The 576,716-nt window shown below is 47.6% G+C and overlaps 2 protein-coding genes and 1 non-coding gene across 8 annotated transcripts; 2 read left to right on the top strand and 1 right to left on the bottom strand.

The window, feature by feature from the left end:
* The first annotated feature begins 186,206 nt into the window (after positions 1-186,206).
* On the top strand, positions 186,207-293,537 carry nrsn1 (neurensin 1). Of its 4 annotated transcripts, none has more exons than XM_038796960.1 (3): positions 186,207-186,336; positions 290,464-290,673; positions 292,749-293,537. In XM_038796960.1, exons 2-3 carry the CDS (start codon positions 290,485-290,487, stop codon positions 293,151-293,153), a joined length of 594 nt encoding a protein of 197 aa, XP_038652888.1. In that variant the 5' UTR covers positions 186,207-186,336; positions 290,464-290,484; the 3' UTR covers positions 293,154-293,537. The 4 variants fall into 4 exon arrangements, with proteins under 4 accessions (XP_038652888.1, XP_038652887.1, XP_038652885.1 ...); XM_038796959.1 differs by lacking the exon at positions 186,207-186,336 and adding an exon at positions 283,709-283,907; XM_038796957.1 differs by lacking the exon at positions 186,207-186,336 and adding an exon at positions 283,711-283,895.
* Positions 293,538-294,868: 1,331 nt separating this feature from the next.
* Positions 294,869-535,416, bottom strand: LOC119965930 (doublecortin domain-containing protein 2-like). Of its 3 annotated transcripts, XM_038796955.1 has the most exons (11): positions 534,882-535,414; positions 527,372-527,423; positions 486,455-486,531; positions 480,525-480,656; positions 478,620-478,766; positions 473,146-473,200; positions 448,094-448,283; positions 366,476-366,576; positions 305,474-306,325; positions 299,088-299,225; positions 294,869-295,379 (listed from the first exon to the last, which is right to left on the bottom strand). In XM_038796955.1, the coding sequence occupies exons 1-10, from the start codon at positions 535,166-535,168 to the stop codon at positions 299,106-299,108; spliced, it is 2,013 nt and encodes a 670-aa protein (XP_038652883.1). In that variant the 5' UTR covers positions 535,169-535,414; the 3' UTR covers positions 294,869-295,379; positions 299,088-299,105. The 3 variants fall into 3 exon arrangements, with proteins under 3 accessions (XP_038652883.1, XP_038652884.1, XP_038652882.1); XM_038796956.1 differs by lacking the exon at positions 294,869-295,379 and having other exon boundaries at positions 296,396-299,225; positions 366,476-366,573; positions 534,882-535,416; XM_038796954.1 differs by lacking the exon at positions 294,869-295,379 and having other exon boundaries at positions 296,396-299,225.
* Positions 367,096-367,168, top strand: trnak-uuu. Its single transcript has one exon. It is a non-coding gene; the product is annotated as a tRNA-Lys (tRNA).
* Positions 535,417-576,716: the final 41,300 nt, after the last annotated feature.

Below are 576,716 nucleotides of genomic sequence, written 5' to 3'. Positions count from 1 at the left end.
GGGTGGTAGAGGTTTGGACTCACTTCCACAAACAGCAGTTAAAGCTATAACAGTTGTTAATTTAAATCTGTGTTTGATAGATTTTTGTTCAGCAAAGGTTTAAGGGGTTTGGGCCAAAGGCAGGTATATGGAGTTAGGCCACAAATCAGCTCTGATCTCATTAAATGGTAGGACTGGCTCGAGAGTGTGAATGACCTCCTCCTGTTCCTGTGCTCCATCAGGAAGTTGCCTGGGCTGGAGCATTTCAGCTGTGAAGAGAGGTAGGGTAGGCTGGGGTTGTTCTCCTTAGAGTACTGGAGGCTGAGGGAGTCCTGATTGAGGTGTATGAAATTCTGAAGGACCTAGATAGGGCCGATAGGAAGAATATTTCCCCCTTAGAAGAGGGGCCAATAACCAGGGGGCATAAATTTAAGATAAGGAGCAGGAGATTTAGAGGGGATTTGAAGGAAAGCATTTTCACCGAAAGGGGGGTGGAAATCTGGGACTCGCTGATTGAAAGGATGGTAGTGGTGGGAACCCTCACAACATTTAAATGAGACATGGGGCGCGATTCCGCGGACTCGAGTTTACGTCCGCTGAACAGAGCGTTTAGCGGGGTCCTTCTCACTGGCAGCAGTGTTGAGAAATATCCCACTAGCGAAAGGCACTATGCCATTTTTTTCTAACCTCGGGGAGTTTTCCTTGCCGAGGCCACACTTAGAGGGACTTCCTGCTGGTGAGTAGCTCCTCGCAGATCAGGGTGCCATATTGTCTCCCCCTCCATCCCCTTTTCAGGCCCCCCCCCCACTGCTTTTGTGACCCCCTTATCCCCCAACCTTGAGTGGTCCCCAGGAATTTCCCCTCACCCCTCTCTACCTGGCAAGGCCCCACAGAGCCTGATCCATGGCAGTGCCGACCTGTCACATGGGCACTCTGGCACTGACAGCTTGGCACCCTGGCATTGCCACCCAAGCAGTGCCACCTGGGTCAGGTATCAGGTTGGCAATACCAAGGTGCCAGGGTGCCAGAGAGCGTGGCAGGATGGCACCATGCCATGTCCCCAATGACCGGAGAGATCCCGCCTGGTCACGTTTGCATTGACCAGTACTAAATAGCACCCTGGCAAAATCTCCCAGGAACAGCCGGTGAGTCCTGGGCGCCGGGTGAATCCGGCACCGGGTGTTTAAATGAGCTGTCAGGCTCATTTAAATATTCAGATCTGGATCTCACCCAATGAGGACAGGTTGTGGCGGGCAGAGTGAGTCAGGTGACTCGCGAATGGCCCAGGTGCTCGGTGCGGAGCCCAATTCGGGGCTCGCGGGTGATTCACCCATCACACCCGGATCCGCACCGGGCCAATGGGGTCGCTAAATCGTGCCCTTGAAATGCCATAGCAAACAAGGCTGTGGACCAAATGCTGGAAAATGGGATTACAATAGATAGGTGCTTGATAACCGGCACAGACGCAATGGGCCGAAGGGCCTCATTTGTGCAGTTGAATTCTATAACTCTATGACCAGGACCATGGAATTTAAAGTATTACTTTCACAGTAATACCCAAAGGGAAAATGGTTCCACGTATGCTCCGAATTAATGTTCCGTCTTACCACAATGCTTTTGTTTCATTCGGGTGATTGTGATCTCATCCTTTGATGCAGCTTGCCAGATGGAGGTGTTTATTTTGATGTGTCGATGTGTGATACCATTGCTGAATGATAATGTGAATCTGAGCAGTAGTATTTGTACATGTGGGAAAATCATTAAAACTGTCATTGGCAGCTTGAAGTTGCTAAAGTTGCTAAAAGGAATTGTCTTAAAGATGCCAATTCCACTCCCACTGGCCATTACCACATTGCTGTTTCTGCCACCTGGCTCTGTAGCTGCTGTATTTCCTGCATTCCTACATTACAGTAGCGACTACACTGCAAACCCATTTCATTGACTGCAAAGCACTTTGGAACAGCGCACGGCTGTGAAAGGCACTAGATAAATGCAAGTTTTCCTTTTCTTTTTTTTTCTTCTAATTGCCACTGTTCAACATCCCGTAGAACCATATTTGCAGTCATTGCTCTGAACATTAACTGCACTCGGTGTTGCCGTCAGTATAAATTTCCAAGCTAATTCAACAAATACCTAACACATTACAGTATTACATTTACAGCCTAGCCTGAGGCTGAATCTAGAGAGTAGGTTCAAAGATCTTCAATGTCACTGAGCACATTATCTTAAGCAGTGCTAAGAATCTACACTAGCAATTGCCAGGGAAAGTGGGACTCATTGGATAACTCTTTAAAAGATGGGCTGAATGATTTCTCTCAGCTGTATGGTTCTATGGCAATACAGAATCCCCACATGCATTCCCATATGTCACTCAACAAAGGGCAGTTGCAATTTACAGCTCATAGCTGTAGGCAACACAGCTTTTAGGGCAGCAAGGTAGCATAGTGGTTGGCACAGTTGCTTCACAGCTCCAGCGTCCCAAGTTCGATTCCCATCTGGGTCACTGTCTGTGCGGAATCTGCACGTTCTCCCCGTGTCTGCGTGGGGTTCCTCCGGGTGCTCCGGTTTCCTCCCACAGTCCAAAGATGTGCGGGTTAGGTGGATTGGCCTTGATAAATTGCGCTTAGTGTCCAAAAAGGTTAAGTGGGGGTTACAGGGATAGGGTAGATACGTGAGCTTGAGTAGGGTGCTCTTTGTAAGGGCCGGTGCAGACTCGATGGGCCGAATGGCCTCCTGCTGCACTGTAAATTCTATGATAGCAACTGTCTTACCTGCTGCACAATCCAATAACTGTTTCCTTATTGATTTCATTATTGAAGAGAGGGATAACATTTGGAGAGTCCATCACTGTGATTCAATTAGTAATTGAAGGAGTTCATGCAATATTTCCTCATATGCCATAATGATTTTACATCCATAATTTACATCCATGGGCATAATTTACAGGACGTTAAGACATGGGCCTTGAATTTCCGTATGTAAATGTGACTCCGATCACATTGGCATTCATATTGCCGTGATGGTGCAGATACAACTCGGAGGACATTCATGGTTGACATTCAGTTCCAGCAGCATGCAAGGTTCAGTGCATTGTGCGTTGCACCAATTTCCAATCTTTTAAGCAAGGTTCACTCCTACCTTAGTGAATTTACATCATGATGTGTGGGCGTATACCCCATTGCTTACTGTGGTGCTTGAAGCTCAGATTCTCTTTGCTTGAATCAACTTCCAAAGAGGCTGCTTAAGCCACCACATGTATAAACTGTAGACCATGTGGCCATTTATCAGTTTTCTATTCATTATGACTCTCACAGGGTAGGAATGGTTGGGCCCCACAAGCTGGATAATTTATATATGTCTCAGAAACTCTCTCGGGAGAAGGTGAAAGCAGTAAGTATTGATTCATTCAAATGCAAATTGGATTGATTTCTTTCAGAAAGTATCACTTTAAGGTAGGGCATGTGAGTAATTTGAGACATAACATATGGCGAGTGTAGAGAGAGTGGCTTTGTATCCATGCTTCCCAAAGATCACCAGTGGGGTTTCCCTTGCATCATGCCTGAGTCTGTTATAGAGATCGATTGCAATAATTAGTTAACAACTCCATTACCAATGTATTATGTGACTGATCGGATGGTAGAAGGCCAACTAGTTGGACTTTGACTTTTTCTTGTCTGGCAATTTAGCTCCGAGGAGGAGAGACCCCGAACAATGATAAGGGTGTGTTGTCAGTGTTGGCTGTTTAGACAGGGGTGTGAGCAGGTGCCTGGAGAGGGAACAATGACAAAACTGGAAGGTCTGATGTACTGGAGAGTGCTGTGCAGGAGAAGGTCAGAGTGCAGGGCCTGGCACCTACAAGATGTTAGCCACTAACCTACCTCTGGAGAATCTCTCATATCGAAGTTTGAGGCACCATACAGCTGCTGCTCACTACCTCGGCCACTTTCACCCACGCCAACTTCCTTCTGAGTCCTTGAGAAACTTCATCTCAGCTCAGTCCCTCAAATCTACAGCAAGACCTTCAAGAAGAGTCTGAGACTTAGGAGCCAGCCTATCAACATCACTCTCCTATTGCCGAGGTTGCTGAAGGCTCAGGAATCAATGTTCACTTCGACCATTCTGACCCCTACCGGCATCCTTTAAATTAGGAATCCTTCCTTTGACAAATCTGGCCGGTCACCCTGCCCACAATCTCAGATTGTTTGAGAAACCCAGAAACAAAGGGTGTTAATGTTAATGTAAAGAGCCACAGCAAAGCCCACTGCAGGTCCCTGACCCTCTGCTGACCTCTCCTCTGCATGCGGGCTTGTTGGGATAAAATTCCCACTTTTGGTTCTGTTCTGTGTGGGGCATTGAATATGGTTTTTGTTTGCTTCCAAGTATCAGCTGAGTTGGAAATGAATGCAGAGTAGTACCTGTAGTGATCCTCACTTGAGTGTGTACAGAAGGGGCTGATGGGAAATGGAAATACCACCAGGGGGCAGCACGGGGACGTATAAGAGTGACGCCAAAGGCCCTCCCTCTCACTTTGGCTGAACAGACGGTGAGGAGAACAGGGACGGAAGTGAGCTCAGGGCTGCTAGTGTGGTCAGGCCTAGTTGCAGAGCATAGAGAAGTGTAACCTTTACAAGTGCAGTTCTTTAAGTAAGAGCTCACGCAATCATTTAAGTTGTGTAGCACAATAAATCTTCCTTCAACTACTGGACGACTTCTAGCATTCTTTCCAGTAACAGGTTCGATTCCCGGCTGGGTCACTGTCTGTGTGGAGTCTGCACGTCCTCCCCGTGTGTGCGTGGGTTTCCTCCGGGTGCTCCGGTTTCCTCCCACAGTCCAAAGATGTGCGGGTTAGGTGGATTGGCCATGCTAAATTGCCCGTAGTGTAAGGTTAATGGGGGGATTGTTGGGTTACGGGTATACGGGTTACGTGGGTTTAAGTAGGGTGATCATTGCTCGGCACAACATCGAGGGCCGAAGGGCCTGTTCTGTGCTGTACTGTTCTATGTTCTATGTTCTAACATAACATGGTACAGGAGTGGCTTATTTGAACAGCACTAGATAGATCAGGTTAGAGACCACAAAGAACCAACGCAACCAGCAAAAGCAACAGGCCGGCCGCCCGACTGTGGAAGACTTTGCAGCATTTTGATTCCAGACAACCGACTGAAGCGATGGATCGCACGCTACTTCCAGGGATGCTGAAAACTACCGGTAATTTAAATAGTAACTGGAAAATGTTTAAACAGCAGCTTCAGATATACATGGCAGCTATAGACTTAAATGCAGCCACCGATGATAGAAATATTGGACTATTACTCTCGTCGGCAGGCCAGCAGGCGATAGACATTTATAACTCTTTTACGTATGGTGATACTGAAGATAAAACTAAATATCAAGTGATAGTGGCAAAATTTGATGACCACTGTAAATCTCAATCAAATGAAATCATGAAACGATTCAACCTGCGTAACCAATTCCAAAAAAACGGGGAGACTATCTCCAATTTTGTCACAGATCTCCGCTTGCTAGCACAAGGCTGCAACTATGCTGATGTAACAGACTCAATCATCAGGGATCAATTAATCTATGGTCTTTCCGACGAAAAACTAAGGGAATCATTAATGCTGCAAAATGACTTAACACTAAAAACCACGATAACAAAATGCTTACAACAGGAGCAGAAAAATCAGCAGTACCTGGAGCTTCTTGAAAAACAAAACATGGAGAAAACCCACCACGAGGCAGACGTAAGAATGGTGGCCTCTCCTCACAGGCCTTCTCTTCCGGTGGCTGGTGCCCATAACGGCATGTCTGCGCATGCGCGCAATCTGGACAGACGTGACCCTGGAAGGGCCCGGTATTACCCACAATACCGGCCCAAGTATGAAAATAGCACTGCGCATGCGCGAACGCTATAAACGCATGATGTCACGAACGTCATGACATGTCACCGCTGTGGCACCGCCCATTTAAGAGGGCAATGTCCTGCACAAGGGAAAAGGTGTCTAAAATGCTCCAAAATTAACCATTTTGCCTCCCAGTGTCAGTCCACAGCCAAATACTACTCTGCAATGCAAAGGCATGGAAACTTTAAAGTACGCACAGTAGATGCAATGGACACTCCGACACCCGAAGAAAATTTCTACGACCACGAAGTGTTCCACTCCTGGGAGAACACGTATGGCGTTGGAATCATAAACGCCACAGCGGAACCACATGAGCTGACCACACAGCCTCGATACGTGCATGCCATCGAATCCACAAGGGAATGGAGTGCCACGGTGCAAGTCAACAACTCCCCCATCACGTTCAAGCTGGACACGGGAGCGTCCGCAAACTTGATGACAAGCAAAGATCTCGCATCCATCCCAGGGACACACGAGATGCTACCTGCTGCATGCAAGTTAATAGACTACAACGGGAACCAGATCACCTCAAGGGGACGCTGCCACCTACAAGTAGTCAACAAGACAGTCACAACAGGACTACGATTTGAGATTGTGGACGATAAAAGAACATCACTGCTAGGTGCTCAAGCCTGCAAGGATTTATGGCTAATTCAAAGGATCTTCATGCACGCGGCTGACTCATCACGACTGGCTGATGACATACAGCTGCTTCTCAGTGAGTATCCCAACATCTTCTCTGGCATGGGTACGTTACCCTACAAATACAAAATCCTGCTCAAAGAGGATGCAATACGGGTCATTCATGCGCCAAGGAGGGTACCAGCTCCGTTGCGGGACAAGCTAAAAGCTGAACTCCAACGCCTCCAATCTCAAGGCATCATATCACAAGTCACACAGCCGACTGACTGAGTCAGCTCGTTGGTGTGTGTCAAGAAGCCATCTGGTGAACTCAGAATCTGTTTAGATCCCAAGGATTTGAATAAGAACATTCGCAGGGAACACTACCCTATCCCCAAGCGAGAGGAGATAACGAGCGAAATGGCACAAGCTCGCATATTTACCAAACTTGATGCCTCACAGGGCTTCTGGCAAATGCAGCTTGATGATTCCAGCCGACTGCTGTGTACCTTCAACACGCCGTTTGGACGGTACTGCTATAATTGGATGCCCTTCAGGATTATATCTGCATCCGAAATATTTCACCGAATAATGGAGCAAATGACAGAAGGCATTGAAGGCGTCCGTGTCTATGTTGATGACATCATAATATGGTCAACGACAGAGGAAGACCACATTGCGAGGCAAAAACAAGTCTTCCAAAGAATCCACCACTTTGGGCTGAAGCTCAACCGGGCCAAGTGCACCTTCGCATGGTCCTCTCTGACCTTCCTGGGTGACACAATATCAGAGCACGGGGTGAAGCCGGACGCTGAGAAGATCGCAGCAATTCAGAGCATGCAGCGACCACGTGACAAGAAAGCGGTGCTCAGATTCCTGGGATTCATCAACTTCCTCGGCAAGTTCATACCGAACCTAGCAGCACGGACGACGGCGTTAAGGAACGTGATAAGGAAGAACATGGAGTTTGCCTGGACCCAACATCACCAAGATGAATGGGATGATCTGAGACACCAATTGATGGCAGCTCCAACGCTGGCATTTTTTGACCCGGCAAAACCTACAAAGATCTCCACCGATGCCAGTCAACATGGAATTGGTGCTGTGCTACTGCAACAGAATGACCAGTCGGACTGGGTCCCAGTGGCTTACGCGTCACGAGCGATGAGCGCCACAGAGTGCAGGTATGCACAGATAGAGAAGGAGTGCCTAGGGCTGATCACAGGCGTGACCAAATTCCACCACTATGTGTATGGTCTCCCCACGTTTCTCGTGGAAACTGATCATAGGCCACTGGTAAACATCATCAACAAAGATCTAAATGATATGACACCGCGCCTACAATGCATCATGATGAAGTTGCGGAGGTACGACTTCACGCTGGTCTACACCCCTGGTAAGGACCTAATAATAGCTGACACCTTATCCCGAGCCATTGATGCTGCCAATCCGCCTCCGGCTTCCATTAATGATGTGGAAGCTCATGCACAGTGGTGCAAGGAGACACTCCCAGCAACGGACGAGAGGCAGCAGCAAATTCGTCAGGCGACACGGGAAGATGCCACCCTCCTTCAAGTCATGCACAACCTTCAGCATGGCTGGCCAAGAGGGCGGTGCCCACAGTTCCAAAACATCCAAACTGAACTGTCCATGGTGGATGGCATCATACTGCGGAATGACAGAATCGTCATCCGCAGGATTCACGAGGGGCACCTTGGTGCCGAAAAGTGCAAAAGGAGAGCACGACAATCCGTTTACTGGCCAGGGATAAACGAGGACATAACAAACATGGTGCTCACATGTGACACGTGTCAAAGACATCGACCGGCACAATGCAAGGAGCCACTGCAGCAGCATGAGATGGCGACGTCACCGTGGGACAAAGTTGGCATAGATTTGTTTCACCCCATGGGCCGAAACTATGTTCTGCTCATCGATTACTACTCCAACGTTCCGGAAGTACTGAAACTCCCAGATCTCACAGCGGCGTCAGTCATCAAGACCTGCAAAGAAACCTTCTCCAGGCATGGCATCCCACAGACGGTCATGTCCGACAATGGTCCTTGCTTTGCCAGCTGGGAGTGGTTGGAATTCGCAAAACAGTACAATTTCAAGCATGTGGCAGGGTGGAGAAGCATTCAATCGAATGACAGGGTGGAGAAAGGTGTCCACATTATTAAACAACTAATCAGCAAAGCTGCGGACTCAAAGTCCGACATACACTTGGCCCTCTTGTCATACCGTTCGTCGCCTTTGAGCTCTGGGCAATCACCGGCTCAAATGCTCTTCAATAGAGATGTGCGAACAACGCTACCGGCATTGCACTTCGCCAATCCGATCACTCGCCTGTCCTGGACAAGATGCGTCACCAACGTCAGGTACAAAAGCAGCACTATGACCAGCAGGCAAAAGTACTGCATCTATTAGCAATCAACGACACAGTGAGGTTGCGACACCCAGCTGGGGGTTGGTCTAATATGGCGACGGTTCTCCGCCAAATATCGCCACGATCTTACGTTGTGAAGTCTGACGATGGAACACTGTTTCAACGCAATCGCCGAGACCTGCTAAAGGTTTTTCCTCGTCAACCTGCATTTCCAACATTAGATCTGCAGGACTCTGTCATGCAATATCCTGGAACTCCAGCAGTGGGTGTCCACATGGACGTAAAAGACTCTGGATCTCCATGGCCACTCAGGAGGTCTACCCGGATCAGACGTGCACCCAGCCGTCTGAACTTGTGAACATGGACTGACACTATCATTGCTCTGCTCTGTCTTTGTATATAAAACGAACTGTGTTTGAATTTGTGTTTAGTTACGGCTCTGCAACAATGAAAACAAAAGTGAAAAAGGGGGATGTAGTGATCCTCACTTGAGTGTGTACAGAAGGGGCTGATGGGAAATGGAAATACCATAAGGGGGCAGCACGGGGGCGAATAAGAGTGACGCCGAAGGCCCTCCCCCTCACTTTGGCTGAACAGACGGTGAGGAGAACAGGGACGGAAGTGAGCTCAGGGCTGCTAGTGTGGTCAGGCCTAGTTGCAGAGCATAGAGAAGTGTAACCTTTACAAGTGCAGTTCTGTAAGTAAGAGCTCACGCAATCATTTAAGTTGTGTAGCACAATAAACCTTCCTTCAACTACTGGACGACTTCTAGCATTCTTTCCAGTAACATATCAGTACCTATATCTGTATTAACTCGCCAAGAGTTATGGTATTTTCGATGCTTAATCTAAGGGAAGTTGATATATTTCCCTCCCTATTCTGCAGTGCACAGTTCACTTTGGATTAGTTATCAGAACTGGGTGATGGTACCCCAATTATGTGAAAAGTGAACCTTTGATGTTTTTGTGAGAGAAAATAGTGAAGCAGAATCCCAAATTATAACTGCAGCAACATCTAGTGCAATCATTATTGTAAAAATGGAATTTATCATGCCTCTAAAGTGCTGCGAGCATTTAAAAATTGGCGGTACGGTGGCACAGTGGTTGGCACTGCTGCTTCCCAGCGCCAGGGACCCGGGTTCAATTCCAGCCTCGGGTGACTGTGTGGAGTCTGCACATTCTCCCCGTGTCTGTGTGGGTTTCCTCTGGGTGCTCCGGTTTCCTCCTACAGTCCAAAGATGTACGGGTTAGGTGAATCGATCATGCTAAATTGCCCCTTAGTGTCCAGGGATGTGTAGGTTAGGTTGAGAGGTTATTGGGGCAGGGCAGGTAAGTGGACTTCGGTGGAGTGCTCTTTCAGAGGGTCGATGCAGAACCGATGGGCCGAATGGCCTCCTTCTGCACTGTAGAGATTCTATGATTCTATGAATGACACCACTCTAAATGTGCCGCTTTACCTTCTGGCAATTGCGTCTATCTGATCTATGGGGGTTTGAGATACGCCTCATTCTAATCATCTGCTCACACCCTGCCCCATATTCCTCTGTATTCCTCTCTCTCCTATATGCATTAAGCATCCCCTTAAATCCGTGTTATCTGCTTCGACCACTCCATGTGGCAGTGAGTTCCACATTTTCACTTAAACCGAGCACAGAGCAAGAAAGCAAAATTAACAACCTAAATCTCCGGCTTGTGTGTTTACAAACACACACCAAGACTGCGCCTGATTGCACCCAGTTATCTATCCTGCCGCTTTGGCAACAATGGCACATCGCACTCCTGGCCCTCCATATAGTCCCTGAGCTGAAAGCACCATGTCAAGCACTTATTTTCATGGGAAGATTAAACTCTAGATTTAATTAATTTCTGGTCCATGCACAACGAACTCTCAGTCCTTCGGCTCGCTCTTTCCTTTTCTTTTAATTGTACTTCATCATTCAATAATCTTATAGTTGCAGAATTAATCCAGATGGAAGGATTTCAAGGGTGCTTTCACTGTTAATGAGAAAGTAAGTCGCCAATTATGTGTACTCTGGAGCCTTTGTGAGACCTTAATCAAATAAAAAAATTTTAAAAACCACACGCAGCATTTTTGCGGGATGTTTGGGAAGGCTGTGTGCAGTTTACTAATTCAGCTATTCACACTTTGATTGCACAGCTTCTGGTCAGCTGTTCAAGTGCAGCTGCTCCATAGAAACACAAATAAGAACTTTATCATTCACCAGCTGTCCCGTCTCGCACTTGTTTTGTGTTGGGCAGAATTCAGGTCAGGCACAGCTTTATAGAGAGTGAAACAAAACGAGACGGGGGAGGTTTTTGTTTTGCTGTTGAACCGTGGCATCGTTGGAGCTTGCTGTCATTTAATCTACAACGCAAGTTTCCAAAAAAAAAACAAAATCGCATCAGCTCTTCTGTTTTAGGAACATGGTGGAACCAGGGCTGATTGAAATCGCAGTAGGAAGAAAGACAAGCGGGAATATTTTTTGAGCAGACGCTTTGCCAAAAAGCATGCAGGACTGAGATAGCAAAGACTGAATAGGTTACGTTAGCAGCGGAAAGCAGAATGTAAATGGTGCCACAATGCTGGAGACTGCCCTCCCCTTTGAGAGCTGACTGGCAGTGATTTAACCTGAGGGTCACCACACCACAGGTGAGGGGTGAGGTTGAGAACACGGGGCCTTCATGAGTAACCGGGACAGGGATTGAACTTGTGCTGTTAGCATCGCGGACCAGCCGTCCAGCCAACTAAGCTAAACTCGGTCAGTGGGGGCAGAGAAGTATAACTGAAATAATACTAAATGAACACCTCTTGAGCCTTATTGAATCAAAAGAAAAATGTTAGGCCAAGCTGTCACTCTTAGGGAAGCGCATCATTTTTATTTATTCTTTCATGGGATGTGGGTTGTCTCTGGCAAAGCTAACATTTGTTGCCCAGCCCTAATTGCCCTTGAACTGCTGGACCATTTCAGAGGGTAGTTAAGAGTCAACCACATTGCTCTGGCCACACAGGTCTGGAGTCACTTGTAGGCGGCACGTGGCGCAGTGGTTAGCACTGCTGCCTCACAGCTCCAGGGTCCCAGGTTCAATTCTGGTCTTGGGTGACTGTGTGGGGTTTACACTTTCTCCCCTAAATCCAACCGTTCCTCATAAAACAAATCACCCATTCCAGGTATTGGTCTGGTAAACCTTCTCTGAACTGCTTCCAATGCATTTACATCTTTCCTTAAATAAGGTGACCAATACTGTGCTCTCGCTGTTTCATATTCATTTTAGGCACGATTCTCCGGAAAGATTTCTCAGTGTGGTCACGAGCGGGAATTGCCGCGAGCTACCCGGCGCTTGGCCCAGCGAGGCCGGCAATGCTATTCAACGTTAATTTGTCCACTTCACAAGGCTTCTTGGGCGTCTCGCCACAAATAAAGGCTTGCCAGCTAATTCCCCGGGACCGTGCTTGCCAGCCCCCTGCTAACAAGGTCGAGCAGCATTTAAACAGCACTAGCACCTCCGGGTGCTCCGGTTTCCTCCCACAGTCAAAGATGTGCGGGTTAGGTGGATTGGCCATGCTAAATTGCCCTTAGTGTCCTGAAAAGTAAGGTTAAGGGGGGGGGGTTGTTGGGTTACGGGTATAGGGTGGATACGTGGGTTTGAGTTGGGTGATCATTGCTCGGCACAACATTGAGGGCCGAAGGGCCTGTTCTGTGCTGTACTGTTCTATGTTCTATGTTTAGAGGGGCCTCACGGTAGCATGGTGGTTAGCATCAATGCTTCACAGCTCCAGGGTCCCAGGTTCGATTCCCGGCTGGGTCACTGTCTGTGTGGAGTCTGCACGTCCTCCCTGTGTGTGCGTGGGTTTTCTCCGGGTGCTCCGGTTTCCTCCCACAGTCCAAAGATGTGCGGGTTAGGTGGATTGGCCATGCTAAATTGCCCGTAGTGTAAGGTTAATGGGGGGATTGTTGGGTTACGGGTGTGCGGGTTACGTGGGTTTAAGTAGGGTGATCATTGCTCGGCACAACATCGAGGGCCGAAGGGCCTGTTCTGTGCTGTACTGTTCTATGTTCTATGTTCTATAGCAAACCCCACTCAGCTCACAGCCTTAGAGTTGAGAAGACCGGCCCCAAGATTCGGGATGCAGACCTGGGGAGGCTCCTTGATGCGGTGGAGGCCAGGAGGGATGTCCTGTTCCCTGAGGGACCCAGCGGGTGAGCCTCGAGGCAACCAGTGTCGCCTGGGTTAAGGTGGCGCCGGCCGTGAGCTCGGGGAGTGTGACCAGGAGGACTGTCCTCCAATGTCGTAGAAGGTCAACAACCTATATCAGGTTGAGTTGACACAATGCCCCCTACACCCTCCGCACCGAGACATTTCTGCCCTCATGTGAGCATCCACCCCCCAACCCTTCCTTCTCACACACCCCTCCCATCACTGTGAACCAGTCATGTGGCGAATGATGCCCTCTCTGTGTCTCCGCAGGAGAAACTCTCCCACAATCGTAAGGAGAGGGCCCAGACTGGCGGAGGTGGGCCGAACATACAGACCCTCACCAAATTCGACAAACGAGTCCTGGAGGAAGCGGGGGTAGCTAAGGACAGAGCGGTGAACAACACGGAGGTTGAAGAAATCCACAGAGGTGAGGATCAACCAGGCCCCACCCAGAGGAGTTGTCAAACCTGAGTTGTTATTGCCTTACTGACTTACCCACCCCTCCCATTGACCACACGTCCATTCTACTGCAGGTCCTCCAGTGAATGGCACCGGCCCATCCCAGTGGCACCTCCCCTCCCTCCCATGAGACCACCTCAGAGGAGAGCTCCAAGGAAGACACGATCAATGTATCACAGCTGTCATCTCCACCCTCCACCAGCGCAGATACATGCACCTCGGTGGGAGATGTTAGTGGTCAGCTTCTGGGGAAAATCTGGTGAGCAACATACTGCTGCTGATGCACATTAGCTGGAGGCAGGAACCCCCAGGTGAGACAGAAATCGGAGGTCTGCTGTATCCCAGGACCTAGCTGGGTCCCAGCCTGATTCTGAACCTCTGGTACAGGGTTACCTGGAGCTGCTGGAAAAGATACGGGCTGGGATTTTCTAAAAACACGGTTAAGTGTTGACACCGGCTTAACCACAGAGTGTTTCACGCTGACGTCAACAGGCCTCTTGGTCCAGCGATTCTGTAGCCCACAGGGGGCCAGTACGGCATTGGAGTGCTCTGCGGTGCTTCAGTTGCCTTATGCGGCCCTGCACAGCTCGCCGTGGGTCCCCACATTCACGCGGCAGCCGGCCACGTGTCCGTACATGCACGCGGCGGCCGCTTCCACGCTGGCGCCACACAACATGGCGGAACCACACAGCGGGCCGGTGCGGAAGAAGGTAGGCCCCCCCCCCCAATCGCGTGGGTCCGCCGATCGGTGGCCCCCAATCTCGGGCCTGACTGTCATGGAGGCCCGCCCCGGTGACTGATCTCCCCCGGCCCCCACCGGGACAGCCACCGCAGCCGTGACGCCGAGCTCCTGCCGGGTGGAACCATACATGAACCATGCCGACGGGAACTCGACCGGTGGACCATGGAGAATCACCACAGGGGCCTCTTTCAACGACCCCCGACCGGTGCCGCATCGACCACGATTTGATTCTTCAATCACCAGTCGGACCCAATCGCGGGTCTGAGGCCCCATTCTCCGCCACCACGCCGAGCGCCATTTCATTGCAGAGGCTCGGACAATCACGGCCAAGGTGCGGCCGGGACATTCAGAGGGGATGTCAACAAACACCAGCAGGTCCACAGCCAATTGGAGGAGTCCCAGAGGCTACGGGCACAGGAGATGTCACCGGCAATGCGTGGCATTGAGGCCAACACTGCTAGGGTGGCGAACGCAGTGGAGATCCTGGTGCATGACATCAGCAGAATGAATAAAGGTGTCCAAAGCATCGCGCAGTGATTATGACTGAGGGCCTCCGCAGAATGTCCGACTGCTGGGAGATGCGACACAGCACCAGGCTGACGTTGATGAGGTTCTGCGAGACATGTCCCATCACAGGTTAGCTTTGCTGAGACGTTGCAGAGCATGGCCCAATCACTGAGGGGCATCACCCAGGGTGTCGACACTGATGTGTTAGGCAGGTTGGTTCGACGTTGGCTGCAACTGGATGTAGGGAAGCTAGAAACAATCGTCTGACACAGGAGATGATCCAACACTGTTTTATTTATCTATGAACTGCTGTACCTGTTCAGCTGTGGGTTGACACTCTACTAATCTAACTGATGACCTCTTACTGGCTTGACCAGACTTACTAGCTACCGCATGGTGATAGTGCTCACTAGCTTGTGCACTCTGACTGTCTCAGTATCTGGGTCCTGAGAGAGGGAGTCTTAATGCCCTGTGGGCTTTATAGTGGTGGTGTCCTGTCTGGTGATTGGTTGTTCTGTGTCGTGTGTGTTCATTGGTCATCCTGTGTGTCAATCACTGCCTGTCTGCATCTCATTATATACATGAGTGGATATTATGACAGACACTTTGGTGCAGACATTGGGGAGCTGCGAAGGCTGATAACTCAGGGGCAGCCGGGATTCGAAGCAGCTGCCCGCCCTTCCCTAGGTGAACCTCAGGGCCCTATGGGCACAAACTGGGATTAGGAGATGATGAATGCCAACCTGGACTCGTCACATTGAGTGGAGATGATGGCCACCAGCTCCTCCGAGTTCTACCCCTTTGGTAAGGCCCCATCTCGAGGTCAGCACACGGGACAGGGCGGTACGGCTCTGCATGTGCCGTCTTCAAGTGTGCCTGAGCCCTCTGGCCCCAGAGGACGCCCGCCAGGGGTTTCGAAGGCCATGGGACATGATAAGCAACTGGTTGCTCCTTCTCAGATGTGCACCCTGGGGAGACACCTATATGTAGCACATTGAGGATCACTGAGGGCACCGGAGGAGAGGGCAAAGGCTGTAGGAGTAGGTAGGGGGTGGAGGGGCGGGTGGGGGGGGGGGGGGTGGAGGGTGCTGGGGAGAGTGGGATTACACCATTGGAGGTGAGGAATGGTTGGACACCTGAACATCTGTGACACGTTAAAAACCCTTCAGTACAACCAGTAGGATGCCTCTGTCACTCTCTCCCACCATGTGAGCCGACCTCCAAACCCTTGGCCCATCTCTCCAGGCATCCCCCCACTCCCATAGCACTCACCCACCCTTCGGCCATGGACAAGTCACCAGAGCTGTGTCCCATTCCCTGGGTGTTCGAATGTTGGCTGCTGTGTGTGTGGTGTTGCCTACCTCAGTGTTCAAGGACAGTGTCCAGGCATTAAGGTGTGATTGGGATGCCAGACAATGACTCCCACATGGTACGTGGCCCACAGGAATCCAGTTGGGTTGTGTGAAATGCTCACTTAACCACGATTACCAATTCCCTATTTGCAATGGCCTTCAGCCGCATGGCAGAGGCCTCGGCAGTCGCTGGGGGTTATGGATGGTCGGTGAGGCAGATGTTCAGGGCTAAGGTTGCCCCCGGAACGGGTACACACGATCCAGGGTTTGGCATGTTGTTGCCACATGCAGTTACCCCCCCCCCCCAAGTGACTCCCACCCCTTCCCATGGCAGCCCAACCCTCCAGAGGGTGCACCCCTCAGCCAACCACCCCCCCAGCCGAGGGTCTCCCCCCCCCCCCCCCTGCCAAGCACTGGTGCCTTTTTAGCTTTCAGCCCTTCTGCCAGGTTCATGTTTTTCAAAAGGAGTACTAATCGGCACCAGCGTGACCGCTTGCTGGGAGGCTGATGAATCACAGGAGGAAATTTGATATGGGGTTGCCCCATAATTGTATTGAAATAGGGCTTGAGTTGTGATAATTGGTTTCTCACCATCCCGATTTTGCCTACGGGAACGGGCCAGTTCCATTGTAAGCTGTTTGGCACCTGGTGCGTTTCTTCTTTTCGTCCTGTCCCGCTATTCACCAGCCTCGTGAGAGTGAGAGCGTAACAATGCCGGAGAATCACGCCCTCTGTTTCTAGTAACTAAAGGCTCAGTATGGCAAGGATAGCGGTCGGAATTCTCTTGCCGTTCACTGGCGACGGAATTCTCTTGCCCCGCTGGCAGTGCATCCCCGCCCACGGGATTCCCGTTGGGGTAGGTTGGTTTCAATGGGAAGTCCCATTGACAAACGGTAGGAATAGACAATCCCGCCACCAGTGGATTACGCGCCTCCTCCCGTTGCCCGGAATAACGCAGCTAGGGGACGGGAGAATCCAGCCCAGTGTTTAACGGAGGAGCACTGTGACTTTTAATCATTCTCAGCCTCCTCTATCTCCGCTGACCAGTTGCTTTGTTGGAGTTGAGTGGATTAAATTATTCATAGCCTTTTAAATACAGTGGTAATGCAACATTACACCCCAAGCCATCCGAATACCAAGCGGTAAAAAGAGAGGCCAGGATTTCCTGCCCCCACCCACAGTGGGAATCGTCATGATTAGGGCGGAAACTTTGACAGACCAGCCAAAGGTCCGTTGACTTTGGGTGGGAATAAATCCCGGCCTTCTGCATATAGCAGCCCCAGCCTTCCAATTTTACCAGAAAGCACAGGACATTCAGTCAACATATTGCAAGAGCATTTAATTAGTTCATCGCTTTTGTAGTTATTTACAGTTTGATGAGAGCTGATGAAACTGTGTAGCTGCTGGCTCTCTTATCAAAGAAGCACAGAATCTTGTAACATTGGAGGATGCTATTCCAGCCAATTCGCCTGTGCCAGCTCTTTGAAAGAACAATCGGATTAGTTCCGGTCTCCCTGTTCCTTCCCCATAACAGGACGTCTGAAGAATTAAAAGCGAAACAGAAGAAGACCATCAATCCCCAGCGCAGGGGGGATCCGAGGGCAGGGAGCAGGGGCAGTGAAGTACTTGCTGCACAAAGCTCACTTACACCACGATGGGCTGTAAAGAACCAAACATTAGCCCTTTCATCAGTTTGGACTACCTTTGTCAGCCTGCCGGGAGAGGTCCTGGGGTTCAGGACCAGGGCCGGAGGAGTGGGTTGGTGGAGCTCTGTAATTAAAAGACGGACCAAATCTGTTCAGTGCTGCCAAGACAGCAATGGCACCTTAGCTACCAGCCTCACCCACTCCTTTGTTTCCTGTCAGAAACCTGAACCAGAGTTGGCACTCCCTTAACAATACGTCACCACATATATAATCCTCTCAAAGCTGATTGCCATGAATTATCAATTCTTTGGAAAAAATGTTATGGGGGGGGGGGGGGGGGGGGGGGGGCATCTGCTCAGACTTAGCTGTTATGCAAAGACAAAGGAATACTCTGCGGAAAATAGTCACGCTTTTATTCAACTCAGACATGGCATATCCGATGGTTTGTCCAACAGTGCAGGAGCACCTGATTTAGCTGCTTCCCAATTATTTTACTGTATGAGATGAGTGTCATTGAGTAATCTCAATTTATTTAGTTGCCTTGCTGTGGGTGTGGCGATAAGGTTTTATTAGCCAATCAGTCACCAGCGGATTAGGTGGATTGGCCATGCTAAATTGCCCCTTGGTGTGCAAATGTTAGGTGGGGTTATGGGGATGGGGCTGGGGATTGGTCCTAGGTAGGGAGCTCTTTCGGAGGGTCTGTGTAGGCATGATGGGCTGAATGGCCTCCTTCGGTACTGCAGGGATTCTAGAATCTAAGTCCACACCCTGACCCTATCCCTGTAACCCAGTAACCCCACCTAACCTTTTGAGCACTCGGGGACAATTTAGCATGCCCAATCCTCCTAACCTACACATCTTTGGACGGTGGGAGGAAACCGGAGCACACGGAGGAAACCCTCACAGACACGGGGAGAACGTGCAGACTCCACACAGTTACCCGAGGCCAGAATCGAACCCGGAACCCTGGTGCTGTGAGATAGCAGTGCTAACCGGTGTGCCACCGTGCTGCCCTAGGGTTGTAATAGGTTTGACACCAGCAAGGTGGGAGAGTGGAGGAAAGAACAAAAGGAGAGGGCTGTGATAGGGTGGGAGAGAGGATAGATTAAATGGCTAAAGGACTCATGATGCAAGGTCAAAGGGCATAGTAATGGACAAGTTAGGATATCAGGATGTGTCTCGAGGAATAAAACAGAAATGCTGGGAATACGCAGCACGTCGGGCTTTGGGGAGAGAATGAGAATTAATGGCTGGAATTCTCCTGCCATTGGGATTCTCTGTTGCCCCCGGCAATTCACCCCGCCCATGGGTTTCCCGGCAGTGTGGAGTGGCTTCAATGGGAAGTCCCATTGACAAGCGGCGGGAGTAGGGAATCCCGCTGCTAGCAAACAACGTACCGCAGAGAAATATGCAGCTGGGGGCCCGGAGATTCCAACTCAATACTTCACGTCATCATTTTCCAAACTTTGTAATTCCTTCATGTATACTTGCCTCAAATCCGAAAATGAATCATTTTCCCATCATGCTCTGTTTCCTGTCACTCAGCCAACCTCATATCCGTGCTGCTTTTTTAATTCCACGGATTTTTGCTTTGACGGGAAGTTTTGTAATAATTTAAAGGAACAGTTCACCACATCAGTAATGAATTTGACCTGAATAGATCTCACCTGACTTATTATTGCGATAAAGTGAAATGAAAGGAGGTTGATTGCTAGACCCACTGTTACCACTAGATGTTGATGGTTCATTTTCTAACTCGCTGCTACTGTATGTAGAACATTTCAAAGTGCAGTTGTGGTCATTAGCAGGTACTGCACTGATGTTCCTTCAGCAAATGAAAATGCAAAGAGCTGCCAAAACGCTCTTTAAGTTGGGTTAAGTTTCTCCTCTTCTTTTGAGAATGTTCACCTTCCATGTGGAGTTTCCAAGTGGACTCTTGATCCCTTAAGTTTTCCTCGAGTTCTCTTTGCTCTGGCGTTTTAAGATCCTGCCTGCACGGGAGATTTGAAATTCACATTCTATGTGACACCAGTCCAGAAGCCTGAGGCTGAATTAATGCGAAGTCGGTGGGAACATTTTGAAGCAGAGACCTAGGGACTCAGGAATTTTATGGGGGGGGGGGGGGGGGGGTGAATTGCACAAGCGGCTTCACACTGCAAATGAAGGCTCGCGTGCTGGCTAGCCGGGGCAGTGTTAACCAGCCCCCCCCCCCCCACCACCACCCCCACCAACAAGGTCGAGAAGCACATAAACAAACAGCACTTGCAGAACCAACCCTACTCAGCTCGCAGCCATAGTGCCGAGACGACCGGCCCCAAGGTTTGGAGATGCGGACCTAGGGAGGCTCCAAGATACAGTCAAGGCCAGGAGGGATCTCCTGTTCCCTCAAGGTTCCCCCAGTGCCACCTGGGATGCAATGTCAGCGGCCGTCAGCTCAGCAAGTGTGACTAGGAGAACTGGCCTCCTGTGCTGCAAAAAGGTCAACGACCTACACCGGGCCGCATGCGTGATTTGACAACTTCCCCCCAGTCCCCCATCGAAACCTTCCCACCCCCACACGACCAGCCCTCCCCACACCCTCCTTTCACCCCCTCCCTTCAATCCCCCCCAATCCTCCTTTCACCGCAACCCTCCCTTCACCCCCCCTTCCCTTTATCCCCCCCAAACCTTCCTTCACACCAACAATCCAGCCCCTCCCCCCTCCACCACCACCACCACTGTGAAGCACACGTGCGGCTAATGATGCCCTCTCTTCTCCGCAGGAGATGCTGTCCCACAATTGCCGGGAGAGGGCCCAGACTGGCGGAGGAGTGCTGGACATAAGAATCCTGACAGTCTTCATGGAACGGGCCCTGGAAATTACGGGGGTGGCCGAGGACAGAGAGGTCATTAATGCAGAGGTCAGGGCACGGTGCACAGGTGAGGATCCACTGGGGCTCACCCAGAGGACCTGTCAAATGTGAGTTGTTAATGCCATACAGACTGACCCATCCCTCCCACTGACCACGTGTTCATTCTCGCGCAGGTCCTCCAGCCGACAGAGCCGGCCCATCCAGGGTCACACCCTGCCTGGACTCCCAGGAGAACACCTCGGAGAACAGCTCCAAGGATGCCACAATTGTTCTGTCACAGCTGTCATCCCCACCCTCCACCAGCACAGGGACACACACCTCGGTGCCGACATTCATGCACAGGCTCCGGGGGCACAATCTGGTGAGCACCACACAGTCGCTGATGCACATCGGGTGGAGGCAGGAATCCCCAGGCGAGACAGCAGTCGGAGTTGTTCTGTTATGCTCTTGACGTAGCATAAGCTGCTTCCTTGATGTGCACTTTGACAAAGGAAGGCTCAGACTTGGAGATAGCTTTAACACGTTTATTTAAACTGTTAACAATTCTCCTACTTGGATTCAAGTCTCCTGTTAATCCTGCTACAGCTACTCAGACTGACGAACCAGTCTGCTACAATCCACATTGTGGGTGTGATGTGTTTCAAATCAACCCTGTGTACTCACTGAGTGTCTCCACTGGAAAGAGACTGAGCATGTGTGCTATGTCATTTTATATGGGTTGGTGCAATGCCCTCCTGTGGTAGTATCACCTAGAACATAGAACATAGAACAGTACAGCACAGAACAGGCCCTTCGGCCCTCGATGTTGTGCCGAGCCATGATCACCCTACTCAAACCCACGTATCCACCCTATACCCGTAACCCAACAACCCCTCCCTTAACCTTACTTTTTAGGACACTACGGGCAATTTAGCATGGCCAATCCACCTAACCCGCACATCTTTGGACTGTGGGAGGAAACCGGAGCACCCGGAGGAAACCCACGCACACACGGGGAGGACGTGCAGACTCCGCACAGACAGTGACCCAGCCGGGAATCGAACCTGGGACCCTGGAGCTGTGAAGCATTTATGCTAACCACCATGCTACCGTGCTGCCCTCTGTGTGTATCGTAAATTGGTTGTGTCCTATCTTACTGACCTATTGGTTGAATGTGTGTGATGTCTCTGGTGCTCCCTCTAGTGTCTATCTAGTCTACGTGTATTTACATTAACCCCTTATGTATTTACAGTGATGCACATCACCACAGGAGTGCTGCTGGATCCCAGTCAGATGCTGAGTCTATGGAACAGGTGCACGCGGATGATGCGACCATCAATTCATGCAAAACAGAGAGTAGATGTAAATTGTGGGTTTAACGACTCAAACAGCGCCTGCCTGCGACTGCTCTGCTACTGAGAGCCGCCTACAGGGCTACTGCTCTTTATACCTCCCCCCAAGGGGAGGAGCCAGGGACAAAGCCCACAAAGGCACCAATATGATACATCACAGGTAATACCTTACAATGGTCCATAGGTGGAGCCCTCATGGGCAACAGCGTGGTACAGTTACATGTTTGGTGAATGGTTACTGCAATACGTTCACCACACCGGAGCTGATGGAGATGTTGGGGAGTGGCTGGGGCATTCAGAGGGTGATGTCAGCGACACTCCAGGAGGTCCAGAGCCAATTGAAGGAGTCCCAGAGGCTACGGGGTGGGAAATGCCGCCGGCGATGCGTGACACCGAGGCCAACACTGCAGTGACGACCGCAGTGGGGAGCCTGGTGCACGACATCGGCACCATTAGTGAAGGTGTCCAAGGTGTGCCGCAGTCGGTGACGGCCAAGCCTGAGGGCCTTGGCAGACTGTCCGACTCGATGGGGGGGGCGTGACGCAGTACAATCTGACCTTGATTAGGTTCTGCGGGACATGTCCCGCTCTCAGATGGGAGTGGCTGATGCACTGCGGAGCTTGTCCCAGTCGCAGGTGGGCATGGCTGAGGCACCAAGTGCATCGCTGGGGGCGTCGATGACAGATAAAAGATTTTGCAGCTGTATGTCTTCGGCCATTGAGGACTATGTCAGGTTTAATAAGAATCATTCTGTCTGACCCGCCACATTATGGGAAGCCCTTAAGGTGGTTATTCGAGAGGAGATAATCTCCTATCAGGCACATAAGGAAAAGACAGTGCGGGTGGAGCGGTAGGGGTTGGTGGATTCTATCCTTGAGCTGGATCATTGGAACTCGCTTGACCCTAACACGGAGTTGCTGGTGAGCAGGAACAAGTTGCAGATGCAGTTTGAACCTTTGTCAACAGGTATGGCGGTAGGCCAGCTGCGGCGCTCAAAGCGGGTATACTATGAATATGGGGAGAAGGCCAGTTGTCTTTCAGCTGATCAGCTGAGGTGACAGGCGGCTTCCTGGGAGGTCTTACAGATTAAGGATTTGAGTGGACTGTTAGTCAAGGTGTTGGGATGCGATTTAGAGTCCTGTCTCCCAGAGGTGATTGCAGAAGACCAGACAGGCTTTGTCAAGGATCAGCAATTGTCGGCCAATATACGACGGTTGTTGAATATTGTTCCTTCCTCCTCTCCTGTGCCTGAGCCAGAGAGGATTATATCCATGGATGCGGAGAAAACCTTTGCTAGGGAGGGATATCTTTTCCAGATCCTTGAGAGGCTCGTTTTGGGGCAAAAGTTTATTTTGTGGATTTGACTATTGTATAAAGCCTCCACAGCTGGAGTCCGCTCAAATGCCTGAAGCTCGGGGTATTTTTTGTTGAACAGGGATACAAGATGGGGTCCACCATCTCCACTTTTGTTTGCCTTAGCGATTGGGCAATTGGCCATAACGTTGAGATCTTCTGACAAGTGGAAGGGGATAAGGCAGGGAGGGAGAGAACATAGAGTTTCTTTGTATGCAGACAACCTTCTCCTTTATATCTCAGACCCATTCTCCACTATGGATGAGATAATGAAGCAACTGAGGAGTTTTCCTCCTTTTCTGGGTCTAAGTTGAAGCTGGATAAGAGCGAATACTTTCCGGTCAATCCCCCGGGAAGGGGAGCCTTTTCACCTTGCCAGATCCAGCTTTCATTATCTGGGTATCTGGGCAGCCCATGATTGGGCCTCTCTTCATAAATTGAATTATGCTAGTCTAGTGGATGGGGTTAATTCTGACTTGCAAAAATGGGATAACCTCCCTCCTGTCCTTGGCAGATAGGGTCCAGACATTTAAAATGAATGCCCTCCAAGGTTTATATTTATTTTTCAATGTCTCCCCACTTTTCGCCCTAAGTCCTTCTTTGTTAAGGTTAACAAGTTGGTGTCTTCCTTTATTTGGGCAGGCAAGACCCCAAGGGTCCAGAGGGATAGACAGTTGGGGGATTTAGCGTTACCCAATTTGCTATTTTATTATTGGACGGCAAACATTGAGAAGGTGTTGGGGTTGGTTAGAAATCCATGTTCCAAATGGGGACAGGTGGACACTGTGTTTTTCTCTGCTTTGCTTGATCTGGATGGCTTGGATGTGTAGTGTTGAAGAAAGAACAAGAAGCTTTGTTAACGAACTAAACTAATTTATTAACACTACTAAATAAGATTTGTATGTATTCCTAAAGTACTAGGTTACTATATCAAACTATGCTAGCTCTAACTACAGAACTCTCAAATACACAACAGATCTCCTTCATGGTGAAGCATCTTCTCCCAGAATCCCAGAAATCACATGATATATATATATATGCCTGTTCTGTGGTTCCCTCTGGTGGTAAGAAGCATTATCATTAACTTGTTAACTCTTCACATTCAAGTCAATGTACATATCATGGCATCCCCTTTTTTTATAAAGATGTTTGGCGATTTCTACAAACATATGTATAGTGAGAGCATTGTTTGTTCTTTATATGTAATTGATAATTGATATTGTACAGTAGTTAACAATTTTTTAACTTTTTACAGTCCAAAAATTGAGGTTTGGGGATTTGTTCGTAGAGGGGTGATTTGCCAGTTTTGAGGAGCTGTCGGTAAAGTTTCAACTCTCTGGGGCGAACTTGTTCTGATATTTCCAGATACCTCATTTTTGTGAAAGACGTTTCCCCCATTTCCCTTGACCCTTGGGACCTATTTTGGATGAAGGGTGTGGAGTGATGTCCTTCTCAGGGTAAACTCCACGTCCTCCTGTGCACGGCTCAACCTGATCCAGTTTAAGGTGGTGCATAGGGCTCATCTGACCAAGTTGGGATGAATGGGTTTTTTTCGGGAGTGTGAGCAGTGTACGGAGGCACCGGCCAGCTACAATTCATATGTACCGGTCAGGTCCCAAGTTGCTAAGCTTTTGGTTCTCCTTCTTTAGCACCATGTCAACAATTCTTAACGTCGGACTGGAGACTTACCCGTTGGTGGTTATTTTCAGGGCATCGCACTCGCCAGAGCTGCAGACAGGGGTGAAGGCAGATGTTCACGCTTTTGCCTTGCTAATCGCCTGGAGGTGAGTTCTACTTGGCGGAGATCTCCTCTCCGCCCAGTGCCTCGGCCTGTTTGGGTGACCTCATGGAATTTCTGCATTTATGGAAGGTCAAATTTAAAATAATTTTTAATTTTAAATTTAGAGTACCCAATTCATTTTTTCCAATCAAGGGGCAATTTAGCGTGGCCAATCCACTTACCTTGCATATCTTTGGGGTTGTGAGGGTGAAACCCACGCAAACACGGGAAGAATGGGCAAACTCCACACGGACAGTGACCCAGAGCCTGGATTGAACCTGGGACCTCGGCGCCGTGAGGTAGCAGTGCTAACCAGTGCACCACTGTGCCGCCCTTTAAAATAATTTGTTTAATTAATTTATGGAATGTGGGCTTCGCTGGTCAGGCCACAATTTATTGCCTATTCTAGTTGCCTTTCAGAAGGCGGTGGTGAGTTGCCTTCTTGAACCGCTGCAGTCTCTGTGGTGTAGGTACATCCACAGTGTTGGTGGGGGATGGGGGAGGGGGGGGGGGGGGGGAGGGGGGGGGGGGTTAGTTCCAGGATTTTGACCCAGTGACGGTGAAGGAACTGCAGTATATTTCCAAGTCAGGGTGGTGAGTGATTTGGAGTGGAACCTCCAAGTGGTGGGGTTCCCAGGTATCTGCTGCTCTTGTCCTTCTAGATGGCAGTTGTTGTATGTTTGGAAGGTGCTGTCAAAGGAACCTTGGTGAGTTACTGCAGGGCATCTTGTAGATGGTGCACACGGCTGCCACTGTTCATCAGTGGTGGAGGATTTGAATGTTTGTGGAAGGAGGAGCAATCAAGAGGGCTGCTTTGTCCTGGATGGTGTCGAGCTTCTTGAGTGTTGTTGGAACTTCACTCATCCAGGCAAATGGAGAGTGCACTCTCATTACACTCCTGACTTGTGCCTTGTAGATGGCGGATAGGTTTTGGGGGTTTTGGGGGGTTGGAAGGTGAGATACTTGCCTTCGGATTCCTAGCCTTTGACCTGCCCTGGTCGCCACAGTGTTACTGTGGCTAGTTCTGTTCAATTTCTGATCAATGGTAACCCCAGAATGTTGATTGTGGGGCATTCAGCGATGGTAATGCCATTGAATATCAAAGGGCAATGGTTGCATCCTCCCTTGTAGGAGATGGTCATTGCCTGGCACTTGGTCGCATCCATCAGCATCAGGCGGTCGGTTGAGGGGTTCGACCAGAAATGGCAGCCATTCATTTCCTTTTGAAAAGGGTTAGTTACCGCCAGTTGTTAAAGGGCGTTTAGTTCACGGTTGGGAGGGTGAATTTTTGGATGTGATCTATACTGTTGTTTGTGGTTCTTTTATAGTGTAACTGTAACATCGGTTTTTTATGGTTATATTGTTAAAAATGAAAAATCTTCAATAAATATATATGTTTTTAAGAATTCCCCTGTTTCTGACTGTAAGGGGCCTAAATTTGGCTTCATAAATCTTTTTCTCTTCTCATACCTATAGAAACGTTTACAATCAGTTTTTGTTCCCCACAAGCTTACTCTCAAACTCTATTTTCCCCTTCCTAATCATCCCTTGATTCCTTCACAATTCCTTCCACAATCACACTTAACATCAAGGTCGATACATCTCTGATGTTAAGAATGATGTGAAAAAGGGCGACACACTGTGGTGATATGAAATCACACTAAACAGTTGAGATCACCATGATAGTGACATCTGCCAGAAGTGTGCCAGGCACTATGGTATGACACCTGCAATGCAGCTCATCATAAAAAAGGAGGCGTACACAAGGGGAGATGTGAAAGGGCGCAATTCTATTTACATATGTGAACATTATATACGTGGTGTGAAGATCCATTGCCTTCTTGAAACGCTGCAGTCCCTGAGGTGTAGGTACACCCACGGGCTGTTAGGGAGGGAGTTCCAGGAGATTTCCTCAGTGACCTTGGAGCCTTGGAGGAATGACGATATATTTCCAAGTTAGGGTGGTGAGTGATTTGGGGGAGAACCTCCAGGTGGTGTGGTTACCAGGTATCTGATGCTCTCATCCTTCTAGGTGGTCGTGGTCGCAGGTTTGGAAAGTGCTGACTAAGGAACCTTGGTGAGTTACTGTGCCTAATCTTTAACTTTCCTAGCTCTATCGCGATTTGTTGTCTGGGTGCATGGCTGACATCCACAGCGGAGGTGGAGGCAGCCTGCTGACTGCTACGTCCTCTTGTCTATGATTACTTCAGAAGGTGTACTCTGGAGGACCGAGGCTTGAAGGACCCCGACCAGATTTGGGTGTCCTGTATTCTGCCCGAGTGCCTCTGGCTGAATCCTTGAAGAGAAAGAGCAACTGGAGTGATATTGGGATGCCCTGCCTCCCTCTCACATAGCCACTGATGGATGCCACCAATAGCAGGAGCGATGGAGTGCTGCTCTTGCAGCAGTACAGGATTGATGACCGAGACCAGGATCTCCATGGCGCCCACCATCCAATCGTGTTGACCTCAATGCATCAGCATGCCGGTGCTATCACCTCAGAGTGCAGGCGGACGGTCTTCTTCGTCGAGCATTGCAATCTGAGGAGTACAGCTGTACATCCCTTCCTGATGGTCCCGTGATTGTCACTGCAGCTCCAGCAACTGATTCAGGACTGAGTCTGGAGACTCATCATGTGACTTAGACGCCCAGCCTCCAACAGTCCTCCGAGTGCTGGCCACCTCAGATGACCCCGCCTCCACCTTTTGTAGACCAAATGGTGTAATTTGCTCAACAGATTGTAACTCCAACGCTACTCTGGAACTAAATCTCACCGAGGCGTGCGCCTCTACACTGTGGAGGGTGCGGGTGAGTGACGTGTCTTCAATGGTGCTGTCGTCAGGCTCCCCATCTGAGGTGTTGTCAGAGCTGTGACTGAGGGCCTGACTGGCTGAGGGCTTCGGGTATTTGGCAGAAGTCACCATGAAAGGAGGCAGAGGTAATTAGTACAGGGCAAGCAACTCTAAAACAGGATAATGTATTCACAGTGTGACTGTCTGAGGGATGAGCTGGTGCAAGATTCACACTGGGGATGTGCGTTGCCGACCTCACTGTCACCCCAGGCATGGTCAATGTCCTCTCTGACCAGTTTGAGGACTCTGTTCTCAAAGACATTGAGGGCCTTGAGTTCCAGAATTCCACGCCCCCCAGTCTGGGACCTCTCCCTGCGATCGTGTGTGATTGTGCCCTGCGTAAAGACAGTTGGAGAATGTGAGCAGGATTGGTACTAGGGCTGATAATAAGGATGCCTGGTCTGTGTGGGTGGTGAGTGCAGCTACGCTCAGGATAAAGACGTGATGGGCAGAGTAGATGAGCTCAGATGGATATGTGGGGGTGTGCGAGAGTTAGTGGTGATGTCCCTTGAGTTGGCAGCATGTGAGATAAATGTGAATGTGTGATGGGTTTGCGGGTGTGAGTTTAGAGGGATGAGATGGCTGATTCACCCTGACACCATGGATGAAATAATTCATCCTCTTTCTGTACTGGGCGGCTGACCTCTTCAGTGCTGCACTGGCACGGACCACCAGGCTGCCACTGCCCACCAAGCCAGAGTGGTGAGGTTGGGTAGACCTCCTCCGGCCGTCACAGGGGTATAGGACATCATGAAGGGCCTCAACCGCGTCCAGTAGACATTCCAGTGAGGCGTCACTGAATTTCGGAGCAGCTCCATCTTCCATGGAGCAGCCCTGGGCTACAGACATAGGAAAAGCTGTGCAGGGGTGCCATTTAGATATGCTGGGGTGAGAAAGCAATCAGCTCAGGGTGGGAAAATCAGGGCTGCAATCGGCATGTTTCCCATGTGTGCACAATTGATGTGCCAGGGTACGGTGTGAAAACCTACCACTGCAGCTGGTGGGTAAAAGGTTTTTCACACCCGCCGCCGCACTTAGTGCACCGAGAGAAAAATACAGCCCCATGTTTTTGCAGTGACTTTCACTTTTTATTGAGGCATTTGTCAGGACTTTACGTGTCACACTCCCAAGTGCCAGGTTTCATAGATTTCATAGAATTTATAGCGCAGAAGGAGGCCATTCGGCCCATCGGGTCTGCACCGGCCCTTGGAAAGAGCACCCTACTTAAGTCCACACCTCCACCCTATCCCCATAACCCAGTAACCCCACCTAATCATTTTGGACATTAAGGGCAATTTAGCATGGCCAATCCACCGAACCTGCACATCTTTGGACCACGGGAGGAAATCGGAGCACCCGGAGGAAACCCACGCTGGGAGGGGTTGGGAGGGGTGGGAGGGGGTGCAGTGGCTATAAAATCAGGTGGGATGGCTGTTGCTCGTTCTGGGTGAGTGTGCTTTGCACTCAATTTAGCTCTGTTTCGTTCCTTAGCTCTAGAGTCGCCAGGTATCGTTAAGATACCACCACAAGTTTCAAGTTCAAGTTCAGACCAATAACTCCATACACCAGTTAGTAAGTTCAAACAAGACACGTTTATTTTTACACAGTTATCTACTAATTATGCATATAAACTACAAGACTAGGCTAATCCTACCACTAACAGGCCAATACTTATCTGGAATAAGGGAACTGCCGGATCAGGGAACAACGGCCTCTAGCTTTGTCCTGGATCCGCAAGCTTCCAGTTGGTGTGGACTAAAGGGGTCAGGAGTGTCTACTCTCGTAGCGTGCGTTGTATGACACTTACTTGATGGCGGCTGCTGGCCAGGCCTCTCCTCTCCATGGTCAAGTTCGAGAGTTGCTACAAAGGTGTTCTTGTTGGGAGGGCCGGCTGAGAGAGCTGGTCAAGGAGAAGCTGGCTGAGAGAGAGAGCTGGGTCGGGTTCTCTGTCTTATACCTCTCCCAGGGTCTCGTGCCCACCTGGGCGGACCCTCTATACACTCGCAATCGATTGGGTCTCTTCCCAATCGATTGATTTGAATTTCCCCAATAACGGGCAGTCCCTCGATCACTGGGCGGTTCTTGGGGCTTATTGTTTTGGACTTCTCTTGGTGCCGAGAAGTCTGGCCTTCTATTCAATGTAGCGATTTGAGTTAACTTGTTACCATTGTACCTGGGAATCACCGGGTATCGCCTCATTAGTATGTTAACTTGTTCTTTTCACAGTGCTGTCTGGTTTCTGCAGCAGTCAGAATACACAAGTGCTTTTGCAAGCTGCTTGCTTTTGCAACATGTCCATTTTCCCTGCATTCTTTGTAACCTTCCATTTTGTGTTGGGCAGTGGCCACCCCAGGTGGCTACATGGCATAACTGTTACCTAACTATGTCTGCTGCAATTTTAATAGCGGCTGGGGAATTGCCAGGTGTCCTGCCCATCCTAGGACCAATTGAGGCCCTTAAGTGGCCAATTAATGGTCACTTAAGGGCCTCTTCCCACTGCCGCTGGTATTTTATGAGCAGCTGGGGGGAAGATATGATTGGGGTACTAGATTATGACAGCTTTGATAAGGTAGAGAAAGTTAAACTGTTCCCATTAGCTGACCCAATGAAGGGCATTTAACCCAAAACAGAACTCTGTTTCCTTCCACAGATGCTGCATGGCCTGCTGAGCATTTCCAACATCTTTCTGTTTTTCTTTCTGTTCTTAAGCCGACCTTTTATCCAAGCTGACACTGACCATTCGATTCCATGAGCTTCAATTTTTTTAACCAGCCAGATCTATGCACATGAGCCTGATGTGGAAAGTATCAATTGATTTAACCTATTACAAAGCAGGAAGATCCTTTTACTGAAATCCACGAACGGAAGGGAAGCAGCGAACGGGAAAAGCTGTGCGGATCCCATACATCTTCACACACCCCCCCCCCCCCCCCCCCCCCCCCCCCCGCCCCCCGCCGCCACATCAACCAAATATCAATTGACCCTGGGATCTACGAAGTCCGGGATTCTGCCACACTCCATTATTCTGTAAGATATTGTAAAGTCCTAGACAATGAGGCACTGATACCATGTATACCGGAGTCACGCTGGCTTCAGGCCCTGGTGCTGTAGGCAGCCTCATGTATACTCAATGCTGACTTACACTGGTTCTCGATCTGTCAATGTTTCAGCTTGAAAAACCTCACAACTGTGTCCAGACCCCATCATGGCCCAATGTCACCGAATCTCTGCAACCTCTTCCAGACCTGCAGCCCCTGAGAACTCTGTGCTCCTCCAATCCGCCCACTTGTGCATCTCCAGTTTCCTTCACCCCACCATTAGCAATCATTCCTTCAATGATCCAAACACTAAGCTTTGGAAGTCCTCCCTAAATCTCATCACCTCGCTACCTTTCGCTCCTCCAAATGTCTACGTATCTTTCACTAAGCTTTCGGTGACCTGTTGAAATATCTTCCAAATCTCCTGTCACGTAACATGGGATATTTTACAGCATTAAAGGCGCTTGCTGATAGAACATAGAACATAGAACATTACAGCGCAGTACAGGCCCTTCGGCCCTCGATGTTGCGCCCACCTGTGAAACCCCTCTAAAGTCCCTCTACACTATTCCCTTATCATCCATATGTCTATCCAATGACCATTTGAATGCGTTTAGTGTTGGCGAGTCCACTACTGTTGCAGGCAGGGCATTCCACGCCCTTACTACTCTCTGAGTAAAGAACCTACTTCTGACATCTGTCCTATATCTATCTCCCCTCAATTTAAAGCTATGTCCCCTCATGCTAGACATCACCATCAGAGGAAAAAGGCTCTCAATGTCCACCTATCTAATCCTCTGATCATCTTGTTTGCCTCAATTAAGTCACCTCTTAACCTTCTTCTCTCTAACGAAAACAGCCCCAAGTCTCTCAGCCTTCCCTCATAAGATCTTCCCTCCATCCCAGGCAACATCCTGGTAAATCTCCTCTGCAGCCTTTCCAATGCTTCCACATCCTTCCTATAATGCGATGAACAGAACTGCACGCAGTGCTCCAAATGCGGCCGCGCCAGAGTTTTGTACAGCTGCAACATGACCTCATGGCTCCGAAACTCAATCCCTCTACCAATAAAAGCTAACACACCGTATGCCTTCTTAACAACCCTCTCAACCTGGGTGGCAACTTTCAGCGATCTATGTACATGGACACCAAGATCTCTCTGCTCATCCACACTACCAAGAATCTTACCATTAGCCCAGTACTCTGTCTTCCTGTTACTCATTCCAAAATGAATCACCTCACACTTTTCTGCATTAAACTCCATTTGCCACCTCTCAGCCCAGCTCTGCAGCTTATCTATGTCCCTCTGTAACCTGCAACATCCTTCCGCATTGTCCACAACTCCACCGACTTTAGTGTCATCTGCAAATTTACTCACCCATCCTTCTACGCCCTCCTCAAGGTCATTTATAAAAATGACAAACAGCAGTGGCCCAAAAACAGATCCTTGTGGTACACCACTAGTAACTGTACTCCAGTCTGAACATTTCCCATCAACCACCTCCCTCTGTCTTCTTACAGCGAGCCAATTTCTGATCGAAACTGCTCAATCACCCTGAATCCCATGCCTCCGTACTTTCTGCAATAGCCTACCGTGGGGAATCTTATCAAACGCTTTACTGAAATCCATGTACACCACATCAACTGCTTTACCCTCATCCACCTGTTTGGTCACCTTCTCAAAGAACTCAATAAGTTTTGTGAAGCACGACGTACCCTTCACAAAACCGTGTTGACTATCTCTAATCAAATTATTCCTTTCCAGATGATTATACATCCTATCTCTTATAAACGTTTCCAAGACTTTGCCCAAACAGAAGTAAGGCTCACTGGTCTATAGTTACCGGGGTTGTCTCTACTCCCCTTCTTGAACAACGGGACAACATTTGCTATCCTCCAGTCTTCTGGCACTATTCCTGTAGACAAAGATGACTTAAAGATCAAAGCCAAAGGCTCAAGAATCTCCTCCCTAGCTTCCCAGAGAATCCTAGGATAAATCCCATCTGGCCCAGGGGAATTATCTATTTTCACTCTTTCCAGAATCGCTAACACCTCCTCCTTATGGACCTCAAGCCCTACTAGTCTAGTAGCCTGTATCTCAGTATTCTCCTCAACAACATTGCCTTTTTCCTGCATGAATACTGATGAAAAATATTCATTTAGCACCTCTCTTATCTCCTCGGACTCCACGCAAAACTTCCCACTACTGTCCTTGACTGGCCCTACTCTTACCCTAGTCATTCTTTTATTCCTGACATATCTATAGAAAGCTTTAGGGTTATCCTTGATCCTACCTGCCAAAGACTTCTCATGTCCCCTCCTGGCTCTTCTCAGCTCTCTCTTTAGGTCCTTCATTGCTAACGTGTAACTCTCGAGCACCCTAACTGAACCTTCACGTCTCATCTTTACATAAGCCTCCTTCTTCCTCTTGACAAGCGTTTCAACTACTTTAGTAAACCACGCTTCCCTCGCTCGACCACTTCCTCCCTGCCTGACAGGTACATACTTATCAAGGACCCGCAGTAGCTGTTCCTTGAACGAGCTCCACATTTCCATTGTGCCCATCCCCTGCAATTTTCCTCCCCATCCGATGTATCCTACGTCTTGCCTCATCGCATCATAATTGCCTTTCCCCCAGATATAACTCTTGCCCTGCGTTATATTCCTATCCCTTTCCATCACTAAAGTAAACGTAATCGAATTGTGGTCACTATCACCAAAGTGCTCACCTACCTCCAAATCTAACACTTGTCCTGGTTCATTATCCAGTACCAAATCCAATATGGCCTTGCCTCTCATTGGCCTATCTACATACTGTGTCAGGAAACCCTCCTGCACACATTGGACAAAAACAGATCCATCTAAAGTATTCGAACTATAGCGTTTCCAGTCAATATTTGGAAAGTTAAAGTCCCCCATAACAACTACCCTGTTACTTTCGCTCCTATCCAGAATCATCTTTGCAATCCTTTCCTCTACATCTCTGGAACTTTTCGGAGGCCTATAGAAAATCCCTAACAGGGTGACCTCTCCTTTCCTGTTTCTAACCTCAGCCCATACTACCTCAGTAGACGAGTCCTCATCAAACGTCCTTTCTGCCACCGTAATACTGTCCTTGACTAACAATTCCACCCCTCCCCCTCTTTTATCACCTTCCCTGAGCTTACTGAAATATCTAAACCCCGGCATCTGTAACAACCATTCCTGGTTTCTCAGCAAGATCAGATTGATAGGGCAGCACGGTAGCATTGTAGGGCAGCACGGTAGCATTGTAGGGCAGCACGGTAGCATTATAGGGCAGCAGTTTGCATTGTGGACTGCACAATTGCTTCACAGCTCCAGGGTCCCAGGTTCGATTCCCGGCTTGGGTCACTGTCTGTGCAGAGTCTGCACATTCTCCCCATGTGCGAGTGGGTTTCCTCCGGGTGCTCCGGTTTGCTCCCACAGTCCAAAGATGTGCGGGTTAGGTGGATGGACCATGCTAAATTGCCCATAGTGTCCAAAATTGCCCTTAGTGTTGGGTGGGGTTACTGGGTTACGGGGATAGGGAGGAGGTGTGGACTTGGGCAGGGTGGTCTTTCCAAGAGCCGGTGCAGACTTGATGGGCCGAATGGTGTCCTTTTGCACTGTAAATGCTATGAAATCATTTTGAAAATGTTTGTATGTAATCACCTAACGAATAGACAACTAACTAAAATATTTGTTGCCTGAAGATTAATTCGCATTTTTGAATGCTAATTATTCACAAAAACACAGAATTAGGCCTTTCAGCCTCTCATGTTGTCTGCACTGCATATCCGAATGAACAATTACCCGGCACCATTCCTCAGCCTTCTCCCCGTAACATTGCACATTCTCCTTTTTCACATAACAGTCTAATTCCCTCTTCAATACCTGAGTGAAGCTGCCTCCATCCCGCTCTCGGGCAGTTGCATTCCAGGCCGCAACCACTCTGCGTGAAGAAAGTTTTTCCTCATGTCCTTGTTGTTTCTTTTGCCAATTACTTTAAATCTGCACCGTCTCGCTCTTGATCCTTGAAGGAGTGGGTACGCTTTCTCCCTATCTACTCTGTCCAGACTGCTCAGGGTTATGAATCAAATCTCCTCTCAGCCTTCTCTTCTCCAAGGAAAACAGTCCCAGCTTCTCCAATCTATCTTCATAACTGAAGTAATTAATCACACTTACCATGTACATTGAGAAAAATAATTCAGCACGGTGATGAACATTTCAGTTAAAGGTATTCAGAATTGTGAATTAAAAATCCCATTTTCCCCATCCACAATGATGGACCACTTCAATTTAAAATAACAAATGTTTCCAAAAACTTTAAACTCATTGTCAAGAGCGGGGTGGGTATTGAATAGAAATTACAAAAATGGGAAGGGACCATTTAGTCCATCAGTATGTGTTGGCGCTTATCTTTCACACCAGCAGTAGTACTGATCCCATGTGCCCTTCCTCTTCCAATCGTAAATTTCCCTGTGACATTCCTTTGTCTGTTACTTTAACAGAGGCTTTACCCATTTAAGATAAACAGGCTAATGCCTGAATGGATTAAGCAAATATGTCAAACACATTTTGCTAACGGTTATTTCACGTCCAATGCTTCGGAGCACAGTTGGAACTGGGACTTTGCCAAGTTAAAGTGGCTGAGTCACTCTCAGAGATTGACTATTGATAATATTGGCCTTGGGGTGATCCACGTAATGCTTTTTCCCCCTCCCAAATTTACAGCTCACAGGACAATACGTAAGAGTACGCCTCTAACTAACATCAAGCCTCACTAGGCCCGGTTTCCCAATAATTTGAAGAACGAGGTTAGGTTGGTCCGATTTCAGCTTTAAAAAAAAATAAATTTAGAGTACCCAATTATTTTTTCCCAATTAAGGGCCAATCCACCTACCCTGCACATCCTTTTGGGTTGTGGGGGTGATACCCACACAGACGCAGGGAGAATGTGCAAACTCCACACGGACAGTGACCCGGGATCGAACCCGGAAAGGGACCATTTAGACAACAGTATGGGTTGGTGCTTCTCGTTCACACCAGCAGTAGTATTGGCCCTGTGTGCCCCCCCTGTTCCCATTGTAAATTTCCCTGCGGCATTCCTTTGTTACTTTAATAATAATCGCTTATTGCCACAAGTAGGCTTCAATGAAGTTACTGTGAAAAGCCCCTAGTCGCCACATTCCAGTGCCTGTTCAGGGAGGCCAGCACGGCAATTGAACCCACGCTGCTGGCCTCGTTCTGCATTACAAGCCAGCTATTTAGCCCACTGTGCTAAAGCAGCAGAGGCTTTACCCATTTAAAATAAAGAGTGGCCAATGACCAAAATCTTGTTCAAAGATTAAAGTTTTAAGTTGCACCTCAAAGGAGAGAAAGAGAGAGAGAGAGAGAGAGTGGAGAGATGTTTCTGGTCCAGAAGCCAATGTGCATCAGCAAGTACAGAGGTACTGGTGAAAGTAATTTGGTGCAAGTTAGGATCCAGGCGGCAGTGTTTTTGATCAGCTGAAGTTTACGGAGGGTGGAAGATGGAATGCCCACCAAGTAAAAATGAGAGTAATCAAGTCTGGAGGTAACAGAAGTATGCATGGACCTGCCTGCATATCAGCACTGAAGGCCAACCTGGTTCAAGCTTCTCGTGGGAGTCCGTCCTCCTGATTTAAAAATGCTGCAGGCAAAGGAAAAGCTTATCCGAGGAGTTTGGCCTATAGCCAGCACTTGACTGAGACTTGGGAAAACCTGGCCAGCGAACAGCTCCTCAAAAAAAAAACCTGAGATGTATTCAATATGCCTGAAAAAGTGATTTGTGCAGCTCTCCATTGCCATAAATATATTTACCTTCTGTATGTAGTGCAAATCTCCTCTGCCGATCACAGAGCATGAATCATTACTTGTTTCGCATGGGAACGGCAGCAATTCATAGATGCCTTTGGCATCCAATAAATTAAAAATGGGAATTTGTATCAGTTCCTCGGCTATTTTGAGTTCAGGTGTAAAGTTGGAGAGAGCATTCCATTTGAATTCTTACAGGTGGGTTATAATACTTTGCATCACAGTATGATTCAAAACACTTCACTAATATTGAAAATCATTCTTCTATTCTTTTCGGGGATGTGGGCATCGCTGACGAGGCCAACATTTATTACCCATCCCTAATTGCCCTTGAGAAGATGGTGGTGAGGGCAGCACGGTGGCACAGTGGTTAGCATTGCTGTGTATGGCGCTGAGGACCCAGGTTCGAACCCTAGCCCTGGGTCACTGTACGTGTGGAATTTGGACGTTCTCCCCGTGTCTGTGTGGGTTTCACCCCCACAAGCCAAAGATGTGCAGGTTCGGTGGATCGGCCATGCTAAATTGCCCCTTAATTCGAAAAAATTATTGGGTACTCTAAATGTTATTAAAATTTAAAGAAGATGGTGGTGAGCTGTCTTCGTTAACCACTGCAGTCCCTGAGGTGCAGGTATACCCACATTGCTGTTAGGAAGAATGTTTCAAGATTTTGACCCAATGACAGGGAAGGACCAGCGATATATTTCCATAGAGTGGTAAGTTACTTCCAGATGATGGTGTTCCCATGTATTTGCTGCTCTTCATCTTCTAAATGGTAGCGGTTGTGAGTTTGGAAGATGTTGCCGAAAGAGCGTGATGAGTTCCACCAAGGCATCTTGTAGATGGTACACACTTCTGCAACTATTCGTCAGTTGTACAGGGAGTGAATGTTTGTAGAAGGGGTAGGAACATAGGAATGTAGGTATTAGGAGCAGAAGTAGGCAATGCAGCCCTTCAAGCCTGCTCCACCTGGTCTCAAATCCACCTCTCCATATCCCTTTAACCTATTTTTTAAATCAGAAATATATCTATCTCTTTCTTGAAACCATTTAATGATTCAGACTCCACCACACTATGGAGCAGCAAGTTCCACAAATTTACCGCCCTCTGCGAGAAGTAGTTCCTCCTCATCTCAGTTTTAAATCTACCTCCTCTCAACCTATATCTGTGATCTCTCATTATATCAATCAAGCAGGCTGCTTTGTCCTGGATGATGTTAATCTTCTTGAGTGCTGTTGGAACTGTACTTATTCAGGCAAGTGGAGAATATTCCATCACACTCCTGATATGTGCCTTGTAGATGATGATCAGGATTTGCATGGTCAAGAGGTAGGTTACTTTCCATGAGATTCCGAGCCTTTGACCTGCTCTTGTAGCTACTCTTGTCATATAGAGTCATAGAGTCCTACAGCACAGAAAAGGCCCTTCAGCCCATTGCGTCTACCCAGGACAAAAACAACCACCTAATAATTCTAATCCCATTTTCCAGCACTTGTTCCATAGCCTTGTACCCTGGGATCGCAAGTGTACATCTAAATACTTCTTAAATGTCGTGAGGGTCCCTGCCTCCACCACCCTTTCAAGCAGCAAATTCCAAACTCTGAGCAAAAAAGGTTTCCCCTCACATCCCCTCTAAACCTCCTGCCCCTTACCTTACCTTCTCTAACTACTGCAATCCCGCTGCAATCCCTTAGGTGTAGGTCAAGTTGAGTTTCTGGTCAATAGTAACCCCCAGGATGCTGATAGCATGGGAATTCATTGAATGTCAAGGGGCAATGGTTAGATTCTCTCTTGTTGGAGATGGTCATTGCCTGGCACTTGTGTTCTGCGCATGTCACTTTCCACTTGTCAGTCCAAGCTTGGACATTTTCCAGGTCTTGCTGCATTTGGACATGGGCTGCTTTAGTATCTGAGGTATTGTGATTGGTGCTGAACATTATGCAGTCTAACATTCCCACTTCTGACCTTATGATGGAAGGGTGGTCATTGATAAAGCTGAAGCTGGTTGAGCCTAGGACATCACCCTGAAGAACTCCTGTAGTGATGTTCTAGAACTGAGCTAATTGACCTCCAACAACCACAACCATCTTTCTTTGTACCAGGTTGGACTATAGCTAGCAGAGAGTTTTGCCATGATTCCCATTGACTTGACTTTTGCTCGGATTCTTTGATGCCACATTCAATTAAATGCTACCTTGATGTCAAGGATAGAACATAGAACATAGAACATAGAACACTACAGCGCAGTACGGGCCCTTCGGCCCTCGATGTTGCGCCGACCTGTGAAACCATCTGAAGCCTATCTGACCTATACTATTCCATTTTCATCCATATGTCTATCCAGTGACCACTTAAATGCCCTTAAAGTTGGCGAGTCTACTACTGTTGCAGGCAGAGCGTTCCACACCCCTACTACTCTCTGAGTAAAGAAACTGCCTCTGACATCTGTCCTATATCTATCACCCCTCAATTTAAAGCTATGTCCCCTCGTGTTGGTCATCACCATCCGAGGAAAAAGACTCTCACTGTCCACCCTATCTAACCCGCTGACTATCTTATATGTCTCTATTAAGTCACCTCTCAGCCTTCTCCTCTCTAATGAAAACAACCTCAATTCCCTGAGCCTTTCCTCGTAAGACCTTCCCTCCATACCAGGCAACATCCTAGTAAATCTCCTCTGAACCCTTTCCAAAGCTTCCACATCCTTCCTATAATGTGGTGACCAGAACTGCGCGCAGTACTCCAGGTGCGGCCGCACCAGAGTTATGTACAGCTGCAGCATGACCTTGTGGTTCCGAAACTCAATCCCCCTGCTTATAAAGGCTAGCACACCATATGCCTTCTTAACAGCCCTATTAACCTGGGTGGCAACTTTCAGGGATTTATGTACCTGGATGCCGAGATCTTTCTGTTCATCTACACTACCAAGAATCTTGCCATTAGCCCAGTACTCTGCATTCCTGTTACTCCTTCCAAAGTGAACCACCTCACACTTTTCCGCATTAAACTCCATCTGCCACCTCTCAGCCCAGTTCTGCAGCTTATCTATGTCCCTCTGTATCCTATAACATCCTTCAGCACTATCCACAGCTCCACCGACCTTCATGTCATCTGCAAATTTACTAACCCATCCTTCTACACCCTCTTCCAGGTCATTTATAAAAATGACAAACAGCAGTGGCCCCAAAACAGATCCTTGCGGTACACCACTAGTAACTGAACTCCAGGATGAACATTTGCCATCAACCACCACCCTCTGTCTTCTTTCAGCTAGCCAATTACTGATCCAAACCGCTAAATCACCTTCAATTCCATACTTCCTTATTTTCTGCAATAGCCTACCGTGGGGAACCTTATCAAACGCCTTACTGAAATCCATATACATCACATCAACAGCTTTACCCTGATCCACCTGTTTGGTCACCTTCTCAAAAAACTCAATAAGGTTTGTGAGGCATGACCTACCCTTCACAAAACCGTGTTGACTATCGCTAATCAACTTGTTCTTTTCAAGATGATTATAAACCCTATCTCTTATAACCTTTTCCAACATTTTACCCACAACCGAAGTAAGGCTCACAGGTCTATAATTACCAGCATGATCACTCATCTCTGGAATTTAGCTCTTTTGTCCATGTTTGAACCAAGGCTGTAATGAGAACAGGAGCTGAGTAACTCTGGCAGAACCCAAACTGAGCATCAGTGATGTAATGAATGTAGAAATTGTTATATATTATATTTTTTATTTGTGGCAGTAATGTTTTTAAAAACCCAGGTTTCAGATACATATAGGCAGTGTGTCTACTAAAGCTGTAATTAAAGAGTTGTAAAAGGAGAGGTAACCAATCTTTCAGATCACTTGGGAAGCGCGGTGGTGCAATGGTTAGCACTGTTGTCTCACGGCACTAAGGACCCGAGTTCGATCCCGGGTCACTGTCCATGTAGAGTTTGTACATTCTCCCTGTGTCTGCATGGATCTCACCCCCGCCACCCAAAGATGTGTAGGGTAGGTGGATCGGCCATGTTAAATTGCCCCTTAATTGGAAAAAAAAGAATTGGGTACTTTAAATAAAGAAACAAGTTTGAAAAATAATTTCAACCACTTACTTGGTAACAGAGAAAGGGCTAATGAAATTGTTTTCTGATTGCTGGAGATTCCCTGGAGTGTAGATAATTTGGGGGATTGTATTTAGTCCTAGCTAAGCAGGTCATGGAACGTAATGTGATACAGATGATGTAATTAATGAGCGGAGCCAGGTCTGGCTGGAGTTTTGTGATCTGTTAAAAGATTTTAGGTTGAACTTTATTTATAAGTGACATTTGAACTGTATTGGGTTGCTAATTGGAATTTGTGGCAGATATCGATGGTAAGTTCAAGTTTTTCCTTGTATTTAAGAACTGTTAAACTGATAATTGTAAAGCTATTTCTTTGATCTTAATGTGGTTAATTCTGTATTTAAATTAAAATTTGTTTTAACATAAAAGATACTTATTGGTCAGAGCGATCACTCCTGGGGTGAGGTATCCTTTCCTCACAGTTTTACAAATGTAAAAAGGTTGTGAGGTTCTCGTCGGTACCCTAACAAATGTTGGGGTCTGGTCCAGCAGTGAGCAGGTTATTGATAAGCAGGTGCTGCTTGATAGTGCAGTTGATGACCTCTTCCATAACTTTATTCATTTTGAATTTGTCCTGCGTTTTGTGTACAGGATAAACATGGGCAATTTTTCACTTTGCTGGGTTGTAGCTGTACTAGAGCAGCTTAGCTAAAGGTGCGGCAAGTTCTAGAGCACAAGTCTTCAGTACTATTGCTGGAATATTGTCAGGTCCCATAACCTTTGCAGTATCCAGTGCCTTCAGCTGTTTATTAATATCAAGTGGAGTGAATCTAATTGGCTGAAGACTGATATCTGTGATGCATGGGACCTCCGGAGGAGACCGGATTGGATCATCCACTCAACATTTATGGTTGAGAATGGTTATAAATGCTTCAGTTTTATCTTTTGCACTGAGGTGCTGGGCACCTCCATCATTGAGGATGGGATATTTGTGGAGCCTCCTCCTCCAGTGAGTTGCTTAATTGTCCAACACCATTCAGAACTGAGTATGACCCAATTGCAGAGCTGTGCTACAAGTCAAGACGTGTAAACTCACTTTGCCACTGCAAGAAATAACTTTGTCTAAGCAATACTAGAGGTTTTATTTTTTTCTATCCAGAGAAGTTCTTGGAAGTAAATTCGCCAATTTACAGTCACTTCTTGTTGTAATTACCCAATTCTGCTTGTGCATTTTCACTTCCCGCATCTTTTGATCCAGCATCGAACATCATGCCTTGTTGTTGAGACCTATGTCTGAAAATCCCACTTTCCCCACCTCTCTACATCCATCTTTTTCTTGAAGTTGTTTATTAATTTCTACCTGTTTGACCAGAGCTTTTGGTCTAGGATAGACGATATCTGTCTTGATATTTCTTTATGTGACGTGTGTCAAATTATGCCTGATAATGGTCCTGTGAAGTGCCTTGGGGGCATTTTACTATGTTAAAGTCCCCGGGAATGATTCAGCAGACACAAGTTAAGGTCTGCTGAACGGCGCATTTAGTGGGGTGTGTTTTGGTGCCGCAATGCCGAGAAAGACCCAGCTCTTCAATGGCACTTTGCTGGGTTTTTTTACCTCAGCAAGGAATTCGCCGTCGAGGCCACTCGTTAAGTCATTTCCTCCACTGGCGACCTCAGCTCACCAGCAGGAAGTCTACCTGCGGATCGGGGCAACACTTTTAAACCCAGCCCAGATCATTCAACCCCACCTCTCCACACCCACCGGTGTGTGTCACCCCCCCCCCCCCCCCCCCCCCCCCCCCCCCCCACCACCTCCACCCCTCACCCCCTCACCCAACTTACTTCTTCTGGGATCCTCTAGCAACCCCACACCCCACCTCTTCTGGTCACGGCTGCCTGTGGTCCGACCTCGGGCACGAACAAAATTGCACCAGGGCACCCTGGCACTACCCCTGTCAGCCTGACAGTGCCACCCAGGCACCTGACACTGTTAGGGTGGCACTACCCTGGTTCCCTGGTGGCAGTGCTGGGCTGCCTGGCTGGCACTGTCAAGGTGCTCCTGTGCCAGGGGGTGTGCCAAGGTGCCATCCTGCCCACTGCCCGACCACCTGAGGGCCTCAACTCCCCAGCGAGACCCACTGAGGTACCATCAAGACAGTTTCAAGGCTTTGCAAACCAGTACCAAACGGCGCCCAGTTGAGGCATCACTGGTGAGGCCAGTGAATCCCAGACCCCGGATGAATTGGGCAATCGCATATTTAAATGAGCCTAATGGTTCAAGTGACCTCGTAAATATTTATCCATCAATCAAAATCACCAAAAGAAATTATCTGATCATTGATGTTTGTGGGACCTTGCTCTGCCTGAATTGGCTTACATTATATCATAGGTTAGAATTCAAAAACGGGTTCGCCAAATGCAAAATGCAGTGGGATTCCCTGAGGTTGTGAAGGGTGCCATGTCAATGCAAGAGTTTCTGTGCTTGTGTTGTAGTCATTCAGAAAGTGCTTTGTTCACCACTACAGGAATTTATATAAACAGGAAGGCTTAATGTTATTAGCTCCGATCACATGAGATGCAGTCAGGGTCATTTGGAAGTATTTATAAAATCATAGAATCTCTACAGTATGGAAGGAGGCCATTTGGCCCATCAAGTCCCCTGACCCTTGGAAAGACTACCCTACCTAAGTCCACACCCTGACCTCATCCCCATAACCCAATAACCCCACCTAACCTTTTGGGGCAATTTAGCATGGCCAATCCACCTAACCTGCACATCTTTGGACTGTGGGAGGAACCAAGAGCACCCGGAGGAAACCCACGCAGACGCGGGGAGAAAGTGCAAACTCCACACAGACAGCCACCCAAGACCAGAATTGAACCTGGGTCCCTGGAGCTAGATGCAGCAGTGCTAACCACTGTGCCACCATCCCGCTCTATTCTAACTCCAATGCTCATCCTTTAACCGTAGAACACAGGGGTGGATTTATGATAGCGCTTCTGGTTGTTGCTTGAGTCATAGAATCATAGAATCCCTACAGTGCAGGAGGCCATTTGACCCATCAAGTCTGCACCGACCCTCTGAAAGAGCATCCCACCTCGGCCCACTCCCCCGCTCTATCCCCGCAACCCCATAACCCCACCAAACCTGCATTTCTTTGGACACTAAAGGTCAATTGATCATGTCCAATCCACCTAACCTGCACATCTTTGGACACTAAGGGGTAATTTAGCATGGCCAATCCACCTAATCTGCACATCTTTGGACTGTGGGAGGAAACCGGAACACCCAGAGTAAACCACGCAGACCCGGAAAGTGGCAACTCCACACAGACAACCACCCAAGGCTGAGCCCAGGTCCATGGTACTGTGAGGCAGCAGTGCTAACCAATGTTCCACTGTGCCTGTAGCGAGTCCAATGCCTGGAGTCATGGGTAAGCATTTGGCTGGCTATGAATTGGTGAATAGCAACAATTTAGATGGCTGCGGATGACAGAACAGAGGGATGTGGATGTGGAAAGAACTAAGGATGGCAACTGGGAATAGACTGTAAATTACCATTCACAGCACCAGTCAGAATTGTGATTTGGAGACACTTGCTCACCACCAACTCTCAATATCCATCAGGAAGAAGACCCATTATGGTGGATTCACCATATACAATTGTTTATAACTGGTCATGGTTACCTGTACATCTTCTCCGTTTTGTAACCCGAGATGCAGGTTGTAGTATTTATGCTTAGTTTTCCATGGGGGGTTTTCTGCCACATCAACCTGTTTGTGCAGGATTTTCACTAAAGTTACAGAGGTGTCCATCAATCACGGAAGATATGCCAGGTTATGTTGGTCAAGAGAAAGAGGTTGAACATTTTAATGGCCTTGAAGGGAGCAACTAAATCCAATGGTATTTGATTGTGTGTTGCATGGCTCAACGCCTTTGTTGCTAAACATTGTTTTGTGCAAATCACCAGGCAAATCAAAATGAAAGATCCAACAATCTTATTGTAAAACCTCCAATGTATTATGGATTTTGAATGACCATTAAAATTGATAGAGCTATTAAAGATGAATGCCTATCACACAATAACTTGAAGTTGATATACTGTAAAGCAGTCTTTGTTTTGCCTTTGAAATGTTGAGGTTAAACTAGAGAAAAACTGGGAGACAGTAAAATGAATTTCGATAGTAACACTTTTTTTTAAATTCCTGTTTTTATAACAAATTATTAACATACAACATTAGCATGTACTTATGAACTGATTACATTTTCTCCATTTACAGTTTTCTTAAAATATTTACTAATTCATTACTGTGGTAGTCTAACAGCTTTTCCAAGAAGCACATTTCCATTTGTTACATCAGTGTCGGATGGTTATGTGCATTTGTATCTGATGGCAGTTTTGCTAATCATTAATTGTACTAATTTATAACAGGCACTTTATATTAGGTGTTTCACCATTTTAATTAGGGCCATATTAATGCCAAAAATAAATCAAACTTGGAAGAACATCTAGTCATGGATAGCACCAAGTTATTTTGGAGGGTTGGGCTGGTGCAGTTAGCTCAGTTGGTTGGGTGGGTGGTATGTAGATCGGATTAACGCCAGCAGCATGGGATTTAATCCAGGTCTGCCTCCTTGCCCTAACTGTGCTTGGAAAATGATAGCATTTAGTCATTATTCAGGAAATAATTGCCAACGACCTGCCTTCAGGCAAAGAACTCAGAAGGGAGAAGAACATCAAGGCTAGACTTCCATGTGTCAGTCTGCAACTCGAGACCAAGATTTGCCCAGTCACTGTGAACTGTCCCATCAAAGGCAAGTAATGTCAGTAGCACAGGTCTATGTATCTGCTTCGATAATCAAGTCAAAGCTACCTTACTTGACGTTCACTCAATTAAACATTGAGGTTAATATGATAGCAGAGGCAACAAGCCAATGGCAGACATGAGACATTGTGGGCCATATGAGAATGTCCGATTTTAACATGGATGCCTCATTATCATTTTACTTCAACACATCATGAAATGAAATGAAATGAAATTAGATTCTCCGTTCCTGAGGCTAAATGTTGACGCCGGTACAGGATTCGTGGATTTCCACGACATCAACATTGGCACCTAAACAGGACCGATTCAGCGACTGTGAAAGGTTGAGCACCAGTGTCACGTGGAATACAATCAATTCCAATGAAAAATGGTGCCGGATTTGCCGAATTCACGATTGACACTCGAGAGGCTGACAAGCTGCAGCCGCACATATACATTACAATCCCCACACACACTCATCCCAGCCAACAAGATTGCACAAGTTGCACTAGAGTTTTCCTATCCCATTGCTGGGTCGGCTGGGGCCAAGAGGGCACCAAGGAGTGTACCCTGGGGCAGACACCCATGCAACCTGTGGCCCTAAGTTCACAGTGGCCAGTCAGTGGCATGCACAGCTGCACGGCTGCCTTGCAGGCCGCGGCAATAGTGCTCTGTCTCCATCCACCCAGACCCCACAGTCCACCTCCTGGCCACCCTCCGCTGCTTCCCCTGTCCCTGGCAGAAGCCCCCTGGCTAACGTCACAACTGTCAGCAAACTATGGCGCTGTTGGACACTTTCCGTACCTCCTCTCTCTCCCTCAGCAGCCACGGCACCTGTTTCATGATTTTTTTTTAATAAATATTTTTATTCTCCATTTTCACATTTTCTTCACAATTTATACCCCACCAACAAACAGTAAACGGTAACGAATACAATGTCAATCCCCTTATCAACAACAACGCTCACATCCTCCCACCCCCCCCCCCCACCCCCCCCCCCCCCCCCCACCCCCAAACAACGACCCACCTGACAATAGAAACATCAAATAAACAAACCCTCCCAAGGTGGAAGAAAAAGGAAAAAAGAAAAAGGAATCAGGAATCGCCCCTGGTCACCACTGACATATACAGTCCACCCCCCAACCTCCCCCCACCCCCCTAATGTTCAACGCCATCCAATCCCCGAAAGAGTACCGTGAATGATACCCATGAATTGTAGACACCACCACCCCCACCCAGACTCCTCCCTTCCACTTCCTCTTGTAATCTCCTCCCCCCCAACCTCGGTTCCTTCCCCCAACTTTTCACCCCGGCTAGACTCACCGAAATCTGTTCTACCAGGCTCTGATGGCCGCAGCCCCTCCCCCCACCTCACTCCTGTTCACTGGCCGGCTTAAACCGGCCAGCATGGAGGCACCGCCCAGGTCTCCTTCCCCCTTGCCCGATCCCAGGAAAGCCAAGAAATCTCCTTTAGCACACAACCCCCACATACACACCCAAAGAGGCCCCAAAGAATCATCATTGCAGATGAATGCCCCATCTCTTCCCTTATCCAAATATATACAGCGTCGACTCATTTAGTACATACACCAACACGCAGTGAAAAAATAAAGTGACATGAGGCTACATCGGTACACGACCAATTCTCAATTCTGCCACAGTCCTGCCTTCGCAAACTCCTCCGTTGCTTCCGCCATCCCAAAATATAAGTCCTTGGATTCGTAGGTCACCCTCAACTTAGCTGGATATACTATGCCGTATTGCACCTTGCTGATGTACAGTGCCTCTTCACCTGGCTGAAAGCAGTGTGGTAAACCACTGTAGTATATAATATGTGTATTGTGGTAAACTGCCACTGTATTATATGTAATGTGGTAAACCACTGCCTGATGGCTCCGCCTCCCCTCAGGCTCGGTATAAAGGTGGCTGATCTCCGCCTCTGCCCCAGTTCGGGATCAGAGGCCAGGAGGCTTTCTGTTTAGTTTATTGAAGCTTCAGTTACGTTCACTACTCGTCTTGTGTTCACTGATGGCACTTCAGGCAGCTCGCTTCCTCGCCAGCTCCACCGTAAAGTCCTGGTATATACGTATACCAGCTCCAGCCCACTGCACCACCCACTTCTGCTTTGCCCAGAACAGGACTTTCTCCTTCACGCTATACCTACGGAAACACAGAGTTACTACTCTTGGCGGCTCACATCGCCTTTGGTACAGGCCTCCACGACCGATGAGCCCGATCCAGTTCATATCGGGAGGGATCGTCCCCCTCACCCAATAGCTTCGCCAACATCGTGGCAAAATACTCCGTCGGCCTCGGGCCTTCCACCTCTTCAGGCAGACCCGCAATCCTCAGATTCTTTCGCCTGGATCTGTTTTCCAGGTCTTCCATTTTGGCTCGCAGACCCTTGTTGGTCTCTATCACCCTCTGCAACTCCTTCCCCATCGAGGTGAGTTGATCACTGTGCTGCGATAATGCCTCTTCCACTTCCTTCTGTGTCTCACCTTGCTCCCACACCTCCGCCGCTGCGCTTGATACCGCCGCCCTCACCGGGGCAATCGCCTCCTCCACCGGCACTTTCAATACCGCCCCCATCTCCATTCTTCATCAGTTTCATGTGTTTTGTGAACTGTTTTTCAAGTTCCACAGCCATCACCCTGGTCATAGCTTCTGCTGCGAGTGATGCTGCCTCCCCTGGTGCTCCAGCCTCCGCTTTCCTTACAGTTCCTGCGTTGACTTTTTCACTCCCCGGTAGATTCTATTAACCCCCTTTGTCACGGCCGTTTGTCTCCCAAACTTGGACATTTCTCCTCCCTGTGCCTTCTTACAGCCTTTTCAGCCTCCGTTGCCCCCGGGACCGGGCGTCAAAACTCCAAAATTCCTATTCCAGAGCGGGAGCCTTCCAGTGTGCGGCTGCCTCCCGCCTGCCATCTCCGGAAGTCAGCCTGTTTCATGGTTTTTAAAAGCACAAGTGAACCTCGCCAACGGGAGTTCGACAAGGCACCGGAGAATACTGGGTCTGGCTCACTAATGAGACACAAACAGTGTCTTCTATCGTCCATTCCGGAATGCAATGACGCCGCTGTCGAGATGATGGAGAATTGCAATTTGGCATCAAATCGGTGCCCACCACGATTTTGGCATCGGAACCTATTCTCCGCCCAATCGCATTTCCTGGTTTCAGCATCAGCCAACGGAGAATCCTGCCCATGTCTCTGATCAGTAAGTAACATTTGCAGCACACAAGGGCCAGACAATGATCATCTCCAACAAGAGAGAATCTGACCATCACCCCTTGACACTCAATAGCACAACCATCACTGAATTCCCCCACTATCTACATCCTAGGGATTGCCATTGTCCAGGAACTTATCTGGACTAGCCATATAGGAATATGGCTGGGTCTGAACCCCGGCCCTGGCTCACTGTCCGTGTGGAGTTTGCACATTCTCCCCGTGTCTGCATAGGTTTCACCCCCACAATCCAAAGATGTGCAGATTAAGTGGCTTGGCCATGCTAAATTGCCCCTTAATTGGAAAAAAATAATTGGGTACTCTAAATTTATTTATAAAAAAAGGAATAATAGATCCATTGGTGGTCATTTTCCAAAATTCTTTGGACTCTGGAATGATTCCTACAGATTGGAGGATAGCTAATGTTAGCCCGCTTTCCAAAAAGGGAGGCAGAGAGAAAACAGTGAACTATCGACCAGTGAACCTAACGTTTGTGGTAGAAAAGCTGCTAGAGTCCATTATCAAGGGTTTCATAGCACAGCATTTGGAAAGCAGTGGTATAATCAGACCAAGTCAGCATGGATTTATGGAAGGGAAATCATGCTTGACAAATCTACTGGAATTCTTGGAAGATATAACTAGTAGAGTTGATGAGGGAGAACCAGTGGATGTGGTTTATTTAGACTTTAGGAAGGCTTTCGACAAGGTCTCACATAGCAGATTACTATGTAAAGTTAAAGCGTATGGTATTGCGGGTAGTGTCTTGAGATGGATAGAAAGCTGGTTAGCAGACAGGAAGTAAAGAGCTGGAATAAATGCGGCTTTTTCCTATTGGCAGGCAGTGACTAGTGGGGTATCACAGGGATCTGTGCTAGGAACCCAACTGTTAAATTATATATTAATGATTTGGACAAGGGAACTATTATCTCCAAATCTGCAGATGATACAAAGTCGGGTGAGAGGATGAGCTGTGAGGAGGATGTAGAGATGCTTCAGCGTGATCTTGTCAGGCTGAGTGATTGGTCATAGGCATGGCAGATGCAGCATCATGTGGATAAATGTGAGGTTCTCCGCTTCAGTACCAAAAAACGGGAAGGCAGATTATTATTTGAATGGGTGTGAATTGAGAGAGGTGGATAATCAGTGGGATCATGGTGTCCTCATGCATCAGTCACTGAAAGTAAACGCACAGGTAAATAAAGTAGGCAGTAGAAAGGGTAAATGGTATTTTGGCCTTCATAGCGAGAGTATTTGAGGGTAGGAATAGGGATGTTTTACAGCAATTGTATAGGACATTGGTGAGGCCACACCTGGAGTATTGTGTTCAGTTTTGGTGTCCGTATCTGAGGAAGGATTTTCTTGCTATGGAGGGAGCGCAGTGAAGGTTTACCAGGGTGATTCCTGGGATGGCAGGACTGTCATATGGGGGGAGACTAAATCGGTTAGGATTATATTAATTGGAGTTTAGAAGAGTGAGAGGGGATCTCATAGAAACTTACAAAATTCTAACATTAGACAGGGAAGATTCAGAAACAATGTTCCCGATGGTGGGGGAATCCAGAACTAGGGGTCAGAGTTTGAAGATAAGGGGTAAACCTTTTAGATTGAGGTGAAGAGAAATATCCTACCCAGGGGGTGATGAATCAATAAAATCCACTATGATAGAAAGTTGTTGAGGCCAAAACATTGGAGATTTCAAGAAGACATTAGCTCTTGGGACTAAAAGGATCAAGGGACATGGGGGAGAAGGTGGAATTTGTGTATTGAATTTGATCATAGTGAATGGCAGAGCAGACTCGAAGAGTCGAACGGTCTCCTCCTGCTTCTATTTTTCTGTTTGTTGCTTTTTCTAAATACTGTGGCTACAAGACTATCACAGATGTTAGGAACCGTGCGGCGAGTTACTCACCTCCTGACTCCAAAAAGCATCTCCGCCATCAACAAGGCACAAGTCAGGAGTGTGATGGAATACTCTCTTTTTGCCTGGATGCAGCTCCAACAACACTCAAGAGGCTCAACACCATCCAGGACAAAACAGCCCTGCTTGATTGTCACTCCTTTCAAAAACATTCACTCTCTCCAACACCGAAGCACAATAGCAGCAATGTGTACCATCTACAAGATGCACTGCAGAAACTCACCAAGGCTTCATAGGAAGCACCTTCCAAACCCATGACCACTACAATCTAGAAGGTCAAGAGCAGCAGATACCTGGGAACCCCACCACCTGAAAATTTGTATCCAAGTCACTCACCATCCTGGCTTGGAAATATATCGCCGTTCCTGCACTGTCGCTGGGTCAAAATCCTGGAATTCCATCCCTAACAGCACTGTGGATGTACCGACACCACAGGGACTGTAATGGTTCAAGAAGGTGGCTCATTAATATCTTCTAAAGGGCAATTAGGGATGGAATTAGGAATAAATGCTGCCATTGCAAATAGTCCCACATCCCAGATATGAATTAAAAGTATGGTGCACACCTGCATGACATGATTTCCTGACAATTTAAAGGGCCAGTGTAAAGATGAGGGGTGGGATTCTTCCTGGGACTATGCCGGTATCGTGAAAAGTGATTGGACAAAGAATCATTCCTGAATTGTGGCAGGCACTGGTTTACGCCAAATCGCAATTCTCCATCGCCTCAACAGTGTCATCAATGCATTCCACTCCACATGTACAGTAAAAGCCATTGGCATATCATTAGCGGGCCTGACCACTATTCTCCGGGGCCTCCACAATCCTCCGCCTCCACCAGGTGGAATTCCCGATGGCAAGGTTCACTCGTGCTTTTAAAATTCGGGAAACAGGCGTTGTGGCTGATAAGGGAGGGAGAGGAGGCAGGACATGCAGAGGCGCAACATGGGCTGCTGATCCTGACACTGGCTGGGCATGTTGGGGGGAGGGGGGGGGGGGGGGGCGCGGGGAAGGGGGGTGGTGGTGACGGGGTGAGCCCCCCTACGGGGGCAAGGCAGCTATCTTGCTGCACACCACACTGACCATCCACCGTGGCCTCTGGTCATGCAGAGTGCCACCGGCGTATGGGTGCCCCCACCCCACCACCACCCCACCACCACCCCCACTCTCCACTCCAGCACCCCAGTCCCCACCCTCCACACTACCGCCGCCAACCTCAACCCCACCACCTGCCACACCCCAGCCCCCGCCATACCACCCCCTCAACTGCCTGCCACCCGTTGGCATCAATCATGCGGCCCATCCAAGGGCAGTGCCCACAGTGGCCCATAGAGGGGGGCGCGGATGGAGGCCATGATGTACACAGCTGGCACAGGTAGCAGCACTCGAAGGTACCCTTGGCAGCAGGGACGGGCGCCAGGGCCAGAGGCATCCACGGTGCCGGGCACCAACCGGGTGAGGAGTGCGAAGGTGGGAAGGGGGGGAGGCGGGGGACATGCAGGGGCAGGGACCACAGTGCCAATCAGGGCCACCATGTAGCCCGTTAGACCTGCTTGGGCCCGGGGGTACGCACCATGCTAACATGTGTCCTTTTATCCACTGCAGACAATTAATATTGGGATTCAACCAGCAATGGTCGCCTTCCTCCTCGCCACCTGGGGGATGCACTGTGGCTGTACGAGCTAGAGCTGTTCGAGGAGGAGGACCATGCAGTGGTGGAGCCTATCCTAGAGGAACAGGAAGCAGCCAGTGAGGATGGAGTGCGAGCCGCCCAACAGGCCGAGGAGGAGGAGGTGCAAAGGGAGCACCGCATGAGGCCACTTGTGTTCCGCCGCGCCTGTCATTTGAGGAACAGCTGGACCGAGCACGCCGTCAAATACTCCGCTGAGCTGGGGGACAGTGCCACATATCTGCCAGATCTTGGCGCACTTGGGCACTGCGGGCAAATGGAGGAGGACACCCACTCCCGTTGGCCATCAAGGTGCCGGCGCCCTGTCCGCTATAACGGGGTCCTTCTAGTCGGCGAGTGGGGACCTGTTCGGGATATCACAGAATTCGGCGCACAGGAGCATCCGTGCCATCACGGAGGCCCTGTATGCCCAGCGGCACAGTACATCTATTTCAATGTGGACCGAGCCCACCAGGATACCCGGTGTGTAGAGTTCGCTGCCATTGACGGGATGCCCCGGGTCCAGGGGGTGATCGATGGGATGCGTGCCCCCTCATGAGCACCTGCAGATCACAGGCCAGTCTTCACAAACCAAAAGGGGTTTCACTCAATGAACGTGTAGCTGGGTGTGACCATGAGATGCGCATCATACACGTCTGCACCTGATACCCGGGCAGTGTGCGTGATGCCTTCATCCTGGCATACTTGACGGTTCCTGGCCTCTTCGGGGTGCCCCGCTGGCTTGGGGGTTGGTTCCTAGGTGGCAGAGGTTATCCACTGCAGCCGTGGCTGATGACGCCAATCCAGAGGCCACAGACCGACGTGGAGACCCGCCACACTGACTCTCATGCTGTAACCAGGGGTGTGATAGAGCAGTGCTTTGGCCTCCTGAAGATGCAGTTTATGTGCCTGGGCCGCTCTGGAGAGGCTGTCCCGTGTAGTGCTGGGAGGTACTCCCACATCATGGTGGCCTGCTGCATCCTCCACAGCGTCGTGCAGCAGAGGGGGCGACATGCTGGAGGGGGAGGACGAACGTCAGTCCTCGCCTGACGAGAAGGATGTGGGGGAGGGCTAGGATGCACAGGACACGGGGCCTGGGCAGGCACAGGAGGCCGCACAACGTGTGGGCCAGGGCCAACGTGAACGGGACACTCTGATTGCCTCCAGGTTCACCGACTAGGCGGACTGGCCAGGGGCAGGACCTCGCAACGCACCCCACACATTCCCCCCCCCCCCCCCCCCCCCCCCGGCTGGCCATCCCCTCCCATGTACTTTCCTCCAACCACCTGAGTGATGCCTGCATGCATGCTGGCCATTCCATCACATGGTCCCATCGAATTCCTGGGATGGCGGCAATGGGAATGGTGGGGGTAGGGAGGGCGGTGGGGTGGGGAGGAGTTGGGGTTGTGACACCGGAGCGGTGAGCACTGGCTAAACTGTGGTCCCTGGGCCAAGCCCATTCACAACATCCGACCATGCCCCCATACCCCCCCCCACATCCCCCCCCCCCCCCCCCCCCCCACCACCACACACCCCACCACCACCACCTGTGCAGCCAGCCCAGACCAGCCCTCATACCCTCTGACAGAGCTCCGAGACAGGCTGTAACGTTGTGCACATGTGTTAAATGTGAACAAATATACACAGGTTTGTGCCCGAACCCCTAATGCTATTCTGTGCCCTGCACCCATGCCAACCTAACTAGTGTCTACCTTTCTGGCCTTATGGGCCCTAATGTTACGCCTGGGTGGATCCCCAGGTGGTACATCAGGAGTGGAGACGGCCTGCTGCGATTCTCACCCTGTGATCTGGGTCCCCTTTGGCGGCCGTCTTCTGGGACGACCGGGCCTCGATGGGCCCGGCTCCTGTTCAGGTATCCCAGGTGGCATTGTGCTGCCCTGTTCTGCCCTCTGCCCATGGGGAAGGAGGGGGAGTCTGCGGCGCTGTGGTGTCGCCTATGGGGTCACCAAAAACGGGCCCCATCACCTCCTCCTCCCTCTGGGTGCCCGATGGCACCCCCAGGCTACTCCATGGGATAGGGGTGCAAGCGGAACTAACCCCTGAGCTCCCCAACCACCTGGCGATGCCGATCCCGGAGGCCCACTCTCGTCTCGACCATGCTTGCGGCCATGGAGCATGGAGTGGGCCACTTCCGTCTGGGACTGCGCCACATCACCCAGTGGCTGTGTCACCACCTTCTGCGTCTGTGCCACATCAGCCAGTGACTGCGCTATCTCCCTCTGGGACTGGGCCACCTCACTCTGCATCTGTGCCACATCACCCAGTGGCTGTGTCACCACCTTCTGCATCTGTGCCACATCAGTCAGTGACTGCGCCATCTCCCTCTGGGACTGGGCCACCTCCCTCTGCGTCTGTGCCACGCCGCCTGGTGCCCGGGCAATGCCACCAATGGTCTCAGCCATGGCCCACTGTGATTGGGTCACACTCAGGAGCGCCACTGAGATGTCCAGTGGTTCTGGCACATGGCCCTCTGTGATAGGGCAGCCCTGTCCTGTGCTTCGGCCAATGTCTCCACAGATTGCCCCAGGCATTGGAAATGTTGACCTTTGGCCGAAACCGTCGCCCTAGGGCCTCCACTGCGGATGCCATTCGTGCGGTGTTGGTCTGGGTGGCACACATGGTCAGCACCACCTCCTGCTCATGCACGTGGTTGGACTCTTCCAACTGCATCTGCAGGTGCTGGATGCTGGATGCTCGCCGACAACCCTCCCTGGCTCTGCGACTGCATCCCCACTATCGATGGGACTGTCCGTTCCAGAAGTCCGAAAGCCTTCTGGACGGCAACTGGTCCGTGGAGTCAGCCTGCTCTCCGATCATCTGCCTCCTCGGCAGTTACTACCTCCACCTGTTGTAATGCAGCACATGTGTGGTGCACAACAGATAGTATCCCAGGAGCCTCATCATTAAAGTGCCCATCCGAGGTGAGTGTCTTTGGGATAGTGAAGGGTGTTGGAGTCAGCTGTGACAGGAAGTTGGCGTCTTGCCCGGACTCGAGCTGCGGGTTTCCCCGGGATGCGGATCGATTGTTCCCGTCCGTATCGGTTTCATTGTCGTTGCTGGTCGACACATGGGGTTGCGGTTGGGGTCAGGGGCGGGGGACACCAGAAAGGGTCCGCCTAATCACCTGCAGTTCCTGCAAGGCACAAGACAAGACGCATGATTGCATCACGGACGGGGGGTCAAGTTGTGGTGGGGGTGTGTGCGGGGAGAGAGGGTGAGGGGAGGGGGGAAGGAGAGGGTGGTGGTGGAGAGGGGGTGGAGCGGGGAGGTAGCGTGGTGGTGGTGGGGGTCTGAGGGGGGGGAGAGGTGTGAGGGGAGGGGGGAAGGAGTGGTTGGTGGTGGAGAGGGGGTGTGGACGTGGTGATGGAGCGGGGTTGTGGGGCCGGTGGTGGTGGGGTGGGTGTGGGGTGGTGGTGACGGGGTGGTAGGGTGTGGCAGCGGAGTGGTGGGTTGGTGGTAGTATGGGGGTGGGGGTGGGCAGGGCGGGGTGTGACACACATGCCATGGGAAACTTCAACTCAGCTGAGTCTCACTTCCTTGCCCAATGCCGACCTCTGGCCTGGTGACTTCCCTTTCTTCAGGCTCTCCAACCATGTCCAGTACCCTCTGTTCCATTACGGTGGGGGGGCCACATGTCCACCAGCCCCCCTCCAGTCTTCCCCCCCTCCCAATGGTTGTGGGCAGCCTTCTCCTGGCGGGAGGGAATCCAGAAAACCTACAGTGATAGGTGGTACAACGCAAAACACCCAGGGGGTGGGTAGCTGGTGGTCTCAGTGGCCAGAGCACAAAGCCATGGCGGTCTGTATGGGTGCCGGCATCTGGTGCAATGTGGGGGGTCAGCCCCCCATCCGGGTGGGGGGGGTTGGTGTTACGTTGGTGTGGGACGGGTGTTGGTGCAAGGACGCAGTGCTGCCTACTCACTCAGGTCTCTCTGAGGAAGTCGTGCAGTTTCTTTCGGCACTGCTGACCGGTCCTCATGGCGTTGCCCATGGCGCTCGCGACCTCTGCCACCTAAGCCCAGGCTCGGCGAACAGCAATGGCTGGCAGCCTCCTTCCCTCTTTGGGGCACAGGGTGGCAACTTCTCCTCTAGGTTGTGATTGAATGGCAAGAGGTTCTCAAGATCAGAAGAGGAGACTTCCCCGCCAGAACAGGCAGGCCTGGCCGGCAGCGACAGAGGAGGTCAGGAGTGGTCTGGAGGACCTGGCTGGAGAGCTGACAGGTATCCAGTTCTCCCTGGAAAGGATCTGGAGTGAAAGTTCACATTACTGTCAATTGGGGAGCCAAGGGCATTGGGCAGCTGCCAGCACAATTGGAACATCTCCTTTTCCAGCATCCCACAGAGAGAGGTGTTGCTCGTTATGCTTTCCTTAATTTGCTCTGTTTTAATTACCTTTTGCTCAAGAGTCGGCAGGTATCTTTTTGATACCACCACAAGGTTCAAAGCCGAATACTGATCAAAGACTCGATACACCAGTTAGTAAGTTTGAAATAAATGCACATTTATTTACACACACAGTCAATAATTACTCATGCACAAACTCTACTCACTAAACTACAACCACTACTAAAAGCCTGTACTTAGCTTTGGGTGCCCACTCAGTAAGAGGAACAATGGCCGTTGTCCGATTCTGAGGCTGTTGGCTTCGAACTAGTATAGAATAGTAACTAGGAGCGCCTATCTCGTAGCGTGCGTTGACCTTAGACTTACTTGGCTGGTGCTTGGCGGGTCTCTCGTCGCTGAGAGCCAAGGCCAAGATGAAGGTGAAGAAGAAGAGAGCGATCTGTCTTTGGGGACTCCTCTTTATACCCCAGAGGGGTTTGCGCCCTTCTGGGCGGGCCCTGAACTTGGCCCCAATTAATTGGACCATGTCCCAATCATTTGTATTGATTCTCTCCAATAAAGGGGTCGTTGCTTGATCACTGGGCGGGTCCTAGGTGACCGTTGGCCTGCCTTTGTTTTAGTCTCCACTGGCGCCGGGGAGTCTGCCCTGGTACCGATTGCTTAAATGTTTCTCTTCTGCCCCCGGAGATAGCTCATTACTATGCTAATACCTTGTGGTATCAGTTCTGTCTGAGACCTGCAAGTTCCAATCCACAGGCAAACCTTGCACCTCCTTGTTTCCTTAGCACTGTCCAATTTTCCCTGTACTCTTTGCAAGTGTCCATTTTGAAATCGGGACGTGCCCACCCCAGGTGGCTACAGAGGTCACTGTCTCCTGGGAGAGACACAGCAGATGAAGGCTTTGGCATTCTTCAGAGTAAGCTTTCTTCAGTGACACAGTAGTTAGCACTGCAGCAATACTGTACCAGGGACGCGGGCTCAATTCCGGCCTTGGGTGTCTGTAAGGGCTGGATTCCTCCACCCCGCCTGCCGTAAGATCGCCACAGGCGAGACGCGCACAATGGAAATGTCCATTGACCTTGGGCGGATTTTCCAGTCGCCAGGCGGTGGCGGCCAGAGAATCCCGCCCTATGTGTGGAGTTATCATGTGTTCCTCATGTCTGCATGGGTGTCCTCCAGGTGCTACAATTTCCTCGCACAGTCCAAAGATGTGCAGGTTAGGTGGATTGACCATGTTAAAAATTGCCCCTCAGTTTCTAAATTGCCCCTTAGTGTTTAACGATGTGCAGGTTAGTAGTAGTTATGGGGATAGGGTGGAGGAGTGGGCCGTGGTTTGAGTGTTCTTTCAGAGGGTCGGTGCAGACTATATGGGACGTAATAGAACATAGAACATAGAACATTACAGCACAGTACAGGCCCTTTGGCCCGCGATGTTGCGCCCACCTGTGAAACCACTCTAAAGCCCACCTACACTATTCCCTTATCATCCATATGTTTATCCAATGACCATTTAAATGCCCTTAATGTTGGCGACTCCACAACTGTTGCAGGCAGGTTATTCCACTCCCTTACTACTCTCTGAGTAAAGAACCTACCTTTGACATCTGTCCTATATCTATCTCCCCTCAATCTAAAGCTATGCCCCCTCGTGCTAGCCTTCACCATCCGAGGAAAAAGACTGTCACTGTCCACCCTATCTAATCCTCTGATCATCTTGTATGCCTCAATTAAGTCACCTCTTAAACTTCTTCTCTCTAAGTCCCTCAGCCTTTCCTCATAAAATCTTCCCTCCATACCAGGCAACATCCTGGTAAAACTCCTCTGCACCCTTTCCAATGCTTCCACATCCTTCCTATAATGCGGCGACCAGAACTGCACGCAATACTCCAAATGCGGCCGCACCAGAGTTCTGTACAGCTGCAACATGACCTCATGGCTCCGAAACTCAATCCCTCTGCCAATAAAAGCTAACATACCGTACACCTTCTTAACAACCTTCTCAACCTGTGTGGCAACTTTCAGGGATCTATGTACATGGACACCGAGATCTCTCTGCTCGTCCACACTACCAAGAATCTTACCATTAGCCCAGTACTCTGTCTTCCTGTTACTCATTCCAACATGAATCACCTCACACTTTTCTGCATTAAACTCCATTTGCCACCTCTCAGCCCAGCTCTGCAGCTTATCTATGTCCCTCTGTAACCTGCAACATCCTTCCGCACTGTCCATAACTCCACTGACTTAGTGTCATCTTCAAATTTACTCACCCATCCTTCTATGTCCTCCTCCAGGTCATTTATAAAAATGACAAACAGCAGTGGCCCCAAAACAGATCCTTGTGGTACGCCACTCGTAACTGAACTCCAGGCTGAACATTTCCCATCAACCACCACCCTCTGTCTTCTTACAGCGAGCCAATTTCTGATCCAAACTGCTAAATCACCCTGAATCCCATGCCTCCGTATTTTCTGCCATAGCCTACCATAGGGAACCTTATCAAATGCTTTACTGAAATCCATCTACATCACATCAACTGCTTTACCCTCATCCACCTGTTTGGTCACCTTCTCAAAAAACTCAATAAGGTTTGTGAGGCACGACCTACCCTTCACAAAACCGTGTTGACTATCCCTAATCAAATTATTCCTTTCTGGATGATTCTAAATCCTATCTCTTATAAACCTTTCCAAGACTTTGCCCACAACAGAAGTAAGGCTCACTGGCTATAGTTACCGGAGTTGTCTCTACTCCACTTCTTGAACAACGGGACAACATTTGCTATCCTCCAGTTTTCTGGCACTATTCCTGTAGACAATGATGACATAAAGATCAAAGCCAAAGGCTCAGCAATCTCCACCCTAGCTTCCCAGAGAATCCTAGGATAAATCCCATCCGGCCCAGGGGACTTATCTATTTTCACACTTTCCAGAATTGCTAACACCTCCTCCTTATGAACCTCAAGCCCTACTAGTCTAGTAGCCTGTGTCACAGTATTCTCCTCGACAACATTGTCTTTTTCCTGCGTGAATCCTGACGAAAAATATTAATTTAGCACCTCCTATTTCCTCGGACTGCACGCACAACTTCCCACTACTGTCCTTGACTGGCTCTACTCTTACCCTAGTCATTCTTTTATCCCTGACATACCTATAGAAAGCTATAGGGTTATCCTTAATCCTATCTGCCAAAGACTTCTCATGTCCCCTCCTGGCTCTTTTTAGCTCTTTCTTTAGGTCCTTCCTAGCGAGCTTGTAACTCTCAAGCGCCCTAACTGAACCTTCACGTCTCATCTTTACAGAAGCCTCCTTCTTCCTCTTGACTAGTGATTCAACTACTTTAGTAAACCACGGTTCCCCCGCTCGACCACTTCCTCCCTGCCTGACAGGTACATACTTATCAAGGACACACAGTAGCTGTTCCTTGAACGAGCTCCACATTTCAATTGTGCCCATCCCCTGCAATTTCCTTCCCCATCCTATGCATCCTAAGTCTTGCCTTATCTCATCATAATTGCCTTTCCCCCAGCTATAACTCTTGCCCTGCAATATATACCTATCCCTTTCCATCGCTAAAGTAAACGCAACTGAATTGTGGTCACTATCACCAAAGTGCTCACCTACCTCCAAATCTAGCACCTGTCCTGGTTCATTACCCAGTACCAAATCCAATGTTGCCTCGCCTCTTGTTGGCCTATCTGCATACTGTGTCAGGAAACCCTCCTGCACACATTGGACAAAAACGGACCCATCTAAAGTACTCGATCCATAGCGTTTCCAGTCAATATTTGGAAAGTTAAAGTCCCCCATAACAACTACCCTGTTACTTTCGCTCCTATCCAGAATCATCTTTGCAATCCTTTCCTCTACATCTCTGGAACTTTTTGGAGGCCTGTAGAAAACTCCCAACAGGGTGACCTCTCCTCTCCTGTTTCTAACCTCAGCCCACACCACCTCAGTAGACGAGTCCTCATCAAACGTCCTTTCTGCCATCGTAATACTGTCCTTGACTAACAATTCCACCCCTCCCCCTCTTTTACCACCTTCCCTCAGCTTACTGAAATATCTAAACCCCGGAACCTGCAACAACCATTCCTGTCCCTGCTCTAGCCATGTCTCCGAAATGGCCACAACATCGAAGTCCCAACCCATGCTGCAAATTCACCCACCTTATTCCGGATGCTCCTGGCATTGACGTAGACACACTTTAAACCACCTTCCTGCCTGCCGGTACACTCCTGCAACCTTGAAACCTTACTCATGACCTCACTACTATCAACATCCTAAAAACTGGAGCTACAATTCAGGTTCCCAACCCCTTGCTGAATTAGTTTAATGGCTTCCCTCTGCACTGTAGGGATTATACAGATTCTGTAGATTCTTGGATGGCCTGGGTGAAGGTGATCTCTGCGGTCTTCTGCGCCTTCAACGTCACCAGGTGCATCGTGCAGTTGGTCAGTAGGCTGCTATTATCTGTGGTCAGCTGCCCTCATCTCCCTGCTCCAGTTCTTTTCCTCAGAGGAAGAGCCTCCACCTGAGTGCACAATACCTATGCTTGACAGTGACCTTTTACTTATAGAAGCTACTCAGTTGTGTATTTCCTTGGAAAGTTGGCCAAAGATCAATAAATCAATAGCCTCTTAACTCTAGCAGCAGGTAGAGCTGGTACCCTTCACCTGCTCGCACTGAGTTCCTCTGCAGCCCTTATATAGTGCCTGCTTTAAGACACCCAAGCAAACCTGCCAAGATTCACTCCTCCTGTTTGGACAGTCCGCTTCCCGATAAATTTCACACGCCACGTAAAATTTCACTCATTTTAATGACCTTAATGAGCTCCTAACTGCTTACATTTTGAACGACGACAGGCCTCCGACTGCAATGCTCCGTTCGCTTACGTATTATTGCAGATAGGAAGCGTAATGTCGGCTTCCAGGTGACCTGTGCCGCCCGATTCCACAGGCGGGTGGTCACCTGTATAATTCAGCCCAAGAGAGAGAATGCAACTAAAATGCACAAAAATGGTTCCGGGGGGGGGGGGGGGGGGGAGATAGATTGTAGAAAATGGGCTTGTTCTCCTTAGAGGAGTTAGCGAAGGTTGAAAGGAGGTGTTGTCGAGGTGTTTAAAATCACAAGGGGCCTAGACAGAGTTGAGAGGCAGAAACTGTTCCCATTGGTGGAAAGGTTGAGAATCAGAGGGCACAGATTTTAAGTGAATGACAAAAGAGCCAATGGAGGCATGAGGATATAATTTCACACGGGGAGTGGATCGAACCTGGACTGTTTACCCAAAGTTCTGGTGGAGGCAGGTTCAATCAGGAATTTGATAATTATGCAGATCTACAGGGAAAGGATGGGGGAGTGGGTCCAATTGTGTTGCTGATGTGACCATCAATTTACTTGAGACACGATAGGAAGTAAACTGTGGTTTTAATAGACTTACAACTGAGCCTGCCTGCAACTAAAAGAACTGAGGGCAGACTCACAAGGCTGCAGCACTTTATACTTCCGGTAGTGGGAGGGGCCATGGGCGGAGGCATGGGCGGAGCTGAGGGTGGAGCCCTGTACAAGCTCCTCATCTCCCTCTGTGGGCAGAGCCCACAGGGACACAATGCTATACAGTGTGAATTACATGATGTACATTCACCACATTCACTCCCTGTAAAAAAAAATCAAGTCCGGCGGGGGTGACGGGTCTGCAGGTTGAGCCGGTCCGGTGGCCGAGTTGTCCTTTGGGATCGGTGGAGCACCGGGGTTGCAGCCTCTTTGGGTAGCTGGGTGGTGACGGGCGGTGTGGATCTGAGGGTGGACTCCGGGGGTGGTTCGTTCAGAGCTTCATTCCTGACCGGTGCGACGGGCCAAGGGTGGCGCAGGAAACCTATAGGCGCAGGGACGCCGAGCGCGGTGGGTCGGGTGGGGTGTAGTGTGAGGGGTACCTCGGCGGTGGTGGTGGTAGTGGTGGATCCTGCAGGCCCCAGGTCCCGGAGGGAAACGGTGTCCTGACGGCCGTCGGGGTGTTCTATAAAGGCGTAGTGTGGGTTTGAGTGTAGCAGTAGTACCCTTTCTACTAGTGGGTCCGTTTTATGTGTCCGGACGTGCTTCCGGAGGAGAACCGGGCCCGGTGTCCTCAACCAAGATGGGAGCGAAGCCCCCGTGGTAGTGCACCTAGGGAAAACAAATAATCGCTCGTGAGGGGTCTGGTTGGTGGCAGTGCACAGGAGGGACCTAATTGCACGGAGCGCGTCGGGGAGGACCTCCTACCAGTGGGAGATCAGGAGATTCCTGGACCGTAGGATCAGTAGGACGGTCTTCCAGACCGTCGCGTTCTCCCTCTCCACCTGCCAGTTCCTCCTGGGGTTATAGCTGGTAGTCCTGCTCGAGGCAATGCCCTTGTCAAGCAGGTACTGACGCAGCTCGTAGCTCATGAAGGACGAACCCCTGTCGCTGTGTACGTAGCTGGGGAAGCCGAACAGGGTGAAGACACTGTGCAGGGCTCTGATGACTGTGTGGGAGGTCATATCGGGGCATGGGATAGCAAAGGGGAAGCGGGAGAATTCGTCTATGACGTTGAGGAAGTACACATTTCGATTGGTCGAGGGGAGTGGCCCTTTGAAATCGATGCCCAGGCGTTCAAAGGTCCGGGAAGCTTTTACCAGATGGGCCTTGTCTGGTCTATAGAAGTGCGGTTTGCACTCCGCGCAGATCGGGCAATCCCTGGTGATGGCTTTTACCTCCTCAGTGGAGAAAGGCAGATTTCGGGCTTTGACGTAGTGGACGAGCCGGGTCCCCCCGGGTGGCAGAGGTCGTTGTGGATAGCCTTTAAGCGGTCGTCTTGCGTGCTGGCGCATGTGCCGTGGGACAGGGCATCTGGGGGCTCGTTGAGCTTCCCCGGCCGATATATGATGTCATAATTATAGGTGGAGAGTTCGATCCTCCACCTCAAGATTTTATCGTTTTTTTATTTTCCCCCTTTGCGAGTTATCGAACATGAAGGCAACCGATCTCGGGTCGGTGATGAGGGTGAACCTTCCACCTGCAACGTAGTACCTCCAGTGCCGTACGGCTTACACAATGGCTTGAGCTTCTTACTGGTCCACCATTCGGTCCATTGCTCGTTGGAACACCGAGACCCCATTCGTGACGCCAAAGGGGACCCGGAGGAAATGGAAGAGGTGGCCATCTGCCTCGAACGGCGTGCAGTGGCGGTCCTCCGGGCGGATTGGGGGCTGGTGGTATGCAGACTTCAGATCCACCGTGGAGAAGATGCGGTACTGGGCGATCTGGTTGACCATGTCTACAATTCTGGGGAGGGGGTACGCATCGAGGTGTGTGAACCGGTTAATGGTTTGGCTGTAATCAACCACCATCCAGAACTTTTCCACGGTCTTGACGACCACCGCCTGAGCTTTCCAGGGGCTGTTACTGGCCTCTATGACTCCCTCACGTAGGAGCCGCTGGACTTCGGCTCTGATGAATACTCTGTCCTGCCAGCTGTACCGCCTGCTGCGAGTGGCTACTGGTTTACAGTTAGCCGTTAGGTTAGCGAAGAGTGGAAGGGGGTCGATTTTTAGAGTCGCTAAGCTGCATATAGTGAGTGGAGGTAGGGGTCCGCAGAAGCTAAGTGTGAGGCTCTTGAGGTTGCATTGGAAATCGAGCCCGAGTAAGAGTGGGGCGCAGAGATCTGGGAGTACGTACAGCTGGAAACTAGAGTAGCTGGCGCCCTGTATCTTTAGGGTCGCAATGGTGCGCCCTTGTATTTGGACCGAGTGCGAACCCGAGGCGAGGGAGATAGTTTGCCGTGCAGGGAAGGTAGGGAGCGAACAGCGTCTTACCAGGTCAGGATGTACGAGACTCTCGGTGCTCCCGGAGTCGAAGAGGCACGGTGTCTTGTATCCGTTGACTTGAACGGACATCATCGAGCTCCTGAGGTGCTTCGGATGTGACTGGTCCAAAGTGACTGTGTTGAGTTGCGGGTAGTCGGTGGCTCAATCAGCAGTGCTGGAATGGCCCCGTGATGACTGTCTGACAAGGTCGTAGTCGTCGAGGTGAACTTCGGGTGATGGCCACGATGGCGGCCCCCGTTGATCGCACGTGGCGGGTGATGAAGAAGGTGGCGTCCAAGATGGCCACCCCCGTGGATTGCAGGTGGCGGGCGGCAAGGAAGATGGCGGCCCCCATGACTCGCACATGGCCGGCCGCGTGGGGGAGGATTGCCAAGATGGCGGCCCCCATGAGTCCCACATGTCGGGCAGAGGCGGAGTCGGCAGACACGCTGCAACATTACGGGGTCTGCGGGCCTGCGAGTTATGGGAGCGTTTCCTCTGGACTGCGGGGGAGTTAGAGGGTTTTGATTTCGACAGGCATACTTTGGCATAATGTCCCTTTTCGACCGCAGCTGCTGCAGGTCGCATTGCGGGCCGGGCAGAGCTGCCGTGGGTGTTGGGGCTGGCCACAAAAATGGCACATCGGCACTCAATAGTGGGTGAGTGGCCACGCGGCGCAGGCCTGGGGCAGTCGCTGGTCGGGGGTCCACGATGGGGTCGCTGGGTCTGCGGGGAATGAGTTGAGACTTTGAAACGCGGCCTCCATTGAGGTTGCTAGCGCTACCGTGTCCTCCAAGTTCTGGGTCCCTTTTTCGAGTAATCGCTGGCGCACATAATTAGACCGAACCCCCGCAACGTACACATCACGGACAGCGAGTTCCATATGCTGAGAGGCAGTTACAGCCTGAAAGTTACATTCCCGTGAAAGGGCTTTTAAATCGCGCAGGTAGTCCTCTCGCGACTCTGCGGGGCGCTGGCGGCGGGTAGCGAAAATGTGCCGCGCGTAGACCTCGTTTACAGGCCGCACGTATAATCGGTCGAGCATAGCGAGGGCCTCGGTGTACGAGTCGGTACTGTTGAGTTGCGTAGAGATGCGATGGCTCACCCGTGCGTGCAGTAGGCTGAGTTTCTGCTCATCTGTAGTCTCGGAGGTAGTCGATGCAGCCAAGTAGGCCTTGAAACATCAAAGCTAGTGTAGGAAGATTTCCTTCACCTCTGCAGCCTGCGGGTCGAGTTCTAGTCGATCAGGTTTGAGGGCTGATTCCATAGTAGTTTTCTTAAGTCTATTAAATTGATGTGACCATCAATTTACTCTAGACACGATAGGAAGCAAACTGTGGTTTTAATAGACTTACAACTGAGCCTGCCTGCGACCAGAAGAATTGAGGGCAGACTCACAAGGCTGCAGCACTTTATACTTCCGGTAGTGGGAGGAGCCATGGGCGGAGCCATGGGCTGAGCCGAGGGTGGAGGCCCCTCATACAAGCTCCTCATCTCCCCCTGTGGGCAGAGCCGCGCAACGGCTCACAGACAGAGCCCACAAGGACACAATACTATACAGTGTGAATTACATGAAGTACATTCACCACAGTTGCTTTTGCAATGGGCCAGCATGGACATGATAGAGCAAATAGCCTCCTTCTGTGCTTTAACCACTCCAGATTTGAGCACAATCTAGTCCATCTCAATATTCAGCCTGTGGCTGTGGAAGCTGCAGTTACACTGAACTTTCATTTTACTGCGTGGGGTGGTCCTTTTTGCTATCAGTTCCTTTCACGTTCTTGGCAAAGCTCCCCTGGAGCTGGCATTTCTCAGAGCGCAATGTTTAGTTGCATTCAGCACTTGATTAGGGCTTTCATTGGACATTCTTCCTATTTCAATTATTGTCCAAAAAAAATGAAGAGAATGACAATCGCCAAGGCAGCTGCACCGTCAGGAGCCTGAAGGAAGAATGAGGATGCCAATTTTTTTTAATTACAAATATTTTATGAAGCACATATGCCCAAGATTGTTTTTATTTGTAACCTGACAATATCTTACCCAGTGCTCACAAATAGAAGATTCTGCCTCTGGTATTGAGCACTGCCAACCCTCGAGAACGGCCCTGAAGTCTTCAGGAATTAAAGATTCATTTTCTGGGCACAGCTGTGAGCAAACCCCGGATAAAATTCATCGGGGTATTTAAAAAATAGCTGTGCACATTTTCTTTCACTTCTTTCGAATGCCTTGGTCAAAAATTTAAAATGATTGGGAGTTGTGGGGAAGACAAGCTGATTGACTGAGCGGGATGGTGAGAGGTGGCAATTCATGTGCAGAAACCTCCGGGAATACATCCAAATTTGGCAACTTTACTGGTGTGACCAACTGCACAGTGGGACAGGTTGAACAATGGGCAATGGCCTCAATACACTTGTGTTCAATGTGGACAATGATCTCAGCAACAACACTGGCAGGTGCCCATTATTCGTCAAAGTTTTAATCTCGCACAAAAGTTTTCATACATTACTTCTTTTTGGGTGTAATGTACAAGCCAGATATCGCCAAGGGTGAATAACAGACATCAATCGTTGCCTTCTCCCCACCCCCTTCCCCACCCCAGGTGCCCCTAGACTTTTTTTCTTGGCCTGGTATCCACATGCTGAAGCCATGCCTGGCATGCCAGAGCAAGAAAGGAAACCAGAGCTGGCTTCCAGCATCTGCCCACTCTCTGCCACCAGTCACTTGTGCTCTGGCACTCTCTCTCTCCTGTTCTCTCTCTCACATTTAGGTGGAAAGGGTGAGCTTGCAGACACCAATCTCATCCGCCGAGACTCAGAAGCTGGGCCCCGTTACAGGAGGAACCAGAATATTCACACAGGACAGTCCATGTCGAGTCTCCCATTTGAGTGAAGCAGACAATCTCAGGCAATCACTCCAGCTGTCATCTCGAGATGCGGCAGGTCAATGGCTGTAGGGTTCTGGTGCCACAGGCACGGCTTTGTAACAAAAAGCTAGATGGAGGCTTGTTCCTTCTCTGATTCAAGCCTCCCCCTGCAGACGGATGTACAGACGCCATTCAAACAACAATGTGAATTTATGTAATCCATTCAACACAACAAAATACCCCAAGACTCGTCACAGGAGCATTATCAAACAAAATGTGACATTGAGCCATGAAAGGAGATGTTAGGATGCGGGTGGTCATGGGACGGCACTGTGGCGCAGAGGTTAGCACTGCTGCCTCACGGCGCTGAGGACCTGGGATTGATCCCGGCCCTAGGTCACTGTCCATGTGGAGTTTGCAAATTCTCCCCGTGTCTGCGGGGGTCCCACCCCCACAACGCAAAGATATGCAGGATAGGTGGATTGGCCACGCTAAATTGTCCTTTAATTGGGGAAAAAAAATTTTAAAACATTTTTTTTTAAAGGATAAAGGTGGCCATAAGCTTGGTCGGAGATAGGTTTTAAACATTTTCAGCAGAGGGGAGAGGGAAAGAGACAGGGTGGTTAAAGGAGGGAATTTCTGAGTTAGACAGTGGCTACCAATGGTGGGTCAAAGAAAATTGGGAGGGCAGTGTTAAGGAAACATCTTATTGTGGTGGATAAATATCTTATGCATGATTTTAGTGATGGCAAAAACAGTTCAGTCTCCATCAGCTTCTAGCGGTCGCAAAGGATGTCATACACGACGAAGAAATTGTAACAGGAATTGGCCATTTTCCCCTCCAGGCCTGCTCTACAACTCAATACCACCAAACCTGATCCTTTTCCTCAACTCCACCCTACTGCACTATCTCCATACCCCTTAATTCCCTTAGAATTCCAAAAATCTATTGATCTCTATCTTCAATATGTTCAATGGTTAAGCATTCACATCCCAAGAGAATTCCAAAGACCCGCAGCCCTTTGGGCACAGAACTTTCTTCTCATCTCAGCCCTAAATGTTTTTTGTATGATTCTATTCTGATACTGTGACCCTTAGTTCTAGACTTCGCAGCTAAGGGACATGTCCTTCCAGACTCTACCCTATCAAGTCCTTTAAGAGTTTTCTATCTTTCAGTGAGATCATCTCATTCGACTAAATTCCAGGACATATAGCCGTGAAGCCCTTCTCCTTTTGTATTTGCAGGTTTAATGGAATCCCAAACACTTGTCCATGCAGCAAAGAATTGTCTGGTAACTCAGTTGGGTTTGTTCTTTTGAATTCCTCTCGCTGAAGGGTTCTTGTGGCGCCCTGCCCCTACCTCTGAGCCAGAAGCTCCAGGTTCAATAACCACCCCAGCATTTGATGGCACATTCACAACGTGATCAAACATGTTGAGGGTCAACCTGAAAATGCTACCAATTCACAACACTGGCAGGCGATAAGAGCTGGAGAGATTCCTGGTTCAGCCACGTGATGGAACAAAAGTTGGAACCTCCACTGTCACTATCCACAGCTCCAGGCCATGGCGGACGTGTAAAACTCTTTTTTTGCCACAGCGACTCAGACTCCCTGGGTGAGAAAGGTGGACAGCAACTTCTAGGTTTCCAAATGTAACTGTGAACATGAAAATTGTGGAAACTACTGTCACCATAAGTCTCAACGCAAATCTGGCTGAAATGATATGTATAATCTAAGGAGAGTAAAGGGTTAACAAGATGATGTTCATGTATATCAACACTAGATGGCATCACTGAGTATTCTTATAAAAGGCTGCGACTCTAGGCATTCTGGGAGAAGCTGTTGGAGAAGTTGAAGTAGAAGGATAGTGTGAGGTTGAGTTAGAGTGTAGGTTATATATTAGAGAGATAATTAATTACTGTATCATAGATTCAATACTGTTATTATACAATTACAGCAAGCCATCTTTACTCCTGTCCTCACATCCATTTGCGATGAAGGCCAACATGTCATTTACCTTCCGAATTGCTTGCTGAACCTGCAAACTAATTTTTGGTGACTTATGAACATGGGCATTCAGGACTCTTTCGACCTTAACACTTCCCCAATCTCTCCCCATTTAAGAAATACTCTGCCTCTTTATTTTTCCTACCAAAGTGGATAACTTCATACTTGTTCACATTACATTGCCATGTTCTCTATGGTATAAGGTGGTCAGAATCCACGGAATTCCTACAGTGCGGAAAAAGGCCATTCAGCCCACTGAGTCTGCACCAACCTTCTGAAGCAGCACCCTACCTCGGCCCACTCCCCCGCCCTACAACCCCACCTACCCCACGCATTTTTGGACACAAAGGGGCAATTTATCATGGCCCATCCACCTAACCTGCACATCTTTGGACTGTGGGAGGAAACCGAAGCGCCCAGAGGAAACCCACGCAGACACGAGGAGAAAGTGCAAACTGCACATTGACAGTTACCCGAGGCCGGAATTAAACCCGGGTCCCTGGTGCTGTGAGGCAGCAGTGCTACCCACTGTGCCCCCGTGCCAGCCCCTGTTGTTAGCACTGGTATATGGTATTGAAGGAAGATGGGGACATGGTTCAGTACTTTAGCAGCTAAATCTGAGTGAGACACAGAAGGCAGATTAAAGATTAGACACAAAATGAATCACGGCTAGAAGATAGACCAGAGACAAAGAGCAGAAGGATGCACAGCTGCAAAAGAGATTAAACACCGGGGAAACGGCCAAGATAGATGAAAGAGGTCTTTATTAACACTGTGTTCTTTCCTCTGTTATTAAATGGATCACAAGCAGCACGTACAATAAGCTCCAATGTTGTCTCATCGATAGGCACAGCATTAATTTTGCCTTGCCTCTCATTGTTTCAGTTCATGTTAAAGTTGAGGACATTTCTAACATTTAAGGACACCTTATCCTGCTCATGTTAATTTGGTTGTAACACTAAATGGAATGAGGGAAATCAGAAGCAGTATTGGGTGTTTTATGTTTTGCTGTGTTACAATCCTGGACCAGATGCCAACATTTGGTAGGATAATGGACACGATCCCCAATACTTTTTTTTTTAATTTGTAAAGCTGCGAGGAAAGGAACTTCACTCCAGGAGTGATTCCATGCCAAAATAAGGATACAGCATATTACAACAAACTTTATGATTAATACAGTAGTAAACTACCTTACCTTACTTACTTTAAAGCTACCTTAACATGACAGACCTATAGCTTACAATTACAAGTGAAACAATGCTTAACAATAAAAGAAAACGATTTAACTTCTAACTGATACCTTCTTTATCTCCAATCAAGCAAAACCCACCATTGGTTAAAATCCACTTTTAAATAGAGTTGGCAACACAGGATTACTTGTCAATCTTTGGGTAGGGAGATATTTTGAGAAACTGCTTGAGGAGAGACCCTGTCAGATTAACGCTGAATCTCTGACAACCTTCTGCAGATCCTGATTTTCAGCTCGCAACTTCTAGCCAAAACCTAAATACTGCCTGCGACAGTCCTGGCTTCTCCCTCCAACCACACAAACCCCACGACCTACCTACTTAAGTTTCAACGCAATCTGCAGGATTCTCCATCGGCGGGATCCTTCGCTTCGCTGGCAGTGCACCCACACCAGTAGGTTTCCCGATGGTGGAGGATATCCACAATGGGAAACCCCATTGGCCAGCTGCCGGAATGGAGGATCCTGTTGCCGGCGGGGCAGCCGCGCCGGGAAACGGGGCTAGCGGGACTGAGAATCCCGCCCAATGTCTTCAATTATCTACGCTCCTCGGAATGCCCAGAAATTATAACAAAAGCACATTATATCTCTCTTTGTAAACATTTACAGGCTTTGAAAGAAAGATGATCTGGCTTTTATGACATCTTAAATGCACCTTTTGGAGCCACAAAGTCTGGCTGTCTTTCAAACCAGGATACATCCACACCCTAAGCCAGGGTTGCAAAAACATTACTTTAACAGATATATAATACAACATATGTACCAATTTCTTACATTCAGCACAGCTGCCACAACTCAGAGCATTGAGCATGAGCTGTCAGAACTACAAATTTGAGAAAATAAAACAAAAATTTGCTTTTTAAGAAATGCTGAGAGCCTGGTAAAGGCTTATCAAAGGTGATATCTAGCACAAAAGAAGATGGCTGTGTCTGTCAGAGACATATTGGGCGGGATTCTCCGCTATCCGGCGGGGTGGGCCGTACCGGCGCTGCGGAGTAGCGTGAACCACTCCGGCATCAGGCCGCCCGGAAGGTGTGGAATCCTCCGCACCTTCAGCGGCTAGGCCAGCACCGGCGGGGTTGGCACGGCGCCGAAGGACTTGGCACCTTGCCAACCGGCACCGAAGGGCCTCTGCCAGCCGTCGCGAGTTGGCGCAAGCGCAGGAGGCTGTTTAGGCAAGGAGGCAAGGGGCTGTTTAGCTCACTGGGCTAAATCGCTGGCTTTGAAAGCAGACCAAGGCAAGCCAGCAGCACGGTTCAATTCCCGTAACAGCCTCCCCGAACAGGCGCCGGAATGTGGCGACTAGGGGCTTTTCACAGTAACTTCATTTGAAGCCTACTCATGACAATAAGCAATTTTCATTTTCATTTCAGGAGCGCCAGCGTGTACTGGCGTAATCTCAGCACATGTGCAGGGGTGCTCTTCTCCGCGCCGGCCATGGCACCGTTATACCGGCCGGTGTGGAGGGAAAGAGTGCCACCACGGCACAGGCCCGCCCGGAGATCGGTGGGCCCCGATTGCGGGCCAGGCCACCTGGGGGCCACCCCCCCAGGGCCAGATCCCCCCCTGCGCCCCCTCCCCCCCCACCCCCCCAGGACTCCGCAGGCCGCCCACAGTGCCAGGTCCCGCCGGTACGGACCTGGTGTAATATACGCCGGCGGGACTGGCCGGAAACGTGCGGCCACTCGGCCCATCGCGGGGCGGAGAATCGCCGGGGGGAGCGGCCGCTATCGGCCCCTGACCAGCACAATGCGATTTCGGCCCCAGCCGAAGAATCCAGCAGCCGGCGGCGGAGCGGAATTCACGCCGTCCCCCTGCAATTCTCCGGCCCGGCGGGGGGTCGGAGAATCCCACCATCATCTCAGTCCCAAGATATTGCTGCAGGTGTTACCCAGGGTAGTGTCTTAAGCCCAACAAAGCCCAATTGTTTCATCAATGACCTTCCTTCCCTCATGAGGGGATATTCGCTGATGATTGCACAATGTTCAGTGATACTTGCAGCTCATAGAATCATAGAAGTATCATAGAATCCCTACAGTGCGGAACAAGACTATTTGGCCCATCGAGTCTGCACCGACCCTCCGAAAGGACATCCCACCTAGTCCCACGACCCAACATTATCCCCGCAACACTACCTAACCTTTTGGACACTAAAGGTCAATTTAGCATGGCCAATCCACCTAACCTGCACATCTTTTTACTGTGGGAGGAAACCAGATGACCAGGAGGAAACCCATGCAGAGATGGGAAAAAGTGAAAGCTCTACACAGACAGTAACCCAAGACCGGAATTGAACCCGGATCCCTGGCACTGTGAAGCAGCAGTGCTAACCACCATGTGGCATGGTAGTACAGTTGGTGCAGCACGGTAGCACAGTGGTTAGCATTGTTACTTCACAGCGTCAGGGACCCGGGTTCGATTCCCGGCTTGGATCAGTCTGTGCGGAGTCTGCACGTTCTCCCCGTGTCTGTGAGGGTTTTCCCCAGATGCTCAGGTTTCCTCCCTCAAGTCCTGAAAGACATGCAAGTTAGGTCAATTGGACATTCGGAATTCTCCCTGTGTACCCAAAGAGGTGCTGGACTGTGGTGACTAGGGGATTTTTACAGTAACTTTATTGCGGTGTTGATGTCAGCCTACTTGTGACAATAATAATGATGATTATTATTATTAACTCCTCAGGTACTAAAACGGTTTGCTTCCATGCGTAAGAAGACCTGGACAAGATGCAAGCCTGGACACATCTCCCCATTCAACTGCATTACCATTGATGGATCTCCCTTCATCAACATCTTGGGAATTATAAACCAGAAACTTAACTAGACCAGCTATGTCTTCATAGAATTTACAGTGCAGGAGGAGGCCATTCGGCCCATCGAGTCTGCACCGGCTCTTGGAAAGAGCACCCCACCCAAGGTCCACATCTCCACCCTATCCCCATAACCCAGTAACCCCACCCAACACTAAGGGCAATTTTGGACACTAAGGGCAATTTAGCATGACCAATCCACCTAACCTGCACCTCTTTGGACTGTGGGAGGAAACCGGAGCACCTGGAGGAAACCCACGCACACACGGGGAGAATGTGCAGACTCCACATAGACAGTGACCCAAGCCGAGAATTGAACCTGGAACTCTGGAGCTGTGAAGCAATCGTGCTATCCACAATGCTACCATGCTGCCCATAAAGATTACTATTATAAATTGCCCTTGAGGGGCATTTAAGAGTCAACACATTGCTGTGTGGGTCTGGAGTCATATGTAGACCAGACCAGGTAAAGAGGGCAGATTTCCTTCCCCAAAGGACATTAGTGATGGTTTTTTACAACAATCGATTCATGGTCATCATTAGACTTCTAATTTCGATTTGTATTGAATTTAAATATCACCACCTGCAGTGGTGGGATTTGAACTTGTGACCCCAGAATATCCTGGGTCTCTGGATTACTAGTCCATTGACAATACCACGACGCCACCGCCTCCCTGTTTTATTTGTTTTATTTGCTCTTGGGATGTGAGCATCACTGACAAGGCCAGCATTTGCTGCCCAACCCTATTGGCCCTTGAAGTGAGTGGCTTGCTAGACCATTTCAGTCACATTGCTGTGGGTCAGCATAGAAGGTCTCCTTCCTCGAAGTGAACCAAATGGGTATTTACAACAAATCAAAGATAGTTTCATGGTCACTATTACTGAGGCTAACTTTCAATTCCAGATTTATTCACTGAATTCAAATTCTACTAGCTGCCGTGTTGGGATTTGAAACCATGTCCGCAGAGCATTGGCCTGGGATAGTCCAGTGACATTACCACTAGGTCACTGCCCCCCCCCCCCCCCCCCATGTGACTGCTGTTGCTACAAAAGCAGGTCAGAAGCTGGGAATTCTGGGGCAAGTAACAGGCCTCCTGACTCCCCAAAGTCTGTCCACCACCTGTCCGGCACAAGTCAGGAGCGTGATGAGACACTCTCCACATGCCTGGATGAGTTGGGCTGCAACAACAATCAAGATGCTCAATACCATCAACCACCTTTAACATTCATCCTCTCCACCAGGCAGGCACAGTGGCAGCAGTGTGTGCCGTGTACGAGATGCATTGCAGCAACTCACTAGGGGTCCTTCGACAGCACTTTCCAAGCCCACGACCTGCACATCACCGAGGGGGACAAGAACAGCAGGTCCAGGGGAACACCACCACCTGAAAGTTCCCCTCCAAGCCACGCACCATTCTGACTTGGAACTATATTGCCATTCCTGTGCTTTGCTGGGTCAGAATGACCACCACCTTCTCAAGGGCAATTAGGGATATGCACAAACGTTGGCTTAGCCAGCAATGCTCACATCCCATGAAAGGTTAAAAAAATGATGATGATATGAAAAAAAGTAGATAGGAAAAGAGCAGCTGGTAAACCAGACTGCCCCACACTAATGTTGGTCAGGCGCCATGAGCAGACATTTCCAACACAAACCATTACTCAATCCTGCTTAATTGTGTGATCGCCTGGGAAAGGCAAAACTAAAGTGAGAATACATTCCCAGGACTAATAAGAGAAAAGACACCTTAGAAAAATTCGCACTGCTGGCACTGGAAGGACAGAGGGTGAGGTACACCTTGAATGAGGTGTGTAAACTGGTTGAAACATGCTCAGAGAACCATCCACGCTGCCAACAGCAGGTAAGATCGCTGCTTCTCTCAGCTTCTCTGTCACAAGAAAATTCCAACCACCCACATCCTAGGAATCAACGGCTGTGGCAACAGTTGCTATGTTCAGCAGGTAACCAGAATCACATTTCCAAGTCCTTGGGTGGCTATATAATTTCTGGTCAATCAGAGGCAGATTTTGGGGTTGGGTGTAGCTAAGCTAAACCACTGTTGCCGCCTCACAGTGCCAGGGATCAGGGTTCGATTCCGGCCTTGGGCGACTGTGTGGAGTTCCACATTCTTCCCGTATCTGTATCGGTTTCCTCCGGATGCTCTATGTTTCCTCCCACAGTCCAACGACGTGCAAGTTCGGCGGATTGGTCATGACCAATGTGCGGTGTTAAGGAGCTAGGGCAGGGGAGTGGACCTAGGTAGGGTGCTCTTTCAGAATATCGGTGCAGACTCTTTGGACTGAATGGCCCCTTCTGCGCTGTAGGGATTCTATGGTTGTAATTTCTTTGGAAAAGTTGTAATTTCTTTGAAATGTCTGCAGCATTTGTAATTGGTTTTGTGAACGTTTGAAAAGCACTTTTAATATTTTGCATCAATTATAAAGGGATCAATTGCAATTTCCTTGGATGAGAAGAAATGCTGGATCTTGTGAACTGGTTTCACTTGATCTGCCAGCAGTACCAACAAAAAGGCAGTTAAGCCCAGAATCTATGTGGCTGGCAGACATAAAGTGGTTTGCACTGCTGCCTCACAGCGCCAGAGACCTGGGTTCAATTCTGGCCGTGGGTGCCTGTCTGTGCAGAGTCAGCACGTTTTCCCTGTGTGTGCGTGGGTTTCCTCCGCGGGCTCCGGTTTCCTCCCACAATCCAAAAGTGTGCAGTTAGGTGGATTGGCCATGTTAAATTGCCCCTTAATATCTAGGGATGTGCAGGTTAGGTTATGGGACTATGGGGATAGGGCGAGATGGACAGGGGAGTGTAAATGGGTAGAGTGCTCACCCGAAGGGTTGGTGCAGACTCGATGGGGCGAATGGCCTCCTTCTGCACTGTAGGGATTCTCTGATTCTATTTTATGAATATGCAGTGGACAGGATGTGTTCAAGGGGACTAAAATACATTTGTCACAAGAAACGACATGTGGCAGCATGGTAGCACAGTGTTTACCACAGTTGCTTCACAGTTCCAGGGTCCCAGGTTTGATTCCCGGGCTTGGGTCGCTGTCTGTGTGGAGTCTGCACGTTCCTCCCCGTGTGTGCGTGGGTTTCCTCCGGGTGCTCCGCTTTCCTCCCACAGTCCAAAGGTGTGCGGGTTAGGTGGGTTGGCTATGCTAAATGCCCAAAAAGGTTAATCGGGGAGACTGGGTTAAGGGGATGGAGTGGACAAGGCGTGGGCTTGAGTGGGGTGCTTTTTCCAAGGGCCGGTGCAGACTCGATGGGCCGAATGGCCTCCTTCTGCACTGTAATTTCTACGATTTCCATGAAGGCTGACTGCTTGAAGTTAAAAGCCAAGCCCACCATATTTGTGTAGTCAAGGGGTGTTCCCCAGATGATAATGCCCTGGTCAGTTCACGGCAAGCACAGAGTCTTCCCCACATTCACTGAGAGGGTGGATCAGCAGATGGAAACCTATAGAGATTCTTTACTCAAAGGGTAAAGAGTTCCCATGTTCATCTGGTGAGGCAGGAAAATTGATTATTATCCTTAGAGACAGGATCAGCAGTCACTGGTGTTGGCAGGTGACAGAAAGCTCGCCAAAGAGTTCGCTGAATGGAAAGGTATTGATATGGGGGTATTGATGGAAATTCTTTAGCCATTCCTTTGCAAAAGGTTCTTGTGAAATGTGGTTTAGATACTGGTCCTGTTACTGTGGGTGTTGGTTCTACATTACACATTGAATATGCTGATTTCTTGTTAGGAAACGACTTGACGAGGGATAAGATTTCACTGTCTCCAGTGATTTCAGGAAGGCCTGATGAGATTTTTGAAACTGAAATTTAACATGGAAGTCTAAGTGACTTAAACTAATCCATGACTTTATATAAACCCATAGCGAGAACTAATGTTTAAACTAAAGATGTGCCGGATGTGCCAGAGACTCAGCCTTCTAATTTTAAACGGGCATTGGCGCATCGGGCTGTAAAGGAAAAGTTAACGCCAATTGAAGACAATGGGCGGGATTCTCAGATCCCCCAGTGATGTGTTTCTCAGCCGTGCGCCATTTGCTGGTGGTGGGATTCTATTTTCCTGGCGCTTGTCAATGGGATTTCCCATTGAAACCACCCCACGCCACCGCAAAACCTATTGGTAGGGGTGTGCTGCCAGCGGGTAAAGTGAGTGGTGACAATCGGAGAATTTCAGCCAATGAAAAACCATCAAATACAGGAAGTGTACAAGCCAGATGAGGCAAAGCAGTTGGCAACGCTATTCAATGGTAAAGATGAAACAGCGGAAAAACATACTTTTGAAGGAGAGTGGAAAAGCTGAGTCCAGTGCTAACACTTTGGAACTCAAGGAAGAATATGCATTCTTGAAAGTAATTTGAAATTCCAAAAAGAAGAGGCAATTGCTCTTTTTGGAAAGAAACTAAACACAACTCAAATGTGGTGGGTGGGGTGGAAGAAAAGCAAAAACAAAGAACGTTTGTCAACTAAATAAAAAGGAGTGATAAAGCCTTCTTAGATAAACATCAACATAACCCAAACAAAGGTCTTAAAGCAGTTAAAGAGAATTTTACCTGACAGAAAAAGCAACTGCTTGCACTTAACGAGGCAGTCTTAAAATCATGTCTCCTGGAAAAGAAAGCCAAAGGTTAAAGCAGGAAGAAGAACTCAGAGTTAAGAATGATCCTGAATTTAAAAATGATAAGGTGAATTAAATTTTTTTGAAGGACTACTCAGATGTTCGTGTGATTTAAAACTCCGTCATTTAAAAGAAACACACTGACAAGGAAGGAAATGGTGATCTGGAGTTTAAAAAGCAACATTATGCTTCAGAGTCTGTTTGAAACGAGAAAACCAAAAAGACAATTTCGCGTCTGGATTCAAGATGTAACAAATAAAATTTCTCCTTTAGTTCTAGTTCACAACTGCCAGTAGCCAGAAAGGCAGGACACCACAGAGTAAAAGAAATGTAGGAAAAATTGTGGTGTGACCCAATTAAGATTGAGGTCATGGGTATGGGGGGGGGGGGGGGGGGGGGGGGGGTTTGGTGAGGTGAAAGGAACTCACAAGATGAAGATAAGGGTGAATTGGAGAACTGTAGAGTGCCAGGTCAAAACAACCAAAGAAGAATGAAGGGAGTTCAAATGAGGTGAGGATCAGAACCCAGTGTACAAACAGGGAGACAGGGCTGGATGAGTTTGAGGGGAAGAGTAGGAAGGATTGTTTGATAATGACAAGATACTTAGGGAGAGTAAAGTTGTAAATTTCAGAGATAATGATGGAATGGGATCAAAGGCAGAGTTTCCGAGCCCCATCAGCAACAGTAGGAATCATTCTGTCTTTCCCGCCTATTCAGTCCAGAGTGTTGAACTGGATACAGACAGAGGGGTTTTAGTTGAGCTGCAATTTTGAACTTGGAGGTAGTCAACCTTGCAGGTGACAAGAACTTGGATGTTTCCTCCAGCAGTAAACAGATGCAAGACAGATGAGATAATCAACATCCTCGCTGAACAGATATTTGGGAGTAGAAATTGTACTTGTTTCACCACCGTAAAAAGGATGTAACAGGGCCCAATTTTGAGGCCCAAGATGAAATTTAAATAAATGTCGAACCCAAATTGTCTCATGCCAGTTTTCACATGTCCCTGGTAGTCACCTGAAACAAGGATCAGAGCCCTTTCACATGTAAATGAGGGGTCTCAGGCCTGTTTTAGGGCCCCTTGTCAAAATTGCTTTGCGATGAGTCAAGGCAGGCCCTTAACAAGTGGCCCGAAACTGAGGTCCGCCCTCAGACAAGCCCCCCCCCCCTTCAGCAGCTCATTTCAAAAGAGCAAGGATCAGTTTTGAGCACTCCTTGGGCCTACATCCATGCATCTGCACACAGAATAAGCCCAGATGGAACCCCACCACCACCCACTCCACAACTCCCAGAAAGCCTTTCCAAGTTTTAAATACACTGATTGTAATTCATTAGATAAAACTTCTGTCAAAGACCATTTCCACAAATTTTCCCTCACATTGTGCTTTCACACTCCCGGAGGCACTTACTCATAGTGCGATAGTTCAATGGTTAACTGTGGCTATCCTTCACATGTGAATCTAGACAATTGACAGGTTCATTGACTGTGTGGATCATAGCCGAGGCCAATCCAAACTTTAGCTCAGAGGTACTCAGTATATATCCCACCTAAGGATGGGGGGAAGAAGTCACTGGCGTATATGTCATTCTCTTGAATGACCTCATTCATTCATGCTAGCAACCTCGCCTCTGAGTCAGAAGGTTATGGGTCCAATTCACAATCTGTGCAATCTAGCTTCTGCTTCTGTGCAGTACTGAGGTAGTCCAGCATTGTCAGAAGTGCCATCATTTGGATGAGACATATAGTGAAGGCCCACATGGTCCCTGAGATCCTGCTGCACGCTTTTGAATACAGAATTTCTTTGATGACCAGCAGCACTTATCCCTAAATTAGCACCAAAAATAAATATTCCGAGCAATATTAGATTTTTGGGGTCTTGCTGTGCGCAAAATTAGCTGACACATGTTCAAGGGAAACTAGGGGATGGGCAATAAATGCTGCCCTGGCAAGCGACGCCCACGTCCCAGAAATTAATTTTAAAGAAACATAACAATGCCGACTAAGTTCAAAAAAAAATTTCCATTGGCAGTAAAGTGCTTTGGGACATTTTGAGACTGAGAAAGGTTCTCGGTAAATGCAATTCTTTCTTTCTATGAACCTCTATTGTTGTATGAATTTTATGAAGCAAGAAACCTGGATGGCTTTTGCTTCCTCTCTAACATGTGGAATCTGGGGGTGAATTGAATTCTTTTACACCAGCTAGGCTGAGACCAGTTCACGAGAATACAAGCCGAACATTAGACAGGGGAGCCTGGACCCTGCAGCTCCACTCAAGGGACCTGGCAGTTTCGCAAACTTTTAACTTGTTCATTCTCCCCCGTCCCCCGAAGCAAGGCTTTCCATATTGCGGCAAAAAATGTTCTTCAGCCGTTGCCAAGTGTAAGCAACAGGTGGCAAATCAACTTAGCTGGTGAAAGCACTGCTTCATAATGTAATACTTTATTTTGCAAAATTAATTAAGAAATTGTCTGTGCAGATGGAGTCTTCGTCCATGGAGGAACAAGACTCCAGAGATTAATTGAGCTGCAGAGAGATTTTTTTTAGCAGTCGATAGAGAGAGAGAGAGAGAGAGAGGCTCTTTCAGGCTCTCTGCCGCTCTCTCTGTGTCTCCAGTGGTAAACAACCAAGTCATGCTTCTGATCCGTGCTCCTGTCCATCAAAGCACCGTCTGGCAAGAGCTGCCCGCCACTTGTGGTTAGGGACAGGATACATTGGAGACTCACTCCTGTTAGGGACAGCTTAGAAACAAGTCCTGGCCATTCACCCCTTCAACCTAGTTCTGCCATTCAATTATATCATCGCCATCTCTAAACTCTACTTACTTGTCTTAGTTCCATTAACTTGCCTATCAATCTCAGTTTTGAAATTTTCAATTGATATAGACTCAACAGATTTTTGGGAAAAGAAGGTTTCAGATTTCCACTGTCCTTTGTGATACTTCCAGATATCACCCCTGAACTGCACAGCTCTAATTTTAATGTTAAATCCACCTGTGAGGAAATAGGGTAGGTAGGGAGAAAGTATCGAATTCTGTAAACAGCACAGTGGTTAGCATTACTGCCTTACAGTGCCAGGGACTTGGGGGCAATTCCGACCTCGGGTGTCTGTGTGGAGTTTGCACATTCCGTCCGGGTCTGCGTGGGTTTCCTCCGGGTGCTCCGGTTTCCTCTCACAGTCCAAAGATGATGTGGAGATGCCGGCGTTGGACTGGGGTGAGCACAGTAAGAAGTCTTACAACACCAGGTTAAAGTCCAACAGGTTTGTTTCAAACACGAGCTTTCGGAGCACGGCTCCTTCTTCAGGTGAATGGAAAGGCTTGTTCCAGAAATGTTTATATAGACACAGTCAGAGATGCCCCGGAATGCGAGCACCTGCAGGCAATCAAATCATCAAAGATGCAGAGAGAGAGGTAACTCCAGGTTAAAGAGGTGTGAATTGTCCCAAGCCAGTTCAGTCGGTAGGCCTCTGCAAGTCCAGGCTTGTTGGTGGGGGCCGAATGTAATGCGACATGAATCCCAGATCCCGGTTGAGTCCGCATTCATGCGTGCGGAACTTAGCTATAATTATAATTATTTATAGCTAAGTTCCGCACGCATGAATGCGGACTCAACCGGGATCTGGGATTCATGTCGCATTACATTCGGCCCCCACCAACAAGCCTGGACTTGCAGAGGCCTACCGACTGAACTGGCTTGGGACAATTCACACCTCTTTAACCTGGAGTTACCTCTCTCTCTGCATCTTTGATGATTTGATTGCCTGCAGGTGCTCGCATTCCGGGGCATCTCTGACTGTGTCTATATAAACATTTCTGGAACAAGCCTTTCCATTCACCTGAAGAAGGAGCCGTGCTCCGAAAGCTCGTGTTTGAAACAAACCTGTTGGACTTTAACCTGGTGTTGTAAGACTTCTTACTGAGTCCAAAGATGTGCAGGTTAAGTGGATTGGCTGCGCTAAATTGCCCCGAGGTGGGGATAGGGTGGCCGATTGGGCCGAGGTAGCATGCTCTTTCAGGGGGTCAGTGCAGACCCGATGGACCGAATGGCCTCTTTTGTCACTGTCAGGATAAAAAAAAATAAGCATCACAATTATATCACTTCTCACGTGCCTATCCTCTGCAGCATGTCCCAACCATTTAGCTATTTTAGCATACCACGAGTGGAGAATCAATGCTGCAGCCTTTACAATGTGTCCTTCTAGAGGTGCAGTGCTCACAGCAACTGTTAAATTAATGCAGCATTTCTACTGCTCCCCTGCTGTTCCTAATGGAAAATTCAAGCCCAGGTTAACACTGGACCCTGACTGTAAATTAATGAACAAAGCTGAGCTCATTTAGCTCAACACCTGAAGTCAATCCAAACTCAGTTATTATAGACCACTATTTTTTTTTACATTTTCCAATTAAGGGGCAAATTAGCGTGGCCAATAAACCTACCCTGCACATCTTTGGGTTGTGGGGGTGAAACCCACGCAGACAGGCGGAGAATGTGCAAACTCCACACGAACAGTGACCCAGGGCCGAGATCGACCTCGGGTTCTCGGCACCGTAAGGCAGCAGTGCTAACCACTGCTCCACCGTGCCACCGTATAGACCACTATTGCAATGTTTTTATAAAAGCAGGTGTATTGCAACCAGTCACAGGATCCCATCCACAAATGCAAGCAACGTACACTTTGGAAGTGCCTCAGACGGAACTAATACACAATGGTTACTAATTCCAGTGAAATCTCCTCGATGGTACAATATTAATAACAGCATACGTAAACATGGGAATTTTTGGAGGGCAGTTAACTATGACACATATCACCACCCTGGAAAACAATCGGACCCAATTTCACTGGGAAAGCGATAATGCTGCCCTATGGTTGTGGAGATTATAGACCAGTGGTGGACAACTTGTGGCCCAGGAACCATATGCAACCCATCTGGATTCTGAGTGTGACCCATGAGACACTTTGTTGGCCATTGCCCATGCACAGAGTTACCACATCCCATTGATTTCCGTCTGTGTAGGTTTTTTCCTCCCTCATGACTGAAGTGATAAGCACGTAAAGCAAGGGCAAGTGAAGTGAGGTGCGTGCTGATTGCTCACAACATTGACTGTGAGAGCCGTGCACTCTGCCTGCGTCCAAAGTATAATTATTTCTTTTGTTTTTACCATTTGAAGTTGATGATAGTTTTATTAGCAGATAAATGATTACGCATTTTCCACAACTCGTTATGAAATGTTAAATGTATTGACTCTTATTCATGGGGTCCTGTTTAGCGAACAGGCCCAATTTCAATCTTGCGACTCACAGAGATGAAGGGGGGCCAACAGTGTGGCCTACTTAGTAGCCTAGTTTACCCATCACTGTTATAGAAATGAATCTTGTAGTTTGATCCCTACGTGACAAACTATTGTTGTTAGAGATATTTTTCTTCAGTTTAATATCAAGAAATTAAATGACCCCCACATCTGTGACCCATGGGCAATGCCATGCACACATGGGCATTACTCCCACCAAGTGAGGATACCCTGCTTTGGGGTGGCTGAGGGCCCCTCTTCTCAAGCCCCCCCAGCTCCCTTTCAGGCTGCCCCACCTTTCAGGACCCCACCCCTTAACCCCCCCCCCAATCTTTATGAGGCCCTTACAAATCCCCATTAACCCCCACCCTTCATACCCTGGCTCACCCCCCCCCTTCCATGGACATGGGCCCCCTCAGGCCCTGTCCCTTGGTGCCAATATGGCACACTGGAACTGCCAACCTGGCACCGAGGAAGTGCCCCAGCACCCAGGTTGTGCCAACTGGGCACCCTGGCAGAGGAGTGTATGTTTGTATATTATGACATCTCCCATTTTTTATGTTTTGTTGGCGTATGTGAATGTATTTACAATTGAATGAGTCTGTCTAATGTGACTGACAGAGGACAACAGAACAGAGCAAACAAAACAAACGTTGACAAGTCCAGTCTCTGAGCCTTGTGTCTGATCCTGGTTGACCGCCGGAGAGGTGGCGGAGGGGGCGACGGCGCCTTGACAGGCGGGATGGAAGCCTGACTGGTGGCCTCCTGGTGCGAGGTATCAGGATGTGGCAATTCAACATGTGGAAATGGAGGAGAAAGTGGTTGTGGGCAGGCAACTTTGCGCAGTACCCGTCGATTCCTTCGCACGATGGAGCCATCAGCCATACATACAACATAAGAGCGGGGCGGCCTGTCGAACAACGAAAGCCGGAGCAGACCACCCACTATCCGGTATCTGGATCCTGACAGTGTCTGCCGGGGATAGCACAGCCAGATCGGTGGCATGGGCATCATTGCCCAGGTTTTGATGGTCTCTGAGCTGCTGCATCTTCTGCAGCACCAAGAGGTTATCCAGGTGGGTAGGTGTATGGCTGGAAGCGTCGTCCGCAGGTCCCTGTTCATCAGGAGTTGATCCGGCGACATGCCAGTGGACAATTGAGTCGCCGATTCCGTGGGCAGTGCAACGTGTATGTCGGAAGCAGAGTCTGCGGCCTTGCAGATGAGCTGTTTCACAATGTGCTCCCCTTTCTCGTCTTTTCCATTGGACTGCGGATAGTGCAGGCTGGAGGTGACATGCTGGAAATAGTATGACCTGGCAAACGTGGACCATTCTCAACTGCTAAAGCACGGGCCATTGTCGCTCATGACGGTGATTGGGATGCCATGCCATGCATGAAAGAGGTTGATGCCAACCTTGGACCACAGAGAGGTCACTATGTCATGCTGTTGGAGCGTCTCCTTGCTCTGCGCTGGCTGGAACTGCTGACAGGTAGCACAGTTCAGGACCATGTTCTTGTCAAGCTCTGCGTCTAAACTTCTCGACGCCCAGGTGTCCCTCATGAATCTGGCCGTAGACATAATCATGAAATTTGAGGATGCTGGTGAGAAGACCCAAGCACTCCTTCTCAATCTGTGCATATCTGGCTGATGTGTCATCTCATTGAAGCAACACCGCACCGATGCCATCCTGACTCGCATCTGTGGATATCTTTGTCTCCCGGTCCAGGTCGAAGAATGCCAGGACTCAGCAGGTTGCATTGGGCCGTGGTGTGTGTGGCCATGTTTGGAATGAACTTGCTCAGAAAATTGACCATACCCAAGAAGCGCAGCACCGCCTTTTTGGCCTCAGGGACCTTTATCGCCTCGATGGCCTTGATTTTGTCTGTGTCCGGGTGCACACCATGCTCTCAGATCTGGTCGCCTAGGAACTTGAGCATCGATGTGCCCAAACAACATTTGGACCTGATTAACTTTAGGCTGTTGGCATGTACACGGAGGAATACCTTCTGGAGACGGGACACCTGTTCTTCAGGGGTCGTGGACCATATGATGATGTCGTCCACGTGCACACGAACCCCTTCAATGCCTTCCATCATCTGCTCCATGATGCGATGGAATATCTCCGATGCCGAGATGATGCCAAATGGCATGCGATTGTAGCAGTACCTGCCAAAAGGCGTGTTGAAGGTGCAGAGCCTTCTGCTGGACTTGCCAAAATCCCTGTGATGCATCCAATTTGGTGAAGAAGCGCGTGTGTGCCATCTCACTCGTGAGTTCCTCCCACTTCGGGATGAGGTGGTGTTCTCGCATGATATTCTTATTGACATCCTTGGGATCAATGCAGATGCGCAGATCCCCCGAAGGCTTCTTTACGCACACCATCGAGCTGACCCAGTCAGTCGGTTCGGTGACCTTGGATATGATGCCTTTTCGCTGAAGATCCTTGAGCTGTGCCTTCAGGCGCTCTCAGTGGAGCAGGGACTTGTCGTGGTGAGTGGACCACTGGCTTGGCATCAGGTCGTAGCAGAATCTTGTATCGATACGGCAGCGTGCCCATCCCATCGAACACATCTGGATACTGGGCGAGGATGTCGTCAACGCTGGCCTGAATATCCACATGGGAGCATGTCGTGGTGTAAACCCTTTGAATGAGGTTCAGCTGCTAGCAGGCGTGCGCACGAGGGGCTGGTTTAGCACACAAGGCTAAATCGCTGGCTTTGAAAGCAGACCAAGGCAGGCCAGCAGCGTGGTTCAATTCCCGTACCAGACACCCCCAACAGGCGCCGGAATGTGGCGACTAGGGGCTTTTCACAGTTACTTCATTTGAAGCCTACTTGTGACAATAAGCAATTTTCATTTCATTTTCACCTAGTAGGAATGCCCTGTCCGGCTTAACAATTTCAAAGCGTAACCATGCTTGTGTGTGTCCGTTGGATACGTGAAGATGGCAGGATCCCAGTCCTGTGATGGCATTCCCGTTGTAATCCAGGAGCTTGCAGGCAGCTGGAAGGGGGGCTTCTTAATGCGTCTGAAGTCTGCCTGTGAGAGGAGGTTTGCAGAGGCACCTGTGTCCAGCTTGAACTGGATGGGGCAGTGCTTGACCTTCATCACTGCTCGCCATTCGTCCTCGGAATCCACAGCTAGGATTGATTGGACTTGCGCTGTGTCTGGTGTGGCACATTCACACGCTGTAATAATGCCCACATGATAGGCATTGTCCAGACATTCATCATCTGGATCCGTTGCATTGCCGGGATCAGAATCCTGTCGGCGTTGTTGCACACTCTGGATGCGCTGTCGGCAGAATTGGGAGTGCTGGCTCCTGACTGGTGGTGCAGAACTGCACAGGGCTGCATAATGGCCTGGCTTCCTGCAGTTTAAACAGCATCTGCCTCTTGCAGGGCAGTGTTTCTTTAAATGGGCGGTGCCACAGTTCAAACGCGTCATGACGTTGGCTTCCTGACACTCCATATATCGTTGCACATGCGCAGTGCGGTTCTCAGACGTCTGCAGCTGCGCAGTGCGTGTTTCGGCCGCTTCCTTATCCCGTTCGCATCGCGCATGCATCGGGCCTCCGGAAGAGCGCACAAAATGGCCGCTTTCGTCAATGTTGAGGCGCTGCATCCGGGAGGTGGCCTGCACACTCGGCGCCTCATGGGAGGCTAGTCTATCATTTTCTGCCGTTTTGTACTGGGAAAAGCGATTTTTAGCGTGCTTATGCACTTTGTATGTTTCAATCGCGACTGGCAGGGCCATATGCTTGATTTTCAGTAACTGCTCTCTCAGAGGATCAGAGTGAACTCCAAAAACGATCATGGTCTCTGATCATGGAAAGTGATATAATCGAAGTTGCAGGATTGCGCTCGCAGTCTAAGGTTAGTTAAATATGAGGTGAAGGATTGGTCTTTATCTTGCAATCGCTGCTTGAATATGTAGCGCTCGAAGATTTTGTTGGTGTCCACCTCACAGTGGCTGTCAAACTTGTCCAAGATGGTCTGAAACTTTGTCTTGTCCTGGTCTTCGGTGAAGTGAAAGGAGTTGAATGTTTCCAAGACATGATCACCCGCTGTAGTGAGGAAAAGAGCTATCTTCTGTGCATCAGACGCACCATTGAGATCTGATGCTTCAACGTAAAGCTGAAATTTCTGCTTGAATGTCCGCCAGTTGGCATTGAGATTGCCAGAGGCCCTGAGCTGGTGAGGAGCCTGAATCTTCTCCATTGTGCCGGTATACATTCGCTGGTCATCACGATTTCACGCTGAGTTGAACTAACTAGATTGAACAGACTCCTGGTATCATGTTGTGTATGTAATTTGGAATAACACAAGCTGCCACTTGATACAGTTTTGCGTAAAAGATGCTCCAGACTTTGAAGTGAGTTCAATGTGTTTTATCGAACTATTAGCATAGTTCTCAATGAGTTCGACTCTCTGCTAATCTAAATGTAGTAACTCAGTCTAACTGAACAAGCCTTGCTCTAAGCCACGTGCTGGGGTATGATGCTGAGGTTACACCCTGTCTCACTCTGTAGATGTTGGTCTGTGGAAAGAGGTGGGGTGTGAGTGCCTCATCCCTTTTATAGTGAGATACCACCCCTGAGTGTCCTGGCTGCCCATTGGTCGTGTCCTATTCTATCTGTTCATTAGCTGCATGTTTGCATATCATGACAAACATCCCCTGATTTTGGCAACATGAGGCCTCTGCAATTTTAAGAGCCAGGCCTCAAGCTGCATGCCAACTAGTGAGTTGGCCAGTCAAAACTGCATAGGGTTGCAAACTCTGTTTGAGATATTCTAGGAGGTTTAATCATCCAACATTCTGACCACATGGGACCTGACCATATCAACACCTGATCACATGCCTTCGACAAACCTTTTGCTTTCTAAATGTTGGATTCCCTGTACTGGAGTAAGTTTGCTCTCAGACATGAGTGCGCTGGTAATCATTCCCCTTGAAATAGGGCCTGATTTCGAGAATAAACAGAGGCCACGTAGAACAGCACAAGCTGCTGGAAGTAGGAGGAGGGGAGGGGAGAGGTTCTCAGCACGACCTGGGTGTTCAGAGAGCAATTCTCCTACCTCAAGCTAAAGAAAGAACAATGTGTGAAAACATCTTCACTTCAGTAAGATGTCTTCATTGAAATCTGCTACCTGTTCCAGCCGCAGAGTACTACAGGGATTGCATTGCTGTGACGGTAATGAACTTTATGCCTCCTTCCAGGCTGGAGCTGGAGATATATGTAACATTGCTTGGAGGCAGGTCACTATCTCTCCATTCAAAGGGAACTATTTTTTTCTAATATTCTTTCATGGGGTGTAGCTGTCACTAGCATGGCCAGCATTTGTTGCCCATCTGTAATCGTTATTGAACTGTGTAGCTTGCTAGGGCATGTTAGAGGGCAGTTCAGAGTCAACCACATTGATGTGGGTCTGGAGTCACATGTAGCCCAGATCGGGTAAGGATGGCAGATTTCCTTCCCTGAAGGGACATTAGTGAACCAGATGGGTTTTTACAACAATTGCTGAGACTAGTTTTCGATTCAAGATTTATGAATTGTATTTAAATTCGATTGGCTGGTGGGATTTGTACCTGTGTACCCGAACATTAGTCTGCTCCTCTGGATTACTAGTTTAATGACATTACCACAAGCCAGCACCTCCCAGATGCTTAATTCTCTCCTGCCAGAACAAGCATACGATTTTCTGAAGACTTCAGGTTTCTACGTGTTTCAGGGTGCCATTGAATGCATAAAAGGGTTATGATCAGGAAGACAATATTTCAATAGAATCCCTACAGTGCAGAAGGAGGCCTTGTGGCCTATTAAATCAGCACTGACCCTCTGAAAGAGCACTCTACCTAGACCCACTCCCCTGTCGTATCCCTGTAACCCCACCTCACCTGCACATCTTTGGACATGAAGGGGCAATTTAGCATGGCCAATCCATCTAATCTGCACATCTTTGGACTTTGGGAAACCCACACAGACATGGGGAGAAATGCAAACTCCATGCAGACAGTCACCCAAGGCCGGAATCGAACCCGGGTTCCTGGCACTGTGAGGCAACATAGCACATCTCTTTATGGCCACCAGATGCCAACTCTGTCCTATATCACAACCGAACACAATTCCAATCCTATAACCTCTAGCTAGTGTGTGACCAAATGCAGAGTATTATGAAGGTCAATACTTAGTATCCTGGCAGCAGTCCGAAAGGTGGATACTGAGTGAAAAGATAATTCACTAACCACATGGCTGGTGACTGTAGCACCCGATAAACATATATATGCACAGCATAAATACAATGAAAGCCACAATGCTACTCAATATGTGATACAGCAGGCCATTGGGATACTGAAACAACCTGTCCATTGCTTGGAGGAGTCCTGCAGTCCTCGGCAGAGTGGGTGTTCAGTTTTATTATGGTCAGCGCCGGCCCTAGGGTTGCTGGCGCCAAGGGCAAGCTGCCCTTCGGGGGGGGGTCGGGTCGGGTCAGGTCGGGTCGGGTCGGGGGGGGGGGGGTGGGGTCGGGGGGGGGGGTCGGAGGGGGGGTCGGGGCGGGTCGGGGGGGGTCGGGTCGGGTCGGGGGGGTCGGGGGAGGTCGGATCGGGGGGGGGTCGGGTCGGGTCGGGGGGGGTCGGGTCGGGTCGGGGGGGGTCGGGTCGGGGGGGGGTCGGGTCGGGTCGGGGGGGGGTGGAGTGACCTGGTATATGATCGGGACTCACCGATCGGCGGGCCGGTCTCTCTGTCGGCAGGTCTCTGACGCCGGTCACGCACTCGTTGATGGCGCCCCCCTAGCACATGGCGCCCCGGGCGACTGCCCGAGTTGCCGGTACCTTGAGCCGGCCCTGATTATGGTCTGCTGCTTGCTACAGAATCCCACCATGAAGAGGGGACAGTCCTAGCCACCAGCTATCTAGCAAGCAACTCAGGATGAAGTGAAACAGCAGAAGGAAGAACAGGAGGAGAACCATGAAGAGTAAGGTAAGGGACAACAGTAGCAACTCCATTCTGACTAGGCTGTCCATGAGAAACTCATTTGAGTACGAGTAATAGCAATCGCAATTCCCAATACAGGAATAGTCCTGCTTCTCAACTCCCCCTCCGCCACTAAACATTACAGCATCTGCTTGATCACAATGCAGAAATAAAAACCACCATAAAATAAAAATTGCACACCAAGCTTGCAAATCAAATCATTCTTTATTGGATTAAAAAATCAACTGCTCACTCTTGGGCATTTCATTAAATGCCTGAATTCCGTGTGTTTTTTCAGTGTTGCTACTCCTGTACACAGCAGCAAGAATATTGGAGCAGGGCATTCACGGGAGGATGAATGCTGTATTCCTGAGAGAGGACAGCAGGTTCATGCTGACGCTCTTCCGGGATGGTGCCTCAGCAATCCTAGGAATCTGTCAGAGGACTGACTGCTAGATTGCTGTGACAGCCTCCAAGCCCCTTTACTCACTGTAATCCAGCAGTCTGATCTTGCAGGGCCGCAAGCTTATCTTCCATGGCTTCAGCCAGCTTCCACTGCAGCACTCAGACTTCTGGTGAAAACTGCTTACGCTACAATGGAAGCTAAGACACTACATCAGACATTATGGCTTGGTCCACAGTTATGATAATGGAGTTGACCACACCCTTTATGCTGGATACAAAGGGTTGCAAACGCTGCACAAAACCCTGTGCCAGGTTGGTGCTGGACATTGGCCACAAGATATCTGGCAGGATTCCAAATGCACCAAACATTTTCTTCAACGTACAACTCAGTCTTCTTCTGAATGCTGCCCCATTGAAGGATCTCACCTGAGTCCTCTGCAGCAGAACTCACGTGCAGAGCCCTCGCCCTCCGATGATCCGGCGTTGGTGCCATCCTTGCCACCTGTCCCCAGCTGCAGGCTCATGCCAAGCGTCTCACCATATTCAGACCCACCTTATGCCGTTCTCTGAATTACTGAACTGGTGGTGCGGCTATGAAACCAAATGATGTAATCATTCTGTGATTCTGTAGTGCTGACATTATCACTTTCCTCATGCTTTTCCTCCACTTCCTGGCACCTCGCCGGTATCTGAAAGGAGAAAGGCACAAGGTGTGGTAAGGAGCAGTGATAAAACTAAGAGGTGCTTGCCTAATCCATCTGCTGCTTATAAATGAAGTTTAAAAACTCCTAATATTGAAAGACTGGCAGTGCATATGAGGCAACTTATCGCTGACATGGTAAAGGGGATAGCCACTCTTGGGATTCCTGAATGATGGAGGTCATCTAAAATGTGGCTGACTGTTACCCCAATTCTAGGCACTTTGACTAATGACTTGCAGTTTATACATGTACCTGTAATGTTTCATTCATGCAGCTATGCATACTGTCGTAATGTTAGCAGGGATGCCCTCCCAGACCAAGAGAAATGGTGGACAGGGGAGTTGTCGAGATCAGACCAACTGAAGGCACATGGGAAAGTAAGAGTTGTGTTGGGATTATTTGGCGCAGAACTGTCAGTCTGGGACCAACAGATGCGGGAATCATAAAGAGATATCGGTAAACTATTTTGAAAGCAGTCTTGCCGGCAGTGTAAGCAGGCTGCTGTTACAAGCATCGGTGGGTGAACACAGAATGAATGATTTAATGGGTAACATGCGTGAGAATGTGAGACACGAGATAAAGTCAACTGATATTGAGAGTTGAAAAAAACCTCATCAATGTGGTGTTCTTTGCGTTGCTTATTTAGGATGGTTGGCGTATCCACAAAGACCACAGTATAGCTTTTACTTAGACAAAGCTATGATTTTATTTACGCTTCTAAACTGTATTTCGACTCTTAGTCCTTTTAGAATACAGAATTGACCAATAACATCTAACTACATTCATCTACTGCTCATATGACTAACTGGTATAAACTATAATCTAACCTTCTCACACTAACTGCTCTACGACCTTCACTAGCTGTCTCCTGCATACACTCCTCCCCTAGGGTCTAGCATCACTGCTATATATAGTAGTATCTGCAGCTCCCTCTATGGCTATTCATGGTACTACATTAACTCTTGTAATGCAGACAGTTATGATAATACCACAATTAATTACCAGCTATTGCCAATTAAACTGCATATTGGTCACACATGCTGCTGACTTTGAGTAAACTCCCAGAGGAAATAGCCCAGATCAACTGAAGGATGAAGCTCTTAAGGGATAGTTTTGTTGGGATGAGGTAGGTGTCATAATATACATCCAGGTATATGATGGTGTGCAGACAGGCAGTGATGGACACACAGGATTACCAGTGAACACATAGAACACAGCAGCCAATCACCAGACAGGACACGACCACTATAAAGCCAGAGGGCACTAGTTTTCCCGCTCTCTCGGGATCCAGCCTCTGAGACAGTCAGAGCTCGTGAGCAGCAACTAGAACATACACCATGTGGCAGTAAGATAGTCTGCTCAGGTTAGCCTCAGGTCTCCAGTCAAGTCAGCATAGTGTCGACCCACAGTTAAAACATGTATGATAGTTAAGTGTTCAATAAAATCGAGTTGCATTTCTTCAAGTGTTGGAAGCCTGTCTCTCTCACTACTGCAGTAAACGCAGTCCTCGTAGACCCAGCTTACCCAACACATCAGTAGGAGGGTGCGAAATGTGCACTATAAGGAACCTACGGATTGTCATGCGCATTCTGGATATGCTGATAGTGCTGAAGGAGGCAGTTCAGTGAAGGATTTAATGTACATTTCCATCATGCTATCCTTGGCTCTGTAACGCATTGTCTGAGGGAAGATAATTATGGTTCATGCTATGGTAACACAATGGGACAAGGCAAGGAAGGAGGCCCCGAGAGCCACCTCAACAGATAAGGGGTATTGAACCTGTCCTGTTGCCATTATTCTGCACCACATTTTAGCCATCTAAGCTAACCTACTGCCTGTGTCATCCATGCCAGCTCTGATCAGGAATATGTTTACGTTCACAAATCTGGCCAAGGTGCATTCAATGAGGAGTCCTGGGAAAAGATCAAACCTATCATGGTTACTGGTTTATAATATTCATCAAGGACATACATCAGGTACATCAGGACTGCACTAATTCCTTCGCTATACATCAATATGTTTGTCCACCTGAAGTGTTTGCTGATACCCAGGTACCAGAAACAGCCGTCCAGCAACTGCTCCATGTAATAATAATAATATAATAATCTTTATTGACACAAGTAGGCTTACATTGCAATGAAGTTACTGTCAAAAGCCCTTAGTCGCCAATTTCCAGGCGCTGTTCGGGTACACAGAGGGAAAATTTTGAATGTCCAAATTACCTAACAGCACGGCCGGGATTCTCCCCTACCCAGCGGGGCGGGGGGTCCCAGTGTGTTGGAGTGGCGTGAACCACTCCGGTGTCGGGCCGCCCCAAAGGTTCGGAAGTCTCTGCACCTTTAGGGGCTAAGCCCTCACATTGAGGGATAGACCCACGCCGGAGTGGTTCCCGCTCCGCCGGCTGGCGTGAACGGCCTTTGGCGCCACGCCAGCCGGTGCTGAATGGACTTCGCCGGCCGGCGTAAGTCTGCGCATGCGCCGGAGCATCAGCGGCTGCTCACGTCATCCCAACGCATGCACAGAGGAGGGGGTCTCTTCCGCCTCCGCCATGGTGAAGACCATGGCGAAAGCGGAAGAAAAAGAGTGCCCCCACGGCACAGGCCCGCCCGCCGATCGGTGGGCCCTGATCGCGGGCCAGGCCACCGTGGCGCCACCCACCGGGGTCAGATCACCCCGCGCCCCCCCCGGACCCCGGCGCCCACCCACGCCGCCAATCCCGCCGGTAAGGTAGGTGGTTTAACCCACGCCAGCGGGAGAGGCTTGTCAGCGGATGGCGGAGAATTTGGGACACGGCGGGATTGACGCCGGCCCCGGGCGATTCTCCGACCCGGCGTGGGGTCAGAGAATCTCGCCCCACGTCTTTCGGGACTTGTGGAAGGAAATCGGAGCACCCGGAGGAAACCCACGCTGACACGGGGAGAACATGCAGACTCCGCACAGACAGTGACCCAAGCAGGAATTGAAACTTGGACCCTTGGTGCTGTGAAGCCATAGTGCTAACCACTGTGCTACCATGCTGCCCTGTCAACTATGTCCAGTGAGAATGGCAATAAAAACTGGTCCACTTACCATGCAGAAGGGCACCATTACATTAGTTACTATATAACCAATATTAAGGCCTACGTTTTTAGCCCTACGAATTGCCCGGTGCTCAACCAAATAAATGGCAACAAAACCATCCTTTGTAATGAGGTCCCTGATATGTTAGCTGAGTTGGTCTAACATCGACTGCAACTGGATGCAGTAAAATAAGAAACAGGCTTCCGACACAGGAGATGGTTCAACGCTGTTTTATTGAACCTGCTGATTGCTGTACATAATCTGCTGTGGGTTGACACTCTATTAACCTAACTGATAACCTCCTGCTGGCTTGACCAGACTAGCTTTCTGTCACATGGTGTTGATGTTCATTGGCCTGTGCACTGTGACTATCTCCCTGGCCGTGTCCTGTGAGAAAAGGAGAGCCTTAATGCCCTGTGGGCTTTATAGTGGTGGTGTCCTGTCTGGTGATTGGTTGTTCTGTGTCGTGTGTGTTCATTGGTTATCCTGTGTGTCAATCACTGCCTGTTTGCATCTCACGATATACATGAGTGGATATTATGACATCTCCCCCTTTTAAAATAAATTTTGGAACGTGGCTGTATATGCATGCATAACTATGTGCAAGTGGGGAATGAATGAACATATGTGCATGGGAAGGTGTCTATCGTGCAGATGCAGAACAAATTGAACAAAATTTACAAGATTTAAGTCTATAGATTCAGTATTTGTGGTGGGCGACGAATTCTCGTCGATCGCCGCAGAGGTGGAGGGGGGGACGCCGGCACCTGGACAGGCGGGATGGCTGCCATCTCGGTGGCCTTGTGGACAGGTGGGATCGCTGTCAGATCGGTGGCCTCGTGGTGCAAGATGTCCGGAGGAGGCATGATGACATGCAGAGAATTGCTGTCGGGTGATGGGCAGGGAACTTTACGCAGCGCCCTCCTGTTTGCGCCATAAAATGGAGCCATCAGCCATTTGGACAACGAAAGACCTGGGAACAGCCTGTCTGACGACAACAGCTGGGGCTGACCAACCTCCCTCAGGCAGCTGAACGCGAACAACATCGTCTGGAGCCAGCGCAGGCAGATCTGTGGCATGAGCATCATACGTGATCTTTTGCTGGTCCCTGGATCGCTGCACCTTCTGCAGCACCGTGAAGTGGTCAAGGTCTGGAACATGGATGGCTGGAACAGTCATCCTCAGGTTGCGGTTCATGAGTAACTGTGCCGGAGACAAACCAGTCGACAGAGGGGTTGCCCTGTATGCCAATAGCGCCAGGTTGAAATCCGAGGCTGAGTCTGCAGCCTTGCACAGCAACCGCTTGACAATATGGACCCCTTTCTCGGCCTTCCCGTTTGATTGTGGGTTATGGGGATTGGATGTGATGTGACTAAAGTCGGGCCACTCTTGGCTGTAGAAACATGGATCGTTGTCACTCATTACCGTGAGTGGTATCCCATGCCTGGCAAACGCCTCTTTGCAGGCTTTGATGACGGACTTGGACGTGAGGTCTGATAGTTTCACCACTTCCGGGTAGCTGGAGAAGTAGTCGACCAGGAGCACGTAATCACGCCCATTGAAAATCGCTTATTGTCACGAGTAAGCTTCAATGAAGTTACTGTGAAAAGCCCCTAGTCGCCACATTCCGGCGCCTGTTTGGGGAGGCTGTTACGGGAATCGAACCGTGCTGCTGGCCTGCCTTGGTCTGCTTTCAAAGCCAGCGATTTAGCCCAGTGTGCTAAACGGCCACCTTGGACCATGGAGAGGTCACAATCTCTTGCTGTTACAGCGTTTCCTTGGGCTGAGCTGGTTGAAACTTCTGGTATGTTGTGCAGTTGAGGACTGTGTTGGCAATGTCCTGGCTGATGCCAGGCCAGTAAACTGCCTGCCGAGCTCTGCGTCGACATATCTCGACCCCCAGGTGACCATCATGGATCTGTCTCAGCACCATGTTTTGCATGCTTTGGGGAATGACAATTCTATCTAGTTTAAGAAGGATCCCTCAACAACCATCAGCTCGTCCTTAACGTTGAAGAACTGGGGGCAGTGCCCCTTTTGCCAGCCATGGGCGAGCTGCTTCGTCACGCGCTGCAGTAGGGGATCTTTGGCAGTTTCTTCGCGTATTTGTATAACTTGTTCATCTGTGGCTGGGAGGTTGCTGGCACACAGCTACACCTGTGCTTCAATGTGGCGAATGAAGTCGTCCTGTTCACACGGCGTGGTGACGGATCGGGATAGGGCATCCGCAATGATCAGCTCCTTACCCGGTGTGTAGACGAGTTCGAAGTCATATCAGCGGAGACGACGAAGAATTTGCTGCAGCCAAGGTGTCATCTCATTTAAATCCTTCTGGATTATGTGGACGAAAGGCCTGTGGTCTGTTTCCACCGTGAACTTTGGCAGGCCGTATACGTAGTCATGAAACTTGACTATTCCTGTCAGGAGACCCAAGCACTCCTTTTCGATCTTGGCATACCGTTGTTCGGTCGGAGTCACGGCCCTGGAGGCGTATGCCACTGGAGCCCAGGATGAGGAGTCGTCTCGCTGAAGAAGCACCACCCCAATGCCGTCCTGGCTTGCGTCTGTGGATATCTTGGTATCCTTGGTTGGGTCAAAGAATGCCAGTACTGGGGCTGTGGTGAGCTTCGCCTTCAGCTCACGCAACTCCGCTTGATGTGCGGGAAGCCACTGGAACACTGTCGACTTTTTAACGCGATGCTGGAGGGCTGTGGAGTGAATTTCCCGAGAAAATTCACCATCCCAAGGAAACGGAGGACAGCCTTTTTGTCCTCTGGGGTCTTCATGGCATTGATTGCCAGCACCTTGTCAGCGTCAGGTTGCACACCCTGCTGTGAAATATGGTCACCCAGAAACTTGATAGCGGATGACCAAATGAGCATTTGGCCCTGTTGAGCTGGAGGCCGTTTTCATGTTTCATCCTCTGGAAAACTTGTTTGAGGCGAGCGATGTGATCCTTGGGCGTCGTGGACCAGATGATTACGTCGTCCACATAGACTCGTACCCCCTCGATGCCCTCCATCATTTGCTCCATTATGCGATTAAATACTTCGGAAGCTGAGATGATACCAAAAGGCATGCGGTTGTAGCAATACCTGCCGAACGGAGTGATAAACGTGCACAGCTTCCGACTGGACTCATCCAGCTGTATCTGCCAGAACTCACGGGAGGCATCCAGCTTGGTAAAGAATTTGCCATGAGCCATCTCATAGGTTAACTCTTCACACTTTGGGATCGGGTAGTGCTCTCGCATGATGTTGCGTTTCAGGTCTTTGGGATCAATGCAAATGCGGAGTTCACCAGAGGGCTTCTTGACGCAGACCATGGAGTGACCCAGTCTGTTGGTTCCGTGACCTTTGAGATGATACCCTGGTCTTGGAGCTCTCGTAGCTGCGATTTCAGACGATCCTTGAGAGGGGCCGGTACCCGGCGCGGTGCATGGATGACTGGGATGGCATTCGGTTTGAGCAATATCTTGTAACAATATGGGAGCGTGCCCATTCCCTCAAACACGTTGTGGTATTGCGTGAGAATGTCGTCTATCTCAGCCTGGAGATTTACATTGGGCGAGGCAGTCGCCGGTGTCGAGGGCATGGCATGGACAAGCTGGACCAGATTTAGGAGATTGCATGCGCGAGCACCGAGCAGGGATGCCTTGTCAGGCCGAACGATCTCGAATTGTAATATCACTTTGATTGCCTTGTGAGATACACCTAGCTGACACTATCCACTGGCAGCTATGGCATTGCCATTGTAGTCAAGGAGCTGGCAGGCTGGTGGAAGAATGCTAGGTTGGTCTCGGATGCTGTCGAGGTCCGACTGTGATATGAGGTTTACAGATGCGCCAGTGTCCAATTTAAATCGGATACGAGACTGGTTAACCATGACGACAGTACACCATTCGTCGTCAGGATCCACAGTGAGGATTGAAAGGCGGTTTGCAGGCATGGTGGAGGCCAGCTCGCGCCTGGTGATTATGCCCACCCGATATGGAGACTCGAGGCAGTCAGCATCGGGGTCCACTGGGCTGTCGGGATCCAAATCCTGCATTCCTTGTTGTACGCAGCGGACACATCTACGCTGCAGCTGGGGTCGCTGGCTGTTGGTCGGTGGAGCGAACCTGCATAAGGCCGCATAATGCCCAGGCTTCCCACACTGTAGACATCACCTTCCTTTGGCTGGACATTGCCACTTTAAATGGGCAGAGCCATAATTTGGACACTTCATGACGCTGACGTCAGCACGTTCCGTGCATCATCGCGCATGTGCAGTGCGGTCGGCCGACGTTCGCACATGCGCATCGGGGTCTTCAGCCTCGTTGTCCACCCGGTCGTGGCGCGCATGCGTAGGGACCCGAGAAAAGCGCGCAAAACGGCCACTCTCCTTGATGCTCAGCTCTTGCATTTTGTGATGGCCTGCACCCTTTCTGCCTCATGGGAGACTAGTTTTGCATTTTCTGCCACCCTGATATGGGAGTAACTATTCCCGGCATGCTCATGGACAACGCACGTTTCGATGGCGACAGAGAGGGTCAACTGTTTGATTTTGAGGAGCTGCTCCCGCAGGGAGTCGGACTGGACCCCGAAAACGATCTGATCCCGGATCATGGAATCAGCCGTCGAGTCATAATTACATGACTGCGCTAGGATGCGGAGATGGATCAAGAAGGACTGAAAAGGTTCATCCTTACCCTGAAGCCTCTGTTGGAAGATGTACCGTTCAAAGCTCTCATTCACCTCAATGTCGCAGTGCTTGTCGAATTTCAGCAGAACCGTCTTGAACTTCATCTTGTCTTTGCCATTGGCAAATGTGAGCGAGTTATAGATGTGGATGGCGTGGTCCCCCACAGTCGACAGGGACAGCGCGATCTTTCGGGCATCCGATGATGCCTCGAGGTCGGAGGCCTCGATATACAGGAGGAACTTCTGTTTGAAGACTTTCCAGTTGGCACCGAGGTTGCCGGAGATCCGGAGTTGCGGAGGAGGTCGGATCTTTTCCATGCCGCTGGATGGCTGCGTGCTGGTTGTTGCATATTCACTGGAGGTAGGTTCATTAGAGTTAATATCTCCCTGGTACCATGATGTTGGTCTACCATCGACTGCAACTGGATGCAGTAAAATGAGAAACAGGCTTCCGACATAGGAGATGGTCCAACACTGTTTTATTGAACCTGTTGATTGCTGTACATAATCTGCTGTGGGTTGACACTCTATTAACCTAACTGATAACTTCCTACTGGCTTGACCAGACTAGCTCTCTATCACATGGTGATGATGTTCATTGGCCTGTGCACTGCGACTATCTCCCTAGCCGTGTCCTGTGAGAGAGGGAGAGCCTTAATGCCCTGTGGGCTTTATAATGGTGGTGTCCTGTCTGGTGATTGGTTGTTCTGTGCCGTGTGTGTTCATTGGTTATCCTGTGTGTCAGTCACTGCCCGTCTGCATCTCATGATATACATGAGTGGATATTATGACAGACCCCCAAAGATTTGATCCCCAATTTTGACAGCCCCCTCACTGGATTCACAAAAGTTATCAGCAGGGAGAAACATCCTGCTGGTTTTGATTAGCAATGACATCTGTGCAGCTGGCCAATGATTGAATATGGTGCTCCATGAGGTAGACTACACTTATTTAATAAGGACACATGGCTAGAGTTTGGATTTGGAGCTTTTGTTATTCTTCTTACTGTTTATGTTCTGTGCTGAAACAGGTGAAGGTGGAATTACAACAGTGAAGTACAGACTGTGGGGAAAATTGTTTGCTAGACGACAAGGTGAAGGAGCCTAAATGGGAATAATGTGGCCAAGTCAGATTCGATTTAGGGAAATGGATTTAAAGGAACTCTGGTTTAATTATCTGCTGAAGAATTTGTGATTGTTAAAATGTTCGAGGCTGCCTGCTGAAAAGGTTGGCCACATTGGAAAAATTCTTTATTGGGCGTAGAACACAGAGCAGGTGGAAGATGTGGCAGCTGTGACACCTTGTGCATCTTTGAGAAGCAGTCATAAACATCCAATGCTGTGGTTAAAACATGGGAAAGGATAAGACGCTTGTTTTACAGAAGGATTTAAAATTGGCCGTTTCAGTAAGCTCACGCAAGTAGTCCATAAGACCGACCAGAGACACCCCAGATGGACAGAACACCAGCAGAATACCGATAGATTATTAACCTTTCAGACTTCCAAAGCAGTAGAACAGGTCATTATGAATTTTATGTTGTGCGACTGACTTAAAAGTTATATGAATCGCTATGTTCAACGTTGTTGCGTTTTAACGGTAACAAAACCAATAGTTGCAAAAATAATAAACCTTGATTGATTCTTATCGCTGGTGACCCAAAGGAGCTAAGAGAGTAAATTCAAATAGTCTGCACTGCTGACTGACTTCCATAACAAATGTGATGACTACCTGTGATTACAGAGCGGTTTCCAATTGAAACTGATAGTTTCAGATATACTAAATTTAATAACATATAGATTGAGACACGGTGCTGAAATAATGAACATTGTATTAGTTCTTATGGCTCTTAACATTTATTGGGCAGCAGGGTAGAAAAGTGGGTAAGCACTGTTGCTTCACAGCTCCAGGGTCCCAGGTTCAATTCCTGGCTTGGGTCACTGTCTGTGCACGTTCTCCCCATGCCTGCGTGGATTTCCTCCGGGTGCTCCGGTTTCCTCCCACAAGTCCCGAAAGACGTGCTGTTAGGTAATTTGGACATTCTGAATTCTCCCTCCGTGTACCCGAATAGGTGCCAGAATGTGGTGACTAGGGGATTTTCACAGTAACTTCATTGCGATGTTAATGTGAGCCTACTTGTGACAATAAAGATTATTATTTATTCTAAAAAAAAATCTAATTTCCCCAGGGCTCTGAGAAGAATTGTCTGAGCTTTTTATGCACCTGAAACAATGAATTCAGTTCAATTTTAATTACTTTCTGCCTGGATCGGGTAAGAAAATAGTCAATGCGCTGCTGTGAAATAATTCATTTCGCCAGCTGACCATTGGCTTTAATAAAACAAAACAAAATTAACCCTGGCTGGTTGGTAAAGTCTCAAATGCATCATATTTTGGGCCAGTGTTATGTTTACAATCTCTGGACCTGGAGAATCAAATTGATCTTGTGCACAGCAACAACTAGAAAAGAGGCTTCACAGAATGCACTTGGTGAAATGACATTGATTTGCTGAATAGGATTTGCACTCGTGCCTTGGTCATTTTTCCAACAGCAGACTTTGTACAATGAACCTACAAATGACATAGTGGTTAGCACTGCTGCATCACAGCGCCAGGGACCCAGTTCAATTCCAGCCTTGGGTCACTGACTGTGTGGAGTTTGCACTTTCTAACCGTGTCTGTGTGGGTTTCCTCCGGGTGCTCTGGTTTCCTCCCACAATCCAAAGATGTGCAGGTGAGGTGGATTGGCCATGCTAAATTGTCCCTTAGTGTCCAGGGATGTGTGGGTGAAGTGGGGTTACGAGGTTGCAGAGATGGGGGGTGAGCCTGAGTAGGGTGCTCTTTCAGAGGTCCGGTACAGACTCGATGGGCCAAATGGCCTCCTTCTGCACTGTTGGGATTCTATGATTCTAAACCTGACTAATTTAAAGATAAACAGGCAGAATTTTAAATGTTTATATATTTATATTTCTGATTTCAAATGGCCATAGTCAAATTTTAGGATTCTGCTCTACACCCCCCTGCCAATCACATCTCCCTTCATCCTCTCTCTACCCCACCCCACCCCTTTTCCGGAATTCACATTCAGCTCCCTCTGGCTCCACGTACCTCCAGATATTTAGCTGTGTCAGGCGCATCACGTAAACATGGTGCTACACATTCACTGACGTTCTGCTCTCCCTCCTACTGGACAAAGTGCTCTAAAATTCACGCACAGCTTTCCTGAATAGAAGATCGATTGGAGTGGGAGGCATTACTACTGAACATAATTGGCTGATTCAAGTGATTCCCTAATAATGAGTAAAATGGATGAGGACCATGGGTGAACATGCTGTCACCTGTATGTCTGCCCTCTTCACACAGTGCAATTACTGCCATAACCATGAATCTCACTCGTCTGATTTACCTGCAAGCTCGGGAACAGCAGGGAAGAATGTGAAGGCGGACAGCTCGAGGCCTCAAGGCCAACAGCAGGCAGTACCAGAGGGGGAGGTTGGTCTTGGCTCAGACAGTCAGGCAAAGGCATCAACAAAGATGGGCACTGGTGTGTCAAAGAGTCTGAGGGATAAGAACAACAACCTCTAGATTACAGAGAGAAAATTCAGAATGTCCACATCACCTAACTCCCTATCGCCAGTGAGGTGATGCCAGAGATATCGAAGGACTGCCCCTGGCAAATGATAAACGTGACATGTAGGCTTGTTCAAGCCTTGTAGCCTAGTGGATTTGGTAGTAATCCAATGCCACTGGCCATCAAGTTACAGCAGCACCCAATTTCTACGCCAACTGTGGCCTCCAGGGGGCAGCATGATGCTGCAGTGGTTAGCACTGCTACCTCACGGTACCGAAGTCCCAGGTTCGATCCCGGCCCTGGATAACTGTCTGTGTGGAGTTTGCACATTCTCCCCATGTTTGCGTAGGTTTCGCCCCCACAACCCAAAGATGTGCAGGGTAGGTGGATTGGCCACGCTAAATTGCCATTTAATTGGAAAAACTGAATTGGGCACTCAAAATTTATTTTTAAAAACCTGTGGCCTCCAGGGTGTGACAGGTGGCATGTGGCATCTCGCAGGCTGCCACACATAGTGAATAACAGAGGTGACCAATGCCCTATTTAGTTGTGCCAATGGTTCTACCAACTTCACCACTGTGAAGATAGCAAGGCCAGCCATGTTTGGTGTCATCGCTGGGTTGACAGCACCATTGTAGCCATGAGAGCTCCCTGGGAACAAGCAGTTTCATATATTGTAAGGGGTTTTACAGCCAGTGTGCAACCATGGGAGAAGAATCAGACAGGTCTGTACTCATTTCTCAAGGGAGCTGTCACGTCACTTACATCTTAGTCAACCCAGATTAATGAATGGCTTCTCGATGATAAGGGCTATTGCCTGATGATGCCAGCAAATGCTACAATCAAGCTCATGCAGCTACGAGAGCCATCATCGAGCAAACCATTGAGCTTCTGCTGCCTTGAATGGTCTGGAGGTCCTCTTCAATATGCAGCCCAAAGAATGGCACGATTATCAGTGGTTTGCTGTGCACTGCATAACCAGCTGCTGAAGCACAGGCAGACGTTGCAAGGGGAAGAGCGCAAGGAAGCACAGAGCCGTCTTCAGATTACGAGGATTTGTCAGAGCATGAGGAGACCATGAATCCAAATGAGCCTTTTATGGATGCCAAAGCCATGAGGCACATGCAAGGAATGCCAAGGACAATCTGATCTGCACAAGGATCGCATCACAATAACACATCTGCATAACTATCACTCCATCACCAGGCCTCGATCACCTTCCTGGAGTGTGGTCCTAGCCCTTCCATCCTCTCAGAGTGATGCTCTGAGAAGCTGGATTCAAATCCCACCATGGCAGTTGGTGAAATCTGAATTCAATAAAAATCTGGAATTAAAAGTTAAATAATAGTCTTTATTATTATCACAAGTAGGCTTACATTAACACATGCAATAAAGTTACTGTGAAAATCACAACACTCCGGCTCCTGTTTGGGTACACTGAGGGAGAATTCAGAATGTCCAATTTACCTAATAAGCGCGTCTTTCGGGACTTGGGGGAAGAAACCGGAGCACCCAGAGGAAACCCACGCAGAGGAAGCATTTGCTCCACGTCTACTTGATCCATAGCTTTTATTACCTTATATACCTCAATTTGATCGCCCCTCGTTCTTCCAAACTCCACAGCGTATCGACCTAAACTGCTCAATCCCTCTTACAAAGGCAAATGCCTCATCTCTGAAATCAGCTTAGTGAACCTCCTCTGAACTGCCTCCAATGCCACTCCATCTTTCCTCAAATAAGGGACCCAAACTGTGCACAATACTCCAGGTGTAGTCTTATCAATGCCTTATACAGTTACAACGACACTGGACGAGAAGAGATACTGTCAACCCTATAGCTGTCCTGAGATGAGAGCCTGGCATGTGCACCTCCTCCACCTGAGTGCACAAATGCCCCCTGTGTCTCCTTGAGGGGAAGGGGGTCCTGGTGGAAAGTCCAGGTGTCTCTTCATCCTTTTGCCTATCCACTGCCAGCAATGAACCTAGAGCTAGAGCGATGCGGTGCAGGTCAGAGTCCATGTGGATTGAGAGCTCAACCTGGCTCTCCATGGCGGACACCATTGTCTCAAGTGTGAGGTCATCTATTCTGGTCGGAAAAAAGAGAAAGGGAAGGGGAGAGACTTCGGGATGCTCCGGTGCAGAGGGATCTGGATGTCCTTGTGCAGGAATCACAGAAAACTAGCATGCAGGTAAACCCCCCCCCCCCCCCCCCCCCATTCTACCTATTTATTGTTGATGAGTTTACTTGGGATGTTACTGTCTATAACCAAGAGAAACCTCTCCAGATGATGTACTTGCAAGGAGATCCATAATGCTTCAGTTTTGTGACTAATCTGAAATTTAGAAAGTGCAGAGCTGCAATTAGCCTGCAGTTACCAGGCAGTCTCATTCATTTCACAGGATGATTGGGGAAGAATGATGCAGGTCTGCTATCTAAATTATCCCGACAATGGCACTATTAATGATGTTTTCTTACACACTGAGAATTTGGCTTGCTGCCTCTGGCCAGAGATAAGATCACTGTTGTGCTGGTTCGAACACATATAACTTATGATAAACAGGTTTCAAAAAAAAAATACACAGGTAATTACAACGCCAGTTGAAAAAAAAGTTAATGAGACCCATACTTTATCTACCTCTACAGGAAGTTTTATTATCCCCTATATTGTTTCTCACAAAGAGTTTCCTGAAGGTGACCTTTTTACAGCAGTTACCATGGTTACAAGCCTCTTAACCACTTGCACAGAAAACGTTACTGGTTGAGGCAAGAAAGAAAAAGTATTACAGCCAAGGTCTCGGATGATAGAATGATTGTCAATTCAAAAGCTTGCTTACTCTAAAATTTCAAAATGTGCTTTGCTTCCTTATTTGCCAATCAGTTTTGCTTCCTTATTTGCCAATCAGTTTGTGTTGCTCACAATCAAAGTTAAGTTAGAAAAACATCTCGCAAGGTTTTGGATGATCAGGTCAATACACAGTAGAATCACATTGGCAGGGGAGAGATGATGTTTACACTGCTGGATGCGTTTCCTGAATGTAAATGCGACTTCAATGGTATTTTGATATAAATAAAACAAATTGAGTGTTGTTGCCTCGTATTGAGAAGGTGCATGTATACATACATAACCAAGACCTCTTGCTCTGCTTATATACTGCGGACTATATACAATGCTACCCAGAGCTGATGGGCGCGATTTCATGTAAGCGTTTCGAAGTGTGGTAGGTAGCGAGCGGGACTGCCGCGACCTTGCCAACGCTCAACCCGGCAAGGCCATTACCGGTATCAAACGTTAATTAGTGCACTTCACGAGGCCCCAAGGGCTTCACGCTACAAATGACGGACCCGCTGGCTGAGTCACTGGCACCGCACCCGCCAGCGCCCCGCCAATAAGGAGGAGCAGCACTTAAACTGATCCCGCGGAGCAAACCCCACGCAGCACGGTAGCATTGTGGATAGCACAATCGCTTCACAGCTCCAGGGTCCCAGGTTCGATTCCGGCTTGGGTCACTGTCTCTGCGGAGTCTGCGTGTGTGCGTGGGTTTCCTCCGGGTGCTCCGGTTTCCTCCCACAGTCCAAAGATGTGCAGGTTAGGTGGATTGGCCATGGTAAATTGCCCTTAGTGTTGGGTGGTGTTACTGGGTTATTGGGTAGGGTGGAGGTATGGGCTTGGTTAGGATGCTCTTTCCAAGAGCCGGTGCAGGCTCGATGGGCCGAATGGCCTCCTTCTGCACTGTAAATTCTATGATCTATGAGCTCGGCAGCCATGCCACCGAGGAGAGCCAGCCCCACGGTTCGGGGATGCTGACCTGGCCAGATAAACAACAAAGAACAAAGACAGGACCTCAAGGGTTGTAATCTCGGGATTACTCCCTGTGCCACGTGCCAGTGACGCTAGAAATAGGAAGATAGAGCAGTTAAACACGTGGCTAAACAGCTGGTGTAGGAGGGAGGCTTTCAGTTATCTGGACCACTGAGAGCTCTTCTGGGGCAGGTGTGACCTGTATAAGAAGGATGGGTTGCATCTAAACTGGAGAGGCATAAATATCCTGGCTGCGAGGTTTGCTAGTGTCACATGGAAGAGTATAAACTAGTATGGCAGGGGGGTGGGTACCGGAGCAATAGGTCAGAAGGTGAAAAGAATGAAGGGAATCTATATGAGGAGCCAGAACAAATGGACGGGGTACTAAATGAATACTTGCATCAATATTCACCAACGAGAATGAATTGGTGGATGTTGAGTCTGGAGAAGGGTGTGTAGATAGCCTGGGTCACATTGAGATCCAATGTGTTGGGCGTCTTGAAAAATATTAAGGTGGATAAGTCCCCAGGGCCTGATGGGATCTTTCCCAGAATACTGAAGGAGGCTAGAGAGGAAACTGCTGAGGCCTTGACAGAAATCTTTAGATCCTCACTGTCTTCAGGTGATGTCCCAGAGGACTGGAGAATAGCCAATGTTGATCCTTTGTTTAAGAAGGATAGCAAGGATAATCCAGGGAACTACAGGTTGGTGAGCCTTACGTCAGTGGTAGGGAAATTACTGGAGAGAATTCTTCGAGACAGGATCTACTCCCATTTGGAAGCAAATGGACGTTAGCGAGAGGCAGCACGGTTTTGTGAAGGGGAGGTCATGTCTCACTAACTTGATACAGTTTTTTGAGGAGGTCATAAAGATGATTGATGCAGATAGGGCAGTGGATGTTGTCTACATGGTCTTCAGTAAGGCCTTTGACAAGGTCCCTCATGGCAGACTGGTAGAAAAGGGGAAGTCACATTGGATCAGGGGTGAGCTGGCAAGATGGATACAGAACTGGTTAGGTCATAGAATGCAGAGAGTAGCAATGGAAGGGTGCTTTTCTGATTGGAAGACTGTGACGGTGTTCCGCAGGGATCAGTGCTGGGACCTTTGCTGTTCGTAGTATATATCAATGATTTGGAGGAAAATATAACTGATCTGATTAGTAAGTTTGCCGACGACACAAAGGTTGGTGGAATTGCAGATATTGATGGGGACTGTCGGAGGATACAGCAGGATTTGGATCATTTGGAGACTTGGGCGGAGAGATGGCAGATGGAGTTTAATCCGGACAAATGTGAGGTAATGTATTTTGGAAGGTCCAATACAGGTAGGGAATATACAGTGAATGGTAGAACCCTCGAGAGTATTGACAGTCAGAGAGATCTTGGTGTGCAGGTCCACAGGTCACTGACAGGGGCAACACAGGTGGAAAAGGTAGTCAAGAAGGCATATGGCATGCTTGCCTTCATTGGCCAGGGCATTGAGTATAAGAATTGGCAAGTCATGTTGCAGCTGTACAGAACCTTAGTTAGGCCACACTTGGGAGTATAGTGTTCAGTTCTGGTCGCCACACTACCAGAAGGATGTGGAGGCTTTAGAGAGGGTGCAGAAGAGATTCACCAGGATGTTGCCTGGTATTGAGGACATTAGCTGTGAGGAGAGGTTGAATAAACTTGGTTTGTTTTCACTGGAACAAAGGAGGTTGAGGGGTGACCTGACAGAGGTCTACAAAATTATGAGGGGCATAGGCAGAGTGGATAGTCAGAGGCTTTTTGCCAGAGTGGAGGATCAATTACTAGGGGGCATAGGTTCAAGGTGGGAGGGGCAAGGTTTAGAGGAGATGTACGTGGCAGTATTTTTACACAGAGGGCAGTGGGTGCCTGGAACTCGCTGGCGGAGGAGGTGGTGGAAGCAGGGACGATAGTGACGTTTAAGGGGCACCTTAACAAATAAATGGGATGGGAATAGAGGGATACCGACCCTGGAAGTGTAGAAGATTTTAGTTTAGATGGGCAGCATGGTCGGCACAGGCTTGGAGGGCCGAAGGGCCTGTACCTGTGCTGTACTTTTCTTTGTTCTTTGGCCTCGACTGCGTTGCACGGGTGGGTTGGCACCGGCCCCGCACGCCACCCCCGCTCCTCCCCCCCGATGACCATGCGCCTGGCATCGCCCGCTCAGCAACATACCGTGACCCAGCCCACCCATGTCCAGCAGTGCTGCCCCACCTGCACCCCTGCCCCCCAATTCCCCCATCCCCTCTCCCCCAACAGTGATGAATGAAGCGTTTGGCTCATGATGCCCCCTCTGTGTCCCCGCAGAAGAAGTTGACCCACAACAGATGGGAGAGGGCCCAGGTGAGTGACGGGGTGTCGGACATCAGAGTCCTCACCCCCTACAAGGAACAGTCCCTGGAGGTCACAGGGGTGGCCGAGGGCAGATCGGGGCTGATGCAGTCAATAAGGTGCAGCCGTGATATTCAGAGGCAGATGTCGGGGACACTCCAACAGGTCCACAGCTAATTGGAGGAGTCCCAGAGTCTACAGGCGCAGGAGATAATGCCGGCAATGCAAGGCTCCAAAGACAACACTGCTAGAGTGGCGACTGCAGTGGAGAGCCTGGTGCATGATGTCAGCAACATGAGTGGAGGTGTCCAAGCATGGTGCAGTGACGGCCATGCCTGAGGGCCTCGGTAGCATGTCAGGCTCGCTGGGCAATGTGTCCCAGTCCCAGGTTGGGCCTTTATGAGGCACTGTAGAGCATGTCCCAGTTGCAGGGGGGGCATTACCGTGGCAATCCAGAGCACGTACCATTTACTGAGGAGCATCGCCGAGAGCGTCAACACCATGCTGCCGACACTGCGGAGCCACCGGGGCTGGCAGAGCCAGATGGGGCAGGGGCAGCCCGGGCTCAATTCATCTGCCTCTCCATCCTGTGGTGACCCCCAGGGCCCTATGAGCAGTGACCCAGAGGAGGGTGCGCTGGGTGCCAACCCTGAGCCACACTACAGAGTGGCGATGGTGGCTACCGGCACCCCCAAGTGCCCCCGCATCCCCCCACCTGACAAAGGCACGTCTCAGAGTCAGCCCCTGGAACAAAGTGGCACGGCGTGGCATGTGCCACCCGCAAATGAGCCAGGATCGTCAGCTCCAGGGCCCCCAGAGGATGCCCACCAGGGGCATCGAAGGCCACGGGACGTAGTAAGCAGCAGGCTGCCTCCACCTCTGATGTGCATGCTGGGAACACACCTGGGTGCAGCGATAGAGCACGGAAGGCTCGAGGATCACTGAGAGGGCAGTGGGGGGGCAAAAGAGGTAATGGGAGTTAAGGGGAGAAGGATGGTGTGATGGGGGGGGGAAGGGGAGGGGGGAAGGGTTGGTAGGGGTGGGGTCTCGGGAGGCAGCACCAAGGGGGCCTCGGGGCAGTTGGGACACATATGTACAGCATTAAAAAGCCTTGCACCCAGGGCAGCAGGGTGGCGCAGTGGTTAGCACTGCTGCCTCACAGCGCCGAGGACCCGGGTTCAATCCCGGCCTCGAGATACTGTCCATGTGGAGCTTGCACATTCTCCCCGTGTCTGCGAAGGTCTCAGCCCCCAACACAAATATTTGCAGGGTAGGTGGATTGGTCACACTAAATGGCCCCTTAATTGGAGAAATTAACAAAAACTTTTTTTTAAAGCGTTGCATCCAAGAAATATGACGCCTCTGACACTTTCTTCTGCAATGTGGGCCGACCCCCAATCCCCTGCACCTGCTCCCTCGGGCATGGTGGTTCAGGATTCCCCCTCACCCCCCAGGCACACCATGTGTAGGTGGTGGGTATGAGCGGGCACTTAGCAGCCAGGCAGGAATCAGACTTTGGCATAGATTGAGGATCACCAGCGCTCAGCTCTCAGTGGGTTACCCCCTGCCTTCGACAATGACCCGTCGACAGTGTCGACACAGTCCCATCACCCTGGCAGGGTGGAACAAGGCGGTGTGGAGAGGGTGTGTGGAGAATGGGAGGGGTGAGGAAAGATAGAGAAGGGGTGAGATGATGGGCAAAGCCATGTCCTATGTGAAGCAGGTGAGGATGAGGGCCTTCCTGGCTTGCCGGACCTTTGCTGCTGCCACCTGTCCTCCATCCTTTGGCTAGTACTGTGGGTCATCCCTGGGCGTGTCCTCCAGCCCTTCCTGGTCCAGCGATTCCTTGTTCTTTTCCTCGGAGATGGCCGCGTGTACCTCCCTCTTCACCTCCACCTCTAGCACATCGCCCCGCTGCAGTGCCAGGTTGTGGAGGGCACAGCAGACCAACGTGAAGTGGGTGATCCTTTGGGGGTGGGGGTGGGGGGGGCGGGTGTGCACCACCAGAACGGCCGAGGCTTTGGAACTTCATTTTGAGGAGAATCCTGCTGCCCAGGCATCTTGTTGGGCCTGGTCCATGGTCCATGTCAAAGTTTATATCATTTGCTGCCGGGCAAACAGGGCATCCTTGACCTCACGGATGAACTTGTGGGGTGTAGCTTGCGTGATGTCACACAAGTCCTCGCTCATGTCCTGGAATGATGTGAGGGGTAAACCTTCAGGGTTTTGGTGACCTTGATGGCCACCAGGAACGGGTATCCTCCTCCGCCACGTGGTACCAGGTCCTCACCATCCCCTTGTTGAGGTGGAACCTCCTGCCACACATGCTGTCCAACATTGTTCGAAAGACCAGTGACGCCCATATACCTTGGGCAGTCGCCAGCCTCCTCTCTGGGTCCCTCCCTGGTCCGATGGGCGACCGGGTCTTCAGGGTGTGGGGCGGGGCCCTGCTCATGGGCCGGTGCCTTAAGCCTCCATCGATGTTGCTGCCGCTGCCTTCTCCGGCGTCTGGTCACCTGGCCTGCCAGCAGCACCGCGGAGTCCAAGATATCATCCATCCCCTGTAATATCTGTAAGGAATTGGAGAGAGTGAGAGACTGACAACCAGCGGTGCCTTCCACACCTGGAGCCTCCATTCCCCCATTGCTGCCCGTACTTCCCCCCCGCCTCCACATCCCCTGTCATCCAACATGCCCTGCCCACGTACTCCGGCCGCAGCGGGGTCCTCTGGTCACCGGGCCCCACACCCTGTACCCCAGACACCCGTACGTAACATTATCTGGACCGGGCGCTTGTCCCCTTCCTGGTGCACACACCCACCCTCTGGTCATGCAAATGTGCCCGGTGCTAGGGCCCAGCCCCTGGGTGTTTGGATGTTGACCGATGTGCCCATGGTGTTACTTCCTGCAGTGTCCAGGCATCACAATCTGACTGGGATGCTGGGCAACAACTCCCACATGGGCGTGACATGGCATGCCTTCCCACGGGAATCCACTTGGAATGTGTGAAGTGGTCACTTAACTACGGTTGCCAATTCCCTATTAGCTGTAGCCTTCACACGTGCGGCTAGAGACCTCCATGTTCAGTGGGAGTTATGGGTATTCAGTGCGACAGGCAGCCAGGGGCCGTTATAGGTACACATGATCCAGGGCTGACATGGCGGGCACTGAGACATGCCCCCCCCTCCCCGCCCCGAACTAACGGCTACGCATGCTCTCGCTCAAGCGTGACACGGCCGTAAAACCGCACCCGATAGGCACATATGAATCTCCAAAACGTTCAGTTGTGACGTCGTACTTGGAATTATCCAACATGTTTAGTTTTGTTTTGACAGAAATAAGCCTCTTTAGCTGGCCTATGTTGCTGTTTATGCCCACAACCGCCCTCTCACTCCCATTGTCTCATTTCACCCTCCTCCCTTCTGCCCTTCTTCCTCCTGTGAGCAAGAAACTTTTCATTAAATGCATCACTGCTTGCTTCGACCATTCATGTGACCCTTAGCATTCTCACCACACTCTGTGAAGATACTGAAATATCGTTATGTGGTCTGTCAGCTTTTACTCAAACAATGAACTCTATTCATTTAATTTCTAAGGGTACATGACATAACAATTCAAATTTGATATTAAATAAATTACAGTTAAATGTCTTTTATACATATGCACTATGAGGTACCTCGCCACAACAGTCTCAGGTTATATTTACCATATGCATTTGCATTACATGTCACAGTCACTGGTGCGTACAGCTTAAGGGGTTTCACAGTTTCCGGCCCCTCAATACACTGTGCCAGGAGGAGACTTGAGTTTAGGCCAGGAAGGTCTGAGGTGACCTCGCCCTTATGAAGCTTTGCTACGGCTGCAAGTTCCCGTGTGTCCCTCAGCATGTAGACCTGGACCTCGGTTGTGGACATGCTCTTTGCACAAGAAAATAAATAGGTTTCAGGCAGATCCAAAGGCGACACCAGTTAATTGATGGTCCTACGGTAGCAATTATCTTGGTTTCCAACCCTGAAAACAGGCTATACAGCACAGAGTCCTATGTTACAGAGCTGAAACAGTCTATTCAGGCGTCACAGAAGCACAGTGGTTAGCACTGTTGCTTCACAGCGCCAGGGTCCCAGGTTCGATTCCCGGCTTGGGTCACTGCGTGTGCAAAGTCTGCATGTTCTCCCCGTGTCTGCGTGGGTTTACTCCGGGTGCTCCGGTTTCCTCCCACAAGTCCCGAAAGACGTGCTTGTTAGGTGAATTGGACATTCTGAATTAATGCCCCACGTTCCCCCCCCCCCCACCAGAATCCTGCAACACAAGGTACAAGTCAGGTGTGTGATGTCTGGAAGGCTGCAGCGTCCAACTGACCACCTGGGACAGTGTGGTGAATGTACTTCATGTAATTCACACTGGATAGTATTGTGTCCTTGTGGGCTCTGTCTGTGAGCCGCTACGTGGCTCTGCCCACAGGGGGAGATGAGGAGCTTGTACAAGGCTCCATCCTCGGCTCCGCCCATGGCGCCGCCCATGGCCCCCCACATTACCAGAAGTATAAAGTGCTGCAGCCTTGCGAGCCTGCCCTCAGTTCTTCTGGTCACAGGCAGGCTCAGTTGTAAGTCTATTAAAACCACAGTTTACTTCCAATCGTACCTCGAGTGAATTGGTGGTCACATCAATTTAATAGACTTAAGAAAATTACTGTGGATTCAGCCCTCAAACCTGATCGACAAGAACTCGACCCGCAGGCTGCAGAGGCGAAGGAGATCTTTCTACACTGGCTTCGGTGTTTCAAGGCCTACCTGGCTGCATCAACCACTTCGGAGACTACAGAGGAGCAGAAACTCAGCCTACTGAACGCACGGGTGAGCCATCGCATCTCTACGCAACTTAACTGTACCGAATCGTATAATATACCATGCTCGACCGATTATACGTGCGGCCGGTGAATGAGGTCTACGCGCGGCACATTTTCGCTACCCGCCGCCAGCGCCCCGCAGAGTCGCTAGAGGACTTCCTGCGCGACTTAAAAGCCCTTGCTCGGGACTGCAACTTTCAAACTGTAACTGCCTCTCAACATATGGAACTCACTGTCCGCGATGTGTACGTTGCGGGGGTCCGGTCTAACTATGTGCGCCAGCGATTACTCAGAAAGGGGGCCCAGAACTTGGAGGACAAGGTAGCGCTAGCAACCACTATGGAGGTCGCGTTTCAAAGTCTCAACTCATTCCCCGTAGACCAAGCTCAACTGCTTGGACCCCCAATCAGCGACTGCCCCAGGCCTGCGCCGCGCGGCAACCCACACACTATGGAGCACCAGCGTGCCATTTTTGTGGCCAACCCCAACACCCAAGCAGCACTGCCCGGCCCGCAATGCGACCTGCAGCAGCTGCGGTCGAAAAGGACATTATGCCAAAGTATGCCTGGAGAAATCAAAACCCTCTATAAAAAAAAGATGAGTATGTGAGGTTCCTTTCAGAACCCCCGCAGTCCAGAACAATTGTTCCCCCAACTCACAGGCCCGCAGGCCCCGCAACTTTGCAGCGTGTCTGCCGAACCCGCCTCCGCCCAACATGTGTGACTCATGGGGGCCGCCATCTTGGCAATCCTTGCCCACGTGGCCGGCCATATGCGAGTCATGGGTGCCGTCATCTTGGGCACCATCTTCCTCGACGCCTGCCAAGTGCGACCCACGGGGGCGGCCATCTTGGACGCCATCTTCTTCATCACCCGCCACGTGCGATCAACGGGGGCCGCCATCTTGGCCATCACCCGACGTTCACCTCGACGACTGCGACCTCCGCAGACAGTCATCACAGGGCCACTCCAGCACTGCTGATCGAGCCGCCGACTACCCGCAACTCAACGCAGTCACGTTGGACCAGTTGCGTCCGAAACACCTCAGGAGCTCGATGATGTCCGTTCAAATCAACGGATACAAGACACCGTGCCTCTTCGACTCCGGGAGCACCGAGAGCTTCGTACATCCTGACCTGGTAAGACGCTGTTCACTCCCTACCTTCCCTGCATGGCAAACTATCTCCCTCGCCTCGGGCTCGCACTCAGTCCAAATACAAGGGCGCACCGTTGCGACCCTAACGATTCAGGGCACCAGCTACTCTAATTTCCAGCTGTACGTACTCCCCGACCTCTGCACTCCACTCTTACTCGGGCTCGACTTTCAATGCAACCTCAAGAGCCTCACACTCAGCTTCTGCGGACCCCTACCTCCTCTCACTATATGCAGCTTAGCGACTCTAAAAATTGACCCCCCTCTACTCTTCGCTAACCTAACGGCTAACTGTACACTAGTAGCCACTTGCAGCAGGCGGTACAGCCTGCAGGACAGAGTATTCATCAGAGCCGACGTCCAGCGGCTCCTACGTGAGGGAGTCATAGAGGCCAGTAACAGCCCCTGGAGAGCTCAGGTGGTGGTCGTCAAGACCGGGGAAAAGTTCCGGATGCTGGTTGATTACAGCCAAACTATTAACCAGTTCACGCACCTCGATGCGTACCCCCTCCCCAGAATTGTAGACATGGTCAACCAGATCGCCCAGTACCGCATATTCTCCACGGTGGATCTGTAGTCTGCATACGACCAGCTCCGAATCCGTCCGGAGGACCGCCACTACACGGCGTTCAAGGCAGATGGCCGCCTCTTCCATTTCTCCGGGTCCCCTTTGGCGTCACAAATGGGGTCTCGGTGTTCCAACGAGCAATGGACCGAATGGTGACCAGTACGGGCTGCGGGCCACGTTTCCGTACTCAGCAGGACCACAACGCCAACCTCCACCGATTTTTCCAAACCGCCCAGAAACTCAATCTCACCTACAATAAGGAGAAATGCGTTTTCCGCACTACCAGACTAGCCATCCTCGGCTATATCATGGAAAACGGAGTCCTGGGCCCCGACCCAGACCGTATGCAACTCTTACAACTCTTACAACTCCCTCTCCCTCATTGTTCCAGGGCCCTCAAGAGGTGCCTGGGATTCTTCTCTTATTACGCCCAGTGGGTCCCCCAGTATGCGGACAAAGCCAGCCCACTATTTAAGACCACACTCTTCCCACTGTCAGCAGAGGCCCGCCAAGCCTTCAACTGCATCAAGGAGGACATCGCCAAAGCCGCCATGCGGGCGGTGGATGAATCCCTCCCCTTTCAGGTGGAGAGTGATGCCTCAGAGGTAGCTCTCGCCGCTACTCTGAATCAGGCAGGGAGACCAGTAGCTTTCTTCTCCCGGACCCTCTCCGCTTCGGAACTTCGACACTCCTCAGTCGAAAAACAAGCTCAAGCCATTGTGGAAGCCGTACGGCACTGGAGGCACTACCTCGCAGGTAGGAGGTTTGCCCTCATCGCCGACCAAAGATCGGTTGCTTTCATGTTCGACAACTCGCAAAGGAGCAAAATAAAAAAGGATAAAATCTTGCGGTGGAGGATCGAACTCTCCACCTATAATTATGACATCATATATCGGCCGGGGAAGCTCAACGAGCCCCCAGATGCCCTGTCGCGCTGCACATGCGCCAGCACGCAAGACGACCGCTTAAAGGCTATCCACAACGACCTCTGCCACCTGGGGGCACCCGGCTCGTCCACTACGTCAAAGCCCGAAATCTGCCTTTCTCCACCGAGGAGGTAAAAGCCATCACCAGGGATTGCCCGATCTGCGCGGAGTGCAAACCGCACTTCTATAGACCAGACAAGGCCCACCTGGTAAAGGCATCCCGGCCCTTTGAACGCCTGAGCATCGATTTCAAAGGGCCCCTCCCCTCGACCAATCGAAATGAGTACTTCCTCAACGTCATAGATGAATTCTCCCACTTCTCCTTTGCTATCCCACGTCCCGATATGACCTCACACACAGTCATCAGAGCCCTGCACAGTGTCTTCACGCTGTTCGGTTTCCCCAGCTATGTACACAGCGACAGGGGTTCGTCCTTCATGAGCGACGAGCTGCGTCAGTACCTGCTCGACAAGGGCATCGCCTCGAGCAGGACTACCAGCTATAACCCATCAGGGGCAGCACGGTAGCATTGTGGATAGCACAATGGCTTCACAGCTCCAGGGTCCCAGGTTTGGTTCCCGGCTGGGTCACTGTCTGTGCGGAGTCTGGACGTCCTCCCCGTGTGTGCGTGGGTTTCCTCCGGGTTCTCCGGTTTCCTCCCACAGTCCAAAGATGTGCAGGTTAGGTGGATTGGCCATGCTAAATTGCCCTTCGTGTCCAAAATTGCCCCTTAGTGTTGGGTGGGGTTACTGGGTTATGGGGATAGGGTGGAGGTGTTGACCTTGGGTGGAGTGCTCTTTCCAAGAGCCGGTGCAGACTCGATGGGCCGAATGGCCTTCTTCTGCACTGTAAAAAAAAAAAATTCTATGATGAACCCCAGGGGGAACGGGCAGGTGGAGAGGGAGAATGCGACGGTCTGGAAGACCGTCCTACTGACCCTACGGTTCAGGAATCTCCTGACCTCCCACTGGCAGGAGGTCATCCCCGATGCGCTCCGTGCAATTAGGTCCCTCCTGTGCACTGCCACTAACCAGACCCCTCACGAGCGATTATTTGTTTTCCCTAGGGGCACTACCACGGGGGCTTCGCTCCCATCTTGGTTGAGGGCACCGGGCCCGGTTCTCCTCCGGAAGCACGTCTGGACACATAAAACGGACCCATTAGTAGAAAGGGTACTACTGCTATACTCAAACCCACACTACGCCTTTATAGAACACCCCGACGGCCGTCAGGACACCGTTTCCCTCTGGGACCTGGGGCCTGCAGGATCCACCACTACCACCACCACCGCCGAGGTACCCCTCACACTACACCCCACCCGATCCCCCACACCCTGCGCCCCCACGCCTATAGGTTTTCTCCGCCCCCCTTCGCCCATTGCACCTGTCAGGAATGGAGCTCGGACCGAAACACCCCCTGAGTCCACCCTCAGATCCACACCGACCGTCACCACCCAGCCACCCGAAGAGGCTGCAACCCCCGGTGCTCCGCCGATCCCAAAGGACAACTCGGCCACCGGACTGGCTCAACCTGTAGACCCGTCACCCCCGCCAGACTTTATTTTTTTACAGGGGTTGAATGTGGTGAATGTACATCATGTAATTCACACTGTATAGTAGTGTGTTCACACTGTATAGCATTGTGTCCTTGTGGGCTCTGTCTGTGAGCCGTTGCACGGCTCTGCCCACGGGGGGAGATGAGGAGCTTGTACAGGGCTCCACCCTCGGCTCCCCAATGGCTCTGCCCATGGCCCCCCCCCCCCCCCACTACCGGAAGTATAAAGTGCTGCAGCCTTGCGAGCCTGCCCTCAGTTCTTCTGGTCGCAGGCAGGCTCAGTTGTAAGTCTATTAAAACCACAGTTTACTTCCAATGGTGTCTCGAGTGAATTGATGGTCACATCAGACAGTCAAACCGCTTCATTGGCAGTGGCACCCCATGCTCTGAGTTAAACATTTACTCCCTTCACCACCACCATACAGTGGCAGCAGAGTGTACCATCTACAAAATACATTGCAGCAACTCACCATTGCTCCTTCGACATGGCAAACCCATGACCTCTACCACTGCGAAGGACCAGAGCAACCAGCGCACAGGAACGCCACCCATCAGGTTCCTGGTCAAGTTACACAGTATCCAGACTTGGAACAACAGGAGCGGGATTCTCCGCTGGCTGACGCTGAAATCAGGAATCACAATTGAGTGGAGAATCGGTTCCGACACCAAAATTGCGGCGAGCGCCGATTTCAAGCCAAATCTTAATTCTCCGTCACCTCGACAGCGGCGTTGATGCGTTCAATTCTGCATGTACAGTAAACACTGCATATCATTATTCAGCTCAGCCTGTTCTCCAGGGCCTCTGCGATTCTGCGTCTCCAATGGGCCAAGTTCCCGATGGCGCGGTTCACTCGTGAAACCGGCTGATGAGCGAGAGTGGGCTCCGGAAAGTGTCCAACGTCGTCATAGTTTTCTGTCTGTTGTGCCGCCAGCCCGGGGGCTTCTGCCAGGGCTGGGGGGAGTAGCGAGGGGTGGCCAGCAGGTGGGCTGTGGAGTCGGGGTGGGTGGGCACGGAGCACCATTGCCGAGGCCTTCAAGACAGCCATGCAGCTGCGCACACCGCTGACTGCCCACTGTGAACGTAGGGCTACAGACTGTATGGATGTCCCCCCAGGGCACCCCCTCCCCAGGTGCCCTCTGGCCCCAGCTGGCCCATCAGCAGGAGGGGCACGCTTGAGCGCAACCAGTGCCATCTTGTTAGCTGGGATGGTGTGTGTGGGGAGTGCTGTGTGTATATGTGGCTGCAGCTTGTCAGCCTCCCGAGTGTCAATCACAAATCCAGAAAATCCAGCACCATTTCTCATTGGAATCGATTGTGTTCCAGGTGGCAATGGTGCTGTCCTCTCAACAGTCGCTGAATCAGTTCAGGTGTGTCACCAGTTTTGCTGTCATGGAACTCCATTAATCCTGCGCCAGCGTCAACACAGTGCTGGATTCTCCAATTTTGCGGCTCTGTCGGAGGAAGCATCTGGGGCGGGATTCTCCAATAATGGGGCCACGTCGCCACGCCAGCAACAGGCGGCCGCCCCTTGGGACATGGCAGTAACGTAGGTCCCCCTGAGTCTGCGAGCGCCCGCGGATCAGTGCCGCCTGATCGCTGCCCCGACCATCCATGAGGCCTCTCCCGGTGAAGGATCCCCCCGCCCCACATCAGGGCGGTCGCGGACTGAGTCCACAGCCACCACACCAAGTTCCCGACGGGTGAGACCATGAGAGTCGGGAAGTCGGCTAGTTACAACTTGGAGAATCGCAGGGGGAGGCCTCGGTCAATGGCCCCCTACCCGATTTGCGCCGATTCTCCAGGGTCTGTCGCACTGGATTTCGATGTCAACGCCCATTCTCTGCCGCGGCGCCGATCGCGATTTTCGCACGGAGGCGCGGAGAATCCTGCCCCACGTCTTACGAGCAAAACGTCGGCACCACCCCCACATCGCGCTCCACACGGTGGGGGGCTCGCAGCCAAGCCACTTAAAGCTCCCAGCTTTACCTGTTGATACAGATGCAGAATGGCCGGGTCCGTAGCCGTACAACATGGCGGCAGCCACGCGCAGACCGGCCTGCCAGATGGTGCCCCCTGTAACCTCCCTCACCATTCTCAGACCACCCCCCATCTGAAAAACGGCGCCACCCCCGATTTCGGGGTAAAAATGGATTCTCAGGCCGATCGCTGAATGCGATTTCGTTGTTGGCAATCAGAGAATCCCGCCCTTAGTCTCAGGAACGGAGGAGAATCCCACTGCAGGTATATCACCATTCCTTCTTTATTCCCCGTATAAACTCTGGGAACTCCCTCCCAGCACTTTGGGTGTACCTACACCACATGGACTCCAGTGGTTTAAGAAGGTGACTCACCACCACTTTCTGAGGGAAGTTAGAGATGGGGAACAAATTCTGGACTCCCAGCAATGGTCACATACTAGGAACAAATAAGAAAAGGTTTTGAGAAAGGCTCTTTGACTGACAGTCAACGGTCATCCAATCAAACAAGGAAGAGTCCGTTTATCTTCCAACTGGTGTGAGAAGGCAGTGTAGATGTTTTAGGCGGCTGATGGCAGTAGTGTGAGGGTGAAGCGGTTAGGGGAAGGTAGTGGTAGTGAAACACTGAGTTATATGCTCAACCAGAGTTGGCAACCCTTGGTCGGACAGCTGTCTAGTTTTGAGTCGTTTGGGTGATTATGTTTCTGAAGAACTGTCTGAAATTCCCGAAGGGAATATTTCCCAAGCACGTGCCAGTGACAGGAAATTTGGCATGCCACTGGTGTAAGTTGGCAAACTGTATGCAGGCAGATGACAAACCCGCAATGCCAGCCCATGTCCTAGTAGGGGGTGAGCATCCCTCTTACTCAGGAAACTTAGCCTCAAATGTTGGTATATTTTAAACAGGTTGGTTGACGACGGAACATAGCAATGATTCTGCCACTGAATGGAAAAGGCCTTTTGAGGTTTAGTCTTGTCTGGCAATGTCATCCTCCTTGCCGTTTAAACATGAGGGGGAGGAACTTTAGTTGTTTATTTTGATGAATCCAAGATGGGTGACGCTGGGTTGCTCCAACAGAAGGGCGGTGGAGGTGGAGACGCCACAACACAATATCTAACTAAACTAAACAAAATCACATCATTATCGGTTAACTGGCAACTCGAGGCAGTTAGAGATTCCATGGTGTGTTTAAACTGATAAAGAGAGAGCAGAAATCAATGACAGCAACAGGGTCACGGAAACAGCCATAGCAGCTTTGAATAAGAGATATGAGGAGTTGGAATACTGCCCTTTTATTTCAGAGTACTGGGTTCAAATGCCATCCGGACAAATGGATTGAAAGTCACAACAGCTGCTAGAACCTTAAATTAAATCGGTTTGGGAAATTCGTGACACGATTACAAAGCAACAAAACTTCCAGAGAGGCCATTTGGATAAACACCAAAAGTAAACAGAAAACTTGACTAAATGAAGGCATTTTCAGTTTACTTGCAAATGCTGTTAGTGTTGAATTGGACAGTGTTAGGTTACAGGTGTGAGCACTTCATGTCTCTGTAACTATGAATTATCTGAATTGACATAATTGTATCAAGTAGCTGTGCAATGTGTATGTCAAGTGCCTCTGCGTGTATCAGGCAGGTGTGTTACTGTATGTCCACGTACAAAGTGGATTTATTGAGCTAAGGTGAGCTACCAACCCTGTATCCCTTTCATTATCAAGTTTGCTGACTTCCATCTGCATTACATCGCCTGTCTCTGTCCCTGCCTCAACTAATTGGTCGCTGAAACCCTCATCCACACCTTTGTTATCTCTGGACTTGACTATTCCAATGCTTTCCTGACCAGCTTTCCACGTTGCACCCTACATGAGCTTCAGCACATCCAAAGTTTTGCTGCCCGTATCCTAGCTCATCGCAAGACCCATTCACCCATCACCCCTGACAAACATTGGCACCTGGTCTGGCAATGCATCAGTTTTTAAATGATTGTCCATTTTCAAATAAGTCCATGGCCTCGCGCCCCCCCCCCCCCCCTTCGCTTTCTCCTTCTCTGTAATCTCCTCCATCCCTACAACCTTGAGATACCTGCATTCCTTGACCTCTGGCCTCTTGTGCAACATCTTCTTCAGAAATCCAGGCCATAAACCTTGGAATTAATTTCCTAAACTTCTCTAGCCCTTGACCCCTCTTCCTCTTTTAAAGAGTTGCTTACTTTTGACTGAACATTTGCTCATCTGATCTAATATGCGACTGAAGTATTGTTGGCTAATGCACCTGTGAAGCTCCTTGGGATGTTTTACCACAGTTAAGGTACAAAATAAGTGGACATGTTGTTACCCTTTATTTTAGTATTTATGTCACTTTGTATGCAGGCAACAGGTGCATTGTTGAGAAATATCATTTCCATTAGCTGCAGTATCTTCCTACATTATGGGCCAGGTTGTTGCTCGCTGGGCAGGAAGTACGAGTCGGGCAATTTCCTGAATCAGCAGACCCATCTCCATATCGGCCCCTGTATTCACTATTTTCACTCAAGGAAAGCAAGGTTGGGATCGAGTGAGGCTTGCTGCTGCTCCGGAAGCTGTTCAGAGCTCACCACAGAGTCGTGTGAGTGCCGATGTGGGCTGATAAGGAGGCATTCACAATGAGACCGTCTGACAACTGTATCAATGGAAACTGGTGGCCAGTCATCTGTTTCGCCACATGGTATTATTTTGAATGCTTGGCTGAGCTCCAAAACCCACTTACAGAATCAGCTCAGCAGGGGTCTGTTTATACCAGTTAAAATGAAATGATAGCTTTGATGAGCTTTGACAAAGGGTCATCTGGACTCGAAACGTTAGCTCTTTTCTCTCCCTACAGATGCTACCAGACCTACTGAGATTTTCCAGCATTTTCTCCAGCATCCGCAGTAATTTGCTTTTATTTATGTTAGCTTTTTTTGATTGACATATTTATGAACTTTGAATAAGTTATTCTTTCTTTGACTTTTTTCAATGTCCATACATAATTTTGGACAACATTAAGAAGTGTGAAGTCTGGTAAAACTTCTGATTTTGAAATTGAATGGCAGCGTCTGATTGAAACGTTTATAAGTTTATAAAAACAGCAGTTTCTTTTCAAAGCAGATTTCTGAATGTATATTTTTTCAAGAACATTTTTAAACTTGCCATTGTTATTATATAGTTTTAATTTAGAGTGCCCAATTCATTTTTTTCCAATTAAATTTGGCGTGGCCAATCCACCTGGCCTGCACATCTTTGGGTTGTGGGGGCGAAACCCACACAAACACGGGGAGAATGTGCAAACTCCAATCGGACAATGACCCAGAGCCAGGATCGAACCTGGGACCTCGCCGCCATGAGGCTGCAGGGCTAACCCACTGCACCACCGTGCTGCCCTGCCTTGTTATTATATGGCTTTATTAACACTGTATCAAGTGCATATTGGGTGACTGAGCATGGAGTATGCAGGGGTCATGGAAGGGGAATGGAGGGGCCAGAGGATCCTGTTGTTTGGTTCACGACTCCTCTGAAGGGTCATGAGCAACAAGTCCTCAAGAAGTTGGCCAAATTCCATGCATGTACAGGGGATATAGGATGCCTATTTTTCCGATGGAACTGGCCAAGTCAGGAGTGCAGGGTATGGGCTTGCTACTTGCAACCATATCCCACTTTAGCAAATGTAGCTGCCGCTGGGAATGGGGGGGGGGGGATCCCGGAATCAAATCCCATCTTTTCCATTTCTAAAGGCCCCCAGAGTCAGCCCAAGTCAGTGAAAATCCAGGCCTAGGTGTCCAAATTATGGAGTGGACCATTGATCCGTAACCTTCTGACTTAGAATGGACATGTAGTAATGTAACTGCCAAGTGGCCACTTAGTATCGTAACTACCTGGCACCAGCAAAAGCGTCAAACACTTGCAAGTTTACAATTGTAAAACATGACAGCCCTGCCCACCAGCAGAAAATGTAGGGACACTGGGTGCAGGCTGTCTCGACCCGTTTCATATTCTGGAGTCACGACCTGATGATGCCATTGGCCACGACAATGTGATTCTTTGTTGAAATCACAGAAAACCCCCACAGCACCAAACCCACCGGTAAAATCTGGCCAACAATGGCCAAGACAAGTATTTTTTCTGAAGCTTGTAAAGATTCCTTGTGAACCATGGCCAGCGCGGATACGATGGGCCGAAGGGCCTCTTTCTGTGCTGTAAAACGCTATGGCCGTAAGAAAGACTACCCTTTTTGGCTGTGCGAGGATTTCTCAAGCGAGCCCCGTCGGGGCCTTCTCTTCCCCATCTACCACCTGCAGCTCTTTGGAAACACCCCAACACCAGCCTTATGCTAGGGGCCATTCCCTTAGGTCCCCACAACATTGGCTTCTGAGATGGCACTGTTGTCATTTCAGTGGCACGAGATAAGGGGCATGTCACTCTCTTTGCAAGAACATCAAAAGCAAGCAATGCAGTACTGCAGTTTATTGAAGGAACCATTGTTGAAACCATGTCAATTGGGGGAAAAGGACCTTTAAAGAAATACAAAGCATTTTAAAATAATCTGACCACATTTCTCCTCTCCTCTTCCCTTCATCCATTCACCAGTCTCTCCTCCCACCTTCCATCCTTCACTCTCCTTCCATCTGCCTCTCTCTCTATTTGGTTCAAACTTCACCATGCTCAATGCCACAGGAAATCAACTAATATATTGGTGAATTACTTGGCTACCATTTTTCTATATCTATTTAATCTCCTGCTTACACACCCTTGCACCATATGTTTATTCAAAGTATGCATTCTCTCTCATTTTATAATCTTTTTATTAGCGTCACAAGTAGGCATGCATTAACACTGCAATGAAGTTACTGTGAAAATCCCCTCGTCGCCACATTCCGGAGCCTGCACGGGTACACTGAGAGAGAATTCAGAATGTCCAATTCACCTTTAAGCACGTCTTTCAGGACTTGGGGAGGAAACCAGAGCATCTGAACAAAACCCACACAGACACGGGGAATTATATTTTATTTACCTTCAATCCAGTGAATCTTCAGTATATTTTCTCAGCTTTCAAATATATATAATGACATCACTACTAATATCAGAGAGAAAACTGTCAGAATGTCTGGTCTAACCAGCCAACCTCATCTGAATTGGTCAAGCAGTGGATGCCAAACAGTGGGCCTGCAGTAACCTACCACCACTCTTTGGCCTCAGGAAGATCAGTTGGCTGTATTCACATTTGGAGCCAAAAATGCTTGAAAGCCTATGAAGGATGATTTCTTTTTAGTGTATATTCACACAAACACACCTTTTTCCCTTTGGGGAATAGTAGGAAAGTGGTGGAAGGATTTCGAGTTGATTACCAGCCCATTGAACCGTGTCATGAACGTTCCTTCCCGACATTGCTGCCTGTAACATGGCGACCCTATCCTGTGCCTCAGCCAACACCAGCACACAGTGCCCCAAGCCTTGGATATTCTGACTCATGGCTGTGACCCTCACACCCAAGGCTTCCACCGTGGATGCCACCCGTGCGTTGTTGGCTTGGGTGGCACGCATTGTAGGCACCGCCTCTGCTCCTGCAGGTGGTTGGACTCCTCCAACTGCACCTGCAGGCGCTGGATGGTTGCTCATGTAGTCTCCGGCTCTGCACTTGCATCTCCAGCATTTGAGGAACCCCCTTTCCAGAATCGCAAAAGCTGTCTGGAAGTCAGCACGTCCTTGGGGTCAGGCCACTCTCCAACTGCTCGCCCCCTCGGGGATTCCTGTCTCCACCTGATACAGTGCAGTCTGTGTGTCATGTCCTGGGGGAATGCACAGTGTAAACACTCAGAAACGAGCAGCACAAGGGGTCTGAAACTAGTGGCCATGTCAGGCAGGGCTCCCATCCATGGTGGGCAGTGGACGCGGACTGCCGGTGGGTGGGGTTCTGCCGCAATCGGGTGGGGGGGGGGGGGAAGCGGGTGTGTGTTATAGGAGTGTGGGACAGGGTGGTGCCAGGGGCCTGGTGGTGGTTGTGGCGGGGCACATGGGGGTGTGGGGATTGATGATGTGGGGTGTTCGGGTTCGGGTGGTGCACGGAGCTAGTGACTCACCCAGGCAGCCCTGAGAAGGTTGTGCTGCCTCTTACAGCACCGCAATCCAGACCTCACGGTGGGCCCACGGCGCTCACGGCCTCTGTCACCTCCGCCCTGGCCCGGCTGACATCTGCGGGTGGCAGCTTCCTTCCCACCCGGGGAACAGGATGTCCCGCCTCTCCTCCACGACATCCAGCAATATCTCGAGCTCTGCATCTGGTAACCTCGGGGCCGTTCTATGAGGTGACATCTTCTTGGCTGGAATGAGAGTGTGTGGGGAGTGGAGTGCTTATATGTGGCTGCAGTTTGCCAGGTTCCCGAGTGCCGATCCCGGCCCCAACGAATCAAACGCCGGAGTGCATTGGAATTGCACCAATTCCACGTGGCGCGAGTTCTTCCCCATTTGCTCCGGCAGTCACACCCCCATCGGGACCATGGAACATCCTCCATTCAGACCCAGCATCAGCACTAAGTCTCTCAAATGGAGAATCTTGCCCATTATCTGTGATGCAGTCAGCTCGGAATCCTGACAGCTATACAATCGAGGGCCCACTATCTGTTCATATAGGCAGAGTAAGGCTGCTTTCTGTTTGCAGTATTTCAGAAACATTTTCTCTCCTTTTCTCTATTTTGGAAATACCAGGATAAGCCATTGGTATGTGTTACGCCCATTTTTTGCACATATAATGGACAGAGTACAGCTATTTAGAAACGGGATGGCCTGCACCCAGTCTGTGTGGGAGTTGTTCCCACTGCCAAATTTCTGAGGTCCCTTTATCAGGCATCTCAGGTGGGTGCCTCAAAGAGGCCTTAGGCCTGCCCTACTCTCGATTTTATAGATGACCCCAATCCCACCAATTAAGGGCAACTTACAATGTTTCTTAAAGGAATCCCGCCATAGGTGACATGATCAATATTTTGCACCTGCCCGGCCAACCCCACCACATTTGAGTATTGATTGGCAGTGGGCAGGACTTCCCTGCACCTTGAAAGGAATCTCACCCATGAGAGCCGCTGGCCAATCAGATCGGCCGACAGCTGTCCAACGCAGCCAGGCACAGCGCTGCAGAAGCGGTGGCCAGAAGCGGTACTGCAGCACTCTGCCTGGAACTATTTCCTAGGACTGTTGTAAAGGTAAGTATTGGGGGTTTTGGGGTCGGGTGGGAAGGGACGCCCTGGGTGTGTGTGTGTGTGTGGGGGGGGGGGGGGGGGGGGGGGGGGGTGGACAGGAGGGGGGAAATCACGGTTTTGGGGAGTAGGCCGGGAGAAAAGTATCCCAGAGCTCCAATGTGCCGGATTGGTAGGCACCCCAACTCTGAGGGGGCTTTCAGAGTGAGGAGCCCACCCGAGAAGGGGAAACTTTATTTCTCTGTTCCCAACCCTACCTGCACCCGCCTGCCTAAAAATTGAAGCGGGTCAGTGAAAGGCCCCTAAATTTCCATTAAGTGGCCACTTAAGGGCCTTAATACGTGAAAGGGTGAGATTCCCGGCTGGGGCCCTGTTCGCCCAAGCATGAAATTGCATTTGGGTTTTAGTGGATAGGATCCCGGGCAGAATCCTATCTATTCAATTTGATTCTCTCCCATGCCCCCCAAACCTCCTGAGAACCCACTTTGGTGGGAGCGTATAATTCTCCCCACGAAGATGAGGGATCCCATCTGTTGCCTTTGTTACCTGCAAAAAAGGGAAAATCACACCAAATGCACAAAGATTCCAGTTCAGTGAGCCTTGGCACAAAACATATGAAATACCTAAAAGGGGCTACTACCTTCAAAAGCTGAATCTCAATTGTCAACTCAAATGGAAATCAAAAACAGTTAGGATCCCTTTTAAAAACAAACTGAACCATTGAGAGTTGACGCACAATCTTCCTGAGCCCATGGTACAAACCTCCACCCCTTCCCCCTTCTCCCTGAGCTCTCCGAAAGCCACCCCCAAAAAAAATCGCGAATAGCCCCAAGTGCAGAAAGGTCGGTGTTGTCCACCGCCGACATTACCTTCTGGCAGGGCCACACCGTGCTCTGCCAATGGTCACCATGGTAACCTCAAGGCTCAATGCCAAGGCCGGCCTTTGCAACTCCACGCACATTGAAATGTCGCCCAGTGATCAGGCTAAAGGGAGACAGTCCAAGTGCCCCACTATATCCCTGCCATGGTGCACATGGCATTTACTAAAGTAAAGATTGTTATATTAATCCAACTGTATGTTGTAAACCAAACCACAGAGAGCACAGTTTTTTCACTGGCTACACCAGTATCATTGTGGTGTGCTTTCGTGAGAGGTTGCTAATTTAATGCCAACCTGTGGCAAACTGTGACAGTTTTATGCCATGGGGCCAATAACTACAGGGGAAGCCCTTCACCTCGTCCTTCTAGGTTGGCATCAAGAGGAGAAAGGGCTGTGCACTAATCCACTGGATCGCCCAGATTTGCTTTTACAGGTTTTTCACATCACAACAAGAGCGTTTTATCAATGGTGACAAGGTAGTGTGGTGATGAACCAACATTCTGACACTACATCAATGTCCTTCCAGACTCCTTATTAATGCTGTGCAGTGGCCGGAGGCCACAAAGTGTACTTGTTCACTCAGCCAAACCATTTCTTTCAAGATGTTCCATTAGGCCAGGCATTATCCATCAAGCATATCAGAGATGAGAAATCATGTTAACTGCCATCAAAGCTTCCAGTTGACTGCCTTTTAGATTGTCTGGAATGGACAACTGTGTCACATTACTGCTGCAAATCACAAGTGAAGAGAAGCTCTCTTTTGTAGCTACATCATTATACATTCTGCCCAGTTCACAGAGAATGTTTCTTCCTGTTATGCTCATGGTGGAGTTTAAACTTTCAGGCAGGGAGCTACAAAATTCCATGTGTTTTGCTTTTTTTAAAGAATATTTCAAAGGTTTTGTTACGGCATTAACCCAGTGTCCAACCTCTAGAAGCCTCTTGCCGATCATTTCCTTCTTTCGCTCACTATGCGCTGCTTTTTGGAATGCTCGCAGTGTAGCATTTCCCTTCACCACCTTGCTCCCTTATCCATCTTTCGGAGAATATTAACCTCCACCTCACAGTTTCGTGGCATTTTAACGAAGGCCACCTGCCTCAAAGCAGCAGGGGTTTTATTTAATGGCAAAGTCTCATTCCAAAGATGCCATCGGGATGTACAAACAATTTTAACTTTCATAGCCCGATTAAGGACCCCATGATTTTCAGCAACAGTGGCCACCAATCAACTTCCTGACTATAGGAGGCCCAGGTGAGATTGATTTGATTTCTCATTTTTAAAGTTTCCTTCAGGGCCAGGAGGGAGAGTTTAGCTTATCCTTCCGTGAGCACCTAAAAGCACAGTGGGCTGGATTCGCCACAGCCCCGCGCCAAAACCGCAGCCGGAGCAGGGGCGGAGAATCCACTTTCGCACCGTAATCAGGGCCGGCGGCGGTTCGGGGATTCTCCGGGCCCCGAAAATCAGCTTGACTGCGGAGTACGCTTCGTCGCTGGGGGACCATTGCCAGAGGCCTGCCCAGGAGTCGTCCACCCCTGACCGGCTGAGCTCCCGAAGATGTGGAACTAACCAATTATTGCCGGTTGTGATGCGGGCATGGCAGCTGTGGACTCAGTCCGCGGCCGCTCCAGTCGGGGGCGGGGGGATCGGAGGCCAGGGGATTAAATCTGCATGGTTTCAGGCTGATCGGGGGGGTCTCTTTTCTCTGTGTGGGTCCACAGTCCGGGTCCGCCATGGGGCTCGGCAAAGCCGCTGGAGGCAGCTGCCGTGCGCATGCACGGACTCCGAACCGGATGTGTGGGGGTCCGTATCCATAGCAAAATCTTCAGGATTCACTCCAGGTCCCTGCTAGCCCCCTGTAGGGCATTACATTTGTTCAACGTTTTGTAAGGAATTTCTGGAGTAAAACTCCAGCGTTTTTACGCTGGTGTGTGGACATAGGGCAGGATTCTCACAGCCCAGGGCCGGGTCGAAGAATCGCCACGACCGGCGCAAATCGCGCCATGCCAACCCAACGCCGGGACGCGATTCCCCGCAGGGCGGAGAATCACCGCCATTGGCGCTTGGCCCGGGATGGGCGGAGCGTCCTTAACAAAAAACCTGAGTCCCACCAGCGCTGTTCTAACCTGGTCTTACCCGGAGGGACCTCGGCCTGGAAGGATCCGGGTTGGCCTGTTGGGAGGGGAAGGGGGTCTGACACTGGCGGGGGGCCTCCGCTGTGGCCTGGCCCACGATCGGGACCCACCGTTCTGTGGGATGGCCTCTTGGGCTGGGGGCCTCCTTTCTTCCACACTGGACCCTGTAGCCATATGCCATGTTGCGTTGGGGCCGGCGTGGAGAGGGAGCCACGGCGTATGCACGCATTGGCATCGGTGCCACTGCGCATGCGCGGACCTCGCGGTGCCCAGTTGACACCGGGATTGGCAACTGGGAGTGGCGTGGGTCACTCCAGTGCCGTGCTGGCCCCCTGTAATGGCCAGAATTGCTGATCCTGAGGCCATGTTGACACCGTCGGGAAATGCGAAGGCGTTTACGACGTCGTCAACACTTAGCCTCAGGATCAGAGAACCGCCCATAGTCCCATTTTGGGAGAATCCAGCCCATTGTGCGGGATTTTCAGGCTGTTCCCCGTGTGGGATTTTCCAGCCATTCCCGCCGACAGGATCATCCACTCTAGTCGATGGCTATCCCCTGCTGTGGATCCCCAGGTTTGGGCGGGGGTTTGTGGTGCAAATAACAGGTAATCCCGTTGACAGCATGGGACTGGATGTTTCCACTGCCAGCCAATGGTAGGTCCCCTCCGTCGCTATAAATCTAGCCGCCGGAGTGCAGAAAATCCAGCTCATTTTCTGTTCATGATCTCGCGATTGTGTGACCTTATTGTGCTTAAATCGTCTGTTCTGATTCCGATAGCAGTCACTACACTTCAAAAGTGCTTCGCTGCTTTAAAGTGCTTTAGGATGACTTCAAGCTACCAGAAAACATACAATGGTTCAAGAACACATTACATACACCTCGGGGTCAGTATAATGTTGGACAGAGCTGGGTGTAGAAGCAAGCATGGAGACAGCTCCCAACTTGGCCCTTTAATATACCAATGTATATAGCTTCTAGTAGTTAATAAATACTTACTGTTGAACTACCTAAGACTACAAATACCTAAATAAGACCTACCGAACTGCGTTCGACATCTGACAACATTACGGCAGTGAATGGAATGATTCAAAACATCGCCGAGATTGCAGAAGAAAATTAAAATCCTGGAAAACTGAGGGAAAAAAATCAAAAGAAGCATTCTGAAGGAAATCACCGGGGAAAAGCTCCATCGAAAGGGTTGGAAGCTGTAGGCAAAAAAATCTAATCCTTCATTGCAGCAGTAGAATCTGTTGAATCCTGTGGAAGTCCAGCTTCAATACCCAGAGTGTCCAAAGTCAGCTGATCTAGTGCAGGTGAGCTAAAAGGTGCAAAATTCCTGGATGGCATGAAAGCTGAATACCTCAGTGGTCAGAAATTGCTGTTTAAATCTCAGATCGCAAAATCACATTCCAGAGTTGGTGCCAGATCCCAGAGTTGGTGCCTGATTCCAGAGTTGGCTGAGCTTGCTCCAAACAAATGAAAAATGATAATTAATTAAAAATTGACCGTGACAGCGTTAAAAACCCAGCAAAAGCCAGGATTCGACACTTCCTACACTTGAAAATACTGCTTTGGAGGTAATTTCCAAGACCTTGGAGATCATTTCTGCCACCTTGGTGTTCTTTGCCTTTGACCTGCACTTCTCAGGTGTCAGCCCTCAGATCAGTGGGAGAGCAGTTTCTGCAGCTTTACCTGAGAGCTGTGGTGAGGAACCGAAAGAGAGGCATCAGCGACACCAGCAGAAGCAGGAAGAGCAGCAGATCTTCTCCTCATCCAGCTGCTGCTCCTCAGGTTAGAGGGGATGGATACTGAACTGTAGATCGCAGGAGGCGATCCGCCAACACAGGATATATGGTCAGAGGATGAGTTTTCCTTACATAACTGAGCACTGGAGCCTCTGGGGGCTCAGACTCTCAGGTCAGATTGATGCTGATGGTGGAGGAAGAGTTTTTACCAAGTACACCAGGTGGGCAGCACACATTGACACGTAGTGATCAAGGGTACCAGGGCATTGAATTTCTGTGACTCCAGTTACTTCCACTGCAGTATCCCACAGTCTGCTACACACAAGGCAAGTGTATGTCCCTGTGAAGAATGCCATGTTTGTCAGGGGAGCCTCTTATGTCCATTTTGCCACTGATTGAGGCCAGTCTAAACGAGAGGGCCCTTGGATTTGCAGTATCATGATATTCATGCGTCCACTCAGAGTCAGCAGGTGGCTCCTTTGAGGTGATGCCAACCTTCCCCCCCCCAATGGATGTGGCTGATCTCCCCTGTGAGGAGTCCAACCACTGATGCACAAGAAAGGCACAACAGAAGTCACACAAACACAAGCAGCGGAATTTTCTGTCGGCCCGATCCTCCGGTCCACCAGCAGAGCACCCACATCCGTGGGTTTCCCGACGCTGTGAGGTGGCCACAATGGGAAACCTGATTGGCCGGCTGCGGGAACGGAGAATCCCGCTGCCGGAGGGGGCACACCGTACAAGAAAATGTGGCTGGCGGAACGGGTAATCCTGTCCAAGAGCTATCTTATGAACACAAGGTCTCTCTCGCCTGCTCCGCTATTCAATAAGATTATGGCGGATCTGATTTTGGCCTCAACTTCACATTCCTGCCTGTCGCCCACCATAACCTTCGACTCCCCACCCTCCGTCAATCGAAAATCTACCAAATCAACCTCGGCTATATTCAATGACCCAGCCTCCACTGCTTGCAAGGGAAGAGAATTCTAAACACTGACAACAGTCAGGGTGCTTAAGGTGCATGGACAGATCTAGAGGGCGCCCCTCACTGTGCACCAGCCAGGGTGTCCAGTCTGACTGTGCCTTGCTGCGTCTTACACAACAAAGCAAAGTGGAGATGACTGGAGCAGAGGGATTCTCACCTTCCTCCTCCAGTATTGTCCTGGAGTCTCCGTGAATTACAGATTACTGTTCTGGACACTTCTGTGAGCAAGTCTGGGAGAAAAATATCAGGGTATTTCAAAAAACGCTTTATTCATTCATTTGACTCCACTTGTGTATTAATTATAAAGATTATAGGAGATCAGGTGGGGGAATAGGATATTTTATTGGGTGGGGCTATTGGAGGCAGCAAGTCATGTGCCAAATCCTCCTGAATATGTCCAATGAGAGTTGGCAATCTCTGACTGACCAGCAGAGCATAAGATGGAGTTGGGGAGGGTGGGGCAGCGATTGGGTCTGTGTCTGTGTCTGTTGCATATTCAATCAGACTTACCCTCAACTGAGTGAAATATAATGCTTGAGTTTCATGGTATTACTAAAACCATTGCAGTGTAGCAACATATGAACGTGTGGGTGCCCGGAGCTTAGAGAGTTCTGACAAGGGTTCGCGAGGGCAATGTCCAAGGTGTCTAACACAAGGGTGGTGCCGAGTCCAGAGATAGCGATCTTTGGAGTGTTAGAAGACCCGGGAGTTCAGGGGGCGAAAGAGGCCGACGTCTTGGCCTTTTCCTCCCAAGTAGCCCAGAGACGGATGTTATTAATGTGGAGGGGCTCGAAGTCCCCCGAGTGCAGAGACTTGGGTTACCGACATGGCTGGGTTTCTCAGCCGCGAGAAAATAAAGTTTGCCTTAAGAGGGTCTACGCTAGGGTTCCCTTGGAGGTGGCAGCCGTTCGTCGATTTTCTCGGGGAAAATTACAATGTCAGCAGTAGCAGCAATCCGTCAGGGGAGGGGGGGGGGGGGGGGGTGTGTGGGGGGGGTGAGTGCTTCATTGGGATGGTGTGGGAGGACTGGGTCGCCTGGGGTAATGTCTATTTAATTGTTATTGTATATTCTCTTTTGGCACTATGTTAATGTTCACTCTAGTTTGTTTTGTTATTATTGTTACTACTGTTTTATTATGAAAAATTCTGCAAAACCTTAATAAAAATACTTTAAAAAAAATTAATGTGTGGGTGCGTTGTTGCCCATTGTGCCTCTGGTAACATTTTTATGGAGACAACCAAGCTGTAACTGAAGGGAGTTTGATTGCTATAGTACATGTAAACCAATTGAAAACACAAGACGCAATAGCTTAAAACCCCACGGTCCTATAGGAAAAATCTTTTTGTGACAGGAAGAATTTTACCTAATGCTTTCCTTCTTTCCTATTATTATTGCTTTTGTCTGTGTCACATACTGCAACTCAGTTTAAATAGACAAGGTGGTGATTTATTCACCAGTTTCTGCTCATTCTCCTCTATAGCCGAGTTTTCAAGGATGCTTATGGTAACTCACTATGATTTCCCCCTTGTCTGGGGTAAAGCCTTTAACAACCTCTCATCAACTCTAACCTCTCATCAACTCTAACTCTAACTCTGGAGAACAGGGGATCACCGTGCTGGCATTCGCATGCATGATTCAGTTAGTAACCTGGTATCATCAGAAACATAGAAACACAAAAAGAAATTAGAAGCAGGAGGAGGCCATTGGGCCCTTTGAGCCTGCTCCGCCATTCATTATGATCATGGCTGTTCATCAAGTTAAAGCTGATCCTGCCTTCCACCCATATCCCTTGATCCCTTTAGCCCGAAGATAAATAATTCCTTCTCGAATGTACACAATATTTTGGCCTCAATTACGATCTGTGGTAGTGAATTCCATAGATACACCACTCTCTGGGTGAAGAAATTTCTCCTCACCTCAGTCCTTAAATGTTTACCCCTTATCCTCAAACTATGACTCCTAGTTCTGGACTCCCCACCATCGGGAACATTCTTTCTGATTGTATCCTGTCTAATCCTGTTTTATAATTTTATGAGTTTCTAAGAGATCCTCCCTCACTGTTTTGAACTCCAGTGAATATAATCCTAACTGACTTGGTGTCTCCTCATTTGACAGTCCCCAGGAATCAGCGTGGTAAACCTTCACTGTACTCCCTCCATAGCAAGGACATCCTTCCTCAGATAAGGACACCAAAACTACACACAATACTCCAGGTGTGGCCTCACCAATGTCCTATACAATTGCTGTACAACATCCCTCCTCCTATACTCAAGGATGAGCAACAACACCTCCTCCACGATAGTCCTCAATATTGGGGCCCCGCAAGGCTGCGTACTTAGCCCCCTACTATACTCCCTATACACACATGACTGAGTGGCAAAATGTGGCTCCAACTCCATTTACAAGTTTGCTGAAGACAGGAACGTAGTGGGTCAGATCTTGAACAATGATGAGTCAGAATACAGGAGGGAGATAGTGTTGTAACAACATCAATATCTCCCTCAACATCAGCAAAACTAAGGAGCTGCTCATTGACTTCAGGTAGCGAAGTATCGTACACACCCATATCTGCATCAATGATCCCGAGATGGAGGTGGTTGAACGCTCGGCGGGCAGGCCCATTCCAGGGGAGGGGCCTATGTTCCTCCGCACTGGACCCCTGTAGGGCTCCGCCATGTTGTGTGGGGACCGGCACAGAAGCGTCCGTGGCACACATACGTGGACCTTCGCCGGCAGTGCTGGGGCCCATATCGGCAGCTGGAGCTGCGTGAAGCACTCCAGCGCCGTGCTGGCCCCCTGCGGGTTGGGGGATCGCTGCTCCTAGCAGCCAGATGGCGCCGTCGTAAAACGCTCCGGCATTTACGACGGCGTCAACACTCTGCCGCTGAAACGGAGAATCCCGCCCATGATTTCCCTTTCATAAATCCATCCTGACTTTGTCTGATTATACCACTGCTTTCCAAATACATTGCCATGAAATCCTTGATAATTCACTTTAGCAACATCTCCAACACCAACATTAGGTTCACTGGTCTTAGAGTTCCCCATTTTCTCTCTGCCTCCCTTTTTGAAATCGGGGCTATAATAGCTACCATACAATCTGTGGGAACCATTCCAGAGTCCAAAGAATTTTGGAAAATGACTACCAATGTATCTACTATTTTTCGGGCTACTTCCATAAGTACTCTGGAACAAAGATTATGAGGCCCTGGAGATTTACCGGCATTCAATCCCACTAATTTCCTGAAACAATCTTTTTACTCGTACTAATTTCCTTCAGCTCCTCACTGAAACTTGTGTTTCTCAGATTTTCCGGTACATTCTTCATGTCTTCCTTTGTGAAGACAGAAGCAAAGTACGAATTTAGTTCCTCAGCCATTTCTTTGTTCCGCATTATGAATTAGCCAATTTCTGACTGTAAGGGGCCTACATTGGTTTTTATCAATCTTTTTCTCTTTACATGCCTATAGATACTAAATGGTTGCTCTCTGACAAGAATCTTGTGCCACTATGTCACCTCAAAGCTGTTGACATTGCTCCTTTCTTCACTCTTCATTAATTATACCATAAGAACATAAGAAAAAATGGTATGTTAGCTTTTCTTCGAAGGGAGAGAGTCTACGACAGGGCAAAGCAGTGCTTGTGTGAGCTGTATAGAAAGTTCTCGAGCTTTTGGTGAACAACTGTTAGGCCAGGATTTAGAGAACCCCAAAGTGTATCATGGAGTTCACCTGATCCACAACTTTTAATAGATTGTGGTATGGGGAGCACACGGCCCACTCTACAGGTGTGGGACAGCAGAAATGGAAAAATATTTTTTAAAGCAAAACAATGTTTATTCTATGAACTGAAGTTAACCTTTTTAAAACATACAGTGAACATCTTAGCAACCATCAATTCAAATACAACCCCCAAAGACTACAACACTAAGTAATCCTTTAAGTTTTCCCTTTTAACATCCATAAGGCTTAAAACACCTTTTACCAGAAGCACCTCAGGTTAAAGTCACTACTGTTTAGTTTTAAATCACCAGGATCAATTTACAGTCTTTAGATTACAGACAGAGATTCTAATACCCCTTCTGGCTGTGATTGCAACTATCCAGTTCTGAAAACAAAACTAAAACACACCCTGCACAAACAACCAAAAACAAAAGTAAAAAGATGACAGACAGCCCAGCTCCACCCACTCTCTGACATCACTGCAGTAATAAATGCCCATTTTTTAAAGGTACTCTCACTACAGATACTTATATACATACCCATTTATAAACACCCATTTCTTAAAGGTATTCTCACATGACACAACCCATTAAGAAGAAACTGAAATCAGGAACAAAGCAATATAAAGATGATTCCTTGAGGTATGGCTTTGTTAATTGTACCAATGCCAATCAGGATTCAAAGTCCATCTGTGTTATATGCAGGGAAGTACTGGAAATGTAAGTTTATAACCCTCAAAACATCAAAGACATTTGAAGACGAAACATGGCGAGTTCGTGGACAAACCTCTTGATTTTTTTCAAAGGATGCAGCATGAACTTAAATCATCAGTTTAAGTCCTTAGTAGAAATGTAACATTGAATGATAAAGCAAGTGAAATCGTGAGGACCAAACAGGCTCACCTGCCACATTAAATGTAAGCGGAAATGGTATGTCGCAAAGGTTGGCCGCGTGGGTCGCAAAGGTTGGCCACGTGGGTCGCAAAGGTTGGCTGCATGGGTCGCAAAGGTTGGCCGGTGAGTATCGCGAAGGTCAGCTGGTGTGGGTCCCGAAGTTCAGCCGGCGTTGGTCCCGAAGGTCTGCAGGTTAGTAAATGCGGGTCCCGGGAAAGAAAGTTTGAAAAGCAGTGCTCTAGATCATGCCCTCATTCAGGTTTCTGAGCAGCTGTTCCAGATATTGGTCTACAGAAAAAAGAACTTCTGACATTTGTCCTCAAATTACCCTTCAATAACCTGTTCTTTTGTCTTGCTACTCTGTTGTAGGATTGCTTAACATCTATGCTTCAATAAACATTGAATATGTTTCTAATCTGATTATGTGATTGTAGACAGCGAGCTATTTGACCATCAGATAATGCCTGCCGACCCTCATCATGTGTGCAGCTTCCTGCTGGGGTCATGGGAAAGTGTCTCCATCCCATATCAAGGGTGAGGGCCTTCACATAGCTAAAATCAGAAACATACAGGAATCAAACCTGGAAGCTGTTGCCTCATATTGCTCACAATCACATTTGCAATTATTCTGTGGTAACCCTGCTACATTACTGAGTTAACCATTATGAAAACAATTTAATAACATGATACGTTGCAAATTCTAATAAACTGTCAGGAGGAAGTCATGTCTACTCTTTAAAGACTAAACCTAAAAGTGAGAAAGATTTTTGTATTTCTACTGCATCACTTCAGGACATACGAAACCGCTTAACAGCCAAAGAAGTACTTCTTAAGTGTAATCATCTTTGTAATGCCAATTTATGCACAGCAAGGTCCCACAAACAGCAATGTAAAGTTGGAGGGTAAATATGTATCAGAACATTTCTGACTCCTCTGCTGTTCTTCAAAAATAGCACCATGGGATCTTTACAGTCACCTGGAGTGGTGGACAAAGCCTCAGTTTAGTCAGATTTTCGTGCCTCCATTCATGTTTAGAACGGAGGTGGGAAAGATTCAAAAGTTTGGCAGGACCTGAGTATGGGATTGCCGTCTCCATTGTCATGTGTCATTTATATGGCCTCAGAATAAGAGTGCAGGAAGCCACCTTGTACATAGCAATCCCACCATTTCCTACTGTGTCGTGGAGGTGGGCTTTTTAGACTGCCAGCTATTTCCATGGAGTCGGGCCTGTTTTGGGAGGAGATGTGGTTCACAGCACCTCAGAGGAGTTGCGTACCCTGGGGAAACCTTGTCAGGAGTTGAGAGTCCTTCGACAGGTAAGTTCAAAATGTGTTGACAATTTTGTATATCAGAAAGTAATGGTATATAATAAGTTCATTTTCTGCAGTGGTTAATTGTAGGATTTGGTTTAGATGATGAAAATTATCTTAAATTTACCAAATATTCAGATGCATTTGAGCACAACGGATAACACACCTGTCAAGGGAAATGTGTGTTTTGTTATTATTGACAGTTTTATGAGCAGTTAATGGGATTAAAGAGCTTTGAAAAGGTTTTTGAATGGCTGTTTGCTTACTTTGATAATGAGCATCTCAAAGACTTTCCAAAATTATTATAGGGCTCGTGAATTTTGCTCATAGCAGATATTCGGCCACTGGGCAAGGGAGGAATGATGCAAGCATAGGGGATATGAGGCACTATGGGGGTTCAGAGGGTAAAGGGTGAGGGCTGTTGTACATATAACCCATGTACAGAACTGGGCTGATGTTCCAATCCATGAACATACGAACACACAAACTAGGAACAGAAGTAGACCATTCGTTCCCTTGACCCTGCTCCGCCATTCAATAAGATCATTGCTGATCAGTTTGTGTTTTGAAGTCGACATTCCCATATAACCCCGGTAACCTTTGATTCCCTTGCCAAACGAGAATCCAGTTTGTCCAACCTATTTTAATAAGGAAACCTGCTCATTCCAGATATCAATCTAGTAAACCTCTGAATCGCCACCTTAAATAAAATAAAAATAGCACAGTTTTCAGGATCTGGTCTCACCAATGTCCCGTATAACATAACATCCGTACTTTTATGTTCAAATCCTGTCTTAATAAAGGAAGCATTCCATTAGCCTTCTGAATTATTTGCTGTGCCTGTATGCTAACATTTTGTGACTCAGGCACTAGAACACGTAGCTCCCTCTATACCTTGAAATTCTGCAGACATTAGAACATAGAACATAGAACATAGAACAGTACAGTACAGAACAGGCCCTTCGGCCCTCAATGTTGTGCCGAGCCATGATCACCCTACTCAAACCTACGTATCCACCCTATACCCGTAACCCAACAACCCCCCCCCAATAACCTTACTTTTTTAGGACACTACGGGCAATTTAGCATAGCCAATCCACCTAACCCGCACATCTTTGGACTGTGGGAGGAAACCGGAGCACCCGGAGGAAACCCACGCACACAGGGGGAGGACGTGCAGACTCCACACAGACAGTGACCCAGCCGGGAATCGAATCTGGGACCCTGGAGCTGTGAAGCATTTATGCTAACCACCATGCTACCCTGCTGCCCATTTAACCATTCTCCATTTAACTAATGCTCTTTAGTATTCTTCCTGCCTAAGTGAACAACTTCATATTTTCCCATGTTGTACTCCATATTCCAGATATTTGTCCACTCACCCAACCTATCTAGATCCATCAGCAACCTCCTTACATCCTCTTCACAGCATACTTTCTGATCAATCTTTGTGGACGGCATGGCAGCACAGTGGTTAGCTCTGCTGCCTCACAGCACCAGTGACCTGGGTTCGATTCCAGCCTTGGCTCGTTGTCTGTGTGGAGTTTGCACATATTCTCTGTGTCTATGTGGGTTTCCTCTGGGTGCTCCGGTTTCCTCCTACAGTCTAAAGATGCACAGGTTAGATGGTTTGGTCATGTTAAATTGCCTCTAGTGTTCAGGGATAGGCAAGTTACAGGGATGGTGTGGACCTTGGTCAAGTGCTCTTTTCAAGGGCTGGTGCAGATTCGATGGGCCAAATGGCATGCCATATGACATCGGCAAATTTAGCTACCATATCTTCACTCCCTCATCTAAGACATTGATATACATTGTAAAATGTTGAGGCCTCAGCACAGACCCCGACGGGACTCCACTTGTCAAATCTCGCCAATCAAAACATGACCTATGTATGCATGCTCTGTTTTCTGCCAGTCAACTAATCATCTATCCATGCTAATATGTTATCCCCTACACCATGAGCTTTTACCGTCCCCAATAATCTTTGATGTGGCACCTTATCAAATGTCTTCTGGAAATCCAGTGCATCTACAGCACCCCCTCCCCCTTACCCATAATGCATGTTAAGCCAGCTAAGGACTCCAATAATTTGGTTCAACACGATTCCCCTTTTCCGTGCTCTTTCGTGCTCTTTCTCGTGCTCTTTTATCTCAGAGTACCCTTCTAATCTTCCCACCATGGCATTTACCCATCTCTATTCACACCTCGGGCAGGCTTCCAGAGAAGCAGAGAAGCCCCATCCCAGCCCACCCTTGCCACCCCACAATGACAATAGCATTGGCCAGCACTGGCGGTGAGAAGGTGAGACCATGACATCAGGAAGAAGTCGAATATTTTTAGAGGGCTTGGTAATAATGAGGCATTCAACTAAGAGAAGTGCAGCAACATTTACAAACAGTGGACCAATGTCAAATGATCAAATTTCATGTGGCTGAACAGCGGGAAAGTGGTGTCAAGTATTGCATGATCAGTGGCAGCACGGTGGCGCAGTGGTTCGCATTGCTGCCTCACGGCACCGAGGTTCGATCCGGCTCTGGGTCACTGTCCATGTGGAGTTTGCACATTCTCTCTGTGTTTGCATAGGTTTCGCCCCCATAACCCAAAGATGTGCCGGGTAGGTGGATTGGCCACGCTAAATTGCCTCTTAATTGAAAAAAAAACATAATTGGGTAACTCTAAAGTTATTTTTTAAAATGTTGCATGATCAAATCTCCCAAAACACATCAAACCAAAGTTGGCAACGCTCCACCCAGCATGCTGGAGTGTCAGCCTCGACTTTGTGTTCAAGTCTCTGGAGTGGAAATTGAACCCACAACTTTACATATTGCATGGTCTCTGTGAGATATCCTTTATGCATTCCATCCCAAGTATACATGCTCTAGATCAAACAGGGTAGGAGTCCCAATTGTATCATCGTCATAACTGAACAAACATGGTAGTCCAATTTTAACCCATTCATAATCCACCCACATGCTCATAATTGAAATTGGACCATCAGAATTATACAATACGTTTTGAAAGGATAGAAAAACTCAACAAGCTTGTTTCCATTGCCGTATTTACTTTAATCCGATATATGGCACTTGATAATCTCATTTCATTCACAGCAGCAGCATTCCTCCAGGTCATACGTTTCGTCAGTCCCAATTACCAGTACTAGGGATGTGTGTGACTCTTCAGACTTCAAAACACCTAATTGTTTAACCATCCAGAAAATGCAGACAGATTTGCCAGTATCTAGTTCTTTCTAAATGACAACAAAATATTGTCAATTAATAGGATCACTGTGCAAAATGATCATTTTAAAAAGGTGATGAATTTCCCAATGACTGACGTAAATAATTTGCATTCAGGATTTCCCATTTTAAGATGTTTACTGTAGCAAACAGACTAAAATCAACCCATATCAAACACTATTTAATAGGCATCTGATTCATTGAACTGAAAAAAAAAGGTATTTCCACATTAACTAATTCAATCAAGATTCCTTTCACTGGAATCCACTCTTCTAGAAGATACGTATGGTGGAATTGAACCAGAAAATGGCAAAGTGTCAGGATCTCGTAGAAAACTGGTGTGGAACGCTTCAGTTCCACAGACCAGGGGCTGGATTCTCCGCCCCACCGCGCCACATTTGGGTTTCACCCCACCGGCGTGATGCTCCGTTATGCCGGCCGGTCAATGGGGTTTCCCATTGTGGTCAGCCCCACGCCGTCGAGAAACCCCCGGGCTGCCGGCAAAACGGAGAATCCCACCGCCGGAAAATCCAGCCCCAGTTTTCTCACAGAATCTTGTGGCACTTTGTTAAAAAATAAACTGAGTGGAAATGCTTTATGTTATCACTCTGGTGGGACGGGGATTCTGAGAGATGGCAACCAGCTGCAAAGAGATCTGGGCGCCATTACTAAAAGGTGCCCTAACCACCGGGGCAGAGTAATGGTTCCAGCGCACATAATGTGGCTCTCAGGGGCTATCCCGCAAACATTAATTCCCAACATACCCCTTGCCCCCCGCCCCCCACATTACTCGCTGCAATACAACACCCCACCGTTTCCACTTTTTACCGCCCCCTCCCGGGCCACCACATGTAGACACAACCCCCAAGGAACCCACTAGGACCCTCCCCTGGCACTGCCCCATGGCGCAGGTTGGCACTGGCAATCTCAACCTACCAGTGCCAACCTGTGCCAGAGCACTTCCCAGACATATCCTCTACCTCCCCTTCCCCCAGAGGCTATATTTACCTTTGCATCCCCAGAGTGATCCTCACAACTGTCTCCAGGGAGGGGGACTAACAATATGAAAAAGAATAGAAATTTATGGAAAAGAGATTCACACCCTCTCGTGACACTGCCGGTGGGAGGCAGACAAAATCGGGAAACGTGATATTTCTGATGAGAATTGCATTTCCCGATTCTTGTGAGATTTTCTACCCTCACCACCGATCCCACAGGCAGTGAGGGCGGCCTCAAGATTCAGCCCATAATATTCCAAGGTCCAACCCGAAGATACTCCAGGTTTCCAGCACAGCAGGCCCAACTCTCTCTGTTCTGCCAGATTGGATTTCCCGGTGTCCTTCAAAAATCATAAACCAACTTCCACAAGGCCCAACTCGATGAATCTTTGTTCCTTAAATCTACAAAAGTCCCATCTGTTTTCTTCTTTCCAAAGAGAGAATCAGGTCTCACCAGCATTCTGCTTGGCTGTTAACGCCAACACAGATTCGAATTTTTGCGAAATCTAAGAGCTCTGTGCCTTAGTCAAAATGGCGCCAGTGCCCAGATTCGGCCTCTTCTGTACTGTTTGATTCTATGATTCTACATGCAAGTATGGGCGTAATGCCTATTTAAAGCCTCCCCTCCAATTCTGGCTTGCCCTGAATGCTGCCGGTTTTGAACCAGCTGCATTCAGAATGCCCAGGTGGATTTGTAATGCCACACGTTGTCCTTCAAGGGATCCCAGCAGGCTGCAGCCATCAAAGTAGGTGCTTACAATGCACATACGAGAATGTGGAGTATTTGCAACCTCTACTCGCCTCCCAATCACCACCATTACCTCCCATCCTTTCCCATCTCCCATACCAGCCTTTGCCCTCCTTGATCCCAGCCAATCCCCATCCTCCTTCCGAGCCACTGCAGTCCTCCCAATACAGCAGCAATTCCCCGTACCTTCCTCTCACACTTTTCATCTGCCCCTTCTTGGTCCCTTTAATAAGTTACTGATTTTGATCATGCTCAAATCTTTAGGCCAAACTACTTTCCAGTGTATTTCAATGAACTGAATGGGGGCCAACAAAGAAGAACAATGAACAATGGGCGCAGACAGCATGTCGGAAAATAACCAAATTTACTAACTCAACCTTTTCTTGCACTTACTAAACAGTTGCAAATGCAAACAACAGCTGCCTTCCACAAGGTGGACAGGAATCTTACAAAACACGACAAAATAAAACACAACATGCATCTATATAGCCTCAGGATGACCCGCACTGCTTTCCCAACAGCCCATAATTTCCTGGTATCCCAAGCGTCACATTTGGAGGGTACCCCAATGATGCCCTGGTAATCCCTCTTGGACGTTCTAGCACACTGGGCTAAGTAGCTGGCTTGCAATGCAGAACAAGGCAGCAGCGTGGGTTCAATTCCCATACCGGCCTCCCTGAACAGGCGCCGGAATGTGGCGACTAGGGGCTTTTCACAGTAACTTCATTGAAGCCTACTTGTGACAAGAAGCTATTATTATTAATGCTTTACCTGGCAATTGCACAGACGTGCTTACTTCTTCTGGACAACTGTGCTGGGCTGGGAACCATCCGTCCAAAGCAATTTAAATCACTAACGTCCGGTGGTTCTGCCAGTTTTATCCTGATAGTTACTCTGAAAGAGTTAGAAGGCAAAAAGCACTACAAACTCCAGAGTAAGTGTTGAAAAACACCAGACCCAACCTCACAATGGACATCCCACACACTCACACACAACGCCCCCAGGGGACCCATCACACCACGTCCACCACCCCCCTGCAGGTCCAACCCCTTCCCCTTCCTGATCTGACCCCACCGGACCTGACCTCACCCTACCCCACCGACCCCCCTTCCCCCCATTTTCTTGGACTAACCCCCCCCCCCCCGCCAGACTGACCTGCCCCTGATGGTTCCCCAGGCAGTACATCAGAAATGGAGGTCACCTGCTGTGACTCCTGCCCTGCAGCCATCCTCGGGAGTGACCGGGCCTGGATGGGCCCCTCTGTCTTCCTGCTGTCACAGGTGGCATGGTGCCAACCTGGTCTGCCGCTACCCATTGGATGCACCAGGGACGGATGGAGGGGATCAGGGGTTCTGCAGTCTTCCAGCACCTCCCTTTTGGGAGTTATCGGCATAGGCCCCATTATCTCCTCCCCCCTCAGGATGCCCGATGGCCCCCAGGCTACTCCTTTAGATGGGGGTGCAGCCAGAGCAAGCTCCAGGGGCTCTGCCAGCATCTGGTGCTGCCAGTCCTGGAGGCCCGCCCTCGTATCAACCAGGGTCTTCATGCTCACGGCCACGGAGCACAGGGAGTGTGCCACATTGCTGAGGAACCATGCCACATCCTCTGGGACTGTTCCATGTCTCCCTGTGGCTGGTTCAGGTCAGCCAGTGCCAGGCCAATGCTGTCACCGCCTGCAGCCATGACCCATTGTGACTGGGCCAAGCTCTGGAATGCCGCAGCAATGTCAATATGGCCCTGGTACATGGCTGCTGTGACATGACTGCCCTGTCCTGTGCCTCAGCCAACACCTGCACAGAGTCCCCCAGACCGTGGACATCTTGACCCATGGACCGGTGCCATCGCACCAAAGGCCTCCACCAAGGACGCCACCCATGTGGTGTTGGCCTGGGTGGTACACATTGACGGCACTATCTCCTGCTCCTGTAGGTGGCTGTATTCCTCCAACTGCAACTGCAGGCGCTGGACCGTTGCTGACTCCCCCTCATATAGTCCCCGGCTCTGCGCCTGCATCTCCAATATTGATGGGACCACCGTTTCCAGAAACCCAAGACCCTTCTAGACGATAACTTGTCCCTGGGGTCGGGCCGCCCTCCCACCATCTGTCTCCTCGGGGGTTCCTACCTCCACGTGATGTACCGCAGCCTGTGTGTGACCAGGCCAATAAAGTTTGTTTCATGAAGAGACACCAGAGAGTGTGTTATCCTCACACCATCGTAGGGAAATCCAGCAATAGACATGTGAAATGGTAAACCGCCTCAAAAGATTTGTTGGAACAAAGAAAAAAGAACAAAGAAAAGTACAGCACGGGAACAGGCCCTTCGGTCCTCCAAGCCTGTGCCGACCATGCTGCCCGTCTAAACTAAAATCTTCCACACTTCCTGGGTCCGTATCCCTCAATTCCCATCGTGTTCATACATTTGTCAAGATGCCTCTTAAATGTCATTATCGTCCCTGCTTCCACCACCTCCTCTGGCAGCGAGTTCCAGGCACCCACTACTCTCTGTGTAAAAAACTTGCCTCAGACATCTCGAAACCTTGCCCTTCGCACCTTAAACCTATGCCCCCTAGTAATTGACTCCTGTACCCTGGAAAAAAGCCTCTGGCTATCCACTCTGTCTATGACCCTCATAATTCTGTAGACCTCTATCAGGTCACCCCTCAATCTCCGTCGTTCCAGTGACAACAAACCGAGTTTATTCAACCTCTCCTCATAGCTAATGCCCTCCATAGCAGGCAACATCCTGGTAAATCTCTTCTGCACCCTCTCTAAAGCCTTCACATCTTCTGTAGTGTGGCGACCAGAATTGAACACTATACTCCAAGTGTGGCCTAACTAAGGTACTATACAGCTGCAACATGGCTTGCCAATTCTTATACTCAATGCCCCGGCCAATGAAGGCAAGCATGCCGTATGCCTTCTTGACTATCTTCTCCACCTGTGTTGCCCCTTTCAGTGACCTGTGGACCTGTACACATCGATCTCTCTGACTTTCAATACTCTTGAGGGTTCTACCATTCACTGTATATTCCCTACCTGCATTAGGCCTTCCAAAATGCATTACCTCATATTTGCCGGATTAAACTCCATCTGCCATCTCTCCGCCCAAGTTTTCAAACAATCTAAATCCTGCTATATCCTCTGACAGGCCTCATCGCTATCCGCTATTCCACCAACCTTTGTGTCGTCTGCAAACTTACTAATCAAACCAGTTACATTTTCCTCCATATCATTTATATATACTACGAACAGCAAAGATCCCAGCACTGATCCCTGTGGAACGCCACTAGTCATAGCCCTCCAATTAGATAAGCACCCTTCCATTGCTACTCTCTGCCTTCTATGACCTAGCCAGTTCTGTATCCAACTTGCCAGCTCACCCCTGATCCAATGTGACTTCAACTTTTGTACCAGTCTACCATGAGGGACCTAGTCAATGGCCTTACTGAAGTCTATATAGACAACATCCATTGCCCTACCTGCATCAATCATCTTTGTGGCCTCTTCAAAAAACTCTATCAGGTTAGCGAGACATGACCTCCCCTTCACAAAACCATGCTGCCTCTTGCTAATACGTCCATTTGCTTCCAAATGGGAGTAGATCCTGTCTCGAAGAATTCTCTCCAGTAATTTCCCTACCACTGATGTAAGGCTCACCGGCCTGTAGTTCCCTGGATTATCCTTGCTACCCTTCTTAAACAAAGGGACAACATTGGCTATTCTCCAGTCCTCCGGGACATCACCTGAAGACAGTGAGGATCCAAAGATTTTTGTCAAGGATTCAGCAATTTCCTCTCTTGCCTCCTTCAGTATTCTGGGGTAGATCCCATCAGGCCCTGGGGACTTATCCACCTTAATATTTTTCAAGATGCCCAACACCTCGTCTTTTTGGATCTCAATGTGACCCAGGCGATCTAGATACCCTTCTCCAGACTCAACATCCACCAATTCCTTCTCTTTGGTGAATACTGATGCACAGTATTCATTTAGTACCTCGCCCATTTCCTCTGGCTCCACACGTAGATTCCCTCCCCTGTCCTTCAGTGGGCCAACCCTTTCCCTGGCTACCCTCTTGCTTTTTATGTACGTGTAGAAAACCTTGGGATTTTCCTGAACCCTATTTGCCAATGACTTTTCATGACCCCTTTTAGCCCTCCTGACTCCTTGCTTATGTTCCTTCCTACTTTCCTTATATTCCACACAGGCTTTGACTGTTCCCAGCCTTCTAGCCCTGACAAATGCCTCCTTTTTCTTTTTGACGAGGCCTACAATATCTCTCGTTATCCAAAGTTCCCGAATTTTGCCGTATTTATCCTTCTTCTGCACAGGAACATGCCAGTCCTGAACTCCTTTCAACTGACATTTGAAAGCCTCCCACATATCAGATGCTGATTTACCCTCAAACATCCGCCCCCAATCTAGGTTCTTCAGTTCCCGCCTAATATTGTTATAGTTAACCTTCCCCCAATTTAGCACATTCACCCTAGGACCACTCTTATCCTTGTCCACCAGTACTTTAAAACTAACTGAATTGTGGTCACTGTTCCCAAAATGCTCCCCTACTGAAACTTCTACCACCCTGGCCGGGCTCATTCCCCAATACCAGGTCCACTGCAGCCCCTTCCCTAGTTGGACTATCTACGTGTTGTTTTAAGAAGCCCTCCTGGATGCTCCTTACAAACTCTGCCCCTTCCAAGCCCCTAGCACGAAGTGAGTCCCAGTCAATATTGGGGAAGTTGAAGTCTCCCATCACAACAACCGTGTTGATTTTACTCCTTTCAAAAATCTGTCTACCTATGTGCTCTTCTATCTCCCACTGGCTGTGGGGAGGTCTGTAGTAAACCCTCAACATTGTGACTGCACCCTTCTTATTCCTGATCTCTACCCATATAGCCTCGCTGGCCTCTGAGGTGTCCTCTCGCAGCACAGCTGTGATATTCTCCCTAACCAGTAGCGCAACTCCGCCACCCCTTTTACCTCCCCCTCTATCCCGCCTGAAACATCTAAATCCTGGAATGTTTAGCTGTCAATCCTGTCCTTCTCTCAACCAGGCCTCTGTAATGGCAACAACATCATAGTTCCAAGTACTAATCCAAGCTCTAGGTTCATCTGCCTTACCCGTTACACTTTTTGCATTAAAACATGTGCACTTCAGGCCACCAGTCCCGCTGTTTTCAGTAACATCTCCCTGTCTGCTCTTCCTCAGAGTCATACTGGCCCTATTTCCTAGTTCTCCCTCAATGTTTTCACCTGACCTATTGCTCGGGAACCCACCCCCCTGCCATACTAGTTTATACCCTCCCATGTGACACTAGCAAACCTCGCAGCCAGGATATTTATGCCTCTCCAGTTTAGATGCAACCCATCCTTCTTATACAGGTCACACCTGCCCCAGAAGAGCTCCCAGTGGTCCAGATTACGGAAACCCTCCCTCCTTCACCAGCTGTGTAGCCACGTGTTTAGCTGCTCTATCTTCCTATTTCTAGCCTCACTGGCACGTGGCACAGGGAGTAATCCCAAGATTACAACCCTCGAGGTCCTGGCTTTTAACTTTCTGCCTAGCTCCCTGAACTCCTGCTGCAGGACCTCATGCCCCTTCCTGCCTTTGTCGTTAGTACCAATATGTACAACGACCTCTACTTGTTTGCCCTCCCCCTTCAGGATGCCCGCTACCCATTCTGTGACATCCTGGACCCTGGCACCAGTGGGCAACATACCATCCTGGAGTCTCTTTTACGTCCACAGAAGCGCCTATCTGTGTCCCTGACTATAGAGTCCCCTATGACTATTGCTCTTCTGCGCTTTGACCCTCCCTGCTGAACATCAGAGCCAGCCGTGGTGCCACTGTTTGGAAATAGGGTTGATTGGAAAACACTCACTTTTATTGATACTCAATTTATAGCTAGAGAATAAGCCAAAGGTCCTGAGAATATTCATTGTCATTAATGCAGGCACCTCCGGGTTAGTAATATGTAAAAGGAGATCATAATTATACAAGACCATAAGGCCATAAGACATAGGAGCAAAATAAGGCCATTTGGATCACCGAGTTTGCTCTGCCATTCAATCTTAGCTGATCTGTTTCTCATCCCTATTCTCCTCATAACTTCGGATCCCCTTATTAATCATGAAACTATTGTGGCGATATCATCGTTATGTTGTATTTCACCAACTGACCACTAGGAGTCTCATTAGTATATAAGTGAATGCTAGAGTCAGGTGACCCCTCAGACTGGCTGGAGGAAGCTGAAGAGAGAGGTTGCTTGTGCTTGATCTTACCGTTATTTATCTGTTGTTTTGTAGATAGTTTACCCACAGTTAATGTTAATAAATTGTTTATAGATTTAGCTACAAGCATTCTTGTAATATAAAGCAGGCCATCCAACAAGAACATTACAACTATCTATCTTAAGGCCACTCAGTGACTTGGCCTCCACAATCTTCTGCGGAAATGAGTTCCACAGATTCACCACCCTCTGGCTGAAGAAAGTTCTCCTCATCTCAGTTTTAAATGATCATCTCTTCAGTCTGAGGCGTTAACCCCGACTTCTAGATTTCCCTACTAGTGGAAACATCCTCTCCACGCTCACTCTATCTAGGCCTCTCAGTATTCTGTAAGTTTCAATGAGATCCCCCCTCATCCTTCTCGACTCCCATCGAGTACAGACCCAGAGTGTTCAACCACTCCTCATATGACAAGTCCTTAACTCCGGGGATCATTCTTGTGAATCTCCTCTGGACAATCTCCAAGGTCAGCACATCATTTCTTCAAACATGGCCCAAAATTGCTCACAATATACCAAATGGGGTCTGACCAGAGCATTAAACACCCTCAACAATACATCCATGCTCTTGAATCCTAGCCCTCACAACATGAATGTTAACATTGCATTTGCCTTCCTAACTGCCAATGAACCTGCATGTTAAGTTTAAGGGAATCCTGAGCTCGCACTCCTACGTCCTTTTGATTTTCAAAGCCTCTTCCCATTTAGAAAATAGTCTCTGCCCCAATACCTCCTTCCAAAGTGCATAACCTCACACTTTTCCATTTTGTATTTCATCTGGCACTTCATTGCCCACTCTCTTAACCTATCCAGGTTCTTCTGCAGCCTCCCTGCTTCTTCAACATTACCTGTCACTCTACATATCTTTGTATCATCTGCAAGGTTAGCAACAATGCCCTCAGTTCCTTCTTCCAGATCATTAATCTATATTGTGAAAAGTTGTGGTTCCAGCACCAACCCCTGAGGCACACCACTGGTCATTGGCTGCATCCTGAAAAGGACATCTTTATACGCACTCTCTGCTTTCTGCCAGTCAGCCAATCCTCTATCCATGCCAGTACCTTGCCCTTAACACCAAGGGCTCTTTTTTAGCAGTTTCCCATACGGCACCTTGTCACAGGCCTTCTGGAAATTCAAATAGATCATGTCCACTGGGTCTCCTTTGTCTAACTTCCTCGTCACCTCCTCAAAGAACTATAACAGACTTGTCAAGCATGACCTCCCTTGACGAAGCCGTGCTGACTCAGTCCTATTTTACCATGTACTTCCAATACTCCAGTCCGGGTGATTTACCCACCTTCAGCCTTTTCAGTTTCCTCAGCACCTTCTCCTTAGTGATGGCCACTACACTCACCTCTGCCCCCTGATTCTCCTGAAGTTCTGGTATGCCACTGGTGTCTCCCACTGTGAAGCCTGATGCAAAGTACATATTCAGTTCCTCTGTAATTTCTTTGTTCCCTATTACTGCTTCTCCAGCCTCATTTTCCAGTGGTCCAATGTCTATTCTTGCCTCTCACTTACCTTTTATATATTGAAAAAAAACTCTTGCTATCTTCTTTCATATTACTAGTTAGCTTACACTCATATTTCATCTTCTTCCCCCCCTTATTGCATTTTTTAGTTTTCGTCTGCTTGCTTTTAAAGGCTTCCCACTCTTCTGGCTTCCCATTAAGGTGAGGATATACAAGGACACACAGGCTTCACACCAGCTCGGTGGATACCTTTTAACAGCATTGGCAACTTTAAGGCTATGGACTGAAGTTCTATCGCCAGGACAACTAGGAGTGGAGACAAAGGGAACCATTGATGGGTTCCTCTGGATAGAGGGAAGTACACTGAATATAGAGAATTAGTGTGCACACTTGCGATGGGGGAGTTGTAGAGAAGAAAATTCAATAAATAAATTTTGAACCAAACCCAAATTTATCCAAAATTGTAAACAAATAATTCCACTCAGTCAAAGGCCCTCTCCGCATCCAGAGAGACAACAACCTCAGGGTCAGTCGTGACCGTTGAGAAAAGAATAATGTCAAGAAGGCGACGTACATTAGAGAATAAATGATGCCCCTTCACAAAGCTAATTCGGTCATCAGATATTATGCCAGAAATACAGGCTCTAAACGGCATGCCAACAATTTAGCCAACAACTGTACGTCCGCATTTAAAAGAGAGAAAGGCCAGTATGAGCCGCATTCTGTTACGGTTTGTTATCTCATTCAGACGCAAAAGATCCTCAAAGTCTCTACTCATATCTGCATCCACAGAAGGGATGTCCAAATTATTTAGAAAGTCAGCCTGTGCAATGCTTTCCGAGGTGGTTACATGGAACATAGAACATACAGTGCAGAAGGAGGCCATTCGGCCCATCGAGTCTGCACAGACCCACTTAAGCCCTCACTTTCCCTCACTTCCACCGTAACCCAATAGTCCCTCCTAACCTTTTTGGACACTAAGGGCAATTTAGCATGGCCAATCCACCTAACATGCACGTCTTTGGACTGTGGGAGGAAACCGGAGCACGCGGAAGAAACCCACGCAGACACAGGGAGAATGTGCAGACTCCGCACAGACAGTGACCCAGCGGGGAATCGAACCTGGGACCCTGGCGCTGTGAAGCCACAGTGCCAGCCACGTGTGCTACCGTGCTTCCCCGTACGTAGTTCTGATGTATAAAGGTGACAGTAAAAAGCACAGATCGAGTTAATAGCCAAGGGGTCAGTAGAATGATTATGGGAAGAACCATAGACCTGGTAGATAAGCCAGGAAACCGACTGGCCCGGAGTATGTGGGCCAGAAAGCGAACAGCTTTGTTCTTGTATTCATCAAAGTACCCTTTGACCGTTGTAACATATGCTCAGCTTTATTTGTGGAAAGTTCCCTCAGAGAACCACTTTGGGAGTCTTCCACAGGGGTGGTGGAATCAAACGTATTTGTTTTAATAAAACTGTCCATACTAATGTATATGAATTTACAAAACCTTTGTCAGATAGTAAGGGACAAACCCCAACCTTGGACATAAGAGTTAGATCAAAGGAGTGGGGCGCATGGTCCAAAATAACTATGGCAGAATAATCGGCTGTTTTGACTGAGCTCTATCTAAAAAGAAGTAGTCAATGCGTGAGTAAGCCAGATACGCTTGAGAAAGGGAGGAAACAGCAGCAGTGGGGCTGCCCCTTCACTCTCTATAAAGAACTCAAAAACAAAGAGACAGATGCATAAAAAATTATGGTTGGAGAAACAGCTGCTACCGTGACCTGAAAGATCCCTGCAGAGCTGTAAAAAATAAACAATCTGATTCGTCACTTTGAAGATCCAGCGAGCTATCAATCACAATGTTTTTAGCAGACAATGGAGTGTGAATTTCAATGTAAACAATCCAGTTCAAAGCATTCAGCCTCCTAGCCATTAATACTTCAAAAGGCAATGAATTGACTGTGTGAAAACCACTTCAAAGGTTACCCCCACTTTGAAGGCATAACTTCACCTTTAAGCCTAGCATAACTGAGAGAGATTTTAAAGGGTTAATGGGTACAGATGGAATCACTTTCATTCTATTATGCGGAAACTATTTTATTCATACTGGCTTACTGTTTAAAGGATTTAGGGGTACAGATGAGAACATTTTCACTTTATTATTAGGGATGTGTATTTATGAGATAATGTCTGGCTGTCTAAATGGTATAAAGGTACAGATGAGTACATTTTCACTTTATTATGGGAAAACATTAACTTTTACATACTGGGTGACTATTTAATGGGTTTTAAAGACTGCAGATGGGGAGAGGAACAAAAGAAGCCACATTTCAGGGAAGACCCCTGACCTGCGCCCCTCCAACCCAGCACAAGCCCCCATGGTCCCCACCCCCCATGAAGGAATCCGTCGGTATCCTGGCGGCAATTGTCGGGAGTACCTACAACCTTGCCATCCTGCGGGCTGCACGGTGCCTGGTTGATGCTGCCAAGTGGCGGGGCCCGAAGGAGGGAATGAGGGAGGAGGCTGAAGGTGGGTTCCAGGGGGTGATTGGGGGGGGATGGGGGATGGGGCCCTGCCTGCAACCTGCAATCAGGGGTGCGGGTTGCTGCAGCAGCTTTTTGAGATTGGAACATCCTTTAAAAGGGGAGCCACAATCTCAGGTATGCAGGACATGTCCGAGAGATTAGATCCCGTTCCACTCAGCTGCAGCGCAGATTCCCGCTTCCAGTGGGATTGATTTGCAAAATAATAGTTTCCAAGTGCCAAACTCCCTGCACCAACAGAGATTAGTCCTGATTCTTCACTGACGGGTGCACTTAAACTCCAGTATGGAGACAACTACATTATTTTGTTAATCAAAATTACCATCCCTACTTTTGTCATTAAAGTTGAAATGAAACACCTGGCCAACCTAAACTTTACGTAATCTGGTGTGATCATTAACACACGGGTGTGTCTCCTGAAGGAATGCAAAATCAGTGTTAAGGCTTTTGAGATGTGAAAGCACTTTGGGACGATTAACTGGGCCATTCAGACCCCAACATTCCATGTAACTAGTCTGACTGAGAGGCCTGTACCACCCTGGCTGCCTAAACTAATCATGCGTATCGTAATACTTTACCAATAGATCAGAGGAATGAAAGAAAAAGAAAACAAGACCGCGTGGATCCATTACACAAAGAGAAGAGCAAAATACAAAAAGATCCTTGGTTACTGTCAGCATAAAAAAATCCCTCCCATCCTCCCTCCTGCCTCAGAACAATCACTCAACGCCCAAACCAGTCAGACAAAAAAACGAACGTTGTGATAATAAACCTTTAACTAACTAAAACAGTAAATCAAATTCTAAACTCACCAGACGAGGTATCCCATCTTACTTAGCATCCATTGACTAAGCAATCTCATTAGAAAGGCACGCCCCCGACACATGAACTACTCTGTGACATACGCCATTGAAAAGTTACATATTATAGCAGCACAGTAAAAGCACAGATGCATCGCAACAATCAAACAAGTCATGAAAGCAAATTACTGCAGATGCTGGAATCTAAAACCAAAAGAGAAAATGCTGGAAAATCTCAGCAGAGATCTGTAAACAGAGAAAAGAGCGAACGTTTTGAGTCCAGATGACCCTTTGTCAAACCTCAAGTACTTAGGATTTGAGCATATTAAGTGTCTGATAGAAGCGTTCAAGCACATGATAGCCTAGAACAACTTGGTTTGAAATGAGAAAGTCATCCATAGATCCACGTTCAACAGGTCCATCTTTATGACCTCGGGCGTAGACAACAATGACCAGGTGTTGAAAGCTCATAGTTATCAGTCAATACCTCCATAAAGTCCACCGAGGCAACCAATAGTCACCCAGTCAGGTATTAAGTATGTGTCGCTGAAACAAAGAATCAGCCTCATCTGGAATGTCAAGGAAGTGGGGCGGGATTCTCCGTTTCCCAACGGCGATTTCATAATCAGCGATCAGGCGGAGAATCCGTTTTTACGACCCAATCGGCGGCGGCGCATGTTTTACGCAGATTGTGCAGCTCCGCCAGCTCTAAAACGGTATCATCGCTGCGTGCCACCCACATTTGGGATGGCCTCAGGACGTCACCTGAAGGCCCTCCCCTGATGCTCAGTACCCTATGGGCCGAGTTCCCCACCGCGCGGTTGACGTGTGGTGTCAGCAGTCGGGAACCTGGCGTGCTGGCTACAGACTGTGTCCAGCACCGTCACAGTCCGGCGGGAGCCGTCCTGCTGGCTTGGGGGGCATTAGCGATGCCTGGGGTGACTGGTGGGGGTGGGCAGGGGTTGGCAAGGGATTGTCCAAGGGGACACAGCCCACGCCATGTTGTATGGTGCAACCGCTGCAGATCGGCGCCGTGCGCACGTGTGGCCATAGATCCGGCAATTCTCTGGACATTTATTTCGTGAAGGCCGGGTGTTTTACGTGGCATGACTGCTAGTCCTTCACCGGTCGCAGGATTGGTGCTGGGGCTGCGCCGATTTTTCCCACATAAAACGCCACGCATCCTGTGGACATAGTGGGGGGGGGGGGGGGCACCTCGGTGAAGCTTCGGTTTGGTGGGTACGGTAGGCTCTGTCTAGCTCCAGGCACACCACCTTTTTCAATAAACCCAACATAAACTGTGTTGGGGCTCTCCCCTTGATTCCCTCTAATAGGCCAACAATACTTAGATTTTGTCATCTTGACCAGTTTTGCAAGTCGTTGACTTTAACCCGCAGCAATACGCTCTCCTTAATCGCTGCAACCCGCTTGGGTTCCAGCATACAGGTCCTGTTCATTCAGGAGGGCTGTCCCAATGTCAGTAAGGGTGTTGGCGCGAGAATCAACAGCTAGACGAACGGTATCGAGGGAGAACCAAATTTGACCCAATGATTCTTCCAAAGAATTTTTCAATTCCAGAGTCATCGGGTGTTTGTCAAGCTCAGTGACAAGAATTTCCCTCAGGCTTCAGCTGTCAAAGGCATGGGAGAACTGGTTGCCATCTTAAATGAAACCATCTGAGCAGACACGTATTTATCATTTGATTTTCTTCCCACCTGTATGCCTTAAATCCTTCGGCATATTTGGATGAACTTGGTACCCGAGTGCTTAAGTTAGTTTAGCCGTTGCAATTGCATTGTGGAGACCAATTTATAAAAGACCGTCGGAGGAAACATCCCTCAGCCAGAGGTCAGGGCCCTAGTTTACCATCCCAGCACAGTGTCTGCTTCATGGTGCAGCATTGCCTCAGCACTGCACTGGAGTGTCAACCTGGACTTTACCCTCCATCCCCTCCATCAGGGGCTGATTTAGCTCACCAGGCTAAATTGCTGGCTTTTAAAGCAGACCAAGCAGGCCAGCAGCATGGTTCAATTCCCATATCAGCCTCCCTGGATAGGCGCTGGAATGTGGCAACTAGGGGCTTTTCACAGTAACTTCATTGAAGCCTACTCGTGACAATAAGCGATTTTCATTTTCATTTTCATCTTCAGAGTGAGATTGGAACCCATGAACGCTCTAACTCCGAGCAGTTGCAATTTCTTTGGAGGGGGTTGTGGGGTTGGCATGTGAGATTATTTTTAAAAGTGCATATACTCCAAAATATTTATTACTGATAAACATTATTGCACAGATGAAAACATATTGTAGGCTCGAATGAAATGACTTGTAATAATTCTAAGTCAGTTCACAGCGGGGGGGGGGGGGGGGGGGGGGGGCAACATCTGCCTTCCAAGGGACAAACATGGAGCCCAAAATCATTGCAGCGACATTTCATTAGCCCGGGTTTCTGGTTCCATTTCATTCTTGGGAGAGGATGTGCCAGAGGCTGGTAATTCTCCTCAGCTCTGTCAAAACACTCTTTCAGTTTCCAACCCATGTCGGAAAAAAAATGCCGAGTCTCGCGTAAAGATGTTAATAAGTGACATTTCTCTTGTATTGCAACGGCTGTAAATACCACTTGATTGCGCTGCTTGTGAATTATTCAGCGTGTTTAATAACCCTCAGAGCTCATCATTCCTTTCGCCTGCCATTTCCATTCTCCTTTAATTAACTATCAATGTCGTATTGATGTGCCTGACAGTTTCATCACAATTATTATGCTAATGCTTCAGCCAACGTTATTATGTTGGAATTACGGGGGCCTGCACATTTTTTTTTGTGATAGTCTTGGGCTATGAGGAGAAAGGGCCCAAACCCCTCTCCTTTCCAGTCGGGTTGGATCGTGCACTGGCCCCAGCTGCCAGTTCATTGCTGCAGTTATGGCGCTCCGTCAAACAAAACACACGCTGTTTATGATTTCAGAGGCGCTGCCTGTTAACAAGGCGCTGCGTTTCGTTAATGATCAAACTCACCACAAAGAGCTTTATTGACACTGTCGGAGCCACTTGCTGTCTCAGCGGTAATGCAGAACAGCTGTACAGAATACACAATCTCTGATGTACATCTGTTTCTGCATATTAATCAGGATGCAGAAAATAAATGAGGGGGACATAGGGGGCCGTGGCAGCAATTATTCTGGTATCTGCGCGCCGTTTAATCTGCCTGACAATGTGAACAATCTGCATGAAAGGTGGGGAGGTTGGGCGGGAGTTTCATCCTGATTCGTCGAGTTGGCGCTGCCGCCTTGGTCAAGCAGCCAGTTTGTAAATCTTTGTCCAACACGTTATTCGTTACAGGGTTGGCCTCAGGCATCCGTGATGCCGACGGCTGCAAAAATAAGGGCCTTCAGTTCAATTCAAACGTTAAATGCTACAATGAATGAAACCGTAATCGTGCATTTACTTCACCCAGTGTCACTGACTGAAAGAACCACTCCACCTTGCAAGGTAAAGGCAAAGGTTGGGGTCCCCAGTTCTTCAAGATGTATCCTTGGAGATTTCATCTCATGATCACCTGCCTCCAACCACTCACCCTGTCCAGCGAAAATTCTTTCTCCCGCCCCAGTTGCAATATTTTTCAAACGAATAAACAGTAGTGTTCCCGGAAAATGAATGAAACACACACAATACAATGATGACTGTTCTCCAAGGTTGCCATATCCAGGTGATTAATCTGTAATCCCTGGAGAACACTGCAGGGTTTAGATACCCCATGACTAATGCTAATGGCTTTGGGAACACCAAGAGGATACTCTGATTACTTGGTTCACTCAGCCCCAGGTCAAGCCAACCATTTTCGTAGAATCCCTACAGTGCAGAAGGAAGCCATTCGGCCCATTGAGTCTGCACCGGCCCTTGAGAAAGAGCATCTGCTTACGACCATGCCTCCACCCTATCCCCGTAACCCAGTAACCTAAGGTGGAATTTAGCAAGGCCAATCCACCTAACCTGCACATCTTTGGACTGTGGGAGGAAACCAGAGGAAACCCATGCAGACACGGGGAGAAAGTGCAAACTCCACACAGGCAGTCACCCGAGGCCGGAATTGAACCCAGGTGCCTGGAGCTGTGATGAAGCAGTGCTAAACACGGTGCCACAATGTTGTTTGATCTTCCTTCAACACTGGGGAAGTCCACTGGACAGTCTAATTAGTCAAGGTGCATTTACACCACCTGTGGAAGCAGAAATGTTTGCACACTGTGCCAGTCTGTATTTTTGAATAACTACATGTGCATGAAAATACAAACCAAGCAGAACAAACAGTCAAGGAATGGGCACAAATTCAAGAAGACCTCCAAATGTAAATAGGATATTGCATACATGCGGGGGCTGGGTATATACAGTGGGCTAAACAGCTGGCTTGTAATGCAGAAAAGGCCAGCAGTGCCGGTTCAATTCCCGTACCGGCCTCCCCGAACAGGTGCCGGAATGTAGCGACTAGGGGCTTTTCGCAGTAGCTTCATTGAAGCCTACTTGTGACAATAAGCGATTATTATTATCTTGCACATCCACCCAGGATGTGTTTGATGTGGAAGTGACTAATCGTCTAAATTTTCCTCCAACATTTGCTTTCATTATCACTGTCACCTTGATTTAATGTGGCAGGAGTCAATAAATCTATATCCAGCTGGTGTAAAATGACAGCCGGTATGTGCGCTCCTCTGCCTCATGGACTATTGCCCTTTAATGGGATGCAGATGAAGGCCTGACCTGAATAGTTTCAGTACCAAAATGGATCTTCAAGCTGCAGGAGATACTTTAGACATTGATGGGCTGGGTAGGGGGTGGGGTTAGCTGGGGAGGAGAGGAATTAAGGAGTTAGGGTGGGTGTGGAGGCCTAGATGGGGGGTAGGGGAGATCGGGGATGGTAGGAAAGAGAGTGATGCTGCAGGGATCATGGAATGGGTGAGCTGCTATGGAGCAGGAGGATGGGAAGACAAATGGTGGAGAATGGGTGAGGGGGAGAAGGAGGGTGAAGGGGTGAACAGGTATGAAATGGCCAGGGGGGGGGAAAGGGGTTCAGAGGGAGGAGTCAATGGTGTTAACTGCTGAGTCCTGGGAGCATACTGAGGGAATTGTTGATTGGAATGGGTTGAGCAATGACGGGTGAGGAGGCGCTAAGAGTTTTTGGAGGGGATACAGGAGTAGAAGCGGATTCTGAAGATCATCAAAACAAGGGTGGCAGATTTACTGTCATCGGGGTGGGCTCCCGGGGAAGACCAGGGACACAGACATTCACCTGCACAAGACAGAGAGTAATAGCGGAGGGTTGAAGGGTAACTGTGGGAAAGTGAGATATTACACCTGGGGAGATCAATGGTTATGGGAGGGAGTGTGTGGGTCACAGGGGGAGGGGTAAAGGTATTTGACTGAATGTCAAACATACCAACAACCATGGCTGCTCACAGCTATGTAGAGCTTCATGGTTGAGGTCTCAAGATGCTCCAATGGAGTTAGGTAATCGGGGAGTGAACAGCTCTACTGGAAAAATTAAGAGGAATCCCAGCATGTAGTACTGACAATGCAAAAGCATTGGGAGAGATGAGCGTGTGAGGGGCAAATGCTTGACGTGTATGGGAGACTTCTTGCACATAGCTTACTAGGCTTCTCTACACAGGCATGATTCTGGACTTCATTGGCCCAGCCTGGAGTGTCTCTCTCAAAGTGGTTGCGGAGGGGGTTGGGGTGGAGGGACAGTCACTGCACATCGTCTTATGACTAGATCATGAATAAACCACATCAGATCTCATTAAAGTGGATTATATTTTCAAAAGTGTCATAAGATTAACAATCACAGTTTGCCACATGTGAAATCAAAACTTCTTCATCTTGTGTTCCTTACCTCTTCTGCTAGGTTCTGTCCTGACAATCGCAACAAGGGTGGAGGTAGCTTGCCGGACAGTTTTCCCTGTTGTCATGGATGATCTTGGCAGCCATCCTCTGGAGACCCGAGGCCTGGAGGGCTCCAGCTTACTAGGCTGTCCTGCTGCCTCTGCGGTCACAGAGGACGAAGCTGAAGGTGTCACAGACAAGGGAGATTCTAAAGGCAGGACACCCTTAGAGAGTCCTGAGTGAAGGTTCCAGGGTGACCCAACAGCCGTTCCTCCTCCCTTTGTGCGACCCGGGACTCCCGCCTGACTTCTTGAGGGTAGGTGGCAACTGGAGGGAGGGCGAGGTGCCCCATTGCCCTCTCCCATAGCCACAGCTAGCGCTCACCCCTGGCTGCAGCGCCATAGTACAGGCCTGCCCACATCTCCGACAGAAATCTGTTGTCCAGCTACATAAGGTTCTCCATGGTGTTTGTTACCCTCCACATGGAGACCTCAAGTGTGCACAGGTTGGAGTCACTTTATGAAAGAGCAGACAAACGCACTCCTCCACCTCACCTGCTACTCTGTTGAGAGCATCCGACAAATCTGCCTGATGTCCCCCCCCCCCCCCCCCCCCCCCCCCGCCCCTTGCAGCTTCCCAGCATCTCGAGCAGGGCAGATCCCAGAGGCTCGTCATCTGACTTGGATGTCGTAGTTGCCTGTTTCCTGACAGTCCTCCAAGCGTGACTGACCCTTTCTTCCTCCTGCTGCAGACATGTGTCCATGCGGTGACCACCAGAATGTGGGACCCTGCTGAACTAGATCAAGTACCACCGAGGTGTGCATCTCTTCACTGGTGGAGGGCGCAGGTGACTGCTTTACAGATGCAGTTTCTGCCTCCCTCCAATGTCCTTGGTCCTCTGTGGACTGGACGAACTTTTGGTCTGGGCTTCCCTACTTCCCTTATCCTCTGAGAAAAGAACAAGTGACTACATGGGCTATCTATAACTTGGAGGAACGAATGACCATGAGGTTTCTGTGTGACATGCATGGGTCTTTACTGGATGGAGGCTGCCTCCCAACCTCTCCTTCACTGCAGGCTTTGTCTGCTTCCCCCTCAGCCAGCTGGGATGCCCGCTCCTCAAAGTCAGCAAGGTTCTTGAGGTCAGGCTAGTCCCCTCTCGTCTTCTCTCTCTCTCCTGTTGTGCTGTAACATTTCCTGTACAAAGAGACACGATGGAGTTGAGAGAAATTGGTTTTCATGTATCTTTCTCAGGCTTCCAGTCTTACAAACAACCCACTGGGTTGTGAGCCATGTGATTGATGCACTGTACGTAGTCCACAAGGGTTCTGGGGAAGCATCTTCCAGCCCATGCAGATTGAAGGATAAGTCTTACAGCAGTGATTAGCTGGTGCTTGCTGGTGCTCTCAATGGCTAACACCCTCTCCACACCTCCAACAGCATCTGTGCTCTCTGTGTGGAAGGGTCAAAGACCCACAGTGACTTCTGCACCTGCAGACTAGATGGACTGCAGTGGGGCTATGAGGCACTTTAACACAAAGGTGGGCCACATGGATGGTGCCCTTGCCACTGAGCCTATGTCCCCTCTACCATTCAGTGAGCTGAGTGTGGGCAGTTAAGGGTTCACTTACCCTGGCGGAGTGGACAAGGTCATTCATCTGTTTCTGGCACAGCAAGATGGACCTCTGATGGATCCCCTGGGCACTGACCACCCTGGAGACTTCCTCCAATGCAGGATTGGTGCACAAGCTCAGCCTACTCCTTCCACCCTCTGGGTAGAAGACACCCCTCCTGGCCAGCACTGCATCGTGAAGGACTTCCATGGCTGCATCACTGAATTTGGGGATGGGACTCCCTACGGTTAGCAGGCCATCTCCTCCTTCAATGGTGAGCAGGTTGATATCCAGGCACATTTAAACTATGGTGCCCTGATATGACCGTGTGGCGTGCGCCTTCCAGCCTGCACCGCCATAAGAATTGTTGGGTAACCGCTAACTGCATAGTTAATTAGGTTGACATTACGCAATACATTTGCGGGGAGGCAGTGGTACTGTCACTAGACTAGTAATCCAGAAACATGGATTAATGCTCTGGGGACCTGTGCTTGAATCCCGCCAGGGCAGATGATGGAATTTGAATGCAATAAAAGTGTAATGAAGAGCATGAAACCATTTTCAATTGTTGCAAAAACACATCAGGTTCACTGATGCCCTTTAGGGAAGGATATCTGTCATCCTTCCCTCATCTGACCTACATGTGACTCCAGACCCACAGCTATGTGGCAAACTCTTAAAATGCCCTCAGGGATGGGTAATAAATGCTAGCCCAGCCAGCGAGGCCCACATGCCATGCACGAATAAAGAAAGAAAAACATACAACGCAAACTTCCACCGGCCTAAAATATTCCGGGAGCAGAATTTAACGCTGTCCCCAAGGTGGTTTTTGAGGCTAGGGGAAGCATAAAGTTGAATGGATGGGATTTTCCCCTCCACGAACCCACCCGCCCAAACCCAGACTCACTTTCATGCTTGAGTGACAGGGCCCCGTGCGAAAATTCTGCCCTTTCACCTATTAAGGCCCTTAAATGGCCACTTAATGTCATTCAAGATCCTTTTTCTGCCCAGCCTCAACTTTTAGGCTGGTGGGATTGGGTGCGGGTAGGGTGGGGAACAGAGAGAACAACTATTACCCATCTCGAACTGCAGGAGGGGAGGTTGGGGGGGGGTGGGGGGTGGGTGGAGGCTCAGATTTGGGGTGCTGTCCCCTGCAGGACTTTAGTGTTCTAGGCCTCCCTCCCCCCAGGCCTACCCTGTGAAGCTGGGAACCCCTCCCCCCCCCCAACCCTTCAAGGAATCCCCTACCCTTTGGTCCTCAGGACCCTTGGGATTTACCTTTCCAACAGTCCCAGGACTTAGTTCCAGGCAGAGTGCTGCACTACCTCTTCTGGCCACTGCAGCACTGTGCCTGGCATGGTTGGAGAGCTGCCAGCCAATCTGATTGGCCGACAGCTCTCACAGGCGGGATTTCCTTCCAAGGGCGCCATCCTGAAAATCCTACCCCAGGCTCCTGCTCCCGCCAGAGGATTTAGCCCCAGAATGGAAGATTCCATGTAATTTGTATAGTATCCTGCATTTCTTCAGAATATCCCCAAAGCACTTTGTAGCCAACCACATATCTTTGACTCGTTGTAATTTAGCTAAATAAGGCAGTCAGTTGTACTCAATAAGATCCCGTTAACAGCAATTAGACAAGTATTCTGTTGCTTAAATGATAAACGTTAGCCAGGGCACTGAGGGAATAAATTGTTTTGTTCTTGTGCAAATAATGGTGTGGGACCCCTTATGTCCAGTGGAGAGGATAGATGGGTCCTCAGTTTAACATCCCATCCCAAAGACGGCGCCTCTGACATTGCAGCATTCCCTCAATGCTCAAGTGCCAGCTAATGTGACAAGTTCAAATCAGGGTTGTGGGTGGGGAGAGGGGTGGGGGATACATGTGTTGGCAGTGCTGGGAATCGAAACCACGCATTTCTGAATTGGATAAAGGGAAATAATGAGAGAGAGAGAGAGAAATCCAAACTAGAAATAAAGGGGGTTCTTCCTTCTAAACACACATAAAAGATGTGAATTTTTAGTATGTTTAATAGCCAAATTAGAGACGAAACAGGGCAAGTGGCCATGTAATGAGCCTTGGGCCTCCTGTGGAAAGTGGGCCAGATTTGTTTATAATTGAAATTAAACAATGAGAACAAAGTAAAATGGAAAGGAAAAAATTATTTTACACCAAACTTGTGAAATGACCGACTGCCTTGGGGTGAACCTGCAGTCACTTGCACGTACGTGTTGCGTTTGAGAGGAGTCTTCAGTAAGACACAGGGAGGGAATAATAGGAGCATCTTTATTGCAATCTTTCACACCAAATGATGAGTTTGTGCCACATTCCACATAAAACAAATTGGAAAACAGATTAGACATATGGTGAGCTTCTCTGGAGTCAGTTCAGCTTCGAAATTGCTTGATATCATCCAATTAAACAAAAAACTGCAACAGTAAATCTCCCTGTCACTGCAAATGGTATTAGAATTAAATGATAAACAACTGGGATAATATTCTCCATAAAGGAGGAAGGGCAAGGGCCCAACTTGGCACAGTCTGATAGAACTAACTCTAAGGTCATCCCATCATGAAGGTAACCAAAGTTGGCTTATCATAATGTCTAAAACGCAGCATAACTTTGCGCCGACTTGCCTCTCACCTTCTCCAACCATACAATCCTTTACCTGCAACTTTGGTTTCTTGTGAATATCCTACTTTCTTTGCCACACCTTTGGGTGGGGTCATGCCTTCAGCTGGTCTAAGCAGCTCTCAAAATCCTTTCTTAAACCCTCCACCTCAACACTTCTCTCACTATTATCATGGCACTCTTTTAAAACTATCTCTTTGACCAAGGGCAGAATTGTATGTTCGCCCCCAATCTCCAACTCTCCCCCCCCCCCCCCCCCCCCCCCCCCCCCACACACACACACACACACGTCGGGCGGGCTCCAAGGCAGCTGGGGTGAATTTCAAATTGCCAGGATGGGATTCCCTCTGGGATCCCGTCCACCCCGACCTAGATACGATTTTACAGGGGGCAGACAGGGCCTCAGACAGGAAACCCGCCCTGATAAGGCCCGGGACTTAGCCTCGGACACACCGCTGCAGTGTTGTATCTGGTCCAATTCAGATACTTCAATCAGCTCTTTACTTAAAGTTTACCCAGATGTCTTTATTTAGGAGTAGAACAAAGTAGGACACAGATATAATGCAACACACTTTATTAAATATAGTTAACCCATAAATTACCCACTATACATACAAGAAACACCCAAGATTCGACTATACTTCCCGTAAAGGTGATTTGGTAAGCTGCAGATCCGATCCCAGAATCCCTCTTCCTCTTTGTAAAGGTGATTCTTGCTGGCTGGTCCTTCCTTGCTTCCTTCCTTCTGGTCTGGTCTGGTCAAGGTCAAGGTCACCTCACATACCAAGCTTTGCTTCGAGTCTTTTGCCTTGAGTCTTTTGCTTTCAGTCTTTGCTTTCAGTCTTAGCTTCCAGTCCTTTCTCTCCAGATGTCTGGAAGAATGTCTATCTTTTTATCCCCCTGTCGCCACCCACCTCCTTTCTCCACCTGCCCTTGGCCTTCGGCCAATGGAGTCTCAGGAGGCAGGGTCTCCGTGCCCAATGGTCTGGTTGATGACCTGTTGACAGGGCAACTGAGCCCGCCTTGGGAGGAGCGATGATTGCTTGATGGGTTATAGGAACTGTGAACAATAGGCCAGTGAATCTCAAGTAGCAACGATAATTACTTGATGGGTTATTCAGGGGCTACTTTAGACAGACCCCAGCAACTTGTCTTGAGTTCTGTATATTCTGATTCTGCAGACTTCGCCAGACTGTGGTTTTTAAAGTGCCCAATTCTTTAATTTAATATATCCAATTTAATTGGCTTTGAAACTAGGCCCTGACTACAGGAGTATCTCTTCTGGCCACAACGACATTATTGGAACACCAATATGTTTCCAAGTGGAGATGATATGTGACTCGGAGGTGATGGTGGTGTTCGCACAGAGGTTTGTTTTATTTCTGTCTGTATCATTGTACAATTGAATTCATAAATTCAGATTTAATTGTGCATATTCTGTTGTCATTTACTTGTGTGTTGGTGGAAAGACGATGATGTGACGATCAGTTATAGAGGAAAAGCATAAGGGTAGTGAGGTTGTTGGAGGTTAGGGAATAATGATTGAGCTTACTGTTATCTCATGTTGATTATGTGATCATGTAGAATCTGGGCAGACAGGGCAATTTACTTCATATATGTCCTTTCTCTTCCCCTTTCTCCACCTCGTGCTTCTGCTCCTCAATTACTGTCCAGAGATATCAGCCATGATAGTGACAAGGCCGTGCATGCAGCATACTCCCCCAATACTTGACACCTACTGAGTACTGCTCGGCTCCTCCAAAACTGTTCAAATTGTTGGAATTCGGGGCGTCAAAGCCAATTAACCCTTTACCCCTTTGTACTCAATTTCCAATTTCGGTGATAATCCTTATTGGTGGCAGTGGTTATATTTCACGCAGTACACATAAAACCTGACAAATGCTGATATCGGATCAAAGTACAACAGTACTGCCGTTGCACCCCAGATAGAAGCACAATTTCCATGCAATTACTCAGTGCTCATGCCCCAGGTACTGTAGCAACCATCAATGCAACACGTACACATGTGAGGACCCTCGGCCAGCCTGTCCGCCTGTTCCATCTATGCGGTGTTCCCGGATATCTTCTGGTTGAATACCTTGGCTCTCTATACTCTGGGAATCAGTTTTTAAAGCTTCTTTGCAGAATATAATGACCAATTTAACCCAATAGCACACAGCTAAATCGCTGGCTTTGAAAGCAGACCAAGCAGGCCAGCAGCACGGTTCGATTCCCGTAACAGCCTCCCTGAACAGGTGCCGGAATGTGGCGACTAGGGGCTTTTCACAGTAACTTCATTTGAAGCCTACTTGTGACAATAAGCAATTTTCATTTCATTTCATTTCAATTGTTACCAGCCTACGATTTGAACAGCCCAATTGCAAAAGATTTCATTTCACCAACTGCACACTCAAGGCAGGATAGACTCTCAAAATCCCTGGCTTGCCACACACGGGTTCCTGTCACCTCATTCCAATATCAAGCTTTATTAATGCAAGAAAAGTATGGTTATCTTGGTATTCAACTCGCCATGAATAAGGTTGATTCCAACTGCCACTTAGATTCAGATTCAGGCCAGTCATCGTACAACGCTGCTCCTGTGACTGTGCTGCAGCTCATAATGTCTCTGGTGTTTTGGGACTTGACTAGTGAAGTACATTGAATTAATTTAACCCTCTGAATTGATTGACTGGAGCCCTGTTGGCAGAATGTATCTCACTCAAAAGCTGAAAGTAAAAGTTAGTGACTTAAATTAGCGGATAAACTCGCAACAGCATGTCACCTCCAGCTTCATCAGGATGAGAAAATCAACATATTTTAAGACATGGTAATTAGGACATGCAGAAAAGACTAATTTGTGGAGACAAACACGCCGTTAAACAGCAAAATCACTCGAAAATCACTTGTGCATATTTAAGTGACAGATCATGCACACAGTTCCCTGTTGTGCGTCTAACTTCTTGAAAAATGTTAATTGTTAACTCCCACAGCCTTCCACCTTGTCGGTGCGATCTGCCATCTGCAGTAAGGTGGCTTGTTCCTTAATTTAAACCATCTGAACAAGCACTTGAGGTGTACAAGTAGCCCAGATATTTTCTTCCTACTCTCCACTCAGTGCTCTCCTTTCCAAAGCGATAACCATCAGTCATTTGGTCGCACTCTCACCTCTGAGACAGAAGGGGTTCCAGTCCAATTCCACACCTGACCAGATAATCTAGGATGATACACCAGAGCGGTACTGAGGGAGTGCTTTACTATCAAAGGTGTCACTTTCGAATGAGATTTGACACTGAGGCCCTGTGCGTCCTCTCTGGAGAATGCAAAAGATTCCATGGCACTATTCTGAAAAAGAGCAGCCCCCCCAACCCCCTCAGTGCCTGGTCAACATTTATCCTTCAAAAAATATCACTAAATAAAATCATTTAGGGCAGGATTCTCCGTTCCCAGAGACTAAGTGTTGACACTGGGGCAGAATTTGTGGACTTTCACAACAGCAATACTGCCGCCGAACCTGGACCGATTCAGCGACTGTGGAGGGGCTCGTACCGGCGCCACGTGGAACACAATCGATTCCAATAAGAAATGGTGCGGGATTCGCCGGGTCCGCGATTGACACTTAGGAGGCTGACAAGCTGCAGCCGCATATACACACTGCACTCCCCACACACATTCATCCCAGCCAACAAGATGGCACTGGTGGTGCTGGAGCACGACTTACAGCTGATGGGTTGGCTGGGGTCAGAGGGCACCTAGAGGGGTGCCCCGGGGGGACACCTATACAACCCCTGGTCCTCAGTTCAGAGTGGGCTGTGAGTGGTGTGCGCAGCTGCACGGCTGCCTTTCCAGCTGCAATTGTGTTCCGTGCCCGCCCACCCCGACCCCGCAGACCACCTCCTGGCCACCCACCGCTACTCCCCCCGGCCCTGGCAGAAGCCCCCGGCCAGCAGCACGACGATGAGCAAAGTATGGTGATGTTGGACACTTTCCGTACCCCCCTCTCTCTCCCTCAGCAGCCACGACACCGCTTTCATGATTCTTAAAAGCACGAGTGAACCGTGCCGTCGGGAACTCGGCCCATCAGAGGCAGAGAATCGTGGAGGCCCCAGAGAATACCAGGTCAGGCTCGCTAATGATATGCCAATAGCGTTTACTCTACGTGTGCTCCGGATGGCATTTTAATAAAAAATGTTATTGAGGCGTTTATATATTTACACATCAAACTCAACCATAAAACAAAACAAACCAACAGGGCTGCAAATAATCAAACCAACTAAATACCTAACACCCCACCATCCTGCCTCCCAACCTCCCTATTTTACCCCTTCCCCCCACTGCTGACATCTTAGCTGTTCTCAAGAAAGTCGATGAACGGCTGCCATCTCCGGGCAGACCCCTCTTAAGGCGAACATTATCTTCTCCAGCCTAAGATACTCTGCCAGGTCAATCACCCACACCCCCAATTTCAGTGGCCCCGAGTCCCTCCATTCTAACAATATCCGTCTCCGGGCTACCAGGGAGGCAAAGGACAAGCTATCGGCCTTTCTTGCCCCCTGGACTCTCGGGTCTTCTGACACTCCAAAGATCGCCACTTCTGGACTCGGAACCACCTTCATCTTCAAGGTTCCAAAAGGCTTTGATACCGCAGTCAAGGTGACAGAAAATTGGGGTTTGGCGTCAAATCAGTGACCGCTGCGATTCTGGGGTCGGAACCTCTTCCCCGCCGAATCGTGTTTCCCTATTCCGGCTTCAGCCAACAGAGAATTCTGCCCTTGTTCTTTCTGTTTCAATGGTTGGATGCTGTCGTTGTAAGACCGATTTCTTTTGTTACTGCATTGATTGTAGACCTCTAACCTGCAAAGGGAAGGGGAACATTACAATGACCATCATTATGGAAGTGTTAACATGAAATAAGGTACTATCCCCAATCTAGAAAATGCTAGAATACATTGAAAATGGGAGAAAAATGTGCTAGGACATGCATTTGTCATGTTTTGGTCTCAATTATTAGACAATCTTTAGCTTTTGGAAAATTGGCCCTGCTTTTGAAGGTTAAAGAAATCAAAGTACCTGCTATACACCATTGGTTGACAGGAAATCTGCTTTTAAATGGAAATGAAACAGCCACTACAACATTTTAAAAAGGCCATATGATGTTTCAGTTTCAATTGAGTCCATTGCTGACATTTACCAGGAGATGTTTTGACAGCTGAAGCAACTATGAATGCTTGGCTGAGTTTCAAATGTTCCAGAACCACATATCTCGATTAGGTTGAGGGGGTACACATTTTAATTGACAGCTTCAAGAGAATATTAAACAATTATTTTTCTTTGATGCTGTAAGTGGACATATATTAGTCTTTATAACAATTTTAACATGAGTGGATTTACATTTTCTGATTGGATTTTATATGTGAGAATTTTCTTAGTATGAAGTGCTGATATGATAGCTCTATTATAGTGTTAAAAGTTTATTTCATCCTCAGATTTTCCTTTGGTAGAGTGTAAGTGAGCGGCTGTGGAGGATATATGGGGGAGAATAGGTTTTAGGTTTTTAGGTTAGTCGCATGGAGATATTGTGGGAATGGAAGTGGCATGGGTGTATGGGCATGGAAATAGGTTTGAGTATGGGGGTATGGAGGTGGCTTGGGTGTATGGAGCTGAGGTGGGATATGTGGGGGGGAATGATTGAATTGGATTTGTTTAATGTCACGTGTACCAAGGTACAGTGAAAAGTATTGTTCTGCGTACAGTTCAGACAGATTATTCTATATATGAAAAGAAAATACATAGACACAGGCATTAGGTGAAGCAAACAGGAGTGCAGTACTATTCAGCAAACAAGACGTGTGAAGGGGTCAGATCAGTCCATAAGAGGGTCATTTAGGAGTCTGGTAACAGCGAGGAAGAAGCTGTTTTGAACCTGTTAGTCCGCGTTCTCAGACTTTTGTATCTCCTGCCCGATGGAAGAAGTTGGAAGAGTGAATAAGCCGGGTGGGAGTGGTCTTTGATTATGCTGCCCGCTTTCCCAAGGCAGCAGGAGATGCAGACAGAGTCAATGGATGGGGTGGACTGTGCTGTGTTCACGACTCTCTGTAGTCTCTAATGGCCTTGGGCCGAGTAGTTGCCATACCAGACTGTGATGCAGCCAGATAGGCTGCTTTCTCTGGTGCATCAGTAAAAGTTGATAAGAGTCAATGTGGACATTCTGAATTTCCTTAGTTTCCTGAGGAAGTATAGGCATTGTTGTGCTATTTTGGTCGTAGCATCGACGTGGGTGGACCAGGACAGATTGTTGGTGATGAAGGTGATATCAGGAGATATAAGGTGGTCTAGCGTTTTTGGGGGAATGGAGGTGGCATGGGGGGAGTTGGTGGAGGTTGAGGGATGAGGGTTTGAGGGTGTCATATTCACCATTCAGATGGGGAATTCCAGCTTGTTAGCCTGGCTATTCACCAGCCTCCGGAGGCACTGGGCAGGATTCCACCCCATCCCGGTGATTGGTCTGCCAGGTCAGGAAGTTCCCAAACTCAATATCCCTCTCTCCTCCACGAACATCCAGTGGGAACGTTCAGTCAGCTGTGAGTGCTGACACTATAAATGGTAACTTCTTGAAGTATCAGCGTTATTTGATGTTAAACTGCAACTTTACCTTTCGCTGAACAGGGCAGAACATGAATCACATCACTTAAATGATATCAGGTCAAATAAAGAAATAATGTTTTTTGGATCCTCTCCATACAGAGATACTAAAAGGAACAAACATAACCACTGACACACTTATTTACCTGCAAAATTGAAATGCATTAAATATTCAGGAGCTCCTACCTGAGAAATGTGATTAGCATGCAAACGGAATCTGTCAAAATTCACTTCAAAGAACGTGGCTTTCTGCCTGGCTCAGATCAGATTTGTCTCTCCCCAACACACATGTGTTGAGTGTTAACACACTCTGGCTTGGTAAATTGTTCAGTGGCTGTTGCTACGGAAACGGTAGGTAAGTTGCTAATGGCCTGCGTGTAGCTCGAATAAGACACACTTGATACAACAGAGATAAATGTTTCTGAACACATTCTGAGCAGACCAGCAGAACAAAAGTGTTTCTAACAGCTGAATAGTACACTGTGAATAATGGTATGGCCGTGTTACCATAGATACAGGAAGCAATAATGGAAGCGCACTGTGTCTACAAGCCTGGTTATATAATCCACTATCATTATCATTTTTAGTTACAGCTATCATTATTTTGGTTACCTGTCTTAATATCTCCTTATGTGACTTGTGTCAAATTTGTTTTTATCCCGTTCCTGTCAGTGACTTGGCTATTTTACTGTATTACAATTGCTATATCAATGCAAGTTGTTGTTCCTGATTAAGTAAATCAGGGGTGCGGCGGAGAATTTAAACAACAAGTGTCTGGAAGCTCGGGGGTCACGCTTGCAGGCTGAACAGAGGTGCTACACAAGGCAACCGCCCAATTTGGACCTCTGGGGCTGGACTCTCCGATTCTGAGGCTATGACTCCCACCCCGGCGTGGGAACGGTGGCATTTTACGCCAGAGAAACTGGCGCAAAACGGCCACCGATTCCCTGTTTTGCTGGGGGCTAGCAGAATGGCAGCGTAGAGCACCCAGCTCCAGCTGCTGATACACCCCAGAGAACTGCCGGATCCGTGGCCGCGCATGCGCACGGTGACGGCCTGCAGCAGCCGCTCCGTGCTTCATGGCGGCGGCCGCTCGCAGACCTGGCCCGCAAAATAGTCTCCTCCTTCGGATGGCTCGCGCATCCCGGACCACCACGCCCCCCCCCCCCCCCCACATTGCCCCCAGCCTCGAATACTGTTCCCCCATGGCCGGTCCGGGGGGGGGGGGGGGGAGCATCGGGGGCGGGCCTCAGACAATGTCCTGAGGCCGTCGATACGCAGCGTGGCATACTCTCCGAATATGCCGCTTTGGAGGGGGCGGAGCATCGCGAAAGCGGCGCCGCCCCCCGATTTGGTCGCAAACTTGGATTCTCTGGCCGGTTGCCGAACGCGATTTGGGCGTCGCCGACCGGAGAATCCCGCCCCAGTTCTCCCCCCGCATGGAGAGGAGGTTTCATCGTGGGTGGTCGCTTGTCATTTTAAATCTCCACCCTGCTCCTACTCTGGCCACTCTGTCCTTGACATCCTGCACTACCCCAATGGGGCCCAACAGAAGCGTGAGCAACAGCCTCTCATATTTCCATCTGGTACTTCAGAGCCTTCCGGGCTCAACATTGAGTTGAACAATTTCAGGTCATAGACATTGCCGCTATATTTTGTTTTCGGACGGCAGTTGCGGGCAATGATTTTGTGTTGGTCGCCTTCAGCTCCTCCAGACCCACATTTTTCTTTTTGTTTATTTGTCCCATTACCTTCTCCGTTTGTCTTTTACCATAATTCCTTTCACCGTTTGATCACTCCTGCCTTCCGCTCCATCACGGGCCTCCCATTTTGTTCTTTCCTCACTCTATCCTTCCCCTACCGTACTTAAAAGCTGTTCCGCCTCCAATCTTTGCTAGTTTTTCTGTATATATACCTTTTTATACCTTTGCTTGTTCTGAGATAGATCATCAGTCTGAAATGTTATCTCTGTTTCTCTCTCCACAAGCCCTGCCTGACCTGCTGAGCATTTCCAGCATTTTATGTTTGAATTGAGATTAGATTCCCGACATCTGCGATATGATGCTTTTGTATTATTTGGTTCCGTTGTGTTCAGACCATTTGGATTAGATTCTTAGGCCAGCTGGTTAAGCAACTGGCCTCAAGTATAATTAACAACAGTGAAATTCATAATATTTGGAAGGGCGATTATGCTCATCAGTCACTAATTAATAAATCACAGGCTCTTAGCTAAAATCCACACTACCATTGCTGCACTTGCATGAAAATTGTTCTGTCATTGCCCATCTATCATATCCATTGCATTACCAGTAATAGACATGAGGGCACAGATATCTCATTCTAATGTGCCATTGTGATGTGCGGGTGTAGACAATCTGTCAAGCAACACAGCTCTCCTTGATCCTCTGACCAGTCCCACACAATCAATACTACGTCGCTTCCCCAGGGAATTTGCTACTCAAGGTTAAGGTCAAGATCCAGTCAAACCGTTATTGTTGCCACAGATTTTGATAGCGAACAGATTTTGATAGCGAACACTCTTGCTCTTTAACTTGCTCTTAAACCGAGTCCATCACAGAGATGTTAGTACTGGGTGTCGGATGCGCAGGTGATAATAAGGGATGGTGGTGGACTGCCTTCCTATTAGGGCTCGAGAATTGTCAGGTACAATAAGGGTGTTGATTCATGAATCATTGGATGTTTGTGGGGGGGGGGGGGGGGGGGGGGGGGGCGATGGAGTATTGAGCCAGGAATGGGAAAGCAACAATGGCCCGTAACTTCCTCGGAGTGACAATCAGTGACGAATTGCCACGGCATAGTCACTTACCTTTGCCCGACAGGGAAGCAGAAAGTCGAGTGTTGGGCTGGGGTGGGGGTGAGTGTTAGGCCAGGTTGAGGTGGGGGGGGGGGGGGTCATCCGACCTGGGGGGTGGCGGGAGTGGGGGGGTGGTCTTCATTCATGTCTGGGGGTTGAAGCACAGACTGAAATCATGCAAGCTTAATTTGCCGCCAAGAATGCTCAAACTGCTGCCATCATGGCTGTCAACACCAAGAGCTGAAGGGCCTGCAACATCTTACAGCAGCCAGCAATCTACTCCAACCCATCGCTGAGGTGCTGCCCTGGAGGAGTGGCAGGGCAGCTCTGGAAAATAACTTGCTGACCTTATTCTCCCACCATCGCCACTCCATCAGTGCCCTTGCTGCTGCCTCTCAGCCAGCCAGTTATCCCAGATATCTACTGCCCATGTTAAAGTGGTGCAGTCCTCACCAACTATGTGTCATACACTGTGCCTGGTGCCAATGGCTGTGCCATCATGATGGCAAGGTGATTATTCAGGATACAGCAGATCTCGCTGAATTACGATGCATACTTTGCATAGTAGTCCAAGCATTGCATAAGGACACTAATGGTTTGCTTGATAATGTTTTGTGTTGTATTACAGCTCTCATATGTGCATGTTTCTCTTGCCTGCTGGAGTCATGAGGTGAGCTGATAGCCCTTGTTACCCAGAAACCACCTCTGCTTTTTCAAGGCCATAGACACTTTTGCTGCCACTGGCAATGCTGTCCTCACCCTACTTTGAGGCTGCATGTCTGCCTGCAACAGGGTGCAGACTTCAACGAGCAGTTCCGAGTGAAACAAAAACTGTTCCTCAGTGAGGTCAAGATAGGAGAACTCCCTTAAGTTCCTGGGTTAATATGATCCCCTGCTGGCTGTCCTACCCACCCCACCACTTCCCATTTCTTCCACTGTATCACCTCTGCTGCTTTTTCGTCTCATGCTGTTGGTCAAGGGAGATAGAAGCAACAGCACCCTCGACTGGGAGGAAATTATGTGATATGAGAACCTATGGCCTTCACCACATACCACACCACTGTGTAGACTTCTCTGACATCAAGTAGCACTACAAACCTCCAAACATTTCAGCTATCTCAAAACAGTCAGTGGAAATAAATTAGTAACCAACTTAAAAGTGGCTGATGAACCCTTTATAGAGCACTGCAGGAGGAGATAGGGGGCCCTTCCTGCTGCTGAACATATTTGACTGCGAGATTAAGTAAGAGATTTTACAACACCAGGTTAACTGCGAATTGACTGCGAGATTAGGACAGAGCATTAGCTGGAGTCAAATCAGCACTACACATTAATTAACACCATAATTTCCTCCGCCTACTCTGCAAGCCTCCAGTGCATGCTGCCAGCACCTGTACAGTCAACCTCATCAAAATGGCATCCAGAACGACAAAAGCCAGACTGTATGTGCAGCACGGCCTCCATTTTTGAAGTTAAAAGGCAAACATAATGCTGAAAACATGGCCAATGCGCAAATTAATTATGTGACCATCACATTTTCATACCCTTGTGCTTCAGCATCGTGTGTAACATAGACCACCAATTGAGTAAGGATACCCATTCCATTTGGGAGGCCCATATCCATCTGCCAGAATCTCTATGGTCTAAAACATGTCTTGGTCAAGAGTTGGAGCAAAGGGGCTCTGATTTCAAAAGCAAGATTGGTCTAACTTGTGTTTTACAAAGTGATTTCAGATAGCAGTATCGTCCAACCAATTGCTGTGCGGGCAATCTCGCTTTTGTTTGAGATTGTCCAAACTTGTTTCCTGTAGAACTTTTCTTATTGGCAAAGTTTTATCAGGATGTAATGTTAGATCAACAAGCAGATTAATCCAAATGTTAACTATCAATTTGTTGGTATTATTAATATCGAAGGAAAGTACAAGGCAATGCATTGGGGACTACTAACCAATCCAAGACAGCTCTCAGCACAGAATACTTAAGAATTACTGAAAGTGGTCCCATTTATAAGTCTAGATGGACAACCTCCAACAGATTGCTCTAAATCTATCCATACTGAGATTATTGGCAGGTGGTCTTTGTGTGTCGTATGTTACTCCAGCATTAGATGGCGATGTGGCACTGCATACACTCCATTCCCACTGGGGGTGTTATTTACATGGAAGATAACATGATTTTGCATGGTTACAGATATCACACCTGACTAATGGCCGCTGAGACTTTGGTTTGGGGGTCATTTTAATTTCTGTGCTAGTATAGAACAGTTGATAGTGAGTTAACAGCCTTTTTATATCTTTCCCCATTTTTATTTCCATTGAATTCACATTCGCTATAATTCCTCCACAATCTGTTTGATGCTTCTTAAATTCCATGAACTCAACACTTCCTGATCACTTACCAACTGATTACTTCGGATTGCCCTGTGGAATCCTAATGACCATCCACCATCTTCAACATTCCCCCCTCCCCCACCAACATACCATGGCTAGTGTGTACCATCTGCAAGATGCACTGCAGTAACTCACAAAGGCTTCTTCCAAAGTACCTCTCCATCTCGACCACATGGGACCACCACCATATCCAAGTTCTCCTCCACCCTGACTTGTAATCCCTTCACCATCACTGGGTCAACATTTTGAAATTTCCTCGCTAACTTCACTACGGGTGCACCTTCACCAAACAAAGTGCAGTGGTTCAAGAAGGCATGCATATTAATTAGGAGCAGTGATGGTTACACAGCCCCCTTAAGCCTGCTCTGCCATTTGGTAAGATCCTGACTGATCTGATTGTAACCTCGCGCCCTCCCCCAATAACATTTCACCTCCTTGTTTATCAAGAATCTATCTAACTCGGCCTTAAAAACATTCAAAGACTCTGCTTCCACCGCTTGCTGAGGAAGAAAGTTCCAAAGACTCACTACACTCTGAAATGGCTGACCCATTATTTTTAACCAGTGACCCCTTGTTCTAGATTCTCCCACAAGAGGAAACATCCTCTCTACATCCATCCTGTCAAGACCCGTCAGGATCTTAGATGTCTCACTCAAGCTCCCCCTTATTCTTCTAAACACCAATGGATACAAGCTTAGCCTACCTAACCTTTCCTCATAATACAACCCATCCATTCCTGGTATTAGTCCAGTAAACCTTGTCTCGACTGCTTCCAGTGCACTTACCTTCTTCATTAAATGAGACCAATACTGTACACAATACTGCAAATGTGGTCTCACCAGTGTCCTGTACAACTGAAGCACAACCTCCATAATTTTATATTCATTTCCTCTTGCAATAATGATAACATTCTATTAGCTCTCCTAATTACTTGTTGTACCTGTATGCCAGCCTCTTGTAATTCATATACTTGGACTCCCAGATCATTCTGCATATCAGAGCTCTGCAATTTTTCACCATTTAGATAATATGCTTATATTTTTATTCTTCCTGTTGCCAAAATGGATAATTTCACATTTGCCCACATCATATCCCATTTGCCAGATCTTTGCCTATCTTTGTGTCATCAGCAAATTTAGCAACCATGGGCTGGATTCTCCAATTGTGAGGCTATGCCCTCACGCCGGCGTGGGAACGTTGGTGTTTTCCGCCCAGATATTTGGCACAAAACGGTCACCAATCCTCCGTGTAGCTGGGGGCTGGCATGCCGGCAGCGCAGAGCCCCCGGCTTTAGCTGCCAATACTGCCCGGAGAATAACCGGGTCCGTGGTCGTGCCACATGGCGCTGGCCACTCGTGGGCCCAGCCTGAAAAATAGTGCCCCCCCCATTAGTCGGCTCGTGAGCCCCGAACCACCCCCCAACAGTGCCCCCAGCCCCTGCCAAAGTCCCCCCTGACCGCAGATAGGCCCTCCCCCAACTGTAGCACCGCTGGACTGAGTCCGCATCCGCCATGCCGAGTTCCCGACGGATGAGATCATGAGAGACCCAAGCCATCGGGATCTCAGCTGGTCGGGGGCGGAGCATCGGGGGGGTGGGCGTCAGGAAGCATCCTCAGGACGTTGGTACGGCGCACGGCGTAATCTCTCAGTACGCCGCTTTGGAGGGGGCGGAGCATGGCGAAAGCAGTGCCGCCCCCGATTTGGTCGTGAATGGGGATTCTCTGGCCAATTGGCAAACGCGATTTCGGCTTCAGCGACCAGAGAATCCTGCCCCGTGGGCCCGACGCCGGCTCCAAGAGCGGCACAAACCATTCCAGCGTCAGGCCACCCGGACGTTGCGGAATCCTCCGCAATTCCGGGGGCTAGGCCGGCGGCGGCGGGGTTGGCGCCGTGCCAACCGATGCCGAAGGGCCGGCACGAGTTGACGCATGCGCAGAACCGTCGGCGTGTTCTGGCACATGCACAGAACCGCTGGCATGTTTCCTGCGCATGCACAGGGGGTTTCTTCTCCGAGCCGGCCATGGCAGAGTCTTACAGAGGCCGGTGCGGAGGGTAAGAGTGCCCCCAAGGCACAGGCCCACCCGCAGATCGGTGTGCCTCGATCGCGGGCCAGGCCACCGTAGGGCCCCCCCCGGAGCCGGATCCCCCCAAGGACCCCGCTAGATAGCCAACAAGCCAGGTCTCGCCGGGATGGACCATGTCCATTTCACGCCGGCGGGACTGACCAAAAACGGGCGGCCGCTCAGCCCATCGGGGCCCGGAGAATTGCGGGGGGGGGGGCCACTGCCAACAGCCCCTGACCGGCGTGGCGTGATTCCCGCCTCTGCCCGAAAACTGGCTGCAGAGAATTCGGCAGCCGGCGTCGGAGCGGAGGGTCGGGATTCACGCCGCCCCACGGCGATTCTCCGACCTGGCTGGGGGGGTAGGAGAATCCAGCCCCATATCTTCGGTCTCTTCATCCAAGTCATTTATATAAATTGTAACAAGTTGAGACCCCAGAACTGATCTCTGTGACACACCATTTGTTACATCCTGCAAACCTGGGAAAGACCCATTTAGGCGTACTCTCTGTTTCCTGTTAGCGAGGCGATCTTCTATCCATGCCCTATCCATGCCAATGTGATATTCTTGACCTTTTCTAAGTGCAAAAACTCCACAAGGTCACTTTTTTAAAATGCATTTTTATTAAGCTTAGCTTTTAACATTTTATACAAATCAAAACATCAGTAAAACACGTGTCAACAATGGAAAAAGCTCCTACCAAGAAATATCGCAATCCACCCTAAAGGAAAAAAACATAGAACACCGCCCCCTCCAACAATCTCCCCAACAACTAACAGCAACCAGACCCTTCAAGTGTAATATGAGCGGCCGCCATGTACAATAGAACCCGTCGATTGGCTCCCTCGCAGTGAACTTGACCTTCTCAAGGTACAAAAACTCCATCAAATCACCTAGCCATGCCGTGGCACGAGGTGATATTGAAAATGAAAATCGCTTATTATCACGAGTAGGCTTCAATGAAGTTACTGTGAAAAGCCCCTAGTCGCCACATTCCGGCGCCTGTCCGGGGAGGCTGGTACGGGAATCGAACCGTGCTGCTGACCTGCAGCCACCTCACCGTCCTCAGCTCCAACTGGTCCGACACCCCATATATAGCTGCTAATGGACATGGCTCTAAATCAATGTTCAGGATTGCCAATATGTTGAAAAAAGTCCCTCAAAACCCACCAATTTGGAACAGGACCAGACCATGTGCACGAGCACCACTCACAGCCATCCCCAACATCCCCAAACATAAGACCCACTCTGGCCCTGGTGAGGCGCAACCCGAACACCACCCCGAGCTGTATCAAAATCAACCTCGCGCAGGATGACGTAGTTTTCACCCCATGGAGGGATTCACCCCCCCCTCCAAAAGGGGCCCCAACTCCTCTTTTCAAATACATGATAGGATGGGAATAGAGGGATACAGACCCTGGAAGTGTAGAAGATTTTAGTTTAGACGGGCAGCATGGTCGGCGCAGGCTTGGAGGCTCGAAGGGCCTGTTCCTGTTCTGTACTTTTCTTTGTTCTTTGTCCTCCCACATGGCCTGCCCATCCTTCATGATCTGTCCACACATCCCAGCCTCCCCCAACCCCATATAAGAGACGATGCTCTCCAGCAAACTGTGTGGAGGCGCCACCGGGAATGTCGAAAATACCCACCGAACAAAATCCCGCACCTGAAAGTACCTGACTATATCTGCCCTCCAAGTCCCATCCTCTCCTTCAACTCCTCCCAGTTGGCAAACCATCCCTCCAGAAACAAGTCCCTCACCCTCTCCATCCCCCCCCCACTCCTCGATCCCCCAAATGCGGCACCCAACTTCGCCCTAAGGTCGCTTACCCACGACGAAGCACTGGGTAGAACCAGAGTCCTCCATCCAAGCAGAGCCGGCCTATGGGCTCTGCCTTTGCCCCGTCTGCAGTCCCGGTGAGTCTGAGACAGGAACCAAAGGGCAAGGCTCCAAATAATGCCCAAGAATTCCTGACATGGTGCTGAAGGAGACCCAAAAGCTCAGAAGTTCAGGCCAAGACCAGAACATGAGCGTATAAACCCTGTGAACGATGCTCGCACCTATCCTCTACCTCCGGAAAAGAAACACCCATCCGTGCCCTGGTCAGATGTGCCCTACGCACCATTTTGAACTGAATCAAACTGAGCTGAGCACATGAGGAGGTGGAGTTGACTCTGTGTAGATTTCACTCCACACCCCCCCCCCGCCCCATCAAAAACCTGATCCAGCTCCCTCTCCCACTTCCCTTTGCCTCATCCAACAGGGCTTGTTCCACCGACTATAGATATCCAATATCTTCCCGTCCCCCAGCTCAACCATCGAAAGAACCTTATCCATCAGCGAGGGCGAAGGTGCCAAGGGGAAGGAAGGAATACCCTGACCCAAAATGTTCAGCATCTGATAATACCGAAACAGATTAGTTCTTGGAAGCTGGAACGTGTCCAACCACTCCACAAAACCTGCGAACTTCACTTCCATAATCATGGCCTCGAACCCCTCCAACCCCGTCTCACCACAGGCCCAAAACGACGAATCCAAGGCTCTCAGGACAAAATGCTGGTTACTGCAAAGTGGGGCTAACAGGTTGAAATGCTGCCGAAACTGTCGCCATATCCTCAGAGTGGCCACAATCACCGGACATGTCCACTTTGCAGGGGAAAATGGAACCCGGGGCCATAACTAAGGCCCTCATGGAATGTGGACGTCACTAGCAAGGCCAGCACTTGTTGCCCATCCCCAATTTCCCTTAAGAGTCAACCACATTTCTGTGGGTCTGGAGTCACGAGTAGGCCGGGTCAGGTAAGGGCGGCAGATTTCCTTCCTGAAAGACATTAATGAACCAGATGGATTTTTACGACCATTACTGATAACTTAACGTTTAACTTTACTGAGACAAGCTTCCAGATTTATTTTATGAATTAAATTGAAATTTCACCAGCTGCCATGGTGGGATTAGAACCTGTGTCCACAGAGCATTAGACTGGGCCTCTGGTTTACTAGTCCAGTGACATTACCAATATGCCCCATCTCCTTTTGAATGAATAAAGTAAATTAAAATTCATAAATAATTATAACTCATCATGTGAACGAATAAAATTAATCTATACTATATGTTAGTCTCTATCACATAATATATTCTCATAATACAAAAATATTGTATCAGAAATATTTTAATTCATTTACCCTAAACGGGCATGAGAGGCCCATCCCTAATTGTCCTTGAAATGGTGATGGTGAGCTGCCTTTTTGAACACTGCAGTCCATGTGGTATATGTACACCCACAGTTCTGTTAGGGAGGGAGTTCCAGGATTTTGACCCAGCGTCAGTGAAGGAACGGTGATATATTTCCAAATCAGGATGATAAATGGCTTGGAGGGGAACTTCCAGGTGGTGGTGTTCCCATGTATCTGTTGCCCTCGTCCTTCTGGATGCTGGCAGTCATGGTTTTGGAAGGTGCTGTCGAAGGAACCTTGGTGAGTTCCTGCAGTGCATCTTGTAGATGGTACGCAGTGCTGCCACTGTGTGTCAGTGGTGGAGGGATTAAATGTTTATTGTGGTGAATGGCTTATTAATCTAGAATCATAGAATCGTAGAATTTACAGTGCAGAAGGAGGCCATTCGGCCCATCGAGTCTGCACCGGCCTTTGGAAAGAGCACCCTACTCAAGCCTACGTCTCCACCCTATCCCCGTAACCCAGCTTGTCCTGAATAGTGTCAAGCTTCTTGAGTGTTTTTGGAGCTGCACTCCCCCAGGCAAGTGAAGAGTATTCCGTTACATTCAAGGGCAGCATGGCAGCACAGTAGGGGGGGGGGCAGCACAGTGGTTAGAGGAGGATTCAGGGGCTAGACCGACACCAGCAGGGTTCACGCCGTGCCAGCCGGCCCCGAAGGGCTTGGCGCCACGCCAACCGGCGCCGAAGGGCCTCCGCCGGCTGGCGCGAGTTGGCACATGCGTCGGAGCGCCAGCGTGCACTGGCGTCGTCCCAGAGCATGCGCAGGGGGGTTCTTCTCCGCGCCGGCCATTGCAGACCGATACAGCGGCCGGCGCGAAGGGAAAGAGTGCCCCCACAGCACAGGCCCGCCCGCAGATCGGTGGGCCCCGATTGTGGGACAGGCCACAGTGGGCACCCCCCCACCCCCGGGGCCAGATCCCCCTGCGCCCACCCCCAAGGACTCGGCAGGCCGCCCGCAGAGCTCCAGGTCCCGCCGTTACGGACCTGGTTTGATTTACGCCGGCGGGACCGGCCGTAAACAGGCAGCCATTTGGCCCATCGCAGAGCGGTGAATCACTGGCGGGGGGGGGGGGGCTGACAACGGCCCCCAACCGGCAGGATGCGATTCCCGCCCCCACTGAAATACCGGCGCCGGGGTATCCGGAAGCCGGCGGCGGGGCAGGATTCATGCCGCCACCCAGGCGATTCTCCAGCCCGGCGGGTGGTCGGAGAATCTCGCCCATGGCCTCCCGGGTCCAGTTTCACATGCACCACTTTAGTGATTACCCTAAAAACATCCTTCCAGTAAACCTCCAGCTTTGGACAGGAACAAAACATATGAACGTGATTAGTGCCCCCCCCTCCCCCGCAACGGTCACACACATCTTCTACTCCTTCAAAGAATCGGGTCATCCTTGCCCTCGTGAGGTGTGCTCTGTATACCACCTTCAGCTGTATCAGCCCCAACCTCGCGCACGAGGTGGAGGCGTTCACTCTCCGGAGCACCTCACACCAGAACCCCTCCTCCACATCCTCTCCCAACTTTTCCTCCCACTTTGCTTTGATCCCTTCCAGTGGTGCCTTCGCCTCTTCCAAAATAGCCCCGTAAACCGCCGATACTACCCCCTTCTCCAGTCCCCCTGTCGTCAGCACCTCCTCCAGCAATGTGGAGGCCGGCTCCACTGGGAAGCTCTGTATCTCAATCTTGAACCTGCATGTATCTAAACATTTCCCCCTGCTCCAGCCCATACTTCCCTTCCAGCTCTTTCAATCCTGCAAACCAACCCCTAAGAAACAAATCTTTTAGTGTCGTAATCCCCTTGTCCTCCCATTTCTGAAAATTTCCATCCCACCTCCCTGGCACAAATCTGTGGTCCCCCGAATCGGCATTTCCCTTGACCCTGCCCCCAACCTGAAGTGTTGGCGCAACTGCCTCCAAATTCTCAATGAAGTTATTATTACCGGACTCTCTGAGTATTTCCCCGGGGCCATTGGGAGCGGCGCTGTTGCTAGTGCTTTCAATCCCGACCCCCTGCACAAACTCTCCTCCATTCTGACCCACTGGGAATCAACCCCTCTGACCCAGCTCCGCACCTTCTCCATTCGCCGCCCAATGATAATACATCAGGTTCGGAAGACCCAAACCCCCTGCGTGCCTTCCCCTCTGTAGCAGCACCTTTCTAACTCTGGCCACCTTCCCTCCCCATATGAACGAAGTAATCATTCCTTCAATCTCTCTGAAAAATGCTTTTCGCAGGAAAATTGGCAGGCATTGGAAAATAAGCAGAAATCACGGCAACACATTCATTTTAATCGCCTGTACCCGACCTACTAGTGACGGAGGGAGACCATCCCACCTTTGCCAGATCAGCTTTCACTCTCCCCACCAAACTGGAAATGTTGTACCTACTGAGCAACCCCTTTTATGAATCCTAACTTCTGTATTGCTAAGTTACATTCACTATTGCGTTATGGGCTATGCTAAATCGGATTGAATCGAATGTCGACTCCACAGGTAAAGAGCTGGAGAACCAGGGAGGGTTCCAAAGGCCCATGGTTCAGGGGTCCTCCGGTTGGGGTGAGCTCTGCTGTTCCCCTGCTTCCTCTGCAGTGGGGCTACACTTCTGAGGAGTGCCAACACCTGGTGGACCCCTGCCTGAGCCATGCCCATCCCCTTGATGAAAGAGCTGGGGTATGTGAGTCCAGAGGAGCGGCCTGGATGGGCTCCCAGATGACAAGAAGCTCTCTGAGCATTCAAAGGAACAAGCAGAACTCAGCAGTGTGAACAATCAGGAGCCTGGAAGCAGCACCATACGGGTGTGTTTAAAACACATACTGCAGCAATGGTGATCTGAGCCAGACCACCCTGATCCCTAGGAGGACACCCTGAGCCCATGGACTTGGTACCAAGTTGTTCCCGCTACTGCCCCCCCCAGAGGGCCTGTAAGTTTTGAGGTTTTTTGATAGTTTTTTATCCTCCCGACCCCCCCTCCGTAGCCACGGCGCCAAGCCCCCGCTTGTAAACACTAATTTGCATACACGTGACCTCCGCCTAAGAGGGGTGGAGCATAAGGGAGGGGTGGAGCATAAAGTATCCAAACCATTAATGATATTTAAATCCATCCAAATGACAGTTTTGCATGGATCAGTCGGCGCAGGGCGCAAACCTTGATTTCGCCGCCAGTGACGGGCCAGAGCGTGGCGTTGGAATCAGCGCCGGGAGCAAAACGCATTTTTTTTTATTTCACGCGATTCTCCGCCTGATCGCGAGTCTCACTTCCGGCGTTGCGAAGTGGAGAATCCGGCCCAGAATCTCGTCAGTAAAAGTTGTGTTCAGATGCATATCGGTTTGAATTTCGTCAGGTCAAGTTCTCAAAAGATATTTTGTCTTATATAAACAGGTATGTATTTTATCATATTTCTGGTTTTGCTTCTGTTTTTTTTAAAATAATTTTTATTGGAATTTTTTACAGAAAATATAAAAATATAACAACAAGTATAGCAACAGGCAGTAATATGCAACTAACAGCCCCATAACACCCACAATTCCCCCCATACCGTAACATCACATGTATCACACTCCCCCCCTGGTTTTGCTTCTGTAATGTTGCCCCGGCTGAATGTAAAGCATCCTCCCCCCAAAATGCTAGAGAGAGGGAGAGCTGTTGTTTTTTTCCCTTATTGCACTTATTGCACCCTTTGGCCACAGCGCTATAACATGCTGAAGCATTTCAAACTGTCGCCCTTGTGTGTCCGTGATGTGATGTGATGAGATGACTTGGAACAAGTTACTGGCAGACGCTGCTCTGTCCCAAGGACCTGATTGAGAACATTAGCCTTATTTTCAAAAGAAGCAGCAGGGATATTTTAAAGAATGTCAGCTTCTCCATCTGTTCTGGGCTCAGAGCATACTGACGAAAAGAGATGGCAACCCTGGTAGAGACTGTTTTTTTCCCCTTCAGATGGCACAGTTGGCAGAAAGTTGGCTCCGCCATGCTTCCAGACTGCCAGAAAAAGAGGGGGAGTGTCAGGTTTGTCGAACTACTTTGGCTCAGCGAGGTAAGAGAATATAATTACCTCAGCTTTTGTCTGTGTTATATTCCATTCCAGCTTTTCAATCAGAGAGCTACATCCAGATGTCACCGCTATAATCAATCTTTCCGCTGGGCATGTCACCACCACCTTCTGCTACGTTTAATGCAGAGAGAAATGGATCAAGTTAGTCATGTCCACTGTGTGATAGGGAGTGTGGGAGATAGCCATGATTGAGATCTCCAACTGATGCTGGAATCATCTGAACTCTTATCTGTTCATATTTCTGGTCAAGGTTGTACAACCTTAATGGCCTGGATATTGTTCTTAGCTGTTGGCAAAACAAATGGGTATGGTGATGTAGTGGCTAAGTTACAAAAACAATAATCTAGGGCAGGGCTTTCCGTGGGTGTCAGAAGAGTCGTGGAGTCCACACCGGTAATAATTCTGTACTTCATAGAGAGAAGCTGCTCCCCTGTAAAACAAGAATTTAACAAGCCATCGACTCAGCATGAAGCTCAGAGGTAACATCATTGAAAGGTGCCCTTGCATCAAGCCACCCAACAAGACCCAACAGTTTCTCTCAGTGACCACCCGACTCCAACTGCGTTCAAAATCCCTTCTCTTCCCAACAGCCTCCCCCTTCCCTCCTTCAATTAGCACAGCAACAATCCCGAGGTGTTAGCATGTTTGCTATAAGTGCAAAGGAATTTTTGACTGCAAGCCAGGTAGAAAGATCTTTCACTTCCTTGTCCTTGCAACTGCACTAAAATTGAGACTGGATAGCAAGTCCGGTAGCAAAGTGGTTAGCACTATGGCTTCACAGCGCCAGGGTCCCAGGCTCGATTTCCGGCTTGTGTCACTGTCTGTGCAGAGTCTGCACGTTCTCCCTATGTCTGCGTGGGTTTTCTCCGGGTGCTCCAGTTTCCTCCCACAAGTCCTGAAAGACGTGCTGTGAGGTGAATTGGACATTCTGAATTCTCCCTTAGTGTCCCCGAACAGGCGCTGGAGTGTGGCGATGAGGGGCTTTTCACAGTAACTTCATTGCAGTGTTAATGCAAGCCTACTTGTGACAATAAAGATTATTATTATTATAAGTTCAACGGGCATTCGATGGACCCACTTGATTTTTCACTCAATCACCGGTCACGGGCTTGCCTGATAGTGAGCAACTTATTCTCTCATTGGCTGTTTCATTTAAACACGCTTCACCTGCAACACATAAAGCAACATTTCCACAGCTTGTTGTGCTTTGAATGAGATTTGTTCTATACAATTGGAAAGTCTTCTGAAAAGCAATTCTGAGTGGGCAATAGACACAGGTCATGCCGTGAGGGGACAGTGCAAACTCTGTGCACCCCCACGTACTGATGATGGGAAATGATGGGAGCTGGTGGTTTGTATTGGACAGAATGGTCTTTACGAGCAGGAGTGTTGTGCTTTGTGAAAATCAGAAAGTTAGAACATAGAACATAGAACATTACAGTGCAGTACAGGCCCTTCGGCCCTCGATATCGCGCTGACCTGTGAAACCTCTCTAAAGCCCATCTACACTATTCCCTTATCATCCATATGCCTATCCAATGACCATTTGAATGCGTTTAGTGTTGGCGGGTCCACTACTGTTGTAGGCAGGGTAGTCCACGCCCTCACTACTCTCTGAGGAAAGAACCTACCTCTGACATCTGTCCTATATCTATCTCCCCTCAATTTAAAGCTATGTCCCCTCGTGCTAGACATCACCATCCGAGGAAAAATGCTCTCACTGTCCATCCTATCTCTTCCTTTGATCCCGAAAGTTGTAAAACTTAGGCTGATATGGGGAAAGGAATGTCGGTACAGCTCGCTGGTGACTTGAATCTTTGATTTTAAAAAGATGAATGTTCTCAAGCTCCAGTTTGAGCCTGGGGTTGGGGGGAGGGGGGAAGCGGCAATAGGGCCCTGGCGAGCGCGGAGGGTGATGGGACCGGACGAGTTTGTTGCCATGGATCTGGAGGCGTCGGGCGAGACGTCAAAATCTTCAATGGAGAAAATACCCAGCAAGAAGCTACTGCTACTCTTCTGATTCCTGGGAATCAGAATGTTAGTTTTATCCTGGATTTTTCTGGTGACGATGTCAGTACTCAGAGCCTGAGACAGCGAGCAGCCAGTGAAAATCGGTCATTCATTGAACATATACAAAATGTCCTTCCCCCAAGGGTGAATGAGTTATTAAGGTGGAATACCTCCAGTATCTCTCATGTTCTTCATGTGTGAGCCTGGACAGTGAGCTTCAATAGTTAAGGGGACATCACAGGCATGTCGAATCCTGCCTTAATCAATGCTGGACATAAATTCATTGCACCATGGGCTACTGGATAGTTATTAAGAAGAGGAAAGCTCGGTGATTTTCTTTCTCTCCCTTGCCTGGGGCAAGTACACTTCAGTGTCCCAAGCACTGCCTTGACTCAGGTTAGACTGGGGAAGCGAACGAGGCATAGGTCCCAAAGGTCGGAGGCCGGCTTGGTTCCCGAAGGACAGCAAGTTGGCAAAAGTGGGTCCCGGGAAAAAAGTTTGAAAAACACTGGTCTAATTTGTTGCGGACATTAATTTAAACAGCCCTGTAGGATAAGGCAACAGTTTTTGGAAAGACGGTGGACTTACAATTTAGACAGTCAGGACACTATTGTATTCCATTACTGACAAATAATATTTCAAGTAGAGTTGTTAAGGATGTGTTAATGGCAGGTGAAAATGGGACTTGAGCTGATAAAAAGCTTGTTGTATTAAAACTGCAAAGGCAATTTGCGCATCCGTCTCCTCATAAGGCTGAAAAATGTAATAAAGGATACAGGGGTAAGAGATGAAGACTATACTAAACTGATAGAACAGGTTAGTGATCGCTGTGAAGTTTGTAGGAAGTACAGAAGGACACCACCACGACCGATAGTAACCCTACCTTTGGCCAGGGATTTTAACGACATTGTGGCCATGAGCCTTAAGATCTGGGATAAAGCCAATAATATATTTATTTTGCATTTTGTTAGATTTAGTAAACAGATTTAGTCAATCAACGATTGTACGAAGTAAAGAAAAGAGAGTAATTCTGGATCAAATTGTGGAAAAATGGATAGGGACAGAAATGGGCCCACCGGCAAAATTCCTTACGGACAATGGGGGAGAATTTTCTAATGATGAGTTTAGGGATATGTGTGAAAACATGAATATCACAGTTATGAATACGGCTGCGGAAAACCCATTTAGTAATGGAGTCTGTGAAAGAAACCATGCTGTAATCGATGACATGTTCCGGAAAATTTTGGCAGATAGACCGAATTACAAGCTAAATTCAGCTTTAGCATGGGCGGTGCATGCAAAGAATTCATTGCAAATAGTTCGGGGATATAGTCCCTAAAAATTAGTGTTTGGTAGAAATCCTAAACTTCCGTCCATTTTGGATGACCAGCCTCCAGCTTGGGAAGGGACTACAATTTGCTCTGCCTTTGCTGAGCATTTAAATGCATTACATAGCAGTATAAAAGCTTTTTTGGAAGCAGAAGTCTCTGAAAGAATTTGCAGAGCTTTAAGGTATAATGTACGGCCATCAAATACCGTTTTTCAGCAGGGAGACATAGTATACTATAAGAGAGACAATTTTAATGAATGGAAAGGCCCAGGGAAGATCATAGGCATCAATGGCAAAACAATTATTTTGCAGCATGGCAATCAAACTGTTAGGGTACATTCATCAAGGATAATGGGTACAGATTACAAATTTTCAAATTTAGACAGAGCAGACAGACATGACGAGGAATCAGGGTCATCTGGTACACACATGTTACAGAACTATGAGGACCCGTTAACTGATATAGACAGGGTTTCTGTAGAGGAACACAACACTTCTGATGAATTAGAACAAGCCATTTTTCCGAAAGGACAACTGCCAAAAGTTGGTACAAGAGTGACATACGTGCCTGAAGGGTCTAGTCAATGGAAGGATGCAACTGTTATTAGTAGAGCAGGGAAGGGCACTGGAAAGTATAAACATTGGTTGAATGTACAGCATTCAGGAGAGGGAGTCAAGACAATGGATTGGGAACATGAAGTTCAAAAATGGAGGGCACAGAAACGCAGTGCCAGTTCAGATAGTACATTAGATAGTGAACAGGTCCACAGGAAAAGGTCAAGAACTATTGAAAGGACATCCCACAGCAGGGAAAGATCAAGCAGCAGCAGTACAGAACGAGATACCAGGTGGGAGAGGGAACGTAGTTTATCAAGGTCTCGGAACATGAGTAAGACTACGAATACTAATAGGGGTAGAAGCCCACATGCACGTGAGATTTTGGCGGCTTCCAATAAATTAGATGAAGAAGTTATCAAAGATGCCAAAAAGCAAGAACTGCATAATTGGAGTGAATTTGTGATATACACGGAAGTACCGGATAGGGGACAAATAGCTCTATCCCACAGATAGATTTACATGGAAAAGGTTCTTCCGTATGGAAGTTATAAGGCAAAGGCCTGGCTTGTGGCAAGGGGATTTGAAGAAAACTTAGAAGATCAGGATTTAAGGGCAGATTCACCTACGGCAGGAAAGGTTATTTTAAAGACCTTCTTGGCTCTATTAGCCACAAAGGCATGGGAATGCAAATCTATAGATATAAAAGCTGCCTCTTTGCAGGTCATCAGCTCCAGAGAGACATTTTTCTTCGTCCTCCTAAAGAGGCAGCTAACACAGAAGGGGTACTCTGGAAGTTGAACAAATGTGTATATGGATTAAATGATGCGTCTAGAGTCTGGTATTTTTTGGTAAGGTCAGTTTTCTTAAAGTTTGGCTGTTGCCAGTTGAAAGCAGATCCAGCAATGTTTTACTGGCACTATAAAATAAATCTTTCTGGCATCTTTATGATGCATGGCGATGATTTTTTGTGGGGTGGTGTAGCCATCTGGGATGGCCACTTCCAACTAGGTACGGAGAAACTCGCAAAGCCTAGCGGGTAACATGGACAAGCCAAGACTCAGGAAGGCTCAGAGCCTGAAATGCATATTTGTAAGCAGGAAGTCCAGACGGTATCGAATTTTAATGTGGCCAATTATCATTTGATGGCCCATTTTCACCAAAACAAAGGACTGGTACTTAAGCAACCGGGACAGTCCCAGACATTTCGGCGCCATTCCCTGTTCAAGGGGAACGCAAACAACGGGGTCAGTGACCGCTTGGGACAGGCCCAGCCATCCAGATCCCCGCCCACTTATTGGTTAAGGAATCGAACGGAGTGATCAGGGATCACCCAATTAGTAAGGCCCAAACTGAAGGACCGCCCAAAAGAGCGCGAAAACCCCTAAGTATAAGAAGAAGAGTTCGCCACATGTTCGCTCTCTCTTGGTCCTGGTACCCCGGTCACGGCCATCGCTAAGTGCAGCAACACCAGAAGCAAGTACAAATTCAACGCTCGCTACCAGACAGATGAGCCTAGCTGAGCAGCAGTTACTCCTCCGGACCCCAGAAGATCCAGAATCGAACAGCAGCCACTGTTCTCTGACCTAAGCCGGGTGCCCGAAGTTAAGTACAGGTTGTCTTAGTCGATAGGTGTAGTTAACTAGTAGTGTTTATGTTGCATGACTAATTGTGTGTAAATAAAGTACCCTTGACCTTGAACTAACTAACTGGTGTTTGGCTCTTTTGATCGCTATCCGGTTGAAACTTGTAGTGGTATCATTTGATACCAGGCGACTCTAAGCACTCAGACATAGATAACATAGAAAGAAGGACAAATTCACTGATTGCCATAATTGGAACAGAGCCACAGAAGGAACAGAGAAAAGAGTATAGCAAAAGAAAGAACAACAGTTATTGGCGACATCTGACGGGACTTGACCCAGAAGTGACTGTGTCACTCCGAGAGAACCCACAAAAGCATTTGAATTAGAATCCAAATTGTAAAAGAAAGCACAACAGTGGGACTACTGATTTTGAAGCTATTGTAATCTCTGGTTTGAGGAAAGAATTCAGGGTTGGAAGTCAGGCTTCCGGTGCTTTTAAATATATTGGACTGGAAATCGGACAGACTAAGTTAGGGGCAACTTTACGTCAGCAATCTTATTTGGAAAGCATCAGTCCAATAGCAATTAGTCGAGGCCGGGTTTCACAACAAGACGCAATGATTTCAAAGTTGGAAAAAGAGCAACTGTGAAGTTTAATTGGACAACTGAATTGGTTAGGTAGACAGACTAGACCGGACGTGAGTTTTGATGTCTTAGAGTTGAATACAAAAATGAATGATCGCAAAGTGGAAGACATAATAAGAGCAAATAAAGCGTTGGTCAAACTAAAAATGCAGGAGTGCGTTTTGAGGTTTTAGGTGACCTTGAAACTCATAGTTTACAGTACTGCGTCCTGTGCAAATTTATGTGATGGGGTTTCAAGCGCAGGAGGTTTTAGAATTTTCCTTTTGGGGAACAATGGTAAATGTTGCCCTCTTGTGTGGGAAACAAAGAAAATAATGAGAGTGGTTAAAAGCACTTTGGCTGCTGAGACATTAAGCCTTGTAGAGGCGGTGGATATGGCCTTTTATATATCTCAGATATTGGCCAAAATTTGGGGATGAGGGGATTTGGGTAATATACCTATTGAATGTCACATTGACAATAAATCCCTGTGGGAAAAGTTGCACTCTACAAAAGTGTCAATGAAAAAAGGTTAAGGATAGACATCGCAAGTTTGAAGCAGATGATAGACAGATGGGAAATAGCAAAAATTAAATGGGGTGACAGCAGCTATCAATTGTCAGACTGTTTTACAAAAAGTGGGGCTAGTTCACAGAAACCTTTGAATATTGCTAATGAAGGGCGCCTGTTTCTGTGACTGTTTTTTTTCCCCAAACATGAAAAAAAAAGAAGGGGGGAAATTGCGTGTGTGTTTTTGAGTTTCTTGTCATTTTGTTTTAACCTAATTATTTTTTTTCTCCAAGGAAGGGGAGACTGTTAAGTAATGGGTTAAGAGACATTCCAATTAGTTGTCTCATTTCTGTTTAAGTATCCAATAATTGACACTGATATGTAAAGGAGCTTCAGGTGGCTTTTGTGTCAGGTGATGTGATGATAGAGTTTTGTGCGGAGTCTGTTAAAGTGGAATAAAGGTATTTGTGAAAAGGAGCAGAACCTTTGACTCTTTATACAACAGCAACTAAACATCTAACAGTGTAGCCACGGTTGTAATTAAGGATACACAGTTGGCAATTTCCACAGAGCAAACTCCCCAAAACAGCAATGCAATCGTGACCAGATAATCTGTTTTATGTGATGTTGATTGAGGAATAAACATGGACCAGGACACCAGGCACGATTCCCCTACTCGTCTTCAAAATAGTGCCATGGATCCTTTTGTAGTCACCTAAAAGGGCAGACAGGGCTGAGGTTTAACTTCTCATTTAGAAGATTGCAGCCGGAATCTCCGGCCATAGGGATTCTTTTTTCCCGCCGGCTGTACACCCCTGCCCACAGGTTTCCCGACGGCTTGAGGTGGCTTGAATGGGAAATCCCATTGACAGGCGATGGGAAGAGAGACTCCCGCCGCCAGCGAACAGCGCGCTGCTGAGAGACACATGGCTAGGGGGCCGGAGAATCCCGCCCGGCATCTCCAACGAAACAGTACTCCTGCAGTAGTGCAGCGTCCGCCTTGATGTTTGTGCTCAAGCCTCTGGGGTAGGCCTCAAACCTGAAACCATCTGACTCAGAGACAAGTGCATTACCAACTGAGCTGCTGCTGATAAAATGAATGAATGAATTAATTAATTTGTTAAGCACACAAACTGGATGAGGACACAGACGGGGATCTTCTAAGCTTGCTCGTCCATGATTCTCAGTCAACTTGAGCAGGCGGAAGACGCAGATCGGTAAGTGCAGAAGAAGCACATTCCTGTCAGCAGATAAATAAGGCAGACAGCATAAACAAAACCTACTGAGCATGTGGTAAATTAGAGGCATCAGTACCTCTGGCTCTGTGCTACATCTGAGCCTAATGAATACTGTCAGGTTGTTTAAACATGGGGTCATTGTAGCCAAGCTCAATCCTGTCATCAAACAATCCTCTGCCTGGAACAGGCTCAAGGGGTTGAATGCCTGATTCCTGTCCCTCGCAGGAGCCATCCTCTATTCCTTTACTAACCCCTTCCTGTCTCCAAACACTCATTTGTTTATTGGTCCCCCTGTAATTAACCCTGTGTTCTTTACATTCATTTGCATCTTTAGTAAGGTAGGTGCACGCAATTAATTATTCATCACCCCCCCCCTCCCCCCCTCTCCCCCCCCCCCCCCTCCCCCCCCCCTCCCTCCCCTCTCCCCCCCCTCCAAGTAATACCGGTTCCAAAACGTGAGCAATGTGAAATTGATTCTGAAAGGATTTGGACAAGAGTTACGTGATTGTTCCCGGAGTACTAAAATATAAACCTTGAGGCTCAAAGTCTGTCCCAAGGCTGAGGATCAGATTGTTATAATTGACATCTTTAAATTATGCTGAAAGAATGAGAAACATACAGCTGCAAAGTTCTCTTCAGGTCAAATCATTAAATAGGCCTTAATTGAGAGTCAAATGTCAGCTTGTTGTAGAAGTCATTACAGAAATAGCCGTCAGGTACTAAGTCACTGGGAACTTTCTGTGCTGTTTCTGAGCTGGTCTGTCACTGCAATATGTTGCAGCATTTGATAATTAAGCCTTGTTGTACCATTCCAATTATCTGTCCAAGCAACGGGTGAGTTTTGCATTAACCTTCATTGAGCAACCAGATCACATTGAAAATCCCCTTCCTTTTAACACAAAGTGTTTTGTTTAAAATCCCATGATAAATGCACATATAGCAGAATGATTAACTTCCCCAGTCCCTCTTCCAGCAAGAGTAAATTGAATCGTCCCTCTCTCTAGTCAGCCCACAGTCTCGGAATAGTCAATGCACATGAAGAGAAATATGGCACAAAATTAGCCTGGTGAACTTCTGCAGCTCCTGAAGTCCAAGCAACATTCTGCACCAAATAACATGATATAGTTTTCCAGGGGTAGTATGGATGGGCAGTGGTTAGCACTGCTGTCTCACAGCGCTGAGGACCCAGGTTCGATCATGCTCTAGGTCACTGTCCGTGTGGGGTTTGCACATTCTCCCCATGTCTACGTGGCTGTTGCCCCCACAACCCAAAGATGTGCAGGTTAGGTGGATTGGCCATGTTAAATTGCCCCTTAATTGGATAAAAATAATTGAGTACTCTAAATTTATTTTTAGAAAAATATAGTTTTCCAGAGATTTTTTTATAAATGTAGTGTACCCAATTAATTTTTCCAATTAAGGGGCAATTTAGTGTGGCCAATCCACCCACCCTGCACATATTTGGGTTGTGGGGGCGAAACCCACGCAAACACAGGGAGAATGTGCAAACTCCACACGGAGAATAACCCAGAGCCGGGATCGAACCTGGGACCTCAGCGCCGTGAGGCAGCAATGCTAACCACTGCGCCACCGTGCTGCCCCCCGCTTTCCAGAGATAAAGTTCCTCTGAAGATATTAGCAGTGAAACATTTTGTTTTAATGATCTGAAAGAACTAACAATACAACCTAACCAACACATAAACAAACCTTGGGCGCGATTCTCCCCAAATGCAGTGAATCGTAAAGGCTGCCGTGAAACACGGCCGTGTTTCACGGCAGCCTCCGCGCCCCCTCCCGGGACCCGATTCTCCCCCCCGGGCGGGGCTAGCAGCGGGGCCCCGTGAAGCACGGCATCGTGGCCTTAGCGACCGTCGCTAAGTCCGCGCGCCAAGCGTCACGCCGGCTGACACACACGGTGACATCAGCCGCGCATGCGCGGGTTGGACGGCTCCAACCCGTGCATGCGCGGGGCCGTCAGCTCCCTAGGCCGCCCCGCGGACTGATCCTGCGGGGCGGCGGAGGGAGAAAGAGTGCGTCCGTAACGGACGCACTGCCCGCGATCGGTGAGCACCGATCGCGACCCATGCCCCCCGGCCGTGCCAATCGGGGCCCTGGATGCCCAGAACGGGCATGTCGCGCCCGTTTTTACGACGGCAGCAAGCAGGTGTGTTTACTACCGTAGAAACGGCCGTAAAGGCCTGGGAACTCGGCCCATCGGCCTGGGGAGAATCGCTGTTCGCCATAAAAAACGGCGAGCAGCGATTCGTGTCGTGGGGCGGCCTTGGGGGGGGGGGGGGGGAGAATAGCGGGAGGGTGTGAAAATTGTCAGGGACGCCCTCCCGCTATTCTCCGACCCGTCGTGGGCAGCGGAGAATCGCGCCCCTTGTGTTTTCATCACTGATAACTTGAGAATTCAGTTATTCTCATCAAGGCCTGTTAAACCACGTACTTTTTTTGACAAAACATTCATAGAAATGGGAATTAATTTACCATACATTTTACTATGAGGGCTTTAATTGGCACCCACCAGCCCATACGTATGAACGCATAAATTAGGAGCAGATGTAGACCTCTGGGCCACTTGTGCCTGTTCTGCCATTCAACAAGATCATGGCTGATCTGATTGTAACCTCAACCCCACATTCCTGTCTATCCCCGATAACCTTTCACGCCTTTGTTAACCAATAATATATCCAGCTCAGTACAGTATTAAGAATATTCAAAGGGCGCAATTTAACTAAATGGAAACAAAGTCCCATAGCGAGCACGTTTCGCCACGTGTTTCCTAGCACTCGCAGCGCCGAGAAACACAACGCTATCAAACGGCACTCAGGTTAGATAGGTGGCCTCAGTTGGGGACGCAAGGCCGACGCCGCACATCGCCCCATTTTCTGCAGTGAGGAGCTCCGCTCCCCAGAATTCCTCAATGGAACGAGAGACCAGGATGGTAGTTTCTAAAAGAAATATTTTAATTCTCCTTTTTCATATTATCCCCCAAATTTACACCCACCAACAATAATCGGTAACAAGTATGTCAATCCCCATATCAATAATAACGATCCCATCCTCCCATCAAACCCCAAACATTAGCCCGCATGTTCACATAAACAAATGACAAAAAGGAATCAGGAATCACCCATAGTCAGCATTAACACACAGTCCCCCCTCCCCCATCCGCAACGTTCACACACCTTCCAATCCTTCAAAGAATCGGCTCATCCCCGTCTCGTGAGGTGCCCTCTGTATACCACCTTCAGCTGTATCAGCCCCAACCTTGTGCACGAGGTGGAGGCATTCACTCTCCGGAGCACCTCACACCAGAACCCCTCCTCCATATCCCCTCCCAACTCTTCCTCCCACTTTGCTTTGATCCCTTCCAATGTGCCTTCTCCTCTTCCAAAAGAGCTTCGTAAACCGTCGACACTACCCCCTTCTCCAGTCCCCCTGTTGTCAGCACCTCCTCCAGAAATGCGGAGGCCGGCTCCACTGGGAAGCTCTGTATCTCAATCTCGAACCTGCATTTCTCTAAACACTTCCCCCTGCTCCAGCCCATACTTCGCTTCCAGCTCTTTCAATCCTGCAAACCGACCCCGAAGAAACAAATCTTTTAGTTTCTTAATCCCCTTCTTCTCCCATTTCCGAAAATTTCCATCCCACTTCCCTGGCTCAAGTCTGTGGTTCCCCCGAATCGGCATTTCCCTTGACCCTGCCCCCAACCCGAAGTGTTGGCCAAAGTGCCTCCAAATTCTCAATGAAGCTATTATTACCGGACTCCCTGAGTATTTCCCCGGGGCCATCGGGAGCAGCGCTGTCGCTAGCGCTTTCAATCCTGAACCCCTGCACAAACTCTCCTCCATTCTGACCCACTGGGAATCAACCCCTCTGACCCAGCTCCGCACCTTCTCCACATTCACCGCCCAGTAATAATACATCAGGTTCGGAAGACCCAAACCCCCTGCCTGCCTTTGCCTCTGTAGCAGCACCTTTCTAAATCTGGCCAATGGGCAGGATTCACATTGCAATAAGAAGTTCAGGGGTATGGAAAGGAATAATGCAGGGGGGAGGACAGAGCATAGGGTGTCCTTATATGCCGATGACTTGCTGTTATACATGTTGAAACCGAGTGTGTCGATAGGGGGAATATTGGAGCTGCTTCGGGTATTTGGGTCTTTCTCGGGGTACAAAGTAAATCTAGACAAGAGTGAGTATTTTGTGGTGTCTCGGCCGGGGGTGGCGGCGGGGTGTGAGGGGGCTGCCATTCCGTAGGGCAGGGACTCACTTTAGATACCTGGGGGTGCAGGTTGCTTGAGATTGCGGGGGAGGGGGGGGGGGGCTCCGTAGATACAACATTTCTAGTTTGGTGGGGAGAGTGAAAACTGATCTGGCAAGATGAGATGGTCTCCCTCTGTCACTGGCGGGTCGGGTACAGGCGGTTAAAATGAATGTGTTGCCGCAATTTCTGTTTATTTTCCAATGCCTGCCGATTTTCCTGCCATAAGCATTTTTCAGAGAGATTGAAGGAATGATTATTTCGTTCATATGGGGCGGGAAGGTGGCCAGAGTTAGAAAGGTGCTGCTACAGAGGGGAAGGCAGGCAGGGGGTTTGGGTCTTCTGAACCTGATGTATTACTACTGGGCGGTGAATGTGGAGAATGTGCAGAGCTGGGTCAGAGGGGTTGATTCCCAGTGGGCCAGAATGGAGGAGAGTTTGTGCAGGGAGTTGGCATTGAAAGCACTAGCATCGCACCCCCGTGGGTTTCCATCTTAAATTTACTCAATGTACTGCCATAGATATCATAGAATTTACAGTGCAGAAGGAGGCCATTCGGTCCATCGAGTCTGCACCAGCTCTTGGAAACAGCACCCTACCCAAGGTCAACACCTCCATCTTATCCCCATAACCCAGTAACCCCACCCAGCACTAAGGGCAATTTTGGACACTAAGGGCAATTTATCATGGCCAATCCACCTAACCTGCACATCTTTGGACTGTGGGAAAAAACTGGAGCACCCGGAGGAAACCCACGCACACACGGGAAGGATGTGCAGACTCCACACAGACAGTGACCCAAGCCGGAATCGAACCTGGGACCCTGGAGCTGTGAAGCAATTGTGCTATCCACAATGCTACCGTGCTGCCCTCCACTGCCATCCACCACACTCTGGGATAGTGAATTCCACAGATTCACAACCCTTAGGAGGAAGTAATTTCTCCTCATCTCTTTTAAATCTGCTATCCCTTCATCTAAAAGTATGACCTCTCGTTCTAGATTGTCCCACAAGAGGAAGCTCCCACTCTACGCTTCCTTTGTCAATACCATTTATCACCTTACATGCATAATTACTGAGGCACTGAGCATGCTATGATGTTGAGTCAACTTTCAGAAGTACGTTTTAAGTGCAGGTGGAAACAGGCAGGCTCGCTATGGGACTTTGTTCCAATTTTGTTAAATTGTGCCCATTGGTACCAGTACAGGGTGCCACACAGCCATTAGTGTTAATTGACTGAAGGTGGATTTCTAGTGCCACTAGTCGTGAGGAATTCCTGCCTCAGAGAGTTGCCAGTCAATTCCAATTGGTCAGTGGTTCTTGAGCCCCAGCAGCGCCACTATCTGCAATGGGCAGGACTGGGGGTACAAGCAAACACTAGAGTCTAAATCGCAAGAGTCTCGGTCCAGCTAAGTATGGCGATGTCTCAGTGCGGGGAGGGGAGGTTAACCCGTGGGATTGGTCATAGTGGGCTGGGGATGATGGTGGAGACAGGGGGAGAGAGAGCACCTCCAGGGGCCAGACCATTTAGAAGGGCACTCGATGTTGAAAGGAGGCTGTTGATGGAAATAAGCCCTGCTTTCAGCCTGGGCCTGAGTTAGGTCGGTTCGGGTTTCCTCCTTGCCTCTGAACTCCTTCCTCCAACCTAAAAATTGAGGCCGGTCAGCAAATGGTCCTTAAATTGATATTAATCTTCCACTTCAGGGCCTCCTATGGTATAAGGTTTGGCTGGCCTCGGCCTCGACTATCCCGCTGTAAAACTATTGATGCGTCAGGAAGGGTGGAATCGCCATCTGAAGAATTTTTGGACCCTGCAAATTCACCAGCCATGGGAAGGTAATATTCTGTCCTTAAGCATGACAAGAAAAGCTATTACTGAAACATACCATGAAGAAGCACAGCTCAACGTTCCTGCCCACAGGATTTTCAGGCAGGATCAAGTGGGGGATAAAGCAAAAGGCTCACAATATTAATTCAAGAAATAATCAGCTGTAAGGAAGGGTGATATGCTAGACGGATTGTCAGATGAGGTTATAAGACTTGACCTGAAAACAAAAATGGGCAATCGTACTGTCGGAATTATACAATTGATCCCCCCCCACCCCCCCATCATGGAAGATACAGAACCAAATATGTCAACAAATTGATGAGATGCAGAAACATATGGATGTTAATAGTAGTGAAATGTCAACCACCCTAATATTAACAGGGATAGATTCAGTGCAAAATGTTTAAAGGATGCAGAATTCTTAAAGTGTATTCAAAGTGCTTATTTTGCTGGTTGAAGGTATTCAGTGGCAGAACAGTTGATGCATTCAAGAATGAGATAAAGAGGGCTCAGAACAAATAGATTCCTATAAAGCTGAGGGAGGGCACAAAATAATATCGGCAAGTAAATTTGCAAAGAAAATACAAACATGTTTTATAAATGTGTAAAGAGCAAAAGGATAATTAAGAAGAGAGAGGTCCAATTTGAGACCAAAAGGGTAACTTGTGTGTGGAAGCGTTAGACTGGAACATGGTTCTTCGTGAATGCTTTGGGTCAGATTTTCATGTCCTCCATCCATGTCAGAGCAGAGGTGGGTGGGATGTAAAAATGGTGGGTAGGATTCCTATCACCAGATCCATTGTGTGAGATTTTTCAGGGCATGGGTGCAGGTAGCAAGCCCACACACAGCCAGGCTTGAATTAGCTCCCACCCTTGCATACTCTTGCATACTCCATTGTGGACGTGGCCATTTTATCCCTGCCCCCCCCCCCCCCCCCCCCCCCCCCCTTCCCCACCATCTCCAGCAATTCCATTTTGGTAGGTGACATGAGACTCGCTATTGACCAGCGGCAGGATCTTCTGGTCCCGTCCCTCTCAATGGGATTTCCCAATGAATCTACCGCACGCTGCCGGGAAACGCAGAGTTGGGGTGCGCCGTCGGTGGGACTGTAAGATCCCATTGGCATGAACAGCTGGAAGATCTAGCCCCTGACATTTCGTTGTGTGGCCTAGTGTCATATTCTGTTCCATAAAGCCTCTGTGGAAGTACTTTGGGACATCATATCACACTTAAAATGCTATATAAATATAAGTTGCTGCCGTTGAATATTGGAAATACTCGGTAGGATGGGCCTCACGGTAGCATGGTGGTTAGCATCAATGCTTCACAGCTCCAGGGTCCCAGGTTCGATTCCCGGCTGGGTCACTGTCTGTGTGGAGTCTGCACGTCCTCCCCGTGTGTGCGTGGGTTTCCTCCGGGTGCTCCGGTTTCCTCCCACAGTCCAAAGATGTGCGGGTTAGGTGGATTGGCCATGCTAAATTGCCCGTAGTGTAAGGTTAATGGGGGGATTGTTGGGTTACGGGTATATGGGTTTAAGTAGGGTGATCATTGCTCGGCACAACATCGAGGGCCGAAGGGCCTGTTCTGTGCTGTACTGTTCTATGTTCTATGTTCTATGATACCCAGCAACTAATTGTTCGGGTCAGCGACCGTCCGTCCGCATGTGAACTCTGCTTTTCTCTGTACAGATGCTGCTTGACCTGCCAAGTATTTACACCATTCTCTGTTCTTTTTCCGATTTGCTTTTGTATTTGAGTCGCTTCTCATTTAATATGTTATCCTTATTCTTCTTTTGTTAAACATGAAATAGCCCTCAGAAACGTGTGAGTTGTGGCAATGTCCCAGTGTCACACAGCGGGGTCAAAACGCCCGCTGTATTAATGATTCCAATGTTCCTCTTCTGATTTTGGCAGGGAGCTCACGTTATTAGCGAAGCAACATGCTCGCCCTCTGGCAATCATTTATTTGACATTGCCTATAAGGTGCGGCATAAATTATGCAAGAGTCTGAGCCAACAGGAAGGTGTGACTGATGGATGCATGTGCAGCAGGCAGCTTTGTTTGCTGTGGTGGAGCAGTAATCTGCTTGAAAAACAAGGTACAAAGCATTGGCATTCATTTAACATGGCAATGCCTTATGCTCTCTGTCCTTTTAAGTGCTTTCCCTACTGTCAATTACTGTATTCAGTGTTTCATAATGAACCTTTTAACAAAATTAAAATGCTGGAACTCCAGTATAATAACTATTATTTTCAACATGGATTCCATTATCAGAAAGTCCCTGACTAATGTAAATGAAATGGCCACTAAATGATATGGCTGGATTGCCTGAGCAACCTGTGTGAATGGGAGGTCGCACTGTAGCACAGTGGTTAGCACTGTTGCTTCACAGCACCAGGGTCCCAGGATTGATTCCCGGCTTGGGTCCACTGTCTGTGCGGAGTCTGCATGTTCTCCCCGTGTCTGTGTGGGTTTCCTCCTGGGTGCTCTGGTTTCCTCCCACAAGTCCCGAAAGACTTGCTGTTCAGTGAATTGTACATTCTGAATTCTCCCTCTGTGCACCCGAACAGGCGCCGGAGTGTGGCAACTAGGGGATTTTTACAGTTACTTCATTGCAGTGTTGATGTAAGTCTACTTGTGACAATAACAATTAATCTTATATTGCTGCTCAATGCCCTCTCTCAGCCCAGCTACCAATACCACTGTTTCCTATCCCCAAAGTAATTGCTCCGATGCACCGCCCCCCCCCCCCCCCCCCCCCCCCCCTCCACCTGCACATCAGAAAACTGGCCATTACACAGCAGGTGACCCTCCACCCTTCATCAAGGGGCTGACATACCTGACAACGCTGAACTATTACCACCTGGAATCTCATTGGGGGGGGGGGCATATCAGGAAAGGTGCAGGCTGTGAGCTACGCTGACCTTGCTTCCTGAGCTGAGCATATCTGGGCATGGGTGTTTGTAGTTTCTATAATATCCTAGCGGCCGAGGCCCCCTTTATTTAACCAGTTCAGCCACGAGAGATAAAGCATTATTGTGAAGGAAGGAGCAGTCGTTTTTTTTTTGATGATTGGAGAAAGGATTGATTGCAAAGCTTTCCACAGATATCAATAATGATGAGTGGGAAGGGATCTTGAATAACAGAAAACATTTCAAAGGGATGGGGAGGTGTTTGAAGATTAATCCAGTTCGTGTAATTGTCAAACAATGTACAGAAAGGTGGAGGAACAAAAGTAACTACTCTTTCCCCACCAAACTCCCTATCATCTGATTTTGCCTTTTTGTGAATACCACCTCTCATCTATCCATGCTGTCAACCAGCTAGGCCACACGCTCTGAAACTTCCTCCCATAGACCAGAGGACAGAAGCGCAGAAGTAGGCTATTTGACCCATCCCAGTCTGCTCTGCCATTCAATGAGATCATGACTGATCTGAAATGATAATCCACAACTCCACTTTCCTACCTTATCCTCATGAACGTTGATTCCTTACTGATTAAAAGCTGTCTATCTCAGCCTTGAAGATACCTCACGATCCAACCTCCTCAGCCCTCTGCGATAAAGATTACACAGATTCACTGCTCTCTGAGAGAAGAACCTTAAGACCATAAGACCATAAGACATAGGAGTGGAAGTAAGGCCATACGGCCCATCGAGTCCACTCCGCCATTCAATCATGGCTGATGGGCATTTCAACTCCACCTACCAGCATTCTCCCCGTAGCCCTTAATTCCTTGCGACATCAAGAATTTATCTATCTCTGCCTTGAAGCCATTTAGCGTCCCGGCCTCCACTGCACTCCGCGGCAATGAATTCCACAGGCCCACCACTCTCTGGCTGAAGAAATGTCTCCGCATTTCTGTTCTGAATTTACCCCCTCTAATTCTAAGGCTGTGCCCACGGGTCCTCGTCTCCTCACCTAACGGAAACAGTTTCTTTGCGTCCAACCTTTCTAAGCCATGTATTATCTTGTAAGTTTCTATTAGATCTCCCCTTAACCTTCTAAACTCCAATGAATACAATCCAAGGATCCTCAGCCGTTCCTCATATGTTAGACCCGCCATTCCAGGGATCATCCGTGTGAATCTCCGCTGGACACGCTCCAGTGCCAGTATGTCCTTCCTGAGATGTGGGGCCCAAAACTGGACACAGTACTCCAAATGGGGCCTAACCAGAGCCTTATAAAGGCTCTGTAGCACATCGCTGCTTTTATATTCCAACCCTCTTGAGATAAATGACAACATTGCATTCGCTTTCTTAATCACGGATTCAACCTGCATGTTTACCTTTAGGGAATCCTCGACTAGCACTCCCAGATCCCTTTGTACTTTGGCATTATGAATTTTCTCACCGTTTAGAAAGTAGTCTATGCTTGGATTCTTTTTTCCAAAGTGCAAGACCTCACATTTTCTCACGTTGAATTACATCAGCCATTTCCTGCACCACTCTCCCAAACTGTCTAGATCCTTCTGCAGCCTCCCCACTTCCTCAGCACTACCTGCCTGACCACCTAACTTCGTATCATCGGCAAACTTCGCTAGAATGCCCCCAGTCCCTTCATCCAGATCATTAATATATATGGTGAACAGCTGCGGCCCCAACACTGAACCCTGTGGGACACCGCTGGTCACCGGCTGCCATTCCGAAAAAGAACCTTTTATCCAAACTCTCTGCCTTCTGTCAGACAGCCAATCCTCAACCCATGCCAGTAGCTCACCTCGAACACCATGGGCCCTCACCTTACTCAGCAGCCTCCCGTGTGGCACCTTATCAAAGGCCTTTTGGAAATCCAGATAGACCACATCCACTGGGTTTCCCTGGTCTAACCTACTTGTCACCTCCTCAAAGAATTCTAACAGGTTCGTCAGGCACGACCTCCCCTTACTAAATCCATGTTGACTTGTTCTAATCCGACCCTGCTCTTCCAAGAATTTAGAAATCTCATCCTTAACGATCGATTCTAGAATTTTACCAACAACCGAGGTTAGGCTAATTGGCCTATAATTTTCCATCTTTTGTCTTGATCCTTTCTTGAACAAGGGGGTTACAACAGCGATCTTCCAATCGTCCGGGACTTTCCCTGACTCCAGTGATTTTTGAAAGATCTCAACCAACGCTTCCGCTATTTCTTCAGCCACCTCCCTCAGAACTCTAGGATGTAGCCCATCGGGGCCAGGAGATTTGTCAATTTTAAGACCTTTTAGCTTTTTTAGCACCATCTCTTTTGTAATGGCAACCATACTCAACTCAGCCCCCTGACCCATTATAATTTTTGGGATATTACTCATGTCTTCCACTGTGAAGACAGACGCAAAGTACTTATTAAGTTCTCCAGCCATTTCCTCGTCTCCCATCACTAGCCTTCCAGAATCAGTTTGAATTGGCCCAATGTCTACTTTGGCCTGTCATTTGTTTCTAATGTATTGAAAGAAACTTTTACTATCATTTCTTATATTACTGGCTAGCCTGCCTTCATATTTGATCCTCTCCTTCCTTATTTGTCTCTTTGTTAATCTCTGTTTGTTTTTGTAGCCTTCCCAATCTTCTGATTTCCCAGTGCTTTTGGCCACTTTATAGGATCTCTCTTTTTCTTTGATACATTTCCTGACCTCCTTTGTCAGCCATGGCTGTCTAATCCCTCCCCGGATAATCTTTCTTTTCTTGGGGATGAACCTCTGTACAGTGTCCTCAATTATGCATATAAACTCCTGCCATTTTTGCTCTACTGTCTTCCCCACTAGGGTCTGCTTCCAGTCGATTTTCGCCAGTTCCTCTCTCATGCCCTCGTAATTACCTTTATTTAACTGTAACACCATTACATCCGATTTTGCCTTCTCTCTTTCAAACTGCAGACTGAACTCAACCATATTATGATCGCTGCTTCCTAAGTGTTCCCTTACTTTAGGATCTTTTATAAAGTCTGGTTCATTACATAGCACTAGGTCCAGAATAGCCTGCTCCCTTGTGGGCTCCATGACAAGCTGTTCCAAAAAGCCATCTTGTAAGCATTCCATGAATTCCTTTTCTTTGGATCCACTGGCTACGTTATTTACCCAATCCACCTGCATATTGAAGTCCCCCATGATCACCGTGACCTTGCCTTTCTGACATGCCTTTTCTATTTCCCGGTACATGTTGCGCCCCTGGTCCTGACCACTGTTAGGAGGTCTGTACATAACTCCCATTATGGTTTTTTTGCCTTTGTGGTTCCTCAATTCTACCCACACAGACTCCACATCATCCGACCCTATGTCGTTTAGTGCCATAGATTTCTCCTCATCTAAGTCCTAAATGGGTGACCCCTTACTCTGAGATTATGCCCCTGGTCGTAGACTCTCTGGCAAGGGGAAACAACCTCTCAGCATCTACCCTGTCAAGCCCCCTGAGAATCCTGTATGTCTCAATAAGGTCACCTCTCATTCCTCTAAACTCCAACGAGTACAGGCCCATCCTACTCAACCTCTCCTCATACAAAAATCCCTCCATACCCAGGGTCAACCTAGTGAACTTTCTCTGGACTGCCTCCAACGCCAATAGATCCTTCCTTCAATAAGGAGACCAAAACTGTTCACAGTATTTCAGGTGTGGTCTAACTAGTGCCTTCATAGATTTAGCAAGACTGCCCGATTTCTATACTCCATTCCCTTTGAAATGAAGGCCAACTTTCCATTTGCTTTCCCTATTACCTGAAGAGCTTGCATGCTAGCTTTCTGTGATTTATGCACGAGGACTCCCAAATCACTGAACTGCAGCTTTCTGAATATTTAAATAATATTCAGCTCCGTTATTCTTCCTACCAAAGTGCATAACTTCACATTTACCCACATTACATTCCATCTGCTAAGTTTTTTGCCTTACTTAACCTATCTATATCCCTCTGTAGAAATTGGCTTCGGGAGCCATTCTCGGCCTTATCGCCGTTCGCAATTTTGGTGTCGGATAACGGAGAATCCCGCCCAGACAGTATGACAATGATTAATAGTAAACCAGAGGATTGAGGAAGTTTTAAAAACCAATAAAAATGACGAACTATGAGGGTAAACTTGCAAGTAATATAAAAACAAGCAGTAAGAGTTTATTTAAATATATAAAAAGGAAGGAAGAGAGAGGCCCTTAGAGAATGAAATGGGGAAAATAATAATGGCGAACCAGGAAATGGCAGAGGGTTAAATAAATACCTTTGTGTCGTCCTCACCACTTGCTTTCCCACATATCTTTGTGTCATCTGCAAATTTGGCAATAGTGCATTCGCTTCCCTCGTCCAAGTCATTAATATATATTGTAAATAACTGTGGCCCAGCACTGATCTATGTGGCACTGCACTAGTTACAGGTTGCTATGCTAAAGGTTCCCTTTTTTATCCCAACTCTCTGTCTTCTATTAGTTAGCCAATCCTCCAACCATGCTGATATATTACCCTCAACACCATGGGCTCTTATCTTATTAAGTAACCTATTGTGAGGCACTTTATCAAACGCTTTTCGGAAATCAAAGTATATTACATCCACTGATTCCTCTGCTATCTATCCTGCTCATTACCACTTCAATTCTAATAGATTTGTCAGGCATAATTTCCCTTCATGAAGCCACGCTGTCTCTGCTTGATTATATTATGTATTTCTAAACGCCCCTGGAACCTCCTCGAAAGGGCAATGACTCCCTGGGCTTGTCCCCCGTCAGTGCCAAGCCACAGCCGGGCACCTTGGCACTGCCAGCCTGGAAACCCAGCAGTGTCACCGGCATCCTGGCAGTGCCTGGGTTGCACTTCCAGGGTGCCAGGTTGGCAGTGCCAATGTGCCCGGATACCGGACGGATGCCTGGATACCATCCTGCCTGCCCTGTTCCAGACCACCAGAGGGTCTCTAATTGATTGCAAGATCGGCCCTGCCTGATGTGCTGTCCTGACTGGTCCACATTTGTGGAAAGGGCTAAAGGGTGTCCTGTCAAGGTTTCACAGACATGGTCATTGACGCCCATACGCCAGGTGAAAGTGGAGTCTGGGTATTTAAATGAGCCAAATGGCTCATTTAAATATGCTGTTCTGGATCACACCCAGTGAGGTCAAGATTGAGATCGTGTGGGCGGAATGAATCGGATGACACACGATCAGCCCAGGCCCTATGTGGAGCCTGATTTGGGACGCATCGCGGTGGCTCAATTGTGCCCAACAGCATCTTCTGCCATGAATACTGACACAAAGGTATTTATTTAACCCCTCTGCCATTTCCTGGTTCGCCATTACTATTTTCCCCGTTTCATTCTCTAAGGGGGCTATGAACACTTTGGCCTCTCTCTTCCTTCCTTTTTATATATTTAAATAAACTCTTACCGCTTGTTTTTATATTACTTGCAAGTTTACCCCCATAGTTCGTCATTTTTATTGGTTTTTAAAACCTCCCCAAACCTCTGGTTTACTATTAATCGTTGTCATGCTGTCTGGGTTGGATTCTCCGTTACCCGACACCAAAATTGGGAACGTCGATAAGGCGGAGAATGGGCCCCGAAGCCAAATTCGGGGCAAGCTCCGGTTTGACCCTGGGATCTGTGCCGTTGGCTGGGCTGGGGGGTGTGGTGAAGGGTGTCCAGGAAGTGGGCTGTGGGGTCAGGGTGGGTGGGTACGCAGTCCGGCACAGCCGGCGCCATCTTTTCCGGTGCAAACGGTTCATGTGTGGGGTGTGTGGTGTATGCGCGGCTGCAGCTTGTCAGCCCTGCGCATGTGCAGCACAGGACCGCCGATTCTCCAAACGTTTCCAATGCATTCCATGGGCATTTCAGGCGGCGCCGGTGCTAGCCCCTCAACGGCAGCAGAATTGAGGGTATTGCGCTGATATTCCCATTGTGAAACATCACAGATACTCTGTTGGCGTCGGCACTTCGCCTCAGGAACCGAGAATCCAGCCTATATTTTTTCTTTCAGCTGAACACAACACTTAACTTCCTTGATTAATCAGGTTGATTTATCCCTTCCTCGATTCCTTCTTCTTCACTGGGGTACATCTTTGTTGTGAGTCATGAACTATTTTCATAAATATATGCCATGCTAATTAACCATCTTTTCTGCTAAAGTTCTTTCCCAGCCCACTCCAGTCAACTCAGCCATCATTCCTTTGTAATTACCCTTATTTAAGTTTAGTACAGTTGCTTCTGACCCAAGTTTCTCACTCTCAAACGGAATGCTAAATTCTACCATGTTATGGTCACTGTTTGCTAGGAGATCTTTTACTCTGAGATTGTTTATTAAACCTGCCTCATTACACATTGCAAATCCAAAATGGCCTGATTGCTGGTTGGATCTACAACACATTGTTCTTGAAAATTGTCCCAAATACATTATATGAATTCTGCCTCATGGCTACCTTAGACCAGTTTGATTTTCCAAATCCACATGAAGGTTAAGTCCCCAATGATTAATTTATTTCCTTTTTATCCCTCAGTATTGCCTAATTTATGCTGTGTCCGACAGTATGGCTACTGTTAGGGGGCCAAAAGACAGTTCCCGCCAGTGTCTACTTCTCCCTGTTATTTCTTACTCCCACCCAGATGGATTCTACATCATCCAGATCCAAGATCATTTCTTGCTATTGTAATTATTCTATCTCTTACTAACAAAGCTACCCCACTCCCCTTCCCTTCCTGCCTGTCCTTATGAAAAGTCACATACTCCAGAAGATTCAAATTCCCAGCTTTGATCTCCTTGTAACCACACCTCTGTAATGGCTATAAGATCATCCACATTAACCTCAATTTGTGCCATTAATTAATTTATTTTGTGCCAAATACCAAGCGCATTTAAGTAAAGAGCCATTAATTTTTCTTTTTTTTCAGCATTTTATCCCCCATTGACCCATTTACTACTTTTTTAAATGTTTGTACACTCTGTCCCTTCCTCTCACACTCTGGGTATCAATATCTAAATAGCTGCCTTGTAATGCTGCCATATCGTTTTGCTTTCTAAGCCGACATATCCTGTCTCCAGAACCACCCTCCCCCACCCCACCAATTTGTGTGCGGCTCAGCTAAAATCCAAAATCCAAATCCAAAAATCTTGGAGGTTTTCAAATGTCCTTTTCTTTCAACGCTCTTTAAAACATGTATCTCGTCCTTCCTACAACCTTTGTTGGGCTCAACGTCCATTTGTTTGAAACACAACAGTGGAGATGTTTCTCTATCCATCTTAAAGGTGTTATGTAAATGTTGTTATTGTTATTACTGACACGGAAAAATGTCTTATTAAAGGCATTATTAAAGGCTGCCACAGGGCAGCACGATAGCGCAAGTGGCTAGCACTATGGCTTCACAGCGCCAGGGTCCCAGCTTCGATTCTGGCTTGGGTCACTGTCTGTGCGGAGTCTGCACGTTCTCCCCGTGTCTGCGTGGGTTTCCTCCGGGTGCTCCGGTTTTCTCCCACGGTCCAAAGACATGCAGGTTAGGTGGATTGGCCATGATAAATTCCCCTTAGTGACCAAAAAGGTTAGGAGGGGTTATTGGGTTACGGGATAGGGTGGAAATGAACGTTTAAGTGGATCGGTGCAGACTCAATAGGCCGAATGGCCTCCTTTTGCACTGTATGTTCTATGTTCTATGTCAAGTAGCCTAGTTGAAGTTCCAGCTGACAGGGTAGATCAATGCACTGAGCTGCAATGTCTACGATTAGAGCTGAATAGAACAAATTGTGCTTTGTTATTTAATCAAAGTTGACATCAGTCTCTGCTGTGTATGGTGTAATTCTCATATCATCAACTGAAATGATGATTGCTGTCAGGATTGCTGTTAAAATAAATATAAACAGCATGTACATTAATAACCCGAGAGTTGTGTCAAGGGGCTGGTGGGATACTTAACCAATGAGGGTTCTGGAGATAAGACCATAAGAAATAGGAACCCCTCGGGCATGCTCCACTTTGTAACAGGATCATGGGTGATCTGACATTCCTCACGTCCACTCTCCTGCCCTTTCCCAGTAACCCTCCATTCCCTTACTGATCAAAAATCTGTACTCAGTCTTGAATATATTCATGAACTCTGCCCCATTGCTTTCTGTGGAAACTAGTTCCAAAGATTTACAACCCTCTGATAGAAGAAATTCTTCTGCATCTCAGTCTTAAATGGACACCCCTTTACTCTGAAACTATGCCCTCTGGTCCGAGACTCTCTCGTGGGGGGTAACACCCTCTCAGCAGTTACCCTGTCAAACCCTTTAAGAATCCTCTATGTTTCAATGACCTCTCATTCTTCTAAATTCCAATGAATAGAGCCCAAAGCTGTAGTCTTTGCGCATTAGACAATCCTCCTGAGGATTATCCTAGTGAACCTTCTCTAAATCACCTCCAATGAAATAATATCTTTCCTTAAATAAGGGGACCAAAAGTGTTCACAGTACTCCCGAGGTGGTCTCACCAGCACCTTGTACAGTTGCAGCAAGGTTTCCCGACTCTTATACTCCAACCGCCTTGAATTAAAGGACAGCATTCCATTAGCCTTCCTGGTTGCCTTCTGCACCTATCTGCTGGCTTTCTGTGTTTCTTGCACAAGTACCACAGGCGCGATTCTCCGCCCCCCCACGCCGGGTGGGAGAATAGTGGGAGGGCGTGAAAAATGTCAGGAGGCCCTCCCGCTATTCTCTCCCCCCCCCCCCCCCCCATGCCCGACCCACGCCACGAATCGCCGCTCGCCGTTTTTTACGGCGAGCGGCGATTCTCCCAGGCCGATGGGCCGAGCGGCCGGGCCTTCACGCCCATTTCAACACGGCAGCAAACACAGCTGCTCACTGCCGTCGTGAAACGGGCACCAGATGCCCATCTAGGGGCCCGATTGGCACGGCAGTACCACGGCCGTGCCAAGGGGGGCATAGGCCCGCGTTCGGTGCCCACTGATCGCGGGCCGTGCGTCCAAAGCGGACGCATTCTTTTCCCTCCGCCGCTCCGCAAGGTCAAGCCGCCACGTCTTGTGGGGCGGCTGAGGGAAAAGACGGCAACTGCGCATGCGCGGGTTGGCGTTGTCCAACCTGCGCATGTGCGGCCGGCGTCATCGGCCGCGTCAGCCGACATGAGATAGAACCCCTTGTCCCCAAACGCTGTTTCCTGCCCATTAGCCAATCCTCTATCCATGTCAGCATACTACATCCAACATCATGGACTCTTATCTTATGACTTAACCTTTTCTGATATACCTTGTTGAACGCCTTTTGGAAGTACCTAAGTGTCAAGTCAGCTGAAAGAATTTAAGCTCAGCTTTCTCACGGTACAAAGATACCAGCAATGATTTGGGGTCTATCCAAAATTAAATGGGAACATTATTAAGATGGGAATGGACGGGAGACTTCCGGTGGCGGCCATGGAGTAGGAGGTCGCACATTTGGTAGCTCCTGCTTGTGATGAAATTTTTGGACTTTTTCTCCCTGTTTTTCGGAATTTCACTTGATAAATCGATGGAGAGTGAGACAGTGAGGAGAAATCCCTCACCAGTGTATGGAGCAGTAGACTAGAAGTGGCCATGTAAGGAGACATAGTCAAGCAAGGAAGATGCGTGCAGAGCCAGTAGCGTGGGAAAGCATGGCGGAGGTGCAGGATCCTGATGTGGTGGCACAGTGGTTGACGGTACAGCTGGTGAAGTTCTTTGAGGAGAGCTTCGCCAAGCTAAAGAAAGATATGCTGGACCCGATTAAAGCATTGATTGATCGCGTGGAACAGGGTCTAGAAACCCATGGATAGGGCGATTCAGAAGGTGGAGGGAAAGGTCTCCGAGCAAGAGGACCATTTAACCGCTTTGGAGGCCGAGGTGGGGCTGTGAAGGACCACCAGAAAATGTTGCAGGAGAAGTTGGAGAACTTGGAGAACAGGTCCAGGAGACAGAACCTGAGGATCGTCGGCCTCCCTGAGGGCAGTGAGGGTTCGGACGCGAGGGCATATGTGGCAAGAATGCTGGAAAAGCTGATGGGAGATGGGGCGTTTACGTGGCCCTTGAAAGTGGAGAGAGCGCATAGAGCTCTTGCAAGGAAGCCGCGAGCGTATGAACCGCCGATGGCGATGGTGGGGCGAATGCATTGGTTCCTGTACAATGAACAGATTTTGTGATGGGCCGAGCAGGTACGGAGCTGCATGTGGGAGAACTGTGAGTTGTGCACATCTACCAGGACCTGGGCACAGAACTGGCCAGAATCGTCCCTCTTCAAGAAGAGGGGGGGGGGGATGTTTGGGATGTTGTATCCAGCGCGTCTTTAGGTCATGTTTGAGGGGCCAGGAACTTTATTTTGAATTACTCGACGAAGTTATGAACTTTATCAAGGACAAGAGGCTAGCAGGGGATTAAGGCCACTGAACCCTAGGGGAGGGCATTGTGGTGGTGATTTGGTCAAAATCACTTCTGTGTTGGTTTGAATATGCAGTGCTGTCAGTAACAAGGGGTTATTTTTGTTTGCCCCTTCCTTTTTTCTTTGGTTTTCGTTGTGATAAGATGTTTGAGCAGCTGCTCAGAAATGTAAGTTAACTCTGTTCCATTTGAAGTTGGGTGGAGAGATTTTTTTCTACTGTTTGTTTACTGGGGACTGCAATGCCTGGAATATGTATTCCAAGAGAGGGGGGGGGGAAGGAGGGAGAACAATGGGGAGATAGGATGTCTGGTGCTATGGGTGGGAGTTACCAGGCTGACTAGGTTAGCTAGCGCACGAGAGCGCAGTGGGGGATGAGTAGGTGATAAGTTTGATATGGGGGGGTTGGGTTTCTGGTGCTGTTACTAGGGGAGAGGGAGGGGTGGGGGGAAGCTGCTCTGCTGACAGGGGAGGAACTGTTGCTAGGGGAACAAAGGGAAGGTCGAGGACGGCGGATGCCCAAGGGCAGGCCCGAGGAGACGAGGGTCACTAGCTGGCGGCTGGCCTAAGAAGGGTGATGGCTAATTGGCATGGAGGGGGCTCCCCCCCACTAGGCTGATTACCTGGAACGTCAGAGGGCTAAATGGGCCGGTTAAGAGGGCTCACGTGTTCGCGCATCTGAGGGGATTGAAGGTGGACGTGGCAATGTTACAAGAGACACACCTTAAAGTTATAGACCAGTCCAGATTGAGGAAGGGGTGGGTCGGCCAGATATTCCATTCAGGGCTGGACTCTAAGACCAGGGGGTGTCGCGATCCTGATTAACAAGCGGGTGGCATTTGAGGCAGGGAGAATTGTGGCGGACGCGGGGGGCAAGGTACATTAAGGTGAGTGGGAAGCTTGAGGGGATACGGGTGGTACTTATGAATGTATACGCACCAAACTGGGATTATGTGGAATTTATGAGGGTGTTCGGTAAGATCCCGGACCTAGAGTCACATAATCTAATCTGATCATGGGGGGAGATTTCAACAGTCATTGATCCAGGATTGGACCGGTCAAAATCTAGGACAGGAAGGGTGCCAGCAGTAGCGCAGGAATTAAAGGGGTTTATGGAGCAGATGGGGGGATAGACCCATGGAAGTTCCAACAGCCAAGACTGAAAGAGTTTTCTTTTTTCTCCCATGCCCATAAGGTATACTCTCGGATCGGCTTTTTTATCCTGAGCAGGGCTCTACTGCCGGGGGTGCTTGATATCGAGTACTCGGCAATCGCAGTGTCGGATCATGCCCCACATTGGGTGGATCTACGGGCTAGTATGGAGAGAGGACAGCGCCCGTTATGGAGGTTGGATGTGGGACTATTAGCGGATGAGGAGGTGTGTGGGCAGGTGAGCAAGTCCATCCAGAACTATTTGGAAATAAATGATACAGAGGCAGTCTCGGCAGCAACGGTGTGGGAAGCTCTGAAGACAGTGGTTAGAGGGGAGTTCATTCCGATACAGGCCCATAGGGAAAAGATTGAATGAGCAGAGAGGGACAGGTTGGTTGGGGAGATACTCCAGGTGGATAGGAAATATTCCCATGCCCCGGATGTGGGGCTACTGAAGGAGCGGTGGAGGTTACAGGTGGAGTCTGGGCTGTTATCGACAGAGAAGGCGGAGGAACAACTGAGGAAGGAAAGGGGAGCGGTATATGAGTACAGGGAAAAGGCCAGTAGAATGCTAGCGCACCAGCTGAAGAAAAGGGAGGCGGCCAGGGAGATAGGGAGAGTAAAGAACAGAGGTGGGAATGCAGTCCTGGACCCAGTGTGGGTGAATGAGGTGTTTAAGGACTTTTATAGCAAGTTATATGAGTCGGAACCCCTGGCTGAGGTTGAGGGGATGAGTCAGTTCCTGGGTCAGCTGAGGTTCCCGAGGGTGGAGGAAGAACTGGTGGAAGGACTGGGAGCCCCAATTGAAATTGAGGGAAATAATTGAGGGGCTGGAGGTCATGCAGTTGGGCATGGCCCCAGGGCCGGACGGCTACCCGGTGGAATTCTGCAACAAGTTCTTGGAGATATTGGGCCCACTGCTGGTGAGGGCATTTAATAAGGCAAGGGAGAGGGGAGTCCTTCTCCCAACAATGTCGCAGGCCTCGATTTCACTGATACTGAAGCGGGAGAAGGACCCTGAGCAATGCAGGTCATACAGGCCAATCTCACTATTGAATATGGATGCCAAACTGCTGGCTAAGATATTGGCCACAAGGATAGAGGACTGTGTCCCGGGAGTGATAGGGGAAGACCAGACGGGGTTTGTAAAGGGCAGGCAACTCACGGCCAATGTTAGAAGGCTCTTAAAGGTAATCATGATGCCCTAAGAGGGGAGGGAAGATGGAGGTGGTGGTTGCGATGGATGCAGAGAAGGCCTTTGATTGGGTGGAGTGGAATTATTTGTGGGAGGTGTTAGGAAGGTTCGGGTTTGGTCAGGGCTTCATTGATTGGGTGCGGGTGCTGTATCAGGCACCAGTAGCAAGTGTGCATACGAATCGAGTGATGTTGGGCTATTATAAACTGCACCGATGGACGAAGCAAGTGTGTCCCCTCTCCCCGCTGCTGTTTGCTCTGGCCATAGAGCCATTGGCTATGGCGTTAGCAGCTTCTAGAATCTGGAAAGGGCTGGTTTGGAGGGGGGGGGGGGGGGGGTGGAACACCGGTTCTCGCTTTACGCGGATGACCTGCTCCTGTACATTTCGGACCCATTGGAGGGGATGGGGAAATTATGCAGATTTTAGGGGAATTTGGCAGGTTTTCGGGGTACACATTGAACATGGGGAAAAGCGAGATTCGTGGTCCAGGCGAGAGGGCAGGAGTGGAGACTGGGAGAGCTGCCGTTTAGAATGGTAGGAAGTAGCTTTCACTATCTGGGAATGCAGGTGGCAGGGGAATGGGAGACATTGCACACGTTAAACTTGTCCCGGCTGGTTGAACAAATGAAGGAGGACTTTAGGAGATGGGACATGCTTCCACTGTCACTGGCAGGGAAGGTACAGACCATGAAAATGACGGTCCTCCCCAGATTTCTATTTGTCTTTCAGTGTCTCCCCATCTTTATCTCGAGGGCCTTTTTTAAACAGGTGAATAAGATGAATTTGTGCTTTGGGTGGGAGGGTAAAATCCCGCAAGTGAAGAAAGTGTTGTTGGAGCGTAGTCAGGGGCAGGGTGGGTTGGCGCTGCCGAACTTTTGCAATTACTACTGGGTGGCTAATATAGCCATGATTAGGAAGTGGGTAGTGGGGGGGGGGGCTTGTGTACCTCTGCCGTTCTTGCCGGCCCAGTATTCCACAAGCGCGGTGGTAGTGGCAGCTCTGAAAGTCTGGGGGCAGTGGAGGAAATAGGAAATATCTGGATAGGCTGGATGCAGGATTTCGGAGATGGCAGAGAGTAGGAATTGAGAGGATGGGAGATCTATTTATAGACAGAGCTTCCTTAGCTTAAAGGATTTGGAGGAGAAATTTGAACTGCCAGCAGGGAATGGGTTTAGCTATCTGCAGATACGGGATTTTTTGCGAAGGCAGGTTCCGGCCTTCCCGCTCCTGCCACCACAGGGGATACAGGACAGGGTAGTTTCCAGAACATGGGTGGGAGAGGAGTAGGTATCAGATATCTAAAAAGAACTTATGGAGTAGGAGGAAACTCAGATAGGGGAACTAAAGGGCAAGTGGGCAGGGGGGGGGGGGGCATGGTAGCTTAGTGGTTAGCACAGTTACTTCACAGATCCAGAGTCCCAGGTTCGATTCCCGGCTTGGGTCACTGTCTGTGCGGAGTCTGCACGTTCTCCCCGTGTGTTCATGGGTTTCCTCCGGGTGTTCCGGTTTCCTCCCACAGTCCAAAAATGTGCAGGTAAGGTGGATTGGCCATGATAAATTGCCCTTAGTGTCCAAAACGGTTGGGTTGGGTGGGGTTACTGGGTTACGGGGATAGGGTGGGGGTGTGGCCTTAGGTAGGGATGCTCTTTCCAAGGGTTGGTGCAGACCTGATGGGCCGATTAGACTCCTTCTGCACTCTAAATTCTATAACATCTGTAAATTGTACGAGCTAGGGGGAAAGATAGAGGTGCGTCTGTGGCCGGATGCCTTAAGCAGGGTTAATACATCCTCATCATGAGCCAGGCTTAGCCTGATACAATTCAAGGTAGTCCACCGGGCACACATGACGGTGCCCTGGATGAGCAAGTTCTCTGGGGTAGAGGACAGGTATGCGAGGTGCGGAGGAGGTCCAACAAACCATGTCCATATGTTTTGGGCATGCCCGAAGCTTAGAGGGTTTTGGCAGGGTTTTGCTAAGGCTATGTCCACGATACTTAAAACACGGGTGGTGCCGAGTCCAGAGGTGCCGATCTTTGGAGTGTCGGAAGAGCCGGGAGTCCAGGGGGCGAGAGAGGCTGACGTTTTTACCTTTGCCTCCCTGGTAGCCCGGAGACAGATACTGCTAATGTGGAGGGACACGAAGCCCCCGAAATTAGAGACCTGGGTTAGTGGCATGGCTGGGTTTCTCAGTCTTGAGAAAATAAAGTTCGCCCTGAGAGGACCAATGTTGGGGTTCGTCCGGAGGTGGCAGCCGTTCGCCGACTTTCTCGGAGAAAATTAAAATGTCTGCAGAGGCAGAAATGTAGGGGGGGTTAGGCAATTGTTTAATTATTGGGGGTGTGAAGAATGTGATAGGCATGGAAATGTTTTATGTACCATGTTTATGTTGCTGCTGTCGTTATTGCTATTATAAAAACTACAAATACCCAAATATATATATTTTTTAAAAAGATGGAGATGGACGGGTGCTGCAGTATCACTTATACCTGAATGGATATACCATCAAAAATGTAAGTATGTGCCATTGCAGTCATCTGATGTGGTCTTGAGGACATTTACTGAGGAAGCCATGCGCTGAGGGGTATCATCAAGGTGACTGTGGAAGTTAACAAACAGAAAGTGGAGTTGCCTCTTCGCATTGTTCAAGGACACTTTACAGCATTGTTTGGGAGATCTTAGTTAAGGAAGATTAAGCTAAACTGCGCCGTTGTGAACCAACTTGTTGATTTTACAAACAACCTTCAACCACTTCTGAGAAAGTATGCTGAGCTGTTCGAGAAGTTACTTGGGACAATAACTGGGGTCAATGTGAAACTCAAGGTAAAGGCAGACAGCATGCCTGTGTTTGAAAGCGCGTACCATACCCTATGCCATTTGACTTCAAGTGGAAGAAGCATTTAAGAAGTTATTGAAGGCAGTGTAATGATACGTAGACTGACATGAAACAAAGGGGTTAATCAGAACACCCGGCTGCGGCACAACCACTAGAGGACACTACACAACTCATTATAATACCAGACACACAGTAGACCCTCCCTCTCACTCCTGGCAGGGAATGTAGGATTAGCACCAGAATAGTTTAGATCTCAGGCTGGGTCACCACATGTGGCCTAGATCCCAGTTGTACAGTTAGTCATTATCACTGAGTTACTAGAGTTAGATCAGCAGAGTATCGAACTCATTTAACAAAGAACAAAGAACAAAGAAAAGTACAGCACAGGAACAGGCCCTTCGGCCCTCCAAGCCCGTGCCGACCATGCTGCCCGACTAAACTACAATCTTTTACACTTCCCGGGTCCGTATCCCTCTATTCCCATCCTATTCATGTATTTGTCAAGATGCCCCTTAAATGTCACTATCGTCCCTGTTTCCACCGCCTCCTCCGGCAGCGAGTTCCAGGCACCCACTACCCTCTGTGTAAAAAACTTGCCTCGGGCATCTCCTCTAAACCTTGCCCCTCGTACCTTGAACCTATGCCCCCTAGTAATTGACCCCTCCACTCTGGCAAAAAGCCTCTGACTATCCACTCTGTCTATGCCCCTCATAATTTTGTAGACCTCTATCAGGTCTCCCCTCAACCTCCTTTGTTCCAGTGACAACAAACCAAGTTTATTCAACCTCTCCTCACAGCTAATGCCCTCCATACCAGGCAACATCCTGGTACATCTCTTCTGCACCCTCTCTAAAGCCTCCACATCCTTCTGGTAGTGTGGCGACCAGAATTGAACACCATACGCCAAGTGTGGCCTAACTAAGGTTCTATACAGCTGCAACATGATTTATCTAGTTGTTGTTACTGAATAAATCCTTTCAACTTACTTCAAGGACTGGAGTGTCTTTCAACGTCATCTATGGTCAGTAGCAACTAATGTTAATCAAACAGCATAACCTAACAGGCAGAAGTTATTGGGCCCCAGCACCACCAGAGATTGGGCAACCCCAATCGTCTCCATCTTAAAGAAGGATGGTTCAGTACGAATATGTGGGGATTTAAAATGACTATCGGCCCTGTATTATGTGCTGATCAGTACCCTCTACCAATTATCGAAGGTCTTTTTGCAGGAGTCTCAGGCAGCCAGAAGTCTAGCGAAATTGTTCTCTCCCAAGCCTAGCTGTAAATAATTGTAGCTATTGAGTCTCAGCCGTTATTGACCACAGTAACACACCAGTGTGTGTTTCGGTATAGGAGGCTTCCGTTCAGGATAACGTCAGTACCGGCTCTTTTCCAACAATCTATGGATCAGACTGTGAGTGGGCTATTGGGTGTGTAATGCTACCCGGACGGCATTTCGATTACAGGTTCAAATGATGGAGAGCATATAAAGAACCTAGAAGCTACTCTCAAGGCTGAAACTACATAGCCTCAGGGTCAAGAAAGGGAAGTGTGAATTTTTAAGATCTTCTATTCACTACCTTAGAAACATCATCGACCAAGACGGTATTTACAAAGAACCGAAGAAGATATCAGAGATCCTGGACTCCACCCTCACAATAGATACCTTGGTGCAGGACGTGAGCTCCATGGTGGTGGTGTTCAATCCATGGTTCAGCTCATGCACTCCATGGCTGAGGGTGTGAGCTGCATGGTGCAGGGCATCATCTGCATGGTGCAGGGCATTAAGTGCATGGTGCAGGGCATCAACTGCATGGTGCAGCACCTGTGGGAATCCACGAGTGTTAGCGCCAGAGAATGGTGGGGCTTCTAGATCACACTCCAGCTGCCCCTCTATCTATGGAGGAGCCCAGGATCCCCGTGCACTCATAGGGAAGAAGATCATCTGCTGCACAGCCTGGGGCTTTCCACCCAGGAGACCCTGGGGACGTCCATCCAATCTCACTATCCCCTTCTTGTGATCGATACTCCTCCAACTCGACACACGAGGAGGGCAGCACTGCAACACCCAGGCTGCCCGAAAGCAGACCCCACCCTCAAGGTCGTGGCCCTCGAGGGGACACCTGTCAAGGTGATATAAGGCAACAGGGCATGGCAGTCAGCAGCTGGTCTCAACCACAGGGATGGATCCTATGAAGACCCCTAGATGTACCGGTGAGGTTAGGAAGATTAAGAGATTATAGTCATTGCATGGCCGTGGGTGAGTTTAAGCATGAGTAGTGATTAAGCACCAATGTTCGCATTATTTAATGTATTATAAGTCACATTGTTGCACTGCTTACTGTTTGACTGTTAACCTTTACCTGGAATGCACAAATGGATATGTTGGACTGTATACTGAAGGGGGTGTTGTTCCTGAGGGATTGTTATTGTGCTTGTTTTTTTAATTTTTGTTGTTTATTTGATGAAAATGTTGAAAATGTGGAAGAACAAAAAGATTATTTTTTAAAGTCACATTATGTACCCTAATAATGCCTCTTCCACGCTCTCATTTCATTGCAGCATGTACAGCCAACCCCAACGTTCAGGCTGGAAGTACAATGCCAGCTCATCCTCAGTCTTCTCTCAGAGAGGATGGCAGTTCAATAGTTGTTGCCGCCATGAGAAATGCAGTAATATTTCCTGGACTTTATGATTAAGAATCTATCAGGGCTGTTGCTGGAAAAATAGTTTTACTGTGTATCTTTAATAAAGAAGTTCGGAGGTTGGCTTGTAAAGTTTTTCTAACTGTGTGTCTTTCATCTTACGTGTTTACATTTGATCTTTTCTTTTATAAACATTTAAATTTTTTGAATTTTAAAAGTTATCACTGGAGACCTGTGATTTTGTGTCCAGGAGCTATCCCTCCGTGTTTCTACAGCTCAAAAAAAATTACAATCAACCGAGACTGATTTCAATCTGGGATCTGCTTTTCTCAGCATTGACATCAGCTGTGGTCGTAACAATAAGGAGACCAAAACGGTACACAGTTCTCCAGATGTGGTCTCACCAATGCCGTACAACAACTGAACTAAAACATCCCGGGCGTGATTCTTAGAGCCTCCGCACCGAAATCGCGATCGGCGCCGGAGCGGAGAATGAAATGAAAAATGAAAATGAAAATCGCTTATTGTCACGAGTAGGCTTCAATGAAGTTACTGTGAAAAGCCCCTAGTCGCCACATTCCGGCGCCTGTCCGGGGAGGCTGGTACGGGAATCGAACCGTGCTGCTGGCCTGCTTGGTCTGCTTTAAAAGCCAGCGATTTAGCCGAGTGAGCTAAACCAGCCCCTGGGCGTCCCTGGAGAATTGCCACGAATCGTGTGTGCGCGGTCTATGCGGCGCGGGTAGGAGACCGTTGACAGAGGCCTCCACGGCAATTCACTGAGGACAACTGGCCGATTTCCCGACGATGTGGTTCGGACCACGTTTTGCCTGTCGGGAACGGCCGGTGGCAGCTGCGGATTGAGTCCGCAGCTGTCCTCGTGGGAGGTGGAGAGATCCTTCACCAGGGGGAGCCTCACTTCATCCATCATGGTCCGCGATGCGAATCCGCCGCAGGCCGCCACCGTGCGCATGCGCGGACTCCCGACCGGACGGGCAGGGCCCCATATCCGCAGCCAGAGCTGCGAGAAGCACTCCAGGGCCCTGCTAGCCCCCTGCAAATTGGAGAATCACTCTGGACTTTCTTAAGGGAAGTCCAGAGTGAAACGCCCGCGTTTTGACGCTGGTGTGTGGACATAGCCCAATTATTGGAAAATCCCACCCCACTAATTTCATATTCCGTTTTCCTTACAATAAATGACCTTTGCCTTCCTATTCATTTGCTGAACTAACGTTTTGTGATTCCTGTACCAGGTCACAGATGTCCCTCTATATCTCAGAGTTCTGCAATCTCTATCCATGAAAATAAAATGCTGGTTTACTATTCTTCCTACCAAAATGGACAAGGTCACATTTCCCCCCATTATATTCCATCTGCCAAAGTTCTGCCCACACACTCAACCTATTTATGTCCCTCTGCAGACTCCTTCTGCCCTCTTCACAACTTATATCTATTTTAATGTCATTAGCAAATTTAGCAACCATAGATTCTGACCCTTCATCCAAGTCATTGATACAAATTGTAAATAGTTGAGGTCCCAGCACTGGTCCTGTGGCACTCCACTCGTCACATCTTACCATCCTGAATATCTAAGTAGCATCTAAAAATGGTGCCCCGATCCACAAATACTCTCCCTGCACTGCAAGTTGAGCTCATCAGTGCAGGAAATGAAGGTAAATACGGCCTCAGTCGAGGCCAAAAAGGAAGGCAAAGTCCCATTAAATAGTGTCATCGTTCAATACTGCTGTCACTGGAACACCGCTAAATGCACCCAAAACAGGACCGTGCTTTTGTCCCATTAAATCGCACCCCTCAATATTTGTCAGGCAATTCCAAACCTCTGATGCCAATTATGTGGAATTGCTAATATTTTAAAATGTACATATGGGAGACAGACTGAAGGTAATTAACAAAAGAAGCAGTGGGGAGTTGAGAAGAGTTTTCTTTAATGCAGCTTGTTGTTTTAATTAGAAATGCGCTGTCTGAGGGGATAGTGGACGCCCATTCAGTATTAACTATCAGGAGGGAATAGGATGAATAGTTGATGGGGAACGATTTGGCGAGCTATAAGGAAAGTATAGAAGGTGGGACTAATTGTTTAACACTTTTGAAGTGCGAGCACATGCACAATGGGTAGATTAGCATCCTCTGTGCTGTATCATTCTATGATTTTATGTAAAGGAGAAGTACTTGCATTTATATAACCTCAGGAAGTGCCATATATTCATAGCCAATGGAGTATATTTGAAGTTCAGTCCTTACTGTGATAGAGCAGGAAATGTAAGCTATATTAGCCTCAATATGCTTTCACTTCATGGCAAGGTGTGATTCAGCCAATTACTTTCTCTCATGTCGACTTTCAGTGGTGTTATGTAAGGGGAAGATGTCCACGAGGTGGCTCCCACTAGAGCAGGGGTGGGCAAACTATTCCATGCAAGGGCCACATTCAGAAATTCAGAATTTTAAAAATAATTTTTTTTTTATGACTTGATCTTAGTGGGCCGCATAAAGACCTTTGGCGGGCCGCATGCGGCCCACGGGCCGTAGTTTGCCCACCCCTGCGCTAGAGCATTGCACTTTTAGTCCTTTTCTTTTAGTTTCAAGGGGTATTTTCTTTTGAAAACCCACATAATTAATGGGATATGGATCCTATAGATATGAAATTCGCAGAAAAGTCAGGGGAAAAAGGAAGAAAGTGGAAGTTACTTGACAGAGACGGAGGCCGCTCAGAAGAGGACCTTGGCAACAGAATTTGTCAAACACTGGCGGGTTGTGTCGGGGGTCCTCTGCAAATCGATGGAGGCGGCCTTGGCTCCCATTCGAGTGGCTCTGGAGAAGGCCAACAAAATCGTGAAATTCCATGGGGCCACGATAAAATGTTCGACACCCACAGAGTATTTTGCGGAGATGTTTGGGGAGATGGTGGGGGAGGGAGGATTCATGTCCCCTCCTGATTTGGGCCGAGCCCACCGTTCACTGCGGCAGAAGCATTGCCCTGGCGAACCACCGCTTACAATAATCATCAGGTTTCATAGTTTCAAAGGGTCCTGAGATGGGTAATGGAGCATTGTGACTGTAACTGGGAAGGCCACGCCATCAGGTTCCACCGGGAAATGGGAGGGGAGCTGACAAAGAAGATGGCAACATTCAACAAACCAAAGGTCACCCCGTACAAAAGTGGAGAAGATGTGGGGTGTTGTACCCAGAGTGGCTAAGAATGACTTTCGAGGCAAAGGACTATTGTTTTGATCCACGGGAGAGGCGAACTCCTCTGGAAAGAAATATGGGTTGGGCGCAATATGATTGAGTTTTTTGGGTTTTGGGGATGGGCATGTTGAATTGTTGACTTGTTGGGGTTCCATGTTCATGTTTATATTTTACTGTTCTTGGGATTTAATTTTTCACAGTTTGGGATTGGGGTTTAGTTTTATGTGGGGTTTTATGAAAATATATAGCTCCCTCTTTGGGTGCAATGTTTTAAGGGTTTTTTTATACTTAGTTTATTTATAATCATTTTTCATGGGGGGGAGGGGCGGAAGCCTATTGATCACCTGGAATTTCAGGGGGTTGAATGGCCCAATAAAAAGATCAAGGGTATCTGCTCATCTTAAGAGTTTAAATTCTGGCGTGGTGTTTCTGCAAGATACTCACTTGTATGTCAGGGACTCGACAAGGTTACGGAAGGGGTGGGCGGGACATGGCTTTCATTCAGGCTTTGATGGTAGGGCCCAGGGTTCAACAATATGAATCTGCTGCTAAGATCTTGACTGACCCCAATGGTAGACATGTTGTTGTCTGTGGATCTTTGGCGGCACCTCGGTGGTTCTGTTAATGTCTCTGCTTCAAATTGGAATGATACAGATTTTATTAATAAGTTGCTGGTTTCCATTCCTGATTTGGATTCGCATCAGCTTATTTTGGGTGGGGACTTAAAATTGTGTTCTGGAACCCAGTCTGGATCGGTCTCAACCCAAATCTCTGACTCCATCAGTTTTGTTATTTTTCATGGAACAGGTGAGATGGGAGTGGGCGGGGGCGGTGGGGGGGCAGATCCGGATCCGTGACGCTTTTTGCACCCAGGCGATAAAGAATTTGAATTTTTCTCCCATGTGCACCAGGTATACTCATGTATTGACATTTTTGTGGTGGATAGATCTCTCCTCCCTTTGGACATGACGGCTGGTTACTCTGCGATTGTGATTTCAGACCGTGCCCCACACTTTGTTGATTTGGCACTTGAGTCAGTGTCTGCCTTGGACTTTAGATATGGCAGCATTAGGGCAGCATGGTGGCCTAGTGGTTAGCACAACCGCCTCATGGCGCTGAGGTCCCAGGTTCGATCCCGGCTCTGGGTCACTGTCCGTGTGGAGTTTGCACATTCTCCCCGTGTCTGCGTGGGTTTCGCCCCATAACCCAAAAATGTGCAGAGTAGGTGGATTGGCCATGCTAAATTGCCCCTTAATTGGAAAAAATAATTGGGTAATCTAAATTTAAAAAAAAGATATGGCAGCATTAGCAGTCAAGAGATTCTGTGAACACATATCCACCACCATTATAGAATATATAAAATTTACTAAAAGTGAATCTATCTCACCTGCTACACTGTAGGACACCCTGAAGGTACGTATCAGGGGAAGATAATTTCCTTTAAGGTGCACATGGAAAGGACAGCGAGGGCAGAGCAGCAGAGGCCAGTGGACTCCATGCTTGAGGTCGACCATCAGTATTCACTTTCCCTAACCCCGGAGTTGTTGGCAAGTAGGAAAAATCTGCAGACTCAATTTGGACTATTGTCAACAGATAGGGCGGTGGGCCAGTTGCGATGTTTCAGTGGTATGTTTTATGAATGCAGGGAGAAGTTTAGTCGCCTCTTCGCTCACCAGCTGAGACACCAGGCAGCATCCCGGGAGATCGTACTGGTACGTGACTCGAGCGGCTGCCTGGTTTCCGCTCCACCCAAAGTCGATACGGCCTTTGAATTGTACTATCAGGGTCTCCATAGATCAGAGCGTCTGGCTGAAGGTTCAGCTGATTTTTTTGGTTAGATTATCCATCCCAGCTGTGGAGGAGGAGGTGAGTCAGCAGTTGGAATCCCCATTGGGCTCAGAGGAACTTATAAAATGCATTGGATTGGTGCAGACTGGTAAAGATCCTGGCCCGGATGGATGACCCAATGAATTTTATAAGAAGTTTGCAGAGCAATTGGTATATCTAATTCTAGATATGTTTAATGATTCAAGGGTTAGTTGCCCTATACACTTGCGCAGGCCTCTATCCTCTTATATCCTCTTAATCCTCAAGAAAGACAAAGACCCAGCAGAGTGTGGGTCGTATCAACCAATTTCACTTTTAAATGCAGATATTAAGCTACTTAAAAAAGTGTTGGCGCTGAGGCTGGAGTCCTGCCTCCCAGAGGGGACCTTGGAAGACCAGACAGACTTCATTGAGCGTCAGCAATTGTTGGCCAATATACAGCGTCTGCTAAAAGTTGTCCTTTCCCCTTATGAGTGCCCGAACGGAAGATGATTGTTTCACTAGCTGCTGAAAAGGCATTTAATAGAATGGAGTGGGAATATCTCTTTGAGATTCTTAGGAGGTTTGGACAAAAGTTTATATCCTGGATTAATTTACTGTATAGGGCCCTGACTGCTAGTGTTTGCACAAATGCTTTCAATTAGAACATAAGAACATAAGAACTAGGAGTAGGAGTAGGCCATCTGGCCCCTCGAGCCTGCTCCGCCATTCAATGAGATCATGGCTGATCTTTTGTGGACTCAGCTCCACTTTCCGGCCCGAACACCATAACCCTTAATCCCTTTATTCTTCAAAAAAAATCTACCTTTACCTTAAAAACATTTAATGAAGGAGCCTCAACTGCTTCACTGGGCAAGGAATTCCATAGATTCACAACCCTTTGGGCGAAGAAGTTCCTCCTAAACTCAGTCCTAAATCCACTTCCCCTTATTTTGAGGCTATGTCCCCTAGTTCTGCTTTCACCCGCCAGTGGAAACAACCTGCCCGCATCTATCCTATCTATTCCCTTCATAATTTTAAATGTTTCTATAAGATCCCCCCTCATCCTTCTCAATTCCAATGAGTACAGCCCCAGTCTACTCAACCTCTCCTCATAATCCAACCCCTTCAGCTCTGGGATTAACCTAGTGAATCTCCTCTGCACACCCTCCAGTGCCAGTACATCCTTTCTCAAGTAAGGAGACCAAAACTGAACACAAAACTCCAGGTGTGACCTCACTAACACCTTATACAATTGCAACATAACCTCCCCAGTCTTAAACTCCATCCCTCTAGCAATGAAGGACAACATTCCATTTGCCTTCTTAATCACCTGTTGCACCTGTAAACCAACTTTCTGTGACTTATGCACTAGCACACCCAGGTCTCTCTGCACAGCGGCATGCTTTAATATTTTATCATTTAAATAATAATCCCATTTGCTGTTATTCCTACCAAAATGGATAACCTCACATTTGTCAACATTGTATTCCATCTGCCAGACCCTAGCCCATTCACTTAACCTATCCAAAACCCTCTGCAGACTTCCAGTATCTCTGCACTTTTCGCTTTACCACTCACCTTAGTGTTGTCTGCAAACTTGGACACATTGCTCTTGGTCCCCAAATCCAAATCATCTGTGTAAATTGTGAACAATTGTGGGCCCAACACGGATCCCTGAGGGACACCACTAGCTACTGATTGCCAAACAGAGAAACACCCATTAATCCCCACTCTTTGCTTTCTATTAATTAACCTATCCTCTATCCATGCTACTACTTTACCCTTAATGCCATGCATCTTTATCTTATGCAGCAACCTTTTGTGTGGCACCTTGTCAAAGGCTTTCTGGAAATCCAGATATACCACATCCATCGGCTCCCCGTTATCTACTGCACTGGTAATGTACTCAAAAAAATTCCACTCAATTAGTTAGGCACAACCTGCCCTTTATGAACCCATGTTACGTCTGCCCAATGGGACAATTTCTATCCAGATGCCTCGCTATTTCTTCCTTGATGATAGATTCCAGCATCTTCCCTACTACCGAAGTTAAGCTCACTGGCCTATAATTTCCTGCTCTCTGCCTACCTCCTTTTTTAAACAGTATTGTCACATTTGCTAATTTCTAATCCACCGGGACCACCCCAGAGTCTAGTGAATTTTGGTAAATCATCACTAGTGCATCTGCAATTTCCCTAGCCATCTCTTTTAGCACTCTGGGATGCATTCCATCAGGGCCAGGATGCGTGTCTACCTTTAGCCCCATTAGCTTGCCCATCACTACCTCCTTAGTGATAACAATCCTTTCAAGGTCCTCACCTGTCATAGCCCCATTTCTATCAGTCACTGGCATGTTTTTTGTGTCTTCCACTGTGAAGACCGACCCAAAAAACCTGTTCAGTTCCTCAGCCATTTCCTCATCTCCCATTATTAAAACTCCCTTCTCATCCTCTAAAGGACCAATATTTACCTTAGCCACTCTTTTTTGCTTTATATATTTGTAAAAACTTTTGCTGTCTGTTTTTATATTCTGAGCAAGTTTATTCTCATACTCTATCTTACTCTTCTTTATAGCTTTTTTCGTAGCTTTTTGTTGCCCCCTAAAGATTTCCCAGTCCTCTAGTCTCTCACCAATCTTTGCCACTTTGTATGCTTTTTTCTTCAATTTGATACTCTCCCTTATTTCCTTAGATATCCACGGTCGATTTTCCCCCTTTCTACCATCCTTCCTTTTTGTTGGTATAAACCTTTGCTGAGCACTGTGAAAAATCGCTTGGAAGGTTCTCCACTGTTCCTCAACTGGCTACTTCCTGTGGAATAGGGGCACGAGGCAGGGATGTCCACTGTCTCCGCTCCTGTTTGCTTTGTCATTAGAACCACTCACTTTTGCACTATGTTAAACTTCTGTTAAGTGGAGGAGGATACATTGGGGAGGGGTAGAGAATAGGGTGTCCCTGCTTCTTTACCTTATAGAGCCCGCATCCACCAGAAACAAGATAATGATGCTGCTTGTGCAAAGAGGGATGAAAATCAGGACGAAATCACATAAATTATTTAAAAAACTATTAGAAATAATATCCTTCAAATAATAGTCAGAAATACTTTGTTGCACTTAGTCCTTAGTCAGTTCTATGAAGCCATTTCCTCCATGTTAGCTTTTGAAGGACCCCACTCAGAGTATAAGCACATCTTTCTCTTGCAGCCACTGCTGGGTTGGGTTCTTTGTACTGTGGTGAATGTGATTCACACCGGATTTTAATCTGTATATACATGTGCCTATATTGTAAGTGCAGTTGCACTACCTGACCACCAGGGGAAGTAGCTCAGGGAATGCTCGAGAATTGTACTGGGCTTCTCCCTTGGTTCCGCCCAGGACTCCTCCCCCTGGAGCTGCTGTATAACGATCAGTGCCACATGGTCAGCTGGCCAGTTCACCGAAAGTTCAATGGCTAACCGGCTGGCTCTGTTGTGAGTATATTAAAACCGCTATTCTAATCCTACAAGCACGTGTCCGTAGAATTGTTGGTTCCAACAATTTAATATACTCAGGAAACAGTCGAAGAAATCACGCCCTCAAGCCCGGACGCCCAGAACTCGACCCACAGGATGCAGAGGCTAAGGAAATATTTTCCCACTGGCTGAGATGTTTTAAAGCCTACCTTGCAGAAGCCAGCACCGCCGGTACAACGGAGGAACAAAAATCAGCCTACTGCATGTGAGGGTAAGCCACAGAATCTCCACACAGCTAAATCCGGCCGGTTCTTAAACCGCAGCGCTGGCAATATTGGACAAAATGTACGTTAGGCCTATTAACGAAGTTTATGCACGCCACGTGTTTACGACTCGCCGTCAGCGGCCTACAAAAACGCTAGCCGAGTTTGTAAGGGAATTGAACAATCTTTCCAATGACTGTAATTATCAAGCTATTACCGCGGCTGAACATAGGGAGCTTGCTGTGCGGGACGTTTTCGTGGCGGGCCTTAGGTCTAACTATGTGCGCCAAAGACTGCTAGAAAAGGGGGCCCAGGTCTTAGACACTACTGTGGAGGCTGCTACCACTATGGAAGTTTCCTTCCGCAGCCTCACCTCGTTTCCCGCGGACCCCGCGACCTCATCGTGGACCCCCGACCAACAGTCCCCCCAAGCCTGTGCCGCACGGCCCCCCAGCTACCGCGCTGCCGAAGCCAGTTACTCTGCTGCCCCAGCCAGCTACTCAGCTGCTCCAGCCAGCTACTCGGCTGCTCCAGCCTGCCATTTCTGTGGCCAAAGCCAGCACCCGCAGCAGCACTGCCCATCTCGATCCGCGACCTGCAGCAGTTGCGGGCGAAAAGGACACTATGCCAGAGTATGTCTGGCGAAGAAAGCCCCAGCCTCTAACCCTCCCACGGCTCAAAGCACTCGTTCCCTGAATTCACAGGCCTGCAGGCCCCGAAATGCTGCAGCCTGTATGCCGACTCCGCCCCCACCCGACATGTGCGACTCATGGGGGTGGCCACCTTGGCAATCCTCCTCCATGCGGCCGGCCATGTGCGACTCATGGGGGCAGCCATCTTGGCAATCCTCCTCCATGCGGCCGGCCATGTGCGACTCATGGGGGCAGCCATCTTGGGATCCATCCCCTTCAAACTCTGAAACTCACCTCGACGACTACGAACTCAGAGGGCAGTCATCACGGGGCCACTCCAGCACAGCTGATCGAGCTGCCGACTACCCGCAACTCAGCGCAGTCACCCTGGATCAATCCCGCCCCAAGCACCTACGAAGTTCGATGGCGGAGGTCCAGATCAACGGGTGCAGCACGCCATGCCTCTTTGACTCCGGGAGCACCGAGAGCTTTATACATCCAGAGCTGGTAAGACGCTGTTCGCTTTCCATTTTTCCGGTGAGCCAAACTATCGCCCTCGCTTCGGGCTCCCACTCAGTCCAAATCCAAGGGCGCACCGTCGCTACGCTCACAATTCGAGGCGCTAGTTATTCTAAATTTAAACTTTATGTCCTGCCTGACCTCTGCGCGCCACTCTTATTAGGCCTTGATTTCCCATGCAACCTCAAGAGCCTCACCCTCAGCTTCGGCGGGCCCCTGCCCTCACTCACTATCTGCAGCCTAACCAAGCTGCGCATCTCCTCCCCTCCGCTCTTCGCCAATCTCTCTCCAGATTGCAAGCCAGTAGCTACTCGCAGCAGGCGATACAGCCTACAGGATAGGGTCTTTATCCGATCGGAGGTCCGACGGCTGCTCAGTGAGGGGATCATAGAGGCCAGTAATAGTCCCTGGAGAGCTCAGGTGGTGGTCGTCAAGACCGGGGGGAAATTTTGCATGGTCGTCGACTATAGCCAGACCATAAACCGCTTTACGCTCCTAGACGCATATCCCCTCCCCAGAATTGCAGACATGGTTAATCAGATCGCCCAATATCGGCTATTTCCCACGGTGGATCTGAAGTCTGCATACCACCAGCTCCCAATCCGCCTGGAGGACCGCCACTACACGGCATTCGAGGCCGATGGCCGCCTCTTCCATTTCCTCCGGATCCCTTTCGGCGTCACTAACGGGGTTTCGGTGTTCCATCGAGCAATGGACCGAATGGTAGACCAGTACGGGCTGCGGGCCACATTTCCGTATCTGGACAATGTTACCATCTGCGGCTATGACCAGCAGGACCACGATACCAACCTCCACCGTTTTCTCCAAACGGCACAGAAATTAAATCTCACTTATAACAAGGAGAAATGCGTTTTCCGCACAAACAGACTGACCATCCTCGGCTACGTCGTGGAGAACGGAGTCCTGGGCCCAGACCCGGACCGCATGCCCCCTCTTAGAACTCTCCCTCCCTCATTGCCCCAAGGCCCTCAAACGGTGCTTGGGGTTCTTCTCATACTACGCCCAGTGGGTCCCTCAATATGTGGACAAAGCCCGCCCACTTTTTAAGGCCACACGATTTCCCCTGTCAGCCGAGGCACGCCAGGCCTTCGACGGCATCAAGGAGGACATCGCCAAAGCAGCCAGGGAGGCCCGTTGCATTTTTCTCCCGTACCCTATCCGCTTCAGAACTCCGACACTCCTCAGTTGAGAAGGAAGCACATCGTGGAGGCTGTTTGTCGCTGGAGGCACTACCTCGCAGGTAGGAGGTGTGTTGTTCCTCGTGTCTTAATAAAGCTCGTAGTCTCAAATGTGGAGAAGATGTTTTGATCTGTACTTTTCATTCGCGATTTCTTGTTCTTTTCGTGATTTTTTAAGTTTTGCATCACTCAGTCTCTGTGCAGTTTGGCCTCTGAGCATGCCTTGCTGTTCAAATTCCTTACAGTACTCTTCAAATTTGTTTAGTATTGTTTGTAAGCTGTTTCTGTCTTCACCTTTTGAGTATTTAAATCCATTATAAACTTTCCTAGCTTCATGTCCTTCGATGAGTATTGCTATTTTAATTTCGTCTGAGGCTGCTGCTGCATCATTTGCTATGATACCGAAATCGAACCATTGTTTAAACCTTTTCCAGACACTTCTTACATTTCCAGTCGTGTCCAGCTGAAGTGGGAATCCAAGGCACATCCTCCCATCAGCGATGTCTTCCCAAGTCGAATGTCCAGTAGGAGATTTCCATGCCATTTTGTTCTTTCTGTGTCTGTCACTGAGTTGTCCTGTAGTAAGCATCTGAAGCCACTCCTGGGTACCATGTGTTGTTCCTCGTGACTTAATAAAGCTCGTAGTCTCAAATGTGGAGAAGATGCTTTATTGTGAATTTGTTCTCTCTTCAGAACTTAACCTACGGCTACCTCAAATGCTACTAGCTGGTGTGTCTGTCCTGCTACCAGTTCTGCCTTCCGTGAAGTGTGTCCTCACTTCCTGTCCCGGTCTATTTATATGGCTCTCCCGTGCTCCCTCTAGTGTTTGCTCAGTTGTATTGCATCTAGTTAACTTGTGATCACCACAGGAGGTTCACCCTCATCACCGACCAACGATCGGTTGCCTTTATGTTTGACAACTCGCAAAGGGGCAAAATAAAAAATGATAAAATCCTTCGGTGGAGGATCGAACTCTCCACCTATAGTTACGATATTAAATATCGACCGGGGAAGCTCAACGAGCCTCTGGATGCCCTATCCCGTGGGACATGTGCCAGAGCGCAGATCAGCCATCTGAAAGCTAGCCACGTGGACCTCTGCCATCCAGGGGTCACCCGGCTCGCCCACTACATCAGAGCCCGAAACCTGCCTTTCTCCAACGAGGAGGTAAAAGCGGTCACCAGGGACTGCCCGATCTGTGCGGAGTGCAAACCGCACTTCTATAGACCAGACAGGGCCCACCTGGTCAAGGCTTCTAGGCCCTTTGAACGCCTTGCGATCGATTTCAAAGGGCCACTCCCCTCCACTAACAAGAACATTTATTTCCTCAACATCATCGATGAGTTCTCCCGATTCCCTTTTGCCATTCCATGCCCTGATATGACCTCCCACACAGTCATTAGGGCCCTGCATAGTGTCTTCACCCTGTCCGGTTTCCCCAGCTACGTGCACAGCGACCGGGGTTCGTCCTTTATAAGCGACGAGCTGCGTCAGTACCTGCTCGACAAGGGCATCGCCTCGAGCAGGACTACCAGCTATAACCCCAGGGGGAACGGATAGATGGAGAGGGAGAACGCGACAGTCTGGAAGACCGTCCTACTGACCCTCCGGTCTAGAAAACTCCAAGTCTCCCAATGGCAAGAAGTCCTCCCAGACGCGCTCCACGCAATCAGATCCCTCCTCTGTGCAGCTACAAATCAAACCCCTCACGAGCGACTCTTCAATTTCTCTAGGGGCACTACCACGGGAGTCTCACTTCCGGCGTGGCTGAGGACACCAGGCCCGGTCCTCCTGAGGAAGCACGTCAGGGGGCACAAAACTGACCCCCTTGTTGAAAAGGTGCGCCTCCTCCATTCCAACCCCCAGTACGCATTTGTGGAGTTCCCGGACGGTCGCCAGGACACAGTATCCCTTCGGGACCTGGCACCTGCTGGATCCAGCCCCCCCCTACCCCCACTGAGGAACCCCTTACCCCGTTCCCTATGCTGCCGCCCCCTCGCGCCCCCGATTCCGCAAGCTCACCCCACCTGTTCCACGCGCCAGAACCAGCCCGCCCCCAGCGCCCCCAGTTTCTGGTCGAGCCAGAGGTGTATAAAGTTCGGACGAGACCCGCCCCAGAGTCTGCCATCGTACCCCAGCTCGCAACACCCACCCAGCCACCGCAAGAGGCTGCAACCCCGGTGCTCCGCAGATCGAAACGAACAATTCGTCCACCAGACAGACTAACTCTGTGAGCCACCACCCCCGCTGGACTTGATTTTTTTCACGGGGTGAATGCGGTGAATGTGATTCACACCGGATTATATTCTGTATATACATGTGCCTATATTGTAAGTGCAGTTGCACTACCTGACCACCAGGGGGAGTAGCTCTGGGAATGCTCGAGAATTGTACTGGGCTTCTCCCTTGGTTCCGCCCAGGACTCCTCCCCCTGGAGCTGCTGTATAAAGATCAGTGCCACATGGTCAGCCGGCCAGTTCACCGAAAGTTCAATGGCTAACCGGCTGGCTCTGTTGTGAGTATATTAAAACCTCTATTCTAATCCTACAAGCACGTGTCCGTAGAATTGTTGGTTCCAACATGTACTACATCAGCATTTTCTGCATTCATCTCAGATTCCCAGCAATCATAGTTTTCTTTTTAATTCACTTTCAAGGTCTGATGTTCCGATATCAGAAGCCTTTGTATTCTTGGTGTCTGACAACATCAGAATCGTACAGCTGAATTATTACCTTGGAAATTACTCCCTCCTGACCTATTCTCTCGTCTCGCATTCCCAGGCAAGGTGATATTTAGCCGATAATTAATGCAAAAGCCATGTGTTAATATTCTGAAAGGTATTCCTTTGTATGTTATTGATTTTCATGAAAAATATGACTCGCCTTCACTCTAAGGAATGTGTAATTACTTTACTATTGTTAAAAAAAAGACTCAAGTTGTCGAAGCTTTTTGTTTTGCATTCATCACGGCAAGAATACCAAATGTTTGTGAGGGCCACGAAGAATCCAGCAGGAGTTTGTAGAATCGAAATAAATAAATGTATTTATAATTATATCATGTACAACAGCAGCAGTACTCCTCCACTGCTCTCTCCTCTCCAGCTGGTTCCACACTGACCAGCTCTATTTATGCAGGTGACTCCGCTAATGATTTCTCAGCTCTCCTCATTGGGGGAGCTCATACCCACTAAGGGTTTTGAAGCGGGTGCAGCTACTCTCTCCGTCTCTGTGCTGCTACTGTTTCCAGTGTTGAGCTACATGGAGGAAGGAGAGAGGAGTGGAAGGGGGGCGGGGGGGGTGAGCTGGAACAGATTTGTTGCTGCAAAAGGCGGACCGGGGTCGAATTCAGGCCAAGGAAATCTCACTCCCCCAGGTCAGGTTTGCAGTTCCCAATTAGCTGGGTGAATCGGCTGGTCAAGAGAGGTAACCATGCAGAGAGACTTGGGGCTGGGTGGTCTGCTTAGCGGCTATCCTGGAATACCTGATGGCCGAGAACCAGGGAGGGTGGATCGTGCACCGCCACCTGCAGCTCGTGGTGAGGTATAATAGCGAGCTGCTGCTGCTCCTGAGAGATGTCGCTATCCCCCGGGTGGTGGGGGGAGGGAGTGCATCCGAATATCCAAACCCAACTCCTGCCAGTGAGAACAACAGACAAGCGTGCAGGGGGGGGGGGGAGCTCCGGGGTTTGGCCCCTTGCAATGTTGACATGGGACTTCGGGATTCTGACACCCCTTTACTGACTTTTTTCGGAGAGAATATCTGGGGTACTCTCCGGACATTGCCATAACTTCAAGTGGCCACTTTCTGGATTGTTGGTGAACTTTTCGAGCTGAACCGGGAGTCAGTGAGTTTCAAGTTGGACATGGCTTTGTTGTATTCAATCACTTTGTTATGTTGAAGTTCTGTGATTGTTCTGATAATGTTGTTAAACTGCACTACATACCAATGGTCCCCAGTGATGCACAATCAATGGACACGAAACGTAGATGAAGTCCGAACGATAGGCTTTAATGCACAAGAAGTGTACCCGGCAGCAGATGTACAGAAGAAAGGCCGACTGCCGGGAAGCACGGGTTCTTATATCCCGCCTCATAGGCGGAGCTACCTACCTCTCAGCCAATCGGCTGAGAGGCACATGACTTACCCGGACCAATGGGCAGTGAGTCCTCTGCACCAATAGCAGCTCACTTCCAGGTACCGTAATACCCCTAGTCATACTACCACACCCAGCTAGTTGGGCAGGTTATAACAGTTCTGTGGAGGGAGTTCCCTCTCTCTCTTCTGCCATGTCCTGTATCGGTTGCCCTTTTCCGGTGGTCTGTGCTGCTCATTTTGGGTGCCTTTCTACCAATGTGGGGCCACCGGGCTGGGGAAGGGGGGTGAGAGAAGTGGTTGTTTGCTGGCATTGTAGCTAGCGGCCTGGAATTGTTGTTTTGGATTGAATTGGAGCCCCTTTGTGGGAGAGGAGGGGTATTCCCTCTCTCTCACACTGTGCCCTATATCGGTGTGTCTTTTTCGGGTGGTTTGTACTGCTCATTGGGCACCTTTCCGCCAGTGTGCAGCTGCCATTGGGGGCAGGGGGTGGTTGTGTGTGTGTGTGTGCGCGCTGGTGGTTTTTGTACCTTGTAACTGATTTTGGCATGTTACTGTTCTTTTTTTTGACTATGCTGCTTCTGCATGTTGCTGTATTGTTGAGTTGTCAATAAACTAAAATATATAGACAATAGTGCCCAGCCAGTAGTAATCAGGCAGATTATAACACAAATATAAAGTGAACAACAATTTATATCGCATGAGAAAATAATTCTGATTGTTTGGCAAGTAGATTCTGACTAATTGAATTGTCGTCATGGAGAATACACCAGTTAACTGATGACTGACAGTTAACTGCCAAACTTTGTTTAAATTCAAACAAGACAGGTTGACTCTGATTGGTCAAGGCATTTTCCTGGGGAATGAATCAGAGAGGGACTGTTACCTATTTTGTTTAGTTGAAAAAGGCACAATGCGTATACTTGGGGCTGGATTCTCCGTTTCAGCGCCTAAGCGCCAGCTGAAATGAGAATTCGCGGGCATTTTACAACGCCAAATCAGCGGCGAACCCTCACCAAGCTCACCAGTGCTAGCAGCGGCGCTGGGTGAAACACCTGGCTCCCGTGCTGAAAATGGCCGGGGAATGTCTGGGTCCATGGCCACACATATACACGGCAACGATCATCAGCGGTCGCGCCGTACAACATTCCGCCGGCCGTGTGCAGACCCGACACGCATCCTGGACCCCACACAGCCAGCCCCTGGCCACCCCCCACCAGCCCTCGCGGAAGCCCCTCCGGCCAGTGGCACGGATCCCGGGCGGGTGTGGCTGGACACAGCCCGCAGATGCCTCGCTGGGTTCCTGACTGTCTGACCACATGTCAACCGTGCGGTTAGCAACTCAGCCCATCAGGACGGTGCATTGTGAGAGGGCCTACCGTGATGTGCCAACGGCATGCGGTGCTCGATGCGATGACGCCATTTAGGTGAGGGTGGAGACTTGAAAACCGGCATCAAACCAGCGCTGCCCCCGATTTGGGCGTCGGAATTCTCCGCCCAATCGCCAATTATGACATCGGTGTTGGGCAACGGAGAATCCCTCCCATGTTCTTTCTGTTTGCAAAGGTCAGGGCCCTTTGTATTAAAATACAAAGATGTAGATCCAAGCATGCGCTAGTGAGCCACACTCTGAGCCTGACTAATAACCTTAATTGGTGTCAGCGTAATTTATGGCACACTCAAGATTGTTTAGCAAATGCTGCCCAATTGTGGAATCGAATCTGGTGCCAGTTTGAAAAAGCCTTGCACTAAATTTATCACTGGGACATTTATCCTGCGCATTGGACTGTGTTTAGAGAATAGCTTAGAGTCATTTGACCTGGGTCGCTTAGAAATACTGAAGGCTACTCTCGGCCCAGGCTTCCATCCTCCTCAAACCCCTGTCTTTCTCTGGCCACTGGCGTCACAGAGGCTACTAGCATTTCCCACCAACACCCCAGCCAGACAACACCCCTGTGTCGCAAAACTAGCCTCAGGACCCCAGCTGCAGATTACCAGCTGCAGTTTACCCCATTGTAGTTTGCCTCCAATCAGAAGAAAGGAGAAATTACTGACTGGTGTTCTGAATGTACCTATCACTAGTTTAGACATTCAATGACTTTACCATCTTGAATTCCTGGCTGCTTCCCACACTGAATCAACAGCTTAGGGATTACCATTGACCAGAAACTGAACTGGACCAACCATATAAATACTGTAACTACATAAGCAGCTTGGAGGCTGCAAAGTTTGAGACAACTAACTCATATTCTGATTCTCCATGGCCTTCCATCATCTACAAGGCACAAGTCAGGGGGTTGATGGAATGCTCTCCCCTTGCCTGGATGAGTGCAGCTTCAACAACACTTAGGAAGCTCGATACCATCCAGGACAAAGCAACCTGCTTGATTGGACCCTATCCATCACCTTAGCCATTCACTCCCTCTACCACCACTAGACAATGGCAGCAGTGTGTGCCATATAGAGGATGCACTGCAGCAATTGCTCCTTCAATAGCACCAACAAGTGTTGAAGTGCTGCCCTCTTCAGTATGATGGGTTGGAGATGTGTCGCTCACAGGAAAGGGGGTGCCACATTGGCTGGACATCCCCAGGGTTTCCTGATTGGAGGGCACTTAGCGATCCTCCTCCCTTTGATGCCTGGGGGCCTTTGGCCTCCTCCATGGGATGGAGTGAGATCCAGAAGCCTCGCCGTCCTCTGGAACTGACACTCCTGGAAGCCCTGCACCATGGAGCTCACACCGTCTGCCATGAAAGGCATGAGCTGAACCATGGATCAGACACCCCCGCCATAGAGTGCACGTCCCACACCAAGGTCTCTACTGCAGACGTCCCGTCGCTATATTGACCTCATTGAGTAGGACTGACGGCACCATATCCTGGGACAGAAGACAATGGGATTTCTCCAGTTGGCCTTGCATTCCGAGGAGAGAGGCTGTCACCCCTTCCTGATGCTCGTGACTCTGCCTTTTGCAATTCCACCAGTTCTGAGACGACCCAGGAGCATACCATCGGCCTGGGGTTCAACAGATTGTTTGGGCTCTGGCACCCCTCCAATTGCCAGTTACCTGAGATGTCCCTGCCTCCGCCTGCAGTGGGTCATCAATTGTGAGGTGTCCTGTGTATAGCTACTGTTAGGAGGCCTATAGACTACTCCCACCAGTCTCCCTGGTATTTCTTACTTCCACCCAGATGGAATCTACATCATCCAGATCCAAGATCATTTCTTGCTATTGTAATTATTCCATCTCATTCTAACAAAGCTACCCCACCACCCCTTTCCTGTCTGTCTTTATGAAAAGTCATATACCTCTGAAGATTCAAATTCCCAGCTTTGATCAGTGTAATGGCTATAAGATCATGCCCATTAACCTCAATTTGTGTGGTTAATGTGATAAACACCACTGGTAACACACTACGTGTATTATGGTACTGCCACTGTACTACAGTTAATACAGTACTTCCCAGCCTGCCGGCTCCTCCCAGCAGGTGCAGTATAAAAGTGTATGCTCTCCTGCGCTGCTTCCATTCTGGCTCCAGCTGCAGGAGGCGTAACATCTAGTGCAATAAAGCCTCAATAGTTTCACCATTTTGTCTCGTGGTCATTGATGGTACATCAATGTATTGCACTAGAATTTTAGAGATGAACGTCTTAATCAAGCCTGATCGCCTGGAGCTGAACCCTCACGCAGCCGATGCCACAGCCACCTTCGATCACTGGCTAGCCTGCTTTGAAGGATACCTCGGAGCAGCCACTAAAGCCCTCTCAGACAGAAGCTCCAGATTCTCTACTCACGGGTGAGCCCACAAGTTTCCCCCCTCGTTCGGGATGTGCCCACCTGCACGGAAGCGATGGCATCACTAAAAGGACAGTACATCAGGACTGTGAATCAAGTGTTCACCAGGCACCTCCTGGCTACGAGACGGCAACTGTTGGGGGAGTCTCAGGACGATTTCTTCCGTGCTTTGCAAATACTTGGTAGGAACTGTAATTGCCAGGCAGTGTCGACAGTCCAACACACGGAACTGCTGATCAGAGACGCCTATGTCATGGGCATTAAGTCCAATTACATTTGCCAGCGATTATTGGAAGGGGGTACGCTCGACCTTACAGAGACTGTACAGCTTGCTAACTCTCGAGAAGTGGCCTCCCGCAATCTGGAGTCCTCCACCTCCGACTGAGCGGCACCCTCGTGGGCGTTGTGGGCCCCACCATCTTCCAACCCGGGTACACCGCAAGCCTGCGTCGCACGGCAGCCAGCTAACTCCGGACGGCCCAAATGTTACTTTTGTGGCCAGAGCGAACATCCCAGGCAGCGCTGCCCAGTGCGGAACGCGACCTGCAACGGGTGCGGGAAGAAGGGCCACTTTGTCTCCGTTTGCCAGGCCCGATCAGTCACTGCTGTTCCGGGCCCAGCACCGCTACACCCCCCCCACGTGCGATCCAGGGCATCACCATCTTCGCCGCCACCCGCCACGTGCGGCCCGTAGGCGCCACCATCTTGGATGTCGTCCGCCATGTGCGCCCCGTGGGCGTTGCCATCTTCGGCGTCATCTTGGACCGCACCTCCGGACCCCTGCTTGCCTGGCCGTTCGTGGGCCGCCGATACCTCCTCCACCGTCGATCAGCCCAACAACTCCCAACATTTTCTGCAGCTCACCTCCATCACCCTCGATCAGTCTCGGCCCCACAATCTCGCGACCGCTACGTCGACTGTAAGGATCAACGGGCACGAGACGACCTGCCTCTTCAACTCCGGGAGCACAGAGAGTTTCATCCACCCCACTACGGTAAGGCGCTGCTCCCTCCCGGTACATCCCGTCACCCAGGAAATCTCCCTTTCCTCCGGATCCCATTCCGTGCAAATCCGGGGGTACTGCGTCGCAACCCTCTCTGTACAGGCCGTAGAGTAAAGCAACTTCAGACTCTATGTCCTCCCCCATCTCTGCGCTGCCCTGTTTCTACGCCTCGATTTCAGTGCCATCTCCAAAGCCTTACTCTGAAGTTTGTCGGACCCCTGCCCCCCTCACCGTCTGTGGCCTCACGACCCTTAAGGTCGATCCGCCCTCACTTTTTGCAAACCTCACCCCGGACTGTAAGCCCGTCGCCACAAGGAGCAGACGGTACAGTGCACAGGACAGGACCTTTATCAGGTCGGAAGTCCAACGTCTTCTGCGGGAAGGGGTCATTGACAGCCCCTAGAAAGCTCGAATGGTGGTAGTTAAGACTGGGGAGAAACACTGGATGGTCATCAACTACAGTCAGACCATCAACCGGTACACGCAGCTCGATGCGTACCCCCTCCCACGCATATCTGACATTGTCAATCAGATTGCACAGTATCGATTCTTCTCCACCATTGACTTGACGTCCGCCTATCAGCAGCTCCCCACCTGCCCGGAGGACTGCCAGTACACTGCATTCAAAGCAGATGGCTGCCTCTATCATTTCCTCAGAGTTCCCTTCGGCGTCACAAATGGGGTCTTGGCCTTCCAGCGCGAGATAGACCGAATGGTTGACCAGTTCGGGCTACGGGCCACGTTCCCGTACCTATGTCACCATCTGCAGCCACAACCAGCAGGACCACGACGCGAATCTTCAGAAATTCCTCCATACCGCCAAACTCCTTAACCTCACCTACAATAAGGAGAATTGCATTTTCCGCACCACCCGCTTAGCCATTCTGGGCTACATTGTGGTAAATGGAGTCCTAGGGCCCGGCCCCGACCGCATGCGCCCCCTCCTGGAACTCTCCCTCCTCCACTGCCCCAAGGCCCTGAAACGATGCCTGGGGTTCTTCTCATTGATGCGACCATCAATTCACGTGAAACAAGGAGTTGAAGTGAACTGTGGCTTTAATCGACTAGAACAGTACCTGCCTGCGACTGCTCTGCTACTGAGAGCCGCCTACAGGGCAGCTGCTCTTTATACCTCCCCTCAAGGGGAGGAGCCAGGGGTGGAGCCCACAAATACATCACAGGTAATACCTTACAATAGTCCATAGGTGGGGCCCTCATGGGAAACAGCGTGGTACAGTTACATACATGTTGAATGGTTAATGCAATACGTTCACTACATTCACCCCCTGTTAAAAAAATGAAGTCTGGCAGGGGTGAAGGGTTCATAGGTTCAGCCTATCCGGTGCCCGGATCGTGCGCTGTGATTGCCGAAACTCTGGTATCACAGCTGGCCCGGGTGTCGAACTCATCTGTGTGGGCATGGGTAGTGAAGTTGCCGGTGCGGGTACAGATGCAGACTCCGGGAGCGTGTCTTCTGGAGCTTCGTTCCTGTGAGCCGATGAAGGGGGAATGGGGGGCGGGAGGGGGTGCGGGTGCCATGTAGGGGTGGGGGCCATGTTCAGCGTAAGTTGGGCGGGGTAAGTTCGGGTGGTGGTGGTACTGGAACCTGCGGGCGCTAGGTCCCGGAGGAAAACCGTATCCTGTCAGTCGTCGGGGTGTTCTATGTATGCGTACTGGAGGTTGGTGTGTAGGAGCTGGACCCTCTCGACCAGGGGGTCGGACTTATGGCTCCTGACGTGTTTGCGGAGTAGTACGGGCCCCGGTGTCTTCAGCCAGGATGGAAGCGAGGCCCCGGGGGTGGATTTCATAGAACATAGAACATAGAACATTACAGCACAGAACAGGCCCTTCGGCCCTCAATGTTGTGCCGAGCCATGATCACCCTACTCAAACCCACGTATCCACCCTATACCCGTAACCCAACAACCCCCCCCTTAACCTTACTTTTATTAGGACACTACGGGCAATTTAGCATGGCCAATCCACCTAACCCGCACATCTTTGGACTGTGGGAGGAAACCGGAGCACCCGGAGGAAACCCACATTTCCTGGGGAAAACAAACAGACGGTCATGAGGGGTCTTGTTTGTGGCCGTGCAAAGGAGGGACCTAATAGAGTGGAGTGCGTCGGAGAGGACCTCCTGCCAGTGGGAGACTGGGAGATTCCTGGACCATAGGGCCAGGAGGATGGCCTTCCAGACCGTCGCGTTCTCTCTCTCCACCTGCCCGTTTCCCCGGGGGTTGACCAGTACGGGCTGCAGGCCACGTTCCCGTACCTAGATAACGTCACCATCTGCGGCCACGACCAGCAGGACCATGACGCGAATCTCCAAAAATTCCCCCATACCGCCAAACTCCTTAACCTCACCTACAATAAGGAGAATTGCATTTTCCGCACCACCCGCTTAGCCATTCTGGGCTACATTGTGGTAAATGGAGTCCTAGGGCCCAACCCCGACCGCATGCGCCCCCTCCTGGAACTCCCCCTCCCCCATTGCCCCATGGCTCTGAAACGATGCCTGGGGTTCTTCTCGTTAATTCGACCATAAATTCACGCAAAAGTCCTGGTAGTCCTGCTCGAGGTGATGCCCTGACCGAGCAGGTACTGATGCAGGTCGTCGCTCATGAACAACGAGCCCCAGTCACTGTGAACATACGTGGGGAAACCAAACAGGGTGAAGACACTATGTAGGGCTTTAATGACGGTGGCAGTGGTCATGTCGGGGCAAGGGATTGCAAAGGGGAAGCGGGCGAACCCGTCAACGACCCTGAGGAAATATGTGTTGCGGTTGGTGGAGGGGAGGGGCCCTTTGAAATCGAAACTGAGGCGCTCAAAGGGCCGGGATGCCTTTACTAGGTGGGCCTTATCCGGTCGATAGAAGTGCGGCTTGCACTCCGCGCAGATTTGGCAGTCCCTGGTCATGGCTCTGACCTCCTCAGTGGAGTAGGGCAGGTTGCGGGCCTTGATGTAGTGGAGAAGCCGGGTGACCCCTGGGTGGCAGAGGCCACCGTGGATAGCCTGGAGTCGGTCACCTTGCGCGCTGGCGCATGTGCCGTGGGATAGGGCATCTGGGGGCTCGTTGAGCTTCCCAGGACGATATACTATATCGTAATTATAGGTGGAGACTTCGATCCTCCACCTCAAGATCTTATCATTCTTGATTTTGACCGCTGCATATTATCGAACATGAAGGCTGCCAATCGTTGGTCAGTGACGATGGTAAACCTCCTACCAGCGAGGGAGTGCCTCCAGTGCCGCACGGCTTGCACGATGGCTTGAGCTTCTTTTTCGACCGAGGAGTGTCGAATATCAGAGGCGGTGAGGGTACATGAAAAAAATGCTACTGGCCTGCCTGCCTGATTGATGGTAACGGCGAGGGCGACCTCTGACGCGTCGCTCTCCACCTGGAAGGGGACAGACCCGTTCACCGCGCACATCGCGGCTTTGGCGATGTCCACCTTGATGCAGCTGAGTGGGAAGATGGTGGCCTTGATTAGTGGGCGGGCTTTGTCCGCATAGTTGGGGACCCACTGGGAGTAATAGGAAAAGAACCCGAGGCACTTTTTCAGGGCCTTGGGGCAGTGGGGAAGGGGGAGTTGCAGGAGGGGGCGCATACGGTCAGGGTCGGGTCCCAAAACACCGTTTTCCACGATGTAGCCGAGGATGGCTAGTCTGGTTGTGCGGAAAACGCATTTCTCCTTGTTGTAAGTGAGGTTAAGGGTTTGGGCGGTTTGGAGAAATCTCTGAAGGTTGGCAACATGGTCCTGTTGATCATGACCGCAAATGGTGACGTTGTCCAAGTACGGAAATGTGGCCCGCAGCCCGTACTGGTCCACCATTCGGTCCATTGTTCTTTGAAAGACCGAGACCCCGTTTGTGTCGCCGGAGGGGACCCGGAGGAAATGGAAGAGGCGGCCATCTGCCTCAAAGGCCGTGTAGTGTTGGTCCTCTGGGCGAATTGGGAGCTGGTGGTACGCAGATTTCAGATCCACCGTGGAGAACACCCGGTAGTGTGCGATCTGGTTAACCATGTCCGCGATCTGAGGGAGGGGATACGCATCAAGGTGCGTGTACCAGTTTATGGTTTGTCTGTAATCTACAACCATCCGGTTATTTTCCCCGGTCCTGACGACCACTACCTGAGCTCTCCAGGGGCTATTGCTGGCCTCTATGATCCCCTCCCGCAAGAGTCGCTGAACCTCGGACCTGATAAAAATCCTGTCCTGAATACTATACCGCCTGCTTCTGGTGGCAACTGGCTTACAGTCGGCGGCGAGATTTGCGAAGAGTGGGGGAGGGTCGACTTTTAGTGTCTCGAGGCTACATACGGTGAGTGGGAGGTAGGGGCCCACCGAACTTCAGAGTTCGGCTCTTGAGGTTACACTGGAAATCCAGTCCCAACAGGAGAGGAGCGCAGAGGTCGGGGAGTACATATAGCTTAAAATCGGCGTACTCGGTGCCCTGTACTGCCAGGGTTGCAGGAGTGCACCCCCGGATCTGCACTGAGTGCGACCTAGAAGCGAGGGAGATGGTTTTGTGCGCCAGGAAGATTGGGAGCGAGCAGCGTCTTACCATGTCTGGATGAATGAATCTCTTTGTTCTCCCCGAGTCGAACAGGCAAGATGTTTCGTGTCCATTTACCCGGACGGTCATCATGGATCTCCGGAGGTGTTTGGGTTGCGACTGGTCCAGGGTGACCGTGCTGAGTTGTAGGTAGCCGGGGTGGTCGGAGGTGCTGGGGTAGTCCCAAGATGGCTGCCCCCATCGGTCGCACGTGTCGGGCGGTGAGTACGATGGCGTCCAAGATGGCAGCCTCCACGAATCGCACGTGGCGCGTTGAGTGGGGGAGGATGGCCAAGGTGATGGCCTCCACAGACAGCACGAGGCCTATAATGCGTCCGGGGGCGGAGCCGGCAGGCAAGCTGCTACACTGCGGGATCTGCGGGCCTGTGAGTCTGAGGGTCGGGCCTTTGATTTTGAGGGTTTGGACTTGTCCAGGCAAACCTTAGCAAAATGTCCTTTTTGTCCAGAGTCACTGCAGTTCGCATTCCAGGCCGGGCAGCACTGCCTGGGATGCCGATGCTGGCCGCAGAAATAGAAGGGTAGCCTCTTCCGTGTTAGGCGGGCAGCCGCGCGTCACAGGCCTGGGGTACTCTTTGGTCGGAGGTCGCGTGATCAGACAGGAACGCGTTGAGGCTTTGGAACGCTACTTCTAGGGAGGAGGCTAGCTTTACCGTCTCTTCCAGGTCTAGGACACCTTTCTCGAGTAGGCGCTGTCTCACTTAGTTGGACCTGACTCCAGCCACGTAGGCGTCCCGGACTGCGAGGTCCGTATGTTGAGTGGCCGTAACGGCCTGGTAGTTGCAACTTCGTGCAAGGACTTTGAGGTCGCGTAGGTACTCCTCCAGCAATTCCCCGGGGCGTTGGCGGTGAGTAGTGAGGAGATGCCACGCATACACCTCGTTCACTGGCCTTACATAGTATCATAGAATTTGCAGTGCAGAAGGAGGCCATTCGGCCCATCGAGTCGCTTCAGCATCACGAGGCCGTCTGCGTAAGTGGAGGCTTCCTCGAGTTGTACAGAGATTCGATGGCTCACCCGGGCGTGGAAGAGGCTCAGCTTCTGATCGTCGGAGACGGAAGGCGAGGAGGAGGCCATGAGGTAGGCCTCGAAACAGTGGAGCCAGTGTGAAAAAATCCCTTTCGCCTCCGCGGCTTGAGGGTTGAGTTCCAGTCGGTCAGATTTGAGGGCCGATTCCATTGTAGTGTTATAGTCGATTAAATTGATGCGACCATCAATTCACACAAAACAAGGAGTTGAAGTAAACTGTGGCTTTAATCGACTAGAACAATGCCTGCCTGCGCATGCTCTGCTACTGAGAGCCGCCTACAGGGCTACTGCTTAAAGAGTAGGAGCCAGGGGCGGAGCGCTCATGGGCAACAGCGTGGTACAGTTACATACATAGTGAATGGTTAATGCAATACGTTCACCACACTCATATTACACCCAGTGGGTCCCTAATTATGCAGACAAGGCCATCACTCATCAAGTCCACAGTTTTTCCCCTGATGGCTGAGGCCTGCCAGGCCTTCAACTACATCAAGGCAGACATCGCCAAAGCCACGATGCACGCGGTCGACGAGACCCTCCCCTTTCAGTTGGAGAGCGATGCATTGGACTTGGCTCTGGCCGCCACTCTCAACCAGGCGGGCAGACCCATGGCTTTCTTCTCCCGCACCCTTCATGCCTCCGAAATTCGTCACTCCTCTGTCAAAAAGGAGGCCCAAGCCATTGTGGAAGCTGTGCAAGATTGGTGGCATTACCTGGCCGGCAGGAGATTGACTCACCTCACAGACCAACGGTCAGTTGCCTTCATGTTTAGCAATACACAGGGGAGCAAGATCAAGAATGACAAGATCTTGAGGTGGAGGATCGAGCTCTCCACCTATAACTACGAGATCTTGTATCACCCGGGGAAGCTCAATGAGCCCCCAGATGCCCTATCCCGCAGTACATGTGCCAGCGCTCAAGTGGACCGACTCCGGGCTCTCCACAATGACATCTGCCACCCGGGGGTCACCCAGTTGTTCTATTTTATCAAGGCCCGCACCCTGCCCTACTCCATCGAGTAGATCAGGACTGTGACCAGGGACTGCCAGGTCTGCACGGAGTGCAAACCGCACTTCTACCGGCCAGACAGAACGCATCTGGTGAAGGCCTCCCGCCTCTTTGAGCACCTCAGCATGGACTTCAAAGGGCCCCTCCCCTCCACTGACCGCAACGTGTACTTTCTCAATGTAATTGATGAGTATCCCGCTTCGCTTTCGCCATCCCATGTCCCGACATGACGTCTGCCACGATCATCAAGGCCCTACACAGTATCTTCACCTTGTTCGGTTTTCCCACCAACATCCATAGCGATCGGGGATCCTCCTTCATGAGTGATGAGCTGCGCCAGTTCCTGCTCAGCAAGGGCATTGCCTCGAGCAGGACGACCAGCTACAACCCCCGGAGAAACGGGCAGGTGGAGAGGGAGATTGCGACAGTCTGGAAGACCGTCCTGCTGGCCCTTCAGTCTAAGAATCTCCCGGTCTCCCGCTGGCAGGAGGTCCTCCCCGATGCGCTCCACTCCATCCTGTGCACTGCTACTAATGAGACGCCTCACAAACATGTGTTTGCCTTCCCTAGGAAGTCCACCTCTGGGGTCTCGCTCCCAACCTGACTGACAGTTCCTGGGCCCGTCCTCCTCCGGAAGCATGCGAGTAGTCACAAATCGGACCCCCTGGTCAAGACAGTCCACCTCCTCCACGCAAACCCACAGTACGCCTACGTGGCACATCATGACGGGCGACAGGATACAGTCTCCCTCCGGGACCTGGCACCCGCTGGGTCCCCACCCACAACCACCACCACCCCCGACCTGATACCGTCCCCTCCCCCTCCGGTTGCCACCCCCACCCCTGCGCCGTTCACCCTCCCACTAGCGACCCTCACCGCAGCCCCCACCCCAGCAGCATCCGTCCCCTCACCGGATCCACTACTGGGTGAAGAAGGAGAGAACAACATGCCCCCAGAGTCGCAGGTACCCACATTGGCGTCCACACCACAACCAGGACTGAGGCGATCGCGGCGGAGGGTCAAAGCCCCCGACAGACTCAACCTGTAACGTTGTTTTCATCCCCACTGGACTTTTTTTTAAACAGGGGGTAAATTAGGTAAACACCACTGGTAACACACTACGTGTATTATGGTACTGCCACTGTACTACAGTTAATACAGTACATCCCAGCCTGCTGGCTCCTCCCAGCAGGTGCAGTATAAAAGTGTATGCTCTCCTGCGCTGCTTCCATTCTGGTTCCAGCTGCAGGAGGCTTAACATCTAGTGCAATAAAGCCTCAATAGTTTCACCATTTTGTCTCGTGGTCATTGATGGTACATCAGTTAATTTATTTATTTAGCGCCGAATACTATGTGCATTTAAATAAAGAGCCATTAATTTTGCTTTTTTAAATGTTTCCACACTCTGGGTATCAGTACGTATATAGCTGCCTTGTAATGCTGCCATATCCTTCTTCTTCGTAAGCTTACATATCCCACCTCCAGAGCCACTCCTCCCCCCCAGACCCCCGCCCCGTGGCCCACCACCACCCCTATTTAGCTTAAAGCCCTCTTTATTTCCATAGTTATGCAGTTTGCAAGAACACTGGTCCCAGCACAGTTCAGATGTCGGCCGTCCTGACCATACAGCCCCCGCTTTCCCCAGTACTGATGCCAGCTCCCCACAAACCGAACCCCCCCTTGTCCCACACCAGAGCCACATATTCATCTCTCTAATTTTATGCCAATTTGAACGTGCTTCAAGTAATAATCTAACGGTTATAACCTTGCACGTTCTCGAACACGCTTCTCTCCCAACCCTCTTTAAAACATGTATCTCGTCCTTCCTACAACCTCTTTGTTGGGCTCGATATCCATTTGTTTGAAAATCAACACTGGGGATGTTTCTCTCCCCATCTTCAAGGTGTTATATAAATATTGTTATTGTTGACACGGAAAGGTGCCTTATTAAAGTAGCCGATTTGAAGTTCCAGCTGACAGGGTAGATCAATGACTGAGCTGCAATGTCTATGATTAGAGCTGAAGAGAACAAATTGTGCTTTGTTATTTAATCAAAGTTGACATGAGTCTCCGCTGTGTATGGTGTAGTTCTCATATTAACTGAAATGTGACATGAATTCTGTATACACAGTATGCACATTAATAACCCTAGAGTTGGCTCGAGAGGCTGGTGGGATACTTGACCATTGAGGGTTCTGGAGATGAACAATAGTATTGTACAAAACGTGATTAAACATGTTGGGTGGGGTTCTCCGTTGCCCAGCGTCAATATCATAATGCCGATCGGGTGGAGAATCGATTCTGACGCCGGAATCGGGGTCTGCGCCAATTTGACGCCAGTTTGTTTGTCTCTGCCCCCTCCAAATTGGCGTCATTGTGGCACGTGGCACGTGCAGTCGCAATGCCGTGGGTGCCTCATCGGCTGGCACACTTGCAGTGCTCCGCCTCCGATGGGCTGAGTTCCCAACTGTGCAGGACACGTGCCCTCCCAAAAATCGTGAACCCGGCGTGGCGGCTGCGGACTGTGTCCAGCGCCACCACACTCGGCCGGGTTCCATTCCACTGGCCGGGGTGGGGGTGGCTTCAACGGGGGCTGGGGGAACTGGTGGGGGTTGGCCAGTGGGAGAGCTGTGGGGTCACAATTTGAGGGTCGGGTCAGCGCACGGCTGCCACCATGTTGTACGCCGCGCCCGCTGCAGGTCGTCAGCCATGCGAATGCATGGCCCTGGACCCGGCCATTCTCCGGCCGTTTCCGGCATGGGAGGAGGGAGTTTTGGTTGGTGCCGGTGAGGGGTTTGCGTCGATTTTCTTCGCGTAGGCCATTGAGGGTTCTGGAGATGAACAATAGTATTGTACAAAACATGAGTAAACATGTTGGGCGGGGTTCTCCGTTGCCCAGCGCCAATATCATAATCACCGAGCGGGCGGAGAATCGATTCCGACGCCAGAATCGGGGCGGGGCCGATTTGATGCCATTTTGTGAGTCTCCGCCCCCCTCCAAATTGGCGTCATCGTGGACTTAGCCGCAGGAACGGAAAATCCTGCCCGTTGTCCTTTGCTGCAAAGAGACTGAGATATGGGTAACTCCATTTCGGATAGGGCACTGAAGCCCAAGCCAAGAGAAGAGGTAGCAAGAAACATCTGCTTTTGATACAATGTCCAGATCAGTGATTAGCTCAATCAGATTAGGGTTCAATTTTAAAACAACCTGCCGGTGTTGCTACTGATGCTGGTGTTGCTGGTGTTGCTGCCGGTGTTGCTGCTGCTGGTTTGCTGTTGGTGTTGCTGTTGGTGCTGCTGGTGTTGCTGCTGGTGTTGCTTGTGTTGCTGCTACTGGAGTTGCTGCCTGTGCTGCTGGTGTTGCTGGTGCTGCTGGTGTTGCTGCTGGTGTTGCTTGTGTTGCTGCTACTGGAGTTGCTGCCTGTGCTGCTGGTGTTGCTGGTGCTGCTGGTGTTGCTGCTGCTGGTGTTGCTGCCTGTGCTGCTGGTGTTGCTGCTGCTGGTGTTGCTGCCTGTCCTGCTGGTGTTGCTGCTGCTGGTGTTGCTGCTGCTGGTGTTGCTTGTGTTGCTGCTACTGGAGTTGCTGCCTGTGCTACTGGAGTTGCTGCCTGTGCTGCTGGTGTTGCTGCTGCTGGTGTTGCTGCTGGTGGCATTGCTGTTGGTGTTACTGGTGTGACTGCTGCTGCTGTTTCTGTTGCCGGTATTGTTGGTGCTGATGTTGTTGCTGCTGATGTTTCTGTTGCTGGTGTTGTGTTGCAAGTGTTGTTGTTGCTGGTGTTGCTGCTGATGTTATTGGCGTTGCTGCTGCTGGGGTTTCTGCCAGCATTGTTGCTGCTGGTGTTGCTGCTGGCATTGTTGTTGCTGCTGGTGCTGCTGCTACTGGTGCTGCTGCTGGTGTTGCTACTGCTCATGGTGGTGGTGCTGTTGCTACTGGTGCTGCTAGCATGCGGCTGCTGGTTTTGCGGCTACTCGTGCTACTGGTGCTGCTGCTGGCATTGCTGTAGCTGTGTTGCTACTACAGTTGCTGCTGCTAATGATGTTGCTTACATAGAACATAGAACATAGAACAATACAGCGCAGTACAGGCCCTTCGGTCCTCGATGTTGCACCGACATGGAAAAAAAAACTAAAGGCCATCTAACCTACACTATGCCCTTATCATCCATATGCTTATCCAATAAATTTTTTAATGCCCTCAATGTTGGCGAGTTCACTACTGTTGCAGGTAGGGCATTCCACGGCCTCACCACTCTTTGCGTAAAAAAACCCACCTCTGACCTCTGTCCTATATCTATTACCCCTCAATTTAAGGCTATGTCCCCTCGTGCTAGCCACCTCCATCCGCGGGAGAAGGCTCTCGCTGTCCACCCTATCTAACCCTCTTATCATTTTGTATGCCTCTATTAAGTCACCTCTTAACCTTCTTCTCTCTAACAAAAACAACCTCAAGTCCATCAGCCTTTCCTCATAAGATTTTCCCTCCATACCAGGCAACATCCTGGTAAATCTCCTCTGCACCCGTTCCAAAGCTTCCACGTCCTTCCTATAATGAGGCGACCAGAACTGTACGCAATACTCCAAATGCGGCCGTACTAGAGTTTTGTACAACTGCAACATGACCTCATGGCTCCGGAACTCAGTGCCTCTACCAATAAAGGCCAACACACCATAGGCCTTCTTCACAACCCTATCAACCTGGGTGGCAACTTTCAGGGATCTATGTACATGGACACCGAGATCCCTCTGCTCAGCCACACTACCAAGAATTTTACCATTAGCCAAATATTCCGCATTCCTGTTATTCTTTCCAAAGTGAATCACCTCACACTTCTCCACATTAAACTCCATTTGCCACCTCTCAGCCCAGGTCTGCAGCTTATCTATGTCCCTCTGTAACCTGCAACATCCTTCCGCACTGTCTACAACTCCACCGACTTTAGTGTCGTCTGCAAATTTACTCACCCATCCTTCTGCGCCCTCCTCTAGGTCATTTATAAAAATGACAAACAGCAACGGCCCCAGAACAGATCCTTGTGGTACGCCACTCGTAACTGAACTCCATTCTGAACATTTCCCATCAACCACCACTCTCTGTCTTCTTTCAACTAGCCAATTTCTGATCCACACCTCTAAATCACCCTCAATCCCCAGCCTCCGTATTTTCTGCAATAGCCGACCGTGGGGAACCTTATCAAACGCTTTACTGAAATCCATATACACCACATCAACTGCTCTACCCTCGTCTACCTGTTCAGTCACCTTCTCAAAGAACTCAATAAGGTTTGTGAGGCATGACCTACCCTTCACAAAACCATGCTGACTATCCCTAATCATATTATTCCTATCTAGATGATTATAAATCGTATCTTTTATAATCCTCTCCAAGACCTTACCCACCACAGACGTTAGGCTCACCGGCCTATAGTTACCGGGGTTATCTCTACTCCCCTTCTTGAACAAAGGGACCACATTTGCTATCCTCCAGTCCTCTGGCACTATTCCTGTAGCCAATGATGACCTAAAAATCAAAGCCAAAGGCTCAGCAATCTCTTCCCTGGCTTCCCAGAGAATCCTAGGATAAATCCCATCCGGCCCCGGGGACTTATCTATTTTCACCTTGTCCAGAATTGCCAACACTTCTTCCCTACGCACCTCAATGCCATCTATTCTAATAGCCTGGGTCTCAGCATTCTCCTCCACAATATTATCTTTTTCTTGAGTGAATACTGACGAAAAGTATTCATTTAGTATCTCGCTTATCTCCTCAGCCTCCACACACAACTTCCCACCACTGTCCTTGACTGGCCCTACTCTTACCCTAGTCATTCTTTTATTCCTGACATACCTATAGAAAGCTTTTGGGTTTTCCTTGATCCTACCTGCCAAAGACTTCTCATGTCCCCTCCTTGCTCGTCTCAGCTCTCTCTTTAGATCCTTCCTCGCTTCCTTGTAACTATCAAGCGCCCCAACTGAAACTTCATGCCTCATCTTCACATAGGCCTCCTTCTTCCTCTTAACAAGAGATTCCACTTCTTTGGTAAACCACTGTTCCCTCGCTCGACCCCTTCCTCCCTGCCTGACTGGTACGTACTTATCAAGAACATGCAATAGCTGTTCCTTGAACAAGCTCCACATATCTAGTGTGCCCAACCCTTGCAGCCTACTTCTCCAACCAACACATCCTAAGTCATGTCTAATGGCATCATAATTGCCCTTCCCCCAGCTATAACTCTTGCCCTGCGGGGTATACTTATCCCTTTCCATCACTAACGTAAAGGTCACCGAATTGTGGTCACTGTTTCCAAAGTGCTCACCTACCTCCAGATCTAACACCTGGCCTGGTTCATTACCCAAAACCAAATCCAATGTGGCCTCGCCTCTTGTTGGCCTGTCAACATATTGTGTCAGGAAACCCTCCTGCACACATTGTACAAAGAACGACCCATCTAATGTACTCGAACTATATCTTTTCCAGTCAATATTTGGAAAGTTAAAGTCTCCCATAACAACTACCCTGTTACTTTCGCTCTTTTCCAGAATCATCTTCGCCATCCTTTCCTCTACATCCCTAGAACTATTAGGTGGCCTATAGAAAGCTTCTGTTGCTGATCTTGGCAATACTACTGCTGATGTTGCTGCTGGTTCTGCTGCTGGTGTTGCTGCCAGTATTGTTGCTGCATCTGGTGTTCTGCTGCTGCTGGTGTTGCTGCTGGTTCTGCTGCTGGTGTTGCTGCCAGTATTGTTGCTGCTTCTGGTGTTCTGCTGCTGCTGGTGTTGCTGCTGGTTCTGCTGCTGGTGTTGCTGCCAGTATTGTTGCTGCATCTGGTGTTCTGCTGCTGCTGGTGTTGCTGCTGGTTCTGCTGCTGGTGTTGCTGCCAGTATTGTTGCTGCTTCTGGTGTTCTGCTGCTGCTGTGTTGCTGCTGCTCTGTTGCTGCCAGTATTGTTGCTGCGGCTGGTGTTTCTGGTGCTGGTGGCGGTGCTGCTGCTGGTCTTGCTGCTACTGCTGGTTTCCTGCTGGTGCTTCTGCTGGTGGTGTTACAGATGTTACAGTGTTTCTACCGGTTTGTTGCTGCTGCTGCTGTTGGTGTTGCTGCCGGTGCTTCCACTGCTAGTGTTGCTGCTCCTGTTTCTGCTGCTGCTAGTGTCGCTGCTGTTGTTAATGCTGCTGCCGGTGTTGCTGGTGTGGCTGCTAGTGTGGCTGCTGGTGTTGATGCCGCTGCTGGTGTTGCTGCTGCTGGTGTTGCTGCTGCTGGTATGGCTGGTGGTGTTGATGCTGCTGCTGGTTTTGCTGCTGCTGGTGTTATTGCTGCTGCTGGTTTTGCTGCTGCTGGTTGTGGTGAATGTGATTCACACCGGATTATAATCTGTATATACATGTGTCTGTATTGCAAGTGCAGTTGCACTACCTGTCCTCCAGGGGGAGTAGCTCTGGGAATGCTCGAATTGTACGGGGCTTCTCCCTTGGCTCTGCCCAGGACTCCTACCCCGGAAGCTGCTGTATAAAAGATCAGTGCCACATGATCAGCCGGCCAGTTCACCGAAAGTTCCATGGCTAATAGGCTGGCTCTGTTGTGAGTATATTAAAACCGCTATTCTAATCCTACAAGCACATGTCCGTAGAATTGTTGGTTCCAACAATTTAATATACTCAGGAAACAGTCGAAGAAATCATGGAAGCAGCCCTCAAGTCCGGACGCCTAGAACTCGACCCAGAGGATGCAGAGGCTAAGGAAATTTTCTCCCACTGGCTGAGATGTTTTAAAGCCTACCTGGCAGAAGCCAGCACCGTCGGAACAACGGAGGAACAAAAACTCAGCCTACTGCACGCGAGGGTAAGCCACAGAATCTCCAAACAGCTCAATCTGGCCGGTTCTTACACCGCAGCGCTGGCAATATTGGACAAAATGTACGTTAGGCCCATTAACGAGGTTTATGCACGCCACGTGTTTACGACTCGCCGTCAGCGGCCTACAGAAACGCTACCCGAGTTTGTACGGGAATTGAACAATCTTTCCAATGACTGTAATTATCAAGCCGTTACCGCGGCTGAACATAGGGAGCTTGCTGTGCGGGACGTTTTCGTGGCGGGCCTTAGACCTAACTATGTGTGCCAAAGACTGCTAGAAAAGGGGGCCCAGGATTTAGACACTACTGTGGAGGCTGCTACCACTATGGAAGTTTCCTTCCGCAGCCTCACCTCATTTCCCGTGGACCCCGCGACCTCATCGTGGACCCCCGACCAACAGTCCCCCCAAGCCTGTGCCGCACGGCCCCCCCAGCTACCGCGCTGCCAAAGCCAGTTACTCTGCTGCCCCAGCCAGCTACTCGGCTGCTCCAGCCTGCCATTTCTGTGGCCAAAGCCAGCACCCGTGGCAGCACTGCCCGGCCCGTAACGCGACCTGCAGCAGCTGCGGGCGAAAAGGACACTATGCCAGAGTGTGTCTGGCGAAGGAAGCCCCAGCCTCTAACCCTCCCATGGCTCAAAGCACTCGTTCCCTGAATTCACAGGCCTGCAGGCCCCGAAATGCTGCAGCCTGTATGCCGACTCCGCCCCCACCCGACATGTGCGACTCATGGGGGCGGCCATCTTGGCAATCCTCCTCCATGCGGCCGGCCATGTGCGACTCATGGGGGCAGCCATCTTGGCAATCCTCCTCCATGTGGCCGGCCATGTGCGACTCATGGGGGCGGCCATCTTGGGATCCATCCCCTTCAAACTCTGAAACACACCTCGACGACTACGAACTCAGAGGGCAGTCATCACGGGGCCACTCCAGCACAGCTGATCGAGCCGCCAACTACCCGCAACTCAGCGCAGTCACCCTGGATCAATCCCGCCCCAAGCACCTACGAAGTTCGATGGCAGAAGTCCAGATCAACGGGTACAGCACGCCATGCCTCTTTGACTCCGGGAGCACCGAGAGCTTTATACATCCAGAGCTGGTAAGACGCTGTTCGCTTTCTATTTTTCCGGTGAGCCAAACTATCGCCCTCGCTTCGGGCTCCCACTCAGTCCAAATCTAAGGACGCACTGTTGCTACGCTCACAATTCGAGGCGCTAGTTATTCTAAATTTAAACTTTATGTCCTGCCCGACCTCTGCGCGCCACTCTTATTAGGCCTGGATTTCCAGTGCAACCTCAAGAGCCTCACCCTCAGCTTCGGCGGGCCCCTGCCCCCACTCACTATCTGCAGCCTCGCTACGCTGCGATTCTCCCCCCCCTCCTCTCTTCGCCAATCTCACTCCATAGTCACCTATAGTTACGATATTAAATATCGACCGGGCCAGCTCAACAAGCCCTCGGATGCCCTATCCCGCGGGACATGCGCCAGCGCGCAGATCAGCCGTCTGAAAGCCATCCATGCTGATCTCTGCCATCCAGGGGTCACCCGGCTCGCCCACTACATCAGAGCCCGAAACCTGCATTTCTCCAACGAGGAGGTAAAAGCGGTCACCAGGGATTGCCCGATCTGTGCAGGGTGCAAACCGCACTTCTATAGACCAGACAGGGCCCACCTGGTCAAGGCTTCTAAGCCCTTTGAACGCCTTGCGATCGATTTCAAAGGGCCACTCCCCACCACTAACAAGAACATTTATTTCCTCAACATCATCGACGAGTTCTCCCGATTCCCTTTTGCCATTCCATGCCCTGATATGACCTCCCACACAGTTATTAGGGCCCTGCATAGTGTCTTCACCCTGTTCGGTTTCCCCAGTGACCGGGGTTCGTCCTTTATGAGCGACAAGCTGCATCAGTACCTGCTCGACAAGGGCATCGCCTCGAGCAGGACTACCAGTTACAACCCCAGGGGGAACGGGCAGATGGAGACGGAGAACACGACGGTCTGGAAGACCGTCCTACTGACCCTCCGGTCTAGAAAACTCCAAGTCTCCCAATGGCAAGAAGTCCTCCCAGACGCGCTCCACGCAATCAGATCCCTCCTCTGTACAGCTACAAATCAAACCCCTCACAAGCGACTCTTCAATTTTTCTAGGGCTACTACCACGGGAGTCTCACTTCCAGCGTGGCTGAGGACACCAGGCCCGGTCCTCCTGAGGAAGCACGTCAGGGGGCACAAAACTGACCCCTTTGTTGAAAAGGTGCACCTCCTCCATTCCAACCCCCAGTACGCAGTCGTGGAGTTCCCGGACGGTCGCCAGGACACAGTATCCCTTTGGGACCTGGCATCCGCTGGATCCAGCCCCCCTACCCCCGCTGAGGAACCCCTTACCCCGTTCCCTATGCTGCCCCCCCTCGCGCCCCCAATTCCGCAAGCTCACCCCACCGGTTCCACGCACCAGAACCAGCCCACTCCCAGCGCCCCCAGTCTCCGGTCGAGCCAGAGGTGTATAAAGTTCGGACGAATCCCGCCCCGGAGTCTGCCATCATACCCCAGCTCTCAACACACACACACAGCTACCGCAAGAGGCTGCAACCCCGGTGCTCCGCAGATCAAAAAGAACAATTCATCCACCAGACAGACTAACTCTGTGAGCCACCACCCCCGCTGGACTCGATTGTTTCACAGGGGGTGAATGTGATGAATGTGATTCACACCGGATTATAATCTGTATATACATGTGTCTGTATTGTAAGTGCAGTTGCACTACCTGTCCTCCAGGGGGAGTAGCTCTGGGAATGCTCGAGTTGTACGGGGCTTCTCCCTTGGCTCTGCCCAGGACTCCTCCCCCGGAAGCTGCTGTATAAAAGATCAGTGCCACATGGTCAGCCGGCCAGTTCACCGAAAGTTCCATGGCTAATAGGCTGGCTCTGTTGTGAGTATATTAAAACCGCTATTCTAATCCTACAAGCACGTGTCCATAGAATTGTTGGTTCCAACACTGGTGTTATTGCTGCTGCTGGTTTTGTTGCTGCTGGTGTTATTGCTGCTGCTGGTGTTGCTGCTGCTGGTGTTTCTGCTGCTGCTGCTGGTGTTGATGCTGCCACTGGTTTTTCTGCTGCCGGTGTTGCTACTGCTGGAGCTGCTGGTGTTACTGGTGCTGCTGGTATTGCTGCAACTGGTGTTGCTGCTGGAGTTGCTGCTGAAGTTGCTTCTGCGAGTAAGGCTGCTGGTGTTGATGCTGCTACTTGTGCAGCTTCTGGTGTTTGTGCTGCTGCTGGAGTTGCTGCTGACAGCGTTGCTGCTGTTGGTGGTGTTGCTGGAGTGGCTGCTGCTGGTGCTATTGGCACTGCTGCAGTTCATGTTGCTGCTGCTGTTGGTGCTGCTGGTGCAGTTGCTGCGGGTACTGGTGCAGAGGTGATGCTGCTGATGTTGCTACTGCTGGTGGTGTGCTAGTGTTGTTAATGCTGTTGGTTTGCTGATGTTTCTGATGCTGGTGCTGTTGCTGCTGTTGGTGTTCCAAAGGCCGTATGACATAGGAGCAGAATTAGGCCACTCGCCCCATCGAGTCTGCTCTGCCATTCAATCATGGTTGTATTTATCTCATCCTCATTCTCTTGCCTTCTCCTCATAGCCCCTGATCTCCTTATTAATCAAGAACCTATCCAACTCTGTCTTAAAGACATTCAGAGATTTGGCCTCCACAGCCATCTGCGGCAAAAAGTTGCACAGATTCACCACCCTCTGGCTTAAGAAATTTCTTCTCATCTCTGTTTAAAAGGATTGTCCCTTTAGTCTGAGATGGTGTCCTCTGCTTCTAGTTTTGCCTACAAGTGGAAACATCCTCTCCACATCCCTCTATCCAGGTGTCGCAGTATCCTGTAAGTTTCAATAAGATCCCCCCTCATCCTTCTAAACTCCAACGAGTACAGACCTAGAGTCCTCAACCGTTATAAGACAAATTCTTCATTCCAGGGATCATTCTTGTGAACCTCCTCTGTGTCGTGTTATTCACACTGGGGTAACACGGACTGCAACAGGATGCAGATAAACTGTAAAGCATACACCAAACATAGGCGTTGGTTCAATACAATTTATTGACCTTCTGTAACAATGCACACAGCTGGCTGTGGGTTGACACTCTACTACTCTACGTGTACTCACTCTAACTAACTAGACCAGGCTAGCTCTGATCCACATGTAGAAGGTGCTGACTGATATATACACCCTGGCTGTCACTACAATTGTCACCAGTGGAAAGAGGCGGCGTGCTGATACCTCGTGTATTTTATAGTTGGAACCCCCCCCCCTCTGGTGTTCTGTCTGGTGATTGGTTGTGTTCTGTCCTGTATGTTGATTGGCTCACCTGGGTGTCTATCACTGCCTGTTTTTACCTCATGATGATGTGCATGGGTACATATTATGACACTCTGGACACTTTCCAAGGCCAGCATATCCTTCCTTAGATACGGGGCCCAAAACTGCTCATAATACTCCAAATGGAGTCTGACCAGAGCCTTATGCAGCCTCAGAAGTACATCCCTTGTCTTGTATTCTAGCCCTCTCGACATGAAGGTTAACATTGCATTTGCCTTCCTAACTGCTGACTGAACCTGCATGTTAAACCCAAAGAGAATCGTGAACAAGGACTCCCAAGTCCCGTTGTGCTTCTGATTTCCTAAACATTTCCCCATTTAGAAAATTCCTCTACTTGTCCTGCTGTTGTTGGTGTTGCTGCTGGTGTTGCTGATGTTAGTGTTGCAGCTGCTGGTACTGTTGGTGGTGCTGCTGTTGTTGTGTTACTGGCGTTGCTGCTGCTGGCACTGCTGTAGGTGCTGCACATGCTGCAGCCTTGTTGGTTGTGCCAATGTTTGTGCTGGTGTTGCAGCTGCTGGTGCTGTTGGTAGTGCTGCTGGTATTTGGGCTAGGTGCTGCTGCCGCTGGTGGTGCTACTGTTGCTGGCGCAGCTGGTGCTGCTGTTGATGCTGCTGGTGCTGCGTGTGCTGGCACTGTTGGTGTTTCTGCTGGTGCTGCGTGTGCTGGCGCTGTTGGTGTTTCTGCTGGTGCTGCTGGTGGTGGTGCTGCGGGCACTGGTGCTGTTGGTGCTCTGTTGGTGCTGTGGGTGCTGCTGCTGGTGTTGCTGCTGCTGGTCGCCATGTTGCTGGTGCTGCTCGTACTATTGGTGCTGTTGGTGCTCTGCTGGTGCTGTGGGTTCTGCTGCTGGTGTTGCTGCTGGCCCTGCTGATGTGGGTTCTGGTCTTGCTGCTGCTGGTCGCCATGTTGCTGGTGCTGCTGGTACTATTGGTGCTGCTGGTGTTGTTTGTACTGTTGGGATGGTTCTGATGTTGCTGATATTGATCAGGTTGCTACTTGTCCTTTGTGGAATCCAAGGCACGAAGACACCAGCCATTCTGGGGCTTTTCAGGAAAAGTACTTCCTCACTCGTAGGTCAGAAATGATTTGTCAGTACTGAGTATTAATTGCAGTACTTTCATGAGGTTTAACCACTTGCCACTGTTCTCACTTTGCTTTCACTGCTGACGTTCAGCAAGCCTGGGAAACTCATGGATGCAAATTTAACCTTAAATCTGTATTGAAATATCACTCCATTTATTGTACTTGTATGTGAATAAGTAGCCCTGACTTTCCCGAGGATCTTGTGCATAAAAGCCCGTTGCCCTTGAATTCAACATGAAAGTCAGGTGTTTGGAGCCAGTTTCACAATGTTTTTGCTCAATTTAATCCCCCACCCAACTCCCCGAGGTTAAATTCCCACTTCACCTGAATCATTGAAGTATCATTGATTAATTATTAGTTTGCATGGCTGTCACTGACAGAAGTATGCCTCGGACTGTAAAGAATTTCGTATGGACCTTTCTTACCCAACCACTGGAAATTATTTATGAATGTCCATTGCTGAGGTGAAGTCTTGTCCATTGGGATTGTTGATATCAGGAAGGCGTTGGTTTGGTCCCTCTTATGGACTGACCTGATTAATACTACACCCCTGTATGCTTCACCCGATGCCGGTGTTCATGTATTTACATTGTGTACCTTGTGTTGCCCTATTATGCATTTTCTTTTCTTTTCTTTTCATGTACTTAATGATCTATTTAGCTGCTCGCAGAAAAATACTTTTCACTGTAATAAACAACAAAATCCAAATCCACTGCCAGCCTGGCATCCTTGCAGTGTCACATGGGCAGTGCCAGGGTGGCACTGCTGGGGTGGCAGGCTGGCCATGGCAAAGTACCAGGCACCAGAGGGAGTGCCAGCATACCACCCTGCCCTGTGACCTACCACCCGGGGGTCTCCAATGGTCTGGGAGACCCGCCAGTTGCTGTTATGACTGGTCTACGTTTGTGTGGACCAGTACTAAACTGTGCCCTGGTGAGGTCACCCCGATACGCCCGGTGAATCCCGGGCATCGTATGAATCCGGCGATTGTATAGTTAACTGAGTCTAATGCCTCATTCAAATATGCAGATCTCTACCTCGCTCAGTGGGAGTGGGATCCAGATCACAACGTCTCGCGATATTCCGTTAAATCTCACGAGATGTTTCGAGCATCGCGAATCTCACAAGAGGCCTCTCATGAGGTTCAGCAGCCTCATCCCGACACCAAGTCAGGTGCGGCAAGGCCGCTGAATCGGGCCCTGTATCTATCATTGAACAGGTATAAGTGCTTCTCTGAACCCTCCAATCTCCAGAGTCCCCAGCCTCCTCTGTTCTCCTTCCCTGCCTAAAAGCTGATGCTTAATTAGATCCACACTGATTGAATCTGGGCACAAGAGAGCCGACATGAGAGTTGACATGATCTGGACCTTTAAATGACTAGCAGAAATATTAACTGATTACGGGACTCGAGTATACGGGACGCAATTGCAAAGTTTGCAGATGACACAAAGCTCAGAAATATGATAAACAGCGAGAAGGATCACAACAGACCTCAAGAGGACATCCGTTGCTGAAATTTGCAATTGCATGTCAGATGGAATTAAAGAGAAGTGTGACATGATTTATTTTGGTAGAGGGAATGAGAAGAGGCAATATAAATGAAATGATACAATACTAAAGAGGATGCAGGGAGAGAGTGACTATATATACAAGCCTGTGAAGGTGACAGGACGAGTTGGGAAGGCATTTATTAAAGCACACAGGGTCCTGGCATTTATAACTAGAGGCAAGGGACTTATGCTATACCTTTATATAACACTGACTGGGCCCTAGCTAGACCATTGTGTTCAATTCTGGGTCCCAAACCTCAGGGAGAATGTCAAAGCCTTGGAGAAGAGAAGGATTTACAGCAATGATCCCATGCATGAAACATTCAGTTATGCGCAAAGGCTAGAGAAGCTTGTAGTGTTCTCTTTCGGATAACAAATTTTGAAAGAAAATTTGATAGTAATGTTGCAAATCATGAAGGGTTTTGATACAGTAAACGAGGAAGCTGTTTGCAGAGTGGTCAGTTACCACAGCGCACATAATTAAAGTGATTGGTAAAAGAAGCAGAGACAGAATGAGGACAAATAATTACACAGTGGGTTGTTAAGATCACGAATGCATCACCTTGACATGGCGGTTGAAGCAGATTCAAAAACAACTTCAGAAAAGGAATGGAATAAATGCATGAATGGGGAACGTTTGCCGGTCTATGGGGAAAGAGCAAAGGAGTGTGGCTAATTGGACAGCTCCTTCAGAGGGACAGCATGGTGGCTCAAATGGCCTCCTCCTGCTGTATCATTCTGTGACTGTATGCTTTATTTTGCCTGTGCTCGCAGAACCGAAGGGGATAAACAAAAAAATTAACTCCATTTTGGTTAGGTGTGAGGAAGTTTTGGATAAATGTAACAGGCCCCAACCAAATATAATTAATGTTGGATGTTCAACATTTTTATAGATTGCCCGAGTGCAGAAACCAACTATTTTCTAATACACATGACAGGTAAAAGATAGCTATTTAGCATAAATATTAAGTTCTAGTTTTAAATACCCATTTCAAATTAAGGATTTCAACACTCATAACTTCAGGTCATTTCAAAACATATAGCTTCAACAGAACAGAGACACAAAACAGCATGAAACAGCTTAATTCCATTATAGATTAAAACAGTACTTTTACTGAGCTTACAATATATTTGCAAGACAGTTTGACACTATACTTGTGCTGTACCATTTATCAGATCAAGGACAGAGCAACACCATAGCAATGCCATAGTAACATGAAGGCACCATTGTTCATAATGCGGATAACAGCTAAGTCAGCAGAAGACCAGTTTAAACTGGCCGCGATAACAGCACAGAATCGCATTCCATAACATGCACAAGTATTCAGACATGAAACATTTAAAACTAATGTTGCACATTGAAGATTGACAGCTAACCGTCAAATAAAACTCATTTGATTCTAACCCAAACCAATTAGGATTACATAGGGGTGTAGATAGATGGCTATAGACTGATATGATTTAGTATAACCGTGAGGGTCCGTAAGGCCATCTTTATTCATGAATCATCTATACTTTGATCTAAACTATTCGCTGTCTCTATGCTTTCACTTTTCCACTCAAACTCTTGAAGTAAATGCAAGCTGTTTTGCCGTAAGCAAGAAACCACTTCTGTATTATTTTGAAAGCTAAACTGTGTACAAGTTGCTTCTCTTTAAGTCCTTTTTGCTAGCCGGACCTATTAAAGAATAAGATTTAAGTGACTCTCAATTGTAATCAAATAGAGGCAATAAACGATTCTTATTGGCACCCGAGAAGTTTTAACTCAAATTTCTACTGAGTTTTAGTGTCGCAAGTGCCACTAAATCCGCATGGTAGATCTCTACACTGAGGTTGCAAACCCTTTTTTAGTTATTTGAAGGGGCTGCTCCTCAGTTGTTGGTTACACTTCAGCCCCATGCTCCTAACCTTTGGTCACCCAGCGCAAAGTTGGAGGGGCTGGGGTGGGAGCGGGCGAGGAGGGAGGAGGAGGAAGTGGGCCTGCTCCTGGGCCTGGCCTGGGTGGCCATAAACAGGTCCAGGCCCACCTATCTGCCCCTGTACCATGGTTATATTTGTGGCCTGGTAGCATTGGAGAGAGAGCTTGCAACGGCTGCTTCAGGACTTCCGAGACCAATGGGCGCCATTGGGTTGGGGTGCATCATTCCCCCCCCCCCCCCCCACCCCCGACAATCGCCTTGTCATTTAATTTATTTGGTCTCCTTTTGATGTTTTATTTTAGTTTGTACCCCAGCTGAGATGCCACCCCTGTCATTTTTGTTTAATTTATTACTTATCGTTTTCTTAAAAAGAGTACAAAGAAAGGGGAAATTATATTTTAATTTGATTTTGTAAGTTTCCTTTGACGTTTGGAGTTTTTGTTACAGTGCCCCACTAGGTGCTGTCACCCGCTGCTCATTAATTTGATTGACTTTTGTTTTATCAAAAGAGGTTATAATTAATGTTGCTAAATTGTTTGAAAATAGATCGGGGGTTGAAGAATGAGTTTGAAGTTTAGCACAGGGTCAAGCCCCCAGCGGAATATAAAGGATGGGATTCTCCATTAGCCGACGCTGAAATCGCGAAATGCAATTGGGCGGAGAATAGCCTCCGATGCCGAAATCGTGGTCGGCGCCAGTTTGACGCCTAATCGGGATGCTCCGGTATACCAAAATTGGCATAAATGCGTCGCTCGCCACGCGGGGTTAAAGTACAATAGGTATATAATTAGCAGGCCTCACACCCTGGGCAGGATTATCCAATAATGGGGCTATGTCCTCACGCCCGCGAGAAAACGGGCACGAATCACTCTGGACTTTTCTTTAGAAAGTCTGCAGTGATTCGCCATTTTTACGGGGGCCAGCAGGGTCCCGGAGTGCTCCACGCAGCTCCGGCTGCCAATACACCGCCCTGCACTCCGGCCACGGGTCCGTGCATGCGTGCGGTTGCCGCCTGCGGCGCCGGCCCCGCGCAACATGGCGAAACCACACAGTGGGCCGGTGATGAAGAAGTAGGCCTCCCCTCAGATCGCGCACACCCGACGATTGGTGGCCCCTGATTATATAGAATTTACAGTGCGGAAGGAGGCCATTCGGCCCATCGAGTCTTCACCGGCTCCTGGAAAGAGCACCCTACCCAAGGTTAACACCTCCACCCTAACCCCATAACCCAGTAGCCCCACCCAACACTAAGGGTAATTTTGGACACTAAGGGCAATTTAGCATGGCCAATCCACCTAACCTGCACATCTTTGGACTGTGGGAGGAAACCGGAGCACCCGGAGGAAACCCACGCACACACAGGGAGGATATGCAGACTCCGCACAGACAGTGACCCAAGCTGGAATCGAACCTGGGCCCCTGGAGCTGTGAAGCGATTGTGCTATCCACAATGCTACCGTGCTGCCCATGGCCTGGCCATCGTGGAGACCGCTGCACCCAAGTGACAGATTCCCCCGCCTCCCACCAGGACGGCCACCGCAGCCAAGACTCCGAGATCCCGCTGGGTGGAACCATACGTGAATCACACTGACGGGAACTCGGCCGGTCGTCCACGGAGAATTGCCGTGGGGGCTTCTTTCAATGGCCCCCGACCGGCCCTGCATCGACCGCGCACGCGCGACTGGCGGCCATTCTTCGGTCGCCGGAGAATCGCGGGAAGGCGTCGCGGGTCTGACTGCCCATTCTCCACCTACCCACCGGGCACGATTGCGACGCGGAGGCTCAGAGAATCTCGGCCCCTATTCTCCGGAGCCTCCAATGTTCACTGCCGCCGATGGGCCGACTTCCCGACAGCGTGGTTCACTTGTGCTCTCAAAAGCTGTGAACCTGTCATTGTGGCTGCTGATAAGAAATGGAGTGGAGTGAATGCGGGCTGCCGGCCTGGACACCAGCCATGCTGGCTGAGGTGGGGGGGCTCCCTGCCAGAGCTGGGGGAGGGTTGGGGAGGGGTGAACAGGCCGAGCAGCCGGGGTGCCCCCCACAGGACTGGGGCGGTGCCCAGGCACCAACCGTCATTACGGTGGCAATCATGCTGACCACCCACCTCGGCCCCTGGTTCTGCACAGTGACACCAGCCATATGGGTGCACCCACCCCCACTCCCCAAACCCACCACAGTGCATTCCCCCCCCGCCCCCAAAAACCCTGGCCAACTGGCCGCCACCCACCAGCGGTCAGAGTCAAAAAATGTGGAGCGGGATTCTCCGTCCTGCCAGCTGACCAATGGGATTTCCCATTGTGGGCAGTCCCACGCCATTGGGAAATCCCTGGGCATGGGTGCACTGCCGGTGCAATGGAGAATCCCGACAGCGGAGAATCCAGCCCGTGACTTAAAGAATTCCATAGATATTGTAGAATATCCCAGAAAATCACAGGCAGAGGCTTTTAAAATTATGAAGGGATTTGATAAGGTAGGTGTGGAGAAGATGTTTCAACTTCTGGGGAGTTCAAAACTAGCGGTCATTGATATAAGTTCCAATTGCAAATTCAAGTGAAACTTCTTTACTCATAGAATTGTTAGAATGTGCAACTTGTTGTCTTATGCAGGCGTTGATGTGAATAAGATGGATAAATTCAAACGGAAGCGGAGGAAAGAAATTGAAGGATATGGAGATAGGGTTAGATAAAGTACGGTGGAAGAAGGCTGACGTGGAGCATAAATAGGCGCTTCGACGTGTTGGGCCAAATGACCTATTTATGTGCAGTAAATATGATGCACCATTAGTCGATTGCCTTCAGGAATCAGGAAGAGACTGTACAGGGGGCTGGATTCTCCGCACCCTGATGGCGGAATTGCGTCCGGCGCCAGGGCGGAGAATCCAGTTTCGCGGTTGAAATCGCTGGTTCCCGGATTCGCCAGGCCCCGAAAAGTGGCATACTCGGCGATTACGCCTCGCCGTATATCTCCTACCTGCAGCCATTGCTGGAGACCCACCCCGCCATCCTCCGCCCCCGACTGGCCGAATTCCCCACAGCGTGGATCTAACACGGTCCTGCCGGTTGGGAAACTAGTATGGCGGCTACAGACTCAGTCCACGGCCGCCATGGTCGGGACCAGGACGATCGGAGGGCGAGGGGGTGGGCTCATATTTCACCGGACAAATTTTGGGTGGGCGGTCCAGGTCGGGTGCGCGGCCGATCGGGGGCACTATTTGGGAGGTCCAGCTCCGCGGTCTGAGTCCATAATGGAGCATGACGCGGACGCTGGAGGCTGACGCCGTGCGCATGTGCGGCCTCTGACCCGGAAGTGCGGGGGCCCGTATCTGCAGCAAAAGCTGCAAGCTTCCCAACAGTTCACTGCTAGCTTCCTGCAGGGCTATGAATACGTGACGCTTTCGCACCAGTTTTTCTGGCATGAAAGGCCACAGTTTTTACGACGACCTGGGGACATAGTCCCAAAAGCTGAGAATCCAGCCCAGGGTTTTAATTCTATGGTGATTTTATCCATGAAGAACCATCTTCCTCAGGAGATAAGAGCGTAAACACTATAATTGACAAAATTCATGGATGGCATTACGTGAAATATCTGACAGATTTAATATAATTATAGACATCAGTGTATAATGAGAATTAAAATAGCCTTTTACCATATGTAATCAAGGAGAAAGCTTTGACAAAGAGTCATCGGACTCAAAATGTTAGCTCTTTTCTCTCAGATGCTGCCAGACTTGCTGAGATTTTCCAGCATTTTCTCTTTGGTTTCAGATTCCAGCATCCGCAGTAATTTGCTTTTACCCATATGTAATCACCTGGCTTTCACTGTTGCTTAGTCCTGCTTTAAACAGTCACCTATTTCATGAATCATACCCAAATCCTTTTCTTTATCCACTATAGTTAATGCACTCCCACTCGATGAGTATAGGTTTTATGCTTTTTGTTCCAATATGCTTTATCCTATATATATCCACATTAAAATTCATCAGACCTTTCTCAGCCCACATGGGGTTTATATATTTACAATGCTTGTCAGTAAATTTCAGTAGCCTTTCATTTCTTTACATTGTTTCACTAATGTAAAAGAAAAGGCGAGGCGCCATGTTTGTTACTCACTGCTGGATCCCTTTACTTCAGAACAAAAAGGCTCAATGAAATTCATAATTAATCCCCACTTATGGAATTTCAAGACTGTCACCAGTGAAAAGAATCAAAGACGTGAACTCATGGAGAATATTGAATACATCCTCCTCTGCATTTTTCCAAAGAAGAAAACAAGGTGAACAGCACAGATAAGTTGCCGATGAGACAACTTGCTTTGCACAGCTCTTTCTCGTCTGAAGCAAAAAATGTCTCAACTCTCTGAACTATCTTTTTGGATGTTATTCACATTTTCAGATTTGACAGGAAGACAAGTTGGAAAAGAAAGAAGTATAAGGATTCGTGCGTAAATCCTGGTCTGTCATTTGTTTTCCTTTAGCGTTTTCATTATTTTGGCTTTTATAATTACTGGGGCCTATGCCTTTAAGATGGACTTCTCCGTTAATGTAAAAAGTAAATCGCCCAGCAGGCTGTGCTGTTCTGCTGACATCTGTGATGACTTATCTTGATGGACTTGGCTGGCAGCCAATACGCGGTTTTATTTTCCCAGGCCTTAACTGACACGTGATGCTGATTGGTGGTGATTGCTCCAGAATGTATCTTACTTTCTGAGGCTGGGTTTTCTGCTATCATTTTTTGTTTTGAACTCAGAGCTTAAGGAAGCTCTGTTTGAACCCAGTTGGGGCTCTGTTTTCTCCTCAGCCAAGCCGGTAAAAGTTCAGTTTTAGTTTTAATCAAGCAGCTGGGAGGACACAACTTTGAACTCTCTCTAAAGACCTGAAGAAAAGACCTTTCTCTCTACAGTTAGTTTAATCTGCAGGTAAATCCAGTCCAGCATCAGCTGCAGGTAGAGTGGGTTGTTTGAAAGCCCCTTTTTAAAACTCCCATGTGAAGAACTCTGATCTTATCTCAGTGAGGCTGATAGTTTGCGGTGGTGCTGGGAGCGAGTTAGAATTAAACAGACCTGAGGTGAATCTTCAATATGAAGGCCGAGGTTAACACAAGATAAAGTGACTCTCCAGAGGGGATCCCATAGTCTGAGAGTTCTGCCTGAATGTTTCAGCCAGAAGAACTGTGTTAACAATTTTACTGGTGGTTTCAACTCTCCGCATCCTGGGAAGACAGCCAGCTACAGAAATTTCAATATCAGCAACAAGGCCACTCATCTCTTTTCTTCCATTTTAACCCCTATAATTTTACCCCTTTCCCTTCCCCTATGTATGCTATCATGTATGTCTTTGGGTAGATGGTGGGATGGTAAAATGCAGGGGGAGGGGTAATAATAGGTTAGCTGGTCAATATTCTACTATAATTATTTCATGTCTTATCACGTGTTGTTCTTCTGTGTTTTAGTTATAAATATGGTGCCTAAAACCATTGGAGCAGTTGAGGGCCAAAATCTCAGAAACTTTATATTAATTATTGGTTAATTCACTTATGTTCAGCTCTGGAGTCTGTGGGGCTGGAATTGACCGTACATTTATCCAGTGTATTGTAATAAAGGAATTCCGCAACCGATGTCCCAGCGATCCCACCCCCCCAACAATCTTGTTGCGACCCTGAGTTTGAAAATGACTGGGCGAAATGCAATATTTGCTACATGTTGTTCTTTTACCCCTGTCTGTGCAATGTCCGATCTGATTGAGATCATATTGAGAATATTGAGATCAGATACTGGAAAACTCACTAATATTACGCGGGCATCAATTCCCTTGTAAGAATTATTCTGTCCACTAATCTACCAACGGTGTTAATCTTGATTTTATAAACAGGTCGGTTACCTTTGTTAATAAGTGACAGAGGAATTTGATAGAGGTATTAAGTGTAATTGCAGGAATAGATAACCAGAAGAGAACACAAAAAACAATCTGACCATTTTTTCACAAAATATTTAATAATAGAAACATCTGTAAGGATATTTTCCGCTGCTGTGTAAACCTCACACCTGCTCAAATGGTGTCACGATATAATAACTTGACAACTTGCATTTGTATAGCATCTTTAACAATGAAAAATGTCAGGTGTTTCACAGGCGCGTACTCGTCGAAGCCCGGAGAATCACCGGGGGGGGGGGGGGCTTTCAACAGCCTCCACCCGGCGCCCCCCCCCCCCCCCCTCCCCCCAAGAATCCTGGCCAGGGAGGGAAATCCAGAGCTGTAGGAAGTTACAGAGATAGGGAGGGAAATTCAGAGCTGCAGGAGGTTACAGAGATAGGGAGGGAAATTCAGAGCTGCTGGAGGTTACATAGATAGGGAGGGAAATTCAGAGCTGCAGGAGGTTGCAGAGATAGGGAGGGAACACCAGGGCTGCAGGAGGTTGCAGAGATAGGGAGGGAAATCCGGAGCTGCAGGAGGTTACAGAGATAGGGAGGGAATGCCAGGGCTGCAGGAGGTTACAGAGATAGGGAGGGAATGCCAGAGCTGCAGGAGGTTACAGAGATAGGGAGGGAACGCCAGGGCTGCAGGAGGTTGCAGAGATAGGGGGGGAACACCACGGCTGCAGGAGTTTACAGAGATAGGGGGGGAAATCCAGAGCTGCAGGAGGTTACAGAGATAGGGAGGGAAATCCAGGGCTGCAGGAGGTTACAGAGATAGGGAGGGAACGCCAGAGCTGCAGGAGGTTGCAGAGATAAGGGGGGAAATCCAGAGCTGCAGGAGGTTACAGAGATAGGGGGGGAAATCCAGAGCTGCAGGAGGTTACAGAGATAGGGAGGGAAATCCGGAGCTGCAGGAGGTTACAGAGATAGGGAGGGAACGCCAGAGCTGCTGGAGGTTACAGAGATAGGGAAGGAACGCCAGGGCTGCAGGAGGTTGCAGAGATAGGGGGGGAACGCCGGAGCTGCAGGAGGTTGCAGAGATAGGGAGGGAAATCCGGAGCTGCAGGAGGTTACAGAGCTAGGGAGGGAACGCCAGGGCTGCAGGAGGTTGCAGAGATAGGGGGGGAAATCCAGAGCTGCTGGAGGTTACAGAGATAGGGAGGGAAATTCAGAGCTGCTGGAGGTTACAGAGATAGGGAGGGAAATTCAGAGCTGCTGGAGGTTACAGAGATAGGGAGGGAAATTCAGAGCTGCAGGAGGTTACAGAGATAGGGAGGGAAATCCGGAGCTGCAGGAGGTTACAGAGATAGGGAGGGAAATCCAGAGCTGCAGGAGGTTACAGAGATAGGGAGGGAAATCCAGAGCTGCTGGAGGTTACAGAGATAGGGAGGGAAATTCAGAGCTGCTGGAGGTTACATAGATAGGGAGGGAAATTCAGAGCTGCAGGAGGTTGCAGAGATAGGGAGGGAAATCCGGAGCTGCAGGAGGTTACAGAGATAGGGAGGGAATGCCAGAGCTGCAGGAGGTTACAGAGATAGGGGGGGAACACCAGGGCTGCAGGAGGTTACAGAGATAGGGGGGGGGGGGGGGGGGGGGGACGCCAGAGCTGCTGGAGGTTACAGAGATAGGGAAGGAACGCCAGGGCTGCAGGAGGTTGCAGAGATAGGGAGGGAACGCCAGAGCTGCAGGAGGTTACAGAGATAGGGAGGGAACGCCAGAGTTGCAGGAGGTTACAGAGATAGGGAGGGAACGCCGGAGCTGCAGGAGGTTGCAGAGATAGGGAGGGAAATCCGGAGCTGCAGGAGGTTACAGAGATAGGGAGGGAAATCCGGAGCTGCAGGAGGTTGCAGAGATAGGGAGGGAACGCCAGGGCTGCAGGAGGTTGCAGAGATAGGGAGGGAACGCCAGGACTGCAGGAGGTTGCAGAGATAGGGAGGGAACGCCAGGACTGCAGGAGGTTGCAGAGATAGGGGGGGAAATCCAGAGCTACAGGAGGTTACAGAGATAGGGAGGGAACGCCAGAGCTGCAGGAGGTTACAGAGATAGGGAGGGAACGCCAGAGCTGCAGGAAGTTGCAGAGATAGGGAGGGAAATCCAGAGCTACAGGAGGTTACAGAGATAGGGAGGGAAATCCGGAGCTGCAGGAAGTTACAGAGATAGGGAGGGAAATCCAGAGCTGCAGGAGGTTGCAGAGATAGGGAGGGAAATCCGGAGCTGCAGGAAGTTACAGAGATAGGGAGGGAAATCCAGAGCTGCAGGAGGTTGCAGAGATAGGGAGGGAAATCCAGAGCTGCAGGAGGTTGCAGAGATAGGGAGGGAAATCCAGAGCTGCAGGAAGTTGCAGAGATAGGGAGGGAAATCCAGAGCTGCAGGAGGTTGCAGAGATAGGGAGAGAAATCCAGAGCTGCAGGAGGTTACAGAGATAGGGAGGGAAATTCAGAGCTGCAGGAAGTTACAGAGATAGGGAGGGAAATCCGGAGCTGCAGGAGGTTACAGAGATAGGGAGGGAATGCTAGGGCTGCAGGAGGTTACAGAGATAGGGAGGGAACGCTAGGGCTGCAGGAGGTTGCAGAGATAGGGAGGGAAATCCAGAGCTGCAGGAGGTTGCAGAGATAGGGGGGGGAAATCCAGAGCTGCAGGAGATTACAGAGCTGTCAGGAATGATGCTCATCTAGGGGTCAGAGTGGACAGCAAGGTTGGGATCAGTCTGGTTCAGTCTCTGATTGTGCTGAGGGTGGGTGAGTTAGTGGCTGGAAAATAGAGTTTTGTGTGGACTGAAGGAAGATGTCTTCAATCTTCCTAGTATTTATTGGGGGTAGACTCCTGCTCACCCAGTACTGCCTGTCGAGCAAGCAACATATTGTCTGACTTTCGCCGTCTGCAAAAGATCAAATACGAACTGAGGGGACCAGCGGAGGGCATGAGGCAAGGTGAAGGATGTTTGTGGCCATGTTTGAAGAGTTGTTCATCACGGGGGAGGAGGGGTGGAGTGAAAATAGGAAACTAATTGTACAAACTGTATGATTGTGTGTTGGGGAGTATGTTCCCCAGACTGTTTATGCTTTGGAACCATTGGAATAAGTTTGGAATAAAATGCATTGCTTTAAAAAAACAATGTATTGCCTGCTCAAGAAACAAAATCTTCCTAATCCCCCCATCCAACGAGATGATGAAATCCCTGTGAAATGCAATGAACTTACCAGAAACTCAAAAACATTTATTTTATTGCTCTTCCACTTAAATTAGTCTGTTAGGGAGACTTCCGGTGGCGGGAACGTGCTGAACGGTCACAGGAAAGGTGGCATAACTCCTGGATGTTTGGAATTTGGCACTTTTAGACCGATAATAGGCCACTAAGCCTGCAACTTGTCGCACCCTCCCCCCACTTCACCTCCTCCAACATCACCACAGATACAGAGAGATGCCCGAGAACGACTTAAAAAGCGGAAGTAAAGGGAGAGTTTGCAAGAGTCTGGAGAGAAAAAAAACGAGGCAGCCGATACACAGAGCGATACGGAACGGGCCGCAATTGAGCGGGTCGGGTCACCTTGCCCACGGTGGACTACACGCCAATAAGCCAGTGGATGGAGCTCCTGATGCAGGAGCTCCTAAAACACAGAGATGCTATTAAGCTGGAGATGATGGCCATGGTGATGCAGCGGTCGGGGATGCCCTGGCCATCTTTAAGGCGGCTCTGGAAAAGATGGAGATGCAGGAAGCAACGATAAGCGATGATAAGGGAGCTGGAAAAAGCAGAGACTGACCAAAGCAAGCGAATCGCCCCATTGGAGCCGGAGGTGACAAGGCTGGTAGCAACTCAAGGAACACAAAGGGCAGCACGGTAGCACAGTGGTTATGACTGCCGCTTCACAGCTCCAGGGTCCCAGGTTCGATTCACGGCTTGGGCCACTGTCTGTGCGGAGTCTGCATGTTCTCCCCGTGTCTGCGTGGGTTTCCGCTGGGTGCTCCGGTTTCCTCCCACAAGTCCCGAAAGACATGCTGTTAGGTAATTTGGACATTCTGAATTCTCCTTCCATGTACCCGAACAGGCGCCAGAATGTGGCGACGAGGGGCTTTTCACATTAGCTTCATTGCAGTGTTAATTTCAGACTACTTGTGACACGAAAGATTATTTAAAAAATATTTTTAAAAACGATTTTTTAAAAAACACTCAGGGGAAAGGTAGAGGATCAAGAGAACCAATCACGCCACCAGAACCCCCACATTGTGGGCCTACCAGAGGGCAGAAACCCCACAGAGCACATGAGCCAGATGCTGGGTATGCTGTTGAGGGCGGGGGGGGGGGGGGGGGGGGGGGCAGAACTTCCCCAAACCCCCAGGGGTAGATAGAGATCACAGGTCACTCCGGCCGAGGCCAAACACAGGAGAGAAACCAGGGGTCATCATTGAAAAGCTGCACCGGTACCAGGATAGAGAGAAAATCCTGAATTAGGCGAGACACATAAATGCCTTGTAGATGGAAGGGACACTTGATCCAGGTATACCAGGATAATGGGGCAGACCTGGCTAACGTCGAACCAAATTCTTTGTACAAAAACTTTGTACAAGAGGTTCGGGATGCTGTATCCGGCCAAGCTCTGGGCAACCTTTCAAGGTGTATTTAAACCTCACCACTATTCTTAGAATTCTTAGGTTTCCCCTTTACGGAAACAAGGGTCAAGAGATTCCAAATGGTGGACAGGGATTCTCACTCCCTGACTCCTATACAGACTTTAGCGGGTGCTGTTCAGGTCAAACTAGTGTTTCAAGTTATTCCCCGGGATAACCCGTATCTTTATAGAATAATTTTATCTACTTGCCACCTAGTAGCTTCGATCCTGGGTCCCGCGTTGCTAAGTAAGTAAAGTAGACTTTTGTAATAAACCACTGTTCCAGGTTTAAACTTTAAACTATTTTATTTTTTCTTTTAAAAGTTAAAATCACTGTCTTTACAGAAAAGTAAAAAGATCTTGCTTCTGGATTCTCCTGGCCGGTTGATCAGACCTTCCTGGGCCTCCTTGACATCTCTCTTCTTTATCTGTTCGTTTTCTCCTGGTTATTTTGCCGTTCTGCTCGGCTTTTGTGTTCAGTCCTTCCGATGACCGAGATCACCCTGCTGGCTGAGAGTGAGTGCCTGGCTGGGGGCGATCTAGGATTATATATCACCTGTAAAACAGCTTTGCTGATTACACTACATTATTCTAAAGTATTTTCTTCTGCTCCTGATCGCAATACCCTTTCTGTCCATGTGATTCCACATCAAGTGCTCATAATATAATGAGAGAGCCTTCATGTTAACCTGACCTTGGTTTGCCAGCTTACTGGAAGGGAGGTTTCCTGTTAATTATTCTGGGGCATTCCAGCCTTTCATTCCCTTATCTTTTTAAAGCATTGTATTTTCTTGTATTCTTAAATGTTTCAAATTATTCAAAATTAAGATTCTGACAATTCCAATCAATTGCTTGCTAAACTAATTAACTTCTATTAAAGGGTATAAAACTCATTCTCTTTATTTAACTTAAAACTTATTTTTTTAATAAGAATTTCAAGAACTAAAGATATTGCTTTCTAAAGAACCTTTGACTGCAGCTAACCCTTCGAGTGCCTTCTGCTATTTCCTTTTCGCATTTCATTACATTTACGTTTATGGGATCTTTTCTGTTACTTTGCTTTTTCTCATGTTCCTTGGGTTTTATCATCAGACCTTCATGTTTCAGATGACATCTTTGCATTCTCATTAACAAAGAAAAAAAAACATTATTTCACCACACCAGCCGCAGTGGACAAATGTGTGTGCAGACACAGACTGGGAAGGCAGCAGCAGTGAGGACAAACTTGAAAGGACAATTGCGGGGGAGAAAACTGTCTCGTTTTCAATCTGTTACAAGTCCCAGGAAGGGACACCGCACTAGCGAGCAGGCTAGCACAGGGAGGTATGGGCCATGGGGGGGGGATGCGGAGGAGCTCCCGACAAAGAGGAAGTACCTGGCAGAAGGTGGGGGGTAAAACTCTAGGCAGGGGAAGAAGTGGTGGAGGGAGGCGGGGGAGGGGAGAATATTGGGGGTGAAAAGCCCACAAGTGGGAGATGGGGACAGGAGGGGTAGATAGACCCAAGGGAGGAATCAGGGTGTAGAAGGGAGGGGGAAGGGGATGGAGAGAGTGCTGGTTATGGCAGGTTGCACATGGTGACAGCAGGAACAAGAACACCAAAAACGGCCATCTGGGATGGCCCCCAAACTAATGGAAACCCCGGTGTGGAGGGGCATATCCAGATGGAGAATATAGCAGTAATGGCCGTCTTGGATGGCCCCTGGTCAAAGGGAAACCCCGGAGCGCAGGGGCACATCCGCATGGTAAGTATGGCTGACCCCACAGGAGGGAGGGACAGAAACCCCCCCATCAGAATAGTCACCGAGAACATCAAGGGACTTAACGACCCAGTGAAATGATCCAGAGTCTTTATCCATTTGAAGAGTCTGAAGGCCAATGTAATCCTCCTCCAAGAGACACACCTGAGGGAGAGGGACCGACTGAGCGTAGGAAAGAGCTGGGTAGGGCAGACATACCAGTCGTGTTACAGGACGAGGGCTAGGGGGGTGGTCATACTGCTCACGAGGACTGCATTCACGGTGACAAAGCCAGTTACAAACCCAGGGGGACAGTATGTCATGGTTAGCAGTGTCCTGGAAGGGGGCACCAGTGGTCCTTGCAAACGTGTATGCTCCCAATTGGGTTGACACAGGATTCATAAAGAAAACTATGGCAGAAATCCCGGACATAGATCCCCACCAACTCATTATGCGGGGAGATTTTAACTGTGTACAGGACCCACGGACAGAGAGATCCAACCCAAAGCAGGGAAACAGTCAAGCATGGTGAGAGAGCTGAACACCTTCATGCAGTAGATGGGGGCAGTGGACCCATGGAGGTTCACACATAGGGAGAGGGAGTTAACATAGAACATAGAACAGTACAGCACAGAACAGGCCCTTCGGCCCTCGATGTTGTGCCGAGCCATGATCACCTTACTCAGACCCACGTATCCACCCTATACCCGTAACCCAACAACCCCCCCCTAACCTTACTTTTTTAGGACACTACGGGCAATTTAGCATGGCCAATCTACCTAACCCGCACATCTTTGGACTGTGGGAGGAAACCGGAGCACCCGGAGGAAACCCACGCACACACGGTGAGGACGTGCAGACTCCGCACAGACAGTGACCCAGCCGGGAATCGAACCTGGGACCCTGGAGCTGTGAAGCATTTATGCTAACCACCATGCTACCCTGCTGCCCCAAGAAGTTCTCCTTCTTCTCCCAAGTCCACAGGGTCTACACTAGGATTGACTTCTTCGTAGTGGGGAAACGGATGCTTCCAGGGATAGTAGGAGTGGAGTACTCCGCAATAGTAATCTCTGACCACGCTCCACATTGCGTGGATGTGAGGTTGGAGATGGGCTGGGCTCAATGCCCCTCATGCAGGCTGGACACTGTTCTCCTCACTGATAAGACAGTCTGTGAGTGGATATCACAAGCCATTGATGGGTATATAAACTACAGAATGGGGAGGTATGACTCTCCACATTCGGGGAGGCACTGAAGGCGGTGATAAAGGGGGGAAATTATTGCTTACAGGGCGCTCAAAGATAGGATGGAGAGGGCAGCTAGGCAACAGCTGGTCGACTCCATATTGGAGGTGGTGCTCCATGTCCCCGATCATGGCGCAGATCAAAAAGCTACAAATTGACTTTGACTTGCTCTCTACTGGGATGGCAGTGCACCAGCCCCGCCAGACATGAGGAAACTTAAATGAGCATGGAGACAAAGATCAGAAGGGTTTTGTCAAGGGCGGACAGCTAACAGCAAACATCAGATGCCTCCTGAATGTGCTCATGATCCTATCCGGGGAGGGAACACTGGAGGTGATCATCTCCCTGGACTCAGAGAAGGCCTTCGACAGGGGCGAATGGAAGTACCTCATAGAGGTACTGGAACCGTTTGGGTTTGAGCCAGAGTTCACCTCGTGGATGAAACTGCTATACAGTGCTCCCATTGCTAGTTTATGGACAAACACCACCAGCCCTGGATACCTCCGGCTTCACAGAGGCATGAGGCAGGGTGCCCCTTATCCCTGTTTGCTCTGGTAATCGAGCCACTGGTGCTCACCCTCAGAGCGGCAAAGGGTGGAGAGGTCTCCAAAGGGGAGACAGAGAACATAGAGTCTCACTCTATGCAGATGATCTGCTCCCCTACATCTCGAACGCCCTGGCCAGCATGGGAAGGATAATGAAACTCCCAAATGAGTTTGGAGCCTTCTCACGTTACAAACTTAACCTGAATAAGAGCAAAACCTTCACAGTGAATCCGCAGGGGGCAGGAGCAGAGCTGGGGAGGCTGCCGTTCAAACTGGCCCAATACCTGGGGATCCAAATGGCCACAACTTTACACAGATCCACAAATACAATCTGACAAGTCTGCTGGAGGAAGTGAAAATGGACCTGCAGAGGTGGGACACACTCCCACTCTCCCTGATAGGGAGATTGCAGATGATCAAGATGGACGTACTGTCCAGGTTCCTCTTCCTGTTCAGATCCCTCCCGATCTACATCCCCAAGGCTTCTTTCACCACACTGGACAAACTAATCATGGCTTTTGTTTGGGGAGGGAGGAGCCCAAGGTTTAGGAAGAAGGTCCTACAAAGGAGAAGAAATGTGGGAGGCCTGACCCTCCCGAACCTCCAGTTCTACCACTGGCCATTGCATAAAGGGTACAAGGATGGGTCAAGGAACCAGGATCGGAGCGGGTCAGAGTGTAGGAGAACTTGTGTACAGGAACATCCCTCCGAGCGCTGGACACAACTGCACTCTCATCACCCCCAGCTAGATACTCAGTGGTGGTGGCCAGGTTCCGGTCGTGAACTACCCGAAATGTCCACCATGAACCTCAACTGCAATAATCACAGGTTCCCTCCACAACAATGGACGCCTTCTTCAAAAGGTGGAAACAGGACGATGGGACACTGATGGTTCGGGACATGTACACGGACGGTAGAGTAGTGACTCCAGGATAACTCACGGATAATTTCCAACTCCTGAACCTGAGATACATAAAGGTGAAAAACTTCCTCCGCAAGGAAGCAACGATATTCCCCCAGATACCAGGACACTTATTGCCAGAAGGACTATTGAACATGGGTAAACTAGGAAAGGGGAACTGTGCAGGCATGTATGGACGACTATTGGAGGAGGTACGTTCACCCCTGGATGAGAAAGAAGTTGGAGGAAGAGCTGGGCAAGGAAATAAGAGGCAGACTCTGGACAGAGCACTGCATAGAGCAAACTTCACCTCCACGAGTGCAGGGCTGAGCCTAACACAGCTAAAGGTGGTGCATAGGACACACTTCAGCAAAACATGAATGAACGGGTTCTTCCCAGAGGTGGTGGATAAGTGTGAATGGTGCCAGGGTGGCCTGGCCTGCCCCAGACCTGTCAGGTACTGGGCATCCTTCTTTGAGACCATGTCCAGGGTCGTGGGAGTGAGGGTGGAGGTCTTTGGGGTATCAGAGCAGCCAGAGCTCTTCATAGGGAGGGGGGCTGATGCCCTAGCCTTTGCTTCACTGATCGCCTGCCAGAGGCTCCAGCTTGGCTGGCAATCAGCAGCAGCATCCAAGGCTGCAGACTGGCTGTCCGACCTGGCGGAATTCCTCAGGCTGGAGAAAATAAAGTACGCCATCCGAGGATCGGGAGAAGGCTTCCACAACACATGGAAGCTACCCACCAACTTGTTCAAAGAGCTGTTTGTAACCAGCAACTAATAAAGTAGGGAGGGGCCCAGAACAAGTCACAAAATAAGGAAGGGAAAGGAAGGGGTGAAGAACACGAGTGCGGGGAAGGGGGGCTGGAAAAGCACCAAGAAAAAACATGGGACAGGTGGAGAAGAAAACCGCAAGGAGTTTTTATTGTAAATTACTATCTGAATCGTGGTGGCTGTAAATTTTTGTAATATATGTGTTGGTCTTGTCCTGATATGTAAAGTCTGCAATGAAATGTTAAAACCCTAATAAAAATATTTTCTAAAAAATCAGTCTGTTCACAGCCCTATTGTCATATTGGACCCCAAAATGACCTTCTGCCCACATACTTGTGCCTTCGATAAAACCATCTATTTTCACACCTGTAACATCATCCGAACGCACCACTATCTCAGCTCATTAGCTGCTGAAACCCTCGTTCATGCCTTTGTCACCTTAGGACTTGATTAATCCAATGCACTCCTGGCTGATCTCCTCATTCTGCCCTCTGTAAACCTGAGACCACCACCTTTCCATGTGTCTTAACTGGCATCAAATATTCTTTCCCCAAATACCCCCATGTTCACTGATCTGGTTCTCATCCTTGTTTTCAAATCCCTCCATAGTCTCACCTTCCCTATCACTCTAGGTCCACAATCTGCCAAGATATCTGTGCTAATTGTGGCTTCTCCATCATTACCGCATTCCATCGCTCTCCCATCAGCCTTCAGCTGCAAAGATCCTGAGCTCTGGAATACTTTCCCCACACTCTCTACATGTTTTCACTCCTTTGGGACAATCCTTAAAATGTACTTCTTTGACCAAGATTTTTGCCACCTGACCTCACATCTCTTATGTGATTTACTGTTCATAGAATCCCTATGGTGCAGAAGGGGGCCATTCGATCCATTAAGTTTGCACTGACCTTTTGAAAGAGCACTCCGCTCAAGTCCACTCCTCCATTCTATCCTTTTTTAAAAATATATTTTATTGCAAACATGTAGCAAAACAGGTTACAGCAAATTAACACACCGGAAAATATACTTCCCAGCAATCAATTATACAGTCTGTACAGATTTTTTTCCCTTTTTCGCCCCCCTCCTCCCCCCGCCCCCTTGTGACGAGCAGTTCCCCAAATACGGTCATAATCATCCCCTACCTTTACTCAAACGCCCCTGCAGAGCCCCTTAACTCATACCTTATCTTTTCCAACTGCAGGAAGTCATACAGGTCACTCAACCAAGCCGCTACCCCCAGTGGCGATGCCAACCGCCACTCCAGTAAAATTTGCAATTTTCCGTACAATCAGAGAAGCGAAGTCCACGACATGAGCCTTCTTCCTCTCCATGAGCTCTGGCTTCTCTGAAACCCCAAATATCGCCACCAACGGGTCCTGGTCCACCTCCTCCTCCACTATCCTGGCTAAGACCGCGATCACTGCCGCCCAGAATCTTCCCAATTTTTCGCAACCTCAAAACACGTGTGCGTGATTTGCTGGCCCCCGACAACACCTCTCACACTCATCTGCTACCCCCTGAAAAAACCCACTCATTCTCACCCGAGTCAAATGGACCTTGTGCACCATCTTAAACTGTATCAGGCTCATCCTTGCACAAGATTTCTCATTTACACTATGTAGTGCCTCACTCCATACTCCCCAATTGATCTCCCCTCCCTAGTCTGCTTCTCATTTCTCCTTGATCTTCACTACCCAATTGCCTTCCCGCTCCCCAGCCACTTGTATATATCCTCAATTCTTCCCTCCCCTTCCACATCCGGAAGCAGCAGTCGCTCCAGCAGGGTGTATCCCAGAAACCTAGGGAACCCTCTCAAGACCTTTTGCACAAAGTCCCTAACCTGCAGATACCAGAACTCACTCCCCTTCAGCAGCTCTACCCTCTCCCTTAGCTCCTCCAGGCTGGCGAATCCCTCCTCCAAGTACAGATCCCTCACCTTGACCAGCCCCACTTCCCTCCATCTCCTGTACACACTATCCATCCCCCCCGGCTCAAACACATGACCTGGAATTCTCCAAGCCCATGCCGGGTCGGAGAACCGCCGAGGGACGCGAAAATCCTGCCACGCCGCTCCGACGCCAGGCCGCCAATTCTCCGGGTGCCCGCCTAGTTCTGCCGTGTCCTCCCCAGCGCAATCTCGGTGTTCTGACTGTGGGGGCCATCGTGGTGGGGGCCAGGGGGAACTGACTCCGGGGAGGGCCTCCACGGTGACCAAGCCCGCGATCGATCGGCTTGCAAGCTCATTCTGGGGGAGGGGGCTATGTTCCTCCGCGCCGGGCCCCTGTAGCGCTCTGCCATGGTGCCTGGGGGCCGGCACAAAGACAGCCATGGCGCGGACCCGCGCCGGCCGTGATGTGCATGCGCAGACCGCGCCGGCCATGTAGGGCTGATTTTCGACGCCGGAGCTGCACACAGAACTCCAGCGCCGTTGTAGCCCCCGAGAAAGGGGAGAATGACCAGGCCTGGAGGCCCGTTGACCCCGGCGTCACTCGCGCCGGGTTTGACGCCGGCGTCAAAACTTGGCCGGGATTTCGGAGAATCCTGGTCATGATTCTTGCACAGCGATGTTAGCACCAACATCCCTTCCACCCCAAAATGCCTCAACTGATTCCATATCTTCAGCATGGACTTCACCACCGGGCTCCCTCAATACCTACTCGGAGCCATCACCCTGTTCTATCCTAATAAACGCTAAACCTAACCATCTTTGGACACTAAGGGCAATTTTAGCATGGCCATTCCACCTATCCTGCACATCGTTGGGCTGTGGGAGGAAACCGGGGGGAAACCCACGGAGACACTGGGAGAAAGTGCAAACTCCACACAGACAGCGACCCAAGGCTGGAATTGAACCCGGGACCCTTGTGCTCTGAAGCAGCAGTGCGAACCACTGCCTGATTATAATATAAAATATATATATTTTTTACAATGCTCCTGTGAAGCGACGTGTTACTTATCATGTCAAAGGCACTTCATAACTTTAAGTTGCTCTTGTTTGCAAAGTTTGTTTTTGCCAGATGCGTGGGTGGACGGAGAGAAGTGGTCTTGTAGTTGCTGAGATTGGATGTGCAGATCACAAGACAGATAAACGAACGGTCCACCCCCCGCTTGCCCATCTCACTGAGCTGAGTGTGGAAGCAGCCTGCTAGGCCTCCCCGCTTGTTGCAGAGTTGGCGCAGGCGCTCTGAGCTGCAGGCTGAGTGGCTGCTGTCCGTCCAGCTGGCTCCTCGCAGCGATGGCAATGCGCTGACAGCCAGCGAGAGGAAGAGGAGGGAGGACGGCGCCGCTCACAAACACACACACACCAAACACACTCCACCAGACCCCCTCCTCCCCATCCCACCCCACACACAACCTTCCGCAGCGGGCCACGTTTAGGAGGGCAGGTAAAAAGAAACGTGAGAAATCAGTGTGAGGAAGCTGCAAATGGTTGGCGCGGTGCGAGTGTATCGCTGGCTGTGTGGGGAAAGGGATTGTAACCGGGCTCGGTGTGAGCTGGCAGCGCCGGCCTGCCTTACACAGGAGAGGGGTAGCTTTCGCCGCCAGCTCCGGAGAAAGGTTGGAATTGTTGCTTTTAGAAGTTCCCCAGCTGCAATGCAAACTTTGGTTTCAGATTTGTGTGAGATCGAGGGATCTTTATTGGCAACACCAACTATTTGTGTTGAATTCCACACGTTGATCTACGTGTTTATTTTGAGTACAATATAGAGGTAGCCGTGAGGCGGAGTCTGTGGTGTAGAAATCTTTTAGAAGCAATGGGAACACGCTAAAAGGTGGTCTGTTTTATTTATTATTTTTTTTGAGGTGGGGGGGGGGGGTTATTTCTTGCTGGGTGGGATTAGATGGAGATTGCAGCTGGATTGGGTTTGAGTGGCGTGTTTGCAGCAGGTCGCTGTTCAAGTTTCTGGCCACCTCCAGCCATCACTTACTTGTTCCCTGGTGTGCATGAGGGTTTCAGCACCTTGGAGAGTTACACCAGCAGCTCGCTGTTCGTTGCAGTGTCATCGACTGCAGCAGGAGGCGTCCCCATCTTTAGACTTTACAAATTGTGTTCAAAATGTAGAGCAAAAGTGTAACTGTAAAGGGAAAATAATCGCCAGAATACGATTTGATTTGCTCTGCATGTTCCACCGATCGCTCAAGCAGCCTAATGCTTGAACCTGAAGCTGGCGTTTAAATTCACGTTGACAGGAGATACTTTGGAAATGTCCAGACCGTTTATACATAATTCACAGGGTAATCAGGCGGGACTGTTATCTGCAGTTGGGTGAAAGTTTGAGGTCCCAATATTTGTAATTTAGTTTATAATTTAAAAGTTATTCAAGCTTGAATTTTGCAATACAAATTGTCTAATTATCCAAATTATCTAAATGCTTCCAGTATCCAATTTTTGTGATGTTGGTATGGTGGGGAAATGTTTCTCTAGGCATTCTGTTATATGTTATATGTTGTATGTTTGAAGAAAATTAGGGCCAAGTATGTTGTGGCCTGATCTCCACAGTAAGACCTAATTGTATCTCTTAACTTTCTCACTAGCTAAGGAGCAGTTCTTTTGAAGAACTTAGTTTTTTACTTTTAACCATGGCATGACCTATGATATTTATTCCAAGAGTACAAAAAATTTGTGGTAAATATTGCAGTTTTTGCAGTTCTTTAACATTCCCTGTAGCAAAATGCTACCCACAGTTGACCAGCTGACGATGGTGATAGTTAGCTTCAGGCAAGTCGTGAAAGGAATAGTCCAAAAGACAGGCTTACAGGAGGTTTTTGAAGAAAGGATGGGCGGAAGTAAAGTGGAAGGCATGGAGGGAGACTGACAGAGGATGAAGCAATGATGTCTGAGATTGAAGCAGAGTAAATCAGATGCAGTACCAACCAAAGTCAGAGTGTCAAGGGTAAAAATGGCTGAAAGTGAATTTCAGAAATAGATGAGAAGATAATTTTGAACTCAATATGTTGAGAGTGAAGAATACTTATTGATAAGGACACAGGTGCTGGATTACAGGCAACGGAGCTCTAGATGCATTGCAGTTTATGGAGGCTAGAACTCGAGGGAATGGTAAAGAAAAGTGACTAAGCCTGGGGGTGATGAAAATGAAATGAAAATTGCTTATTGTCACAAGTAGGCTTCAAATGAAGTTACTGTGAAAAGCCCCTAGTCGCCACATTCCGGCGCCTGTTCGGGGAGGCTGGACCGGGAATTGAACCGTGCTGCTGGCCTGCCCTGGTCTGCTTTCAAAGCCAGCGGTTTAGCCCTGTGCTAAACCAGCCCCTTGGAAATGTGAATGAGGAACTCATTGGTTGACAATCTGAAGGAAACTCAGTGGAATGGATTACAGGAGAGGCAGAATGAGCTGATTTTAGTGATAGGGTTTGAAGGTCAACAGTTTCAAACAGAACAACAAAGTTTTACAACTGTGAGGTTCAGCCTGAGGGAAGTGATCAGGGAATGGGATGAAAATTTAAGCTAGTTTGCAGAAATTTTCGCAGTCTTACATACACTAAGCTAAAGAACTTTATTGCTTAACCATTAGAACAGTAAGAATGAGCAGTTCAAAATATGGCTGGAGAAATGGAGTAGGAAGGGGAGCTTTAGATTTCTGAGGAATTAGGACCGGTTCTGGGGCAGCTATGACATGTACAAGGACAGGTTGCACCTTAACAGGACTGAGACTAATTGCCTTGTGGGGAGGTTTGCTATTGCTGGTGGGGAGGGATGATACTCCATTGACAAGGGGTGGGAACCTGAGGGGAAAATCAAAGTGGAGAGGAGAAAAAGTGGCAGTGATAGAGAATTATTTACTGATAAGGAGGATATATCAGAGAGCAGTATCAAGGTAAATAGAATACTTGGAGAGTTTGATAGAATTAAGAGTAGGCAATAGTAAGTCATTAGTTGGGGGTCAGAGTGAAGGGGAAAGAAAAAAAAAGCCTAAATCAGTGTTAATGTGCATGTATGTGAATACACAGAGTGTGGTTAATAAGACTGGTGAACTACAGGCACAGGTTAACAAATTGAATTATAATATGATTGCTATAATGGAGACCTGGCTCAAAGAAGGGCAGGACTGGGTGTTAAATATTCCTGGGCACAAGGTGTTTAAGAAAGACAAGAAAGGAAGAAAAGCCCATGGCTGAACACTGAGAAACTTTTCAAAGAAAACATTTTGCAGGCAATGTTATGGTATATTCGCTTAAGGGGAAATGGAGGACAAGTAAATCCAGAGTGCCCAGGATGACAAGAGAGATAGAAGTGGAGATGAACAGGAAGAAGCGTGTGTGTGACAGATGACAGGTAGAGAATTCACTGGAGAATCAGGCTTAATGTACAAGGGCTAGAGGGGAAGCGAAAAAAGAACTAATAAGGAAAGCAAGGAGAGAGCATGAGACGAGACTGGCAGCTAACATAAAAGGGAATTCTAAGGTCTTCTTTAAGCATGTAAATAATGAAAGGGTGGGAAAGTATAGGGCCGATTAAGGATAAGGAAAATGGGACTTGTGCATGAAGGCAAGAGAAATAGCGAAGGTATTAAACAAAAACTTTGCATCAGTCATCACAAAGGAATAAGATGGTACTCAGGCTGAGGTGAGAGGAGGATAGCAAATGTGGTCCCTTTGTTCAAGAAGGGGAGTAGAGATAGCCCCGGTAACTATAGGCCGGTGAGCCTCACGTCTGTTATGGGTAAAGTCTTGGAGAGGATTATAAGAGATACGATTTATAATCATCTAGATAGGAATAATATTAGGGATAGTCAGCATGGTTTTGTGAAGGGTAGGTCATGCCTCACAAACCTTATCGAGTTCTTTGAGAAGGTGACTGAACAGGTAGACGAGGGTAGAGCAGTTGATGTGGTGTATATGGATTTCAGTAAAGCGTTTGATCAGGTTCCCCACGGTCGTCTATTGCAGAAAATATGGAGGCTGGGGATTGAGGGTGATTTAGAGATGTGGATCAGAAATTGGCTAGTTGAAAGAAGACAGAGGGTGGTGGTTGATGGCAAATGTTCAGAATGGAGTTCAGTTACGAGTGGCGTACCACAAGGATCTGTTCTGGGGCCGTTGCTGTTTGTCATTTTTATAAATGACCTAGAGGAGGGCACAGAAGGTTGGGTGAGTGAATTTGCAGACGACACTAAAGTCGGTGGAGTTGTAGACAGTGTGGAAGGATGTTGCAGGTTACAGAGGGACATAGATAAGCTGCAGAGCTGGGCTGAGAGGTGGCAAATGGAGTTTAATGTAGAGTAGTGTGAGGTGATTCACTTTGGAAAGAATAACAGGAATGCGGAATATTTGGCTAATGGTAAAATTCTTAGCAGTGTAGATGAGCAGAGGGATCTCGGTGTCCATGTACATAGATCCCTGAAAGTTGCCACCCAGGTTGATAGCGTTGTGAAGAAGGCCTATGGTGTGTTGGCCTTTATTGGTAGAGGGATTGAGTTCCGGAGCCATGAGGTCATGTTGCAGCTGTACAAAACTCTGGTACGGCCACATTTGGAGTATTGCGTACAGTTCTGGTCGCCTCATTATAGGAAGGACGTGGAAGCTTTGGAACGGGTGCAGAGGAGATTTACCAGGATGTTGCCTGGTATGGAGGGAAAATCTTATGAGGAAAGGCTGATGGACTTGAGGTTGTTTTCGTTAGAGAGAAGAAGGTTAAGAGGTGACTTAATAGAGGCATACAAAATGATCAGAGGGTTAGATAGGGTGGACAGTGAGGGCCTTCGCCCGCGGATGGAGGTGGCTAGCACGAGGGGACATAGCCTTAAATTGAGGGGTAATAGATATAGGACAGACGTCAGAGGTAGGTTTTTTACGCAAAGAGTGGTGAGGCCGTGGAATGCCCTACCTGCAACAGTAGTGAACTCGCCAACATTGAGGGCATTTAAAAGTTTATTGGATAAGCATATGGATGATAATGGCATATTGTAGATAATGGCATAGTGATGGCCTTTAGTTTTTGATTTCCCATGTCGGTGCAACATCGTGGGCCGAAGGGCCTGTACTGCGCTGTATCGTTCTATGTTCTATAACTGGTACACTTGAGGATTCACAATTGAGAAGGAGAAGGTGTTAGAAAGGCTATATTTACTTAAAACAGATAAGGTACCAGGGGCAGATGAGATGTATGCAAGGTACTAAGAGAAGTAAAATTTGTAATTGCAGAGACACGAGTGATAATCTTCCAGTTTTCCTTAGACACAGAGGTGGTGCTGAAGGACTGGAGAGTTTTTAATGTTACACCCTTGTTCAAAAAGGTGTGCAAGGATGATACCAGCAACTACAGACCAATCAGTTTGAATTCAGTGGTAGAGCAACTTCTAGAAACTATAGTTTGGGACAAAATCAATAGTCAGTTAGCCACGTGCAGGATAATTAAGGAAAACCACATGGATCCATTTCGGGAAAATCATTTTCGACTAATTTGCTGGAATTTTTTGAGGATGTAACAAAGAAGGTTGATCAGGACAACGCTGTTGATGTGGTTCGTATGGATTTTTAAAAGGCATTTGATGCAGTGCCACACAACCGGCTTGGGAGCAAAATTCTAGCTCATGGAATAAAAGGGAAAGTAGGCACTTGGATACAAAACTCGTTGAGTGACAGGAAGTGAATGATAAATGATTGTTTTACAGGATGGAGGAATGTTTGTAATGGAGTTCCCAGGGGTCAGTGTTGGGACGCTTGCTCTTCCTGACCCAGACTGTGGTGGTGAGGGCATGATTTCAAAATTTGTAGATTACATGGAGATTGGAAATGTTGTCAACTATGATGAGGATAGTCTTGAACGTCAAAATGATGTAGTCTCCGAACAATTTTAACTTGCAATTAAATGGTTCCTTTAAGTTAGAAAAACTTCCCATTGCATTTGGCAGAGGTATAAAGGAAAAATGATTGCTGACACAAAGGAAAGAAAGATTAGGAAGAGTGACCTAATGATTGAGGTACGTTTTAATAATGGCCCTTAATGGAGGAGGGAGAGGTAGGGAACAAGATAATTTACTGCTTGCTCACCATTTGCAATGATGGCAGCTAAACCTGTATAGAATTGGAAAATAAATATATATAGGACACCCTCTTCCATGAGCACCATTTCTTTTGTACTGCATGTGCTAATTGTTATGTCAATGCCAAAAGGTCCAAATTTTATTGTCGTTGACCAACTGATCAAAAATGAGTAACTTTGCATTTGCAATTCAGTCACAAGCATCACACAATATATTGTCATTCTGGCCGCATTATTCATACACAGAGAACTATTTCCACCACTAGATTAAAAAGCTCATTAAATATGTAGCATGCCTTTTGCTTCAAAAGTAATAGTCATTGGAATCAAGTTATAGATCTGAAGCTTACTTTCATAATAACCTCGATCTGGTGATATATCAAGTTAAACTTTTATTACATGTTGTGGTTAGGATTGAAAATCCATTTCATATCGTTCCGTCAATTCTGCTTCTTTATTGCCAAAGTTGAGAGAAAAACCTTTTTAAATAAACCTATATCTCCATGAGCAGTGGCAGATCGTCAATGAATTACTTGTTGCTAGGATAGTTTACTTGATCATTTCCTGTTAATGCAAATTGAACGGTTGAGAGACAGAGTTAAAACAAATTATTATTTATTCACAAGTCAGTAATCTTTATGGTAAATCATGGGTCAAAGTACTTAATGCAAAGTGCAAGTACTTAACTCTAATTTTCTTCTGACAAACATGTGGCTGTCAATAACATTTGTGGCTGTCATGGTTACAAGAGGAATAGAAGAGGATCTTTTTGGTCTGTTTTAAAATGTGCTACATCAGTAGCATATGGCTTATCTTCTAGTGTTATGGTACGGTAATAGAATTAGACCAGCTAAGTGAGACTTTAGTTTGGGGGAATCTTTGGGAATATTTGTATTGGCTCACCTACTTGTTGGTCAAATGGTCAAACTTCAGTTCTTTGTGATTGACAGTTTGGAATGCAGCTGTAAAGGATGAGTTTGTGTGCCGAGATCTGCCAGTCGGAGAACTCTAACTACAATGCAGAGGGGTTGCAGCAACGCTATGGAGTCCGTTCATATCTGCATCAGTTCTATGAAGACTGTACGGCATCAATCTGGGAGCATGAGGATGATTTTCAGATTAAGAAATCCCCAAGCAGGTGGAGCTCTGTCCTCTGGAAGGTATGCATGATATTGTTCTTTAATCAACTTTTAAATTCAGTGGCCCAGAAATTGCTGGAAAATAATTGCAAGTTCAAGGCTTCTGCTATTATTGGTGCATTATACTGTGGGGAAGAAGTACACCAAGTGTTCTGATCTGCTATGTATTGCTGGACAATTTCCACTGTTAATCCTTCTGAAACTTGAGAAAAATGGCTATTGTGTGTCTTTTAATTGCTGAATGTGCCAAAATTAATGTATTTCGCTACAGCCACAGGCAGCTGGTAATTCATGTCACAAGGTCCTTGTTAATGATGTGATTTAGGGTCCTGACATATCACTCAGTCTTGGGGGCTCTGAAAGGGAACAATGAAAGTATGGAGTCTCACCCTTGCAGGTAGCAAATTGTTCTTAGATGTCTTTAAAATTCAACATTTAAATTATTTAACATGTTTCTTTTCTGCTTTTTCTCTCTCTCCAAATCCAATCTTGCTTTCCCAATCAAATCCCTTCGTTTTTCGCTATTCACTTCTAACTTGACGGAAATCTACTCCATTTCCACCTCCATAGTTTGTTGTTTTTTTCTTGATCCTTAAATGTCACTGCTTAAAGAGCTAAACCATTGGACAGGAGGCCCCAGATACCCCATTGACACTACTGTGCCATTATCAATTCATATTTGCTGCAATTTGTTGTATACAAATTAAATAACTTGATGTGTTAGGTAAAAACAAATCCTCCATGAAATGCACTACTCCAGCAATTTTTGTGCAAAAAGGAACATTTATGCATTAAAAATATTAAGTGCATGTGTACTTCCTGATTGCAAGCTTTTAGTTCTAATTTTCATCTTTTCCTATTATACAGTCCTCTGTAATTATATTGGATTGGATTTGTTTATTGTCACGTGTACCGAGATACAGCGAAAAATATTTTTCTGCGAGCAACTCAAAGATCATTTAGTACATGAAAAGAAAATACATAATAGGGCAACACAAGGTACACAATGAAAATATAGACACCGGCATTGGGTGAAGCATACAGGAGTGTAGTATTAATCAAGTCAGTCCAGAAGGGGTCGTTTAGGAGTCTGGTAACAACGGGGAAGAAGCTGTTTTTGAGTCTGTTCGTGCGTGTTCTCAGACATTTGTTTCTCCTGCCCGATGGAAGAAGTTGGAAGAGTGGGAGTAAGCCGGGTGGAAAGGGCCTTTGATTTGCTGCCCCCTTTCCCAAGGCAGCGGGAGGTGTAGATAGAGTCAATGGATGGGAGGCAGGTTCGTGTGATGGACTGGGCTGTGTTCATGACTCTCTGAAGTTTCCTCTGACTAGCAGTGGCAGTGTAATATCTTCATTTCCTAATTCTAAGCTCCCTGGTCTGCACCATAGAAAGAATTCTTAACTGGAACCAACTCTATTCCTCTGTTTTCTGTTTTTTAACTATATCGATACAAGATCGAAGCATTGTACAAACAAATTAGGACAGAACGTATGGTATTAATACCGGAATCTACTTACATTACCCCCGGTTGGATCAAGATCTGTCCAGGCAGGCTAACTATCCATTTGAAGGTACTTTAACAACAATTTAAGTAGCTGCTGACTGGATTTTGCTCTAACGCATTGGTAAGAGTTGCCAGGTTACATTGGCACTTCTGTAATACTATTGGGACTGAAACAGAGAAGTGAATGAGCCACAATTCATATCAGATCTTGTATAATATTGTTCAGAAACAGAAACATTGCAGCGACCTGTTTTCTTGAACAGGGAAGACAATTTATTTCCAAAGGTACTAACGCGTTAAGGCATTACATGTTTCATTAACATTTGAATACACCCAATAAAGATGTAAATTAGCACAATCTCATGAATACAAAAGAGGCCTTGTGGCATAAAATAGGTCAGTCTGCCCTTTCAAGACAGATTCAAAATGTTAATTGCCGCAGTTATGACAGAAAAGTCCTTCATTTAGTGTGTTGTAATTTTGTGCTTGTGACTGTCGAATAGGCACTTTTTAGTTATTGTAACTGTAAATGGTTTGCTGTGCTGGTGGGGTATAAATCCGAGCTGTAAGTGTTTTGTTATTGTGATTTTGTAGGTCGGGCTCATGGCTGGGACCACCATACTGCTGATAGGAATGGCAGTGATTACAGCTGGCTACCTGCTACCACCAAAGATTGAAGCATTTGGAGAGGAGAAGGAGAATTTTCTGGTAGTGGATGGTCACGCTGTCCAGTTCAATGTGGCACTGGACATCTGTAAGCTGGCAGGGGCCATCCTCTTTTGCATTGGGGGGGTGATAATGGCTGCTTGCCTCCTGATGTCCACATTGGCCACAAGTTACTCCAAGGAAGAAAAATACCTCCAGCAGAAGTTTAAGGAGAGAATTGTGGACGCCCAAACTTCCTTCCAGCCCGTCACCAAGGCACCGGCTCCAGGTGAAAATAAAATCCCCATCACTTTATCCAAAGTACACAATGTGCAGCCCACATTGGAGAGCTAAAGTGCAAATATTAAACATTGCATAGGCCATTGTAAATTAGCTATACCAGAAGAAACCTTTTTAAATGTTTTGTCAATTTTTTATAGAGGTTTAGAGAGGCAGCATAAGCGTTCAACTGCCGAATTGCAGGTTTACGCCTTCATTCAGTGAAATATGTAAGAATCTCAGTTAAGATTCAGATTTGTATCTTAGTTGTACATTCACTGTGTTATGTGGACTGGGTAGACTTGTTTACCCCAGAAAACCTATTGGCCAACACCAGGATGCAGATACCCCTGAACATTCCAACTTGCAAATGATTTTGTTTCCAAGTCTCATATGTGAAACGGCTTTTCTGTGTATTTGAAATTAATGAAATAAAGTATGAGCGATGTGTAACTGAAATTCAAAGCTGTTAGTCTTGCTTTAAGACGAAACAAGACCAGCTAGGTGAAAATGAGCGGAGGTGCTGCTCAACTGTGCGGGTTGTAACTAACCCACACAGGCGAAACAGAGTGGAGGAAGCTGCATTCTGCGACTCACTGTGTCGTGCTGTACTCACAGAGGCTTGATGCTGACACTGTGCCTAAAATGCATAAGTGCTGCACTTGTTCTGAAATCTCTCACCTTATTGAACGAGGGCACTGAAAAATAAATTACCGAGTGCAACATGAGATAAAGCTCATGATCAAACCAACAACTTTCGGATGAGGGTGAAATGGTCTTTGCACACAAACTCCAACTGGCCAGTTTCTGGGCCTATAACAATGACATTATAATGTTCCGAGGTACTTCACAGAAGCATTATATAGCAAAATACATCTTGGAGCATATCAGAACAAAAACTATCTAACTATAGCTTACGTGCTCATTGAAGTTAGACAATCAGTGGGCGGGATTGTCCCGCCTCCCAGCCACGTGCATCTAAGCGGCATGGGACAGCTTGCCATTCACTGGCTGCAGGATTCCCTACTCCCGCTGCTGTCAATGGGCATTCCCATTGAAGCCACGTATGCTGCCAGGAATCCCGTGGGCAGGACCAGAGAGCCACTCCACCAGCGAACAGCCGGAGAATTCCGAACAATGTTTTATTTAGCTCAGTGGGATTAATTACATGTAGGGAGTGATTATTTTTACTGCATTTAATATGCTCCATGGATTACCTCTTTAAAATTTAATACCTCTTTAAAATTTAATTCCAAGTGCAGCACGGTGGTGCAGTGGTTAGCACTGCTACTTCACAGCACCAAGGACCTGGGTTCGATCCCGGCCCCGGGTCACTGTCTGTGTGGAGTTTGCACATTCTGCCCATGTCTGCGTGCGTCTCACCCCCACAACCCAAAAAAATGTGCAGGGTAAGCGAATTGGTCACGCTAAATTGTCCCTTAATCGGAAAAAAATAATTGGGTACTCTAAATTTATTTTTTAAAAATGTAATTCTAAAGCTTCCTGAGTGTCATGTAATGTGCACAGCGAATACAATTTCAAACAATACTGCAAAACTGTACAACAATGTGCTTTGCCCATAGAATGAGTCTCCTACATTTATTATGTACAAGGAGGAGGCTGTTCAGCCCATCATAACAATGTCAGCTCTTTCTTACAGCAATCCAAAACTCGTTCCATTGTCTTGCTCTCGACCCATAATCCTGTACAACACATCTTCTGCCAATAGAGGGGTAGCTTTTCACTTTGGCCAATACAAGGTCCTCCACAAGAAGAAACTAAAAACAGCATTGATTCACTTTATTTTTAATACGGAAATGAAGCCTAAAATATAATACAACACATTATAAATCATCTTGCCAACAAAATAGATAAAGTATCAATATGAAAGGATGTATTTTACATAGATGTCTGTTTCTAGGACCACACAAGAGTGTTATTACAAGATACTGTTATTTACATGGTTTCAAAGGTAACAATGTTATACAGCCTTTCAGTAACTAATACCTGATAAACAAATTAACATCAACAGTATGTGCAAAATCCATGGAATGGTTTTCCTTCACACCAAACCAATCATAACTGTCAAAGCTACTGGGACAATGTTTCTCCAAATCCTTGCAGACATCATACATTTTCCAGGTTCTCAACGGCCTCCGTCAATATCTTAAGTATGGGAGCAAATACAGAATATTGTACCAATGATGACTTGTTAATTTCTCTCACGATCCCATACACCAAAGAAAGCCCCATTCACCGGCAAAGATATCTGAAATCCATCCAGTCCAGGGTCTGTTCGTGCTACAAGAATCAAAAAGCTGGGTTTTAAATAGATCCATAACTATTGGCTGGCATGTTACATTTTCACCAGATGAAAACATCACCCTCAGTCACGATGAGAAATACATTACAGCCATGGGGGGAAAAAAATAATTGAGATGAAAAGCATGATTGTTTAAAATGCAACTTGATACAATGGACAGCAACCAGCACATGTGTAATGTTTAAGATTCAAAAGTGAAATTATTCAGGTCAACGCAATGAAATTCCTCCTGAGTACGAACAGGGCAAATGAGTTTGTGATTCTTCCAGGTCCTGGAGCTGAGCCAAGGCAAATCAAAGTGCACGGACCATTGCAATCCTGATCCAGTTCCCAACGTGCACAGGAGAACGCTGCTAATAATGTGGAGCATGGCGGCATAGTGGCTAGCACTGTTACCTCACAGTGCCAGGGACCCGGGTTCAATTCAAACCTTGGTTGACTGTGCACATTCTCCCCGCCAACTGGGTGGGTTTCATCCTGGTGCTCCGGTTTCCTCCCACAGTCCAAAGATGTGTAAGTTAAGTGGGTTGGCCATGCTCAATTACCCCTCAGTGTCTAAAAGGTTAGGTGGCGTTACGGGGATAGGACAGGGGGTGCTCTTTCAGGGGGTCGGTGCAGACTCGATGGGCCGAATGGCCTCCTTATGCACTGTTGGGATTCTATGATTCTATGACAGTCTTATTCATGTTAGGGTTGATGTTGTTGATGGGTGAAAGGAGGAACTGGATTTCACTTTTTCTCTTCCCACCACCTTTCCCCAACATTACCGAGGGGAGTTCCTGGAGTTCATCTACTTACGTATTCTTTTGACCTCTTGAGTAGCACAGTTTTAACAAATGCATAAGAATATCAGGCAGGTTATCAAAGCCTCCAAGACGAATATCAGCAGTTTCATTTCAGTTTTGCACTGACAGGCTTCCTTCACTTTTATTTTCTAGCCAGAGAGCTCTGGGAGGCTCAATCATTGAGTATCTTCAAGGCTGAGACAGACAGATTTTTTTTTTAACTATAAGGATATGATGGGACATGGAAAACAGGCAGAAAAGTGGAGTTGAGGCTAAGATCAGATTATCCATGATCGTATTGAATGCCAGGGCAGGTTCAAGAGGCCAAATAGCTTACCCTGCTTCCATTTCGTATGTTGGTAGGTGATAATGGTTACTCTGATCAATGATTTCAGTGCAATAAGTAGGGAATAAATTATCATATAACATCTCTCTGTGACATATCTGTTTGTAACTGGTAAATTTATTAGGCAATATCAATTTTATTCTACAACTTGCAGTATTTAATTGTGGAAAGGGACAATGCAATCAATGCTACACTTGTGATTAAAGTTGTGGAACAGTTCTCATCCACCGCTTGTTAGCTGGTAACAGTATTGTGGTAAGATCTTGGGCGGGATTCTCCCATCCCGCGGCAGAGTGTCCACGCCATCGTAAACGCCGTCGCGCAAGACTACAGGGGCCAGCTCGTAGGAAAGGAGGACCCCAGCCACAGAGGCCGGCCCACGACCGGCACCGCGCCAACTAAGCCGACACCAATGGCGCCGATTCTCCGCCCCACATCTCACAATCTCCATCCGCTGCATGTGAGACTTCACTTGGAAGCATGGGCCTCAGAGAGTTACACCATACATAGTCAGCAGGCCAAGGTAGAGTTTGTTGCAAGGGGTGGGGAAAGAGATAAGACTTTAGCTATATTACCCCACCTCTTTTTCCATTGCCCTGCATTTACTTTCTTTTTCAAACGTGTGTAATTCCCCTTGAAAGTTACAACTGAGTCTGCATCCACCACTTTTTCAGACAGTGCATTTGCAGATCATATCAACCTGTCTCTTAAAAAAGGCAGGTCTTGTGGCACAGTGGTAGCGACCCTACATCTGAATCAGAAGCTTCGGGTTCAAGTCCAACGCCAGGACTTGCTGACCACGGAAGGAACGTTCATAACTCGGTTCAACGGGCTGATAACCTGCTCGGAAATCCTTCCACTGCTTCCCCACTAATCCCCAGGTGAGAAAAACAGTATGAGTGAGGATGTGCTTAAAAAAACTTTTAAAAACATTTCCCCAACTCCTTTATGGTTTTCCATCCATTGCCATTGTTCCCTAGCTTCATTACAATGTACACTAAGGTTGATTAAGATGCAAAACCCTACACAACTCACTGTATACCCTGCCTCCCTATCCATACTAGCTACCATTACCAATCCCGCCAAAGTCCACATGGTGCTCGGATGGTTCTGGGATCTGCAGCCCAGCAAGAATGTAGCGCACTGAAGAAAAGAAAAATGGCTGCAAGGATCAGAAAGTTGTTTTATGGAGGTGTGTTGGTCGATACTGAGATCTGAGATACCTGTGTTGAAGTGACAGTCAGTCTGCATTAATTTATATAGAATCACAGAATGATACACAACAACTAAGTTCACCTTCCCTTATGGTAAATTTATCTTAACAAAATCATTCCGGTTAAGCCTTTGATATTAAGGCAGATTGTTTGGAAGCCTCTTTTTGTTTTGAGATTATTTTTCAATCCCCAATAACTACAACCCTTGCACGTGAAACCCCTCCACAAGGTGATGGCAAATCCACCAGCACCTTTACACATTCGGATTCCAATCGACATAGGCAGAGCTTTGGTAGCAACTATATAATTACATGTTAAGTTGTTAAAAATCATCAGCTAATTATTCAACGGGGCAGCCAATACTGCTGTTATTCTACACCTTTGTCACAAGCTTTTGAGTTCCTTTAACTTCCTCTTCTGAGTTTTAACCTGCTCATGTGTGTGACACAGAGCCATAGAAATAGTGTCACAAGACATCTCACTAATAGTTGGGAGATTAGCCTCAAAAGCTTGCTAACATATTGCTGGGCAGCGGTCATTAAGGCAGGGACATCACAAGTCATAATAAATAAGAAATTATAGAGATGCTGCCACAAAACACAAATTCATACCAATTAATCAATTATTATATCCACTTCCCAAATCTGATGATACCTGTGCGAATTCACAGCAGCTCTATCTGATAGCCTAGCTGTTCCTGAAAACAAATACAAAGCTTCTAATCAAATATTCACCGGGTTGGGGGATCCAGGACCAAAGCGCTTGTCCATTTGAGCTTCCTGCTACTGCATGGGAATCGGCTTTTTGTTTGTTTTTGAGTGAACCCCTCATGGTAGCAGAACATCCAAAATACATGAAAACCTAGCACACCCAGGCAAACATCCTTCCAACTTCCACCATTATAAATTCCAATGTCCACATTTCTAATGGAAACTGACGATGTAGACCTGTCTCATGCTAATTATGCCCTCCTGCCATTGGAGTTATATTAGTGTCACTGTGGTGGGGAGGGTGCAGTTACAAATGACAAGACTGAGTAGTTTCCAATATAAATGCGGGCATCAGATTTGTAATTGAAATGTAGGACTTTAGAATCAGAACTAAATTATGTCTGTGTGTCCTGGTCAAAACACTCCCCATCTTTCACTTAAAAAGTGCTGCATTTAATTATTAGTCAGTCCTTTAGCGGATTATGGATCAACACCCATTGAAAACAGCCATTGAAACTTTTTTTTGCCCAGGCTACAGTTGAACTGCTGTAGCCAGGAGAGGCACCATAACAATGACACAAAAGGGAATTACAAAATAAAAAGATAAATAAATTGTGCTATATTTTCTAACTTGTAATGGCTTCTAGAGTCACTGAGCCAAGACGGCATGTCCAGTGGTTGATTGAATGGTTTCTTTTCCATCAGTCTCGAGTGGACTGGGTATACTTTCTGCAGGACTTGTTAATATTTCTCCCAGATTGTCAATGTCCTGCATGAAGAGAAAACAAAAAGAAAGTACAAAAAATCTATATTAATAACCCCATTTTTATTTGCAGTGGCATTATATGTGAAATGAAGCACAAATGGTACAATAGTGTACACAATGTTTGGAGTAGAGCACTATTCGGCAAATGTGCTAAGTTAAAGTATGATTGTATTTTACCGCACAACTAATAGGCTCCTTCCAAGTTGCACGCCAAATTTAATTGAGAGCGGCTGATGTATTTTAAAATTAGAAACAAATAGAGTGTGCCTCTCTCAATCTCAGCACATGTACAAGTCTTTAAGTGAGGAAACAGGGAAATTCTTCATTTTAAACAGGGATATTGGCTTTGAACCCATGCTGTAAGATACACACGAATAGACTGAACAGTGGGGCTGCAAGAAGCTGGAGAGTTTTTGGGAGTTATGCAGGATAGTGGGGGTGGAGGTCAGGTCGGATCCTATGATGGCGATCTTTGGGGTCTCGGAGAAGCCGGAGATGCTGGAGGGGAAGGGGGGCCGATGTTGTGGCCTTTGCCTCTCTGATTGCCCGGGGAAGGATCCCGTTGAAGTGGAGGTCGGATATACAGCCTGGGGTGGCGGGACAGCTGGGGAACTTGTATGACTTTCTCCAGCTGGAGAAGATCAAGTTAGAGTTGAGGGGGTCAGAAGAGGGTTTCAAGGTGCGGTGGAGGCCATTCACGACCTTATTTGAGGAGTTGTTTGTCGCAGGGGGAGAGGGAGGGATTAAAAGCTAATTTCTGCTGGACAGCTGAACTGTCAAAAGTGCCGTCTTTCGGATGAGATGTTATATCAAGACCCTATCAGCCATTTCAGGTGGATGTCAGAGATCCAATAGTACTGTTTTGGAGAATGCTATATATAAATGCAAGTCTTTTGTTGATGCCATCGGTCAATTTAACAATGCCGCAAGCAGTACTATCTCCATATTAATCACATTCATTTTAATCAAAGTCCCAGAAGAAAGTAATTGACAGAATATAGGCAAAGATCAAGAAGAAAGTGAGGCCGAATCATATGTAAAAAGACTACACTAAAGCATCAAACAGCAAAAAGAACATTGGCAGTAAGAAGCTTAATCTCAGTGAGCAGGAAAACATTAAAAACTGGAACACAGAAATCAATGAAACAGCTCACTGACTGATTGGATTTCTTATTTGAACACATAAAATTGCTCAGTTCTTTTACAGTTCAACAACCCTTTTCATTAAAAAAAATGAGTTGGCAAACATAATTAAGCCAGAGGAAAGTACTAACTAATTAAAAAATAACTGAATTCCTGTTTTTAGATTTCTTTTTAACCATGTCCCTTAGCTTCCACTGTCATATTCTTTTGTGTCGATTGTGTTACCCAGACTTTGTAATGAGAAAGATCAGTGATCAAACAAACAAATGGAAGAGATGTGAATTAAATGTTGATTCATCTACTAATATTGTTGATCTCAGCTACTTTATTTGGTACTGGTGTGTGTGTGTGGGGTGGGGAGAGGAGGGGGTGGGAGCCTTTAATAATTATGGATCATTCTGGAAGATGTGGCTGAACTCAGGGTCATAAACAGTTTTTAAGAAGGTGGATAACTTGTTCAATTTTGATTCGGCTTCTTCACCACCATTGTTATCCTGATTCATTAAAGTCTTTACTGTATCAACCTGGGCTGAAGGTTTACACACGGTGCTGATATTTAACAATATGCTACCCCCATCAATCAGAAAGGTCTTTCGAGAAATCAATTTAGAGGCGCATCAATTGTAGCTGAAGGTGCGCAATCTGTAATACGTCGTCCTCTGGGAAATTGCGGTGTCAATTGGTTACATTCTGAATCTACATCTTGTAGTGTCCTGTTAGCCTGGTGGATGGTTGTTTTTTTTCGCAGTGGATATTATAATTTCATTTAAAGACCTAGTCAGTATTTTCTTTTTGACCAGTAAGATAGAAAATCTTAGTCCACTAAAGCTAAAAGTTGAAATAAAATCCACAAAGGCCGCATCTGGTCATCAATTTTAATCCTTTCCTGCCTATCTGCTGAATGGAAAACTAGATTAAGCCAGTAATACCACTCTTTAGTAATGTCATTAAAAGGTACATTTTAACTCCTGCTCAATAAAATTAATTCTTCTCTTAAAGCGCTTAACTAATGATTCAATTTTATTTGTCCCCCCAGAATGTATATTGAGGCAAGAATGAATTACCTGTATCTCTAATAATTAACATGGAAGTATTTAGGATCGCCAGCAGCCTCGGGTTTTGGAATGTAATCAGAATTAAAGGTTCTAATTGCTGAATAATGATTTCACTGCTGCAAACTGCTGATCACACTTTTGTCCACAGACAGAGGAGCATATGAGCAAGGGTAGGCCATTCAGCCCCTAGAGCCTGCTACACCAATTATAGATCACAGTTGATTAGTACCTCCAAATATTTACCTATTTAAGTTTAACCTTGCACTGCATGTTACTATGGTGGCTGCATTCATTCTGGAAATGGTGAGGTTAGGCAACATATCTATGTGACATGAAGAGGCACTACGGGAAGAGGCTTCCTTGTACCAGACGGTTAAGTTACCCAATTTTTGATAATCCCCAAGCGTCCCACCAGATGAGATAGTGCCAGGTTATCATAAAATCATTAAAAAATCTAATTTGGAGGGAGGTCTTCAGCAGATGGCGGGGCAGGGTCAGTTGTGGTTCGTCAATGGCAGGCAGCTGTCATTGAACATGCGGCGGCTGCTAAATGTGGTGCTTTCTCCGGCAGAGAGAAGGGAGTTAGAGGTGATGGTGGCGCTGGATGCAGAGAATGCATTGGATAGAGTGGAGTGGAAGTATCTGTTTACGGTACTGGAGAAGTTTCGGAATGGGCCTAAGTTTGTGGCTTGGGTAAAATTTCTACAGAAGGCCCCGACAGCTTGTGTGCGGACGAATGAGACGCATTCGGAGCACTTCCCACTATTCCGGGGAACGAGGCAGGGGTACACCATGTGCCCCCCATCTTGTTTTCATTGGCGATTGAGCCCCTGCAGATTGCGCTGATGGGTTTGGGCTTATGGAGGGGGATAGTGAGGGGGGGGGGGGGGGGGGGGGGGGGTTTGGAGCATACGGTGTCTCTGCATGCAGATGACTTACTGCTCTATATGACAGACCCCAACTCTTCTGTGAGAGACATAATGGGGTTGCTAGGGATATTTGGGGCGTTTTCGGGTATAAATTGAATTTAGGGAAGAGTGAATGTTTTCCCGTGTCTCCTTCGGGTGGAGGGGTGGAAGTGGAGGGGTTGCCATTTAGGGCGGCGCCAACACACTTTAGGTACTTGGGTGTGCAGTAGTGCAGAATAGGGCGCAAATCTGTGAGCTAAATTTCACAAGCCTGATAGGGAAGGTGAAGGAGGATCTGGGGAGGTGGGATAGTCTCCCTTTGTCATTGGCTGGCCAGGTGCAGGCAGGCAAAATGAATATTTTGCAATGGGGTGCGATTGTCTGGCCGCGATGCGCTTGAGCAAAAGCATAATCTTGGCCCTCCCACAGGAACATGGGCACGTTGGCAATGCCCAGCTGGCATGTTGGCACTGCCACCCTGCCCAGGTAGCACTGCCAAGCTGGACGGAGCACTGCCTGGGTGGCTGGATGGCAGGGTGGCACTGCCAAGGGGCAGGGGCCGCGGGGGGCCATGCCCATAAAGGAGTGTGGAGGGGGGATTTGAAGGATCTGGATGTGCAGAGCAGGTAAGTAGGGGCCTTTGGGAGGTTGGCGGGGGATGACAGATGGAGGTCCTGGAAGGGAGAGGTTGCTGTAAGGGGGCTTGGGATGGGGGGGGGGGGGGGGGGGGTGCCTGAAGAGGGGGGCCCCCAGGGACCCCATAGCAGGATGTCCTCACATGGGGGGGGGGGGTGAGAAATGCCTATATGTGTGTGGGGGATGACATTTCCTATGGGTGCGGAGTGTGCGGGACCCACAAGCTCACTTAGAGAGCGGGGCACCCTTTCAAAATGGCCACCCCATCTCGGAGTTCAGTTCCCCGGTGTTGAAAAAATAAATCTAAGGGAGCAATTCTCAGGCCTCGTGCTCTCACTCGAGCAAAATGAGGCCGGTGAATAGCAAGAAAGACCAAAAACAAGAACTGCGCCAGGCGCCAAACAGTTTGCGATGCAACTGGACTGCTCCTGTTGGCGAAACCGGGATCTCGCCGTAGCGTGGCGAGAAACCAATTATCATCACTTAGGCACTATTTCCATACAATTAAAGGGAGCGAACCCATTTCCAACGGCCCCCTGTCATTTATCGGCCTCCCCAGCAAGTGGTCAAGTTAGTACTCCTTTTGAAAAACATGAACCTACTCTTTTTTTAAAAATTCATTTACAGAATGTGGGCTTCGCTGGTTAGGCCAGCATTTATTGCCCATCCTAGTGCCCTTCAGAAGGTGATGGTGAATTGCGTTCTTGAACCGCTGCAGTCCTTGAGGTGTATGTACACCCACTGTGCTGTTAGGGAGGGAGTTCCAGAATGTTGGGACAGTGAAGGAATGGCAATATATTTCCAAGTCAGGGTGGTGAATGACTTGGAGGGGAACCTCCAGGTGGTGGTCCTGCTTTCCCAGTCATTCACAATTCTGTGAACTCTTCCATTTTAATTTTAACCGGCAGCATTTTGAAAGTTGCAATGAACCAGCTTCCTGTTTTTTTACAATATTGCTTTGCGAAATCTGCAACTTAGAAGGCAACTTTGTCTCAGTTGTCTGATAACTTTAACTTTTAGCGCATGAAAAAAAAACGTGAAAGCGAATTGGCGACCTGTTTTGCCGATTACCCAATTCCCTTCACGAGAAAGCCAAATGTTGCAAAGTGGCAAGATGGGCGACTGATTCACTAGCGCCTGATTTAGTCCATCAATATGCTGGGGGAAGGGTTACCAATGGCCAGAAACTGAACTGGACCAGCCAAATAAATACTGTGGACACAAGAGTATGTCAGAAGCTGGGAATTCTGTGGTGAATAACTCATCTACTGACTTCCCAAAGTCTGTCGGCAATCGACAAAGCTCAAGTCCCTCGGAATGTGATGGAATACCTTCTACATCTCTGGTTAATTGTGGCTCCTGCGATACTCAAGAAGCTCAACACCATCCAGGGCAAAGCAGACTCTTATGGGCAGCACGGTAGTTAGCATAAATGCTTCACAGCTCCAGGGTCCCAGGTTCGGTTCCCGGCTGGGTCACTGTCTGTGCGGAGTCTGCACGTCCTCCCCGTGTGTACGTGGGTTTCCTCCGGTTGCCTCCCACAGTCCAAAGATGTGCGGGTTAGGTGGATTGGCCATGCTAAATTGCCCGTAGTGTCCTAAAAAGTAAGGTTAAGGGGGGGGTTGTTGGGTTACGGGTATAGGGTGGATATGTGGGTTTGAGTAGGGTGATCATTGCTCGGCACAACATCGAGGGCTGAAGGGCCTGTCCTCAGCACCCCATCAGCCAACTACACGACACTAACTCCCCCAAGGCTCCTTCGACAGCATCTTCCAAACCCATGGCTTTTACCACCTAGAAGGACAAAGGTAGCAGATACATGGGAACACCACCAACTGCAAGTTCCCCTCCAAGTCACTATCCATCCTGGCTTGGAAATATATTGTCGTCCATTCGGTGTACCTACACCACATGGACTGTAATGGTTCAAGCAGATGGCTCATCACCAGCTTCTCAAGGACAATTAGGAATGGACAATAAAAACTGCCCTTGCCAACAAATCTCCCGCTGTGTGATTGTGGAGGATGGAAGATTTGATTTGATTGGATTATGAGGACAACTGATTACAATTTTGAAAACTGTACATTGCTGTTATTCAAGAAAAGTCCAGGTATATAGTTTAAGGTAAAGATGATTACCTTCAGCTAAGACCAGCAAACCAGGGTGAACGATTTAAGTGCTGCAAAACAAGTATAAAGGCAACAGAGGAAGAGTTCACATTTTATAGAACCTTTAGGCATCCTTTGAACATCCTAAAACACATCACAACCAGTGATTTACTGTTGATGTTTGGTCAGAGCTTTATAATTGAATTTGTACGCAACACTGCTGCACAAACAGTAGATGTTAGATCACTGGTTCGTCCAATTTGGTGATGCTGTTTGAGGGTCGAATGTTGCCCAGAACATGGGAGAGAAATCTCTCACTCTCCTTGAATAGTGCATTGGAATGTTTTATGGACACCTTTGAGGGTATTGGGAAAAAACAGAAAAGTTCAAAAGCTCATTACCTGGCTATGTTCTTCGGTGGGAATCACTTCATTCTCTTTGTCAATCTCTTTGTGTCGCTTTTCTCCTTCTCCAGAACTGTCTTCCAATGCCTGATGTACATCTTTTTGGAATTCATCTTCTTGACGCTGAAAATTTTTATCTTCATGATTTTCTTCCATTTGATCAATATCTTGCTCCCCTTCTTTTGCAGGGTCAGCAATGTCTTCTTTTATTTGGTTATGAATTCCAGTTTCTTCACCCAACAACTCTTCTTTGTGAGGAAGATCGTTCTGCTGAAAATATTTGTCTTCTTGCTTCTCTTCCATTTGATCAGTCTCTTCCACCTCTTCTTCAGGGTCAGAAATTTCTTCCTCCTGATGATCAGTTCCGTTTTCTTCATCCATTATCTCTTCTTTATGAGGAAGATCATTTTGATGAAAAGATTTATCTTCTTGATTCTCTGCTGTTTGATCAATATCCTCCACTTCTTCTGCCGGATCTGAAATATCTTCCACCCGATGATCAATTCCATTTTCTTCACCCATCGTCTCTTCTTTCTGATGAAAATATTTATCTTCTTGCTTCTCTTCCGTTTGGTCAATATCTTGCACCTCTTCTTCAGGCTCAGCAATTTCTTCTTCTATCTGATGATCGGTTTCACTTTCCTCGCTGGTCTTTGGTTCTTTATGAGGAAGGTCATGCTGATGAACATCTTCCTCCACATCACAGCTCGTAAAGATTTCTTCATCATTAAACACACCATTACGAAGTTTCCGCTCCACATTTGGAGAATTTCCAACTCCTCCGTGGCTACTTTCCTCTTCACAGAGCTCCGGTGGATCCTCCTCCTCATCTACAGTCTCTGCAGGCCTCTGGGCAAAGAAGAAGAGCAATTAGTGAAAACAACATATGATTAACCGAAACATCTCAAGCACCAAAACATCACTGATCGGCAAAGGGTGAGTCAAACTATTTTCTATTCAAGGATGTGATCTCACCAGAGAGGGTACAAAGGAGATTTATGAGGATGCTGCCATGAATGGAGAATTTTAGCTATGAGGAAAGATTGGATAGACTGCGGTTGTTATGGTTGGAACAGAGGAGACCGAGGGAGGTTTAATTGAGGTGTATCAAATTATGAGGGGCCGAGCTAGAGTGGTTAGGAAGGATCTCTTTCCCTTGGGTAACAGGTGAATAACCAGGGAAACATGGATTCAAAGTAGAAAGATTATAGGGGAGACGAGAAGTATTTTCACCCTGAGAGTGGTGAGGTCCAGAACTCATTGTTTAAAAGGGTAGTGAGAGGAAGAAGCCCTCATTGCATTTAAAAAGTAGTTGGATATGCATTTAAAGTGCTGTGATCTACAGGGTGTGGCCACCTAAAATGGTGTCCAGCAATTGATGCTGGGAAAAGTGGATAAGCAGGCTGCAGAGAACATTAAATAAAGCTACAGGAAAAAGGCTTTGCAGACTTCAAACAATTTCACAGGTTGATGCAAATAACATAAGGGCTATCTCCAGGCTACCGACAGGATCAATACAGCTGTCTTGTTAATCACAATTGTTTACCAGACACAGCGGCACCTAACTTCCTTATTTGGAAAGCTTACATGCATTTAACACTTTCAAGTATGGCCACCGAGTACCCACCCCAAATGTGATGTGGCAGCTCCTGATTGGATTTTATCGATCAGGCTGATTGAGCCCCGATCAATTGATTGACAAATGACCCAGAGACCACCCAGCAAAAGAGTCACGAAATTCAAACAGCATAAAAGTAACTGCACAGATTCATTCTTTCTCTTGAGCAGCAGTAACTAACAACGGTGACTTCCACCGGCCGACGAACGAGATTGTCCACACTACCAGCAGAAGGAAGACCAGAGCCAGAAGAGAACCTGATTGATAACCAACTAACAGAGAACTATAAGACCGGAATTACAGATTACAGGCCTGTATCTGCCCAGCACTTGTCGGTAATTGTCAAATTAAGTTAAGATCTTGGAACTATTGGGGTATAGTGTAACCTATGATTGGGATGTGTGATTGAATAACCATAAACATTGTGTGCGCGTGAATAAATATTGTTCCGTTTTATAAACTGAGTCTCAGTCATTTGTCCACCGTATACGGGTTAAGACACACTGTGGTTTAGAAAGGGCAACAAGGGCTATGGGCCAAGAGTTGAAAAGTGTGATTAGGCTGGGTAGCTCGATTTTGATCAGCACAGATATAATGGACTGAATGGTCTCCTTCTGCTTCATTTTATTTATATGTATGAACAAATACATAGATCTTATAACAAGTGAGTTCCACAAAAGACGTACAAAATAGGTAATAAAAAGTAAAGGCTGGTAAATGCCCACAGGCAAATGCTTAACGTATGAATGTAACCTTTTTCTGTTGGCTAGTTAGTTGGAAGTCCATTTCAAAGTAAACAGGTTGATGCCCCTCTTAAAATACTGGACAGAGGAATGGCACATCAACTGCCCGAGAACAATTTCCCAGAGATTCTTTCCCCTCTTATTGTCCCGGTTTTTTCCTCTGTTTTGTTTCCTCTCCCAGGAGATGGCATTGCATGCAAAGGGACGAAGGGGGCCAGGAGTGGGGGTGGGAGAGCAAGAGATATTATGGCTAGTAGAGAAATAACAAAAAGCTAGCAGACAGATACAACAAATAATTATAAAGGTTAATGAAATGTTTATTTCAGGGAGCCGGTACATTAATGAGTGGAAGTTGTATTATAGGTATTTGAAGCTCTGGTTCATTTAGATAACTACATTCAGTTTTTGCATCACATTTCAGAAAGGATATACTAAATTTTATGGGGTGCACTGCAGGTTCAAAAAGGATAACAAATAGGCTTGTATTACCTTGAATGTAGGACATGAAGTGACAATCTAGTAATATGGCTAAAGAATTGACAATGTGGAGAGCGACATATTACCTCCTCTGGTGGAGAATCCAGAATAAGAAGACGTATCTTAAAATTGGAGCTTGGTTGTTCAAGGTTGATGTGAGGGAGCACACACAGGTAATGGAACTCTAGGACCAACTCCTCCAAACAAGTATTGAGGCTACATCTAGTTCAAAGTTCAAAACTGAGATTGATAAGATTTATTTTAGGCCAGGTTATAAGTGTTACAGAACCAAGGTGGGTAGACAGAATTAAGATGCAGAATACCCAAGATGTAACTGAGTGGAAGAAATGGGGCCTATCTTGGGTGTTACCGTTTTGTTTAACAGGTTCTCATTTGATATACCTTAAATTCACCGAGAGGCAGAGAGAGCGAGTGAATATTAGGCTTTATTAATCATGAACTTGCCTTGCCAGAGTCGGTAGTACAGCTGGGCGGCCGGTCTATATATGGCCCCGGTGAGGGTGGAGCCAGAGTTACAGTACAGTACCTGGAAGCAGCTCATATCACCACTTCCAGGTCAAAGGTCAAAGGTTACAGTATCATACAGGCATTAGGTGAATACATTCACCACATTCACCCCCTGTTAAAAAAGTCAATCCAGCGGGGGTGACATGGGGTCATTACATATTCAGTCTATTTGGAGGCCGGATCATTCTCTTTGACCTCCTCAGCTCTGGCGGTGCAGCGCGCACGGTTGTCACAGGTGGTGACTCCAGGAGCGTTGTGTCTGGAGCTTGAGCCTCAGTCCGGTGTGTCGGAGACGGTTGGGGTGTGGGGGTAGGCAGCGGGGTGATGGGTGGCAGCAATGTCGGCGCGGGACAATACAGGAGACCCAGGGGAGCGTACGGGGCACTGGGGGTGGCGGCGGGCAGGGGGGAGGGTGCAGTGTTGGCAGGGGAACCAGCTGGTGCCAGGTCCCGTAGGGAGACCATATTTCGCCGTCTGTCCTGGTGCGCGATGCAGGCGTACTGGGGGTGGCGTGCAGCAGCTGGACCCTCTCGGCCAGGGGGTCGGTCTTATGGTTCCTCATGTGCCTCCGAAGAAGGACTGGTCCCGGAGTTGTCAGCCAAGATGGAAGCGAGACCCAGAGATGGACTTCCTGGGGAAGATAAACAAACGATCGTGAGGGGTCTAGTTCGTGGCTGTGCAGAGGAGCGATCTGATGGAGTGGAGGGCGTCGGGGAGGACCTCCTGCCAGCGGGGGACAGGGAGACTTCTAGACCTGAGGGCCAGAAGGTCGGCCTTCCGTACCGTCGCGTTCTCCCACTCCACCTGCCCGTTTCCCTGCGGGTTATAGCTCGTAGTCCTGCTCGAGGCGATGCCTTTGTCGAGCAGGTACTGATGTAGCTCATCGCTCATGAACGATGTGCCCCGGTCGCTGTGGACGTAGGCAGAGAAACCAAACAGTGTGATGATGCTGTGCAGCGCCTTTATTACAGTGGCCGAGGTCATGTCGGGGCAGGGGCAGGGGCAGCGAAGGGGAAGCGGTAGTACTCATCGATGACGGTGAGGAAGTATATATTACGGTTGGTGGAGGGGAGGGGCCCTTTGAAGTCAATGCTAAGGCGCTCAAAGTGCCGGAAGGCCTTACCAGGTGAGCCTTGTCTGGCCGGTGCGGATTGCACTCTATGCAGATTTGGCAGTCCCTGGTCATAGGCTTGACCTCCACGGTGGATTAGAGCAGATTGCGGGCCTTAATGAAGTGGGTAGGCCGGATGACCCCCGGGTGACAGAGATCACTGTGGATAGCCCGAAGTCAGCCAACTTGCGCGCTGGCGCATGTACCGCGGGACAGGGCATCTGGGGGCTTGTTGAGCTTCCCAGGACAATACTTGATATCGTAATTGTAGGTGGAGAGTTCGAACCTCCACCTCAAGATTTTGTCATTTTAAAATTATGCCCCGTTGTGCGTTGTCAAACATGAAGGCGACCGATCGCTTGTCGGTGACGAGGACGAACCTCCTACCGGCCAGGTAGTGCCTCCAGTGCCGCACGGCTTCCACTATGGGTTGTATTCCTTCTCGACCGAGGGGTGTTGAATTTCAGAAGCGGGAGGGTCCTAGAGAAGAATGTTACTGGCCTGCCCACCTGGTTGAGTGTGGTGGCCAGTGCGACGTCTGACGCATCGCTCTCTACCTGAAAAGGGACTCGTCTACCGTGTGCATTGCGGCCTTGGTGATGTTGGCCTTGATGCGGCTGAAGGCCGAGCGGGCCTCATCTGTCAGGGGAAAAGTGGTGGTTTGAATAAGTGGGCAGGCTTTGTCCACATAGTTGGGGACCCACTAGGCGTAGTAGGAGAACAGCCCCAGGCATTGTTTTAGGGCCTTAGCTGTGGGGAGGAGGCAGTTCTGTGAGGGGGCGCATGGCGCATACGGTTGGGGTCGGGCCCCAGGACTCCGTCTCCACGACATTGCTGAGAATGGCTAGTCGGGTAGTACCGAAGATGCACTTTTCTTTGTTTTATGTGAGATTGAGGGATTGGGCGGCCTGGAGGAACCTCTGGAGGTTAGCGTCATGGTCCTGCTGGTCATGGCCACAGATGGTCAAATTGTCCAAGTTTGGGTATGTAGCCCGCAAACCATACTGATCCACCATTCGGTCCATCGTTCTCTGAAAGACCGAGACTCCGTTAGTGACGCTGAAGGGGACTCTGAGGAAGTGGAAGAGTCGGCCGGCTGCTTCAAAGGCAGTGTAGTGGCGCTCTTCCGGGTGGATTGGGAGCTGGTGAAAGGCCGACTTCAGATCGACCGTTGAGAACACACGGTACTGCGCGATCTGGTTGACCATCTCCGCTCTGCAGGGGAGGTGGTACGCATCCAGTTGCGTGAATCGGTTAATTGTCTGGCTGTAGTCCACAACCATCCGATTCTTTTCCCCAGTCCGGACGACCACAACTTGCGCTCTCCAGGGGCTGTTGCTGGCCTCGATGATCCCTTCACTCAACAGTCGCTGGACCTCCGACTTGATAAACGTCATGTCTAGCGAACTGTACCGCCTGCTCCTGGTGGCGATGGGCTTACAGTCAGGAGTGAGGTTCGCAAAGAGTGAAGGAGGAGAGATCTTGAGGGTCGCGAGGCTACACACCGAGAGGGGGGGGCAAGGGTCCGCCGAATTGTAAGGCCAGGCTTCGGTGGTTACATTGAAAGTCCAATCTGAGCAGAGGTGGGGAAGGACGTAGAGCTTAAAAGAGCGTACTCTGTGCCCTGCATCACGAGATTGGCGATACAGAACCCCCGGATCTGAACCGAATGGGACCCGGAGGCAAGGGAGATTGTTTGGGAGGCTGGGTAGGTGTGGAGAGAGCAGGGTCTTACCGTGTCGGGGTGGACAAAGCTCTCCGTGCTCCCGGAGTCGAAAAGACAGGGGGTCTCGTGCCCGTTGACCCGGACGACCATGATGGAGTTCTTCAGCTGTTTTTGCTGCGACTGGTCGAGGGTGAATGCGCCCAGCTGCGGGTAGTCTGTGTGGTCGGTGGAGTCACAAGCTCGGCGGCCCCCATGAGTCGCACGTGTCGGGTTGGGGCGAAGATGGCAACCAAGATGGCCGCCCCATCGGTCGCACGTGTTGGTCGGTGCCAGAGCCGGCGGCCACGATGGCAGCCCCCACGAGTCGCACGATGGCGATGACGCAAATAGCTTTACCGTGTCCCGCAGGCCGGAGGTTCCATTTTCCAGCAGGCCCCCGCCACGTAGGTGTCTGTGAGTTCATGTGTTCCTCCGCCGTCATATCTCGATAGCTGCAGTTCCTCGCGAGTAGGGTCAGGGTTTCCAGATACTCGTCCAGCGATTCTCCGGCGCGTTGACGGCGAGTAGTAAGGAGGTGTCTGGCGAAAACCTCATTTACGGGCTTCACGAAGTGTACCTTGAGAGTTGCGACCGCTGCCTCGTACATGGCCGCTTTCTCGACCAGTACTGAGAATCAATGGCTCACCGTGGAGGAGTCGCAGCTCGAGAATCTCTGTGGGGGTTTTGTAGAGGAGTCAAGATAGGCCTTAAAGCATTGAAGCCAATGTTCAAATATTTCCTTGGCTTCGGACGCACGGGGGTCGAGTTCGAGCCTGTCTGGCTTTAGAGCAGCTTCCATAGTGCTGTCTATGACTAATAAATTTATATACCTTCAATTCACCGAGAGGCAGAGAGAGTGAGTGAACATTAGGCTTTATTAGTCATGAACTTGCCTAGCCAGAGTCGGTAGTACAGATGGATGCCGTCCACAGCCAGCCGGTCTATATATGGCCCCGGTGAGGATGGAGCCAGAGACCGAGCCCGACCGGGGTTACAGTACAGTACCTGGAAGCAGCTTGAATCACCACTTACAGGTCACAGGTCATAGGTTACAGTATCATACAGACATTAGGTGAAAACATTCACCACATCATTTTTGGTATTTGGGCGTCCAGGTAGGTCGGGATTCGGCCCGGTTTCGTAAGTTGAATTTTACAAGCTTGGTGAGTAGGGTCAAGGCCGACTTGCATAGGTGGGATAGTCTCCCTCTGTCCGTGGCAGGCAGAATTCCATCAGTGAAGTTTTGATACGGTTTTTGTTTTTGTTCCGGTGTTTGCCAGTTTTTCTGCTGAAATCCTTCTTTGGGGGAGTTGAGAGATCAATTTTGTCCTTTATTTGGGCAGATAAAGTAGCTAGGATTCGGAAGACGATCCTTCAGAGGGACCGGCAGTCTGGGGGCTTGTCGTTGCCGAGCTTGATATATTATTACTGGGCGGCAAATGCGGCGAAGCGAGTTGGGTCACTTCCGGACTCGATCTACACAGCTCAGTCGACCTAAGACTACCAACCGAGTAGAGAATCCTGATTGTTTTCCTATACTTGCATATGCTATAAATTGTACTTCTGCAGGCACAGTTCCAGAATTTCACATCGCTTTATCAAACAAATTTTGAATCTGGTGAAAATCTGAATTTTGTGGCAGGGAGTATTAGTAAAGATGCCTGGCCTACAATAACATTTTTTTAAAAAATATTTGGACATTAGAACTGACAAAGCCTGTGGTATTGTGACATCTGAATTCTAGAAGGCAGCCACACATTTCCAAAGTCCTGTCGGGGTTTTTTTTGGCAGATCAGTATATCCCATCTCTTGGTCTGTGGCACAACCTCAGCTAACTCAAACAGCTTGCAGTGCCTGTGTAGGCTCACAAATTACAGGTCCATCATCACAACACCACTTTGCAGCTGAGTACTTTGGGCCACATGACTTCACAAATAAAAACCATGGCAACCCAAAGGCAGCCAGAGCAAAAGCTGAAGGTGCAAGCAACACACTGTGGACTCGTTCTTGTGAGAAGGAACAGAATGTTCTTCCGACTCATTAAATGCAGTGAAGCTTGTTTAGTGCCGATTTGAAAAAAAAACTTCATAAAGCAGCTGTATTAATTATCAAGCAAGGATAAGGGAACAGAGGAAGAGTAATTCAAGACCAAAATTTGATTTCAGACTAAGTGCACACTTAAGAAAATCACTGATTGACAAATTGGAAAACAAAATATTTCTGGTCAGTGAGCGAGACTTTCTTCCCATTAGATAATCTTAATTGAAGATAAACCAAACTAATTCCCGGCAATCCCATCTATAACCCACACCAAACATTTAGGATCCTCCTCCTCCTCCAGGTCCCATGCCCAAAGAGGGCATTGGTGACCCTGGACTTTTACTGGGTTGGTCCATGAATATGCTTGGCAAAGTACTGCATTGGTTTGCAGTTGCTTTCTGCAGGATGGCTGATGAGGAAACTCTCAACTCTACCACTTGCCATCAAGCATATTGGAAGGATTTGCAGGCTGATAACCTACCTGTTTGGCCAAGTTACAAACGCCTCTTCTATAGCCACCAAGTCCCAGATTGGGACTTGAACCCAGAGCTTCTGGCCAGAGGTGGGGATGCTGCAAATGTGCCAAAAAGCCTCCAATGTTTGGGAACCAACCGCTTACGAGATAGCTAAAAGCCGAATTCTTCAGAAGACAGTTAGGAAAGTGGGCTCGCAAACAATGCTGCAATATAATGAACAATCTATTCATTGTTTTCTGACACATAGCTGAGATAATTTACTAAATAATAAAATGCGGCCATGGAATTTAAGCTGCGGAAAGATGTCTAAAATGTGGGATTGTAAAATAGAATAATTCCCAATGTTCTGATGAACCTGAACATTGGGCAAGTTGTTCAGCAGCAAATAACATGGCCCTTACATGGTTTGGAATGTTGTTACCCAGAAATGGTACTGAAGGCTGGGAGTATCTACCTCTAGCGTTAGACAATGATGCCAGACACACAGTCTGATGCGATTTTACAATGAATGGAAACAATGGTCATTGTTACTCCCAAACAAATTCATCAATCAGTAGCTCATGAACCTTTCCTTTGGCTTCCTCAAATGAAATTATATCAACTGAAGCGCAAACTTGTATGGTGCATTTGCTAAAGTCTATTTTAGAGACTGCAAGCTCCTCGTTCATTGAGTTTTTAAAAAATAGGCCTATATGAAGCCTGTATTTCTCTCAGCGCTGGATCGCTTCAGTAAATGTAACCTCACTGAGAAAAGTGGACAAGGCTCCAAATCTGCATGACAAGATTCAAGCTCTACCAATACCACAAAAGGCAATCATTTGCTTTTCAACATGGGACTTGTGAAAGTCTTCAAACTGCACTTGGATTTCTAGTTCCAGATGCCTGAAAACAGGGTGGAGGAGCGGCCCAACTTAATCTTGGGAAATTCCCCAGAAAAACACTTCAAGCATTTCTACATCAAACCTTGCCCCTGCGGCGTATTAAATGTTGCTATGGATTAAGAATTCAAGGTCTATAACCCAAATAGTCTGCTTGATAACCAGACAAAACCCTGTGGAGTTTAATAACCAGCTTACTGAAAGAGCCACAATCAAGTCTATTTATTGTTTCACAGTTCTGCCCGTGCTTACGTCAGCAGATTCTTTCTGCTCAAGGTGGAGACAGTCAGTGAAGGAAGACTAGACAGGTCATGCAAGCATTGCCCTGTGTACACCTTGAAAAAAAGGTGTGGGTGACGCTTCTTCTGGAGCGTGCAACCAGAGCCAAGTCCACAGCACCACGGGTGACTCGGCTGTACAGGGGGAAGAGGAGGAAAATCGGAAAAGCAATGCTGGTAGGAAATTCAATTAGCAGGGGGAACAGACAGGCATTTCTGAAGCAGCAGATGTTTCCAGGATGATCTGTTGCCACCCTGATGCCAAGGTCCACAACGTCACTAAAGTGGCTGCAGAACGTTCTGATGAACGTGAATAGCCAGAGGTCGTGGTCTATATTAGTAGCAAAGATTATAGGCAGAAAGAGGTCCTGCAGGCAAATTTCCTTATTTCTCCCTGTGCTCTGTGCTAGTGAGTACAAAATAGATGGATAGAATACACAAATGTGTGACTGGAGAGATGGTACAGGAGGGAGGGTTTTAATTTCCTGGCTCCTTGGTGTGACATTATAGAAATGTACAGTATGTGAAGAGTTAATGTTATTACAATTAGCCACTAGATGAAGCTAGGGACAGTACTATAAAAGGCACTGACTCTTAGGCTTCTGCAAAGAGTGGAATAGAGGAGAGCAGACTGGAGTGAAGTGCATCGTCGAGCTAGAGAGGATAGAATACAGTAATAGTTAAGAGTATAGAAATAGTGTTAGTGATTGTAGTTTAATACAATCTATTTGTTTACTATAGGAATAAGTGTCGAAGTTTAATTTAAGTAGTGTAAATAAATGTAGCTTTGTCGATGAACAAGTGTCTTGTGAAGACTACGCTTTCCATCCTGAAGTCAACCTCATAAAGATCACCACACTTGTGATGAGTTCTGTGGGAGGTAGGACCTATACAGGTCAGACAGACTGCACTTCAACAAAGGCAGAAACAATGCCTCTGTGCAGCAGTTTAATGGTGCAGTGTGAGAGGGTTTACACTCATTTGGCAAGGAGAACTGGATGTAGGGTTAGAAAGCATAAAATGGTGCACAAATGATTGAGGGAGACAGAGCACTCGAGTAAGAAGTAGCAAGGCATTAGGTGAGATTAAACTGAGGGAATACAAAAAAGGAAAAAGTAAGATTGACAGTGCATGTATGGGAACCACAAAAGTTGGTGAGCTGCACATGCAAATAGCGACATGGGAATATTATTTTGCAATGATGATGGAGACCCGACTCAAAAAGGGCAGGACTGGGTGCTGAATATTCTTGGATACAGGGATTCCAGGAAAGGTGGGGGAAAGAAAAAAAAGGAGGAATGTGACCGTATTGATGAAGGAGGTGGTGGAGAGAGAGGATCTTAGAGGGGTCAAGGCCAGAATCTATTTGGTAAGCGTTGGGAAATAATAGATAGGCTGTTACAATACTTGATGTATTCTATAGATGGGATAGATACAGAGCAGTATATATGCAGAGATATTACAGAAGTGCTAAAACGGTGATGTTTCCTTGTTGTTTTATGGTTATTGTGATATGTGGAATGTTACATAGTTGATTTTCAACACTTACTGTTGACTATTTAATAAACAAAATATTCTCAAGTGGATTCTCGAGGGTACACGCGCCATGTTTCAGACGATGATTATTGCATCGTCTTTCAATCAAACTTTGAGCCTGAACAGTTTGTCTGAACTCTAGAAGCGTCAGCATCATAGAGGCAGCAACCAACAATCAAACACTCTCAAGCTGGACTCCAGCACTGGGGAACATCCTTGTGACCAGAGGGTAAGTATGTGGATCAGGAGAGGGCATCTGAGCACAGACTCTCTAAAGTTCCCGGCAGGGGTCTGGGGCCTAGGGGCTCCTGCTGTGGTAGAGGGTGAGTGTGCAGAGTGAGGTATTCCAGCACAACTGGCTCACTGGATGTCACTCTGAGAGAAGGCGGAAAACGTAAGGGCTTAGAGGATTTAAGGGTCCCGGGGTGGAAGCCCAAACTGGTTCTTCGTTCTCCCTGCTGCTCCAATTCCTTACAGATAAATAGACAAAATATGGTTGGTTATATCAGTACCGAAGAGGCTGCCCTCGCGGTGCTAGTAGCAGCTGAGGCAAGCAGACGCCAGAGGAGGCAACAGCAGTGTCGACGCAGGCTGAAGGCAGCACCCCATGTGGAGCTTCTTTAAATATATAAAAAGAGAGAGGTCAAAGTGAGCATGGGCCCTTTAGAAAATGAATCTGGGGCGATAGTTATGAAGAAACAAGGAAATGGCAGAGGAGTTAAACAGATATTTTGCATTAGTCTTTGCGGTGGAAGATACTTCGAACATCCCACTAACACTAAAGAAAATGGGGGAGGAATTAAATGCCATCAACATCACCAGAGAAGTAGTATTACGCAAGCTAATGTGGCTTAAAGCAGATAAGTCCCCTGGCCCAGATGGCTTGCAACACGGTAGCAGAGTGGTTAGCACAGTTGCTTCACAGCTCCAGGGTCCCAGGTTCGATTGCCGGCTAGGTCACTGTCTGTGTGGAGTCTGCACGTTCTCCCCGTGTCTGCGTGGGTTTCCTCCGGGTGCTCCGGTTTCCTTCCTCGGTCCAAAGATGTGCAGGTTAGGTGGATTGGCCATGCTAAATTGCCCTTAGTGTCCAAACAATGTTAAGTGGGGGTTACGGGGATAGGGTAGATACATGGGCTTCAGTAGGGTTCCATTTGTAAGGGCCGGTGCAGACTCGATGGGCCAAATGGCCTCCTTCTGCACTGTAAATTCTATGATTCTAAGTTGCTATAGAGATAGTGGATGCATTGGTTGTAATTTTCCAAAAATCCTTGGATTCTGGAGAAATACCTGAGGATTGGAAAATTGCCTATTGAAAAAGGGAGGTCAGCAAAAATTGTAGGCCAATTAGCTTAACATCTATTTTTGGAAAATATTGGCATCAATTATTAAGGAAGTAATAGCAGCGCATTTGGAAAATCATAATTTAATCAAGTCGTGTCAGCATGGCTTCATGAAAGGGAAATCATTTCTGACTAATTTATTGAGTTTCTTTGAGGAAGATACAACCAGAGTGGATAGAGGGGAACCAGAAGTTGTGTTGTATTTGGATTTCCAGAAGACATTGAACAAGGTACCTCACAAAAGGTTGAGTCATAAGTTATGATGAGCCTATGGTGCTGGTGGTAGGATATTAGCTTGGATAGAAAATGGGCTAACAGGCAGGAAATATTGTTTACTGTCTTTCAAACAGTGGCTACTGTTTGGTGGTCAACACACTCACCACTCCTACCAATGTCTTCTTTCCCTTGCTGTTTTGTACCTCCACCCAGATGGGCTTTACATCATTCCATCTCTTATTAACATTGCTTTTCATTCCCTCCTGTCCTTCAGAAATGCCAAATATCCCTGAATATCACGCTTCCAATTTTGATCTCCTTGTAACTATGGGCGCGATTCAGCAGCCTCGTGACACCCGACTTGGTGTCTCACGAGATTTGCGATGCTCGAAACATCTCGCGAGATTCAACAGGATGCCAAGGTGTCTGGGTGCCAGGTTGGCACTGCCAGGGATCAGGACCGGGGTCCTTACCAAGGAGGAGGGGTAGGGGTGGTGGAAAGATCAGGGCAGCCTTCCAAAATAGCACCCCAATCTGTAAGGAACCTTTCCTTCTGGTGAGCTGAAGCTAGCCAGTCGGAAATCCCTCTAAGGCCACAATTCTCCAGAAATATTTCCAAGTGCCGTAGCAAGCGGGAATTTCCGCAAGCTTCCCGATTGCTCGGCCCAGTGAGGCCAGCAACACAATTCAACAGTAATTGGCCCACTTAATGAGGCCTGAGGGGCTTCTCATCGCAAATGAAGGCTCAGCAGCTAAGTCGCCGAGATCGCGCCCGCCAGCACCCCCCCCCCCCCCCCCCCGCTAACAAAGTCGAGCAACACATAAGCTGCACATGTTCAGCGAACCCCAGCCAGCTCGTAACAATGGCGCCCAGGAGACTGGCCCCATGATTCGTGGATGCTGACCTGAGGAAGCTCCTAGATGCAGTGGACGCCAGGAGGGATGTCCTGTTACCCAGAGGGTCCCGGAGAGTCAGCCATAAGGCAGCCAGTGCTGCCTGGGATGAGGTGGCAGCAGCTGTGAGCTCGGGGACTGTGACTAGGAGCACTGGCTTTCAGTGCCGAAAAAAGGTCAACGACCTACACCGGGCAACACTTGTGAGTAGACCCCCGCCCCCAAGGAAGCACCACCCCCAACTCCCCATGTGACCCCCAGCTCTTCCTCCACCCCTCCCCCCCTCACATCACCTCTCCCACCACCGTGAACCACTCGTGCGGTTAACAATGCTCTCTCTCTCTCCTCAAGAAAAGCTCTCCCATAATCGTCAGTAGAGGGCCCAGACTAGTGGAGGGGTGCCAGACTTAATAATCCTCACCTCTTTCGAGGAGTGGACCCTCGAGGTGACTGGGGTGGCCGAGGACAGATCATTCAACCATGCAGAGGCGGGCGGATGACGCAGAGGTGAGGAACCACCGGGCTCCACCTAGCTCCTTGTTTCACCAAACTCCAGCTACACTCTAATGCAATAAGGCAGCACACAGTGCAGACAATACAACATTGATGGAGAGATCGTAAAGCTAAGGAATTGTAGAGTCGCAGAGAGGGTATGGGTGAAGTTAGGCACTGATAGCTGGGGTCTCTATATCAAATGTCACAAATGCACATGATACCACATTAAAAACTATAGTTGTTCACAACCTTACGGTCTCACTCTCCTCCCAGTGGGATAGCTCTTCACCAATCTGGATACAGCTCTTCTCACAGGCTCTCAATGTCAGGCAAACGGCTAGGCCCACTCCAATTTGAAATAACATAATTACTGAAAGGATTTAGATATTAATCAGTGAGTACTAGACCCTCCCCATCTAGTGCTATGCAACAAAGGGATCTGGGACCAAAACTCACTTGCACATGAGCGGGATAGTCAGTGTGCTGGCAACAGACAGAAAGGAGCCAGACAAAAGCACCAGCTGAGGTGCATTGGAGAGCTTCTGGGGGAGGGGGTGCTTGTTCAGCTGTCAAACAACATGGTGCATCTATAGTGTGAAGCAGGAAGCAATGAGGGTAGTCCTGGTTCTTTTGCCCATGCAGACCTTTGCCCCTGCCTGTCCTCCATCTTCTGGTCCCTCTCCAGCATCTTCCTCCATTCCCTCCGGTTTTCTTCCTCCCTTCCTGGAAATGAGCCTGATCACATCATCGGGGAAGACCCAGGAATATCGCGACTGGAAACTTCACTGGCGCAGTAAATCCCACCCATGTCTCCAAGTTTGCAATTCAATGAAAGGAGAATTACAGAAAACTAATTATCCCCAGATAAGTGTGAAGAGCTATCATCTATCGCCATTGTAGAGCAATGGCTTTCCGCTTTAAGCCATTCTGGGTGGACAATCGCAGTTACTGATGTGACCGGTTCTGCCTTCTGTAATCAAAAACAGTTTATTATCTGAAGACCGAAAGGAACTTAGGAGGTATGTCAAGAAAAACTCACGAAACATTGACTTCAGAAAAAGGCTGTCTCATAGAACATAGAACAGTAAATCACAGAACAGGCCCTTCGGCCCTCGATGTTGTGCCAAGCAATGATCACCCTACTCAAACCCACGTATCCACCCTATACCCGTAACCCAAACAACCCCCCCCTTAACCTTACTTTTTAGGACACTACGGGCAATTTAGCATGGCCAATCCACCTAACCCGCACATCTTTGGACTGTGGGAGGAAACCGGAGCACCCAGGAGGAAACCCACGCACACACGGGGAGGACGTGCAGACTCCGCACAGACAGTGACCCAGCCGGGAATCGAACCTGGGACCCTGGAGCTGTGAAGCATTTATGCTAACCACCATGGTTCTGCAAGCTATGAACAGGTGAAAAATACTGTCCAGAGTGCCCCTGGATTTATTCCAGAAGCATACCACCAGAGATTTAGGAATTCCTGCAACAACAAAAAAATCACTCCTACCTACCAGAAATTTGAAAGAATTAAACAGCCTGCATTTGATCAGTGGGTATAACCACACGTACGAGGGATTAAATGAAATAATCCTGTTAGAGTTTAGAACCTGCCTCCCATACAACTTTAAATCCTATGTGGATGAACAAAGAGTTTTTAAAGTCAGAGAAATGACTTGACCGCAAACCTGAGCTCAGAATAAATTTGGCTTCAGTAACTCCTCCAAGTTGGGGTGGAGGGAAGTGAAACAGAAACAGGCTCCAAAGAAAAGGAGAGTTGAGAAAGAAAAGGAGATAAGTCTCCAACATTTAAAAGGACCTGGGTGTTAAATCAGCAAGGCCTGCCTGCCCTGTGTATTTTCAGTGCTGAAAACGTGGACAAATTGAAGAGAATTATTGGAGTTACCAGGCTTGTCCAACAGGAGGCTCTGCAACCAAACACGTAGCGCTGGCCCAGAAAGTGTTCAATTTGTGTTCAAATATTACAATCACCAATCTACACATCAGCCAGGCTTTTCTATTTAAAGACAAAATGACTCCTTTTATGTCCAGGGTCACAAGAAAAGAGATAACTATCGTCAAACCTTACTTCTAACAAAGATTGCAGAGATGCTACCTGAAATACCACAATGTTGGTGAAAGAGCTTATTGGCAAAGGTTTGAAGGTTGACCAAATTAAAATTTACATACGGAGTAATAGTTGGTCACTGGGGTAGGATCGTTCCAAGGGGGGTTACCTATTGCTGGGCAATGGTTTAGCGGAATGTCAGGTCTCGTGTCCAGAGCAGTCCCAGAAACCGGGAACATGATGGGAACCACAAAAATGCTCCTCAGCTGCAGAAGGCCCTAAAATCCTCCAGAGCGGTGGGGGCAAAAGAGGCAAAAGGAAAACCAGAGTAATTTACAATGGCTAGGTTAGAACCTGTCAAATTTAGTGGGGCCGGGGTAGAACCTGTAGAATTTAAAACGGCCAAAATAGATTCAAAGAGAAGCAAAGGTTCTGGAACAGACGCAGCAGGGGTTGAAGGGAATTCATCTGAGGCCTGATTAGGGAAAACATTCCAGATTTAAATAGGGACCAAGAAAGTTCCCAAGCATGCAGACCAAAAGTGAGGGAGATGCTTATCTAATCAAAGTGCCTCAGAGGCTGGACAGCCACCGTGGAGCAGTGGTGGCCCAGAGGAGATGGAGCTGGTTGGGGGGAAATCCAACTCCTAAGTGAAGAGAAAAAACAGATGATCAGCCCCAAGGCAAACAGCACTTGTGAAAACCACAAGGGAATTACAAGTGCAGAAAGTGGAGAACTGCCCACTGAAAGACCAACGGTCAGGATCAATAGCCAATCTGCACAAACCCCGAAATTCAGCTTCAGCCAAGGTCTAGGAGGAAACCCTGAATACAGGGTTTTAAGGAGAGTTCATCCCCCACTATCACCATAGAAATAAGAATTGTCAATGGAATTGAACCTGAACTATTCGGCCCATGGGTTGTAGAAAAGGCCATCGAAGAGTTCGGGACTTACAGGCAGGGGAACTATGCAGGAACAGAAATTTGCACAGTATAAGTGTGGTCCTCCTGCCATTGGGATTCTCTTTTCCCACTGGCAGCACACCCCGCCCGTGGGTTTCCCGGTGCCGTGGGGTGGCTTCAATGGAAATCTCATTTCTATGTAAACAGCGGGAAGAGAGAATCACCAGCGAACAGCGCACCAACGAGAAACACCCTGCCGGCGGACGGGAGAATCCAGGACAGCAGAGTCAAACCTGATGCTTCACTAACTCCACAACTCAGCGGAGGTTACATATCTTTAGGTGTTAAACATCCCAAAGCAATACAACCAAGTGTTACTAAACATCCAAGAAATATTACTGTCATTATTTAAAGTGAGCACAACATCCGGAGTGAACGCTAAGAAACACAGGACCTTGGCCGGGATTCTCCCCTACCCAGCGGGGCGGGGGGTCCCGGCGTGTTGGAGTGGCTTGAACCACTCCGGCGTTGGGCTGCCCCAAAGGTGCGGAAGTCTCCGCATCTTTAGGGGCCAAGCCCTCACATTGAGGGGCTAGGCCCACGCCGGAGTGGTTACCGCTCCGCGGGCTGGAGTGAACGGCCTTTGGCGCCACGCCAGCCGGGGCCAAAAGAACATTGCCGGCTGTCGTAAGTCCGCGCATGCGCCAGAGCGTCAGCGGCTGCTGACGTCATCCCGGCGCATGCGCAGGGGAGGGGGTCTCTTCCGCCCCAGCCATGGTGAAGACCATGGCGAAGGCGGAAGAAAAAGAGTGGCCCCACGGCACAGGCCCACCTGCCGATCGGTGGGACCCGATCACAGGCTAAGCTACCGTGGGGGCACCCCCGGGGTCAGATCGCCCCCCCCCCCCCCAGGACTCCCACGCCCGCCCGCACCGCCAATCCTGCCGGTAAGAGAGGTGGTTTAATCCACGCCGGCGGGAGAGACTAGTCAGTGGCGGGACTTTGGCCCATCGCGGGCCGGAGAATCGCCACGGGGGGCCCGCCGACCGGCGCGGCGCAATTCCCGCCCCCGCCAAATCTCGGGGGCGGAGAATTCGGGACACGGCGGGGGAGGGATCGACGCCGGCCCCGGGCAATTCTCCGACCCGGCGGGCGGGGGGGGGGGGGGGTCGGAGAATCCTGCCCCTTGTCTCCAAAATCCGCACTGTTTACAGAGAGCAAGGGAATGGGCACAAGTTTTTCAGTTCTCTCACAACCCTGTCCGTAACAAACAACACTCAAGAAGCTCAACACCATCCGGGATAAAGTAACCTGCTTGATGTGCCGTGGAGGGCCAAAGTACATTGTTCTGGCATGGGTTGGGATGTGGGAATACTGATGTAAGTGCACGAGTGGGGGACTGAGCCATTTGAGCAAATAAGGAAAGATGGATGGAGTATTACGACACCGTCGCGGGGAGGGGTGGCAGGGCTTTATAATGCAGAGGCCATGCAAAACTCCATTGACGTCTGCAGGACCCTAAATTCCCACCTGCTTAAAGCTCCACCCACAGGACCAAAGGCACTGAGAGGATCTGTGAACACCATCAAAGTCTGGACACTTTTGATACTTTGCAGGATCCAGGAATGGGCAGAGTTTTATTTGGATGGGATTTAACTTTTCTACACTGCTCACTATCTTATACAGGACTATTAATGTCCAAGAGCTGAAACCACGTGTTAGAGATTCCATTTGTTTATTCCAGTAATATCAGTGTAACCCAGGCACCAGCTGCCAAAGCAGCACAGAAGATTGTGAAATCTTATAAGTGCATTGCGCCCAAAGTTAGTTACGAGTATGCTTTTCATGACCCTTTTCTCTGGTTCAACTTTCAGTTCACCAGATTTGAGCCATGCCCAATAAACCGGCCACGCCCCCAGGTCAACATTGCCAGTTTCCCTGCTGGTTGCACTTGTCCAGGAAGGATCTTTAAATTGTATTTGTGTTCTCAGCTACAGAGGCCCAAGCAGGCACATTTTAAAAAAGTTTTGTTTCAAATATATTAAACTTAAAAAGAAAGTAAACAACAGTAGGCCAATGAAACTGTTCAACAATTGCATACATTTTTTCCACAGCAATATTCAGGGATTTAAAATCAGGTTGCTCACAGTTGATCTGTGCACTTTCTCAACAATTCTTACTTACGGTGTTAAACACGCTTTCAGCTCTATTAACAACACTGGACCAGGTTATACCCTTAAAGTCACCAGACATGAATCTTTAACAGAAATAATACAACATTTCTATTACGCTTCTCTGCAGGTTTATTGAAAGTTTTATGTTAGAAATTGTGGTTGCGGCTATCTAAGAGCACAAATTCTAAGCACACTTCGGCCACGATTTCTCAATCTATCCCTGAGCTGAAACTCAACCCCCATATGTTTTTCCTTCTTCTCGTCCTCTGAAGATCAGTTGTCACGTCTAAACTGGCTAAATAAATGATGGGTAGAATTTCCACATAATTTGTCAGGGTGTCAGGTTCTGAATGAAATCTGGCGTGTATTTCTCCGGTCGCTGAGTTTTCAAAACAGATCTTGAGACACTGACAATTTTAAAAAGGGGGTGTGGTTCACTGGCAGCGTCAGGGCGGTTCCACAAATATCAGGGTACCACCTTTAAATGTCGTCCCAATCAGAACCAAGGTGAAATTACCCCCAGCAACCCCCTCCCAACAAACAACTACCAGGGCAGTATCACCTGCACTCCCCCCTCACAGCTGGGTTTCCCTCTCCTCACTGCCAGGTTCCCCCCGCCCCCTATATTCAATGCCAGGTCAATCCCCTCAATGCCAGGTCCCCCTCCTCATCTAGCAATGATTGACAGCTCCTGACCACATCAAACAAAGTTAAGTGCTTTTTGCTGTGAAAAAAAAGGAAGTGAAATTATTTCCTGGATGTTTCTAAACATTGTGGTTAGCTTCAAAGCAGGGTACTATAGATGCATTCAAGAATGAAGGGAAATGAAAATAAACAATCCAGACACCTGGCTGTGTCTGGAAGCTCTTACCCTGTCAATTACAGGCGACTCAAAGCTATTTCTCTTCTAAAGTGAATGGAAGACTCGCAGATCAAAGGATCTGTGGGGGTGGGTTTAAAGCCTTCTGATATGGTTTTGGTTTTCTATGAAGCTTAGGACACCTGTAACAGCTGCTGATTTCAACACTTCTATCAGCAACAGCAGGTGTAAAGGACTGGCAAGTGATTTTTCACTGTTTCTGTCTGGACTCCTCTTTAGCATCCAAGCGGGGTGACTGATGAGGGGATTTTTGTTGGGGGAATCTCTGCTGTGGCCCTTTGGTGGGAGGAGATCGGGTCACCCTCATGCATGCGTGCTGTGAGGGGGGGTGACCCATAATTACCGTGGTGGTGGGGTAGAGAATGCCTGTATTGTCAGCGGGGGGATGGGGGCAGGATTTGCGTTGTCGGGGGAGGGGGCCTGCCGCCAGACCTCGGCATCGGGCCATCCACTCAGAATGTGGCCCGATAGCAGGATTCTGATGGAATCCCATGAGCTTCCCGCCATGCATATATTTGCATGGCAAGGGATTGGGAATCGCTCCAGAGCGCTGCTCCTAGCGGCAGCGCAGACCAAGAGCGAATGTACTCCGGCGAGAGAACGTAGTCTCCCGAACGGAGAATCCAGTCCTTTATATCTCACAGTCTGTTTGTGTCAGCAGGAAAGCTACCAGCAGCTCACATAACTATTTTCTTTCAGAGCAATGGCAATCTGGAGATCAGCAGCAATAATCACATTCTTAGCAATAACAGCAGTGTGGGAGGCGCCCACCATGAACATCAATAAAGCCACCTGTCTGCATCCAGGTCAGTGCATGCAGCTACCCTAAGGAGGGAGCAGAGATTGGATAAAGAAACCAAGTGTTGTAATTTCTGACAGAAGTCACTTCCAGTAGTTAACATGTTATTCAGATATATTGTCAGAGAGGGGACAGACTAACTCTGGTGACATTGCCCCAATCTTTTACACTAACGACACAGCTGGAAATATGGACATAAAAGGAGTGGACAGCATCAACTGTTACCTGTGAACCTGTGAACATTACAGGAGTAAACATTACAGTGGGATGGACTAATTTGTCCTCATTTGCCTGGGGGCTGGGATTAGAGGAATAATACTGTCAAGAGCATTGTATAATGTTATTAATAAACTTGGTTGTGTTTTGAATTGTCAAAGTGCAGGTGTCAGAAGCCCACCAAGAAACCAGCCACCATGTCACCGCTCCGGATGGGCGTTAATATGACTGATTCACAGTCTAGGGCAATGTTTTTCAAACTTTTTTTACGGCGACCCATTTTTACAGAATGGCCGACTCTCGCAACCTACCCTACATTCACAATAGATTCTCCATAGTTACTTTTAAAAACGTCACACTGATTGTTGGCACTTCTGTATTATTAAATGTAAAAATCGTAAACTGTGCTGCTGTTTCACCTTAAAGGACAGCTCTATCCTGACACCTTGCTAAAGGGTATTACTCAGGATTATTTGATTATTTTATATCTTCAGATCCATTTGGATAATTGTGTGCAAGCGCTGGAAAGATTAATAGGTACAGTATTACAGTTTTAACAACGTCACCTTAACTTGTTCAAATCTAACACGACCTCGGGCGCGAATCTCCCACCCCCGCCGCTGCCGTATTCTCCAGCGCCGAGGTTTTGGCGGGGACGGGAATCGCACCGCGCTGGTCGGCGGCCACTGGCAGCGGCCCCGCCTACGATTCTCCGGTCCGCAATGGCCGAGCGGCCGCCTGTTGTAAGCCAGTCCCACCGGCGTAAATTAGACCTGGTACTTACCGGTGGGACCTGGCTCTGCGGTGTAGCCACCTAAAATGGATGCTGAGCTACAAAAATAGGTCAAGCGCTAAGACTGCTGGGAAACAGACAGTTTAGCCAGAACAGCAGTCTGCAAAGAGCATTTTGCATTCTGCAGCAGCAGAAACCAGTTTGGGCTCAGGTGAGAAGACCTTAGCTAGGTGCAAATGGCAAAACGCTTTGCATGCTAATGAGGCAATCAGACTTGAACACCCACACAATAGATACATTTGGTTCTGAATGGACACATTCTAATCAAGGCCCAGACATCGAGGCACCAGAAACCTCCAAACAAAAGGGCATAAGAAACGCCCCCTCCATCACGGAGACCCCCTCGCATTGGGGAATTAATCCAGTATCGATAAGAAATTGATCCAATAGGTAGAGCCCGCCCAAGAAGAGGGAAGGACAATGGAACCCCTATAAAAGACAGGGACCTCGTGTTGTCCGGTCTGTTTTCCGTGCTCCGGCTCAACTTCGGTCAAGGTCTGTTTTTTCCGTGCTCCGGCTCTGACCAAGACCTTGAAGATCCAATCTGACTCCAGCCGTTGAGCACCAGCCGCCAAACCGTAAGTGCCAGTACGACGCTCGCTACGCGAACTAAGCCCGCTAGAACCCCCAGTGACCAGAACGCTTGCTGAAGGTTGCAGCCCAAGACCAGGACGAAGGCCTCGCTCCCTGACCTTGCCTGTTCCTGTTAGATAAGTATTCTGATTACTTTAGTTTAGTCATAGCTTAGTCTCTTAGTGTGTGCATGAATATTTATTATTACTGTATAATAAATATTATCGTTTGGACCTTACTAATCGGTGTATCGTCTTTATTACTTTGAACTTGACCTTGGAATACTCGTGACGTTGTCTATACGGCAACTGGCGACTCCTAAAGCTGAATAAATACATAAGACAGAGCCTAGTGGTGTTAAGCACTTGGAAGTTAATACACCCCAATAAACGCGTTTTACGCCCATAGTAAAACGTGCAACATTTAGTGGCGACTTCCTGGCGGGACACGGTTGTAAGTGGAAACCCCACACCGTCCAGGACCCAGAAATTTGAATTGGAACTCCAAATTACAGAGTGAGTAAGAAAGTAAAGAAAATCACGAGTATTCAAGGTGTTCAAACTAATAAGAGTAATTCGGAAGTGTGTTTAGTGCATGCGTACTAACAGGGCTGTAAGGTAAAACTGAAAGCATTTTTGTTGCGACAAACTTTCGGTAGTTTTGTGAACGGAACATAGTGTAAGCCGTACCCGTTTCTTGAAACACAACCCCAGCAACCCCCTGTTCCAAATTAACTAAAAGAGAGTCAGAGAAAATGGCCATGCAGGCAATGGAACGTCTGATGGATCCAGAAAGGTTTGTGGTCGCAGCGACCAGCAGCAGTAGCAGGGTAGGCCAGTGTCCCACGTGGGAGCTGGAACTCCGCAAATATTTACAAGGAAAGGGATGGCCCCTTTGGAAAGAGTTTTGTTTGAATGAGGAGACAGGTCCCGGAAGTATAGGACATACTTGGTGGGAGAACCTCTCTCAAATTCACAAAAAGAACCTCAGTAAAGCACGTAAGCCGATGGCGATTGTGTCCTGTTTGGCACAATTGCGAGGCACAGAGGAGGTCGTCAGGACGCTCCGGGCAGAATTAGAAGAAAGGAACCGAATGAGTAAGGTCGATGTCAGGGACATTGAGAAAGAGAATCTGGATCTAAGAGGGAAGTTGGTAGAGAAAGGTAGAGAGGTGGATGATGCCAAGAGGGCACATCAGTCTTGTCTAGCCCATCTCAGCAGTTCCCAGACCCAGTACGAAAAGGCTTATCAGGACGTACAACGTGCCGTTCTGATAAGAGAGGAATCAGAGAAGCAGGTGGAGGCATTGCAGAGGCAATGCTCTGATCTCAAAGCAGCTTTGAGAGCACTCCATGCTGCAACCACAGAGCAAAGGCAAAGTACTGTGGATCACGCGAAATGCAGGAAACAGATTGCCGAGCTGCAATCGCTGCTTTCGGTGCAAAATGGGTTCCAAAGCACCTTTGGAACCCAGTTAGATGGAGAAAATGCCCCAGATTGGCAAGAATTAAGTGAAACAGCGCAGCGATATGTTCAGGGAACATGTGCGCCAGCAGCGCAACAGAAAAGGCAGGCACCCCCACCCCCCACAGATCAGATCATAACCGCACCCATGAATCCCGTAACCACGCAGAGAAAAGCCATAACAGAAGGCGCACCAGATATAACCTACACCACCCCCTTAACTGTAACCCAGCTCAGGGACGCATGTGAGAAGATCACTCCGTTCCTCCCCACCGCAGACCCCCACCAGTTTTTCGCTAAAGTGAAACAGCAGGCTACCATGTACGGCCTGGATGAGAGAGAGCAGGTTAAGCTCACCGTGCTGAGCTTAGACCAGTCCGTAGTAGCAGCCCTCCCCGACCCACAGAACGTTGCCGGAGGCACCCTAGAGGAGATGCACACCTCCATTTTAGATGCCATAGGGTATAATCGAGGTGACCCCGTGGAAGGACTTAATAAGTGCCGGCAGAAAAGATCCGAACACCCCACAGCATTCGCAGGAAGGCTGTGGATTCATTTCAACGCAGTTTTCGGCGATTTAAATAGAGCCCATTTGAACCGTGAAAACATGGTTAAATGGACGCGCACCATAATTTCCCATGCCACAGATGCAGGACAGAGTGCTTGCAGCAATTATGACCCCTCAGAGGAGGCCCATAATGAGAAGTGGGTCCTGAAAAGATTGTCCCGCATTTGGCAGCAATCCGTCCACAATAAAACAGCATTTATAAATCCCGAAGAGCAGGCAGATGCAGACATGAATCCAGTTAAAACACATCAAAACCCCGCATGTGTAAATGAGGGAAGGAACAGCCCACAGCAGATCAAGTCAAAGGAATGTTTTAACTGTGGACAATTAGGACATTACGCTCGAGAATGTCAAGCCTCCCCGAAACAGCAACAGAATCAGCCCACCAATGCCCCCCCGAAGCAGCAATGAAACCAACAGCCCCAACCCCCCACTCAGGGAACAGTACACAAGGGAACAATGCACCAGAGTGCCTGCTCCACCTTATGTGCCTCAGGGGTCATGTTACAACTGTAGGCAGCCAGGACACTTCTCCCGAGATTGCAGGAGACACCCAGCACCAGCTAGACCCGCCCCCAGATATGAAAGAGAACACCACCCACAGCAGCTACAAGGTCCCAGCTTCCCCATGCAAACTATGAGTGCTTACCCACCACTTCTCATGGCAGGGATACCTCAGCAATGCCAGTTCATTTTTGTTTCTCTCCTTCCCCTCTTCTTCGGTCACACTGCACTGGCTCCGTATGCTAGTTACACCCCAAGCCAAATGTAATTTACAGTATCCTTTGTTCTGATGGAACCTGTACGATATTCGTTGCATGTTTGTTTGTATGTGTTTGTTAAATGTTCAGTGTTTAAATTTAAACAGCTTTTCACAGCCCCACACCACCACTGATGGAACCTGCACGTATGTTTGTCTTCGTTTTATGTTTGTTTTGTTTCAGGAATGTAAATGTTTCAGTTGGAGGATGGACATCTTCTTTTCAGCTGAAAAGATTGTGACCACCTCACATACACGTTAGCTTGTCCGCCGATACCTTTGAGAACTTCGGTTCCAACACACCCAATAGTTTCTCTGCCGAAACCTCTGAGAACTTCAGTTGTATCCTCTGGTGAACCGACACGGTTCACGACTTGTTCCCTGTTTTCAGAACGGAGCATCTTGGCTCCATTGTTTTTAGGTGCCCCTCTATTCGGCGAATAGAGGCTGCACGTCACGGTAACCACATTCGTACCCGTTTACTCCAGGTTACTCAGGCAGTGGACAAACGGCACTGAGGACCCGCCCTGTCTGAGAACCCACTTTGGTCAGCCAAGCTCGGGTATGGCACAGCACGCCCTACCCGGGGATCCCATCCAACTCGTACCCGTAGCGGCCCATACGCAACTCATTCGGACGTTTCTTTCAAAATTTTGTTTTCATTTTTCGTTAGGCAGCCCTTCGGCCGCCATCCCACATGCTATTTACATCCAGGAACATTCGGATGGTAAACTAGCAAAGCCTGCGAGACGGCTCGCAGGAGAAGGATTGTTAGGTGTATTCTGGTCTTCAAATTCGCTTTTGAAAAGAAAAAAAAATGAGGGGAGTCACAGGGTGTGACTTGGCCAGTCATTTTTAAAGGGTCAATCGGAATATAAAAGACAGATGCACTAACAGGTAAAGATCTTAAACTGTGTATTGACAGATACTGTGCTTGATCCCATAGCTTTCGAAGGACGAGACAGGGATCGAAGCAAGGATTGTCCATACAGGAGGAAGAAAGAAGAAAACCAAGATAAAGATGATGGAAGCTCACCTATTGTTGTTAACTGTTATATCTGTTTGTGTGGAAACAAGACACGTTTCCCCCACAACCCCCACAGTAAATGTTTCCCTTACAACCACTCCCCAGTGCTCAGCTCTGATCAGTGAGGTTCAGACCTGGTGCACTAAATTTATGACATGGTACTCCATGTCATACGTAATCGAATCACTACTGGTGATTGCGATCCTCGTTATCCTTGTACAGACCCTCAGGTTGAGGAAGTGGAAGAGGAGAGCCTCCCGTTCTTGCCCTTCCGTCTATGGAGTTCGATCTCCGATTTTCCGATTTCATCAATCCCCTCTGCCCCATGATGAATAAAGCACTGTGTAATGAATAAAAAATTCAACCCTGTATTGTATTGTCCTATACTCGACTGCCAAGTTAGGAAATGTGATGTTGTGGTGTGAATGGTTAAGGTTTTAGAGTGTGAGGAAATGTTTAAGTAAAGTTAGAGATAATTGTGATAGGTAGAGGTTCCCAGTTTATGGTAATGCATGTCCCCTTTGACATAGCGCCAAGTAGAATGTTAGGTAAAATTTTTTTCTTCCCATAGTTTAAGATAGAGTAGCCCAGGAACTGGCAAGAGGTCAGGGGACACAAAGAAGGCAACCCAGATGCACTCAAGGCGACGTACATTGTGATCCTTCACAATATTTTGATTGTGAGGATCACAAGGAGGGAATGTAGCCACCTAAAATGGATGCTGAGCTACAAAAATAGGTCAAGCGCTAAGACTGCTGGGAAACAGACAGTTTAGCCAGAACAGCAGTCTGCAAAGAGCATTTTGCATTCTGCAGCAGCAGAAACCAGTTTGGGCTCAGGTGAGAAGACCTTAGCTAGGTGCAAATGGCAAAACGCTTTGCATGCTAATGAGGCAATCAGACTTGAACACCCACACAATAGATACATTTGGTTCTGAATGGACACATTCTAATCAAGGCCCAGACATCGAGGCACCAGAAACCTCCAAACAAAAGGGCATAAGAAACGCCCCCTCCATCACGGAGACCCCCTCGCATTGGGGAATTAATCCAGTATCGATAAGAAATTGATCCAATAGGTAGAGCCCGCCCAAGAAGAGGGAAGGACAATGGAACCCCTATAAAAGACAGGGACCTCGTGTTGTCCGGTCTGTTTTCCGTGCTCCGGCTCAACTTCGGTCAAGGTCTGTTTTTTTCCGTGCTCCGGCTCTGACCAAGACCTTGAAGATCCAATCTGACTCCAGCCGTTGAGCACCAGCCGCCAAACCGTAAGTGCCAGTACGACGCTCGCTACGCGAACTAAGCCCGCTAGAACCCCCAGTGACCAGAACGCTTGCTGAAGGTTGCAGCCCAAGACCAGGACGAAGGCCTCGCTCCCTGACCTTGCCTGTTCCTGTTAGATAAGTATTCTGATTACTTTAGTTTAGTCATAGCTTAGTCTCTTAGTGTGTGCATGAATATTTATTATTACTGTATAATAAATATTATCGTTTGGACCTTACTAATCGGTGTATCGTCTTTATTACTTTGAACTTGACCTTGGAATACTCGTGACGTTGTCTATACGGCAACTGGCGACTCCTAAAGCTGAATAAATACATAAGACAGAGCCTAGTGGTGTTAAGCACTTGGAAGTTAATACACCCCAATAAACGCGTTTTACGCCCATAGTAAAACGTGCAACAGCGGGCAGCCTCCGGGGTTCTCGGGGGGGCGCGGGGTATCTGGCCCCGAGGGGTGCCCCCACAGTGGCCTGGCCCGCAATTGGGGCCCACCTATCTGCGGGCGGGCCTGTGCCATGGGGGCACTCTTTCCCTCCACACCGGCTGCTGTGGACTTCCGCCATGGCCGGTGCGGAGACCCCCCCCCCCCCCCCCGTGCGCATGCGCTGGAATGACACCAGCACACGCCTCCCGGCGGAGGCCCTTCTGCGCCAGCTGGTGCGGCGCCAACCCTGCCGGCACCAGCAGAGGATTCCGCACTTTCCGGGTGGCCCGATGCCGGAGTGGATCATGCCACTCCTCGCCGCCGGGACCCGCCCGCCCTGCCGCGTAGGGGAGAATACCGCCCCTCGAATAGGAAATTAAACTCAAAACTTAAACTTCAGAAACAGGAGGCCGAACTGCTGAACTAAAAACACAGTCAGACAGAATGTCACTGGACGTCTGTCAGTCTCATTTCCCAGGTAAATATCTAACAGACTGAACACATGTTAAAAAAAAAATGCTGGGCCCAACACAGCTGACCAATATGCAAAACGTGCAGATGTATTCCATTCCATACACCTGCAACATTTTAACAGCTCCTGTATACATGAGTGTAGTTTAGTCGCCAGTTAATGCCATCTTTGGCGAACAATTGAAGACCCAATAAAGGCAGATGCAAAAGTCCTTGTGGTACAGGAACCAGTTCAGCTGATGGAGTCCATGTAGCCATGGAGAACTAGTAATCGGGCCAGGATGGCAAGAATGAAATGAAATGAAAAGAAAACGAAATGAAAATGAAAATCGCTTATTGTCACAAGTAGGCTTCAAATGAAGTTACTGTGAAAAGCCCCTAGTCGCCACATTCCGGCGCCTATTCGGGGAGGCTGTTACGGGAATCGAACCGTGCTGCTGGCCTGCCTTGGTCTGCTTTCAAAGCCAGCAATTTAGACCCGTGCTAAACAGCCCCACATGCAGTATAACTGGTAAGATGTAGGGAGAGTAACAGCAGCCGTTGCGTCTGCTGTGGCCTTAATAGTTAGTCTCTGTATTTGTTATTATCAGCAACTAATGGCAACTCTGAGGGTAGCGTGCACAAATGTGCAGTATGTGCTTTTGATGGTCACACACTAGTTGTACATTGATGGAATGGTACTCTTGTGATCCAAAAGTAACATCAAACCATTCCTTAACCCTACTGTTACACCTGGGTGCAGCCCTGACACCTGCAGCAGAGTTGGAGGCAGCCTGCTGACTCCTACATCCTGATGCGATGACCTAAGCGGATGTCCTCCGATGGCCCAAGTCCTGGTGGACCCCAGCTTAATAAGGGTCTCCTGCCTAAGATGCATCCTCGGCCATCTGAGCAGCAATAGCTGGTGTGGGCACAAGCAGAGGGGACTGGAGTATCCTGAGGGGAGGCCCCCCAAGATGACTGACTGATACTCATCCTCCCTGTGGATGCCCAAGGGCCCCATTCTGACTCCTTGGAGGGAGATCAAGGTACCTCGTCCTCATGTCACCTACATCTTGATGGTGTCCACAGGGTGTCTGGCCATGGTGTGCAGGGCCGAGCACAAATCTGGACCAAGCTTTCCATGATGGTCACCAATTTTCCATTGGTGACTTTGAGGCGCTTACATATCAGAGCCACAACATCAAACAAAATGCGGATGGACTCCTCCATCATCTGCTGAGTGGCTGTCAAATCTCTGCCTGATGTGCTGCCGCCTGTCACTGCATCTCCGGCATCGAGTTGGCAGTCACTTTTAGAGGTTAATAATCTGATTTGGACTGAAAGGTTGGTTGCTCTCCACCAGCTTTCCGAATGCCGAAGACGTGGCTTGTCCCTGCCTCCGACAGTGTGTTCTTCAGAAAGTGATCTGAGAGTTGTGCCCACCAAGGTGTGGATATCTATGCTGCTGGAGGGTGCGGGTGAGCGCAGTGACTTTTCTTCATCGACTTCCACTTCAGACGTGGTCTGGGGGCTGGGTGTTCTGGTGGTCTCCCTTATGAGTATCGATCTGCTGGTGCCTAGACGATAGAGAAGTTTTAGCAGATGAGCATCAGGAATATAAGACTGCATGTGACTCACTGATTGTCAGGATGTGATGAATTAACAGAGCTGGGATCCATACTAGGATCCTTTAATGATCCAATCTCCCCTTCCCACCCAGGTGTGATCCCTATCCTTCCCAGCAATCTCAGCTACAGCCTCCTCGAATCCTGTGAGGGCAATGATGTTGGCCGTGCCTTCCCCAGGTCTGTCATCTTTCCTGCTTATTGTGGGCAAGCTTTCCATGGATGAAGACACAAGAAAGGCAAGGGATTGAGTCTAGGTTGGGAAAGAGTCATGTTCCCTGTGTGTGGTGAGCGCTCCCCAGCAGGTCTGAGGATGGAGAATGTGCATGATGATAGATGGGATGGTTGTGAACTGAAAGATTTGTTCATCTATCAGTGTTGTTATGTGTTCCCTGACAATGGTTGTGTGAGATCCCTGAAGAGAACAGCTGTTTAGGGACAGGATGCCACAATGAGAGTTTAAAATTAGAGGGATTTGAAGGATGACTTACCCTGGCGGTGCGGATGACATCATCCTCTTCCTGAACTGAATCTCGTTCCAGCTGTGGCTGGCAGCGCGCTGCCCTCCTTGGCAATTCCAGGCCAGAGAGGCGAGACTGGTGTGCTTTCTGGAACCGTTCCAGGGACATAGCACATCCCTTTGTACCCACACTCCTCTGATCAAGGCCTGGAGGGCATTGTATGGGGCTCGGACCTTCAACCCTCCAGGTAACGGCGGGGCAGACTAATCAGCTCCTGATCTGCCAGATGATTCAGCCCGATAATCGCCTGAGTATAATTAATAAGCTTTCAAGTGTGAGTTCCCACCATTCTGAGCAGGGGAGTGCCGACACCAAAACTGGCCACCACCATACTTAGGGTGGAATTTTCCATTTATGAGTCTATGAGTTAAACGGTTAATAATACGATGTGTTATGGACATAGACTAGATAAAATGGAGCAAAAAATGGCAAGTGTACTTCATGCTATGTAGATTTGGAAAACTTACTTATCAAATTAGTTTAAATTCAGCACTCTACAGAGAAATCAATGGAAAAGTGAAAGTTGATGGGACCTTTGTTTAAAGGAAGTTATCAAAAATATAACCAGAAACCAGTTAGTAATCAAAACGATGCCCAATTCCATTTGTCTTAATTGGAAATGGTTTGTGTTCACAGGTCCAAGTCAATACTCAAACCTTTTAGGAACTGTTATGCAAAGTAACAATACCTGGAAATGCAGCGTTAGCATTTTGGAGGAATGTGCAGCTGAATCCTATCCATCTTAAATTATTCTCTTCAGAGTTTCATACTTTAAACCCTTCCGTTTGCTGCTTGGAACCCAGCCTGGCCTCTCATTGCAGTGACAGTGAGGGATGCTGGAACTCAAGGTGACACTTACATGCTTCTGCTGACATTCCTACTGGTGTATTGCAGATTGTGTCCAGCATGGAGCTAAAACCAGCTGACCTAGAGCAGTCAGACTACAGCACAACACAGATTTATAACTATCTGTGGTCTTGGTCGGCTCTTCGAGGTTGTCTTTCGCAAATGGGAAAAAAAAAGGTACAGATGAGCAAGTTCACTCTCTTCCAACTAGCTTAACCTTCCAGTGATCTCTCCAAACTGCGGTCACTGTGCCCAACTGCCTCTTCGAATGACTCGAGAGTTTTTGCCTCCACCACTATCCGAACTGGAAGATCATTTTGGGTATTCATCATTACAAATAAGTCTTTGTTGGCATTAATCCTGGGCTTGCTTCCCCAGGCCCTGCAGCCATGGGTTAACTCAATCAGAATTAATCTCTTCTGTTTAATTTAACATCTGACATACCATTGTCTCATTACCCTTCTTGGCTTTAAATAATCTGTCCCAAAGGATCCATTGGTGTTAAGACCTTTTATACTCTCAAGATTGTCCATTCAAATTATACCAAATACACTAGTCACTTAGTTTAGGCCTTGCCCCGGACGTGCAAGCATTATGCAACAAGTTCAGGAGGCAGCAAGAAACATTTTTGGTTCAACATGCCAAAAATCAAGCCTTTCTTGGTGTTGTGATGAATGTAGAAATTTCAGCAGCTGGATTCACTGTTTATGAGGCTAAGTGTTAACGCCAGTGGAGGAACTGTGGCGATTTATGACGGAAAAATCGACGCCGTACCCTCACCCATCCTGCGACCTGGTGAGGGACGAGAAGCCGCGCCGAATAAAACCCCCGGCTCCCATGCCAAAAGCGACGGGAGAATGGCCGAGTTGTGGCTGCGCATCTGCATGGCCCGTAAAGCTGGGCGCCGGCTGTGCGCGGACTAGGCCTGCCAAATACTGCCCCACTGGCCACACACTGGCCACCCCCACCTGCACCCCCCCCAGCCCTCGCGGAAGTCCCCCCCGGCCAGTAGCACAGCTACTGGTTATTACTGGCCGACTGTGGCAGTACTGGACGCAGTCCGCAGCCGCCGCACCGAGTTCCCGATCACTGAGTCTATAAGTGAACTGCGCCGTGGGGAACTCGGCCAACTAGCAGCGGCGAATCGCGGAGGCCCCGGAGAATACAGGGTCAGTCCCGCTAACGATATGCTAATGGTGCTTAAAACGGCGCACAGTGGGCGACACAGTTACACCATTTTTAGGGAGCCAGAGGATCCTGATTTGGGGTCAAACCGGCGCCTACCCCGATTTTGGTGTCGTAGGCTGTTCTCCGCCCAATCGCATTTCACGATTTCGGCGTCAGCCAATAGTGAATCCAGCCCCAGATCTATTGTATTATATTTGGTGCAATAAGGGTGAAAGCTGCGTACTGTGTGTAACAGTGCTGCAGTCATGAGTTTAATAATCCTGGTTTGAAAGGCAGCTCGAATATTTGGAGTCAAAGGTGTATTTAAAATATCGTCAAAGTTTGGGCCAATTGACTTTTATTTGGAGTAAGAGCTCTGGGGAGTAGATAATTAGAGGCATTGGGTATAATTTATTGGCTGCGTGCTGCCGGAATCGGGACAGGACATGGCTGGTAGATGCCGCGAGTGACCTCTTCCGTGATCCCTTATGATCGTTAAGCCCCATGTGATCTAACGAGGCTTTGCGAGACATCGCGATCGGGATAAAGTTAACTCTGCTGACACCCAATCTAATTGGTTTCTGGGATCTATCAACGTCGCCGAGGAGATCCCAGCCGGGCACGGTTTAACACCGGCCCTCTGAAACGGGGACCAGGCGGAATGGCACTTGGCGGGTCCCCCAGACGATTGGAGGCCCCCGGTGATTGGTATCTGTGCATTTTGGCTCCCTGGCACTGCTGATACCACCCAGGCACCTTGGCATTGCCAGCCTGGAACCCTGGCAGTGCCATCTGGGCACCTTGGTAGTTCCTCCAGGTGCCACCGTGTCACTGCAAGGGTGCCAGGCTGGCATTTTGCCCAAACCGGGAATCGGGCCTAGGGGTACCCTGCCTTTATGAAGTGGGGCGTGGTGGGCTCGGGAACCCCCCCCTAACAGTTGGGGTGTTGGGTGGGGGTGGTGTCCAGGGGTCCTAAATTACATCCTGTTCTCCTCCTGTACTGATAAGCAGAGCTCCTTACTGCAGGAGATGTGACTGAGTGCAGCCTCAACTGGGCGTTCCCTGCGGAGGCCTAAAAAAAAACATAGTGCCATTAGTAAGTGGACTCTGATAATCCCGTCCAGAACGGACTCCTTTTTTCCGTTGGATCGCGCCCATTGTGTTCAGCTGAGTAAGATGACCTAGTTAATGGGAGGAGCCAATTGCTGAAGGAGTCAGCTGTTGAGATTCAGAGTTAGTTTTTGGAAGGTGAGCTAAGAAGGTTTCTGAAGAACACAGCCAGAGATTCTGCATTATTTGGATAGGGTTTCAGTTCTCTTCCTTTCAGCGGTGTTAAGAGACCTCTTTTTCTCAAATTGGAGTATCCACGACATCTCTACACAGAAAGTACTCCTGAGTGCTAACTGTATTTAAAAGTGGATGGCGATCCGAGACAATTTAGTTGTTCGAATGGAAGTAAAGATAGCAGTTAAGGGTTATTGTGTCACTCTATTGATTAGCAGTTTAAGAGGTAATTGTAAGCTATTTTCCTGTGTGATGGAAAGATATTTTAATACTGTGTTAATACTGACATTAATTTTAATATACCATGGGCTGGATTCTCCGCAGCCCCATGCCGAAATCGCGTTTGGCATGGGGCGGACAATAAACTTTCCCAACGGAATCGGGCCCTTTGCCGCTCCGGCGATTCTCCGTACCACGAATATCCACATGTCCACGAATTACACTACACGGCTGGGGGGGCCATTGCCAGAGGCCCTCCCAGCGATCTTCCGCTCCCGGCCGGCCGAGTTCCCGACGCCGTGGAACGAACATGGCCTGGCCGGTCGGGACTCTCGCGTGGCGGTTACGGACTCAGTCCGTTGCCGCCCTGGTTTGGGGGGGGGGGCAGGGAGATCGGGCACCGGGGGGCGGAGGGGCCTTCAAGTGCAGCCGGGGCACAGACACAGATCAGGCCAATCCAATGCAGGAGCGGGTGGCGGATGTGGGGGACCTATATTACGGAGCTGCCTCCGTGGTCGGAGTCCGCCATGGCGCTCGGGGCAGCCGCTGGAGGCCGCTGCCGTGCACAAGCGCGGAACTGGAACCGGAAGTGAGGGGCCCGTATCCGCAGCCAAAGCTGCGTGAAGCTCGCCGGGTCCCTACTATCCCCATGCAGGTAAGGGAATCGACTTTTATTTTTCTCAGGAAACTGGGGAGTGCAACGCCAACGGGTTTACGCCGGCGTGGGGACACAGCCCCATTTTGGGAGAATCCAGCCCCATATCCCCATTTTGTGTGAAATCACTCCCGGAGTGAAGTATCCTTTCCTCTCATTCAAACAAAATTAAAATAAAATGTAGGGTATCCTATAGCCACTGTTGAGGCCTGGCCCCGGATTGTAATAGTACCATCTCTTTAATCTGAACAACGCATAAACATTAGCTCAGGAAAGAGTCACGCAAGGTCTGTTTCTGATCGACAAGATCTCTCGTCAAAGGCCTGTACTGAGCACTACTGGGCGAAATCCATATCGTAAGTCATTTGTCATGTGTCAATACGATATCTTCCTTGCTGCAGCCTTTGAAGACACAGGCATCAGAAAAGCTCCAGAAGAGGTTCATGTTCAGAAAGGGAATTTCCTTGCGCATTGCACTGCTTTTGCTAGTATCGTTACTGTCACTTATCTATTACTCAAAATCTATGACATCTTACTGCATCGTCTTCTTGGCTTTAATTTGAGGGTACAAGCAAGTTTTTTTTAATGGGTTTTATTTCATGGGATCAAAACCGGTTTTTAATCAGTCACTTGCCGACTCAGACATCCAAGGCCTGAATGACTGCCTGATAAGATCTACTCAGTAATGCACTTATATGTCAGGACATGGAGAGGCAGCCAGAAAAATCATCAACAACAGCAGCCAGATAGCTCAGCAACCCCAGGACTACAGTGGAAGGCTTTTAAAATGCTCCCCCCTGTGTAACAGCATGGTGTTAATATTTTTCTGGCAACTTCAATAGCTCAAGCTGCTTAGGGCAGATTTCCCTTCAGAAATGTTTTGCATTAAAACCCCAGCACTGCATTTTGCTCCACCTCATTTGCTTTAACTATACAAGTGTAGTCATGTTTCATCCAAGTCATTACACCGAATTTTGTATATTAAAGTGCCTGTTGAGGCTGAAGGGTAATGTGGGTGCTGAGGGGCCTGTTTTTTTTTAAATCATAGAATTTACAGTGCTGAAGGAGGCCATTCAGTCCATCGAGTTTGCACCAGCCCTTGGAAACAGCACCCTACTCAAGCCCATGCTTCCATCCTATCCCCGTAACCCCAGTAACCCCACTTAACCTTTTGGACACTAAGGGCAATTTAGCATGGCCAATCCACCTAACCTGCACATCTTTGCACTGTGGGAGGAACCCGGAGCACCCGGAGGAAACCCACACAGACACGGGGAGAACGTGCAGACTCCGCACAGACAGTGACCCAAGCCGGGAATCGAACCTGGGACCCTGGAGTGACGAAGCAACTGTGCTAACCACTGTGCTACCGTGCTGCCCGTGTCTGTTTTTAATTAGAAAACTGGAAAGGTTTAAAGTGAGTCAAAATGTTTTAGAGAAGGCATACAAAAATCTGGTGGAGAGTATTTTAATATTCGATCTTTTGGCTGTGTTCTACCTGAAGGGGAGTGCGCCGTGGCCTGTAGCTACCAGGAGAGGCTTCCTTCAGGCTTCCCAACAGCTGGCTTGCCTCGCGAGATTTAACCAGATCTCCCAAGGCATCGCAATCAGGATTCCATCCACGATCTTAACAGGCTCCCGGTATCTACTGGGCTCCTCAGGGTGACCCTAGGCAGGTGGAAGGGAACCTGGAGGTCTCCAAGGCCATTGGAGGCACCATTAATTTTTTTTTGGGGGGGGGGGGGTTTGGGGAGTTTCTCTCCAGTCCAGCCCAGACAGACGTTTTTTCAGCAGTGGGGAGCTGAACTGGCGAGACCGCCTCCTCAAAGGTTGGGCACTATTATGAAAGGGTGCCCCTTCACCTCACCACCCATTTCCTCCCTCAGGTCCCAATCCTTGGATGTGCCACCTTGGCACAGCCACTCTGGCAGTGCCCCACCAGGCTGGCAGTGCCATCCAGGCACCCTGTCAATGAGCCATTTAAATATGCTGATCTGGATCTTGCCAGTGAGGGTGAAATCCATATCACGTTTTGTGAGGTTCGGTTGAATCGCGTGAGATGTTGCAAGCATCATGAATCCTGCGAGAGCCTCTCGCGAGATTCAACAGCATCGTCCCTCCACCAAGTCGGGCGGGACGAGGCCGTTAAATCGTGCCAGTTTTGTTTGTATGGTATGGCCGTATGTTATATATGCACAAATGTATGAATATAGGTATACGTGAAATATTTACTGTTTTAAACTATATTGGAGGTGAAGCCAAATTACACTGGACGGGGTGCAGGGGCTATTCACCAGGATGTTGTCTGGGATGTAACATTTCATTTACGAAGAGTGATTGGAATAGGCTTGGGTTGTTTTCGCTGGAGCAGAGAAGATTGTGGGACGACCTGAAGGTTTTTGGTTAGACGGGCAGAATTCTTGGCTCAGGTTTGGAGGGCCGAAGGGCCTGTCCCTACGCTGTACTTTTCTTTGTTCTTTGATCGAGGTGTAGAAGATTATGAGGGGCATGGACTGGGTGGATCGGGAGCATCTATTCCCCTTTGTTGAAGGGTCGGTTATGAGGGGACACAAGTTCAAGGCCAGGGGCAAGAGGTTTAGGGGGGATTTGAAGAAAAACATTTTTACCCAGTGGTTGGTGACAGTCTGGAATGCATTGCCTGGGAGGGTGGTAGAGGCGGGGTGCTTCACATCCTTTGTAAAGTACCGTGGTGAGCACTTGGCACGTCATAACATTCAAGGCTATGGGCCAAGTGCTGGCAAATGGGATTAGGTAGGCAGGTCAGGTTATTTTCATGCGTTTGTGCAGACTCGATGGGCCGAAGGGCCTCTTCTGTGCTGTATTATTCTGTCATTGAGTGAAAGACAAATTTCCATTCTCACCTTGCCTGGGCAATAAAGTTCTATTCTATTCTAAATAGAAGCAACTATCGGATAGACCCTTGGAATGATGTGGTGCTTGAAAACCAGTCAAACTAGAAGCCAAATACAATCTGTGGAAACCAAATTGAGTCTAAACATACTAGAATATTAAAACATTTCCTGACCTGCAGAGACACGTTTGTCCATCTCTCTGACAACTTGGACTTGAGTCTCTCTCTCGGTCAAATTTCCACTCCTTCCACTGTCCAAATTCCGAATGACATGCTGTATTTATTGAAATAGATGTCACACAATTGTGATCCAACATTTTTCCTTCACTGGCCAGCTCTGTGGAACGACCTTCACAAAATGTCACTGATGGATCAGCCATAGTACTCTTGCCTTGGACTCAGAAGGTTGTGAATTCCAGCCCCATTCTAGAGATAAACACACTACCCGGAGTGTGACCCAGTACGGAGAATAGGCTGCCCTTTGAACAGGATAAACCAAGCAGCCATCTGCCCCCGCAGGTTGAAGTTTATGATCTGATAGCACTATTTGAAGTAGACTAGTAGTGTTCACCGCAGTGCCTTGGTTAAATTTATTCTCAATCACAAAACCAAATTCTCTGCATGTTTTCTACATTACAACAGTCATTATACTTCAAAATTACTTTATTGGCTGGAAAGCATTTTGGGGACACCCTGAAGTGTGGAAAGGTGACGGCATGAATGCAATTCTTTTTCCTTCCATCGCATACTGCACGGCTTCGAAAGAATGAGACAGAAGATTTGGATGATATGTGTGCTGTACAGTAATGAATGTTCAGTTGCACATTCAGGTTCTCAACTAATTACGGGTCAACAATACTCTCAAAATTCATCTGTGCCAAAAGATGTACAAGGCCTTTGGGGCAGCACGGTAGCACAACTAGATAGCACTGTGGCTTCATAGCGCCAGGGTCCCAGATTCGATTCCCCACTCGGTCACTGTCTGCACGTTCTCCCCATGTCTATGTGGGTTTCCTCCGGGTGCTCCGGTTTGCTCCCACAGTCCAAAGACATGCAGGTTAGGGGGATTGGCCATGATAAATTGCCCTCACTGACCAAAAAGGTTAAGAGGGGTTATTGGGTTATGGGGATAAGGTGGAAGTGAGGGCTTAAGTGGGTCGGTGCAGACTTGATGGGCCGAATGGCCTCCTTCTGCACTGTATGTTCTGTCGTTCAAGCTTTATTAATTTGAAAAACTTATTCTAGAAAAACTATGCATGATTATTAGCAAAGCAGAATGTAATGATGCACTTTTAGAGACTTCATCAGTGAACATAAAAGGATTTCTTTAGTGATCTTCAAGAGCAGCACCATGTCTGCAGCGAGCTCCAAAATATCTCTACTTAAGAGAACTTTTCCCCCTGGAGGTGATTCCGCATCTGAGTCCTAATTTATCACCCAGGCCAGGTCAGGTGACCTGCTGTGTTGCTCTTAAAGGGATAATCACCACTCAGACTTAAAGGGAAATCAAGCAAATACCCTCACACAAGAATATGTAGAACAGAATGTAATTGTCAAAAACACAAGTTGATCGTCTGTGAGGTTACACCAAGATAATTAAGAGTGTCTTTCTGTGTCCCAAAGATACAGAACAGAATGAGGGCATTCAACACCATTGTGCCTTCTATTTCAAAAGTATCCAATTAGTCCGACACTCCTTGTTCTTTGACTGTGTGTCAAGTGGACGTGCAGGACCAGGAGAAATTGGACCAGTGCACACAGAGACATAGATGTTTAATTATATGTTTTTTTTTCCTTAAGTAATTTCTGTAAGGGTCCTTCCTGTTGATTCCCTTTTCCCCTTTCTTTATTTTTGCTGTTATCATTTTGATCTATGGTAGCTTAATGGACATAAATCTTTAAGTCAAGCAGCAAAGAGAGTCAAGAATTCACGAAGTTTCAACATTGTATATGGTGCTGCTAGCTTTGGACAACAAGGCACAGAGTTTGTGGCACCCGAGAGATAGGGTGGGACTCTGTTCAATGGATTGGCCGGTGGCCAACGAATTGGCCAAAAGACCGTATTTTGCACGGTAACAGGTAGTGATTGGGTGTTACTCAAGTGGAATGATTTTCAGAGACCCAGTGCGAGTTTGCGCATGCGCGGAACAGCTGGCGTGATTCCGCGCATGCGCAGACCGGCCAGTGTATTTTCGCGCATGCGCAGGGGTTCTCTTCTCTGCGCCGGCAATATGGCGGAGCCCTACAGGGGCCCGGCGCGGAAGAAAGAAGTCCCTCCATGGAGCAAGCCCGCCCGCAGATCAGTGGGCCCCGGCCATCCCTCCCTGGGGGCCCCCCCTCTGGGGTCAGATTCCCCCACGCACCCCGAGGACCGCCCCCGCATACTCACCTGCCAGGTCCCGCTGTGCGTGAGATGAGTAATTCACGGCAGTGGGACTGGCCAGAAATGGACCGCTGCTCGGCTCTTCGGGGCCCGAAGAATCGCCGGGGGGCCGGTGTCAACAGCCCCCAACCAGCGTGGTGGGAATCCCGCCACCACCCGAAAAACAATGCCGGAGAATAGGGCAGCCGGCGTCGGGGCGGGATTCGCATCTCCTCCCGGGGATTCTCCGACCCGGCGGGTGGTCGGAGAATCCCCGGCCCTTATCTTTTACTTGTCATTTTTTTTTACAGCCCTCTCCTCCCGTCTGTGTTTGTCTGTCTTGCGCATGTGTGCAGAGGGTGGGGGTAAATTTAAGTAGGGGATTAGGATAATAGTTAACCAGTTGCATTTGCTGCATATTTCATTATGGTTCTTGTTAGAAATTAAAAATAGTTGTGTTTAAATTTACCAACCTGGTGACTGTAATTATTGGGCAGCCAAGGACTCCAGGTCAAATGGGGCTGGAATTGACCACGCACTAGTCCCGGGTGTTGTACCATTCCTTCAAGGTGGTGTGTTGTAATCCCATCTATCAGCTGCTTCGGTTTACTTGTCTCTGCCATGGGGTGTTTGATTCGTCTTCATAGTGTTGATGATAATAGTTTTTACTATCAGTTTTTCTTTGTAGTTGGTTCCTTTGTCATTGAATACTTTGATCACATAGTCGGTGTTATTTCAAACTGGTGTATTCATGCTATAAGAACATAAGAACTAGGAGCAGGAGTAGGCCATCTGGCCCCTCGAGCCTGCTCCGCCATTCAATTAGATCATGGCTGATCTTTTGTGGACTCAGCTCCACTTTCCGGCCCGAACACCATAACCCTTAATCCCTTTATTCTTCAAAAGACTATCTATCTTTACCTTAAAAACATGTAATGAAGGAGCCTCAACTGCTCACTGGGCAAGGAATTCCATAGATTCACAACCCTTTGGGTGAAGAAGTTCCTCCTAAACTCAGTCCTAAATCTACTTCCCCTTATTTTGAGGCTATGTCCCCTAGTTCTGCTGTCACCCGCCAGTGGAAACAACCTGCCCGCATCTATCCTATCTATTCCCTTCATAATTTTAAATGTTTCTATAAGATCCCCCCTCATCCTTCTAAATTCCAACGAGTACAGTCCCAGTCTACTCAACCTCTCCTCATAATCCAACCCCTTCAGCTCTGGGATTAACCTAGTGAATCTCCTCTGCACACCCTCCAGCGCCAGTACGTCCTTTCTCAAGTAAGGAGACCAAAACTGAACACAATACTCCAGGTGTGGCCGCACTAACACCTTATACAATTGCAACATAACCTCCCTAGTCTTAAACTCCATCCCTCTAGCAATTAAGTACAAAATTCCATTTGCCTTCTTAATCACCTGTTGCACTTGTAAACCAACCTTCTGTGACTCATGCACTAGCACACCCAAGTCTCTCTGAACAGCGGCATGCTTTAATATTTTGTCGTTTAAATAATAATCCCGTTTGCTGTTATTCCTACCAAAATGGATAACCTCACATTTGTCAACATTGTATTCCTATTTCTCTGATCTCCTCATTGTACAGCCCGATATTGTTTGTATTTTGTGGTTGCTTACATCCTTGTTGCGATTGCAATGGTGATTAATTTGGGATATTGCAGTATGGCTTAATTTACATAACTTTGAGGGCGGCACGATGGCGCAGTGGTTAGCACTGCTGCCTAACGCCGCCAAGGACCCGGGTTCGATCCCGGCCCTGGGTCACTATCCGTAACGAGTTTTCACACTTTCCCCGTGCCTGCGTGGGTCTCACCCCCACAACCTAATGATGTGCTGGTTAGGTGGATTGGCCACACTAAATTGCCCATTAATTGGAATTGGATACTCTAAAACTATTTTAAAAATGAAAAAAAATTACATAACTCCTGCATGTAGGCAATTTGTCATTCTTTTAAAAACGTGCAGAGAAATAAAATGTCACGTGATTTAGGGGAGTGCTGTGAGATCCTGGGCCAGTGCGCGCTAATCCCAACCCCACTTGACCTCAAGTCACAACATGGTTGAAATTAACTTTTTTTTTAAATGCCCGAGGTCTTTGAGTCCCAAATCTGTACAGTCCCCAGGTTTGTAAATTTAAACACAATTTTAATTTTTTATTATTAACAGTAACTGTAATGAAATAGGTAACAAAAACATCTGGTTAACTGCCAGCTGATTTGTAGCCCTCCTCCCCCTTTTTAACTCGACGCACAACACGGACAAATAAACACAGAGGGGAATGAGGGAAGTCTTTGTTTCAGATGTATGCCTTTTAGTTAGTTCCTTCTTCAGTCTGGACTTTCAGTTTAGCTCAGTTGGCTAGACAGCTGGTTTGTGATGCAGAGCGAGGCCAGCAGCCCAGATTCAATACCCGTACCAGCTGAGGTTATTCGTGAAGGATCCGCTTTCTCAACTTTGCCCCTCGCCTAAGGTGTGTTGATACTCAGGTTAAACCAGCCAGCAAAGTGAAAAGCAGTCTTTGGTCATCTGGGACTATGGCGACTTGACCTTTACATATTTCACCTTGCTGATAAAAAAAAAATCAGACAAATGAATCTGCGATGACCAGCTTCCAACAAAGTGAAGTGGATATAAAAGGGGATTTGCAACAAATCATGTGAATATAATTAGGAGCTAAAGAAGCTACTTTTTTTATTCTGCCTTTAACCCCCAGGTGGGACAATATCCTGATTCTTCTCCTTCTGTCTTATTTTATAAATATCCATGAATAAACCCAATGTTGTGTGCTTGGGAATTAATTCGACCTCTCTGGATTTGGCAGTCCAAATGCAGACTGTGACCTTGGAGCCTAGGCTGGAAGGAATACAATGCCAGCAAGAGTGCTCACCATTACACTGTTCATCCATTCACCAGACAGATGTTCGACAGAGTGGCCAGATGCCATGGGCCCATCTGTTTCCCAGGTAAGTGGCCCTTTCCCAAGAGAGTGGCAAGGAGAGTGAAGGAGGTCGTATCCATAGTGATCCATGATGAATTGCCAAAGGGAATGATTTTCCGAGGCCGAGTTCATCAAAAATGAATAAGGATAACAAAGCGCCTTTCCACTGTAGATCGTGAATATAAATGAATACAGGAAGAAAAGACCTCATCACGTAAATCGTCCAGCAGGAGCTTGTAATGGGGCACACAGTTAGAATTTAATCATTTGTCGATGGCGACAGACTAATATCCTCCACAGATCTTTCTGTAAACTGACTTCCTGAAGCTAAAGGTGCTGACTCGTTGTCGAGTTGTAATTCCTCAGGTACCTCTCAATGTTGATGCTCACGACTGTACCTAGACAGTGAAATTTGATGTTCGCTTCCCTCCCATTTTCTTTCTACATTCCTCACAGCACCAAAACAGTTTAGTCTCGAGCATTCAGGAGGTTAGCAGACCCGCCCATCCCAAGACTGCAAATCACAACCCCCCCCCCCCCCCACCCCACACCACCCACCACCCTCGAGGTTAACAGACCTTGCAATGGTCCGCTGAATTTTGTCTCGTCCGTGGTGATTGTCATTATGACAATGGGTAGGATTTTCAACATCTTTATTGGGAGTGGAATTGTCCTGCCCTTGGCTGGGGGGTGAGATCGTCCGGTCCCACCGCTGTCGATGGGTTTTTCTGATGTCCGCACCCTCTGTCACCGGCAGGGGGTCACTTTTGGCGGGACTGTAAGATCCCACCAGCGGGAACTGCTGGAAAGTCCTGGTGCAGTCTCTCACCTTACCTTCCTCAACCACGCGCAGGTTTCGGTGTGGTCAGTCACAACATTTTCCACCAATGTAACTCAACTGCTCAGTTTGACGGAACTGAAGTCACCTGGATCCACTCTTAGCTTCCCAAACATTCCTTGGGAGCATATATATCAATTAGCTTCTATACTACTCCGGCAGTCGCCTTAAATCACCCAATGATCCATCCTTGGCCCCACCTCTTACTTATCTTCATGACATCTCTTAACAGTTTCTCTAGGCAAAGAATCTGCTTTCACTTGTAGGTTACTGATACACAGTCTTGTCATCCCAACACCTCTTTCAAAGCCTCGCTCTGTGTGTGGGCTAAGATTGCCAATAATATTCAGTTTCAGCGCAAATATAATTTCCTTTAGTTGTAAACTAATTGTCCTCATCCTCTGCCAGAAAGTTACCAAATCCACCACCTTCTTTGGTCACCAACTTGAGCTGTTCATAACCCCAGAATCCTGTTTCCCCCAGAAATGGATTTACAATTCTATATTTTCTGTTGTAAACATTGTCTATTTCCAGCTGCGTAGCATCGTCCATCTCTGTCACGCTTCAGCCCATCTGCTGCTCAATATCTCATTCATGCTTTTGTCATCTCCCCACTCAATGGGCTAGATTTCCGTCAAGGAGATGAGTATCTGGAGTTGGTCATTTTCCTGACCCCACAATCCCATCTCCATCCTAGAGGAGCTCACCTGCCCTATTTTCTTGTTGGGGAGGGGGTATAAGTCAGAGGTCACATTGAAGGTGGATGGATAGCAAGGCGGGAAGGTTAGATGTCCCACGAGCTCTCACCCCTCAGCCGCCCCATTGCCCATCCAGGCTCCCTCACATTTCTCTAATTCTCCAGGCCTGCCCATGCCAGTGTGTTCATCCAGAGCACACTGGCTGCACAGCCATTCAGCCATATAACAAAAATGGCAAGTCTTTGAAATGCTCATGAGAAAACAGCCATTTAAAAAAAATAGATGAAGCAAAGGGAGTAATTTTAACAGCTAAATACTGGTAGGTTGGTGTAAAAATGTTAAAATCTCATATCCGTCTTCAACTCACCTACACTTGAGTGTAACAGAGGCTGGACTCGAAAGACAAGCAGCCAAGCTGCTCCCTGGAGGTTGGACATTCAAATATTATAATGAGACTAGAAACCTTACATTTAACCTGTCTTCCAGCATTAACCCTAGCTAGTCAGAGAAAGAGGATGTCCTTTTGGAGCACTGGGCATGGGCCAGGAGGGATAGAAGTGCTTCATCCCAGCCCAGCGGGCTAGCTTCTTCCCTGAAACTAGATTGCACCCCAGATAAACCCCGTCATGTATCTGGGATGGGACACCCCACCTGGAGTCAGGGTTGGATCTGTCAGATTGGCTCTCCCTCCCACACCGTGGGGTCAGGGGCCAGCCTTGCACATTCCCAATAATACAATGAAGAGATTCCATACCTGTTCCTGCAGCTTTAATTGGTGTGATGCCAATCTGACAGTGAGCCAAGCCTGTCAATCTAGCTGGCATCCAGGGAGGCATCCGATATAAAAAAACTGACATATGCTCTGCAGCCATGCTTCCACAACATGCAGTGAACACCACACTTTCAAATTTCCCAATCCAAACTCTTCAGTTCCTCCTCCCTACCTGAGTAGTAAGCACTTTCCTGTCAATATTAGGATCATAGACTTTTTCAATGAATTTGTTATTGAATGACTACAGGCATTCAAATTAGGAGCAGCAGTAGGCCATTTGACCCATCGAGCCTCCTCCGACATTCAATAGTATCATAGCTGATCTGATTGTGGCCTCAACTCCACTTTCCATCTACCCCCTATAGCCTTTGACTCCCTTGTTCGTCAAGAATCTTTCCACATCTGCTTTAAAAATATTCATTGGCCCTGCCTCTACCAATCTCCTGGGAATACAGTTCCAAAGACTCACTACCCTCCGAGAAAACATTTCTTCTCATCACCATCTTAAATCGGAGAACCCTTATTTTTAAACTGTGTCTCCTAGTTCTAGTCTCTCCCACAAGGGGAGGTATCCTTTAGCATCTACCCTGTCAAGTCCCCTCAGGATCTAGCATGCCTCAATAAGTTCGCTTCTCATTTTCCTAAACTCCAATTGATACATATAGGCCCAGTCTGGCCAACCTTTCCTCATAAGAAAGCCCATCCCCCACCCCAAACTCAGATGTCAGTCAAGCAAACTTTCTCTGAACTGCTTCAAACACATTTATATCCTTTCTTAAATCAGGATAACAAAGCTATGCACAATAATGCAGATGTGGTCACACAAATACCCTGTACAACCATAGCAAAAATCCCGACTTCTATATTCCACTCCCTTTGCAATAAACAACATTCCTTTTGCCTTTTTAATCTCTCACTGTAGCTGCATACTAACCTTTCCTGATTCATGTACCAGGACACCCAGATCTCCCTGTACCTCAGAGTTTAAATTTTTAAAAATTCCTTTCTCAGAGTTGCAAGAACAATGGAGGGAAAAGCCCCTACCTAATCCATCTCCTTGCCTGTTCCAAAAACCAATTCAAATTCAATCCAATTCATGGTCCCCACAAAAGAGACGTACAAGATTCAAGCTGAGAAGAACAGGCATTACACCTGATCTCGGGCTTGATCTAATGCTTTCTGTACCTCAGAGTTCTTCATTTAAATAAAATACTGCTTTTATATTCTTCCTGCTAAAAAGTGGACATGTTCATATTTTCCCACATTATACTGCATCTGCCAGATTTTTGCCCACTCACTTAATCTTCCTGTATCCCTTTGCAGGCTCCTTGTGTCCTCTTCACAGCAGTCTTTCCTCCTTTGTGTCATCAACAAATTTAGCAACCCACATTCGGCCCTTTCGTCTAAGTCATTTATATCAATTGTAGATAGTTGAAAATGACCCATTTATGCCAATTCTGTTTCTTGTTAGCCAGCCAGTCCTCTATCCATGCTAAGATGTTGTCCCTTACACCATGAGTTCAAATTTTGCGTAGTAACCTCTGATGTGGCATCCTGTCAAATGCCTTCTGGAAATCTCGGTACAGATTCATCTAATTTCAACCAATGGTCTGTATATAGGTTAGGATTTATTGCAGTTTATGAAATGAAATGAAATGAAAATGAAAATCGCTTATTGTCACGAGTAGGCTTCAATGAAGTTACTGTGAAAAGCCCCTAGACACCACATTCCGGCGCCTGTTCGGGGAGGCTGTTACGGGAATCGAACCGTACTGCTGGCCTGCCTTGGCCTGCTTTCAAAGCCAGCGATGACTCAGATTTATATTGGATTCTAGTATCGGATATCTTTGGTGGCATTATTAATACCCATTCTTTTCGTTTCTAAAAATGTTCACATGGAGAGTAATGACTGATTGGCAAGGCTGGCTAGTGAGCATCAGGGCTGCCAGCCAGATACCAATATTCCTGTAAATCTACCACGGATTACTTTTTCAGCCGCAAGTATTAGATACTAATCTTGACCTGTATTTGTGTGACCTGATGCCTACCCAATCTGGGAGCTCAAGGTGCACTGTTCACCTTTGAACTGCACAGTGACCGCAAGGCCTTCACAATTCTCAGCAAACCCTTGCATCATCCAATATTCCTTCCATCTTCCTCACCTGACAGCCATTTTGAAAAATGCAAGACAAGCAGAAATAACAGACAAAATGTCCGACCAAAAATTTGTGGTCCCACCAGCGGTGGGGATCATGGCGGGCAGAGGCACGAAAGTTGGCATGATGGAAAATGCCGGTTTGCTGCCGACGGGAAATTAATTTGGAATTTTTCTATTGACTTTGGTGGTGGGTTAAAGGTGGGGTCGCGTTTACCGCTAATCTATTTGGGGAACCACATTTGCATCCATGAATGTTCATTAAAAGGTCAACCTGTCGGAATTATGTTTCCCCCTCCAAATCAAGTGCCCCACCAAACGATAATTAGAATGGCCTGTTTCATGACTGTATATAAGTGGAGTGCATCTGGTGAGCCTCACTTCATCCATGACTTGGAGGCCAACGGGTGCTCTTTCGCCTACCTTTAAGAGAGTTGCTGTGAGACATCAGCGCCCGCATCACAAGCTGTGCTAAGCTGGGCACAGGTGGCATTACCAGGAGGGAGGAGAGAAACAGAGTCAAAACGTGGTGGGGGGAGGGGGAAAACACGAGGGGCGTGATTCTCCGCTCCCCACGCCGGGTGGGAGAATCGCGGGAGGCCCGGGCGCCCCCCGCGATTCTCCCACCCCCCGCTCGGAAGAATCGCCGCTTTTCACGGCGACCGCCGATTCTCCGGCCCGGATGGGCCGAGCGGCCTGCCTTTCGACCGGTTCACGACGGCGGCAACCACACCTGGTCGCTGCCGTCGTGAACATGGCGCCAAAAGCTGGATTAAAGCTTGTGGGGGGCGGAGAGGGGAGTGAGCACCACGGCCGTGCTCGGGAGGGGACATGCCCCTGATTGTCGGGCCGGCGTCTCAAAGGGACGCACTTTTTCCCCTCCGCCGCCCCGCAACATCAAGCCGCCACGTCTTGCGGGGCAGCAGATGGGAAGACAGCAATCATGCAAGCGCGGGTTTGAGCCGTCAGCCGCGCATGCGTGGGTTGGAGCTGGCCAACCTGCGCATGCACGGCTGACATCACATAGGCGCCGCTGTCGCGACACTCTCAGCGCGCCGCCCGGCGGCCGAGAGTTACAGAGCGCTGCTCCTAGCCCCTCGGGTGCAGGTGAATAAGGCGAGAGGACCGGCGAGTTTCACGACGGCCTTCCCGATTTTTCGCGGGAGTGGAGAATTTCGCTGAGAGCGGGGAAAACATGAGGTGGGGGGGGGGGGGGGGGGGGGGGAAGAGACAGAGGTAGGATATAGGGGATGGTCAAGGAACAGAGTGCAGTGGTAAAATGCTGCCTGGGGTCAAGAGTTTCAAGACTGTGCGAGGAAGAGTCAGTGGTGTCTGAGCTGCAGCTGAGGACATTCTATCAGGGGCAGATTGAACAGACTGTCCTGGGGCTGAAGCCTCTCTGGGAGGGGCATATTAAAGAGACTGTCCTGGGGCTGAAGCCTCTCTGGGAGGGACATATTGAAGACACTGTCCTGGGGCTGAAGCCATGCTTTCAGGGACATATTGAAGAGACTGTCCTGGGGCTGTAGCCACACTGTCAGGGACATATTGAAGAGACTGTCCTGGGGCTGTAGCCATGCTTTCAGGGACATATTGAAGAGACTGTCCTGGGGCTGTAGCCATGCTTTCAGGGACATATTGAAGAGACTGTCCTGGGGCTGAAGCCATGCTTTCAGGGACATATTGAAGAGACTGTCCTGGGGCTGTAGCCACACTGTCAGGGACATATTGAAGAGACTGTCCTGGGGCTGTAGCCATGCTTTCAGGGACATATTGAAGAGACTGTCCTGGGGCTGTAGCCATGCTTTCAGGGACATATTGAAGAGACTGTCCTGGGGCTGTAGCCATGCTTTCAGGGACATATTGAAGAGACTGTCCTGGGGCTGTAGCCATGCTTTCAGGGACATATTGAAGAGACTGTCCTGGGGCTGTAGCCATGCTTTCAGGGACATATTGAAGAGACTGTCCTGGGGCTGTAGCCACACTGTCAGGGACATATTGAAGAGACTGTCCTGGGGCTGAAGCCACACTGTCAGGGACATATTGAAGAGACTGTCTTGAAGCAATGCGGGCCATGTTAGAGGGCTTTGCAAGGCATGCACATCTAGGTCTTGTGTGGGGAAAGACCTCTCTGGGCAGTGACAGTCATGCACAGTATGGTGTATAGGATGTGGTAGTCACCGAAGGAATTTGGTCCTGGAGGTTCTGGTCATGGTATTGAATGGCAGACTGCACAGTAAGGTTCGGGGGAAGATCACTGATCCTGTTAATTGGGACCTGAAAAGTCATGAGGCATAGGGGGGATATTGGATGGACTCATGGGGGCATCCCGAAGACTATGTGCCTTCGAGAAGGGGAGGGGATCATGTCAAGTCAGGGTATGGGGACATCAATATTAAAAGGTTGAAGGGGAGAACAAGAATATAATTTGAGCACTGATGGGATCAAGGGTAACAGGGAGAAACTGGATAGTGATAGGAAGAATGGAAATTAAGAGGCAGCGAGTATGGAGGATGGGAGGAACCTGGTCTTATGGATAAACTTTGCAGCACCATTTTTGATCTCACCTAAGAACGATGAATTTCAAAAACAAGCTAGGAAAAAAATTGATCGGGGGGCGGGGTCTCTAGGCGTGGGAGGTGTTCGGCACAGTAATCTTGATTGTAGGGGCACTGTGTAACTGTCTTCCTCAAACAATGGAGAGCATGGCTCAGCTGAGTGGAACACTCAATAGTCTCATACACAATGGTTGAGCTTGGCTCGTTTACTAATAGTGCACATTCAGTCAAGAATCCATTAAGTTTAGGTGCTGTGGTCAAACTGGCACCTGATCCTTACAGAGTTATGTCAGAATGGATGGAGAGTCAAACAATTAAGGAACATGACTGCTGCACAGATGCAGCATGGACCCTTCAAGCCTCCATGTTCCCAGTGCACTGGCCATGGCATTCAAGGCACCATGCTTGTAGCCATGACATAAGAGCAAGGATTGAGTATTGATAGTTATTGTCAAGGTCACTGGAGGGCAACCACAAGAAATCAGATTGTGTATCCTTGGACTTGGGTCTTTTGACTCGTTGCAAATGGGCAGTCATCTCGGAGGGGAGAGGTAATCCACATTGTCCTCCAGATGATCTCATCCCGCAATAGGGTGGCCTTGGTATGGTACGTACAGACCAAGGGCAAATCAAGTACTAGAGGCTTCTTTCCAGATTTGCAAATGGAGGGGGAGTGGGGATGGGGGAAAAGACCATTCAACAGGAATTCCCATTGATTGTTCAATTGTATCTGTTCATAGATATGTGGAGGAGTGGCGAAAGAGGCTGCAAGCAACGCTGCCTTCTTGTTTGGCATAGCTCAGGGAAGACCATAGCCAAGAGGAACTGGAAGCCCCGAGGCCCCAGGAGATCCCAGATTCTGATGAGGAGGGAACTAATCCAAAAAGATATTTGCCACAACCAAGATCTATAGACAATGCTGCGCATACGTGGAGTTTAGCGAAAGACAGTGCCGCAGGTGCCTTCGCTTGTCTAGGGATGCGGTAGCTCACAGTTGCCATATTCTCCATGAGGAATTAACAGGGCATGGTTTTATGAGCATTCAATGCCAGTTGCTCTGAATATTTTTGCCAGTAGGTCCTTCCAGGGTCCACTGGAGACCTTTGCAAGATTTCACAATTGATGGCACACAAATGCATAAGGGAGGGGATATGTGTCCTTTTAAGTAAAGCTCACCAGTGCGTGTAATTCTGCATGGATGACGCAAGCCAGACTGCCAATGCTGTGGGATTCATTGCGATCTCAGGCTTCCTGCAAGTGCAGCGCACCATCACGTGGCTCTGAGAACTCCCTGGCAAAAGCCAGTGAGATTAATTCATAGAAAAGGCTTTCACTCTGAATGTCCAGCTTATTTGTTATCACAGAAAGCAGATCCAGCATCTTTGTGCAAGATATCCAGGGAGCTCACACTATTCAACTTGGTGTTTGGGAGCCGAGTGGCTCAGTCAATATTGACAAAACAGTCAATGATAATTTATTCGCTTAATAGATCCTGCTAAAAACTGACCATGAGCTGTGCTGAAGCAGCACTTTCATAGCATTACAGTCCTCGGCATTGTCCATCGAACAATGGCGAATCCTTTCTATTAATCTCAGTCACCAAGTACACAGTCATGCATTGACTTCCATATTGATTTGCATACTGTGCTCTTACAGAAAAATTCCATAAAGCACTGTCACGCAGCCAATCAGGAACAAAGCAAGATCCTCCTAGATAAGTAGATGTCTTCATCAGGATGAGCACACACCTCTGACATGACACCCATTTCCATCTAGCAAATGTTTCAAATGTCACCGAGTGGAATTGACTTCCATCACTCAGTTTCAGAGGACCATAGAATTCCTACAGCGCAGAACGAGGCCACTTGGCCCATCGAGTCTGCACCCTACCTGAACGAACACCCTACCTAGGCCCACTCCCAATCCCTGTAACCTAACCCCATCTTATCTACACATAATTGGACATTAAGGAGCAATTTAGCGTGGCCAATCCACCTAATCTGCACATCTTTGGACTGTGGGAGGAAACCAGAGCACCCTGAGGGAACCCACGCAGACAAGGGGAAAAAGTGCAAACTCCACACAATCACCCAAGGTCGGAATTGAACTCAGGTCCCTGGCACTGTGAGGCAGCAGTGCTAACTACAGGCCACCGTGCCACCCTTGCATGGGAGGAGTGGAACTATAAGAAAGGAATAACGTTCAGCCTTAAAAATGTTTCTGCATGATGGAGTCGGGTTAGAATGTCTAAATCCTCGCTGGTTCATGGTGGGGTTCATAGAGGTGGGGTGGGGCCCTGTCTTTAGTGGCACAGTTGCTTTTGAGTGGGCTCCCGCCCTGGCTGTGCGGTCTGAATCGACAGATAATGGCTGCCAACCAAGATGCTGTTCTGGCTGAAGATTCCGGCTCTGAGGTGCAGGTCGTCAACGCCCAATTCCAAGAGTTGAGGGGTGTCTTTATGGAGGCAATGAAGACGCATGAGGAGGTTCTTGCATTAGAGAAATTCAATGGAGCACATTTAATCCTGGGGTTGGTGTGGCCTTCCAAACACTGGTCCTGTGTTGCCCTTTTCCGGATGTTGGCTTTGAGCATTTGGGGTGGTCAAGCCAGTCAAGTCACTACACCCCCCTCCCACCTCCCGAGCCTAGATTGTTGACCACTTGGGTTCTGATGAGACCGTCAGGTGGAAGTAATGGTGTCCTGTGCTTCGATCGTTGGAATCCTCGAGCGTACTAAAGAGTGCTCATTGATCCTGAAGCTGCTGCATCCTTGATTTTGCTTTTCTTTGTGCTCCTGTAAAGAAGTCTTTATTCTGAGGACTGCCTTGCATTTCTGCATCTCGGTTGTTATCCTGGACTTTGCTCACTGTTGGCCACGTTGTTGTCTGCTTGAAGTTGTGATTTGTTTCCATTTACAGAGAAGTGAATAATGTTGGCGTGATGGCCTGCACAGTCGATTATCCTGATTTATCAACTTTATATCAAATGTTGAATGTGGGATTTGTGGACAGTCTTTATCCTGAATCTTTTTGGGCCATATACTGTCTGACAATCCTAATGGTGGAGGGAAACCCCCCCCCCACACACTTTTTTCTTTTAATTTGGATTAAAGTAGACGCGTTTTTTTCTCTGATGTAGCATAGCCCTTTTTTCCCCTGAGTGATCCGGAGTGATCCTGGTCATCGGGGTGGATTCCCTGGTGCTGGGGAGAGATGGGCTCACCTTTCCTCCCAGGGCACTCTTCCTCCCCCCCCCCCCCCCACTACTTTTGCAGGATGTCCAAACGCCCCCCTCTTCTCCAGGCCAGGGTCCCCCCTACTTCCCGCTGGGATCTGATGAGATCCTTCTTAACCTCTGGCCTTTTGCATTGTGGTTATCAGTGTAATTCTCCCTTAGCTCCCGGTTTCCCGTGTATTTTATTCCTCCATTATCTTCTTTGAAGCTATGGGTATGATGCAACTCTGTGTTCTTGGGATCGCTTTTCCATGAAGGGAACATGTTGGGAACTCATCCAGTCTTATTTGTTCCTATGTTTGTAATGACTTCTGTTCTGTGCTGTACCTGTTTGCATTGATACGCATTGATTTTTTTTCTCTTTATTACTTTGTTTTGATGCAATAATTGTTAAAACTTGAAAACTTCAATAAAAATAGATTTTAAAATATATTTGTTGCCTTGTATTGAAAGTTCCCGGATGTAATTTTTAAGATAAGACAAGATAATGATCAATTTTACATGATTACAACATTCCAAAGGAGGCTACAGTAAAATATTTACTGATCAAGCCAGATAGTTTAATTACATCTATTAAGCTCATTGTGTGTTATATACCTGGACATATATAATGTTACCTTTTATTGCTGCATTAATTAAGTAAACACGTCCACATGAACTATCTGGTAAAGATCTTTGCTGCACTAGCTTTAGGCATTTCCATTTTTGGAAACTGAGCACAAATTGGTCCCAGCTCTTCACCTTCACTAACAGTTATTAAGAATCATAATTAAACTGAAGCTTGTGTATTCTGAATACAGCTTTTAGCGGTCTTCAAACTGACCATAGAACATTCAATGCACAAATAAAATTTTAACACAGGGTGGGATTCTCCGTCGGCTGATGCCGGAATTGGGAAATGCAATTGGGCGGAGAATCGATTTTGACGTCAAAATTGTGGCAGGTACCGGTTTCACGCCAAATCGTAATTCTCCGTTGCCTCGGCAGTGGCGTCAATGCGTTCTACAACACACGTACACTTGGCATATCATTCGCGGACCTGACCCGGTATTCTCTGGGCCTCCACGGTGCTCCACCTCCACTGGGGAGAATTCCTGATGGCAAAGTTCACTTGTTCTTTTAAAAATCATGAAACTGACGCCATAGCTGCTGAGAGGGGGGCGGGGGGTATAGAAAAAGTGTCCAATGTTGTCATAGTTTGCTGAGTCGTGCCGCTGGCCGGAGGGCCTCTGCCAGGGCCGGGGGGAGTAGCAGGGATGGCCAGGAGGTGGGACGGGCACAGAACACCATTGCCGCGGCCTGCAAGACTGCCATGCAACTGCGCACTCTGCTGACAGCCCACTGTGACCATAGGGCCAGGGGTCACATAGGTGTCCCCCAGGCCACCCCCCGGGCGCCCCCTGGACCCAGCTGGCCTATCAGCTGTATGGGCTCGCTTCAACCAGTGCCATCTACTTGGCTGGGATGAGTGTGTGTGGGGAGCGCAATGTGTATATGCAGCTTGTCAGCCTCCCGAGTGTCAATCACGGACCCAGCGAATCCCACACCATTTCTCATTGGAATCGATTGTGTTCCACTTGCCGCCGGTTCTAGCCCCTCCACGATCGCTGAATCAGTGCAGGTGTGGCACCAATATTCCTGTCGTGGAAGTCCACGAATCCTGCCCAGGCGCCAACACTTCATCTCAGGAACGGAGAATCCAGCTCTGAATGCCTGTGGATGCTTAGTTGCAACTTGTCTTATTCTATCGTCATGTGAATGTCCCTTTAAGAAAAGTGTGCTTTACCAAATGGCTGTAGTGATGTCATCATGTGGGTGGAGCTGGAAGCTCTTTTTGGCCCTGCATTTTAATTTCGCTTTCAGCTGGAGAGCTTCATTCAAACCAAGCAGATGTATACTGGTGTCTCTCTGTATGTTAAACAAGGTGTTTAGATCACTTGATAATTTAAAAGTGATAACTGCTCTCTGTAGAGAATTCAAACCTGTCTTTGATAAAAAAGTGTTTTGGCTTATGGATGTTGTTAGGAAAGTTACTAAGGGTTACCTATAGAGTACTGCATCTTTTGGGGGCGTTATCAGTGTTGGTAGTTGGTAAGATGTTTACTGTGGGTTTATAAAATGTAAACTGGATTCATAGAATAAACATTGTTTTGTTTAAAAATACTTCTAGTTCTCTGTTACATCACATATGTAAAGTGGGCCCTTGAGCTCCCCATAACCAAAATCTATTTAAAGTTGTGGGTCAGGTGAACACCATGATATTCTCTAAACCCTGGCCCATAATACTATTGTTTTCAATATTGAGTAATGTCCATCACTAAAAGTATTGCAGTAGAGTAGTAAAAATTATGCTCAACAGAACTAAGATTTAAAACAGGCATTGCGGCTGCAGCAATGTAGCGCATCACTTCACAGTTAAGAAATACAAAGTTTAGCATTGCTGCCTCAAGGCGCCAAGGTCCTAGGTTCGATCCCGGCTCTGGGTCACTGTCTGTGTGGAGTTTGCACATTCGCCCCGTGTTTGCGTGGGTTTCACCCCCACAACACAAAGATGTGCAGGGTAGGTGGTTTGGCCACGCTAAATTGGCCCTTGATTGGAAAAATAATAATTGGGTACTCTAAATGTATTTACAAAAAAAGAAATACAAACTTATTTTTCCATTTTTCCCCATCTCTTTTGTAAATGGTATAATGGGGGGTGGGCAGGTGGTCGTGTGGGGGGGGGGGGGGGACACATTGCAGTTCTACATGCACGAACATTCCTCCAAGTATTCTTCATATTCGAGCTAAATGATGAATGTTCATTGATTATTGTCAAGCCCAGTCTGTCTATCCTCAAGTGATGCCTGTACAAAAGATCGCTCCAAAATAAAACAGCAATGACAAACTGGAACTGCAGTCAATTCATCCTTGCCCTAATCCAAGGTCAACTTTAGCACTCCCACCATCATCCCATTTAAGAGCAGAAACATAGTACTGGTTTGGGATCAAATCTTTGGACCTTTCTGGTCTGCACAGCTCAAAAACATACCAAATATCTTCTTTGTCAATTAAGGAAGGTCATCAATTTGAACAAGTAGTGAATTTTGAGGGGAGTCTGGCAGAATAAGACTTCACAATGGACTGCCAACGTGCAGGCTTTTGTGCTTGTGAATTGGACTTCCAAAAATTATTCTGACTACTTCAGTAACTTTCATTTATCATTCGTGGGATCGTTGCTGGCAAGTTCAGCATTTATTGCCCATTCCTTGAGAAAGTAGTAATGAGCATTTCCATTTCACGTTGGAGGATCATGGTTTAATAGGAGCTGAAGTTTTGTTCTTTTGTTGCTGCATTATCTTATCTTGAAGGTCACAATGTAGTCTGTATATATAAAGAACAACTAAAGGTGGTTATGCGGGAGCAGACAATCTGGGGCAGTGATTTCTCCAGGACCATTAATCCTGTCTGGATAAGCAGTGGCAGAACGTGGCACTTCAATGGATGATCAGGCCATCTCTTGGAATTTGATTCCACTGTTCTACTCATGATATAAACAAATCATTGGTACACTACATTAAGTCCACAGCAGTTCATCACAATAAATCAAATCAAACATTTTATATCCTTTTGAAGTTTGATTGAAAGTGCAACTTCAAGATTTGTGATCCAGAAAATGTAGAAATACAGATTTGCTTTTAGAGCTCTTGAGGCAGCAACAATATCTTTGTGTCAGTGAGGCTATAATTAATGTTTTTAAAATGGTTATTTTTCATTATTTTTTTTTTGCATCCAACTATGATCGTGAAGGAAGTTTTGTGATGTGAACTCGTGCCCACTGGAAACCAGAATTAGACTGCCAGAACTTATTTCACTTAGTAGCTTGAACAGCCATTGGAGAGCAGTAGATTTTAAGCCCATCTGTCTTGGTCTGGTTTAAAGCCAGATCCCGGAGGTAAATGAGTAGTACTCTAAGAGCATGTTACCCACTGCCCTGGAGACTCGTTTTAGTTCAATGTCAACTTGGTATAACTACTCACTTTGAGATGCCTATTTCCAGCCATGTAAGTGAAAATAAAAACAGGAGCCAAGTTATTCTCATATTGCATTTCAAGAAAATGCTTTCACTTTGTTGTAATTCTATCTGTGCGAGCAAAGCTGGTAAGACAGTTGCCAGATCGCTGGTTGATGCTGCTACTGTTATCTAGGACACATTGAATCTAGTCAATATTTATATCTTCCAATGTTACGTTTGGGTTTGCAAGACTTAGAGGGCCGATCAAGCACTTGCCAATCATAACAAAACTGGTCAAAAGCTGAACTGCTGATCGATTACTGGATCTACCAGCCACCAGAAAACCCTATCGCCACCATCCTGATGTTACATCTGGGGCTAGTTTAGCTCAGTTGGCTGAACAAGTGGTTTTGTGATGCAGAGCGAGGCCAACAGCGCGGGTTCAATTCCCATGCCAGCTGAAGTTACTTATGAAGGTCCTGCCTTCTCAGCCTTGCCTCGCACATGAGGTGCAGTGAACGTCAGGTTACATCGCCACCAGTCAGCTCTCCCATTCAAAGGGGAAAGCAGACTATGGTCATCTGAGACTGTGGCCACTTAACTTTACTTTTAAATTTACATCTCTCTTTCATCATGCTCTTCAAAAACAATATTGCCTAAATCTTCGAAAGAAGGATGGTTAAAATATTTATCTGCTTTACGCAAAGAGTGGCTAGCATACAGGATGTACACCACCCCCACCCGGTCGCACCCCCCAACCAACACCAAAAGAAAGGAAGTAGGGGCCAATTGAAATGGCAAATTCAAGAGAGGGTTAGACAAGTGTCAAGAACAAAATCTTATATGAGGAGCCTGAGAGATATTGTGGAATATGATATTTCCTAAATATTGGAACTGGTCAAACAAGATCACAATGGGGTTTTTGGCTCCCGTACATTCCTGCATACCAAGTAGGAAAAAAATATATAATGGTATTAAACAAAGAGATTCAGCATCTGGACATTACTAAACAAAATAATGTCCATTTTACGACAATTAACTTCAGCACCCTTTTAATGCCAGAGTCCCTTTCTACTGAGATATTTGAACAGTCTGGATCAGTGGTAAGCATCATAATCTGTATTTTCTTTAAGGCTAGCATTAAAGTATACTGTTGGGCCATGAAGTTGGGGCTCTACTTTGTAATTGGGTATGCTGTAACCACCCAACCTATTAAATAACAGCAAAAGTTACACAGCCCAATAACATGAATGAATTGAATGAAGTGAGTTGACAAACCAGCTAAAACAAAATGATTTTAACAAGTCTATGCTGCTCCAATTAGCTCTTTCATTCTCTAGTGATCCCAGCACAGAACTGAGGGCATATATAATCATGCTTTAGATGTCTCATCTTTCACGGTTTTCCATTCATTCATTTTTAAGGAATAACAAATTGTCAGGTGCATACCCCACAGCACCTCCTCCCATGCAGGAAGCCCTGAAGGTGAAAATTTACTTGGGTGTAAGGTGGGCTGTGCAAAGAATGGGGGGGGGGGGGGGTAAGGACTCATGATGGCAGGCAGAGAGACAATAGGTAGATGAAGATGATGAACATTGGAAGGCAGAGGGAACACCAAGGGGAGGGAAGCTGGGCCCTGACACGATTGCATGAAAAGCTCACAAACAAGGGGGTCAAAGAGATACCACATCATTCCCTGGAAGGGGAATGGATGAAGACTCCAGGTGCAGTGGGCAGAGGTCCAAGTAGGGCATAAGCACCTCGCAGATGCTGGGTGTTGGATCCTGCCATTGTGGCCAGCGGGAAAGACGCTGCTCGAGCTGCCTGCCACCGCACTTAGTCTCAAAATGAAAGAATTCTGCCCCAATTGACAGAAGCAACATTTTCTCGATTAGGTTCACCTTTAATGCAGTGAAAAGTAAGTTGACAATTGATATGATTGAAAGCCAATGAAAAATCAGAACAAAATTCAACTTGAGAACTTCGGTACATCTATTCAAAGAATTATCTCCCACGGAGTAGACACAAAGCCAAATCTACTCCTTGGAGAGAATCGGTCATTTTTCACTTAATTATCTTCCACCTGGCTACAGAGCTTTTACTTTGAAGAACACATTAAGCCACCAAATGTGAAGGAATAGGTATGGCCAGGATCCCACCTCTGCAAAGAGAAAAATTGCCACCTTCTCTTTTCAAATTTTATTGGGCACACATTGAAAATGCACAACTTAGGATTGCACTATTTTTCCCTCAACTCTGTTTGAAGCAAAGCAGTGAAAATTGGGAGTGAGTGGTTATAACCAGCTATGACCCTAAACCAGAGCGTTTCTGTGTCGGCCAATTGATGCTGATCCTAAGAATGACATAAATTCAAATTGAAGACTTGGACTACTTTGAATTAAGAGACGGTGGTTATTCTGTGTGGAGATGGCAACACTGCATGTTATCCACAGTTCAGTGGTAACATTCTCATCTTTGTATCGAATTCGAAGGACTTGAGCACAATAACGTACATTGATTCCCCAGGGGAGTGATAAACTTTCAGGAATGTTGTGGAGGCAAAGAGGACCTTGGCCACTGGTTGGAGTGCCAGGGAGAAACCCATGTCTACTCTTTTAAGGAAGGCCTGCCACATTAAGTGCCAATCAGGCACTTGACAGGCCAGCAGCAGGCCTTCCCCCGGCATCAATGATTCTGGGGATGGAAGTTCTGCCCACCGTCATTGGTTTGCTTGCCATGCTCCTCTCCCGGTGAAGCCCCTGCCTGCTGCTGGGTTAATATCAGTGGCTGGATGAGGCCCATAAGAGTGCATTCCTTGCCTACTTAATGGCCTCAATTAGGGGCAAGGTAGGAAGGCCCTTAAGAATCACAGAGTCCCTACAGTGCAGCAGGAGGCCATTCAGCCCATCGAGTCTTGACCCATCTAAAGACAACACTACCTAGGCCCAGTAACCCTGCCAAACCTTTGACATTTGGGGCCAATTTAGTATGGCCGATCCACTTAACCAGCGCATCTTTCAGTGCACAAGTAATGCCACAGACTTAATCGGGGCAGAGGCAAGAAGGCGGAGGTGTCCCCACCTGCAATCCTCCCTCCCAATTAAATGCCCCCTCAACCACCAAACTCACCACGGGGAAGACACAAGATTCTGCCCACTGTCTTTCAGATAAGACTTGAAACCAAGGCCCTGTTTGACTCCTCAAATAGATGTAAAAAGATCCCTCATCGCTATTTTGAAGAAAAACATTGGCATTTCCCTTGTGTCTTGACCAATATATCTCTCTCAATCGGCATTACTAACACAGGCGCACCAATTATGATCGTATTGCTGTTTGTAGGTATTAGCTGTGTGCAAACTGGCTGCTGGGCTTCCGAGATCTTCCAGAGACTACACTTCCAAAAAGTATAAAGGGAGGGAGGTGAAAAGTGCTAATAAAGGCAATGTTTTGTTGTTGTTTTAATCAATAGTAGATCACCCAAACATGTATGATGTTAAGACTTGAATTCATGCCAACCTGATCAATCGGCAGCTCCACCTGTGTTTGATTATCTTCTTGGATTTCTACTGCGTCCATGGTTTCTGTCCTTTCCTCAAAAGCTTTAAACACGCAGTCTTCTGGAAGGGGGGGGGGAAATGAAAGAAATAAAATGAAAATGGCATTAAACTGGTGCTCGAGAGTGGACAATGATACAACAGTGGCTACCTGTGGTGTAAGGCAAGAACTGCAACCTCAGCTCCAGTAATACCAAAAACAATCCTACACAAAAACATGACTTGAGTAAGTGATCACCAGTCTGCCGATGTTTGAAGTTATGCAAAATTTATGTAAAAGAAAACATTTTATTAAGAAGTGCTTGAGCTGGAGACAAATGTGTAAAATTCCAGTTGCCTTACTCAGACTTTTATCTTACAGAAAGTACTCAATTGTCAGTTATTAACAGGAGGTTTTATGGGACAGAGAGGGTGGAATTTCTCTGAAAATATCAAACTGGCCCAACCAGTAATGGTCATAGCACCAGGCTGATATCACCATTTGGTATGATTTCTGAGTGCGTACATCAAAAATCATGGACAATTTTAGTAGCCATTAGAAGACAATCCCTTTAACTGTGATTGTTAAATCCCCAAGCAGAAGCCCGGATAACTCAGTCGGTAGAGCATCAGACTTTTAATCTGAGGGTCCAGGGTTCAAGTCCCTGTTCGGGCGATTACTTTAGGGCAGCACGGTGGCATTGTGGATAGCACAATCGCTTCACAGCTCCAGGGTCCCAGGTTCGATTCCGGCTTGGGTCACTGTCTGTGCGGAGTCTGGACATCCTTCCCGTGTGTGCGTGGGTTTCCTCCGGGTGCTCTGGTTTCCTCCCACAGTCCAAAGATGTGCAGGTTAGGTGGATTGGCCATGATAAATTGCCCTTAGTGTCCAAAATTGCCCTTAGTGTTGGGTGGGGTTGCTGGGTTGTGGGGATAGGGTGGAGGTGTTGACCTTGGGTAGGGGGCAGGGTGCTCTTTCCAAGAGCCGGTGCAGACTCGATGGGCCGAATGGCCTCCTTCTGCACTGTAAATTCTATGATCAATTCTATGAACACACATGGATACTACAAATAAACTGCTGATCTCTCAAAACGCTTGGAACAAAACAGTGGGGCTCAGAAGAATTTCAAATGGAGTGGCTGAGGTCAGTTTCTGCTGGCAGCCTTTGGTGTATCAAGGGTTTTATGAAAAACCTTGCATAATTTGGTCTTTAAACAAATGAAAACAAACCAAATGCACGTTGCTGCCATTTCCCCAAGCAGTACGGGCTTTTCAATTTGCTGCCTTAGGAGCCTGAAAGGCTTGTTTAAATGAAACCTGATCACGGAAAGCCTTGTTCCTGGCTGGGGGGGAAAGAGGAAAACATTCCTTAAACAAAATAGCTCAACGGAATGACAGGTCATCGTGATATCAAGGACTCTTGGACCACAATCTCATCTGGCTGAAAATGATGCTGGACTGCAGGGGAAATGGACATCTTCCAGGAAAAATTAAAAAACTGATACCAACAAAATAGTTGAAGTCTCCTTCAACTCAGCTGGGAGAGGAATCGCATCAGCATGTTCATTTTTTTCATTGATCCATGAGACAGGAGCATCGTTGGCAAACCAGCCTTTATTGCCGATCCCTAGCTGCCCTCTTAAACCACTGGAGAACATGTGGTGTAGGTACATCCAGAGTGCTGTTAGGGAGCGGGTTTCTGCATGTTGATGCAGCGACAATCTAGTTCCATGTCAGGATGGTGTGTGACTTGAAGAGGAACTTGTAGGTGATAGTGTTCCCATTCCTCTGGAGGTCTTGTCCTACTAGGTGGTAGAGGTCATTGGTTTGGAATGTGCTGTTGAAGGATCCTTAGAGACTTGCTGCAGCACAACATGTATATGGTACATGCTGCTGCCACTGTGCACTGGTGGTGGAGGGAATAAATGTTTGAGGTGGTAGATGTGTCGTTGATCTAGCAGATTGCTTTGTCTTGGATGGTGTTGAGCTTTGAATGTTGTTGGAGCCGTGCCCAACCAGTCGAGTGGAGAGTATGCCATTACAAACCTGCCTTGTGCCTTTCAGTTGGTGGTCAAGCTTTCAGAAGTCAGAAGTCAGGAGGCGGGTTACTCATTACAGAATTCCCAGGCTCTGACCTGCTCTTGTAGCTGCTGCATTTATATGGCTCGTCCAAGTCAGCTTCTGGCCAATGGTAATGCCCAGGCTGTTGATAGTGGAGGATTCAGTAATGATAATGCCATTAAATGTCAAGGGAGGATGGTTCACATTTTCTCTTGTTGGAGATGGTCATTGCCTGGCACTTGCGGTATACAAATGTTACTTGCCACTTATCAACCCAAACCTGAATGTTATCCAAGTCTTGCTGCATGCAGGCATAGACTCTTTCAGTATCTGAGGAGTTGCGAATGGAACTAAACACTGTACAACTATCAACAAATATTCCCATTTTTGACTTACGATGGAGGGAAGGTCAATGAAGATGGTTGGGCTGAGAACCCCATCTTGAGAAATTCCTGCAGTGATGTCCTGAACCACCAACAACCACAACCATCTTTGTTTGCGTTAGGTATGACTCCAACCAATGGAGGAATTCCACTCCTGATTCCCATTGATTTCAATTTTGTTGAGGCTTCTTAATGCCACATTTAGTCAAATGCTACAGGGATGTCATGGGAGCACAGACTTCAATCATTTATACCTTCTCCTTGCCTGTTTTCTTCACCCTCCCTGCTTTCTTCACAGAATCGCCCCTAAACTTACAGACTCCAGAAGTGATTGAAGCTTTGCTGGTGGGCAGCTTCACAAGCTATTTACTTTTTATTTTTTCATTCATGGTACGTGCTGGTCCCTGGCTAGGCCAGCATTCACTGCCCATACCCAACTGCCCTTGAACTGAGAGGCTTGCTAGATCATTTCAGAGGGCATTTAAGAGTCAACCAAATTTCCGTGGGTCTGGTATCACATGTAGGCCAGACCAGGCAAGGATGGCAGATTTCCTTCCCTAAATGGCATTAGTGAACCGGGTGGGTTTTTATGACAATCGACAATGGTTTCATGGTCACCATTAGACTTTTAATTCCAGATTTTTACTGAATTCAAATTCCACCATCTGGGATTCGAACCCAGGTCCCCAGAGCATTACCCAGGGTAGCTGGATTACTCGTCGAATGACAATACCACTAATCAGCCACCTCCCCCAACTTAGATTCCCTCTTATACATCACCCAAGCATATATTCTTTACTAGAGTTTTAATGAGGATTACTAGAAAGCTAATTAGCCAAGGGAAAGATTACAGCCAATTACAATTCGGCCTCCACCAACAACTGTGTGTGTGGTGCTTCCAGTTTGCGTTGCTGGGTAGTGATCGGGAATGGGAGCCCGAGACAAATCTCCCCACCCTACTCCAGGGAAGATGCTGTGTCTTTTGCTGGCTGTGAAACAAACAATCCAAGCATCATAACACCTGGTCTGTCCATGTACACAACGTCCTTGAGATCATATTGCTTGCTTTAATTCCCTTTGACGTGAAAATGTGTTGACCCAACACATAAGAAACAAAAATGCTGATTGCTAAATGTACCATAATGCGGCATTGATCTCACCCACCATTGTTAACTGTGTACATGCATGTTGAGTTATGTTCAACAAATGTTTCTACAAATTAAGCGAAACAGAGGTATTGATTGTGAGACCGAAGAGGTTAAGTGCTGAATGTCCTTCTGGATTCCTGTACCACTCAGATAAAAGGTTGACTTGTTGAGAGGTGGAACATATACAAGATTCTGGTGCTGTTTTTTTTTAAACAATGCTGAATTTACTAAGCCAGGACAGATAATTTGTTTAATAAACCCAAAGTAAGTTGTATATTCCATTTGAAGACATTCTGATCGAAGGAATTTAGCGCTTTAAAACACATTAGTAATATTAGTCTGTGTCCACTTGGTTTGCGGGGGGAACATGCATCACTTTCATGCAAAGCTGAAGACTAAGTCCACTGAGCAGATTACTGAAAATAAGGTAATAGAGAGGACAAAAGACAGGAAAGATAGCCTGCTGTTAGGGAACAAAATGCACTGGTGTGAACTGGTAACAAACCATTGAGAGATGTGACACTGTGAATGAAAAAAAACAAACTGTTACACAGGGGATTGAACCTGAAATCTTCCTTGTCTGTATAGGTCAAGTACTCAATGAATAAAATCACTAAAAGATCGGTGGTGCTACTAAAGCAATACTAAAATACAGAAGTGGTTAAATATTCATAAGGCACAAGGCCCAAGTGGAAGGCATCCAAGTGTTCTTAAAGAAATCAGGATAAATTGTAGAGGGTTGCAGCAGAGATTTTTCACCGCTCATTATGCACGGAATGATGCTGTAAGACTAGAAAATTGTTAATGTTGTTCCAATATTTTAACCTTTGAACTTCCATCAAATTGATGAAAACTCTTGCCTACCAAGGTCCAAAATGTTCATTTGTTTTCACGCTCATGCATTCTGTTACTGAAAAATATTTCCGAAAAGATTTGCCTTGATAAAGCATCTTTCACAGCCCAGGATGTGGTACTTCATGGCTAATGAAGTATATATGTTTGAAGTGGAGTTACTGCTTTAATGCAGAAATGTGGGCAGTCAGTCTGCACACAGAATGCTTACACAAACAATGGGATAATGACCATGTCATCTGTTTTTAGTTGTTGGTTTAAGGGATAAATATTGACCAGCACCCCAATCTTCTTCAAAATCGAGTCACAGGGTCTTTTACATCCAACCTTTGAGGGGAGGTGGGACCTCCATTTACCAGCTGGAACTTTCCGGCCATTCACGCTGGCGAGATCTTCCAGTCCCCCCACTGACAGTGCACTCCTGCCACGGGTTTGCCGGTGTCGAAGGATGCATTCAACGGGAAACCCTGTCAACAACAGTGGAACGAGAAGATCCTGTTAACGGCCAATGGTGGGCCCCCTCTCTCGTGGCGGGTTGAGTGGTAAATCCCACCCACTATCTAATTTGAAAGATTTGGGGGTGGGGGGGTGAGATGTGCGGGAATTGCCCATAGTGTCCTAAAAAGTAAGGTTAGAGGGGGGGGGGGGGGGTTGTTGGGTTGCGGAGATAGGGTGGATACGTGAGTTTGAGTAGGGTGATCATTGCTCGGCACAACATCGAGGGCCGAAGGGCCTGTTCTGTGCTGTACTGTTCTATGTTCTATGTTCTAAGGTGGCTACCACAGGAGAACTGTTCTTTTTCTCTTGGCACTGCGGGTTGTTTACTCCCTGGAAACTCATGAAAATTAACAGGGTAGAGTTCTCTCTCTGCTGAGATGCCCAGAGAAAACAAAGCCAAGATGATTTTGATCAGAAACCCATCAACGGTGCTGGAAGCCTCTCGAGCTCAACAGGAGGTAAGATGGCGGTACAGCTCTTCCTCTCCGTCCACTTCACTAACTGCCAAGGCTGTCACTAGTATTTTGGCGAAGGAGTTCCAGAAACACTGCCAAAATATAGAACATACAGTGCCGAAGGAGGCCATTCGACCCATTGAATCTGCATCGACCCACTCAAGCCCTCACTTCCACCCTATCCCCGTAACCCAAAACACCGCTTGACGTTTTTGGACACGAAGGGCAATTTAGCATGGCCAATTCACTAACCAGCACGTCTTCGGACTGTGGGAGGAAACCGGAGCACCCGGAGGAAACCCACGCAGACACGGGGAGAACGTGCAGACTCCACACAGACAGTCACCCAGCGGGGAATCGAACCTGGGACCCTGGTGCTGTGAAGCCACAGTGCTAGCCACTGTGCTACCGTTTCGGTGGACCTTAAAAGGTCAATTGATGAGGCTTTGGCCCCATTCATAGAATCATAGAATCTACAGCACGAAGACAGGCCTTTCGCCCAAACTGCTCCATGCCAACCATTCATGCAGTTCTGGAAAAATCTATAATACGTTCAAACTCCATGCAGTCACAATTAAGGGCACGGAGATCATGGTGATCGGATTGTCACTCTGGAGTCTGATCTGATTTCAGCGATTGAAACCAATAAATCGTTAAGAACCAAATTGAATGACCTGGAAAACAGGTCTGGGGGCAGAACATCTGGATTGTGGGGTTACCAGAGGGGATCGAGGGCATTCCCCCATGGAATATTTCTCAGACATGTTCCTCAAAATGGCGGGTGAAGGTGGATTTGCATCCCCGCCTGAATTAAACCGGACCCATTGATCACTTTGACCAAAGCCTCGTTCTAAAGATCCACCAAGATGCAGACTCTTTTGTTAAAAGGCACAAGTTGTGTGATATGTAATTTGGTTATGGCTCTGTTAATAGGAATTTTGTACTGTTTGTATTTCTTGATTTTCGTTGTTTTTGGGTTGATTGTGTTTATAGCGCCATTGATTAGATTTGATGTTCTTTAATACTTGGGGTTCTTTTATATTAATATATTGGGCGGGATTCTCCCATGCCGCACCGTATGGGAGAAGCGGCGTTCGCGCCATTTTTTCCAGCGGCGCCGGTCCTATGCTGGCAGGGGATTCTCCACGGAGCGGAGAATCGGCGCCATTTGCGCCGGTCGCAGGCCGTTGTCCGCGGCCGGGCCGCTGATTCTCCGGCCTTGATGGGCCGAGCGGCCGCACGGAAAGGGCAGAGTCCTGCCAGCGCCGTTCACACCTGCTCGCAGCCGGCAGCAACTCTGCGCGCAGGGACGGGAGGACGGCCAGTGGGGCGGGGAAAAGCGCTCCTTCACCAGGGGTGGGCCTCCGATGGGGTCTGGCCCGCGATTGGGGCCCACCGATCGGCGGGCCGGCCTCTCCAGCCCCGGCCCTATTTTATTACGCGGCCAGCCCCATAACCCCCGCGCCATGTTACATCAGGGCCAGCGCATTGAAGAAGTCCCCCGAGCATTCGCGGGTTGGCGCGGCCCGACTGCGCATGCGCAGGTTGGCGCGGCGCCCAGTTGCCGCCGGGTAGGTCGGCTGGAGTGGCGTGAGCTGCTCCAGCGCCGGGGGCCAGAAGCGGTAGTGCCTGCGCCCATTTCACGCCATCATGAAACGCGACGGCGTTCACGACGGCGCAAACACTCTGTCTCCATTTCGGAGATTCCCGCCCATTGTTTCCTTTCTCTTTTCAATGTTGTTGATTGGCGCGAGATTTAGTCACTAGTGGGGTGATGCAAGTTAAATGGGGCTTTGTTCTTTTAAATTTATTCTTCCCCAGTTGGGGGTCTCCCTGCTAACTAAGGGGTTAGTCAACAGCAGTGGTTTTAAGTTCACTGCAGCTTATTATTACAGCTTTTAAAAAATTAGCTTTGAGTTTTTGGTCGGTGTGGTTTTGTTAAATGTCGGTTTTAGCTTTTGGATAAGTCTTTGTTTGCCACAGTTTTATTTGCTTTTCGATGTGGTCACATTCAATGGCGATGGCGCTTTTGAGATGGGAAGGGGGAAGGGTGGGGTAGGGGTTGGGATCAGTTGCTGATGGTATCTGGCTTTCCTTTGTCCAGGCTTCTGACTAGGCTTAGTGACCATCTTGGGAGAATCTTTTTGCTTTATCTATTCAGTGTCGCTTGGTTGATTTCTCTTGGCGGGAAAATGGTTGATTGCAGAGTGAGGGGTGGTGGGAGACCTCCAATCCATTTGATAACATGGAATGCTAGAGGTTTTAATGGCCCAGTAGAATGGTCGAGGGAATTTGCCCATCTTAAGAGCTTAAACTCCGATGTTGTTTTCTTGCAGGAGACCCACTTACATTCCAGGGAACAAACTAGGTTGTGCGAGGAGTAGGTCGGGCAAGATTTTCATTCCGGTTTTGATGGCAGGGCCAAGGGTACGGCTATTTTAATTAGTCCAGTTTTCCTCCTCTCAGATTACAGCCGACCCCAGTGATCGATATGTTATTGTTTGTGGCTCCCTGTCGAACACCCGCTAGCCATGGTCAACGTTTATGCTCTGAACTGGAATGATGCAAATTTTATTAACTCCCTCCTGAACCTTGGGCGGAATTCTCCGCTCCCCACGCTGGGTGGGAGAATTGCGGGAGGGCTGGCAACTCACGACACGCCCCCCGGCGCCCCCTGCGATTCTCCCACCCCGCCGCTCGGAAGAATCGCCGGTCGCCGTTTTTCACGGCGACCGGCGATTCTCTGGCCCGGATGGGCCGAGCAGCCCGCCCTTCCCGACCGGTTCACGACGGTGGCAACCACACCTGGTCGCTGCCGTCGTGAACATGGGCGCCAAATGCTCGTTTGAAGCTTGTGGGGGGTGGAGAGGGGAGTGAGCACCACGGCCGTGCTTGGGAGGGGACTGGCCCGCGATCGGTGCCCACCGATCGTTGGGCCGGCGTCTCCGAGAGACGCACTCTTTCCCCTCCGCCGCCCCGCAAGATCAAGCCGCCACGTCTTGCGGGGCAACGGAGGGGAAGACGGCAACCGCGCATGCGTGGGTTGGAGCCATCAGCCGTCGTGACGTCAGCCGTCCATGCACGGGTTGGAGCCGGCCAACCTGCACATGCGCGGCTGACATCACATAGGCGCCGTCATCGCGTCATTCTCGGCGCGCTGCCCTGACGCAAGCGTCAAGGCCCGGCGGCCGAGATTTACGGAGCGTCGCTCCTAGCCCCCCCGGGTGGGGGTGAATTAGGTGCGAGGAGCGGCCTCCGAGGCCGTCGTGAAACTCGGCCGAGTTCACGGCGACCTTCCCGATTTTTCGCGGGAGCGGAGAATTCCGCACCTTGACTTACATCAGCGTACTTTAGGTGGACCTGAACTATGTTTTGGACCCGAGATTGGACCATTCCAAGCCTAAATATCTTGTTCCATCTGGGATGGCCAGGTTTGTGTCTTCTTTTATGACTCAGGTGGCGGGGGAGGGAGGACGGGGGTCCCTGACACTTTTTGCAAACAAACAATAGGGACGTCTCTTGTTTTTCCCACCACAGTTCCACCATGCATATTCCCATGTTGATTTTTTTCATTTTGGATAGGGTTCTCCTCCCTTTGGTGGTGGCGGCTGAGTAATCAGCAATTGTTGGGCGCGATTTAATGTGCAAAAAACAGAGTCCTGTTTCGGGCGTGTATAGCGGGTTCTTTCTTGGTGCCTGCAGCACCGAGAACGGCCCAGCTATCAAATGGGACTCTGTCGTTTTTTTTGGCCTCAATGGGCAACTGCCCTGCCAAGGCCGCACTTATCTCAGGCGTGATTGAATAGTCTTGTCACACTCGACTCAGTGACCTCTCGTGAGATTTACAATGCACGGGGTAGGAGGTGAGGGTTCATTGCATCAAAAACACATTTCTCAATGAAACCAAGGAAAACATTAGTGAGAGCCGGACCTAGATGGGATCCCATGGCTACACCATCTTGCACATACATGATGTCATTAAAACTGAACTCAACTGCATGAGTTGCTAAGTTCATAAGTTCAATGAAGACAGATCCAAAAAAACACCTAAATTGCCTTTGTCAATCAAAGTTGGCTTACCAACCAATCAGCGCTACTTTCTCCTGTATTACAAATTTCTGTGATAGTTTAAAATTTAGCATTCTTGTGTTTTTCCTGATGAGTGTGAGATGAAAAACTTTGGCAACATGTCTCTCTTTTCAGCAAAAAAAAATGCAATGTCAAAGCATAAAAGGTAATGAAGAATTGCCAATAGAATAGGAAACAAAGAGTTATTACCTGTTAGTAGCTGTCACCAGCAGAGACTTCCAACCAACCCCGCTGCTCAAAACAGTTACTTATAAATAATTATAGTTGTTCAAGGGAGTTAGTAGATGCTCCCAATTCCGATGCTATGAGAACTCTACCTTTGACCACTTGAACTTCAAACATATTAGTTTGGAAAAGAAACAGTCAAGAGGGACCTCATAAGTATGCAGGACCAACATAATTAAGTCTTACATCTACCATTCAATCAATATCGCACCTTGGAGGTGGCACATATCCGTTAAGCAAAAAGAAAAGTTGAAAAGTAAAAGATTCTTAACAATTAACTTTGATTGCCTAAATGTAATCAGCTGATAAACAGTTACATTTACAAAGCATTCATCACTAGCACAAGGCTGAGGGATCAAGTCCCTGTTATTCCCCCTAAATTGCAGTTCGTAAATGAGCGACAGAAGCAGAAACTGCTGGATACACTCAGTCAATAGGAGGAGCATGAACTGACAAGTTAATGTTTCAGGTGTCGACCCTTCATGATGAAACAGCAATTGCCGTAAATTGATTTTTCAAATCATTCAATTCCCTCTTCCTACTCCCAATTTCTTTTAGCTGCCAGGTTGATCCCTGAGTCAGCCAACTACACGCACAGCTAAAAAGACAAACTTATAAAAAATTTAAATAATCCACAAATAAATTTTCAATTTATCCAGAGAATTGGCCAGCTTCTGCCGGATGGGAAAGTTGAAAGCTTTCTTGTGAATTATTTAAATTACATTTTCGGGATGCCTACAAATAATTAAAAGTGTATAAAATTAACAAGTTTTGTGGTCGATACTGCGCGATTCAGTTCTATTCCTATCCCAGAGACCCCACCCTTTCCATGAAATAGTTGTCAATGCCAATACTTTCTGGGTTCAGCCTGTGCAATGTCAATGTCCTGCAATGTTCCCTTGGGCCCTCTCTAAATGCGAGGATGAGAACACTTTGGAACCTGTCAAAGCATATTTGGAAGCAATGTAAAGTGAATGAATGCAATAGAGAGATAGACTTTGAGGGGCTGAATGCGCCTTCTCTCATCCCCGACTGTTCTCAGGTTCCAATGGTTAAAAAAAAACTTTTCAAAATCTTCACACTAGCCGACCTCCCACAGCAGTGTCAGACAAAAATGAAAACTTTTGCACTTTTACTGCAATGGTAAATCTGCTTCAATATGCCACACTGAATGTCCACCTCCCTAAGTCTTTTGTTTTATTTCTTTCTTTCTTTATGACTCTCACTTTAGATTATGTTGTCGCTACAATCACAAAATTTAATTTTGATAGTGGCTATACTTTAGGAAATAGGAGTAGCTATTAGGCTCCTCGAGCCTGCTCTGCCACAGCTGATCCTCCATCTCAACGCCATACTCCTCCCCATACCTCTTGATGTCTTTAGTGTCGCAAAATCTATCTGTTTCCTTCTCTAACATATTGAATGGCCTGGCCTCCACAGTCTGCTGTGGTAGAGAATTCCACAGGTTCGCCATCCTCTGAATCAAGAGGTTTCTCATCATTTCAGTCCTAAATGGCCCACCTGAGACGTGACCCATTGTCCCCCAGCTAAGGGAACATCATTCCTGACCCAGTCTGTCCAGCCCTGTCAGAATTTTGTACGTTTCAATGAGATCCCTGCTCAACCCCAGTGAATACAGGCATAGTCTTGCAGCACTAGTGAGAATGAGATGACCCAATCCAGGATAAACGTCTCAAAGAGGGATGGGGAGAATGGCCCCCACAGGAGCCCATACCTGCCCAGAATCTTCAGGGGCAATTCGTCAACTTTAACCTCAGCAGTGTGTTTCCCCTTCATCAAAGAGGAACTTACTAAGACCAGTCATCTGTTGTGATTTGACCTGCAGCCTCAGGGCAGAGACAGAAGGCATCGCCAGTGGCTGTGCAGGTGACTTTGCCCACGAACATTTATACATAGAACATAGAACATAGAACAGTACAGCACAGAACAGGCCCTTCGGCCCTCGATGTTGTGCCGAGCAATGATCACCCTACTTAAACCCACGTAACCCGTATACCGGTAACCCAACAATCCCCCCATTAACCTTACACTACGGGCAATTTAGCATGGCCAATCCACCTAACCCGCACATCTTTGGACTGTGGGAGGAAACCGGAGCACCCGGAGGAAACCCACGCACACACGGGGAGGACGTGCAGACTCCACACAGACAGTGACCCAGCCGGGAATCGAACCTGGGACCCTGGAGCTGTGAAGCATTGATGCTAACCACCATGCTACCGTGAGGCCCCATTATACATTTGGCTCCTTCCAGCAGCCAACATTTGCTTCATTTCCCAGTTTGCCGTCCATTGTTGCATAAGGGAGGATATCACTGAGGCTCTGTATTCTAAGTCAGCTAAAATAATTTCACCCCACCCTTGCCAAAGAGAAGTAGGCAGAGCAAGCAAGTATCTTCATCATGATTGGTTGCTTCCTCATGGTGCAAGGTGAAGTTGACTGCGCACACGTTACTTTGCAGACGCCAGATGTACATTCTGAGATACATTGCAACCAGAAAGGATTCCACAACATCGATGTTGCACAAATATACTCCGTGTATCATGCAGGTCAATGCCCAGTCATGATGCCTTCATTCTGCAGCAGCCCGCTGCACCATCTGCATTTGAGTCATCAACAGGTAGCTACAGGGTGACCATCTGGCTTATAATACCAGTGCATGATCCAAGCGCACGCGGACTGCCTGTATATAGCTGAAGCCGTGTAGATAGACAAAACATCATCGAGCAGACCACTGGATGGTTAAACATTTCCACTGCCATCGCTTCGCGGCCTTTTTGGCTAAGATCGAGCGTAAAATTGAGCCTTTTAGCTCAGATCTGGTATGTCTCTCTTGTGGGGACCATGAATTGGATTCAATTTGAATTGGTTTTTGGAGCAGGCAAGGAGCTGGATTTGGGGCTTGCCTCTGATTCACACTCTGAGCCCTGGCTTTGTAACTCAGATAAAGTAATAAAAAAAACATTTCCACTGCCTGCCATTAATTGTCAGAGTGCTTGACATGATTCACTGTGGTTCATTACTTGCTGCACACCCGTGCGATCATGAGGAAATTCTTATTACTGCCAGGTATATAACCAGCAGCTGAAAAGGAGGAAGAGAAAAAAAGAGAAACAAAAAGAGCAAAGGCGGGGGGAGGGCGGCAGAGTGGAGGAGGAATGGAGACAACATCAAACACATCTGCTTTCCGTTGCTTGCACGCTGAATCCCTTTCATCTGGAGTCATGTAGAAGGAGCACCTGATCTGACAATGTCCGATTTACACTATCGCCCAAAGTCAAAACTGCCCCATTCATTACTCTTGAACTGTATGAACCACTCTGAGCTATAATGAATGAAATCAGCTGCTCTCTTAACTTCAAAGTCAAAATGATCCCTGCTGGCTCCGAGGGTAACACAAGAGAGTGAGAGGAGAAGAACACGAGGAAGGGATAATTCTGCGTACATAGCAAGTTGAAAAGTGCAGGTCACAGTGTGCGGGATGGAGGAATAGAAAGGAAAGTGATCCAGGCTTTTACAAACGTAAAGTCATGTGAAGAATGCTCATTGTACGTGCAAGGCTCAGAAGAGAAAACAGTGAGGCAGGATTTAAAGCAGGGAGGAATGGGAGGTAAATTGTGTATTTGTCTGGATTTTCCTGCCCTGGTGAGTGTGCAAAATTGCAATGACTAAATTGCTGATGGCATGAAAAGTTTTACAGGTGGCTAACTATGTGACCCTATCCTATTGTTGGCCGTGTGTGCCTAAAGAGACTGTGCATTAATATAGCAGCAACACAAGGTGCAAGAGATACAATTAAAATTTAATTTCAGCAGATAAACCTGGCACAACTCCCAGCCCACTGTCACGTAGCTGCACAGAGATAATCAGTGGCATATAATTATTCTTTTCCCCAAATGCTTGGTCAAGGGTTTCCCAAATGGTCTTGGCTTCAACATTTCAATCATCCTCCAGCAGGTTATTTGTTTCACCTTCATTACTCGCTGAATCAAAATACAATTAAATCTGGGAATTATCATTGAGCATTGAAATGCACTGTAACCTCTCGAAGTCCAGAACCCCGAAATCCAGAAATACCTGTTGTCGAGAATTCTTTTCAGCAGGCCCCACAATGCTTGGGAAGCACTGATTTGGAGGGTACCGGTTGGGTGAGAATTTGAGATAACTGCACGTGTCTTCGCATATATACCATGAATACATTGGGATTTCGGAGCGTTGAAGAATATTCATCAAGGGGTGTGTATTGGTTAACTGTTGACGATACTGAATTTTATTCTAGATTCCTGTGCATTAGTTGACCAACCCCTATTTTTAAAATCAATGGGTTTTAAGAGAGACACTTTTGTGTCTTAACACTAGTTCTGGTGTGTTTTATGTCTCAGTAACATTATTTCCGGTTCACACGTTTGTGGTTAGGCAGTCTAACATTATTCTTTAATTCAGAAAATTCTAAAATCCCTGTTCCCAAGCATTCAAGATTGAAGAGTTCCAGTGTATATGCACGTGCATATCGATAAGACAGGTTTTCCAAGGTCATAAAACAGAACCAGAACTAGAAAAAGTGAAAGTCAACTAAAATGAAAAAAAGAAATCAACTTCAGCTTCATCAACAAGTGGCACAAACCGATGGCGATCCAGCCAGGTCTGTCTCAACTGAGGGATTTCAAAAAGTAGATCTAATCTCAGCTGTGACTTGGTATTTGCCATCAAGACAGGCGGTCAGATGTTCCAGCTCCACTCCAGGGACTGGAGCATCTCAGTGTCATTCAGAAGTATCGGTTCAGGGCTGAGGGCGCATTGCATTTTTAAATGTACCAGATCAATTTTAATTCACTGAAATCGGTGTTCATCACCATGTTAATGCAGGCTTCCTGCCACCACCACTGGGACACGTGCCAACAACTAGGCAGCAGAGCCAGGGAGAAAAACATGGGCCTTGCTGCTTACAACACCTCTGGGCCCCATACTCCCCCAGATCCCTTCTTTCAGGCCTCAAACAGCTTCTGTCAAATGCCTTTGTGATGTGCTTTGGTTCCAAGAGAATAGTAGTTCAGCACAGTAGACTATTCAGCCCATCAAATCAGCACTGAAAACAAATTCAGTCAAACCTACCAGCAATAGTACTGAAGACCTGTGCTCCAGAACCTTCTGCACCCAGAGCCAAGCTGTTCCAGTACAGCTACAGCACTGGCATTTACCAGGCAATGTGGAAAATTGCCAAGTGTGTCCAGCACACATAAAGCAAGTCTCAAGCCAGGGCAGTTCGTAGGATTTCGACTTGAATGGGTTTGTGATCTGTCGCCCTTTCGGGATCTTGTCTGCTTGAGACAATTCACACCTCATTAACCTGGGGTTGCCCCTATCTCTGGATCTGTAAAGACTTGATTACCTGCAAATGCTCGCATTCTAAGCATTGTCTGACATCTTTGAATTTGTCTATATATATGTTTCTGGAACATACCTCTTCATTCACCTGAGGAAGGAGCAGCGCTCCGAATGCTAGTGTTTGAAACGAACATATTGGACTTTAACCTGGTGTTGCAAGACTTCTCACTGTGCTCACCCCAGTCCAACGCCGGTATCCCCACATCAAATGTAGCAAGACCTGAAAAATGTGTAATTTGAACTGACAGGTAAAGTCACATTCGCACCACACAAGTGCCAGGCAATGACCATCTCCAACAAGAGAGAAACTAACCATCACCCTTTGACATTCAAGCATTACCATCGCTGAATCCATCACTATCAACATCCTGGGGATAACCATTGGACAAAAACCAAACTGATAAATACCGTGGCTACAAGCGCAAGTCAGAGACTGGGAATCCACCTCCAACATGCATTGCAGGAACTCACCAAGGCACCTTAGACAGCACATGTCAAACCCACGACCATAGTCATCTAGCAGGACAAGGGCAGCAGATGCATGGGAACACCACCACCTAGGAGTGCCCCTCCGGGTCACACACCATCCTGACTTGGAAATGTATCGCCATTCCTTCACGGTGGTTGGATCAAAATCCTGGAACTCCCTCCCTAACGGCACTGTGGGTGTACCGACACTTCATGACTGCAGCGGTTCAAGGCAGCGGCTCACCACCACCTTCTCAGGGGTAATTAGGATAGGTAATAAATGTTGGCCCAGCCAGGGATGCTCACAACCCATGAATTAATTTTGAAAAACACCACTTCCACCACTTGTTCTTTCCATATACTTTTTTCTCCAAGTATTTACCCAATTTCCTTTTGAATATCGATTTGAATCAGTACCCGCCACAATATCAGGGAGGGAAGTGCATTTGAAATCCTCACCACTATTTGTGCAAAACATTTTCCTCAATTGGCCTCTGGCTCTTTCGCCAATCTACTTCAATAAAATTAACTCTGCAACACCTGATTATCCTTCAGCCATTGCAAACAGTTTCCATTTCTACTCTCTAAACACGTCACAATTTTTTACACCTCAATCAAATCCCCTCAGGCTTCTATGTTCTGAGGAGAACAGCCCCAGCTTCACCGCAATCCCTCATCCCTTGAGTTGAGGAAATTTCTTCTAAACCCTTCATGAAATTTTCTCATCTTTCCGGTGCCTAGAATTGGAAAGCCTAGTCACAGGGGAGTCCAATAGGCTTAGCAAAACTTCTTGGATTTCGTACTCTAATAACGGTCATTGAGAGCTCAGGTTTGATTATGATACACTTTTCAGCCATAGATTTGTGAGGCAATTCCACACAACTTGTTCATTCATATTGCGCAACCAGCTATGCTTCGTTTAACCTGGCCCAATGCAATATCGGAACAGAAACACCCAAAAGACTTGAACATCACAAGCACTGCAAACAACAATCCTATGTATAAATGAGAATATTGCTGCATGGGCATCATTGCAGCGGTTTGTGGCCTCCGGTAGGCATTATCAGCCATGACCGCAGCAGATAACCCCTGTCGCCACAGTGCCAACCCCAGGATGCACCTCAAAGGTATCAGGAGCCGTTGACTATGCACACTGCCTGGATATGGGGCGTTGCCATGCATGAATTGCAGCTCATGGTCACATACCAGCTGCAAGTTCGTAGAGCGGAACCCCTTTCTTAAAATCTTAGAATCATTACAGTGCAGAAGGAGGCCAGTCAGCCCATCAAGTCTGCACCGACCCTCTGAAAGAGCCCCTCAACCCGATTCCCATAACACTTAACCTTTTAGACACTGGGAGAAATTTAGCATAGCCAATCCACCTAACCCGCACATCTTTGGACTGTAGAAGGAAACCAGAGCACCCAGAAGAAACCCACGCAGACACGTGGCGAACATACAAACTTACAACTAGACAATGACTCAAAGCAGGAATTGATTCCAGGTCCCTGGCGCGGTGAGGCAGTGCTAACCACTGTGCCGCCCATTTTCAGTTTGTGAAGATGAGGGGCCAGTGCTCGTTGGGGGACATGCATCCCGTTGATCACCCCCTGGACCGGAGGCATTTTGGCGATGAATCCCACTGCCCGAGCAGCCTTGTAGTTCGATCTGCATTGTATTTGATATATTGCACCAAGCAGGCATATCGGGCCTGCGTGATGCTGCAGATGCACCAGTGCACCAAGATCTTAGAGATCCCAGTTCCCTACTCAGCGCCTGGAAGGACCCCATGGTGTGGGATTCAGGGCGACCATCATCCTGACAACCACCAGGAACAGGTGTCCTCCCCACACCTGATCAAATGCTGCCTTGATGTCAAGGGCAGTCACTCTCAGCTCACCTCTGGAGTTCAGCTCTCTTATCCATGTTTGAACCAAGGCTGTAATGAGGTCAGGATCTGAGTGACGCTGGCGGAAACCAAACTGAGCATCAATGAGCAGGTTATTGCTAAATAAGTGCCGCTTGATAGCACTGTTGATGACCCCTTCCATGACTTTACTGATAATTGAGAGTAGACTGATAGGGTAATAATTGACTGGGTTAGATTTGTCCTGCTTTGTGTATACAGGACACTCCTGGGTGCAGGATGTTCTGGAGCACAAGTCTTCAGGACTATTGCGGAATATTGTCAGGGCCCATAGACTTTGCAGTATCCAAAGCCTTCAGCCATTCCTTGATATCACGTGGGGTGAATCGAATTGGCAGAAGACTGACATCTGTGATGCTGGGGACCTCTAGAGGAAACCGAGATGGATCACTCACTCGGCATCCTGGCTGAAGATTATTGTGAATGCTTCAGCCTCATCTTTTGCATTGTGCTGGGCTCCTCCTTCATTGAGGATAGGGATACTTGAGGAGCCTTCAGTGAGTCGTTCGATGGTCTACCACCATTCATGACTGGGTGTGGCAGGACTGCAGAGCTTAGATCCAACCCGGTAATTCTGTCAATCACTTGCTGCCTGTGTTGTTTGGCATGTAAGCAATCCTGTGTTGCAGCTTAACCAGGTTGGCACTTGATTTTTTGGTATGCCTGATGTTGCTCTTGGCATGCCCTCCTGCATTCTTCATTCAACAAGGGTTGATCCCCTGGCTTGCTGGTAATGGTAGAGTGGAGAATATGGCAGGCGACAAGTTAGATTGTGACGGAGTACAATTCTGCTGCTGCTGATGGCCCACAGCACCTCATGGATTCCCAGTCTTGAGTTTCTAGATCTGTTCTGAATCTATCCCATTTCGCACAATGGCAGTGCCACACAACACGACGGAGGGTTTCCTCAATGTGATGACAGAACTGTTGCCATGGCTGTTTGCTGGTGGCGTGATTCTCTACTCCCGCTGCTTTTAATGGGATTTCCCATTGAAGCTACCCATGCCTACTGGAATCCCGCGTACACTGTCGGCGGGAACAGTAAATCCTAGCGGCCGGAAAACTTCAGCCTTAATTCCAGATGTTTATTGGATCTGTCGTGGAGGGGTTTGAACCCGGGTCCCCAGAGTATTACCCCGGGTCTCTGGATCACCAGTCCAGTGACAATACCACTACTCCACCGCCTCCCCAGTGAGCGTTTCCCATTTCTATTGGTGTGAAAATAACCTCACTTGCCAGCCCTCCAAAAAAGTAATGAGTTTCCTTGTGAGCATCGCTTCAGCCAGAATCCCAGCAGCAGCTGCCGAAATCTGGTTTGGCACAGCATAAAGCATGAATTTCAAAAAAAAAAAGTTAAGGTATGAAGAAAACAAACAACTTGCTGAGCCAAAAATACGGCAAAGCAATAAATTGGTGATTTCATTAGAGAGACTAATTAATAAAAAAATTACCATTAAACAGTGCCAAGCAGCAAAGCTAACTAATAAAACCCTTTTGGCCTTTTGACTTAAGAAGTAGAGCTAGAGAAAGAGACTAGGCACAAGGTCCTGGTCACCAGGGGTGGGGTAAGGGACTAGACCTGAGACACGGAGATGGATTTAGTTAACACCGACCTCAGATTCACCTCCAGTGCCCGTGCCAAGCTGTCCTTGGCAGCATTCATATAACAGCGAGGGTTGGAAGCAGGTTGCCTTGCATCTTGTATTTTCCTCTTCTCCCGGACTTAGAAAGTAATTGCAAATTAGAACAGCTCCATTCAAGGTACTTCGGCTTGGAAGCTATTCTGAACAACACTGAATAATAAGCTTTAAGGGTATAGCTCATCTTTCTTCCCTCTCATTTTAGTTTGTACGGGAACCTGCTTCCGTTTTATTTTTGTTTCCCTTTCTCACAATGCAACAGCTCATAGTTTAGTTTGAGGTGGAGACTGTGATAAAATACAATGTGATCAGTGGATTCCCCCTGGACCTGACCCCGCCCCGAACATAGCAGCAACCAACCTTCAATGAACGAGTACGGCATTAGTCCATTTTGTAATACTGAGTGACAATATCACAATGGAAAATATTCTGCAATTTCCTTGTGTTTTTTTTTTCAAGAGACTTGTGTTTTTCATCTTGTTTTCCTCAGCGCTGTTTTCCTATTAAGCACAGTGTACCCAGCTGTCTTATCGTGCTGCTCTAACATCTGGCCAGAAGTGACTCTCTCCATCCTTGCGTGAAAGCATCTGGCCTGTGTCTTCACATGGTAGCATAGGTGAGACTGGCAATGTCGCACAGAGTCAGGGGTCTGAACTTGCCCCCTGCATCTCCGCAAAACAGAATTATGCTGCTCTTTATTCTGACAATTTGTTTCGAGATTCATGCGCAAACATATTTATTTTATGACTTGAAAATACTTTGTTTTTCAAGAACCATCGAGCTTAGATTTGTGTCTCAGGCATAACCTGATTCACATAATGTTCTCTGTTAAACATTAATTACTTAAACCTATTAAATACTGAATGGGGGACTTATGAATTTTGAGTTCAGAGCAGTCTACAGGTTTTAAATCATGCACAGCAAAATATTATTCAGTTTTGCAGTAGCTCCATTTTAAACCCAACTTCAATTACACAAATTCACCGTAGCACAAATTATAACCTTTTGTGCACATTTGATGCATTTTCAAAATGCAGAAAAGTTACTGAAATGTGCTGATGGAGAAGAAAAATAATTTCCATAATGCTGCTCTGAATATTTTATGAAAACCAGTCGCCTTTATTAGCTGGCATTGCAAATGCTGCAGCACACTTCTCAATGGTAATGTTAACGACAAACACTCTTACGTGATTTAGCAGAGTGGTCCAGCATAAAGAACTAAAATCAAATTAAAGTAGATTTTAAAAGAACTCCTGCAGCTCATTAAATCGCACAGTAGGTTGTAAGGCGACGATTTACATGGGTTACTCTATGCTGAATCAGTCTCTTGACTTCCACATTGGTTTCTAAGAAACTGTAGGTCGTGGCATTTGGTGTGTACTTAAAAATCCCTCAGATATTCTGAATAATGCTGTGAAGTAGGAATTTGTTGCAGCACTCAGCGCTAAAATGTTTTTCTCCATATTCACAACATTCATTTTGATTTCAACGTTTTCTCCATATTTTGAACTTTAAAGGAGTCGGTCTTCCATTACAAACGATCAAATTGGAAACATTTCATCGAGTACATGTGGATCTGAACTGCAGATCTCAAATTGCTCTATGAATGGAAGTCTGCACTTCCCTAAAAAAAAGATAGTTTTGAAATTCATTCTCTGGGTGTGGGTGGCACATTGCCAATCCCTAGCTACATTTGATAAGGTACATGAGCAATTTTTTTTAAGTGTGTCAGTGTGATGAATCCCTCATTCAGTCATGAATATAGTTTCAGCAGGGCCAGCCTATCTTTGGCAGCCACCAGTTTCTCTGGGAAAGAGTCACTTGGTGCATTATGAAAATGTCCATTCAACAGATCTTAAAGTTGATCAAACTGGGTGATGCACTGCTTTGTCTGCTGGCTGTAGGGATACTCGAGAGGAGTTGGAATCCTAGTTAGGGTAGCATGGAAGCATAGTGGTTAGCATGATTGCTTCACAGCTCCAGGGTCCCAGGTTCGATTCCCGGCTTGGGTCATTGTCTGTGCGGAGTCTGCACGTTCGCCCCGTGTCTGTGTGGGTTTCCTCCGGGTGCTCCGGTTTCCTCCCACAGTCCAAAAATGTGCAGGATAAGTGGACTGGCCATGCTTAAATTGCCCTTAGTGTCCAAAATTACCTTTAGTGTTTGGTGGGGTTACTGGGTTATGGGGATAGGGTGGAGGTGTGGGCTCGGGTAGGGTGCTCTTTCCAAGAGCTGGTGCAGACTTGATGGGCTGAATGGCCTCCTTCTGCACTGTAAATTCTATCTATGAAACTATAGTTGCTGCTGGACTTGGACCTTATCTACATAAACAGCTCCTAATTGATACAGTCGTTGACTTGAGTCAATCGCAAGTCAAATCCTTGTTTTTTTTACAAACAAAAATGTTGTGTGATAACTTGAATTAGGGAAAACATACTTATTTTAAAAATATATATATTGAAAATTGTATAAGCAAAATATTTTAAAACAATTAAGTTACAATGTAAAAATAACACAATAAACAATGAAGAACCCCAATTAACTTAACCACCCAACATTAAACTAAACCCTTTAACAACTGACAGTGACTAACTCTTTAAAAAAGGAAATGAATGACTGCCATCTTAGGTAGAACTCTTCTACCGACCCTCTCCAAATGTAAGAATGACATGAAGCTGAGGCATTGGGTGCAGCAGAAATCCTCCACCCAAGCAGAACACATCCCCAGGCTATTAACAAGGCAAAGGTGAGGACATCCACCTTCACCCCTGTCCACAGAACGGGCAAGTCTCATACCCCGATAATAGCCGTCAACGGACATGGCTTCAGATCAATGTTAATTTTCTCTGATATGGTGCTACAGAAGGAGACTCAGAAGCTCACTAACGTTGGGAAAGACCAGAACATAGGAGTGTGGTTAGATGGCCCCCACGAGAACAACGCTCACACCTGTCCCCCACCCAGAGGAAAAAAAAAACACTCATCCTCGCCTTTGTCAGATGAGCCCTGTGCACCACCTTGAATTGGATCAGACTAAGCTGATCGCAAGAGGACGTGGAGTTGACCCTGCGAAGAGCCTTGCTTCACACTTCAACATCCAGGAGAGGACCCAATTCATCCTCCCATTTCACCTTCACCTCATCCAACGGAGCCGACTCTGCTGATAGGATCTGGCCGTAAATACATAAAATGCTCCTCCCACCAGACCGGGCCAAGACAAAGTCCTCTTCAACAGGGAGGAAGGGATGCTGCTAAGGGAAAAGCCTTATCTGAAAAATCGGGAATCTGAAAATATCTAAACAGATTGAAACCAAAGAGTTGAAATTTTTCAACAGCTCCTTAAAGCTGGCAAACCTTCCCTCCACGAACAAGTCCCCAAACCCTTTACCTCCTGTGACCTAAACGTCGAGTATAAACCCGCTGGCAAAAAGAGGCAATCACTACATATGGGGGCCACCATCGACATGGAACTAAATTATAAATGCTGTCTATACTGCTTCCAGATTCTCAGAGTGGGGGTGGGGGGGGGTGGGGTTTAATCCCACTTCTGCAGATCAGATTTGACCCCATTTGGGGCAGCACGGTAGCATTGTGGATAGCGCAATCGCTTCACAGCTCCAGGGTCCCAGGTTCAATTCCGGCTTGGGTCACTGTCTGTGTGGAGTCTGCACATCCTCCCCGTGTGTGCGTGGGTTTCCTCCGGGTGCTCCGGTTTCCTCCCACAGTCCAAAGTTGTGCAGGTTAGGTGGATTGGCCATGATAAATTGCCCTTAGTGTCCAAAATTGCCCTTAGTGTTGGGTGGGGTTACTGGGTTATGGGGATAGGGTGGAGGTGTTAACCTTGGGTAGGGTGCTCTTTCCAGGAGCCGGTGCAGACTCGATGGGCCGAATGGCCTCCTTCTGCACTGTAAATTCTATGTAATTCTATGTAATTGTATAACTAATTTATGCAGTGAGGCCCAATCGTGGGCCTCCAAGATAACGAAAGCTAAATCTGGCAAGGTGAAAGACTAATATCCCCAGATAAGCTCCCCTCCCCCGGGGGGGGGGGGGGGGGGGGGGGGGGGGGGTTAACCGGGAAGTACTCGCTCTTTTCCAAATTTAACCTGTACCCAGAGAGAGAGACGAAACTCCTAAGTAGCTTCATTATCTCATCCATAGTGGATACTGGGTCAGTAATACAAAGAAGCAGATCATCTGCATACAAGAACACCCTATCCTCCACCTCTCCCCGATTTATACCCCTCCACTGACTGGAAGGCCTGAGCACTATTCCAAGTGGTGCTATCGCTAAAGCAAATAGGAGCGGAGACAATGGACATCCCTGTCTCATGCCCCTATTCAACAGCAAGTGGCCCAAGTTCAAGCATTTGTGTGAACACTAGCAGTGGGAGCCCTATAAAGTAAACAAATCCAGGATATAAACTTTTTGCCCAAGTCCAAACCTCCCAAGAATCTCATAAAGCGATCCCCACTCCAACCTATCAAATGGCTCTTCCCCGTCCAGGGAAACAATCACCTCCAGCTCAGGTACTGAAAAGGGGAAGAGGACAACATTAATAGCCAACATATATTAGCTGACGATTGCTGACACTTTGAAGCCTTTTTGGTCTTCAGAGATCACTTCTGGGAGGCAGGACTCCCAACCGCAGTGCCAGCACTTTTGCAATTTAGCGTTCACGTTCAAAAGTGAAACAGGTCGATATGACCCACATTCCATAGGGTCCTTGTCCTTCTTAAGGCCAAGGGAAAAAGAGGCCTGCACAATTGTAATGGCAACAAACCCCGGGACAAGGAGTCATTAAACGTATTTGAAATTAGAGGAATCAATTGTTCTGCAAAGTTCTTTTAAAACTCAATGGGAAGCCATCAGGGCCAGAAGCTTTACTAGACTGCATCAACCAATAGACCATAAAACATAGGAGCAGAATTAGGCCACTTGGTCCATCGAGTCTGCCCCGTAATTCAATCATGGCTGGTATTTTTCTTATCCCCATTCTCCTGCCTTTTCCCCATAAAGCCTGATCCCCTTATTATTTAAGAATCTATCTATCTCAGTCTTAAAGACATTCAGTGATTTGGCCTCCATAGCCTTCTGCAGCAAAGAGTTCCATAGATTCATCACCCTCTGACTGAAGAAATTCCTCCTCATCTGTTTTAAAGGATCATCTCTTTAGTCTGACGTTGTATCTTCTGGTTCAAATTTTTCCGACAAGTGGAAACATCCTCTCCACATCCACTCTATCCAGGCCTCTCAGTATCCTGCAAGTTTCAATAAGGTCCCCCCTCATCCTTCTAAACTCCAATGAGTACAGACCCAGATTCCTCAACCGTTCCTCATACGACAAGCTCTTCATTCCAGGGATCATTCTTGTGAACCTTCTCTGGATCCTTTCCAAGGCCAACACATCCTTCCTCAGAGTCTGGGCCCAAAACTGCTCACAATACTCCAAATCAAGTCTGACCAGAACCTTATACGGCCTCAGAAGTACATCCCTGGTCTTGTATTCTAGCCCTCTCGACATGAATGCTAACATTGCATTTGCCTTCCTAACTCCCGACTGAACCTGCATGTTAACCTTAAGAGAATCGTGAACAAGGACTCCCAAGTCCCTTTATGCTTCTAATTTTCTCAGCATTCCCCATTTAGAAAATAGTCGATGCACTTAATACATTTCTGAATTTCCTCTGGGCCCAACAGTGATTTCAAATCTTCCCTACCCTCTCTCCAACACGGAGATTGATAACCCATCCAAAAAAATCTATCATAGCTGAACTCTCCATATGGAGCTCTGATCTATAGAGATCCCGATAAAATGTTTCAAAAGCCACATTGACCTTAATGAGGCAGACACCAAGCTACCACTCGAGTCCCTTTATCTGCACAATCTCCTGGGAAGCTGCCTGCCACCTCAGCTGATGACCTAAAAGGCGATTTATTTCTCCAAATGTTCATAAAATACACCCCTCGAATGCCACAGCTGGCCCACCACCTAACCCATTGATAGTAGTTGAAATTGTGTTTCCAGCTTTTTCCTGCTTGCCAGCAACTCTGGGGTTGGGCAAGTGAGTAATGATGGTCGACCTCAAGGATGGAGTGCACCAGCCTCTGCTGCTCAACCCTCGCAGTCCCTTCCATGTACAGTTTGTAGGAATTATCTCCCCCCTGATAACCACATTCAAGGTTTCCCACAATGTAGAAGGGGAGATAAACTCACTTTTATTAAATTTAATGTATTCCCCAAGGCAGTGGACATGAATTTGCAAAATCGCTAACAATGCCATATCCCATCTCCAGAGTGGTCATTGGGAGGAGCCGGACTCGAGGGCCAAATTCTCCCCCCCCCCTGCAAGATTAGCTGATGTTAATCCAAATCAGGGATGGAGGCTAGGAGTTTGTTAATAAAACCCGTATCGTCCCAGTTTGGAGCGTAGACATGAACCAGGACCACCAAGATGCCCATTAAAGACCCACAAACAATAACTTGTCTACTATTGGGGTCCAGCAGGATCTTAACAGCAGAAATTAACCCTTTTATTGATTAAAACTGCCACGCCCCATGCCCTACCATCAAAGCCGGAATGAAAAACGTCCCACCCACCCCTTCCACAGGTTTGTCTGGTCTCTGACCCGCAAATGAGTCACCAGCAGAAACACCACATCAGCATTCAAAAAAAATCATAAAATCATAGAATCAACAGTGCAGAAGGAGGCCATTCTAGTCACTGCCTTGAAAGAGACACGTCCATGCCTTGTATCGCGGTGCCATGTGGTGTATCGCAATGCCATGAGGTTTTACCTTTTCCGTTGGTCTTCTACAATGCCACCCAAATGGGAGCCAGGGTCTCTGCCATCGACTTGCAGAAGTCCCCCGACACTACCCACCATTGCTTCTCAGATTTCACCACCAAGATGACAGTAAGCACCTTGGCCCGTAGTGGAGTGGCCAGAGTTACAGAAGCTGCTTCGACCATTTTCTCCACTGATGAACCCCAAAAGGTCTCCGATTCAGACAACAAACGTCTGCTTTCAGGCTGTCGTCCCCCCCGGTTTTTCAGGACATTTCCTCTTTGTTGGCACCTTATTTAGAACATAGAACATAGAACAGTACAGCACAGAACAGGCCCTTCGGCCCTCGATGTTGTGCCGAGCCATGATCACCCTACTCAAACCCACGTATCCACCCTATACCCGTAACCCAACAACCCCTCCCCCTTAACCTTAACTTTTTAGGACACACTACGGGCAATTTAGCATGGCCAATCCACCTAACCCGCACATCTTTGGACTGTGGGAGGAAACCGGAGCACCCGGAGGAAACCCACGCACACACGGGGAGGACGTGCAGACTCCGCACAGACAGTGACCCAGCCGGGAATCGAACCTGGGACCCTGGAGCTGTGAAGCATTTATGCTAACCACCATGCTACCGTGTTGCCCGAGTTCATTACACGAGTGGGTTTTTCAAACAAAAATACCTGCAGAAACTGGGAAAAAAGGGCTAAAAGACCAGTATCCTAGTGGGAGTCACCTCGTGCACATCTTCCCCACATGTAACAGCACCCAATGTCCTCAGAAATTTACTTATGACTTGATGCAAAGCGGGCTTGGAGATATCCGTCAGATTTAAGAAAAGCAGATATTCTTTTTACTTCCAGCCAGATACAGTCAATTAACATTTCAGCGGTAACCAGGATGTATATAATCCAGCACTGGTTTGGTTCTTCTCCTGCCTGATCCCACCCATTGCTTTTGACTGCTTATGTAATTTGAAGAGGCGTTCTATAAATGCCTGCTCAGACCATAGAGAGTATGGTTCAGCTGAGTGCTGTACTCAAGGGCCTCCTACACAATGATTGAGCTTGGCGCATTTACTAATATTGCACATTCAGGAAATAATCCATTAGGCTTATGTTCTGCGGTGCACATGGTCTTAATTAACATCTGATCCTTACAGAGGTATGTCAGAATGGGTGGGACCATGTCTGCTGCGCAGGCGCAGCAAGGGCCCCATAAGCCTCCGTGTTCCCAATGCACTGGTGATGGCATTCAAGGCACCATGCTTGCAGCCATGACACAAGACCAAGAATCAAGTATAGCTTGTTATTGCCAAGACCACTAGAGGGCAACCACAAGAAACTGGATTGTGGATCCTAGGACTTGGGTCTTTTGACGCTGATTCAAGCCAGGCTGACAGACCTACGGGATTCCACATGAATGAAGCAAGCCAGGCTGACAGACCTGCGGGATTCCACATGAATGAAGCAAGCCAGGCTGACAGACCTGCGGGATTCATTGCAATCTCAGGCTTCCTGCAAGTGAAGGGCGCCATTGACCGCACAAGTGGCCTTGATAGGTCCCTGGCAGCAGCCAGTGAGATTCATTAACAGAAAAGAATTTTGCTTTTTGAATGTCCAGCTTAGTTGTGATCCAGCATATTTGTGCTAGGTACCGAGGGAGCCCACGTGACACAACATGACTGGGAGAGGCACGTCAGTTTTGACACAGCAGTCAATGATAATTTGTTCCCTTAATAGATCCTGCTGAGCACTCATCAGGCGAAATGCTGAAGCATCACTTTCATTGCATTACGCTCCTTGCCATTATCCATCTCACAAAGGCTAATCCTTTCTATGAACTCCGAGTCACCGAGGGCACAATTTGTGTCCTGTGCCCTTACAGAAGGATTCCATAAAGCACCACTAGGCAGGCATTCAGGTTCAAAGTAAAATCTTCACAGATAAGTAGATGTCTTCTTCAGGATGAGCACACACCTCTGGGCCCCACACATTCATTCCCATCTAGCGAATGTAACCGAGTGGAACCGACTTCTATCACTAAATGTCATGCATGGAAAGGAATAACATTCAGCCTTAAACGCCGAGATGAAAACATGTTTCAGGCGGGCAAAAAAGACTATATGCTGCTCGATGATAAATACTACTTTTCCCAAAAACCCAGATCGTAAAATAAACGGCATTGCAAAGTACACTTGAAGGAAAGATTCCAACATTGGGAAGGACAAATATTTGTTACAAAACAGTGCGAAAGCATCAAGGTGATCATGAGCATCATTTTCATACAGTGATTTGTTCTTGCCATGATGAGATTGAGTGAGACTTAATGGAACTGAGGAACCAGGTGGGAGATAATTGAGATGGGGTTGTGTCATTTGTACCCTTAAATGACCATGGGACCTTACATCACATCGATTAGCCATTCAATACCTGAGACTTGGGGAGAGATAAGTGTGAAATATATTTACAATAGTGCAGATTATATACAGTGAATGAACAACTGTGTCACCATTGGGAGGTTAGTATTGCTGCTTCACAGCACCAGGGACCTGGGTTCGATTCTGGCCTTCGGTAATGTGTGTGTAAAGTTAGCATTTTCTCCCAGTGTGTGTGTGGCTTTTCTCTGGTTGCTCCGGTTTCCTCCCACAGTCCAAATATGTGTAGGATAAGTGATAGCTTGCCCGTTAGTGTCCAGGGATGTGCAGGGTTACAAAGGTAGGGTGGGGTGGTCAAGTGGACCTGGGTAGAGTGCTCTTTCAGGGGGTCAATTCAGACTCAATGGGCCAAACGGCCTCCTTCTGCACTGTAGGGTTTCTATGGACTGTCCATTCGAAACTTGTTAATTTTATTAACTTTACCAACACGCCATCTGTAGCAGAGGTGGAGGCTACCTGCTAACTGCAATCCTGTTGACTGAGATTACTTTTGTGGGCGTCCGCTGGTGTCCCGAGGCCTGAATGACCCCAGCCCACTGAGGATCTCCTGTTCTAGTGCAACTGCACCCTTCTCGGCCTGACCTGCTCGAGTTGATAGGATCAGAGGCAGAGGCGATTTGGAGCAGCAGGACATCCATGACTCTCTCCCAAGTGGATGCCCACAGGATGTCTGCTGATGCAGTTCCTCCCTTTGGGTGCCTGAGGAACCATCCTTCACTCCTTGAGGAGATGTGACACCTGGAGTGAGGTTAAGCTACCCACTGATGGAACGCACCCACAGTTGGAAAGGTGGTGTGCAGGTCTGAGAGCAAGTCCAGCAGAAAATTCTGGACCTGGGTTTCAGAGCTGGGCTGGCGTGCTACAGCCATGACACGAGTCAGAAGGTAGACAGGTTCCTCCATCCATCATTCCAATTGGGGACAGCCCCTGACAACTCTGCCTGATGTCCCCTTCGTCTCTCTGTGTCTCCAACATTTCTCTCAGAGCCGATTCCAAAGGCTCAGCAATGGACTCAGAATCAGCAGGCGCCTGGTCTCCATCAGTCTGAGTGTCAGAATCCTGGGCAGCCACTGCTCCCCCCTGCTGTGGGCATGTTTCAGTGAGGTGATCACCGGATTGTGACCCCGAGCCTAACCTATGACTTGGATACTGTGTGTTTCTGTGACGTTGGAGGGTGCAGGTGAACGCAGTTAAGGGTCTTCATTAGATGGTTCCTCAGCCTCTATATCAGAGGTGGTCCGGGAGTTCAGCTGATGCATTTTCTGGAGCTCTTCCTCTGCCTTTTCTTGCTGGTGGCTGGAACAGGGAGAAGAGAAAATTAGTGATTGACTAAGCGGGCCCCGATACCATAGATCACTCTCAGTCATTTGTCCATGTGTTGTTGAAGAAGACTGGATGGCGTTCAGAGGCTTGTTGGGAGGGACTGATCTCTCAGTTCATGCAGAAGTGATCTATATCCTCTCCTTTGGACATCATGGAGAGGCAATATAACTGGCCTGCAGTGAATGAATGTCTGTGCAGGTGTTGTTTAAATATGACGGCAGGAACCTCAACCTCATGAGTCAATGCCGGAGTGGATGCATCACTGCCCACCTTGCCACAAGATTCAACGAGCTCCTCGCTGATGTATAATTCATGAGCTGGAAAGTGCAAATCTGGCACAAAAACCCATCCTGCTGCCCTGCGGGAATCACGTCAGTTTTCCAGCCTGCCACTGCACTTTGTCTCCAGAATGGAATAGTCTGATCAGTGTCGCTTTATTGGCAGCAATAAAAACACCTGGAGATGGGGGACACAACTCCAACTCATGAATGAAATTAAGGGTTTTAGCCCAGTTCCCATCAGACTGTGCAGTTAAACCCGATGGCCAAACATTTGGGCTGCGTCTAGGTGCTGACGCCAATGGAGGATCCGTGAAGCTCCACGATGGAAAGACCGGCGCCACACCCACATTGATTCCGCTGCCAGTGAGGGGTTAGCACTAGCGCCACGTGAACCACCCGCGGAACACGCAAAAAAAACAGTGGGAGAATCGGCGGATCTGTGCTGGACGTGCACAGGGCTGACACGCTGCAGCCGTGCGTATACTTACACCCCCACACAAGCACCAATCGCACCCAAAAAGATGGCATCGGTTGTGCTGGACCGCGTACCCATCCACCCCGACCTACTACCCACCTCCTGGCCACCCCCACCCCCCCCCCCCCCCCCACCCAGCCATCCCCCAGTACTCCTCCCCCCCCCCCCCCCCCCCACCCCCCCAGCCCTGGCAGAAGCCCCCCGGCTAGCAACAACACTGTTGGCGATGTTTGGCGAGGCTGGACACTGTCCGTATGCCTTCTCTCCCTCTCCGCAGCCATCACGACAGAGTCACGACTGTTGAGACCAGATTTGGACCACACCGTTAAGAACTCGGCCCATCGGAGGCGGAGCATCGTGGGTGGGCCGGTTGATGACGTACCACAACTTTGCGACTGCGTGCAGCCCAATGATGCCAATTTGGAAAGGGCAGAGCATCGTGAAAGAGGGAGTGGGTTGAGAAAGAGGGATATGGGTGAAAAAAACAGGGTGTGGATGGAGAAGGAGGGAGGGGAGTTGAGAAAAGGAGCGAGGAGAAAGGAGGAAGGAGAAAGAAGGAGGGAAGAGAAAGAAGGAGGCAGGTGGAGAGTGGGGAGGAGAGAGGGGCTCACTGGTAGGTTTTGGTGAAGAGTGAGGGTGGGTGGCAGGAGAAAAAAGGCCACATGGGGCTTGCAAGAAGGTCATGGGGTGGGAACAGAGAGGTGTACACTGGCGAGACAGGTGGGGCAGAGAGGAACACGGAGCAGTGGCAGAGAGGGACACAGGAGGGGCGTAAGAGGGACAGAGGGGGTGGCAGACGGGAGCACGTGGGAAAACAGCAGAGTGGGGCACAAGGGGGTGGCAGAGATGTACAGGAGGGAAGCAGAGAGGGACATGGGGTGGCAGAGAGGGACATAGGGGAGCAGAGAGGGACACTGGTCAGCAGCAGAGGGGAACACATTGGGATGGCAGAGAGGGACAAGGGGGGCGCGATAAAGACGGGCACAGGGGGGTGGCAGAGAGGGAAATTCATCTCCCTTCAGCTGTGAAACTAACAGAAAGCACTTAACTCTCATTGATGTGGTCCAGGAGCTGTCATTCATAGCTTCATGTTTATAAACATGGAGAAGGACAAGAGCAGCAGAAAACCGCACCGTACAACATGGCACTGCCCGCGCATGGACCTGGCCTGCCAAAAACCTCCCCCTGCAACCAGCCTTGCCACCCTGGACCACTCCCCACCAGTCTCTCCAGCTCCAGCCGAAGCCCCCCCGCCAGCATAAAAGTGGATTCTCCGGCCGATCGGGATTTTGGCGTCAGCTGCCCTTGAGAAGGTGATGGTGAGCTGCCTTCTTGTACCGTTGTAGTCCAAGAGTGTAGGAACACCCACAGCGCTGTAAGGGAAGGAAATGCCTTCAACAGTTTTCCTCTTTCTCTCTCTCTAAAGCATGGAGCTTGCGTTCTGCTGCAGTCCCCTCCCCCCACCCCAGGTTCCCCAAGAGTTAAGAGAACAACAAAGTAGCAGAATCCGAGGTGTAATAATAATAATCTTTATTCGTGTCACAAGTAGGCTTACATTAACACTGCAATGAAGTTACTGTGAAAAGTCCCTGGTTGCCACACTCCGGCGCCTGTTCGGGTACACAGAGGGAGAACTCAGAATGTCCAATTCACCTAATAAGCACGTCTTTCGGGACTTGTGGGAGGAAACTGGAGCACCCGGGAGGAAACCCACGCAGACACGGGGCGAATGTCCAGACTCTGCACGGACAGTGACCCAAGCCGGGTATCAAACCTGGGAACCTGCCGCTGTGAAGCAGCAGTGCTAACTATTCTGCTACCCTGCCGTCCATTAGCAGCAGTACTCTGAGCATGACAGGCTGGTTGGCTGTCACTCGCATAATTGACCAATTTCAACATGCATCGAACTTATGCAACTTATAACTGACACATTTTTCCCCTCGGGCTGCAGAGGTGGACTGATACCACAGGACCTTTAGATAAGAAGTTGTGTCAATTGCCAGTCATTCAAAAAAAATGTACTGGTGTTTTGACAACGCATACCGACTTTCCCTCAAAAATTCACCCATGAGAAATTAGGCACAGAAGGGGAAGCAGCTACCATTGTGTTTCACTGTGCCCCATAAAACGTATTAATGTCCCACTTTCCCACCCAACGCTATACCCCATTTCATACATAACAGCATTTCAGAGCCTAGCTACCAGTGAGAAAAATCAGCATTTAGAAATGAGACATAACACAAAAGTGGCGCAGTGGTTAGCACTGCTGCCTCACTCCGCCAGGGTCCCGGGTTCAATTCTGGCCTCGGGTGACTGTCTGTGTGGAGTTTGCACTTTCTCCCTGTGACTGCGTGGGTTTCCTCAGGATCCTCCGGTTTCCTCCCACAGTCCAAAGATCAGCAGGTTAGGTGGATTGGCCATGTTAAATTGCCCTTTATTGTCCAGGGATGTGCAGGTTAAGTAGAGGTAGGGCAGGGCAGTGGGCTGAGGGTGGGTGTAGACTCGATGGGCCAAATGCACAGTCAGGATTCTATGACTTCTGTTCTATGACTTCTAATTTTGCAACGTTTTACTGCTGATTACTACTCGACCTGAAAATGAATAGACCCACAATGCAATCGGGTAATGTGTACTTTGGGAGTGGAGCTTCACCCAACGGTGCTGCATTTACTGACCATCCCATCCATGAATTCCAATATGAATTCCTAGCAAACAAAATCCTGAGTCCCATGCAACCTATCCTGGAGTCGAGTGACTCATGACTTACATCGAATTGGGCAAGAGAAGTTTCACAGCTAAAACATGAAGTCAGAGACATGACCCTCAGGCTAAACAGGAAGGAGAAATTAGGGTCAGATAATTTGTGATGAATAGGTCACCTCTGCCAGTAATTAAATTAGAGTGAGTAGCTCAAGCAAGATAGCCATGGTTATGTCTGTCCATCAGACACCACAGTTTGCATTTTCTATTCTCACAATAGCATACTGCAACAACTTACTTGGCATGTAAACAGCACTACAATTTCATTTCCACATGTTACAACAAAAAAAAAACAAAGTTGGAGAGTACAAGATGTTTGCCAATTCCAGAGAATTCCAGTTAAACAACATGGAATGGATTATAGCTGTAATGGATTAATTTGGCCAGCAATCTTTTGAAGATCAGAAAACATTTCTTCCCCAAAGTCACCTGAAGTTTATTAACATTCATTAGCTGCTTAAAATTTACTTGAGAAATCGTATGATGAATGTGTTTTTGGCATTAATCGTTTAGCCGAAAAGAAATCATTTTGTTGGAATTTCCATTTGATGGAAGTCCTAGAAAGAGAGCACTAACCTGCCCCCATGAAACAGAAAACGATCATTATTCCTCACTGTACGGTCACTGAACTGTGCTACAAAGCTAGTCAAGGGCAGAGTAAACCTTGCATAGTCCAGGCAATCATGTGACAGCATGCCACTGTTCAAATATCATTGACTATATAATCTTACTTGAATCGGTCTTCTATGACACTACTGCATTCACTTTACATCACCATGTTTAACCAGCATGTATTCCTTAGTTCCTAATGTACAAATCAGCTTCAATAAGGACACATCACCCAAAACCTCAAGTAAAAACCACCAGAAGAGCATCGTCAAGCAACCAAAACAAAATTGTCTACCTTAATCCTTTCCCTGTGAATTTGATCATTCTCCCTAAATAATAGAAAGTTGTTTGTGTAAAGGCCCATAAAATGGTTAAATGTTGAGACCGTGTAGTTATTAATGCAGATTTAAAAAGGGCTGCATTTGTAAAATGAAGCAGCTCTTGTTTCAGTGAGGCAATGATTAAAGAGACGGGCACAGTCCCGAGTGCACTGATTATTAAACCAGATACAGACATGGACAGAAAAAATATCATTAAACCACATTCACGAAAAGACAATAATGCAATTACCTATTTAACAGATAGCATGAAATTAATTCCACAGTGGGGTCAATGCAAATATAATTCAATAACCCTATAGGAAATAAAGCATGGAGATGCTGTCGGAAAATCAGTCCAAGGGACTTCTCCCATGTGATCCATGTGTGTTTTTAGGAAATCAGAAACATAATTAAATATTGAAGTGGGGTGTGCATAGTTCTGCAGCATGGTATTCAGTGATAAAACAAAAAGGCAGAAACATGCTTCAACGGACTGAAAGATCCAAGTTTCCCTAAACTTTGTATTTGATTATCCCCCAGAATGTAACTGCAGCCAACATTTTATATCGGTGTCTAGTTTTTACTTACAGGCTATCTAACCTGTCTCTTTGTGGAAGTTTTACATGTATTTGAGTCCAGGTTTTCTCATCGGTGTTATTTTAACCTTGGCATTTGCACATTCGAAGCGAGTTAACACTGGCACTAAATAAATGGCATTTGGAAAATTAGGACATCATGCCTCTATTCTTACTTGCCCTGTTGAATGATTGATTGATATTATTATCACAAGTACTGAAGTACAGTGAAAAGTATTTTTCTGCGGCCAAGGGAACGTACACAGTACGTACATAGTAGACAAAAGAATAACCAGAGTGTATTGTCATGTGAGAGTACCTTTTAAGAAAATGGGTGTTTAAGAAATGTACCTTTAAGAAATGGGTGTTTATTAGTGATGTTAGAGTGTGGGTGGAGCTGGGCTGTGTCAGCTTTTTACTTTCATTTTAGGCTGCTTGCTGTAGGGTGTGCTTTAGTTTTGTTTTCAGTGTTGGAGCTGAAGCCAGACCAAGCAGGTGTACTGCTGTTCTCTCTGCCATCAAAAGACTATTTCAGAATTATAAATATTCTCAGTAGTGAATGTAAACCTAATGTGCTTCTGTTAAAAGGCGTTTCTTTTGTCTTCTGGATGTTGTTTGGGAAGTTATTAAGCATTACTTAGTGTTGTATTCTTTGGAGGTTGTATTTGAATTGATGGTTGCTAAGATGTTCACTGTATGTTTTAAAAAGGTGAACTTGAGTTCCTAGAATAAACATTGTTTTGATTTTTAAAAACTTTTCCATTTCTGCTGTACCACACCTGTAGAGTGGGCTGTGTGCTCCCCATACCACAATCTATTAAAAGTTGTGGGTCAGGTGAACTCCATGATGCACTTTGGGGTTCTCTAAACCCTGGCCCAGAACAATATTGACAATGGTACATCAACAAATAGTGATTGGTTACAGTATGGAACAAGGCCAAACAAGAGCAGCACAGGGCTTTTTTGGGCCATTCTCCTAAAGTTTCTCCGAACTGGCTGTGCCAACGCTGAAGAAAGGTTCCAATTGAAATGTTAATGCAGAATTCTCCCCATCAGTTACTGACTGTGTTTGCTGTGCGTTTCTTGTATATTCAGTTTTTATTTCAACTGCTGGGGAGTTGGTGGTGTAACGGTAATGTCACTGGACCAAGTAATCCAGACGAATACCCTGGGGACATGGGTTAAAATCTCACCTTTCAAATAACAAAAATCTGGAATTAAAAGCTAATTATCACCAAAACGGCACCTCTAAAAACTCATCGGGTTCACTAATGTCCTTTGAGGGGGAAATCTGTCGTTCTTACATCTGACTAGATGTGACTCCAGACTGTCAGCAATGTGTTTCTCTTAACCACCCTCTAAAATGACTAAGAAATCTAATTGAAGGGGAATTAGGCAACAACTAAAAAATCCTGCTTTGCCAGCGGTGATCATATCCCATCAAACAATACTTAATTAAGCATTCAGTCACAGTTTATTATCGGCACGATCGAATTCCCGTACCAGCCTCCGCGGACAGGCGCCGGAATGTGGCGACTAGGGGCTTTTCACAGTAACTTGATTGAAGCCTACTCGTGACAATAAGCGATTTTCATTTTTCATTTTCATGGCCTCACCGCATCCAACGCGCTAACGCGACAAGGCCGTTAAATCTCATGAGAGGCCTCTCGCAAGCTTTGCAACGCTTGAAATGCATCGCGAGATCTCGTGAGATCACAATCTGGTTCTCGCCCTCTCTACAATTAGGCCAATTTAAATTTGTCTACTGTTGCTATATTTAACTGGTTATAAATACAGCGGTCAATACAGTCGCCTTCCTTAATCCTAATTACGTTTGCTCTAGAGTCGCCAGGTATCTTTCGATACCGCCACAAGGTTCAAACCCGAATACTGACCAAAGAGCCAATACACCAGTTAGTTAGTTCAAAGTCAATACTATTTATTTACACACTCAGTAATATCTACTCATGCACAAAATACCACAAACTAAACTATCTCTAACGCTAACGCCTATACTTAACTTCGGGTGCCCACTCAGTCAGAGGAACAATGGCCGTTGTTCGGATCTGAGGCTGTTGGGTTCGAAGAGGTGACAGGAGAACAGCTAAGGTCGTCCATCTGATGGCGAGCATTGACCTTGGACTTACTTGCTTCTGGTACAGCTGGCGGATGGGTCTCTCCGCTTCAAGAGCAGAGTCCAAGAGAGCGATTCTCTCTCGGGGGCTTCTTATACCCGAAGGGGCTTCGCATGCTTTTGGGAGGGCCTTGAACTTGGCCCCAATTAATTGGGCCGTATCTTGATCATTCGTATTGATCTTGATCAATAAAGGGGTGGGTGCCCTGATGGCTGGGCATGTCCTAGGTGGCCGTTGGCCTTGCTTTGTTTGTGTCTTTCTGGCGCCGGGATTTCTGCAATAGTATCGGTTACTTGAGTGTCTTTCCTTTGTTCCCGGAGATGGGCCATCAATATGTTAATTAACCTACAGTTTCAGTCCCGTCTGGGAGCTGCCTTCTCCAATATGCATGCAGGCTCTATGCCTGCTTGCTTTCTTAACATTGTCCATATTTCTCTACAGTCAATGCGATCATCCATTTTGTATTCTGGCCGATGGCTACACTGCGCTTGCTTCTCCCAAGGCCCGATAAATAACGGCCTTGCCTGGGAGACCTTGGCTAGGCGCTGTTTAGCACTAGTCCACATAAACGTGGGACAGGCAGAAAAGCACCTAGAGGGGTTTCCCAGCCCATCGGATGTGCCCTGGTGGTCGGCACTCCGACCCTGGCACACCCGCTGGCACCCAGACACTTGGCACTGTCCGCCTGACACCTTGGCCCTGCCGCTCGGTGCAGGAAATGAGGTAAATGCAGCCTCGACGGAGTGTTCCTCGCCAAAGCCAAAAAAACAAGAGTCCCGTTTGATAGCGGCAGCACCGAGAATCAGCCCACCTTATGTGCACAAAATGGAACTCTTAAAATGTTTTTATTGAGGATTTTTTGTCATATACAGAGCAAAGCGTGGACATACATTGAAAAAAAAAGGAAAAATAAAGAGAAATATATGTACATTGGTCAACCTCTGTTATTTACATTGGTTATCTTACATTATTTACTATGGTCACAGCTTCTCGTTTTTCCTTTTCCGGTAGGCGTTTGGTTCTGGTTGGGTCCCCTGCTCCCCTCTTCCTCCCTTTCTGCCCTCCCCCCCCCCCCCCCTCCCCCGCCGCTGTCCGTCAATGGCCATCTGACGTGCCTTCTTCCCTCGTCTGTTCTTATGTCCTGTTCCAGTTGGGTTAGCGTGATACCGCTTTTTGTTATTTGCTGGGCTGCCTCTCCCTCCCCCTCTCCCTACCCTCTAATTGTTACACCATGGCTCCCCTCTCCCTACCTTTGACTTATTGACTGTTGGCTAGAAACCAGTCTTGGAACAACTGGGTGAATGGCTCCCACGTTTAGTGGAAGCACTCTTCCGACCCCTGGATGGCAAATTTAATTTTCTCCATCTGGAGAAATTCCGATAGGTCCGATCAGCAGCACCACCCAAAGCTGCAGACTGGGACTCTTTCTTGCACGTCAAATCAAACAGTGCTAACATTGACTGAACTGTAATCGGTAATGGCGAGTTATTGATTCACAGGGTGCTGCACACACTGTGGTATTGGTGCGATCCCTTGGGCTCGTGCGCTATCAATTCCAGCCCCAAGTGACGTGGAGTTGCAACACAAATGAAATAAATAAATAATTCTCAGAAAACACCCAAAGACTTTGGCCCTTGGAAGTCTAATAACAACAGTCAACAGGTTTTGAAATTTAAACACAATTAATTTTATTAATAACTATAATTACATATGCAGCAAATACAGTAGGTTAACTATTATCCAGTTATTACTCCATCACTTCTTTAACTTGCCCCCACCCTCTACAAATACACAAGACAGAGAAACAAACACAGAGCGAGTGAGAGGTGTAAAATAACAATGAAAGTAAAAGAGAAAAAAAGGAGTCTTTATTTCAGATGGTTGTCCTCCAACACGCCTTCCTTCAATCTAGGCTTTCAGTTTGAGGTTTCAACTTTCAGTCGGTAATGATATTCACTGTAGATTTATTCAGGTCTCTGCAGTTCCAGAAATACAACAGCAATGCAACCTTCTGGATATAATAAGTGTGAGAGAGAGGGAGTAAGCTCGAGTGAGCGGAGAGAGCGCGCAAGAGTGCGCGCGAGAGAGCGCAGCTCTGTTCCTCGGAGTGTCGAGGACCCTACTGTCCATTTCTTGGTTCTCTGATAAACCACTTGTGTGGGATCCAATTACTTCCTGTTACTGGACGGAAGACAGTCTTTTAGCCAACTCATTGGCCACCAGTCAACCAATTGAATAGAGTCCCTCTGATCCTTCTCAGGTGCTAAAATATCTGAGTTCTGCTGTCCGAAGGGTAGCACAGTATGTTATGTTGTCATTTTTGAGATCCTCACTTCCTCTGCTCGACTTAAAGATATACGTCCATTAAACATCCATGGATCAAAAATGGTAACAGCAAAATAAAAGAAATGGGAAGTAAGGGAATCAACTGGAAGGGACCTAACAGAGAGATTGCAACTACAGGAGACTTCACACTAAAAATAGTGGTATGGTTTCGGGAGGGTTAACTGTGGTACAGATATCAGGGGAATAAGAAAAACAGAGATGTGAAGAAAAAGTTCCAGAGTTCTCAAGGGATCAGGATACATCATCGAACACAGTGGAAAAGGTACAAACGTTTCAACGTTCAATTCCTCTGCACCTTGATCCCCCGCCAAGATGGACTCAAAGCTTTCCACCTCCTTCTCAAAAGAAAGCCCCACTAAACCCTTGCCTGTACCTGGCTGACCTTGTTCTCACTCTGAACAACTTCTCAACAACTCCACTTAAATAAGAAGGTGTTGCTATATGCAGTTATGCCCGCCTTTCAGCGAGATATGTGGAACACTCATTCATCTGGTATTTCTCTGGCCCTTTCACTCATCTCTTTTCCCAGTACATCGATGACTAACTCGGTGCCGCCGCCTGTTCTCGCCATGAACTGGAAAATTCCATTGACTTTGTTTCCAATTTCCACCCTTCTTTCACCTTCCCTGGTCCATCTCTGACTCTTCTCTTCCCTTCCTCAACTTCCCGAATCCATATCTGGAGACAGGCTATCAGCTAACATTCATTACAAATACTCGGGAGTCCCACCACTACCCTTCCACAAACTGTTTCCTATAAGGACACTCTTCCATTCTCCAACGTTTTCCATCTCCGTTGCATCTGATCTGATTATACAACCTTCCACACCAGCGCTTCCTCAACCACTGATTCTCTCCCATGGTGGCTGGCAAAGCCCTTCACCAGGTCTGATCCATTTCACGCTCTTCTGCTCCCACTCCTTTCCTTTCCTCCCAGAACCATGCTGGGCTCCCCTTGTCCTCATCTTCCACCCACCAGCCTCCATATTCAATGGATCATCCTCCGACATCTCCACCAGTTCCAGTGCGATGCCGGCATCAAAAATATTTTCCCCTGCCCTCCCTTTTCAGTATTCCCTAACGCCATAGTCCAGGCCTCAGTCACCCCTAACATCTCCTCCCTTCTCTGTGGCATCTTTCCATGCAAGCAGAGGGGATGCAACACCTGTGCTTTCACCTCCTCCCTTCTCACCGTCTGAGACTTAAAATGCTCTTTCCAGGTTAAAGAGTAATTTATTTGTACTCCTTTCAATGTAGTAAACTGTATTCACTGTTCACAATGTGGCCACTTCTACATTTGGGAGACCAAACATAGACTGGATGGCCACTTTGCAGAACGCTTCCATTCAGTCGGCAAGCATGATGCCAAGCTTCCGGTCGTTCACCATTTCAATTCTCCATCTTGTTTCCATGCTGATCTTTCTGTCCACTGCCTGTTCCAGTGAGGTTCAACGCCAGCTCCAGGAACAGCACCTTATCTTTTGACTCTGCAATGAGGGTGTTGGTTGCAGAATCTTCAATTAGGCTGTATTGGACAGTGGCTGCACATCTACTGTGTGTGGAATTGACTGGTTATCTCATTGCCAGTGTAAAACTGCTTGTTACTAGGACAATGCCTTCTTTCTGGTCACTACTGTTTTCCTCTTCTGACTCTTCCATGTCATGTGTTGCTTCAAACACTATTACAACGAGTTGGACAGTTGAAAGCATAATGGTATTGAGAGTCACATCGAAAACATCCATTTATCATGCCCCGTGCATTTCTGGGGTTCATCTTCCTATTGTAGGTTCTAACTGGGTTTCTGTCTTCATAATTTCCAGATCTCAATCTCCTTCTATAGTCTTGGGACGTGTTCGTAGCCGTACGATTTCGCCATCCTGTTAGTAGTGTATCTTCCATATTCTTCTTTATTGCAGGCTGATCTATTTGGGTCATCAGAATCGAATGTTTCCCCAGAAACTTTTTTAAAGCTTCTGTCATTTGATCGAATAAGGTATCCTTATCCGCAAACTGAACTCCTGTCAAAACCCGGAGCCTATCCACGTTGCTCACTGTAGCACAATCAAGTAATTTAAAGGCCAACACAAGACTGTGGAAATTCCAGGTTATGTTTCTGCAGCCTTTTATATAGCCTGCCAAATTCCATTATATAGTCTCCATTGGAGAAATCCTCTATTTTCCAGAACCGATCAAAATCTGACTATGCTTCATACGCACTTAACAAGTCATCCTTCTTCCATATAACGTAATAGAGTCTGCAGACCTTCTTCTGAGTCTAACTCTTCCAATTCCGACTCAGAAAACACTTTGCTGATTTTACTGTCACAAGGCAGAGAAAGAGCCAATGCCATACCTTGTTTTCTCTTTCCCCATGCAGTTACCTTAGTCCATATAACTACTGCACTTCTCCATTGATCGTACGATCCCCTTTCAGAAAATAAGGCGGCGGCGGCGGCGGGGGGGGGGGGGGTAATATCCAGACATCTTTATCCTAGGTTCAGCCATATAGCTTTGGTTTTTTTTTTCTCTTCTCACTCAACTCCTTGGTTTGGTCTGGAAAAGTTGTATCTTTCAACCCTTCACATTTGCACAGCAACCATCCTCTGCTACCATTTGTTAGACATTTAGCTGCTGTTGTATAGAGTCAAAAGTTCTGCTCCTTTTCACCAACACCTTTATTTCACTATCAACAGACTCTGCACAAAACTCCAACATCACATCACCTGAAGCCCCTTTACATATTAGTGTCAATTATTGGATACTTAACATAAATGAGACAACTACTTGGGATGTCTCTTAAGCCATTACTTAACACCATGGTGCATTGGTGGTGGAGGGAGTGAATGTTTGTGGAAGGGATACCAATCAAGTGGGTTGCTTTGTCCTGGATATTGTCAAGTTTCTTGTGTGTTGTTGGAGCTGCACTCATCCAGGTAAGGGGAGATTATTCCATCAAACTCCTGACTTGTGCCTTGTAGTTTATGTACAGGCTTTAGTGAGTCAGGGGGTGGGTATTTCTAGCTTCTGGCCTGTTCTTGTGGTGAGGGTCTTCTGCTGGCCAGAGCTTTATTGAGGACATTTGATTTGTAGCCACAAGAAGGTCTCAAACTCTCAATTATAATCAACCGACACTATAAAAGATTTTATTTCGCACCCGAGACGTGCAACTTAAATTTCTACTGAGTTCGAAGTGTATACAAGACTACACTTAAACCGCATGATAGATTTCAACACTGGCACACTAGTGTGGTATGAATGTTACTTGCCACTTGTGAGCCCAAACCTGGATATTGTCCAGGTCTTGCTGCATTTCAACATGGACTGCTTCAGTGTCTGAGGAGTCTCAAATGGTACAGAACACTGTGCAATCATCAGCAGACATCCCTATCTCTAACCTTATGATGGAGGGAAGGTCAATGATGAAACAGCTGATGATGGTTGGGCCTAGGATCTGCTGAGCATTTCCAGCATTTTTTCCTTTTATTTCAGATTTCCAGAAACTGCAATATTTCGCTTTTTGATATGAAAGTTTCTCCACATTTTCACACGTAATTATCTAGATTCCACGTCAAAAAAAGATAGCGATCACGCTCACTCTCTAAAAACATGGCTCAGATGATCATGATGGCATCCAGGATCAGAACACGCAGTTAAGCTGGATCTACAATTCCTAATAGAAAAAAAGTGGGCGAGAGGAGCAAATTCTGAATTCAAAATAAATGGATTAGCACCTTGCTACAATTGTGGAAGGTGGAATGCATGTAAATGTATTTGATTCTAATATGTTACACTGCAATTTCAACACCATTGTTTACCAATCATAAAAAATTAGTTCTTACCAGACGGAAAACGAGAAGGGATTAGCGATGATTTTGTACAAGCACTTCAGAAAATTACCTCTATACTGACAATTCCTTTAAAAAGAGACATCCTAAGCTCCAGGACGACAAGTCTTGAGCCACTTAAATGATGAATGCTCTCCCACTATCATTTTGTCATTCTAAATCGGTCCAGATCATTTTTAGAGCTCTCTGACTGCGTATTCATTTCCCATGCATCCTCGTGGGCAGAATGTTAACTGCAAGGCACTCCTGTCAGGACAGCAACATTGTGATATTTCATAACATGACATCATTACCAATATTCAACCAGATACTTAATAAGGCTTGGACTTTTGCTCCTGGGCTGCGAGTGCAGAATCGGTACATTTCCGAGGTCCACAGACCCGACCTGAGAGAAAGTTACCCTGCCAGTCAGATTTTAACTACAGCATCCCTTATCACAATAAAGATTTCACAACTGAATAATCGCTTATAAAATCAAGAATTAAAATTCATAGTCCTGCTTCAAAAAGTTCACAACCCCTTGGATTTGTCAAACTGTGAAATCGCAGGCACCCTGCAGTTATAATGGACAAGTGTCAACTCAGTCATGCAACAACAATCCAGTCATGGTTAAGTCTTATGTCAACAGACAGAGTGAAATAGCAAGCAACCATAGACTCCAGTTCTATTTTCAGAGTTAAATAGCAGGGAGTTTTAAATGCCCCAATAAGCTTGACAGCTCATTTTGATAGTTCAGCTCGACACTTTTGACAGTTGTTATTGGAAATTCCAAAGAATTTATGTACTTTTTAATGCACATTCGTGCCTACCTTTAGCAATCCCATAGAACACCTTGCTTCTCCCAAAGCACACCTAACCTCCCCCAAAGGTGTCCAGGACAATAACCAAAGAGTACTTTAGCTTTCCAAAAGCGTACCCTGGATATCGAAACAAATCTACAAACCTCACTATTGTGTTTCAGATACCTTTCATACGAGAATCACACAAGTGAAGGCAGTTGATTTCTACGGGAGACTACCTCTGCGCAACATGTATGTGCAAATCCTGATCCAGGCCCATTCCCATCCCTTTGAAAATAGTAGGTGCAGTGTGCAAGGGTGTGAATTCCAGATTGAGGCCTCATCCACCATTTTCACAATGGAAAGGCTCTCCATTGTGACAAAATCCAGGCCTAAGATTTCCAAGTAAACCAGATGTCATTTACATATTGTTGCCCATCTCAATCTTCACAACAGGCATGAAAGATTTCCAATTCCGATTTCTAAATTAACTTCAGTAGTAACCAAACACACAAATATGGGTTAACGTGAGTTAACTGTTTAAAAATCAACAAATCTATAAAAACGTTACGTTACAAGATTGCAAATTGTTTGAGTTCATGTGATAGCCTTTTATTAGAAAATTACAGATAATCATTAAGGTAGTGACGAGCAAAGAATGAGGAGGGTTTAGATCAGGCTAAGTTTAGCTCCCAACCCTTTACTAAGGAATTCAGTGAGATTTACAACATTTATATAAGGTGATTAAAATCTTGTCGCTCTTTAAGCAACTTTTCATAAGATTAAGTTGGCAAGCCTGTCGAATAGAAATTCGATCAAAAAGGTAGCATGTCAGCAGAACTAAGACTAGAAAATAAGTACATACGTCTGCTATTGAAAGATAAGCAGAGTCAGAAAATATAAGGTTGGTAGGGGGTTCAACCAGAACCACAGAGGGCAGCATGTTCAGGAAGACCATCCATTCGGAGGATGTGGAGGTATCAGGTCAAGTTAGAATTTCACAATGCCTATAAATTATGATGCACGGTTCATTATTCAGTTTGTAATAAAGGTTATTTTCCTTCTGCCATTTACCTCAGTCTTCCTTTTCTGCAGCACTAACAGTAAATATTTCAAGGAAATCTCACTTTTCATAACAACAAGAAGGGACGGAACATACTCGAGGCTACATCCCCTCAAAATAGTTAAATACTTCACAAATTTCTCCCCCTCATTTGTCAAAAGATTGAAATGTAAAAGGGATCCGCATGGCTTTGACATGCAGTAAGCAAGCCCAATGTATCAAACTTTTATCAGCAATGACATACAAGCATTTATTACCATCAAAGTCCAACGACACACTTTCACTCTGGTGGAAGCACTCCATTGGAACTTTTTAAAATCAAGGAATCAAAAACTGGATCTACTTTTTCACTACAATTGCCAAACAACTAAAAACATGACCAATTTTTGTCTTAAAATCCTCGAACAAATCCCAGTTAGGAATATTAGACAAAAACAGAAAAAGTGCTGGAAAAGGTTAGTTGGTCTGGCAGCATCTGTGGAGAGAGAAAATAGAACTAATGTTTGGAGTTCAATATGACTCTTCTTCTATCAACGGCGACCTTTGTGACAGAATACTGTCGGGTCATCAGTGCATGTCGCAAGCTCCTCCAGCCCACTCAGAACATTGAAGCCAGAAATAACACAGGCATCATTACTTAGGCTATTGAACATTGCTTTTTGATGTCAGTTGGTTGATAAAAAAAAGCCTAAGATTTGATAAGAGGCATGCAGGGATTAATAACAAAGTAGCTGAAATTACAGCTCAAGTCATTTTCAAAATCGATCAAATCAAGCTGCTCCAGTGCAGCTACAACAATGGCAGCTATCCAATAATGTGGAAAATTGCCCATATAACTCCCGTATACAAAAGCAGGACACATCCAATCTGGCCAATTACTGCCCCAGTGGTCTACTCTCAATCATTAGCAAAGTAATCAACAGTGCTATCAATCGGCATTTACTCAAAAATAACTGCTCACTGACACTCAGTTTGTGTTCCGCCAGACCCACTCAGCACCTGGTGTTATTACAAACTTGGTCCAAATATGGACAAAAGAGCTAAACTCCAGAGGTGAGGAGAGAGTGACTGCTCTTGAAATCAAGCCAACATTTGATCAAGTGTGGCATCAGGGAGCCATGGCAGAACAGAACTGAAATCAATAGGAAACATGGGAGAACTCTCCACTGGTTGGAGTTATTCCTAGCACAAAGGAAGATGGTTGTGGTTGAAGGTCAATTCTAAGATCTCCATTCCAGGGCATCTCTGGAGAGGTTCGTCAGGGTAGTGTCCTAGGCCCAATCATCTTCAGCTGCTTCATCAATGACCTTCCCTCGATCAAAAGGTGAGAAATGGGAGGTTCACTCAATATTCAGCTCCATTCACAACTCTTCAGGTGCTAAAACTCTCCGTGCCTATATGCAACAAGACCTGGACAACATTGAACTTTGGGCTGGTAAGCGGCAACTCATATTGACCACGTAAGTGCCAGTCAATGGCCATCTCCAACAAAAGAGAATCCAAAATCTCCCCTTGACATTCAATGGCATTAAACTCAAAGTATCTCCCACTATCAATGTCCTGGGGGTTACCATTAACCAGAGACTGAAACTGGACCAGCCATATAAATACTGTGACTATAAGGACACTCGGAGGCAGGGAATTCTACGGAGAGTAACTCACCTCCTGGTGCTCCAAAGCCTGCCCACCACCACCAAAACACGTCAGGAATGTGATGGAATATTCTCAACTTGCCTGGATGAGTGCAACTCATGGGCAGGACAAAGCAGCTTGCTTGATTTGCACCTCATCCACCACCTTCAATAGTCACTCCCTCAACCACTGATGCACATTGGCGCCAGTGCATGCAATCTACAACATTCACTGCAGAAACTCACCAAGGCTCCTTCGACAATACCGTCCACCCCCACGACTTCTACTACCAGGAAGGACAAGGGCAGCAGATACATGGAAACACCACCACCTGTCGCTCCCCTCCAAGCCACACACCATCAAGACAACAAATCAATATCACAAGCCTATCAGCAGAAAATGCAGGATAAAAACAGTCTATAATTGGAGGAGGAGTAAACAGTGAATGGCCATAACATTTTCTTTATCTGCCTTTGGCCATGCTTTCTCTCTATCACCCTCCCACATAGGCACCAGCCCCCTAAAGGAATACAGTGGACAAGATAGCAGAGCTGACCAGGGAAGCCATAACGAACAACAGTCGCCTCAACAGCACCCACACGGCCCACAACCCGATGCAGCTGGAGTCTCCAATGGGGTAGAGTGAGGAAGCATGGTCTGGCATCTCCAAAATCCTACTCAGAGGTACAATGGTAATATGTCCTAACCTCCAGGGAGCAGGTGTGAGAGTGCACTTGAAGCAGAGAGTGCGAATAAGAGTTTGTGCTGCGCATGGGCGAGAGCCCACAGGAGAGCACAATGCCTCGAGACTGCGAGTGAGCCGGAAACATACACACCTTTCCCCTCCTCCTCCCTCCCCAAAAACCAATCACAAAGCAGGCCCAGAGGGTAGCAGAACCCAAGGCTCAAAGGTACGCTGCCTCCAAACCCCACATTTATACGAATTCCACCGAGGTCAGTTCGGAGTGTGCGTCATCAGTGGCGAACACAAGGACAACGTTAGTTACACCCAACTCTTTAGCTGAGGCCCAGTCCCTACTCCCTTCCCTGCTAACTAGTTCTTGGGGCCAAGTCTGTCTCTCTCTAGCTCTGCTAAAGAAAAAAAATGATTATATTGGCTAGCTCTGCTGTTTGGCACTTTGTAAATGGTTATTCTTATCAATTACTTTTTTAAATGATCAAGTTATTCCTTTGACATTTAATATTTTTAAATTCATGTTCAATGCTGTGCCAAATTTATCTTTAAAGTTTGCACATCGTCTCCTTCGGTGAGAAAAAAATTGAAAGGTGGCCCCAACGTGTGAAAGGCAATGTTAGATAATATTGATTTACAGAGACAAACTTTAGCAGGAGTTCAAACTTCTTCCCATAGGTACCAGTTGTATGTGATCCAAATGCACTCTAGCTATGAGCTCTTTGGACTACAACTCGCCCAAGTCATTTATTCTAGCCATCACCACCACTTATCATTAGTGGTAGGCCAAAGAATTCGGAAAGTTTTAAAAACCAACAAAAGATGGCCAAAAATTAAACAAAGAGGGAGAAGATGAACTATGAGGGTAAACTCACAAGTAATATAAAAACAGACAGTCAGAGCTTCTTTAAATAGATGAAAAGGAAGAGAGAGACCAAACTGAAAATTGGCACCTTAAAGAATAAGAGCCCATTGTGTTGGGGAATGTGTATTAGCATGGATAGAGGATTGGCTAACTAAGAGAAGACAGAGAGTTGGGATAAGAGAGGCGTGGCAGCATGGCAACCTGTAACTAGTGGAGTGCCACAGCGATCAGTGCTGGGGCCACAATTATTTACAATATACGTTAATGCGTTGGATGAGAGATATGAATGCCAAGTTTGCAGATGACACAAAAATAGTTGGGAAGGCAACTGGTGAGGTTGTCACAACGAGTCTACAGAGCGATGTAGACAGGTTAAGTGAGTGGGCAAAAACTTGGCAGATGAAATATAAATGGAGGAAAATGTGAAGTTATGCACTTTGTTAGGATGAATGAAAGAGCCCCATTAAGAGGTTGTGAATGAAGGTGCCACATTAAAGGATGGTGAAAAATTCTTGATGGTTGCTACCTTTTGGAGAACTGCCTCGACTCCTGAAGAATCAATAATGTGGCTCTGGTAGTTGGTGGCAGGTTTTGAAAACTCTTCCTGCTTAGTATGAGACCCACAACCTGCGGACATTTCTGTACTGCCCGTCCTCTGGTATGGTGTTCCATCATGGTGGAGCCATGGATGAGAATGTTTTCCATATGACAAATTATACCTTCAAGACCCTCAATGATGCCTGTCATAGTGCACTGGAAGATTTGGGGCACTGAAGCGATTCCAAACAGTATCTTCCAAAGGGAGTGCTCATAAGAACTAGGAGTAGGCCATCTGGCCCCTCGGGCCTGCTCCGCCATTCAATGAGATCATGGCTGATCTTTTGTGGACTCAGCTCCACTTTCCGGCCTGAACACCATAACCCTTAATCCCTTTATTCTTCAAAAAACTATCTATCTTTATCTTAAAAACATTTAATGAAGGAGCCTCAACTGCTTCACTAGGCAAGGAATTCCATAGATTCACAACCCTTTGAAAAATGAAAATCACTTATTGTCACGAGTAGGCTTCAAATGAAGTTACTGTGAAAAGCCCCTAGTCGCCACATTCCGGCGCCTGTTCGGGGAGGCTGTTATGGGAATCGAACCGTGCTGCTAGCTTGCCTTGGTCTGCTTTCAAAGCCAGCGATTAGCCCTGTGAGCTAAACAGCCTTCTTCTTTGGGTGAAGAAGTTCCTCCTAAACTCAGTCCTAAATCTACTTCCCCTTATTTTGGGCAAGAGTTGTGGAAGCTGCCAAAAATCACTATTGGTATCTAATTTTGTGAAGACTGAGCTCCTCATAAGCTTCATGAAACTCTTTTTTAAAAATAAATTTAGAGTTCTCAGTTCATTTTTTCCAATTAAGGGGCAATTTAGTGTGGCCAATCCACCTACCCTGCACATCTTTTTTTTGGGTTGTGGGGGCGAAACACGGGGAGAATGTGAAAACTCCACATGGACAGTGACCCAGAGCCGGGATCGAACCTGGGACCTCAGCGCCGTGAGGCAGCAGGGCTAACCACTGCGCTACCATGAACTTCATGAAACTCTTGACCACAAATGCCACGGGGCAAATTTCTCTTTCTACCGCCTTATTCAATTGCTTAAGGTTGACGCAAACCACACAACGAACTTTAAGTCGAGGTGCAGGCACCGTGTCAGAGCACCAAGAAGTAGGCTGGGTGACAATTGATACTATTCTCTGGTGTAACATGACATCCATCTCCCGCCTGACCTTTTGCAAAATCTTCCACATGGTTAAGAAGCACACCGGCTCAGTTGGCTTCAAGGGTGATGTAGAATGTTATTTGTAGCTTCCCCAATCCAGTGAACAATTTAGAGAATTCTCTCTTGAACTAGTCAGGTCCATTTTGAATTATCTGCTCATCTATAATGAAAATGTAGCACAAGTCAGTACAAACTGCGGCTCAGTAGGGAGGGCTCTTGATTGTGGGTGATGGAAAGGACCTTCAGTAATTCCTCTTCCTGTATAATGAAGAGTGGCAGTCATCTGGCCTTGTGCCTTGAGTGGAGCACCCCCAGAGCATTGGAATCAGATGGCGATGGCTAGAGGAACTCAAGTTTCAGCCAGCGCACGTCATCAGAGAGGGTGGACACTCCCGCACCTATATCCAAATGAAAAGCTGTCTTGTAGCCATTAGCCATTATTTAAGCAGTTCAAAAATGCCCTTTGATTCTGTGATCTCGTTTTGTTTTTAAAATGGTCGATACTCACAAGGGTTCTCTCGTGCTTTAGAAGCTATTGTTGGGAGTCGTGTGCCCATAAAGTTTTGACTTGGGAGTTGAAAGCTTTAGTCACAACAGACTGATTAAAAATGCCCTCTCGTGGCAAGAGCAACACTCGGCATTAGTGGCTGGACAGGCATGGCAGCGATGTGCTAAGTTTCCCGCCACAATGAAAACTTCTAACAATGGCCACGATTGTGCCCAGTTTCTTCCTAAACCGTTCATTGGAGGCAACTCTGGGTGCCCTGTCATATCCCCTGTGAACAGATAGGTGATAACAATCATTTTGAAAGGAATCAGTACTTGCTGCAGAGTTCCGGGTGGCTCTATCGAACTTTTCCCGATCTGTACCAGTATTGTGTTTCAAACTAAAGTAGGGGTCGAGCCTTAGGCATTAAGGACCTCTGTGAATCCGGCAGTTTCCTCGCTGACCCACTGCCGTATTAAAATGTCTTTGATTCTGCTGCCAATCGGGTACAGTCATACACTGACCTGATCCTTATCTGGTTTCTCCGCGAATCTGGAGGCGGTACAGCAGCGGTGGAAACACCAGTTCATGCAGTGCATGTCCTGGTCGAGGCCCTCTGGATGGTCCAGTGGGTTGGGAAGATGCAAGGCTTTCTCCATATATCTGTTCACTTACTGTCTGTTGTCACAGGTGGTGAATGTGTGGAATTCCTTTGCCACTGAGGGCTGTGGAGGCTGGGTCATCAAGTATGTTTAAGGCTGAGTTAGACAGATTTTACATCAGCAAGGGAGTCAAGGGTTATGGGGATAAGGCAGGAAAGTGGAGTTGAAGATTATCACATCAGATCAATCCCGATCTTAGTGCATGGTGAAACAGACTCGATGGGCCGATGTGCTCTGCTGAAGCAGACTGCTTTCCTTCTTTCCCACCTTTCTCAGTATCAATGGATATCCATAAAAATATAGTTTGTACACCGCTGCCACTTGGGTATCAATATTGCAACCGGGTACTGGATGTCTTCGATAGGCGAGTGCTGGAAACCATGTTGTTGCCAACAAGTATTTCCTGATTATTTACAGACTGAGACTTGCAGTACCCCACTTGAACCATCTTTCCTCAGGTTCCGGTTTATGTGAAATGGCATCACTGCTGATGCACTTTAGCTATTAGCATATTAACTATTAACCTTTTACACTACATGAACCAAGACTAACCAACAAAAGGTTGCTACATTTTGACAAGACAACGACACTGAAAGAGGCAGTTACCTAGATCGAAGTAACAAACACCAACAAGATAAAATTAGGGTAATGTTTATGCAGTTTTGTTTGAGGTATGGGAGATTGGTGCAAAAAGCGCAGGTAGTTAGTTAATGAAAATTACTTTTAGTTATTCATGGCTTCTACGTGCCACAGTCCACTTAGCTGATGAAATAATCCGGTTTCTGACCAATGATGTAATGAAATGAAAGTGTCATATTTTTTAAAAACTAGTACATGTACAGCTAAGCACTCATGCAGATTCACAGCCTGCAATCCCACCCGATTCCCTGATAGACTTTATTAAAATATTCTTAAACTAGTACAGCTGGTGAAAAGGTGAGAAAAGTCACACCAAGTGCACCAGGGTCCTCACATAAAACCACAGAAATAACTTGACATCCTTTCTTAAAAGCAGCTTAGAAGACACCCACTTGATGTAAATTCAAATATAGTATAATATTAACGTGTGAACTTTATAAATTACTCCTAAATTCTCCAATTACCTGGGTATAATCCATTATTACTTGAGGCGTCAACTTCCTTGACCCGAATGGCTGATTCAAATTTTCCCAGGTATTTCCGTGCATTACTGTGCCATTCAGCCGCAACTGCCCAGTACATTTTTGAACACAGTTTTTTAAGGCCGTCTCTGTAACTCTTGCAATGTCGATTGGAGGTATGCCTGCTCCATTGTGCAGCTTTGTGGGACTGCTATTGGCTTGGTTCCACTTTTAACTATCCACTTGTAGTGAGAGCATCTCCAACAATGGCTTCCACACCCACACACCACTGCCCAAGAAGTCTCCCAGGGATCCATTCTTGGTCCATGCTTCCTCATTACTGCTACATCCATAGATCATGGAGTCAATTCTAACCGCACATCAATGACATCCAGCTCTCTTAACCTCGTCTTTGCTGTTTAGGCTGCGAGTCTGAAGGAGATGTCGAACTGTGTTGGCTCATGTCAATATTGAAAGCTGGTGGGTAGAAGTTTATGTTGTACATTTCTTTCTTTAGACCGTGTTTGGCCTCGTGCACATCTCAATTTTCATCACTCCACTATTGGTAACCATGCCTTCAGCTTCCCAGAGGCCCTAAAAACGGGAATTCCTTCCTTAAACATCTTTGCCTCTCTACCCCTCTCTCCTCCTTTATGATGCTCCTGAAAAGCTACCTAAGATGGCCTTAAGTGGCTCGGTGTCAAGATTTGTTTGATGACATTCCTGCAAAGTGGTTTGAGACATGTTATACGAAAGGCGCCATTTAAATGAAGTTGCTGAGAGTGATAATGCTGCTGCAAGGTGATTCAATTGTACGAGCATGTGCTGTGAGCAACGACAAATCATTCAATCACTGAAAAACAGATTAGGAATGATCTCTTAGTGCACTTTGTTTAGTTAGAGTGAAAGTCCTTGATTCCCATGATGTATTACAGAATACAGTGTGAGAATTTGTTTTTAAAAATGAGTGCAACCAAAAGGTTTAAGGCAAACCAGTAAAGGAATTAATATATATTTTTTTTAAATCACCATCTTTACTTTTCTCCTCTATATTGAAGCTGATACTGCACCTTCAATTATGAAAAACGCCTTTCAAACTTTCACCAAAAACTAACTCGGATTGCGGCAACAAGCTCTCAATCCGGGGTTGCACCAGTATCGTTGCACTCCAGGTTTATGCTAATTTGTGTGGGCTCAAACGAAGTGCTCCATTTGTGGAGCTGTGACAAGTAAGTACAGCTGTGCTCACAAAACTATCATCGTGCATAAGGACAAATTATATGCTAGGGTGCATAATTATGACACATTCAAGCAGTAGTTGTGAAGGCATCAGGCAGTGCGAAAAGTATAATTTATTGCCCTTAATATTAATTGCACTGTATTGAGTTTTTTTTTTAATGGGGGTGGAGGGAATGGTACTGATAAGAAAACAGAAAGGCGATGCATCACGCTTTCACATGATACACTTCTGACAATAAGACTGTCCAACAGAAAGCAATTTCTCACGGCAAGCATTCATCATTAAATTCCTAAATTGCTACCATGACACAGCCGGAAAGCAAATCAGGACCTGCCTCCCCAGATCTAATGTGCGACTGGCCTTTGCAGACACCGGCTAATTTGGAGCGCTCTACTTCTATTCCCCAGGGGCCCAATTCAGGGTTAAACCTGCACTGGGCTGCTACTATGCAACCCTGTGGGATTTGGTCTGTATGCTGAATAGGGCAGTCTCTATCTCTAGCCAACAGGAAGCTGTGACAAATGGGTTCTGTCACTGCTCTGGCACCGGTTGTGCTTCACCAACACCTTCAAGAAAAAAAAGAGCCACCAGATTATTTTGCTGACAGATGAAGCTTCCTGACCCCGTCCTTCGAGTAGCGAGTTAGCCATAATGCAATCCAACTGGAGTTTATTTTGTTTATATTTTTCTGGTTTAAGCCCAGGAGACTGAAATTAACAAAGTGAATCTTCCGAGTTAAATACCAGATAAATTACAACTGAAAGTCTTGTTAAAAGCTGTGTGCCTTTTCAAAAGAGAGCTATTTCAATATTATTATAGCATTACATAAACATAGCCAGTAGGAATAATTACAAATAAAGCACTGTGAAAACTTCATCAATGCCAATTTCTACGCCGTGCATCTGCAATACAGTTTAAATCTCTTAAGGCCATTATCTCAACAAGACAGAGCAGCAACTCTGCAGTGGTTTTATTGAGTTGTCTTTTAAAGCACACAGGAGATTAGGTTTCCTATCTAACCATACGGAACATGTGCAGTGCCCTAATTCTTTTCTTGCCGAAAGATCTGACACACTTGGTTAAAATTTTACAACTGAAATCCCCACTTGAATAATAACAAATGCAGATCAAGATTGTAGATGTTCTACCCAAACTGGAGAGAGAAAAAAACCCGTCTGCCTTATTTCTCTTGAGGGCCAACGAGATATCTTCTCGGTTCAAAATTGACAGGCAGACATTATTTTCCCTTGGTCTTCCTGCCACTTCCTCTCTCCGCCCTCCCCCTCACCGTGCGAAGGTCTGATAAGCAGACATGCAGATAATAATGTTCGTTCCGATCATTTCGAGTCCGATTTAAATACATTTGCCCAATTTTTTTTTAAAATGGGGATGGAAGCCATTATCACTTGCCGTGCTCAACAGATATACCTTCACTCTGCTTGTGGCTCACACAGAAGCATTCAGACACAAGTGGAACCACAATCAATGCTGCTACAGCCGAGCCCCTGACAATACAAAGGGGCAAGAAAAAAAAAGTAAAATATAAATGCTTTAAATTACACTCTACTTTGTGGAGACAGTACATTAATTGTTACAACGCCAGGGAGCCTGCTGATATCTGTTAACTTAGTTGATGCCAATCTGGCCATAGAAAGACTGATTTATCTAATGATCCTTGTACCAACAATTCTGGTACCAACAATTCTTGAATTAATCTTCAGCCGATTCTTCTCCAGCTGCTCTTGAGATAATATTCATTATAGCTTGAAGGCATATGAGAATATGTCCCAGGCCCAACTATCTTCAGCTGCTTCATCAATGGCCTCCATTCCATCATAAGGTCAGAAATGGGGATGTTCGCAGGTGACTGCACAATGTTCAGCACCATTCGCAACTCTTCCGATAATGAAGCAGTACATGTTCAAATGTAGCAAGACCTGGACAATATCCAGGCTTGGGCTGACAAGTGGCAGGTAACATACATGTCACACGAGTGCCAGGCAACGGCCATCTCCTACAAGAGAGGATCAAACCATCACCCCTTGACATTCTATGGCATTACTATCGCTGAATCCCCCACAATCAACATCCTGGGGATTACCATTGATCAGAAGCGCAACTGGACTTGCCATATTAATTCTGTGCCTACCAGACCAGGTGGAAGGATAGGAGTCCTATGGCGCGTAACTCACCTCCTGACCCTCAAATGTCCACCATCTAATCTACAAGGCACAAGTCAGGAGTGCAATGGAATACTCTCGACTTGCTTGGATGAGTGCAACTCCAACAACACCCAAGAAGTCACACCTTCCAGGATAAAGCAGCCCTCTTGATTTTTATCGCTTCCACAAACATTCAATCCCGCCACTACTGAGGAACAGTGGCAGCCGTGTGTACCATCTAAAAGATGCACTGCAGTAACTCACCAAGGTTCTTTAGGCATCACTTTACAACCCCCTGACCACTACCATGTGGAACAGAGTTTTTCAAACTGCGGGTCGCGACCCGAGAGAGGGTTGCGGGCGGATGTCGGGAGGGTCGCAGAGCGATCAGTTGTGGCAATCCCGAAAGGCCGCAATCGACTTTTAAGTTGAGAATGCCGGCCGCGACCGGCCTTTAAGTATGAACGATGGAGCATTCCGACCAGAAGCGACAGCATATAGCAGGTTACATGCACGGCACATACACTGATGTCACGCACCCTGTTTTGGGCCAGAATCACAGAGAGATTCCTCCATTTTGTAGCTGCCAGCAGGCAAACAACAGGACTGTGAAGAACTGAAGATGGATCATTTTGTAATAAGGAAGAAAGGGCCAGAGACATAAATAGGCCAGGATCTCTCAACAGAATCTGCTGGAGAGAGCTGCTCAGGAGAGTCCCTGGCAGGAAAAAGCAGAGCTGGTGTAAGCTGCATCCAAAGCTCCAGGGCCCCTGGTGAACAACCCATCAAGAAGAAACTGAAACTGAAATCGGGAACAAAGCAGTATAAAGATGATTTCTTGAGGTATGGCTTTGTTCATTGAGCCAATGCAAATCAGGCTGCAAGGCGCATGTATGTTATATGCAGGGATGTGCTGGCAAATTAAAGTTCAAATCCCTCAAAATTTCAAAGGCATTTGAAGACTAAGCGTGGCACGTTCAAGCACAAACCTCTTAATTTTTTTCAAAGGATGTTGCGAGAACTTTAATCATCAGCTGAAGTCCTTAGGAGAAAAATGAAAATGAAATGAAATGAAAATCGCTTATTGTCACAAGTAGGCTTCAAATGAAGTTACTGTGAAAAGCCCCTAGTCGCCACATTCCGGCGCCTGTTCAGGGAGGCTGATACGGGAATCGAACCGTGCTGCTGGCCTGCCTTGGTCTGCTTTCAAAGCCAGCGATTTAGCCCTGTGCTAAAAAGCCCCTGCTTGAAATGTTACGTTCAATGACAAAGCAGGGTCTTTGTTACCCTCTGCAGGCGCTGCCCGTCTTTTACCAGGACCTGCTCAATGCCTGGAACATGGTCACCTCGTGCCACAGCTCTCCCCCCTCAGGAGTAGTGGCTGTCGTCAGGGAGCCGCTGCTCAGGAATCCACACCTCCACCAATACAATTGAGTGGCTGGCGGAGGAGCGAGCTGTGACTGCCGGGGTGACCTGGATCGGGGACGTGCTGGGTGGCGGAGGAGTGAGCTGGATGACATCCAATGAGTTAGCACAACGTGCAGCAATGGACGTCCGGCTCGCAGCCAATGCCATCCGAGACCTCAAAATGGTCGTGCTCGGACCCGATGGCACTCGTGGTTTGGAGGACGCGCAGGTATGTGGTGGTATCCCATCTGGGCGAACCCCTGCACGGATGGAATTCCACATTGGTCCCATGTCCCGAAACCTCCCTCAAGGGCGGGTGCCCACAATCCTAGCCGCCTCACGAAAATGCCCTCCGTGCCTTTTCACACTGCGCAGAGGGGTTTCCTGTACGGGCTGCTGCTGCACACCCTTCACCTCCATATCCTCGCCTGTCATCCGGACACGCTATGGCGTGCCTTGTTGCCATCCGGCGGCGGAGGTCCCTACTGGAGATCCCTCTATGGAGGAGTCCTCCCCCTCAATCTTGGGGACCTGGGGTGGAGGGTGTTGCACGCAGCACTGCCATACAATCGCCGATTGCACTGGTTCACGGACTCCCAAGACGCCTTCCATTTTTGCGGCCTTGTGGAGTCTGTGGGCCACGTCTATGTTGCATGTTTTAGGCTGCACTCCCTTTTTAGTTTTCTAACCAATCTTTTGCTGGAGTTTTGTTTGCACCTCAGCCCCACGCTCCTAATCTACGGGCACCCAGTGCGGAGAGGGGCGAGGAAGGCGGAGGACTTCCTTGTGAACCTGCACCTGGGCCATTTACAGGTCCAGGCAGCGGGCAACAGAGGGGGCCGTCCGGCCAGACTGTCTGCCCTTCGTCCGCAGCTACATTCGCGGCCGGGTGTTCCTGGAAAGGGAACACGGGCACCATTGAGGCCTTCTGTGCCCAGTGGGCACCGCAGAGGTTGGGGTGCTTTATTGACCCCTTTAACTGCACTCATATTTGATGTTTTTTAAGTTTCCGGTGATCTTTGTCATGTTTGGGCCGTGCCCCTGCCAGGACCGGCCCTTTTTTGCTTTGCCCCTCAGTTTGTTTTCCTTTCTTCTGTTTTGTTGGTGGACCTCAAAAGAGTGGTCAATCCACCTACCCTGAACGTCTTGAGTTGTGGGGGTGAAACCCACGCAGACTTGGGGAGAATGTCCAGTGACCCAGGGTCGGGATTCAAACCCAGGTCCTCAGCACTGCAGTCCCAGTGCTAGCCACTGCGCCACCATGCTGCCCTCAACATAGGCTTTTTGAGGCCCTGCATTCTGACACGGGGGTCGAGCACACACATTTATTGTTTGTCTGTCAAAGGGTGCTCATCAGAGTTTATGAACTGAGGTACACACTTTCCCCCTCGAGAAATCATTCCCTCTGGCTGATTCGTTTGGTAATGAAACTTGGATACTAACTATGTCTTACCTTGCAGACATCTTTTCAATTCTAAATGAGCTGAACCTCAAATTGCAAGGGAAGGATGATTGCATTCAGCACTGTGAAGAAATAGATGCTTTCCAAAAATCACTAAAAGTTTGGCAAGTGAGAATACAAAGCCAAAACCACTACATGTGCCCCACACTACTACGACACATAGAAGAAAACAGTGTCAGTATCAGTAGACTGGCAAACCTTATTCAGTCACATCTGGTTGCGCTGATCCAACAGTTTTTGTTGCAACTTTCCAGAGCGAGAAGAGGTGGGTGAAAAACCCTTTGAGTTTTGAGATCCCAGAGTCAATTATTAACTTACAGCTGACTCAAAATGAAGAGACTGAATTTCTGCACCTTAAAACACGGCACAAGTCAATGAGGCCGTCAGTTTTTTGGGGTAGCGTTTATGAGGAGTATCCCATGCTGAGTAAAACAAGCATTTTGTTGCTTTTGCCCTTCACAACGACCTACATGTGAGAGGTTGGATTATCCGTCCTCACAAAGGTGAAGACAACACAAAGGAACCACCTGAACTCTGCACCTGATGGGTGGAATTTACCAGCTGTTCACACCGACGGGATATTCCAGTCGCACCGACAACACTGGTTTCCTGGCGATTAGGAGTGCAGTCAACGGGAAATCCAGTTGACAACAGTGAGACCAGAAAGACCCGCTGGCGGTCTGCTTCCGCTGCCCAAAAACAGGCAGTGGGTGGCTCAGTAAATCCCGCCCGATATGCGTATTGTCCTCTCCTCCTCTGAACCTGATTAGAGTGAGATCCTGAGGACCAAGCAGGCTCACCTGTCGCATTAAAGGCAAGCAAAAATGATGTGTTGCGAAGGTCAATCTGCATAGGTCACAAAGGTCGGCCAGTTGATACACGTCGGTCCCGGGAAAAGAAGTTTGAAAAACACTGATTAAGAAAGACAAGGGCAGCAGATACCTGGGAACCCGACCACCTAGAGGTTCCCCTCACCACCCCGACTTTGAAATATAGCGCTGTTCTTTCACTGTCGTTGGGTCAAAATTCTGAAACTCCCTCCCTAACAGCACTTACACCTCAGGGACTGCAGCAGTTCAAGAAGGCAGCTCATCACTACCTTCTGAAGGGCAACTATGGAGAGCCTGGTATAGCACAGTGGGCTAAACAGCTGGTTTGTAATGCAGAACAAGGCCAGCAGCACGGGTTCAATACCTGTACCGTCCTCCCTGAACAAGCGCCGGAATGTGGCGACTAGAGGCTTTGCACAGTAACTTCATTGAAGCCTACTTGTGACAATAAGCGATTATTATTAAGTGGGAGACAGAAGGAGTGAAATTGGGCTCAGTAGCACCCGTGTTTTGTGAATCACGAGGCCTCTTCAAGTGCCAAAATGGCATTCATGTCATGCACACATTGCGACATAAAGTGTGCAGGGTGCTATATTGATAAATGTGGATCTAAATATCTGCCAGAAAGCTAAGAGCGCTGGCAGATTATGTCACGGCATGCAAAGCTGATTTAATGATAATAATAATCTTTTATTATTGTCACAAGTAGGCTTACATTAATGCTGCAATTAAGTTACTGTGAAAAGCCCCTAGTCGCCACATTCCGGCGCCTGTTCGGATACGCAGAGGGAGAATTCACCTAACAAGTCTTTCGGGACTGCTGGGAGGAAACTGGAGCACCCGTAGGAAACCCACACAGACACAGGGAGAACGTGCAGACTCTGCACAGACAGTGACCCCAGCCGGGAATCGAACCTGTGGACCCTGGCACTGTGAAACAAAGTACTAGCCATTGTGCTACAGTGCCACCCACTGATTTGATACTGGCACTGCCATATTGGAGTTCTGTGCTCCAGCCTATTCCCTAACTTCAAACATGGCATTAAGTAGCATACATTCTGTGACCATCCTCTGTGCCAGCTGTATTTAGTCACCACGGTACATCAGTGGGTGACTACTAGGCGATGAGGGCTATCCAATGACAATAGGGCTGGTGATATTTATTCACAACCCATGCACACAGGGCAACCACCATAGGTGTAATGAAGCAACAATTTTGCAACCTGGACAACTCTGGAAGAACTGCAGTACTTCACTGAGCATGTCTCAAGATTTGTGCTGGTATGTTACATGCTGCTCAACCTTTGCTATCATGAGGCAACAGCTCGTGCCATAAGGAAAGAAGCTGAAGAGCACGAGGAAGAGAAAGTAGAGGAGAAAGCAAAACAGGAAGTGAAGCAACAGGAAGAAGAAAATTGGTGATAAGAGTGTGGTCAATTGAGCAGTGGCTGAGGCTAGTGATTAATTTGGTGGGATAAGGTATTTGAAGATGCATTTACTGCCTTGATCACTCATGAGAGATTATTACAATTCTTGCGCCCTTGGGGCCAAACACCTATCACTAATCTCTGTAGTCAACTGTTCACAATGCCTTCTCATTGTCTGTTTGGAGGGGTTCCTGCCAAGAAATCCAGTGCAGCATCCAAAAGCCCAGGTGACCACTCCCTCCCATGGTCACCTATCCTTCACTCTTACCCCAGGTCAAATTCAGTAGCAGAGTAACTCCCAGCACCCACTCCAGTGGCAATGCATTGCATTTCAAGAGGTGCAAGCTAGCTTTATCATAGGCTAACTTTTAAGTAGTGTAAATTATTAATATCAAGATCCCCACTGGTGCATGCAGCCAATTAATCCATGGTTAGCACTAGCTACATACAGAAACCATTATAATTATCAGGCAGCGCCAAGTTGGCATATTGCCTGCATTACACAGAAATGGGCTGGCAAACCAATTGCGGGGGTCATCCAACATAAACCCCCCCACCCTTCCTCTGTGTGGCAGCACCAATCTGCAATTTGACAGTGACATGTCCACTCAATTTGCTCACCACATGGCTTCTGCAGAAGCTATTAGGCTAGGCTCTATCTCTATGATATTAGGATGTTACAGATTGAAGAAAAATCTCAACATTTTGTTTGCCACTCTTGCTTCTACATCTTTATTTTATGTTTTTGGGACAGGAGCAATGCTGGCAAGGTGGTAGTACGCTTTCTCATTAAGCCATAGCAAGTCTTTAAGGTGATGTTGCTCCTGCAATTGACTTTGGTAGGGAATTCTATTGATGAAGGAATGTTGGATGATGAATGTCCACATCAGGGTGATCTATCACTTAATTGGACACACAAGATCTCCCACATTACTGTTCATTCTTCCCAGTGGTGGAGGCAAAGAAAAGGGATGTAGATAGTACACATTTCACAGTTGGGAAGGCAATGGAGATTGAGTCCAGTGACAAGGGCACTGTTCAAGTAACCTAATGTTCCCTGAATGATGGTTCGGTTCCAAGTATTACTATGTCAGCACTTACCCAGACAAGTGATTAGTATTCCATAATTCCTCCCTTAAGCTCTGCAGATGATGGAGAGTACCAAGTCTCTGCCTCTTGTAGCCATAGTATTTATATGGTTGATCCAGTTCAGCTCCCGATCAATGATTCCTAAGGTACTGTATTGTCATTGTGGAACCCAGCAATGGTGGAGTCACTGAAGGTCAAGGGGAAATGGATTGACATTCTCTTGCTTTAGATGGTCATTGCCCAATGTTCGTCTGGCAGGAGCATCGTTTACAGCTTGCCTGCTCATGCTTGGGTGTTAATCCAGATCCTTCTGTAGGCTGGCACGAGTTACATCATTATCGGAGGAGTTGTGAATGAAGCTGAGCACAGTGCAATCATCAGTGCACAGAACATTATTCTGTCTTATGACAGCAGAAAGGGATTTGAATTTGACCGAGGGCGATTTCCTCCACACCCCCAACTCTTGCCTTTGCTCAGTCATTACTTTTTTTGTTTAATTTCTTTGGGTTTTTGTTCTCTTTCCTTCACTTCACATACGATTGTCGTTCTTTGATTTCAAATCCCTTTCCAAATCCTTCTTGCACACTCACAGTCCCAATTTTCATATTCTTGCCCCCCACCGCCCCACCTCTCCCCACCCCCCATGGCCTCCACCACAGAATGTTTCCAGACTACACTACACACGTGAAACTGTTATACACAGATGGGAAGTGAAGTTAAATGCTCCACTTGTAGCATTTAATCAGCTAACCCTTCCTTAGAGAGGTTGGGAATCTCAGAGGAAGAGTTTAACAGCCAAGAAGTGAAAGAGTGGTTGGTTGGCAGTCTTCCATCTGTGAAAAATGATGGGAATGCAGCTCCAGATAAGGGTGAAGTGTCCTCTACAGTTGTTATTAAGGGTGAAGTGTTCTTTCCACTTTTTTTTTGGCTGCATAACCTGGGCAGGATTTGAAGACAGAGGCCCTTCTCTATCACCTGCACCCCTCTCTCTGGGCCTGAAAGGCTGAATTCACAGGAAAGTCGGGATCCCAAGCCCACTTGGTTACTGGAGTTTTCGGAAGACGCTCAGCCGCCAATAGGACGCCACTTTACTGCCTTTGACTCGCCTGAGCCAGATCCACGGCACCATAGGAAATGGCATTTTCAGAGCGTAATGCAATGTTCTTTTGCCGCTCTGCTTCCCATTATGTTGAAACTTCCAAAGGGTCAGGTCAAAATTCCATAGCTATGCAAATGTTGTTGCTCCATCTCCTAATGATTAAACAATAAATGAACAAGAAGGCAGGGATGTTCCCACTCAACATGCCTCACCTACAGCGGTGGCCAATGTGTCAAAGTTCACAAGAATATGTCTCACCAATCCTGGCATCTTCTAAAACTACAGACGGTTCAGATTGAAATGATATAATGAACGTCATCCAAGAGATTCATGGGAGACAAGGACTGCAGGGTGATTGAAGCAATGTGCATTAGATCTCAAGAGAGATCATTACTTAAGATCAATCAGCCCATCTTCAATTCCCCAGTACCGTACATGCAGACATCAATAGAGCTGTAGAATTTATACTTCAGTGGATTGAACCACGAATACTTCAAACTCGTCAATATAGAGGCAATGTGCAGCAAGCGTTAACCTTCACACGATTAACATTCACACTCTAGGTCAAAACATTTTTTGATCATGTTTAAAAAAAAACATAAAGCATCAAAGTCATGTTTTTTAAAAAAGATTCAGAAAAACAACATCTGACATCAGAAAATATCGTTGGTTTTAAATCCTTTTTCCTCCCTGTGGAGAAGGTTTACCACACAGCTGACATCAGCTCCAAAGGAAGCAATGTATATCGGTCTTGGATGCTGATCAGCCAGCATCCAGGAGAGTGAAGTACAGAAGCAGTTGGGTACACAGCATGGAAGCAGCCCATAATGATTTCTTGGCTCACACCCCTTCAGATCAGCATGCAAGATCAGAAAGACTTCAGTTCTACATTTTTCCCTCTGGAGTCATTCGCATATGGCCCGTGTATTGGGGTATTACAAGTATCCCCGGTACATCATGACGCAATAATTCCAAATCCAAGTGTTATGCTCACAACTCTGGAATACAGAACAAGCTTTTATAACAGCACGTTCCACAGCTACCATAATACTACCTATAAATTTCTATATAGATTATATTCTATATAGATTATATAGATTTGGGGCCTCACGGCAGCATGGTGGTTAGCATCAATGCTTCACAGCTCCAGGGTCCCAGGTTCGATTCCCGGCTGGGTCACTGTCTGTGTGGAGTCTGCACGTCCTCCCCGTGTGTGCGTGGGTTTCCTCCGGGTGCTCCGGTTTCCTCCCACAGTCCAAAGATGTGCGGGTTAGGTGGATTGGCCATGCTAAATTGCCCGTAGTGTAAGGTTAATGGGGGGATTGTTGGGTTACGGGTATACGGGTTACGTGGGTTTAAGTAGGGTGATCATTGCTCGGCACAACATCGAGGGCCGAAGGGCCTGTTCTGTGCTGTACTGTTCTATGTTCTATATAGTACGCTTAAGCTTTCTAATTGAGGAGCAATTGACTGAATGTTGCCCTCGCCACTTTGTCCCGTGTTTTACTGATCTTCACCATAACCGCACATACAGCAGACTTGCGACGCACACCTTCCCCATACCTCCAAATTTGGACATTCTTTTGCGTTTATGGATCTCGAAAGGCTTTGGGAATCAAAAATACGTGATGTTGTAACTTGCGGCAGAATCCAGAAGAGGTGCTTATACATGACAGCAACCAAAACCCTCTGTTCCCAATCAATCATTAAGGTAAATCACTTTTGACAGCTTCAAGCTTATTTGCACTTGCCTTGGGAAGAAGTTCAGTTTGCCTATTATGTACCATTTACTTCACGTAAATTTATAGCAACATCATGCAAACCTAGACATTACAAATCCCCAGCCTCCAACATAGAGGAGTTATGTTCCCAATTCATAATGAATTGCACCAGTGAAATCCCTTTGTGCCAAATTTTACAGAATCCATTAAAATTCTTTCAGTATTGGCCTTTGGAACAGCAGTTGGAAAACCTTTTTGTTGTATACAATGGACTACATAGCTGTTGCAAACAATTTTATTTTTCTCAATAACTGAAATAGAACAAATTAAAGCAACTACACCTTTTAAAGGAATTCCTTGAAAAATTTGCATTGTGAGGGCTCGAGGCCTCCAAACCAAATCGTTTATTATTTAAAAGCCAGTTAGGATATCATAATGGCACCTTAACTTACCCAGCTACTTTCAATCTGAACCTGATCTTTTATTGCGTGCCCTTGTTTGGTCAGAATTGATCAACATGTGGCAATGTGCAGGGTGAACCTTTTCTGATCCACTCAGCATCTTACATGCAGAATCCCTACAGTGCAGCAGGCGCCCATTCGGCCCATCGAGTCTGCACCAACCCTCTGAAAGAGTACTCCACCCAGGCCTGTTCCCCCGTCCTATCCCAATAACTCCTTAACCTAACCTACACATCTTTTGAACACTTAAGGGGCAATTTAGCAAGGCCAATCCACCTAACCTGCATATCTTTGGGAGGAAACCGGAGGACCTGAAGGAAACCCATGCAGACACGGGGAGAATATGCAAACTCCACACAGGTTGTAACCCAAGGCCAGAATTGAACCTGCACTCCGGCACTGTGAGGTAGCAGTGCTACCTGGCCGCCCGGTATATCATAAAATATATATCATAAAGTTCTCTCTCATTCACTTCCTTGCGAGGCTGAAAAACCATTAGTTTTTCTAGTCTTTCCTCTTAGTGATCTAAAACAAGGAAGCAGCATCGAGGTTCTTTGCTACACACCATTTCCAGGTCCTGAATGTTTTTCACTGTGATTTAATGACCTGAACTGAATTCCAAATTCAAGGCACAAACTGATCAGTGTGGAATGGCTTCAGACTCAAGACAGCCTCTTCCCTAGTTAGATCAATTCCATTCATTACATAAATGTATTCGCCATCATTTTTCCAACGCTTTCCACTTATGACTATATTAAATTTAACCTGTCATAGACATGCAAATGTGGTCTCAATCCTTCTACAGTCCCTCAGCTGTCTTATCAAGCTCCGCAGTCCGCCTCAGTCCAGTATCATTTGTAAACTTGAACAATTAATCTGCATTTCTGAATCCAGCTGATTTACATAGATCACAAAGAGTGGGGACAACAGAGCTATTCCCTGAGCACTCCACTCAGTCACTGTCAATTCTGCTCTCGCTGAACAATTAGCTGGTTACAGACGAAAGACTAGTTGGACTGTGGTTACTCAGTGTTGTGTTTCATTGCCTTTCTTTAAAGTGTGCACCTTCATGCCTATCATAGTGGATTGCAAGTCCAGAAGAGGGACGCTTGGCTGATGAAAGGGGCCCAGAAGACTGACAGGGACCCCCATTACATAGTGCACATTCTCATCCTGGATAAGAATTTGAGAGCCAGCAGTAATTAAAGTTGCAGCACTAACTGGTTACCTTTGTGTAACAAAGCAAACAATGCTCAATGTAGAGGCGAATGCAAAAAAAAAACTAAATTAAGAACAGAGATGTTGAAAGAGAACAATCAACACCTTTCATACTAATGCAAGTAGAGTTAGGAATTATGGACATATACATAGTTACTAAAAACCTATAAACCATATAAATCTCTCAATTACCTTGCTGCCCTGGGTTATTCAATATTATTACAATCACTCGCAGGCGAGAGTTCCCTAATTTGTTAACCTCCTGAACAAGACCCCGATTTTGTTAGACGCCTGGTGAGGAAGAATCAGCTCCCCCCTCTTTCTTTATTCAACCTGGCCTCAGTTGGTCACAGCAAGGTTAATTTAAAAGGATTGCCTACCCCTGGTCCAACTGTATTTACTTTATTGAAGGAGCCAAATTAGCCAGGTTTTCTCGAGTCCAATAAAGAGTACGTTTATTAGTTACAAAAAAAAAAGAAAAATAATAAACAATGCAACAAACACATTCATACTCTGGTCAGGTGAGAAGTTAGAAGTTCAGGTAAAAGTAGAAGGAGAATATATGAACCAGTCTTTGGTTTGTCTGCGAGTGTAGATGGTGGTACATCGCAGCCGCTGGGTTGGGTGATTTCCACAGCGCTTACTCTGGCAGCAAGCTTGAAATGAAATGAAAATCACTTATTGTCACGAGTAGGCTTCAATGAAGTTACTGTGAAAAGCCCCTAGTCGCCACATTCCGGCGCCTGTCCGGGGAGGCTGGTACGGGAACTCGGCTTGGAGACTCGGGATTCCGCTGGGTGGTCAAAAAGCTGTCTTTACCTTGTGACATTTGCTGAACTTTCTCCATCGAGAGAGTGGAGAGAGGGAGAGAGACATGCTTGGCCTGCTTGTCGTATTAGCCGGGGTTACCGGCTGCAATTCCTTCTTGTTTCTGTTGCACCCACACACTCTTGAGACGTCAATACGCCAGTACACACAGACGTCTGCAGCTGTTTTTTCGTAAATCACAATTCCCTGTTTATTCCGAAAGGGAACAAGCATGCATAAAATAGAATTCCAACAGTGCAAAAGGAGGCCATTCAGCCCGCCGAGTCGGCACCGACCCTCCAAAAGAGCACTCTAGCCAAGCCCTCACTCCCACCCTACCCCCCAATCTCTTGCATTGATCATGGCCAATCCACCCAACCTGCGCATCTTTTGAACTGTGGGAGGAATCCTGAGAACCCAGAGGAAACCCACAAAGACCCTGGGGGAGGGGTGCAAACTCCACACAGTCACCCAAGGCCAGAATTGAACCTGGGTCCCTGGCGCTGTGAAGCATCAGTGCTAACCACTGTGCCACCGTGCAGCCCATGTCACTTGCCCCAGGGTCAGATGTCTTTGAACTCAAGACCATTTTACCCATTGAGATATCGATCAGTAGGAGTTAGGATTTGGATGTCTCTGAGATGCAAAGTTTACACTCCCTTTTGTGTGGTTCTGGTTTGCCTTGGAAAGTGGCCTTGCATTTGAAAGCAATTTGTTCTGTTTCATTTCAAATTCCAGAATTTCAGCTACAAATTGCAAAAAATACTTTGAATAAATGAAAGAGCTGTGACCTCATGACACGATGCTCGCAAATTGATGAGCAGTGGTTCGTTTCCCTGGGTATTACCACATGCTTGCCGCAGACCAATGAGCAAGTTCCCATGGGTCAATGGAAGGTGAAATTTCTCAAGTCAGATAGTTCCCATGACTCAAATCAGCTCACTTGAGAATTAAAACAGTAAATTGTGAGGCATATGAAAAGCTAGGCTATCCTGACATGAAAAAGAACAAGACTTGTACTAAAATTAGCTTTGCTAATTTTAGTACAAGAGTAGACATGAATAAAAACAACCCAAGAGAGATTGAAATGGCTAATCGGATATTATCTTTGATGTGCTACAATGCCACAAAAGAGTAGTTATATTTCTCATTAATGTCACTAATGAGGACGCCGGGTGCTATTCTGCAACATAACCAGCGCTGTGAAAGTTAGGCGTTCCTTTTCAAAACTGCTGCTACCGGCTTCAGCAACAGAAAGATTCCGAAGCACCTCTCAAAGCCCCGGGGCAGTTCGCAACATTTAATCTCTTGGCTGAAAGATTCGGGGAGAAGAGGAGAACACAACAAAAGGTTTCTACTGCACAGCCCACTTGTAATGCCTGACTGTTGAAATGAAATGTTCCAACTTCTCATGAAGACATTGGGCGCGATGTAACAGCCTCGTTGGACCCAGCGAGGATCTGTGCGGGCCGGTTAGGTCGCGGAGAGGCACAAATCGGGAACCGGGAGGGCACCAAGGGGTTTGTGATCTAACCAGGCCACTCCCATTGGCGAGATCCAGATCCCGCCTATACGCGGCGCGAAGCTAATTAAAGCCAATTAACTGCAATCTCCATCTCTTTAGTGGAACGGAAGCTCGATCTAACAAGCTCCCATGCTCAAACCTGCTCCCCGGTGAGGGATCACGCAGGTGCCAATTAGTACTGGTCCACACAAACGTGGGCCAGGCATCACAGCACCGGCGGGGGAGGTTCTCCCAGACCATTGGAAACCCCTGGGTGGTCAGGGACAGGGCAGGGTGGCACCCTGGCTATCGCTTTGCCACTCGGGCACCTTGTCACTGCCACGGCCAAGGTGCCTGCATGGCATTGCCAGGCTGGTAGGGGACTGCCAGGGTGCCAGTGCCCTGGTGCCTGGGTGGCAATGCCAAGGGCCAGGGCCTGAGGGTGATATGCCCAAAGGTGGGATGGGATTATGACAGGTGGAAGGGTGGAGGGCAAGTATAATAATAATAATATTAATCTTTATTGTCACAGGTAGGCTTTCATCAACACTGCAATGAAGTTACTGTGAAAAGTCCCTGGTGACTGGTGTTATCACATGTGATGTGGAACCATGTCGATGAGTACATCGATGATGGTACCACCATCACATGTGAGAACACCACCCACCAGGTACATGGTACATACTCGTGCGACTCGGCCAATGTTGTCTACCACATACACTGCAGGAAAGGACGTCCTGAAGCGTGGTACATTGGCGAGGCCACGCAGACGCTGCGACAACAAATGAACGGACATGGCGCGACAATCGCCAGGCAGGAATGTTCCCTGGAACACTTCTGCAGTCAAGGGCATTCAGCCTCTGATTTTTGGGTAAGCGTTCTCCAAGGCGGCTTTCAGGACGTGCGACAACGCAGATTGCCGAGCAGAAACTTATAGCCAAGTTCAGCACACGAGTACGCCCTCAAGTAGGCTTGCAACAACTGCAATGAAATTACTGTGAAAAGCCCCTAGTCGCCACATTCCGGCGCCTGTTCGGGTACACAATTCAGAATGTCCAATTCACCCAACAGCACATCTTTCGGGACTTGTGGGAGGAAATTGGAGCACCCGGAGGAAACCCACGCAGACACGGGGAAAATGTGCCGACTGCACACAGACAGTGACCCAAGCCAGGAATCGAACCCGAGTCCCTTGAGCGGTGAAGCAACTGTGCTACCGTGCTTCCCCTATGGAGGGGCCTCCGGATGGTTGGGCGGTGGGGCCTTCAGTGACCCCTTAAACAGGGTATACTCAGTTGGATGGGGGTGTGGGTTCATGTCCGTATGTGTGTGGGGTGACATTGACAGTGGGTGTGGCGGTCTGGGGGACCCTCAAGCTCACTTCAAGATCGGGGCATCCTCTCAAAATGGTGGCCCGATCTCGGGAGAACCGGATTGGCCGGTGGGTTCAGCTGCTTGTCGTGTTAGGTGCACTGGTCTAACACTGGATGCAGCTTAGATCAGAAAGATACTCCAGACCTTGAAGTTAGTTCAATCAGGTTTATTGAACTAATAGCACAGTTAGCACAGTTCTCGGTGAGTCCAACTCTCTGCTAACTCAAGTGTGGTTATTCTGTCTGACTTAATCAGACTAGCTCTTAGCCCCATGGTGGAGGTGTGAGATTGTAACAACACCCTTCACTGACTCTCCAGATGTTCATCAGTGGAAAGAGGTGGAGTGTGATTGCCTCGTGTCTTTTATAGTCAGATCCCACCCCTGAGTGTTCTGCCTGCTGATTGGTCATGTCCTGTTCTCTGTATCCATTAGCTGCTTGTCTGTATATCAGTATGTGTGCGCCCGCATATCATGTCACTCCCCAGTGCTGGAAAAAATTCTCAAGTGTGAGCCTGACCGAGGAGGAACTTCCCAGGGTCTGAAAATGCAACTGTGGTTAGATAGCGGTGGGGAACTCACCGACAGAGTGGGGGAGAAAAAGCCAGTAAAACCCACCTGACATTACAGTCTTCTGTTAGATCACGCCCATTAGTTATGCAAATTCTATGCTCAATTCCAGGGCAAGCAACCCTTTTGCTATTTCTACCAACTAAGCGGCTCCCTAGCTGTTTGGGAATGCCGAAAGATTACTATTACAGGTGTGGGTGACTGACTCCCCAGGATGTTGATAGTGGGGGATTCAGCAATACTAACTAGCCACTGACCCCAGTTGACAAGAGCAGAGCCCCCAGGCATACCTTGCCCGACCCAGTGTAAAATCACTGTGTGGTCGGGGGTAACGGGAATCCGGATAGAATCCAGTCCCTTCAATTTCATGCTCCCCACCCACCTCCCAAAAACCCACGGGTGGGATAGTGTAAAATTCTGGCCTATGTTTCCATGAAGCAGTCAGTATGTTAAGTTTTATTCAAGGTCTAAATTTTGAAGAAATACTGGGTCCGATCTAGCAGCCATGTCTCGCTCGACTGGGAGCAGGGCATGGCCAGCAGATGCTGGGTGAGGCCTCTTGCAGGCTTCCCGGCAGCAATGATGCCTCGCGGGATCTACCCAAGTCCCACAAGGTGACGCGACCAGAATCCATCCCACAATGGGAGGGACCAGGCCGCACACGCTTAATTAGATTTTAAACAAACTTAAGGCCTCTTTACCCACGATCGATGAGCCTCCCCAGGGAGGCCTCAGCCAGGCGCCGTTCGGTACTGGTCCACCCAAACATGGACCAGGCAAAATGGCACCCAGGGGGGTCTCCTGAGCCATTGGAGGCCCTGAGGTGGTCACTGCCAAGGTGACTAGGTGGCACCGCAAAGCCAGCAGGAGAACTCCCAGGGTGCCATTGCCAAGGGTCAACGCCTGAGGGGGGACATGCCCATGAAAGGAGGGTGGAGGGGGGTATGAAGGTTGGGGTGTAGGCAGTGGTGGCCTCTGGGAAGTTAGGATGGAGTGTAGGCTGGGGATGGTGGAGGGGGTGGGGGTAGTGTTCATATGTGTGGGGGGGGGGGGTGACATTGCACGTGACTGTGGGGCGTGGGGGGCCCCTCAACTCACTTAGAGATCAGGGAACCCTTTCAAAATGGCAGCCTGATCTCGAAGGATCGGTTTGGCCAGCACGTCCAGCTCCCCAGTGTGGGCTTTACTGGGGAGTAACTCCTCAGGGCTCAAAAAGGTGAGTAAGTATGGTTCCATAAGGTTAGGAAATTCCCAGCGAAACCCGGCACAAATGACTCTGTTATATGCGCTCACTATGAAAGAGCGGAAAAAGTTTAACCTGTCAAATGTTTCACAAATGAATATGTAAGTAAATCACCAAGCCAGGTTGAAACTGGCTTAGGAATTTCAAACACAAGGAAGAAATCAGGAAATCATCTGCTTTGAAAAGATTCAAGGTACTAAAAGATAGAGCATCACATATTAGGTGTGTATAATGATGAATTCAGGTGATCCAAAGGCCCAGAGGATCCTTGTAGGATCATCTCCCCATGGAAATTCCTGATTGGAAAATCCTACAGGGGCTATCAATCTTAATAATCAGGTTCCAGGAATGTGCAGATGTGCCATTCCGTCTGGTCAGGGTGCACCTTGAATTTTGCATTCTCTTCAGGTCACTGAATTACAAACAGAAACAAACATTCAGGACCCAGAAGTGGTGCAAAGAGTCCTGATGCTAATCCCTTGTGTTAAATCACCACGAGGAAAGAAACATGAATGTTCTTCAGCCTTGCAAGGAGGTGCATGAGAGAGGGCTTTGTGATCAAAGAAGAAATTTATGGCATCGACCTTCAAGTGTTGAAGATGCACCTGAATCAAATCAATACTCCCTACAATCATAAGTAATTGGGTGAGGAAATTTGTTGCTTTGTTCAATGGCTTTGCAGGCTTGTTTTACCGTACAAGCATGTCATTGGTGTGAGGTGGTTATGAGGGAATGCAGTCTGGTTCAAGTATTTGTTCGGTCTCCCAAGTTTGACTTCACCCCTTCAGACGAACATTGCAGAAGCGTGGAAAGGCTCCCCTGCAGCTTCTGTGTACTGAATATGGTTCTCATGCTCTCAGAACGAATGAGGCATGAATCAAATAATTCACAGCAATTGTTACAAGGGAAAAAATGCTTGCACACATTTTATCGGACACCATCAATGCCCATTTCGAGAGCTTATTAAAGCTACACCTGATGGTCAACATATTTTAAACAATAGATCCTACTTCACAAATCTAGTTGAATTCTTTCAGATGGTTAATCAAGGCTTACCAGATGACGTTGGGTAATCGGATTTTCCTAAGTCACCTCATCAGACCAACTTAGCAAGAATTCCACAACTGAAAAGCTTTTCAGGAAAACAGAAGTTGTTGGAATTAGCAGGAAATTAAGTCAACTTGGGCCAAAATTGACTCGACATAAAGCTGAAGTGATGATAAACTATAATCAGTTGCAGAAATAACAAGGAATGGACCTGTATATGGCAGGGACTATTTAATGGCAGGGTGGCATGGTAACACAGTGGTTAGCACTGTTGCTTCACAGCGCCAGGGTCCCAGGTTCAATTCCCGGCTTGGGTCATTGTCTGTGTGGAGTCTGCACGTTCTCCCCGTGTCGGTGTGGGTTTCCTCCAGGTGCTCCAGTTTAAGTACAAAGAAAAAAGAAGAAAAGAAAAGTACAGCACAGGAACAGGCCCTTCGGCCCTCCAAGCCTGTGCCGATCATGCTGCCCGTCTAAACTAAAATCTTCTGCACTTCCTTGGTCCGTAACCCTCTATTCCCATCCTATTCATGTGTTTGTCAAGATGCCCCTTAAATGTCACTATCGTCCCTGCTTCCACCACCTCCTCCGGCAGCGAGTTCCAGGCACCCACTATTCTCCGTGTAAAAAACGTGCCTCATACATCTCCTCGAAACCTTGCCCCTTGCACCTTAAACCTATGTCCCCTAGTAATTGACCCCTCCACCCTGGGAAAAAGCCACTGACTCTCCACTCTGTCTGTGCCCTCATAATTTTGTAGACCTATCAGGTTACCCCTGAACCCCCGTTCCAGTGAGAACAAACAGAGTTTATTCAACCGCTCCTCATACCTATTGCCCTCCATACCAGGCAACATCCTGGTGAATCTCTTCTGCACCCTTCTTCCCACAAATCCTGAAAGACGTGTTTGTTAGGTGATTTGGACATTCTGAATTCTCCCTCCGTGTACCCGAATGTGGCGACTACGAGCTTTTCACAGTAACTTCTTTGCAGTGTCAAGGTAAGCCTACTTGTGACAATAAAGAGATTATTATTATGTAGATACAATGGAGTGCTGACATTGAGGTCAGGGATAATGCTATGAATCTTTATGGAGGCAAATCTGCAATGAATTTATTTGGATCCAAGTCAGTTTATTCATTGTTTGGAGGTGAATATTTCTGATGGACATTTCAATTGATGATATTCTTTCTAAACCAGTTTACAATTTTACTACATAAAGCACTCAGGGCAATCTTCACTCACTGTGTGAAGAAGATGTAGCTGCAATTTAGGGTTAAGAAACAATGCTGCAAGCTGTGAATATAGTTTCCTTTATTCAAGGTTTTTAGCAAACATAGACAGGAGCATTTCGGATGAACCATTTCTCTACATTCATCTTCAATTTAGAATCATAAAATGTTTATAGCACAGGAGGCTATTCAAACCATTATATCTGTGCCAGATCTCTGCAAGGACAATCAGCTCGTCCCACTTGCCAGCTTTGACCCCAAAAGTTGAAGGAATTGAATACATACTTAAAATGAAAACTTTGCAGGCTATGGGGAAGAGCGAGACGAGCTGGTACTTTCTTTCAGACATTTGCTTTTTTATTCATATTTTTACAGGATGTGGCTTTACTGGCAAGGCCAGCATTTATTGCCCATCCCTAATTGTCCTGGAGGAGGTGATGGTGAGCTGCCTTCTTGAACCACTGCAGTCCTTGAGGTGTTGGTACACCCACTGTGCTGTTGGGGAGGGAGTTCCAGGATTTTGACCCAGCAACAGTGAAGGAACGGTGATATATTTCCAAGTCATGTTGGTGAGTTGCTTGGAGGGCAACGTCCAGGTGGTGATGTTCCCATGCATCTGCTGCCATTGTCCATCTAGATGGAAGCTATCACAGATTTTGAAGATGCTACCCAAGGAGCTTTTTCCTACAATGCATCGTGTAGATGGGACACACTGTTGCTACTGTACCTCAGGATAGAGGGAGTCAATGTTTGTGGAAGGAGGAGCAATCAAGTGGGCTGCTTTGTCCTGGATGGTATCATGCTTCTAGAGTGTTGTTGGAGCTGCACTCATCCAGGTAAGTGGGGAATATTCCATCACATGCCTAACTTTTGCCTTGTAGATGGTGGACAGGCTTTGGGGAGTCAGGAGGCAAGTTACTCACCACAGGATTCCTAGCCTCTGACCGCCCTTGCAGTTACAGTATTTTTACGGCTAGTCCAGTTCAGTATCTGGTAAATGGTAAACCCCCCAGGATGCTGATAGTGGGGGATTCAGTGATGGTAATGCCATTGAATGTAAAAGGTGGTTGTTAGATCCTCTCTTGTTAGGGATAGTCATTGCCAGGCACTTACGTGGCACAAATGGGGCAGCAGGGTAGCATGGTGGCTAGCATAAATGCTTCACAGCTCCAGGGTCCCAGGTTCGATTCCCGGCTGGGTCACTGTCTGTGTGGAGTCTGCACGTCCTCCCCCTGTGTGCGTGGGTTTCCTCCGGGTGCTCCGGTTTCCTCCCACAGTCCAAAGATGTGCGGGTTAGGTGGATTGGCCATGCTAAATTGCCCGTAGTGTCCTAATAAAAGTAAGGTTAAGGGGGGGGTTGTTGGGTTACGGGTATAGGGTGGATACGTGGGTTTGAGTAGGGTGATCATGGCTCGGCACAACATTGAGGGCCGAAGGGCCTGTTCTGTGCTGTACTGTTCTATGTTAAATGTTACTTGCTACTTGTCAGCCCAACCCTGGATATTGTCCAAGTCTTGCTGCATTTAAACATGGACTGCTTCAAACATGACAGACCAAAGGGCTCCTTCAGTTCTATACTAGTCTGTGTAAACACAATCCCTCAACGCAGGAGTTAATGGTTCAAAACACTAAGTTTAGTCATAAACCAAGTCCTCTACTAACAACTTAACAAAAAGCACCAGATAGAATCACCCTTTACAACATTCGTTTAGATGTATTAAGATATGTAGCATTTTTTAATAGTCCGAAAGTTGGAAAATAGTTAACTACTATTGCCTTCCATGACAAAAGTGCTAATTATTTTGGCAGTTGGAATAGTGAATAGGTTTTCCATGGCAATAGCTTCACAAATTAGAACAGTCAATGCAAATAGATGCCATTGAAGCTCCGATGAGTCATCGGGAGCCATTACCTGGCCAATTCGCCTATAGACATCGCTCTGCTCCCCTGCAGAGATAGAAGGCCTTGCTTTCACACGGCATCCATCCAAGTACAAATCCAGATTACAGCAGTTGACAGTCAGGATCTTACTGCACGCATCGATCAGCAGGATCCTTTGCCTTTTTCATCTTATTCGACAGTTTTTAAAGTTTACTTCTCAACTCCCTCCTCTAGTCTCCAAGATGTTTGTAGTGTTTATATAGATTTACCTATTGAGACCTGGCAATATACCTCGTACTGTTTGCTGATCTGCATTCCATCAGAGGTCTTTATTAAAAAGCAATGCCAGAGTCAGCCTTGCGGTGGACAGTGTTCTCTACCCAAAACCATATTCCCAGCTGTTTTCACTCCAGTACAGCACCGCACACCCAGTCTTGGCCTTTGATTGAAAGCACACCTTGACAACAATACACTGTGCTGACAGTGGCTGCCATCAGTCCTGGCGAATTCTGCAACTCAACTACAAGATCCGAGGCACAAGGACTGCCCCGGTCTTGGCTATACAATGGTCACTTCAAGTACCCGTAGCAATGTAGCAAATAGTAGATATTAACAGAAAAAATGAAAACACAAAATATTGGTTTAAGGAATTAAAGATGAATGTTTAAATCAATCCACAAATTTTCACATAGTTCATCGCCAGAATAACATTCCCAGTGCTGGCAGATGTAGCATTCCCCCCCCCCCCATTATTTGCAACACAGTTCCTCACTGCCATCTGCAGACAAAATCTTGATACTGCATCGGTAAAGGAACCAGGATCTGAATTTTAAAGCACATAAAGCCCGTGCCAGCTACCTAAAAGAACTATTCATTCAGTCAATTTCTCTTGCACATACCGTATATCCTTTTCAATTTTTCATTAAAATATTAACCCTTCTTTGCATGCATTCTACTCTCACTGCTGTTTCAGATAGAAAATTCCATGTTTCCCCTAACTTCACAGATAAATATTTAATGAGAATGCACTTTGAATTGGATAAACAATTGGTTTTGTCCGCACTGGCACAAGATGGTTATTAATGGTAATGGTTCAGCGTGGAAACTAGTTACGCCAGGGATCATGACAAGGGAAGGCAGTGACGTAGGTCACTGGACGAGTGATCCAGAGACCCTGGGCAATGCTCTGGGGACCCAGGTTCCAATCCCACCAGGGCAATTGGTGAAATTTATCTTCAGTAAAAATCTGGAATTAGAAGTCCAATGTCGACCATGAAACTGTTGCCAATTGTCTTAAAAACCCATCTGGTTCACTATGGTCCTTCAGGGAAGGAAATCTGCCATCCTTACCTGGTCTGGCCTACATGTGACTCCAGACCCACAGCAATGTAGTCGACTCTTAAATAGCCTCATAGATGGGCAATAAATGCTGGTCCCAGCCACCGATGCCCACATCCCATAAACAAATGAAAAAAAAAAGCTCCCTAGAACCCTTCAAAAATGTCAGAGATTTCAGTCATTCCTGACTTTCCTACTCAGAATATTTATCCAGGAAATGTTAATCCTAGTCTAACTCCTGCATAACTATACAGCTGACACTCCAAACATCCCCATCAACACCGATTCCCCCTATGACAGTCCCCTGAGCTCTTCTTTGATAAACGTCCGTGGGATATTTTACATCTACCCGAGAGGGCAGTTGGATCCTCGGGTTGACGTTTCATCAGAAAGATGGCGCCTCCAATAGTTGAACACTCCCTCACTACAACTCCCTCATGGGAGTATTAGCCTTGATTAATTTTATCTTGAATTCCAAAGAGTGGGGATAAAATGGAGTGAGAGGAGCAGAAACAGACCTGGTGAAAGTGAGACGGCAAAAAGAGTTGACAAGTGCCTCGCTCTCCCAAACCACTGAAGCTCACGTCACATCTTTGTTCTTTATATTGATTATATAGCCTCAAACACAAATGGGAAGAATGGTGTCAACAAAGCCAAAAAAAAAAATCACTGAGACAAAATACAAAGAATCCCGCAAGAAAACACGAGAATAGTTTGTAGTTTTCAGTAGTTTCACCTTCATTACTGTCCGTGTACACTGAAGTCAGGAATATGATGAATACTCTCCAACAGTACAGAAGAAGGTCAGCACCATCCAGGACAAAGCAGAACATTTTATTAGCACCTTAAATATACACTCCATCCATTACAGGAGTACAGTTGCAGCAGTGTATACCATCTACATGATGCACTGCAACAACTTACCAAGGATCCTTCAATAGCGCCTGCTACACCCACAACCTTTACCACCTTGAAGAATAAGGGCAGCCGGCGCATGGGAATGCCACCAAGTTGTCCTTCAACTCACACACCATGCCACTTTGATCACTGTAGTCCTGCCAGGTCCAGCCGTGAATGGTGGTGGGCAATTTAACAACTCACTGGAGGAGGTGGCTCCATAAATATCCCCATCCTCACTGATGGAGGAGCCCAGCACATCTGTGCAAAAGACAAGGCTGAGGCATTTGCAACAATCTTCAGCCAGAAGTGCCAAGTGGATGAAATATTTTGGTCTCCTCCGGAGGTCCCCAGCCTCACAGATGCTTACTCCAAGTGATATCAAGAAATGGCTCAGGGTACTGGATATTGAAGATTCTATGGGCCTTGACAATATCTTTGCAAAAGTACTGAAGACGTGTGCTCCAGAACTGACCGCACCCCAAGCTCAGCTGTTCCAGTACAGCTACAACACTACCCAGAAATGTGGTAAATTGCACAGGTGTGCGCAGTACACAAGAAACAGGACAAATGCAACCCAGCCAATTACCACCTATCAGTCTACTCTTCATCATCAGCAAAGTGATGGAAGGCACTTACTCAACAAAACCATGCTCACAGACGCTCAGTTTGGGTTCTGCCAGGGTCACTCAGCTCCTGACCTCATTATAGCCTTGGTTCAAACAAGGACAAAGAGGCCCTTGACATCAAGGCAGCATTTGACTGAGTATGGCATTAAGGAGTCTGAGCTAAACTAGAGTCAATGGAAATCAGGGGGAAAGCTATCCGCTGGTTGGAGTCATACCTGGCACAAAGGAAGATGGTTCTGGTGGTTGGAGATCAATCATCTCAGCTCCAGGACATCACTGCAGGAGTTCCTTGGGGTAATGTCCCAGGCCCAACCATATTCAGCTGCTTCATCAATGACCTCCCTTCCACCATAAGGTCGGGGATGTTTGCGGATGACTGCACCATGTTCAGCACCATTCACAACTCCTCAGATAATGAAGCACTCCATGCCCAAATGCAGCAAGACCTGGACAATATCCATGCTTGGGCTGACAAGTGGTACGTTACATTTGTGTCACACAAGTGCCAGGCAATGACCATATCCTACAAGAGAGGATCTAACCACCGCCCCTCGACATTCAATGGCATTTAACTTTATTGGACTAGCCACATTAATACTGTGCGAATACGGTAGGTCAAAGACTAGGAATAATATATAATACAATTCCTCACTGTTGCTGAGTCAACATGCTGGAACTTTCACCCTAACAGCACGGTGGGTGTATCTATCTCAGGTGGAAAGTTACAGCGGGCCGGATTTAACTAAATGGGAACAAAGTCCCGTAGCAAGTGCGCTTATCCGCAGTCCCAGTGCTCGCAGCGCTAAGAAATAAAATGTTATAAAATGGCACTTGGATTAGATAGGGGTCTCCATGGGGAATGCACGGCCGAGTCTGCATATGGCCCCATTTGTGCACCGAGAAGCTCCGCTCGCCAGAAATCCTCAGTGTAGCTAGTGATCAGGACGCTCCATTATCTGGACCCCGCAAAGCGACCCCCAGGCCCCAACACACTATAGGAGGGTCCCCGGGCCCCTCCTCCGTACCGCCGCACCCCACCCAACACCCGCACAGGGCACCCCGACCCGATCGCCACCATGCAGAAAATGCCAGCTTGGCACCTTGGCAGTGCCAACCTAGCACCCTGCCTGTGCCCCTGCCAGCTGGCAGTGCCACATGGGCACCTTGGAAGTATCAGGCTGGCATCCAGGTGGCATTGCCAGAGTACCAGGCTGGCAGTGCCAGGGTGCTCAGGTGGCACCAGCAGTGCCAGGGTACCACCCTGTCCAAAAGGCATGTATCTGGGCATCTCCTATCCCCTGTGACACCCCCACGAGTACCATTCAGTCTGATCCCAGTTTGTGGAGACTAGTACTGAACGGCGCTTGCCCGAGGTTTTAGAGGTGAAGGAGATGGATCCCAATGCCTCGGGTGCCTCAGGAAACTGCAGATTAGAGTGAGACTAGCTGCAGATTTGTCAAAAAGTGATCCCGCCCACAATGGGTAGGATTTATCTCGCAACGTCTCACAAGACCACATTAGCACAGTGGGCTAAACAGCTGGTTTGTAATGCAGAACAATGCCAGCAGCGCGGGTTCAATTCCTGGTACCAGCCTCCCCGAACAGGCGCCGGAATGTGGCGACTTGGGGCTTTTCACAGTAACTTAATTGAAGCCTACTTGTGACAGTAAGCGAGTATTATTATTATTAGATCTCGCAGGCATTACGAGGCAGGTAGATCCTGGAGCAGGGTCACCCAGCTTCTATTGGCCATGCTGTGCCACGGCACACCGCTTTTCGGGTGCAGCATGGCCGATCGATCACACTCCTCATGTTGACTGAGGTTTAACTGGATTTTTAAACGAGCTAACGGTTTATAATGATTGTCAAACAGCCTTACATTCCCTGGAAGGGTACTTTGATATTTGTTGAAAGTCAAATTTCTCCATTATCATAAGAAATTCCACATTAAAATCAATTTTTTAAAGTTAGAAACAATATTTTGGCTTCCACCTTAATCCCATATTCATGTCCCAATCATTTATTTTGCTATCTGTAAAATTAGAAAATTAAAGCAAAGGGATTCAATGTTTTTTTAACTTCCTGCTTTGATGGCTGGGAGTATACTTTAAAGTGATTGGCTGCTTACTCTGCTTGATGACAACAAGCCTGCAGGTCACCTCACTTGGCGTCAGGTTCGAATTGGCAATGAGCAAGGGAAATCCACACTACAGAGATTGGTTGATCTTTGTGGGCATCTATCTTTGTCAATGGTGAGAACCGTTGCTTTATTGCTGAAATCCAGCCCAATGCATGATCAAATAATATATCCCAGGCGGGATGTTTGTAAGTGGAGATAGTTACCCCTGATTGGAGGATGGGACACATTAACTGTGCCAGCTCAATTTGCCCCAAACATACACGTTCTTGCTTTCGTAAGTATGACCGTGCTGGCTTTTAAGAACCTCTAATTTAACCAATTGGTTGGCAGAACGAAATGTCAGGATAATTTTTTTTTTTTTTTAATTTAGATTAGCCAATTATTTTTTCCAATTAAGGGGCAATTTAGCGTGGCCAATCCACCTACTCTGCACATTTTTGGGTTGTGGGGGCGAAACCCACGCAGAGAATGCGCAAACCCACGCAGAGAATGTGCAAACTCCACACGGACAGTGACCCAGGGCCAGGATCGAACCTGGGACCTCAGCGCCGTGAGGCGGTTGTGCTAACCACTAGGCCACCATGCTGCCCATGTCAGGATAAGTTAATACTTGATTCATAGAGGACAATCAAATCATTTTTGGGAAACCTCGGAGAGAAGAGCCACTCTTCAAATGCTGCAACAAAAATCTGCATGCAACTTAACGGAGAACAGTAAAGAACTAACTCACCATTTTCCCGAAGAATCTTTGGGCTGCCAATACTGTTCTTAACGTGCCTTACTTTGACCGCTTTTGCACGGAACACAGATTCTTCGGCAGTTGCAACTTGTTCCTTCTTTTCTTTCCTCTTTGGTGGCTGTGGCGAGGTAAGTAGATATACTTCACTTGTGGTCCCCGTTGAACGGACTTGGCGCTCTCCCTATTAATTCAGTAAATCCCAGTGAGATAATAGTCATTGCACTGAGACCCTGTACTAAATTTTCAACACAAATTTCTACCTATCAAGATGTAAATTATTATTTTTTTTTAAATATTTTTATTCTCCTTTTTCACATTTTCTCCCAAATTTACACCCACCAACAACAAACAATAATCAGTAACAAATATGTCAATCACCATATCAATAACGATCCCATCCTCCCACCAAACCCCAAACATTAGCCCGCATGTTCACACAAACAAATGGCAAAAAGTAATCACCCATAGTCACCATCAATACACACCGCCCCTTCCCCTACCCCTCCCACCCCACAACTAACGTTCAATGTTATCTAGTTCTTGAAAGTGCATAATGAATAATGCCCATTAATTGTAGAACTTCTCCATCCTTCCCCTCAGTTCAAGAATTCCAACAGGTCCCCCTGCCACGCCAAGGCACAGGGTGGACAGGTTGCTCTCCATCCCATCAGGATCCGCCTTCGGGCGAAGGCTACAACATCTGCTTCCACACCAGTTTCCAACCCTGGCTGGTCCGACACCCCGAATATGGCCACCCAGGTCCAGTTTCACGTGCACCACTTTAGAAATTACCCTAAAAGCCTCCTTCCAGTAATCATCTAGCTTTAGACAGGACCAAAACATATGAACGTGATTAGCAGGGGCCTTGCAGGCAGAACAGGAAAATTATTTTGGCTGCTGTGCTGGGTGAATGGAGTGGGGGCCTCCTGGAACCGGATTGTCAAAGACAAGCAGGGGTAAAAAACCAGAGTGCAGGAGACCAGAGGTTGGGATCTTGGAATTGATCCCTCATTTCGTTCCAATCCTACGACAGCTGCAGACTTCAGGATAGAAATCTGTGAAAGCATCCTGCCTGCTGTTTTCGGGCCCGGTACACCCCACTGAATCACAAGCAAAAACAGCAACTGGTGTCAACGCACTGAGATTCGGAAAAGAAGGGAAGAGCGGACCAGAATTCCATTTCCGATTGCTACTGAAGAAAGCCTGCAGGGAACATGTCTCGACAATGGGGATAGGATCAGGCTCAGTCGTGAGCACCGAACCCTCACCCTAAACTCTCACCTTATCCTACTAGGAGCTGGTTTAGCACACTGGGCTAAACCGCTGGCTTTTAAAGCAGACCTAGGCAGGCCGGCAGCACGGTTCAATTCCCGTACCAGCCTCCCCGAACAGGCGCCAGAATGTGGCGACTAGGGACTTTTCACAGTAACTTCATTGAAGCCTACTCGTGGCAATAAGTGATTTTCATTTCATTTCATTCCTTAAATGACCACTGAATAGTTTCCAAATTCACTGCTACCTTTTATTTGGGTGCCCTTCATCTGTGGAACCATTACTCAGTGTCCCTGTTTTATGTAGACAATCTGCAGATCTGTATAACTTAGTCCATCCAATCAGGCACAATTACCTACATGCATATTTCAAAACTTAATTTAATATGTATTTATGACAGGCCTTCATGTACCCAAGCAGCAGCAACCAACAACCATTGCCGTAAGAGAGATTGCCATTAAGTTTGGAGCGCCATACCAATAGACACCCTACTTCCCGAATGGATTCAGCAGATCTCAGTGCAGACCCTCTCTCCTTATATTTTTGATAATCATATCAACATCCGGCGACAGCACCTTTTGCTCCCCGGGTGCATCTAAAGGGTGAGAAAAGGGTGCTGCATTCAAGGGAAAGGTTCACTTTTGCTGAGGTAATGTTTTTAGCATCTGTGTAAGCTAGGTTAGTAAGTGCCAGTTACCCTATCACACAGCACATTCTTCCTGCAGTCAATTGCTTTCCAACACCATGGATTTTTTTTTTTCATTCCTAGAATGCAGGTATTGCTGGTGAGACCAGCATTCATTGGCCCCAGTTGTCCTTGAGAGAGCGCACCACCTTCCTGAACTAATGGAACCCTGGGGTCCATGTGGTGTAGGTCCACCCTCAGCACAATATATTTTCAAGTCAGGCTGGTTGGGAGAGGAAATTGCAAATGGTGACTGCTGCCCACACCGGTGCTAATCACAAGTCTAGTTACTAGTCACTCTTAGGAACCTTCCCCTTCCAAGTCTGCCCACCTCATCCAGCAGTGCAGCAAGTTCGGTTCATTAGGTCGCATTTCCACTTCCTAATTAGAAGGTTGCTGGTTCGTCCTTCTTCACCCCAGACCATATTATAATTAAGAAGATGAACACTCCACTGTGGCACAGAGGGAGGAGCACTGCATGTTGTAAGTGACATTTTTCAGATGAGATGTTAAATCAAAGTGTTGTTGTCGTCACTGTTAAAGACACAGGAACGGCCCCATGATCCCACTCAAAGAGGGCAAGTGGTTATCACTGGAGTGCTGGTCAATATTAATTCCTCAACCACCATCTCGGAGGACACAATCTACTGGGAGCCCGGACGGCAGTGCAAAGCGGCCGGAAGATGTCGAGAGAAGCCACCCACGGACTTCCCAGCAGTTAGTACGATCTACCCAGACCTCGTGAGGCATTGCGATCAGGTTCCCACCAACAAAGGCACGTGACCAAGCCCCGCACACCTTAAATCGGGTTTTAAACCACTTAGGCGTGGTTACCCAGGGTCTACCAGGCTCTTGGCATCGAACGTCCTCTCAGTAAGTCCCCCCACTGGGCAGGGTTCAGTACTGGTCAACACAAACATGCACCAGGCGGAACGGCACACAGGAGGTTTCTGGGGCCAGGGCCTTCCCCCTGGAACATGGGCACCTTGGCACTGCCAGTCTGGCACCTTGACACTCCCGCCTTGGCACTGCCAAAATGTCTGAGTGGCACTGCAAAGCTGGCAGAAGCACTGACAAGATAGCAGTGCCAGGGTGCATGAGTGACACTGCCAAGGGTCAGGGTCTGGGGGAGCCATGCCCATGAAAGGGGCTGGAGGACGGCATGAAGGGTGGGGGGTTGCAGACCAGGTATGAAGGGACCTCTTGAAGGTTGGGGGCTTGAAGGGTGGGGGTCCTGGAAGTGGGGAGACCCGAAAGGGGGCATGGGAAGGCCTGAAAGGGGAGAAGCCCTCAGCGACCCCATAATGGGGTGTCATCACTTGGAGGGGGGGGCGGGGTGATGCCCATGTGAAGGGGGGGCAACATTGCCCATGGAGAGGGGGGGGGGGGGGGGGGGACCACAAGCTCACTCAGAGATCGGGGCACCTTTTCAAAATGGTGGCCCTATCTCCGAGGAGCCGGTCTGGCTGGTGAGTTCAGCTCCCCAGTGATGAAAATAATTCTTAAGTGTGGTCTTGACTGGGGAGAAACTCCCCAGGGCCCAGAGCGATTAGATAGCGGTGGGGAACTCACAGACAGAACCAGTGGGAAACTCCCAGCAAAACCCGCCACAGACGACACTTCGAAACCTGTCCGTTAGATTGTGCCCAGAGTATCTACTCATTATCTCATTTTTACTAATGGGACTTTGCATGCTCATGTTGTCTGCCACGCTTTCCACATTACATTACAATAGTGACTACAGTACAATGACTACAGTACAATGTACTTCATTGGCTGTAAAGCATTTTGGGACATTCTGAACGACACTCCCTAAATGAACGTACTTTCTTTATTTCATTGCAATTACATCTCCCAACTTGTTTTTCCAATCTCAACACAATTATCTTCTAACCGCATTCCATTTCCTTCTTCATTCCTTCAGTCAGACACCATTTGTACAAACCACTTCCTTGCACACAGCTGCCAAATACTAATTAAGCACTGATTAGTTACATAAACACATTGCGGGTTAAGGATCACATTGTCACGTTTGAGAGATACGAAACAAAGCCTTAGCTCAGAGTGGTGGACAGAGCTGGGAGTGATTAATGAAGGAAGTCCAGCAATATTAAACTAGAAAACTCACTCATTAATCAAGGCAGTCACAGGATTTCTGCTGCTGCTCTGGTTAACCCTTACCATGCTGGTCTATTCTTCCATATCCAGTATCAACTTGCCCATGTTTGGAGAATCCAACCTCTTGCCCTGGTGACCATGTCGAGATGATGCCACTCCAATTCAATGTCTGCCAGTCAACACCACTCCTGGCCGCCTCCATTTAACACATCAGCAATTTTAACCTCAGCATGCATTAACGCAAACAAACAAAGAACAAAGAAAAGTACAGCACAGGAACAGGTCCTTCGGCCCTCCAAGCCTGTGCCGACCATGCTGCCCATCTAAACTAAAATCTTCTACACTTCCGGGGTCCGTGTCCCTCTATTCCCATTCTATTCATGTATTTGTTAAGATGCCCCTTAAATGTCACTATCGCCCCTGCTTCCACCACCTCCTCCGGCAGCGAGTTCCAGGCACCCACTACTCTCTGTGTAAAAAAACTTGCCTCGTACATCTCCTCTAAACATTACCCCTCGCAACTTAAAACTATGCCCCCTAGTAATTGATCCCTCTACCCTGGGAAAAAACCTCTGACTATCCACTCTGTCTATGCCCCTCATAATTTTGTAGACCTCTATCAGGTTGCCCCTCAACCTCCATCGTTCCAGTGAGAACAAACCGAGTTTATTCAACCTCTCCTCATAGCTAATGCCCTCCACACCAGGCAACATCCTGGTAAATCTCTTCTGCACCCTCTCTAAAGCCTCCACATCCTTCTGGTAGTATGGTGATCAGAATTGAACACGATACTCCAAGTGTGGCCGAACTAAGGTTCTATACAGTTGCAACATGACTTGCCAATTTTTATACTCAATGCACCGGCCAATGAAGGCAAGCGTCTACCATTGCTGTTCTACGGTCTTCCCTGCTCGTCTCATTTCTAATCAACTCTGGCCAGCTCCTTCCTCATGACTTTGTAGTTACCTTTACTCAATGTTAACACCATTATATCCGGTTCCAGCTTCTCCCCCTCAATCTGCAGGGTGAATTTGATCATATTGTGGTCACTGCCCCCTAAGGGTTCCTTCACCTGAAGTTTCCTAATCAAGTCTGCCTCACTGAGTCTGCACTGACCCTCTGAAAGAGGACCTTACCCAGGCCCACTCTCCCGTAACCCCACCTAACCTGCATGTACCTTTGTACATTAAGGGGCACTTTATCATGGCCAATCCACCTAACCGTTACATCTTTGGACTGTGGGAGGAAACCAGGGAGCACCCGAAGGAAACCCACGCAGACACTGGGAAAATGTGCAAACTCCACACAGGCCGTCACCCAAGGCTGGTATTGAACCGGGGTCCCTGGCACTGTGAGGCAGCAGTACTAACCACTATGCCACCTTGTCGTGCTTGAAGTGAGGAGTAATGAAACTGGGCAGGAAAAAAGACAAATGTTATAATACAAGGCTAAGGCACAGAAGTGGATTTTCCAGTCTATGTACAGGCCATGTGAGTTGGGTACAAAGTTGCAAAGACAAATATGCAAAAATGACAGAAGAGAAAAAAGCTATTGATCCATCTAGACTGCACCCAGAGGGATGTAGGGTGGGATTCTCCGATAATGGGGCTAAGTGTTGACGCCATTGTAAACAGTGGTGCGTTTACAACAGCGTGATCTGGCCCCGATGAGCAGCAATCCTGTGCCGCACAGGGGGCCAGCACGGCACTGGAGCGCTTCACGCAGCTCCAGCTGCCGATACGGGTGCCAGCACAGCCCCACGCAACATGGTGGAGACCTTCAGGGGCCCGGCGCTGAGGAACATCGGTGCCCCCCCCCCCCCCCCCCGGGATTAGCCTGCCCACCAATCGGTAGGCCCCAATCGCAGGCCTGGCCACCGTGGAGCCCCCCCCCCCCCCCCCCCCCCCCGGAGTCAGATGGCCCTCCCCCATACCAGGAAGGTGAGGTCCCACCGGGTAGGACCACATGCGAATGACGCCGGCCGGACTCGGCAGGCATTCGGCCCGTCGAGCGCAGAGAATCGCCGGGGGGGACCGCGTTGAGCGACCCCCGACCAACGCCGCGGCGACCGCGTCGACTGGAGAATCGGCGGCCCTGCATCGGAGCTGCGTCGTATGCTTCGCACCCCCCTCCACCCGGCGATTCTCCGACCCAGCGAGTCTTGGGTGGCGCAAAAAGGCAAAACAAAAACAGGTGAATTTACAATGTTTGCAATGAAATTAGGCTCTTTGTTTCCACTCGCAAGGCAAAGACCTGTGAATATTGAGGAATCTTTTCCTGGAGACCACAGAATTCCCTATATGAAGAATAAATTGAAAAAAAAAGAGCTTTATTATCTAAAAACCATTGCCTGCAGGAACAAGAGCTACTGCCAGAAAAAAACGTGTTTCCTGTAACTCTGTATTAATCATGGTGTATGTACTTCAGGAGGTCACAGAGGTTTTGTTACTTATCCGGCTGTGCTTGTTGGTTCAAACCAGCTCAACATGCACCCAGACAAGCAATCTATCACTAATTTCCACTGAAATCTTTGGGGCTGAACACTTTCACAGGGCTCGTTCTTCTGATCTGAAACTGGCAAAGTAGCCAGGAGCAAATGTATCGGAAACAAGTTCAAAACATAATTTCAGTTCAGCGATGAAATTCAAAATTGCTGCCACCAACATGTTACCATCTTTTTAAAAATCTACTCTTTGATATTCGATTGCTGACTAAATAAAATAGTAAGTAACAAAGGAACTTATCATCACAGTTGTCGAAACAAAACTTCTTTTTAAATCTTCAGGCTAAGGGGATATGTTCCACTGCAGCATGTCCAGCACGGGAGCACGTACTGCCTTTCTGTGTCTGGTTTTCTGTCCTTGTTTCACTCAGCGGACAGGGCTCAGCGGACAGGGCTCAGCTGGAAGGGTAAAAAATCCACCCCAAGAAAGTTCAATCAGCACCGGGTCTCTTCAAATCCAGAATGGTGCCTTTAACAAAAGGAAAATGTTCTTCCTCTCCAGTTTTCTGTTTCATTATTAACTTTGGTTTGATTAAGATGGGAACATACAGTTAGGAGCAGGAGTTGACCACTCGGCCCCTCAGGTCTGCTCCGCCATTCAACAAGGTCATGGCTGATCCAGTTGTAACCCCAACCCCACATTCCGGCTCACTTTGATGGGAGAATCATTGAGCCAGCGGAACAGGCAATTCTCTTCATCGCTCTGGAGCATCAGCAGAAACGCCGACCTGCTGCTGCAGGTGGCCAGGACCAGCGCCCTGCAGAGGAGGGGGCTGCTGATTTGCCAGGTACAAGGCCACAGATGGCAGAGCCTCAAGAGCTCCCGGCCACGGATCGGGCGGCACGGTAGCACAGTGGTTGGCGCTGTTGCTTCACGGCACCAGGGACCCGGGTTCGATTCCCTGCTGGGTGACAGTTTGTGCGGAGACTGCATGTTCTCCCTATGTCTGTGTGGGCTTCCTCCGGGTGCTCCGGTTTCCTCCCACAAGTCCCGAAAGCCGTGCTTGTTGGGGGAATTGTACATTCTGAATTCTCCCTCTGTGTACCCGAACAGGCGCCGGAATGTGGTGACTGGGGCTATTCACAGCAACTTAATTGCAGTGTTAATGTCAGCCCACTTGTGACAATAATAAAAGATTATTATTACCGTAGAACTTCCTACCTCCAGATGTTCAGCACCAGTGATGACTGCATCTGACAGGGGGAAAACGGTGGACTACATTTCCCAGGTGCTGCAAGAGGTGGACCACATGGACTGGGAGGTCACCCACTGCCTGTGGCCCTGAAAGGTACTGGCATAGAAGATCAGAATGCCAGTCGCTCATTTCAGGATTGCACGGGTGATCTGTGCAGCAACTTCCAGGCTGCCACACAGAAGTGCATAAGGTAGGTCACAGATAAGCAATTTCCGAGGGTCCATCTGTACATCAACTTGGACCAGAACCAGGCAAGCCATGGGATTCACCCACATAGCTGGCCTGCCCAAGGTGCAGGGCATCATCAACTGCACCCACGTGACACTGTGTTCCCATGGTGACATGGGGCACATGAACTGCACCATGCAGGTGAAGCCCTGCACCATGGAGCTCATGCTCACAGCCATGAAGGTCATGAGCTGAACCATGAAGCCAACATCTCCCTCCATGGAGCACACGTCCTGCTCCAAGGTCTCTGCTATGGATGCCATCCTCACAGTGTTGGCCTCATTGCGTCATTGCGATGGCACCATCTCCTTGGACAAAAGGCAATGGGACTTCTCCAGTCAGCCTTGCAGTCCGAGGAGGGATGCTGTCATCCCTTCCTGATACTCGTGACTGCCTTTGTAGCTCCAGCAGCTCTGGGACAACTGGACCGAGGGGCACATCATCGGCCTGGTGCTCAGCAGAGTCCTGGGCTCCGGGCAGCACGGTAGCATTGTGGATAGCACAATCGCTTCACAGCTCCAGGGTCCCAGGTTCGATTCCAGCTTGGGTCACTCTCTGTGCAGAGTCTGCACATCCTCCCCGTGCGTGCGTGGGTTTCCTCCGGGTGCTCCGGTTTCCTCCCACAGTCCAAAGAAGTGCAGGTTAGGTGGATTGGCCATGCTAAATTGCCCTTAGTGTCCAAAATTGCCCTTAGTGTTGGGTGGGGTTACTGGGTTATGGGGATAGGGTGGAGGTGTTAACCTTGGGTAGGTTGCTCTTTCCAGGAGCCGGTGCAGACTCGATGGGCCGAATGGCCTCCTTCTGCACTGTAAATTCTATGTATCCCTCTGAGTGCCAGATCCCTGGGACACAGTGTGCCGTCAGTGTAAGTATCCCTCCTCATGTCTCCCTCAGCACCCCTTAACACAGCCTTCAACTCCACCCCACACATGCCAGACTTAAACACCATCTGACATGCACGACCTCCGCCTACATTCTTCCCATCTGTCTCAGTGCAGGACAAACTAATACACAACATGCGTGAGTGGGCACAGCCGGCCGGGGTGATGCCGGAGCTCAAGTTCCAAACCCCATTTGGTGAGGACTCCCTCAGTTAAACGTTGCGCAGTCTCCCTGGCAGCCACCCCCAAGAGACATTTAAATGGTGCGTCTCAATAATTGCAGAGACTACCTTGTAGCGGGGTGAACGAATCAGAGACAGAAATCACAGGCCCAGCAGGAGACTCACAAGATAAAAAAAATCCTTAAAGAGGCTTAATATTCGGTGAGTTTACTTGCCGACAGTGCCAGCGGGATCCTCTCCGGTTTTCTCACCGAAACCGACACTTCAAAAAAACATTGGAAAGTTCTGCCCACGGCCATTACTGCTGCAGCTGTGAAGAAAACCTCTGGTGCACATCAGGCAACCCACAGGGGCAGTGTGTCAAAACTTCAACACGCAAACAATATTTAATCCTGGAATTCCGAGGATTTGCTAAAAGGAGTAGGTGCTTTGCTTGCACCACCTTGTCAGAGTCACTAGGAGGACGGGAATCCCAAGTCCTGGGAATGGTTTCGGGTTTCCCTGGTCTGGCCCGAAAGGGGAGGGGAACACAAGAGCTGGTAGCGCAGCACCAGCTACTCCAGAAGAGAGGAAGGGGAAGGCGAGGAGAGCAAAGTGGAGAACTTCCCCAGATGGAGACCTCCATCCAGAATCTCCGATGTTGCATCTGAGAATCTGTACATCCTTTCCCTCACTCCCTGTAACGTGACAGTGTGACTGCCAGAGCACACCACATTTTCAGTGTAAATGGATGCACGGAATCCAGCTAAACTACCCCACAAAAAAATTGCATCTCACCTGCAGTTAAATGCTAAACCTGCAGGTATTTGTTTTAGCACCTCCAAGCAAGTTCAAATTTCAGCAATCAGCAACTGAGCACCAAATCAGAGTGAAATCCAGTTCCTGGTCTCATTGAATGGTTTGCAGAGCCAGGCACACTTTAGCCATTAGTTGCAATCAAGACATTTCAGAATATGAATGTATGAAATAGCAAAGAATGAGCACCAGAGGGCGATAGAGTTACACAACATAAAGATTGCTGACGAAAGGGAAAATGCTGGAAAATCTCGGCAAGTCTGGCAGCATCTGTAGGGGGAGAAAAGAGCTAACGTTTCGAGTCCGATGACTCTTTGTCAAAGCTTTGTTAAAGACTGCCGTCCAGTGGTTGATGATTCATTCCGCCACTGGATCCACAAGAGCCGCAATGGAAGGAACAGTTCAGAAAAATGCCACAAATTCTCCTACCATCAGCCACTGTTTGATAACGTCTCCTTTTTGCAGATTCTGGGCTTCATGAAACTTTCAGATGTTCAAATGGGATCTATCAGAAAGCTTGGAAATGTCCGAAAGATCATTCTACTGTTAATTAAGTCGAATGAATCAAATCAAGAGATTATACGATTATAAGATTTGGCGAATAAAGTGATAATAATAGTACAAAAGGTGCCCATAGATGCCTGATGTTAAAAAACAACGCTTTTAATATAATTAACCTGCTTACCATGAGAGATTGTGTCAAGCAAGCTACTTTGCTTCCCCAAATACAGGTGATTAGAAACTTGTGGACGCAGGTATTTTAGCACCCAGCAGAAGAATGATGTCCATGGCAACATCTGCAATAGAGGCAGAGTGACACAAGCTTGGGGAGCAGCAGTGAGAAATCAGACTGCGGTCAGAATTGCAGTGGCTCTGGGACAAGTAGGTCCAAACGGGTCAGGTTTTGGATGGAGCTTATGGGGGAAACGGCCTGTAGTCACGGGAATGGGAGCGAGGGTTAGAAGGAACGGCCGTCCCAAGCGGCACGATAGCACAATGGTTAGCCCTGTTCCTTCACAGAGTCAGAGACCCGGGTTCGATTCCTGGCTTGGGTCACTGTCTGTGCGGAGCCTGCGCGTCCTCCCCGTGTCTGTGTGGGTTTCCTCTGGGTGGAGGCGAGACCCGGAAGTATAGACGTTACCATTGTAACAAGGTTGGACATGTTGGTTCAGACTGTTGGAAGTTGCAAGGAAAGCCTGTGAGACTTGTGGGAGTTCCTAAGGAGGATTCTGAAAAGGGAACAAAAGTGGAGACAATTACAGGCCAGACTGTAGCCCAAACTGGACATAGGAGACCCGAGGTAAACATAGTTGTGGGAGCAGGTGTGAGGAATGAGGTAGATGAGAGATATGCAGGATTTGTGCCTCAAGGGAAGGTCATCTCATTTTCCTCAACTGTGGTAGTCAAACCTATAACTATCTTAAGGGACACGGGCTACTCAAACTCTCGTACTGGAAAACTATCCAGAGAGCTCAATGAAAGCAGAGGTATTAGTGAAGGGGATAGGTGGAGATTGTATCTCAGTTCCATTGTATAAGGTGCAATTGGAGTGTGTTTTGGTGTCAGGTCCAGTAGTTGTCAGAGTGGTTAAGGAATTCCCAGTGGAAGGAGTAGACTTGCTTTTGGGGAATGATTTGGCAGGAGCGAAGATTGTGGCTTCACTGATGGTTGCGGAGAGTCCGAGAGAGGTACTGCAGATAGCACACCAGATGCCAACGTAGGGCACGTAGGAGTTAGGAAAACCCATAGGCAGTAAATGACTCAGCAAAAGAAATGTTGAAAGGCACTGATCAAATTAACCCCAATATCAAATGGCAGTGGAATTAACCAGATTATGAGAACTCTAAGACCGAAGGGACCATAAAGAAAGTGGAGTCCGAATTTTAACAGTCGTGACAATGCTGAAGAGTCAGCGAGTTTGGAATTCAATTTTGTTCTGATTATGAAGTAATGATAAATAGCTATTACCGAATAGACCCGTCATTAACTTTTGTAATTGGCAAGCAATTCTTCCAAAGCGAGTAAAGAAGACAGCAAACTGGAAAAAGAAAGCGACTTGGACGTTCCTAAATGCAATTTATTACAGCCTCTTGCAGTAAAACCCATTGCATTACACTGCAGGTGTAATTTCCCAGGGCATGCCTGGTTTGAAGAAGGTATACATGATAGCATGGCATTAGTTACTCAGGACGAGGACAGTAGGGACTGTGAAGTGACACGAGTGAATAGCTGCTTAACCCACAATCTTGTAAAGGTCCACAGTGCCTCTTTCAGGTAAAAGAAGCAAATAGCAAAGGAAATTAACTACTCAGTAATCAATTCCTTTTGAGAATTAAGAGGGAGGTAGATGGAGAGTCATGTGGTGGTTCTTCCATTGTATCTGTTAACAACAGCCAGAAAGTTAATGGCGCCAATAATGTGCCATCCTCCGATTCTGAAAGTAAAGAACAGGTGAAGTCTGGGAAGCACAAATTGTTTCAGGATGTATTACAAAGTGGGAATAAGGGCTGTGATTACAAATGCTCCGATGAGGTAAAAACTGTAACATCAAGAATGGTCATATAAAGTCAACCAACTCATAGGATTGAACCCTCAGCAGCACTTGTTGCTGGAGGTAGCCTTGTGAAGGACAAGAGAGAATGTAAAGCTGGAGGGGTTGAAGAGTGTCTATTGGTTAAAGATGAACCCAATATTTCCCTCAGCATTGACAATACTGCTTGTAGCTTGACTGTAGATGATTCTCGAAATTTGGTTAAATATTCATTGGACAATCAGAAAAGACTGACTGCGTAACACAAGGTACTGAAAGAGTATAGACAGAGTTGTAGAGAAACACCAGGGGGCACTCTGCTAACTAATCATGCTGTAAACATAAGAAACTCTGAACCAATAAAGTCACATCCACCTTCACTAAAACCACAGAGACTGGCTCAGTTAGAGACTGAAATACAATGCATGTTGGACATGTTCAGAAACAAACAAAACCACAGAACAACAAGAGAGGTTAGGAAATTGATGGCCATGTTGGAGGATGAACCAGTTCTGGCCACCCCGGACTTTTCCAGACCATAATCCAATTATTGGCGTTTATAGAGAAGTTTAAAACCCGGAACGCAGAGTTAGGTTTATTATTCCAACAGTTCAATGTTTAAATTGTTCACATTCTTGGAAAGCAAATGATTGTGGATGCATTGTCATGTATTCAAGGGTTAATTAGTTACTAATGTAGAGACTGGGAAGGAAACTTGCATACTGGGGATGGATATGCATTTGTGATTTACATCTTGTGTACCTCATAATGAAACTTCCGTGCCCTGAAGTTTCATTCTTTTAGGGGTGGGGAGGAGGAAGTGTGTAAGGTTCCTTTTGGTTTGTTCCTGTTTATTCTCTTGTTTCCCCCTTTTTATTATTTTTGCTGTTGCATTTTTGATCCATGGATTTAATGGACCTGTGACTTTAGGCCAAGCAGCCTGTAAGCAGATTCCAAAGAGCGGTGCTGACTTAAACTGGTGATTGCCGATTGGTTGGTGTCAGTGATGACTGAGTTTGATGGATGTGGCTGGTGGCCAAAGAATTGGCCCAAAAGGCTGTGCTCCGCCCTTTAACAAAGTCGTGATTTGATATGATCCCACTGGGATGTTTCTCAGAGCCACGAGGTTCCATTTTAGTTTCACTTCTGATTTTGCCATCTGGGTGAAGGATTCTAACTAATTCTCTCCCACAACTCTCTCTCTCTCCAGTATGTCTTGGTGTCTAGGCCATTCTCTCAAAACTGTTAGAGCTGAAGTCAAACCACAAGCTGGAAGCAGGGTTTGATGTGCGATAAAGTGTCTCAATAAATAAATAGGGCTGATGGTGATCCTTGAGTTGAAGGCCCAATTTAAAAGGATCTAGAGTGACTCCCCAGAAGGCCTGCTGTCTGTAAGTACTGTACTGAATGAATGACTCTGCAAAGAAGACCACTACCAGCTTTACACCAAAAGCTTTGATTAACCAGCATGCTGTGAGTAAAGCCTGTTACAGTCCACCATTGGAAGCAAAGACTCTTGACCTTGTGACCTTCATCTTTATCATTTTCACCCTTCCCCCACCCCTCCTGTTGTCTGTCTTGTGTATGTGGGTAGAGGGTGGGACAGTTAAAGGGAGTGGTAAGTTAGTTTGCTGTTATCCAGTTATATTTACTGCATATTTCATCTTTATTCTTGTTGTAAATAAATAGTAATTATGTTCCAACTTACAAACCTGATGACTGTAATTATTAGACAGCCGAGGGCCAAGAATTTGGGAATTTTTATAAGAATTATTGGTTAATTCACTTGCGTTGCGACTCTGGGGCGAGTGGGGCTGGAATTGACCAGGCACTTGCCCAGGGTGTCGTAACAGTGCTAACAGTATCGGAGGACCTTTGTCTTGCATTAATGAAGCTCCTGCCCAAGTCAGACAGGTGCCTTTGCTGCAGTTAAGGTGGTGCGGGGAACACAGTGGTAAGTTTTCAGAGACAATCCCAGGCACCCCAGGCAGGGTGGGTAAAAGTTGCCAAGCCATTTCTTTTGATATTCAATCTTTCATCTAATTGAGTCTCAGCAATTTTACAGTTGCATTGTCTGGTGCTGTCCGTACAATGATTTGCATCAACATAAATTTGCAATACAAAAACACGTTTCCTGTACTTTTCAGAAAGAAAGTTCAATTCTGGGAATCTTTTTTTCATAACTTAAAACTTTTTAAATCTTAGAATTATATCTCATTTTGAAAATAGGGATTCCAAAATTGCACACAACGTTCCAGTCAGGGCCTTAACAATCATTTGTTCAAGGTTATAACAATCGCCTTCCACTTGTAATCAACTGTACCAGAGATGAAAGAATGTCACTAATTGATTAACCCCATTACGTTTATATATAGAAAAAGACTAAATGACGAGACACTTTGTCAAGGTACAGCTTATGGCAATTAGAGGTTTTGTTATTGGTTTATAACTGTCAGCTAGCCCAAATGTGAAGAGACTTCGAGAAGCTGGGATGGTTCTGCTTGGAGTAGAGAAGATAAAGGAGAGATTTAATTAAAGGTGCTTGAAATTATAAAGTGTTTTGATAGACTAAATATAGAGAAATTGTTCCATTTGTTGTCACGACACCCTGGGCTAGTGTGTAGTCGAATCTAGCATCACTTGACCTGGAGTTGCAACACAGGTGAAATTAAATTTTATTTGAAATGCCCGAGTTCCTTGGTTGAGCCACATAAACTACAGTCACTAGGTTTGTAACTTCACAACACAAGTAACCTTTTATTATGTACAGTATGATAAATAAACAGCCAGAAAATGTAACTACCCCTTTTCCAACCCCCCCCCCACCACCACCCTTCCTTGACGCTGGAGATGGCCTTTGCTGGCAAGATTGCCTACTTTCGCTGCAGACTCGGCATCATTTCAGGTTTGCAGCAAAGGGCGTGCCAAGCACTCACTGCTTTCAGAACAGTAGAGCAGTTCTTTCATTACACCAAGAAGAGAAAAAAGGTCTAAACATTTCTGCCAAGTTCTCTCAGAAACCATCATGCAGGAACTAATCACTAGCTGTTGTCAGGCAGACATTGTCCCTGGCCAATCCTCCGGTTGCCATTTAACCATTCAAACCAAGTCCCTCCAAAACTGATCCCTATGACCCACTCGGTACCGAAGAGTCTGGCTTCTCACTTCCAAGATACAAAGCTTGGGAACACAGTGTCCTGGAAAGCAGGTTGTTTCAACTTTGAATCTTCTGCTTAAAGCTTGAAGGCACATCCCGATAATGGGTACACGGCCCAAAGTAATAAAAAGAAAAAGAAACAAAGGAAATATCCAGGAAGGACTCTTATATGGTAAAGAGGGCCAGTAAATAGGGGGCAGACTTAAGATGAAAAGGTCAAAAGAACAAGAGAGCGGATATGAGGGATTCCTCGTCCCCACTGCAAGGGGCCGTTTAGCTCACTGGGCTAAATCGCTGGCTTTGAAAGCAAACCAAGGCAAGCCAGCAGCACGGTTCGATTCCCGTAACAGCCTCCCCGAACAGGCGCCGGAATGTGGCGACAAGGGGTTTTTCACAGTAACTTCATTTGAAGCCTACTCGTGACAATAAGCGATTTTCATTTCATTTTTTCATCTGCACTTCCTGCAAAGCTGATGGAAGCAGATTGGGGTATAACAAATAAAATTACACATAATATACAACACTGAAATAGGCGCAACTGGTCAATGCTGGGGTTTATGCTCCACTTTGATGTGGAGTCTAAGCTGGGTCTACATGGACTGCGTTTGGTGCAATAAAGAGAGAGACAGGCTTCCAACACTTGAAAAGATGCAACACAATTTTATTGAACAACTAAGTATACTACGTGCTTAACTGTGGGTTGACACTATGCTGACTTGACTGGAGACCTGAGGCTAGCCTGACCAGACGAACTGACTACCACATGGTGTTTGTACTAGTCGCTGCTCACGAGCTCTGACTGTCTCAGAGGCTGGATCCCGAGAGAGCGGGAAAACTATGCCCTCTGGCTTTATAGTGGTCGTGTCCTGTCTGGTGATTGGCTGCTGTGTTCTGTGCGCTTACTGGTCATTCTGTGTGTCAATCACTGCCTATCTGCACTCCATCATGGATGTATATTATGACACACATGAGCCTCTTCCCACCCTTCTTCATCTATTAACATAACCTTCTATTCATTTCTCCTTTGCTTCTCCTCTGCCTTTCCCTTAAACCAATCTATTCTACTCATTTCAACAACTTTTAGCTAGCGAGTTCAACATGCTAACCACTCTATAGTTAGAGGTTTCTTCTAACTTCCCTATTGAATTTATTAGTGACCATTTGATACTTATGTCCTTTAAGTCTGGTCTCCTTGGCAATTTCAAACCTCTCTATACCTAGCCTATCAAACCTTTTCATAATCTTAAATAACTTCTAATTAGGTCAACTTTAGCCTTCCCTTTTCCAGAAAAGAGTCCCAGACTTTTCAATCTTTCCGAATAAGTGCAACCTGGCAGTTCTGGTATAAACTCTGTAATTTTTGAATGTCAGAATTGGGAATGTCAGAACGGGCAGCATGGTAGCATGGTGGTTAGCATAAATGCTTCACAGCTCCAGGGTCCCAGGTTCGATTCCCGGCTGGGTCACTGTCTGTGTGGAGTCTGCACGTCCTCCCCGTGTGTGCGTGGGTTTCCTCCGGGTGCTCCGGTTTCCTCCCACAGTCCAAAGATGTGCGGGTTAGGTGGATTGGCCATGCTAAATTGCCCGTAGTGTCCTAAAATGTAAGGTTAAGGCGGGGGTTGTTGGGTTACGGGTACAGGGTGGATACGTGGGTTTGAGTAGGGTGATCATTGCTCGGCACAACATTGAGGGCCGAAGGGCCTGTTCTGTGCTGTACTGTTCTAAGGTTCTAAGGGAACAGGACTCAAACAGGAAGTCAGGCTTTACTCTAAACTGTTGTTGTTGCTGTAAAGTGCCATGGCAGACAGCGCACTCGATAAACCTTCTGCACAAGGGTCGCATTTCAGTGATGGATTAATGATGTAACTGCAAATTTAGCTGCATACCACGAAACAGAGAATAAATTTGAAATACATTTTGCAACTGGGTTTACAGCAGTGGGGTAGAATCTACCCGCGACTACTAAGGCAACCAGTCTTAAAAATAATTTTACGAACTTATGAAGAAGGGTAGCACACTGCCACAGTGGTTAGCACTGCTGCCTCACAGCTTCAAGGGCCCGGGTTCAACTGCCAACTCGGGTGACTGTGTGGAGTTTGTACTTTCTCCCCGTGCCTGCGTGGGTTTCCTCCGGATGCTCCGCTTTCCTCCTACAGTCCAAAGATGTGCAGGTTAGGTGGATTGGCCATGCTAAATTGCCCCCCAGTATCCAACGGTTAGGTGGGGTTATGGGGATAGGGTGGAGGCATGGGCTGAAGTAGGGTTCTCTTTCTAAGGGCCAATGCAGACTCGATTGGCCAAATAGCCTCCTTCTGCACTATAGGGATTCTATGATTCTATTAAGTCCAGATAAGCATGTGTGTAACATAGTCACACCGGAGCAATTCGATCATGTAATAGAAAATGCTGTAGTACATCGTACACATAGTTCCAGACTTCCACTGACCTTTGTGTCAACAAGTGCTTCCTGGCATCAAGCCTGAATGACCTGGCTCTAGGTTTATGGCTATGCCCCTTTGTTCTGAACTCATCCCACCAGAGTAAAATATTTTCTCACCATCAACCTTCCTTTAATCATTTTAAACTCTTTAACACACCTTAATTAGATCTCCCTGAATGTAAGGGAACACAAGCCAAAATGAAGCAACATGCACCATTTCAACTGGGCACACACAGTGTATAAAGTAAGTAGGGATCACACTGATTGGCCTCCTTTCCCTTCATCTCCAAAAGCAAAACAAAAACTTCTACTGATCCATTTCACAACAAAGACAAGTAAGGCAACCAAATGTGCACATAGCAGCGTCCCACAAGCAGCAATCAGGTAAATTATTAGATAATCTGATTCCACTAGTGCTTACTGAAGGTTAAATGTTGGCCAGGACACACAAAGTTCTCCTGTTCAGCCCAGAGTCATTAAACGGTCACCTTATTGGACAAACAGAGCTTTGATCTAATGTCTCATCAAAAGACAGCAACTCAGATAAGTTCAGTCCCAAGGCAAGTGAAGTGAGTGCCAAGATTATGGGCTCAAATACCTGGAAGATGGCATGAACCCTCTACTTCATCACCCAGAGGGGGAGGACATACATAGATACATAGAAGATGGGAGCAGGAGGCGGCCTTTTGGCCCTTCGAGCCATCTCCGCCATTCATCACAATCGTGGCTGATCATCCAACTTATTGCTTAGTCCTACTTTCTCCCCATAGCCTTTGATCCCATTCTCCCCACGTGCTATATCTAGCCGTCTCTTGAATAATTCAATGTTATAGCATCAACTACTTCCTGTGGTAATGAATTGCACAGGCTCATCACTCTTTGGGTGAAGAAATGTCTCCTTATCTCTGTCTGAAATGGTTTACCCTGAATCCTCAGACTGTGACCCCTGGTTTTGGACACCCCCATCATTGGTAACATCTTCCCTGCATCTACCCTGTCTAGTCCTGTTAAAATTTTATAAATCTCTATGAGATCCCCCCTCATTCTTCTGAACTCCAGCGAGAACAATCCTAACCTAGTCAATCTCACCTCATATGATAGTCTCGTCATCCCTGGAATCAGTCTGGTAAACCTTCACTGCACTCCTTCGAGAGCAAAAACATCCTTCCCCGTACCAGCCTCCCCGGACAGGCGCCGGAATGTGGCGACTAGGGGCTTTTCACAGTAACTTCATTGAAGCCTACTCGTGACAATAAGCGATTTTCATTTCATTTCATTTCAACTACACACAATACCCCAGATGTGGCCTCACCAAGGCCCTGTATAATTGCAGCAACACATCCCTGCTTCTATACTCGAAACCTCTCGCAATGAATGCCAACGTGCCATTAGCCATCTTTACCGCCTGCTGCACCTGCATGCTTAACTTCACCCAGGTCCCGCTGCACACTCCCCTCTTTCAATTTACACCCATTCAGGTAGTAATCTACCTTCTTGATTTTGCTTCCAAAAAGTGAATAACCTCTCACTAATCCAAATTATACTGCATCTGCCATTGATGTGCCCATTCACCCAACCTGTCCTGATCATGCTGTAGGATCCCTGCAACTTTGTCACAGTTCACCCTCCCAACCAACTTGGTATCGTCTGCAAACTTTTGAGATGTTACATTTTGTTCCCTCATCCAAATCATTAATATATATTGTGAATAGCTGGGGTCCCAGCACCGATCCCTGTGGTACCCCACTAGTTACTGCGTGCCAATTTGAAAAGGACACATTAATTCCTACTCTTTGTTTCCTCTCTGCCAACCAGTTTTCTATCCACCTCAATACATTTCCCCCAATCCCATGTGCTTTAATTTTTCACAATAATCTCTTATGCGGGGCTTTGTCAAACGCCTTCTGAAAGGCCAAATGTTCCACCTCGACTAGCTCCCCCTTGTCAACTGTACTGGTTATATCTTCAAGCATGATATTCCCTTCATAAATCCATGCTGACTCCGACTGATCCTGCTACTGCTTTCTAAATGTTCCGCTATAAAGTCCTTGATAATGAATTCAAGCATTTTCCCCACTACCGATGTTAGGCTTACTGCTCTATAATTCCCTGCTTTCTCTCCATCTCCCTTTTTGAATATTGGAGTGACGTGAGCTACCCTCCAATCTGCAGGGACAGTTCCAGAGTCTATAGAATCCCAGAAATCAATGCATCCACTATTTCCAGAGCCACCTCCTTGAGCACTCTGGGATGCAGATTCTCAGACCCTGAGGATTTATCTGCCTTCAATCCTATCAATTTTCCCAGCACCATTCCTCTACTAATGTTTATCTCCCTCAGTTCTTCCCCCTCACTAAATCTTTCTTTCTCTAACATTTCTGGTATCTGATTTGTGTCCTCTTTTGTGAAGACAGAACCAAAGTATGTATTCAATTGCTCAGCCATTTCTTTGTCCCTTATTATGCATTCCCCTGTTTCTGTCTGCAGGGGACCTACATTTCTCTTTACCAATCTCTTTCTCTTCACAGATCTATAGAAACTCTTAGTGTCAGTCTTTATGTTCCCTGCAAGCTTCCTTTCGTATTGTACTTTCCCCTTCTTAATCAATCCCTTCGTCCTTCTTTGCCGAATTCTAAACTGCTCCCAATCCTCAGACCTATTATTTTTCTTGGCCAATCTGTGTGCTTTCTTGGATCGGTGCAATTTCTAATTTGCTTTATAAGCCATGGATTGGCCCTCTTACCCCCTTTGCTTTTGTGCCAGACAGGAATGAACAGTTGCTGTAGTTTCCCCCATGAGTTCCTTGAATGTTTGCCATTGTCTATCCACTGTCATCCCTTTAAGTAACCCTCCCCAATCTATCAAGGTCAACTCACGCCTCATATCCTCATAGTTCTCTTTATTAAGATTCAGCACCTAGTCTCCGAATCAACTACTTCACTCTCCATCTTGATAACAAATTCTATGTGTTATGGTCGCTCATCCCCAAGGGGTCTCGTACAGCCAGATTGGCAATGACTCCCTTCTCATTACACAATACCCAGTCTAAGATGGCCTGCTCTCTAGTTGGTTCCTCCACATATTGGTCAAGAAAACCATCCTGTATACATTCCAGGAATTCCTCCTCTACGGCATTGTGGCTAATTTGATTTGCCCAATCTATGTGAAGATTAAAATCACCCATGATCACCGATATTCCCTTATTACATGCATCTTCATGTTTAATGCCATTCCCAACCTGACCAGTGCAGTTTGGGGGTCTATGTATGATACCCACTAATGTTTTTTGCCCCTTGGTATTTCTCAACTCGACCCATACAGATGGTATCACAGTGATGATTTTTGGTTAGTTTAGATGTGCAGTGCAAACCCAAGTTATCAAACTGAACAATTAATGTCAATGAGAACATTCAGTTTAGCATTCTCATCAAACAGAATGGAGCAGACATGAGACACAAATAGATCTATAACACTGTGGGCGGAATCGTTCGGTCTCGGCAGGTGTCTCATTCGCTGCCTGAAACATGCTGACACGGAGAAGCAAAACCATTGCTATGTTTTTGTGTTGGAATTCAATCTTTGATTAATATCGCCATCCTCCCACTTTTATTTCCTACTCTATCCCTGCTCCATGGCCGCCACAGCCTTCTGCAGCAAAGAGTTCCGCAGATTCACCACTCTCTGGCTGAAAATATTTCTCCTCATCTCTGTTTTAAAGGATTGTCCCTTTAGTCTGAGATTTTGCCCTCTAGTTCTAGTTATTCCTACAAGTGGAAGCATCCACTCCACTCTATCCAGGCCTCTCAATATCCTGAAAGTTTCAATAAGACCCCCCCTTCATCTTTCTGAACTCCAACGAGTACAGACCTGGAGTCCTCAACCGTTCCTCGTACATCTGTCATGTGCGAGTACCTTTAAGAAATGGGTGTTCATAAAAAAAGCTGTAGTGGATGTACCTTTAGGAAATGCGTGTTTATCAGTGATGTCAGAGTGTGGGTGGAGCTGTGCTGTCGGTCTGCTTTACATTCGTTTTAGGCTGCTTGCTACAGAGTGTGTTTTAGTTTCATTTTGAGAGCTGGATAGCTGCAAGCAAAACAAGGACCTGTATAAGGATCTCTCTGCAAACTAAAGACAGCCTCCAGATCAATTGGGTGATTTCAAAGTGCTGACTGCTCTCAGTAGTGATTTTAAACCTGATCTCTGTGTTAAAAAGGGTCTTTTGTCTTATGGATGCTAATAAGGAAAGATTAAGGTTTACTTCTAGAATATGTATCTGTGGGAAGGATCAGTGTTGATAGTTGTTAAGATATTTACTGTGGGTTTATAAAGTGTTAACTGGTTTCATAATTAAAAATTGTTTGAATTTAAAAGTACTGTGGATCTCTGGTGCATCACACCTGTAAGGCAGATCCGCGTGCTCCCCATAACCACAATCTATTAAAAGTTGTGGGTCAGGTGAACTCCATGATACACTTTGGGGTTCTCTAAACCCTGGCCCATAACACATCAAACACAACAAGAATGCAAATAAACAAAACAAATAAATATCTAACACCTCAGCATCACACAAACCTGCCTCCCATCCATTGACTCCATCTACACCTCCCGCACATTGGGAAAGTGGGCAGCATGATCAAAGACCCCTCCCACCCATCTTACTCACTCTTCCAACTTCTTCCATCGGGCAGGAGATACAAAAGTCTGAGAACACGCACAAACAGACTCAAAACAACTTCTTCCTCGCTGCTACCAGTCTCCTAAACGACCCTCTTATGGACTGACCTAATTAACACCACATTCCTGTATGCTTCACCCGATGCCGGTGTTTAAGTAGTTACATGGTGTACCTTTTTTTTGCCCCATATATGTATTTTTTTTTATTTTCATGTACTTAATGATATGTTGAGCTGCTCGCAGAAAAATGCTTTTCACTGTACCTCGGTACATGTGACAATAAACCAAACCAATCCAATCCCACTTCCCGCTCCCCAACCTCCTATTTTCCCAACACACTACCCTCACTTTTGACACCACCTTATCCTGTAGCCCCTGGGGTGGCAGGTGGGGAAAGGTTGGTACATGCTGCCTGACACAATCCCTCACCTGTCAGCGGTCCCCCTCTTCTCCCCCCACACAGAACAACAGTCCAAACGCCCAGCAATACACCTGCTCACCCCCACTGCGCTTCCGTGAACTACTCAGCCCAGCTATCCTGGCAGTCCCCGCCCATCATGGGCATCCTACCCCCCCCCCCCCCCCCCCCCCCCCCCCCCCCCCTCCCCACTGACGCACCTCCCCGCCAATCACACACTACCTTGGTGCAAATAACAATATCAACCATGGCTATATTCGTCGCCCAATAATATTTCATCAAGTCTATCCACCGGTGGATTAAACTCTTCCTCCACCACTCCTGCACCTTTTCCCATCAAAACATCCATCCAGTAATAGGGGAAAAGGCCCAAAAACACACCATGGCCACCACCGGAAGTCCCCTGCTACATATTTTTAACCACTTCTCAGTCCTGCTTTAACTTTTTAAATATAAATTTAGAGTACCCAAGTTATTTTTTCCACTTAAGGGGCAATTTAGTGTGGCCAACCCACCTACCCTGCACATCTTTGGGTTGTGGGTGTGAAACCCAGGCAGACCCGGGGAGAATGTGCAAACTCCACACAGACAGTGACCTAGGACCAGGATCAAACCTGGGACCTCGGCGCCGTGAGGCAGCAATACTAACCCACTGCGCCACCATGTTGCCCGTCCTGCTTTAACTTAAGCCGTATCTGTTAATTAAATTCAAACCCATTATTTTTTTGCTGCACTTAAGCAGTGTTCGGTTCATTTGGGTATGGTGCACGTGAGCCACTGAAGAAGATGTAGAATTCCTTGATGTGAACAGGCCTTTCTTTAAAATAACATTTCTTTCAGAGGATTAAATCGAAAGCCACCATTCAGAAGTAACCAAGGTACCTGTTCATTCACTTAAAAATACAGGTTCATTTTTGTTTTGGTGATTTTAGCACAGCCAAATAGCCCCAGTATACATTTATTAGCCAACAGCTCGTGTATTGGGGCCAAATGGATTTGTGACAGTGTCGTTGGAGGGAGTAGTAACATCGCTACGTGGGGTCCAGCACCATAATGCCACTGGTTAGTGCATGCTATCCAGGAACAATTATGATTCCAACAGTAAGAGGTTACTTCAAGTTTGTAATATAGTCTTAAAGTTTAGATAACAGAATATAAGAAAATAATATGCAACTGGAGTATGCAATAAGGCACTTATTGCTGGTTTAGCTCACCAAGCTAAATCGCTGGCTTTTAAAGTAGACCAAGCAGGCCAGCAGCACGGTTCGATTCCTGTACCAACCTTCCCGGACAGGCGCCTGAATGTGGCGACTAGGGGCTTTTCACAGTAACTTCATTGAAGCCTACTCGTGACAATAAGCGATTTTCATTTTTTTTTTCATTTCATTTCATTTTCACTTAGCCCAATCTACCATCCAATACGATCATGTTTAAGCTTCTAGCTCCACTCCACTTTCTCATACTGTACCCTTATTGCTTAATTCCCTTATACTCTACAAAAATACAGCTACGAGTTGTTTAGTTTTAGGTCCCAATCTTCAGGAGTAAATCCCTTAATTCAGTTAGATGCAATGCCACAGATTGGCGAGGTGTAGGATGAAGACCTGAGATGTTCTGTTCAGCAGAAGGCTAAGGCCGGCAATCTGGCAAAAGCCGAGCCCTCTCCCATGAAGGGGAAAAATGTGTCACAACTAAACCGTTCTTATGTTCCCCAGTAATTAGCTTCAAAACCGCATTGATGGACACTTTGGTAGAGATTACCCACCTGACCTCTCAGCCATAGATGCTGTATGGCTTTAGAGAACCAACTGAAGAGACCAAGAAGAATAAATGTGAAAACAGTTAACAGCCTTGCTGTTACTCCCAAATACTCATTAATGAAAATATAATTCTTACAATTTCCATTGATCACATTTCAGTAAAACAGTGGCAAAAAATTGAAATTTCCTGACACAGCAACTCACATGTTCTTTACTCTTCTTAGATCCAGGAATTGGAGGAAGTGATGCCGCCTTCGATCTAACATGGAAACCAAAAATAAACTCTTAGATGATTACACCAATTCAATATGAAAATTGCAACAGAGCCAATTCAGCCCATCACATTCATGTTACTTCTGTCTGTCTAGAGGGTGTGATGCCATTTCACTGCACTTCCATTACCATTTTTAACGTTCTTCCTTTTCAAATATTCATCCAATAAATATTACATAACCCCCTGAAGACAGGAACAGCAGGAGGCCTAAAAGAAAATCGGTGCCATGTGGTAAAATGCCATTTATGAGCCGAATAATTACCCTGGGCACACACACCTCCCATCTTCAAGAATGTAATGCACTCCGAAGATACTTAGGTGGTGTGTATGCTGGAGAGAGCAAGCACTGTGACCTATCCAACAGATTGGTGGTCAGTTTGGCAGAACATATGAAGTCATGGGACCTTTTCTGGCATTGGACCCAGGATCTCACACTTTTCACTTCTGCCATCACAGCATCAGTTGCAATCTCCAGCCAGGCATACTTAGTCTCAGATCTATGCACCACGCTTGCCCACTGGGTGGCCTCTGACAGGCCATTGAGATCAATAAAGCCAAGGGACAATCCTGCTCTAATTGCTAGTCCTCCAGCTCTCCTGCATGATCCCACTTCCCCTCACTAGCTCACTTGTCCTTGGAGGAGTTGAAGACTTTGGCACAGTGCAGTTCCCCCCCCCCCCCCCCCCCCCCAAGAGTAGCCTGTAATTGTTGCCATGGGATGTCAAAATGAGTCATTTAATCTGATCCCCCTCCATTCCCACCCTCACTGGCTCTAATTGGATAGGAAACCTGTCTCCATAGCAATTAAGTACCCCAAGAAAATCTGAATTTTAATCAGCACGTCCATAAACCATCCATGGATCAAAAATGTGACGACAAAAATAAAAGAAATGGGAAATAAGAGAATAAAGAAGGAGGAATAGGGAGGACCTTTATAATTGCAACAAATATAAAATCTAACAATTTCTTCACATATAACAATTTCTTGATGTTGGAAAAACCTTTAACCACCTTACAATTACAATCTCGAGTCCAATGGGGATAATGCAACAATAATACCAAAACCTGGAGAAGACAGAGAAAGGGTCTGATAGTGATCTTTAAAATTATGCAGGGTTTCAACAGCGTAGACATGGAGAGGGTGCTTCTCCTGGTAAGAGAGTCCGAAACTGGGAGCCATAAATACAAGATACTCACAAATAAATCCAACCAGGAATCAAAGAGAAACTTCTTTACTGAAAGTGGTGAGCATGTGGAACTCTATACCACGTGGAGAGTTTTTGAAGCAAATAGAATAGACGAGTTTGACGGAAGTTAGATACGTACAAAAGGGAGAAATGAATAGACGGTCATAGTGAAGCGTTAGATAAAGAAAGATGGAAGGAGGTTTCTGTGGAACATAAAACATCAACATGTACCTGGTGGGCCACATGACTTGTTTCAGTGTTGTAGAATTAACTTTATGTAAACTCCCTTGTAGAATAGAATAGTACAGCTCAGAAGGAGGCCATTCAACCCCTCATTGTCTGCTCGTGTCTTTTCACTTGTTGCCCATTTAGACATGGGAAAATTTGGACATTGGGAACAATGTTTCCACTTATTCCTGTATTTCCCAGTGGTTTTTATATCTTATCTGTATATCATAATGAATGATTGCTTAAGCTCTTGGGTTTGGCTGGGTGTTCCTGGTCGGCTTTTTGGGTGAGCTCCACACTGCTATTCAACCACGCTTAGTCATTTTCTGGGGCCTTGGGGAGTTTCTCCCCGGTCAAGCCCACATTTAGAAGTTTTTTCAACACTGGAGAGCTGAACTCGCCAACCAGACCGGCTCCTCAGAGATTGGGTTGCCATTTTGAAAGGGTGCCCCGATCTGTAAATGAATGAGGGTCCCCCACATCCCTCATCTACGGGAAATCTCCCCACACTTGGGAAAGGGGAGGGTAGTGAGGACACCCTGCTATAGGGTCGCTGGCTGGCCCTCTTTTCAAGCCTCCCTACCCCCCTTTTCTGGGTGCCCTACCTTCAGGACCCCTACCTTTAAGACAACCCCAACCTTTACAAGATCCCTTCATATCTGCCCTTCATCCCACCACCCACCCTTCATATTCCCCTCATCCCCCCCCCTTTCATGGCCTCCCACATGCCCAGACCCTTAACACTGCCACGATGGCAGTGCTTGCCAGCCTGCCAGTGCCAGGGTGGCAATGCCAAGGTGCCAGGCTGACAGTGCCATGACACCCAGGTACCAGAGGAAGAGCCAGGGGGCAACCCTGCCCTGTCCGTGACCAGCCAGGAGTCTGCAATGGCCTTGAAACACCCCACCCCTCCCCAAGTGCCATTATGCTTGGTCCACGTTTGTGTGGACCAGTTCTAAACGGCGCCTAGACCAGGCTTCGCTGGGGAGGCCGTTAATTCCCAGGCTCCAGGAGAATCGAGCACAGGCATATTTAAATGAGCCTAATGTGTATAACTGGATCTCGCCAGCGAGGGCGAAATCACGATCATGACATCTTGCAATATTTGAATGAATCTCACGAGAGGCCTCTCGAGAGACTCAATGGCCTCGTTGCATCACCAAGTCGGGTGTGACGAGATCGTTCAATTTACACAAACCATTATTTTGAATTTCCCACAAGGTCTCTTTGTAATAAGCCTGGAATGAAGTCATTTGTAAGCCAAAAACAATAAAAACAATTATATTCTAGATTGAAGCAGCCCGCTTAATTGCTACCCAATCCACTACCTTAAATAGTCACTCCCTCCACCACCGACACAGAGTGGCAACAGTCTGTACTAAGGGTGGCACGGTAGCACAGTGGTTAGCACAATTGCTTCACAGCACCAGGGTCCCAGGGTCCCAGGGTCGATTCCCGGCTTGGGTCACTGTCTGTGCGGAGTCTGCACGTTCTCCCCGTGTCGGCGTGGGTTTCCTCCGGATGCTCCGGTTTCATCCCACAAATCCCAAAAGATGTGCTTGTTAGGTGGATTGGACATTCTGAATTCTCCCTCAGTGTACCCAAACAAGCGGCGGAATGTGGCAAACTAGGGGATTTTCACATTAACTTCATTGCAGTGTTAATGTAAGCGCATTTGTTACATTAATAATGATTATTATTAGGACGTGATACACGGCAGCAACCCACCAAGGCTCCTTTGACAGTACCTTCCAAACCTCCAACCTCTACTGTTAAGAGGGACAAGGGCAGCAGATACATGAAGATATCACCACCTGCAGGTTCCCCTCAAAGCCACATATCATAAAATCATTGAATCTATACAGTGCACAAGGAAGTCACTCAGCCCATTGGGTCTGCACCGACCCTCCAAAAGGGAACCCCACCTAGGTCCCAACCCCCACCCTATCTCTGTAACCTAGTACGCCCAACTCACCTTTTGGACACTAAGGTGCAATTTAGCCCAGGTAATCCACCTATCCTGCACACCTTTGGACTGAGACACAAAACCAGAGCATCCAGAGGAAACCCATGCTGACACGGGGAGAGCGTACAATTTCCACACAGACAGTGACCCATGTCTGGAATTAAATGGGTCCCTGGTGCTGTGAGGCAGCAGTGCTAACCAGCGTGCCACCCTAGTCATCCTGACTTGAAACAATATCTCCGTTCCTTCAGTGTCACAGGATCAAAATCCTGGAACATCATTCATAACATCACTGTGGGTGTAGCTACACCACATGGGCTGCTGCAGTTCAAGAAGGCAGCTCACCACCTTCTCAAGGGCAATGAAGGATAGACATTAAATGCTGGCCTTGACAATGCGTGAACAAAAATATATTTCTTCAGCTCCTCTCCTGAACATATGAACTCCTTTCTCGGTTTCAGTTGCACCTGAGAATGCTACCTGGGGAGCTGCATCTAAGTTTGAATTTAATACATTTGAGGATGACTAAAGTCATCACACACGAGGCTGTAACACACATGGAAGACAATATATATGCATGCAACCACACAATCATGCACTCACACGTGCACGCACGCATATGCACACAGAACACATGGCAACTCTCTGCCCCATAGCACAGTAGGAGTTGGGCATGTCGAAGAATTACAAGTGCATCCACATAATCCTGTGGCTCAGGATGAATCCAACTCGGTTTTATTTCAATCATATTATATGTGAAAGTTCTTAAAGTGCACCAAGTCTCCCAACTATAGGTTTCAGCCTCATGGAGTATGGGTGTGCACATTAAGCAATATAGATTTGCAAGCGTTTTGTGAGGACTGGAGTTGGGCCAACTGTACACCTGCAACAAACTAACGGGCATCGCTTTTCAGCATTCCTACCTGGGTCATGCAGGTGGCAGCTAATACGATTTGATAATCCTAACCTAGCAGACTCTGTAAATGATGTCGACATCCAGATCTGATGCCAGTTTCTATGGATATTGTATAGAACACCACCTCCATGGAGACATGCTATGTGCAATGTTCTTCTCTGAAGAGGTTCCTGGAGAATCAAACGGGGCAACTTTCCTCAATCACATCCTGCACAACAGCACTCCCACATCACCAGCCATTAAACAGGAAGCCACAGGCTCAGCATCTCGTCGGCACAATCATTCTGAGAGTTACCTTTCCCCAAAACAGGGCGGATTCTCCGATCGCCGAAATTGCATTCGCCGATTGGCCGGAGAATCCATTTTTACGCTGAAACCATTTTGAGAGTTACTTTTCCATTTGGAACTGTTGACGAAAAACTGAAAAACTACAAACACAAAAGAAAATAATTGGCCCGAGCATAGTGTTTCAGAGGCAAAATCATTTTAAATCTAGCTCCTTAACAGCTGATGATGCTCAGGATTTCTATCCTCTCCTTTCTTCAATGAATTCCCAAGGCCCAATCCAGAATAGGAGCTCTTGAATATGAAACCGACCAGTTATAGGCTGTGAGGATCGGCCTGCACAATTTGTGACCAAAAAGCCTGTTGTGGTCTGGAGCCACGGTCACAACGCTGGGGCAAGCCAACATATTCTATTCCCTGTGAGAAATTATTACAAAGTGCAATCACCAAGAAATGTAATAAGCAATAGACTACTTAAAACTTCCAAGGTCATGGGGCTTCTTGTTCCATCTCGTGCTCAAGGCTGGGCAATTAGTCATTCACCAAAACTGCTCAGAATGAGACACCACAGTAGGCGAATCCCCTTTCTATGTTACTTTCCTCCCTGGAATCCCTCTTTTGCATTCCTTTACTTGTCCGCGTAACTTCGTCTGGCAGAGACAGTCCCGAATATTCAGCAGATAATTTGGAAATCTAAGTCGACTCTGACAAATGCAATATCAGAACAATGTTGGTACAATGACAATTACTGTGGAAATAAATTAAGGAAATTCCATTAAAATAGGATCATTTAAAATAGTACATTAACAGGGCTATCCTTACCCATTAGATCTTCTCGGGTATACTTTACTGAAAACCAGTTCACCATACGGCAACTTCTTAAATTTATCTCTGCCCACAGCTACGTAGTACCCTCCATTTTCAAGTTCAGTGCCATCATTGACAAACTTTCCATCCAATGTATGAAGCCTAGAAAACATTGGGAAACATCAAATTATCACGAGGTAGTAACGTGTGTTTTATATTATGATTTTGCACAACATAAAACACTTGTTTGAATCTTGGCTGAAAGCAATAGCGAAAAAATACAATGACTTCAATTTTTTAATGAGCATTTGGGATTATAGATGCAACCTAGAGTGTGCAATAATAGCCTCATCATTCAGCTGCTGTATGATCAGTTAGCTTGTTGTGTTAGTGATGAAAGAATTCTGACGAAGATGGATTAAAATGCATTCACAATCTATACATTAGGCTGTACGGTCAACTTTGAAAAAGTGACAAACCTTCAGAAATCTGGTGCACAATGACATCTTTTTCAAAGTCATTATATATATTATATATATATATATATAATAATAGGAGTATGACTAAAGCATTTATAGAGCATGGTAGAGGGGGTGGTTTAAGACTGTAACAAGTCCCAAAAGGCAATGGCTTCGGTCTTCACAATTTTTAATATCTCACATTGAGGTTGCCATGGGTTGAACAAAGCACATGTTTCAGAAACTGGTAGTGCAGACACCCCACTGATACAAATAAAAAGATGATATTGGCTCCCCACAACTGGGACTATTCATACTTAGTTCCACCTCCGAATTACAAGGTTATGGTTTCAGAAACCACTCCAAGGACTGGAGCACTCCAACGACTAGGGTGCCAGGTGGCACGGCCAAGGTGTCAGGCTGGCAGTGATAAGGTGCCCGTTTCAGGGATCGCTCGTCAGTGCAGGAAGTGAGGCAAGTGCGGCTTCGGCTGGATCGCTCTCGCCGAGGCCAAAAAAAAAAGACTCCCATTTGATAGCGATGCCTTTCTCGGTGCTGAAGGACCCTGATATACGCACCCAAAAGAGGATTCTATTTTCGTTAAATCACGCCATAGCACCTTGCAACTTTCTAAAGACATGAAAGGTGCTAAATAAATGTACCTTTTTTTGTTTACAGTGGCATTAAAGGTGTTCTATGATCAAATTCCTTGGCATATATGCAACTGCAAAATTCTTCAAATGTAACCTCCTCTCTTGTACTGAAATCACTCACAACATTCGCCCTATTTCAACAGAACAGCTTTGTCACGGATTCCTAAGTGAGGTAATGGCAATCGAGCCCATGAATGTCCAATTCCTAATCATGCGCACATGTTTTGGGGGTTGTGAAAAATTGGGAAGATTCTGAGCGGGAGTGTTCGCGGTCTTAGCCAGTATAGTGGAGGAGGAGGTGGACCCAGACCCTTTGGTGGCGATAGCTCATGGAGAGGAGGCAGGCCGATGTCGTGGCCTTCGCCTCTCTGATTGCACGACGGCAAATTTTACTAGAGTGGCAATCAGCATTGCAACCTGGGGTAGCGGTTTGGTTGAGCGACCTGTACTACTACTTCCTGCGGTTGGAGAAGATAAAGTACGAGTTAAGGGGCTCTGCAGGGGTATTTGAGAAAAGGTGGGGGATGTTTGAGGAGCTGTTCGTTGTGGGAGGGGGGGAAAAAAAAGAGAGTGAAAAAATCTGTACAGACTGTATAGTTGATTGCTGGGAAGTATGTTTCCCAGGGTGTTTATTTGCTGTAATCTGTTTTGATACATGTTTGTAATAATATACATTTTTTTTTTAAATGAATGTCCAATTCCTTGGTCAAATAATGCAGTTGAAATTCACTCACAAATTGCACAATCATTCACCTACCAACAGCCTTAACATCAGTGCATTGAATGATTATTCTGTTCAAAGAGCTTACTTTCTTACAGCTCCAGTTCTGAGATTTACTTTCTCGGTGATGCTCGAAAGAACCTGTTCCCACTGGCCCAGTATTCTCTTCGGAATCAGTAGTCGGGTTGCGGGATTTAGGAGGTCTCCATTTGTGAACACACTGTAATGAAGAGAGGAATATGTAACAATGAAAACAGTTGGGACATTTAAACAGAAAGAACACTCAGTACTACATCCTTACCCTACATAATATATTCAGAACAGCAACCACAACACCACAAAACCCTGCCAGGGTAATCTCTGCAGCCTTCAGAACAGCAACCACAACACCACAAAACCCTGCCAGGGTAATCTCTGCATGCCTTCAGAACAGCAACCACAACACCACAAAACCCTGCCAGGGTAATCTCTGCAAGACATGCCAGATCATCGACATGGACACCACCATTACACATGGAAACACCACCCACCAGGTACGCGGCGCATACTCGTGCGACTCGACCAATGTAGTCTACCTCATACGCTGCAGGAAAGGATGTCCCGAAGCGTGGTACATTGGCGAGACCATGCAGACACTGCGACAACGAATAAACGGGCATCGTGCGACTATCACAGGCAGGACTGTTCCCTTCCAGTTGGGGAACACTTCAGCAGTCAAGGACATTCAGCCTCTGATCTCCGGGTCAGCATTCTACAAGGAGGCCTTCAGGAGACGCGACAACGCAAAATTGCTGAGCAAAAACTTATAGCTAAGTTCCGCACGCATGAATGCGGACTCAACCGGGATCTGGGATTCATGTCGCATTACATTCGGCCCCCACCAACAAGCCTGGACTTGCAGAGGCCTACCGACTGAACTGGCTTGGGACAATTCACACCTCTTTAACCTGGAGTTACCTCTCTCTCTGCATCTTTGATGATTTGATTGCCTGCAGGTGCTCGCATTCCGGGGCATCTCTGACTGTGTCTATATAAACATTTCTGGAACAAGCCTTTCCATTCACCTGAAGAAGGAGCCGTGCTCCGAAAGCTCGTGTTTGAAACAAACCTGTTGGACTTTAACCTGGTGTTGTAAGACTTCTTACTGTGCTCACCCCAGTCCAACGCCGGCATCTCCACATCATACATAATATATGGTTGACGTTCATTCTCCACTACCCAAAATTTTATAATGTTCCTTTCTCTGAAGGGTGTCTATTATCTGCTCCAAATACAAACTTTCTTTGCTACATGCTAGAACAGGGGTGGGCAAACTACGGCCCGCGGGCCGCATGCGGCCCGCCAAAGGTATTTCTGCGGCCCACCAAGTCATTAAAATAAAAAAAATAAAAAAAAAATGTTTTAATTTTTTTTTTAAGGTTAATGCGGGGGGGGCTGTTGGGTTACTTACTGGTATAGGGTGGATACGTTGACTTGAGTAGGGTGATCATTGCTCGACACAACGTCGAGGGCCGAAGGGCCTGTTCTGTGCTGTTCTATGTTCTATATGAGGCGCCCAGAATCATAACCGGGTGAAGTAATTATTTTACTTAATATACTATGCGGCCCTTTGTGAATTGTGAATTTCTGAATGTGGCCCTTGCACGGAAAAGTTTGCCCACCCCTGTGCTAGAATATCCAGAAAGGCAACACCTTAAGCTGAACATGGCTTGTAGGCAGAGGAGGCTGTTTTGAGTCATTTTCCCAATCAGTGTTATTTTTCCCCAACAGGTTTCCTGCATACAGCTAGTCTGTCATTCAGCCTGGTTGCCTGCAGGAAGAAATAATACCACTCCATATATACTATATTCTCCTGTCTAGACATCTCTGCAGCATGTAGGACAATGTTATGTAATTGCTTACAGATTCGGCGGAGGGAATTTGCAATGGAAGTGGTGGATTTGTTCATTTTGCAGATGTATGTGGTCACCGGGTTGGACAAACAAAGCCCTATTGAAAAGAGGCAGTGACCTGGTAAACAGAGTGCTCTTGGATCAATGGGTATTGTGCAACCCAAAATAAAGTCCTATTGTTCTAATGTAACATTCATTTTCATTATATTAACGGTACAGCCCAGTAGAAGTTTTTAGTTGATGGAGTCGATGGAAAATACAGAGTAGATGTGAAGGTTTGATTAACAGCAGTGCGATTTTGTTGCATCAGTAGTCATTACGGTATAACAGAAAAAGTAAGAAGGGATAAAAGCAAATATATTCAATTTCAAAGAAGGAAAAGGAGAGGATTTTATTTTCTCATGATGGTTAAAGTTCCAACTTCTAGTGAAACAAACAGAATTATTCAGAATGTAGGTAATTTCACCACATTAGCAAAAATCGTAGAACAGTGCCAAACATAAAAAGTTTGGGATTGGTGGGTCTGTGTACTGTACATATTCAAGCTTTTAAAAAGAAAACAAACTTCTGTGATTTTACCCTCACGAATATGATGGCATGGGGGAGAACTAGGATTGGAAACTTTTCTTTCACTCTACCCCGCCATTTTTATCTTTTGACAAAGTTCTCACCTTCACATATCCTCTCCAATTAGTTTTTTTTAAAAATAGATTTAAGGGTTGTGGGCATCGCTGGTTGGCCAGCATTTATTGCCCATCCCTAGTTGCCCTTCAGAAGGTGGTGGTGAGTTGTCTTCTTAAACCGCTGCATTCCCGGAGGTGTAGGTACACCCACAGTGCTGTTAGGGAGGGAGTTCCAGGATTTTGGCCCAGCAACAGTGAAGGAACGGTGATATATTTCCAAGTCGGGGTGGTGAGTGACTTGGAAGGGAATCTCAGGTGGTGGAGTTCCCTAGTATTTGCTGCTCTCGTCCTTCTAGATGGTAATGGGTTTGGAATGTGCTGCCTAAGGAACCTTGGAGAGTTCTTGCAGTGCATCCTGTAGATGATACACACGGCTGCCAATGTTCATTGGTGGTGGAGGGATTGGATGTTTGTGGAAGGGGAAGCAATCAAGCAGGTTGGATGGTGTTGAGTTCTTGTGTTGCTGGAGCTGCACTCATACAAGCAAGTGAAAGGTATTCCATTACACTCCTGACTTGAACGTTGCAGATGGTGGACAGGCTTTGGGGGGGCCAGGAGGAGAGTTAAACACCGCTGAATTCCTAGGCTTTGACCTGCTCTGGCAGCCACAGTATTAATGTGGCTAGTTCAGTTCAGGTTCTGATCAATGGTAATTCCCAGGTTGTTGATTGTGGTGGATTCAGCAATGGCAATCTCACTGAATGACAATGGGTGATGGTTAGATCCCCTCTTGTGGGAGATGATCATTGCCTCGCCCTTGTGTGGCACAATTGTAACTTGCCACTTGTCAGCCCAAGCCTGAATATTGTCCAGGTCTTGCTGCATTTGGACACTGACTGCTTCATTATCTGAGGAGTCGAGAATGATGCTGAACAGTCATCCGTAAACATCCCCACTTCTGACCTTATGATGGAAGGGAGGTCATTGATGAAGCAGCTGAAGATGGCTGGACATAGGACACTATCCTGAGGAACTCCTGCAGTGACTTCCTGGAGCTGAGATGATTGACCTCAAACCACCACAACCATCTTCCTTTGTGCTCGGTATGACTCCAACCTGGCGGAGAGTTTTCTCCCCAATTCCCATCGACTCCAGTTTTGCTAGTGGCTCCTTGATGCCATATTCGGTCAAATGCTGCATTGGTGTCAAGGGCAGTCACTCACCTCTTGCATTAAACTCTTTGGTCCACATTTGAACCAAGGCTGTAATGAGGTCAGGAGCTGAATGACGCTGACGGAACCCAACCAAGCATCCGTATGGTTATAGATTGTGATAGAGTACAATTCTGCTGCTCATGGATGCCCAGTCTTGTGTTGCGAGATCTGTTCGAAGTCTATCCCATTGAGCACTCTAGTAGTGCCGCACAACATGATAGAGGTTAGCCTCAATGTGAAGATGGGACTTTGTCGGTGCAGTGGTCACTTCTACCGATACTGTTAAGGACAGACGCATCTGCAGCAGGCAGGTCAGTGATGTTAATCAGGAGGACTTTGTAGGGTCAACAGGGCTGATTTTGCCATTGCCACTTCTGGTGCTTGGTCAATGCGGGGTTTCATTCCTTTTTTTTGTGTTTTTATAGCAGTTGAATATAACGGAGTGGCTTGCTAGGCCACCTCAGAGGGCATTTAAAACCCAACCACATTGCGGTGTGTCTGGAATCACATTTCAGGCCAGACGAGGTAAGGATGGCAGTTTTCCTTTGATGGGTTCTTACGACAATCGACAACGGTTCCATGGTCATCATTAGACTTTTAATTCCAGACATTTTATGGAGTTTAAATTCCACTACCTGCCATGGTGGGACTCGAACCCGGGTTTGGATCTCTGGATTATTGTCGAGCAACAATACCACTACGCCACAGCCTGCCTGGCAGGGTTGTTTCTTGAAAACCATTTATGTTTAGGTAGCCAGAGATCGATTGAAACCAAGGTTGCTTTCCCCCCACCCAATCACAGAAGTGCACTCTCCACTTGGAGGTAAGCATGGTACTGAAGTCACCGTAACACTCCAGCTGTTCCCCAGAGTTTGATATTGGGGTTGAATCTTTTGATAATTCAGCCTTCAGGTTTAGGATCATCAAAGAATGTTGGTCTAACCAGGGTGGAGGAATAGGTAGGAAAGGCTCAGCTAGGGCACCCAGGACTCCAAAGCAGCACCATTTTTTTCTCCCAATTAAGGGGCAATTCAGCATAGCCAATCCACCTACCCTGCACATCTTCGGTTGTGGGGACGAGACCCACACAGACCCATGGAGAATATGCAAACTTCACACGGAGTGACCCAGGGCTGGGATTGAACCCCAAAGCAGCATTTAACACAAAAGAGCGCATGCCACTCAAAACACACCATCCAAATCCCAAATAGTTCAAAACTACATAATTAGCAGGATTTCTACGAACAGATCAAACTGGTGCCAATTCAGATCTGGACGTCAACTTTAGAGCTTGTGGGGGTAATTCTTCAGGGCTGTTAGCCATAGCCGGAATTCCCGCTGGCCTGCTGAAATCGGGCAAGAGCCTCAAAACGAGATTCTCACTGGGCATCGAACCCGTCTCAAGTCTCCCGGCCTGCTTCCCCAGTGATGTCAGGTTCTTTCTAAGAAATAGCGAGATCCTGATCAGAACTCATTAGCTATCATTTAAATCTCATTGGCAAGATTGAGGTGGAAGGTGGAATTATATGGCCTCCCGGGATGCTCCCGCTCCCACCGCCAGCTGGAGTCCCATGGGTCCAAATCACTACTAGTCCCTAAAAGCGGGGACCAGACACCACTGAAGGGGATCAAGGGGGTCTACACTAACCTCCAGGGAGACAAGTGGGGTCCTTCAGGGGCGATGGGTTTGGGTTGGGCTGGAGGAGCTCAGATAGGAAGTATTTTCTGGGATGGGGTCATGTGACAGTGATTCCCTCTGTAGCCTTAAAAATCTGGCACTGCATCCTGGGACCATGGCAATGCCAGGTTGCCACTGTCAGGAGGTGGTCAGGTTGGCACTGCCAATGCACAGGGCCTAAAGGCGATCCATGAAGGGGGGGGGGGCCTTTATCGGATCCATAGCAAGGTGACACTCAACTTGGGGTGGGGGCCCTGCCAGCTGAAGTTTTATTTTAAAGGGGAATTCCTTTAGAAATGGCACCAGGATCTCGGAGGATCCAGTCTTGTTGGCTTCTTCAGGTCTCACAACGCTTGGCTCCAAAAAGATTTAAGTGTGGGTGCATCATGATCTGGATCATGCTGATCCTCCTGGTTTCCTGCCGGTGACCACACTTGGAAATCTTTGGGGAGAATTGCGCTACATGTCAACTTAATACCACAAACTTAAATAGAGTGAAAGTTGAGATTTATTTTGGCACATCCACTGTCCATCCACATGGTGTGATAATTTGATGCAGCATCATTCAAACTCAATTTAAACCTCCAAAACAGTCTCTGTTCTGTACTCACCAAATAATACAAGGCTCTTGAGTAGGCTTTCGAAATCTTGCTGATGCTATTATCCGGCTGTGAGCAACTGGTTTGACCTGAATTAAGAAGATATGGGTATCATTTGACACATTGGGAAGACTGGGAAGACTCAAAACTGTAACGGTCTTAAATTTCAGATGAAAGTCCCATCATTCAATTCCTACAGCTACAAACTTGGTGTAAGTGTGTCAAAATGTGATTTAACCTTTAAAACCTTCCACCTTTTAAGCAGCATCTGTTCATTAAACAGATTATATGTTGGCAATACAATTGATGTGTAGCCAAGACCTATATGCTCTATTCTCCATTAATATTCCATGAACATTTCTACCACAATCACAAGGGTGGAAAAGAGCATTTTGATGCCAGAGCATGCAGAATGTGAATTACACAACTAAAGGTAACCAAGCAACAGCTATACATGCATTATTAGAGGGGAAGAATGAATTTGTGTACAATATGTATGAACTGAGGGTTTACAATTCTATTTTTTATAACCAATTCAAAAGGTTCCTCTCATTCTCTCAATACAAACAAACATATGGGCCGGGATTCTCCCTTTTGGGGACTAAGTCCTTACGCCCACCGGAAAACGGGCGAGAATCACTCTGGACTTTTTCCTCGAAAGTCCGGGGTGGTGCTCCGTTTTCCAGAGAGCGTGCATCCCGCAGCTCTGTCTGCCGGCGGGGCCCTGCTGTCCGGACCGCACAACCGCGCATCAGTTCAGCGGCCGCAAAAGGGTCCGCACATGCGCGTGACGGCCCACTTTGGCGCTGGCGCTGCAGACATGGTGGAGCCACACAGCGGGCCCGCACAGAGTAAGGTAGGTTCCCCTCCCAGATCGCGATGGCCTGCCAATCGGTGGCCCCCAGTCGCGGGCTTGGCCACCACCGAGGTCCCCCACCCCCCGGAGTCAGATTCTCCCCGCCCCCCACCGCGGCCTTGGGTCCGAACTCCCGCCGGGTGGTACCAGATGTAAACCATGCCGGCAGGAGTTCGGCCAGTTATCCGCGGAGAATCGCCACAGGGGCCTATGTCAGCGGTCCCCAACCGGCACCGCAGCGACCGTACGGGCGCGATTGGCGCCGATTCTCCGGAGAAATCGGTGGCCCGGCGTGGGCTCAGAGAATCCTGGCCATGGACTTAGAAGTTCCGAAGGAGGCGGGTGTGGAGGATACCACTTCTGCACCATTACAGTGAGGCCCAAGGCACTGCTGACATTGAATCTCGGCCTCATTCTAATTAAACAAGCAAACTGCGAAGAAGTGTCAGCTGGGAAGAGTGGTTCGACAGTGAGGTAAGTGACAAATGGGGCAACCTAAAAGGAAAGATAACAATAAACAGATAACAGCCATTTGTAAACACAAGGCTTTGGAACAAAACCATCTTATAGAGGCCGACCATGTAGGTGGGAGGCCTTTTGCATTTGCAAATATGAGATCACGTGCTTCAAGCATAGGCATTGAACATTGATTTCTTTGCCCTGTATCTCGATGGCAGGTAATGCGCTTCTAATAAATAACGAGCAGGCCCTTTCTATCCGCCTTATTGGACATTTTGGAGGGCATGGAACATATGAATTTCTGGGCAATAATCTTCGAGATAAGAGAAACAAAATAGTGCCATTTGGGGCGGCACAGTAGCACAGTGGTTAGCAGTGTTGCTTCACAGTACCAGGGACCTGGGTTCGATTCCCGGCTTGGGTCACTGTCTGTGCGGAGTCTGCACATTCTCCCCGTGTCTGTGTGGGTTTTCTCCATGTGCTCTGGTTTCCTCCCACAAGTCCCAAAAGAGGTGCCGTTAGGTGAATTGGACATTCTAAATTCTACCTCCGTGTACCCGAACAGGCGTCGTAGTGTGGCGACTGGGGGATTTTCATAGTAACTTCATTGCAGTGTTCATGGAAGCCTACTTGTGACACTAATAAAGATTATTATTAGTTCTGCAATCAAAAGATTGAGAGCTTTCGATGGGTTCTCCAAGATGTCACATGGTTAACATTCATTTGCTGCCATCAATTATTACATTATGACATACAAGCCACTCAGGATTTCCACGTTAAATTACTCCCATACATATAGATTTTTGAAAGCTGAAAACACTTGAATCAAGATGTTTATTTACAGGGCTCCATTTAATGAGCCAATTATATGGAGTGGACACAGTTGAATCAGCTCTTTATATTATCAACATCAAACGGGGCCAATTCATTTGAGGAAAAGTGGCAGCAATCATATTCTGCCAGGTTGAAATATATTAAGTAATGCAGTATAACCTTGTATGTAGATATTTAAAAAAATACATGCTGGTCTGCGAATGTATTGGTATTGGGCCTTGAACACACACTTCGGGGTCAAAGCCTATTCAAGATAACACACACAATTCACCCTTCATTATCTATTATTCTGGATGTATTTCTGCTTCTGTTTGTCACATATACTATTTTAAATAATTTTATGTTAACTACTGTGTCAACTTTGACTTTACTGCAATGTTGTTTCTCAAGAGAGCGGCACAGTAGCACAGTGGTTAGCACTGTAGCTTCATAGCACCAGGGTCCCAAGTTCGATTCCCGGTTTGAGTCATTGTCTATGCGGAGTCTGCACGTTGTCCGTCCCTGTGTTTGCGTGGGTTTCCTCCGGGTGCTCCGGTTTCCTCCCACATGTCCCGAAAGACGTGCTGTTAAATAATTTGGACATTCTGAATTCTCCCTCTGTGCACCCGAACAGGCGCTGGAATGTGGTGACTAGGGGCTTTTCATAATAGCTTCATTGCAGTGTTAATGAAAGCCTACCTGTGACAATAAAGATTATTATTATACAATATAGGAATTTGTAAATGAGAACAATAGATCAGATATTGGAACTTACAAATAACTGATCAGTCGGTAACCAATAGCTATTTTGAAAATTAAAAAAATTCTCCCTTAAATTCTTTGTGCTCCTCAAGGTGGCAGCTCAAAGTAGGAAGCGGTTCCATTAAAACCAGTTAACCTCCATTACCTCTCTCATTTGGTCATTTTGAATCAATGACCCAATGTAGAAAAGTATCTTGGTCAATTAACGAACAAGAGTTAATGCTACACGACATAGGCCAAGTCTTTCTTCTTTCTCCCGAACATAAGCTTTTCTTCCCCTGAATTAAAGGTTTGGGACATAATCATAACAAATGTTTACTATGCTCATGACATGTTCCATCATTTTAACGGAACAATTTGAGACAAGTGCTTTTTTTTCCCGCATTATTCTTTCATGGGATGCAGGTGTCACTGGCAAGGCCAAAATCTGTTGTTTATCCTTAATTGTCCGCGAGAAGATGGTGGCAAGTCACCTTCTTGAACTACTGCAGTCCATGTGGTGTAGATGCACCCACAGTACCATCAGGAAAGCGGGATTTTCGGCAGACACAATTAGAAAATCCCATGGCACTATCTCAAAGAAAAGCAGCAAAATTCTCCCCAGTACAGTCATCCAGCACCTAACAACATTATCATTGTGGTGAATGTATAAACACTATTAATCCACCACTATACTGTGTTGCATTGTACCTTGCTATTAACCCTGTGGGCTCCATCTATGGGCCACTATGTGGCTTCACCCACAGGGGGAGATGTGGAGCATGTACGGGCTCTGCCCTTGGCTCCGCCCCTGACAGAAAGTATAAGAGCAGCAGTCCTGCGGGACCGCCTTCAGTAATGTACCAGTCGCAGGCAGGCAAAGTTGTAAGCTGATTAAAACCACTGTTTACTTCGACTCGAGTCTCCGAGTGAATTGATGGTCGCATCAATCATATGGCTGTTTGTGGGGCCTTGTTGTGTGTAATTTGATCCTGCATTTTCTACAACTACACTTCAAAAATATTTAATTGACTATAAGTCACTATGGAACAACCTGAAGTTGTGAAAATTGCTTTGGGAATGCAAGTTAAATTACAAGAAGTCAGACCTCAAAAACCAGTCAATGCTCATACAAGTGCATTGCAAATTCTGGAAGGATAGTATTGTTATTCAAATTTGACGAAGGTTTTGAAATAAAAGGGCTGAATTTTTGTCAAGGAGACGGGTATTGCGGGTTGGGGCAGTTCCCAGTCCTGCAACATACCTCCGTTAAGAAGGTTCCGCCCACTATATTTTTCTGTTGGAGAGGCCGGCGAGGGTTGGAGTAGATCCTGAGACAGCAACCGAGGCAGGTGGATGGTGAGTGACTGGCTACAAGGCCTGCCTCGATTTATTAGAACATCAGCCCAGTTGTAATCATGACTGGTCAGGCCCTCGAACCCTCACCCCCATGCCTCCTTATCTCTCATGCCCTCTCTCTCATACCCCCATATCTCCCATTAACCTCCACGCATCCGGAAATGAAAATCGCTTATTGTCATGAGTAGGCTTCAATGAAGTTACTGTGAAAAGCCCCTAGTCGCCACATTCCTGCGCATGTTCGGGGAGGCTGATCCTCCATTTCCACTTTCCCAGTGCGCACTATGTACAAAATCAATGAGTCATTGACTTGACAGGTTCAGCAAGTCTTTGAAGTGCTCACAAAACTGACAACATAAGCAGTGATAAAAACAGAAAGTCCTGGAAAAACTCAACAGGTCTGGCAGCATCTGTGGAATGCGAAACAGAGTTAACATTTTGCATTCAATATGATTCTTCTTTGTACCCTTTGTCATACTGGGCTACAGAATACAGAATCCACAGTATTTTGCTTTTAACATGATGTGGAGATGCCGCGTTGGACTGGGGTGAGGACAGGCACCTGAGGAAGGAGCAGTGCTCCAAAAGCTAGTGATTCGAAACAAACCTGTTGGACTTTAAACTGGTGTTGTAAGACATCTAACTGTGCTTTTAACATAAGCAGTGGCTTTCAAAATTCCTTTTGGAAAAAAAAAATCGGCTTAGTTTATAACTTATTAAAAATGTCCATCAAACACAGCCATTCGTGCTATCAATTCCAAAAGGCATTGATCTACTTCAGGCCTCTTAATCCTGTGTAAATAAACACACAGGCATTAAAAAGTCACAAGAGAGGTAAGTTATTGTCAATCAAAAAAAGTTTGCACTCCCTTTGAACCGGTGTAAACATTGCTTGCTGAGCTAAGTGGATTAGTCATTCCTAGAGCTAAGCCAAACATTCATAATGAGGCCATCTGGAAAGAACAGATATCTGCTTCAGGTACCTACTGCAATAAGTATGGGAGAGTTCAATCTTCATGTGGATTGGATAAATCAAATTGGCAAAAGTAGCCTGAAGGATGAGTTCAGAAAGTGTATTCAGGGTGCATTCAGGGCAGTTTTGAGGGCAACAAGTTCTGGAACTAACCAGGGAACAGACTATTTTAGACCTACTAAGTGAAATGAGAAAGTATTAATTAATATTTCAGAGTAAAGCATCCTATAGGTAAGAGGATGATAGAAGTTCACATTCTGCAGGGTAGTAGGGGCAGCAGGGTAGCATGGTGGTTAGCATAAATGCTTCACAGCTCCAGGGTCCCAGGTTCGATTCCCGGCTGGGTCACTGTCTGTGTGGAGTCTGCACGTCCTCCCCCGGTGTGCGTGGGTTTCCTCCGGGTGCTCCGGTTTCCTCCCACAGTCCAAAGATGTGCGGGTTAGGTAGATTGGCCATGCTAAATTGCCCATAGTGTCCTAATAAAAAAGTAAGGTTAAGGGGGGGGGTTGTTGGGTTACGGGTATAGGGTGGATACGTGGGTTTGAGTATGGTGACCATGGCTCGGCACAACATTGAGGGCCGAAGGGCCTGTTCTGTGCTGTACTGTTCTATGTTTCAGGGTGAGAAATTTGGTTCTGAAACTAGTGGTTTGAACTTAAATAAAGACAATTACTGCCTTCACAAATATACAGGCTGGATAGGCCCATGGATCATTTATAATAAAAACAGAAGGTGCTGGGAAAACACAGTAGGTTTGGCAGCACCTGTGGAGAGAGTGAAACAGAGTTACGGTCAAGTCCAAAATTACACTTCTTCAGAACAAGTCTTTTTGTAGCTCTTTTCTGGTCCACAATTTTTCATATATTACCTCTCCCCTACCTCCATGCCTCTCCTTCACATGACCTTTTACCTCACTATGATCAATACCACAGGATAACTACTGGCTATGATAATAACACAAAACAGATTGTAAACTAGAAACAACATTTTTATCCACGACGGGTTATGGGCGGCATCTTCCCCTCAGTGCACAGAGGACAGGCTGAGGCAGGAAAATCAGCGTGCAGCTCTCCAGCTGGACAGCAGTTTTCTCTTCAGATTTAGAGCACTCTGTGCAAAGAAAAATCTGGAGATCTGGATTGCGCTGAAACTGTGGCGGAGCAGGGCGTATTTGAGCTGGCAACAACTAATGAAATGAAATGAAAATAGCTTATTGTCACAAGTAGGCTTCAAATGAAGTTACTGTGGAAAGTCGCTAGTCGCCACATTTCAGAGCCTGTTCGGGGAGGCTGGTACGGGAATTGAACCGTGCTGCTGGCCTGCCTTGGTCTGCTTTCAAAGGCAGCGATTTAGCCCTGTGCTAAAGCAGCCCCTCTACAGAGATCGGGCACCATATTTAAACGGCACCTGACCCGTGATAAAAATTATCTCCCCCCCCCCTCCTCCACCACCTCCCAGTCCTCCTCCACCACCTCCCAGGCCCCCCCCCCCCCCCACAGATATGGGAGAGAAGCCCCCACAACCATCGGGGTGACCACTCCCACCCTGCACAAGGTGAACTCTGCAAAAGGTCCCCCTCCCCAGAGGGCCCGCCCCTGGCAGTGCAAGGGCAGAATTGCCAGAGTGCCAGGGGGCAACACCCAGGAATGCCCCTCTCTCCCCAGGGGCTATACTTATCTTTGCGCCCCAGCGGGTTCCCCTTGACTGCTTCAAGTTTTTCTAAACATTTTGTGAACCTTGCCGACATGACGTCACGTCGGCGATATAGGAGTATTCAATGAAAGAGGAACATATTGCGGGGGTGCCCTGTAATGATATGCAAATTTGTTCAAATTTATTGAAATTGGGGTCCTTCCCTTTTTGGATGAGAACCTCATTAAGTCACAGGCGAGGGACATGGTCATTCGAGAAATGAGATCACGCCAGCAAGAATCTCGTTTCCTAACTCTCGGGATTTTGGGCCCAAGTCTAACACGGGCTTAAAAATCCCCCCCCCCCCCCAATCTGCTGTGATGAGGTTTTTTTTAATTTTCATAGAGCTTGTCAAATCAATCATTTAATTTGCACAGTTGGAGGAATCATGGAGTGTAATTCAGTCTGGGAGAAAATTCTATAATAACAGGAATGTGGTTGAGAGATTACAATTTCTCTTATTAATCTTTAACCATCGATTCAACAAGAAGGATGCTGGTTAGATTTTTCAGCACATTAGGAATCTTTAGAAATGTTTTAGTTTGACAGGTCGATTGTTATTCTTAAAAGCCAGTCTACAGGATTTATGGCAAATAGAGACTCAAAATGCAGTAAGAGCATTCAAAGGACTTCAAAGATGAAACATTAATCCACTTTATGGTACTTCACCATCAGCTGAAAAATGGATAATATAACACAGCCAATTAAGCATTTAATAATGTAATAATTCATACAGGGCAGCAATTTTTGAATCAAAAGTCTCTGCAAATATTTAAAGGGACCAGTAACCTTTATGAAAATCACTTATTGTCACGAATAGGCTTCAATGAAGTTACTGTGAAAAGCCCCTAGTCGCTACATTCCGGCACCTGTTCGGGGAGGCTGTTACGGGAATTGAACCGTGCTGCTGACCTGCCTTGGTCTGCTTTCAAAGCCAGCGATTTAGCCCAGTGTGCTGGAATTGATCATTGTATTAGTGCCAACATTCCAATAGCCAGGCGGTGAAAGATAGGACATCAAGGTCAAATCTTTACTCACTTTTAGCTTTTATTTGCATTTATTTGCAGATATACACATTACGTGCACCTCCAACTATCCCACCCACTTTCAACTTGTGCCTACATCTACAAGTATAGCGGAGTTCCTAATTAACATCTTTCCACTGAATACAATTAACACCCAAGCTATATATAATTAATAATTAATGCTAAATCTATTCTTCAATAAATCAGACATAAACTATTGTTTCAATTTCCAAGTCGCCTGCAGTATAATGGACAAAATTAACATCCTTGTATTTGATCAGCATTTGGCATGGGATAAACTCTTCAAGGCCCAGCACCAACCCCTACAAAATAAAAGCAGCAACCATGCCTTTTTGGGTTCAGAAGGGTTTTGTCATAATTGCAGCACCTAATGAGCAAAATATTTACAATTCTTTTTATTAGAAAATTAGAGTACCCAATTCATTTTTTCCAATTAAGGGGCCAATTTAGTGTGGCCAATCCACCTAGCCTGCACATCTTTGGGTTGTGAGGGAGAAACCCACGCAAACACGGGGAGAATGCACAAACTCCCCACGGACAGTGACCCAGAGCCGGGATTCGAACCTGGGATCTCGGCGCTGTGAGGTATCAGTGCTAACCACTGTGCCACCATGCTGCTCCAAAATATTTACAATTCTGAGAATCTAATTTCATATTAATAAATTAAAAGTACCATTTACTCATATATAATAAGCCTCCTGTAGATGCCTCTGATGGATTGAAGGGTGGGTGGGTGGTGGCTGATGAGGCATGTAGTCGGCCACTAAACCAGATGATATAGGTTCAAACTCCAGGTGATAACAAATTGACCGGCCTCAACAAGTAGAAGAAAGCAGCAGGATCCTGCAATTAGCTTAATCATTGGACCAGGGTGGAGATTTTGCAATAGATCAGTTAGAAATCTTGCTCTTCAAAACGGACTGCATCAGGGAGGTCCAGGTCAGTAAGCCCACAATATATATGTATTAAGAAGTTGTGTTGAACAAGGGGAATAATGCAATATCGAAATGGTGTAGCATACTAAGAAGGAGTCAGCATAGAATTAAGGGAAGAAGGTCTTGATTAGCAAATTTACTGGTGTTCTTCAGGGAAATGACAGCTGGAGCTTCTGTGGAGCTGATGTACTTAGATTTTCAGCACGGCTTTTGCTGTACTGCATGAGGTTTGAGAGCAGGGGATCTGAGCCCAAAGTGGACTAAACAATCAGCTAAATCAGAGAATGCAGAGCAACATATTGATCAGTGCTTAGCACAGTGCCATTTGCAATGTCTATAAATGATTTGCAGCTTTAAAATAATAGCAAATCCAGCCACGTTTCCAAATTATTCCAATCAGGAGTGGTTTAAAATAAAAAGGGAGAGGCAGCCCCAATATAAGGGCCATGATGTGGAGATGCCGGCACTGGACTGGGGTGGGCACAGTAAAAAGTCTCCCAACGCGTTTGATAAGGTTCCCCACGGTAGGCTATTGCAGAAAATACGGAAGTATGGGATTGAAGGTGATTTAGCGGTTTGGATCAGTAATTGGCTAGCTGAAAGAAGACAGAGGGTGGTGGTTGATGGCAAATGTTCATCCTGAAATTCAGTTACTAGTGGTTTACCGCAAGGATCTGTTTTGGGGCCACTGCTGTTTGTCATTTTTATAAATGACCTGGAAGAGGGTGTGGAAGGATGGGTTAGTAAATTTGCAGATGACACGAAGGTCGGTGGAGTTGTGGATAGTGCTGAAGGATGTTATAGGTTACAGAGGGACATAGATAAGCTGCAGAGCTGGGCTGAGAGGTGGCAGATGGAGTTTAATGCGGAAAAGTGTGAGGTGGTTCACTTTGGAAGGAGTAACAGGAATGCAGAGTACTGGGCTAATGGCAAGATTCTTGGTAGTGTAGATGAACAGAGAGATCTCGGCATCCAGGTACATAAATCCCCGAAAGTTGCCGCCCAGGTTAATAGGGCTGTTAAGAAGGCATATGGTGTGTTAGCCTTTATCAGTAGGGGGATTGAGTTTCGGAGCCACGAGGTCATGCTGCAGCTGTACAAAACTCTGGTGCGGCTGCACCTGGAGCACTGCGTGCAGTGCTGGTCACCACATTATAGGAAGGATGTGGAAGCTTTGGAAAGGGTTCAGAGGAGATTTACTAGGATATTGCCTGGTATGGAGGGAAGGTCTTACGAGGAAAGGCTCAGGAACTTGAGGTTGTTTTCGTTAGAGAGGAGAAGGCTGAGAGGTGACTTAATAGAGACATATAAGATAGTCAGAGGGTTAGATAGGGTGGACAGTGAGAGTCTTTTTCCTCGGATGGTGATGACCAACACGAGGGGACATAGCTTTGAATTGAGGGGTGGTAGATATAGGACAGATGTCAGAGGCAGTTTCTTTACTCAGTAGTAGGGGTGTGGAATGCCCTGCCTGCAACAGTAGTAGACTCGCCAAATTTAAGGGCATTTAAGTGGTCACTGATAGACATATGGATGAAAATGGAATAGTGTAGGTCAGATAGGCTTCAGATGGTTTCATGGGTCGGCGCAACATCGAGGGCCAAAGGGCCCGTACTGCGCTGTAATGTTCTATGTTCTAACCAGGTTAAAGTCCAACAGGTTTATTTGAAATCACAAGCTTTCAGAGCACTGCTCCTTCACCTGGTGTTGTGAGACTTCTTACTGTGCCACTATAAGGGGACCGGAATATGTTTGAAGCGCGAGATATTGAACAGCAAATGGCAGTCAATTTGGGAAATTAAAAGACAATCATATTGTGGAAAGAAAATAAACCGTTCAATATGAATGTGGCACGCAACATAGGAGACAGAACCATGAACATGTGGCGAATGATTCACTGGAACCAACAGCACAGTGTGAGCTCTAAATTGAGTATGGCAAAAGGGAGTGACCATTTTAAGGGAATTGAGGGAAAGAACCTTGATTAGCAAATTTTCCTGAGTTCTTTGGGGAAACAAGAGCTGGAAATTCTGTGAATGTTGTACAGGTCCTTCCTGTTTATTCCCCTTTCTTTTAGTTTGCCATTACTATTTTTGATCCATGGATGATTAATGAACATGTATCTTTAAGTCAAGCAGGATTAATGGACATGTCTCTTTAACGCAAGCATCAGGATTCAGAAGTTTCCGGAGAGAGTACTAGTTCCTGCTGGTTGAACAGGAGGCTTCAGGCTTGTTGGCACCAAAAAGAGAGGGAATGGCTGGGACTCAATTTTATAGATTGGCTGGTGGCCAAAGAATGGGCCCAAAAGACCAAGTAACGGTTGGTGATTGGATTCTATCCCAATGGAGTGCTTTTCAGAGTCCCAAGGAGTTTCAGTTTGACTCCTGGTAGCTTAGAATCAATATCCTATTCTCTTTCCTCCATGTTTCTCTCCAGAAAGCATGTGTATGCTGCACTTCTGAACGTACAGAGTACTAGAATGAGTCTAACTACAGGAAAACCAGTGCAGGCTGCAAACAAAGTCCAGGGCCGGGATTCACCGATCCTGCAGCCAAGTTCTGACGCAGGTGTCAAAAGCGGTGTGAGTGACTCCGGTGTCAACGGTCCTCCAGGTCCAGGCATTCACTCCTTCCTAGGGGGCTAGTACGGCACCGGAGTGGTGTCCGCTGCTCCGGCACTCGAAAGCCGGCGCGCCACAGCCGGCACATGCACGTGGGTTGCTGTCTCCGCGCCGTCCCATGGCAATATGGAGAAGCCCTCCAGGGGCCCGGCACAGAGGAACATAGGCTCCCCTACGGAATTAGCCCGCCCAATGATCGATATGCCCCAATCACGGGCCTGGCCACCATGGAGCCACCCGTGATTGGTACCGATTCTCCGGTCCCCCCCCCCTCCCCCCCAACCCACCCACAAGCGATTCTCTGACCCGGCGCGGGATCGGAAAATCCCGGCCCAGAACTTGCTACTCTCTCTCTGGAAAGGCTGTGACTGCTGTACTTCTGAACTTGCAGAGAACCTGGACGAATCACTCTACAGAGAAGACCATTTCAGGCTGTGAACAGAGACTTTAACTTGCAAGCTTGCTGTGCTAAAAAAAACATAATCTGAAACAAAGACTCTTTTCCCCTTTTCCTTATTATTTTTACTCTTTTCCACCCCTCGGTGTTTGTGTGTGTGTGTGTGTGTGTGTGTGTGTGTGTATACGGCGAGATAAAAGTGCAGAATTAGGAATTAGTTAATAGTTAACCAGTTGAATTAGTTCATTGTAGCTCTTATTATAAATAAACAGTAATTGTGTTTAAACATACATCCTGGTGATTATAATTATTGTACAACCAAGGGCCAAAGACTTTGGATATTTTGTAAGAATTATTGGTTAATTCACCAGTGTTGTGACTCTGGGATAAGTGGGGCTGGAACTGACTACTCACTTACTCAGGGTGTCATAACAATGTGCCATATTTAGATTTTTTAAACAAGGTATTTTTAAACAAGTAGTGAGGCACTACTAAAGGTTGGAAAGATAGAATAGGAGTGAGGCAGCAAGGGAAGAATAATGGTATTTTGTGATGTATGTTCAAAGGGATAGGGCACGATTTCCAGAATATTGATTTCTGAAGACGAGACCATACAAGGCACTGTATTGAATTTGAAGATTTAAAAATGGTGCTTCCCGACTGTCCCCAATGGGAAACACACTTATTTGCAGCAACTGGAAAGAGCTTCTCCCTGTCATCCAGGTTTGGGTAGCGCAAGAGAGGCTGGAATTTCCACGGGGTGTACTTCTGGAAAGCAAGTGGCAAGTAGGAGACATCAGTGCTGAGGACAACAGGACTACCGAAAGTGCGTGACTGCTACAAGAGTTTCAATTTCAATAGTACTATTCTTTGTTGCCATTGCTGCTCGTCAGGTGAGCAGTGGTCAAAAGCAGCGATGGTGTAGGTCAGGGTATAGCTGGCACCAGCAGATGACAGGGGATCAGAACAGAGCAGAGTAATGATGAAGAAAAAGTGAGGCACAGCAGAACTTGTATTTAGATAAAATTTTTACCATAGTAAAATGTGCCTCTTCATTGAGCATTACAAGACAAAATTCAACACCAAGCTAAGTATTCGGGAAGGTGACCAAAAGCTTGGCCAAGGAGGTAGATTTTAAAGATTCTCTTAAAGAAGGAAGGAAAGCAAGGTAGGGAAGCATAGCAGTTTAGGAAGGGAATTCCAGAAATTAAGGTCTTTGGCCACAGGAGGCACAGCCATCAATGGTGGGGCAATTAATAATAATAATATAATAATCTTTATTGTCACAAGTAGGTTTACATTAACACTGCAATGAAGTTACTGTGAAAAGCCTCTAGTCGCCACATCCCGGTGCCTGTTTGGGTACAGAGAGGGAGAATTCAGAATTCACCCAACAGCACGTCTTTTGGGACTTGTGGGAGGAAACCAGAGCACCCGGAGAAAACCCACGCAGACACAGGGAGTATGTGCAGACTCCACACAGAGACCCAAGCCGGGAATTGAATCTGGGACCACTGTTGTGAAACAACAGTGCTAATCACTGTACTACCTTGCCACCCAATTGAGATTGGGGATGAGTGAAAGACCAGAAGGGGAGGAATGCAAATACCTCAGAGTTGGAGGACAGGTATGAAAGTTCGAGGTCATGAAGGAATTAGTAAACAAGAATGAAGATTTTATTATTGAGGCACTGATGGATCTGTATGTCAGCGAGCACAAGGGTGGTGAGTGAGTGGTATTTAGTTCAAGTTATGTTATAGGCAGCAGAATTTTAGAATGAGTTGCAGATGATGGACAGTGGGAGGACGATGGAGATAGAAGGCAGGGCAAGAGTGTGTTCAAATAGGTCAAACCCGGTAACAAAGGCATAGATAAAGTCTCAGCATCAGATGAGTTGAGGCAAGAACAGAGACAGACAATGCTACAGTGATGAAAGACGGTGGTCTTACTAATGGCCCAGATACACGGTCAGGAGCTCATGTCTGGATACGGAGGTTGAGAACAATCTGATTCAGCATCAGACAGGGGCTTGGATTGCAGTTTGTGGCAGGGAACCAGCTTTCCTAAAGCTTCCATTTTTTTCAAATTTTGGACACTTGTTTTCTGGCATGATTGAACAGGTAGTAGCTGTCTCAGCACTCATTGTAAATCATAAATCAGTCAGCCAATTAAAACAGTAAACAGTGGTTTCATTGTGCTGCAAGTCCCTGTCCTGCTAGACTATTGACTATTGAATCACAAGTGTCAACATTGTCCTGTTATTCTTCAGCACTCAATAATTCAAGTAGCACTGCACAAGGCCACAGATCCAGCTTAGTTAGGTATTGGTGGTTGGGCTATGGTCACCGTCACTGTTATGCAGACACTACACGAGAGTCTAGATGTGTAGCCTGGGCACTGCCAGGGAATTTCCCAGGCACGACCCTCTCCCCCCTGTGGGGTGTACTTACCTGCACACCCCCAGCGGGTTCTGTTCACCAGGTCCCTGCTTGTCAAGACCTTTTATAAACCCTTGCAAATGTGATGTCACACTAGGGGGCGGGAGGCACGGAGGGCCCACTAATGGCACGCAAATGTAGAATAGTGGGGGTCCTGGCCTTTCTTGGCGGGAAACCACTTATGCCATTAGCAGAGGGCGGGTGTTATGGGCCAGGGTTTAGAGAACCCCAAAGTGTATCATGGAGTTCACCTGACCCACAACATTTAATAGATTATGGTATGGGGAGCACACGGCACACTACAGGTGTGGGGCAGCAGAAATGGAAAAATATTTTTTTAAACAAAACAATGTTTATTCTATGACCTCAAGTTAACCTTTTTAAAAACATACAGTGAACATCTTAGCAACCACTAATTCAAATATGATCCCCAAATAATACAACACTAAGTAATCCTTAAGCTGTCCTTTTAACATCCATTAGACTTTAAAAGAAAATTTTAACAAAAGCACATCAGGTTAAAGTCACTGCTGAGAGCAATTATTAGTTTTAAATCACCAAAGGATCAATTTACAGTTTTTAGATTACAGAGAGAGAGACTAATACCCCTTCTGGCTGTGACTGCAACTATTCAGCTCTGAAAACGAAACTAAGACACACCCTGCAGCAAACAGCCTAAAACGAGAGTAAAAAGCTGACAGACAGCCCAGCTCCACCCACACTCAGACATCACTGATAAACACCCATTTCTTAAAAGGTACTTTTTTTTTTTTAAACACCCATTTCTTAAACGGTACTCTCACATGACACGGGGATATTCTCAACAGGAAATCCCACTGGCGTAAAAGTCATTTTGGTTCGCTTCTCGGCCTTTTGGCTAAGGTGAGCATGAGGTCGGGTGTAATGCCTGGAGGTGGTGTCTCTTATGGGGACCATGAATTGGATTCAAATAGAATTGATTTTTGGAGCTGGATTAGGGGTTTGCCCCTGTCCACACTGAATTGTGGCTTTGTAACTCTGATAAAGGATTTTTTAAAATAAAAAGGTAATTCTGGGCTCCCATTGGATTCTCCGCCCCCACCGGCTTTCCCACCCACTGAAAATGGGTGCGCAAAATTCTTCTCCAACTCTTCCCCCCCCCCTCTCCCATCGCTTTGCCCCAGCCTGGGATTTTCCAGTCCCACCCATGGCCAGAATCGTTATGGGCTTGATAGAAAATTTGACAGACCAGTCAAAGGTCCATTGAGTTGAGGTGGGAATTTCCACTTTCACAACAGGAGGGAAAATCCCTTTTTCTATTATTTTATTCCAGACAAATGAAGGGTTTCTTTTAAACATGTGACAACTACAAACCCAGCTCTCTTATTATGGTAACTTGAGACCACAAAGTAGATAGTCAGATGCCTTGTTGAAAAGGAATTTCTTTATATAAATAAATAACGACGTTTAACATCAACAGTAATAACTCGGGAAACAGGAGCTCTAGTAAAGCAGGTCTTGCTCACAGGTCACTTCTTGCAGGCTGCAAAAGCCCACTGAAAGCCCACACATGCTCAGAACCCTCAACAAATGCCAGTAAAACAATTACACGTTAGAAGGCTTAAACATAGAAAAAACATAGATAGAAAATATAAGCTGGAAGAGGCCATTCAGCCCTTCGAGCCTCCTCCACCATTCATTATGATCATGATGGCTGATCATCAAGTTCGATACCCTGATCTGGCCTTTCCCCTGTAATCCCTTGGTTCCTTTAGCCCCAAGAGCTATATCAAATTCCTTCTTGAAATTACACATTTTCATCTGAACTACTTTTTGTGGCTGAGAATTCCATAGGTTCAGCACTCTCTGGGTGAAGCAATTCATCCTCACCTCAGTCCTAAAAAAGGTTTTCCCCATTTCCTCAAATGATGACCCCTAGTTCTGGGCTCCCCAACCATAAGGAACATTCTTTCTGACTCAATCTTGTTTAATCCCGTTAGAATTTTATAAGTTTCTGTGAGATCCTCTCTCACTCTTCTAAACCCCCATAAATATAATCCTAACCAATTTAGTCCCTCCTCATGTGACAGTCCCGCCATCCCAGGAATCAGCCTGGTAAACCTTCGCAGCACTCCCTCCATAGCAAGAACATCCTTCCTCAGATAAGAACAGTGTTTATAAGAACACTCTTTACTTAAAATGACACTCTGTAACACTCATAAGATGGATTGTTGAACCTAATTTGCTGCCCCACCAGAACTACACCTTCTTTTACTAATGGGTCAGATTCAACAGATAGCATAAATACAACAGATAAAGCAGGAAATGAACAGTGCTTCTTTGCTGTTAGAATATGCAGGTAAGTAACTCTAACTTCATGATTCCAATGTACTTGATTCTGAACTGGTCTTTGGCAAGGTGAATTGTTTTTACGGATTCTTCTTACCCCCGAAAGGGCTTGGTAGTTGGAGGAGAATATGTAAAGAGCAGTTGGAGTTTATGTAAAGCAATAATGACTAAGATATACAAAATATCAAGGCAGGATCATCCAACCTTGTCCCTGTTTAATCATCATCATCCTGGCACCAACAATATTGGAACGATAGGACTGCAAACTTCAATCTCTACCAAGTGCCCTAATGATTCCTTCATACTTTAGTATGAACATCACTGATCCACTCAAAACTATAGATAATTGTGGAGCATTAGGCTGCCATACAGTTAGGTTCGGCACAACATTGAGGGCCGAAGGGCCTGTTGTGTGCTGTACTGTTCTATGTTCTATGTTCTAAGGTAGGCGTGGAACACTCACCATTTTGCATAATTTCCTCTTTAGCTCCAAGTTCAATGGCCAAGAGATGAACTTGCATAGGGTTAATTATTCCTTGCTCCTTTGGGTGAAGCAACCAAATATAAACAGTTGGAATGATCTTCCCCATCTTTATGGGATAAAGTGGAAACAATAAAAATCTTTTGTAATGCTGAGATTAAGTCATCTACTGTCCTGCCAATAAAACCCTCAAGTGTCTTATTTCCTGGAAGAAATTAATGTATAAAAAGAGTTTTTGGAGGTATTGAGGAGAGTGGAACATCTCAATAGATCTAAGGCAGCCTCACAGTTATGACGCATTATAATGACCCTCTGCAGCATAATTTCTTCATTGAGGAAATCTTCATGTTGAGCCAAGCGGGCAACGCACATAGAGGACAACTGCCGACAACAGCAGAAAACAAAGCCACAGGAGTTCAGGGAAATCAGACTGTTCATCAATTTTAGTTAAGGAAATCACCAGTCATCAAGACAACAATTTTAAAAACAGCCATCTGGCACATATCAAGGGTCACCCATATTGACCTGCTTTATTAACATTTGGCCCATAGGAACAACATATCTAATGTATTTCAGGCACATGTGAAGGAGATATGGGTTACAGGGGACAGGCAAGAATGTAGAGTTAAGGACACCATTATTTCAGCCAAAACCTTATTGAATGGAAGAGCAAGTTTGTTGGGCTGAATGGTCACCTCTGCTTCCTATCATTTTATGATCATTCCAGCTGCAGTGTAACTGAATTGCCCTGCATTTTATTTGGCACAGCTATTCTTTAACAGTTGAACATTGACTTTTTATGGAATTTTGCACTGGAAGTTATTGTCATTAGAGAGGGATGTTAGTGCAGTACGCTGTGGATCTCCTGAACCAAAATGAATAATCATTAATGGCCAGTCAAATTGAATATTTAATTCAATATCAAAGCAAGATATGGAAACGAGGAAAAAAAAGAGATTAAGAGAAATAAGGAAAGTTGGCACTGCATGTGCAAATGTTGAGATGTATTAGAGTAATTTATCAATGATCTGAAGATATTTAAATAAATGAATGGGTCTGCAGCTTTCATTTAGAGAAAAAAAAATCTGCTCTTGGACTACTTTGATCAAAGGTCGGCTGGTGTAGCTGAGAAAGGGCCTAGCCATCTCTTTTTCTAGTTTCAATAATCAGTTTATAATTGAGGGTTTGGTATTACAAATAAGCCCACTATGAATGCTCGGCTGAATTTCAAAAGCTACAGGCCCACTTATCTCAATGGGGCTTTAAACTGTCCAGTTTAAAGAGGTTATTAAAGGATTAGTTGTCTCTTGAGGCAATAACTTATTAGATTTTTAAAATAACTAATGGCCCACTTCAGAATTCAACTGTTTTTCAAATGGTTCTGGAGTCGCCCACCCCCACCAGCCCCACCCTCCAAATCCCTAGTATGGATGGGTGTTTTTGAGTGGCTGCACTATTAGTTTGTAAGAGATGTACTTTTTTTCAATGTCCAATTCAAAGATTTCCAATTCCTATTATGTGGCTCCTGAGGACTGCATATAATGAATAGTCGGCGAGTGGCTATGGAGGATACATAGGAAAATGAGAGGACATTAATCCTTCTAACCAGCTGCCTCAGCACCCACACTCCTCCAATGCTACCTCAGAAGTCAGGAAATCCGAACTCTGTCTTCCCACATCTCCAAGAGGCAAAAATATTACAAGTGTGGCAGAGCTAACAGGCTTAGGTTGCCAAAGTTAGGTAAAAGCCCCGCTTGCAGTTCCTGAGGCCATAATGAAATTCCAGCCCCCGGGGGAAAATTAAACTCAGAATTCATATTTTGAAACTGGGCTTGTTTTTCTTCCCCAATTTTCAGATAGAAACTGTATTCACAAAACATGCAAAGAGAAAACTTTTGTTTTATGAAAGTGCCATTTACTGACAAAACTTTTGTTAACTTAAAAAAACATGTGGTTTACTTAATTGAACCAGACACGAGCTATTATTTAAAACACTACTGGGAAATATTTTAGTTATTCCCCATGAAGCATCTCATTACCATTAGTTTATTCCTCAAGTTGCAAAACACAGTGGGAAACCAGGCAACGAACAAACTCAAGTAGCAGAAATTCACTTGTACAGAGCAGCCCGATTCCTTTAACACCAAAGCCTTTCCTGTTATGTCACTCCAGTTTATATATAGAGTTTTTAATTTCATTTGAATCACCACCTAGATGTCAAATGCACAATTGCATTAATATAACCAGAGTTTTTTTGAAGATAAAAAATGATGCAAGTGCAAACACAATGGAGAAATGAAAGGGAACAGTTCAAAGAGATTTTGATGAAAATTATTGAACTAAATTGGCTTAAATCTTTGTGACAAATGGTGTGGCCGTGAAAAGGGAGCAAGCACAGTCAGCCAGATTCAGAGTGCAGCAGTTGGGAAAAAGATATGGAACTGAAGATAATTGCAGAGTAAGACGTTTGTGCAAGGAATCATAAGCAATATTTTTTTTTAATCTTCCCAAAAGCTTCTGAGGCTTGGTCCATTGAAAAATTCAAAACAGGAGACCTCTAGATTTATTATGCAAGGGTGATAAGAAGTATGGAACCATGGTAGATAACGTGCAACTATGAGAGGTCATCCATGATCTAATTGAATGGTGGAACAAGCACAAGCGGCTGAATGGACACCATTATTGCCAGTCTTCCCGTACTAATGAACAGGGTTTTGCCTTAGACTCCAGAAGCTTTAAGAGCAAAAACTTGCAAGAGAAATAATCTGTAAGTGAGAGTGTAAATTGTGTTAAAGTCACAGAATTCCAATATTTGTCACAACAAGTTAAAGAAATACAAAGCAAATACATTTATGGTATTAGCTTAGAAGTTAGAGGTAGAATAAAAGCAAATTACTGCGGATGCAGGAATCTGAAACCAAAAAGAAAATGCTGGAAAATATCAGCAGGTCTGGCAGCATCTATAGAGAGAGAAAAGAGCTAACGTTGACTCCAGATGACCCTTTGCCAAAGCTGACAACGGATCTTTGACAAAGGGTGAACTTTGACAAAGGGTCATCTGGACTCTAAACGTTGGCTCTTTTCTCTCCCTACAGCGGTAGAAGAATGATGATGAATCAGAATTGAAGATTGGAATAGTTCCACACTGTTATGTTGCGTTTAGGCTTTTTACAATTTTTTTTTTTTAAAAAGATACCCCATTCACTGAAAATCTTTAACAAGGAGCAAAACATTAAACTAATAGTTTAGGTGTCATGTAAATAATTTGTTGCACATAACCTGCAGACAAGAACATTTGTATTTATTATTTGCTTTTTGTGTTCAAGATTAAGGATGTTGAGCACTCCTCCACTATACATGATTGGATGGAAAGTAAAGCTCCCTCATTTCTACTCCAACCAGAGTACTTCATACTGCATTTGTTGCCAAATTAGAGCCGGTTCCCGTGTTGAGAATTTAAAACCAGAAGTTTAGGGACATCAGCTGTTGGGAGGCGGAGTTCGGGATGTTGTCCAGTGGAATGGGGGTGGAGGTCAAGACGGACCCTATGGTGACGATCTTTGAAGTTTCTGAGAAGCTGGAGCTGCTGGACAGGAAGGGGGCCTGTGTCGTGGACTTCGCCTCTCTGATTGCCCAAAGGATCCTGCGGAATTGGAGATCCGATACGGCGCCTGGGGTGGCGACCTGGCTGGGGTACTTTTGTGACTTTCTCTGACTGGGAAAGATGAAGTTCGAGTTGAGGGGGTCAGAAAAGGGTTTTGAGGGGTGGTGGAAACGGTTCATGAGCTTATTGAGGAGCTGCTCGTCGTGGGAGGGAGAAAATTGTTGACCATATGGACGGCGTATTCTGTTGATGTTGTGTACGTTTGGAATAAAATATCTTTTTGGGGACATCAAAACTCATTTCGAAAAAAAAAAATCCTCCTTGAGAGTTTCGTTCAAAGGCATTACATACAATCTTGAATAGTATTTTAAAAAATTTTTAATGATTGCTCAGCTCCAGGTCTATTAATATTAAACATTTTAAAAGATGCTCACTATATTTCAATTTATATTAAGTTAATTAAAATGATTCATAATTAATATCCCCCATCAAAGTTTGTTGGAAGTAATTTCATGTTAATCCTTTCCATTTGCAGTGATGGGTCATAACGATGCTGAATCATTAATGTCACAAGCTTTGATCTAATCGGCTCAACATAAATAGTCTTGCTGAGGTTAAATCCTCTCAGTTACCTTAAAGTCCTCACGTTAGTAACATTACTTCGCAATCTATTTCTCCTGCCTCATCTAAATATTTTAAAGTGCATTATATGAAATTTCCAACCAAGATCAAACTTTAATCAAATATTCATGGATTTGACTGCAACTGCTAATGAAGTTTGCTCGTCATATTCCTTGAGGAATAAAATCTTTTAATGTGATCCAAAGTTCAGCATTTCAATGAGTGCCCATAGCTCGATTGCAACCTGGCTTCTGGCTTGGGTGTGCGAGGGAAGAAATGAAGAGAGGTGAGGAAAGAGTTTGGCGGGGGGGGCTCAGAAATCAATTATACGCTGGTGTCTAATTTGTGCTGATGCCCACCATAGTAGATCAGGAAACCCACTGGAGGGCCAGTGTGAAACTGATTTGCACTAATGTGATGCAAATGAAGGCGGCCCAACTCTCCACACCCGATTCACCGCAACACCAGCAGGAAAACACACCAGTGCAAAACACGTCTGAAACAACGTGGCATGCAGATGTCAAGGTTCACCTGAAGAATGCCTGGGGCTGCCTCCTGAGTTTGGGATGGGGGCCACAAGCCAACTTGGGGATACCCAAAACACCAGAGGGCAGATCAACCAGGTGGATCTTCCCGATTCAGCATCCTGGAGGGCCAGACGTGGAATATTCCTGCATATTCGCCTGCTTTCTCAAGACGTCAGTCTTCAATTTCAGGCGGTTCATCTTCAATTTCAGGAAGTCCGTCGTCTTTCCTCGATAATGGGTCAGTAATGTTGGGTGCATTTTTTTTTTTAAATAATTTTTATTGAAAAATTTTGAATTTATACAACAACACACCATAGTAAAATACCAAAAATAACAATAATATTAACAATCATAAACATTCGCCCCACCCCCATGCACAACACAGCATTTTAACAACAACGCAAATTAACACAATATAAAGTTACAGAATAGAAACTACAATAAGGAACCCCCCCCCCCCGGGTTGCTGCTGCTATTGACCAAGTTACCTATCTTTGCGCCAGGAAGTCCAGAAAAGGCTGCCATCGTTTATAGAACCCTTGTATTGATCCTCTCAGGGCAAATTTGACCCTTTCCAGTTTTATAAATCCCGCCATGTCACTGATCCAGGTCTCCACACTTGGGGGTCTTGCATCCTTCCACTGTAGCAGAATTCTTCGTCGGGCTACTAGGGACGCAAAGGCCAGGACACCAGCCTCTTTTGCCTCCTGCACTCCCGGCTCTACCGCAACTCCAAAAATCGCGAGTCCCCACCCTGGTTTGACCCTGGATCCAACCACCCTCGACAGCGTCCCCGCCACCCCCTTCCAGAATTCTTCCAGTGCTGGGCATGCCCAGAACATATGGGCGTGGTTCGCTGGACTCCCCGAACATCTGGTGCACCTATCCTCACACCCAAAGAACCTACTCATCCTAGTCCCAGACATGTGGGCCCGGTGCAGCACCTTAAATTGGATGAGACTAAGCCTCGCACATGAGGAGGAAGAGTTGACTCTCTCCAAGGCATCCACCCAAGTCCCGGTTGGGTGCATTTTTAATATGGCGTTGGATACGACATCAGACTATGCGCCATCATGTGTGCCACACCATGGAATTCGGCATAAAACCCACAGTTGTATAATTAATGAGTCCAGGCCCGAAGATTGGGTGTTTTTTCCCCCGCTAGACTCGGCAGCAGCAAACACTCCCCGTATCCACTCCTGCCACGAGACTTAGTTCCTATAAAAGATAATTTCACCCTTCTTATAATGTTCCTGTGAAGCATCTTAGAATATTTTATTCTGTTAACGGTGCTGTATAAATATAAATTAATGTTGTTGGCATTTCACTTTATAGCTGTTGATTGACCTGTTGTGCACTTCTTGCTTTTTCTGTTTTTAATTTAAAAATAACCCGGAATTGCAAAGCACTTTTGGGTAAAATAAGGCACTAAACAAAAGCAAGCTCTGTATTTAAGCAGAATAGCTAGTACCTTGCCCTCACGCTGCTCGTACTCTGACCTGGGAAGGTTTGATGCCAACACTGAGCAAAGAGCTCTCTGCGTTAGATTTCTCTGGTTTAGTGACAATTAAATCTCAATTAAATTTGGGTTCTTTTGTTCATTTGTGGAATGGAGCCGTGGCTGGCTGGGGCAGCATTTATTTTCCTCTCCTAATTCTTTGAGAAGGTGGTGGTGAGCTGCCTTACTGAACTACTGCAGTCCAAGTGGTGTAGGTACACTCAGAGTGCTGTTAGGGAAAGAATTCCAGGATTTTGACCCAGTGACAGTGAAGGAATGGGGCAATATATTTCCAAGTCAGGGTGGGGAGTAGCTAGGAGGGGAACGTCCAGGTGGTGGTGGTCCCATGTGTCTGCTGCCCTTGTCCTTCTAGATGGTAGTGGTCATGGGTTTCAACGGTGCTGCTTTAGGAGCATTGGCGAGTTCCTACATGGCATCTTATTGCCATTGTGCACCAGTGGTGGAATGGGGTGCCAATCGAGTTTTGTCCTGGATGATGTTGAACTTCTTGAATGTTGTTGGAGCTACATTCAACCAGGCAAGGGGAGATTGTTCCATCACACTCTTAATTTGTACCTTGTAGATAGTGGATCTGCTATGGGGAGTCAGGAGGTGAGCTACTTGCCGCAGGATAGTGATGGTACAAGATACATATGATGTTTTTGCTGCATTGGACTCATAAGGCAAAACTTAGAGATCATAAATCTTTCTATCTGCATAAAATGAGATAATGTGTGATTTAAATTTGGCATTTTGTTACGGCCATTCATTTTTTTGCGATTCCAATTCCAAACTTTAGTCGCAGAAGGTTAGTGACTTCTTAAGAAATACCATCAGGTTAACTGTTTGGCCCAAATCATCTGGATCATGGGCGTCCTCCCTTCCAAACTAATCTATAAAGTGTTTCATTGTACCATTTTGACAGTAATCTCATTAGTATTATAATAAGCTATGATAATCAAGTGGTAGCTCAATTTAAATTTAATTCAATACAACTAACTGTATGTAATGTATTGCAGGATGAACTTAATCTTCAATTCTTATTTTACGTTTCTCTCATCAAATTTTTATGAATAAATGTACAAATCCCACAATTTGCCTATGTAACTTGCAGCTTATCATTAACAGTTTACCTCAATGTAAAATGCTGAGCCATCTTCTGCAGTTGAAAAGTTATAGGATAGGCAGTGATCAGCTGCAGATTCTGTACTTTAAAAAAAATGAAGTGTGTGGATAGAAAGCAGCTTTGAAATACTTGATCTTCAACCTACAGTGCAAACCTCAATACAGGTTAGGTAGGTGTGACGTGGTTCTGTGAATTATACATGATCTACAGAAAGCTAAAGGCAGCGGTATCAGGAATTTATTCATAATTTCTGTTCCGTATCGGAAGTGCCAAGCATAATCACTGCCCTACTACTGCGAGCAGCTGCAGTCTCAACACCACTTTTGTTATATAATTGAGAAATTAATGGTAAATGGTAAGATTTCTCCCAACATATCTGAATTTCAGTGATGTTCAACCAACAGATAACAAATGCAAAATGGATCAGCCATGGTTAATTATAGGTTCCCTTCTTCTGTAGTCACTTAGAAGAATAAGAAGTCTTACAACACCAGGTTAAAGTCCAACAGGTTTGTTTCAAATCACTAGCTTCCGGAGCACAGCTCCTTCCTCAGGAGCAGTGTTCCGGAAGCTAGTGATTTGAAACAAACCTGTTGGACTTTAACCTGGTGTTGCAAGACTTCTTACTGTGCTCACCCCAGTCCAACACCGGCATTTCCACATCGTCGTTATAAGCGTGAGACAATGCTTTGGTTAATCCGTTTCCACAACGACATTTTTGAACAGGAAAGGTTAGGCTAAAAGGCCCACATGATGTTTGGAGCAAAACGGCAGAACTATTTCTTAAAGTTTGCATTAGCACATGAGCAGTGCAACAGCTTTCCACGGCGCATTCTTGGCTACTTCAATTACACTTCATGCATGAACCTTCCTTTCACACTAGATTCCTGTTAGCCGAGGAGGTTGGGACCTAACCAGCAATTCTCCGCTATTGTAAACTGAGATTCCAGACTGGTGTTTCACCAAAAGCAGCGTGGTGGCTGTTTTAGTAGTGATTTAGTGCTGTATTTGTTTCATGTTTACTGTGAATGGCAGTGGTTAAATAGTCATTATGCACTCCATGGTATTTGCTCATTACTGTGTGAAGCCTTTTGCAGCCTGTAATGAAGAACCTTGGATACATGAAGAATAATAAAGAGGAAGGTCGTCGATAGAAGAGACTATCGATTTGAAGGAGCAACCCATGGGGATTGTCACCTGCTGATGGGGTGCACAATTCAACTTTGGTAATTGATGACTTTAAACTGTTTCCCTTCCTGTGTAATCTCCTCTAGCCTCATAACTCAGAGATCTACACTTCTCTAATTCTGCCCTCTTGTACATTCCCAATTATGATACATCGAGGGCCGAAGGGCCTGTACTGCGCTGAAATGTTCTATGTTCTATAATATATATTCACCATTAGTGACAGTGCTTTCAGTTGCCTAGACCCCAAGCTCAGGAATGCCATCCCTACACCTCTCCAACCAACTTTCCTGATTTAAAACACCCCTTAAAACCTGTTTGACCAAGATGAGCATCATCTGACCTAATATCTCCTTACATGGCTCTATATCATGTCTTGTTTTATTACGTTTCCGTGAAGGGTCTTAAGATATTTCATTACTTTAAAGGTATTATATAACTACAAGCTGTTATAGGCTTCGATACATTAAAATGGAAAATTAGTAAGCAAGGTCATCAGTATACCCGCATAACATGTATCATCAGATCAATTTACTCTCGTTAGCCAGAATAGCAATGTTACGTCAAAAGGCCATGGATTTCTTTGCCAGCTTTTTTAAAAAAATAATTTGCCTGAAAATGTAACATATTTTACGGAACAGCATAATGGGGTCTTTGATCTTTTGCCCAATGTATAACAATTCAATTTAAAGAAAAAAGGTCTATCATAAATATTGGATGTTGCCTGATTTCAGAGTCACTGAGCAAGAAAATAAGGAAGCCAAAGAGAAAATACTGGAAAATCTCAGTAGGTCTGGCAGCATCTGTATGGAGAGAAATTAATGTTTTGAGTCCAGATGACCCTTTGTCAAAGCTAACAGAGAGAAAGTGGGAAATATTTATACCGTGGAGTGAGAATAAAAGATGAGTCATAGCCACAGAAACCAAGGGAACAGGGTGCTAATGGCAGTCCCCAGAGAGAACAAAAAGGTGTTCTCAAAAGGTACCCTCTATGGTATTGGCTAATGATGCCTTTCCTGAGGTCCCAGACCAAGTTCCCGACCGAGGTGATGACCCCCCTTAATGACCCCCATGCAGCAACCAGGAGAGTCATTGAGCAGTGCATTGGCATCCTGAAGATTCGGTTTGGATGCCTGGACAGCGCTGGTGGGGCTCTCCAATATAGCCCCAGGGGGGCCACCGACATCGTGGTGGCCTGCTGCAGCCTGCGCAACATCAAGCGGCAGAGGGGGACATGTTGGAGGAGGAGGAAGAAGAATGCCAGGCCTCTCATCTGATGAGCAGCATGCACCCCCCCCCTCCCCACGCGACCGACCTCCCCCTTCCCCCTCTCAACCGACCTCCCCCCTCGCGATCGACCTCCCCCCACACAACCAACTCCCCCCCGCGTGACCAACGTTCCCCTCCCCTCCACACGATAAACCTTACTCTCCCCCACCCCCCTGACACAACCTTACGTCAAGGCTATAATAAGTTTTGTTTCTCTTATCCATATGTATGCAATGGGCTGGATTTTCATCCTAGGTGGCAACCTGCCTCAGGTGAAAGTGCGTGCAAGGACTGGATTTTGCTGCATTTGGACCAAATGACCCTGGAATAGGTTCAGAGGCTGCTGGATGTGGAGGTCAGCTGCTTCAAAGGCCTGCCTTCATGCAGTGGGACTTACCTCAATTATAATATAAACAAAAAGGCCCTCCATCCCTCACCCCTATCCATGCCATCTCATGCCACCACCATCGCCGTGGCCCCTCAAACAAACCCTATAGCCCCTCAACCCCTCACGCCAAAATATAAGCCCTAAATAATCACTTTAGCCCCTTTTGCCGCATCCCACGGTATGCCTCCTATCCACCCCCAATTGCCCCTCATGCATCCTCGAACAACATCGATGTTACCTCAGTCGCCCAATGCTAATCTATAACACTTCCATGCCCATTTACCCATTGAACACCGTATAGAACCAAATGAACCCTATAGTGACAGGAGGATTTTTTTTTCTTCAGTCATTGCTAACATTAGACTTAACAAGAAACTCCTTTTGACTGCAAACCAATAAAATCATAAATCATCCAGACATTTAAAGTGTCAACAGCAGAAACTACAAGCACTTGAAATCTCTTTATCTTGTGCAAATAAACATTGTGAAATAAACACCTCTGGCTCCCTGATTTTTTCCGTCAACATACAATGTATATTTACACTGGATAGAGGTTTCAAATGCTTGCAGTTTCTGTTATTGATAATTTTAAAATTGTCTGGATGATTGATGCTATTATTGACCTGTGGTAAAAATGTTTATTCCAAAAGTGGAAACTTATGAATTAATTACTTTTTTTTTTTAAATAAGCTTCTCCCCCACCTCTGTCAGTATAAGTTTCATTGCTTCTATACAATGTATAGTGGCTGAATAGGCATGGTAGCTTGGCATGAGAAGCACGAGGGGCTATGATCGTTGTTTGGTGGCATACCTTGGCTTAGGTGAACTATCTTTTGAAACCTTTCAAAAAGTTTCCACATGCACACTTTAGCTCATGATAACTACGAGGTGCAACGAACCACAGCTTTTGAAAAAAATGGCCTGATGCCATGGAAATTGCAAAGGACTAGGAGATGTGGGGTAATCTCGCAATGGAGCCGGCCAGGTCAGAGAATGCAGGGTATGGGTTTGCCACCCAAAACAACTGCTACCCTTAAAAGGCATTCCTGAAAATCAGAAAGCGAGAAATGGGATTGGGAACCGTGGAATCCGGTCCTGTCTGCCATTTTTAATCATCCCAACTCTGTGAATATCAGCCTAATTTACATAAAAATCAGTCAAAATGGCAGAATAAAGTACAGGCAAATACATGGAATGAATGAACAATAGAGGGGAACTCGGTCCCTTGAGCCTGTTACATCACTCATAATCAGACTAAGTGAAATGTTCCTCAGTTCCAATTACCTGGCTTTGCTCCATATCCCACATTACCCATGTCTAGTGAAAGTCTATTGATCTCCGTAATGAAAAACTTCAAATTGTCAATCAGACTCTTCATCAATAGCCTTGTGGGGGTGAAAGAGAATTCCAGATTCCCACTACCCTTAATGCGAGAAACAGTCTCCCAGTTTCATTCATGAATGGCCGAGCTCTTATTTTAAGGCCCTGCTGCTTTGTTCTGAATTCTCTCTCTCCACCAGATGACATTTTTCCTTCGTGTTCACTTTTTCAAATCCCCTAAATCATTTTAAACACCCCAATTAGATCATCCCATTACTGTCTGTTCAAACCAGATATCCTAATAAGTTAAACGTTAAGCCATGATATCATTCCAATGAACTTGCACTGTACCATTTACCCAGCCCTTCCTGAGTTGCAGCATGACAAAGGCTGTAGTCAACTAAGCAGAGCTGCTTCCAGCCTTTGTGAGGTAAAGCAATACATTCATTTGCCTTTCTAATCATGTCATATACGTATGGACTAGCTTTTTGTGATTTACATACTAAACCACCAAAAGTCCCGTTGCTCCTCCGCAGTTTCCAATCTCTTGACTAATTGATGCGCGATCAATAACCACAGAAACGAAGGAGTAGTCCGAATCGAAGGCTTTAATCTACAAGAAGTGTGCCCAACAGCTTGAGTACAGAAAGAACAATGGCTGCTGGGAAACACGGGTTCTTATACTCCGCCTCGTGGGCAGAGCTACCTTCGTCATGACCAATGAGAAAGCAACACTTGGGCCAATGGGCAGCGAGCCTTCTCCACCAATAGCAGCTCATACTCCCAGGTACCATAGTACCTCTAGTCATACTACCACACTAATATTTTAAAATTCCAATTTTTTCTTTCTTGGATCCTAATTGGATAACTTCCCTCCATTGAACTGTTATCTGCCAGTTTTCCCCACTCAGACCTGGCTCTCGTTTTTCTTGCTTTGTTTTGACCAGCCAACATTTCTTAAGATTGCACTCTTGGTTGGGGCAAAAAAAAAATAGATTATATTGCAAATAGGTTAATATTTCAGGTAACGGTTCTTCAAAAGAACAGAACTGTTAAGTTCCAGGCGTGAAAGAGTCATCACTTAAAGCTGCAGGCAGTTCTCGGACTTACAACACAAATGATTCGGAAACCATGTGCAAGTTGTAACGTTGGGAGTCAGAAGCAGTTTTCCCAGAGGAACAATGTTATAAATGGGGAATTGCTTCCTGAACCAAGGCACGATAGATATCCTATTTTCACGAAAGAGTGAAATGTTTGTGGGATCTTGGTTCAGCATAATTGGTATCCAGTGCAGCCCATGATACAACAGTGCCTCCACTTTCAAAGACATTTCTATGTTGTATCTGAGACGCAATTTGCCCTTCCTGAGGAAGTGAATGGCAGAAAATAAAGAACATAGCAATTGGTAAAGAGGGGGACTTCCGGTGGAGACATGTAGATGGAGGTGGCTCTCGCTAGAGTCTCTGGTTTTTGGACTTTTATGCTTGGTTTCAGGGGTAGTTAGTGAATGAGTTAATGTGGGAAGTCATAAGGAAGGCGTGAAATGTCGAAGACGCAGAAAGAAGGGTGCTGAGAACAAGGGGGCGAGCGAAAGTCCGCCATCGAGCGAGGCTGTGAGTCCTGCAGGAAGAAAGATGGTGGGGGCTGGGACGATGGGTGGGGCGGCTCCACTCACGGTGGAAGCTCTGACTGAGGTGATGTCGGTGGAGGTTGAGGGGCTGTTTACCAAGAATATGGAGTGCTTTGGAGGGAGATGACTGCGATGAAAGAATAGGTGGAAGAGGTGATTGCCCTGGAAAAGGTGGGAGTGATGAAGATGTTTGTCGAATTGTGGGAGCAAGGAGAGAACAAAGAACAAACGAAAAGTACAGCACAGGAACCGGCCCTTGAAATGAAAATGAAATGAAAATGGCTTATTGTCACGAGTAGGCTTCAAATGAAGTTACAGTGAAAATCCCCTAGTCGCCATATTCCGGCGCCTGTTCGGGGAGGCTGTTACGGGAATCGAACCGTGCTGCTGGCCTGCTTTCAAAGCCAGCGCTTTTTCGGCCCTCCAAGCCTGTGCCGACCATGCGCCCGTCTAAACAAAAATCATCTGCACTACCTTTGACCGTATCCCTCCATTCCCATCCTATTCATGTATTTGTCAAGGTGCCCTTAAATGTCACTATGGTCACAGCTTCCACCCCCTCATCCGGCAGCGAGTTCCAGGCACCCACGACCCTCTGTGTAAAAAAAAAAAAACTTGCCTTGTACATCTACTCTAAACCTTGCCCCTCGCAACCTGAACCTATGCCCCTTAGTAATTGACCCCTCTACCCTGGGAAAAAGCCTCTGACTATCCACTCTGTCTATACCCCTCATAATTTGTAGACCTCTATCAGGTTGCCCCTCAACCACCGTCGTTCCAGTGAGAACAAACCGAGTTTATGCAACCTCTCCTCGTAGCTAATGCCCTCCATACCAGGCGACATCCTGGTAAATCTCTTCTGCACCCTCTCTAAAGCCTCCACATCCTGCTGGTAGTGTGGTGACCAGAATTAAACACTATACTCCAAGTGTGGCCGAACTAAGGTTCTATACAGCTGCAACATGACTTGCCAATTTTTATACTCAATGCCCCAGCCAATGAAGGCAAGCATGCTGTATGCCTTCTTGACTATCTTCTCCACCTGTGTTGTGCCTTTCAGTGGCCTGTGGACCTGCACACCTAGATCTCTCTGAATGTCAATACTCGAGGGTTCTACCATTCACTGTATATTCCCTACCTGCATTAGACCTTCCAAAATGCATTACCTCACATTTGTCCGGATTAAACTCCATCTGCCATCTCTCCGCCCAAGTCTCCAAACGATCTAAATCCTGCTGTATCCTCTGACAGTCCTCATCGTTATCCGCAATTCCACCAACCTTTGTGGTGTCTGAAAACTTACTAATCAGACCAGTTATATTTTCCTCCAAATCATTTATATATACTACAAACAGCAACGGTCCCAGCACTGATCCATGCAGAACACCACTCGTCATAGTCTTCCAATCAGAAAAGCACCTTTCCATTGCTACTATCTGCCTTCTATGACCTAGCCAGTTCTGTATCCATCTTGCCAGCTCACCCCTGATCCCGTGTGACTTCACCTTTTGTACCAGTCTGCCATGAGGGACCTTGTCAAAGGCCTTACTGAAGTCCATATAGACAACATCCACTGCCCTACCTGCATCAATCATCTTTGAGAACTCCTCGAAAAACTCTATCAAGTTAGTGAGACACGACCTCCCCTTCACAAAATCGTGCTGCCTCTCGCTAATACGTCCATTTGCTTCCAAATGGGAGTAGATCACTCAAAGAATTCTCTCCAGTAATTTCCCTACCACTGACGTAAGGCTCACCGGCCTGTAGTTCCCTGGATTATCCTTGCCACCCTTCTTAAACAAAGGAACAACATTGGCTATTTTCCAGTCCTCCGGGACATCACCTGAAGACAGTGAGGATCCAAAGATTTCTGTCAAGGCCTCAGCAATTTCCTCTCTAGCCTCCTTCAATATTCTGGGGGTAGATCCCATCAGGCCCTGGGGACTTATCCACCTTAATATTTTTCAAGATGCCCAACGCCTCGTCTTTTTGGATCTCAATGTGACCCAGGCGATCTAGACACCCTTCTCCAGACTCAACATCCACCAATTCCTTCTATTTGGTGAATACTGATGCAAAGTATTCATTTAGTACCTCACCCATTTCCTCTGACTCCACACATAGATTCCCTCCCCTGTCCTTCAGTGGGCCAACCCTTTCTCTGGCTACCCTATTGCTTTTTATGTACGTGTAAAAAGCCTTGGGATTTTCCTTAACCCTATTTGCCAATGAATTCCCTTTTAGCCCCCCTGACTCCTTGCTTCAGTTCCTTCCTACTTTCCTTATACTCCACATAGGCTTTGTCTGTTCCCAGCCTTCTAGCCCTGACAAATACCTCCTTTTTCTTTTTGACAAGGCCTACAATATCCCTCGTTAGCCAAGGTTCCCAAAATTTGCCATATTTATTCTTCTTCCGCACAGGAACATGCCGGTCCTGAATTCCTTTCAACAGACATTTGAAAGCCTCCCACATGTCAGATGTTGATTTACCCTAAAACATCCACCCCAATCTATGTTCTTCTGTTACCGCCTAATATTGTTAGAATTAACCTTCCCCCAATTTAGCACATTCACCCTAGAACCACTCTTAATCTTGTCCACCAACACTTTAAAACTTACTGAATTGTGGTCACTGTTCCCGAAATGCTCCCCTACTGAAACTTCTGCCACCTGGCCGGGCTCATTCCCCAATACCAGGTCCAGTACAGCCCCTTCCCTATCTACATATTGTTTTAAGAACCCCGCTGGATGCTCCTTGTAAACTCTGCCCCATCCAAGCCCCTAGCATTAAGTGAGTCCCAGTCAATATTGGGGAAGTTGAAGTCTCCCATCACAACAACCCTGTTGCTTTTACTCCTTTCCAAAATCTGTCTACCTATCTGCTCCTCTATCTCCCACTGGCTGTTGGGAGGCCTGTAGTAAACCACCAACATTGTGACTGCACCCTTCTTATTCCTGATCTCTACCCATATAGCCTCATATTCTCCCTACCCAGTAGCGCAACTCCACCGCCCCTTTTACATCCCCCTCTATCCTGCCTGAAACATCTAAATCCTGGAACGTTTAGCTGCCAATCCTGTCCTTCCCTCAACCAGGTCTCTGTAATGGCAACAACATCATAGTTCCAAGTACTAATCCAAGCTCCAAGTTCATCTGCCTTACCCGTTATACTTCTTGCATTAAAACATATGCACTTCAGGCCACCAGACCCGCTGTTTTCAGCAACATCTCCCCATCTGCTCTTCCTCAGAGCCATACTGGCCCTATTTCCTAGTTCTCCCTCAATGTTTTCACCTTCTGACGTATTGCTCCGGTAACCCCCCCCCCCCCCCCCCCCCCAAAATACTAGTTTAAACCCTCTCGTGTAACACGAGCAAACCTCGCGGCCAGGATATTTATGCCTCTCCAGTTTAGATGCAAAACATCCTTCTTATACAGGTCACACCTGCCCCGGAAGAGCTCCCAATGATCCAGATAACGGAAACCCTCCCTCCTACACCAGCTGTTCAGTCACGCGATTAGCTGTTCTATCTTCCTATTTCTAGCCTCACTGGCACGTTGAGCAATCCCGAGATTACAACCCTCAAGGTCCTGGCTTTTAACTTTCTGCCTAGCTCCCTGAACTCCTGCTGCAGGACCTCATGCCCCTTCCTGCCCATGTTGTTAGTACCAATATGTACAACGACCTCTGCCTGTTTGCCCTCCCCCTTCAGGATGCCCGCTAACCGTTCCGAGACATCCTGGACCCTGGCACCAGGGAGGCAACATACCATCCTGGAGTCTCTTTCACATAGAAGTTGAAGAGGGTGGAGGAAGAATTGTCGCAACATAGCGACCAGTTCACCTCGGTGGGTGAGGAGCTGTGGAAGGTGATGGAGGCCAACAAAGGGCTCAGAGCCAAGATGGAGGACCTGGAGAGAAGGCGAAATATGAGAATGGTGGGCTTGCCTGAGGAGGTGGAGGGCCCGAGGCCAACTAAGTATTTTGCAAAGATGTTTGCGGAGTTGATGGGAGAGGGGGAACAATCCTCCAGCTACAAGTTGGAAAGGTCACATCAGTAGCTCAGGCCAAAGCGTAAAGCCAATGCGCCCGCAAGGACAGTTATAGTCTGCTTTCACATGTTCTATGTAAAGGAGAAGGTCTTAAGCTGGGTGAAGCAGAGACGAGATGTGAAGTGGGAAGGCATTGGTATACGAATATACCAAGACCTAACGGCGGAGTTGGTGAGAATGCAGGCAACTTTGGATGGGTGAAGGCGGCGTTATATGACAACCGAGTGAGATTTGGAGTGGTTTACCCTGTGAAGTTGAGAGTGACGCACACTTTGAGGGATTTTTATTTCGAGGCGGCGGAGACGTTCGTTAAGGCTGATGGACTGGGACCGAGATGAGAGTTTTCCTTTTGGGTGGGGTTCTGTATTGTTCCTTGGTTTAAAGGAGGTTGTTTTTTTGGGGCACGTGGGGCCGGGTTACTGAGGATGTGGCCGCGGGCGGGGGGGGGGGGTCGCTATCAGGTTGGCTAGTGAACGGGAGTGTGGTGGAGGGAGGGGCCAAAGTTGTTAGAGCCTGTGTGGTAAACACCACTAGTAACACATTGCATGTATTATTACGGTATTCCACTGTATTACAGGTACCACAGTAAATCCTGACCTGCTGGCTCCTCCCAGCAGGCGGTGTATAAAAGTGTATGCTCTCCTGCGCTGCTCCCATTCTGGTTCCAGCTGCAGGAGGAACAACATCTTGTGCAATAGAGCCTCGATTGTTTCATCATTCTTGTCTCGTGGTAATTAATGGTACATCAATTTATTGCGCAAGATTTTAAAAGATGGACTTCCTAATCAAGCCTGATCACCTGGAGCTGAGCCCTCATGCAGCCAACGCCACGTCTGCCTTCGAGCACTGGCTAGCCTGCTTTGAAGGCTACCTCAGAGCAGCCACTGAAGAACTCTCGGACCCACAGAAGCTCCAAGTCCTCTACTCACAGGTGAGCCATCAAATTCCTCCCTTCATCCAGGATGCTCCCACCTACACAGAAGCGATGACACTACTAAAGGGACAGTACATTAAGTCGATGAATCAAGTGTACGCCAGACACCTCCTGGCCACGAGACAGCATCTCCCCGCGGAGACTCTGGACAATTTATTGCGGGCTCTACAGACTCTCGGTAGGAACTGTGACTGCCAGGCAGTTTTGGCAGTCCAACAAACTGAACTACTAATCAGAGACGCTTATGTCACGGGCATCAAGTCTACGTACGTTCACCAGTGGCTATTGGAAGGGGGTACGCTCGATCTTGCAGAGACTGTGCAGCTTACCAATTCCCTGGAAGTGGCCTCCCGTAATGTGGAGGCCTACACCTCCGACCGCGTGGCACCCTCGTCGCTAGTGGGCCCCACCAGCTGCCGACTCGAGTACACCGCAAGCCTGCGCCACAGCCAGCCAACTCCGGAGGGCCCACATGTTATTTTTGCGGCCAGAGCAAACATCCCAGGCAGCTCTGCCTGGCGCGAAGCGCGACCTGCAACGGGTGCGGGAAGAAGGGCCACTTCGTTTCCGTTATCCACGCCCGGTCGGTCGTCGCTGTTTCCAGGCCCGGCATTGCTACACCCTCCCCCCCATGTGTGATCCAGGGGTGCTGCCATCTTCTGCACCACAAGCCCTGTGGGCGCCACCATCTTCGGCGCCATTTTGGACCGTGCCTCAGGACCCCTGCTCGTCGGACCGTTCGCTGCCCGCTGATACCTCCGCCACCGCTGATTAGCCCGGGACCTCCCAACATCTTCCGCAGCTCGCCTCCATCACCCTGGATCAGTCTCAGCCCCACAACCTCGCGACCGCTACGACAACGGTAAAGATCAACAGGCACAAGACGACCTGCCTCTTTGACTCCAGGAGCACAGCAAGTTTCATCTACCCTGCTACGGTAAGGCGCTACTCCCTCCTGGTACTCCCTGTCACCCAGAAAATCTACCTGGTCTCTGGATCTCATTCCGTGGAAATCCGGGGGTACTGTGTCGCGACCCTTACCGTTCAGGGTGTAGAGTTCAGCAACTTCAGACTCTACGTCGTCCCCCATCTCTGCGCTTCCATGTTAGTCGGTCTTGATTTTCAATGCCACCTCCGAAGCCTTACTTTGAAATTCGGCGGACCCCTGCCCCCCCTCACCGTCTGCGGCCTCACGACCCTTAAGGTTGATCCACCTTCCCTGTTTGCGGACCTCACCCCGGATTACAAACCAGTCATCACTAGGAGCAGACGGTACAGTGCACAGGGCAGGGCCATTATCAAGTCGGAGGTCCAACGGCTTCTACGGGAGGGGATCATTGAGGCCAGCAACAGCCCCTGGAGAGCTCAAGTGGTAGAGAAGCACAGATGGTCATTGACTGCAGTCAGACCATCAACTGGTACACGCAGCTCGATGCGTACCCCCTCCCACGCATATCTGACATGGTCAATCAGATTGCGTAGTATCGAGTCTTCTCCACAGTAGACTTGAAGTTCGCCTACCACCAGCTCCCCATCCGCCCGGAGAACCGCCAATACATTGCCTTCGAAGCAGCTGGCCGCCTCTATCATTTCCTCAGAGTTCCCTTCGGCGTCACCAATGGGATCTCGGTCTTCCAGTGAGAAATGGACCAAATGGTTGACCAATACGGGCTGCGGGCCACCTTCCCGTACCTAGATAGTGTCACCATCTGCGGCCACAAGGACCACGACGCAAACCTCCAAAGATTCCTCCATACCGCCAAACTCTTCAAACTCACCTGCAATAAGGAGAAATGTGTGTAACGCACCAACCACTTAGCCATCCTTGGCAATGTCGTGAAAAATGGAGTCCTAGGGCCCTACCCCGACCGCATGCGCCCCCTCCTGGAGCTCCCTCGCCCCCACTACCCCAAGGCCCTGAAACGGTGCCTGGGGTTTTTCTCCTACTACACCCAGTGGGTCCCTAATTATGCAGACAAGGCCCGCCCACTCATCAAGTCCACAGTTTTTCCCCTGACGGCTGAGGCCCACCAGGTCAAGGCAGACATCGCCACGGCCACGATCCATGCAGTTGATGAGACCCTCCCCTTTCAGGTGGAGAGCGATGCATCGGACTTGGCTCTGGCCACCACCCTCAACCAGGCGGGTAGACACATGGCTTTCTTTTTCCGCACCCTCCATGCCTCTGAAATTCAGCACTCCTCTGTCGAAAAGGAGGCCCAAGCCATTGTGGAAGCTATGCAGCATTGGAGGCATTACCTGGCCGGCAGGAGATTCACTCTCCTTACTGACCAACGGTCGGTTGCCTTCATGTTTAACAATACGCAGCGGGGCAAGATCAACAATGACAAGATCTTGAGGTGGAGGATCGAGCTCTCCACCTATAACTGTGAGATCTTGTATCGCCCGGGGAAGCTCAATGAGCCCCCTGATGCCCTATCCTGCGGTACATGTGCCAGCGCACAAGTAGACTGACTCCAGGCTCTCCACTATGACCACTGCCGGTCACCCAGTTCTTCCATTTTGTCAAGGCCCGCAACCTGCCCTACTCCATTGAGGAGGTCAGGACTGTAACCAGAGACTGCCAAGTCTGCACAGAGTGCAAGCCGCACTTCTCCCGGCCAGATCGAGCGCACCTGGTGAAGGCCTCCCGCCCCTTTGAGCACCTCTGCATGGACTTTAAAGGGCCCCTCCCCTCCACCAACCGCAAAGTGTACTTCCTCAACGTAATTGATGAGTACTTCCGGTTCCCTTTCGCCATCCCATGTCCCGACATTACTTCTGCCACGGTCATCAAAGCCTTGCACAGCATCTTCACGCTGTTCGGTTTCCCCACCTACATTAACAGCAATCGGGGATCCTCCTTCATGAGTGACGAGCTGAGTCAGTTCCTGCGCAGCAAGGGCATTGCCTCGAGCAGGACGACCAGCAACAACCCCCGGGGAAACATGAAGGTGGAGAGGGAGTACGCGACGGTCTGGAAGGCCATCCTGCTGGCCCTTCAGTCTAGAAAGCTACTGGTCTCCCGCTGGCAGGAGGTCCTCCCCAACGCGCTCCACTCCATCCGGTCGCTCCTGTGCACCGCTACTAATGAGACCCCTCACGAACGAGTTTTTGCCTTCCCTCGGAAGTCCACCTTCTGGATCTCACTCCCAACATGGCTGACAGTTCCTGGGCCCGTCCTCCTCCGGATACATGTGCGGAGTCATAAATCAGATCCCTTGGTTGAGAAAGTCCACCTCCTCCATGCAAACCCACAGTACTCCTACGTGGCACACCCTGACGGGCGACAGGACACAGTCTCCCTCCGGGACCTGGCACCCGCTGGGTCCCCACCCACAACCCCTGACCTGATACCGCTCCTTCCTTCCCCCCCCCCCCCCCCCCCAGTTGCCTCATTCACCCCTGCACTACCCACCCTCCCACCAGCAAACCGCACCACAGCTCCCACCCCAGCAGGATCCGCCCCCACACTGGATCCACCAAGGGGTGACGAAGAAGAGGACAACACATTCCCGGAGTCGCTGGTGACCACGTCGGCACCCACATCACCACCAGGACTAAAGGTGATCGCAGCGGAGGATCAGAGCCCCCGACAGACTCAATCTGTAATGTTTTTCCTCACCCCCGCCGGACTCTTTTTTTAAACAGGGGGTGAATGTGGTAAACACCGCTAGACTTTTGATCGGGTGGAGTTATTTGATGGTGGTATTGGGGACATTTGGGATTGGGCCGGAGTTTGTGGCGTGGGTGCAGCTGCTCTATAAGGAGCCAATGACGAGTGTGCGCACAAATAATATGAACTCGGGTATTTTGCATTGCACTGGGGTAGGAGACAGGAATGCCCCATCTCCCCCCTTCTGTTTGTGCTGGCTAGAGAGCCTTGGCTATTGCACTGAGGAGCTCGCGGTTGTGGATGGGGATAGTGAGTGGGGGGGCTGCCATTTCACCTGGCAGGGTCTCAGTTTAGGTAGTTGGGGTGCAGGTGGCCCACAATCAGGCAAAGCCGATGGCCCCGGGGAAGTATACGGTGAGTCCGGTGGTGGTGGCAGATGAGACAGTATTTTAAGTTGGGAGCTGGGTCGGGGGAATCACGGATTCGAGCCAAGGAGGATGGATGGATGGAAGGACTCGGGGATAGTAAGAGAGGGGGAATTAAGGAAACAAAGGATTTGTTTCTGGGAGGGCGATTTGAGAGTTTGGAGGAGTTGGGCGAGAAGTTTGGGCTGGTGTGGGGGCGAAAGCTTTCGGTATATGCAGGTGCAGGCCTCCTCGTTGTTGGAGGCGATGTTGTCGGGAGGGAGGGGTTGTCTCAGCAATTTGCGGGAGGATCTTGGAGGAGGATGGGGTTCAGGTGAAGTGGGAGGAAGAGTTGGTGATGTTGCGGGAGGAGGGTCTGCGATGTGAGGTGCTGCGGAGAGTAAATGCATCGAGTCTCGGTGTGAGGCTGGGGCTGATACAGCTTAAGGTAGTGAATAGGGTACACCTCACAAAGGCTAGGATGAGCCGCTGTTTCGAAGAGGTGGAGGATGTGGGAGGGGCCTTGCGAATCACATGCATATGTTTTGGTCCTGCCCGAAGATGGAAAGGTTTTAGAGAAGTGTTCAGTACCATCTCAGGTGTTCTACATGTGGACGTGGAGCCCAGTCCCCTAGAAGCCATATTCGGGGTGTCGGACCAGCCTGATCTGCAGGGACAAATGTTTTAGCCTTTGTGTCGCTGATTGCTCTTGATGGGATGGAGGTCAGCTTCTCCGCCCTGTGCCTTGGCATGGTGGAGGCGACCTGCTGGAGTTTCTGACCCGAGAAAAGGTGAAGTTTGCTCTGAGGGGGTTGCATGATGGGTTCTACAATTGTTGGGGTTTGTTCATCATGCATTTTCAGGAGTTGGTTACCGTTGACTGTTGGGGGGGGGGGGGGGGGGGGTTGTTTTGTAAAGATGTTGAAAATTTGTTGAATAAAAACGCTTTTTAAAAAAAATTTGGTAAAGACCAACTGTTTGCTGGTGTGACGTCGTAAAGTCAAAACCGACATTGCAAAGTCAAAACAGGGTGTCAATTTATAAAAGCTGTCAGTGCGGCACATCATAACTGGAACATCATTAAGTCAAGGACTGCCTGTAATTAGTTCCATAGGGTAAATTTTATAACCTGCTCTGGAGTAGTCCCAATTTTCCTATCATTAAGATTGCACACTCCTGTTGATGAAGAGTATATGCTGTGTACAGCTACAACAAAACACTGCCTGCAGGTTTATATTTGCTTCTTGTTTACAGTCTACAGCCACTCCTTGGGTTACAGCTTTTATAAGTCATCATGTGTCTGTAACCTTGTAATCTCTGCAATAATATTATAGATTGATCTCCCTTAACAGCAGTCAATGTTTGTATTGTAGATAGTTGCTCTGGTCCCAATTGTTTATCAAATATCAGCAGAATGTCATTAAATGACGATAAAGGGATTTATCAAACAAATGAGTACTTAATTCACAAAAACTGAGCTAATCACACACATTACAGAAAATACACAATTTTTTTTAAAAAAAAGGTAAATCAGCATTCTCTAACGAGAGTTAAAATCCACAGGGATAACTGAAAAGTATCAAAAGTAAACGGCAATATATTGTTGGGACATACCTGGACGTCCTTCGGCAGTGGCTTTTTCTTCTTTATTCCTATCTGAAAATAGCTGAAAAGAACATTTGTGATTACTTGGTTTTCTTCAGATGGATGAGTGAAGTTTAGTTTAAAATAAAATCAAGTACAGTCAATTCGGGAGCAGGGAGGATTGTGATTAAAAATAAGCCGAGCGATGTGCATATATTTATCTTTATTTTTCTTTTATTTTTCAAACGTATGTTCACGCTTATCTTTGTTCTGTATATTACAAAAAAAATGCAATGAAAACATTGAAAAAAAATGAAAAGTAAATTTGTCAACAAAGAGGCACAGAGAGAAAAAAAAGTCAAAGAACCTTCACGGGTACAAGAAAAACAGAGCAAAGAGCCTTAATGAACAAATAACAATATGAAGTGATACTTGCACATTTAAAGTGTATGGACATTTCAAGATATTTCAGAGAATTGACATCAATTAAAATTGGACACCAACTCAATGGTTAAGGTATTTAGGAAGGGTGGCCAAAATGCGTGGTAAGATAATTACCTTAAGCAGAGTTTTAAGGAAGAGAAGCAAGTGGGGAGGCAGAGGGGTTTAGAAGGAGAATTCCATAATATGAGGTTTAGGAGGAGGCAGGCCAAGCCAACAGTGGCATGGCAAAGGAAGCAGAGAAGACTTCAGGCAGAGGAACAGAAAGAGTTCTGGGGAGTTGTCGAGCTGCAGGAGGATAGAGAAGATGGCATAGATGATGAGATTTAAACACAAGGATGACTATTTTAAACTGAAGCAGAGGATGGGAATTGGTGGAGGCAGCTAAATGAATGGTCTTAACCTTAATGGTAGGGAAGTCCACACACCCCTTGCCTTTGATGGTGTCAGGCATTTGCAGTTGGAAGAGCGATTGTAAAAATGACTTGGTGGCAGATGGGAAAGAAATGAGGCTGAAAGGAAATAGGAATACATGGTCAGCAATAAAAAAAGCTGTCAGAGAGATGGTCTTGTCGGTAATCAGGAACATGGTAGGAAACAAGGTTAAAAGAATACCTGTGAGTAGGAGGAGAAGTGGAAAGTCTCACTCAGTGTAGTTGCTGAAGGAGCTATCTCAGGGAGAACTTTGGGATGGAGCTTGCAAGGTGGCAGAGATCGAGGATTCAAAAGGAATGACAAGAGGAGTGGAATATGTCAAGGCACTGGAAGGGGAATTGGGTATCAGAGGCTAACATGTGATTTGCTGTAAAGGACAAACACTGCCAATGGTAGCATGGGCGCGGCAGATAGTGGAATATAGGACCAAGAATGGAGGTTCCAGTAAAAGGAAATATGTTGCAACCTGGTGAGCCAAATGTAAAAGCTGCGATGTAATGCATTGTCACAATATGGCAGTGCATAGGAAGGGTGCTGTTGAAAGTGGAAGTAAATTCTGGGAAGGAAATGTGCGGAAGATAGTGATTGTTGTCCAACTCACAAAGCCAATAGGGCAGTGGTGGTGGTAGGATACCAGAACAGACCTCAACGTTTGTAAGAATACTGGATGAGAATCCCCAAACAATTTTCAATTTGTAAAACTGTGAGAAAAGGTTTTTCACCCCAGGAGTGATGAGTCTGACCAATAGGTATCTTTGATGTTAAAACAAGCTTTAATTTAAATGAAGAATTAACTACATTAATATCAAAGAAATAGCTTTACAATTAGCAGTTATTAAAAAAAAACTTACTATCTATACCTCCACTACATTGCAATGAAGCCACCCAACACATAATAAATAATAATAATAATGAATAAAGTTAACAAACAGGGTTACCTGCTTATCTGTGCAGACTTTGGAGAGACACACTTTCATAGAATTTAGAATCATAGAATTTACAGTGCAGAAGGAGGCCATTCAGCCCATTGAGTCTGCACCGGTTCTTGGAGAGAGCACCCTACCCAAGATCAATAACTCCACCCTATCCCCATAACCCAGTAACCCCACCCAACACTAAGTGAAATTTTAGACACTAAGGGCAATTTATCATGGCCAATCCACCTAACCTGCACATCTTTGGACTGTGGGAGGAAACCGGAGCACCCGGAGGAAACCCACGCACACACGGGGAGGATGTGCAGACTCCGCGCAGACAGTGACCCAAGCCGGAATCGAACCTGGGACCCTGGAGCTGTGAAGCGATTGTGCTATCCACAACCTGAAAATGTTTCTGCCTTGTCAGACTCAAATCCTATGGTAAACTGCAGTTCAACTTAAAATCTTCAAGCAAACTACAAAACTACAGACAGAAATGGCTCCTCCCATTAATTACATTATCTGTATCCCACTAAGGGTCCAGGGTCCCAGGTTCGATTCCTAGCTTGGATCACTGTCTGTGTGGAGTCTTCACATTCTCCCAGTGTCTACAAGGGTTTCCTCCGGGTGCTCCAATTTCCTCCCACAAGTCCCAAAAAGAATTGCTGTTAGGTGAATTAGACATTCTGAATTCTCCCTGTGTACCCGAACAGGCAACGGAATGTGGCAACCAGGGGCTTTTCACAGTAACTTCATTGCAGTGTTAATATAAGCCTACTTGTGGCAATAAAGATTATTATTATTATGTTGTCCCATGGCATACTTAGCTAGGCCTAAACACCACTCCCTCATAAATTATCTACATTTGAGTGAATCTCCAGCAATAAAAACAATATCCCATTAGCCATTTATATGTAAACATGTAAATGGTTAAAGACAATCTAGAAGGTGAGATCACAGGGGATTGGAGATAGAGTACTAGATTGGATTGAGAACTGGCTGATTGACAGAAAGCAGAAGGTCGGGATAAATAGGTCCTTCTCTGGCAGGCAAATTGTAACTAGCAGGGTGCTGCAGGGGTCAGTCCTCAGAGCTCAACAGTTTACAATCTATATAAATTATCTGCAAGCAAAGACAGAGTCTAACATAGCAAAATTTGCAAATGATACTAAAATATGTGGGAAAGCAGGCAGTGAAGAGGAGATAAAAGGCTGGATTCTTCTGCCCCGCCTGCTGCAAGATCGCCACAGGCGAGACGCAGACAATGGAAAAGTCCATTGCTCTCGGGCGGGATTCTCCGGTCGCCAGACGGGCACGGCTGGGAAATCTCATCCTGTACAGGTGGACATAGATAGGCTAGGAGAATGGACCAGAATTTGGCAGATGGAGTTTAATGTGGATAGGTGTGAGGTTATCCATTTTGGCCGAAAAAATATAAAGGCGAATTATCTAACTGGAAAGCAGATTCAAAATGCATCTGGACAATGGGATCTGGTTGTCTTTGTTCATGAATCACAGAAAGTCAGTATGCAGATAATAATAATCTTTATTAGATGTCACAAGTAGGCTTACATTAACACTGCAATTAAGTTACTGTGAAAATCCCACAGTCGTCACACTCTGGCGCCTGTTCAGGTAACTGAGGGAGAATTCAGGATGTCCAATTCATCTAACAATCACGTCTTTCGGAGCTTGTGGGAGGAAACCGGAGCACCCGGAGGAAACCCACGAAGACACGGGTAAAATGTGCAGACTTTGCACAGACAATGACCCAAGCCAGGGATCAAACCAGGGTCCCTGGCACTGTGAAGCAATAGTGCTATGGGCAATACGGTAGCACAGTGGTTAGCACTGTTGCTTCACAGCTCTAGGGTCCCAGGTCCGATTCCCAGCTTGGGCCACTGTCTGTGCGGAGTCTGCTTGGTCTCCCTGTGTCTGTGTGGGATTCCTCTGGGTGCTCCAGTCTCCTCCCACAAATCCTGAAAGACATGTTGTTGGGTAATTTGGACATTCTAAATTCTCTCTGTACCCGAACAGGCACCGGAACGTGATGACTAGGGGCTTTTCACAGTTACTTCATTGCAGTGTTAATGTAAGCCTACTTGTGACAATAAAGATTATTATATAGCCACTGTGCTACCATGCCAGCATGTAATAAAAAAGGAAAATGGAATTTTAGCGATTATTGCAAAAGAATTGGAGCATAAAGTAGAGAAGTGGTGTTGCAATTGTATATGGTGTTGGGGAGAACCCCCATATCTGGAGTATTGTGTCCAGTTTTGGTCTCCTTATTCGAGGAAGGATGTGATGGCATTGGAGGCAGTTCATTATTCGGGGATGAAAGGGTTGACATACAAGGAGAAAACAGTTTGGACTTATATTTGCTGGAGTTTAGAAGAATGAAAGGGGATTTGATCGAGATATATAAAATACTAAAAGGGATTGATAAAGTAAACGTAGATCAAATGTTCCCCTTGTGGGACAATCTAGAATGAGAGGTCACAAGATTTTGGTTGAGAATGGTGGATTTAAAACGGAGATAAGGAACTACTTTGCACAGAGGGTGGTGAACATCTGGAAATTCCTATGTTCTTAATGGTTACCTCACCTTTTCTTACACCTTAATTACAACTTTAGTCGACATACTGCCTGTATGTATTTTAAACCATGGTTTTTATTAACATTACTGCCACAAATATAAACTATAATATATATCAATTTCTACACTCATCACAGTGGGTGCATAGAAACATATGAATTCAGGGCAGGAATAGGCCATTTGCCCCCTTAAGTCTGCTCCACCATTTGATGATGGCTGACCTGATATGGCCTCAAAACTACCTTCCTGCCTAATCCCTGTACCCTTTGACTCACTGGTCAATCAAGAATCATAGAATTGTTACGACACAGAAGAGGCTATTTGGCGTATCCAACTTAGTATTTTATTTAAATTCAATGACCCTGCCTTCATTGTCCTCTGGGTAGAACAGAAGAAGGTTGGCAACGTTAGTTGTTAACAAGTGCACTGTGCAGAAAAGGTCCATGAGAAATGTTTCTGTTCTTCCCTGCAAGGCATTGCCACACTGTAGATACTACTCTGAGACCATAATTATACTGCCAGCTTCACTTTACTTTCAGGTCGTGCATGCACATGCTTACATGAGCCAAGTTGCACACAATGACATTGAAATGCAACTCAATAGGAGCAGAAGGCAGCCAACTATTTATTTACATTGGGCAGGATTCTCCAGTCCCACCAGACAGTGGATCAGAATTTCCCACCCATTGAACTTTCCATCCTGCCCACAATGATTCCCACAGCATGAAGGACCTGAAAAGTTTAGGGCATTATGATTAAGGCCTGATTGCACCAGGTTGGGTGCACAGAGACAGAAGAAATCCTGGCTCTGGGAATGCAACCTTTCGTTTGGATTTGCATGCCAGGGGCGGGATAGATTGGAAGTCGGGCCCACCAACCCCCAGAAGAGGTATGGAGGCTGCCGGGTGCAGGGATGGGCTGGGCAAAAGGCCTGCCTCTGCTCTAGCACAGCATTGAATTAAATTTTTTAAACTAAAACACAAAAAAAATCCCTCAAGACCCCACCCCTTGTTACACTCTTCATGTCCCATCCAGGACAAAGTATGCCATCTCATGATCCCCCATGATACCACCCATGCCAATCTATACGCCCATGACACCTAATGCCCTCCCCAACCTCATAGCCCTTTCTAGCCTCTATGCCAATCTATACCCCCCACCTACCACCCTTTTCCGCTACCTCCTCCATGCCAACTCACCTAGTATCCATTGACTGTTCTTGGACGTTTTGACAGTTCCTTGACAGCATTTTTTACACTGAACCGTGTTTACTTTTAACAATCCCAAAGGGTGCCTTACCTCCCCAAAGGAGCAAATTCAAAGGGGCACCTTATCATTCCTATCCTGACTACTCAAACAAGCCCACAGAGTTCTGACGTCCTCTTACCTGTACACTCTGGGTTCCACACTCCTGGCCTACCAAAATCATACTTCAATGGAGGTAGTTGGTAATTTAAATGGCCAGCTACCTCCTGCAAACTCTGTATGTGCAAACCCTGGTACGACTCCATTTCAGCACCCACAAAAATCAAACATGCCAGGTTTGTGGTTAGGACTTTGAATTCCCAGCTATTTTCGGGAGTTTTGCCACAAAGGACAGGCTCTGCACCATGGCAAAAATCTGAGCCTAAAAATTAATTTGATCAATTTCAAAAGGTAGTTCTTTTCTTTTTCAAAATTGCTTCCCACTTATTGCAGTGTATTTGTGAAGCAAACAGTGCAAGACTACCAACTTTAAAAAGGTTCACACCTAAATTATACTACACAGTTTGCATCAAATCAACGGTCAAACCATTTCACATCAACTAGAATATAACTGGCGTATAAATAAAAACGGGTTCCCAGTCTCAGGAAGTAAATTTACTTCAGGATATTTCATTTAAAGTATTTCCAGGAAAATAAAAATACACCAGTCAGGCAAATTTCACAGTTTTCCAGATTTCATGAAGGGTGTAACTGTGACACAATTGTAGAGATTCACAATTTTAAGAACAGCATTTTTAGAAGAGCTGTTTTTGTACTCAGTTACGCACTTCGGCAGTTTTCAGAAGTACACACTGAATTATGCAAAAGGTCCATGCATTGCAGAAAAGGATCAATTAAACTATAAAACTCACATCAACAATCAATTAAGTGATTCATACAATCTCTTAATGCAACATGGCTATTAGAATTACAAGTAATTTAAGTATTAATTAATCAAAACGAAATGCTGGAAAAAGATACTTTAAGTCCTGATTTTTTTTTTTAAAACAAACTTCCCAAATCCTCATCATGTCCAAATTAGTGTCATTCGTCTCAAAGTTGCTGGATGCAAATTATCTGATCAGTTTAATCCTTAAAACAATTTCCACTTTCTTTATCTTTTATGTTAGGTTATTGAATGCAAAATTAAATTTTAACTACGAAGAACGTATACATTGATGGTCTATCATACTGTTACCGACTCAATTCTCGATTTTTCTGTATGGCGAAGGACAAAGATTTTAATTGCACCCATTTTTTACCATTTCGAACATGTAACATTTTGGGCAATGAATCTGACTCTGTATTTGATCCTATTTCATAGCAACGAATAACTGCTGTTCATAGTAATCCCTCAACAATGCATTTTAAAGGACGTGAGAAATAATGCCTTTCTTGGCATTCCACAAAATGACAACCTTGAGACTGGTCTGGTCCATGCAGAATATTCCCCACACCATTCAAAGCCGGATAGACGGGAAAGAGGGTAGCCAGGGTAGGAAAGAATGACACCAATCATGCTTCGAGTGTAACTTTGAAAAGTTTTTGTAACAATACTGTTTTTATCAGAAGTTTCATAATATGGTGTTATCAGTACCTTCAAGGATAAATCTGAAAGTTCTTTGCAACAATTCATTAACTGGAGATCGAAAATTAATTTTTCACTGAATGAAACAATTCAGGAATTAACTGATCAGATAATTTGATGATTTACAACAGTTTACAAACCCAGTTCATTTTTCAAAACAGTGCAATCATTGAATACTAAGCGTTCTCTGGATGCATAGATACATATATAGGAATCCAAAAAAGATCTGTTAAATATAGTTATGCTGATTTACTGGCATGTTTAAATAGGTGCATATAATTATGAATAATAATATATTGCTACTGTTGCACTCACTCTAGTTTTTTGAACCTCTCCTTGCCGCCTGCCACGTACTGTTTGCCGGTGTCCAGCTCCTGCAGCTCGTAAACCCGGTGGCCCTGCTGGGGGGTGTAGATGTTGCGAACGGCCCCGAAAGGCGCCTCCAGGCCGTTGGTCACCTCCTTCAGGAAGGCTTCAAAGGTCGAGATCTGGCGCTCGTTGATCACGAACTTTCTCCCGGCGTAAAAGGGGTCCCCGTTGCGGTAAACCCGCACGCACTTCACCGTCGGCTGCGCCAGGAAAGTCGGCTTGGTCGTTGCCATGACACGGGGACCGGGAGGGAGGGAAGAGGGGGGGGGGGATTTAAATTAAGAACATTTAAATTAAATGAAGGTTTATTTTTGGAAGGGAGCAAAATAACCCACACAGCGCCTCAAAGTGCTTCGGAGTTGGCTGGAGTCAGCGCACGGTAACTGTAGCCACTGCAGGCAGCTGCTTTGAACTGCAACATGCTGCGGTATCCCGGGAAACTTTGTATTCGTTCCACTGTTTCCATGGCAGCCGGCTGCTGGGTGGGTGAGGAAGACGGAGCACGTGCGTTCGAGAGCCCCGCCCCGCCCCGCCCCCTCTCTCCCGCTGGGCCACGCCCCCTCTCACTGATTTCTGATCCATGATATGGAGGTGCGTTGGACTGGGGTGAGCACAGTAAGAAGTCTCACAACACCAGGTTAAAGTCCAAGAGGTTTGTTTCAAATCACTCTTTCGGAGCGCAGCTGTGCTCCGAAAGTTAGTGATTTGTCCACAGCCCCTTTAAAAATCGCACCCACGTGATTCATTCAGATAAGAGCTCTGTGAAAGTCCGCCCAGGTCCTTACTGCTGCATCTGCATGGCCCCCCAGCGCCCCTAAACTGCACTCAGATTGAAGCTGACAGTCATCCCATCAGGCAGGGCCGCTGCATGGAAAGGAACTGGGCTACCAGGAGTGGCAAGGTAGCACAGTGGTTAGCACTGTTGCTTCACAGCTCCAGGTTCGATTCCTGCCTTGGGTAACTGTGTGGAGTCTGCACGTTCTCCCCCTGTCTGGGTGGGTTTCCTCCGGGTGCTCTGGTTTGCTCCCATAGTCCAAAGATGTGCAGGTTAGGTTAGGTGGGTTGGCCTTGCTAAATTGCCCTTTGTGTCCGAAAGGTTGGGTGGGGTTGCTGGGATGGGGTGGAGGTGTGGGCGTCAGTGGGGTGCTCTTTCCATGGGCTGGTGCAGACTCGATGGACTGAATGGCCTCCTTCCTGTAAATTCTATGATTCTAACCAACACCACAAACCGCTGGATCACATGGCAGTAAACTGCAGAGTGATAATGCATAATAAAACCCTCATGGAGAGCATAGTGAACCAGTTGCTTTGGCAAGGGGTTCATTCCATCACAAGCACATTCCCCTCTCTTAATTTATGGGCACAGTAAGAAGTCTTACAACACCAGGTTAAAGTCCAACAGGTTTGATTCAAACACGAGCTTTCGGAGCGCAGCTCCTTCCTCAGGTGAATGGCGAGGTATGTTCCAGAAACATTTATATAGACAAAGTCAGAGATGCTGGACAATGCTTGGAATGCAGGCATTTGCAGGTAATCAAATCATTACAGATCCAGGGAGAGGGATAATCACAGGTTAAAGAGGTGTAAATTGTCTCAAGCCCGAATAGTTGGTAGGCTTTTGCAAACTCAGGGGTGGGTGGGGGGGTCAGGGGTGTGGGGGGGGGGGGGGTCAGGGGTGTGGGGGGGGGCGGGGTCAGGGGTGTGGGGGGGGGTGGGGTCAGGGGTGTGGGGGGGGTCAGGGGTGTGGGGGGGCGGGTCAGGGGTGTGGGGGGGGGGGGTCCAGGGGGGGGGGGCGGGGTCAGGGGTGGGGGGGCGGGGTCAGGGGTGGGGGGGCGGGGTCAGGGGTGAGGGTGGGGTAGGGGGCGGGGGGGGGGCAGGATCAGGGGGGGGGCGGGGTCAGGGGGGTGGGGGGGGCGAGAGGGGGGCGGGGGCCGAGGTGGGGGGGCGGGCCTGAGGGGGGGGGGGGCACGAGGGGGCCGCCCTGGGGAGGGCGGCCACCGCGCATGCGCTGGTTGGCACCGGCCCAACTGCGCATGCACGGGACCCGAGTCTCTGGCGCCCCCTAGCACATGGCGCCCCGGGCGACTGCCCGAGTTGCCGGTGCCTTGGGCCGGCCTGGGAAGGAGCTGCGCTCAGAAAGCTCGTGTTTGAATCAAACCTGTTGGACTTTAACCTGGTGTTGTAAGACTTCTTACTGTGCTCAACCCCAGTCCAACGCCGGCATCTCCACATCATTAATTTATGGGCATTGGGATAACAGTCTGCCTTCTCGTTTTTGCCATCAGTGGATAACATCCCTTTTCTCCAAATTATGCTGCACCTGCTATTCATTTGCCCACTCACAGCCTGTCCAAATCATACTGAAGGTTCTCTGCATCCTCCTCACAGCTCACCCTCCCACCCAACTTTGGTGTCATCTGAAAATCTGAGATATTACATTTTGTTCCACTCATCTCTGATTTGGTTTACGATGTTAATTGTGTCACACTCCCAAAGTCAGCGCTGCAGAAGCTTTGCCCATTGCCATTGGGGTCTGCAAATGAGATGTTGGCCTTTTGGAACTGGTGAATCATAGAATTTAGAAATAGGCTTATTCAACCCATCATGCCTCTGCTGTTTGAAAGGATTGTCGTATTAGCCCACAAGGCCTGTCCGTCGAGTCAGGCATAGAAGGAGGCCAATCAACCCATCAAGTCCATTCTGGCTCACGGCAGAGGAATTGAACAGGAGATATAAAGCTACTTCTGCATTTGTTCCAGGTCGTCTTGAAGGTAATCAGAGAAGTAGGGTATCCAGCGTCAGGCAGACAAGCTTAGGAATTATTTTAAACCAAATACTCGGAAAGCATAATTATACGTGCAGGCCAATGTCCCATTGCACAGGATAATCACAGTTTGTATGCAATATCCTTACCGAGAGTTCCAAGTTCCAATAATTAGCCGTGAGTGGTTTCCCATGTTCAACAATCTAATTTAGGAATGGGAAATAATTGTTGGCTGTGCTAGCGAGTCCCCATCTCATGAACACATTTTAAAAAATCATTCCTGGTGTCCTCCTGAGTGGAGATTGTGGAATGGATTGCTAGCTGGAGACAAAAACAGCCAAACCCTGTGGGAAAGCGGTCATTTAAGCCCCCAATGACTATGGTTATGAGGCAACGTACATTTCAATATTATGAACTGTGAGGAGAATAGTAATCGACTATTGGCGTAGACAGAGACATGCCAGATTAAATTTAACGCACAGAGGTGTGAAGTGATACAGTTTAGAAGGAAGAATAAGGAGAGTTCATGCAAAATAAAGGACACAATTCTAAAGGGGTACAGGAGTATAAACCTAAGGTTATATGTAAACAAATAATTGACAATGTTAGGGCAGTTTGAGAAAATGATTAAAACACCATAATCCCAGCCAAGCTCATATCAAAACTCCAAAACCTAGGATTTGGCTCCTCACTCTGCAACTGGATCCTCGACTTTCTGACCCACAGACCACAATCAGTAAGAATAAACAACAACACCTCCTCCACAATAGTCCTCAATACCGGGGCTCCGCAAGGCTGCGTGCTTAGCCCCCTGCTATACTCCCTGTATACACACAATTGCGTGGCAACATTTGGTTCCAACTCCATTTACAAGTTTTGCTGACGACACGACCATAGTGGGCCGGATCTCGAATACGACAAGTCAAAATACAAGAGGGAGATAGAGAACCTAGTGGAGTGGTGCAACGACAACCATCTATTCCTCAATGCCAGCAAAACTAAAGAGCTGGTCATTGACTTCAGGAAGCAAAGTACTGTACACACCCCTGTCAGCATCAACGGGGCTGAGGTGGAGATGGTAAACGGCTTCAAATTGCTAGGGGGCGCACATCACCAAAAATCTGTCCTGGTCCACCCACGTCGACGCTACCGCCAAGCAAGCACAACAGCACATACACTTCCTCAGGAAACTAAGGAAATTCGGCATGTCCACATTAACTCTTGCCAACCTTTACAGACGCACTATAGAAAGCATCCTATATGGCTGCATCACAGCCTGCTATGGCAACTGCTCGGCCCAAGACCGAGAGCTGTGAACACAGCCCAGTCCATCACACAAACCTGTCTCCCATCCATTGACTCCATCTACAACTCCTGCTGCCTGGGGAAAGCGGGCAGCATAATCAAAGACCCCTCCACCTGGCTTACTCACTCATCCAACTTCTCCCATCGGGCAGGAGATACAAAAGTCTGAGAACACGCACAAACAGATTCAAAAACAGCTTCTTTCCTGCTGTTACCAGACTCCAAAACGACCTCCTATGGACTGACCTGATTAATACTACACCCCTGTATGCTTCACCGGATGCCGGTGTCTATGTAGTTACATCGTGTACCTTGTGCTTCCCTATAATATATTTTCTTTTTATTTTAGTTTATTTTCAGGTACTTCATGATCTGTTTGCGCTGCTCGCAGAAAAATATTTTTCATTGTACCTTGGTACACATGACATTAAGCAAATCCAATCCAAAAAAGGAAAATGGTTCTGTAAACAGAAGCATAGAGTAAAAAAGCAAGGAAATTAGATCAAAACTTTAGAAAACACTGGTTCAATCTCAATAGAAATACTTTATCCAATTTTGGGCAACACACTTTAGGAAGGGTGTGAAGGCTTTGGAGAGAGTGCAGAAAAGATTTACATGAATTACTCCAGGGAGGAGGGGCTTAAGTTAACTCGATAAATTGGAGAATCAGAGGTTGTTGCCCTGAGAGAAGCTGAGATAGAGATGTTCAAAATCATGAGAGTTCCAGGCACAGTGGATAGAAATAAGTTTCCCCCAGTGGTAGAAGGGTAGCAGAGGACGTATGTTTGATGTGACTGGCAAAAGAACCAGAGGCAACATGAAGAAAAACTTTTTTGCCAAATGAATGGTCCAGTAGAATGCACTTCCCGGAAGAATGGTGCAGCAAGGGTCAAGTATTCCAACAGGTTCCCCCGCCGCACCAGGGCACAGGGTGGAGAGGCTGCTCGGGTCCAACTTCACGTGTACGACCTTGGAAAGTACCCTAAAAACCTCCTTCCAGTAAACCTCCAGCTTTGGACAGGACCAAAACATATGAACGTGATTAGCACACCCCGCACCCCCGGAGGTGGAGGCATTCACTCCCCGGAGCGCCTCACACCAGAACCCCTCCTCCATATCCTCTCCCTACTCTTAGAACATAAACATAAGAACTAGGAGCAGGATAGGCCATCTGGCCCCTCGAGCCTGCTCCGCCATTCAATGAGATCATGGCTGATCTTTTGTGGACTCAGCTCCACTTTCCGGCCCGAACACCATAACCCTTAATCCCTTTATTCTTCAAAAGACTATCTATCCTTACCTTACAAACATGTAATGAAGGAGCCTCAACTGCTTCACTGGGCAAGGAATTCCATAGATTCACAACCCTTTGGGTGAAGAATTTCCTCCTAAACTCAGTCCTAAATCTACTTTCCCCCTTATTTGAGGCTATTCCCCTAGTTCTCTGCTTTCACCACCCGCCAGTGGAAACAACCTGCCCCGCAGCTATCTTATCTATTCCCTTCATAATTTTAAATGGTTCTATAAGATCCCCCCTCATCCTTCTAATTCCAACGAGTACAGTCCCAGTCTACTCAACCTCTCCTCATAAGCCAACCCCTTCAGCTCTGGGATTAACCTAGTGAATCTCCTCTGCACACCCTCCAGTGCCAGTACCGTCCTTTCTCAAGTAAGGAGACCAAAACTGAACACAATACTCCAGGTGTGGCCTCACTAACACCTTATACAATTGCAACATAACCCTCCCTAGTCTTAAACTCCATCCCTCTAGCAATGAAGGACAAAATTCCATTTGCCTTTCTAATCACCTGTTGCACCTGTAAAACCAACCTTCTGTGACTCATGCACTAGCACACCCAAGTCTCTCTGCACAGCAGCAGCTTTAATATTTTATCGTTTAAATAATAATCCCGTTTGCTGTTATTCCTACCAAAATGGATAACCTCACATTTGCAACCTTGTATTCCATCTGCCAGACCCTAGCCCATTCACTTAACCTATCCAAATCCCTCTGCAGACTTCCAGTATCCTCTGCACTTTAGCTTTACCACTCATCTTAGTGTCATCTGCAAACTTGGACACATTGCCCTTGATCCCCAACTCCAAATCATCTATGTAAATTGTGAACATTGTGGGCCCAACACGGATTCCTGAGGGACACCACTAGCTACTGATTGCCAACCAGAGAACACCCATTAATCCGCACTCTTTGCTTTCTATTAATTAACCAATCCTCTATCCATGCTACTACTTTACCTTAATGCCATGCATCTTTATCTTATGCAGCAACCTTTTGTGTGGCACCTTGTCAAAGGCTTTCTGGAACTCCAGATATACCACATCCATTCGGCTCCCCGTTATCTACTGCACTGGTAATGTCCTCAAAAAATTCCACTAAATTAGTTAGGCATGACCTGCCCTTTATGAACCCATGCTGCGTCTGCCCAATGGGACAATTTCTATCCAGATGCCTCGCTATTTCTTCCTTGATGATAGATTCCAGCATCTTCCCTACTACCGAAGTTAGCTCACTGGCCTATAATTTCCTGCTTTCTGCCTACCTCCTTTTTAAACAGTGGTGTCATGTTGCTAATTTCCAATCCACCGGGACCACCCCAGAGTCTAGTGAATTTGGTTAATTATCACTAGTGCATCTGCAATTTCCTCTAGCCATCTCTTTTAGCACTCTGGGATGCATTCCATCAGGGCCAGGAGACTTGTCTACCTTTAGCCCCATTAGCTTGGCCATCACTACCTCCTTAGTGATAACAATCCTCTCAAGGTCCTCACCTGTCATAGCCTCATTTCTATCAGTCGCTGGCATGTTATTTGTGTCTTCCACTGTGAAGACCGACCCAAAAAACCTGTTCAGTTCCTCAGCATTTCCTCATTTCCCATTAGTAAAACTCCCTTCTCATCCTCTAAAGGACCAATATTACCTTAGCCACTCTTTTTTGTTTTATATATTTGTAAAAACTTTTACTGTCTGTTTTTATATTCTGAGCAAGTTTACTCTCATACTCTATCTTACTCTTTATAGCTTTTTTAGTAGCTTTCTGATGCCCCCTAAAGATTTCCCAGTCCTCTAATCTCCCAGCAATCTTTGCCACTTTATATGCTTTTTTCCTTCAATTTGATACTCTCCCTTATTTCCTTAGATATCCACGGTCGATTTTCCCTCTTTCTACCGTCCTTCCTTTTTGTTGGTATAAACCTTGCTGAGCACTGTGAAAAATCGCTTGGAAGGTTCTCCACTGTTCCTCAACTGTTCCACCATAAAGTCTTAGCTCCCAGGCTACCTTAGCTAGTTCTTCTCTCATCCCCTTGTAATCTCCTTTGTTTAACACAAAACACTAGTAATTTGATTTTACTTTCTCGCCCTCCATCTGTATTTAAATTCCACCATATTGTGGATCGCTCCTTCCGAGAGGATCCCTAACTATGAGATCATGAATCAAATCCTAGTCTCATTACACAGACAAAGATCTAGGACCCGCTTGTTCCCTCGTCGGTTCCATTACATACTGTTCTAGGAAACTATAGCGGATACATTCTATAAACTCCTCCTCAAGGTTGCCTTGACCGACCAACTCGACATGTAGTTAAAATCCCCCATGAGAGACTTCCGGTGGCGGGCGATGTTCGAGTGAGCCGCACATTCGGCGGGCTCTCACTCCGGCGGGGCTTAACAGCTGATTCCCCGCGATTGCGGGACCACGGGGGCGGCAAAAAGGCTGCCGTGGAAGGAAGAGGAGAGCGGGCTGCAGCGGATGGAAAGCGTGGGAGGCCAGCAGGTAGAGGGAAGAAAAGAGAGAGAGAGAGACGGAGGCAAGGAGGAAACTGACCTGAAGGGTAAGATGGCGGACCCACGGACCTTCCTTCCTCCAGGACAAAGAAAAAAAGTTTGGAGTTGCTGAGGAGGGACAGCTTGGACCCACTTCAGATGCCCAGGAGGTAAAATTTAAGGAGCTAGGTGAAGGAAGGCGGCAGCGAAGGTGCTGAGGAGCGGGCTGCGGCACATGGAACAGCGGGAGTCCAGAAGGCAGAAGAAGAAGGAGAAAAAGGGACAGAGACAAGGACCTGAAGAAAATTACCTGGGACCTAAGATGGCGGACACACGGACCCCGGACTCAGCAATCCAGCTGGCGCTGGATAACATGCTCCAGGTAATGAAGTCCGTTTTGAAGCGCTGAAGCGGGGACAGCTTGGACCCAATCCAGAAAGCGGTGGATCAGCTGAACCAGAGGCTGGACGCCCAGGGATGTTAAAGTTAAGGAGCTGGGAGAGGCGGTGGAGGAGCAGGCCGGATGCGCAAAACGGTTGCAGCGCTAGAAGTTGACGGCCTGAAAGAGCGTCAGAGAAACTGCTGCAGGACAGAGTGGAGGAGCTGGAGAATAGAGTCCGCAGGGAACAATCTGAGGATGGTCGGCCTCGCCGGAGGGGGCTGAGGGAGCTGATGCTGCAGCGTTTGTAGCAGACCTGCTGAAGCAGCTGATGTGGGCCGAAGCCTTCCGCGACCGCTGGAGCTGGAGGGGGCACACAGAGTACAGGCAAGGCAGGGGCGGCCGGGCGGACCCCCCGCCCGATGGTGATTAGGTTCCACAGGTTCGTGGACAAGGAGCGGTTGCTGCAGTGGGCAAAGAGCGTCAGGAGCAGCACGTGGAACAACAGTGTTCTCCGTATTTATCAGGACCTAAGCCAGGAGGTGCTCGGTGGCGAGCAGCCTTTAACAATGTCAAGGAGGTGCTGTTCAAGAAGCACGTGAAGTTTGGTCTGCTGTTCCCAGCTCGGCTATGGGTCACGCACCAGGGTCCAACACCACTACTTCTCCGAGCCCGAAGAAGCGATGGATTTTGTGAGGGACCTGGGGCTGGTCCCGAAAGGAGGCCCAAGGACGCGAGTTAGGGCCCGAGGATTTCTCTGGGAAGGAACGCGAATGTGCCTGGACTGCTGCTCAACGGTTTGCTGGGCAAAGGGGCCAAGCGGAACATTTGAGACTCTTTCCTTTGTTCATGGACATTTATGTGCTTTTATCTTTTTCTGTGTTTTTTTCCGGTTTGGGCTGGTTTGTGCTTTTTGTGCAGCTCGCGGAAGACACTGGAACCGGCTTGCCCCAGGTGGGTGGGGAGGAGGGCGGGGAAACAATGGGAATGAGACAGGAAGGCGCGGGAGTGTTGAGTCACGGGCTAGCAGATTGGCTAGTCAAGGAAGTCAGATGGGGGGGGAAGTTACAGCCAGTAGATGGCAGGGGTGGGGTTATCGGGGGATGGGGTTAGGGGAGGGGGGGGTTGTTCTGCTGACAGGAGAGGGGACTTGAAATAGGCACTGGAAAGGTCGAGGGTGGAGGCAGCCAAAGGGCGGGCCAGGAATGGCGCGACGTACGGGTCAGGGGCCGGCCCGAGAAAGGCTATGGCTGACCGGCGGGGTGGGGGGGTGGGATGTGCCCCCCGACTAGGCTGATCACCTGGAACGTCAAGGGACTGAATGGGCCGGTTAAGAGAGCGCGGGTGTTCGCGCACTTGCGGGCCCTGAGGGCGGACGTAATTATGTTGCAGGAGACACATCTGAAAGTGTCAGACCAGACCAGGCTAAGGAAGGGCTGGATTAGCCAGGTCTTCCACTCGGACTTGGACTCGAAGTCCAGAGGGGTGGCAATCATGATCAACAAGCGCGTGGAATTTGAGGCAGAGGGCATATCCGCAGACAGGGGGGGCAGATACCTGATGGTACGGGGCAGACTGGAGGGGAGAAGAGTGGTGCTGGTGAATATATGCCCCGAACTGGGATGACGTGGACTTCATTAAAAGAGTGCTGGGGAAGATCCCGGACTTGGATTCTCGCAGGCTAATGATGGGAGGGGACTTTAACATGGTCCTTGACCCGACTTTGGATCGGTCGTGTCCCAGAACGGGTAGACTCTCAGCAATGGCAAGGGAGCTGAAAGGGTTTATGGAGCAAATGGGGGCAGTGGACCCCTGGAGAGATGGACAGCCAACAGGAAGGGGCTACTCGTTTTACTCTCACGTCCATAAAGTATATTCCAGGATAGATTTCTTTGTACTAAGCAGGGACTGTATGGGGGAGGTAAAGAACACGGAATACTCAGCAATTACCATTTCAGACCATGCCCCGCATTGGGTGGACCTGCAGTTCGGGGGAGCGAGCTATCAACGCCCGCAATGGAGGCTAGATGTGGGACTGCTGTCGGAGGAGGGGATCTGCGAGAGGCTTCGGAAATGTATAAAAAATTACCTGCAGGTGAATGACACGGGGGAGGTCTCAGCGGCGACCGTGTGGGAGGCGCTAAAGGCAGTAGTGCGGGGGGAGCTGATTTCATTGGGGCCCACAGAGCCAAGGCAGACCGGGCAGAGATGGATAGATTGGTCAGGGAAATGGGTCGGATAGATGGAGAGCACGCGGAGTCCCCAGGGGAGGTTTTACTCAGGGAGAGGCAGAGACTACAGGCGGAACTGGGGGCACTATCCACGAGCAGGGCCGTGGAACAGCTTAGGAAGGCGAGGGGAGTGGTGTACGAGTATGGGGAAAAGGCTAGCAGACTGTTAGCACAGCAACTCAGGAGGAGGGAGGCGGCCAGGGAAATAGGTAGAGTGAGGGACGAGGGGGGGTGCAAAGTGGAGGATCCGGCAGAATTGAATAGGGTATTCCGGGACTTCTATCGTAAGCTGTATACTTCGGAGCCGCCGGAAGAACCGGAGGGGATGAAAAGGTTTCTGGACGGGTTAACATTCCCAACAGTTGGGGGGGGGCGAGTGGAAGAGCTGGGGGCCCCGATTAGAGTAGAGGAGGTATTGGGGGGCCTAAAGGCCATGCAGTCGGGGAAGTCCCCGGGGCCGGATGGGTACCCAGTAGAGTTTTATAGGAAGTTCTCGGAGCTGGTGGGCCCGGTCTTGGCGAGGGTTTTCAATGAGGCAAGGGACAGAGGGACCCAGCCGCCGACAATGTCACAAGCCACCATATCTCTGATATTGAAGCGGGGTAAGACCCGGAGGTGTGTGGGTCCTACAGGTCAATCTTCCTGATTAATGTAGACGCCAAGCTCCTGGCAAAGGTACTGGCGGGTAGAATGGAGGACTGTGTACCGGAGGTGATTGGGGAGGATCAAACGGGTTCGTGAAAGGTAGGCAGCTGGCGGCCAATCTGAGGAGATTGCTCAATGTGATAATGATGCCCCCGGCAGGTAGAGAGGTGGAGGTAGTGGTGGCAATGGACGCCGAAAAGGCCTTTGAGCGGGGTGGAGTGGGACTATCTATGGGAGGTGCTCGGACGGTATGGGTTCGGGGAGGGATTGGATCAAATTATTATATCAGGCCCCGGGGGCCAGCGTCAGGACCAACAGTGAAGTGTCGGAGTACTTTAGGTTGTACCGAGGGACCAGACAGGGCTGCCCGCTCTCCCCGCTGCTGTTTGCGCTGGCCATAGAACCGCTGGCGATTGCGCTGAGAGCCGCAGAGGGTTGGAAGGGGATGGTGAGGGGCGGGGTTGAACACAGGGTTTCTCTTTATGCTGACGACCTGCTCCTGTACGTGTCGGACCCAGTGGCCGGGATGGGAACTATACTGGGAATGCTGAGGAAGTTCGGCCAGTTCTCAGGATACAAATTAAATACGGTCAAGAGTGAAATGTTTGTGGTCCAGGCAAGGGGCCAGGAGAACAGATTGAGAGGGCTACCGTTTAGGCTAGTTGAGGAAAATTTCCGGTATTTGGGAATCCAGGTGGCACGAGACTGGGGCAGGCTGCATAAGTTAAATTTGGCCAGGGTGGTGGAGCAAATGAAGGGAGAGTTTCGGAGATGGGATGCACTCCCGCTGTCGCTGGCAGGGAGGGTGCAGACTGTAAAGATGATAATCCTCCCTCGATTTTTGTTTATTTTTCAGTGCCTCCCGATCTTTATCCCACAGTCCTTCTTCAAAAGAGTTAACGGGCTGATCATGAGCTTTGTCTGGGCGGGAAAGTCTCCGCGGGTGAAGAAGGCGATGTTGGAGAGGAACCGCAGCGAGGGAGGGCTGGCTTTGCCGAGTCTGGTCAATTATTACTGGGCGGCCAACATCGCTATGATAAGGAAGTGGATGGTGGGTACGGGATCTATTTGGGAGCGGGTGGAGGCGGCTTCGTGCAGGGGCTCCAGTTTGGAAGCCCTGGTCACGGCTCCTCTACCGCTGCCGCCGGCCAAGTACACCACCAGCCCGGTAGTGGTGGCGACCCTGCGGATATGGGGCCAGTGGAGGAGGCATGTGGGGGAGATGGGGGCGTCTGTCTGGGCGCCAATCTGCGACAACCATCGGTTTGCCCCCCGCAGTATGGATGGGGGGTTCCGAGTATGGCGGCGAGCAGGGGCGGGAAGGGTGGGTGATATATTCCTGGAAGGGAGCTTCGCGAGTTTGAGGAGCTTGGAGGAGAAATTTGGGTTGGTAAGGGGAAATGATTTTAGATACCTACAGTTGCGGGACTTTGTTCGTAGACAGGTCCCATCTTTCCCGCGCCTCCCGCCAATGGGGATCCTAGACAGAATAGTCTCTAGGAGGGAAGAAGGGGAGGGCAGAGTTTCGGGTATATATAAGGTGCTCATGAGGGAGGAAGGGTCCCAGACAGAGGAACTGAAACTTAAATGGGAGGAGGTGCTAGGTGGGGAAATGGAGGATGGGCTGTGGGCAGAGGCCCTGAGTAGGGTAAATTCGACCGCGACATGTGCTAGGCTCGGGCTGATCCAATTAAGGTCGTTCACCGGGCCCATATGACGGTGGCTCGGATGAGCAAATTTTTCGGGATAGAGGACAAATGCGCTAGGTGCACGGGAGGACCAGCGAACCATGTTCACATGTTTTGGGCATGCCCTGAGCTGAGGGGGTACTGGGAGGGATTTGCGGGGGTCATGTCCCAGGTGCTAAAAACAAGGGTGGTGATGAGTCCAGGGGTGGCAATTTTTGGGGTTTCGGAAGACCCGGGCGTCCAGGGGGGAGAAAGAGGCCGATGTGCTGGCCTTTGCTTCCCTGATAGCCCGGCGACGAATATTATTGGCGTGGAGGGACTCAAAGCCCCCAAGAGACTGAGTGGTGGCTTGCGGACATGTCGAGTTCCTGGGGATGGGAGAAAATTAAGTTCGCCTTGAGGGGATCTGTGCAGGGGTTCACCCGGAGGTGGCAACCATTTATTGACTTCTTTGCGGGAGAGTGAGCGTCAGCAGGGGGTGGGGGGGAGGGGGGGGGGTAGAATAGAGTAGGAGGGAAAATATGGCGGGTAGTACCGGTGGGAGGGGAGCGGGCGTGTGCAATGTTACGATGGAAGTATTGAAAGTACGTGGATGTTTGCACATTTTTGGCCTTTTTTTGCTTCCTTTCTGATGATGTCTGTAACTGTTTATAAAGCCAAAAACTACCTCAATAAAATTGTTTATTAAAAAAAAAATCCCCCATGATAACTGCTGTACCATTTCTACACTGCATCAGTTATTTCTTTGTTTATTGCCTGCCCCACCATAACGTTACTATTTGGTGGCTGATAGACTACTCCTATCAGTGACCTTTTTCGCCTTACTATTCCTGATTTCCACCCAAATGGATTGAACCTTATCCTCCATAGCACCGATGTCATCCCTTACTATTGCCCGGATGTCATCCTTAAATAACAGAGCAACACCACCTCCCTTACCATCCACTTCTGTCCTTCCGAATAGTTTGATACCCTCGGATATTTAACTCCCAGTCGTGACCATCCTTTAACCATGTTTCAGTAATGGCCACTAAATCATAGTCATTTACGATGATTTGTGCCATCAACTCATTTACTTTATTCCGAATACTACGAGCATTCAGGTAAAGTACACTTATGTTGGTTTTTTTTACCTCTGTTTTGAATCTTAACATCTCCAGTTTTATTCCTTTTGTTATTACTGGGCCTATTCACTGAGCTCCCCTCAGTCACTGTACCTTGTACTATCGCCCTTTTAGATTTTTGACTATGTCTTCTCTGCCTTGCACTTTTCCCCTTGCTTCCTTTTGCTTCTGTCCCTGTTTTACTACCTTCCAACTTCCTGCATCGGTTCCCATCCCCCTGCCACATTAGTTTAAACCCTCCCCAACAGCTCTAGAAAACACGCTCTAGGACATCGGTTCCAGTCATGCCCAGGTGCAGACTGTCCGGTTTGTACTGGTCCCACCTCCCCCAGAACCGGTCCCAATGCCCCAGGAATTTGAATCCCTCCCTCTTGCACCATCTCTCGAGCCACGCATTCATCCTATCTATCCTGACATTCCTACTCTGACTAGCTCGTGGCACTGGTAGCAATCCTGAGATTACTACCTTTGAGGTCCTACTTTTCAGCTTAACTCCTAACTCCCTGAATTCCGCTTGTTGGACCTCATCCCGTTTTTTACCTATATCGTTGGTGCCTATGTGCACCACGACAGCTGGCTGTTCACCCTCCCCCCCCAGAATGTCCTGCAGCCGCTCCGAGACATCCTTGACCCTTGCACCAGGGAGGCAACATACCATCCTGGAGTCTCGATTGCGTCCCAGAACCGCCTATCTATTCCCCTTACGATCGCGTCCCCTATCACTATAGCCCTGCCATTTTTCTTCCTGCCCTGCTGTGCAACAGATCCAGCCACGGTGCCATGAACCTTGCTGCTGCCTTCCCCTGGTGAACCATCTCCCCCAACAGTATCCAAAGCGGTATATCTGTTTTGCAGGTAGATGACCGCAGGGGACACCTGCACTGCCTTCCTACTCTTGCTCTTTCTTTTGGTCACCCATTTTCTATCTCCCTCATTAATTTTCACCTGCGGTGTGACCAACTTGCTAAACATGCTATCCACGACCTCCTCAGCATCGCGGATGCTCCAAAGTGAGTCCATCTGCAGCTCCAGAGCCATCAAGCGGTCTAACAAGAGCTGCAACTGAACACACTTCTTGCATGTGAAAGAGCCAGGGACAGTGAACGTGTCCCTGAGCTCCCACATCACACACGAGGAGCATGACACGGGTCTGGGATCTCCTGACATGTCTTAAACCTTAGGTAAACTTATACAACAACAATTTCAAAATAAAAATAAATAAATTAGACAATGAAAAGAATGAAAAGAAAAACTACTTACCAGTCACTTACCAGGGTTAAAAAGCACCTCTGATAAAGCACCTCCTCACACTCTGCACCGAATTACCTCACTGCACCAAATTACCAACTTGCAATCCCACTCTAGATGAGTCTCACTCCGGATGTGTCTCCTTTCCTGATTTACCTCACTGCACCAAATTACCAAGTTGCAATCCCCACTCTGGATGAGTCTCACTCCGGATGTGTCTCCTTTCCTGATTCACCTCACTGCACCAAATTACCAACTTGCAATCCCACTCTAGATGAGTCTCACTCCAGATGTGTCTCCTTTCCTGATTTACCTCACTGCACCAAATTACCAAGTTGCAATCCCCACTCTGGATGAGTCTCACTCCGGATGTGTCTCCTGGAAAAGCGCTAGCTTACTGAGTGCGCTCTCTGTCTGTCTTTTATACAGACCTCAGCTAATTGATGACTCAAAAAATACCTTAACTTCAAAGAGAAGAATACAATGTGCCCCTAAACAGGCCTCAGGCGATTGACAGATAACTGCCTCTCAGCAATTAGGGTGGGGGCAGTTTCAACCAATCAAACACTAAGCTACACACTGCACTTTTAACTGAAAAACAGCAGAATTAGATTTTCCACTTACCTTCCCTGATTTACCTCACTGCACCAAATTACCAAATTGCAATCCCCACTCTGGATGAGTCTCACTCCGGATGTGTCTCCTGGAAAAGCGCTAGCTTACTGACTGCGCTCTCTGTCTGTCTTTTATACAGACCTCAGCTAATCGATGACTCAAAAAATACCTTAACTTCAAAGAGAAGAATACAATGTGCCCCTAAACAGGCCTCAGGTGATTGACAGATAACTGCCTCTCAGCAATTAGGGTGGGGACAGCTTCAACCAATCAGACACTAAGCTACACACTGCACTTTTAACTGAAAAACAGCAGAATTAGATTTTCCACTTACCTTCCCTGATTTACCTCACTGCACCAAATTACCAAGTTCCAATCCCCACTCTGGATGAGTCTCACTCCGGATGTGTCTCCTGGAAAAGCGCTAGCTTTTCCTCCCACTTTGCTTTGATCTCTTCCAGTGGTGCCTTCTCCTCTTCCAAAATAGCTCCATACACTGCTGACACTACCCCCTTCTCCAGTCCCCTTGTCGTCAGCACCTCTTCCAGCAATGTGGAGGCCGGTTCCTCCAGGAAGCTCTGTATCTCCTTCCTGGCAAAATCTTGAACCTGCATGTATCTAAACACTTCTCCCTGCTCCAGCCCGTACTTCGCTTCCAGCTCCCTCAATCCTGCAAACCGACCCCGAAGAAACAAATCTTTTAGCATCTTAATCTCCTTCTCTTCCCATTTCCGAAAACTTCCATCCCACCTCCCTGGCTCCAATCTGTGGTTCCCCTGAATCGGACATTTTCCTTGACCCTGCCCCCAACCCAAAGTGTTGGCGAAACTGCCTCCAGATTTTCAATGAAGCTATTATTACCGGACTCCCCGAGTATTTCCCCGGGGCCATCGGGAGCGGCGCTATTGCTAGTGCTTTCAGTCCCGACCCCCTGCACAAATTCTCCTCCATTCTGACCCACTGGGAATCAACCCCTCTGACTCAGCTCCGCACCTTCTCCACATTCGGCGCCCAGGTACATCAGGTTCGGGCGACCCAAACCCCCTGCCTGCCTTCCCCTCTGTAATAGCACCTTTCTAACTCTGGCCACCTTCCCTCCCCATATGAACGAGGTAATCCTTCCCTCAATCTCCCTGAAAAATGCCTTTGGCAAGAAAATCAGTAGGCATTGAAAAATAAATAGAAATCGCGGCAACACATTCATTTTAACCGCCTGCACCCAACCCGCCAGTGAGAGAGGAAGACCATCCCACCTTGCCAGATCGGCTTTCACTCTCCCCACCAAACTAGTGATATTGTACCTGCGTAGCCTCCCCCACTCCCGGGCAACCTGCACCCCCAAATACCTAAAGCGAGTCCCTGCCCTACGGAATGGCAACCCCCCCAACCCCTGCCCACACCCCCGGCCGAGACAACACAAAATAATCACCCTTGCCCAGGTTCAGCTTGTACTCCGAGTAAGACCCAAATACTTGCAGTAGCTCCAATATTCCCCCTATCGACACACTCGGTTCCGACACAGACAGAAGCAAATCATCGGCATATGAGGACAACCTACGCTTTACCCCCACCGCACTATTCCTTTCCATGCTCCCGAACTTCTTAATGCGATGACCAACGGCTCAATCGCAAGTGCAAACAGCAGGGGGGACATAGGACATCCCTGCCTTGACCCACGGTGGAGAGAAAAGTATCTCAAGCTGATGTTGTTTGTGTGGACACTCTCCTTCGGCTCCTTATATAATAGCTTTACCCAGTTCACAAATCTTGGTCCAATCTCAAACCGCTCCAGAACTGCCATCAAGTACCCCCATTCCACCCGGTCAAACGCCTTCTTGGCGTCCAATGTCACAACCACCTCTGTTTCCTTCCCTTCGCTGGTGCCATAATGATGTTCAAAACCCTCCTAATGTTCAAAAAAAAGGTGCTTCCCTCTCACGAACCCCATCTGATCCTCACCTAATACCTTCGCCAGCCTACCCGCCAGTACCTTCGCCAATACTTTTACGTCCACATTCAGAAGTGATATGGGCCTATATGCCCCAATCGATGCCTGCCCCAAGGTTTGTGGCAACACCCCCTTCCCTATCGCCTCTTCAAACATCCCCACCATCAGGAGTGCCAGCTTATCCTTGAATTTTTTATAATATTCCACCGGAAACCCATCCGGCCCTGCCACCTTCCCCGACTGCATCCTCCCAATCGCATCCTTTATCTCCTGCTCCACTATTGCTCCTTCTAATGTAGCCCTGTCCCCCTCTCCTAGCCTCGGGTACTCCAACCCATCTAGAAATTCCTGCATCTAACGGTCTCCCCTGGGTGGCTCTGACCTGTACAACCTCTCATAAAACCCCTCAAAAAACTTGTTAATCAGCTCTGGGGCCACCACCAACTTCCCTTCCCTATCCCTCACCTGAACAATTTCCTTTGCCGCTGCTTCCCTCAGGAGCTGACCTGCCTTATCTCCATGTTCATAAACTGCACCCCTTGCTCGTCTCAGTTGGCACACTGCCTTCCTGGTGGACAGTCGGTCGAAGCTCGCCTGTAGTTACTTCCTCTTTTCCAGCTTCGCTGGGTCCCCATCTTCTGCATAACTCCTATCTACCTCCAACATCTCGTCTATTACCCTCTGCCGCTCCAACCTCTCCTCTTTGTCCACCCTGGCCTTAAACAAAATTACCTCACCCCTCACCACTGCCTTTAGAGCCTCCCAGACAACTGCCTTCGACACCTCACACGTACAATTGAAACCTACATATTCCTTAATTACCTTTTCAATTTTCTCACAGAACAATTGGTTCCCCAAAAGTCCCACATCCAGTTTCCACCCCAGCCTCTGCACGACCCCCTTCTCCAGTACCATATACACCCAATGCGGAGCATGATCCGACACTGCAATTGCCGATTATTCTGATCCCAAAACCTCAGCCAACAAAGCCTTCCCCGCCACGAAAATATCGATCCGCGAGTATACCCTATGGACTGCTGAGAAAAACGAGTACTCCCATTCCCTCAAGTGCAGAATCCTCCAAGGGTCCACCCCTCCCATTTCCACCATTAGCCCAACCAGCGCCTTCGGCCCCCCTGATGAGACCAGTGAGCGCAGCCGTGACCTGTCCAACCTTGGCTCCAGCCCCCCCCCCCACTATCAGTTTGTGTGTGTCCAAGTCGGGGATGGCCCCAAACACCTTCTTTGCGAATCCCACATTGTCCCAATTGGGACCGTATAACAGCGCCACTAACCTCCCCTCCAGCGCCCCTGTCACATCACATATCTACCCCCCTGATCTGCCACCACCTTCTCCATCTGGAAGCTTACCCTTTTGCCACCATTACCGCTACCCCTCGAGCCTAAAAATCCCTCTTCATTTCCTCTCAAAAAATCATCTCCCAGCATCAATCCCTTCCCCTCCCCTCGCTCGCCTCGTAGGCCCATTGAAACCTGCTAACCAGGCTCCAATGTCCGCAGACCTCCTCTCACCTCACCTCCGTTCACTAGCCGACTTTAGTTAGCTAGCGCGGGTGACTCCCTCCGCCAAGATATACCGTCCCCTCCCACCCAGTCCCAGAGCAAGAAAAAACAAAAACAACAATCCAACCATACAATTCACTAAAATAAGATATAACCGTTGCGACACAGAACGCCAATCAACCCAACCATTAACTTGAACTCTATAACAATTTAAAGTCAATACATATCAGTAAACAGAAAGCTGTAGCATTTATACATTTTCCAGCTCCCCAATCACAGTCCACAGTCTCTCTTCCAGCTCCGCTCCTCACGTCTGTCCCAAGCCTTCCGCCCTCACGAACGCCTCAGCCGCCTCGGCTGTCTCGAAATAAAAGTCTTTGGCATCATACGTCACCCTCAGCTTTGCCAGGTATACCATACCAAATCGCACCCCTTTTTGTACAGTGCCACCTTCACTCGCCCGAACGCCGCTCGTCTTTTTGCCAACTCCACTGTCAAGTCCTGGTAGATCCGAACTACCGCACCATCCCACTGCTCCTTGCGCTTCTGCTTCGCCCAGCTTCACACCTTCTCCTTCATGCAGTACTTATGGAAGCAGATAATTACTGCTCTTGGCGGCTCATTCACTTTGGGCTTCGGCCTTAGTGACCGATGAGCTTGGTCTAGCTCATAGTGGGAGGGGTTCTCACCCTCCCCCATCAGCTCCGCCAACTTCTTAGCGAAGTACTCTGTTGGCCGTCTTGAGCGGTTCTCCAAGTCCTCGAGCTTTGCTCGGAGTCCTCTGTTGACCTCCAGCACCCTCCGCAGTTCGTCTCCCATTGAGGTGAACTGGTCTCTGTGCTGCGACACGGCCTCCTCCATTTCCATCATCTTCTCGCCCTGCTCTCCCACTTCGGCCGATGTCTTTGCCACAGCAACCACGGCAGCACGGTAGCATTGTGGATAGCACAATTGCTTCACAGCTCCAGGGCCCCAGGTTCGAATCCCGGCTTGGGTCACTGTCTGTGCGTAGTCTGCACATCCTCCCCGTGTGTGCGTGGGTTTCCTCCGGGTGCTCCGGTTTCCTCCCACAGTCCAAAGATGTGCAGGTTAGGTGGATTGGCCGTGATAAATTGCCCTTAGGGTCCAAATTGCCCTTAGTGTTAGGTGGGGTTACTGGGTTATTGGGATAGGGTGGGGGTGTGGGCTTGGGTAGGGTGCTCTTTCCAAGAGCCGGTGCAGAGTCGATGGGCCGAATGGCCTCCTTCTGCACTGTAAATTCTATGAACTATGAACAACCCTCACTGGGCCGATTGCCTCCTCCACCATTGGTTTCAATGCGACCGCCGTCTCCTTCCTCAAAGCCTCCAAGTGCCTCGCAAACTGTTTTTCCAGCTCTACCGCCATCACCTCGGTCATCTTCTCCACCGTAAGTAGTGCGGCCCCACCATGCGGTTCGGCATCCGCCATCCTGTCAGCACTTTTGCTCGTCTTCTCATTCTCACTTCTTCGACACTGCTTTTCGCCTCCTTTAACGGCGTATTTTTTTCCTTTTTTTTTCCCCTTTTCCCCCCTTCACCCTCCTGTCCTTCTTCAATCCGTTTTTTCCTTTGAAAAACAGTCAATTTGTCAAGGTGGGGGGGGTGGAGAAAAAAAAACTTTCACCAAACTTCTTCTTTCTCTTCTTTTTTGCATCCCTCCAGACTTCCCCTGGGACTGGACTTCAACCTTCTTAGCACGCTCTAGGTGGGAGCCATCCGCCGTGGGACATCTCTTCGACATCGCGCCCTGCTGCCTCGGCCCCCGCTTGGCTCCACCCCCGCTGTACTGCCCTTCGAGCGCGTGCTGGGCCCGGCGCCTCGGCACCCGCCGCCCGACACCCACGTGGGGTTCTTCGCCGGTTTTCAAACCGGCCCCGCTAGCTGCCCAAAGGCCGTCAATAGTTGGGGGGGGGGCGATCGAAAAGTCGGGGGAACCCCCGAAAGTGCCGCAAATTGTGGCCACCGACGGGAGCTCTTCCCGATGCGGCCTTCCCGCTCTCAAGCGCCACCGGAAGTCCATGGGTGGCCTTTTGTATACACAGACCCTCCCTTTAACGGTGTGGAGCCTCCATCTCAGGTGCTTCACCCTCTCCCAGCCTGCCACAGGGAGACTATCTCCATTAGTTGGCAAACTCTGCCTCTGACAAAATGACAGAAAGGCCACAAAACCACCATGATGTGGGGCTTAACATCATGAATTGGCTGCTCGCCTCAGTTCCCTGGAAGTGGAAATGGGTTGGGGAACCATAGAATCCCTACAATGCAGGAGGAGGCCATTATAACCATCGTGTTTGCACCAATCCACAGAAAGAGCACTCCAGCCAGGCCCACTCCCCACCCCTTCCCTGCAATCCTGTAACCTAACCTGCACATCTTTGGACACTAAGGGCCACGCCAACTAACCTACACATCTTTGGACTGTGGGAATAAACCAGAGCTCCCAGATGAACCCACACAGACATGGGAAGAAAGTGCAAACGCCACACCGACTGTCACCCAAGGATGGAATCGAACCTGGGTCCCTTGCGCTATGGGTCAGCAGTGCTAACCACTGTGCCTCCGTGCACTCACAGCCATGTCAACATAACCTGCCCCTCCCCCACTCCCAGCTCACCATCACAGGGTTAGGAGAATGCATCTCTCTCAATGTTGACTCCCGGCGGGAAGCCACTACATTTTCTCCTCTTTCTGAGCTATCACGGATGCAGAGATTAGGGAAGATAGTAGAACACACACACAATTTTTCCAAAGAGAAATGCTGGGTGAAACACATAAGTACCTTGTCATGACAGAGAATAAAACACTTTTTTTCCACTTTAGCTCTATCTTGAGAATTTATTGGTAGAGGGATTGAGTTCCGGAGCCATGAGGTCATGTTTCAGCTGTACAAAACTCTTGAAGTTAAAACTCACCACTATTCTTAGAATTCCCCCTATACCAAAAAAAGGTTGATATTCTAAATGGTGAACAGGGATTCTCACTCCCTGACTCCAGTGCAGGCTTCTGTGAGTGCTATTCAGGTCAAACTATCTTTTCAAGTTATCCCCCGGTATAACCCATACCTTCACCGAAGAATTTTACCTACTTACCCCTTAATAGCATCGATGTCCTGGGTCCTGCGTTATTAAGGAAGTGAAGTAAGCTAATAACCACTTTTTCAGGTTAAGTTATTTTTATTATTATATTTTTTCTTTTAAAAGCTGCAAACACTTTCTTTACAGAAAGGAAAAAAGATCTTGCTTCTGGCTGCTTCAGGCCCACCTTGGCAATCGATCTTCTTAAAATCTGGTCTTCTTGAGTTGTATTCGCTGGTGAACTCGGTTGCTGTGTCCTGTTCTTCCCATGCACCGAGCTGTGAGAGCTGGCTCTGCTAGCTATCTCTAAGCTGACTCTGACTCCTGTTTAAATTCTAGCCTTCCTTAGATGTATAACTGTTTAAACTCGGCTGCTTGCCTTGTCTTTCCCATGACCGAGCTCTCTCTCTCTCTCTCTCTGAGTTCTCCTCCCCTTCTCTCCTGTTGCTGTTGCTGTCCTGTCCTCTGTGTTTGTTGCTGCTGCTCCCTGGGTTTATATTATCTTTCTGAGAGTTATTAAGTTTTAACGACTTTTGTAAATGGGCTTGTTTCACTTTGATAGTTTAAAAGTATCTTTGATGTAAACATCTTACTACAACTAATTATTCATTTTGGGCATATCGTCTCCTCTCAGATCTGATTAAAAAATGCTTTGGTTTCAATAGTTAACTTTTATTTCTGTGATTTTGAATCGTTTAATTTTCCAATTGTCCCCAGCTCATAACTTTGCCTTTGATTTTGACTTACATGATGTTTCTCGTAGACAGGTCATCTCCAATTTTCTTTTAATTGTTTGATGTTCATAGAATTTTACACTTTGAATTTGACACCAAATTTGACTGAGTATCTTCCATCCTTTCCAGCTGTTTACTAAGAGAGTTTATTTCAATTAAGGTGTGAAACTTTGCTTTTAGCGGTATGCTAAAATTTAACTTGGTTATGACTTGAAAGACTTGCCTGTTTTAAACATTCGTCACTTAATGCAATTGAAACTCTCATCCATGCTTTTTCAGATGCTTCCTGAGATAGTTACATTCCATGAAGGTGTGAGCCATTGTTTTAGCTTACCACATGAGACTGGTGTGTTTGATTAGCCTGCTTGTGAGCAAGAATCTGCATTTTACAACCCTGCTCTTTGAAGCTGCTATGAAACTTTTGTGGGATCTTTCCCTGTACCCTCTCAAACCAGATATTGCCAGACTTCCATGTTTCAAATGACACATTTTTCTGTATTTTCAAGAACACTCTGGTACGGCCGCATTTGGAGTATTGCGTACAGTTCTGGTCACCTCATTATAGGAAGGACGTGGAAGCTTTGGAGCGGGTGCAGAGGAGATTTACCAGGATGTTGCCTGGTATGGAGGGAAAATCTTATGAGGAAAGGCTGATGGACTTGAGGTTGTTCTCGTTAGAGAGAAGAAGGTTAAGAGGTGACTTAATAGAGGCATACAAAATGAAGGGTTAGATAGGGTGGACAGTGAGAGCCTTCTCCCACGGATGGAGGTGGCTAGCACGAGGGGACATAGCCTTAAATTGAGGGGTAATAGATATAGGACAGACGTCAGAGGTAGGTTTTTTACGCAAAGAGTGGTGAGGCCGTGGAATGCCCTACCTGCAACAGTAGTGACCTCGCCAACATTGAGGGCATTTAAAAGTTTATTGGATAAGCATATGGATGATAATGGCATAGTGTAGGTTAGATGGCCTTTAGTTTTTGACTTCCCATGTCGGTGCAACATCGTGGGCCGAAGGGCCTGTACTGCGCTGTATCGTTCTATGTTCTATGTTCTATGTTCTAATTAATTTGTAATGGCACTGAGTTAGACAGCATCAATTGGCATCCACAAAAGTTGTGGGAATGGTGGAGACAGAGTACTAATCCATGCTGCTGCATATCTAAGCTTACGTTTTGGGATGATCTTGTCAATTGTAGTCTGCCTTGAACCCTCCTGACTATGACTGAAGTTAAGCAGGCACGTTGTCCGACTTGTGCCTTGTGTGGTGAAGGTGTGTATTTTGCATCAGATTGCAATGAGATTTTGAGACACTGTTGAGACAATCCACTCACATTCTTTTTTTAAGCACTGGCATTTCTTAAAATATATCCCAATGGTAAATCCAATTATGAGATTCAGCACTAAGAAAATGTTCCTATATCACTTTTCAACTCTTGCCTTTGGTAACCAGGCCATTGACATTTACTTTCGGTGCAAACAAAATGATATTTTAATATTTTTAACTGTCAGATGTGCAGCCCATTTAAGATCTTGACAGACAGAACACGAAAGCATAAACCAAAGCTGGTATACTTACATTATGCTAACGTAGTTGTGATATTGCATCAGTGGCAGTGTGCATAATCCTGTACACAAAGCTCTCTGCTCCCAATATAACACTCTTAATCCCTTAACTGTTTTTGTCAGCAAATCTCAACAAATGTCAGCAGATTATTGGCTGTGACATAATTATTTCAAGCAGAAAAATTAAACTTGGTTCATTCATTTAAAGTGTACATAATACTAAAACAAAATCAAGTAACAACTAATTAGAACTAAAGTCATTTATAATTTTTCAAAACATAATTTATACAACTGATGTTTTTATATGTTTACGTTCTCAGAACTTCCGTTGGCACACTTTAGGGGGACGACATGCACAAGGTGGCTCCTGCTAGAGAATGGTACTTTGTGCCCCCTTTTTCTTAATACCATGGGTTGTTTTCTCTAGAAACCCCACATAGTTAATGTAATTAGAATCTTGAATGACTGAAATGTCAAAGAACCCAGGGGGAAGGAGGTAGAAAGCAGAAGTTCGTCAAAGGAGTCTGAGGCCTCTCAGAGTTCATCGGCAGGTAAAATGGCGGAGTCAGTCTCTGGTGCTCCGGCCATTCCGCTAACGGCAGAAGTGCTTTCTAGTACCTTGGTGAAGGAATTCAAAAAGCACCGACGAATTGTGGTCAGAAGACCTCTGGAAATCAATGGAAGAGGTCTTGGCTCACATCCGAGCTACTCTGGAGAAACCAATGAAAGAGTAGAAGGCCATAGAAGCACAATGATTGGAGCCACAGTGATTGGATTGCCTCACTGGAATCAGAGTTACTTTCGGTGGTCGAAGAGAACAAATTGTTGAAGGCCGAGGTGAATGACCTGGGGAATAGGTCCAGGAGGCAAAATATTCGAACTGTGGGGCTGCCGGAGGGGATTAGAGGCCCAATGCCCACGGAGTACTTTGCAGATATGTTCGATAAGATCAGGGTGGATTCACCCTGATTTGGCTTAAGCCCATTGTACACTCAGGCTGAGGCCTCAACCTAAGGATCCACCGCGTGTGGTGATAGTGAGTTTTCACAACTTCAATGAGAAAGAGAGGGTTCTAAAATGGGCAAAGTACTGCCATGCTTTTAGGTGGGAAGGCCACACAGTCAGGTTCTATCAAGACATGGGTGCAGAGTTGGTGAAGGAGTGGGCTGCATTTAATAGACCCAAGGCTACCTTGTATAATAATGGAATCCATGTCGATGTGGTCTACTTTGCTCGGCTTAGAGTTATTTTCAGAGGAAAAGACTATTCCTTTGACCCGCTGGGAGAGGACGACTTTTTCATTAAAAAACACAGGTTGGACACGGTGTAATTGAAGTTTGGTTTTAATGAAGGTCATGTTGAATTGTTGCATCGTTGGAGTTTCATGGTTGTTCTTGGTAGTTTCTTGTTCTTGTTGGGGTTGAATTTTTATAATTCTTGTTTAGATTTGGGGCTTAGCTCTGATAGATTACAGATTTATTGATTTACTGATTGCTTCATTGATTTATTTGGGAACCTGAAGAATTGATGAGGTATAATTTTTAAATTCTGTACTTTGACAGAAAATGGAAATCCACAAAGCCAAAGTCATGGTTTCAGATTTAAAAATATGAGAATTGCTGCACAAAGCTAATATTATTTCAAAAGAAAACGTGCATAAAGGCCTTCGTAATGAAGAGACCATTGTTCCACAATACATTTAGTAATAAGAAAGTATCACAACCTAGCAACAGCCTAGCAACCGAAACATTTCATAATAAAAATGTATCAAAAGCAAGGTTATTGCAAGCAACTTCTCTTTGTAGGAATGGCATATGTGACGGGTGCACGTAGGCATTTAATTAATTTAATGGACATTAGTGAATTTTAAGTAATGACCAATGCTTAGATAACAAATCATGTTCTATGGGGCAAACAGTTGTTTGAATAAATCAGAAAGCCTCAGCTGAGAATTAGAACCTTCAGTAAATAAGGGGCTAAACCATAGATAAGAATTTCCTTAAGAATGTGATCCATGTGATTGATTATTAGAAGAATTTTAGCCTTCCGAGATTCTTGAAGCATCCGTGAAAATTACTTTAAAAGCCTTTGTTGAAATTACTTTTATTTTTTAGCCTTTTCTGGAATTACTTTTATGTTGAAGGCTTTTCTTTCACTCTCCCGTATCTCAAGGACTTTTCAATGTACTCTCAAAAGTTTTTTGGTTTAATTTTGTGCAAATATGTTTAGTGAATTCTTGAAAAATAAAGAATGCTTGGATACTTATTCAACCAGACTAACTACCTTATCCTTAGTAGAGATAAGAGGATCTTTCAAGCTCTATGTGAGATTCTGTTTGTTATGATAATATATAGCTCCATTTTGAACCCTCCACCATCCCAGAGACTCACCTCGTTTGGGCATTTTAGTGAAGAGGCTCCTGGGACACTATCTGGTGCGCACCACACACATGCAGTGATACATCAGGTGGACGTGGGAACCCCTGAGGGCCCTATTGATGTTGGAGATGCAGGCGCAGAGCCAGGGACTATATGAGGGGGTGTCAGCAACCATCCAGCGCCTGCATGTGCAATTAAGGAAGTCCAATCACCTGCAGGAGCAGGAGGGTGTTCCGACCATGCGTGCCACCCAGGTCAATACCACACGGGTGGCATCTGCGATAGGGACCTTGGATGCGAAGGTATCATCCATGGGTCAGGATGTACAAGATCTGGGGCACACTGTGCTGGCAGTGGCTAAGGCACAGGACAGGGAAACCATGGCACAGGCAGCCATGTACCAGGGCCACATGAACATTGCTGTAGCGCTCCAGAGCGTGGCACAGTCACAACGAGCCATGGCTGCAGGCATTGAGAGCATTGGCTTGGTGCTGACTGACTTGAGCCAGTTCCAGAGGGGCCTGACATGGTCGCTGAGTGACATGGCACAGTCCCAGAGGGATGTGGCACAGACCGTGCTCCACGGCCGCAAGCATGGAAATCCTGGTCAAGACATGAGAGGGCCTCTGGGACTGGCAGCGGCAGGCATTGGCAGGGCCCCCGGAATTCGCTCCAGCCGCACCCCCGTCCCAAGCAGTAGCCCAGAGGCCAATGAACACACCGTGAGAGCAGGAGGTGATGGCACCTGTGCCGGGGCCTCCCACAGGCGAGGTGCTGGAACACATTAGCTCCTCTGAATCCCCCCACTTGTCCCAAGTGCATCTGATGGGCAGTGGGCAGAACAGGGTGGAACCACACCACCTGTGACATCGAGCCGGGCCGATCTGGGCCTGGTTGTTCCTGAGGACGGCTGTCAAAGGGGATCCAGGTTACAGGCAGGATACGCAGCAGGCCATCTGAACTGCGCCTTCTGCATGCCAATGTACCACTCGATTATTGCGCCTGATCACTACATAATCATCTTTATTGCCACAAGTAGGCTTACATTAACACTGAAATGAAGTAACTGTGAAAAGCCCCTAGTCACCACATTCCGGCACCTGTTCGGGTACACAGAGGGAGAATTCAGAATGTCCAATTAACCTAACAGCACACCTTTCAGGACTTGTGGGAGGAAACCGGAGCACCCAGAGGAAACTCACTCAGAGAATGTGCAGACTCTGCACAGACAATGACCCAAGCCAGGAATCGATCCTGGAACCCTGCCGCTGTGAAGCAACCGTGCTAACCATTGTGCTACATAGATGTCATTATACCGGTTCTCCGCATTGATCCAAGGCCTCCGGATAGGTGTTATCAGCCACGACCGCTGCAGATAACCCCTGTCGTACAGGAGCCTTACCCGGGGGAGTGCCTCGAGGTGTCGGACACCATCAAGTATGTCAGGACAAAGGCATCGTGTCTGCTGCTCGGATACCGGACGCAGACATGCACAGTGTGTAGCCAGTGGTCACACATCAGCTGTACATTCAGGGAATGGAATCCCTTCTGATTGAGGGAACCCCCTCATGCACCGGTGCCCGGAGGAGGACATGCACCCCGTCGAACACCCCCTGGACCTGGGGCATGCCGGAAATGGCGGCGAATCCCACTGCCCGAGCAACCTGATGGGCTCAGTCCACGTCGAAGGTCCCAGACATGTCCCCATTCGCAGCCTGGAATGAGCCCGTCGCGTTAAGGTTCAGGGTGACCATCACCTTGATGGCCACTGGGAGCAGGTGTCCTGCCCCACACTCCCATGATGCGCCATCATACGGCAGAGATATCGCACGGTCTCTCTGCTCAGCTGCAGTCATCGGCGGCATGCCCGGCCCAGCAGGTCCTTGTATGACAAACGATGCCGGAATAGACGAGGCCTGATGTGACACCTCCTTCCCACCTCCTCCTCAGCCTGCTGGGTGCCCAGTTCTCCATCATCACCGGCTGGCTCCTGCTCCTCTATGGCAGACTCCTGTTCTTCAGGGTCTCCTCGAGCAGCTCCTGCTCATGCAGCCTCAGTGCATCCGTCAGGGCTGCAGCCATCCAGGCAGATGCCTACCACATCCGGCTGTACACTGAAATCCATTTTCTGCAGGGGGTAAAGGGACAGTCATGTTAGCATGGTGAGTATTCCTGTGCTCAACCAGGTCCAACGGGCTATGCGGTGGCCCTGGCCTGCACTACAGCCTGTCCCCACATGTTCCCCCCCTCCCGATCCTAGCCCCACTCCCCGGCCGTTCCCTCTGACACCCTCTGCACCCTGCCGCTAGACCCTCCGGTGCCTTTCACCAGGGGGCCTCCTGCCCCGCCACCCATCTTGTCAGCGTTACGCTCTGCGGCCTCTATCCCGCGCCGCCCTTGTGGGGTCTACCATGGGTGCCCTCCTTCGATGGGCCACGTACTACCCCACCAGCAGGGTGCCATCTAGTTGCAGGGGGGCACCGTGTGCCACCGACTGGCATCATGCCTGGTGGCACGCATGAGGCAGGGTCCATTGGCAGAGCTGGGAGAGGGGGTTGTGCACCCATTTGGACCGTAGATGTAGTGCGCCGTGAGTCCTCTGTACGAAGCACAGGGGGCAGGATGGATGGGAGTAGAGGCGCAGTGGGCAGGTGGGGTTTGGTGATGGCCTGTGTTCCTGCAGAGTGGGCTAGCTGATGGTGCCACTCATGGGGCATCCACCCTAGGAGGGCAGTGTGCCAGGGTCACAGTGCACGCTTCCACTGTTCGGGGAGCGCTCTATTCTCCCCCTGCTCCCCCTGCCTTGGATTGGTACACTAAGGAGTGCCAACACCTGGTCAGTCACTGGCTGCACTGGGCCACGCACGTCCCGTTGATGGGTCAGTTGGGTCGGGAGGTTCCTTGGTAGTGGGCTGGGGGGGGGGCACCCATAAGGCCATTGGTGCACCGCACATTTAGGGGAAACGGCAGGCTGTCAGTGGTGTGCAGGAGGAACACCCCAAACCCATGGACCATTTCCTGGTTGCCCCCACCCACTACTCCCCCAGGCCCTGGCAGGCGCCGCCCCCCCCCCCCCCCCCCCCCCCCCCCCAGCCAGCGGCACAACTGGCAGCCCACGGTTGCGCCTTTGGGAACATGTCTTACCTCCTCTTTCACCCTCGGCAGCCACAGAGCCCGGTTCACATTTTTAAATACCACAAGTGAAGCGCGCCAACGTCACTTCCGCCTGGCAGAGACGAAGCATCGCAGGAGGCCAGAGACTGGAATACCAGGCTGGGCTTGTTAACGATATGCTGATGGCTGTTACTGCATGCCCACACAGGCACGGGATGTGGAATGCTTCCACGCCGCCATCGAGTCACCGGAACATGGCTTTCCATTGGGCGTCTGGTGCAGACCTCAATTTACGCTTGACGCCTGATCGCGATTCCAGCATCGCTGAATGGAGAATCAGACCCATAAAATCCTGACAGGGTTGGACAGACTGGATACAGGGATGTTGTTTCCCCTGGTTGGGGGAGGGGTTCTAGAACTCGTGGTCACAGTCTCAGGATAATGGGGTGACCCATTTCGGACTGAGATAGGGAGAAACTTCTTAACTCAGAAGATGGTTAGGCTATTAATTTCTCTACCACAGGAGACTGAATACATTTAAGAAGGAAATAGATAAAGTTCTAGATTCTAATGGTGTCAAGGGGTTTGGGGAGAGTGCAGGAGTATATTGTTGAGGAACAGCCATGATTGTACTGAATGGCGGAGCAAGCTTTAAGGGCCAAATGGCCTACTCCTGCTCCTATTTTCTATGTTTCTAACTGGAACATGGCCAGTGGGTCCTCAAGTATACTGACTTAAATTCATTTAATCTAATAATTTATTGAAAGAATTATTTCAGCTAAAGATGCTGGTCAATTAGTGGTTTCAAATGACTGCTAGTCGCAGTTCTTCTGTATCAATGACAGATCAACTGAGTGAATTTGAAGTAATCTAAACTGAATTTAATGTCATTATTGCATCAGTATGAGACAGACCTGAATGAAGCTTCAATTGAATATTAGTCACTGAGGCTGCAGATTAATAAGGACGTTTTAATGTACCACAAATGCCTGTGTACCTAAAATTCTGGGTGCAATGTGGCAATCTTGGATGGGCATAGTCCGCAAAAGTCTGCCCATCTGACTTGTAGGCATGGCCAGTTTTGTGGATGAGAAAAGATTTGGGCACGTTGACCTTCAAATCAACATAAAATAAACGTGAGTGTAAATAGTTATGGCGTAATTCACTTCCAGGGAAATATATTGATGTTGTTTCCCCTGGCCGGGGGATCTGGAACAAGACCGCACAGTTTCAGGATAAGGGCCAACTATTGAGGACTGAGGTGAGGAGAAATTTCTTCAAAAGAGTTGTGCATCACTGAATATATTTAAGGCTGAAGATAAGCAGATTTTTGTTCCCTCCGGGAATTAGGGGATATGGAGAGAGTGTGGAGTTGGAGCCCAAAATCAGCCATGGTCATATTGAACAGTCGGGCAGCCTCAATGGGATGCATGATCTTCCTCTGCTCCAACTTCTTATGTTACGCATTCCACAGTCCTTTGAGAAATTTCAACCATTTCCATCTCGATTACGCTGATATCAGGATGGAAACCAAGTCGAAACTCCAGGTTTCTGTTTTCTGCTCACTTCCGTCTTCATAAGGTAATTATTTCAGCTCAGAAATGAATGCCGGTGACATTGGAGGACAAGCACATCATACGCATCATATATCTATCCAGTTTTTAGTACAGGTATTTTGAAGGGGTTAAGGATTATCAGGAAAAATGTTGCGAGCTAACAGATCAGATAATCAGGCACAATGGTTATCCTTGCCTTATTCATGGCATTGCTAACTTTAGGAGTTAATAATGGGAAATTAGAAACATTGTAAATTGGGTACACTACTGCTGCCCTCCATTGAACAAATTGGTCACCCCTTAAACACCAACTATAATTTCTAGGCTTTAATTACTATTTTCCAAACAGCCACTGGTAGAACAATGTTCTATCTGCTGCCAATAACAGATTTTTGGGTGAGTTAGCCTCTCAAAGAAATATAGAATTTGCACTGCCTTTTATGACATCGGGACATCTAAATGTGTTTTTTATACTGGATTCTGCTACAGTGCAGTCCAGTCAAGATTAAACTTTGGTGCAACCCCAGTTCTGTCTTGAACCTCAAACCTACATTGACAGATGATTAAATGCACTTTATATTTGCATTAAAGGATGAGGTCTGTTCATTCAATATCAAGGTGATGACAACCAATTGGTGAATTTTATATCTGTGCGCAGCAATGTCTGGTATGAACATTCATAATTATTTCTAAATATGTAGCTAAACTTGTGGATAGATACTTTGCAGAACTGAAAATAAATTTGTGCACTTGACACTTTGTTCAGTGGCATTCAATATAAAGTTTCTTGAGGATGTGAAAGAAAAATTGCAGTTGTTAAACTACCAACTGAATTAAATTACTGAAGTATAGTTTACAAATGGCCTCATTTGCATAAATAATGGAAGTTTGAGGCTGGACCCCTTAGACCTCTGTTAAATATCCTCTGTGGGATTCTCCGTCGGCGGGATCCTCCATTTCACCGGCGGAATGCCCACGTCCGCAGGTCTCCACGGTGTGGGATGGCCACAATGGGAAAACCCATTGGCCGGGTGTCGGGACAGAGGATCCCACAGCGGGACAAGAATCCCATCCTCTATTTTCAAATTTAAAGTGCCCAATCATTTTTTTTCCAATTAAGGGGCAATTTAGCGTGGCCAAACCACCTACCCTGGACATCTTTGGGTTGTGGGGGTGAGACCCACGCAGACACAGGGAAAATGTGCAAAGTTCACATGGATAGTGACCCTGGTCCTCGGCGCCGTGAGATAGCAGTGCTAACCACTTTGCCGTCCTACCTGTTAAATATCCTAAGAGAGCAGCATTAGTTTGGAAATTCACTTAACAACTGCCAGTTCATTGAACTGCACTTATGCAATATCCTGGTTACTGACTTGTTGCTTTTTTGAAAGGCGAGGGGCAAGGTAGAGAAGGCGAGACTTTCACAAATAACCTCAGCTGGTACGGGAATTGAAGCCACGCTGCTGGCCTCGCTCTGCATCCTGAACCCGCTGTCCAGCCAACTGAGCTAAACAGGCCGCCGGTTGGGATGCAGTCACCATTGTAATTTTGGAAAGACAGCAACTGTACTCAGTCCACAAACAACAATCCGTTTTCTACTGATGTTGATTGAGGCATACACTGTGGCCAGCACATGGAGGAGAATACCCTTGTTCTTCTTCAAAATAGTGCTCTACAATCTTTTACATACACCTGTGAGGGCAAAGTAGGCCTCATATTAATTTCTCATGCAAAAGATGACACCTCCAACTATGCAACAGTCCGTCACTGTTGCACTAAAATGCAGACTAAATTGTGAGCTCAAGTGATTAAAATCTGCATCCATTATTCACTTCCTTAACTATTATAAATCATGTTGAAATATCGATTAATTATTAACTACCATTATCTCACTTTGCATCAAATATGCGTATAAAATGGTTTTATGCCCTATGAACTAATCGCTATAACCAAGTGCACAGAGATAATCTTGTCTTTGCCTCTTGCTGTATTTTAATGGGAGTCGGTTAGCTCAGTTGGCTGGACGGCTGGTTTGTGATGTGGAGCAACATCAGCGTGGATTCAATTCCTGTATTGACTGAGGTCATCCATGAAGGCCCTGCCTTCTCAACCTTGCCCTTGCTTGAGGTGTGGTGACCCTCAGGTTAAATTGCCACCAATTCCAAGAGGGGTTGGAATTGACAATTTTGTTCAGATTTTTCATGCATCTTTCCCCTCTCAAAAAGGGAGAGCAGCCTCTGGTCCTCGGGGACTATGGCCATTTTCACTTTAGTTTTAGTGTTAGTCATTCTTGCTGGAACAAATATTAGAAGCCCACCAAAACAATTGTGCTCAATGATGCTTCCAAGTCGGAATTTTGTAAGAGCTCTTCCTGTTTATTTCCTTTGTCCCCATTTATTTTATTTTCTCTTATTATTTTTGGTCCATGGACCCATATTCGAATATGCCTTTAAGCAGAAGAGTGCTAGCCAGGACAGTGTGTTCCTAGGTTTGTATTTCGGAGAGCAGAAGCCAGACTTGTCAGTGTTGAGTAAATCCTAGGAACCAGTTATGGAGGAAGTTGGTTCAATTGGTCAACTAGAGTTGGCCAGGAACAGTATTCTACCTGACAATATTCAGTGATTGGTTCCTGCCAGGTGTTTATTTTTTGGAGAGTAAGTGCCAGGAGCCTCTGTACCCTTTAAGGAAGTGGAACTGTTTTTCCCTCTCTCTGCTGCTGGTTGCCTATTGCCTTTGAGTCTGCAGTGAGGATCATTACAAGCTGAAGGAAAAGAAAGTACCCAACTGAAGGCCTAACCTTGAGAAATAAATTAACTGGAAGACATCCATCTGAATCAAAGATCCTTATCCTTTTATTTTATTGTTATTTCTCTGCCCTTTTCACCATCCTTTCCATTTTGTGGTATTTGTCTATGTGTGTGTGTGTAGAGAGTTAGAAAGAGTTGGTGGTGGGGGGGGGGGGGGGGGGGGGGGAATCAGATAGAAGATATCCAGTTATCATTTTTTGCTTATTTAATTATAATTACTGCTAATAATATAAGATTACCTGTGTTTAAATTTTACACATCTGGTGACTGTAGTCAATTTACCTCAACCAAAGCCATGGACATTAATATAGGATCTATTTTCACCTGGGTCAAGAGGGGTTGGAATTGACAATTTTGTTCAGATTTTTCATGCATCTTGTGTTGCAAATGAATATTAAAGCGAAAAAACGTTCATCACATTGTATGCATATTGTTCAAGTTCTGAATAAAAAGTACATTACAAACCTGTTTGGGTGACAAATATGCATATCGTTAATCACCATTTGCTCTGTATAGAACTAATATAAAACACCTGTGAGATTAGAGTAATTTGAGAACATAATTAGCAGTTCAATGTTAAAAAGTACACTCATTTCAATTTTCAGCCTCAAATGGCAACTTGTGTTAGCTTTCTAAGACTTAATGGCAGACACACAGCCTTTATTCTGATTACTTGAGGTGGATCTGAAACACTATAGCGATATGATAGCTGCAGTTCCCAAGGAGATAGCTTCATGCTGCTCAGGAATACAATTATCAGGAGTGTAGTTTCAATCCATAAATGGGAATCGGAAGGCTTTCCAATCTAATCTGGAGTCAGACAGGACCGTCCTCACTCCTGTCTTGTTCGCGTGTTTTAGTGAACCTTTTGTCAAGTCTTCAGGAAGGATGCAAACAGAAGAGAGTTGACAATCCAAAGGAGCAGAGACACTCAGGTCAAAGCCTCCCTGAGCATAAATAACATACACATTTTCTGCTCAAATCCATTGTCAGTTCGCAGACTAGTTTGAACTGGCTACAGGAATCAAACAAATTGAGGCAAGAATGTGGTAATGTTCCTTGGGAACTATGTTATAACTGGACGGGAAGATCCCAGAATGGAACATTGGTTCAAAAGACTGTGGGCGAGATTCTCCGCACTCCCGACGGTGCGGAGAATAGCGTGGCTCGTAAAATTTTACGGCCACGCTGTTCCGACGCCCTCCCGCTAATCTCCCCCCCCCCCCCCCACGCCCAACTCCCGACACGAATCGCTGCCGCCGTTTTTTTACGGCCGGCAGCGATTCACAGCTGATAGATGGGCCGAGTTCCCAGCCCTTTACGGCTGTTTTTACGAACGGCAAACACACCTGGTCTGGCCGTTCGTAAAAACGGCCGTAAACACTCGCATTTTATAACCATGGCACCGATTGGCACGGCAGTACCACGGCCGTGCCAAGGGTGCCATGGGCCCGCGATCGGTGGCCACCGATCGCGGGCAGCGGGCCCGATGCCCGCGCACTATTTGTCCTTCCGCCGCCCTGCAGTATCCATTCGCGGGGCGGCTGAGGGGCATCCCAGCCCGCGCATGCGCGGGTTTCGCGCAACTACGCGATGACGTCATCCGCGCATGAGCGGGTTGGAGTCTTCCAATCCGCGCATGCGCGGCTGACGTCATATGACGCGTCAGCCGGCGCTAACTCGGGCAAGCGGGCTTAACGAAATTCGTTAAGCCCGTGATGCCGGAGCTTATGGCGTCGGGCTGCTAGCCCCGACCGGGGACCAGAATCGGTTCCCGGTCGGGAAGGGGGGGGGCTGGCGTCAAACCCGGGCGGGTTTGACGCCAGCCTTACGATTTCTCCCGGTTTGGGAGAATCGCGCCCTGTAACTTTTACTTATTTTTATAAAACATGGAGAAACAGGCTCACAGGACCACTAATTAGTTTTAACAACAAAAATAAATTATGAAGCATGAAAAAATTGGATTATAATTCAGTACCCCTCATTTAGTTTAACAATTGCACGCTAGTTTTACTTAATTAATGATAATTACTGTTAATAATATAAGATTACCTGTGTTTAACTTTTACACATCTGGTGACTAGTCAATTTAACTCAACCAGTGCCCTGGGCATTAATATAGGATCTATTTTCACCTGGGTCAAGAGGCGCTGGAATGGGAATCTTTGTTCAGATTTTTCATGCATCTTGTGTTGCAAATGTACAGTGGTATCCTTTCCATCACAGCACAGTGTACAGATATCATGTGACTTTGGGTATTCAGGAAATTTCTATTTCACCATGCCGAAACTCTCCTTCCAGTCTGTGGTGCATTCCCTGACCCCTCTGAACCCTAAACTCAGTGACTTAAAGTAGCCTGATCTGATGGTGAAGGGGTAAAAGGACATTGTGTGAGGAAAACAAAGGTCATTCTTAGGGATTTATATTTGTATTGATAAACATTAGAAATAAGGTACAGTTTTAAGTGGCTTTTGTCATAATATACATCTATGTATATAATGGAGTGCAGACAGGCAGTGATTGACACACAGGATGACCAGTAAGCACACAGAACAGAGCAGCCAATCACCAGACAGGACACGACCACTATAAAGCCAGAGGGCACCAGGTTTCACGCTCTCTCGGGACCCAGCCTCTGGGTCAGAACTCGTGAGCTAGCCAGTGCAAACACCATGTGGTAGCTAGTCAGTCTGGTCAGGCTAGCATCTGGTCTCCAGTCAAGTCAGCATAGTGTCAACCCACAGTTGAACATGTATAATAGTTTAGATGTTAAATAAAATCGTGTTGGATCTCATCAAGTGTTGGAAGTCTGTCTCTCACTATACTGCATCAAGCGTAGTCCACATCGACCCAGCCTGCCCAACACATCATGGTACCAGGTAGTGATGTTGAAAATTGACGGACCTACCTTGAGTGAATCAGCGTTGACCAGCAAACAGCCATCCGGTGACATGGAAAACGTCCGCCCTCCTCCGCAGCTCCGCATCGCCGGCAACTTCGGTGCAAATTGGAAGATCTTCAAACAAAAGTTCCAACTCTATCTCGAAGCCACCGACCTCGAGGCTGCATCAGATGCCAGGAAATCGCACTATTCCTCTCCACAGCCAGGGACCACCCCATCCACATCTACAACTCCCTTACATTCGCTGAAGGCGAAGACAAGACGAAATTTAAAACAATGCTGCTGAAGTTCGACAGCCACTGCGACATTGAGGTGAATGACAGCTTTGAACGGTACGCTTTCCAGCAGAGGTTTCAGGGTAAGGATGAACCTTTTCAATCCTTTTTGACCCATCTCCGCATCCTCGCGCAGTTATGTCACGATGAACCGACAACTAATTCCACGATCCGAAATCAGATCGTTTTCGGGGTCCACTCCGATTCCCTTCGCCAGCAGCTCCTGAAAGTCAAGCAGCTCACCCTCGCCATCGCCATCGAAACGTGCGTTCTCCACGAACATGCTAACAATCGGTACTCCCACATCAGGGCAGTAGAAACGACAAAGCTAACCTCCCACAAGGTGGAACGGGTGCAGGCCATCGCACAAATGCAGGGCCTGAGTATCGATGAGAGTGGCCATTTCACAAGGTTTTCCCGGGCTCCATCGCATGCGCGCCACAACCGAGGGGACGGCGAGACCGACGACCAGCCGGTGCAGGTGCATACGATGTTCGACCGCACTGTGCATGCGCGTTGGCACAGAACACGCGATGTTGGTGTCATGACGTGTCCGAATTGTGGCTCCGCCCATTTTAAGCAGCAATGTCCCGCAAAATCACGACGGTGTCTACAGTGTGGCAAGCTTGGCCACTACACTGCCCTTTGCAGGTCTGCTCCACTGCCCAGCATCCAGCAATCCCAGCCACAGCGCAGAAGTGTCCATTCAATACAGCAGGCCATGCCAGACTCCGACCCCGACAGCCCAGCAGATGCTGATGCTGAGTGCCTCAAATCCCCATAATGGGTGGGCATCATTACAAAGCTTGCGCTGCCTTTCTCCAAGATAGTGAAACACCTCCCGATCCTCAGCGTGGATCCCGACGACGAGTGATGTGCTGTCCTCACAGTTAACAAGGCTCGCATCCGGTTCAAATTGGACACCGGCGCATCGGTGAACCTCATCTCGAAATCCGATCTTGGCACCATCCGCGTCAGACCAAGCATTCTTCCACAGGCCTGCCAGCTCCTTGACTACAATGGCAATGCCATAGCTGCCAGTGGCTCATGCAAATTCGGAGTTTCCAATAAGTCATTTAGAGCAACACTGCGATTTGAGATCTTAGGACCTGACAGCATCGCTGCTCTGTGCTCGAGCCTGCAAACTCCTGAACCTGGTTCAGCGAGTCCACACCATGTCATCCGCACAGACAACGGCCTCACCTGATGAAAACTTCCAGGCTCAAATTGATGACATCATCACGCAGTACCACAGCATGTTCGACGGAATGGGCACACTCCCATACCGATACAAAATCCTGCTCAAACCAAACACCACCCCTGTGGTTTATGCACCATGTCGGGTGCTGGCACCCCTCAAGGACTGCCTCAAGCAGCAGTTGCACGACCTCCAGGACCAGGGCATCATATCAAAGGTCATAGAACCCACGGACTGGGTCAGCTCCATGGTCTGCGTCAAGAAACTGTCAGGGTAGCTTCGAATCTGCATCGACCCCAAGGATCTAAACCGCAACATCATGAGGGAACATTACCTAATACCAAAACGAGAAGAGTTGACCAGTGAAATGGCTCATGCCAAATTCTTTACGAAGCTGAACGCCTCCAAGGGGTTCTGGCAAATACAGCTGGACGCATCCAGTCGCAAGCTGTGCACATTCAATACCCCGTTCGGTCGCTACTGCTACAACCGAATGCCCTTTGGCATCATCTCTGCCTCAGAGATATTTCACCCTATCATGGAACAGATGATGGAGGGTATCGCGGGGGTGCGCGTGTATGTTGACAATGTCATAATCTGGTCCACAACTCCTTAAGAACACATCGATCGCCTCAAGCAGGTATTCCACAGAATCTACGAGCATGGCCTCCGACTCAACAGGGCCAAGTGCTCGTTCGGTCAATCAGAAATAAAATTCCTTGGTGACCACATCTCGCAGCAAGGCGTGCGGCCAGATGCTGACAAGATTTCGGCAATCAATGCCATGAAGACCCCAGAGGACAAGAAGGCGGTCCTCCGCTTTCTAGGGATGGGCAAAACTCACCACAGCCCCGGTTCTGGCATTCTTCGATCCTACCAAGGAGACCAAAATATCCACTGACGCGAGCCAGGACGGTATTGGGGCGGCGCTCCTCCAACGGGATGACTCCTCCTCCTGGCACCAGTTGCGTATGCCTCCAGAGCCATGACGCCCACTGAGCAACGGTACGCTCAGATTGAGAAGGAATGCCTGGGCCTCCTAATGGGAATCAACAAGTTCCACGACTATGTGTATGGCCTCCCAAAATTCACAGTTGAGGCGGACCACAGGCCATTAGTCCACATAATCCAGAAGGACTTAAATGACATGACGACCCGGTTACAACGAATCCTTCTCAAACTACGCCGCTATGACTTTGATGAACTTGTCTACACGCCAGGCAAAGAACTCATTGTTGCAGATGCCCTTTCCAGGTCTATCACCACACCGTGTGAGCAAACTGACTTTGTCTGCCAAATTGACGCGCAGGTGCAATTCTGTGCCTCCAACTTTCCGGCCTCTTATCATTCAAATTCGTGAAGAAACGGCCAAGTATCCTCTGCTACCGCGTATTATGCAGCACCACACGAATGGCTGGCAGAAGGGACAGTGTCCCCAGTTTTACAACGTCAAGGATGACCTGACGGTGGTGGACGGCATCCTCATGAAGCTCGATGGAATCATGATTCTGCAGAGTATGCGAGCTATGGTGCTCGGCCAACTCCACGAGGGTCACCTGGGGGTCAGGAAATGTCGACGCAGAGCTCGGGATGCAGTCTATTGGCCGGGCATCAGCCAGGACGTTGCCAACACGGTCCTCAACTACCCTACATGTCAGAAATTTCAGCCAGCTCAACCTAAAGAAACTCTGCAGCAACATGAGATAGTGACCACCCCATGGTCCAAAGTCGGTGTCGACCTTTTCCACGCCAAGGGGCGAGACTATGTCCTCCTGGTCGACCACTTTTCCAATTACCCCGAAGTGGTGAAACTGTCCGACCTCACGTCGACGGCGGTGATTAAAGCATGTAAAGAAACATTTGGCAGGCATGGGATCCCACTCATGGTGATGAGTGACAACGGCCCCTGTTTTTACAGCCAGGAGTGGTCTGATTTTGCCCGGCTATACAACTTTTGTCACGTCACCTCCAGCCCCCACTACCCGCAGTCAAACGGGAAGGCCGAAAAAGGGGTCCATATTGTCAAGAGATTACTATGCAAGGCTGCAGACTCAGGCTCCGTCTTCAACCTGGTGCTGCTGGTATACAGAGCAACCCCGCTGTCCACTGGGTTGTCTCCAGTGCAGATGTTCATGAATCGCACTCTGCGAACCACGGTCCCAGCCTTCCATGTTCCAGACCTTGACCACCTCACGGTCATACGAAAGATGCAGCAGTCTCGGGCCCTACAGAAATCAGTATACGACGCTCATGCCACGGATCTCCCTGAGCTGGTCCCGACTAATCGTGTTCGTGTACAATTGCCTGACGGCGGCTGATCCGCCACAGTTGTGGTGGTCAAGCAACTGGCCCCGAGATTGTTCCTCGTCCGCATGGCTGATTGCTCCTTCCTACGACTCAACAGAAGGGCACTACGCAGAGTTCCACGCCCGCCACCAACCGTGATGTCCCACCTCACACAATGCTTCCTCCGGATGTGCCCTACTACGAGGCCACCGATCTACCGGAAATCCTGCTGACCTCTGCGGCCACCGCATTGGCGGCAGTCCCGCCTGTCCAAGTGCAGGCGGCCCCTGATCCACCCTTGAGGCGGTCAACCAGAACTCGTCGCCCACCACAAAGACTAAACTTATAGACTGAACGTTTGCACAATTTTGTTACCTCATCATTTCGACCTCTGTAAATATCGTTTTTTACCATTTCATCTGCCCTATCTCTGCACTGGTGACACCTTCCTATGTATATAAGTTCATTTTAGCACATTCTGTATATAGTCGCGCACATAAACACATCCACAAGCACATGCACCTTAATATTTATTATCTGAACACAAACAAAAAAAAGGGGGAGATGTCATAATATACATCTATATATATAATGGAGTGCAGACAGGCAGTGATTG

Source organism: Scyliorhinus canicula, chromosome 5 (genome assembly GCF_902713615.1).
Source record: "Scyliorhinus canicula chromosome 5, sScyCan1.1, whole genome shotgun sequence".
NCBI classification, from domain to species: Eukaryota; Metazoa; Chordata; class Chondrichthyes; order Carcharhiniformes; family Scyliorhinidae; genus Scyliorhinus; species Scyliorhinus canicula.
Note: the sequence above shows the minus strand (reverse complement) of the source record. Positions and strands in the feature narration are given on the sequence as shown.

Coding starts and splice junctions, on each gene's coding strand:
- nrsn1 (XM_038796960.1), top strand. CDS start 290,485: ATGAGTTTGTGTGCCGAGATCTGCCAGTCGGAGAACTCTAACTACAAT. Junction 290,674..292,748: donor GGAGCTCTGTCCTCTGGAAG/GTATGCATGATA, acceptor GTGATTTTGTAG/GTCGGGCTCATGGCTGGGAC.
- LOC119965930 (XM_038796955.1), bottom strand. CDS start 535,168: ATGGCAACGACCAAGCCGACTTTCCTGGCGCAGCCGACGGTGAAGTGC. Junction 478,767..480,524: donor AGAACTGGAGCTGTAAGAAA/GTAAGCTCTTTG, acceptor AATGTTTTCTAG/GCTTCATACATTGGATGGAA. Junction 306,326..366,475: donor TGGAGCTGCCGATTGATCAG/GTTGGCATGAAT, acceptor TTCTTTGCCCAG/AGGCCTGCAGAGACTGTAGA.